Source organism: Bufo bufo, chromosome 4, assembly GCF_905171765.1.
Source record: "Bufo bufo chromosome 4, aBufBuf1.1, whole genome shotgun sequence".
In the NCBI taxonomy this organism is placed as follows: domain Eukaryota; kingdom Metazoa; phylum Chordata; class Amphibia; order Anura; family Bufonidae; genus Bufo; species Bufo bufo.
Genome location: NC_053392.1, coordinates 589,182,747 through 589,759,462, shown reverse-complemented (window position 1 = coordinate 589,759,462; position 576,716 = coordinate 589,182,747). Strand labels below are relative to the sequence as shown.

The 576,716-nt window shown below is 45.2% G+C and overlaps 2 protein-coding genes and 1 long non-coding RNA gene across 3 annotated transcripts; 2 read left to right on the top strand and 1 right to left on the bottom strand.

Annotated features, from left to right (window-relative positions):
- Positions 1-159,287: 159,287 nt before the first annotated feature.
- Positions 159,288-364,492, bottom strand: SPATA17 (spermatogenesis associated 17). Its single transcript, XM_040427611.1, has 10 exons — positions 364,399-364,492; positions 357,960-358,049; positions 345,199-345,280; positions 324,213-324,263; positions 296,113-296,216; positions 260,629-260,752; positions 227,772-227,972; positions 224,441-224,589; positions 206,488-206,623; positions 159,288-159,436 (listed from the first exon to the last, which is right to left on the bottom strand). The coding sequence occupies exons 1-10, from the start codon at positions 364,464-364,466 to the stop codon at positions 159,356-159,358; spliced, it is 1,086 nt and encodes a 361-aa protein (XP_040283545.1). The 5' UTR covers positions 364,467-364,492; the 3' UTR covers positions 159,288-159,355.
- Positions 364,493-364,700: 208 nt separating this feature from the next.
- GPATCH2 (G-patch domain containing 2) lies at positions 364,701-489,222 on the top strand. Its single transcript, XM_040430443.1, has 10 exons — positions 364,701-364,855; positions 372,982-373,677; positions 376,105-376,166; positions 379,508-379,690; positions 382,044-382,123; positions 434,273-434,343; positions 440,305-440,344; positions 447,833-447,897; positions 465,752-465,840; positions 487,620-489,222. Exons 1-10 carry the CDS (start codon positions 364,806-364,808, stop codon positions 487,787-487,789), a joined length of 1,506 nt encoding a protein of 501 aa, XP_040286377.1. The 5' UTR covers positions 364,701-364,805; the 3' UTR covers positions 487,790-489,222.
- Positions 489,223-554,355: 65,133 nt separating this feature from the next.
- Positions 554,356-576,257, top strand: LOC120997529. The gene is made up of 3 exons (XR_005778193.1): positions 554,356-554,366; positions 559,651-559,654; positions 576,154-576,257. It is a non-coding gene; the product is annotated as an uncharacterized LOC120997529 (long non-coding RNA).
- The last annotated feature ends 459 nt before the right edge of the window (positions 576,258-576,716 follow it).

Below are 576,716 nucleotides of genomic sequence, written 5' to 3'. Positions count from 1 at the left end.
GTTAGTGGCTGTAACCACCAAGTTGCGTGCCCAAAAGTTATTGTAACCACAAATCTGTGTGCCCATTAGAGACTGTAAACAGCACATTGTGTGTCATTATTTGTAATTGCTGAGCAGGATGCTCATTAGGGACAGTAACCACCAAGCTGAGTGCCCAATAGAGACCGTAACCACCAAGCTGAGTGTCCAATAGAGACTGTAACCACCAAGATGAGAGCCCTATACAGACTGTAACCACCAAGCTGTGTGCCCATACTTGTAACCACCAAGCTGAGTGCCCATTAGAGGCTGTAACTACCACAATTTGTGCCATTACTTGTAATTGCTAAGCAGAGAGCTCATTGAAGACTGTAGCCACCAAACTGTGTGCCCAATAGACACTGTAACCACCAAGCTGAGTATAGACACTGTAACCGCCAAGCTGTGTGCCCAAAAGAAACTATAGCCACAAGGCTGTATGCCCAGTTGTGACTGTAACAGCTAAGTTACAGAGGTTATCTAAGCCTTGAAAAAAGTTGGGGATGGCAAAGCATGGTATGTGACTAAAAAAAAAGACTGACATAACTGCTGTGGCCATCCCAGTTCCTGCAGCATGCCTGCACCACTTCTGGTTCCAGTGTCAACTCCCTTCACTTCACCACTGCCTTCCAACCAATGGTCTTAGCAGTCACGTGCCATAACTGCATATGTCACCACTGATGCCACTGATTGGCCGGCAGCAATGATGAGCAGGGAGCTGGTGGTGGAGACAGTGGGGAATCAGGATGACCAGAGCAGGTGAGCGTTATTTTTTTCACTCGCAGACCATGCCTGACTATCCCTGATTATATTCAGGCCCCTGACAACCTCTTTCAGTGCCATTGTTTGTAACCATTATGATAGGTAGAGGTCAGCAGGGGTCCAACTCCTGGCACCCCCATGGATCAGGTGTTTGAAGGGGCTGCTGCGCTAGGTCTTACAATCTGTAGTGACTGGTACTACACGTTGCTCTGCCCCATTCTCTTGAATTGGACAGAACTACAGCAAGCTGATGTACCATGCACAGTAGCTACAACATTTATGGCACTGTATTTAGTAACCAATGTCTGTAATGCGGTCGGCACCTCAAACCGCTTATCATCAGAGGTGTCAAGAGTTGGATGCCAACCAATCCTAAGGATAGGCCATTGTAACGGTCACGTACACACACACACACAAGGGGGAGGGAAGTAACCACTGCGCTCCACCCTCACCCCTGGCCCTGCCTACTTGCCTCGCGAGTCCTAATGACAGGGGACAACTGGACGGCAATCCCTAGCTTGGAATAAGTGCAGGGATGACAGACAGACAAACAACAGAACGTGAACGGACCGAGTCAATACCAGGAAATCTACAAAGTACAAATGGAGCAAGCAGAGAATAGTCAGGAGAAGCCGGGGTCATAAATACCAGGAAAGTCGTGAAGTACCAAAGGAGTCAGCAGAGGATCGTCAGAAGTTCAGCAGGGGGTCAGTACGCCAGGAAAGACCAAAATCGCAGGTGGAACCTAAATAACAGGCAATCTGTGGCCAGCAGATTGCCTGTTTAAATAGGGAGCTAGAGGGGTCATGTGACGTGGCCAGCGTCACATGACTTCACGCAGACTACACAGCCGAGCACCGAGTAATCAGCTCGGTGCTCAGCCCTAAAACCATTAGCATGAATGCAGATAGATGCACACATAGTATTATCAGGAGCGCGAGTGACGCTGGACGCATTAATGATGCGCGCGCGCTCTGGACGTACCCGCCTCCTAGACGGTGCCGTGACAGCCATCAACCCCTTTAACTCACCATAAACCAGGCAAAAGAACATGAAATGTTCCCATAAGGACATGAGAGTAGTATCTTAAAGGGGTTCTCCGGGAATTAAGAAAATAAAAATACTTAAAGGGGTTCTGCATTTTGTTTAAACTGATGATCTATCCTCTGGTGTCCGCCTCCAAAGCGGAATGGAGACGGAACGGAGGCAAACTGATGCATTCTGAGCGGATCCTTTTCCATTCAGAATGCATTAGGGCAAAACTGATCCGTTTTGGACCGCTTGTGAGAGCCCTGAACGGATCTCACAAACGGAAAGCCAAAACGCCAGCGTGAAAATAGCCATACCTGCTTTCACAAAATACTGATTAAGGGGGTTGATATAACTGCTTCCACCGAATACTAATTGAGGCCTGCGATACACCTGCTTCCACAAATTACAGATTAAGAGGCTCTATATACCTGCTTCCACCAAATACTGATTGAGGCCTGCGAGATACCTGCTTCCACAAAATACTGATTAAGGGGTGCGATATACCTGCTTCCACAAAATACTGATTAAGGGGTTTGATATACCTGCTTCCTCAAAATACTGATTGAGGGGTGCGATATACCTGCTTCCACCAAATATTGATTAAGTGATTCTTTATACCTGCTTCCACAAAATACTGATTAAGGAGATTGATATACCTGCTCCCACAAATACTGATTAAGGGGTTTGATATACCTGCTTCCACAAATACTGATTAAGGGGTTTGATATACCTGCTTCCACAAAATACTGATTGAGGGGTGTGATATACATGCTTCCACAAAATACTGATTAAGGAGTTTGATATACCTGCTCCCATAAATACTGATTAAGGGGTTTGATATGCCTGTTTCCACAAATACTGATTAAGGGGTTTGATATACCTGCTTCCACAAAATACTGATTGAGGGGTGCGATATACCTGCTTCCACAAAATTCAGATTGAGGGGTGCGATATACCTGCTTCCACAAATACTGCTCTTCTCTAGGGACTTTGGCACAGAGTCATTTTGAAAATGAGAGGCAGAGAAAGAGGAAGGCAGTTCCGCAGGAGTGGTAGGGGTCGGGCAGGTGCACCAGGCCAGAGCCTAAGTAGGACGTTGGAGAAGGTGCGTGCGATTACATCAAAGAACGCACCAGAGTTGGCTGAGTGGCTCACTCACCCTTCCGCTTCTGCACCCTCCTCATCCTCTGTATCTGCACCCTCCTAACTCTCTGCTATGTGCACCCCCAAAGACACCACCACCACCATAGCCCCTCCACTCAAGTCAGAGGAATTATTTTCCCATCCATTCCCAGACCTTACCGATGCGCAGACATTTTTGGCATCAGATGAGGAAGAGGAGGTAGCAACGGCCGCCACCCAGCGGTCTGACGACAGTACCCCTATAAGCCCAAGGAGGGTGGTCCCCGCTGTTGCTGCCTACTCCGAGATCTCAAATGTCAGTGGTGGTGAAGGTGACGATGATGACGTGTCGATGGACGTCATGTGAGTGCCCACAAGAGAGGAAGAGGAGAGGAGTTCAGAGGGAAAGATGGAGCAGCAGATAAGGAGGAGAAGCAGGCAGAACTCGCAGTGCACAGGAGACAAAAAGCAGACTGAAAATGTATCTGGAGCGAGCCATCCACCATGCACGGTCGCATCTTGCGCTCCCAGGACGCTGGCACATGGCTCCGCAGTGTGGGCTTTTTTTTAACATGTCAGCTGCTGACAATAGTGTTGCCATCTGCAGCCTGTGCTGTCAACGCATAAGTCGCAGTAAGCCCAACACTCACCTAGAGACGGCCACCTTAAAAAGGCACCTGGCCTCCCACAACTGAGCCCAGTGGGAGTAACGCCATAATAACCCACAAAGCCACACTCCCGGCACTCCACATCCCGCCTCTTCTCCTCTCTCCTCCCATTTGTCCTCCACTCCACCTTCCACCATGCCGTCATTGCTTTTATCTGGCACAAGGCAGGCTTCCGTGGCCCAAATGTTTGAGCATAAAAAAATGATGACGCCGGATAATCCTCTTGCCCAACGGCTGACCGCTGGCTTGTCGGAACTGCCAGCCCGCTAACTACTACCATATAAATTGGTGTACTCTGAGGCCCTTCGAAAATTTGTGGCCAATGGCACACCGCAGTGGAAGGTCCCCGGAAGGAAATATCTCCCAGAAGTGCATCCCTGAACTATATGGCCACGTTCAGCGGCAAGTTAATATATCTCTGGCACACAGTGTTGGTGCCAAGATACATCTGACCACAGACACTCTAGCAAACACTGGCAGGGAAGGTACATAACTTTTACTGCCCACTGGGTGAACCTTCTGACGGCCGTCAAGCATGTAACCCGTGGCACCCGTGTGGATTTGGTGTAACCGCCACGGATTGCATGCAGGCCTGCCTCTTCTTCTCCTCCTCTTACTCCATCCTCCATCTCCTCCTTGGCTGACTCCTCATTTTCCACTGCTACCGCCTCTTCCGCTGCACCCCCCAAGCTCCCCAGAACCTATTCAATGTGCCAGGTGAGAAGTTGCCATGCTGTGCTGCGGCTGTTGTGCCTGGAAGCCAAGAGCCACACTCCTTTCAGCTCTGTGGTCACAGGCCGATCAGTGGCTAACCCCGCTCAATTTGACAGCTGGTAAAGTGGTGTGCGACAACAGTGTCAATCTGCTGAGCGTGCTGAAACAGGGCAAAATGACACACGTGCCGTGCATGGCACACGTCCTGAACTTAGTCGTGCAGCTATTCATTGCCAAATACCCCGGGCCCCAGGACGTCTTGCGGCAGGCCAGGAGAATCTCTGGCCATTTTAGAAGATCTTACACGGCCATGGCTCGCCTTGCTGACGTTCAGCGGCGACACCATTTGCCTGTCAGATGTCTGATTTGTGACTGCCCGACGCGCTGGAACTCCACCTTGTATATGCTTGATAGGCTGCTCCAGCAGAAACGTCCCATTAACGACTACCTGTATGAACTCTGCAGCAGGACAGGTTCTGGGGAGCTTAGTTTCTTTTCACTGCGCCAGTGGCTGCTCATACGCGACGCATACAGACTTCTGCAGCCATTTGATGAGATCACCAAACTGGTTAGTCGCAGCCAGGGCACCAGTGACATCATACCTTACTCCTTCTTTCTGGAGCATGCATTGCGTCGTGTCATTGATCAAGCTGTCGAAGAGCAGGAGCTGGAAGATGAGGAAGTCGCAATGCTGAATGAATTCCCGGGGGGGGGGGGGGGCTACTCCATCTGAGACAAGTCAGCAGGAGTCTGAAGAGGATTGAGAGGAGGATGGTGGCTGGGGGGAGGAGGAGGAGCAAGAAGAGCAGGCTTTGAGGGGGACTTCAAACTTTTCGGGGATCCCTGGTGTTGTTTGTGGCTGGGGTGAGTAGACCGAGAACGACATTCTCCTGGGCGATGAGCAGGAGCCAGGGCGCTCCACCACTTCCAATTTAGTGCAAATGGGGGCCTTCATGCTCCAGTGTTTGAAGAGGGACCCCCGTATAAAAAGCATAAAGGGCAAGTAACAGTACTGGGTAGCAACGTACTTAGACCCCCTGTACAAACACAAAATATCAGACATGTTACCAGCATCACAGAGGGCTGTCAGAATGCACCCACAGAGAAACAGTTGCGGGTACCATTCCTACCGCGCATGCAAGAAAAGGGCGGTTTGAAGATGTGTTGTTCACTTCAGATATGAGATCATTCTTGCAGCCAACCCTTCGACAGCTGCCCTCCGGATCCAGCCTCACGGAACACCTAGACCGACAGGTGTCTGACTACTTCAGGTTAACGGCCGATGTGGACGCTCTGAGAAGCGAGGAACCCCTGGACTACTGGGTGTGCAGGCTTGACCTGTGGCCAGAGCTGGCACAATTTGCCATGGAACTCTTGGATTGCCCCTCGTCGAGTGTCCTGTCCGAAAGGACATTCAGCGCAGCAGGGGAAATTGTGACCGATAAGCGCACTCGCCTAGCTCACGATCTAACATTTCTAAAAATGAATGAGGATGAATGAGGCATGGATCTTGGAGGAATTCAACATCTGTGACGACCACGTGTAATTGAATTTCCTCATGCCAGCCCACACATATCCGCCATGACCCAGAACAAAGAATGGTCCTTGCCTTATGTATATACTGCGGCATAAAGGGCCTTTTCTGTCAGGTGAATGCCTAATTTTAGGGGCCTCTACTCCACTGGCCTACAGTAAAATTGTTATTCAGTGACCGCCTAATGTACCTCTAGCCACATAATCACTTGTTCTTTTTTGTCAGTTGAATGCCTAATTTCTGGGGCCTGTACTCCGCTGGCCTGCAGTAAAATTGTTATCCAGTGATCGCCTAATGTACCTCCAGCAACATAATCACTTTTTTGGGGGCCTGTACTGCCGTGGCCTAAAATAAAAATTTTCTAGGCTCCAGCAGGACACATTTTTGAGAGTTTGCCTTTAAGAAATATAAAAATGGCCCCTGATTAAAGTACATATTTTTTGTGGGAAATTTTGCCATTGATCCCCTCTGGTATGTCACTGTCCATGTTGTGGGACTATTTGTGCACTTCTAGTAAGTATTTGGTGGCTGCAAATATGACCTGAATGTTTTTCAGGTTCGCCTGGCATTAAAATTAATGGGGTCCACTGCGAACGCGCGGTTCGCGAATATTTGATCGGGAACGCGCGTTCGCATTCGTGAATCGTCCTGGCCGATGTTCGTCCATCACTAGTGATTAGTACAGGTTCTGTGTGTTCTAATAGGATGGCAGCCATTTTGTTTACCCTGATGATTGCTCCCCAGACAAAATGAGCCATTATAAATAATGAAAGGTATTTGGGAATATATTTATTATAAAGTAATATTTAAGCATTTTCATTTTCTTAATTCCTGGAGAACCCGTTTAAGGCACCGATGACCCAATAAAAAAGGAAGCAGATGGTTACCCAATGTATATTTTGGATGCACCTCTAATAATTACCTATTTCTTTTTATTTCAAGAAATCTACAGTAAGTCCAGTTGCCATGATTTATTCTTTACAGATATACCATGACCTGGATAAATGAGAACCTTCACAAACATATTTCTTTTTATGCCTTTTACTTTTTGCACTCATTTTATATCACAGTGTGTGATTATTAATCCTTCTATTTAGATCTGTTTGTACAATTGAGTAATAAGGTAATTCAGAATATCGATGGTTAAATGCGTTTGGTATGGATTACATTAGGGAATCTGGGGCACCCGGAATTTGTCATCCTAGGCGATGACACGGTTACCATGATTAATTAGATTTTAATCAGTCATAATTTTGTGTTAAGTGCTGTATAAATGCCCTTTGTTATACGGCTTAAACCTTCACAGACTAACAATGTGAGGCACAGACTAGTGGCTGTCATTAAAAGGCTGCAAAATCAATAGCACTTTTAATTAAAGACAACCACGACTTGTGCTTCCAACATGTAATTCTTTATCCTGCTAACCAAGTCTTCTGTCTGCGCAGAGTTCAACACTGAACCTCATCAAACATGCAAGGTTATTCTGTGCATAGCAATGGCGGACCGTGGCCTCCTGCTGTAAATTACAGGGATACAAGAAAAACTCAAGGCTCTTAAGGTGACCCTCCAGTTCAGGGAACAATACCTTATTTAAAAAGGGAACTGGTCACCAGCAGTTTAGCTGCCAATCAAACTGTACTGCATAAAATATCTAGTTCCTCCCAGTGTGGGACTGGGACTCCTGGGACTTACCAGAGGAAATTATTCTTGAAGTCCAACAACCACCATATCACCAATAAAAAGAAATAGACCCTAGTGGCAACTGATTGTCTGCCGTTGGACCCACATTTTTTTTTCCTTTTGGATCTATGGGGCCCATTATATTATCAGAACCTGGGCCCTAAGGAGGATTGCCCAGTACTATGGTGGGCCAGTTCGACACTGGTTGTTCCTATCCTAAACTATTTCTTGGTAGGACCCCAACCAATCTGATAGGATAGGGGATAACTTGTTATAACCGGAATACCCCGAATAATGTCTACCTAAAGTTTTCCCATGCTCTGTGATAATTAGGTATTTGAAGAGTCAGCTATGTTCTTGAGCTCATGGCCTGACCTCCCCTCTCGGAGTTTGATGGACACCCTTCCCCATGTCCTTGACTGATCTGACGTCCTGCGCCTGTGTCATGAACCAGCGGGTGTGAACACACTGTGCCAGGTGTCCTACCTCCTCTAAGGCCATTTTCTAACTGAACCCCTTGATCTTCACAGTACCCCTGATGGTGGGGATACACTTTCCCGAGGGGAACACCAGGTCGCTACCTTTTGAGGAGGATGGGTACACGAGGCAGCTGGTCCAGGCGGACGAGAAGGTACCTGAGAAAGGTACCAGAGGTACAGGCGTTGTCAGCAGGCTAATTCGTTACCAGGAGCAACATTGCAGGAGCGAAGGATGAGGCAGAAGTGAAGTCAGACAAGCAAAAGGTCAGGACAGGTGGCACAGGTACAGGTCAGGCAATCCGGTCAGCAACAGGAGAGTCAAGGCAAGCAGGCAGGAATCAAACGGGTAGCAGAATCCAGGAACACAAGTACAAGTGAGGAACACAGGAACACAAGCGGATATCAGGAACCTTAGAATGACACAAGGAACTTAACACTGAGGCATCTGGGAAGGGGGCTGAGCCACTTATATATGTGCAGAAGGGCTAGGATTAGTTAGCAAGGTCACATGATCCAACCCATAATACACAGGAAGTGACGCGCGCTGGTCCTTAAGAAAACGCTGCAGGAAACAAGCAGCAAGCATGCTGTGACCAGGGCTGAAAGGAAAAACTGGCAGCAGATCACCGCTGAACACGGTGCTGCGGTAAGCAGGGGAACAGCGGTGCAAGAAGCCACTGTTACAGCCTGCACATAGTCCCAGTGCTGGTCTGAGAATGCACCAGGGAAGGGAGACAGCTTGACAATGCAGAATAAAGGAGACGCTCCTGATGTCATCATGCTACCACCCCTGGCGCATGTGCAGATCAGCACCAAGGTAAGGGAATTTTCCTGCCCCTGTGCTACATAGTGAAGATGAAACACAGGTGCAGGATTTGAGAAAAGATTAGGTGGGTGCCAAACTTGAAGAAGATGTCAATAAACAGGTGGGAGTTGAGGTTCTAGACCATTGACAACCTGGTGATGAACTATGCTGATGCTTTCATCCTACTACCCCTGGCACATGTGCAGACCATCACTGAGGTGAAGGAATTCTCCTGCCCCTGCGCTACATAGTGAAGTGCTGTTAGTATCCTCACTACCCCATCATAATGGCTGTTCATGTGGTTAGATGTAGGATTCAGGTTTCCTTTAAAGGGGGATTTCAAAACACGTTAATGTCCCTGTTAGAAATGGCAAAATTCCTCTCCACTCCAGTCTCAATTATTACTCACGTTACCAACCAAGACAGATGTGTCCAGTCGTACTGCATCTTAAAGTTGGCAAAAAACGCCAGTTTCTCATAAAACTAATTCAATATAATATCCAACAAATTCCTTGACAGACTGCAATTTCCCTGAAAACCATTAGGTGCTTCCCATTACTTATACAGGATAGCCATCTCATGACATAATGTCGCAAAATCATGTTGTTTAGAAAAGCTTGTCACACATATCTGGACATGTCCCGTAAAAAAAAAAAGTTAGGTAAGAGTTGAAAAACACAGCTGCTCAGTCATTGCTGCTCAGTCCTATCCACTTGAACAGTGACACAGCTACTGGACACAACTCGTAGACAGCCCAGGCTCCATAAGAAAGCAGCTATGTTCTTCTAATCATAAACAATTCTTTAACTTACAAATGTCACGAGACCAACAGCTTTTCAAAACAACAGATTTTAGGATACTGTGCCACAAGATGTCTATCCTATAAAAGTCTATGTGCGGCCGCCCAAAGGTTGTGATGGGTATTGCAGTCTGTCTCAATAGGTTCCGAATTCTCTATCATCCAAATCACCAGCTTCCATTTGTAGAACAATCCAGTTAAGTGATACAATTCTGACAGCCCGCAGCAGCCACTAGAGGGAGTTTATCATAGGGCAGCATAGAAATGTTGACTGTTTCCCTTAAATTAATATAAACTTAATTAGTACTATGATTTCTACTAATAATAAAAAATTACACATTCATAAATTCTATTCTGATATGTATGACATTTTACTGGATATTGTATTTAGGCAAACAAGAAGATGAGGAAGGCCCCAACCTCCCCTGCCTGCTGAGCGCTCCCTCTATGCTGAACAGCTTGCTGCAAGTTATGATCTTAGGTGCAGATGTCTTGATTAAGCAATGCTGTCATATTTAGTTATAGCCAGGGGCCCTAATACCGAGTCGGGGTATGCGGTGGCAGAGGTTAACACAAGGAGATATGAAGCGGCATGAAGACTGCTAAATACATACATCACACACTATAGTTATAAGGATCCTGAAAGTAATAATAGTGTTTTTACTTCAATTAACATTGAAATAAAACAACTATAAAATAAATTTAAAAAGTATGTGCTGTAGATTGTGTTATACTTTCTTGTAAGATTTTATAGTATTTATATATTTGTACAGTTTATAAAATTAGAAAAAGGCTTTTCTTTTACCAGAAACACTGTTTTCCAAAGGTTGAATCTAATATTGTTGCATAGGAGCAGCATTATAGTTATATTCTTCCAGAAACCATACAGAAAAGGGTAGTATTGTAGCAGTTACAGTATATTCTCGTACATAGTAGCGGTATTATAAAAGTTCTATTTGATACATAGGAGCAGTATTATAGTAGTTATATTCTTGTACATAGGAGCAGTATTATAGTAGTTATACTCTTGTATATAGGAGGCAGTATTATAGTAGTTATATTCTTGTACATAGGAGCAGTATTATAGTAGTTATATTCTTGCACATAGGAGCAGTATTATAGTAGTTATATTCTTGTACATAGGAAGAAGTATTATAGTAGTTATATTCTTGCACATAGGAGCAGTATTATAGTAGTTATATTCTTGTACATAGGAAGAAGTATTATAGTAGTTATATTCTTGCACATAGGAGCAGTATTATAGTAGTGATATTATTTTACATAAGAGCAGTATTATAGTAGTGATATTCTTGTACATAGGAGCAGTATTATAGTAGTTATATTCTTGTACATAGGAGCAGTATTATAGTAGTTATATTCTTCTACATGGGAGCGATATTATAGTAGTCATATTCATGTACATAGGAGCAGTATTATAGTAGTTATATTCATGTACATAGGAGGCAGTATTATAGTAGTTATATTCTTGTACATAGGAGCAGTATTATAGTAGTTATATTCTTGTACATAGGAGCAGTATTATAGTAGTTATATTCATGTACATAGGAGGCAGTATTATAGTAGTTATATTCTTGTACATAAGAGCAGTATTATAGTAGTTATATTCTTGTACATAGGAGCAGTATTATAGTAGTTATATTCATGTACATAGGAGGCAGTATTATAGTAGTTATATTCTTGTACATAAGAGCAGTATTATAGTAGTTATATTCTTGTACATAGGAGCAGTATTATAGTAGTTATATTCATGTACATAGGAGGCAGTATTATAGTAGTTATATTCTTGTACATAAGAGCAGTATTATAGTAGTTATATTCTTGTACATAGGAGCAGTTTTATAGTAGTTATATTCTTGTACATAGGAGCAGTATTATAGTAGTTATATTCATGTACATAGGAGGCAGTATTATAGTAGTTATATACTTGTACATAGGAGCAGTATTATAGTAGTTATATTCTTGTACATAGGAGACAGTATTATAGTAGTTATAATCTAGTACATAGGAGCAGTATTATAGTAGTTATATTCTTGTACAGAGGAGAAGTATTATAGTAGTTATATTCTTGTACATAGGAGCAGTATTATAGTAGTTATATTCTTGTACATAGGAAGAAGTATTATAGTAGTTATATTCTTGCACATAGGAGCAGTATTATAGTAGTTATATTCTTGTACATAGTGTAGGAAGGCGCAAGGGTCCGTCATTGACGGAAGGTACGTGTCACCGAGGTTCCTGGCCTCGGTGAGATAAGAACCGGTTATTTAATGTGTCAGCCGCAGCTAGTGCTTGCTGACACTGTTTATTCTTAGTGTGGCTGAAAAGCCGATCCGGGCCGGTTCTTATTGGGAGCAGCCAAAGAGCAGGGTGGGTGGCTGTTCCCCACGTCCAGGCCAGGTTTTGGGCTGGGGTTTAAAAACCCAGCCAGCAGCTCAGCTGGGTGTGGATTATCCTCCATGGCAGAGGAGCTGAGGAGTCTGTGTTTTGAGACACTGAGACATTTATTTGTGAGAGCCATAGGCTGGGGAAACACGCCTCTAAAGCCTGCTGCGGACTGTGGGTGAAAATCATCTGCTGACCAGGTGAAGTCTTTTTACACTGTGAACTTTGTGTGGTGTGAACAGGCACCAAAAAATGAACATTTACTTTTGGCTTGTTTCCTTTCTGTGTGAGAATAAACACTGAACTTTGGTTTACAACCTTGTTTTTGCCTCTGTACTGCGTCCGCTTACCCTGCCTACCAGAGCGAATCCCCACAATAGGAAGAAGTATTATAGTAGTTATATTCTTGCACATAGGAGCAGTATTATAGTAGTGATATTATTTTACATAAGAGCAGTATTATAGTAGTGATATTCTTGTACATAGGAGCAGTATTATAGTAGTTATATTCTTGTACATAGGAGCAGTATTATAGTAGTTATATTCTTCTACATGGGAGCGATATTATAGTAGTCATATTCATGTACATAGGAGCAGTATTATAGTAGTTATATTCATGTACATAGGAGGCAGTATTATAGTAGTTATATTCTTGTACATGGGAGCAGTTTTTTGCCTTCCTCTGGATCAACTTGCAGGATAACAGGCCGAACTGGATGGACAAATGTCTTTTTTCGGCCTTATGTACTATATTACTATATTACTATATTACTATATTACTATATTACTATATAGTAGTTATATTCTTGTACATAGGAGCAGTATTATAGTAGTTATATTCTTGTACATAGGATCAGTATTATAGTAGTTATATTCTTGTACATAGGAGGTAGTATTATAGTAGTTATATTCTTATACATAGGAGCGATATTATAGTAGTCATATTCATGTACATAGGTGCAGTATTATAGTAGTAACATTTATGTACATAGGGAGCAGTATTTCAAACTTTTTAGATCCTGGCTAAAGGCTCTCAAATAGTCAAGCCAGTTATTTCTGCTCAACACTGACAAATGGTAATTACCCTGATGGAGCTCTCTGCAAATGAAATGCTTGCTCAAAGTGGTTGTCCAGGATTAGATAAACATTTCTGCTTTCTTCAAAAAACAGCGTCAACCCTGTCCACAGATTGTGGTGAGATGCTGTTTTTGGAAGAAAGTAGCCATGTTTTTTTTAAATCCTGGATAACCCCTTTAACTGGTATCCAAGCTCTGCTTCAAGGCCTGTTTAAAAGATTGAGCATTTAATTAGGATAGGTAAGTTACTGCTGGTGTTGTGAGATACTTAGGTTCCTTTCCTTTTGGAAGGAAAGCTGAATTGCATGTCTGTTTCCCAGCCAAGATTTATGTGTGCTTGTCTGTCTCTGTGTGATTTGCCCGAAATTTTTTTTAAAGAAATTCGGATTTCTCAGAATCCATTTTATTTTTATTTTTATTTGGGACAAATTCTGAATTTGTAGAATTGACTGACTCATCTCTAATATTAAGCAAAAAACAAAACAGATAACACTGTTTTAGTGCATTTTACTGCATGTCAACTTATACATAGATGCGTCTAGACTTTCTCTATAATCAAACCTTATGATAGAGATGGTCCAGACGATGATTATAATTTTTAATTACTAATGCTTAGTGCATACACTGCATGCAACTTTATTAATTGCATTTAATAATAAAACATGTACAACGCTCCTGAGCCCCCCCAGAATTGTATAATTTTTGTCTGTGTAGGGTATTTGGAGCTCTGTTTGTGGGTGGACATAGGGACGATATTGACATACAAATTGCTGATCTGGTGTCAGGGACAGGGGCTCTATATCTATAGATGTATTACTTTACTTGCTGGAGTTGACAGATTCCCTTTAAGAGCAGCTTAGAGTGGATATACAACATTGTCTATATCAACTTTTAAAGGTATAAGTTTTACTTATCAGGTTTCAGAATTTCAAGAAGTCTCTCCTTTTTTGATCTTTTCTTTGATCTAATAGACTCATCCATTGGCAAAAGTGCTGCGATTTGCAGAATACAACAAAGAGCATAATCAGATTTTCATGCCGTGATCTACATGCCCTTATTCTATTACAATCCCAATAAAAGTTCCTGTAGACCTAACACTAGTAGACCTTAAGGAGGGTGGGGGATAATATATGTGGCTGTTTCATTTACATACTTCTTACTTTTCCATGAGTTTTTTCCCTGGAGTGCTTAAAATCAGAGGTGTGACCTTTTGCAATATCTACATCTGTGTATTCTTCCTTTTTTTTTTATAAAGAATGACACGTAAATCAAATTATCAGTGAGAACGACACAAAAGGGCATTCGCGAAGAAGAAAAATGTGAAGCTAAAGTAGAACTTTGTTTTTAGTTTCCATTTTCCACTTTGTACCACATTTACTATGATAAGTGACCAACATTCTCTGCATGGTTTGCACCAAATTTTGGCGCACATCATTTTAGACACATTCATTATATAGATGTACCAAAAAGAATGACTTTTACAATATCCTTAACAATTCCTGGTTTTAAATTGATGGGAACAGCTAAGATTTGCCACCGGTATCCACTTGTGGGGATCCAACTATTGTGATTGTGCAAATCTCCAGAACAAAGTGCCAATGATGCTGGAATTGAACTGTACCACCTAATTTACTGTCAGCATGGACAGCTGTTGACTTCTCAATGCATTTATGAAGTGTAAATCCATGATTCTGGTTAGTAAAAGTGGCACAGATTACACCAACTTAGAGTTGGTCTAAAGTTTTTGGAGGACAGAATTTTGGCACATTAGGACTGATTTTTCTTTGGCTTGGAGACAGAAATTTTGGACACTAGTACAGAATTTAGGCTCAGAGGCAGAATAGTGGCATACTGGACCAGATTTTTTGCTTATTGTGATGGATTTACAAGGCACGTGGAGAAATTTTCGGCATAAACTAAACCATCTAAGAGGTGGTATAAACTAGACTAGCACCAGATATATCATTAGCCACTGTAATTAGTTTGGCACATTTTCAAACTATCTACGTTTAGTAGATTTTGGCCATTCTATTCTGCCAGATCATGGTCAAGCTTAGGAGATAGTAAGAATGGGTGCACCTGGTATAAAAATGCCCTACGTGCTAAGTACCAGGTTGGAGTACATATTTAAGGGGTAGTGTAATCCCATGGGTGCTGTTTTCTCCTATTTTTGTGAGCATCAACAAAGATCAAATCTCCTAGTCAACAGCTGTCAAATTAGGTGGTACAGTGCTATTCAAGCACCATTTGCACTTTGTTCTAGTGATTTTCATGGTCATAATAGTAGGATCCTACCGAGTAGATAATGGTGGCATATCTTAGTGATATACCACCAATTTCTGACATGAGATAGCCTCCTCAATGCACCACAGCGGAACTGTATATAGATTCTGTAAGAAGGTACCTGGAATCATCGTGGATGGAAGGTATGTGTCACCGAGGTTCCTGGCCTCAGTGAAGTAAGAACCAGTATTTTATGCGTCAGCAGCAGCTATTGCTAAGTGACACCTTGTGATTTAGCATGGCTGTTATAGCTGATCCGGGACGGCTCTTACTGGGAGTAGTCAAAGTGCTGGGTGGGTGACTACTCCCCATGTTCCAAGCTGGGTTTTGCCAGGCATTAAAACCAGCCAGCACTGCCAGGTGGGTGGATTTACCTCCCTCTGACAGTGGAGCTCAGTAGTCTGTGTGCTGTGAACTGAGGTCTGTGCTGGGATTTGAGGTTTGAGCTGGGCTGGAGGACTTAGGCCCCTCTAAAGGCGAACAGGCTGCCTATGGACTTGATGAGACTGAATGGATAGGGTGTGAATTAACACCCAGGAGAAAAAGGTGACTGTTATTGTTTATGGACTTTCCTTGTGTGTGAACAAACACCAAGACACCTGCGCTTTGTGATACACCTTATCTGCATTTTGTTATACACCAATGTGTGAATAAACACCGCTGATTGATTCAAGAACTGTGTACTTTGCCTCTATACTGCATCTGCTATTCCTAACTACCAGAGCGAATCCCCACAATTGGAGGAGGATGCAGGTAAGCGCAGTGAGGCTGGCGTGAACGCCGATATATTTTTTGGTTTGCATTTTTGGGCACATCAAACCAGCTATATTTCAACCCGTGCCCCACGACAAAATGGAGGCTGTTGTGAAGGCCCTCATGGAGGCTAATTTGCAGCGGCGAGAGACCAACCTGCACCAATGGGAGGCTAATAAGCAGCCGCAAGAGATCAACAAGTTGCTGCTACAACACGTGATGGCTTTGCAGACAGCAGGAGCAACCCAAAGTGTCCACGATGCCCGGAAAGCAGTCCGTGCAGCGATCCCTAAGATGACACCCGCAGACGATATCGAAACCTACCTGGCAATGTACAAGAAAGTGTCCACCAGGGAAAAGCTGCCCCTAGACCAGTGGGCTGACATCATCGCTCCTTTCCTGGCATCAGAGTCCCAGCGGGTGTATTTCGACTTGCCGGATAATCAAGTGGCTGACTACCCAAAGATAAAGGGTGATATTTTGGCAAGACTGGGGGTGAATGTGTTGGTCCGGGCCCAGCAGATACATCAGTGGTGGTTTAAGCCGGCTGAGCCCGCAAGACCCCAGTATTATGAATTACTCCATCTTTTGCAAAAGTGGCTACAGCCTGATGTGCTGAGTCCCACAACTATGCTGGATAGACTATTGACTGACATATTCTGAAGGGCGCTGCCACCCCCTCTCCAGTACTGGATCGGCCAGGTATCTCCTGGAAATGCCCTGGAAATGGTGGACCTGGTGGAATGCTTTGAGGCCACCAAGAATCTCAAGGGGGGTTCTATTGGGAGAAGGACAGGCAAACTCCAGAACTCCCCACCCCAGGCTCACCAGTATGAGCCAATGAAACCCCCCGGGAGGTTCCCCCTATGGGCCGGACCCAGTTAATCTGCTAGCGGTGTCAGGAACCTGGCCACACCAGGGCTGAGTGTCCTCATCAGATTGAGCCCATGAACACTAATTGTGGTTATCGACAATTGCTATATGCTAGGAAACTGTGTGCCACAGGTACCCCAGAGGCTCTAGACCACTTGTGCCAGGTGAAAGTGGGAGACACTCAAGCAGAGGCGCTGCTGGACGCAGGGAGCTTGGTGACCCTGGTAAGGGCTACCCTGGTGCGGTCTTCTGAGTATACTGGCCGGAAATTTCGGGTGATGTGCATTCATGGAGACTTGAAAGACTACCCCACTATGCTGGTGTCTCTAACCACGGTGGCCGGCAGGTGGACCCACGAAGTGTCAGTTGCCACAAACCTCCACTATGAAATCATAATAGGGAGAAACTTTCCAGGTTTCCCTGCCCTATGGCCGGTTGTGAGAGTTAAGGATACCCCTGAGACAGGAGTAAGCCCAGGAGATTGGCCTTGTTCAGGGGGACGGCCAGAACTCTGGGAACCTGAGGCCGAAGGGCCAGCAGTAGGGGTGACCGCCACTTCGGTAGAAGAGGGGGAGACAACCGCGCGTAGGGTAATGGTGGGAGATGTGGAGGAGTTGCCACCGGGTCCTGGGTTGGCAGACCTCAACATCTCCGGGGAGAATTTTGGCACATCCCAACGCCGAGACCCAACCCTATCCTGGGCCTGGGAGAATGTGGTAATACTTGATCGTGTACCCCAACGACCTGGGGCCGAGTCGATGTTTCCCCGATTTGTGGTCCACCAGAATATTCTATATTGGGTAAATCAGCTGCGGGGTGAACCTATTGAACAGTTGGTGGTGCCCGGGGCCTATGGAAAACTCGTGTTAGAGTTATCCCACTAACATGTTCTCGGGGGTCATCTGGGACTGCAGAAGACACAGCACCGGATGACTTTTGTAAGTCTTGCCCGACCTGCCAAACCACTAGCCCCCAGCACCTGTTCCGCAGTCCCTTAGTGCCCCTCCCGATTATTGAGGTACCATTTGAGAGAATCGCTATGGATCTCATAGGCCCAGTACCGAAGTCCGCTAGGGGGCACCAACAAATCTTGGTCGTCCTGGACTACGCCACTCGGTACCCAGAGGCAGTGCCACTGCGACATACATCGGCCAAACTTATAGCTAAAGAGTTAATGGAGATGTTTTCCTGAGTGGGGATACCCAAAGAGGTTCTGACTGACCAGGGGACTCCTTTTATGTCCAAGGTCATGCGGGAGCTCTGTAAGTTGCTGAATATCAAACAGATACGGACATCCATCTATCACCTGCAAACTGACTCAGGAGGCCAGGGAGTTCATCAACAGGAACACGGATGTGTTCTACTTCTCAGATCTCCCTGTACGCACTTCCATAATCCAGCATGACATTGTCACTGAGCCTCAGGCCAAAATCCGGTTGAAACCATACCGGGTACCCGAGGCTCGGCGACAGGCCATCTCTGAGGAAGTACAACTAATGCTGCAACTAGACATCATCGAGGAGTCTAGAAGTGAGTGGGCCAGCCCTATAGTACTGATACCCAAACCAAACGGGACGTTGCGGCTTTGTAACGATTTTCGAAAATTAAACGAGGTATCTAAGTTCGACGCGTATCCCATGCCCCGGGTATACGAGCTGATTGAGAGGTTAGGACAAGCCCGGTATTTTTCTGTTTTGGACCTCACCAAAGGGTACTGGCAGGTGTCCTTAACGGAGGCTGCCAAAGAGAAAACGCCCTTCATCACACCGGAGGGGCGGTACCAGTATAAGGTGTTACCCTTTGGTCTGCATGGCGCCTCCGCCACTTTCCAAAGGCTAATGGACATTGTGCTGCGACCACATCGTCGGTACGCTTTGGCTTACCTGCACGATATTGTCATCCACAGTACCGACTGGGAAAGTCACCTGCCCAAAGTGCAGGCTGTAGTAGACTCCCTTTGAAAAGATGGACTAACCGCTAACCAAAAAAATGCGCGATAGGGTTAAAGGAGATAAAATACCTTGCATATGTCATTGAGCACGGTGTGATCAAACCCCAAGTAAACAAAATAGAGGTAATAAGTAATTGGCCCCGACCTGTCACCACTAAACAAGTAAAGTCGTTCCTAGGAATGATAGGCTATTACATGAAATTTGTTCCCCACTTTGCCACTATAGCTGCGCCCTTGACAGAGTTCTTGAAGGGACGAAAATCAGTGATGGTTCGCTGGGATGAGCGGGCGGAAGAGGCTTTTTCCACTTTGAAGTGGGCCCTGTGCGGGTCACCAGTTTTGGTGACGCCCGACTTAAATAGGGAGTTTGTGGTACAGACAGATGCCTCCGAAGTAGGCCTCGGTGCTGTACTCTCTCAGGAAGTCAACTGGGAGGAGCATCCCGTTGTCTTTTTAAGCCGCAAGCTCACCACAGCTGAAACCAGGTATGGTATAGTAGAGAGAGAGTGCCTGGCTTCACCAAGCCACCTGCGTTTTGTGATACACCTTATCTGCATTTTGTTATACACCAATGTGTGAATAAACACCGCTGATTGATTCAAGAACTGTGTACTTTGCCTCTATACCTCATCTGCTAGTCCTAACTACCAGGTCGATTCCCCACAATTACTACAACTCTGAGATGTTACATTGCACTCTTTTGTTTTGTCTTTCGTATTTTGTATTGGATTTTCTAGGGCAATACATCAAAAAGTAGACCAGAGCACACAAGCTTAATTTTATGCAGCCTGTGGTTCCACTGTGTCACTTGAACATATTTGGCTTCGGGCTATTCCCAACACCGTAGCATTTAACCCCTATACAGAGATGTAGACTTTACTTTAAGGGAATCACCAAGCCACTACCTCTTGGAATAGTCTCTGTTCAAGTGACTGCTAACCCACAGGGATTAGACAAAACTGTAGTCAGGAACAGGCTGAGGCCAGGCAGGCAGAGTATGTGCAATCTGATAAACAGTCAGGGTGGGCAGCTCAGGGTTAGTATGGAGATCAGGCAGTGAAGGGTCAAATCCTGAAAACAGGCTAACGACAGAAGTCGCTACATAGGCAGACAAACGTATAACAGCACACCTTTGCAGGATACTAGTGGAATAGAACTTATTGTTCAGGCACCCTCCCACACAGAAGGTGTTTTAAGCACCCCTATATAGCTTGCCATAGGCTGAGGAGGAATTAGGTGTGCGCACCTAAGAGGCAGAGGAAGTGCATGGCCAATGGGCAGTGAAAGGCACTGCCAGGAAAAAGAAGGCTGCAGTATGCAAGGAAGAATTGCCAGGGTCCGCCGAGAAGGAGGAGAGGAAGGCTGATGGGTTTAGCCCGCTGGAGGTGCAGGTGAGAAAAATGGAACTCATGCCCGCTAGGAGGATTGGAGCGGCGGGGGTATGAGCCGCCAATGTAACACTAAAAGAGTAATAGTGGTATAAGGCAGATGCACGTCTTGTAAACATTACTAGAAATCATCATATGAGTCAAATAGAAATCTATCAAGCGAGAGCTATGTACAGTACAGACCAAAAGTTTGGACACACCTTCTCATTCAAAGAGTTTTCTTTATTTTCATGACTATGAAGGCATCAAAACTATGAATTAACACATGTGGAATTATATACATAACAAACAAGTGTGAAACAACTGAAAATATGTCATATTCTAGGTTCTTCAAAGTAGCCACCTTTTGCTTTGATTACTGCTTTGCACACTCTTGGCATTCTCTTGATGAGCTTCAAGAGGTAGTCCCCTGAAATGGTCTTCCAACAGTCTTGAAGAAGTTCCCAGAGATGCCTAGCACTTGTTGGCCCTTTTGCCTTCACTCTGCGGTCCAGCTCACCCCAAACCATCTTGCTTTGGTTCAGGTCCGGTGACTGTGGAGGCCAGGTCATCTGGTGCAGCACCCCATCACTTTCCTTCATGGTCAAATAGCCCTTACTTTCAAAGTTTTCCCAATTTTTCGGCTGACTGACTGACCTTAATTTCTTAAAGTAATGATGGCCACTCGTTTTTCTTTACTTAGCTGCTTTTTTCTTGCCATAATACAAATTCTAACAGTCTATTCAGTAGGACTATCAGCTGTGTATCCACCTGACTTCTCCTCAACGCAACTGATGGTCCCAACCCCATTTATAAGGCAAGAAATCCCACTTATTAAACCTGACAGGGCACACCTGTGAAGTGAAAACCATTTCAGGGGACTACCTCTTGAAGCTCATCAAGAGAATGCCAAGAGTGTGCAAAGCAGTAATCAAAGCAAAAGGTGGCTACTTTGAAGAACCTAGAATATGACATATTTTCAGTTGTTTCACACTTGTTTGTTATGTATATAATTCCACATGTGTTAATTCATAGTTTTGATGCCTTCAGTGTGAATTTACAATTTTCATAGTCATGAAAATAAAGAAAACTCTTTGAATGAGAAGGTGTGTCCAAACTTTTGGTCTGTACTGTATACAAGCATCACTACGAAGGGAAATACTGGTCAGAATGGGTGAAAATCTCTAGTGCCCAGAAAATTCTAAAGAAGTTTGGAAAACACATAAGATCGAACTCCAAAGTAAAGTGTATGAACAGAGACATATCAGTCCACCTATAGCACCAACCTGAGGTGGATAGGAACTCAGGAGGGCAAACCCAGTTACATACAATGAGAAAGAATTGGAGCAGAAGAAGACAAGACTTAATGACAAGAATGTGTTATTAGGAGTTTTGTACTTCAGGTCATCTCTGACCAACAAGGTATGTGAGAGACTTGACAAAAAAGTTCATCTGTGCACACTTGGTCGATACTGGAGTGGCTAAGTGTGTTCAGGTGAAATCTTTATAGTCGCAGGACAGAACAATCTGGAATGGATAGCATGGTTCCACAGTGGATGGTAATGATGGCACAAGCTCAGTGTGCAGAGTTGGTACAGAAGTACATGACAGGCATACCCCTGTAAGGTAGATGACTTCTGGACCTCCATGATAATACTTTCTCATTCTGCCCTACTTAAATCATTTGATAACCTTGGCTAAATGGCTACAGGGTTTATGTTCCTACCAAAACTATGATGGCTTCTCCTGTCCTATCTCAATTACCCTTCATCCAGAGAAATAAGCCATCTTACACCAAAGTTCTAGGACCAAAAGAGTGGTAAGAACCAAGCTGATGTCATAGGAAAAAGAGGGTCCTATAGGTGAATTGTGCAATTCATAGTTTATATGGATCTATAGATATAGTCTGTAGTCATAAGAAATATGGACACATCAAGGTTTAATATTATTATATCGCAACGATGGAGTCAAAGGAAATCGGATCAGTTCAAGCTCTTATCCCTGTCCTTTTTACATATGTGCACACAAATGCTTGAGATGGGCCGCCCTGGATTCTAAGCAAATTAAGAGAATCCTGCAATCTCGGCATATTCAAGAAGGTTAAACAGAGTAGGTCAGAGCAGTCTGCACATAGCAATCTCTAAAGTGCTATTATTCAGTACAAACAGTTCTATGTGGCTAGCGACGGTGGTTCTGTACCAAGTACAAACAAAACAAGCTTAAAGCCTTCACTCGAAATATCCTTCAATTTAATATCACCCTGGGAAGAGGAGGCAACCAAGGAGACCTAGGCATTCTGAAGAGAATCTCATGATTAAATGTGCATTTGCTTAAGTATTCCAGTCTTGTAACACTTTGTCACAAACATTGAGACCGGAATTTCACAAAGGCCTTCAAGTGAAAATTACTAGTCCCAAGTTAAAGGGGTTTTCAGAGACTTTTATACAGATGACCCATCCTCTGGATTGCAAATGAAGAAAGGTAGCGGCAGCATCTCCAGTGAATCCTTTATTGGACAGATCCTCTGGATTGGTCATTAGTAACAGATGTGTGGAAGTCCGACACCTGGGACACCTGACGATCAGCTGTTTGAGAAGGCACCAGCGGTCGCAGTAGCGCCACGACCGTCTCTCAGATCACCAATCACAGCAGCATACATTGTATAGAGGGCGTGCTTGGTATTGCAGCTCAGCCCCATTCACTTCAATGGGGCTGAGCTGTACCTAGGCCATGTGACTGATGAACGTGACAATACATGACCTAGGCTGAGCTGCGAGAAGGCTGCGGCGCTACTGCAAGTGCCGCAGCCAGAGGATACTTCATCAGTATTAAAGTCCTGGAAAGCCTCTTTAATGACTTATTGTTTTATGGACAAAAGGGTACAGAGGTAGCAATTCCACCCAGGCCCTGGTGACCAAAGACTCATCTGATAAGAAGACAGCAATATTATAAATGGCCCATAGTATTTGAGTTCCTGGTACAGATTTAGTATCAGACTGGGCCCACCACCCTCCAATGGGCCCAGGCTCTAATACCACAATAGGCCATAGTACTTGAGATCCTGGTACAGATTTAGGATTGGATTGGGCCCACCGCCCTCCTATGGGACCAGGCTCTGATACCACAATAGGCCAAAAGGAAAAAAATACGTTTGGCTGCCTTTAGAGCCAATCACTCTCTTTCTTTGACTCAAAACCATAATTAAACATTATTGATGATTTAGGGGTTGGACCTTGAGGATAATTTCTTCTGGTGGGCCCCAGGATGTCACGAATGGTGTACAGGAAACAAGACAATACCATATAAACAATGTCTCTCTGGATCCACAACTAAGGAACAAAGGGAGACCCCTGCAATAGACCTGCCGCTCTCCCTCACTGCTCAGCCTATGCGAACACCCCAAAGGTGGATGGCCGCATATCCACGTTCCTCGGCTATCTATTACCTGAAGACCCTACAATAGTGAAGGGACACAACCACCGGCTCCCTACACTGACACGGAGGGAGTCAGGGTCACCTGGATCCAGAAAAGACAAAATCATAAATACATAAACAGCACTTATCTTGCAGACGACTGACGACTGAGGACTGGGAACTGGGAACTGGGAACAGCATGCACACACACTCCAGGAAGTTGTATCAGCCGCACACTACTGCATTATGGGGAGGAACTTAAAGGGTAGCAATCAGTCCAACTGCATGACAGCTGAGATAGACTAACGAGATGAGAAACTAAACCAAAACAAAGAAATTCAAGGAGGAGGATCTGAGAAGCTCCTGTGAGCGCTTCTCAGCTGTCTGGCTGTGACAGTACCCCTCCCTCTAGGAGTGGACTCCGGACACTCAGAGCCCACCTTCTCAGGATGGGACCTATGGAAAGCCCTGATGAGACGAGAGGCCTTAATGTCCGTCACTGGGACCCACATCCTCTCCTCAGGACCATAACCCTCCCAATGAACGAGGTACTGGAGGGAACCGCGGACAAGACGAGAATCCACAATCCTAGAGACCTGAAATTCAAGATTTCCATCAACCATAATCGGAGGAGGAGGCAAAGGCGAGGGTACAATAGGTTGAACATAAGGTTTCAATAAGGACTTATGAAAAACATTATGGATCTTCCAAGTCTGAGGAAGATCAAGACTGTAGGCAACAGGATTGATGACAGACAGGATCTTGTAAGGCCCAATAAACCTAGGACCCAACTTCCAGGAGGGAACCTTCAATTTGATATTCTTGGTAGACAACCACACCAGATCACCAACATTCAGGTCCGGACCAGGCACACATCTCTTATCCGCCACACGCTTATATCTCTCACTCATGCTCTTTAGATTATCCTGAATCTTTTGCCAAATAGATGACAAAGACGAGGAGAATCTGTCCTCATCAGGCAAACCAGAAGAGCCCTCTCCCGAGAAAGTCCCAAACTGCGGATGGAACCCATATGCACCAAAAAATGGTGAGTTATCAGAGGACTCCTGACGACGGTTATTTAAAGCAAACTCAGCAAGGGACAAAAAAGAACACCAATCCTCCTGATTCTCCGCCACAAAACAGCGCAGATATGTCTCCAGATTCTGATTGACGCGCTCTGTCTGGCCATTCGACTGCGGATGGAAAGCAGAAGAGAATGACAACCGAACCCCCAAGCGAGAACAGAAAGCCTTCCAGAATCTGGAAACAAACTGCGTGCCCCTATCAGAGACTATGTCTGAAGGAATCCCATGCAATTTGACAATGCGGTCAATAAATGCCTGCGCCAGCGTCTTAGCATTGGGCAAACCAGGAAAAGGGATAAAATGCACCATTTTGCTAAAACGGTCCACCACCACCAGAATCACAGACTTCCCCGAGGAACGAGGCAAGTCCGTTATGAAGTCCATGGACAGATGTGTCCAAGGACGGGAAGGAATGGGCAAAGGAAGGAGAGGACCTGATGGCCGTGAATGAGGGACCTTGGCACGAGCGCAAGTCTCGCAAGCTGCCACAAAACCCTCAACCGACTTACGAAGCGCAGGCCACCAGAATCTCCGAGCGATGAGATTTAGTGTGGCTCTTGCCCCCGGGTGCCCAGCAAGGACCGTGTCGTGGTGTTCTTTAAAAATCTTGTGTCTCAAAGCGAGAGGCACAAACAACCTCCCAGGAGGACAAAGATCAGGAGCCTCTGACTGGGCTGCCTGCACCTCTGCCTCCAATTCAGGAAAAAGAGCAGAGACCACCACACCTTCAGCCAAAATGGGACCCGGGTCTTCAAAATTCCCACCTCCCGGAAAACAACGTGACAGGGCATCTGCCTTCACATTCTTAACCCCAGGGCGGAACGTAACAACAAAATTAAACCTTGAAAAGAACAAAGACCATCTGGCCTGTCTCGGGTTCAGACGCTTGGCTGACTCCAAGTAGGCCAGATTTTTATGGTCAGTAAACACGGTAATAGGGTGTCTGGCTCCCTTTAGCCAATGGCGCCATTCCTCAAAAGCCAACTTGATGGCCAACAATTCCCTATCTCCCACATCATAATTTCTCTCTGCGGAGGAGAGTTTCTTTGATAAAAAGGCACACGGTTGCCATTTGGCAGGAGAGGAACCCTGAGACAAGACCGCACCCACCCCTACCTCAGAAGCATCAACCTCAACTATGAAGGGTAACAAAATATCAGGTTGTACTAGGATGGGAGCGGAAGAAAAACTCTCCTTGATATTAGAAAAGGCCTTACGCGCCTCTACCGACCAGGAAGAAAAATCTACCCCCTTTCTGGTCATATCAGTGAGTGGTTTAACAACAGAGGAATAATTCAAAATAAATTTCCTGTAATAATTGGCAAAGCCCAAAAAACGCATCAGCGCCTTCTGATTCTCAGGAAGCTCCCACTCAAGCACAGCGCGGACCTTCTCGGGGTCCATGCGAAAACCAGAAGCGGAGACAAGAAACCCCAGAAATTGGATTTCTGGAACCGCAAACACACATTTTTCCAGTTTCGCGTATAATTTATTCTCCCGCAGGATGAGCAAGACCTGACGTAAGTGTTCCTTATGAGTCTTGAAATCAGGAGAAAAAATCAAAATGTCATCCAAATACACTAATACAAATTTTCCCATTAAATGATAAAAAATGCTGTTGACGAAATGCTGAAAAACGGCTGGGGCATTCATCAAACCAAAAGGCATAACCAAATTCTCAAAATGGCCCTCAGGGGTATTGAAAGCCGTCTTCCATTCGTCTCCTTCTCTGACCCTAACCAGGTTGTATGCCCCTCTTAGGTCTAATTTGGAAAAGACTTTAGCCCCAACAACCTGGTTAAACAGGTCCGGGATCAGAGGAAGCGGATAAGGATCACGAATAGTGATACTGTTCAGCTCCCTGAAATCCATACAAGGTCTTAAAGAACCATCTTTTTTCTTAACAAAGAAAAAACCAGCGGCAACAGGTGACTTCGAGGGTCGTATGTGTCCTTTTCTCAGACTCTCAGAGATATAAGCCCGCATAGCGACCCTCTCAGGTTGGGAGAGATTGTATAAACGAGATTTAGGCAGCTTGGCGCCTGGGATGAGATTAATAGGGCAATCATACTCCCTGTGCGGAGGTAAATCCTGAACTCCACTCTCAGAGAAGACATCCAAAAATTCAGAGAGGAAAGGTGGTACAGTCTTAGTAGAAACCTCAGAAACAGATGTTATGAGGCAATTCTCTCTAAAAAAAAGTCACTCCAACCATTTATTTGCCTCGCTTGCCAATCAATGGTGGGGTTATGTTTAGTGAGCCAGGGTAGCCCCAACACTAGAGGAGTAGGCAAACCGCTAAGGACGAAACATGACACATCCTCAACATGAGCATCACTCACAATTAAACGGATATTGTGAACTATGCCCTTTAATGATTTCTGAGAAAGTGGAGCTGAATCAATAGCAAAAACAGGAATATCCTTTCCCAAAGTGCATACCTGGAAACCATGAGTTATTGCAAATTGATTATCAATGAGGTTGACAGCTGCTCCACTATCCACAAAAATCTCACAAAAAATGCTCTTGCTCTCTAGCGCCACCCTAGCAGGCAGGACAAAACGGGAACTACAAGCAAACGGAAAACCTTCAATTTCCGCCTCAACCCTGACAATAGTAACAGACGGAACATTTTTAAAAGATTTTTTCCTTTTTGTCTCTTTATTACTCCCAGAAAACTGCCTGAATCTCCTAGAGGGACAAACATTTGCCAGATGATTTATACCTCCACAACAAAAACAAACCCTCCCCTGCGGGCTGAATCTTCTATTGTCAGAGGCAATCAACCCCAGCTGCATGGACTCCTGCTCAGAAGGGGCTGACAGCGACTGAGACCCCTGTGCACAGAATGAGACCGCTGCACTGTCCCGGGACTGAGTATGACAGGAAGGAGAGATCTCTCCTCTCTCTCTAAGACGCCTGTCAATACGAACAGCCTGAGACATAGCAGAATCCAAAGAGGTAGGTCTTTCATGAAAGGCAAATGCATCTTTCAATCCCTCTGAAAGACCATAGCAAAATTGACTTCGGAGTGCAGCATCATTCCAACCCGTATCTGCTGCCCATCTCCGAAATTCTGAACAGTATATCTCTGCGGATTGTTTACCCTGGCATAACAGACGTAGTTTAGACTCAGCCAGAGCAATACGATCCGGATCATCATATATCTGACCCAGGGCTAAAAAGAATTCATCCACTGAACGAAGGGGCCGTGCCCCCTCCGGCAGCGAAAAGGCCCAGGACTGAGCGTTACCCCTGAGCAGCGATATAATGATCCCCACCCTCCGTTCTTCATCACCAGAAGAATGGGGAAGAAGGCGAAAATGGAGTTTGCAAGCCTCTCTAAAACGCACCAAATTCTCACTACCCCCGGAGAACGTATCCGGGAGCGAGATCTTAGGCTCAGCACAAACTCCATGAACGCAAGCTGAACCGGTCACTTGAAACTGAGAAAAAGTCTTACGGAGATCAGCTACCTCCAAAGAAAGACCCTGAAAGCGTTCAGCCAAAAGTGAAACCGGATCCATGCTTGAGACGGTTTTGGCGGCTGATAATGTCATGGATGGTGTACAGGAAACAAGACAATACCATATAAACAATGTCTCTCTGGATCCACAACTAAGGAACAAAGGGAGACCCCTGCAATAGACCTGCCGCTCTCCCTCACTGCTCAGCCTATGCGAACACCCCAAAGGTGGATGGCCGCATATCCACGTTCCTCGGCTATCTATTACCTGAAGACCCTACAATAGTGAAGGGACACGACCACCGGCTCCCTACACTGACACGGAGGGAGTCAGGGTCACCTGGATCCAGAAAAGACAAAATCATAAATACATAAACAGCACTTATCTTGCAGACGACTGACGACTGAGGACTGGGAACTGGGAACAGCATGCACACACACTCCAGGAAGTTGAATCAGCCGCACACTACTGCATTATGGGGAGGAACTTAAAGGGTAGCAATCAGTCCAACTGCATGACAGCTGAGATAGACTAACGAGATGAGAAACTAAACCAAAACAAAGAAATTCAAGGAGGAGGATCTGAGAAGCTCCTGTGAGCGCTTCTCAGCTGTCTGGCTGTGACACAGGAACCCCAGTCTGACAATGTTTTTGCACTAGGGCCCAGGAGTTCCACTTACAGATGTATCCATTCTTACCTTTGCTCTTGGCTTGACCTATACCGAGATGAATGGCAACTTTGACAAAAACTTGATACACTGCCAGGAGATGTTTATACTATATACCTGGTATCTATATGCTGCAGCATTTTAAGAAGCTGGTCAACTTCCAACACGTCACGTGATATAATAAAAAGTGAATTGCTTGAAATATCTTATTTCACCTCCAGATTGAAATTCAGAAAGGACTGATATAATACATCTGAAAAAGACAAGTAAAAATAAGGCTCTGATGGTGCATTATGTCAACGGTAGATAGTCATAACCGTATTCCTAGGCTGAGTCTCATGAAGTGATTGATCATATGTAAACTGGACTGTTTGCGTGCCGTACAGATGCCTCATTACTAACTATTTCCAGCCTCTTTGAGAGCTAAATAATTTTGTAATGCATCATTGAACATTTAGTTGCTTCTACAGCAGATGGTTTCAAGGGTCCATCTGCTCACATCAATGTTTTGAACAAGACCCTTCCACCTTCAACGAAAAGGTTTTTTTAATACTTGCCTGTGCAGTCTACAGGTGCGTAATCTTAAATACCTCACAAAGAGAACCATCCCTCGAACAGGTACCTGGTTGCCTGGGATTTTATGTGTCTAGTGTAACATTTTGTACTTTGATTGCACAGAACAGATCAAGGCATTATGGGGGTGATTTACTAACAGAAATTCGCCTATTTTTGGCATATTTCAGGCGCAGATTGAGGCGCTAAGGTCTAAAAAAAGGGGGAGTAACATGGGTGGGGACGGGCCGGGAGGCCCATTTCATTTATCATTTTCTACATCTGTTTTAGCATATTATCTAAATATAGCCAGCAAGGAAACTGATTTACACTGGCGGTGGATGTGCCGAAGTTATGTAGAGGCCGGCCCCTCTTGATAACTTTGATGGATCCACCGCCAGCGCACAGGGTTATTAAGACCAGCAGTGGTCTTAATAAATCACCCCCTATATTCTTAGTATTTCAGTTCTGGAAAAGATATCATGATATAATTGTTCTTATTTTTAAGCATTTTCGTTTTGGCAGTTTTTTTTTCTTATTGTTCGTTACAAGTTTAATGTTACGAAAATTTATGTGCAGTAACTATTAAAAGTTGAGACAAAAGCATTCCTGCCCCCGCATATCAAAAATAGATATTTAAATAACATTTTTATGTGCATTTTGATATTTTTTTTAACTTTGCTATATTTTGTTTATGCATTTTCCTCTCATTTGTGAAGTTTTTGAAAGTCTAATTGCCTAAACATTATGGAGGAAGCATTTACTAAAACAGATTTATCATGCACCAGCCTTGGTACAAAAGTCCCATACACATTAGTGTATAGTTGGCTGAACTCACCAAGAACGGCGGACTGAGTCGACACTCTAATGTGTATGAGGAGCTTTCAACTCTCTCCCGACAGTCACTGCCAGAAGTTCAGCCGATAGCTATAGAATGTGTAGGCTCACCTTAAGAGGCACAAACTTGTGACTTTTTGACGTCATGATTAGGATCATGATACATTTCTCACTTTGCTTGTAACACAAAAAAAAAAAACATAACTGTGACCTTAAAGGGGTTGTTGACCCCTGGGGATATTTTCTACAGACCCCCCTCTCCAGCATGACCAGACCCACTTTTGTAATCATACTTACCTGATCCCCACTGCTGGGTTCCAGCTCCATTGCTGCCTATCTAGCTCTGCCGTTTCTGGTTCTTTCCCTGACAAGATCATGTGTGATGTGGGTCACATAACTGCTGCAGCCAATGACTGGTTGCAGTGGTCAAGTGTCACCCGTGCATCACATGAACAGTGACATGATGTCTAGGTGACAAGTCCCCACCATGTCCAGTCATTCTCTGCAGCGGTCATGTGAACTGCAGCAAATAGGATGTTTACATGGGGAGACCCGGTACCTACAGAACCGGTAGGGCAGCAATGGAGCCGGAACCTAGCGGCGGGGATCAGGTATGTGTAATTACCATGGTGGGTCTGGCCATGCTGGGAGGTCTGTAGAAAAGGTCCCCAAGGGTGAACAATCCCTTGTGGGGTACATCCACATGCACATGAAAATTTTGTGGAAAAGTCTGCTGCAATTATTCACTGTAAAAACACAACACAAACCGAAGAAAAACATATTTTTTCCCACTGAATTTGCTGTGGATTTCACCCTCTCCATTGCAAAGGATGAAATCCGCTGAGGAGATCCGCAGCATGAATTGACATTCTGCAGATCTCAGATCCTCACCACAGTTCAATTTACGCTAAGGTTTTCGTAAGCATAGTGCGAGTGAGAATTCCTAAAATCTTATGCACTTCTGGTACTGTACAATGCTGCAGATTTGCCGCACAAAAATCTGCAGTGTTTTGGTCATGCGTTAACATAGCCTAAAGGGGTTTACCAGGATTGGTAAAAATTTACCCAAGGGAGAAATTGAATAATATAATAAAAAACATTCCTCATTTGGTAAATCCCCCTGCCGTTCCAGGGCTACCGTTCTGGTGCTTTTTTTTTACCCACCTGCAGTAATGGCATTGTGTTGGCAACATATGAGCCAATCGCTTTTCTGAGTGGTGACAAAGAGGTTGTCCGCCTTTTACTATTGATGACCTATCCTCAGGATAGGCCAACAATATCAGATCAGCGGGGGTCCGACTTCCGGCACCCGCCGATCAGCTGTTTGAAGAGAAGGCAGTGCTTGTACGAGCCCTGCCTTCTCTTCACTGGTTATCTGTTCGCCGCAGCAATTCCAGTGGTAAGCAGTGTAATTACAAGTATGGCTTCCCCATTCACTTCTATAAGACGGCTCTGTCTTTTCAAGTAAATACTACAGAGCTGTCCCATAGAAGTAAATGGGAACGCCATACTTATAATTACACTGCTTACCACTGCAATTGCTACGGCAAGCAGGTAAACAGGGCAGAGAAGGCAGCCCTTGTACGAGCACTGCCTTCTCTTCAAACAGATGATCAGCTGGGGTGCCGGGAGTCGGACCACCGCTGATCTGATATTAATGACCTATCCTGAGGATAGAAGAATAGTAAAGAATAGTAAAAGCGGAAAACCCCTTTATTCGCTGCAGCCAAGCAAACAAAGCACCGGAACAGTGTTGCTGGAAGAGCAGAAAGATGTACTGCATGAAAACGGTGCCCCAGAATTACTAATCCTATAGATGGCATAAGCTTAGACCTGTTGTCTAGACCTGCACCTGATTTATCACAAGGTCTCAGGCTGGACGATAGATCGGCTGCAGAAACAGATATCTTTCTCCAGCTCTAGACCAACTATTGGTTGGCTTACTGTACTTTGAGAATTTTACACCAGAGTTGTAGTGCAATTTTGGCACAAAATTGTGCATTTCAGGCTGCTCCACCCTTTTCATTAAGCCCCATCTCCTTGTCATTTATGATGGAAAACAGTGTAGAAAGCCTAGAAGCACCAAACTGCCCCAATTTCCACCACTTTTTAGACAGATTTTTGGCTCACTCACATTATTAAATCTTTTATTATTGTATTAATTTTCCCAACAATTTTGCCCGAGCCTGGAGAACCCCTTTAAGATGCCTGATCGTGATATTATTGAACAAAAAAAAATAGAAAATACAAAGAAGAAAGCACTTGGTCAATTCCCTCTTTTTTTTCCTTGTTTCTGTACCTCCTTCTACAACTTGTCTTACCAATCCTTTCTTATAAACCCTTTTAATTTTTTTAATTTCTTCTACTCATTTTGTTTGCTTCTCAGTTTTTGTATTTTTTTGTATGAGGTTAGTAGTATATTGCTTATCTAAAAATGAAGAACAGAAAATATGTTAAAAAAGTTCTACATTCCATTCTATTTAGAAATTACACGTTTGCATTAGAACTAACAGGTTAGTTTGCAACAAGCTGGTTTCCTAAAGTGGTAGAACAAAAAAAAAAAAACTTTTAAAAATTATCAGCTTCAAGGGTCAATTTTCAATTGCAGAACATTCCAGAATTTCAAAAGGTCAATATTCGAATGTCCTGTACAATATAATTAACATATAAAACAATAAAAGGCATACATGTTATCTGTAAATGGAGTGTTCTCTCAAATAGGTTGTGATACAGTATAAATAACCAGCTTAAAAGAGATCATAACTACCAGCGTCTAGTTCCCCTCAGGCTATTAGCTAGAAAAACTCATATGCCAAGTTCTATAAAAATAATGGGTACCCCAGTGCAGTCATATACTGACTTTTACTGTCTGCAGTCCAATTTGGTGACTCAGCTTTCAAGTTTGAAAATCACCAGTGGCAAGAACAGTTGCCAATGTAAATCTCTTTCGTGTTTCTCCATAGTATACTAATAAATAAATAAAATATCTGCAGTGTGGATATCTATATCTATAAAGACAGGATGCTACGTTGGAGAAATGCTTGGCTTTTGTGTAAAAAAACTAATTAATGGTTGTGCCTTTTATGAAAATAAAAATAAAAAACAAAGATGTCTAATACAGGTTTTTTTTAAAAATGAAAAAGGTAGAAAAAGTTTTTGTAGTTTCACGCATAGTGATTTTAGGAAAAATGCTGTGTCCAGATGTTTGATGAAAGACTGTAAGGAAATATGAAACACACTACAAACAGTGTAGATTTTTGTGGCATGTTTTTCATACTTTTGGTCTTTTTTTAAAGGCTATGTACACCTTTGGGGCCAATTTTTTTTATTATTGCATTGTACTCGTTTTGAGCAAAAATAATTTTTAAATTGATCTTTATTTTTTTTTTAAATATGGCTTTCTATTTTCTGTACATAGCTGGGATGCTGTAGTAGCAGCCTGTGGATTTTCTGTCTTTTCCGTCAGACCAGGAGCTGACAGGCTCCTTATCTCTGTTCTCTGACATTATAAACACTTATTATAGATCAGTTCTTATCTTATTGATAAGAATGTGGCTTAAATAAGTGTTTAGGACTTCTCAGTAGTTTAGATATAAGGTTTATTACATGACCGGCACAAATTGAAAGTGCCAGTCACACAGATAGAAAAACAGTTGACCCTTTGTGACAGAATGGCTCATTATTTTTAATTAAGGCCAGTTGAAAAAATTTTTTTTTGACAAAACTGAATAACATGCAATCACCAGTGCTGCCAAAACCCGGACCAGTGTTCTGCCAGATTCCTATACTTGGCAGAATGCTATACCCGGAAGTGACACAGCCACACCGGAATCAGATGGAGGAGGGTGTGTGTGGATCTGCGCAAGCACAGATCCACTGGATTCGTGAAAATAATTGCACCGCTGTGGGAGAAGCATTATTTTTATTTGCATGCACAAAACCATACACCGCACGATTTTTCAGTGCAAAATGTTCCATCAGATCTCCCCACCCCTGAGTGCGCATGCGCAGACACATCATCTGGAGCAGTTCTGCCTCCCCACATAACAGAGCTGAGTGCAGGATATTGGGAACACCACATAGCAGAGGTGATTGCAGGATATTAGGGTGGTGGGGTCACCACATAGCAGTGCTGAGCGCGGGATATTGGGGACACCACATAGCAGAGCTGAGTGCAGGATATTGGGGTCACCACATAGTAGAGCTGAGTGCGGGACATTGGGGACACCACATAGCAAAGTTGAGTGCGGGATATTGGGGACACCACATAGCAGAGCTGAGTGCAGGATATTGTGGACACCATATAGCAGAGCTGAGTGCAGGATATTTGGGACACCACATAGCAGAGCTGAGTTCAGGATATTGGGGTCACCACATAGCAGAGGTGATTGCAGGATATTGGGGACACCACATAGCAGAGCTGAGTGCAGGATATTGGGGACACCATAAAGCAGAGCTGAGTGCAGGATATTGGGGTCACCACATACCAGAGCTGAGTGCGGGATAGAAGAAAGAAGACAAGCCAGGCTGCGCGAACAAGTGGATGAGGTGAGTTAAAAAAAAAAATTTAACCCCTCCATCCCTAATTTACTTAGCATTCTGTATCAAGAATTCTATTATTTTTCCTTTATAACCATGTTATAAGGGAAAATATTAAAATCTACAGAATACCTAACCCAAACCCGAACTTCAGTGAAGAAGTCCGAGTTTGGGTCTGGGTACCACATTCAGTTTTTTCTCACGTGCGTGCACTCACGCAGAAAGACTGAAAAACGCAACGCAATCACATACAAAACTCATCCCACTCACAGGCAAAATCGCACGATTTTCCTGCGACGCACCCGCATTCTCTCCGGCCCTCGCACGTGACGCCCCCGTGTGAAAGAGGCCTAAGCGTTCAATCATCTACAGCATCCCCAGAGGGCATATTACACAATTCCTATTCAAATAAGTGGGTTGTTTGTGTAATGCTGCACAGGACAGATCCTCCTGCCACCCCTCTATTAACTCAGAATTTCATTATATGATGTATAAAAATGGGTTTTCCACTAGATGAACGCATGAATGGAACCAAGAACAGGACAGATCCTCCACAGTGAGAGACACCCTTTGTAACCACTCTCCATTTCGGTCAAAAGATAAGGATCCTCAAAAGAACCCCCTGCCATCCTTCTGTTAACTCTGGATTTCCTTATAGGGTGTATAAAAATTGGTTTTCTCAACTAGATGACCCCATGCATGAAACCAGGAAAAGAACTGAACCTTCAGAGTGAGAGACACTCTTTATAACCACTCTCTATCTTGGCCAAAACATAAGGATCCTGTACACAACCCCTACCATCCCTCTATTAACTCAGAAGTTCCTTAAAGGGGGTATAAAAAAATTGGTCTTTCTCAGCTAGATGACCCCATGAATGGAACCAGAAACAGGACAGATCCACCCTCCAGAGCAAGAGACACTCTTTCTTCAACTAGATGACCCCATGAATGGAACTTGCCCTTGTGACAGATTCACTGGATTGCACCATGTGTACAGTGTGTACAGACCAGTCAATGTGATGAGACGTAATTGGTTGTAATTTGACTAATTCTTCTGAAAGTACCACCAATAGTCATTCTCATCCTCCAACTTTTTGAATACTTACACACACACACACAAATCATCAGAATACAATAGGCACTTTTCCTAGAAGAACTATGATACCTTATGACGTTTCTGGCTAGCACAGCGTTGAGCAATTTCTCAGGTAACTTGTTCATACTGTTTCAATTATGTTCAGCCATTTCTCCGAAGACCTCAACGTCACCAGGATCACGAAAAGCACCAAAGTTATTCCAAGCTCAAATTCACTGCACCCAACTTAACGCTTTCAATTATTTTAGTACACGGGAAATATTATTACAGCAGCTCCCCTTTAACCATGTGGACCATGGCCCCTTATCCCTCATGGACCAGGACCCATTCCACGGTTGATATAATGAAGTTGTTACGGCAACAAGAGTGACAGGTTAATTATCTTCTATAAAAGAGGGACAAATTGAACTTTGTCTTTCCATCATTTTTGAGATCCATCAAGAAGCTCCCAAGGAAGCGAGATGCCACTATGGTGAATAGACAAGCTAATCCACTCTGCTCTCTGTTGTGACCCTCGGTCCTCAACGGAGGCTTCCACTGTACTATGGTAATTTTTAAAAACATTTTTTTAAGGTCTACATTCAACAGATTCCACTTTATAATAAATTCGGCAATATTTTTTCCTCTCCATATGTTGGCTGACAGCTCTCTGGAATAACTGATGGCTAAATTTAAACCCTGATGAAAATTAACCCAAGTGTTAAATGCAAACAGGAGTTGCTGGGAAGAGAAGAGAGCTACAATGGCAGATGCCAAGCAGTGGAAAATGTGTATAAATTAATGGAGCCTCGGCAGTGACAAGCTGTCAGGCAGCTTGATGACTTTTGCTGGTGCTTCAGTCCCACTGAAGTTGGCCAGAGGGCAGCATGAACAAGTAGTGATTTTCAAAAGGACCGCGGGATACTTGACAGTAATGTTAACTAGATCATCTGAAGTTCATGGTCAAATAAGAGAAAATTTGCAACGCTTTGCACTATCCAAAGTTCACCCGCAGCTGCAAGAGGATATTCAAGCCTCTATCACTTTTTAACTTTTTATGTTCTGGGTGATATAAATATTGCAAAGCACCCTAGAAAAGATAGAGGAGAAATCAGCAAAAGACAAACACAGAGTGGTTATATTTAATCTCTTAAGGGCTGCTCCAGACTTTTCCTGGATTTTTCTATTTAATTATGGCCTATCCTCAGGGGCGGGGTGTTGGAGCCCCACCAATCAGATCTTCTGAAGTAGTTCCAGCACTAAAACTACACAGCTCCATTCATTGTGTAGTGGACAAAGCTGGTTACTGCAGCTTTGGTTCTAGTCAAGTGAATGGTAACGAGCCCCGACAATGACACAAGGAATGGACCTGTGTCGTTTTGATGCCAGAGCTACGTCATAACAACTGGGTGTTGGACCTCCGCCAATCAGATTTTATCCTGAGGATAGGCCATCAATATACAAATCCTGGACAGCCCCTTTAAGGTTCATCCCTTCAGTTTCTTAATGATTTTATTTTTATCACTGTATTTTATAAGCATTCTATCTTTGTCAGACTGAAAACAAGCTTTCCATGCAGCAATGTCCTAGTGAGCCTGTTACACGCTTGAATTTATACACCGCAAACATTCTGAGGAGGAGGCGGAGCTACCAGGTAAGCGAGAGAGCAATAGTCTGAACCAATGCTGAGATAGGGGGTGTGTCTTAGACTACCTGAGACTCCCTATCAGCGTTGAAGCTTAGCTGTAGTCACAGTTCACAGCTCTGCCTTAATGAAGCTGAGCTTTAGAGGGGTTCTCCCATGATTAGTGTAAAAAATGAAACTGTGTGTTTGTGACTTTTTAAATGCAACTTTATAAAAAAAATATGCAATTGCCTCTTTTTACGACGCACTCATGTCTTTTCCAAAAGGGGGCGTGGCAATGTCGGCAAAAGGGAGTGACCAACACTCCAGACAAATTTATCTTCATTTGCTTGAAGATTGTAAGCCCTCACGGGCAGGGCCCTCTCTCCTTCTGTACCAGTCTGTAACTCTTCTTGTTCATGCTTAGTGCAATTGTCTGCATTATGTATGTGCACCGCTTATCATATGTACAGCGCTATGGAATGAATAGAGCTTTAATAATAAATAATAATAATTTACGCCAGTTTTTTTGGGGCAAATGAAGCCAGAAATCTACGGCAGCTCTGGGCTGTCATAGATTTATTTTTAGTAGGGTTCACATAATGTATTTTTCACTTTATAAGACGCACTTTCCCCCAAAAAAAAGTTGGGGGAAATTAGCTGTGCATCTTCTATAGAGACCGCCGGATCCAGAGCGGAGCCGCGGCGCAGGGGAGGTAAGAGAAGTTTTTTTATTGTAAGGTCTGATCTGGAGTCTAGTATGGGGGTCTGAAATGGAGGGCTGATCTGAGGACTAAAGAAGGTCTGATGGGCATCTGACGAGGGTCTAATGTGAAGGTCTCATGTAATATCCTGATGTGAGGGTCTCATGTAATGTCCTGATATGGGGGTCTCATGTAATGTCCTGATATGGGGGTCTCATGTAATGTTCTAATGTGAGGGTCTCAAGTAATGTCCTGATATGGGGGTCTCATGTAATGTCCTGATATGGGGGGTCTCATGTAATGTCCTGATATGGGGGGTCTCATGTAATGTCCTGATATGGGGGTCTCATGTAATGTCCTGATATGGGGGTCTCATGTAATGTCCTGATATGCGGGTCTCATGTAATGTCCTGATATAGGGGGTCTCATGTAATGTCCTGATATGGGGGTCCCATGTAATGTCCTGATATGGGGGTCTCATGTAATGTCCTGATATGGGGGTCTCATGTAATGTCCTGATATGCGGGTCTCATGTAATGTCCTGATATGGGGGTCTCATGTAATGTCCTGATATGGGGGTCTGATTTGATATCCTGTTATGGGGGTGTGATGTAATGTCTTGGGGGGTCAGATCTGAGGATTTGATATGGGGGTTTGATCTGAGGCTCTGATATGGGGGTCTGATTTAAGAATTTGATATGGGGGTCTAATCTGAGGATCTGATTTGAGGTCTGAAGAAAAATATTTTTTTCCTACTCTCCTCCCTTAAAACCTGGGGTACATCTTATATAGAGATGTCGCAAACATAAAATTTTCCGTTCGCGAACAGCGAACGCGAATTTCCACAAATGTTCGCGAACTGGCGAACCGGGCGAACCGCCATAGACTTCAATGGGCAGGCGAATTTTAGAACCCACAGGGACTCTTTCTGGCCACAATAGTGATGGAAAAGTTGTTTCAAGGGGACTAACACCTGGACTGTGGCATGCCGGAGGGGGATCCATGGCAAAACTCCCATGGAAAATTACGTAGTTGACGCAGAGTCAGGTTTTAATCCATAAAGGGCATAAATCACCTAACATTCCTAAATTGTTTGGAATAACGTGCTTCAAAACATCAGGTATGATGTTGTATCGATCAGGTAGTGTAAGGGTTACGCCCGCTTCACAGTGACAGACCAAACTATGACAGACCAAACTCCCCGTTTAACGCGCCGCAAACAACCGCAAACAGTCCATTTGCACAACCGCAAACTCCCCATTTGCACAACCGCAAACTCCCCATTTGCACAAGGTTGGATACCAAGCTAGCCATGTCCCGTTCCTTGTCCTCACTGACGTCATTGAAGGTCTCTTCCTCCACCCAGCCACGTACAACACCAAGGGTCCCCGAAAGGTGACAACAAGCCCCCTGGGACGCCTGCTGTGGTTGGTCTTCCACCTCCTCAAAGCCACCTTCCTCCTCTGACTCCTCTTCTTCAGACTCCTCTCTCTGCGTTGCCGCAGGTCCAGCAATCGACGACCACAGGGCTGCTTCTGGTGGTGATGGTGACCACAACTCTTCCTCTTCATGCTCATCTACGGCCTGATCCAGCACTCTTCACAGGGCATGCTCCAGAAAAAAACGCATATGGGATGAGGTCGATGATGTTGCCTTGTGTTTGACTGACCAGGTTTGTCACCTCCGCAAAAAGACGCCTAAGCCTACAGCCATTGTGCATGAGCGTTCAGTAACGTGGCAAAAAAATACCCAGCTCCTCAGAGGCTGTCCTCTTTTTTTTATATTAAAAAATCTGTTCTTACCAGTTTAATCTCTGTTACGTCCCCTATCAGGGGCCGGTGTATGGAATAGATTTTAGGAACCGGGAGATGGAAAAAGATGCTTGGTTGGTCCTCTTACTTCCAATTTGGGGCACTGCGCGTGCGCCGTGCAGTGTACTGTGCTACCCTATATGAGTGGTGTGTTAAGTAGTACTATTCCTATCAGTTTAATCCCTGTTACGTCCCCTATCAGGGGCCGGTGTATGGAATAGATTTTAGGAACCGGGAGATGGAAAAAGATGCTTGGTTGGTCGTCTTACTTCCAATTTGGGGCACTGCGCGTGCGCCGTGCAATGTACTGTGCTACCCGATATGAGTGGCATATTAAGTAGTACTATTCCTATCAGTTTAATCTCTGTTACGTCCCCTATCAGGGGGCGGTGTATGGAATCGATTTTAGGAACCGTGAGATGGAAAAAGATGCTTGGTTGGTCCTCTTACTGCCAATTTGGGGCACTGCGCGTGCGCCGTGCATTGTACTGTGCCCCCCTATATGAGTGGTATGTTAAGTAGTACTATTCCTATCAGTTTAATCCCTGTTACGTCCCCTATCAGGGGACGTGTATCGAATAGAGTTTAGACAACCGCAAAGAGTTGTAAATAGTTGACACACTCATTACATAAATTTTATTCCTCTATGCGTCAATCTTGTTGTAGTGATGACTGTGCTCGTGCGCACGTTTGGGAGATTGCAGGCGATGGTGGTTTTTCAAAGCCTATGGTCGTGCTGAGGTAGTTCAGTGACAGTTAAGTGACCCAGAAAACAATGATTCTGCAGTGTGGGCCCATTGTTGGCCTAGTAGGCTTTAATGATCACCTTAGATGATCACAAAGAAAATTAAAGTTTTTTCTATGCAAAATTATCCAGCCAATCGCTTTTGGTCTGTTCACAATGAAGCAACGACCTTATCATCTGGGGTGTGCCAACATTGCCATTGCCAACACACTCATAGAGGTGATTGCTTCATTGTGATACGCAAGCCCCTTCACCACAACAAGGTAACGATCACGAAGGAGAATTGACACATGTATGTGCCTTTTTTTTGTTTTGTTTTTTCAGCCACAGTGCAGCACCAGAGGCCAGAAAAATTAGGCATGTACACATGCCTGAAAAATTAGGTATTGTTGCAGCCGCTGCTGTAGCAGCGACCGGAAAAATTGATGTTTTCCAGGCAGAAAGTGCACTAAAACATTGCGGCTTGAACCCTAGTTGGTGGTGGAGAAGTCACGCAAGTCATCCGACATGCAGAGATTAAATACAGCAGCGTGTGGACCATTTTTAGCCCAAGGCATCTCATCAGGCCTTTTTTAGTCAAATGCATCCCCCACTGTCAGTCCCTTCGGGATCCATGCCTCATTCATCTTAATAAAGGTGAGGTAATCTAGACTTTTTTGACCTAGGCGACTTCTCTTCTCAGTGACAATACCTCCTGCTGCGCCGAAGGTCCTTTCTGACAGGACACTTGAAGCGGGGCAGGCCAGAAGTTCTATCACAAATTGGGATAGCTCAGGCCACAGGTCAAGCCTGCACACCCAGTAGTCAAGGGGTTAATCGCTCCTCAGAGTGTCGATATCTGCAGTTAAGGCGAGGTAGTCTGCTACCCTGTCGGTTGAGTCGTTCTCTGAGGGTGGACCCCGAAGGGCTGTGGCGATGCGTAGGACTTAAAAAGCTCCGCATGTCCTCCACCAACAACACGTCTGTAAAGTGTCCTGTCCTTGCTGGCGTTGTTGTGGTAGGAGGAGGATTACTTTCACCTCTTCCCCTGTTAGATTCCCGTTGTGCTGTGACATCACCCTTATACGTGGTGTAAAGCATACTTTTTAACTTGTTTTGGAACTGCTGCATCCTTTCCGACTTCCGGTAATTCGGTAACATTTCAGCCACTTTCTGCTTATACCGGGGGTCTAGTAGCGTGGCCACCCAGTACAGGTCGTTCTCCTTCAGCCTTTTTATACGAGGGTCCCTCAACAGGCATGACAGCATGAAAGACCCCATTTGCACAAGGTTGGATGCCGAGCTACACATGTCCCGTTTCTCGTCTTCACTGATCTCATTGAAGGTCTGTTCTTCCCCCTAGCCACGTACAACACCAAGGGTACCAGATAGGTGATAACGAGCACCCTGGGATGCCTGCTGTGGTTGGTCTTCCTCCTCCTCAAAGCCACATTCCTCCTCTGACTCCTCTTCCTCAGACTCCTCTTCCAGCGTTGCCGCAGGTCCAGCAAGCGATGATGATAAGGCTGTTTCTGGTGGTGATGATGACCACAACTCTTCCTCTTCACACTCATCTACGGCCTGATCCAGCACTCTTCGCAGGGCATGCTCCAGGAAGAAAACAAATGGGATGATGTCGCTGATGGTGCCTTCGGTGCGACTGACTAGGTTTGTCACCTCCTCAAAAGGACGCATGAGCCTACAGGCATTGCGCATGAGCGTCCAGTAACGTGGCAAAAAAAATACCCAGCTCTGCAGAGGCTGTCCTAGCACCCCGGTCATACAAATACTCATTGATGTTTTTTTCTTGTTGGAGCATGCGGTCGAACATTAGGAGTGTTGAATTCCAACCTGTCGGGGTGTCGCAAATCAAGCGGCTCACTGGCATGTTGTTTCGCCGCTGAATATCGTAAAAGTGCGCCATGGCCGTGTAGGAATGCCTGAAATGGCCACACACAGTGGTGTAACTACCGGGGAAGCGGCTGCTTCGGGGGCCAGGCGCCCGGCATCGTGTGTGACAGTTTATTTTCAAGTTAGTTAAATATGATCTTGTCTAAGGGCCCCCTTGCTAATGTGATCTAATCTTACTGTCTCCTGATGTGTCTGGGATTCGAACCCACAACTTTCATGTATAAGAGGCAAAGCATTTACCCACACAGCCATAAAGGCTGCCTTGCCACTGACTGAAAAAATATGAGACTTCTACTGTTATAGCTGGCTAAGTGTACATCTATACACATGACAGCTGCCCCAACACACCCAGCACTGATATATCTCTATATGACAGCTGTCCCAGCACTCTCAGCTCTGCTATATCTCTATACATGATAGCTGCCCCAGCACACCCAGCTCTGCTACATCTAATACACATGACAGCTGCACCAGCACACTCAGCTCTACTATATCTCTATATATGACAGCTGCCCCAGCAAACCCAGCTCTGCTACATCTATACACATGATAGCTGCCCAAACACACCCAGCCCTGCTACATCTATACACATGGCAGCTGCCCCAGCACACTCAGCTTTGCTATATCTCTATATATCTATCTACTGTATAGCAATACTTAGAGATATATAGATGTAGCAGAGCTGGGTGTGCTGGGGCAGCTGTCATATATAGAGATATAGTAGAGCTGAGTGTGCTGGTGGAGCTGTCATGTGTATTAGATGTAGCAGAGCTGGGTGTGCTGGGGCAGCTATCATATTTATGACGAGGCCTGCACCTGATGATAAATTAGGCTCATCCTCCAGAAGTGCAGGGAATATCAAGACTGGCATAGAAAGTCCGGTCCCGAGTGTTCCGGCACAATGGATCCGGCATTGCAGTCTGCGCATGCTCAGAACGAGAAAAATGTGAAAAAATAAATGTCGGATCCGTTTTTCCAGATGACACTGGAGAGACGGATCCGGCATTTCAATTCATTTGTCATACGGATCAGGATCCTGATCCGTCTGACAAATGCCATCAGTTTGCATACGTTTTGACGGATCCGGGAGGCAGTTCCGGCGACGGAACTGCCTGCCAGAATCATCTGCCCCAAGTGTGAAAGTACCCTAAATCATGTTATACTTATTGCACAGGTCATTACAATTACTAGGATACCAAATTTGCTTTATGTATTTTATGTAAGAAAATCAGTTTTCAGTAAGATATTCTGTTTATTGTTTGCATCAGTCCGTTGTGTGAGCGGAGCGGCGGTGAGAAGGCGTGAGCAATAATCTATTCACCTCTATGGGACTGTTGGAAAAACACTGCACTCAGCGGTCCCATAGAAGTAAATGGAGCGCTGACCACTGCGCCATTCACACAGAGAACTCGGGGACCCCCATTTTCATGATCGGTTGGGGTCCCACCAACGGGACTCCAATCAATCAGCCATTTGTCACCTATCCTGTGGATAGGTGACAAATGTTATTAATTGGTCATCTACTTTAACAGATCAACCTTAAACTCTGTCTCCGTCAGGACTTCTCTCTGAGCTCGTCGCATTCGCACCAGCACATGTCATCCCTGTTTCAGACCCGTCTGATGCTCTTTTTCAGGCGCACTCTATGATCCCCCCGCTGTCGCCTCACTGCTTACAGCGGCTACTCCTGGGAAAGGCAAGGACTGAAGAAGAGGTGACCTCCCCAGTAGCCATTGTCTGCCGTGTCTGCTCCTGACTGCTCATACAGGACATGCCCAGAGTCTGCCCCACATCACTTACACAGTATTTTCCTTTTTTTTTTTTCAAATTTTTTAATCCAAATTTTCACCTAATTCTGGAAAAGGGACGCAAAATGTCAGGAGGGCAATGACTCTGGCGTCTGTACACAGCGGAAAACAAGTCAGTGCCAAAGCAAGATCCTAATTAATTTATCTTGACCAGTGAGGTGATACACTGAGAAATCTCGTCATTATAATTACTAATTAGCTTACCAAAGTGCAATTGTCTTTCTTTCTTTCTTTCTTTCTTTCTTTCTTCCTTCATCTATCTATCTATCTATCTATCTATCTCATATATCTTCTATCTATCTATCTATCTATCTATCTATCTATCTATCTATCTCTCTCTTTCTCATAGCACATTAAAGGTAAACCATAAGCTACTACTGATGGATCTTGTTGTGCTTATTATGTGTATATTTAGCGCACAGTTATGGCCTTGGGGCTTTTAGCCTTTTTAGCTGGGCTTTGACACCTCCTGCAGCCCCTCACCAAGATCACGAATGATCAGTGCAAGTATTCTTCCTGTAGAGCCGTGTGACACCGTAGTCATAGACATAGGCCCTGGTTTATCATGTTTTCGCTTAAGAATTCTGGATTCAAAAAGTCGCAAAATGGAGCTTTTGTGACTTTTTGGGTTCACTTGCGCAAAAACTTTGTGACTTTTTGTATTGTTACCTCCAGTCCAGTTTTGAAAAATGGGTGGAAAGTAGGCATGGTTAACCATGTTAATGAGTTTCACTTCAGATTTATCTGACTCTATTTAAAAAGTAGTGGGGAAAAAAGTCACAATCTCACTCCAGGAGGAGAGTGGAGCGGGAAAACTGGAGGACGTTTTCTAGACAAAAATATTAGGTTTAAAGATAAGACAAATGTATCAAACAACATGAGACATTTGATGAATGTGGCATAAAGTACTCCAACACAGAGTGAAGACAAACTGACTTCAAATATTCTTCTCATGATACATTCCCCCCATTAAGTCACTAGAGGAACTATTCTCTGCTAACCTACTTGTTGATGGTTTCCGTTAGAGATGAGCGAATCTAAGTTGACGAATCCAAATTTCCTCACGCTTCATGGTAACGAATCGCATTTTTTCCTAAAGTGGCTGTTGCACGTGTTAGGACATGGAGCAAAGAACTCTGGGAACGAGGGATCACCCACAATGCCATGCATGCAGCCAATCAGCAGCCAACCAGCCCAGTGATGTCACAGCCCTATAAATAGCCTCAGCCATCTTGGATTCAGTCATTTTCCAGTGTACTTAGTGCAGGGACAGATGTCAGCAGGCGCTAGGGACAGTGCTAGAAAAGACTTTAAAACTTATATTTTGCTGAATAGAAGTTCAGGGAAAGAATAGGGAGGAATCATTAACAGTATTGAAGCAGAACAGGGTTCAGTAGAGGAGGTGACAGCCTGGGTAATAGGAACAATCCTATTACACCTTGCTGCACTGACTGCGGATCCAAATTGTCATTATACAGCTCTGTATTTCCAGCGAACCGTTCTTATTATTGGGGTGCAAGTGCTGTTTGATACAGCCATTGACAGGGTTTATTACAGGGAAATATTTCTACATCTTATTTGCCCTTGTGCGGTGCAGTTATATGTTCTAAAGCATTTTTTGGCTTGTATTAGTGGGGGGAAAAAAGGGCTTATTAGCCGTTGTGTGGTGAAGTGAGAAAATTACAGCCAGTAACAAGTGCCTCTCCATGCCCCCCATGTGCCAGTAACAAGTGCCTCTTTCCCCTATATGTGCCAGTATCAAGTGCCTCCCCCCCCTGTGCCAGTATCAAGTGCCAAACCCCCCCATGTGCCAGTATTAAGTGCCAACCCCCCATGTGCCAGTATCAAGTGCCAACCCCCCCATGTGCCAGTATCAAGTGCCAACCCCCCATGTGCCACTATCAAGTGCCAACCCCCCATGTGCCACTATCAAGTGCCAACCCCCCATGGGCCAGTATCAAGTGCCAAACCCCCCCATGTGCCAGTATCAAGTGCCAACCCCCCCATGTGGCAGTATCAAGTGCCAACCCCCCATGTGCCAGTATCAAGTGCCAAACCCCCCATGTGCCAGAATCAAGTGCCAACCCCCTCATGTGCCAGTATCAAGTGCCAACCCCCCCATGTGCCAGTATCAAGTGCCAACCCCCCCATGTGCCAGTATCAAGTGCCTCCCACTCCCCCTATGTGGCAGTAAAAGTCCGGTATTAAAATAAAAAACACTTATACTTACCTCCATGGCAGCGATGCGATGCAGGCCTCTTCCGGACGCTGTGCGGCTCAGGTGGCGCGATTACGTCATTGCACCGCCTGCATCGGCCTCTGATAGGCTGCGGGCCTTTTGCCGGCAGCCTAAAAGAGGAACAGGGAAGGGAGATGCATCTCCCTCCCCTGCCCCACAGCACAACCATCTCTATCGCTGTCCTGAGGATGGCGATACAGATGACTATGGAGATGAACGCTTCCACAATGGAAGCATTCATCTCCCTGTGACCTGCCAGTGTCGGGTGGTGGGCTTGGGGGCCCCTAAGTACTCAGGGGCCCAGGGGCAATTGCCCCCCTTGCCTCTATGGAAGCACCGGCCCTGGTTAGACACAACCCTTAGTTGGCATGACCCGGGAGCATAGCCCTGTGCACCTGTCCTCAACCTGCCTCTGTCCTTTTCTGTTCCCTCAGCCAGACAAGTATTATATGCTATGGGCTCAGCTTCACTATACAGCGAGGACGAGCTACTAGAGGACAGTCAGCAGCTACTGCCCAGCTAAGCTCTGGAGGAGACATCCACCGCTTCCTCCAGTAGGCGGGCAAGTAGTGATGAGGAGAGTGGCGTGGGAGCTGGTGTTGCGAGCGGTCAGAGACCGTTGAGGAGGACATCAGTGACGTGCAGTACTCGATGATGATGTAGCCGATCGCAATTGGGAGCCGGGTGACGAAGGGGCTTCATCATCATCAGGAGAAGAGGGTGGCAGCTTGCGCGTGAGGCAGCGGCAGAGCCAGCAAGTCGGTAGCATGGCCGGGAGTCAGCAGGGTGCCAAACATGCCCGGGGTAGACCACCCACTTTGCAGGAGGCTACCTGCCCAGAAAGTAGTGGTGCAGGGGTTCACAGAGGCAGCGGCGGTAGCAGTCAGTCAGTGTGGAGTGTTGGGGGTAAAATAACCAACTCGGTGGTGTGGCAGTTTTTTGTTAAGCCGCCGGAGGAGGTGAACATGGCCATTTGCCGAATCTGTGGGCAGAAGGTGAAGCGTGGTCAGGGTTGGCACCACGGCCCTGCGTCAACATATGCAGTGTCACCATAAAGTGGCCTGGGAGAACCGTGGCTCCGATGTGTTGGTCCAGCCTGCCGCAGCAACCGCTGCATCACCCAGTGGCACACACCCGATTTCAGGCAGTCAAGGCTCCACCACCTCAGTCAAAGGGAGCTGTCTGTCCTTCCCATCATCTACGGGTCCTGGTTCCTCCTCCTACTCCTCGTCAGTCATTTCGTCAGCAATCGATCACCAAAGCAATTGCCAAGAGACAATAGTATGCGTGCACTCATCCAATGGCGCAGAAGCTGAACGGGCTCCTGGCCAAGTTGCTGGTGTTGCAGTCCCTGCCTTTCCAAGTGGTGGATCTGCACCTTTCAGAGAACTGATGGCTTGTGCCGAGCCGAGGTGGAGAGTTCCAAGCCATCATTTCTTTGCCAAAAAGGCAGCACTAGCCCTGCACAAATATGTAGAACAGAAGGTGGGCCAGTCCTTGAGCCTGTCAGTGTCTGCCAAAGTGCACGGCAGCGCCGACGTGTGGAGTTGTAACTACGGTCAGGGACAATACATGTCCTTTACGGCTCACTGGGTAAATGTGGTTCCTGCCCAACCAAGCCAGCAACTTGGCCAGGTGACGCCACTTCCGCCTCCACGTTCTCACGCCGTTGGTCCTGCGACAATGTCCGCCTCTGCCTCCTCATCCTCCACCATGTCCTCAGCCTCCACGGCAGAGACAATTCACAGTGCTCCTACAGAAAACTACATGTGCAGGGCACGGCGGTGTCACGCTGTTCTACACCTTGTTTGCCTGGTCGACTGGAGTCACACAGGGGAGGAACTGCTCCCTGTCCTTCATCAAGAAATCGAATCCAGGCTTTCTCCACGACAACTCAAAATCGGAACCATGGTGACCAACAACGGCAAGAACATGGTGTCGGCGCTGCCTCAAGGAGGGCTGAGCCATGCCCCTTGCATGGCGCATGTGTTCAATCTGGTTGTCAAGTGGTTCCTGAAGTCTTCCACCCATCTGCAAGACATCCTAAAAATGCCCAGGAAACTTTGCATACATTTCAGCCACTCGTACAACTCCAAGCACACCCTCCTTGAGCTGCAGCAGCAACGGCTGATATGTGACGTTTCCACCTGTTGGAATTCAACTGTCCATATGTTGGACCAACTATATAAACAGAGGAAGGCCATAAACAATTTCTTGATGATGCAAGCGGACAGAGTACTCGCCTGTGTAACTTTGATGTTAGCCAGTGGCAGCTCATGCGTGACACCTGCCATTTGCTCAGGCCCTTTGAGGATGCCAGGACTATGGGATAACCAACGTCATTCCACTGCTTCATATTCTGGAACAGATGCTGGCATATCTTGCTGGTAAGGGGACTGGAGACGTGGCGCTACATTTCACGGCCACATGAGCCCTATGGGGGCTAAACTGGAGGAGGACATTGGAGCACAAGCAATGTGTAGCGGAAAGGGTGGTTTTTCTACACAGGTGACAGGAGAGGAGGAGCAGGAGCAGCTGGAGGAGCAAGAGGGAGATGAGGAAGACGAGGCAGATGACCCAGGCACACCATGGCAGTATGCAGTGGAGATGGAGGCAGGGAGTCCCTCCGAGTCACTTGTGCAAATGGCCCACTGTGTAACAGCGGCTGCTGTGCACCGCTGTTCCCTTGCTTACCGCCACGGTCCCGGGCACTATGTTCAGCGGTGATCTACAGCCAATGCCAGGGCTCTGTCTGTGTAGGTATAGTGTGTAATATATAATGGAAGTCAATGGGAGAACCCAAGCATTAAACCAGGCACCCCCTGCTCTGAAGAGGAAAGAGTGTCTAGTTCAGGGGTGGCCAACCCGCGGCTCGCGAGCCGCATGCGGCTCCTTGAGCCTTCATTTGCGGCTCGCAGGGGAGCGGTGCGGCCAGCGATTACAGTCTCCTCTCTGCAGCGCGTAAGTGAACTTCAAGCACTGGAACGAGGTGGAAGAGTGGAGAGGACTCAGAGCGCCGAGAGCGAGCACGTGACTCAGTCACTCACTGCAGCTCCGCCCCCTCCTCCGGCAGAGAAGGCGAAGCTGCAGTGCTTAACCCCGCCACCAGCCGCCGATGTGCCCGCCCACGGCCCCACACCCCTATCTGTGAGTGTGTTTGTGTCCTAATGCCCGCCCCAAGTCTTCTCAGTGCCAGCCCAGCAGCCAGATTCATCAGACCGCGGGCTGGGGCTATGGGGGCGGCAAGAAGTGGCGCAGCAAGCAAGGAGGACTGGTTCCAGCTCCATAGTAAATTTTAATGACTGTTAATGGTGGACAGCAGGGCAGTGGGCACTCAATCAGAGCAGCAGTGGCAGAGAGACTCACTGAGGCCAGCAGCAGCCATTTTAGTCCGATTACACTCACTCTGCAGCTTTGGCTCTAATCTGACTGAAATGGCTGCTGCTGGCCTCAGTCTCTCTGCCACTGCTGCTCTGCCTTTTTTTTCACAGGTGCCACTGCCCAGCACACCAAGCGTGTTTGAGCATATGGGTGGTAGTCTAAGCATGGGTGGTCATCTGAGTATGGGGGGGTCATCTGAGCATGGGGCGGTCACCTGAGCATGGGGCGGTCATCTGAGCATGGGGTGGTCATCTGAGCATGGGGTGGTCATCTGAGCATGGGGCGGTCACCTGAGCATGGGGCGGTCATCTGAGCATAGAGCGGTCATCTGAGCATGGGGCGGTCACCTGAGCATGGGGCGGTCACCTGAGCATGGGGCGGTCATCTGAGCATAGGGCGGTCATCTGAGCATGGGGCAGTCATCTGAGCATGGGGCGGTCATCTGAGCATAGGGCGGTCATCTGAGCATAGAGCGGTCATCTGAGCATGGGGCGGTCATCTGAGCATGGGGCGATCATCTGAGCATGGGGCGATCATCTGAGCATAGAGCGGTCATCTGAGCATGGGGCGGTCATCTGAGCATGGGGTATCATCTGAGAAATCTTGAAACACATTGTGAAAAACAAAGATTGCCAGAAGTCTCACTAAAGCTGTCTACATTACAGGTAGGAAAGGTCGTTTAAATGCACTTTTAAATGTTTGATAACTCAATTGCAGTAATACTGTCGTGTGCACGCATATTTGTGTAAACGGAAAGCTTGTGGCTCCTGGCAGTCATACGATTTTTTTTTCTGGCTCTTTGTGCCTGTAAGGTTGGCCACCCCTGGTCTAGTTTATAGAAACAGGTTAGAAATTGATAGAAACATCACCAAAATGGTTTGGAAACAGCATGGGGAGAACATCTAGATGTATCTTGGACTCCTATTACCTATGAAATACAATAGACAACCACACAAAGGCTATATGCCAAAAGCCGGGTATGTGCAAACCAACAATCTATCCATGAGACAGATACAGTCAGCACACCTTACAATGTCAGCCTTGTGCACTATGAGACATTCAAAACTAGCTCTCATATGAGCCAGTAAGCCTCAAAGTTAATTCTGTTGGATGGCTTGGGTGGACCTGCGCACCTAGATCATTATCATCATTAACATAATATTCAATAACCTTTCTATACAGTTTTTTCATGTAAACTCATTTGCATAAACATGGGAAAGACATGCAAATAAGCAGAATCTGCCTTGTTTTTCAGCTGAAAAACCATTTGCATGGAAAATTTGCGATAAAAATTTGCAATTAAAATATTTGCGAACTACACTGCTTATGAACTTGTCATAAGACTATGAAACCAATAGATAACGCTTTTCATGAGTCATGATCAGCGCAATTAATTGGATTCATAGTCTTATGATAAGACTATGAATCCAATAGATGGCGCTGTTCATGAGTCATGAACAGCGCCATCTATTGGATTCATAGTCTTTTCATAAGACTATGAATCCAATAAATGGCGCTGTTTATGAGTCATGAACAGCGCCATCTATTGGATTCATAGTCTTTTCATAAGACTATGAATCCAATAAATGGCGCTGTTCATGAGTAGTGTTGATCGCGAATATTCTAATCGTGAATTTTTATTGCGAATTTTCCATGCAAATGGTTTTTCAGCTGAAAAACAAGCAGATTCAGCTAATTTGCATATGCCCACGATTATGCAAATGAGTTTACATGAGAAAACTGTATAGAAAGGTTATTGAATATTATGTTAGGACAATCAATAAAACTTTTTGTCACCCTAATGATAATGATCTAGGTGCGCAGGTCCACCCAAGCCAACCAACAGTTATGAAGCAACTTTGAGGCTTACTGGCTCTCAGTCAGATGAGAACTGGTTTTGAATGTGCCATAGTGCACAAGGCTGCTATTGTAAGGTATGCTGACTGTATATATCTTAAGGATAGATTGTTGGCTTGCACATACCCGGCTTTTGGCATAAAACCTTTGTGTGGTTGTCTATTTTATGTCAAAGGTAACGGGAGTCCAAGATGCAGCCAGACATCCTTCCCATGGTGTTTCCAAACCATTTTGGTGGTGTTTCCATCAATTTCTAACCTTTTTCTGTGAACCAGATACTCTCTCTTCTTCAGAGCAGGGGATACCTGGTTTAATGCTCGGGTCTCCCATTGATTTTCATTGTGCTTGAGCATGCACAGCATGAACAGTATTCAGTTCAGCCCTGGCCACAGCATGCTTGTATCCTGGAGCACTTTCTTAAGGGCTGGCGTGCGTTACTTTCTGGGCTTTATGGGTAGGTAATGTGACCTTGCTAACAATCCTAGTCCTCCTTCACATATATAAGTGGCTCAACCCCCTTCCCAGTTGTCTCAGTGTCAAGGTCCTTGTGTCCTGCTAAGGTTCCTGATTTCCGCTAGTGTTCCTGTGTTCCTGACTCGTACCTGTAATTCTGGACTCTGCTACCTGTTAGATCCCTGCCTGCTTGCCTTGATTCTCCTGTTGCCGATCCGGATTTCCTGACCTGTACCTGTGCTACCTGCCCTGACCTTTTGCCTGTCTGACTTCTTCTCTGCCTCTTCCTTCGGTCCTGCATCTCTGGTATCTCCTGGTCCGCCTGGACCAGCTGCCTCATGTGCCTATCCTCCTCAAGAGGTAGCGACCTGGTGTTCCCCTCGGGAAAGTCTATCCCCACCATCAGCGGTACTGTGAAAATCAAGGGGTTTACTTAGACAACGCCCTTAGAGGAGGTAGGACACGTGGCACAGTGGGTTCACAACCGCTGGTTCGTGACATGCTGCATGCTCATTTACTTGCGTCGTGACAGCCAAATTGTCACCATTCGGCAGAGGGATGACTTCTGGCTCTCCACCTTGTTGGACCCTCACTACCGGTCCAAAATGGGGGCCTTTTTTACACCTGATGAGAGGGTGGACAAACTGAACTACTATAGAGACATCCTATGTAGTCAGTTGGCTACTGCCTATCTTCTCCATCGTCCAGAGAGCCCTTTGCACTCTTATTCCACTGCCATGGCTGCTGTGGCAGGGTGGGGGGGTAGGAGCAGTACCAGCTTAATCAGCAGCAGCATGAGTATAGAGTCGATGATTAGCAGCTTTCTTAACTCGTCTAGTGAAGAAACTACTCACCAGCAGCAGCAGCTAGACCTGGAGCAGGACCTGAACCAGCAGGTGGTGGCATACTTGGACAGCACCCTGCCACCCCACATTGAAGATCCGTTGGACTACTGGGCAGCCAAACTGGATTTGTGGCCGCAAGTGGCCAAGTTTGCCCTGGAAAAGTTGCCCTGCCCAGCCAGTAGTGTGGCATCAGAGCGGGTGTTTAGTGCGGCGGGGGCCATAGTTACCCCAAGGAGAACTCGCCTGTCCACAATATGCCACAAAATGTGGAGAGACTGACCTTTGTCAAGATGAATCAAATGTGGATCAGCCAGGATTTCCACCTACCAATGCCTGATGCATCAGATTAGATCATCCATCCTGCCTCACCCAAACTTTGACAAAAGAGACCGGTTTCTTCTGGCTACCTGCCTAAGCTACTATTCTGATGCTGCCACAGGCCTGATGCCACACATCTGATGCCAAGTGCTTCTTCTTTCACCCACCATCGTCAGCGGGTACTGTTATTGCCACCCACCTCCACACTCTGTCACCGGGTCACTCTGTGGTCTCCTGATGCTGCTGCCACCTCACTACTCAGGTCTCCTGATGCTGCTGCACCCCTCCACACTATGTCACCTTGCCACTCTGTGGTCTCCTCATGCTGCTCCTGCTGCCACCTCCACACAATGTCACCTTGCCACTCTGTGGCCTCCTCATGCTGCAGCTGCTACATCAACACTATGTCACTGGGTCACTATGTGGCCTCCTCGTGCTGCTGCCATCTCCACTCTATGTCACCTTGCCAGTCTGTGGCCTCCTCATGCTGCTGACACCTCCATACTATGTCACCTTGCCACTCTGTGGCCTCCTCATGCTACTGCTAAGTCAACACTATGTCACCTTGCCAGTCTGTGGCCTCCTCATGCTGCTGCCACCTCCACACTATGTCATTTTGCCACTCTGTAGCCTCCCCATGCTGCTGCTGCCACCTCCACACTATGTCACCTTGCCAGTCTGTGGCCTCCTCGTGCTGCTGCTGCCACCTCCACACTACAGTATGTCACCATGCCACTCTGTGTTCTCCTCATGCTGCTAACTCAACACTATGTCACTGGGGCACTCTGTGGCTTCCTCATGCTGCTGCAACCTCAACACTATGTAAATGGGTCACTCTGTGATCTCCTCATGCTGCTGCTGCTGCCACCTTCCCACTATGTCACTAGGCCACTCTGTGGTCTCCTCATGCTGCTGCTACCTCAACACTATGTCATTGGGCCACTCTGTGGACTTCTCAAGCTGTTCTCCTATCCTCCCCACTCCATGACTGGGCCACTATTTTGACTTTTTGGCCTGGTTGACATCATTTTTTATTTGACCCTTCTTCTGATCTGTCAGAAGGAAGGAAAATGAGAAGCACAACATATCCTGTCTGTGTAGCAGCTGTAAGTCCTGTATGGTCCCATCAGAATTGGCTTATGATTTGGTAGCCAAAAGCAGGAGTGGGTACAAAACACAGAAGACATACAAATATTCCATTCATGTGTCATCTCTGTTTTGGATCCACTCCTGTTGTTTTTTGACTTTAGTAATACTGATGGATTACTGACCAAATGCTGACCGAGTGAATGCAGATGCTCAACAGACAGGATCCGTTTTTGGGGGGTTATTGTTCTGATGGATTAGAGGAAGGGCAAAATAATCAGTGTAGTCAACACAAACTTACTGCTGACACCCTCTCCACTCTGTCAGAGGGCTCTACTTGTATACACGTTTAATAGAACAGGTTCTGTAGAGGAGGCAGGGGGAGACCTAGAGCAGGAAGTAGGAATACCTACGGTGAGGGATACCAAACATGTACCACCCTAGGACCCACACCTACCCCCTCATCATCAGCCTCATCCTCTACTTTTTTGGCCCAGGCCCCCACACAGATGCCTTACCAACTGAGAAACAAAGTGTAGGGGGACATGAATGACAAACCAACTTGACTTGTAAAATGCAAATTATAAACCTCTCCTCTCATAACCTGTCCTCTAGTGACATATATCCCTTCTGAGTAAGGGGTTGTCTTTTGTCCCTACAGTTAGATACGACACCTTTGAGTGGAGTAAAGATGTAGCCCTTTTCACACGTAAACTGCTATGGCACAAACATTTCCGTCTTCAAGACCGTAAGAAATATGAAGAGTTTAATATGAACCCTAGAGAACTGGAGGCCACACGTACACTTGTTAATCTGATGGAGGAAGGTGAGAGAGATAGAGCGGAGGGTCCGTTCACCGAATTTAAACTAAAAAGTACCCAGATGCCACCACCTCTACCAGATTCAAGTGTGTCTATTTTTCATAAATTAGTATCCAGGGACCTGGAACTAATTAATACGGTCAGGGGAATATCCAACATGAGTAAGGATGAATACAAAGCCCTAATGAGCCTAGAAAAGGACCGTAATCTAAAACCCTCAGACAAGGGAGGTAACCTAGTCATAATGGATCAGGGTGTATACAAAAACATGTGTTTAGACATCCTGGAAGACAGGGAATCATACGACGTCTTATTGCAGGACCCTGGCCCTTCCTTTCTTATAGAACTGAGGAAAATCCTAACCAAAGGACTAAAGGATAAATTAATAGACCAGACAGAATTGGACTTCCTTCTCCCAAAACACCCGGTCACGGCTACTTTTTACTCCACACCCAAGATCCATAAGGGCACCACACCACTGAAAGGGCGCCCGATCGTATCAGGGATAGGTAGCCTGGGGCAAAATATAGGTATATACATTAATAAAATCATTAGACCCTTTGTGGAAACATTACCGTCCTACATATGCGACACATCTGACCTCCTACTGAGACTCAGTGGGGTATGTGTGGACGATAGTACCATGTTTGTGTCCATAGACGTTGAGGCTTTATATAGCTCAATTAAACATCACTTGGGCCTCAAAGCAGTCGAAAGCTACCTATCAATGAGGGATAAAAGACGCTCTTTGCACAACCAATTTACACTCGATCTATTGAACTTTAGTCTAACTAAGAACTATTTTATCTTTGATGATCGATATTACCACCAGCTCAGGGGTACTGTGATGGGCAGTTCCTGTGCGCCGTCGTACGCAAATTTGCTCCTGGGCTGGTGGGAAGCCAACTATATCGGATTAGAGAGGCTGGACAAATGGCAAGATATGATAGTCCTGTGGCTAAGGTTCATAGACAACATTTTTGTACTCTGGAGAGGGACTGAGGACTCTTTTGCGGAATTCATGGAGGTGATTAACAATAATGATCTGGGCCTAAGGTTTACCTCTGAACATAATCACGATTCATTACCATTTCTTGATGTGTTAATAGAAAGAGGCCCAAATAATAATATAATCACCTCCGTCTACCGCCAAAAGACGGCAACCAATAGCTTGCTCCGTTGGGAAAGTGCCCATCCCTATGCCCTACGTAAGGGCATTCCCAAGGGTCAGTATCTTAGACTCCGGCGTAATTGCTCCACCATGAAAAAATTTAAAAGTGAACCAAGGGATCTAAGATACAGATTTAGGGAAAGAGGGTACCCTGACGGAGTACTGCGAGTAGCCTATGAGGCAGCATGCTCGGAGAGCAGAGATATGCTCCTTATTCCAAAGAAACAGAGGATGGGGTCATCCATGTCCCCCAATACTGCCCGCATCATAGGTACCTTTGATGATGTCCATCATGAGGTTAGACAGGTGCTATCTAAGGGGGATATACTAAAAACAGACCCAGACCTGGAAGACATAATAGGACCTTATCCCATGATAACATATAGGAAGGGAAGAAGCCTAAGGGACAGACTGGTCAATAGCCACTACCAGCCCCCTTTGAACCCTGGAAACTGTCTGTCGAGGAGACCTACTGGTACATTCAAGTGTGGTAGATGTACGGCATGTAGTCAGGTACTGAAAACCAAGACCTTTACGGGCTCCTATACATGTAGAGAATACACCATTCGTGACTATGTGAACTGTCTGACCATGGGCGTAGTATACCTGGCACAATGCTCCTGCCCCCTTGACTATGTGGGCAAAACAAAGAGAGAATTTAGGCGACGGATCAGAGACCACATTAATGACATCCAAAACAAAAAAGATACATCAGTGGCACGTCATATCAATCAGTGCCATGGTGGAGACACCACCTGCCTCAAATTTATAGGCATCCAATATGTCCCTATGCCAAGGAGGGGTGGAGACTGGGATAAAATGATCCTAAAGGCGAAAACGAGATGGATATACAGACTTAAATCTGTGACACCAAATGGTTTAAATGAATATCTCTCATATAAGCCATTCCTGTAAAAAAACTTATACTGTATATACAGGAGATAGGTTCATATATGTGTATAATCAATAAGTCTAATATCCCACCTCTCCCCTCATAAATCCGCCTACCTACAACTTAGCCCACTGTCTCTCCATGTCTAAAGAGCACCCTGCATAATGTACTGTAGAGTATATATCCCCATATAATAGTATGAATAAGTAAGAATGTATGATTCAATGGAATGTCTAGTTACTGTGTATACATGACATTAGCACAGTCTATAGTCCTCATGTCCTGACCAGCCCCTACTCTAAACCTAACACTAACCTTATGGGCATCGACACTATAGTACCAAGGTATATGCGTTTTCAACATGATATATATAATTAACCCCCCTTTCTTTCTATTCCTGAGTAATCGCTTTACAGCGTCCAGGACAGACAGGGTTAATGTAATGTGGATCTCTTGGTAGTCAGTGTGAACCTCACCTTCTTCCCCTAAACCAAAGCCGAGCCCAAATTGACACTTTGTGATCATAAACAAAGCCTTGCTGTACGGAGGATCAGCCGGGGACGTGGTGCTAGGTCCCCATAGCAACCAATCACGCCCACGAACCATGTCACTTCCGGTGAGTAACGGAGCACAGCGAGCCCGGCCCTGTAAGGAGGAGGTACCTCGTGACATAGTGTCTCCGTTTGGATTTGACATGTAATCATGGGGGGAGTAACCAACGCGCAGCCTACGCACAGACCCTATTGGTCAATCTAACTGTGGGTGGAGTGGCGCGCATTTAAAAGAGACGCAAGAGCATCATGAGATTGCCACTGCCGCGAGATGAAAACAGGTGCACAGCCACTGCTTTTGGTGCCCAGACATCCATATCCCTGAAGAGCCAAGTCCCTACCTGGCGAAACGCGTCGGATGATGGTACAGAAAAGATCTACTAGGGAGGCAAGAGCATAGGGAATCACAGCATAGGCCCGAGGTTCCTGAGGCTGGGGGTCGTCCTTCTAAGGACGAGTGCCCCGACTACAGCCATTGAGGTATCCATACTCATAAGACTAGGCCAAGCAGGGTGAGCACTTAGGGTGAGTTACTTGCCTCATCAGTAGGCCCCTCCCCAATACCCCCCCTATACATTAGGAACCTAACTAGGACCAGTCTGCATATATAGACCCTATCCTCACTCCCCATATAGCGCAGGAGTTCATTATACTCTACTGTCTCACTTATTTTAGTAGATACTAATAAAAGCTAAATATTAACTTAAATACAAAAAGGCATACTCAGTTCAGTATATATATATATAATTAGAGACTACTGAGATAATTCATTAGCAGGTCCACCAACTCTAGACCTTTACTATAAACGTAGGTTCTGTAGATATGTGGAATCAGCTGACGTTGGTGTAAAAGGAGTGCGCTCTTTCACGCTACAGTAGGATCTTGGGCCTCTGCACAGTTCTTTATACCTGCCGCTAACATCAACCTGTAAGGCTTAGTTCACACTTGAGTTATTTAGTCAGTTTTGGCCTCGTAACTCCCCAAATAAGTGAAGTGTGCAGTAATTCTAAGACCGATCCCTGTCATGTGCGTGTCATACTGACTCACAGTATTGTTTCACTACCACAGCAGACTCCCTATGCGGGTTACTGTAAGGCCTCATGCACACGACCGTTGTGTGCACCCGTGGCCGTTGTTCCGTTTTCCGTGATTTTCTGCGGACCCATTGACTTTCAATGGGTCTGTTGAAAACTCGGAAAATGCACCGTTTGTCATCCGCCTCCCTGATCCGTGTATCCTGTCCGTCAAAAAAATAGGACCTGTCCTATTTTTTTGACGGACAACGGTTCACAGACCCATTCAAGTCAATGGGTCTGTGAAAAAACACGGATGCACACAAGATTGGCATCCGTGTCCGTAGGCTACTTTCATACAGATGGATCCGAAGATCCGTCTGCATAAAAGCTTTTTCAGAGCTGAGTTTTCACTTCGTGAAAACTCAAATCCGACAGTATATTCTAACACAGAGGCGTTCCCATAGTGATGGGGACGCTTCTAGTTAGAATATACTACGAACTGTGTACATGACTGCCCCCTGCTGCCTGGCAGCACCCGATCTCTTACAGGGGGCTGTGATCCGCACAATTAACCCCTCAGGTGCCTCACCATGGGAACGCCTCTGTGTTAGAATATACTGTCGGATATGAGTTTCACGATCTAACTCAAATCCGATGGTATATTCTAACATAGAGGCGTTCCCATGGTGATGGGGACGCTTCAAGTTAAAATATACCATCGGATTGGCGAAAACTCCGATCCTATGGTATATTAACTCCTGACTTTACTTTGAAAGTCAATGGGGGACGGATCCGTTTGGCTCCGCACGGCCAGGCGGACACCAAAACGACTTTTTTTTCATGTCCGTGGATCCTCCAAAAATCAAAAAAGACCCACGGACGAAAAAACGATCACGGATCACGGACCAACGGAACCCCGTTTTGCGGACCATGAAAAAATATTGTTGTGTGCATGAGGCCTAAGGCACAGTGTTCTATACCACTATACAGGCTCTCTGCAGCCAGAAAATAGCAGTTTTTTAAAGCAATTCGCCGTGAATAAATTTGGATCAAATCAAATCTTTTTGGAAAATTCGGCGAACAAGCCGAATAGAATTTTGAGAAATTTGCTCATATCTAGTTTCCATGTACTACCATATTTTTATTTTTAACACTTTACAGTGTAAACACATGGAAAATAATACAAAACTGCGAAAAGTGAATGTAAATCTATAATAAAGATGACATTTGCTGAGTATAGAGCCAATATCAATACACGGGAAAGCTTGAATTTCAGGTTTGGTTACAATTTTCCTCAACATTAGTGTTGAGCAAATTTTCAAGGAAAATTCAATTTGCCGCAAAGTTGAATTTCCTCGTGCTTTGTGGTAGCGAATTGATTTTCCCTGAATGACGGTAAAAAATAAAGAAAATCATACTTACCTCATCCATTTGATTGTGATAAGCCGGCCACCACCATCTTGATTGGAGATCTTGCTCGAAATTGATGACGTCATCACGAGCCGAGCAATATTTTGCACTAGATCTTCAATTAAGATGGCGGCGGACGGCTCATTGCGATCAAATTGATGAGATAAGTATATATTTTATTTTACACAATATTAATGTTATATACAGCAATCAGCAATGAACACGACATCTGAGGGGTACAATGACCGGGAGCTTCGCAATCGCCGTTCCCGATGATTGCACCCACTACTTACAAAGAAATGTTCTTCCTGATGAAGTTATTCATCACGAAGCAAATTTTATTGTAAAATTTGGCAATTACTTCGCTCATCTCGACTCTACATAATTATAGTCCCTCCACCTTCTTAGGGCTCATGCACACGAACGTATTTTCTTTCCGTTCCGCTTTTTTTTTTGCGGACCGCATGCGGAACCCTTCATTTCAATGGGTCCCCAAAAAAAACTGAAGTTAGGCTCCATTCACACGTCCGCAATTTCGTTCCGCATCATGCGGAACGGAATTGCGGACCCATTCATTTCTATGTCCTATTCTTGTCCGCAATTGTGGACAAGAACAGGCATATTCTATTAGTACCGGCAAGGTGCGGTCCTCAAAATGCGGAACACACATTGCCGTTTCCCGTGTTTTGCGGATCCGCGGCTCCGTGGACCCGCAAAACACGTTGCGGACGTGTGAATGGAGCCTAACTCCGTGTGCATTCCGTTTCCATATGTCCGTTTGTCCGTTCAGCAAAAAAATAGAACATGTCCTATTATTGTCCTCATTACGGACAAGGATAGGACTGTTCTATTAGGGGACGGCTGTTCCGTTCCACAAAATACGGAATGCACATGGATGCCATCTGTAATGTCTGCGTATCCACGTTTTGCAGACCGCAAAATTCATACGGTCGTGTGCATGAGCCCTTATACTGTAAGTAGTTTTAGTCTTTACCGCCTTTAGATTGCGCCCCTCTGCGTACAAAAAGGAAATAAAATCTGCTTGTCTCCCCGAGTTGCGATCTGTCCCACGATATGCGAAACCTAGTAAACATTTATGGAAGTAATGAAGCTTCCAGCACAAATACTCATGATCAGGAAGCTGTTAAATAATTTGTTTTTGCTATCAAAAGTCAGCAGGAACCTATTATAAAATAATTAGCATAATTCTCTCCTCACTAGAAAACTCTCCGATCCGGCATTATCTCTGATTATATTACTAACATCCTTATGGTTTACAGTGCATGGAATATCCCCGCCGCCTGCGACTGGGGACTCCTGCGCCGATACAGAGGGTTTCCTAAGCCGCTTACCTAAGAATCACACATTGCTCCGGTTCAGATGTAGTAGAGCTGAGATTGTTCTTTAAAATCGACTTCCTATTATCATTTTTAGGTGGAGGTGCTCTGTACCTTTTCCTGATATGGCTGGGTTCACATTTGTGTTATTGGATTCTGTTATAGGTTCCGTTATAGCAGAGTTATAACGTAATATAACGGAATTCTAGGCCGGAATGCAAAACGGAAGCCTTTAAGAATCTCCATCCTAATACATGTCTATGGGGACAGTTCCGTTTTGTTCCGTTAAACATGACGGAAAAAATAGTCCTGTCGACAGTCCTGCCATGTATAACGGAACCAAACGGAACCGTTATTTGTCCCAATAGACATGTATTAGGATGGAGCCCCTTAAAGGCTTCCGTTTTGCATTCCGTCCTAGAATTCCGTTATATTCCGTTATAACTCTGTTATAACAGAACGGAACCTATAACAGAATCCAGGAAGAGATGGAGCTGGATCCTGGGAGCGGAGGTGGCAGTGTCCAGAGCAGGAGAGGTAAGTGTATTTATTTATTTTATTTGGTCTGAGCTGAGGTCTGATTGAGGGTCTTATTATCATTGGGGGGTCTGATCTGCGGTGTAATGAAAATTATTTGTTTTACAGTATGCTTTAATAAATGTACTTCATTTTGTTTTTGCATTTTCTTTTTTAAAACCCTTTTATTATTATTGATTTTTTGATTTATTTATTGTTCTTATTTCGTTTACATTTTACTAATTAATAAAAATGTATGAAATCAACAATTAGTGAATGTTTTTTTTCTGTTTCTTTTTATCTCTTTCATTTAGCTTATCTATTTGATTGGTTGATTTATTTTAATACTATTTAGCAGCATTTATTTTATGTATTTAATCTATAAAAAATATATATATATCTTATAAATTGTAAATAAAATTCTACATTTATAAAATTATAATGTATTATAGATTATAATATATATAGTTTAATCAATTATTTTATTTCATTTATTTATTAGTATTGATAATTGTAGTGTGCAGCACAATACAAATTGTATGTTACTCTAGTGAAAAAAAAAAAGCCCAGTTCCAGCGCTAATGTCTATGTAAGTGATAGGCACCATGCAGTCACTAGAAAAAACAAAAAATACACCTAGCGTCTCCATTTTTGCTACCTTGTCTACCATCTGTTCCTGCTGCCTCAGTAGCTTCTCCCCACTGGGGCCTGTCTTAGCAATAGTGTATTAGACCCTCAGATGGGGTAGGCCTCACGCCCCTCAAACTCTCCCAGCCACAAGGAAAGTGCCAGCTGTCTGCCTTCATTTGCATTTTCTCTACAATATAATGAAATTAGCCGTGGGTTTCCTGAGGTGATGCAAGACGGAAATTTAGGCTGGAAGTGTCAGCATGCGGCGGGGAGGGAGGTAGAAGGTCACAATAGCAGTTGATGGATTCTTACAGCAGAACTGTCCCGGACAATAAGACATTCATATACATTGTGGTTAGGAAATACTATTATTTATGGGACTTTAAAAAGTGTTTGTATTTAAAATCTTGGTTGGATTTGGAAAGGTAAAAATTTATTATAATAATGATAATAATATAAATAACATTATTATTATTATTATTATTATTATTATTATTATTATCCTTAGTATTATTATTGTGGTTAAAGTATTATTATTATTATTATTATTATTATTATTATTATTAATTATTTTATTATCATCATTATTATTAGTGTCATTATTTAGAATACTGATGATGATAATACTAAAATAGCTGTTTTTGACAATCTGCAAGTTTATAAGCAAATTGCATCAAAAATATTCAGTACATGTCATGCCTTTTATTCACTTTTATACCTACTGTACCCGGACAGTTTTGGAAAAAATATGTTGAATATATTAATATTAATATAATAAAGTTGCTTGCCATGAGAAACAAGTCTTGTGCCCGGCAATTTCCTCTGAATTGTATTTTTATTATTGATCAAGCCGACTTTGCTTCCTGCAACTGGAATGATAAATGTGACCAATGTGTCTAAGTATATTTTGTGTGACATGTACGGATTATGGGATAAGAACGGTTCATAAAAATATTCCAAATCAATGAGTAATAAACCTAAAATATAAAATCCGAAATTCTATACTGATTCATTTCTGTGGCATCCGATCCTCCATAGACGCCCATAAAAAAAAGTGTATACTGCGAGGTACATGTGTTTTTACTAGATAGGTTGTTATAATAAACTGAAAATCTGCACCAAAAACCGCATAAAAATACACAAAAACTGCAATAACTAATCTGGATTTAAGTGTCGTTTTTTACGTGGTTATTATGCAGTTTTCACGCGGATATTCTGCTTACAAATCCACCATGTGTGCAGTTACCCATAGGGAGTAGTAGACACCCGGACATACTGGGGCCTTGTGCAGATTCACAGGTTGCACGTGTTGTATACTTTTTTCTATTCCTTTAGGAATAATCCAAATTTATCCGCAGTTTTTAATGTACAATGGGTAATGGATTAACTACTGGCAGGATATGTATAAAGAATGAAAGATGTATTTTACTGTAACTCTTAATAGAAAAAAAAAAGGGACATTTTTGGTGTTATTTCACTTATGTTTTTGCTTTTATTATTTTAATATATTATTATTAATGACAGGACTACTTATAATAACCCCAGTCATACAAGATCCTTCATGGGCATAGATGCTGGCCCCACAGTGACTGTGAAAAAGGACACAGGTAAATCAAGTGTAATCTTGCAGTGTTGATCCAGAAAAAGGCAAACCCCCTTCCCAACTTGAATCAGAATAAATCCCTGAATGAACATCCCATTTAGAAACCCATAAGGTGTGACATTAGAATTTTCTAAAGAGGCTTTTCTTAAACTTGGGCAATGAATCGGCCATCACAACCTCCTCTGGTAAGAGAGCTCCAAAGTCTCACTGCTCTTCCAGTAAAGAATCCCGTCTATGATAATGGAGAAACCTACTTGCCTCTAGATGTAGTAGACACCACCATATTTTAGTATTCCATTTAAAGTTATTTTTTGTCTAAAAACATTTCCAGGCACGTATCTAAAGTATCTTATAGTTTTTTTTATAAGGTTCATATGAGCCAAGCTACATCATTTCTTATCTAAAATGTTAGCCATACCTTTTTTTAGTGTGGGCAATTTATACTAATATTTACACTGAAAATTGAGTATGTTAAAAAAAAATATTTCAAACAGACATGTCCCAATGTAAAGATACATAATATTTATGCACATGTTTACAGAGTATACATTTGGATCCATTTACACTCAATGACACCCAGATGGAAATGTCGGCTTGCTGTAGAACGTGTCATGCAGTTATGTCTCAGGCAGATATGTAAATGATTACGGGTGTGGTCTGATTAGATACTGGGTCTTGCCAGAAGAGGGCGTAAAAGTGCTTCCCTATAACCCTAAAAAAAGACTCTCAGAGGCTACTTTTAGGTAGTGTACCTCTTGCTGAGAGATCATTGACTATTAGACATGCCTCTACCATGCACTCAAAGTCCTTTTGTCCGGTTGAGGGGGCACATTATTGGACTTAGAGAAGCAGGATGGTCATATCGATGAATTGCCCACCATCTAGGCCATTCTGACCTAGCTGTTACAAGCTGTTGCGAGCAGTGATTATGTGAGGGCACACATAGCAAACAGGCTCCTGGTGGCCCAGACAGAACACCAGTAGAGAGAATTATTTGATCTGCTGACAAGCACGAGCAGCTCCCACAATGTTGTTGTCCACCATCCAGACACAGGCGGCCCCGTCGTTACAATCCCATGTCTGGCTGGATGATTTCCAGATACTTAGCAGAAGGATTTTGGGCAGCACTGCACCCAATAGGTGTCCTGCCATTGACAACCAGCCACCTTTGCCTTTGTTTGCAATGGTGTCATGAATGAGAAACTTGGACTGCTATGGACTGGTACCAAATCATGTTTATTAACATATCCGGGTTCGGTTTGGGATCCCATGATGGTCGGGGTCTAGTACAGAGGCCTTATGATGAACACTTCAATCCTGCTTTTGCTGTGGAGCGACATGCTGCCCCAACTGGTGTGATGATCTGATTAGCCATCACATAGGACCGTCGGCAACCCCTAGTAGTGACAGGAAGGAGACTAACAGCTCAGCGATATGTTCAGGACATCCTGTGACCACATAGCAGGGCTTCCAACTGGAAATGTCCCCAACAAATGACACCACTTCCATGGCTGTTTATTAGTCAGATTTATCACCAATGGATGGGACCAGATGGGACATCAGTTTAACCTACCAGTGTGCAGGATCTACAGGCCCAGTAATATCTGTGGGCCAATGTGCAGTGAGATACCAAACAGAACCTGTATGTCTCCATGCCCAACCATATCTGATCTTGTATCCAGGCTAGAGGCCGTATCTCATCTTGTATCCAGACTAGAGACCTTATCTCATCTTGTATCCAGACTAGAGACCTTATCTCATCTTGTATCCAGGCTAGAGGCCGTATCTCATCATCAAGGCTAGAGGCCATATCTCATCCTATATCCAGGCTAGAGTCTGTATCTCATATTGTATCCAGGCTAGAGGGCATATATCGTCTTGTATCCAGGATAGAGGCCGCATCTCATCTTGTATCCAGGCTAGAGGCCGTATCTCATCTTGTATCCAGGCTAGAGGCTGTATCTCATCTTGTATCCAGGCTAGAGGCTGTATCTCATCTTGTATCCAGGTTAGCGCCTGTATATTATCTTGTATCCAGGCTAGAGGCTTTATCTCATCTTGTATCCAGGCTAGAGGCCGTATCTTATCTTGTATCCAGGCTAGAGGCGGTATCTCATCTTGTATCCAGGCTAGAGACTGTATCTCATCTTGTATCCAGGCTAGAGGCAGTATCTCATCATCCAGGCTAGAGGCCTTATGTCATCTTGTATCCAGGCTAGAGGCTGTATCTTATCTTGTATCCAAGCTAGAGGCCATATCTCATCTTGTATCCAGGCTAGAGGTCGTATCTCATCTCGTATCCAGGCTAGAGGCCGTATCTCATCTCGTATCCAGGCTAGAGGTGGCCATTAGGGTCCCGGAGCATACTTTTAATTGTACAGTTTTCCACAATAAACTTCCCCTTACAACAACTTCTTGGTGCAGGATTTTTTATGGCAATGAGCGTATTTCTTAGAAACAGCACTGCACTTGTCTCGGGGCTGGCCCTGGTATTGTAACTATTCATTTGAATGGGAATCAGCTGCAATACCAGACATGGCCATAGGCAAGAGTGGCACTGTTTCTGGCTCTCTTTTTTAATCTCATACAACCAGTCTAATTAGCCGGTTACTCTCAGCTGCAGTAGCAGAAAAAAAAAGGGAAACAATCTTTCAGCACCATGGCCAGCAGCAAGTCCTGGTTCAGACTGCATGTGCTCTGCATTGTAGGAGACACTGTAGACAGAAATTACACTGCACCCTCAGGTGCCCAGTCCACCATACATTACTGGTACCTGGGCCCCATACAGTATGTGACTCCTCTCTGTGCAGTCTGTAGCAGAAGAAGGGGCAGTCACAATGGAGGATAGCTACCACAACTACTGATCACGATGGCATTATAAGGAATAACCCTTTAAGAAAGTTATGGATAATTGGAAAATATACAGAAACAATTCTTGTTGTGGATTATAGTGAAGTGGTGAAAGATAGATAGATAGATATTAGATAGATATGGGATAGATAGATAGATAGATAGATAGATAGATAGATATCGTAGATAGATAGAGGTAAGAAAGCCAGCGGCACAGATGGCATCCCACCCGAAATGATTAAGTACAGCCCATCAGCCATACAGGCAGCCATAGCAAAACTGTACAACATTGTGCTAAGCGCTGGCTACTTCCCCCAAGCTTGGAACTAAAGTGTCATAACCCCAATATACAAGAGCGGGGACAGGTATGACCCGGCCAACTACCGAAGGATATGTGTCAGCAGCAATCTGGGGAAACTATTTCACAGTATCCTGAACCAGAGAATCCTCAGCTTTCTCAGCCAGCAAAATGTACTCAGTAAAAGCCAAGCAGGGTTCATGCCAAACCACCGCACCACAGACCACGTCTACACCCTGCACTGCCTCATCCAGAGCCATGTCCACAACACAAAGCAGGGAAAGATATACGCTTTTTTCGTGGACTTCAAAAAGGCCTTTGACTCGGTGTGGCACCCAGGATTGCTCCTGAAGCTATTGGAGAGGGGAATAGGAGGTAAGACATACGACGTCATCAAAAGCTCCTACACTGAGAACCGATGCAGCACGAAGGTAAATGGGAAAAGAACGGCTTATTTCCAGCAGAGCCGAGGAGTCAGACAGGGCTGCAGCCTCAGTCCAACTTTCTTTAACATTTACATCAATGAGCTGGCAGCTGCACTGGAGTCCTCCAGTCCTCAACACCAGGTGTCATCCTCCACAACACTGAGGTGAAATTTCTCCTGTATGCGGAGGACCTTCTCCTACTATCACCGACTGAGAAAGGTCTCCAAGACCAGCTAGTCATTCTGGAGAAATTTAGCACTACATGGGCCCTTCCCATCAATTTAAAAAAGACCAACACTATGGTGTTCCACAGAAGGAAAACACAGAAGGAAAACAAACCAGGCCCCCTACCTTCACGCTACACAACCGCGCTCTTACAGCCACCAACAGGTACACCTACCAGGGCCTGATAATTGACCAAACCGGGAGCTTGAAATCAGTCATTGAGGAGCTGAAAGACAAAGCACGCAAGACCTTCTACAACATCAGAAGACGACTGTACCACCTCAAAGCACCCGTGAGGGTCTTGCTTAAAATCTTTGACCCCGTCATTGCACCAATCCTCCTGTATGGCAGTGAAGTCTTGGGCCCTCACACGTACCACGACTGGTCAAGATGGGATTCCAGCCCAACAGAAATATTCCACCTGGAATTCTGTAAGTATATCCTGCAGGTCCATCGGGGTACCTCTAACAGTGCCTGTCGAGGTGAACTGGGCAGATTCCCTCTACACTTTACAATCCAGAAGAGGGCGCTATCATTCTGGGGCCATCTACATGGTAGTAGTAAAGGCTCCCATCACCATAAAGCCTTGCTACACCAAGGTATCCCAGGCAAGGCAAAGCCCCAAAATCAACTTACTGAAACCCAGTCCGACCAGAAAATCACCCCTCACCACCTCACAAAAGCCGGTATCAGGAATACAGTAAACAAGAGACAAGAGGAATACGTCAGTGAATGGAGGAAGGAGATAAGAGAATCCCAGGAGCTCACAGTGTACCAGAGCCTGCAGAGAGACTACAAACTGGCCCCATACCTGGAGAAACTAAGGAACCCCAGAGACCGGAAAATTCTGAGCCGCTACAGACTGAGCGCCCACAGCCTGGCCATAGAATCCGGACGGCATCGACAGAGCTACATGCCTAGAGAAAGCAGACTGTGCCAGCAGTGCCACCTGGAGGCAGTGGAGGATGAGGCCCACTTCCTGATATACTGTCCCATATACTCAGCAGTGAGGGACATGCACTTTAAGAGACTCTCTGATCTACTCCCAGACCTCAGCTCCATGGAGGAGGAAGAGAAACTGCCCACCCTGCTGTGAGAGGAAGAGAACACTGTGGACATAGCAGCACAATATATCAGTGCCTACCACAGACTGAGAGGAGCCTGATACGCCATGGTCTCCGATACCCTGACCCGGGGTGTGTCTGCCCCCCCCCATGATTCGCCATGGACTTCTATACACCGACTCCGGGTGTGTCCCCATTCCTCAACCCCCTATTTCCCACATGCTTTGGCAATACTAATGTATAATTTTTAGACCTGCCAATAAAGCTTTTTTGATTAGATAGATAGATAGATAGATAGATAGATAGATAGATATGGGATAAGTCGTTGGAGGAGACATTATAAAGTTTTGCCGTCACGTCAGGGTCCAGGATGGTGACGCTTCACCTCTCAGTTATCATTAATAGAGAATACGGAGTGGGTTATGGTCCGGACTATTCTCTGTGTGTCCGCAGTAAATTACACTGCGTTATGCATGTGTCCGCGTACGCTGACAGGAGCTGTATCTCAATGAGCGTGTCCTCTCCCCTGTCATATATCTACACGCTGTCCAGTATACGTCCTAAATGCTCTATTGTTTCCATGGGCCCGGGGGACTTCGCAGACTTTCTGTTTAGAACAATAGAAATAGAATCTGCTCCATTAATCATATAACTGCCAATTCCTCCCAATTTAGGAGATAGGAAAAGAAAAAAGTGGACCTGTTTAAAAAAAAAAATCGCAAGGGGGCCTGAGAAATTTTACTTGACGTACTCCCGCTGTGACACCGCGGCGATTGAGGAAGGCCTGTCATTTGCCTGTCAACCCTTGACCTACTGTAGGCATATTCTGAAATGATGTGAGAGGAATTGCTTTGCCGAACTTCCAGCCTCTTTCAGCTCTCCGCGTCTGTCCTTGATGTCAGTCAAATGTTAACCGGTAGCTACTGAGCCTCAGAAAAAAATTTTTTTTTAAATTTCCCCCTCCAAAAATCTCCACGTCGTCCGCTCTTTGCATTCTAACGTCCTGGCATACGGCATTGTTTACTGAGCATTGCTCCCGTACCTGCATTTTAATGAGGCTAATTAATAACGAGTTAGAAGTCTTCTGCTATTCCTTCACAGCTGGACCATATGTACTGATTGCAGCGAGTGGACAAACAGTTCCTTTCATCAAATATTAAGAGATGAAAACTCCTCTTTTCTTTTAGTTCTAGACTTATTTACTGGAGTTACAGGGAAAAAAATGTTTGGAATCGAAATTCTGGGGCAAAAAGCATATAAAAGATAAAAAATAAAAAATAAAAAAAAACATTTCTTACAAAAACAGCACCATTCCTGTCCTCAGGCTTTGTATGGTATTGCAGCCTAGTCCTATTAAAGGGCGGAGTACAGCATTCATGACCTGTCCTTAGCATACTGTCGGTCAATATTATCTGAATCTATTATCTGTTCGAAGAGGATGCAAAGCTTCGGTGAGTGCAGCGCCCTCTCGTCAGCATACCAAGCACAGCGCCATACATTGTATAGTGGCTTTGCTTGGTATTGCAGCTCAGACCCATTCACTTGATGAACGTGACGTCACCAGCCTAAGAAGAGGCCTACCAGAACACCAAAGCTTCTTCAAACAGCTGATCAATGGGGGTACAAGGAGTCAGGGCCCTACTGATCAAAAATTGATGACCCATCTTGAGGATAGGCCATCAATAGTGAACTCCCAAAAAATTTCTTTAACTCATTGATAACCGGGCAGGTGCCCTATATAGCTCGCACGCTTTCTAGGTGATGTGGAATATACAGCCAAAGTCCTGAACTAACAGCAGAAATATGAGAAACGTCTGATCTCCACCAGTTAGGTCTGGGCTCCAGGCAACTTGTGAAGACCGAGACGCGACCATACACATTAGATTAATCTTTTCAATGCGTGTATAATGATAAGTTACTTGACAAATAGTTTGCTTTAGGCTGGGGCTACAAGGCAATCATGGCTACCATCAGGGGTGCACTGGCCATGGAACCTACAGGGAAATTTTCTAGTGGGTCAATGCCCAGGGGGACAACCAAGCCCTCGTCACAACCACATAAAGATCTGATGCTCTAAGCCTTTATTAATGCTAGGATCATCAAGTAGTTATGCACCTGGTCAGCAGCAGCAGGTGCCCTCCTGAACTCAAATGTGTCACCGTCCTCAGGACGGTAATACACGGCAGTGTTTTGTTTTGCACTGTGGTATTTGTTTCTGCTGGGGCAGTGTTTTGTGCTGCACTACAGTACTGTAGACCTCCCTTACTTCTGTTGTCCATGCCTACTTGTCACAGGTAATGGGGAGGGGAAAACACCAGATAACACACAGAAGGAAATAGACCGAAGTCTAGGCCTCAAAGCTAAGGAAGAGGGATGGTGACCTCCTAGGAATCCCTAGACCTCTCCCTGACTCCTGCCAATATGAGGAGACCCTGAAGGTGGAAATACTCATACACAGGAGACCCTGGAGATCCCTAGGAGTGGTGGCGCGGAATGAGACTACTGGTTCCTTCCCAGATGAAGGAACCAGCGTCTCCCTGAGGTCTAGAAAACAACTAACACAAGTGAACAACAAAATGCACTTAGCTTAAAGAAGAATGAAGGAGCAGGAGATCCAAAGGAAAAAACTCTCCAGCTCAACCAACTCCAGCAGGAAATATCAACCGCATGGTAAGTAGTGTGAGTAAGAACTAAATAGAGCCTCAGTAATTATCACAAGCTGCACCTGACAAGAGGTGTGGTAATTACCAAACAATCAACACTGCAAGGCAAAAACAGAGAGACTGTCAGATACCCTCACGTGCCGCCCGTCTCTCAGATCTTCTCACCTCTGTCATGGGAGGGACCGTGACACTACTTGTGTTGCCCTGCCTTCTGTCAATTTGGACCTGCCTTCAACATGGGGTCACTTTAAGTTCCCAGTCTACCGGTGGCTACTACATGTGTCCTGTGACCAAAATCGCTGTGTAGCAGTGTGGTCATTGAACTGAGTGGTTTCGCAGCATGATTTGCAAGTGGCCACGTTGGATTTTTTGCTATTCTGGGGTCATGGCCCCACCAATTTGTGACCCAATTCTCACTTTCGGACGCTGTACTTGCCTGACTGCACAACCATATAGAATGAGGAAATTTCCTATTCCTTGTACGTTCAAGGGTATGATCATACACTATTCTGCCCTAGGACAGCATAGTGTGAGCACTCTCCATAGATATGGCATGTATGGTTTGAGGTGGAGGATTAGGTCAGTAGACCCTTCCTTGGTGCTAATCTGGTGGTACCTCTATCCCAGAAGGTATACGCCATGTACCCAGACCATCCTCATTCAGTTTTGACACTGCAACACAGTATATGTTCATAGCCTTGGGGATAATTTAATGATATTTTGGAGGGTACTTGGCTTGGAAACGTTGGGAAAAAACACTCTAGACAATTGAACTTCATGGTGAAGGCACAGAATGGAGCACAAGGAAATTGCCTAGTCAATGCAGTAGGGTAGCATGAGATTTTATGATAGCGAGATCCTGCAGCAATCATCCTGCCCACATAGCAGGTAGAATGCAAAATGAAAGGTGCCCCAGAGCAGTCATCCAATGGTGTGTCCATACCTAATGGTACCTGAGAAATCAAAAAGTTGTGCCAACATCCATAGTAGTAGCATGATGATATTTCACTCATATGCCCTCCGCATATGAAAAGTTGTGATTATTCGACTAGCCAGAAGAGTTGTCCTCAAGCATGATAATGGAACCTGAGGGGGAAGCCATTGTATGGTGACATCATGGGTCGGAACCAGGTCCTGAAGTCTGTGGAACAGGCAAGTATGGGTGGCATGATGACGGGACACAATATAGACATGCAGCAATTCAGCATTGCCTGAAGATGTCATCGGTGAAGACACCAGTCATGCACCTACCGGTATGTAGTGGTCCATATGGCAGTCTTGTAGAGCAGACTGTAGTGCCCCCAACAGGACCAGATTTGCTGATTTTCCATAGACATGTAGTAACCTGGACCTAGGGGTACTAGAATTGGTTCACAATTATGCATTGTAACGCCATGCTATGTCACCTTTCATGTAATTCATGTAATGCAAATGGTTAACCAGCAGATTGGGTACGATTGCCAGTATTTGGCAACAGTAATGGAACTTACCATTCCATTCTTCCCCTCTTGGTAGGAGTGGGCTGGTCCGAGTTCCTGACAAGTCAGAGTCAGTTTAATCTAAGAATGAAGAGTGAGGAGTTGGGGAGCATGCAATCCATCTCCCACTCTTCCAGGCCAGATGGATCACAGAGGCGGCTCACCTAGTATGATGTAATTGCCCCAGAGAGACTGCAGGGTCCAAGGCCCTGGAAGAATGGTAAGCTACGGCAAATTTGAGTCAGCAGAGTGATCAAGCAACCAAGCTATCAAGACCCTGCTGCAAAGTGGTGGGGAACACGTTCAGACACGAGAGTTCAGGAAAGCCATAGCTAGAAGCTTGCATCATACAGTGGACACCTACAGCCACAGGTGCTAGAGTAAAGCCATTGGGAAAGGAATGCCAGACACTGTACCTCATCATCTGGAAGGAGAGAGATTGTACTTTGTATGAACTGCTGTTGAATGTGCTATCTGTTTTTGCACTCAGTAAAAGAAGAAGTTATTTGTTCAACCATCTCTGCCTAGTTCCTTTCATTGTCCCCTTTTTACTGCACTGAACCCCAGGGAGCGACAACCAGAGGTCAACCTCCGTGACACTACCTCTCCCAAGCCTCTGCACCGGCACCTTGGGGAGCTTGCTTCAAACAGACCTATGGCAATTCCTGATGCTCTGTGAAATACTAAGGAAATCCTGAAAACATGTCCTGTTGAGGACACTTCAGGTCTTGAAGTGAGGAACATTGTCCATGAGATGGTCGGCTCAACTCAAGTGCATATGGAAAAGTTTCAAAGACTGCATTATTAGTCTTATGCACTCAATCCATTGACTCCTCTGAGAACCTGGAATATAAACCCTAGCAGGAACTACAACCTGAAGAACCGAGAACTCCCAGCAATCATTTGCCTTCACTCACGGTTAACAGTACGAGCGAGGAAGTCATTGTGGAGGCAAGTTACCAGACTCAACGTTTTAACTTTCATGCAGTTTGAGGCCTTCGGGTGCCGCCTCATTTTACTTTCTCATAAACACATGTATTAAATTAGGAGGTGAAATTGTCCAATGCCAAATATGCCCGATGATTGCATCAAATTGCAGCGTACTGACAAGTTCATGGACCTGCGATACTGGCACGTCCTGCTGGCAGGGTAACCAACAGCTGTCCATCTATGTGTGCATAATCAACATATGAAGACAGAGCCGTGGGCATCAGCTACAGAATACACAGGGGACCTCCGCTTGTTGTGAAGGTTTGGCTGTAAACACGAATATCTCAGGTCGGAGATCTAGATTGATGCTAATGAATGGGAACACGTTGTAAGGTGTCTTTTCTAAAGGTTATTCATGGAAAGTAATATTGAACTTCTTAAAGGGGCAGACTATAATGAATGAATATGAAAGGATTGGATATAAAATATAGCATAAATTTAAAGAAACACAATGTAGCAAAGTTGCTATATTGTGTTATGCTTTGTGTAGCTTGAGGGGGTGGAGCATGACACAAGGATTCTCCCTAGGGTGTTATGTGAGTCCTTGTGTCACGCCCTGCCCCCCAGGCTACACAAGGCATAACACATTGGGGCAGATTGACTAACCCTATCTAAAATGTAGACAAAGCAAATGTAGATGGGCAGTCGAAAGAAGCACCAAATATGTCAATGTACTGTAGCTCAGGCTTGGTGATTCCTTTGGTGACTTTTAACCGACTATTGGTTGGCTTACTTTACGCCAAAATTTTCTGCCAAGTTTTGGCTCAATTTTGGAGCACAGTGTAACTTATTAAATGGGTTGTCTTATATCTGCCGTTGGTGGCCTATCACTAGGATAGGCCACCAATGTCAGATAGGTTCAGGTCCCACCTCTGAGACCCAAACCTATCTCCAGAACAAGACCTTTGAAGTAAGCAGAGAGAAGCTGCGCATGCGCGACAGCCCTCGATTCACTTCGGTGGGACTGCCAAAAATAGTCGAGCGCTGGTTCAGCTGTCTTTAGCAGTCCCATAGAGGTGAATGAAGTGATGGCCACACTTGCCTGTTGTGAGATCTCCATTATGGGACTTCCAAAAATAGCCAAGCGTGCGCACTCAGCTATTTTCGGAACTCCCTTAGAAATAAAGGGAGATCAGCTCTGGTGATCGGTGAAGGTCTCAGAGGTGGGACCTGCACCTTGCATACTCTAGTGATATGCCATCAAAGTCTGAGACGACACATCCCCTTTAAGTAACGCCACAGCTCTCGTCAAGTGAAACACAGTGGATTATTCTTTTTGGAGTATTTGCTTCATTATTATTTCTAAAACTTGATGTAACATCATGTACTATAAATGAGCCTATTTTTTAGCATTTTACACCAAAATCTAATTTGGAAATGTCGGCGCTGTATTCGTTTTGTCTGTTACCTATCTTTAGGTTCCCTAAAGTAAACATTATATTACAGGGAGTGCAGAATTATTAGGCAAGTTGTATTTTTGAGGATTAATTTTATTATTGAACAACAACCATGTTCTCAATGAACCCAAAAAACTCATTAATATCAAAGCTGAATATTTTTGGAAGTAGTTTTTAGTTTGTTTTTAGTTTTAGCTATTTTAGGGGGATATCTGTGTGTGCAGGTGACTATTACTGTGCATAATTATTAGGCAACTTAACAAAAAACAAATATATACCCATTTCAATTATTTATTTTTACCAGTGAAACCAATACTAACATCTCAACATTCACAAATATACATTTCTGACATTCAAAAACAAAAACAAATCAGTGACCAATATAGCCACCTTTCTTTGCAAGGACACTCAAAAGCCTGCCATCCATGGATTCTGTCAGTGTTTTGATCTGTTCACCATCAACATTGCGTGCAGCAGCAACCACAGCCTCCCAGACACTGTTCAGAGAGGTGTACTATTTTCCCTCCTTGTAAATCTCACATTTGATGATGGACCACAGGTTCTCAATGGGGTTCAGATCAGGTGAACAAGGAGGCCATGTCATTAGATTTTCTTCTTTTATACCCTTTCTTGCCAGCCACGCTGTGGAGTACTTGGACGCGTGTGATGGAGCATTGTCCTGCATGAAAATCATGTTTTTCTTGAAGGATGCAGACTTCTTCCTGTACCACTGCTTGAAGAAGGTGTCTTCCAGAAACTGGCAGTAGGACTGGGAGTTGAGCTTGACTCCATCCTCAACCCGAAAAGGCCCCACAAGCTCATCTTTGATGATACCAGCCCAAACCAGTACTCCACCTCCACCTTGCTGGCGTCTGAGTCGGACTGGAGCTCTCTGCCCTTTACCAATCCAGCCACGGGCCCATCCATCTGGCCCATCAAGACTCACTCTCATTTCATCAGTCCATAAAACCTTAGAAAAATCAGTCTTGACGTTTCAGCTTATGTGTCTTGTTCAGTGGTGGTCGTCTTTCAGCCATTCTTACCTTGGCCATGTCTCTGAGTATTGCACACCTTGTGCTTTTGGGCACTCCAGTGATGTTGCAGCTCTGAAAAATGGCCAAACTGGTGGCAAGTGGCATCTTGGCAGCTGCACGCTTGACTTTTCTCAGTTCATGGGCAGTTATTTTGCGCCTTGGTTTTTCCACACGCTTCTTGCGACCCTGTTGACTATTTTGAATGAAACGCTTGATTGTTCGATGATCACGCTTCAGAAGCTTTGCAATTTTAAGAGTGCTGCATCCCTCTGCAAGATATCTCACTATTTTTGACTTTTCTGAGCCTGTCAAGTCCTTCTTTTGACCCATTTTGCCAAAGGAAAGGAAGTTGCCTAATAATTATGCACACCTAATATAGGGTGTTGATGTCATTAGACCACACCCCTTCTCATTACAGAGATGCACATCACCTAATATGCTTAATTGGTAGTAGGCTTTCGAGCCTATACAGCTTGGAGTAAGACAACATGCATAAAGAGGATGATGTGGTCAAAATACTAATTTGCCTAATAATTCTGCACGCAGTGTATATATAAGAAGGGCTTACCTTTTGTACAATATTTCATTTAAAAAAAGCAATTTACAGAATAAGCTGATGACTGGGTTACTTTCTGCTAGGATCGCTACTGATCAACTGTCTCCCATTTCCCTGCAGCGCCACCACAGTTGAAATGAAGCATTACATGATGCTCATTGAAATCAATGGGATGTCAGTGTAATGCATGGACATGCTGGGTCCTCCAGGTGGGAAATAAACCATAAGATATTGTAAAGCAAGTAGAAAAAAGTTCTTATTTACTATTGGTGTTAAGCGAAGCGAAGCAGAATATGGAACACAATTTTTGGAAAACTTCAACTCGCAACGAATGTGAATTTCCTCTCGCTTCATGGCAAAGAGTTTTTCCTAAAATGGTGGCTGCATGTAGAGACAAGCAAATTTTTAAAAAATTCGATTCGGACGGTTCGTCGAATTTTTCGTATAAATTTGGTTTGATCCGAATTTATTTGCGGCGCGAATCGCGTTCAAAAACTGCTATTTCCTGGCTGCAGAGAGCCTTTATAGTGGTGTAGAACATTGTGCCTAGCAGTACCACGCATAGGGAGTCTGCTGTGGTAGTGTAATAATACTGTGAGTCAGTATGCCATGCAGATGACAGGCGTCGCTCTTAGAATCACTGCACACTTCACTTATTTGCGCAGTCACTGGGCCAAAACTGACAAAATAACTCAGAAATGAACTCAGCCTTACAGGTCGATGTTAGCGCCAAGAAGAAGCGCACTCCTTTTACACCGTAGTCAGCTGATTCCACATAGGTGTCAACAGAACCTGTTCTATTAAACGCTTATACAGGTAGAGCCCCCCGACAGAGTGGAGAGGGTGTCAGCAGTAAGTTTGTGTTGACGTCACTGATTATTTTACCCTTCCTCTGATCCGTCAGAACAATAACCTCCCAAAAAACGGATCCTGTCTGTGGAGCATCCGCCTTCACTCGGTCAGCATTTGGTCAGTAATTCATCAGTATTGCTAATGCAAAAAAAAACAGGAGTGGATCAAAAACAGAGATGACACGTGCATATTTGAATATTTGCATGTCTTCTGTGTTTTGTACCCACTCCTGCTTTTGGCTACCAAATCACAAGCCAATTCTGATGAGACCATACAGGCTTTACAGCAGCTACACAGACAGGATCCATTGTGCGTCTTATTTTTCCTTCCTTTTGACAGATCAGAAGAAGGGTCAAATAAATGATGATGTCAGCCAGGCCGAAAGGCAAAATAGTGGCCCAGTCATGAAGTGGGGAGGGTGGGAACAGCATAAGAAGTCCATAGAGTGGACCTATGACATAGTGGTGAGGTGGAAGCAGCATGAGGAGACCACAGACTGGCCCAATGACAGAGTCTGGAGGTGACAGCAGCATCAGGAGGAGGCCACAGAGTGGCACAATGACAGAGTGTGGAGGTGGCGGCAGCATCAGGAGGCCACAGAGTGGCAAGATGACATAGTGTGGAGGTGACAGCAGCATCAGGAGGCCACAGAGTGGCACAATGACAGAGTGTGGAGGTGGCGGCAGCATCAGGAGGCCACAGAGTGGCACAATGACAGAGTGTGGAGGTGGCGGCAGCATCAGGAGGAGGCCACAGAGTGGCACAATGACAGAGTGTGGAGGTGGCAGCAACATCAGGAGGCCACAGAGTGGCACAATGACAGAGTGTGGAGGTGGTGGCGGCAGCATCAGAAGGAGGCCACAGAGTGGCACAATGACAGAGTGTGGAGGTGGCGGCAGCATCAGGAGGAGGCCACAGAGTGGCACAATGACAGAGTGTGGAGGTGGCAGCAACATCAGGAGGCCACAGAGTGGCACAATGTCACGAGGGTATCGAGAACCACGCCTGACTCCGTTATACCCGGGGTCAGGAAGTCGCAGCGGTTGGCTGCACGCTCTATTTAAGATAGGGCTGTTTTCCTTATGGTAGCTTTCTGGGTTTTCTTTGCAAACCCTTTTGGCTCACTCAGGGATCCGTAGCTCCTTCTCCTCAGCTGTTCCTTGTCCAGCACTCCCAAACCTCCTTAAATTCCTCTCTCACACTTCTCTGGTTGCCAGATATAGAGCTTCCTGCCTGGACATCTATTCTGACCTTCTGGAGCTGTGTTGCTGCGTTCTCTGGTAGTTGGTCCAGAACGCTACCCTCCGGATCCCTGTTGGACCTTTGTGGTCTATTGTGGTCGCCCACCTGGGTGTATGTGTTTGTCTGTATTGTCTGTCCTCTCCCTGGTGTTTCCCTCTTAGTGACAGTGGTGCGGACTAGCGATCCCACCGGCCCGTTCACTATCTAGGGCTCATTTTAGGGAAAGCCAGGGTTTAGGCACGTGATCGCCGCACGGGTGAGGAACCCATCTAGGGACGTCAGGGCAGTCAGGTGCCAGCCGCAAGGTGAGTTAGGGGTCACCACCTTTCCCTCTCCCTTGGGCAGGGCTTTCCCTTTTTTCCTCCCTGTGCGTGACGTCGGTCATTACACACAATGACAGAGTGCGGAGGTGGCTGTAGCATCAGAAGGAGGCCACAGAGTGGCACAATGACAGTGTGGAGGTGGCAGTAGCAGCATTAGGAGACCACAGAGTGGCAATGTGACATAGTGTGGAGATGACAGCAGCATCAGGAGACCACAGAGTGACCCGGTGACAGAGTATGGAGGTGGCAGCAGCATCAGGAGACCACAGAGAGGCAATATTACATAGTGAGGAGGTGGCAGCAGCATCAGGAGACCACAGAGTGACCCGGTGACAGAGTGAGAAGGTGGCTGGCAATACGAGTACCAGCTGAAGATGGTGGGTGAAAGAAGGAGCACTTGGCATCAGATGTGTGGCATCAGGCGGGTGGCAGCATCAGAATAGTAGCTGAGGCAGGTAGCCAAAAGAAACCGGTCTCTTTTGTCAAAGTGTTGGTGTGGAACCATGGATGATCTAGTCTGATGCATCAGGCATTGGTGGGTGAAAATCTTGGCTGATCCACGCCTGATTCACCTTGACAAAGGTCAGTCTCTCCACATTTTGGGTGGACAGGGGAGTTCTTCTTGCGGTAACTATTGCCCCTGCCGCACTAAACACCCGCTATGATGCCACACTACTGGCTGGGCAGGACAGCTTTTCCAGGGCAAACTCTGCTAGTTGCGGCCACAAATCCAGTTTGGCTGCCCAGTTGTCCAGCGGATCTTCAATGTGGGGTGGCAGGGTACATTCCAAGTATGCCACCACCTGCTCATTCAGGTCCTGCTCCAGGTCTAGCTGCTGCTGCTGGTGAGTAGTTTCTTCACTAGGCGGGTGAAGAAAGCTGCTCATCAGCGACTCTAGACTCAAGTTGCTGCTGATGGAGATGGAACTGCTCCTAGCCCTCCACCCAGCCACAGCAGCCATGGCAGAGGAACGTGAGCGCAGAGGGCCCCCCCGGTCAGAGGATGTCTCTATAGTAGTTCAGTTTGTCCTCCCTCTCAGTGGGTGTAAATAAGTCCCCCATTTTGGACCGGTAGCAAGGGTCCAACAAAGTGGAGAGCCAGAAGTCATCCCTCTGCCAAATGGTGACAATTCGGCTGTCACTACGCAAGCAAGTGATAAGATGCAAAAGGCGTGCCACTCTTGTCGTGTTTTTTTGATGGGTGCTGTGGTTGTGGGTTCTTAGCCCGCAGAGATATCGACATAGAAACTTCAGCACTCCAATGAATATGGTGAAATCAAAGTGTCTTTATTTTTGTTTTTCTTATGCAAGGCAACTCAAAGGTGATAGTGTGACATTTCGGTCAACATAGACCTTTCTCAAACACAAGTTGCCAGAGAGAGATATAGACAAAAGGAATGGAGTTGTATTGAGCTGGTAGCCATGTGTATCCACACCATGTATGAGCGTCATAACCACAGAGTGGCAAGATGACATAGTGTGGAGGTGACAGCAGCATCAGGAGGCCACAGAGTGGCACAATGACAGAGTGTGGAGGTGGCCGCAGCATCAGGAGGCCACAGAGTGGCACAATGACAGAGTGTGGAGGTGGCAGCAACATCAGGAGGCCACAGAGAGGCACAATGACAGAGTGTGGAGGTGGCGGCAGCATCAGGAGGCCACAGAGTGGCACAATGACAGAGTGTGGAGGTGGCAGCAACATCAGGAGGCCACAGAGTGGCACAATGACAGAGTGTGGAGGTGGTGGCGGCAGCATCAGAAGGAGGCCATAGAGTGGCACAATGACAGAGTGTGGAGGTGGCGGCAGCATCAGGAGTAGGCCACAGAGTGGCACAATGACAGAGTGTGGAGGTGGCAGCAACATCAGGAGGCCACAGAGTGGCACAATGTCACGAGGGTATCGAGAACCACGCCTGACTCCGTTATACCCGGGGTCAGGAAGTCGCAGCGGTTGGCTGCACGCTCTATTTAAGATAGGGCTGTTTTCCTTATGGTAGCTTTCTGGGTTTGCTTTGCAAACCCTTTTGGCTCACTCAGGGATCCGTAGCTCCTTCTCCTCAGCTGTTCCTTGTCCAGCACTCCCAAACCTCCTTAAATTCCTCTCTCACACTTCTCTGGTTGCCAGATATAGAGCTTCCTGCCTGGACATCTATTCTGACCTTCTGGAGCTGTGTTGCTGCGTTCTCTGGTAGTTGGTCCAGAACGCTACCCTCCGGATCCCTGTTGGACCTTTGTGGTCTATTGTGGTCGCCCACCTGGGTGTATGTGTTTGTCTGTATTGTCTGTCCTCTCCCTGGTGTTTCCCTCTTAGTGACAGTGGTGCGGACTAGCGATCCCACCGGCCCGTTCACTATCTAGGGCTCATTTTAGGGAAAGCCAGGGTTTAGGCACGTGATCGCCGCACGGGTGAGGAACCCGTCTAGGGACGTCAGGGCAGTCAGGTGCCAGCCGCAAGGTGAGTTAGGGGTCACCACCTTTCCCTCTCCCTTGGGCAGGGCTTTCCCTTTTTTCCTCCCTGTGCGTGACGTCGGTCATTACACACAATGACAGAGTGCGGAGGTGGCTGTAGCATCAGAAGGAGGCCACAGAGTGGCACAATGACAGTGTGGAGGTGGCAGTAGCAGCATTAGGAGACCACAGAGTGGCAATGTGACATAGTGTGAAGATGACAGCAGCATCAGGAGACCACAGAGTGGCAAGGTGACAGAGTGTGGAGGTGGCAGCAGCATCAGGAGACCACAGAGTGACCCGGTGACAGAGTATGGAGGTGGCAGCAGCATCAGGAGACCACAGAGAGGCAATATTACATAGTGAGGAGGTGGCAGCAGCATCAGGAGACCACAGAGTGACCCGGTGACAGAGTGAGAAGGTGGCTGGCAATACGAGTACCAGCTGAAGATGGTGGGTGAAAGAAGGAGCACTTGGCATCAGATGTGTGGCATCAGGCGGGTGGCAGCATCAGAATAGTAGCTGAGGCAGGTAGCCAAAAGAAACCGGTCTCTTTTGTCAAAGTGTTGGTGTGGAACCATGGATGATCTAGTCTGATGCATCAGGCATTGGTGGGTGAAAATCTTGGCTGATCCACGCCTGATTCACCTTGACAAAGGTCAGTCTCTCCACATTTTGGGTGGACAGGGGAGTTCTTCTTGCGGTAACTATTGCCCCTGCCGCACTAAACACCCGCTATGATGCCACACTACTGGCTGGACAGGACAGCTTTTCCAGGGCAAACTCTGCTAGTTGCGGCCACAAATCCAGTTTGGCTGCCCAGTTGTCCAGCGGATCTTCAATGTGGGGTGGCAGGGTACTGTCCAAGTATGCCACCACCTGCTCATTCAGGTCCTGCTCCAGGTCTAGCTGCTGCTGCTGGTGAGTAGTTTCTTCACTAGGCGGGTGAAGAAAGCTGCTCATCAGCGACTCTAGACTCAAGTTGCTGCTGATGGAGATGGAACTGCTCCTAGCCCTCCACCCAGCCACAGCAGCCATGGCAGAGGAACGTGAGCGCAGAGGGCCCCCCCGGTCAGAGGATGTCTCTATAGTAGTTCAGTTTGTCCTCCCTCTCAGTGGGTGTAAATAAGGCCCCCATTTTGGACCGGTAGCAAGGGTCCAACAAAGTGGAGAGCCAGAAGTCATCCCTCTGCCAAATGGTGACAATTCGGCTGTCACTACGCAAGCAAGTGATAAGATGCAAAAGGCGTGCCACTCTTGTCGTGTTTTTTTGATGGGTGCTGTGGTTGTGGGTTCTTAGCCCGCAGAGATATCGACATAGAAACTTCAGCACTCCAATGAATATGGTGAAATCAAAGTGTCTTTATTTTTGTTTTTCTTATGCAAGGCAACTCAAAGGTGATAGTGTGACGTTTCGGTCAACATAGACCTTTCTCAAACACAAGTTGCCAGAGAGAGATATAGACAAAAGGAATGGAGTTGTATTGAGCTGGTAGCCATGTGTATCCACACCATGTATGAGCGTCATAACCAGACGCTCTAACCAGACTGTCTATTACTCTGTAATTCCTCTAGCACCATTCTATGGAAACAGTAGGTTTAAAGAGCACACCAAATGCTTGAAATAACTGCCGCCTCTGCAGCAGATAGTCCATGTACAAAACACATGTTGAAAAGAAATCAGAAAATGGCAGTATGCATAAGATTGTGGTTCAACTGTTCAATCTTGTCATTCAACATAAAATAGTGGATATATTTCTCTCTTGAGTATCTGTACTCTCACTTTAAGTTATTTAAGCACTTTGTGATCTCTCTGAGAGGTATATCTGAGGTCTAACTAATAGTTCTACTTGCTGAATTTGGTCGCAATTTGCAGTATGCTGTTAGCAGTAACTATTTGCAGATTGGTTGAGTATGATCTGGTATGGTTGTATGCAATTTGGATTGCAATATGGAATTTGGATTGTGAACTTTGTAGTTTGAAATTGGTGGAACTGTAAGTAATCACACATATAACTGGTTCAGTATACAGTTCTAATCACTACATTGACAATAGGAACATTATATAACTGTTTTAAATACCTATTTTGGCCTCTCTGCTTCCATACAACACAGCTCTAAGTGGAGCGAATGTCTGTTCAGCTTCTCTCCTTTGGTGTAATGATTCTAGCAGCTCCTGCTCGGGTAATTTCCCACACTGGCTGTGTGTGAGGCTGGCTGTGATTGGTCAAAACTCTTGCTGTGTGTGTGGCTGGCTGTGGTTGGTCAAGACTCCTCCCCAGCAACAACAGTTTAACTCTATGCTTTCTGTTGTTTCTGCTGTGTCATTGAGCTTATCTTACCTTATATAATGAATCTTAAAGGCATATTATCTTTTCTGCTTCTGTGAACACAATATATAACAGTTATATGACATTCAACATGAAGTCACTGTAAATAACTGTGCTTTTGTCTTTAACACACAAACATAGCAACTGTATTAGGTTATTGGCAGGTCTAGCTATTTAAACATATAAGCTATATTAGCAGCCTAGGACAGATCTTAGCTGGACAGCTACAATCAGCTACATCATCATTAGAGATGAGGGAATCGAAGCTGACGAAGTGGAATTCGTTATGAATTTCAGGAAAAATTCGATTTGCACTAAATGCGAATTTCCTTGCGCTTTGTAGTAACAAATTGCATTTTTTCTAAAATGGCTGCTGCATGTGTGAGGACATGGAGAAAGGAAGTCTGGGAAGGCAGAATCCCCCATACTGACATGCATGCAGCGAATCAGCAGCCAGCCAGCCCTGTGATGTCACAGCCCTATAAATACGGCAGCCATCATAGATTCTGCCATTCACCAGCATACTTAGTGCAGGGAGAGACATGTCTGCAGGAGCTAGGGACAGTAATAGAAAAATCGTCATTGTGCTAAAAAATAAGATTTACAAGTGCAGGGAAAGATTATTCAAGGTGTAGGGAATAGATAGGGAGGAATCATTCCCTTGCATTTTTGTTGAACAGGGTTCATTAGGGGAGGTGACAGCCTGGTTAATAGGAACAATCCTATTACACCTTGCAGCACTCACTGGCGATACAAATTGCCATTATCCAGCTCTGTAATTCCAGCAAACCGTTCTTATTAGGGTGCAAGTGCTATTTGATACAGGCATTAACAGGCTTTATTACAAGGAAATATTTCTACGTTTTATTTACCCTTGTGTGGTGCAGTTATACGTTCTAAAGCCTTTTTTGGCTTGTATTAGGGGGGGAAAAGGGCTTTTTAGCCATTGTGTGGTGAAGTGAGAAAATAACAGCCCTTTTTGTTGTGTATTAGTGCCAAAAGTAAAATATATTTGCCGCTCAGCGGTGCACTTATCTGTTTTAAAGCCCTTTTTTGCGTGTAATAGTGGAAAAAGGAAAAAATATTCTTGCTGCCTAGCGGTGCAGTTATCTGTTTTAAAACTCTTTTTTGCTTGTATTAATGGAAAAAAGGAAAAATATCTTTGCCGCTCAGCGGTGCAGTGAGATATTTTACAGCCCAGTTTGCAGTGTATTACTGGCGAAATACAAATATATTCGCCTTTCATTGTTGCACTGATCTGTTGAAAAGCTTTTTGTGTAAAAATAGAAAAAACTTGGGCCTAATTGGCGTTCAGCGGTGTAGTGAGATATTTTGCAGCCGAGTTTGCCGTGTATTACTGGGGAAATAGAAATATATTCACCTTTCATTGTTGCACTTATCTGTTGAAAAGCCTTTTGTGTAAAAATAGAAAAAAACTTGTGCCTAATTGACGTTTAGCGGTGCGGTGAGATATTTTACAGCCCAGTTTACCGTGTATTACTGGCGAAATACAAATATATTTGCCTTTCTTTGTTGCACTTATCTGCTGAAAAGGCTTTTGTGTAAAAATAGAAAAAAATTAGGGCCTATTTGCCATTCAGCAGTGCAGTGAGATATTTTACAGCCCTGCTTGCTGTGTATTAGTGGCGAAATAAAAAAATATTTGATCTAACATTTGGTTATTTGATCTAACAGTTTGTCAGGCAGAGAAGTTCAAGGCCCTGCACAGGGGAGTGGCAGAGGCCTAAATATTTCTGGCGCAGGCAGAGGTCGCAGCAGGGCAAGGGGCTGTGGCAGCAGAGGTCACTTCGAGAGGCCTGAGCTCCCAGTTTCAGCTAGCGGTCGTGTCGTGACCAGCAACCCAGAGGTTCTTGGATGGTTGACTGACTCGATCTTCGACTTCGTGGCAACTTATATCAGACACCCCCAGCCAAGAGTAAGTGGGTTTGTCAGACACAACCCATAGTTGGAATGGCCCGGGAGCAGGCCCTGTGCCCTCAACTGGCCTCTGTTCTTTCTTCCACTAGGCAAGTAGTGATGAGGAGAGTGGCGTGGGAGCTGGTGTTGCGAGCGGTCAGGCTCCTGACCCAGAGATGGTTAAGGAGGACATCAGTGACGTGCAGGCAGCACTCGATGATAATGATGATGTAGCTGATCGCACTTGGGAGCCCGGTGACGAAGGGGCTTAATTTTTTTTCTTTATATAATAATGTAATATTATAAAATCCGGTGTCTCCATGATAAATCTGCAGTGTAGGGGGCTTCTACACACTTTCAAAATAATCCTTCAGCGGGGCGAATAGATGCCGGATGACCGGGACGCTCTTTGACCTTCTCAGAAGATTCTGTTGGGAGCAGTGGTTCATTTCTGAGACGTCCGTATAGTGTGTGGGGAATCCGAAGACCCTCTCCATCTCCGTGCACCACAGGATTTCCTCTTTCCCATCCATGATGACTGGGAACTCGTGATGTTTTCCCTGATGAAGAGACCAGGGGCTAGTAGTTACGGTTTGAATCTTGATGAACTTTGCGACTCTTCCCGGCTCCAAGCAATCTTAAAGCTTTGTCTTCTCATTGTCTGTAGCTACTAGAGGCCTGTTCATGCCAGGCAGGTTCCCCCAGAAGTATCTGGCTCGATGACCAGCCGATACTGCACTTGCATCAATCTTGACAGGATTCGTCTCCAGGTGGAGAGAAATTTATTTTTGAATGCTTTCTCCATCGCAACCCCGCCGTCGAATAACCAGAAGACTGTCCGATTCTCTCAGGCTTAGGCAACATTTAATTTTTTTTATTAAATATTTAATATTAAATGGCAAATACTTGATTGAAGTTATAAGAAACTAAACCTAAATTTGCCAATATATTATCCCAATCTTCGATGGAAATTCCCAGACAATCAATTTGCCAAGCCTTTTGTGCCGGAGAACGTGTATTATTAAATCGTTGCGAGCCGAGGTGGCTGCCTCATGCTGCTGCCACCTCCACACTTTGTCATCGTGCCACTCTGTGCCCTACTCATGCTGCTGCCACCTCCACAATCTCTCGTCGTTGTGCTACTCTGTGGCCTCCTCATGCTGCTGCCACCTCCACAATCTCTCATCGTTGTGCTACTCTGTGGCCTCCTCATGCTGCTGACACTTCCACAATCTTTCGTCGTTGTGCTACTCTGTGGCCTCCTCATGCTGCTGCCACCTCCACACTCTGTCATTGTTCCACTCTGTGGCCTCTTCCTGATGCTGCCGCCACCTCCGGACTCTGTCATTGGGCCACTCTGTGGTCTCCTCATGCTGGTGAAGGCGGATGCTCCACAAACAGGATCAGTTTTTGGGGGTTATTGTTCTGACAGATCAGGGGAAGGGCAAAATAATCAGTGACGTCAACACAAACTTACTGCTGACACTTGTTGGGGGCTCTACTTGTTTAACCGTTTAATAGAACAGGTTCTGTAGACATCCATATGGAATCAGTGCGCTCGTTCACGCTATAGTAGTATCTTGTGCCTCTGCGCGGTTCTTTATACCTGGTGCTAACATCGACCTGTAAGGCTAAGTTCATACTTGAGTTATTTGGTCAGTTTTGTCCCCGTGACTGCCCAAATAAGTGAAGTGTGCAGTGATTCTAAGAGTGACACTTGTCATCTGCATGTCATACGGACTCACAGCATTATTTCACTACCAAAGCAGACTCCTTATGCGTGTTACTGCAAGGCACAGTGTTCTACACCACTATAAAGGCTCTCCCCAGCCAGGAAATAACAGTTTTTTAATTCGATTCACCGTGAATAAATTTATATCAAACCAAATTTTTCCCCAAAAATTTGGCAAACCGGCTAATCGAATTTTTTTATAATTTGCTTATCTCTAATCATCATCATCGAGTACTGTCTGCACATCACTGATGTTCTCCTTAACGGTCTCTGGGTCAGGACCCTCACAGCTCGCAACACCAGCTCCCACGCACTTCCCTCTTCACTACTTGCCCGCCAGAGGAAGGAGGCGGCGGATGTGCCCGCCACATCTTGGCTGGCTAGTAGCTGCTGACTGTCCTCTAGTAGCTCATAGCAGCTCGCTGTATAGTGGGGCTGAGCCTACAGCATATAATTGTCACACCGGTGACAGTTTTTAGAAGGTCTGAAAGATTATCTGCACATTAGGGATCTGACAGCCTCTTTTGGTTTTGGTTTCACTTTGTCTGTGTGTTGCTTGTATGTCCACACCTCCTGTTTAGGTGTGGATAATGAGACCTTTACCTCCCCCTATTTAGTCTGACTTTACCCATCACTCCTTGCTCTGGATAGCTTCATTTGGTTTTTGGAAGAGCTGGAGTGTGGTTCTAGTTGAAGTCCTGTTCATCCATCATCCATCAGCCTCAGAAGTTAAGTGTTCCGTTTGTTGTATTTTGTGTTCTCCCCCACCTTTGTTGTTTACTAGGCCTCAGCGAGACGCTGGTTCCTTCACCAGGGAAGGAGCGGGTAGTCTCTGCCCTGTCATTACCATTAGGGCATCCGAGGGCCACCAGGGTTTTCTAGGTTCCTGTGTATGGGCATCTCGACCATCGAGAGGTGCCCATACGGATAGGAGTTAGGGCCAGGAACAGGGTTTTATAGGTGGTGACCCTTTTCCTTCCCTAGCGCTGAGGCCTAGTGTCTTTTCCCTTCCTTCTTGTTGTCTTTTGGTGTTCTCCCCTACTACATCCGTGACAATAATACTTCTCTGTCTGAGGGAACAGAAAAGGACAGAGGCAGGTTGAGGACGGGTGAGTAAAGATGGCCTTGCGGTTCTCCCGGCGGTCGTTTCACGGGAAACTTTGCGCGTTTGCAAAATAAACAGGGTGGTGTGATATACCTGCTTCCACAAAATACTGATTAAGGGGTTCGATATACCTGTTTCCACCAAATATTGATTGAGGCCTGTTATATACCTGCTTCCACAAAATACTGATTAAGGGGTTTGATTTACCTGCGTCCACAAAATACGGATTGAGGGCTGCGATATACCTGCTTCCACAAAATACTGAATAAAGGGGTTTGATATACCTGCTTCCACCAAATACTGATTAAGGGCTGCAATATACCTGCTTCCACAAAATACTGATTAAGGGGTTCAATATACCTGTTTCTACCAAATATTGATTGAGGCCTACGATATACCTGCTTCCACAAAATACAGATTAAGGGGTTCGATATACCTGTTTCCACCAAATATTGATTGAGGCCTGCGAGATACCTGCTTCCACAAATACTGCTCTTCTCTAGGGACTTCGGCACAGAGTCATTTTGAGAATGACATGCAGAGGAAGAGGCAGGCTGTTCCGCAGGGGTAGTAGGGGTCGGGCAGGTGCACCAGGCCGGAGCTTAAGTGGGAAGTTGGAGAAGGTGCGTGCGATTACTTCAAAGGGCTCACCAGAGTTGGTTGAGTGACTCACTCAGCCTTCCGCTTCTGCACCCTCCTCATCCTCTGTATCTGCACCCTCCTCACTCTCTGCTGTGTGCACCCCCAAATACACCACCACCATAGCCCCTCCATTTGAGTCAGAGGAATTATTTTCCCATCCATTCCCAGACCATACCGATGCGCAGCTATTCTTGACATCGGATGAGGAAGAGGAGGTAGCAACGGCCGCCACCCAGCGGTCTGACAGTACCCAGATCAGCCCAAAGAGGGAGGTCCTCCGATATCTCAAATGTCAGTGGTGGTGGAGGTGACGATAATGATGTGTCAATGGATGTCCCGTGGGTGCCCACAAGAGAAGAAGAGGAGGGGAGTTCAGAGGGAGAGACGGAGCAGCAGAGAGGGAAGAGAAGGAGTAGAAGCAAGCAGAGCTCGCAGGGCACAGGAGGCAAAAAGCAGACTGGAAATGTACCTGGAGCGAGCCATCCACCATGCACGGTTACTTCTGGCGCTCCCAGGACGCCAGCACATGGCTCCGCAGTGTGGGCTTTTTTTTTTAACATGTGAGCTGCTGACAATAGTGTTGCCATTTGCAGCCTGTGCTGTCAACGCATAAGTCGCGGTAAGCCCAACACTCACCTAGGGACGACCGCCTTAAGAAGTCACCTGGCCTCCCATCACCGAGCCCAGTGAGAGTAATGCCGTCAGAACCCACAAAGCCACACTCCCGGCGCTCCACATCCTGCCTCTTTTCCTTCTCCTTCTCCTCCCAGTGGACAGTAAAAGTTATGTACCTTTTGGCCATTGGCACACCGCAACGGAAGGTCCTCGGAAGGAAATATTTCTGCTAGAAGGGCATCCCTGAACTATATGGCCACGTTCAGCAGCAAGTTAATATATCTCTGGAACACAGTGTCGGTGCCAAGATACATCTGACCACAGACATGTGGTCTAGCAAACATAGGCAGGGAAGGTACATAACTTTTACTGCCCAGTGGGTGAACCTTCTGATGGCCATCAAGCATGTATCCTGTGGCACCCGTGTGGATTTGGTGTTACCGCCACGGATTGCATGCAGGCCGGCCTCTTCTTCTTCTCCTCCTACTCCTTCCTCTGTCTCCTCCTTGGCTGACTCCTCCTTTTCCACTGCTACCGCCTCTTCCGCTGCACCCCCCAAGCTCCCCAGAACCTATTTGACGTGCCATGTGAGACGTTGCCATGTTGTCACGGCTGTATGTGAGCAACAAGAGCATGCACAGAAAATAGAGCTACTGACCGGACCCAAACTAGGGAGGATAAAGGGTGACCCCTGTCAGACCCTCAAAAGCTCTCCCTATGCTGCTAAGCCCATGCCCGGATCCAAATGGTGGAAGGAGGCATGCCCGCGTACCTAAGACTGATGACCACTGTAACCCCTACAATAGTGGAAGGGGCACGGCCACCGGTGCCCTGCTCAGTATATGGAGGGAATCGTGGTCGCCTCGGATCCAGTCAGAAAACACACAGATACACAGCAATGTCTGCACACTTAGCTGAAGGGCTGCAGCCACAGTGAAGACGGATCCAAAGACAGGCTGGCAATATCCGGAGTACTTGCTGCAGCAGAACACAGGTCCAGTGAAAGGATAGCATACAAGGGAAGATACTCAAGCAAGAGCTACAACCCAAATGAGAAATATAATCCACACCTACAATAGGAGGAGGGGGAATATAAAGGCAGGGGAATCAAACGGAGGAGGAACAGCTGGGAGGAAGGAAACAGAAAACTCCTCCCAGCTCTAGTAGTGACATCATCACAGGGGTGGAGAAACAGAGCTGTGAGAACGTCCCAAAGCTCTGGTAGTGACAGTACCCCCCCCTCTACGGGTGGACTCCGGACACCCAGGACCCACCTTCTCAGGATGAGCCCTATGAAATGCCCTGATGAGGCGAGTGGCTTTAATGTCCGACACCGGAACCCACATCCTCTCCTCAGGACCATAACCCTTCCAATGAACGAGGTACTGGAGAGAACTGCGGACAATGCGAGAGTCCACAATTCTGGAAACCTCAAACTCCAGATTGCCATCAACCAAAATCGGAGGAGGAGGCAAAGAGGAGGGTACCGTGGGCTGGACATATGGTTTTAAGAGAGATCTGTGAAATACATTATGTATCTTCCAAACCCGTGGAAGATCAAGACGGAAGGCAACAGGATTGATGACTGACAAGATTTTATAAGGCCCAATAAACTTGGGACCCAATTTCCAGGAGGGAACCTTCAGTTTAATATTTCTTGTAGACAACCACACCAGATCACCCACACTCAGGTCCGGACCAGGCACACGTCTCTTATCAGCCACACGCTTATACTTCTCACTCATCTTTCTAAGATTACTCTGAATCTTTTGCCAAATGGTAGACAAAGACGAGGAAAATCTCTCCTCCTCAGGCAAACCAGAAAGAGCCCCTCCCGAGAATGTCCCAAACTGCGGATGGAACCCATATGCACCAAAGAATGGCGACTTATCAGAAGATTCCTGACGGCGGTTGTTCAGAGCAAACTCAGCAAGAGGGAGAAATGAACACCAATCCTCCTGGTTCTCTGCCACGAAACAGCGCAAATATGTCTCCAGATTCTGATTGAGGCGCTCAGTTTGACCATTCGACTGTGGGTGAAAAGCAGAAGAGAAGGACAGCCGAACCCCCAGGCGAGAACAGAAAGCCTTCCAGAACCTGGACACAAACTGCGTGCCTCTATCGGAAACAATATCAGAGGGAATGCCATGCAATTTAACAATATGGTCGACAAAAGCTTGCGCCAACGTTTTAGCATTGGGTAAACCAGGGAAAGGTACGAAATGAGCCATCTTGCTAAAACGGTCCACCACCACCAGGATCACCGACTTCCCTGAGGAACGAGGAAGATCCGTGATAAAGTCCATGGACAGGTGTGTCCAAGGACGGGAAGGTATGGGTAACGAGAGAAGGGAACCTGAAGGCCGTGAACGAGGGACCTTAGCGCGAGCGCACGTCTCACAAGCAGCCACAAAACCCTCCACCGACTTACGAAGAGCCGGCCACCAAAATCTCCGAGCAATGAGATCTACCGTGGCTCTACTCCCGGGGTGACCAGCAAGAACAGTATCATGATGCTCCTTGAAGAGTTTGTGACGTAGCTCAGGAGGCACAAACAACTTCCCAGAAGGACAACGGGCAGGTGCCTCAGTCTGGGCAGCCTGGACCTCGGCCTCCAAATCCGAATATAGAGCAGAAACAACTACCCCCTCCGCCAAAATGGGACCCGGGTCCTCGGAGTTTCCTCCTCCCGGAAAACAGCGAGAGAGAGCATCAGCCTTCACATTTTTGATCCCAGGGCGGAATGTGACGACAAAATTGAATCTGGAGAAGAACAGAGACCATCTGGCCTGTCTCGGATTCATACGCCTGGCCGACTCCAAGTATGCCAGATTCTTATGGTCGGTAAAAACGGTGATAGGGTGCCTGGCCCCCTCCAACCAATGGCACCATTCCTCGAAAGCCAACTTGATGGCCAACAACTCCCTATCTCCCACATCATAATTTTTCTCTGCCAGGGAAAGTTTTTTAGAGAAAAAGGCACAGGGTCGCCATTTGGCAGGAGAAGGGCCCTGGGACAAAACCGCACCCACACCCACCTCGGAAGCATCCACCTCAACAATAAAAGGTAAGGAAACATCGGGATGCACCAAGACGGGAGCAGATGCAAAACTCTCTTTAATCTTAGAAAAAGCTGCAAGCGCCTCCTCCGACCAAGAGGAAAAATCCGCCCCCTTTTTTGTCATGTCAGTGAGGGGTTTGACCACAGAGGAATAATTCAAAATGAACTTTCTGTAATAGTTCGCAAAACCCAAAAAGCGCATCAATGCCTTCTGATTCTCAGGAAGCTCCCACTCAAGTATAGCACGGACCTTCTCCGGATCCATGCAAAAACCAGAAGCAGAGAGGAGAAAACCCAGAAATTGAATCTCCGATACCATAAAAACACATTTCTCCAGCTTGGCGTACAATTTATTTTCCCGCAGAATCTGCAGAACCTGAAAAAGATGATCCTGATGGGTCTGAACATCAGGGGAAAAAATCAAAATATCATCAAGATACACCAATACAAATTTCCCCATTAAATGGTAGAAAATACTGTTAACAAAATGCTGAAAGACGGCCGGAGCATTCATCAGGCCGAAAGGCATAACGAGATTCTCGAAATGCCCGTTAGGGGTATTAAAGGCCGTTTTCCATTCATCCCCCTCTCTGACCTTGACCAGGTTGTACGCGCCTCTCAAATCCAATTTGGAAAAAACCTTGGCCCCAACAATTTGGTTGAAGAGGTCCGGGATCAGAGGAAGGGGATAGGGATCGCGAATCGTGATACGGTTCAGCTCCCTAAAATCTAGGCAAGGTCTCAGAGAGCCATCTTTTTTTTTAACAAAAAAAAAACCAGCGGCAACAGGTGATTTTGAGGGACGAATATGCCCCTTATCGAGACTCTCGGAGATATAGGTTTGCATTGCGATTCTTTCCGGTTGTGAGAGATTGTAGAGGCGAGCTTTTGGCAGCTTGGCGCCGGGAATGAGGTTAATGGGACAGTCAAACTCCCGGTGAGGAGGTAGCTCCTGAACACCGCTCTCGGAAAACACGTCCGAGAAATCAGAGAGAAATGATGGCACAGTTTTAGTAGACACCTCTGCAAAAGTCGCTGTAAGACAATTCTCTCTACAAAAGTCACTCCACTCATTTATTTGCCTTCCTTGCCAATCAATAGTGGGGTTATGTCTAGTGAGCCAGGGTAACCCCAAAACTAGAGGAGAAGGCAATCCGTTAAGGACAAAACAAGATATATCCTCCACATGAGTGTCACCTACAGCTAACCGGATATTGTGAACAATGCCCTTCAGAGATCTCTGTGAGAGTAGAGCAGAGTCAATAGCAAAAACAGGTATATCCTTTTCTAATGTGCAAACCTGAAAACCATGCATGGCTACAAATTGAGTGTCAATAAGATTGACGGTCGCTCCACTATCAACAAAAATCTCACAAGAAATGGCTTTGCTCTCTAGCGCCACCCTGGCAGACAGGAGAAAACGGGAACTGCAGGTCAGAGGAAAAGCATCAATTCCTACATCAACTTTGCCCAAAGTAGCAGATGAAGCAGAGTTTGATGATTTACCTTTTGAGGTTTATCTCTTATTATCGCTCTTAGTACAGTTCAAGAATCTCCTAGACGGACAAACATTTGCCAAATGACCTATGCCCCCACAACAAAAACACACCATACTCTGAGGACTAAATCCTCTTTTATCAGGGGCAAGTCGACCTAGCTGCATGGGCTCCTCCTCAGAGGGGAGCGAGACAGGATGAGGCCCCTGCACACTGAATGAGTCCGCACCACTGCCCCTAGACTGACAATGGCTGGACAGAGAGGTCTCGTTTCTTTCTCTTAGACGCCTGTCAAGGCGTACCGCCAATGACATGGCAGACTATAAGGACGTTGGTCTCTCATGGAAAGCAAACGCATCTTTCAATCTCTCTGAGAGACCATGACAGAACTGACTCCGGAGTGCAGCATCATTCCAACCTGAATCAGCTGCCCATCTCCGAAATTCAGAACAATAAAGCTCCGCAGACAGTTTGCTCTGGCATAAAAAACGTAAGTTAGATTCGGCCAGAGCAACACGATCCGGGTCATCATATATCTGCCCCAGGGCCACAAAAAATCCTTCCACGGATCGAAGGGAGGCATCCCCTGATGGCAGCGAAAAAGCCCAAGTCTGAGCATTACCCCTGAGCAGGGAGATGACAATCCTCACCCTCTGCTCCTGATTACCAGAGGAATGTGGACACAAGCAAAAATGGAGTTTGCATGCCTCTCTGAAGCGAACAAAACTCTCACTGCCCCCGGAGAACGTTTCCGGAAGTGAGACCTTTGGCTCGCAACAGACTCCATGGGCCGGAGCAGAGCCCAATGCTTGAAGCTGAGTCATAGATTGACGGAGATCCGCTACCTCCAAAGAAAGACCTTGCATGCGGTCAACCAGGCCAGAAAGCGGATCCATGTAAAAAAATACAGTTTAGGTGGATTATAATGTCACGGCTGTATGTGAGCAACAAGAGCATGCACAGAAAATAGAGCTACTGACCGGACCCAAACTAGGGAGGATAAAGGGTGACCCCTGTCAGACCCTCAAAAGCTCTCCCTATGCTGCTAAGCCCATGCCCGGATCCAAATGGTGGAAGGAGGCATGCCCGCGTACCTAAGACTGATGACCACTGTAACCCCTACAATAGTGGAAGGGGCACGGCCACCGGTGCCCTGCTCAGTATATGGAGGGAACCGTGGTCGCCTCGGATCCAGTCAGAAAACACACAGATACACAGCAATGTCTGCACACTTAGCTGAAGGGCTGCAGCCGCAGTGAAGACGGATCCAAAGACAGGCTGGCAATATCCGGAGTACTTGCTGCAGCAGAACACAGGTCCAGTGAAAGGATAGCATACAAGGGAAGATACTCAAGCAAGAGCTACAACCCAAATGAGAAATATAATCCACACCTACAATAGGAGGAGGGGGAATATAAAGGCAGGGGAATCAAACGGAGGAGGAACAGCTGGGAGGAAGGAAACAGAAAACTCCTCCCAGCTCTAATAGTGACATCATCACAGGGGTGGAGAAACAGAGCTGTGAGAACGTCCCAAAGCTCTGGTAGTGACACATGTTTTGCTGCGGCTGTTGTGCCTGGAATCCAAAAGCCACACCGGTCCTGCACTGCTTTCAGCTCTGCTGTCACAAGCCAATCAGTGGCTAACCCCTCTCAATTTGACAGTTGGTAAAGTGGTGTGCGACAACGGTGCCAATCTGCTGATCTTGCTGAAACAGGGCAAAATGACACACGTGCCATGCATGGCACACGTCCTGAACTTAGTCGAGCAGCGATTTGTTTTCAAATACCCCGGGGTTCAGGACGTCTTGCGGTAGGCCAGGAAAATCTCTGGCCATTTCAGAAGATCTTACACGGCCATGACTCGCCTTCCTGACGTTCCGCGGTGACACCACTTGCCCGTCAGACGTCTGATTTGTGACAGCCCGACGTGCTGGAACTCCACCTTGTATATGCTTGATAGGCTGCTCCAGCAGCAACGTGCCATTAACGACTACCTGTACAAACTCTGCAGCAGGACAGGTTCTGGGGAGCTTAGTTTATTTTCACCATGCCAGTGGCTGCTCATGTGCGACGCATGCAGACTTCTGTGGCCATTTGATGAGATCACCAAACTGGTCAGTCGCAGCCAGGGCGCCATCAGTGACATCGTACCTTACGCCTTCTTTCTAAAGTGTGCATTGCATCGTGTCATTGATCAAGCCGTCGAGGAGAAAGAGCTGGAAGAAGAGGAAGTCGCAATGCTTAATGAATTCCCAGGGGGGGGGGGTACTCCCTCTGAGACAAGTCAGCAGGAGTCTGAAGAGGAGTCAGAGAAGGATGGTGGCTGGGGGGAGGAAGAAGAGGAGGAGCAAAAAGAGCAGTCTTTGAGGGAGACTTTAAACTTTTCGGGGATCCCTGGTGTTGTCCGTGGCTGGGGTGAGGAGACCAAGGACGACATTCTCTTGGGCGATGAGCAGGAGCCAGGGCGCTCCACCGCTTCCAATTTAGTGCAAATTGGGGCCTTCATGCTCCAGTGTTTGAAGAGGGACCCCCGCATAAAAAGCATAAAGGGCAAGGACCAGTTCTGGATGGCAACGTACTTAGACCCCCGGTACAAACACAAAATGGCAGACATGTTACCAACATCACAGAGAACTGGCAAAATGCAGAATTTCCAGGCCTTTCTGCGAGAGATGCTGCATTCTGCTATTAAGGGCGCTAGCAGAGGAATTTCCACGCACAGCAAAACAGGTGCGGGTACCAATCCTACAGCGCCTGCAAGAAGAGGGCGGTTTGAAGATGTGTTGGTCACTTCGGATATGAGATTATTCTTGCAGCCAACCCATTGACAGCCACCCTCCGGATCCAGCCTCAGGGAACGCCTAGACCGACAAGTGTCCGACTACATCGGGTTAACGGCCGATGTGGACGCTCTGAGAGGCAAGGAACCCCTAGACTACTGGGTGTGCAGGCTTGACCTGTGGCCAGAGCTGGCACAATATGCCATGGAACGCTTGGCTTGACCGTAGTCGAGTTTCCTGTCCGAAAGGACGTTCAGCGCAGCAGGGGGGATCGTGACCGATAAGCGCACTCGCCTAGCTCACGACAGTGTGGACTACCTCACATTTCTAAAAATAAATAAGGCATGGATCTCGGAGGAATTCAAAACCTGTGATGACCACGTGTAATGGAATTTCCTCATGCCAGCCCACACATATCCGCCACTACCCAGAACAAAGAATGGTCCTTGTCTTATGTATTTACAGTGGCATAAAAGGCCTTTTCTGTCAGGTGAATGCCTAATTTTTGGGGCCTCTACTCCAGTAGCCTACAGTAAAGTGACCACCTAATGTACCTCCAGCCACATAAATATTAATCACAAGTTCTTTTCTGTCTGGTGAATGCCAAATTTTTGGGACCTGTACTGGCCTACAGTAAAATTTTTATCCAATGACAGCCTAATGTACCGCCAGCCACATAATCACAAGTTCTTTTCTGTCAGATGACAGCCTAAGTTTCCCTTTAAGACGCGATAAAAATGGCCCCTGATTAAAATACATATTTTTATGGGAATTTTTGCCAATGATACCCCTCTGGTATGTCACTGTCCATGTTGTGGGATTATTTGTGCACTTCTAGTAAGTATTTAGTGGCTGCAAATATGACCTGAAGGTTTTTCAGGTTCGCCTGACATTAAAGTCAATGGGGCCCGCCGCGAACCGTCCCAGCTGATGTTCGTCCATCACTACGGGTGAGGGCACAGGGCCTGTTCCCAGGCCATGCCAACTAAGGGTTCTGTCTGACGAACCCCCCCCCCCCCCCCGACTCTTGGCTGGGGGTGTCTGATGTCACTTGGGACGAAGTGGATGACCGAGTCAACCATTCAAGAACCGCTGGGTTGCTGGTCAAGACACGACCACTAGATGACACCGGGAGCTCAGGCCTCTCGCTGCGGCTCCTGCTGCCACGCCCCCTTACTCTGCTGCGACCTGTGCCTGCGCAATAAACATTTAGGTCTCTGCCACTCCCCTGTGCAGGGCCTGGCACTTCTCTGTCTAACATATTGTTAGATCAAATAAATAAATAAAAAGGAAATTAAAACACCTCAAAAAAGTCTGTAATTTTCTCTCTTCACCACACAACGGCTAATAAGCCCCCTTTTTTTTTTTTTACTAATACACGTCAAAAAAGGCAGTATTTTCTCACTTCACTACACAACGGCAAATACTTTTTTGTGCCTCTAATTCAAGCAAAAAAGGGCTTTACAAAATAACTGCACTGCTGAACGGCAAATATATTTTTCTTTTGCCACTGATACACAATAAAAAGGGCTTTAGAACAAATAACTGCACCTCTGAATGGCAAATAGGCCCTTATTTTTTTCCACTTATACACTCCACAAAAGGCTTTAAAACATATAACTGCACCGCTGAATGGCAAATATATTTTTCTGTTTTCCACTTACTGTATACACTCCACAAAAGGACTTTAGAACATATAACTGCACCGCTGACCGGCAAATAGGCCCTTATTTTTTTCCACTTATACACGACACAAAAGGCTTTAGAACATATAACTGCACCGATGAATGGCAAATATATTTTTCTTTTGCACTAATACACGATAAAAAGGGCTTTAGAACATATAACTGCACCGCTGAACGGCAAATATATATATATATTTTTTTCCACTTACATATACACTCCACAAAAGGGATTTAGAACATATAACTGCACCGCTGAACAGCAAATAGAAAATTGTTTTGTGCCACTAATGCACACCAAAAAGGGCTGTAATTTTCGCACTTCACCACACAACGGCTAATAAGACCTTTTTTTCCCACTAATACAAGCCAAAACATGCTTTAGAACATATAACTGCACCGCACAAGGGCAAATAAGACGTAGAAATATTTCCCTGTAATAAACCCTGTTAATGGCTGTATCCAACAGCACTTGCATCCTAATAACAAGAACGGTTTGCTTGAATTACAGAGCTGTATAATGGCAATTTGGATCCCCAGTCAGTGCAGCAAGGTGTAATAGGATTGTTCCTATTTCCCAGGCTGTAACCTCCCCTACTAAACCCTGTTCTACATAAATACTGTGGAATGATTCCTCCCTATCCTTTCTCTACACCTTGAATAATCTTTCCCTGCACTTGTAAATCTTTTTTTAGCACAATAAAGCCTTTCCTAGCACTGTCCCTAGCGCCTGCAGACGTCTCTCTCTGCACTAAGTACACTGGAAAATGGCAGAATCCAAGATGGTTAAGGCGATTCATTGGGCTGTGACATCACAGGGCTGGCTGGCTGCTGATTGGCTGCATGCATGGCATTATGGGTGATCCCACGTTCCCAGAGTTCCTTGCTCCATGTCCTCACATGTGCAGCAGCCATTTTAGGAAAAAATGCGATTCGTTAGCACGAAGCGTGATGAAATTTGGATTCCGTGCAAATCAAATTTTTCCTAAAATTCAGATCGAATTCCACTTTGTGAACTTCGATTCGCTTATCTCTAGCTGCACGTCTTACAAAGTGAAAGTAAGAAGCCAGAGAATGCGAGATCGCCCATAATGTCGTGCAGCCAGCCAATCTGCAGATAGCCATCCCCTGTGATTTCACAGCCCTATTAAAGCCTCATCCTGCGCGGTCTCCACCATTGTCCTGTGAGCTGAGCATAGCGAAAGACGTGGCAAGTGCTCATGCGCTAGGAACAGTGCAGCTTAAAATGATTAATAGAAGAATATTGGAGAGTGAGAGTGCAGAGAGGCTGCAGGAAGAGTGCACGGAGAGTGTAAGGAGAGTGTAGGGAGACTACAGGGAGAGCGCAGAGAGGCTGCAGAGAGTGTGCAGGGAAACTTATTCTGCGTCTGTTTTATTTATTTATTTATTTATTCCTACATAAGCCATAAACTAAGATATATAATTCAATACTAATAAGATGGAAGCCTTTATTATTCCAGTGCCAGCGGCCCAACCAATACCATCCAGTCTGCATCCCTAAGGGGGGCCAGGTCTTAATGATGAGCATCCTCATCTTTTGCTGGCTTTACTTCTTCCAAATCATCCTTCAAAGTCTCCATGTCGTAGAAAAGTCAGCAAGATGCAGAGAGAGGAGGAGCTGGATGTTCCTGATGACATATTCTCATCCATATTAGATGATGTGGAAAAGGAGGAAAAGCAGATGACAGAAGAAGGGCTCCCACCTGTAGGGCAGGAGAGCGCTGGGGTTGGAGAAGTGGGTATGCCAGAGCCAGGCACGGACTGGCCCACATGGGTACAATTGAATTCCCTGGTGGGCCCCTGAGCAAGGTGGGCCCCTAGCCCCCCACCCCCTGCACAAATGGCACATAACACAGTAGACTTACTACCACAGGGACATGCCTTCTCAAAGTTGCTGCAGGGACCCCCATAATTAATGATCCTGTAGCGTCTTGTTGCTGTCTTCTGCTGTGTGAGAAGGTAATATTTGGATGTATCCATATGGGGGGGCCCCCAAGATAAATTTCACTCGTGGGCCTGAGACAGCCCGTGTCACGGCTGAGGATGGGGGAAATCCTCAGCCGTGCGATGTCAGTTGATGTTTTGGCTGCTCGGCCAGGACAGCAGGATTAGGGAGCAGGTCACCTCCTAAAGCGTCCCTAACCTGACCCTAACTCCTAGCTGCATGGGCCGACCTTGAAGGTAGGAGGACCCATGCTCCGGAACCTCGGATCCCTAACTCACCCTCCGACCGGTCCCTGGACTAGGAGTCAAGGTAAGACGGCCTGTTCCTACTGGACACGGAGGAACAGGGGTCTCACTGGCCAAGCTGCAGGAAAAAGGGGGACACAAACAAACTTACGGATATGGCGGGTGAACTATCCGAGTTCCACCTACCTGCCACAGCCCTGCTGACTGGATCCCTGTGCAAACAGGAATCCAGATCCATAAGCTGCACTAACACAAGATAGAACAGGAAAACATCAAATAGACATCACACATAAACTTAACAAAACTAAAATGTGACATATGGTTTATGAACCACAAGGGTGGCTCTCACAGGCAGTTGGTATACACAGGAGGTTGCTATCAGCAAGCATGCTGAAGCAACCTACTGAGCCCTGCCAAACACCAAGGCTATATAGGCCTAAGAGGCCACACCCAACAGTCAGACACACCCAGTGACATCACACACACTGGGAAGGGAGTTAACCCTTCCAGCACCAGGGAAGGGAAGACATCAACTTAAAGGAGACGTGCACACAATAACATAAAAAGCAAGTGCACACATACACACATCACACAAAACCGCATGCACAACGTAGCAAGCTGCAATGGCACAGCTCCGACTGCTACGCTGCCCATACACACTGTTGCCAGCGGCAACCACAGGTGAGGCAAATACCACAGCCCCAACCTGTGATTGAACACCAAAGAGAACCGCTGACAACCGCATGCGGTTCAGGAGTCACGGTCATAGCCATGGCCGTGACAGCCCGTGCCTACACTGGCCACAGCTGATTAATATTCTGTGTTTTCCTGTCAAATAACCTGTTGAAGATTGGAGGCCAGAGCAGCAATAATATGTATATTCTCCCCCCACCTAACCAGCCAAACACCATACCAGCAACAGCCCCTGTTTAAAGGTGCATTAACAATGAAGATTGACTATACAGTGCAGTCTTCTTTATTACATGAAAGGTAGCTGTGCGCTAACTGGCCGCACGTTCTTCACCGCAGCATGGCCGCAAGCCAGAGTGGCCTGGGTATATCTGATTTACAGCAATTCATGACAAACTAATTCAGAACTAATCTAATTTCTTGGCAAACTTCTGTGAAGTTGGCGAATCAACTTTTTCACTTCGCTCATCTCTATTTACTGTTATATGGCCAATTACTTCAAAATCCAGCTCTGAAAACAGCAATATAATACTACTACATATACTTTGTCTAGTTCACATACGGAAGTGTGATGTCATCATATAAACTGAAGAAAGGGTGTGTACCTTTAAAATGGGGTTAAGGAGTCTTAAATGGAGTCTGCCACCAGGAAAATCACTGATAAGCCAGGCACCATGCCTTGTAGAGCTAAAAATGACATTGTAACGATATGCTGCTTTATTCTTGAGAACAAGTACTTATAATCCATATGCCAATGAGCAGTTAAGTGCATTGAGGGCGGGCTTAAGCTAATCTGGCACCCTTGCACCTCCTAATTCCTCTGCCGAACCCCTCCATTTCCTTCTTGATTGACAGGACAAGAGTTGATGACCATGCTGGCCCTGTCAATCAAGAAGGAGAGGGATTGGCTGGCAAGATTGCACAGAATGACTTGGCCCCGCCCTCGGTGCACTTAACTGCTCATTTGCACATGGATTAAAAGTACTAGTTCTCCAGAATAGAGTAACAGATCTCTAAGTGAAAGATATCATTACATTCAGCTGAGTTAGCCTACATGCACACGACGTCCGCAAATTGTGCTTCCGCCAAAAAAATGGATGCGGCATCCGTTTTTTTGGGAGGATCCATTTTTTTCCACAGATCCCTTGTAATAAATGCCTATCCTTGTCCGGAAATGTGAAAAAAGTAGGACATGCACTATTTTTTTTGCTGAAGGGAAACACAGACAACGGACGCGGAACACAAACGGATGAACTATCAGCATTTGTTTGCTGACCCATTGAAATGAATGGGTCCCCATCCTATTCGCAAAAAAAACGGAACGGAGGCCGAGAAAAACAACGGTCGTGTGCATGAGGCCTTAGCCTTACAAGGCATTATGAATGGTTTATCAGTGAGTTTATTGGTGTCAGGCTTCATTTAAAGGGGTTTTCCATAAATCTATCAACAGAATTAAAATAATTGAGCAAATACTTAATTGAGCAAGTTCATACTTTACAATATACATTTTATGATTAACCCCTTCCCTCCCAGCAGTCATACTGAGGGCTGTGTATGAGCATCCCGTCTATAAGGACGGATATAGACATTGTATTGTCACGGAGTAAAATCTCCGCAGTGCACTACCCGGTACGAGGGGCAGAGTTCACAGGCAGCCGTCGCCCCCAGTGCCTTCCCTCCACTCCACTGCTCTATTTATCTACAAGTCACTTATATCAAGAAAATCTCCTCTGTCACAAAATATCCTCTGGGCCGATGAACGTAACTCAGGTATCGGGAAAGTCATAGAGAACACAGCGATGTGGGCAGAAATCAGGTATTTACACTGCAGTCTCCTCTGCGATATAAGGGGCTTTAGTTTACTCACATATTCAAGTTACTGCAGCATCAAAGCTATCATTAATTAGGAATTTGTGCCGGAAAAACAATGATGTCCTGTCGGTTTTGTGACTGGGATCTCAGGCTGGTTTATATTTGTATGCATTTGCAGTATACACTTGGTGTATATGTCATATACACTGCTCAAAAAAATAAAGGGAACACAAAAATAACACATCCTAGATCTGAATTTAATAAATATTCTTCTGAAATACTTTGTTCTTTACATAGTTGAATGTGCTGACAACAAAATCACACAAAAATTAAAAAATGGAAATCAAATTTTTCAACCCATGGAGGTCTGGATTTGGAGTCACACTCAAAATTAAAGTGGAAAAACACACTACAGACTGATCCAACTTTGATGTAATGTCCTTAAAACAAGTCAAAATGAGGCTCAGTAGTGTGTGTGGCCTCCACGTGCCTGTATGACCTCCCTACAACGCCTGTGCATGATCCTGATGAGGTGGCGGACGGTCTCCTAAGGGATCTCCTCCCAGACCTGGACTGAAGCATCTGCCAACTCCTGGAAAGTTTGTGGTGCAACGTGACGTTGGTGGATAGAGCGAGACATGATGTCCCAGATGTGCTCAATTGGATTCAGGTCTGGGGAACGGGCGGGCCAGTCCATAACATCAATGCCTTCGTCTTGCAGGAACTGCTGACACACTCCAGCCACATGAGGTCTAGCATTGTCTTGCATTAAGAGGAACCCAGGGCCAACCGCACCAGCATATGGTCTCACAAGGGGTCTGAGGATCTCATCTCGGTACCTAATGGCAGTCAGGCTACCTCTGGCGAGCACATGGAGGGCTGTGCGGCCCTCCAAAGAAATGCCACCCCACACCATTACTGACCCAATGCCAAACCGGTCATGCTGGAGGATGTTGCAGGCAGCAGAACGTTCTCCACGGCGTCTCCAGACTCTGTCACGTCTGTCACATGTGCTCAGTGTGAACCTGCTTTCATCTGTGAAGAGCACAGGGCGCCAGTGGCGAATTTGCCAATCTTGGTGTTCTCTGGCAAATGCCAAACGTCCTGCACGGTGTTGAGCTGTAAGCACAACCCCCACCTGTGGACGTCGGGCCCTCATATCACCCTCATGGAGTCTGTTTCTGACCGTTTGAGCAGACACATGCACATTTGTGGCCTGCTGGAGGTCATTTTGCAGGGCTCTGGCAGTGCTCCTCCTGTTCCTCCTTGCACAAAGGCGGAGGTAACGGTCCTGCTGCTGGGTTGTTGCCCTCCTACGGCCTCCTCCACGTCTCCTGATGTACTGGCCTGTCTCCTGGTAGCGCCTCCATGCTCTGGACACTACGCTGACAGACACAGCAAACCTTCTTGCCACAGCTCGCATTGATGTGCCATCCTGGATAAGCTGCACTACCTGAGCCACTTGTGTGGGTTGTAGACTCCGTCTCATGCTACCACTAGAGTGAAAGCACCGCCAGCATTCAAAAGTGACCAAAACATCAGCCAGGAAGCATAGGAACTGAGAAGTGGTCCTGTGGTCACCACCTGCAGAACCATTCCTTTATTGGGGGTGTCTTGCTAATTGCCTATAATTTCCACCTGTTGTCTATCCCATTTGCACAACAGCATGTGAAATTGATTGTCACTCAGTGTTGCTTCCTAAGTGGACAGTTTGATTTCACAGAAGTGTCATTGACTTGGAGGTACATTGTGTTGTTTAAGTGTTCCCTTTATTTTTTTGAGCAGTGTACATATACTTGGTATCTATAATACAATATAGTGTCCAGATTATCATGATTGTGGTTAGAGATGAGCGAATTTTTCAAAAATTCGATTCGGCCGGTTTGCAGAATTTGCTGAAAAAATTTGGTTCGATACGAATCGCGTTAAAAAATGGCTATTTCTTGGCTGCAAAGGGACTTTATAGTGATGTAGAACACGGTGCCTTGCAGTAACACGCATAGGGAGTCTGCTGTGGTAGTGAAATAATACTGTGAGTCCGTATGACATACAGATGACAGGCGTCGCTCTTAGAATTACTGCACACTTCACTTATTTGGGCAGTCACGGGGCCAAAACTGACCAAATAATTCAAGTATGAACTCAGCCTTACAGGTCAATGTTAGCGCCAAGAAGAAGCACACTCCCTTTACACCGTCGTCAGCTGATTCTACATAGATGTCTACAGAACCTGTTCTATTAAACACTTATACATGTGGAGCCCCCCAACAGAGTGGAGAGGGTGTCAGCAGTAAGGCCTCTTGCACACGACCGTATGTACAGTTGTGTTCAAAATAATAGCAGTGTGTTTAAAAAAGTAAATAAAGCTCAAAATCCTTCTAATAGCTTCTATTTCCATACACACAAATGCATTGGGAACACTACACGTTCTATTCCAAATCAAAACATGAAGAAAAATATATCAAATTTGTGTTGTTCCTCTAAAGAAATTGAAGAAAAGTGAATATTTGACAGTTCAAAAAAATAGCAGTGTTTGTATTCTTCTTTACAAACTCAAACATTCACTATATAAACTGAAAAATGTTTGAAGATTTTGCTTTCCTTTGAATCACTTAACTAATATTTAGTTGTATAACCGCTGTTTCTGAGAACTGCTGTACATCTGTGCTGCATGGAGTCACCACCTTCTGGCCCCTGTGAACAGGTATTCCAGCCCAGGATGATTGGACTACATCCCACAGTTCTTCTCTATTTCTTGGTTTTGCCTCAGAAACTGAATTTTTGATGTCACCCCACAAGTTTTCTATTTGATTAAGATCCGGGGATTGGGCTGACCACTCCATAACGTCAATCTTGTTGGTCTGGAACCAAGATGTTGCACGTTTACTGATGTGTTTGGGGTCGTTGTCTTGTTGGAACAGCCATTTCAAGGGCATTTCCTCTTCAGTATAAGGCAGCATGACCTCTTCAAGTATTCTGATGTATTCAGACTGATCCATGATCCCTGGTATGCGATAAATAGGCCCAACGCCGTAGTATGAGAAACATCCCCATATCATGATGCTTGCTCCACCATGTTTCACTGTCTTCACAGTGCACTGTGGCTTGAATTCAGTGTTTGGGGGTCGTCTGACAAACTGTCTTCGGCCACTAGACCCAAAAAGAACAATCTTACTTTCATCAGTCCACAAAATGTCTCTTTAGGCCGTCAATGTGCTCTTTGGCAAATTGTAACCTCTTCAGCACATGTCTTTTTTTCAACAGTGGGACTTTGCGGGGGCTTCTTGCAGATAGCTTGGCTTCACATAGGCGTCTTCTAATTGTAACAGTACTCACAGGTAACATTAGACCTTCTCTGACCTTCCTGGATCTGATTGTTGGCTGAGTCCTTGCCATTTTGGCTATTCTTCTAGCCATTTGAATGGTAGTTTTTCGCTTTCTTCCACGTCTTCCAGGTTTTGGTTGCCATTTCAAAGCATTTGCAATCATTTTAGCTGAGCAGCCTATCATTTTCTGCACTTCTTTATATGTTTTCCCCTCTCCAATCAACTTTTTAATCTAGGTACGCTGTTCTTCTGAACAATGTCGGGAACGACCCATTTTCCTCAGAATTTCAGAGAGAAATGCACTGTAACCAGCATGTACAACATTTGCTGCCTTCCTTCCTTCATTCAATTACAGAGAATCAGCAGCATGCATGTCATGACTGTTGGGTCTGTTGGGTTTCTATTACTCTACTACACCTGCTAGTAAATTATTATTTGCCATGCAGAAATATAATTTATACCAAAAACAGTGATTGATCAGGTTAGTGATGTCTGACTTCTATTATTTTGAACACAACTGTATTTTGCGGTCCAAAAAAAACTGATCCGCAAAAAATATCGATAACGTCCGTGTACATTCCGTATTTTGCGGAATGGAACAGCTGGCCCCTAATAGAACAGTACTATTCTTGTCCGTAATGCGGACAATAATAGGACAAGTTCTACCTCTTAGCGGAATGGATATACGGAAACGAAATGTACACGGAGTACCTTCCGTTTTTCCTGCGGACCCATTGAAATGAATGGTTCCGTATACGGTCCGCAAAAAAAACGGAACGGACACAGAATGAAAATACATTTGTGAGCACGAGCCCTAAGTTTGTGGTGACGTCACTGATTATTTTGCCCTTCTTTTGATCCACTTAGTAACGTAGATGCAAGCATTATATATGGACAAAGTCCTCACTCTGATATGATAATATCTGAGACACTTAGTCAATATATTTTGATCAAAACACATCTAAGCCCGCCTACCAAGCGCCAAGGTGGTCTCAGGTCAGGCGGGTCCTACGCTAAACCTACCTAAGCCATTGGGCTTCTATGTTCAGGAGCGCAGACGCCACACATATGGTGTGCTGCTCCTAGTCACCTCCATGTGAGTCAAGCAACCAATGGGAGGATGAGCAAGCACACCCATATGTACCACCTAATCAAGGCGCTCTATTGGATAGGAAGGGCAAAAGTGCAGAGGAATGCTACTCCCAAGATAAAATAGGTGCGCATTCACACTTGAAGGTGCCACTCCCTCAAACAAGTACTACATAGACAAAAATTTGATTAGGTGGTACATATGGGTGTGCTTGCTCCTCCTCCCATTGGTTGCTTGACGCACATGGAGGTGACTAGGAGCAGCACACCATATGTGCGGCGTCTGCGCTCCTGAACATAGAAGCCCAATGGCTTAGGTAGGTTTAGCGTAGGACCCTCCTGACCTGAGACCACCTTGGCGCTTGGTAGGCGGGCTTAGATGTGTTTTGATCAAAATATATTGACTAAGTGTCTCAGATAATATCATATCAGAGTGAGGACTTTGTCCATATATAATGCTTGCATCTACTTTACTAAGTGCATTATTATCTTATTTCTGTGATTTTCTTCAATAATATGGCCAGGGACATCCACACAATTGCATATCATACCGTGCAGGATGTTTTTATCTTAGTTTTTTCTGTGATTTTTATTTTTTTTCTTCTTCTGATCCGTCAGAACAATAATCCCCAAAAAATGGATCCTGTCTGTGGAGCAAACGAGGTGCAGAACAGCGTGACACCACCATGCCCTGCACATGTGGTATGCTGGAGGGGCACTGTGAATTGTCCCTGCAGTGGAGGCTGAGGACACGTTGGAGGACGTTGTGTTCTCAGTGGGGAGAAGGTAATTTAGAGGCTTATCTTAGTATCGTATGATCAATATGTCAAATGCTTTTTTTTCTGACATAGGCTGAGTGAACGTTGCCCAGACATCTGAAACACATTAGATTGTCAGCCTCAGGTCCAGACAGGAAATTTGCCCTACCAAGCAGATTCCTGGTGAGCCTGTCTGACATGATCTGACATGATCAAATAGGAACCGCCCTGCAGTATCAGTGCAGTTCCAGGATTAGGAGGGCTGAAGGACCTGACTGGGGTGACATCATCACAGGTCCTTTACCCCTGAGAGTATAGACGAGAACTGCAGGAGAAGCACCTCCACTGTCACTGCCCCTACCAGTCTGTGAGAGAGATAGGAAACTGAAATGATGGAGACTATGTTACTGACAGTGGATGAGGGGCAGTTAGGGGCACAATGTTACGGTCAGTGGAAGAGGGGTGGTCAGTGGTGCATTGTGGTATTTAGTTTGTGCTGTTGGGAAGATATTTAATACTGCAAGGTGCTATTTAGTGCTACTGAAGAGGTATTTTGTGCTGCACTGTGGTAGTTATTTGGCGCTGTTGGGGAGCTAATTTGTGCTGCATGGTGGTATCTGATTCTGGGGGAGGTATTTTGAGCTTTTTCATGGGTATATGTTGTTGTTGGGGAGGTAGTGTATGTCCCTGACCATGTCAGGCATTTGTGTTTTCCACCTTTAGGCCTCCTGCACACGACAGTATTTTTTCACGGTCCGCAAAACGAGGTTCCGTTGGTCCGTGATCCGTGACCGTTTTTTCGTCCGTGGGTCTTCCTTGATTTTTGGAGGATCCACGGACATGAAAAATGAAAAAAAAATCTAAGTCAAGTTTGCCATTGAAATGATAGGAAAAAACGGACACGGATCACGGACACGGATGACAATCTTGTGTGCATCCGTGATTTTTCACGGACCCATTGACTTGAATGGGTCCGTGAACCGTTGACCGTGAAAAAAATAGGACAGGTCAAATTTTTTTCACGGCCAGGAAACACGGATCACGGATGCGGCTGCCAAACGGTCCATTTTGAGATTTTTCCACGGACCCATTGAAAGTCAATGGGTCCGCGAAAAAAACGGAAAACGGAACCACGGACGCGGATGCACACAACGGTCGTGTGCAGGAGGCCTTATGTTGTTTCTTGTATTGGTGTTTTACATAGGGGCATGGATATGTAAAGCAAAATTGACAGCAGCATGCATTGCCGACCACTATTTTGCACAATATCATATGTGGGCTGTGGGGGTTTGTATGACAGGGAAGCAGGGCCGTCTTTGCCGCAGGGCAAAAGGGGCAGCTGCCCCGGGCCCAGTTGCTCCTGGGGGCCCAAGGGAGCTCAGTTTCCCGACTCCAATTCACTAGTCCAGGGGCGACGCTAGGTTAAAACATTCGGGGCCTGGGCCCCTGATCTTTTGTCCCAGGCCCCGAATGTCCTGCCTGCCTGCCAGATACAACTGTATTGCCGTACACAGAACGGCAATACAATTGAATCTGACTGGGAAGAGGTGAAGGACCTGTGGTGACATCACAGGTCATGTGATCAGCAAAACAGGCTGTGATAGGATGACCTGGATGATGTCACCATCATGTGACCACTGCAGGATTGGACCGGAGTGAAGAGGAGAAGGAGCCTAATGCTGATGTCTGGAGAGGTAAGTAAAGGGAGAGGCAGAGCAATGCTGGGAGTTGTAGTTATTTAACTAGGATGTATGTTATGTATGTGTATGGGCTGAAGGGAGGGATGTTATTGACATGGAACTGTGTGCTTGAGGTGGCTGGGGGAGGGAGTGATGTTATTTACATGGGACTGTATGTTGAAAGTGGATGGTGGGGGGGAATGATGTTTATGTACATGGGACTTAATGTTTAGACTACGTTCACACTTTTTTGGGATCCGCTTGTGAGATACGTTTCAAGGCTCTCACAAGCAGCCCCAAATGCATCAGTTTAACCCCAATGCATTCTGAATGGATGCGGATCCATTCTAAATGCATTCGTTCGGCTCCGTACGGCCCCCCGTTCCGTTTTGGAGGCGGACCCCAAAATGCTGCAAGCAGCGTTTTTGTGTCCACATGGCCTTGCGGAGCCAAACGGATCCGTCCTGACTTACAATGTAAGTAAATGGGGACGGATCCCTTTGCATTGACACAAAATGGTGCAATTGTAAACGGATCCGTCCCCCATTGACTTTTAATGTAAGTCAGGACGGATCCGTATTGGGACTTAGAAATTCAAATCTAATACAAACGAATCGGTCCTGAACGGATGCATTAGTTTGTATTATCGGTGCGGATCCGTCCTGTACAAGTACACGACAGATCCGCACGAACGCAAGTGTGAAAGTAGCCTTAGGGGGTGATGTTTACATGGGACTGTGCGTTGGAGGCGGCTGGGGAGGAGGAGGTGATGTTATTTACATGGGACTGTATGGTGGAGGGAGGATTATAACTGCAGGGGGCCCTACAGATCCAGGGGACATTATAGGTGGTCTTATTACTACTGGGGGCTCTATAGAAGGGTCTTATAGATCCGCCTTTTTTCTACAAAGCGCACTATGGGGGCCTTATTACTACTGAGGGGTCTGTAGGGAGCTTTATTACCACTGGGGGAACAATAGGGGGACTTATTTCTACTGGGGACTCTGTGAGGGTATTATTAATATGGGAGGGCTCTTCTAATAATGGGGGCATTGTTGAGGAGCATTATCACGGTTGGGGCAGTGTTACTAATGAGGGCATTCTAGAAGGGAATTACTATTGGTGGGACTATGAGGAGCACTATTACTATGGGGGGCAGTAATGTTTCTTCAGGATAGTATTTGGGGGTATTGGGGGGGGGGGGCAGGGGTGTAACTAAAGGCTCATGGGCTCCGGTGCAAGAGTTCAGCTTGAGCCCCCCCTTCCCTCAGTGCTTTGTGTGTCTTATGTGGCACAAGTGTCTTTGGGCCCCTTCATGCTCCTGGGCCCGGTAGCGACTGCTACCTCTGCACCCCCTATAGCTACACCCCTGGGGGGGGGGGCACAGCAAGCAGCAGGATAACAGTGTAGGGACTCCAGTTGGGGGATAATGATAGCATGTGAGGAAGCTAAGATGTCCGTGTGTCACACTCTACAGAGACGAGGCGAGACGAGAAGTTGTCCGGACCGAGTGGAGAAGATGATGACAGAGAAGATGATGACTGAGAGGAGACGTCACTTGGAGGCCCTGGACGTGACAGGTAAGTGCTGCTGTATAGAAAGTACAGCAAAGTGCGGGGGGGGGGGGGGGCAGGATCCAGGGGGCCCAAGTAAGTTCTTGCCCAGGGTCCAATCAATATTAAAGACGGCCCTGCAGGGAAGTTCTGTGAAAATTATCGGTTTGGCCATCATGTTTTTGGACTTCAATCCTATATCTTGGCCTCCATTCCTAGCCACTATATGCTCTACATTACCATTATATTATTCACTGGATTTCCATCCCTTTGCTTGACTTTTACCTCTAAGTGAAGCTCATGGTACACTGAAATGGCCCACCTCAGCTGCTGGGCAGATAGATACTGAGGGGGACATTTATCAAACTGGTGTAGAACTGTCTTAGTTGCCCATAGAAACTAATCAGATTCCACCTTTCATTTTTCACAGCTCCTTTGGAAAGTGAAAGGTGGAATCTGGTTGCTATGGGCAACTAAGCCACTTCTACTTCACACTAGTTTGATAAATGTCCCCTAAACCTTTATCCTGATGGATGGACCTTTGCTTGATCAGATGTTCACCAGGCCTTAAAACAGCTGAGTAACATGTCCCTTTCTCCGCAGGTCCCATACTACCTCTCTTAACCCCAACCAAAAGTAGTTCTTTCTCCGATGCAATGGTAACCACTTGTCCTTCCAATGCAATACGTCCAGCCATGAGATATGCAGTGATTGGTTAGTGGTGCCTGATAGCTGGCCGCGTTCCTGAAGTGTGAAGTAACTGTACATGTGTACTGACCTTTAGGTGGGGCTAAGAGGGGCCAGGAGACTCGAAAACTTCTAGCTATGTAACAAAGAGCTCGGCTCTGGAACACATTATCAGGGTAAGGGCTCATGCACACGACCGTTGTTGTTTTGCGGTCTGTTTTTTACGGATACGTTGTTCCGTATCTGAGTTTTTATTTCTCTGATTTAAGTCCTCTTCCGTTCCGTTATTCCACAAGACATATCCGTATGGTTTCCGTATGCGATCCGTTTTTTGCGGATTGGAAACGGAGACAGTAACTTATTAATCACCAAACACATGAGCAATATGGGCTGGGCATAGCATTTCTACCAGTATGGATCCGCAAAATACGGATGACATACAGATGTGTTCCGTGTGCGTTTCGTATTTTTTGCGGACTCATTGACTTAAATGGGGCCTCGGACCGTGATTTGCGGACAATAATAGGACATGCACTACTTTTTTGCGGAACAGAAATACGAAAATGGAATGCACACAGAGTACCTTCTGTTGTTTTTTTGCGCACCCATTTAAGTAAATGGTTCAGCATACGGTCCGTAAAAAAAACGGAACGGAAGCGGAAAGAAAACACGTTCCTGTGCATGAGCCCTAGAGCTGAGTTCACATCAGCGTTCAGCCTTTCCATTCTCCTGCTCTGTTATAGGACAATTTCGCACATAACTGAGCCGAACGGGGTCCGTTCAGTTTCCGTTCAGAGGAAGATTTTTGAAACGGAGACAAAAGTCCTGCATGCATGAAAATCTTCCTCTGAGCAGAAACTAAATAGACCCCATCATAGTCTATGGGGCCCATAGACTCCTGCTCCTATAATGGATGTGAACTCAGCCTAAGGCCTCTTTCACACGACCGTATGGCTTTTTCAGTGTTTTGCGGTCAGTTTTTCACTGATCCGTTGTTCCATTTTTTCCGTTCCGTTTTTCTGTATGGCATATACAGTATACAGTAATCACATAGAAAAAATTTCATTTCCGTATGTGTTCCTTTTTTTTGCGGACCCATTGACTTGAATGGAGCCACGGAACGTGATTTGCGGGCAATAATAGGACATGTTCTATCTTTCAACGGAACGGAAAAACGGAAATACGGAAACGGAATGCATAGGGAGTACATTCCGTTTTTTTTTTTTTGCGGAACCATTGAAATGAAAGGTTCCGTATACGGACCGTATACGGAACGCAAAAACCGGCCCTTAAAAGGAAAAAAAAAAACGGTCGTGTGAAAGAGGCCTAAGATGTCTTGTTACCATCACCTCTCTCTGTATGATATGGGCGTCGGCCGGTTGTCATGTTGGGCAATGGTCGATAGGAGCTCGCTCATTTGTTGCAAGGTTTTCAGTGACTGTTACTTACTTTACCCTGTATGTTATCCTTTGTATATATCATTTATCATAGTTTATTAAACTTTTATACACCTAAGTCGTGTTAAGTTTTTTTTCCCCCCAAATATCAGAATTCATGATAATACAAATGTCGTTTGCAAAGTCCTGACAACTAGCTCTGGAAAAGACCCCATAATAGCATGAAGGAGTCAATTTCCCTGTAATATGCCTCATCAGGAGGCACTATCTGCTTAAAAACAACCTGTATTCAAGAGTCTTTTTAGAGTCATGAAGACTGTGGACAAAAAAGCCCCATTGTAATTTTGGATTGTCCTCAAAGTTATTCAGAGCAACGACAATGACAACATGATGTCCCAAGTGGCGCCAAGGCAGAGCTTCACTTTAATTTTCCACTAGATGGCAGTATAACAGAGGGATTCCACCATCTTTCCTCTCCCTTGGACCACCTTGTTAAAAATGTTTGATTCACGATTAACAATTTTTTTAAAAAAAATGTGTTTTTCCAACCATGAATCAAGACCCATTCTAGGCCCAGTGTAAATGTGTGAGAAATTTCATTACGTATTTTAGCTAAACTGAAAAAAAAAAATCATCCAGAAATAGTTTTTGAAGTGTCCACACATCCCTCCTGGATGCGCAGGCCTGATGACAAGCCAAAATAAGAAAGCCCCCTGCTCTGCGTTTGTAGCAGTATCCTCAGACACTATGGCACATGTCCTGAGCTGCTCCGCTTCCATGTGCAGCACACTGACCTCTGGCACATAATGCATGGCACCGTGATCTGGTGCTATCCCCAGTAGGTAAGGGAAGGTTGATGGTTGCAGAGTCTGGGCTCGGTGCCAGGGACATGACAGATCGAAACCTTCTCCACACTGCCAGAAAAGAGCCCGTCCTGCCATGTGTTCAATGTATACCGTACTGAGTGGCCAGTTAACTCCTCGTGTCTGGCCTGAATAAAGAGCTTTCTTATATTTGGGTTTTCCATACAAGTGATATAATATGACTTCTACAGATATTAGAGTACAAAGACCATCATGGGTAAGGCAGGACATGGACATGGAGTTGAAGAGGTTTTCTGTCAAAAATTCTGTATACTTTATGTTTCAGTTCTTCACCACCCACTTGCATGATACCTGTTTACTTGCATCAAGCCTACTCTCAGAGTGGATACAATTGTATCCGGTCCAGACAATACTCTGTGATACATTGTAGCAAACTACCAGTGACATTTGTGCTAATGAATTTACTTTGGGACATTCCTGCATTTTATTCTTAATTTCCAAGTCCTATTATTCAATTTTTAGGCCATATTATTCATTTATTAGTCCCTCATACTTTAAAGTGGTTGTCCCATGAAAAATATTCTACAGTTTTTTATACCAGCACCTGAATCTGCATACTTTTGTAAATGCATGTAATTAAAAATTTAGCATACGCACTGAGTTATTCAATAAAATGTACCTGTATAGCGCCACCTGCTGTTTTTTTTCTTATTTCTTTGCCCTTCTCACTGAGATGGCCGCACATGCTCAGTTTCATCCTTCAACTGCCTCCTGAGCTGTGATAGGGAGAGCTGAGACACGCCCCCTGAGCTGCAGCAGAAAAGACACTCCCCTTGAGCTTTCAGCTTGATATAAATCTAGCAGAGCAATGAATGGGGAGATCTCGGGATCCATGTGAGGTACAGGGCTGGTTCTAGCTTTGTTAGAAATAGATTCACATGCACTACATGTTGTCTGATTTTCATTTTTCACTTTAGTCATGGGATAACCCCTTTAATTAGGGCCAACACTACATATATGGCATTTAAAGGCTAGGGACAAGGTCTGACATGGAAAAATTTGTTCTACAGGTTCTTCTAAAAAAATTAGCATATTCTGATAAAGTTCATTATTTTCTGTAATGTACTGATAAACATTAGACTTTCATATATTTTAGATTCATTACACACAACTGAAGTAGTTCAAGCCTTTTCTTGTTTTAATATTGATGATTTTGGCATACAGCTCATGAAAACCCAAAATTCCTATCTGAAAAAATTTGCATATCATGAAAAGGTTCTCTAAACGAGCTATTAACCTAATCATCTGAATCAACTAATTAACTCTAAACACCTGCAAAAGATTCCTGAGGCTTTTAAAAACTCCCAGCCTGGTTCATTACTCAAAACCGCAATCATGGGTAAGACTGCCGACCTGACTGCTGTCCAGAAGGCCATCATTGACACCCTCAAGCAAGAGGGTAAGACACAGAAAGAAATTTCTGAATGAATAGGCTGTTCCCAGAGTGCTGTATCAAGGCACCTCAGTGGGAAGTCTGTGGTAAGGAAAAAGTGTGGCAGAAAACGCTGCACAACGAGAAGAGGTGACCAGACCCTGAGGAAGATTGTTGAGAAGGACCGATTTCAGACCTTGGGGGACCTGCGGAAGCAGTGGACTGAGTCTGAAGTAGAAACATCCAGAGCCACCGTGTACAGGCGTGTGCAGGAAATGGGCTACAGGTGCCGCATTCCCCAGGTCAAGCCACTTTTGAACCAGAAACAGCGGCAGAAGCGCCTGACCTGGGCTACAGAGAAGCAGCACTGGACTGTTGCTCGTCATTCGGAAATCAAGGTGCCAGAGTCTGGAGGAAGACTGAGGAGAGGGAAATGCCAAAATGCCTGAAGTCCAGTGTCAAGTACCCACAGTCAGTGATGGTCTGGGGTGCCATGTCAGCTGCTGGTGTTGGTCCACTGTGTTTTATCAAGGGCAGGGTCAATGCAGCTAGCTATCAGGAGATTTTGGAGCACTTCATGCTTCCATCTGCTGAAAAGCTTTATGGAGATGAAGATTTCATTTTTCAGCACGACCTGGCACCTGCTCACAGTGCCAAAACCACTGGGAAATGGTTTACTGACCATGGTATTACTGTGCTCAATTGGCCTGCCAACTCTCCTGACCTGAACCCCATAGAGAATCTGTGGGATATTGGGAAGAGAAAGTTGAGAGACGCAAGACCCAACACTCTGGATGAGCTTAAGGCCGCTATCGAAGCATCCTGGGCCTCCATAACACCTCAGCAGTGCCACAGGCTGATTGCCTCCATGCCACGCCGCATTGAAGCAGTCATTTCTATCGATTATTTCAATGATTAACCTCTTAAGGACACATGACGTATCGGTACGGAATGTTGTCCTGGTACTTAAGGACACATGACATACCGGTACATCATGTATAGTTCCGATCACCGCTGCCCGGCTGGCGGTGATCGGAACCCGGTGCCTGCTCAAATCATTGAGCAGGCACCTTGGCTAAATGCGCCGGGGGGTCCTGTGAACCCCCCATGTCAGCGATCACAGCAAACCGCAGGTCAATTCAGACCTGCGGTTTGCTGCAGTTTCAGAAGTTTCTGATCCCCGCAGTCTGTGACCGCGGGGATCAGAAACTTCAAATAAGCTTTATTTTAATGTTTAACCCCCCCCTGTTGCCCTCTTTGTTATCTGCCGGCGGGCGCAGCGGGGGGGGGGGTAGTTCGGGGAGTGCGGCAGGGAGGGCGGGCGGTGCTTGGGGGGGCGGGCAGGCATGCGATCATCCGCCCGCCCCCTCTCTCAGGATAGCCGAGCGGTTTGCAGAGTGTCAGCACATTGCTGACACTCTGCTTGAAACGCCTGCCATGCATTTAACCCCTTCCATGCCGCGGTCTGTAGGGACCGATGTATGGAAAAGGTTAAGAGGGAGGGAGCTCCCTCTCCCATCGGGGACTGCTGTGCTTTTTCAGCCCCCGATGGGAGAGGGAGGGGGCCCCCCTCCCTCCCCATCACCCACTGCTCTGCTGTGGCAGCGAGTGATGGTTACCATGGCAACCGGACACCTTCACAGGCGTCCGGCTGTCCATGGTACTGATCAGAGGCTGTCCATGGTGCTGATTAGACTTCTGCTAAAGGCAGAAGTCTAATCAGACTTTGTAAAGTGAAAATACAGTACAGTACACTATATAGTGTACTGTACTGTATTATACAGACATCAGACCCACTGGATCTTCAAGAACCAAGTGGGTTTGGGTAAAAAAAAATGTAAAAAAAAGTGAAAAAAAAGTAAAATTCAAAAAACACATTTATCACTGATTAAAAATGAAAAAAAATAATTCCCAACACATGTTTGATATCACCGCGTCCGTAACGACCTGATCTATAAAACGGTCATGTTACTTTACCCGCATGGTGAACGCCATAAAAATAAAAAATAAAAAACTATGATGAAATTGAAATTTTGCCCACCTTACTTCCCAAAAAAGGTAATAAAAGTGATCAAAAAAGTCGTATGTACGCCAAAATAGTACCAATCAAACCGTCACCTCATCCCGCAAAAAATGAGACCCTACCTAAGATAATTGCCCAAAAACTGAAAAAAATATGGCTCTCAGAATATTGAGACACTAAAACATGATTTTTTTGTTTTTGTTTCAAAAATGAAATAATTGTGTAAAACTTACATAAATAAAAAAAAGTATACATATTAGGTATCGCCGTGTCCGTAATAACTTTCTCTATAAAAATATCACATGACCTAACCCCTCAGGTGAATACCGTAAAAAACAAAACAAAAATAAACGGTGTAAAAAAAGCTATTTTTTGTCACCTTACATCACAAAAAAGTGTAATAGCAAGCGATCAAAAAGTCATACGCACCCCAAAATAGTACCAATCAAACCGTCATCTTATCCCACAGAAATCATACCCTACCCAAGATATTTGCCCAAAAACTGAAAAAACTATGGCTCTCAGACTATGGAGACACTAAAACATAAATAAAAAAAATTGGATACATATTAGGTATCGCTGCGTCCGTGACAACCTGCTCTATAAAAATATTACATGATCTAACCCCTCAGATGAATACCGTAAAAAAAAACTAAAAAAAGGTGTAAAAAAAAACATTTTTTGTCACCTTACATCACAAAAAGTGTAATAGCAAGCGATCAAAAAGTCATACGCACCCCATAAAAATATTACATGATCTAACCTGTCAGATGAATGTTGAAAATAACAAAAAATAAAAACGGTGCCAAAACAGCTATTTCTTGTTACCTTGACTGACAAAAAGTGTAATATAGAGCAACCAAAAATCATATGTACCCTAAACTAGTACCAACAAGACTGCCACCCTATCCCATAGTTTCTAAAATGGGGTCACTTTTTTGGAGTTTCTACTCTAGGGGTGCATCAGGGGGGCTTCAAATGGGACATGGTGTCAAAAAACCGGTCCAGCAAAATCTGCCTTCCAAAACCGTATGGCATTCCTTTCCTTCTGCACCCTGCCGTGTGCCCGTACAGCAGTTTACGACCACATATGGGGTGTTTCTGTAAACTACAGAATCAGAGCCATAAATATTGAGTTTTGTGTGGCTTACAGTCTTGCTTTATTCACATTGCATTACTTGTCCTGCTATGCGGTTGTGTGGAAGCTTGGCTGTGAGCTGGATTTCATCACCTTCAGACCGTGTTCACACCATAGTTAGCGTAGTGGTAGGACCCTTGCCATGCTGAGAGACCGTGACATGGTGCATGATGGGCTCCGATGTGTTCCTGACAGGAATATATTGGCAAAAGTCTCAGCTTTTAATATCTGCTTATAGGACTAGCTAGTATAGTCAGTGGCATATCCGTTTGGTGCATTTTTTTCTGTGATTTATATAATTATATTTTCATCCGCACAATGCTCCGTTTTGTGTAGGATGCCGGCATCCTCCATTGTACGCATTTTTTGCTGGGGATTGTCGTTTGCTGCGGTCCACATGCGGTGGGACTGCTCCCCCAATGAGAAACACGCTACAGTGTTTGGGGTTTGAGCAGTTCCCCCATATTTGCCACTATATTTCTGTGATTTTGTTTGGCTGTTAACCCTTGCTTTGTAACTGGAAAAAAATTATTAAAATTGAAAATCTGCCAAAAAAGTGAAATTTTGAAATTGTATCTCTATTTTCCATTAAATCTTGTGGAATACCTAAGGGTTAACAAAGTTTGTAAAATCAGTTTTGAATACCTTGAGTGGTGTAGTTTCTTAGATGGGGTCACTTTTATGGAGTTTCTACTCTAGGGGTGCATCAGGTGGGCTTCAAATGGGACATGGTGTCAAAAAAAACAGTCCAGCAAAATCTGCCTTCCAAAAACCATATGGCGCACCTTTCCCTCTACGCCCTACTGTGTGCCCGTACAGTAGTTTACGGCCACATATGGGGTGTTTCTGCAAACTACAGAATCAGGGCAATAAATATAGCATTTTGTTTGGCTGTTAACCCTTGCTTTGTTACTGGAAAAAATTTATTAAAATGGAAAATTTGCCAAAAAATCTAAATTCAGAAATTTTTACACCATTTGCCATTAACTCTTGTGGAACACCTAAAGGGTTAACAAAGTTTGTAAAATCAGTTTTGAATACCTTGAGGGGTGTAGTTTATAGAATGGGGTCATTTTTGGGTGGTTTCTATTATGTAAGCCTCACAAAGTGACTTCAGACCTGAACTGGTCCCTAAAAAGTGGGTTTTTGCTTCAAACTTCTAAGCTTTGTAACATCCCCCAAAAATAAAATATCATTCCCAAATTGATCCAAACATGAAGTAGACATATGGGGAATGTAAAGTAATAACTATTTTTGTAGGTATTACTATGTATTATAGAAGTAGAGAAATTGAAACTTGGAAATTTGCAATTTTTTAAAAAAAATTGGTAAATTTGGTATTTTTTTATAAATAAAAATGAATTTTTTTTACTTCATTTTACCAGTGTCTCAGAATGGCCTAGATAAGTCAAAGTGTTTTAAAGTTATCACCACTTAAAGTGACACTGGTCAGATTTGCAAAAAATGGCCTGGTCCTTAAGGTGAAATATGGCTGTGTCCTAAAGGAGTTAATCGAGTACTCAAATAACAAAAAACGAATTAAAAGAACATTTTTCTTTATAAAAACTTATCAACCCCCCCCCCATTCCATCAGTTTCCCCCCCCATGCCATCAGGTTCCCCCATGCCATCAGGCTCCCCCCCTAGGGCCATCAGCTGCCCCCTCAGTGCCACCAGCTTCCCCCTCCAGTGCCATCAGCTCCCCCCCAGTGCCACCAGCTTCCCCTAGTGCCATCAGCTGTCTCCCAGTGCCATTAGCTTGCCCCCAGTGCCACCAGCTGCCCCCAAGTGTCACCAGCTGCCCCCAGTGCCACAAGCTGCCCCCCTGTGCCGCAAGCTTTCCCCCCGTGCCACAAGCTTTCCCCCCAGTGCCACCAGCTTGCCCCTCAATGCCACCAGCTGCCCCCCAGTGCCACCATCTCTCCCTCCTAGCCATGTCCCCAGCGCCAGTGAAATAAAATACTTACCTCTCCTGTAGGGGCGCCGCTCCACAGCTCGTCCATCTTCTTCTTGTCCTGAATTCACACAGCGTCAGGACATAGTGCACGCTTATGTGCACTATGCCCTGACGATGTGTCAGGAGAAAAGTGCAGCACAGTGTGGGCCGGCGGGTGACCACGGAGCGGTGAGTAATAGCAAGCGCTTCACTCCCACTCTATGGTCACATGACACAACCGAATCCTTGATACAAAAAATTTGCATCAAGGATTTTTTTGTGTCAAATTATTCGATTCAATCGAGTAATCGTTTCAGCCCTACTCTGGATCCATGTGAGGTACAGGGCTGGTTCTAGCTTTGTGAAAAAGAGGTTATCATGTCCTATATGATGCCTTTAAAAAAGTTGTACTGAAAAGTTTACATCTGCAATCTTGATTCATTTTCAGACCCAGCTAATGTTCACTTTGCAACCTGCTCCTAGTTTCAGACTTTTCGGTGTGGACATGTCCCCCCAAATCATACAGTTGGATACTGCTCTCATGTATCAGCACAGCTTCATTTCTGGGTAGGTTTCATCTTTTACAACTCATGAGGGATCTCATCTTATATGTACTGACAGTTGTTGATGCTGAGGATTGTGTGATTCACCCTCTCTCCTCCCTGTAGAGTTTGCCTCAGGTGCCTCCCCCACCCTCTACATTCATACAGTGCCTTGCAAAAGTATTCACCCCCCTTAACTTTTTTTGTGTTTTGGTGCCTCACAACCTGGAAGTAACATGGATTGTTTAAGGATTTGCATCATTTAATATACAGAACATGCCTACAACTTTGAAGATGTTTTTATTTATTTATTGTGAAGCAAACAACAAATAGGACAAAATAACAGAAAAAGTAAATTTGCATAACTAGTCACCCCCCTAAAGTCAATACTTTGTAGAGCCACCTTTTGCGGCAATCACAGCTCCAAGTCCCTTTGGATAAGTCTCTATGAGCTTGCCACATCTTACCACTGGGATTTTTGCTCATTCCTCCTTGCAAAACTGCTCCAGCTCCTTCAAGTTGGATGGTTTGCGCTTGTGAACAGCAATCTTTAAGTCTGACCACAGATTTTCTATTGGATTGAGATCTGGGCTTTGACTAGGCCATTCCAACACATTTACATGTTTCCCCTTAAACCACTCAAGTGTTGCTTTAGCCGTGTGTTTGGGGCCATTGTCCTGCTGGAAGGTGAACCTCCGCCCTAGCCTCAAATCATGCACAGAGTGGGACAGGTTTTGCTCAAGAATATCCCTGTATTTAGCACCATCCATCTTTCCCTCAACTCTGACCAGTTTCCCAGTCCCGACTGCTGAAAAACATTCCCCCACCATGATGCTGCCACCACCATGTTTCACTGTGGGTGATGTGTTGGGTTTGCTCCAAACATAGCGTTTTCTTTGATGGCCGAAAAGTTAAATGTGTTGCAGCCTCTGGGGCCTTTCAGAAAAGGTGTGTATATGTAATGACAGATCATGTGACACTTAGATTGCACACAGGTGGACATTATTTCACTAATTATGTGACTTCTGAAGGTAATTGGTTGCACCAGAGCTTTTTATGGGCTTCCTAACAAAGGGGGGGAATACATACGCACATGCCAATTTTCTGTTTTCTATTTATAAACAATAGTTTTATTTATATATTTTTCTCATTTCACTTCACCAACTTAGACTATTGTGTTCTGATCCATCACATAAAATTCAGATTAACAAAACATTGAACTTAAGGCTGTAATGTAACAAAATAGGAAAAAAGTCAAGGGGGTGAATACTTTTGCAAGGCACTGTACATATTATCCTCCTACAAACTGTCCTCTGTGCTTTCCTCTCTATTCAAGGTCTCTGTGATCTGTCCTACTTGGATGCTTTGCCCTCAATCCACACTCTAATCTACCATGTACAACCTCCTCCCCCTCCCTGCTGCCATCTCTGAGAGAATGGAGGGGAAGAGGAGAGAGAGGTGGCACAGCTAGGAGCAGTGTGGAGGACTGTGCTGGCCAGCCAGCCATGTGGAGGAGTTAAACAGTTCTACAGCAGCAAACTGGTAGGAAATGTCTAATGAAATCTATTAAGAATGCTGCTTAATTTTGTATTACAAAGCAAACAAACTTTAACACCTGGCCACATACTTCAATTCCACAAGTGCTACTGATTTCCTCGTTGCCTAGGGTCCAAAAGTGACTGTCCACTCAGTGCTCGTTCCCACTGAAAAGTGTTGCTGCTTTCTACAAGGACCTATGTTTCTCCTATATCCTAGAGAACTCCCAGTCATCCTCCTCTCCACCATCTTGCCTCTCCTTTCTCCTTCATCTCTGATGGACATTTTACCACCTTCTTTCCAGCTCTTCTCTGTATTTTCTGCACACCAATATAAGGATATGTTCACACAGTTGTTTTAACACAATGAAAACTAGGAGCGGAACCCTCATCAAAATACCACCCATTTTCCAGAAACATATGGTACATAAGCACCACAGTCCGGATTTTCCACTGAAAACAATAAAGGCCCTTGGATTTTGGAGTGGAAAAATGTGCCAAAGTCATCATGGGAAACTGTGAACATGACCTAAAAGCCTGTTCATGCAGATGATTTTTCAGAGATCTTTGGTGTGTATTCTGTATGAAATCCACAAAAAAACATGAGTATTCCACCTTTAGCTGTTTTTAAAAGGGAATGATGTAAATTCTGAGCATACACCATAAACGTCTGATGGCTTAGGGCAGGGATGCCCAACCTGAGTTCCAGCTGTTGTAAAACTACAACTCCCACCATGCCCTGCAACAGGCTGATAGCTGTAGGCGGTCCGGGCATCCTGGGACTTGTAGTTTTGCAACAACTGGAGGGCTGCAGGTTGGGCATCCCTGACGTAGGGTATATACCTTTGGCACTCATTCCTATCTCAAAAACTGGCTTGACTGTCAACGATGTACACACTATGCATGTGCGGCATCCTTTCCGTTCATTGCTATAGGACTGACGTAATTACCCAAGAAAGTGCACTCAGTTATTTTCCGAAGTCCCATAGCGGTCAATGGAGGCTGGATGTGGATGCATGGCTTGCTCTCCATTCACGTCAGAGTCCCGTTCTTGAGACACAAGCAGGTCCCAGAGGTGGGACCCACACCTATTAGACATTTATGCCAAATCCTATCAATATGCCATAAATGTCATAGATGGGACAACCCCTTTAACTAGGACCGAGCTGCAGTACCAGGCACAACCATGGACGGGAAGGGTGCTGTTTCTAGAAATAAAAATAAGACTCCTAAATAGCTACAAATGTAGAAAAATGTAATGCACATGACAAGAAAAATAGGTCTCTACAACTAACTTGAAGTGGCGCTCAGAGAGTTAACAGCACATTATACCGGAAAATACAGCGTCTTAGGAAATAAAACATCATTCACCAGGATAAAAAGGCTTCTATTCAGTGTCATTTCCATCTGTATCTAGAAGAAAATGCTGACAAACAGGATAAGATGAAGTCACTGAAGGGATCTAAATCCCAACATCTTGTTACGTCGCTCACCAAATGTTAGATTCCCCGACAAACAGATGTTAACTACATGAATCTCTCTGCCTTAAGAAGGTAAATGCAAATCTTCACTTAGACAACATCTGCTGCTAACTTGGTGTCGTTTTATGTCTCTAATAACGCTGAACTTATTGCACACAGACCTACAAAGCCCCCAATAACCCCAATGATGCATTAACATGAATTCAACTGCTAGGCTCCCCCTAGTGGTGGCTGCAGGCAGAAGGAATTTTAGCATCTACAATGAATGCACAGTATTTTACATGTTACGTAATAATAAACTGTGATGAACTTCAATGCAGAGAACGTTAAAGAGGCGCTATAGACATCATGAGGTATCTGTCAAATTGACAAAGATGTCACGCTGTGAGCCAAAACCTTTTGATTAATATTTCTAAAAATGCGCTATTGTAAATAGAAATTATGGTTTTATGTTTAATTAAATGTATGGTTATCATGGGGGGGGGGGAGGGGGAACCCATGAAAAGTTTGCACTAGGCCCACCAATGTGTAAACACAGCCCTGGGGCAACCTGAGAACAGGGCAAATTGGATGACAATATTTGGACACCATATATTGCATACTATGATCTAAAAATATATAAAGTATATCAAACGGTCTAAGACTTACTTTACTTCTAACCCCAGGCCCCACTTTTTATAAAACGGGCCCTGCCTGTCTGGGGCCACACCACGGCATAGGTCTGGCTCCAACCTGTTTAGCTTTATTTCCCAGTGGCCGTATATGTCTCACTCTATATGCGTTATATAAAGAAATCCTTTATTGCAACTCAATGTAATAGGATAATATATCCTCTGAAGTACAGAAATATTAAATATTTAAAGTGATTAAATATTCATGTGGAAATATAAAACTGCCTTTTTTCTCTTTCAGATTGAAGAATTGCTATCAATGTAAATTAATATCACTGATCTGTACATCCCATCAGTCAGCTGTTTCTAAACTAAGGTATATCCAATGCTTGCTATTATCTAAATTGCTCCCACTCATCAAGTTCACGGCCGTCTTGGAGCAAAAACATTTTATTTTTTACATTTTTATCAATTTATTCTTAATATTGTACAGGACACCGGGGGTGGGTCCTGGACGGGTGCTATACGGCACCACTGTTTGGACTATGGTCCATTTAAATAGAGGTAGAAGGTTCAGGGGGTCACCCAAAAAGTGGGTGAAAAGTTCCAGGCAGGCGCTAATTCAGAGAGGACTGGCTCACAGTCTTCTCTATCTTAGTAAAGTAGTTTGGGGCCTGGAATTTTGGAGGCTCCAAAGTGTTATTTGGGTGGGATGAAGCCTCCACTCCTAAACCCTGGAAGCCAGCGCACAAGGGGTTAAGATCTCACAGACAACCACCCATTAAAGCAGGAAGTGATGCTGGAGGGAGTGAGTGAGTTGGGAGAGTGCACCTGTGAGGACAAGATGGAAGTCTGCTAGCTGCTCAGAGAGGACTTTTGAGTAGTTTGGAAGTGAAGCTGTGTCTGCAGGGAAGGTCTGGAGGATTTCTACTAAAAACGTATGTGTCTTTCTTTTGGTTGTTTTTCTGAAGAAAGACTTTTTCCTAATTTATGCTGGAAACAAGCAGGACTTTTGTTGTGACGTTTTGGATGCTGAAGAAAAGCTTTATTTTGTTTTGTTTGGTCACCAATAAAGACCCTTTGCTTTACTGACACGGTTTTACGCACTTGTCTCGCGGAGCTTAAAGACCCCCAAAGTTTACAACTGGTGGAGGATGCGGGCAAAGTGCATTTGCAGGCGCAAAAAAACCGTTTAAAACTGACATTTAAAGAGACAGTATACTTATGGCATGTCTTGGGTGAAGTCAGCCCAGGCGTTACAAACAGCAGACAAAGGCATGGAGGAGGTCGTTAAGGCTTTGGCACAAGCCACTGTGACCCAGCAGCAAGCCACTGTGGCCCAGCAGCAAGCGTCAGCAGAGTCAAACCGTCGCCATGAGGAAGCGATGGCTCAGCAGCAGCAGGCCCTGGCACAGGCTATAGCTGCGCAGCAGGAAAATACACGGCTGCTATCCGCCCAGTTTACGGCCCAGCAGGAGTCCACTCAAGCACAGGTGGCTGCCTTGCAGGAGGCCGTACAGCAGCTGGCTCAGGGACAAGCGCAAGCGGTCGTTGCCGTTAGCAACCCAGTATCTGTTAGAGCCAGCCATTTTTTGCAGAAACTAACACCCAGCGATGACGTGGAAGCCTTTCTTACCACCTTTGAAAGGATAGCAGAGAGAGAAGCGTGGCCCCGGGACCAATGGGCCGGCATTATATCGCCTTTTCTCACTGGTGACCCGCAAAAGGCCTATTTTGACCTCCCAGCTGAGCACATCAAAGACTATGAACGTCTAAAAGCTGAAATCCTGGCCCGCCTGGGAGTGACCACAGCTGTCCGGGCTCAGAGGGTGCATCGCTGGCGGTACAAATCGGACCAACCACCCAGGTCCCAGATGCATGAACTAATTCAGTTAGTTAAAAAATGGCTGCAGCCAGAAAAGTTGTCAGGTCCACAAATGGTGGAACGAGTAGTGATGGACCGGTACCTACGGTCCCTACAAGATGACCTACAGCGCTGGGTAAGCCATGGAAACCCTACTAATGCTGACCAGCTGATCGAGCTGGTTGAACGGTATACCGTGGTGGAGGACCTGCTTGGGCCTGCCAAGCGTCGAGAACCCACGCCAAGGACACCCAGACCAGCCACCAACCTGAGGAGAGAAGCCTTGCCAGATGTGGGCGTCCGCAGGTTTACACCATCTGCCCTAGAACCACGGAGGTCGGTTCCTGTACCAAAGATGGGAGACATACAATGTTGGCGATGTCGGTCCTGGGGGCATACCCGGGCACAATGCCCACTGCAGGAGGAGCCTATGGAGTGCGGAACTGGTCGGAGAAGCTCCTTCTATGTGCGAAGTGTGTGTACCACTCATCTTGACCTGGCTGCAGGACGGTTTGAGTGTGAAGTGTGGGTGAACCACCTTCCTGCCAGGGCCCTACTGGACTCCGGTAGCATGGTAACATTAGTACATGCCAGGGTACTTGGGAGGCTTAGACCAGTGACTAAAACTCTTCGGGTGGTATGCATTCATGGGGATACCAAGGAGTACCCCTTGGTTCCGGTGACTGTCTCTTATGGCCATGCCTCAGTTACACAGGAGGTCGGGGTGGTAAACAGTTTAATTCATGACATCATAGTGGGGCGGGACTGTCCACTATTTCTGGAACTATGGAACGAGGTGCAAATGGCACCACCAGGGGAACTGGGGGCACTGGGCCTGGAAGGGACAGGGTCCGAGGGGTCCGGAGCTGAAATACACCCCTCTGATATAGAAATACCTACCATTGATAATGAAGTCGCAGGGAATGCTAATGTGGAGGATAATGCCCCTGACCCAGGTCTTAAACCCGGGTTGATCTCTGAGGTGGGGGAGGTCTTCCCATTACAAGTCATGCTGGGGGAGGATGACGAGGAGCTCTCCCCAGTTGAGGAAGATGAAGGGGAAACATCCTCAAGGCCAGTACATCCAGATCTAGACGTGTCCAGAGGTGCATTTGGTACCGCCCAATTACGGGACCCTGCCTTGGTCAATGCTCGAGAGCAGGTTTCTGTTGTTGATGGGGTCCCACAAATGCCAGATGCAGACCAGAGGTTCCCTCACTTTGCGTTGAAGGGGGACTTACTGTATCGAGTGGCTGAGAGCCGAGGGGAAACTTTAGAGCAGTTGCTGGTTCCCCAACCGTATAGGCGGATGCTCCTCGATCTAGCCCACAACGATGCACTGGGAGGACACCTGGGGGCGGAGAAAACAGAGGCCAGGATAAACGACCGGTTTTACTGGCCAGGGTTGAAGGCCGAGGTTAAAAGATACTGTGCGTCTTGTCCCATTTGCCAGTTAACCGCCCCAGTGCCACACTATAGAAACCCTCTGGTGCCCTTGCCGATTATCGAAGTCCCGTTTGAACGGATCGCTATGGATCTGGTGGGACCCCTGGTAAAGTCGGCACGGGGCCACCAATACATATTGGTCATCCTAGACTACGCAACTAGGTATCCAGAAGCTGTTCCTTTGAGGAAAGCCTCCTCTAATGCCATCGCCAGGGAGTTGTTTCAAATGTTCTCACGAACTGGGTTCCCCAAAGAGATCCTGACAGACCAGGGTACCCCTTTTATGTCAAAGGTAATGGCGGACTTGTGCAAATTGTTTCAAATTAAGCAGTTGCGGACGTCTGTCTACCACCCACAGACCGATGGCCTAGTCGAAAGATTCAATAAAACCTTAAAATCCATGTTGAGAAGAGTAGTCCAGAAAGATGGGAAGGATTGGGATATGTTACTCCCTGCCCTGTTATTTGCTATCCGGGAGGTCCCGCAAGCATCCACAGGTTTTTCGCCATTTGAATTAGTGTATGGACGAAGGCCCCGGGGGTTACTCGATCTGGTAAAGGAGACATGGGAAAGTGAGTCCTCACCACACAAAACGGTGGTAGAGCATATCTCTCAAATGCGAGAGAGGGTGGCTAAGGTGATGCCACTGGTGAAGGAGCATATGCAGAAGGCCCAGGATGCCCAAAGAAGAGTGTATAACAGGTCGGCTAAAGTTAGACAGTTCCAAGTAGGAGACCGGGTGGCTGTTCTAATACCCACGGTAGAGAGCAAATTCTTGGCCAAATGGCAGGGCCCATTTGAGGTAGTAGAGAAATTCGGTGAGGTGGACTACAAGGTACACCAGCCAGGGAAAAGAAAACCATACCAGATCTATCACATCAATTTGTTGAAACCCTGGAGAGACAGAGAACAAGTGTCAGCGGTAGTAGGGGTACAGTCAGGGGACCATGCAGGGATCGACTTGGTGCAGGTTGCTTCTACCCTGACTAGACCTCAAACCCAGCAAACAAAAGAGTTTCTACAAAAAAATAGAGATATGTTTTCAGAGTTGCCCGGTCGCACCAACGTCATCGAGCATGACATTGTGACCGAGCCCAATGTAAAAGTCAGGTTAAAGCCTTACCGTATCCCAGAAGCTCATAGGGTGGCAGTGTCCGAAGAGGTTAAAAGAATGTTTGAGCTTGGAGTCATTGAAGAGTCGCAGAGCGAATGGTCAAGTCCAATTGTGTTGGTACCCAAGCCCAACGGCACCCTCCGCTTCTGCAACGACTTCAGAAAGCTTAATGAAGTCTCCAAGTTCGACGCATATCCCATGCCACGAGTAGATGAGCTAATTGAAAGGTTGGGGCCTGCCAGGTACATTACCACGCTAGACCTCACAAAAGGGTACTGGCAGATTCCCCTGACTAAGGAAGCCAGGGAGAAGACAGCCTTCTCTACCCCAGAAGGCCACTTCCAATATAAGAGAATGCCATTTGGTCTACACTCAGCCCCGGCCACGTTCCAAAGGGCCATGGACAAAACTCTGCGTCCACACCAACGGTACGCTTCTGTCTACCTAGATGACATAGTCATCTTCAGCACTGATTGGGAGTCCACCTTCCCCGGGTTCAGGCAGTCGTAGACTCCTTAAGAAGAGCAGGGTTCACCATCAACCCCGAGAAGTGTGCCATTGGGATGGAGGAAGTAAAATACCTAGGGTATATTGTGGGTAGAGGGCTGGTAAAGCCCCAAATGAGTAAGGTGGAGGCCATACAGGACTGGCCCCGTCCCCTAACCAAGAAGCAGGTCAGAGCGTTTTTGGGCATAGTTGGCTATTATAGGAGGTTTGTCCCCAACTTTGCCACTGTTGCTGCACCACTGACCGACCTGACCAGAGGCAGAAAGTCAGTGATGATAAAGTGGAACGCCGAGGCCGAGACGGCTTTTCAAATGCTTAAGACAGCTTTGTGCCAAGATCCGGTGCTTGTAGCTCCAGATTTTACAAAAGATTTTGTAGTACAGACAGATGCTTCAAGCGAAGGGTTAGGAGCGGTCCTGTCTCAGGAAATCAATGGGGAGGAGCACCCTGTTGTCTTTCTTAGTAGGAAGCTGACGGCAGCTGAAAGAAACTATGCGGTGGTGGAGCGGGAGTGTCTGGCCATCAAGTGGGCTCTAGACTCCCTGCGATATTTCCTCCTGGGCAGAAAGTTCCGCTTGGTGTCAGACCATGCTCCGCTTACCTGGATGAGACAGAATAAACACACCAATGCCAGGGTAACAAGGTGGTTCCTTTCTCTCCAGGAGTTCAATTTCATGGTAGAGCACAGACCCGGGAGACAGCATCAGAATGCCGATGCCCTCTCCCGAGTCCTTTGTATGGTGTCTACTGTTGCCTCCAACACCTCCGCGTTGAGGCAGAGGGGGGGGATATGTACAGGACACCGGGGGTGGGTCCTAGATGGGTGCTATACGGCACCACTGTTTGGACTATGGTCCATTTAAATAGAGGTAGAAGGTTCAGGGGGTCACCCAAAAAGTGGGTGAAAAGTTCCAGGCAGGCGCTAATTCAGAGAGGACTGGCTCACAGTCTTCTCTATCTTAGTAAAGTAGTTTGGGGCCTGGAATTTTGGAGGCTCCAAAGTGTTATTTGGGTGGGATGAAGCCTCCACTCCTAAACCCTGGAAGCCAGCGCACAAGGGGTTAAGATCTCACAGACAACCACCCATTAAAGCAGGAAGTGATGCTGGAGGGAGTGAGTGAGTTGGGAGAGTGCACCTGTGAGGACAAGATGGAAGTCTGCTAGCTGCTCAGAGAGGACTTTTGAGTAGTTTGGAAGTGAAGCTGTGTCTGCAGGGAAGGTCTGGAGGATTTCTACTAAAAACGTATGTGTCTTTCTTTTGGTTGTTTTTCTGAAGAAAGACTTTTTCCTAATTTATGCTGGAAACAAGCAGGACTTTTGTTGTGACGTTTTAGATTCTGAAGAAAAGCTTTATTTTGTTTTGTTTGGTCACCAATAAAGACCCTTTGCTTTACTGACACGGTTTTACGCACTTGTCTCGCGGAGCTTAAAGACCCCCAAAGTTTACAATATATTTTATTATTATAAATATTATTTGAAAAAATGAACCCAAATGAAAGGGTGAAAATGCGGGTGCAAATTCAGCTATCTCACCTCTATCTGTGGCTGGTGTCCCACTTGAGGCCACTGTTCTCTTGTTTGGGTCCTCTGTGCCCAGCTTCCTGCTCAACACCACTGGTCTTCTATTGGGTTCTCTGCTGGTGCCTGTATCATGCCCACTGACTCCCAGTATCCTATAGGACCAGTGTCTGCCAAAGCACTCTCCAGCCAACACCCAGTCATGACAGGTCTCATAAGGGCCCTTCCCCATCACCCTGTGACTAAACAACAAGGTCCATAAGGTTCCTGTAGTGTGCAGATTTTTAGCTAATGCATTTGTGACCCATTGGGTCCGCAAAATCTCCAGTGGGCCATATGACAGGCTCCCATAGTGGAGAACTGGTTGTCACTGGAGGTTTTCTTTCCCTGCTAAAAAAATATTGTGGGTCTGCTCAGTCAAAAAATTCACATTAATAGTCTTATTAAGAAATTGTAAGCCCATAGAGGACTAGCCTTCTGTTCAGTATCACAATTTATTTGCCAGTGCAGAGAGTGGCCACAAAATATCTCTCATCATGAAGGACCTGAAACGAACAGCCCACTAATTATAATGAGAACTGCACAATAACTCAATTCTCCTGCGGGGGCACTGTAGGGGAATCGAGCACTTGCTTCTATACTGTTTTACAGATTATGGTGACTGATGAGATCCCAGCAGTGCACTAACTTGTAATCATCTTATTGGCACAGGAGTTTTGTCAAAGAGCGATTTAGAGAACCTTTATACAGTAATTTATATAAAGAGAGACAAGTCACCTCACCCCAAACAGGTGCTGCAGTCCAGGCGATCTCTGTTTATTGTATGATAATCCAAAGAAAAAAGGAGATCGGCAAGTCTGTTAGTCCGTAAAACTTCAAAATCAGGGACACCAATAAATCATGGACCGTGTAGAACAAGAATCCGACTCATGCCTTTCTGGACAGATAATCCACAAGAGGAAAAATGATCAGATCTTGCAGGAACGGGCACTCAACAATACACAAAACGTTTCTATTGATCGTCCTTTATTGCAGTGACCCCCACCATCACAATATCAATGCAAGAGATCCTCAATTTGGTAAATTTTTATATGTACCACCACAGCATACATTTATAAAGATGTGCCTTCCTTACCTTTGAGTGGCATAACATGACCAACTTTCAAAAATAATTTGAAGATACTCTGTCCAGAGTGGTTTATGCTATGTGTGTCTACATGGGGCCTCCCAGTGGTTGCGATGGAGACTGCAGGTGTTTTGCTCACATCCCCCGATATTGTATTGAATTTGTATCATGAGAAATTGGGATTCTAAAAGGGGTTATCCAATGTCTCCAACAGCCCCCCCATGTGTCGGGACCCTCACAGGTAATATACTTACCCTGCTCCCTGCATCCCTCCTGGTCCCCACACTGCCACTGCTTCTCCCTGTACACGGATGAAAACATCCGGTGTCGGGCAGGGGGAGAAGCCAATGGCAGGCGGTGAGGGGGACGAGCCTTCCTAGCATCACCCGCGATACTAGGGAGGCTCGTCCTCGTCCCCACCTGCCATTGGCTGCTCCCCCCGACACCAATGTTTTTATCCGTATACAGGGAGAAGCAGCAGCAGTGGCTTTTACGGGGACCAGGAGCCGCACAGGGAGAAGGGTAAGTATATTACCTGTGAAGAGCCCGGCACATGGGGGGCTGTTGGAAACGTTGGATAACTCCTTTAACCCCTTAGTGACCAGCCTGTTTTGGGCCTTACTGACCAAGCGTTTTTCTTCCTTTTTTCATTGTCGCTATAACTTTTTTATTTTTTTGTCTATACAGTCGGGTAAAAAAAGATTTAGTCAGCCACTAATTGTGCAAGTTCTCCCACTTAAAAAGATGAGAGAGGCATGTAATTTTCATCATAGGTATACTTCTAACTATGAGAATACAGGAAATCACATTGTAGGATTTCTAATGAATTAATTGGTAAATTCCTCGGTAAAATAAGTATTTGGTCACATACAAACAAGCAAGATTTCTGGCTCTCACAGACCTGTAACTTCTTCTTTAAGAGGCTCCTCTGTCCTCCACTGTTGCCTGTATTAATGGCACCTGTTTGAACTTATTATCAGTATAAAAGATACCTGTCCACAACCTCAAACAGTCACACTCCAAATTCCACTATGGCCAAGACCAAAAAACTGTTGAAGGACATCAGAAACAAAATTGTAGACCTGCACCAGGCTGGGAAGACTGAATCTGCAATAGGCAAGCAGCTTGGTGTGAAGAAATCAACTGAGGGAGCAATTATTAGAAAATGGAAGATATACAAGACCACTGATAATCTCCTTCGATCTGGGGCTCCACGCAAGATCTCACCCCGTGGGGTCAAAATGATCACAAGAACTGTGAGCAAAAATCCCAGAACCACATGGGGAGACCTAGTGAATGACCTGCAGAGAGCTGGGACCAAAGTAACATAGGCTACCATCAGTAACACTGTACACACTACGCTGCCAGGGACTCAAATCCTGCAGTGCCAGACGTGTCCCCCTGCTTAAGCCAGTACATGTCCGGGCCCATCTGAAGTTTGCTAGAGAGCATTTGGATGATCCAGAAAAGGATTGGGAAAATGTCATATGGTCAGATGAAACCAAAGTAGAACCTTTTGGTAAAAACTCAACTCGTCGTGTTTGGAGGAGAAAGAATGCTGAGTTGCATCCAAAGAACACCATACCTACTGTGAAGCATGGGGGTGGAAAAATCATGCTTTGGGGCTGTTTTTCTGCAAAGGGACCAGGACGACTGATCCGTGTAAAGGAAAGAATGAATGGGGCCATGTATCGTGAGATTTTGAGTTAAAACCTCCTTCCATCAGCAAGGGCATTGAAGATGAAACGTTGCTGGGTCTTTCAGCATGACAATGATCTCAAACACACCGCCCGGGCAATGACGGAGTGGCTTCATTGCCAGTCTCCAGATCTCAACCCCATAGAAAACCTTTTGAGGGAGTTGAAAGTCTGTGTTGCCCAGCAACAGCCCCAAAACATCACTGCTCTAGAGGAGATCTGCATGGAGGAATGGGCCAAAATACCAGCAACAGTGTTTGAAAACCTTGTGAAGACTTACAGAAAACTTTTGACCTCTGTCATTGCCAACAAAAGGTATATAACAAAGTATTGAGATGAACTTTTGCTATTGACCAAATACTTATTTTCCACCATAATTTGCAAATAAATTCTTTAAAAATCAGACAATGTGATTTTCTGGATTTTTTTTTCTCATTATGTCTCTCATAGTTGAGGTATACCTGTGATGAAAATTACAGGCCTCTCTCATCTTTTTAAGTGGGAGAACTTGCACAATTGGTGGCTCACTAAATACTTTTTTGCCCCACTGTATAGCTTTATGAGGGCTTGTTTTTTGCAGGAAAAGTTGTAGTTTTTATTGGCGCCATTTTGGGGTACACATAGCTTTCTGGTTAACTTTTATTAACTCTATGTGGGAGGGAGATGGGAAAAACAGCAATACTGCCACTGCGTTTTTACATTATAATATCTTTATTCTCTGGGTCAGTACAATTCCAGTGATACCAAATACATGTGTTTTTTTTTTTTACATTTTACTACTTTTTAGCAATAAAAACCCTTTTTAAAAAAAAATTAAATATTTTTGCATTGCCGCTCCCCAAGACCCATAACCTTTTTATTTTTCTTTCTATGGAGTTGTGTGAGGGCTTGATTTTTGTGTGACGACTTTTACACTGCTCAAAAAAATAAAGGGAACGCAAAAATAACACATCCTAGATCTGAATTAATTAAATATTCTTCTGAAATACTTTGTTCTTTACATAGTTGAATGTGCTGACAACAAAATCACACAAAAATAAAAAAATGGAAATCAAATTTTTCAACCCATGGAGGTCTGGATTTGGAGTCACACTCAAAATTAAAGTGGAAAAACACACTACAGGCTGATCCAACTTTGATGTATTGTCCTTAAAACAAGTCAAAATGAGGCTCAGTAGTGTGTGTGGCCTCCACGTGCCTGTATGACCTCCCTACAACGCCTGTGCATGCTCCTGATGAGGTGGCGGACAGTCTCCTGAGGGATCTCCTCCCAGACCTGGACTAAAGCATCTGCCAACTCCTGGACAGTCTGTGGTGCAACGTGACGTTGGTGGATAGAGCGAGACATGATGTCCCAGATGTGCTCAATTGGATTCAGGTCTGGGGAACGGGCGGGCCAGTCCATAACATCAATGCCTTCGTCTTGCAGGAACTGCTGATACACTCCAGCCACATGAGGTCTAGCATTGTCTTTCATTAGGAGGAACCCAGGGCCAACCGCACTAGCATATGGTCTCACAAGGGGTCTGAGGATCTCATCTCGGTACCTAATGGCAGTCAGGCTACCTCTGGCGAGCACATGGAGGGCTGTGCGGCCCTCCAAAGAAATGCCACCCCACACCAATAGACACCATTACTGACCCAATGCCAAACCGGTCATGCTGGAGGATGTTACAAGCAGCAGAACGTTCTCTACGGCGTCTCAAGATTCTGTCACGTCTGTCACATGTGCTCAGTGTGAACCTGCTTTCATCTGTGAAGAGCACAGGGCGCCAGTGGCGAATTTGCCAATCTGGTGTTCTCTGGCAAATGCCAAACGTCCTGCACGGTGTTGGGCTGTAAGCACAACCCCCACCTGTGGACGTCGGGCCCTCATATCACCCTCATGGAGTCTGTTTCTGACCGTTTGAGCAGACACATTCACATTTGTGGCCTGCTGGAGGTCATTTTGCAGGGCTATGGCAGTGCTCCTCCTGTTCCTCCTTGCACAAAGGCGGGGGTAGTGGTCCTGCTGCTGGGTTGTTGCCCTCCTACGGCCTCCTCCATGTCTCCTGATGTACTGGCCTGTCTCCTGGTAGCGCCTCCATGCTCTGGACACTACGCTGACAGACACAGCAAACCTTCTTGCCACAGCTCGCATTCATGTGCCATCCTGGATAAGCTGCACTACCTGAGCCACTTGTGTGGGTTGTAGACTCCGTCTCATGCTACCACTAGAGTGAAAGCACCGCCAGCATTCAAAAGTGACCAAAACATCAGCCAGGAAGCATAGGAACTGAGAAGTGGTCTGTGGTCACCACCTGCAGAACCACTCCTGTATTGGGGGTGTCTTGCTAATTGCCTATAATTTCCACCTGTTGTCTATCCCATTTGCACAACAGCATGTGAAATTGATTGTCACTTAGTGTTGCTTCCTAAGTGGACAGTTTGATTTCACAGAAGTGTGATTGACTTGGAGTTACATTGTGTTGTTTAAGTGTTCCCTTTATTTTTTTGAGCAGTGTATATACATTTATATGCAGGATAAATGCAGACATTTATCCTGCGCTGGTTGCAGACCGCTATTAAACTAACCAAGGGAGGGGGGGGATTTTAATTAGGAGGGGGGGGAGGCAGCACTGGCCACCAATGAATGTACAGTAATACAGGGGAGGGAGGGGGGCCGCACTGGCCACCAATGAATGTAATACAGGGGAGGGAGGGGGGTGTGCCCCCTCCTGCCTGGCAGCACCTGATCTCTTACAGGGGGCTATGATACGCACAATTAACCCCTCAGGTGCGGCACCTGAGGGGTTAATTGTGCGGATCACAGCCCCCTGTAAGAGATCGGGTGCTGCCAGGCAGCAGGGGGCAGTCATGTACACAGTTCATGGTATATTCTAACTTGAAGCGTCCCCATCACTATGGGAACGCCTCTGTGTTAGAATATACTGTCGGATCTGAGTTTTCACGAAGTGAAAACTCAGCTCTGAAAAAGCTTTTATGCAGACGGATCTGCGGATCCGTCTGTGTGAAAGTAGCCTACGGCCACGGACCACGGATGTCAATCTTGTGTGCATCCGTGTTTTTTCACGGACCCATTGACTTGAATGGGTCCGTGAACCGCTGTCCGTCAAAAAAATAGGACAGGTCCTATTTTTTTGACGGACAGGAAACACGGATCACGGCCGCGGATGAACAACGGTGCAGAAAATCACGGAAAACGGAACAACGGCCATGGATGCACACAACGGTCGTGTGCATGAGGCCTAAAGAGGTGATAAATGTAGGATCAATGGAGGCAATAAAGCTAGGACCCCCACCTATCACTAGAATAAGCCACTGTTCCAGAGGTATTTGAATGAAATGGTGGTTATTAGTGTTGGGCGCAAATATTCAAATCACTAATATTAATTGCGAATATCGGCATTTCGAGAATTTGCAAATATTTAGAATATAGTGCAATATATTCATAATTTAGAATATTCTAGATTTTCTTTTCATCAGTAACCTCCCTTATTTCTTGTGGGCCAATGAGAAGGCTGCAATGTCTTTGTCTGAGCTTAGCAACCTCCCTAGCAACCAATAGGAAAGTTGCCTACCCCTTACTATATAAGAACCTCCCCAGCAGCCATTTTCTACAGTTTTTTAAAGTTCTGAGAGAGAGAGAAGTGTCATTGCTGTGCTCTGTGCTTTCCACTCATTACATTAGATAGATAGTTAGTTAGCTCATATATATATATATATATATAACATAGATAGTTAGTGGGAGATAGTCAGTGTAGGTTATATCCTGATATAGTGTAGCTTCTGCTGTCCATACATACATGCTACAGACATAGTGCTGTGATGTCACAACAATACATAGTGCACCAATCAGTAATATGTAGTCAGACCTGCTAAAATGTGAAGTTTCACGTATTGTGCCAAAGTATTCGCATCACTAGTGGCGATTAGCGCAATCGCGAATGTATTGGAGCACTCTATCTGCATATAAAGCCATTTTTAATGTTCTGCCGTGCCAACCATTTTCTCCAGTCTCAGGAAACTTCTAGCAGCTTGGAAAATATAGAAAAAGTGACCCACGCCTGTATTTCACGGGCATTACGCGAATATAACATTGCCCATTTTTCGCAATCAAGAAAATAATCTCGAATTTGCGAATATATGATGAATATTCGCCCAAAATATTCGTGAAATATTGAGAATTTGAATATAGTCTTTGCCGCTTATCACTAGTGGTTATGCGTAAACCCTTTAATGTTTTTTCCTGAACTGCTCAGAGGAGGGGTTGCCAATACTGGCAGACCCACCCCGAGGTTGCACCAAGCAGATATTGCCCTCTGTAGCCAACTTATGGCCTGCTAACTATAACCATTGGGCAGGGGGGTACATAGAAATCTTGGGGCCCCATGACAAAACTTTTTGGGCCCCTCCCTCCCCGTACAAATATAAAGCACAATTTAAGTAATTATATATACAGTCTTGTGAAAAAATTAGGACACCCTTTGAAAGCATGTGGTTTTTTGTAACATTTTTAATAAATGGTTATTTCATCTCCGTTTCAACAATACAGAGAGATTAAAGTAATCCGACTAAACAAAGAAAACTGAAGAAAAGTCTTTTCAAGATCTTCTGTAAATGTCATTCTACAAAAATGCCTATTCTAACTGAGGAAAAAGATAGGACACCCTTGCCCCTAATAGCGAGTGTTACCTCCTTTGGCTGAAATAACTGCAGTGAGACGGTTCTTGTAGCCATCTACCAGTCTTCGACATCGGTCTGAGGAAATTTTACCCCACTCCTCAATGCAGAACTTTTTCAGCTGTGAGATGTTTGAGGGGTTTCTTGCACGTACAGCCCTTTTCAAGTCACCCCACAGCATCTCAATGGGATTCAAATCTGGACTTTGACTTGGCCATTCCAGGACTCTCCATTTCTTCTTTTTCTGCCAATCTTTGGTTGATTTACTAGTATGTTTTGGGTCATTGTCATGTTGCATGGTCCAGTTCCGCTTCAGCTTTAATTTTCTAACTGATGGTCTCACATGTTCTTCAAGCACCTTCTGATACACAGTAGAATTCATCGTGGATTCTATGATGGTGAGCTGACCAGGTCCTGCTGCAGCAAAGCAGCCCCAAACCATGACACTTCCACCTCCATGCTTCACAGTTGGTATGAGGTTCTTTTCTTGGAATGCTGTGTTTGGTTTACCCCAAACATGTCCTCTGCTGTTGTGTCCAAATAATTCAATTTTGGACTCATCTGTCCAAAGAACATTATTCCAGAAGTCCTGGTCTTTGTCAACTTTATCGCTGGCAAATGTCAGTCTGGCCTCGATGTTTCTCTTGGAAAGCAAAGGTTTCCTCCTTGCACACCTCCCATGCAAGTTAAACTTGTACAGTCTCTTTCTGATTGTAGAGGCATGTACTTCTACATCAACAGTAGCCAGAGCCTGCTGTAGTTCTCGAGATGACACTTTAGGGTTTTTGGATACCTCTTTTAGCATCTTGCGGTCTGCTCTTGGGGTGAACTTGCTGGGGCGACCAGTCCTGGGCATGTTGGCAGTTGTTTTGAAAGCCCTCCACTTGTAGACTATCTTCCGGACAGTGGAATGGCTGATTTCAAAATCTTTTGAGATCTTTTTAAATCCCTTCCCAGACTCATAGGCTGCTACAATCTTTTTTCTGAAGTCCTCTGACAGCTCTTTTGCTCTCACCATGGTGCTCACTCTCACTTCAACAGTCAGGAGCACACCAAACTAAATGTCTGAGGTTTAAATAGGGCAAGCCTCATTCAACATGCAGAGTAACGATCTACTAATTATGTGCACCTGGTGTGATATACCTGTGTGAGATCTGAGCCAATTTAAGAGGGAATACATGTGAGGGTGTCCTATCTTTTTCCTCAGTTAGAATAGGCATTTTTGTAGAATGACATTTACAGAAGATCTTGAAAAGACTTTTCTTCAGTTTTCTTTGTTTAGTTGGATTACTTTAATCTCTCTGTATTGTTGAAACGGAGATGAAATAACCATTTATTAAAAATGTTACAAAAAACCACATGCTTTCAAAGGGTGTCCTAATTTTTTCACATGACTGTATATACACACACACACATACAGTCATGTGAAAAAATTAGGACACCCTTTGAAAGCATGTGGTTTTTTGTAACATTTTTAATAAATGGTTATTTCATCTCCGTTTCAACAATACAGAGAGATTAAAGTAATCCAACTAAACAAAGAAAACTGAAGAAAAGTCTTTTCAAGATCTTCTGTAAATGTCATTCTACAAAAATGCCTATTCTAACTGAGGAAAAAGATAGGACACCCTCACATGTATTCCCTCTTAAATTGGCTCAGATCTCACACAGGTATATCACACCAGGTGCACATAATTAGTAGATCGTTACTCTGCATGTTGAATGAGGCTTGCCCTATTTAAACCTCAGACATTTAGTTTGGTGTGCTCCTGACTGTTGAAGTGAGAGTGAGCACCATGGTGAGAGCAAAAGAGCTGTCAGAGGACTTCAGAAAAAAGATTGTAGCAGCCTATGAGTCTGGGAAGGGATTTAAAAAGATCTCAAAAGATTTTGAAATCAGCCATTCCACTGTCCGGAAGATAGTCTACAAGTGGAGGGCTTTCAAAACAACTGCCAACATGCCCAGGACTGGTCGCCCCAGCAAGTTCACCCCAAGAGCAGACCGCAAGATGCTAAAAGAGGTATCCAAAAACCCTAAAGTGTCATCTCGAGAACTACAGCAGGCTCTGGCTACTGTTGATGTAGAAGTACATGCCTCTACAATCAGAAAGAGACTGTACAAGTTTAACTTGCATGGGAGGTGTGCAAGGAGGAAACCTTTGCTTTCCAAGAGAAACATCGAGGCCAGACTGACATTTGCCAGCGATAAAGTTGACAAAGACCAGGACTTCTGGAATAATGTTCTTTGGACAGATGAGTCCAAAATTGAATTATTTGGACACAACAGCAGAGGACATGTTTGGCGTAAACCAAACACAGCATTCCAAGAAAAGAACCTCATACCAACTGTGAAGCATGGAGGTGGAAGTGTCATGGTTTGGGGCTGCTTTGCTGCAGCAGGACCTGGTCAGCTCACCATCATAGAATCCACGATGAATTCTACTGTGTATCAGAAGGTGCTTGAAGAACATGTGAGACCATCAGTTAGAAAATTAAAGCTGAAGCGGAACTGGACCATGCAACATGACAATGACCCAAAACATACTAGTAAATCAACCAAAGATTGGCTGAAAAAGAAGAAATGGAGAGTCCTGGAATGGCCAAGTCAAAGTCCAGATTTGAATCCCATTGAGATGCTGTGGGGTGACTTGAAAAGGGCTGTACGTGCAAGAAACCCCTCAAACATCTCACAGCTGAAAAAGTTCTGCATTGAGGAGTGGGGTAAAATTTCCTCAGACCGATGTCGAAGACTGGTAGATGGCTACAAGAACCGTCTCACTGCAGTTATTTCAGCCAAAGGAGGTAACACTCGCTATTAGGGGCAAGGGTGTCCTATCTTTTTCCTCAGTTAGAATAGGCATTTTTGTAGAATGACATTTACAGAAGATCTTGAAAAGACTTTTCTTCAGTTTTCTTTGTTTAGTCGGATTACTTTAATCTCTCTGTATTGTTGAAACGGAGATGAAATAACCATTTATTAAAAATGTTACAAAAAACCACATGCTTTCAAAGGGTGTCCTAATTTTTTCACAAGACTGTATATACTTGTGATGCTCATATTGATGACAGTGTGTACCCCAAGCAGACCCCCTAATGAACTCTGCTTGCTTCTGTTGCTTGGGGAGAGTGGGGGGCTGCCTAGGGCACACACTGTCCTCTATATAAGCAGCAATCAGAGTTTATGGGGGGGTCCTTGGGCAGACTGTTCTCTCTATGATATGCATCAGCAGCAACATGAACTCTGTGAACTCTGCTTGCTGCTGATGCTTATATGGAGAACAGTGTGCCTCCCCCCACCCAAATAAACTCTGTTCCGGCTGCTGTGGAAGGCAGAATCGCTGTCCGCCTCCTCCCCCACCACCAGGTCATGAATTTGCAGCCCAGGAGTTACTCCCTCTCTCTGTGGGGGATGGAGTCCGTTGGCTGACTGCGCCAGGCAGTGAGCGCATCCTGCCCGCTCACTTCTTTCTCCTGCTGCTGCAATACACTAGCCAATCAGCAGCAGGAGCCTAGCACTGCTAAAAGCTGATTGGCCAGTGCAGCGCCCAGCTGACAGAGTAGAGCGAGTGGCATGCTCACCTGGCTGAAGACATGGCCCCCGGTCCATGCACTGTGTTTCCAGTGCACACAACAAAATGTATGCAAAAGAAGAGGGGAGGGGGGCCTGAGCACAGGAGAAGCAGAGCCCTACCACGCCCCAGATAGGGACTTGGGACGGAAGAAGAGCCATACAGCAGACATTGTAGGGGGCGGAGCCTTCCATCCACTCCGGGCCCCCCCCTGCCGTAGCAGTTGCGTGGTCTGCCACTATTGGTGGTAAACCACTGCCATTGGGTCGCTATGCATCACACATTTTCCCTAGATCAGTATCTAAACAAGCCAACCTAAAAATATCAAGACATCGATGTAACACCCACCAGGAATTCTCAGCAAAAACTTCTTACAAAGTCACAGAGTACAATCACTTCACAGCACTTTGATTTAATCATCAACAAAAAATATTGCTCGCAGCCCTTTTCATGGAGGCCCTTTTAATTCCCTTACACCTAGCTCCAGATGAGGTATCGGCGGTGAAGGAACGCCGTCATTATTATGCATTTACTGCCATTTCACACACTTCCTAAGTTTTACATGAGTATTTAACTGCTAATTGCGCACATTTACAGTATGTTGCCTCCGCCAAAGTCACTTAACCCACAGAAAGAACAAGAAAATAAAGAAATCCAATTTAACACAATTCAAAAAATTTCAATTTTTTTTTATTCAAACAGAAGACAGCAATTTTTATACAAATTTGGAAAGATTTCCTTCATATATACTGTATATCTATCTCTATGTATATATACATTTCATGTCGATGCATTTTATATTACAGTGGAGCCGTTCTATTAAAAGGTTACATGCAAGGAAGATTCCCCCAAGGCGGCCGAGTTTAACATCTGTTAATGTCTAATTGTGTTTAATGTCATTTTTATATCGGCATAAAGCAAAGGATATTAACTAATACTTAATGAATTAACATTCTGCCAGCAAATAAGTTTAGACAGAAAATACCGTCCATGTGTGAGGCTCGACTGGAGGATCAGGAGAAGAGCTCCATGGTGGTGAATTCAACCTGGGAGCTTGGAGTTTAGGGAATGAAGTGTTGAGCATCAGAATATTGCAATCCTGTATTGTATGGATCTCGGGAGAAAAATTTGTCTGAAATCCCCCTAGAAAAATCCCAATAATGAAGCAGGTCCAGTTGGAGTGCGATGTCATGTTAGATCACCTGGAACATCTGCAGCAACAGCACCTCCAGCCCAACACTTGGCGCATCTTTTACTTTTGTGGTAGCATTTCTTGTTTTATGGATTTGATATATTTGGATAATTGCAGAGGGCGAGCTTCAGTGCACCCTTGCTCCTCCTGCTTCCTCTGCCAGCCCCTCCCTCTCCTTAATTGACAGGAACAGGCGAGATGACTATGCAGGAACCTGGCCCTGTCAATCAAGGAGAGGGAGGGGCTAGCAGAGAAAGCAGGAGGAGCAAGGGTGCATGGAGTGGCTTGGCCCCACACAGTGCACTTAACTGCTCACGCACCTCTGAGACCCATACCTATCTCTAAAACGGGCACCAGAAAGTGAAGGATAGCGGAGCGAGCAAGCGCGGTGTGCTCTACATTTATTTCTATGGGAGTTCCGAAAAAAAAGCCAAGCGAGCACAGCCACCGTTCCATTCATCTTTATGGGACTACCGTAAGCCGGCTATATTCTGGACTATCTTAGAAATGGAGGGTGGCTGTGCATGCACGGTGGCTCCCCGGTCACTCCAGGGGCTCTATTCTGGAGATAGTAGTTGGTCCCAGAAGTTGGACCTGCACCTATGTGACATTGGTGGCATATCCTAGTGATATGCCACCAATGTCTCAGATGAGACAACGCTTTTAAGTGCTTTTTTTACTGCAGATTTCTTAATGGAAAACGCACTGAATTCCATGGCATGTGAACATGCCCTTTTATTTTTTCATTGACGTATGGTAGCCTCATGACGTTTCGTGTTTCGAGTTGTATTTTTTAACTGAAAAAATTATGTGAAGGTTAACGCCTATCAGTTTGCAAATCTGAGCCAGATACTAGATAGTGAACAAAGCTCTAAACATAGCTCATAGGGCGAATGTTGGGGGATGGATAAGTATCCACTATAGGGCAGCACGAGTGTGTATGTAGCTAACCAATAGCCAAAGTTTAGGCTCAGGTGATTAGTAGTGTAGGTTGGTATCATAGTGCATTGTCCATTTTTACCTCTTTGAGTGCTGTTGGTGAAAAGATTTAGGGCCCACGTGCACTCTGAATGGTAGAGGGGTTTCAGCACAATAAAGCCTACTATCAAAAGATATCCCGTGTTCTATGGGGGTTAATGTAGGCATATATGTATAGTGTGGATTCCCTACCCCACACACCCTTAGTAATTTTATTAAAAGAGGCAGACAGCCATTTTATTTTTAAAGGTTTTTCTTTTGTTGAGCGCCATCCATAAGTTTAGTTAACAGTCTTTTTTTTAATGGCAACATATAATTTTGCATTTCATTTATATACAGAATGATCACTGTTGTTGTTCTTTCATAATTTTTTTTTACTGTATTTTTTTATCTTTTGTTTTCAATGCTATTTTTACTATATAGCAAGGATGTGTTCAGATCTGCCATTATTTCTACTCTTGCTCGCAGGACTATTTTTCCAATCAAAATAATGGAGCCCAACAGAACCCATAAGGCAGCGGGGCCTGTCGGACATCACTGGTGCTAGGCAATGGATCCGACACAGTGTGGTGGTTTCCATTATAAATATACCAAAAATGCTTTGTTTTATTAAGTCCTGGGCTGTCACTATAAAGACCCCAAGTCTGGCAGTCACAATGTCAAAACTGAGTGTGGGGTCACAAAGGGGTCAATAGTGCTTGTAACATCTCAGGGGTTTAACGGCTGGGATCTGAGATTTCAGATTACAGTACCCTCATAAATGTATGACTAGAGATGAGTGAATCGATTCTAAATTAATTGGGATTTGACACAAATTTTTCAAAAATTCAAGGTGGATCTGAATCTGACTTTTTGGTGATTGAAGGCTACTTTCACACTTGCGCTTACATAGGATCTCAAAACCGAACAAAAACACTTCCGTTTTGTCCCCATTCATTGTCAATGTGGACAAAACGTAACTGAACAGAACGGAATGCTCCAAAATGCATTCTGTTTCGTTTGGTTGCGTTCCCATTTCCGTCATGGGATGCGGAGCAAAACACAATAGAAAATGGATCCGTCCTCCATTGACTTTCGATGGAGTTCATGACGGATCCGTCAATGCTATGTTAAAGATAATACAACCAGATCCGTTCAAAACGGATGCAGATGGTTGTATTATCAGTAACAGAAGCGTTTTTGTTGATCCCTACCAGATCAGGCAAAAGCGCAAGTGTGAAAGTAGCCTAACTTGGAAACATTTTGGAGTGTGACAGGGAGAGAAAATTAATTAAAAGAAATTAAAACAAAGTAAGAAATAAGATAAATATACTGTATAAAATGCATAAATAAAATAAATATAAAAATAAATAAAATAAATATAAGTCCTAGGAGACTTCAGAGAGTCGTACCCAAAATTTCCAAGCCAATTGGAGCACATGATTTGGGTAGAATCAAATCGAATCCGTAGACCGATTTGGCCAAATTGAACATGAATCGAATGTTGTGAGATTCACTCATCTCATTCACTTCACATTACACATCCATAAAGTTGAATGTTAAAGTTCTGGCAGCAACCACTAGGGGGACTATTGGAGTTTAATACTGATTTCAATGGGAAGTCCCACTGAGCTCCCTCTAGTGGTGACTGCATCTAGCCAGAATTTTAATTTTTACCTTTATGGCTGTGTGAAGAAAAGCAGGAAATTTGGTGCTCTGTATTTGAAAAAAAGGTTTATTTTTATATAAATCTATTATGTAATTGATTATTTTAGATCTATTTAGATAAAAAGTGTTCATTGGGTTACACTGACAAACGAAAGTCTCCAAGGTCTCCATCCATCTGTGGACATGAGGTTTGTTTTTCTTTCTGATTTGATTTTATACTTTTTAGAAACAAAACCGGATTAATCAGATAAAGGCTTTTTGCTCTTTTTAATCGGACTGATGGGATATTGTAGTTCTGAGGTAAAAAGCGTCACCCAGTGAATTATTGTAAAGCAATGAACTACTCTCAGGCTCCGGCAATCAAATAGACAGCACTCAGGGCTGAAAATTACTGCTGCCTTTTTATTCATCAACAGTTTTGTGTACGAAACCCCTTTACAGCCCTGTCCGCTATTCTGAAAAAAAGCACTCACATTTATTTGGCGAAATTAAATCTGAGTCCACAAGGGCCTGTTTCTTACTTTCCAGTATTAGATGAAATTAATTTCCTGTTGCGGCCCAGAAAGACAAACTTTTCAAAATGTTACATTCATAAAACTGTGACAAGAGCAAAAGGACAACAGACTTTCTTTTGAAGATTTAATGCCATTCTCCGGCTACTACTTTTCTCGGGATTTTTTAAAATGCCACATACATTCCTCATCTTTTATAGCAAGAAGACCGGCCGTTCAATAAAGTTAGATTTTTTTATACTGCAAATTAAATTGGGCAGAATGACCTATCTGAAATACAGAATCAGACTCTCGCGGAATTAGAAACCATCATTTCGAAACAGAATTCTATGCACAAAATGCTATTAAAGGGGTTGTCCAGTGTTATGACATTTTTATATATGTTTACAGGGAGTTAAAAATAAAAAATAATGGTCGCATACTTACATCCACCAATCCCGCGATGCTACCCCAGTCCTTGCTTTTTCCCACCTTCTGGCACAACACGGCAGAAATACCAGCAAAGGTGTGATCAGCCAATCAATGTCCGTTTTGTAATCGTAGATTTCAGCTGAGAGGGCCTTTTCTGGCATTTCCAGTGTGTTAAGCCAGGAAGTGGAGATAAGCGTTGAAATGGCCGTGGTGGAAAAATCGGTGTAGGTCAGTAAAATATATTTATATTTTTAACCCACTGTGAATCATATAAAAAAACTAAAAAAAAAACTCTAGACAACCCCTTTCAAATATACAGTTGCAAGAAAAAGTATGTGTACCCTTTGGAATGATATGGATTTCTGCACAAATTGGTCATAAAATGTGATCTGATCTTCATCTAAATATAATATAATGATCTGCAGCACTCGCCAGTGTTGAAAATGAAGATGGTGGTTTATTCACAAAACAGCATGGTTCTTTCTATGGGGAATCCGAAATCGATACTTCTTCTTATGTATAAATGAGCTTTTTATCTGTTAACCATGCTGTTTTGTGAATAAACCACCATCTTCATTTTCAACACTGGCGAGTGCTGCAGATCATTATATTATATTAAGACGTTGGGACCTTTGGCCAGGATCCCCACCTGTGTGCACCACCACCTATAAAGGTACCTTTAATGTCTTCCCCGAAACTGGGATCAGTAGTGCTGCCAAAACCCCATTTTTGTATACCTGATCTTCATCTAAGTCATAACAATAGACAATCACAGTCTGCTTAAACTAATAACACACAAAGAATTAAATGTTACCATGTTTTTATTGAACACACCATGTAAACATTCACAGTGCAGGTGGAAAAAGTATGTGAACCCTTGGATTTAATAACTGGTTGAACCTCCTTTGGCAGCAATAACTTCAACCAAACGTTTCCTGTAGTTGCAGATCAGACGTGCACAATGGTCAGGAGTAATTCTTGACCATTCCTCTTTACAGAACTGTTTCAGTTCAGCAATATTCTTGGGATGTCTGGGGTGAATCGCTTTCTTGAGGTCATGCCACAGCATCTCAATCGGGTTGAGGTCAGGACTCTGACTGGGCCACTCCAGAAGGCGTATTTTCTTCTGTTTTAGCAATTCTGTTGTTGATTTACTTCTATGCTTTGGGTCATTGTCCTGTTGCAACACCCATCTTCTGTTGAGCTTCAGCTGGTGGACAGAATGCCTTAAATTCTCCTGCAAAATGTCTTGATAAACTTGGGAATTCCTTATTCCTTCGATGATAGCAATCCGTCCAGGCCCTGGCGCAGCAAAGCAGCCCCAAACCATGATGCCCCCACCACCATACTTCACAGTTGGGATAAGGTTTTGATGTTGGTGTGCTGTGCCTCTTTTTCTCCACACATAGTGTTGTGTGTTTCTTCCAAACAACTCAACTTTGGTTTCATCTGTCCACAGAATATTTTGCCAGTACTGCTGTGGAACATCCAGGTGCTCTTGTGCAAACTGTAAACATGCAGCAATGTTTTTTTGGACAGCAGTGGCTTCCTCTGTGGTATCCTCCCATGAAATCCATTCTTGTTTAGTGTTTTATGTATCGTAGATTCGCTAACAGGGATGTTAGCATATGCCAGAGACTTTTGTAAGTCGTTAGCTGACACTCTAGGATTCTTATTCACCTCATTGAGCAGTCTGCGCTGTGCTCTTGCAGTCATCTTTACAGGACGGCCACTCCTAGGGAGAGAAGCAGCAGTGCTGAACTTTCTCCATTTATAGACAATTTGCTTTTGGAGATACTTTTATAACCCTTCCAACTTTATGCAAGTCAACAATTCTTAATCGTAGGTCTTCTGAGAGCTCTTTTGTGTGAGGCATCATTCACATCAGGCAATGCTTCTTGTGAAAAGCAAACCCAGAACTGGTGTGTGTTTTTTATAGGGCAGGGCAGCTGTAACCAACACCTCCAATCTCATCTCATTGATTGGACTCCAGTTGGCTGACACATCAATCCAATTAGATCTTGGAAATGTCATTAGTCTAGGGGTTCACATACTTTTTCCACCTGCACTGTGAATGTTTACATGGTGTGTTCAATAAAAACATGGTAACATTTAATTCTTTGTGTGTTATTAGTTTAAGCAGACTGTGATTGTCTATTGTTGTGACTTAGATGAAGATCAGATCACATTTTATGACCAATTTGTGCAGAAATCCATATCATTCCAAAGGGTTCACATACTTTTTCTTGCAACTGTAGATCTAGCGTAAATAGGCTTTAAAGTTGTTGTCCCATCCCAATTTGAGATTTTCTGAGTAATGGAGTAATATAAAAGTAATATAAGGAAGTATTACTTTACTGAGAGAGTAGTGGATGCATGGAATAGCCTTCCTGCAGAAGTGGTAGCTGCAAATACAGTGAAGGAGTTTAAGCATGCATGGGATAGGCATAAGGCTATCCTTCATATAAGATAGGGCCAGGGACTATTCATAGGATTCAGATATATTGGGCAGACTAGATGGGCCAAATGGTTCTTATCTGCCGACACATTCTATGTTTCTATGTTTGTATGGACATCATCAAGAAGCAAGATCCAGTTGGAAAAAGCTTGTCAACAATTTAAAGGTCTTCTGTCACTCCACTAAACTCATTATTATTTTTTTGTCTCCTTAAAATCCTTATGCTGCGATTTCTCAATATATAGGGCTATTACTCAGTTTGGTTCAGTAGTTATATAAAAAAAACTGACTTTTATAATATGCAAATTACCTCTCTAGCAGCAGGTAGGGCGGTTACCTGCTGCTAGCAGCCGCATCCTCCATTCATAATGACACCCCCTCCTCATCTTGATTGACAGGGCCAGCGGACGCGCTCGTTGCTCTGTCTGCGTTTTAAATCTCGCGCCGGTCTTCAGTTGGCGCAGGCGCACTGAGTCGAGGCCGCTCGCTCGGCCGCTCCATCCTCAGTGTGCCTGCGCCAGGTGTACATGTGACGTCATCGGCGCAGGCGCACTGAGGATGGAGCGGCCGAGCGAGCGTCTTCCACTGAGTGCGCCTGCGCCAACTGAAGACCGGCGCGAGATTTAAAACGCAGACAGAGCAACGAGCGCGTCCGCTGGCCCTGTCAATCAACATGAGGAGGGGGCGTCATTATGAATGGAGGATGCGGCTGCTAGCAGCAGGTAGCCGCCCTACCTGCTGCTAGAGAGGTAATTTGCATATTATAAAAGTCAGTTTTTTTATATAACTACTGAACCAAACTGAGTAATAGCCCTATATATTGAGAAATTGCTGCATAAGGATTTTAAGGAGACAAAAAAAAAAAAATGAGTTTAGTGGAGTGACAGAAGCCCTTTAAAGTTTCCAATGTCTTACTGTATTGACACAGTCTCACACCCACTGTAACAGCGGCTGCTGTGCACCGCTGTTCCCCTGCTTACCGTCGCGGTTCCAGGTGCCGTGTTCAGCAGTGATCTGCGGCCGATGCTTACCATTTCACCGCTGCAGTCCTGGGCTCTGTCTGTGTGGGTGCTGTTGTTCTGGATCCGCTCCACAGTTTGCTCTTAGCCCTGGCCACAGCATGCTTGCTGTTTGTTCCTGCTGCACTTCCTTAAGGGTCGGCGAGCGTCACTTCCTGGGCTTTGTGGCTTAGGTTGTGTGACTTCGCTGACCTATCCTAGCCCTCCTGTGCATATATAAGTGGCTCAGCCCCCTTCCCAGATGCCTCAGCGTCAAGGTCCTTGTCTCCTGCTTAGGTTCCTGATAACCACTTGTGTTCCTGACTCGTACTTGTGTTTCTGAATTCTGCTACCTGTTTTATCCCTGCCTGTTAGCCTTGACTGTCCTGTTGTCGATCCGGATTGCCTGACTTGTACCTGTGCTGCCTGCCCTGACCTTTCGCCTGTCTGACTACCCCTCTGCCTCATCCTTCGATCCTGCACTGTTGCTCCTGGTAACAACTCCACCTGCCTGATTACTCCTGTACTTCTGGTACCTTTCCATGGTACCTCCTGGTCCGCCTGAACCAGCTGCCTTGTGTGCCTATCCTCCTCAAGAGGTAGCGATGTGGTGTTTCCCTCAGGAAAGTCTATCCCCACAATCAGGGGTACTACAAAGAATCGAGGGGTTCACTTAGACAACGCCCTTAGAGGAGGTGGGACTCGTGGCACAGTAAGTTCACACCCGCTGATTCGTGACACCCAGAACTTATTTCTGGGCTCGTGGTGCCCCTTTTCAGGTACCCAAAACTTACTTGAAAAGGAGGCCCTGTGGGCCCCAAAAGGCATTGTCGGAATGAGACTCTGCCAGTAAAACTTTGGAAACATTACATTGCAACTTTAGATCAATGTTCCTCAACTCCAGTCCTTAATCCCCACCTGCTATTCATGTTTTCAGAATTTCCTTAGTATTGAGCAGATTATATCATTAGTTTCAATGCCTAAGGACTTACCTCAGGTATTCATTCTGTGGGATATTCTGAAATCAGGACTTGCAGGTGGGTTCTGAGGACTGGAGTTGAGGAACACTATATTAGATGCACTGAGTATTACACCTAAAAATCTGCAAGTGATTATTTCTTCTACCTGTGAGACAGGCATCCTATCCTAGAAGGGACCTACACATTTCCGACAAGCCTACTGTAGTGTGCCTACCTTAGTACTTACTTTTCTTGTTTTCTTTTCTCTGCCATTTGGCCACTAAAAGGGCATATGGACATAATAGAGTGGGGTTCCTCACTCGGGATCCCCATCTATTTGCCGGAAAAAAAGACCTGTCATTCTCGCGTACTTGAGTCGTCCATGTGTTACGTGGATGGCCATTCATCTTCATGGCTGCCATATAATGATCCTTTTCTCTTGTTGTAACTACCACTGGGGCTCCTACCAATTGCTAGGGGTAGACTCCCTTGTACATGCAAGCCCACAGCACATCCATTATGGGAGGGATTCTGCTTGACAAAACACAAAAAGAACCGAACAAAGAGCTATATAGAGTAGTAACATAGACACCAATAATAAGGTTATACACTACTGATAGATGAGCCCTCGCCATGTGTTGTAAGGCGTCACAACAACTATGGCAGCAATTTGAATCTGTTTCGGCTGGATTAGCTGCATGCATCTAGATCCCGTCACAGTTGGTGGAGTGGACGTCAGTCACATGTGTAGACACAAACTTGCAGGGTGACCAGCAATGAAATACCAGGACACGAGCGCTGGCCGACTTGAATCCAAAGTACGTTTATTCTTTAAAATAGCAGGTATCGGGGCACAGCCCCTTCTTCAGATGAACATGGAAACATACCTCTTTGTACAAAGCTACTTTTGGTCTTCACAGCTATGGAACACATTTATTTAAACTGCCATTTTAGATGCCGGTCTTAATAAGGCCCTGCGCTGGTGGTGGATCGCCAAAGTTATTTAGAGGCGCTGGCTGGTCTCTCCATATCTTCAGCGCATCCACTGTCGATTCTAAATGTAAGACAGCTTCCTAGCTGTCTTAAATTTAGACCATTTTCTATGCCTATACCAGACGGCATGAGCTGGCATGACTGGGGAAGAAGTTGCAGGTTCTGCTGCAACATGGCGTGTGACAGTGGCGTATATCTGTTCGTAAATGACTCCCTATAAGCCTGCTCTGATGACATCACACAGATCCTGCTGAATAGTATCTATGCTAAAGGGGTTTTCCTGCAAGACAATGGTGGCAGTGGGGTGAGAGAGAGTTTAAAACATAAAAGAAGCAATACCTCCTCCAGTCCATTGCTGCTGCTGCTGTTCCAAAGTTGCCCAAGGAAGTTTTGATAAATGGTGGTATTTGGAGAAAGTAATATAACAGCAATATCAGTTGGGCAGGTTACATTTATATTAGTGGTAGAACCCTTAAGTAAGGTTGCCACTAGTTAGACTAGGATGTAGAGCCTCAAGTTTCCTCTGGTTTTCAACCTTTACCCTCACAGAGAGGTATGGACTTTGCTGCAGGAAGATACTCAGGTTGGCCGGTCCCCAGAATAATCATGGATAGGCAGCAGTAATGCTGAAGAAGAAGTTGCATAGTCAGGAAAGGAGCCAAGGGTCATCACAAGGACAGTAGCCAGAATGCGACAAGGCAGAGAACAAGGTGGGGGTATAGTCAGGAAGGAAGCCAAGGGTCAGAGCTGGCAGTACAGCAACAGGTATCATAAGAACAATTCCAAGGGTGAGACAGAAGCAATATCCAGAAATAAGGCCGGGGTGAGGATTACGGTAGATGAAGAGTGAAAACCAGGAACAAAACAAGGAAGGAAAGTCATGAGAAGGTATGAACATCAACCAGCAGGGAAAGCTTGAAGTTATCTTGAAGACAGCAGGGAAAGCTTGAAGACATCACTGTGCTGTCAGGACTAGAGAGCTGCAGTCAGAGCATGGCTACAGCAGTAGACAGGAGCTGGGGCAGTGGAGAAGAAGTGTGATGATCAGCAAGGACCTCAGCCACTCACCAGGAAACAGGGCCAGAACTGGGCCAGATGGGTAACAAGGAGCTTCTGTTGAACTGGTATAAGGAAGATTTTCTGGCACAATTAGTATTTAAAGTTGATGTACAGGATTAGAAAAACATGGCCTATTTCTTCTAGAAACAGCGCCACACTTGTCTATGTGTTGTATTTGCAATTGTAATTCAAGGAGAGCTGAGCCCTTTTCCCTTCCCCCAGAGATACACCCTATTGCACACACCTAAAGCCCAGAGGAATCTCCTAATGGTGGAAACCTTCCGTCCTTGTGCCTACCCCACCTTTGCCTCTACCCCTATATTAGGGTGTGTTTAGGGTATTTAGGGTAGGCACGAGGGTGGAGGGATTCCTCCAGGCTATAGGGGTGAGCAATAGGGTTTATCCAGGGAAAGATATCCCCACCCTTCGAATCCTCCCCCTCCTCTGCCTTCCCCTATGGTGTAACCATATTTATGTTCTTCGTCACTGACTGGGATATGTATTTTTATGTATATAACCTGATCGATGGGTCTTTGTAGAGGATTATAATAAATATCGACATTTTAGGGTCTTTTTTTATTTTGTTTAGTGTTGTTTAAATAATAGGACCCATGTTTATCTGGTTATAGAATCACTTTGGTTGTTTTTTCAGTACCAGAGACAATCGACGGACAGGTGGGGCGCTGTTTCTGATGGAAAGTGGCCAATGTTTCCCTAATTTTGCCCAACTCCTTTAATTTTCATTGTATCCAGTGAAAGATTGTTCTTATATTTCCAGTTTATTAACATGACTTTATTCTCTAAATCTTTGAGATTTTCATAGTACTTAAGATTGCGTGGTTAACAATTAATTTAATAGAACTAGAAAAACAGGTTGATAGACAATACCTCAGATGATCCAGTAATTTACATACACAGCAGACGATCACAAAATTAACACTTACAGTATTATGTGTTTTGTGTGATAACCCCACAGAGAAGAAACAATGAAGAAATACCACGTACTTAAAGGGGTTGTCCGAGGCCTAGAAATCCCTGTGTGCCAAAGAGAAAAAAAATGCATTCCCCTGTCCACACGACCACCGTTCCAGGACAGGGGGTCCCTTCCTAGCTGATTCTTTCCCTCAGTGGAGTGGAAGTGGCTTGGCCCCATCACTGCTACAGCCAATCACTGGTCTAGTAGTGATATGCGATTCCAGGACATGGGACCACTGAGGACAGTGATTGGCTGCAGCGATCAAGGGTTTAAACCAATTCCAGTCCGTCGGGGATGTGGAGTTGCTAGGAAAGGAGCTGCGATGCTGGAAAGGTCAGGATGTGGACAGGTGAGTACATTTTTTTCTGGCACATAGGACAGGCGGGGTTTGAGCTCCTATGCCAGACAACCAGATTTTACGAGACCCACAAAATTTTTACAGAAGGCGGGAAATGCTCTAAATGCTCACCACCGTTTCAGCTGCACCATTTTGGCGGTACCTGTCGTCTTTCTTTCCGGGACTGCAGCAGTCATATCACTGACTACTTTATGTGATCACTGCAGCCATTCACTGGCCTCAGTGGTCATCTGAGGTAGTCTGGTAGATCATCGCTTACATGACCGCTGAGAACAGCAATTGGAGTGTTGGAAATTTCTACTGGGAGCACGGGGACAGTGGTGCGGTAACAGCATGGACTGTGCAGGTAATTAATGTTTTTTTTTTCTTTTTTTAGAACAATGCCCTTCAGTGACATTTTAGCTTGTTGCAAGAATAATGTAATGTAATATGTCTGCATAACCCAATATGCTTTAAATGGATGGAGAACATGGAAACCATCAACATGGTATGAAGTGGCACTGACCACATTACAATGGTCAAAAATAAAGGGACTCTTTATAAAAAGGGTGAGGCTTAGTTCCTTGCTTCTAATTGCAACAGAGCAGTGGGAGAGGGCTCCGGGTGCAGCCAGCTGCCTTACTGCCAGAGACAAATCTGGTCTGAGGTTTGGAGAATGATTTGTTGCAGACATTTCTGCAACCGTTCTATTCATCTGGATGGGACAGACATTTCAGCAATAAATCTGTGGTATATTTGTGTATCAGAGCTTTATGTGATCATCTGATGACCAGTAAAGATTTTAATCCCCATAAAATAAATCTGATCTTAAAGGGGTTGTACAGAAATTTTTCTTTCATTTCTTCCCATCCAGCAGGACCCATGGAACATCTCGTGGCTGTCTTCACCAGAATTCCAGGCCTTGAGTGTAAACTTCCTGTACAGACAAGGTCACATGTGCCACTGCAGCCAATGACTGGCCTCAGCAGTGATGCTCCCCAAGGGGCACGTGACCTAGCAGTGATGTACCGCTTGAGGACATGTCACTACTGAGGACAGTCATTGGATGCAGTGGCGCATGTGACCTCATCCGTGCAGGAAGTTTACAGGTGGGGATAGGAAGTCAAGTGAAGACAACCAGGAAGTCAAGGTCACAGAACAGAGTGGCAGGGAAAAGGAAAGTATAGCTCTCTTCACAGGTCCCCCTGAGTGGGGATGGGATTTAAAAATATATATACTGGACAACCCCTTTAAGAGGAATCAATATGAAAAATTGTATACCTTTTCATTATGCAAATCATATTTTGTTGAAACTGGAGTAATAATTTGTGAAATAGTAGTACCCCTTAAAACCACCCAGTGCAGCAAAAATACTACTTTAGAATCCTGGAGGGGAAGAGTGTGGACACTTCACTCGAAAGGCTATTCAACCTTAAAGGGGTCTTACAGTATTTTTATACTGATGGCTTATTCTCAGGATAGGCCATCAATATCTGATTCGACACCCCACACCCCCAACGATCAGCTGTTCCCAAGTAGCTCCGGCATCAGAAATAGACATCGAAAATACTAGGCGCCATCCATTTCATAGTGGACAGAGGTGGTTACTGCAGTACTGCTCTCATTCACTTCAATAATAGTAACCACCTCCGTCCGCTACACAATGGATGGAACTGTGTAGTTCTGGTGCCAATTTGTGCTGCCGGGGCTACTCGAGAACAGCGAATCAGCAATGGTGCTGGGTGTCAGACCCCCAGAGATCAGATATTGGTGGCCTATCCTAAGGATAAATATATGGCACAGTCTAAACCAACATATCTGCCAGTAGTGTGCTCACATCATGATGATAAATTTGGGCAAATTCAAAAACAACCAAAACATAAAGGGAATTTTATTAAACATCCCCTTACCCTGGATTTAAGCTAGGGCTACATGGCGACCTTGGTCTCGGCCAGGATCTCAGCCTAGCGATGATCCCATAAAATGAATCGGATTGCAGCACAACACGCAAAAAATTCTGCAGTGTTCGATTTTTTTTTTGCGACTCCCATTTCTATGGGATCAGCACTACTTTGTGATGGGCGCGACATCTATCACGTGACCAGTGTCTCTATAGAGCCCTAGCTTTACACATGTTTTTACACATTTTTTTTTGTGGTGTTTTTGCCAACTTTTGACGTTTTACACGTGTCTTTATTGTTTATTTTCCCCAGCAAATAAGTCTATGGGAATTATGACATGCAGTAAAAAACATGAGATTTTTGACAGTGGCTTTTTTTCAATTGTGGTGCTTGTTTAGTGTTCATAGCATTTAAAAACTAAATCACAGCATTTTGTGACTATTTTCAGGCTCTTTTTCGAGCATTTTTCCATTTTTCCTACCCTGATCAAATAAATGCCACTGAAGAAAATGCTCTTAAAAATGCATATACACGTGCACAAGTATAGAAATGCCAGACCACATTTATGTGTATAGAAGCTCTAAAGCACAGGAAAAAGTTATTATAATACACTGGATTGTACCCTTGTTGTAATACTAAAAAGCTTCAAACACAAAAAGGTTTATTGGAGTTTTTGGATGCAAGTCATCTTTTTTAATTTTTGGATTGAATGTATTCATTGATAATACAGGTATGGTATAGAAAATATTGCTGCTTCTTTGGTAGTAACTTGTGCATTTTCCCAGGAGTATGACTTCATTGTAAGCACAAAGCATTATACCGCTTGTCCAGCTTTGGAGTATGTGCGGCCATACTTGTCAAAGAGCGGGATGGGTGTAAAGATGGTTTTGAAGTCCTGTGGAAAAGAAAAAAAAACAATAGATATAAGTCTTATAACCTTAAAAACTTTCTTAAAATGTTTTATTCATTGTCCAAGGCAATAATTCCCCTATTGTTTTTTGGGTTTTGATCGTATGGCATTCACTGTAAAAAAGACAGTGAAAAAAACACAGTAAGGGTCCATTCACACGTCCGCAAAATGGGTCCGCATCCGTTTCGCAATTTTGCGGAACAGGTGCGGACCCATTCATTTTCAATGGGGCCGGAATGTGCTGTCTGCATCTGCATTTGCGGATCCGCACTTCCGTTTTGCAAAAAAATAGAACATGTCCTATTCTTGTCCGCAATTGTGGACAAGAAAAGGCATTTTCTATGAGAGTGCCGGCGATGTGCGGTCCGCAAAATGCGGAACGCACATTGCCGGTGTCCGTGTTTTGCAGATCCGCAATTTGCGGATCTGCAAAACACATACGGATGTGTGAATGGACCCTTAACTGTGAAAAAACAGTAAAAATGGAATGGTAACTTTATTCTGTGGGTCAGTAGCCCAATACCAAATTTATATACTTTTTCTTATGTTTTATTACTTTTAAAAAATTAAACACCATTTAAAAAATATTAGGTTTCTGTTGCCATATTCCGATACCTAAAACTTTTTTTCTTTTATCATTGACAAAGCTCTCTAAGGCCTCATGCACATGGCTGTTGTGCGGCTGTTCTGTGCAATGCACGGGCAACATCAGTGCGGCGGCCGGAATGGATCGAGACCCATTCAACTTGAATGGGTCCGTGATCTGTCCGCACCGAAAAAAAATAGAACATGTTCTATTCTTTTGCGATGCTTAGGCACGGACAGAAGCACCACAGAAGCACTCCGTAGTGCTTCTGTGGGCATCCGATTCGTGCTTCCGTTCAAGTGAATGGGTCCGCATCTGTGATGCGGGGTGCACACAGCCGGTGTACGTGTATTGCAGACCTGCTGTATGCGGGCCGCAATACGGCAACGGACGTGTGCATGAGGCCTAAGGGGGGGGGGGGAATTAGCTGCTGTTTATATATAGTTGCATACAGTAGTTACATAGTTATTTTAATACGGTTGAAAAAAGACATAAGTCCATCAAGTTCAACTTAGGCCTCTTTCACACTTGCGTTGTTGGGATCCGGCATGCACTTCCGTTGCCGGAGGTGCCTGCCGGATCCGGAAAAACGCAAGTGTACTGAAAGCATTTGAAGACGGAACCGTCTTCCAAATGCTTTCAGTGTTACTATGGCACCCAGGACGCTATTAAAGTCCTGGTTGCCATAGTAGTAGTGGGGAGCGGGGGAGCGGTATACTTACAGTCCGTGCGGCTCCCGGGGCGCTCCAGAATGACGTCAGAGCGCCCCATGCGCATGGATGACGTGATCACATGGATCACGTGATCCATGCGCTTGGGGCGCCCTGACGTCACTCTGGAGCGCCCGGGGAGCCGCACGGACGGTAAGTACACTGCTCCCCCGCTCCCCACTACACTTACCATGGCTGTCAGGACTTTAGCGTCCCGGCAGCCATGGTAACCACTCAGAAAAAGCTAAATGTCGGCTCCGGCAATGCGCCGAAACGACGTTTAGCTTAAGGCCGGATCCGGATCAATGCCTTCCAATGGGCATTAATTCCGGATCCGGCCTTGCGGCAAGTGTTCCGGATTTTTGGCCGGAGCAAAAAGCGCAGCATGCTGCGGTATTTTCTCCGGCCAACAAACGTTCCGTACCGGAACTGAAGACATCCTGATGCATCCTGAACGGATTACTCTCCATTCAGAATGCATTAGGATAATCCTGATCAGGATTCTTCCGGCATAGAGCCCCGACGACGGAACTCTATGCCGGAAGAAAAGAACGCAGGTGTGAAAGAGCCCTTAGGCTACTTTCACACTAGCGTTCGGAGCGGATCCGTCTGATGTTTCATCAGACGGATCCGCTCCTATAATGCAAACGCTTGCATCCGTTCAGAACGGATCCGTTTGCATAACAGTTTATTTCAGATCTGATTTTTCACTTCGGAAAACTCAGATCCGACAGTATATTCTAAACACAGAAGCGTTCCCATGGTGATGGGGACGCTTCAAGTTAGAATATACTGAGAACTGTGTACATGACTGCCCCCTGCTGCCTGGCAGGTGCTTCCAGACAGCAGGGGGCAGACCCCCCCCCCCCTCCTGTATTTAACTTATTGGTGGCCAGTGCGGCCCCCCCTCCCTCCCCAGTATTAATTGTAAGCAGTGCGGCCCCCCTCCCTCTATATTCATCGGTGGCCAGTGCGGATATTAAATATGAGCAGTGCGGTCTCCCCCTCCCTCCCTCCCCAGTATTAAATATGAGCAGTGCGGTCTCCCCCTCCCTCCCCAGTATTAAATATGAGCAGTGCGGTCTCCCCCTCCCTCCCTCCCCAGTATTAAATATGAGCAGTGCGGTCTCCCCCTCCCTCCCTCCCTCCCTCCCTCCCTCCCTCCCCAGTATTAAATATGAGCAGTGCGGCCTCCCCCTCCCTCTATTCATTGGTGGCCAGTGCGGATTCAAAGTATTGTGATCAGTGCGGCCTCTCCCCTCGACCCCCCCCCCCCCAATCATTGGTGGCAGCGGAGAGTACCGATCGGAGTCCCAGTTTAAATCGCTGGGGCTCCGATCGGTTACCATGGCAGCCAAGACGCTATTGCAGTCTTGGCTGCCATGGTTACTTAGCAACAAATAGCAGCATTATACTTACCTGAAGAGCTGCGATCTATGTGACCGGCCGGGAGCTCCTCCTACTGGTAAAGTGACAGGTCTGTGCGGCGCATTGCCTATAGACCTGTCACTTACCAGTAGGAGGAGCTCCCGGCCGGTCACATAGATCGCAGCTCTTCAGGTAAGTATAATGCTGCTATTTGTTGCTAAGTAACCATGGCAGCCAAGACTGCAATAGCGTCTTGGCTGCCATGGTAACCGATCGGAGCCCCAGCGATTTAAACTGGGACTCCGATCGGTACTCTCCGCTGCCACCAATGATGGGGGGGGGGGGGGGTCGAGAGGAGAGGCCGCACTGATCACAATACTTTGAATCCGCACTGGCCACCAATGAATAGAGGGAGGGGGAGACCGCACTGCTCATATTTAATACTGGGGAGGGAGGGAGGGGGAGACCGCACTGCTCATATTTAATACTGGGGAGGGAGGGAGGGGGAGACCGCACTGCTCATATTTAATACTGGGGAGGGAGGGAGGGGGAGACCGCACTGCTCATATTTAATACTGGGGAGGGAGGGAGGGAGGGGGAGACCGCACTGCTCATATTTAATATCCGCACTGGCCACCGATGAATATAGAGGGAGGGGGGCCGCACTGCTTACAATTAATACTGGGGAGGGAGGGGGGGCCCCACTGGCCACCAATAAGTTAAATACAGGAGGGGGGGGGGGGGTCTGCCCCCTGCTGCCTGGCAGCACCTGCCAGGCAGCAGGGGGCAGTCATGTACACAGTTCTCATTATATTCTAACTTGAAGCGTCCCCATCACCATGGGAACGCCTCTGTGTTAGAATATACTGTCGGATTTGAGTTTCACGATGTAACTCAAATCCGATGGTATATTCTAACATAGAGGCGTTCCCATGGTGATGGGGACGCTTCAAGTTAAAATATACCATCGGATTGGAGAAAACTCCGATCTGATGGTATAATCCTGACTTTACATTGAAAGTCAATGGGGGACGGATCCGTTTGAAATTGCACCATATTGTGTCAATGTCAAACGGATCCGTCCCCATTGACTTGCATTGTAAGTCTGGACGGATCCGTTTGGCTCCGCACGGCCAGGCGGACACGAAAACGCTGCAAGCTGCGTTCGGGTGTCCGCCTGCTGAGCGGAGCGGAGGCCAAACGGTGCCAAACTGATGCATTCTGAGCGGATCCGCATCCACTCAGAATGCATTGGGGCAGTACGGATCCGTTCGGGCCGCTTGTGAGAGCCTTCAAACGGAACTCACAAGCGGAGCCCCGAACGCAAGTGTGAAAGTAGCCTAAGGGATAGGTGGGGATGTGAATCCCAGAAAAAAGTAAGACTCAGATTTCTACACATTTTCATTAATGCATTAATGTAATTTACTTAATCTAAACCCTTTTTAAAACTGTCCACTGTCCCTGCTGTGACCACGTCCTGAGGAAGTCTATTCCACAGATTCACAGTTCTTACAGTAGAAGTTTTGATGCTTCTGGAGACTGAACTTTTTCTTCTCCAGTCGGAGGCAGTGCCCCCTTGTCTTTTAAGGGCATTTTACTTGGAACAGTTTTTCTCCGCATTTTTTGTATGGCTCATTTATATACTTGTATAGGTTAATCATGTTCCCCCTTAGACGTCTCTTCTCAAGACTAAATACATATATTTCTTCATAACTAAGACCCTCCATGCCCCTTATCAGTTTAGTCGCTCTCCTCTGTACTTTTTCCAGCTGCAGTGCGTCCTTTCTATGTACTGGTGCCCAGAACTGAACTGTGTATTCCAGATGAGGCCGCACCGACGCTTTGTAAAGTGTATTGAGCTATTTTAGGGAATAAACAACTTTTTTGACGGTAGAAAAATTATGTTTATTTTTTAATGTTTTATCTTTTTGCTTGTTACATTTTTAAAAACTATTAAACATTTCTTACGCTTTTATTTTTTTAGCTCCACGAGGGACATTCCCCGTTATCCTATTATGGGAGTAATATAAGTACTAACAACTGTTCATCGCCTTGCGATTGCGTCACAGGGGGAAATTGGGTTACAGGTGGACCCCCCTCACTTTATTCAACTGCTGAGATGCCGAGGTCACTATTGTCCATGGCATCTGCAGTATTAATAGGAGGTGAAAACTCTGATCCGGAGAGCTGTAGGCAGGTGTAAGCTGCGCAACATCCAGCCATAGGGAAAATATCGAAATGTTTGTCCTAATGCCTGCCCATTGTGCGCTATTATGAATGTCCATTTTGGTTTTAGGGGCCACCACTAGGAGGCAATTAGGCGCTTACTACACTGTTTATATACGGAACTCAATAATAACAAAGTATACAATACACTGCTGAGCTCCCCCTAGTGGTGGCTGCAGGTAGCCAGAATCTTATCATTCAATTCTGCGAGGATTTCTGAAAACTGCAGCTCCGATTTCTATAAATATTACATAATAAATCAACACAAAATTCTAAATCCAAAAACAACATGGTCTTAAAAGTTAGAGTACTTTTATTCTTAGACTATTTTATTAACCCTGCTTACTATGGCTCGACTATATATTTTCAAGCTGGGGAATGATTCTTTATCAGGAATTCCTTCAATTAAAAAAAATAAAATAAAACATTTGGACACCTCTTATTCTCCTAATTTCTTGAATAAATACCCTAATTTATTACATTATCCGGCCATGTTGGAGTTAAGTCATAACCAAACCTACTGGTAATGAATGATAATTATGATGATTACCATAAGGAAGGTCTTAAACTGTCCAGTTTCTCTGGCAACAGGAGCAATTGACATCAATTTCCTGATTGTTTCCAGTAATTTCAACTAATTAATGCCCAGAAACATAAAGTGATATTTCTTATTCTCATAAATTGCAGCAGATTATGTAATATGACTCCTATCTCACCTTGTAAATGAAAGGGCTTTAATACTCAGTGCAATCCATGAAAATGACATGTTAGTGCAGTAGTATGTTTTTAAAGGCTGGCTGTAGAATTAACACGTGAACAGGGAAAAAAAAGAATGAAAATAATAACGTGGACGAGGTAGTCTTATTGTACGCTGTATGTATTTCCAGCCAGGAGATGCTGATACCGAGCCAATACCGAGTGCATTGATTTAGTGGATCACTCATTATTTAGGCTGGATTCACATGTACAGTTTTTGATGTTGTTTTTGATGGAGTTTTTTTCGAAATCAATGTTGGGAGTGGAGCCAAAAGAAAAAATATATAATATAAAGGAAAGACTGTTGACTGCTCCAAAAACAGCAATTAAAAAGACACAAAAAACTGGACCAAAAAAGCAATGAAAGCAGCACAAAATACTGCATCAACTTCAAGGCTGGAATAACACATGCCACTGGCACTTTTGTGGCAGTTTTTGGTGTTGTTTTTTTTAGCCAAAAACAGGAATAGATTTAAAAATAAGGGCTACAAAATCTGCCATCAAAAACTGCATTTTTGGTGGGGATTTTTATTTTGTACAGTCATTTTCTCTGATAGTTTTTGAAGTCCTATAGAATAGATTATGTGTTAATGTCATACCCCAAAATGCACGATTTGAAAACAAAAAACACTAACCCACAAAAACACCTAACCCACATAAAATACCATAACTAAGCAAATCAAAGCATCCAAAGCAGATTTCGATTAGAAGTTTAGGAAAAATTTGATTCCCTACAAAGCCGAATTTCCTCACACTTTGTGGTAATGAATCACTTTTCCTAAAATGGCGGCTAAAGTTTTCTTAGAAAGAATGGGGGGAAAAAATACTCACCTCATCCACTTGCTCGTGCAGAGGAAGTCCACTCCTCTCTTGACTGGCTGAGCGTGATTATGTCACCACACGCTCCCACCATGATCACGTGGTGATGTCATCACGCTCAGTGCAGGTCCTTCGGCAAGTCTTTTCCACTAAATAGAGGAGTGCCTCTGCGTGAGCAAGTGGATGAGGTGTGTGAATTATAATTTTTTTTTAAACCCAAAAGGCCATATTACATTAGCATATTACCGCTTTTAACGGCAATTGGATGGGTTCACTTATGTCTAAAAGGCCATTAAAAACGGTTCCATTACTGATAGGCTCAATAGGGTTTTAATATAGCGATTCGTGACAAATTAATTAGCAAGAAATCAAATTTCTTGTCAAAATTCAGCGAGACTGCCAAATCACATTTTTCTAAACTTCGCTCAACTCCACCCTCCAGATAAGCCCCCACTGATAAAAACACATAAATTTGCTAAATTTTATGAAAATGATGCTTGCACAAAAATTCCTGACTTTTTGACACCATAAAATTGTCACAAAGGCCGTGGTAGCACCTCTTTTCATGTACTATTTTATATATTTCACTACAGTAGCCTCCGGCAGCAGCATTTTTGGTCAAAACAAGAAATGCCAACAAAAACAGCCACAAGAAAAGCAAAATGCAGGAAAATAGTTTCTGCTAAAACATAACACATGAGCATAATGAGTTGTGAATATCTAATTTCATAATAAATGCAAATGCTGGATTTATACATGTGTATGAATTTATTACACTAAATCACCATAGCATATAATAAAAAAAATTTTTTGTAACCCTGAGATTCTTCGTGTGCAGTAGTTTTATCTCAATATAAATATTATATACTGATAAAACAAAATAAAAAAAGAACAAGAATTTTTCAAAATATAATTACCTATATCTATATATCTTCATAGGATTTATTTTCTTAAAGAGAAATAAATTGAATAGAATGATATATTTTTTATTATTTTTACCTCTTATATCCACATTTTCCAGAAAAGCCTACCCTTTTACTTTTCTTTTTTTTTTTTTATAAATCAGCCAAATTTCCTTAGTGACTTTTTGAGCAGAAAACCCAAGAAACTAGAAAGCGGGAGACTGACATTTCCTGTACATAAAGCCTGATTTCAGGACCCCCTGAAGAATACAAACTGATGACTTCTAAGGAGCATTTAAACTGTTCAAAATTTGTCAAGATTCCCAAGTCTCCTATGTACAAAGAGAAATGGGAGAATCGTAAGTGCCAAAAAAAATGTTAATTTATACCATTGAATTAAATGTAGATGACTTAACACCACAGAAGACATTTTCCACTGATTCTACAAATACACAAAAAAAATAAAAACAAAAAAGATTAAAAAACAATATAAAAATCTGAAATTTGAGTAGCACTACACATAGGATATACAAAGTCTGCAAAATCTAATGAAGAACTTTTCATCTCTTTTACTTCAACTAAAGTCTTAAGGGATATATAAAGTTTGAAAACTATATGTGAACTCTCTCTTTTCCCGATGCCCTTGGATCAGTAATGATAAATGCAAGTGGTGGAACAGCAGCGTTGACCTCATCCTCTCGGCGTTGGAGAGAATCTTAATATTTTTACTTATGCTAGGTTTTCATTGTACAACTTGCCCCTGTTTCCATGGCAACTGAGGGCCTTACGGTATACTCTAACTGGAGTCCTCACATTACGGCCACCCTGGAGGATGATTTTGTCTACAATTTATAGCACAAAACAGCTGGTAATTATGTGTCAGAGCATATGTTGATGAGAAGGCCAAATACACATCTCAAGATTTAGCATCAAAGTTGGTGGCATTTCCTGAAAGCTTATGTGCTGAGAAAAGTATGGTCTTGGCAATAAAAAAAAGTTATTTTCAACAAAAAAAAGTTAACAAAAAGATAAATTTGTAAAATTTAATTTCTTATGGAAGTTATGCATTTTTAAAGATATGACTCATAGTCATGGTCAATTTCCTTGCCCATACTGACTTCTCTATGATATGTTATTTCTTCTTAAAAAGGATTCATCTCAGGTAGGGCTCTGTTGACATCAAATTTGAGCCTTCTATTGGAGGGAGGATTTCCTAATACAGACCTCCAAAGGAAGGCTGTGATGTAAAATAGCCACTTTAGAGACGCACAGTGCCATGCATCAGTTATACATATCTACAAGGTTTATGAGCAATCATCTAAAATATCTATTATGTTTCTGGGTATTCATCTGCAGTCAACTACAACATTTCTGGGCCATTATTTACAATGTTTCTGGGTCATCATCTACAATGTCTGCAGGTCATCTACAATGTTTCTGGGTCATCATCTACAATATTTGTAGGTCCTCATCTACAATGTTTCTGGGTCATCATCTACAACGTTTTTAGGTCACCTACAATGTTTCTGGGTCATCATCTACAATGTTTCTGGGTCATCACCTACAATGTTTATGGGGTTATCTACAATATTTCTGGGTCATCATCTACAATGTCTGTAGGTCATCTACAATGTTTCTGGGTCATCATCTACAATATTTGTAGGTCATCATCTACAATGTTTCTAGGTCATCTACAATATTTCTGGGTCATCATCTACAATTTCTGTAGGTCATCATCTACAAAGTTTCTGGGTCATCATCTACAATGTTTCTGGGTCATCACCTACAATGTTTTTAGGTTATCTACAATGTTTATGGGTCATCATCTTTAATGTTTATTGGTTATCTAAAATGTTTCTGAGTCATAATCTAAATGCTTCTACGACATCCTCTACAATGTTTCTAGGTTATCTACAATGTTTCTGGGTTATCTACAATGTTTCTGGGTCATCACCCATAATGTTTCCGGGTCATCATCTACAATGTTTCTAGGTTTTCTACAATGTTTCTAAATCATCTACAGTATTTTTGGGTCATCATATACAGTGTTTCTGGTTCATCATCTACAATGTTTCTGGGTCATCTACAATGTTTCTAGGTGATCTACAATATTTCAGGGTCATCCTCTACAATGTTTCTGGGTCATCATCCACAATAAGGCGACAAGGAATATATTTTAGACCACTATGATTAAAAAGTCAAACTAAGTGATAAAATCCTCATTTGTCCAGCCATGTCTATATTTGCTTTCACAAGTATGTGTCGAAGTCTAAAATCATTTGCTTCCAATAAGATTTCCACATAAAAAATGTTGTCCATGGAAATTATTTTATATATTTATCATATATGTTATAGGGGTATTACACTTTCAGGAAATATAGGCTATTCTCTGCAATAAATCTATACACATTTCTAATATACTTTCTGTATAAATTCCTCTTAGTTTTCAAGATCTCTGCTTACTGCTATTCAATATTAATCTTTACTGTTTGTCTCCAGTGGATAGAAGCTAAGCTCGTTACAGGACATAGCTCGGGTAACTGTACTGTACTGTAACCTCAGTGCACTTGTATCCATCACAAGAGTGGGACACATTTTTACCCCCTGTAAAAACTAAGGGTATCCACTGAAAATCTCCAGTGGATCGAGATCTTCATAGACATCCTAAAAACAATGAGAAATTCAAACTCAGAATAAAATTTATTTGCCAAAATTGTATATCCCTTTAATTTCGACAGTGATTAGAATTACTGATTGAAGGGGTTGTCCGAGTTGAAAGTTTCTGGGGCAAACTGCAGGGAGGCTTCCAAGATAATGAAAAAAACCTAAACTCACCACCCCAAGCCCCCTCTGATACTCTGTTTTGGCTGTAGAGGTGACATCTGGTATACCACTGCAGTTGATCACTGGTCTGAGCGCTGTATGGCACGTCTTCGCTGAGGCTAGTAATTGACCGCAGTAGTATACCGGATGTCACCACGGCAGCCAAAACAATACGCCATGACTGCAGCCCGGATGAGAAGAGTGGCGGTGCTAGATAGGAGAAGGCTCGGGAAGTTTTTTTTATTATTTTATCAGCCTCCTGGAAGTTTTCCTATCTTCAGGAACGGTCATCAATCAGTGGGGTCCAACATGGAAGCTGCCGACACTGGAAACTAAAAAGTGGACAAAGCCGGAAGCAGAAGTCTCTGTTCATTGTGTGATCTCTGGTGCCAGCATCCTGAAGCTCAGCACCCATCACTTCAGTAGCAGCTGAGCTGTAGTACTCATGCACGTTCACTACACAGTGGTTCTGGTACTTAAGGCCTATTCTCAGGATAAACTATCAATATCAGATCAGTGTGGGTCCAAGACCCAGCACCCCCATTGATCTGCTGTTCGGGGAATCTGCCGACAATGGAAACTACACAGTGGACAAAGCCGGAAGCAGAAGTTCATTGTGTGATCTCTGGTGTCGGCATCCATTACTTCAGTGGGAGCTGTGCTGCAGTATCCAGGCACGTCCACTACACATTCTATGGAAATTTCTCCTTCCAGCTTCATCCCCTATACAGTTTCGGGCAGCTGCCCTAAAAAGCTGCTCGATGGAGCTGCTGGGTGTCAGACCCCCTTCAATAAGATATTGATGGTCTAATCTGAAGATATGTCATCAACAACCACCTTAAGGTGGTCCTGGTTGTTTCCAGTGGTCACGTCAACAATACATTCACCTCTACCAGGCTGGCTTGTCATAGAGCACAATGAGGACATTTTGACTTGGATTTGTCCAACCGTTCTCAAAAAATGTGACCGCTGACCTCAAGCTTGTAGCTTATCGACTCGCCACTCTCTGCCATAACACTGTAAACGGAAATCTCGTTGACTCACTTGACAAGCCTGGCATAAACTGCTGAGCTGTGCAGCTAGGGAGCGAGAAGCATCCTCAGCTTTAACTCTTTGTTGAAAAACACATTAGATATATTAATGTCGCAGGGTGACAGTTATGCCTACTACAATCATTTTCCAACCTAACACGTATTTTATTCCAATCGCCAGGAGACCACTAAGCTACCCTAAGAGAGATTGATTGATCTACCCCTAGGTTTTGGTCGGGGGCAAACTTTTCTCACAACTGAAACCAATTAGTGGGCTTGGCACTTGTAGAGCAAAATGTAGGTCAGCTGCGAGCAATAAAAACGTATTGACTTTTTTTTTTCCCGTCTGTAAGCAGCATGAAAGGGGTTTGGTGGCCTTGTCTTACATGAATAGAGCTCCATTAATTTCACTTATTTCAAGTAGCTGTGTCAGACACTAATGCTTCTTTTGCACTTTTCACACAAAGTACATTGACACCGTTGCTGGCCCCGGTGAAAGAAGTTTACAATATTTCAGCCATTGAAAGCACTCGGCGCCAATAATTCTTAATTCCCAGACATCCTCATGCATTGTCCATAAGGCGGCAGAATAATTGGATGAACCGTGATTAGTATTTTTTTTCTATTGCTCCTATAGAAAGAGGCACAGTATGACTGAGCTTTATGTGTTGTCTATTAGAAAGGAAAAAATAACAATAGATGGAAAATATGAAATAAATGTAATATTGCACGGGCATCAGAGATTTCTGCAGGAAAGGCTGACATTTAATATCAGTTTGAATTTTTTAAATTTTTTATATGTGTTCAATTAACTTTCTCTGTTAGAGATGAGCGAATCGGTTCTGCAATAATGTTGTTACAAATTTCCCAAAACTTCTATTTCCAACCGAAACCAAAGTTTTGGCATTTTGATTCAGACGAATTGTGCAAAACGGCACCCGCCATTTTACATATCAAATTCAGTACCCTAGTCAGGGAAACAGGGAAGGAAATATGAAGACAGATCAGATGGCGCCATGGTTGGCTTACCTGTAATGCTTTAAAGGGAATCTGTCACCCCGACAGTAATAGATGCATAGTACTGCAGATAAGGAGTCCAGATCACTATTTTTTATTTTCCTACTGCCCCCGGTTCTCCAGCTGTTAGTGCTGAAAGCTTCACTGAAATACACAGTCTGGACTGCTGTGCTGTTACATAATGGAGAGGACTCATGGGCAGATGCACGGCAGTCCTGACAATGCATTTCAAAGAACCCCTGAGCACCGGGGAACAGGAGGCAGTAGGAAAATAAAAATAGTGATCTGGACTCCATATCTGCAGTACTACTCATGTATTACTGTAGATAATGGTCAAAAAATGGGTGGACAGATTACCTTTAAAGTCAGTCTCACAGCCAATCAGGAGGAAGGATATTCGCTGGTCTATCAGGCACTATGTTAGATCCCTATCAGACACGCCATTCTGAGCTCAGCCACTGATGTGATAGGACATGTCTTTCACAGACGCAGCAATTATACACACAAGGGAGGCAGTTTAAGAATAGTGTTATAGGAAGATATATTTAGGTAGAAAGACAGGTTTTATCATTAGGGAGAGGATAGGCTGAGGTATTTTATTGCGTGTGTTACAGGGATTAGGCTCCTTACATATTCTTATTTTATGCACAGGAACCAGTTAGCAGCCCAATTTATATTAAAATACCTAAATCAACTGATGGGTGATAGTTTAAACATCACAGTTGCACTGGACACTGTGGAATTGTCCATTCCCCCCCCCCCCCAAAAAAAAACTGTTGCAAAGCTTCTGAAGGTAATAAGTGTATAATTAGCGTATTTTCCAGCGTTACAAGTAGCCAGGCTCACAGGGAAACAGGTGAAATGCCCGGTGGGCCCCTGAACAAGGTGGGTCCCTTGTCTCCCCCTCCCATGCACAAGTGGTACATAAAACACTACTGTACACTGCACTACATATAGATAGGCAGTGTACAGCACTTCAACCAGCCTATAAAAATAGAATATTTATGAAACTACCCAGTTTATTATTATTGACCAGTGTTGGTGAACCTATGGCATGGGTGCCAGAGGCGGCACTCAGAGCCCTCTCTGTGGGCACCTATGCCCTGCAATAAGTCTAAGGCCTCATGCACACAAACGTTTTTTTTTGCGGTCCGCAAAAACGGGGTCCGTAGGTCCGTGATCCGTTTTTTCTTCCGTGGGTCTTCCTTGATTTTTGGAGGATCCACGGACATAAAGGAAAAAGTCGTTTTGGTGTCCGCCTGGCCGTGCGGAGCCAAACGGATCCGTCCTGAATTACAATGCAAGTCAATGGGGACGGATCCGTTTGACGTTGACACAATATGGTGCAATTGCAAACGGATCCGTCCCCCATTGACTTTCAATGTAAAGTCAGGAGTCCCTATTAATATACCATCGGATCTGAGTTTTCTCCAATCCAATGGTATATTTTAACTTCCATCACAATGGGAACGCCTCTATGTTAGAATATACCATCGGATTTGAGTTATATCGTGAAAACTCAGATCCGACAGTATATTCTAACACAGAGGCGTTCCCATAGTGATGGGGACGCTTCAAGTTAGAATATACTGAGAACTGTGTACATGACAGCCCCCTGCTGCCTGGCAGCACCCGATCTCTTACAGGGGGCTGTGATCTGCACAATTAACCCCTCAGGTGCCGCACCTGAGGGGTTAATTGTGCGCATCATAGCCCCCTGTAAGAGATCAGGTGCTGCCAGGCAGGAGGGGGCACACCCCCCTCCCTCCCCTGTATTACATTCATTGGTGGCCAGTGCGGCCCCCCCTCTCCCCCCCTCCTAATTAAACCCCCCCCCCTGGTTAGTTTAATAGCAGTCTGCAACCAGCACAGGATAAATGTCTGGATTTATCCTGCATATAAATGTATTTATATTGTTTGATACCTCCATTTGCAATATAACACGAAAAAACCTAACATGAGCAAAAGCTGTTCCCTTAGACAAAATACAGTCAAAAACAAATATTGACTCAACATCATATCTTCTTAAATATCTCTGTGTCTCACTATCTACACACCGCGCACGTCTGACCTGGACATTTAAAATCTTCACTAAAAAAAATATATGTATATTTTACCTGTTTATAAGCTTATGTTGTTGCTATTTCTCATTGTATATGTACATACAGTGGGGGAAATAATTATTTGACCCCTCACTGATTTTGTAAGTTTGTCCAATGACAAAGAAATGAAAAGTCTCAGAACAGTATCATTTCAATGGTAGGTTTATTGTAACAGTGGCAGATAGCACATCAAAAGGAAAATCGAAAAAAAAACTTTAAATAAAAGATAGCAACTGATTTGCATTTCATTGAGTGAAATAAGTATTTGAACCCCTACCAACCATTAAGAGTTCTGGCTCCCACAGAGTGGTTAGACACTTCTACTCAATTAGTCACTCTCATTAAGGACACCTGTCTTAACTAGTCACCTGTATAAAAGACACCTGTCCACAGAATCAATCAATCAAGCAGACTCCAAACTCTCCAACATGGGAAAGACCAAAGAGCTGTCCAAGGATGTCAGAGACAAAATTGTAGACCTGCACAAGGCTGGAATGGGCTACAAAACCATTAGCAAGAAGCTGGGAGAGAAGGTGACAACTGTTGGTGCGATTGTTCGAAAATGGAAGGAGCACAAAATGACCATCAATCGACCTCGCTCTGGGGCTCCACGCAAGATCTCACCTCGTGGGGTGTCAATGGTTCTGAGAAAGGTGAAAAAGCATCCTAGAACTACACGGGAGGAGTTAGTTAATGACCTCAAATTAGCAGGGACCACAGTCACCAAGAAAACCATTGGAAACACATTACACCGCAATGGATTAAAATCCTGCAGGGCTCGCAAGGTCCCCCTGCTCAGGAAGGCACATGTGCAGGCCCGTCTGAAGTTTGCCAATGAACACCTGAATGATTCAGAGAGTGACTGGGAGAAGGTGCTGTGGTCTGATGAGACCAAAATAGAGCTCTTTGGCATTAACTCAACTCGCTGTGTTTGGAGGAAGAAAAATGCTGCCTATGACCCCCAAAACACCGTCCCCACCGTCAAGCATGGGGGTGGAAACATTTTGCTTTGGGGGTGTTTTTCTGCTAAGGGCACAGGACAACTTATTCGCATAAACGGGAAAATGGACGGAGCCATGTATCGTGAAATCCTGAGCGACAACCTCCTTCCCTCTGCCAGGAAACTGAAAATGGGTCGTGGATGGGTGTTCCAGCACGACAATGACCCAAAACATACAGCAAAGGCAACAAAGGAGTGGCTCAAGAAGAAGCACATTAAGGTCATGGAGTGGCCTAGTCAGTCTCCGGACCTTAATCCAATCGAAAACCTATGGAGGGAGCTCAAGCTCAGAGTTGCACAGAGACAGCCTCGAAACCTTAGGGATTTAGAGATGATCTGCAAAGAGGAGTGGACCAACATTCCTCCTAAAATGTGCGCAAACTTGGTCATCAATTACAAGAAACGTTTGACCTCTGTGCTTGCAAACAAGGGTTTTTCCACCAAGTATTAAGTCTTTTTTTTGTTAGAGGGTTCAAATACTTATTTCACTCAATGAAATGCAAATCAGTTGCTATCTTTTATTTAAAGTTATTTTTTCGATTTTCCTTTTGATGTGCTATCTGCCACTGTTACAATAAACCTACCATTGAAATGATACTGTTCTGAGACTTTTCATTTCTTTGTCATTGGACAAACTTACAAAATCAGTGAGGGGTCAAATAATTATTTCCCCCACTGTATATCTCAGCAAGCATGCGCTGACTTCTGTATGGCCTTTAAGTCTGGGCCGGCACCAGGTGTAGATGCCCATCATTGGTGGCAGCGGAGAGTTCCGATCGGAGTCCCAGTTTAATCGCTGGGACTCCGATTGGTAACCATGGCAACCAGGACGCTACTGCAATTTTAGAAGCATTACACTTACCTGCGCTGTCTGTGGCCGGCCGGGCGCTCCTCCTACTGGTAAGTGAAAGGTCTGTGCAGCGCATTGCTTATAGCACAGACCTTTCACTTACCAGTATTGTACTTTTTAATGGCACTATTTAATATTCCACACGATATAGTGGGAAGCTAGAAAAAAAATTGCAACAGAGGTGGAATTGCAAAAAAAATCCAATTGAGCAGTAATTTTATGGGTTTAATTTTTATGACATTTCCTATGCAGAAAACTGACCTGTTATGTTCGTTTGTTTTATACCATTTTGGAGTGTGTATGATGTTTTAATCACTTTTCATTAAATTTTTTGACTATTTAGAATTTTTTTTTCTGTTACGGAGTTCACTGTATGGAATGTATACATTTATATTTTAACAGTACGGGCATTTTGGGGTACGGTGGTGCAAATGATCTTTATATTTTTGTTTATTTTTATTTTTAATAAGAGGAAAGGGAGGTGATTAAAATTTTTATATATTAAAACTTTTTTCACTTCTTTTGAAGTCCACTTAAAGGACTTGAACATGCGATCCTTTGATCGCTTCTTGTATAGACTGCAATGAATTACCACCGCAGCCTATGGGAGTTGTGCCATGTTCCTATGGAGCCCTGCCCTATGTCTGTGTATTACTGTGGTAGCTTCAGATCCTTCAAAGAGACTGAGGCTACCACAGCTAATGAATAACTCCCATGATCACTGTGCGGGGAACCATTTGGGCCCTGGGTGTCGCGAACACTCCTGTGACAGGTGCCAGGAGATCATAGAGACTGGCAACATGTGGGTTAATCTGACTGGTTCCTTGTGGATCATTTAACTTCCCCTATTTATTTCTGCTTACCCCTGCTGGGGGTGCGGTTTATAGCTTCAGTTTCTGGACTTTGAGCTAGATGATTGTTGGATCTCGGTGGAGCTCCTGGCGCTGCCTTTGCTCCACGTGAAGTTAAGTGTCATCTTTCCTTTTGTATTTTGTTTGTTGTATTTCCCTGTCTTTTGTATCTAGGCCTGAGGGAGACTCCTGTTCATCCTTCTGGTGGAGGAATAGGTTGTCTCAAGTCCTGTCACTATTCCAGGGCCCTACAGGGTGTGTTAGGGCTCTAGGTTCCTGTGTATGAACTTTGCTACCATCAAGGTCAGTTCATACTGATAGTGAGTCAGGACTTGGATTAGGGTTGTTCTAGGAGGTGACCTTCTCATTTACCCTAGTTTCCAGGCTTGGTTCCTATCCCCTTCTCTCCTGTGCTCAGTGTGGAGTTTCCCATCCACACATCATCTGTGACACTGGGAGCGCAGTGCTTCCAGGGAAAGCCATCTCAGATGCCGATGCAATTGACCAGGACATCTGAGGGGTTGAATGCCTGTGATCGATGTTAATGCCAATCACAGACATTAGCTCCAGGTGTCTACTGTGTGAAAGCGGCAGCTATAACAGCCTCCAAATGCCATTATTAAAGAGATGACATGCACCGTACATGTATGGAGCATGTATGTCGATAACAGGTTAAACAAACTGTTTGTTAACACCATCAGCCATTCATTCATCCATAGCTATCGGTGTCACTTTGACATTATTTACTGTCTTGTTTGCTGTCTTCACGTTAAAGAGTTTGAAAGGGGAGATACACAGAAAAAAATATCAAAAAATATGATAAAAAGTGAGAAATACAAGAGAGAAAAAATATCAGTCCTAGGAGACCACAGAGTGTCATATACAACCTTTTAGGGCAATCAAAGCACTTTTGATTTGGGTCAAATTTATTCATATAAATCACAGAAAAAATGCACCAAACGGATATGTCACTGACTATACTGGCTAGTCATGAATGCAGATATTAAAAGCTGAGACTTTCGCCAATATATTCCTGTCAGGAAAATATCGGAGCCCATCATTGCACCACGTCACGGTCACTCAGCATGGCAAAGGGTCCTACCACTACGCTACCTATGGTGTGAACACGGTCTGAAGGCGATGTAATCCAGCTCGCAGCCAGGCTTCCACACAAACGCCTAGCAGGACAACTAGTGCAATGTGAACAAAGCCAAGACTGCAAGCCACGCCCATATCAGAGCCTGTGATGGAGGTCACCAGGTGCAAAAGAGTGTTTGAATGCCAGGTAACGGCACATACACTACATATAGAACAAGACAAAAACACAGAAATATAGTGGCAATACTGGAGGAGCGGCTCAACCCCTAACACTGTAGCGTGTTTTACATTGGGGGAGCAGCCCCACCGCATGTGGAGCGCAGCAAACGACTATCCCCAGCAAAAAATGCATACGGTGGAGGATGTCGGCGCGGTCCACATGCACCACAAGAGCATCCTACACAAAACGGAGCATTGTGCGGATGTAAATACAATCATATAAATCACAGAAAAAATGCACCAAACGGATATGTCACTGACTATACTGGCTAGTCATGAATGCAGATATTAAAAGCTGAGACTTTCGCCAATATATTCCTGTCAGGAAAATATCGGAGCCCATCATTGCACCACGTCACGGTCACTCAGCATGGCAAAGGGTCCTACCACTACGCTACCTATGGTGTGAACACGGTCTGAAGGCGATGTAATCCAGCTCGCAGCCAGGCTTCCACACAAACGTCTAGCAGGACAACTAGTGCAATGTGAACAAAGCCAGACTGTAAGCCACACCCATATCAGAGCCTGTGATGGAGGTCACCAGGTGCAAAAGAGTGTTTGAATGCCAGGTAACGGCACATACACTACATATAGAACAAGACAAAAACACAGAAATATAGTGGCAATACTGGAGGAGCGGCTCAACCCCTAACACTGTAGCGTGTTTTACATTGGTGGAGCAGCCCCACCGCATGTGGAGCGCAGCAAACGACTATCCCCAGCAAAAAATGCATACGGTGGAGGATGTCGGCGCGGTCCACATGCACCACAAGAGCATCCTACACAAAACGGAGCATTGTGCGGATGTAAATACAATCATATAAATCACAGAAAAAATGCACCAAACGGATATGTCACTGACTATACTGGCTAGTCATGAATGCAGATATTAAAAGCTGAGACTTTCGCCAATATATTCCTGTCAGGAAAATATCGGAGCCCATCATTGCACCACGTCACGGTCACTCAGCATGGCAAAGGGTCCTACCACTACGCTACCTATGGTGTGAACACGGTCTGAAGGCGATGTAATCCAGCTCGCAGCCAGGCTTCCACACAAACGCCTAGCAGGACAACTAGTGCAATGTGAACAAAGCCAAGACTGCAAGCCACGCCCATATCAGAGCCTGTGATGGAGGTCACCAGGTGCAAAAGAGTGTTTGAATGCCAGGTAACGGCACATACACTACATATAGAACAAGACAAAAACACAGAAATATAGTGGCAATACTGGAGGAGCGGCTCAACCCCTAACACTGTAGCGTGTTTTACATTGGGGGAGCAGCCCCACCGCATGTGGAGCGCAGCAAACGACTATCCCCAGCAAAAAATGCATACGGTGGAGGATGTCGGCGCGGTCCACATGCACCACAAGAGCATCCTACACAAAACGGAGCATTGTGCGGATGTAAATACAATCATATAAATCACAGAAAAAATGCACCAAACGGATATGTCACTGACTATACTGGCTAGTCATGAATGCAGATATTAAAAGCTGAGACTTTCGCCAATATATTCCTGTCAGGAAAATATCGGAGCCCATCATTGCACCACGTCACGGTCACTCAGCATGGCAAAGGGTCCTACCACTACGCTACCTATGGTGTGAACACGGTCTGAAGGCGATGTAATCCAGCTCGCAGCCAGGCTTCCACACAAACGCCTAGCAGGACAACTAGTGCAATGTGAACAAAGCCAAGACTGCAAGCCACGCCCATATCAGAGCCTGTGATGGAGGTCACCAGGTGCAAAAGAGTGTTTGAATGCCAGGTAACGGCACATACACTACATATAGAACAAGACAAAAACACAGAAATATAGTGGCAATACTGGAGGAGCGGCTCAACCCCTAACACTGTAGTGTGTTTTACATTGGGGGAGCAGCCCCACCGCATGTGGAGCGCAGCAAACGACTATCCCCAGCAAAAAATGCATACGGTGGAGGATGTCGGCGCGTATAGTCAGTGACATATCCGTTTGGTGCATTTTTTCTGTGATTTATATGATTGTATTTACATCCGCACAATGCTCCGTTTTGTGTAGGATGCTCTTGTGGTGCATGTGGACCGCGCCGACATCCTCCACCGTATGCATTTTTTGCTGGGGATAGTCGTTTGCTGCGCTCCACATGCGGTGGGGCTGCTCCCCCAATGTAAAACACGCTACAGTGTTAGGGGTTGAGCCGCTCCTCCAGTATTGCCACTATATTTCTGTGTTTTTGTCTTGTTCTATATGTAGTGTATGTGCCGTTACCTGGCATTCAAACACTCTTTTGCACCTGGTGACCTCCATCACAGGCTCTGATATGGGCGTGGCTTGCAGTCTGGCTTTGTTCACATTGCACTAGTTGTCCTGCTAGGCGTTTGTGTGGAAGCCTGGCTGCGAGCTGGATTACATCGCCTTCAGACCGTGTTCACACCATAGGTAGCGTAGTGGTAGGACCCTTTGCCATGCTGAGTGACCGTGACGTGGTGCAATGATGGGCTCCGATATTTTCCTGACAGGAATATATTGGCGAAAGTCTCAGCTTTTAATATCTGCATTCATGACTAGCCAGTATAGTCAGTGACATATCCGTTTGGTGCATTTTTTCTGTGATTTATATGATTGTATTTACATCCGCACAATGCTCCGTTTTGTGTAGGATGCTCTTGTGGTGCATGTGGACCGCGCCGACATCCTCCACCGTATGCATTTTTTGCTGGGGATAGTCGTTTGCTGCGCTCCACATGCGGTGGGGCTGCTCCCCCAATGTAAAACACGCTACAGTGTTAGGGGTTGAGCCGCTCCTCCAGTATTGCCACTATATTTCTGTGTTTTTGTCAAATTTATTCATACTGAATAAAATCTTTAAAAACAGAGAGGTTGATTCCAGCTTTTAATGTATAAAAAGGTGTTCTTTATTCGGCTTGCATAGTTTAAGATCCAACAAGTATCACATGGAGAGACACAAAGAGATTGTTACGCGTTTCGGGCTGTGGTATTGAGCCCTTCTTCAAGACAAGAAGGGCTCAATACCACAGCCCGAAACGCGTAACAATCACTTTGTGTCTCTCCATGTGATACTTGTTGGATCTTAAACTATGCAAGCCGAATAAAGAACACCTTTTTATACATTAAAAGCTGGAATCAACCTCTCTGTTTTTGGACATATCAAGTGTGGCTGGGTTCAAGCCACTTTTTTTCCGTGCTTCATGCAGGTGGTTAGAGGTGAGAGCTGCTAAAACTTTTCTTTATTCACATGAATAAAATCTTTAAAACGATTCCTTACAAAGAAAATGAGCAGTTAAGTGCACCAAGGGCAGATCCAAGCGCTTCTGTGCACCCTTGCATCACCTTCCTCTCCCAGCCCCTCCCTCTCCTTCCTGATTGACAGGACCAGGAGTGATGACTATGCAGGAACCTGGCCCTGTCAATCATGAACGCGATGAGGGCACTGGCAGAGGAAGCAGGGAGAGCAAGGGTGCGCAGAGTTGTTTGGCCTTGCCCTCAGTGCACTTAACTGTTCATTTGCATATGGGTTAACAGTACTTTAGTCTCCAGAATGATGTTAGAGACAAGTCTACTAGTCCTACAAGGCATTGTGTCTGGCTCACCAGTAAATTTCTTGTTGACAGGTTCCCTTTAAAGAGGCCGGCTTTCTGGTGCTGCGGTACCATGCTCCATTGGTTGCCATATTTACAGAGCCATTTTCCCATAGAAGTCTCCATCCATACATGTGGGACTTGATAGAGCTTGCCACCATTTTTATGCTGTTGGCTTCATCAGTAATATTTAAAAAAAAAAACTTGAATCAAATCAGAGGTACACGGTGTTAGAGTAAGGACCCCTACGTCTCTATAGGTGCCATGTAATGGGTCAGAAGGACGCGGATCCATGGAGCCATAACACGCTCATGTGCACGAGGTCTATTTTCTTTCATTTTATAGCGACTCCTAGATCATGCCACGTTGCTGTGATGCTCTATCCTTATTACTCTGTGACTGCTCATTACATTCGGGTGAAATTGCTCTTCAACTTCATCACTAAAGTGAACTATAAAGATATTGCAGCAATACTATAAAATAACAATGAAATTACAAGTCCAGGAGAGGATCAGACTCCAGCAAACAGCCGAGTGGAAGCGTTAACTATATGGATTTATTAGGCATGGCGTAATTTACTATCATTGAGTGGCTAACCTGAATTTTCTGAAGGCAAAGCATGTAATTCTGCACGACCTTACAATTTACATTTACATTAATGACCTACAAATTTATCCTGAATATATATCATGCTAATTAGCCCACGGTAACGAACGCCATATCACAAGTGCTGCAAACTACTGAAAGTGTATTCTGTGAAATATGTCGCAGGCAAAGCGTTTTACTAAACAAGCAAGACTGGCTCATCTATTCCGCCACATTATGCTTCACGAGTTGACTTGTAATTCTGTGGACACAAATTGTCTTGACTTTATGACCGTGTTTATGTATTTTAAGTAGGAATTAACTTTTTTTTTTTTTACAAAAAACGCATAAAAGGTCACTTAAAAGAGCACAGCAAGGTGGTGGCGCCAATCAAACATTATTCTGTAAAAGGATTCTGCATTTACAAGTAAATCTGTGAATGTGCAAGAAGTTTCCCTGTCCGGTTGTCTTAGAAGGGGGTCCTATATCTGAGACATCGCATCTATAAGCCAGAATGCAGAGCAGCTCGTGTTTTAATGGACTCGAAATGTCAATGTATCACAAGGATAGTCTTTCATCTGAATGGCTACCATGTAATAACACATTTCCAATGCTATAGCTTCCCTCGTGTGTGGCAGGAGCTAGACCTTGTCTAATCAACATATCACCTCTGAAAGTGACATCAGTGCATAACAGAAAACTAAACACTTTCTTCTAAAGGCTAGGGATACCTTTGGGGGCATTTTTCTAGGCTTGCATTTTTCTCATTGTGGGCTAAAAATCTTTTTTTCAATTGGTCTTTATTGAAAATGTTCAGCCATTTCTGAGTTACAAGGGTTAAAAAGCAGTCTGTTGGCAAGCTGTCACAGTCTGTTTTCTTTGAATCTAGTTATCCGACTGCTCATGTGTAGCTCTTATCTCTCATCTCCTGACCTCATAAACACTTATTATAGCTCAGTTCTTACCAAACTGCTAAGGATATGGTTTAAATAAGTGTGCATGAGGTCAGGAGATCAGATATAAGAGCTACACATCAACCTTCAGATGACAGGATTCAAAGAAAAAAGCTTTCAAACAGACTGATTTTTAACCCTTGTATCTCAGGATTTTTAGCCCAACATGAGTAGAATGCAATCATAAAAAATTGCCCCAAAGGTGTCCATAGCCTTTACATTTTAATGTGTTTTTTTTTTACAGTCAATATTAGGTTTGGCTCATACCATTTTCATAGTGCCCGAATCTAGGCCAACTTATCGGTAAGTAAATCAAACTATGCAAAATCACTCTCCTCCATAAGGAAGAAACCTGTGCCATCTACAGTGCCTTGCAAAAGTATTCACCCCGTATTTTGGTACATTACAGCCTTAAGTTCAATGTTTTGTTCATTTGAATCTTCTGTGATGGATCAGAACACAATAGTCTAAGTTGGTGAAGTGAAATGAGAAAAATATATAAATAAAACTATTGTTTATAAATAGAAAACAGAAAATTGGCATGAGCGTATGTATTCACCCCCTTTGTTAGGAAGCCCATAAAAAGCTCTGGTGCAACCAATTACCTTCAGAAGTCACATAATTTGTGAAATGACGTCCACCTGTGTGCAATCTAAGTGTCACATGATCTGTCATTACATATAAATAGATTTTTTGAAAGGCCTTAGAGGCTGCAACACCTAAGCAAGAGGCATCACTAACCAAACACTGCCATGAAGACCAAGGAACTCTCCAAACAAGTAAGGGACAATGTTGTTGAGAAGTACAAGTCAGGGTTAGGTTATAAAGAAATATCCAAATCTTTTAGGATCCCCAGGAGCACCATCAAATCTATCATAACCAAATGGAAAGAACATGGCACAACAGCAAACCTGCCAAGAGTCGGCCGCCCACCAAAACTCACGGACCGGGCAAGGAGAGCATTAATCAGAGAGGCAGCACAGAGACCTAAGGTAACCCTGGAGAAGCTGCAGAGTTCCACAGCAGAGACTGGAGTATCTGTACATAGGACGACAATAAGCCATACGCTCCATAAAGTTGGGCTTTATGGCAGAGTGGCCAGAAGAAAGCCATTACTTTCAGCAAAAAACAAAAAGGCACATTGTGAGTTTGCAAGAAGGCATGTGGGAGACTCCTAAAATGTATGGAGGAAGGTGCTATGGTCTGATGAGACTAAAATTAAACTTTTTGGCCATCAAAGAGAACGCTATGTCTGGCGCAAACCCAACATATCACATCCCCCAAATAACACCATCCCCACAGAGAAACATGGTGGTGGCAGCATCATACTGTGGGGATATTTTTCAGCAGCCGGGACTGGGAAACTGGTCAGAGTTCAGGGAAAGATAGATGGTGCTAAATACAGAGATATTCTTGAGCAAAGCCTGTACCACTCTGTGAATGATTTGAGGCTAGGGCGGAGGTTCACCTTCCAGCAGGACAATGGCCCCAAACACACGGCTAAAGCAACACTTGAGTGGTTTAAGGGGAAACATGTAAATGTGTTGGAATTGCCTAGTCAAAGCCCAGAAATCAATCCCATAGAAAATCTTTGGTAAGACTTGAAGATTGCTGTTCACAAGCGCAAACCATCCAACTTGAAGGAGCTGGAGCAGTTTTGGGCATGTTCTGTAAATTAATTGATGCAAATCCTCAAACAATCCATGTTAATTCCAGGCTGTGAGGCACCAAAATACAAAAAAAAGTCAAGGGGGTGAATACTTTTGCAAGGCACTGTATATAGAGCTACCGTATAAGTCACTGATCGATGCATAACAGAGTACTAAGACATGTCTAGAAATATCAGTCACACCAGAGACACCTTTTTCTGAGGTTTTGTCCCTCAACAACCCAAAGAAGAATATTGTTGAGATTGTATTTGATTAAGCTCTTAGACAGTACTGTTTCTTCTTCTGGAGACCTGGCTGGTGTAGGGATAAACAATTCCACTAGTCTGCTTCTAGACACAATGGCCTCACAGGATCCGAGAGGAAGAATGCCACCATACCCTACCATGACATGCCCATGCAAAGGCAGGCAGAATAAAGCCCATAGAAGTCCACATCGTGTTGGAGATCTCTGGGCAAAAATGTATAATTTTAGAGAATTTAAGGAATTCTATCAGCCCCTTAAAGGGAACCTTTCATGTTAAACACTGTGTGTGAACTAGAGGTAGCATGTTATAGAGCAGGAGGAGCTGAGCAGATTGATATATAGTTTTATTGGAAAAGATTCAGTATAACTTTATTTATTCACTTATATTTCTGCTTATTTTGGGCTTTAAATTCACGGAGGTGGTCCTATTAGTGATTGACAGCTATCTCTGTCTTAGAGGGAAGGCTATCAATCACTGATAGGTCCGCCTCCTTAACTTCAAAGCCCAAAACGAGCAGGAATTTAAGTTACACTGAATCTTTTCCCATAAAACTGTACAAAACTGTATTTCCTCCTGCTCTACAACATGCTGCCTGAAGCTCAAATTGCATTTTCATGGTAACAGGTTTCCTTTAAGTGTATAAATCCTAACTGTCTGATGTTCGTACTGAAAAAAAATATTACAAAACTGTTACGGCACCCCGAGTAGGTAAAGGAGTTAACACCGCCAAAGCTGTTCTTTTTCCCGAATATGAAGTCAGCTACCGAACACTCCTAGACGCCAAACAGGAACCATACAAATTATCCCCCCCCCCCCTCAAGTACGAGATGAGGCTCTTTTATTGAGGGTCAAGCAGGAACTGTTTAATTGGGCTACATGTCAGCCTTTTATGCAGGTCTTCCATCAAGGGACACTCCACCTGGGGACATTGTGGAAGACTGAGACAGTTTTTACATTAGCCAATCACATGCATTTACAGTATGGAAGCACTCCCAGCAATTGTACACAACCCCCCTCTGCCTGTGATACAATTAACAAACACAATGGGCTCTGCCTGTGATACAATTAACAAACACAATGGGCTAACTTAATCACTCACAGGCAGAAAACACACATTTCTTCCCAAAACATAGAAAACACCCCAAAGCCCCACATATCCCCATAAATTATACATCCCTGGATATCTCTGATCTGGGCGAACAACATATCCAGAAATCACCCAGATCCAAGCAGGGGTTCCCGAATTCCATGGAAGTCACATTTGACCAACAGCAAGCATCGCTTTCCTGCCCAAAACAGTTCCACAGATTTAGGCTGTGCGGGCGGTCTGCCTTCTCCTTCAAAGTTTTAGTACATGGGCCATAATCCTGAGGCAAGAGGCTGGCAAACAAGCCCCTCCAAAACCCAGTGGCGAGGTTATTTCCGCCACAGAAACGGAGTTCGAAACATTTTGACCAGAGTTTTCTATAATGTGCTTCATCAATCGAAGAAACCACAAATCAGGCAGAATTTTTTAGGAATGATAGACTGAGCTCTTTGATCCACTGAGACATCTGTCAAAGCTATCAAACTCATTGTGTTTAGTTGCTTATGGGATTTAAACTGTCCAGACCACAAACCATGTTTCAGGAGACTTCAATACACCTCCAGTCCCCGGTAATCATGATTCATAAACACATACATGAACATACTTTACTGCTTCCTTTTACGGGATTAAAAGCTATATATCACGTTTACTCCTCTCGTCCTTTTATGAGCTGATCAGCCGATAGAGGCAATAACACTTTTTGAAATTTTTTTATTTTTTTTATAAACTCCACTTTGCAAGCCCCTGTCCTACGAATGTAATATTTCAAAAAAACAGTCTAAGCTTTGGGGAGAAAAGCAATTACAGAAACAGCATTAAAAATGCCAGGCACTCGGCAGAAGCAATTCTGGATCAGTTTAAAAAAGTGATTGATGAAAGTGTAATCCGAGCTGAAGGAACAGTTTCGCGACAAGCTGTGACCAGTCCTCACACTTCATTAGCTGCCATAATTAGCCTGGTGTTTCAATTTGTCAGAAATGGTAGGGACAATTCTGCTCAAAACGCAAACATCAAAAACAGGGTCCCTCAGTCTTCAGATGGGGATGATGGGAGTTTCCCCCCCCCCCTCCTTGTCTACGTTAAATAAAAGATTAATTGCAGCTGATGGGCGGCCGGGCTGTGATTGTCATTCTGTCTTGGTGCATTACTTGCAGCATTAGGAGATAGACAAGCTGACACGACACTGCTCTATCAAGTACTTAGGACTAGTACTTGGCTCTGATTAATATTCAGTTGCTCAGATCTTGAGTTTTATTGGGTGATTGATTTCTTCCATTTTGACTCTTTTTGGGTGGATGATGATTTCTGTCACTTAAAGGAATCATTGAAACAACCGACCCCCCCCCCCCCTCCTCCCGGATAGAATATACAGGTACAGAAAAGCCACAACCAGAGGAAGAAAATTTGGCAGATGACTTGTCAATGGCACATATCATCTCTGAGAATATAGTGGCTGATATGACGTCTGGGCCATAAGTGGGTTGTCTCATCAGGTTTTGCCGAGGGGTAAGGGAGCCTTCTCTGGCTTCTCTTCAGCTAGTGCCTGGGAATGAAGAATTACATCGTGCCCATTCCTGGAGTGAAAGCAGTTCTCCATCCTGGTCCGTAAAGGGAATCCTGAGCTGTGGCTCCCCGCTTTATGATTTTTTATGATCTATTTGCCCTTACAGAGCATGTGGACAGGGGATGTCTTGAAGAGCACAGAACTTCAAAGTATACATCCACCCAAAATCGGAGTTAAGCCAAAGTTCTCATCCCAAAACTTTACTATGACAGTGCTTCTTAACTCAGTTCTCAAGGAACCTCAACATGTCAAGTATCAATGACTTACCATAGAAAAAGACACATACTAATTGTTGATTTAGTCAAGTGATTTCCATCCCTGGTGAAATGTTAAAGGGGTATTCCAGAATTACTATGGTTTTTAACAGATATGCTCATGTTGTTGCTTACCTCATGTACATCTTCCCTATGTTTGTATCAGTTTGGATTCTCCTAAACCATTTTCACCATGTAAACTAATTACTGGTTTGTTTCCAACCTATTATGTAGCACTTTATGTTGTTGTATCCAACCAAACCCATGATGCACTTCTCCTTTCTCTTCTACAGCTCCACCACAGCCCCTAACAATGCCCAGATACATGGACAATCCCCTATCGCTGCTCCGCCCATGGACATGACATCACAGGAAAGACCACAGCCCAGAACAGAGGGAGTAATAAAGGTAAAATAAATACATACATGGACAAGCCTGGGAGAAAAAAAACTCCCAGGCTGTGAGCTCTGCGCTGCGATTGGCCAGCGCTACAGCCTAGGAGAAGGAGACGCCCGCAGAACAAGTCGCCGAACATACCGGAGGACATAATGGGAGAACGGAGCTGCGCCCAGGGATAATAGTAAGTGCAGTGAAATCCCTGGGCGCGGCTGTATATGTCATGATACTTAGTTCACAATGTCAGGATCGGTGAAAGGTCCTCTTTAAGTAAATCCTGAATACATGAACTGTTGATCTAGAGGGCTTTTTGGAGAACACAAGGTGGTGGCCAGTGGCCACTGGGGAATTTCTTTCTCGAAGTAACAAAATATCATCATGTCATGGTAAAAAGTTTAGGTAAAAATTTAAATTCAAAAATTAGAATTCAAATGCACAGGGCATTGGCAGCCACTTTATCCCTCCATTCCATTAGAGCATGTGAAGGACTCATGGACAATGGATCTCTAATCCAGCGCTCATTGCCTGCTATATGCGGATACTTTATCTGCACGGGCCTCCTATATTTTATGCAAGAGAAAAAAAAAAATTCACCATCTTAAACCATGAGTCACGGACGTACCGAGACATACTGACATTCCCGTGACAGTGAGTGGCAAGAGATCTTTGAGACTGGCAACACGTGGTTTGGTTTGACAAGTTCACCTTGTGGATCAATAGGCGTCTGTGTTATTTCTGGTACTGGCCACACCCTTAACCTCAAGGTGTTGCTATTGTGGCCTTTTAACTTTCCCTATTTATAGTTGTCTCTCCCGCAATGATGTGCGGTTTATAGCTTCAGTTGGACCTGTGGATAGCTGGTGTTTGGATCTCGGCTGAGTTCCTGGTGCTGCCATAGCTTCTTGGAAGTTAAGTGTTACCTTTCCCTTTGTATTTTGGCTTTTCTGTGTGTTGCATTTCTTTGTTGTTTTGTATTAGGCCTTAGGGAGACTCCCGTTCATCCTTCCTGTTGGAGGAACAGGATGTCTCATTCCTGTCATTAGTACCAGGGTCCTTTAGGGTTAGATAGGACTTTAGGTATTCCTGTGTATGAATTCACCTACCTCTGGGGTCTGTTCATACTGGTAGTCGGTCTGGGCTTTGATTAGGGTTTTCACTAGGAGGTGTCCATCTTCCTTCCCTAAGTTTTCAGGCCTTATTTCCTTTTCCCTTTCCCTCCTATGTTCGATGTGGGGGTTTCCCTCCCACACTAGAGTGTGACATTATGCTTCAGAGTTGTTCTCCATTGCTGTCTTCGAACCAATCTCTTCAGACAAATGAATGGAAGGTGAATATATTCAGGGCTCTTCGGGGATTCACATTGCTTACAGGGAAAAACATGAAAAACTCTCATCAATGCTTGTGAGTACATTGGCGTGACATCGCACCTCCACCTTCTGTACAACAGAGCATATGCCTTGACTCAGAATCTCTGTCCAGTTCACAATAATCGAATGAATTCAGTGATGTTTTGGAGTTTGTATTTCATCCAGAACCGGTGATTCGTGGACAGAATGATGACTACATTTTTATTAGCTGTCTTATGATATGTACTGAATCTCTTTATCAGCCTAAATAAAAACTACCGTATGTTACTCGTTCCAGGGGCAGGACATGGGTCAGCAACTGACCACGGTGGCTCCTGTGGTAACCATGGTCCAGCTGGTTTTGGCAGCTGATCTCCATTTTGCTCAGTCTGATGAGCTACATAAAGGGGACTCCACTGTGTATTAAAGGGATTTTCTGGTTTGCATCAACGTCCTTTAAAATAATCATTTATGAAGGCCGCTGTAATTTTGTAATGTATTTTGTTTACCTTTATTGCCTCAATCTCCCATTCTGGGCTGTGGTCACATGACCATGTCCATCCCGCTATTTCCTATTTCCTGTGATGTTATGTCCAGGGGCGGGGCAGTGATAGGGGAGTGTCTATGTAACTAGCTGGGTGAGAGGAGCTATAAACTAGCTGGGCATTGTTAGGGACGTTGGTAGAGCTGTGGAAGAGTAACAGGAAGTGCTACATATAGGATGGACACAAACCAGAGGGATTGGTTGAACATGGGTCAGGAGAGTCTAAATTGAAAAAAAAAAACAAGCATAGGGAAGATGTACATAAAGAAAGCGACTATAAGAGCGTATCTGTTAAAAACCACAGCAATCCTGGAAAACCATTTAAAGGTATACCCTTTTCTTAGTTTTTGAGTGCTATTATGAGTCCTATCCTGACCGTGGCTTTGTTTTCTGGATTACTCTCATCCTTGGAATATGCACCTGCCCAGCCCTGTTAATCAAAGTGGAGAGGACTCGGCAGTTACAGAGAGAGCAGAGCCTCTAGGTGTAACATTGCTCCTAGAGGCTCATTTGCATATATTAAAACCTAATTTTTCTCAGCAATGCGGGCACATATGAACATGGGACCAACACAGATACCAAGTGCACATGTAACAGGTCAGCCAGTTTCAAAGGTACAAATCTGATGCCCTTTAAAGGGGTTCTCTGGGAATTAAGAAAATAAAATTACTAAAAATACTTAACTATTACTATAAATATATTCCCAAATACCTTTCATTAGTTATATTGGTTCGTTTTGTCTAAGGAGCAATCATCAGGGGAAATAAAATAGCCACCATCCTGTTAGTACAGACAAAACCTATCCTAATCACACAGGAGGACAAGTTAGTTCAGAACACTGATCTAAAGAGCTGCCTCATCCTCCTCTCTGCTGGTCAGGGATTATGATCCTGAATATAGTTTAATATGATCTTCAGCTGAATATCTGTAGGATGCCGTGTCAATTGTGACCATGACATCTGCGCAGTCTTTGCCTGGGAGCGATGTGCTCCCATGGCCCAAAAGGCTCCTATCACCCCAAGCTCGTGGAAGCTATAAAAGTATTGGACATTCTAAAGGCTCCAAGGCCTGTCATAGTGAACTTTCTATCAAGTCCTGCACACTCCAAAATGGCATCAATAAAAACTACTTCGCCCAGCAAAAAAAAGAGCCCTTACACAGCTTCGCAGATAAGTAAATATAAAAAAGTTATTAGGATCTGAATATGGCGATGCAAAGAAAACGTGTTTTTTTTAAAGTATTAAAACACAAGAAAAACTATAAAATTGTGGTACCGCTATAATCATACTGACCCAGAGAATGAAAGTAACAGGTCAACTTTACCGCCTAGCGAACTCCATAATAACAAGACCCATAAAACTGTCAGAATTGCGTATTTTTTCTAATTCCATCGAAAATGTTTTCCAGCTTCCTACTACATCGTATGCAATATTAAATGGTGCCATTAGATTAAGTACAAAAAAAAGCTCTCATATGGCGATGGGAATGGAAAAATAAAAAAGTAATGGCTCTAGGAAGGCAGGGAGTAAAAAATGAAAATGAACCCAACCACCCCCCCAAAAAATAAATAAATCGCAGGGTCCTTAAATGGGTTGTCTCACTTCCGCAAATTGAATTTATCATGTAGAGAAAGTTGATACAAGGCACTTACTAATGTATTGTGATTGTCCATATTGCCTCCTTTGCTGGCTTGATCCATTTTTCCATCACATTATACACTGCTCGTATCCAGGGGTTATGATCCACCCTGCAATCCTATCCAATGCTATATGCACACTATAGGAAAAACTGCAGGCCTGTGTGTGCTCCCATGATATGGACCACCAGAGATAACCACACCCCTTCCTACACTAAGCAAGCACGACCACCACTGCTGGATTACAGGGTGGTCGTAACTCCTGGAAATGTGCCATGTTTAATGTGATGGAAAGAGGAATCCAGCCAGCAAAGGAAGCAATATGGACAATCGCAATACATTAGTAAGTGCCTTGTATTAACTTTCTCTACATGATAAACGCCATTTGCTGAAGTGAGACAACCCCATTAAGGGGTTGCATATGAGGGGGTAAAAAGGACGGGATCAGGGTTATCTCCAACATTGGTCATTGCAGGAAACTGTCAGCAGTAGTATACGGGTAAGGGTGGGCTCACATCACGTTTTTGCCATCTGTTTAACACATACAAAAAACGTATACGTTAAACGGATGCCTCAGACTGATGCCATACAGCGGCATCTGTTCACCATAGAGTTTTATTGTAAAAAAAAAAGTATAATTTTTTTTTACCGGATTCTGCAGTATACAAAAGCGTGGTATGCTACGCTTTTGTATCCTTTTTTCCCTTCTAATGTATACGTTAAACAGATGTAATAAATGTGATGTGAACCCTCCCTAACACACTGCAGACGGCCAGGACACAATCCTGTGCTCGCACCAAACCCGCATCTCACATTTATGCCTGCGTCCAAATAGCCCCAGCACTGTAAATGTGAGGCAAGTGGCGCCAAAGTGCTAAGAAAGATCAACAGCCCCCATCCTCCACCTCAGCGTTGTCAACCGTCCAGAAATTTCTGGACAGTCCGTAAAAATAGGTGACTTTTTTCCTGTGTCCGTGAAAAAAAAATAGACGCGTCAGTGATTTTTTTTTAGGCTGGTGCGTCTTGAGTATATTATTTTGGTGGCAATTCTCTTCATTTTACAGCTCAGAGTAAACGCTGGTAATGAGTTTTCATCAGTATACCGAGCTACAGACATGTATTACTCATAATCTCTATAATCCATTATGGTTTTCCAATTTGTCCGTAAATTTTTTTGGATGTTCATGAGTTTTTCTGGTTGGCAACCCTGCTCCACCTTGCCAACCCAATATATTTAAAAAATTTAAAAATGTCAGAAACATGATCATAATTTTAGTGCATGTACCAGGTCATGGTATAAACCATGGCACACGTAATAAATAGAATGCACAGTGCTCTTCATGTTTTCAGATGCTCCAGTCGTGACAATCATAGGGCCGAAGCTATTGTTTTGGTCCATCCCGGACCTTGGTCATGGCCAGAAAGGTAGTGGAGCGAGCCTGCAGCAGAAGACCTGCTCTGCCATGATTTCCTCGGCTGCAGGCTCACTCCGCCACCTTTCTGGCCGTGACCACTAGTAACTAGAAATGACCGGGCCCCACAGCAAATTTTTGAACAAGACAGTTTGGGCCCCAAAGCATCCGGTTCCCCTATAGCTACGCCCATGTGTAGTGGTTTATACCTATACATTTTGTACATTTCATTGTGTTAAGAAAACAAGTGACACAGGGGGCAGGGATGCACCGCCAATGAGGCAAGGTGAGGCGATTGCCTCAGGCGGCACCAGGTTGGGGCAAGTGGGGGACAGCAGAAGGGCCATGAGCGCTTCTATTGTGGAAACATTCATCTCTGCATATTCAACTGCATTGCTGTTCTTAAGACAACGATACAGTTGAATGCTGCGTTGGGGCACGGGAACAATGTCTCCCTGCCTCACCATTCCCTCTAATAGGCTTTAGTCCTAGTTCCTGTAGCCTGTCAGAGCCCGGTGTCATCCTCATCGCACTCTGTGTCATCCTGCATACAGCTCAGGGCACAGACCAGAAGAGGCCGGTGTCTTGCACTGCATCGCTGACAGCAGAATGGAGGTAAGTATTTAAGTTTAACATTTTTATTTGGCAGCATGCTGTTGGGTCACAATGGGGGAAGCTCTCCGAGGACTTTGGGGGCTCCAAAAAGGAGCAATTTTGTACTGGCACACATTCTAAGGGGGCCGCTATGCGGACATTCGCTCTATTGGGGTCACTAAAAGGTGTTTTTTTTTTGTACTGGCACACGTTGTAAGGAAGCATTTTTTGCATTGGCACACATAAGGGCGCATTTTTGTACTGGCACACATTGCAAGGGGGAATTAGTTTACTGCCAAATATTATAAGGGGCCATTTTTTGTATTGGCTCGCATTAAAAGGGGGTATTTTTAGTACAGGTACACATTATAGGGGGAATCATTACTATTGAAGATATTATAGTAGGCTTTTTTTACTACTGGGGGACTACGTGGAACATGATTACTAGTATGGGCACTATGGGGGCATTATTACTTCTGGGGGCAAAATGAGAAACATTATTACTAATGGGTGCACTGTTACCACATAGTGCACTCTGGCAGAGAATTATTACTGTTGGAGGAACTTTTCACTTTTTATCAGCTTAGCACAATTCTTTTTGGAGGACACCATGGGCGAGATTTATCATGAGGGGAAAATGTGGAGTCCGTATTAGGTCTGCGTTGGAGTCACTGCTGTCTAGAGAAGTTACTCCTTTTTATGCCTCCCTCTTCCTGGAGTGAAATTGCAACTTTTTTGCGACTTTTAAAAAAAGTCGCAATGATAAATCTGGAGCGAAACTCATTAACATCGCTAACCACACCCACTTTTTCAACCCACATCACAAAACTGGAGTGAGTGATGTAAAAATGCAAAAAGTCGCAAGCGAGTGTAAAAAGTTGCAAATTTTTGCGCAAGCGCTTAAATTTTGCGCAATCGAGTGCAAAAAAGTCGCAAAAGCCCTATTTTGCAACTTTTTGATGCCAGAATTCTGGAGTGAACGTATGATAAATCAGGGCCTATGTTTATGGCAATAAGTACAAGAGACACTTATTTGCTGGTCAGTTATTTTTTAGGGCACTGTGTGCCAATAATTATTGAAGGGAACCTATCTTTGTGGTACTAGAAATTTTCAGGGGGATTATCTATTTCTGCAATATAGTATTGGGAAGCACAGCGGGCACAGTATTAGGGGTGGCAGGATGGGGTATTCTGAAGGTGGGCGGATGATGAAAAAGTAGGAAACTAATGTGTCTGTTTGTCAAACTCTGCAGAGACACGAGATGGGTGAGAGAAATGATCATGGCGGTCTGGTCTGAACGGAGAAAATAAGGAAAAGAACGTCTACATCAGAGGAGTTGTAAGAGGTATGCCTTCCAAGTATGCCTTTAACGGTAGAACTGGAGTGAAGAGGATAGGTTTAGAATTTGGCATTGGGAAGAGGGGGAGCGCTATTTCAGGCAGCAGAAAGGCTAGGTGCAGCCCTGACAGTGGGGCACATTTACTATTTAAAATGTGCTTGTTTTTTGGCAAATTTTGTAGCAAAAATTGGCGTGCATGCTTTGCATCACATTTACTAACTTTTTACAGAGTTTTTTAATCACTTTACACCTCGTTCGACAACAAGGCATGGCTTTACGGGAAAAGGGTAGGATTTAGTTTAAAGGGGGCATGGCCTAAATGCACCTCTGTGCATCAAAAATGCGTCAAAATGTTGGCATATTTTTGGAGTGAAATTACACCAACTTATAGGTAGCGTAAATAGGGTTGAGCAAACCCGAACTGCAAAGTTCGGGTTCGTACAGAACTTTGTGAGTTCGGGTACCCGGACCTGAACCCAGACTTTTTCACTGAAGTAGGGGATTGGTGTTCGGGTGATTTTATTATTTTCCGTTGTAACATGGTTATAACGGAAAATAATAGCATTCTTAAGACAGAATGCTAAATAAAATGGCCATGGAGGGGTTAAAAATAATAAATAAAAAAACTCACCTCATCCACGTGATCGCGCAGGTCTTCTTTCTTCAGGACCTGCGAAAGGACTTGGGATGACGTCATCGCACTCATCACGTGGTGAGCGCTGTGACATCATCGTAGGTCCTTTCGCAGGTCCTGAAGAAAGAAGACCTGCGCGATCAAGGCTGCACGCTTAAGTGGATGAGGCGAGTCCATGGCCATTTTATTTAGCATTCTGTCTGACGAATGCTATTATTTTTTGTTATAACCATGTTATAATGTATAATAAAGTGAAGTTCGGGTCCCCATTGACTTTAAGGCTGCGTTCACACGGGCGAGATTTCCGCACGGGTGCAATGCGGTAGGTGAACGCATTGCACCCGCACTGAATCCGGACCCATTCATTTCAATGGGGCTGTTCAGATGAGCGATGATTTTCACGCATCACTTGTGCGTTGCGTGAAAATCGCAGCATGCTCTATATTCTGCGTTTTTCACGCAACGCAGGCCCCATAGAAGTGAATGGGGTTGCGTGAAAATCGCAAGCATCCGCAAGCAAGTGCGGATGCGGTGCGATTTTCACGCATGGTTGCTAGGTGACAGTCTTTTCACTGTATTATTTTCCCTTATAACATGGTTATAAGGGAAAATAATAGCATTCTGAATACAGAATGCTTAGTAAAATAGCGCTGGAGGGGTTAAAAAAAATAAACAAATTAACTCACCTTCTCCTCTTGATCGCGAAGTTCCCGGTCTCTTCTTTACTTCTTTAATGATGTGTTGTGGGCTAAAGGACCTTTGGTGACGTCAGATCACATGCTCCAATCACATGGTCCATCACCGTGGTGATGTACCATGTGATTGGAGCATGTGATCTGACGTCACCAAAGGTCCTTTAGCCCACAACTCATCATACCGGGAACTTCGCGAACAAGAGGAGAAGGTGAGTTAATTATTTTTTTTTTTTAACCCCTCCAGCGCTATTTTACTAAGCATTCTGTATTCAGAATGCTATTATTTTCCCTTATAACTAGTGTTGAGCGAACTTCTGTTTTAAGTTCGGCTTCCGGTTAGCGAAGAATCCCGATATGGATTCCGAATTCCGTTGTGGTCCGTGGTAGCGGAATCAATAATTGGCCATTATTGATTCCGCTACCACGGACCACAATGGAATTTGGAATCCATATCGGAATTCTCCGCTAACCGGAAGCCGAACTTTAGACGCCGAACTTCTTCACAGAAGTTCGCTCAACACTACTTATAACCATGTTATAAGGGAAAATAATACAATCTGCACTACAACTAACCCAAACCTGAACTTCTGTGAAGAAGTTCTGGTCTGGGTACCACAGTCGGTTTTTTATCACGCGCGTGCAGAACACATTGCACCCGCGCAATAAAAACTGAACATCGGAACGCAATCGCAGTCAAAACTGACTGCAATTGCATTCCTACTCGCGCGGGTTTGCCGCAACACACCGGGACGCATCCGGACCTAATCCGGACACGCTCGTGTGAACCCAGCCTAATGGGGTCCGGGGTCAAGTTTGGGGCCCGAACCCGAACTTTGACCTGAAGTTCGGCCGAACCCAAACTTCCACGGTTTCGCTCATCCCTAAGCGTAAGTATAGACTAGAACGCATGGATACATTTTTTTTTTACGCACGGACACATTTTTGGCGTACGAACAGAATTATAGCTTAAATTTACAAAGGTTACCAGAATAGTAAATTTGTTTAATAATAAAATTGTGATTTGTATTCAGTGTAAAGTGTGACACTATTAGTAAATCTGCCCCAGTGTATCTACTTACTTTTTGGAACTCCCTCCTCACCCCTCACACCTCTTTGTCATGCTACAGGCCCCAAATCCATCATTAGGCAAACCAAAGTGTATACGTTTTGCCAGGAGTGTTCTTTAAAAGGGTTGTCCGGTGCGGTAAATTTTTTTATATTTAGGGCAGAAGCATCACTCAGCTCACCGACTTTCCCCTCCACTGCTGTTCTGACGCTTAATGGGCCCTCACTGGTCTCCGCTTCCTGTCTCCGGCTCTACACACAGGTCGGCCAATCACTGTCTGAAGAAGGTCATCCCTATGATTGGCTGTGCAGGGATCTCCAGGAAATTCCTGGGATTGGTGAGGATTTTTTTTCCCACTGAAATTTGACCCACAAATAAAAAATTTAATTCCACCCGTCAACCCTTTACACAGGTACTATGGGATCGCTTTCTTCCAGCCCAACATCTGTCCATAGGTTGTGTCTGGTATCCAGCTCAGCTACATTGAAGTAAATAGGGCAGGGCTGCAATACCACCCACAACCTGTGGACATGTGTGGCATTCAGGGCTGGCGCTGGCCTTAGGTGTTCAGGCGCCCTGTGCGAGCTAATCTTGTGGACCCCCCCTCCCGATTCATCTAAACATACACAAAGAGGAAAACAATCTTTGTAACAAACAGTTTTTTTTTTATTACAGATCATTTAAGTGCAAGTGCAAACAAGTACAATCATACCCAGTGTCACCCATAGCCAGTCTCCTGCCCCCCCTTAATCATACCCCGTCACCTTTACCCAGTCCTCTGCCCCCCTTAATCATACCCAGTGTCACCCATAGCCAGTCTCCTGCCCCCCCTTAATCATACCCCGTCACCTTTACCCAGTCCCCTGCCCTTCTTAATCATACCCAGTGTCAACCAAAGCCAGTCCCCTGCCCCCTTAATCATACCCAGTGACTGTCACGGTGTGACCCACCTTATCCAGTCCCCTGCCCCCTTAATTAGACCCTGCAATGAAAGATATTTGGTTAAAAACAAACAAAAAAAACAATAAGAACAGTTCAACAGGTACTCACTGTCTGTCTTCTGCTCCCTCCCCCATGTCTGCAGAGGCGCACCGCCGGTCCGGCCGCCGCCCTCACACATTGAGCGGCTCTCTGGACTGTGAAGGCGCAGGCCGCAGCACTTGGAAGCTGCGCCTGCGCCCCTAAGCTCCTCCTTCATGCTCCGGAACCAGCAGCTCAGCGCTCGCCACTCGCCAGGCCCAGGCTTGCAGTGGCCCCGCCACTCACACAATCTCGGTTCGGGTCGGGCCGGCCGGCTGCTGTAGCCTGTAGAGACCGACTGCGAGCTGTGTCGGCCGCCGGGCGCCCCTGTTGCCATGGCACCCTGTGGGGCCGCACAGCTCGCACACCCCAAAGGCCGGCCCTGGTGGCATTGCTTTTAGAGGAAAACAGTCATATTTTTCCAATTCACACGACCCCCTTAATTTGTACTCTATCACCACCAAGCTGGCTCATGCAAAGCATTAGAAACTGAGGGGCAGTTTGGCGTTTTAGACGTTGGTCTTAGGCCTAGTTCACACGAACGTTTTTTTTGCGAGTGTACGGGCCGTTTTTTTGTGGTCCGTATACGGTCCGTATACGGAACCATTCATTTCAACGGTTCCGCAAAAAAACCGGAATGTGTTCCGTATGCATTCCGTTTCCGTATTTCCGTTCCGTTGAAAGATAGAACATGTCCTATATTTGGCCGCAAATCACGTTCCGCGGCTCCATTAAAGTCAATGGGTCCGCAAAAAAAGGAACACATACGGAAATGCATCCGTATGTCTTCCGTATCCGTTCCGTTTTTGCTGAACCATCTATTGAAAATTTTATGCCCAGCCCAATTTTTTCTATGTAATTACTGTATACTGTATATGCCATACGGAAAAACGGAACGGAAGCGGAAACACAACGGAAACAAAAAACAGAACAACGGATCCGTGAAAAACGGACCGCAAAACACTGAAAAAGCCATACGTTCGTGTGAACTAGGCCTTAGCCTGAGTTCATATCATCGTTTAGCTTTCCGTTTCTCTGATCCGTCAGAAGACAAGAAAGAAAAAAACACAGAATTCTGTAAAAAAAATGGATTGCATACGATCCATGTTTTTACAGGATCCTGTTGCATCAGTTGTCATCTGTTTCAGCCATTTCCGTCTGAGATCCGTTCAAACGGATGACAACTGATGCAACAGGATCCGTTTTTTTTTCCAGGATCCAGTTCCCCCCCCCCCCTCTCCTCTTCTTCTAATGAATCATAAGAACGGAAAGCTAAACGGTGATGAGATCTTAGCCTTAATAAACCCCTAAGCTGGAGTTGGTTCCGCCAAACTTATGAAGAGGTGCCAGACTCTTCATCATTTCGGGGGATCCTCCACCAGTTCTAAATCTAAGATAGCTTCCTCGCTGTCTTACATTTAGACCTTTTTCTACGCCTGAAACACGCCACCGCTTCCCCACGCCACCGCTATTTCTTTAGACCTGGCGGGAGCGAGGAGAGGTCGCAGATTGCGGTGCAACTAGCTGTTGCGCCTCAATCTGCGCCTGAAATACACCTAATATAGGTGTATTTCATCTTAATAAATGACCCCCTGAGTTTTTCTTTAGACCAAAACTAGTCCAAAACTATACAAAAAATAATAGTTTTTCTATCCTGAATATATGGATGAATTTCCAATGAGGACATTCAGTCCATTGTTAGAGGTGATACGGTACAGAGGAATTACATGGGGAGTTGGCGCATTTTATTCCAAGATCCATAAGTAAGGCATGTCTCTCCACTATACAGTTGAGGTGTAATGATCCCCACACACAGCACCTGCACATCAATTATGATAATCATAATCACGGTCGTTAAGCTGAATGTTCATTATTATCAGGATGCTGGTGACAGCAGATTCAATCATCGGGTGCAATGGGCAAGCAGTCACAGGCCCACCCAAGTTCCGCACACAGCGCTGTGCCACATTAAATCCATGATGTGTTCCACATCCCACTCTATTCCGAAAGCTGCAGACGGTAAAGGTCAGTTTTATGTTCTGTGCAATATGCTTAGCATCTCTAAATGAAATCTTTGGAGCCCGAGATATTTGTCTGCATTGTGTATCGTAAAAGCCTTGTGTACAGCCTAAAAACTCATGCATCTCATTACCAGACATTGTCCTCCTCAACATCATCGAGTGAGAGATGAAGACTAAACTCTGAGCCCAAGTTACATGAGGAGACATACAGTGAGGAACAGAAGTATTTGAACACCCTGCGATTTTGCAAGTTCTCCCACTTAGTAATCATGGAGGGGTCTGAAATTCACATTGTAGGTGCATTCCCACTCTAAGAGACAGAATAAAATAAAAAAATTTCAGGAGATCACATTGTATGATTTTTAAAGAATTTATTTGTCTTGCACTGCAAGACAAAACTATCACGGAGAAAATCAGTGATAATATTTGGTACAGAAGCCTTTGTTTGCAATTACAGAGGTCAAACGTTTCCTGTAGTTCTTGACCAGGTTTGCACACACTGCAACAGGGATTTTGGCCCACTCCTCCACACAGATCTCCTCTAGATCTGTCAGGTTTCGGGGCTGTCGCTGAGCAACACGGAGTTTCAGCTCCCTTCAAAGATGCTCTATTGGATTTAGGTCTGGAGACTGGCTAGGCCACTCCAAAACCTTGATATGCTTCTTACGAAGCCACTCCTTGGTTAGCCTGGCTGTGTGCTTCGGGTCGTTGTCATGTTGGAAGACCCAGCCTCGACCCATCTTCAATGCTCTGACTGAGGGAAGGAGGTTGTTGCTCAAGATCTCACAATAAATGGCCCCATTCATCCTCTCCTTAATACAGTGCAGTCGTCCTGTCCCCTTCGCAGAAAAGCACCCCCAAAACATGATGTTACCACCACCATGCTTCACAGTAGGGATGGTGTTCTTGGGATGCAACTCATCCTTCTTTTTCCTCCAAACACGACGAGTGAAGTTTAGACCAAAAAGTTCTACTTCGGTCTCATCTGACCACATGACTTTCTCCCATGCCTCCTCTGGATCATCCAGATGGTCATTGGCAAACTTCAGACGGGCCTGGACATGTGATGACTTGAGCAGCAATGCATGATTTGAAACCATGACGGCATAGTGTTCTACCGACAGTGACCTTTGAAACTGTGGTCCCAGCTCTCTTTGTGTCATTGACCAGCTCCTCCCTTGCAGTTCTGGGCTGATTCCTTACCTTTCTTATCATCAGTGATACCCCACAAGGTGAGATCTTGCATGGAGCCCCAGTCCGAGGGAGACTGACAGTCATCTTTAGCCTCTTCCATTTTCTAACAATTGCTCCAACAGTTGATCTATTTTCACCAAGCTGCTTGGCAATTGCCCCGTAGCCCTTTCCAGCCTTGTGGAGGTTCACAATTTTATCTCTGGTGTCTTTTGACAGCTCTTTGGTCTTGCCCATGGTAGTAGTTGGCGTCTGACTGACTGTGGGGTGGACAGGTGTCTTTAAAGAGCTCAGACAGGTGCTACTAAGTTAGAATAATGAGTGGAGTGGAGGTGGACTTTTTAAAGGTACAGTAACAGGTCTTTGAGAGCCAGAATTCTTGCTGTTTCTTAGGTGTTTAAATACTTATGTTCAGCAGTGCAAGACAAATACACTCTTTAAAGAATAACTGTAATATTTTTATTTATTTGCTAGTTTATTAGAGCTAGGCATGTATACCTGAGTTAGTCTGTCAATGATCGTCAAAAGATCTGTAATTACCTTATAATAACAGCTTTCATTAATGTCTCCTGTCCATTTCCACTGCTCCCTTAAAAGACCGTTGCTATGGCTTGTCTGTCTCCGGCTAGGAAGACAGAGGGGCAGTCCTTCACACTGCATGCCTGCATTAGGTTTCAGAGTAAGGAGGAGTCTCTCTCAGTATTTCAATCTGATTGGCTGGCAGGAAGCTGCTGGCTACAGCAAGTTTGTATGTGACCTGAGGGAATGCAGTTTTGGCCTCAGAGAACTGGCAGAGGAGCCATCTTGAGAAGATCCTCATAATGTAGGATTCAAAACAGCCTTAACTAAGGGGAAAACTCAAGGAAAACAGTGGTAAGTGAAGAAACTAAAGATTGCTTTATGAATAATGCTGCTGCAGCAGTAACATATGGAAAAATTTATTTTTTTGATCAAAATATGATAGTTATCCTCTAAAAATCCTACAATGTGATTTCCTATATTTTTTTTTTATTCTGTCTCTCATAGTGGGAATGCACCTACAATGTGAATTTCAGACCCCTCTATGATTTCTGAGTGGGAGAACTTGCAAAATCGCAGGGTGTTCAAATACTTCTGTTCCTCACTGTATATAAAGGGTGGCATAAAAAAGTATATAAGATATAGAGCAACTACCCCAATATTTGCACCTCCATCGCCAGAAGTATGGATCTGGATAGATAGATATGGGATAGATAGATAGATAGATAGATAGATAACCAAAAACCCGAACGAAGCACAGAAAGTAAATACGGCATCAACCAAGCACAGTAAATATCTCTGGTATCAGAACCAAAGTAAATATATATCATACCAGAACCCAGCAAGTTAATAAATATGGCACCAGAAGTAAGCACAAAAAATTTAATGTAAGATCCAGAGTAAATAATATGGCCCCAGAACCAAGCACAGTAAATAAACATGGTACCAGAGCCAAGCAGAGTAAACAGATATGGTACCAGAACCAAACAAATAAAATCAATTTGGTATTAGGATCAAGCACACAGACAATAAATATAGTACCATAATCAAGTGCAATTGAAGGGCAGCTATGAATTTCACAAACTTGTGACATTTCACAGTGACATGTCAGAAGTTTTGTTCATTGGGGGATTCAGATACTGAAACCTCCACAATCGTTTCTACAAGAAACAAAGGGTAGAGGCATTTCAATTGAGGAGTATGTCCCTTCATTTCTATTTGGCTCTCCGAGCGAATGGTGTATGGATCACATAGAAATCAGGGTTTATACAATGAGTGTAACCACTGCTGTGCCCTGCAGTACTCTAATACATCTTAGGCCTCTTTCACACTTGCGTTGTCCGGATCCGTCGTGTACTCCATTTGCCGGAGGTGCCCGCCGGATCCGTAACAACGCAAGTGAACTGAAAGCATTTGAAGACGGATCCGTCTTCAAAATGCGTTCAGTGTTACTATGGCACCCAGGACGCTATTAAAGTCCTGGCTGCCATAGTAGTAGTGGGGAGCAGTATACTTACAGTCCGTGCGGCTCCCAGGGCGCTCCAGAATGACGTCAGAGCGCCCCATGCGCATGGATGACGTGATCCATGTGATCACGTCACCCATGCGCATGGGGCGCCCTGACGTCACTCTGAAGCGCCCCGGGAGCCGCACGGACGGTAAGTATACTGCTCCCCCGCTCCCCGCTACACTTTACCATGGCAAACAGGACTTTAGTGTCCTGGGAGCCGTGGTAACCATTCAGAAAAAGCTAAACGTCGGATCCGGTAATGCGCCGAAACGACGTTTAGCTTAAGGCCGGATCCGGATTAATGCCTTTCAATGGGCATTAATTCCAGATCCGGCCTTGCGGCAAGTGTTCAGGATTTTTGACCGGAGCAAAAAGCGCAGCATGCTGCGGTATTTTCTCCAGCCAAAAAACACTTCGTTCCGGAACTGAAGACATCCTGATGCATCCTGAACGGATTTCTCTCCATTCAGAATGCATGGGGATAATCCTGATCAGGATTCTTCCGGCATAGAGCCCCGACGACGGAACTCTATGCCGGAAAAGAACAACACAAGTGTGAAAGAGCCCTTACACAACCACAAACAGCTCTCTGTGATACCAGATGAGATAGATGGATAGATACAGTCCTGATCAAAAGTTTAAGACCACTTGAAAAATTGCAAAAAATCATATTTAGCATGGCTGGATCTTAACAAGGTTCCATTTAGAGCTTCAACATGTAACAAGAAGAGAGAGTGAGACAAAACATTTTTTGAGCATTCAATTTAATGAAAACAACGATTAAACTGAAACGATTAATCCTGAGGGTTATGGAACAAAAAAGTCAAGTGGAAGACCCAAAAAAATTTCATCAGCACTGAGCCGGAGGAACTAATTGGCTGTCCGTCAAGACACTGGACGATCCTCGACCCAAATTAAGGCCCTTACTGGTGCTGACTGCAGCCCCATAACCATCAGACGGTATCTGAGACTGAAGGGCTTCAAAAACAAAAAACGTCTTCAAAGACCTCGTCTCCTTGAACGCCACAGAACTGCTCGTTTGGACTTTGCAAGAGAGCACCAAACATGGGACATTCAAAGGTGGAAGAAAGTTTTATTCTCTGATGAGAAAAAATTTAACCTTGATGGTCCTGATGGTTTCCAACGTTACTGTCATGACAAGCAGATCCCACCTAAGATGTTTTCTATGTGCCACAGTGGAGGGGGCGCCATAATGGTCTGGGGGGCTTTTTCCTTCAGTGGAACAATGGAGCTTCAGGAAGTGCAGGGGCGTCAAATGGCCGCTGGCTATGTCCAGATGTTGCAGAGAGCATTCCTCATGACTGAGGGCCCTCGTCTGTGTGGTAACGACTGGGTTTTTCAACAGGACAACGCTACAGTACACAATGCCCGCAGGACAAGGGACTTCTTCCAGGAGAATAACATCACTCTTATTGGCCCATCCTGCGTGTTCCCCTGATCTAAATACAATTGAGAACCTTTGGGGATGGATGGCAAGGGAAGTTTACAAAAATGGACATCAGTTCCAGACAGTAGATGGCCTTCGTGCGGCCGTCTTCACCACTTGGAGAAATGTTCCCACTCACCTCATGGAAACGCTTGCATCAAGCATGCCGTAACGGATTTTTGAAGTGATAAACAATAACGGCGGAGCTACTCATTACTGAGTTCATGATTGGAAGTTGGATTTCTGTTTTGGGGGGGGGTTTAGTTTTTTTTTGGAGGTGTGGTCCTCAACTTTTGATCAGCTGAAAAACAGCCTGTTTCAGTTTATTCGTTGTTTTCATTAAATTGAATGCTCAAAAAATGTTTTGTCTCACTCCCATTTCTTCTTGTTGCATGTTGAAGCTCTACTTGGAACCTTGTTAAGATCCAGCCATGCTAAATAGGATTTTTTGCCATTTTTCAAGTGGTCTTAAACTTTTGATCAGGACTGAATATAGATAAAAAAAAAATACAGATAAATAGATAGACAGATAGATAGATATAAAAAACAAAACAAAAGAAACAACAGAACAAGGCACAGAAAGTAAATATGGCATCAGAACCAAGCACAGTAAATATCTCTGGTATCAGAACCAAACAAAGTATATATATATATATCATACCAGAACCCAGCAAGTTAATATATATGGTACAGAAGTAAGCACAATAAATATGGTGTAAGATTATGGCTACACGACGACATGTGTCGCGCGACACATAGGGCACAACTACACTGCAACATTTGTCACGCAACATTTTGTCGCAGTAATGTTGTGCGGCAATTTTTATAATGGTAGTCTATGGTGTCGCACTGCGACTTGGACATGCTGCGACTGCGACTGGGTTTTTTGCAACTGTCGTGTCGCAGCATGTTGCAGTGCGACACCATAGACTACCATTATGAAAATTGTCGCGCGACATTGGTGCGACAAAATGTTGCACGACAAATGTTGTCGTGTAGACCTAGCCTAAGAACCAGAGTAAATAATATGGCCCCAAAACCAAGCAAAGTAAATAAACATGGTACCAGAGCCAAGCAGAATAAACAGATATGATACTAGCACCAAGCACAGTAAATTAATAAGTCCCCAGAACCAAGCACAGTAAATAAATATAGTACCAGGGACAAGCAGAGTAAATAGATATGGTACTAGAACGAAGCACAGTTTATAAATATGGTACCAAAACCAAGCACAGTAAATAATTATGGCACTAGAACCAAGTAAAGTAAATCAATTTGATATCAGAACCAAGCACAGTAAATAAATATAGTTCCAGAGGTGATAGATACAGAAGACAGACATTTAAATAGATAGCTAATTACCTTGCGTGAAATCCATTTGACTGTATCTTCATCTCGAAAGCGTTGATCGCTGTAAGGAATCTGCTTGTATTCAGTTGAAGTATGAAGTAGAGACTCATAGGGTTTATTTTTTTGGAAGGAGGAGAATGGAGCAAACCTGATAGAAAAACAAATGTGACATTAAAAATGTGAAATAATTCAGTTTATTTTGCTGACCATTCTGCTGAAGGTTGCTGCACATACAGTTGCAAGAATGTGAACCCTTTGGAATGATATGGATTTCTGCACAAATTGATCATAAAATGTGATCTGATCTTCATCTAAGTCCCAACAATAGACAATCACAGTCTGCTTAAACTAATAACAAACAAAGAATTAAATGTTACCATGTTTTTATTGAACACACCATGTAAACATTCACAGTGCAGGTGGGAAAAGTATGTGAACCCTTGATTTAATAACTGGTTGAACCTCCTTTGGCAGCAATAACTTCAACCAAACGTTTCCTGTAGTTGCAGATTAGACGTGCACAACGGTCAGGAGTAATTCTTGACCATTACTCTTTACAGAACAGTTTCAGTTCAGCAATATTCTTGGGATGTCTGGTGTGAATTGCTTTCTTGAGGTCATACCGCAGCATCTCAATCGGGTTGAGGTCAGGACTGGGCCACTCCAAAAGGCGTATTTTCTTCTGTTTAAGCCATTCTGTTGTTGATTTACTTCTATGCTTTGGGTCATTGTCCTGTTGCAACACCCATCTTCTGTTGAGCTTCAGCTGGTGGACAGATGGCCTTATGTTCTATAGCTAAATGTCTTGATAAACTTGGGAATTCATTTTTCCTTCGATTATAGCAATCCGTCCAGGGCCTGACCCAGCAAAGCAGCCCCAAACCATGATGCCCCCACCACCATACTTCACAGTTGGGATGAGGTTTCGATGTTGTTGTGCTTTGCCTCTTTTTCTCCACACATAGTGTTGTGTATTTCTTCCAAACAACTCAACTTTGGTTTAACCTGTCCACAGAATATTTTGCCAGTACTGCTGTGGAACATCCAGGTGCTCTTGTGCAAACTGTAAACAAGCAGCAATGTTTTTTTGGGACAGCAGTGGCTTCCTCTGTGGTATCCTCCCATGAAATCCATTCTTGTTTAGTGTTTTTTGTATCATAGATTCGCTAACAGGGATTAGTTAGCATATGCCAGAGGCTTTTGTAAGTCTTTAGTTGACACTCTAGGATTCTTCTTCACCTCATTGAGCAGTCTGCGCTGTGCTCTTGCAGTCATTTTACAGGACGGCCACTCCTAGGGAGAGTAGCAGCAGTGCTGAACTTTCTCCATTTATAGACAATTTGTCTTACCGTGGACTGATGAACAGCAAGGCTTTTGGAGATACTTTTATAACCCTTTCCAGCTTTATGCAAGTCAACAATTCTTAATCGTAGGTCTTCTGAGAGCTCTTTTGTGCGAGGCATCATTCACATCAGGCAATGCTTCTTGTGAAAAGCAAACCCAGAACTGGTGTGTGTTTTTTATAGGACAGGGCAGCTGTAACCAACACCTCCAATCTCATCTCATTGATTGGACTCCAGTTGGCTGACACCTCACTCCAATTAGCTCTTGCAGATGTCAATAGTCTAGGGGTTCGCATACTTGTTCCACCTGCACTGTGAATGTTTACATGGTGTGTTCAATAAAAACATGGTAACATTTAATTCTTTGTGTGTTATTAGTTTAAGCAGACTGTGATTGTCTATTGTTGTGACTTAGATGAAGATCAGATCACATTTTATGACCAATTTGTGCAGAAATCTATATAATTCCAAAGGGTTCACATACTTTTTCTTGCAAATGTATGTACCAGTAATAAAGCAATCCAGTGCTGGAAAAGGAACTGGGCAAATAAATAGCGTATTTACGTCAGGTTTCAGTATTTAAATGGGTCCAAAGTGCTGATTCATTAAAGAAGTCATTTACAGGGGTCAGAGCTCCATTTTTCTAATACAGAACTCTAAATTCCCTGCATAGACACATAAAATATAATATTCTGGCTACCTGCAGCCACCCCTAGGGAGAGCTGAGAAGCTGAGGGTACCCTGGAGGAAGCCGGAAGGGGGAAACCCTCGGTGGAGTCATTGTGAGGTGTGCTATGCTTGGTTTTTAAGACTGGATTGATAAGCACTTTTATCATTTTAAATGCGGGTACAGTAAAACCCATTGCAATTGGCGTTCTTCACGGTCTCCTGCTATGTTTGGTGTTATGCAAATGTTACAGTACATGCTATTCTATACATTATACTTATACATGTTATTTGTATTTTTGTAGTTTTACCGCACACTTGTACAATCTCTCACTCACACGCATCGCGCAGAGAGTACAACCTGTTGACCAATATTTGGAAGACAGGAATGGTTTATGCTGAATGTCAGACTGCACACTGTGTGAATGTGTATGAAGACAGAACAACCCGACAAGTCATATTTAGAACATTGTTCAAAAAGGGTTTGTCCAAAAAATGACTCTTTATACAGACACTTCCTTAAAAAGTATTCTTAAAGGGTTTTTCCAAGTGTTTAATATGGAGGACCTATCCTCAGGATGGGTCATCAATATCTGATTGGTAGGGGTCTGACTCCTGACACCCTTGAGTGCTGTGGCCTCTTCACAGCTTACCAAGCACAGTGCTGTCCATTGCATAGTGGCTGTGCTTGGTACTGCAGCTCAGGCCCATGTGACCGATTCTATGTGACTGATGTACAGTGATGTCACAGGCCTAAGAAGCTATTCATCGGTGCGCCGCAGCCTCTTCAATCAGCTAATTGGCAGAGATGCTGGGAGTCAGGCCCCCACGATCAGATATTTATGACCTATGGACAGTTTATCGATATAAAGCTCATGGAAAAACTCTTTAAACTCAATATTCTTAGAAAACAATTTTTTAAATAATTTTTGGCTGTTTTTCTTTTTCATTTCGGCAGTGCTATGTCGCTGAAAAGTAACTGTGTTGACTGTGGCAATCAAGGCAGGGAGATAAAACTTCTATATAGATAGGTAATCCATTGTCAGTTTACTGCTGCTGTCAGGGTAAGATGTTTTCTGATGGGTAATCATCATGAAAATAGTAGGTGTAGAGTTGGAATAAGACCATGACAGCTCTATGGTTCTCTTGATAAGCGTAGATAAAGATGCCCATAGAAGAGCATTGCATTGATCAGTGTAATGTATGATGCTCTAATGGAGTCACCAGAGGGCAACTTTCTATGGCCGCAGTGATGGTCTGACTGAGAGAGTTAAGCAAAACAGCTTTGTTAAAAGTCCAAACTAAGAGGAAGTTAAAGAGCCAGGATTGGAAGAAGTATACATGAAGTAACTTCAAAAAATTACATCCAGAAAACTATCCATCTGGATAAGATTTCATAGAATATTCACACAGTTAGGCCTCATGCACACGAACATATTTTGTTTCCGTGTCCGTTCCGTTCTTTTTGCGGATAGGATGTGGACCAATTCATTTCAATGGGTCTGCAAAAAATGTGTGCTGTCCGCATCCGTATGTCCGTTCCGTAGTCCCGCAAAAAATGTGTATCCTATTCTTGTCCGTTTTGCGGACAAGCATTGACATTGTTACAATGGATCTGCAAAAAAGCGGATGTCACACGTACATCCTCTTTTGCGGATCCGAATTTTGCGGGCAGCAAAATACATACGGTTGTGTGCATGTAGCCTTAATGTGATCTTTTTTATGGAATCATTATTTCAAAAATAATACATAAAACAGATAATTGCTAGGGAACGCATTAGAATAGTTTAATCAAAAGGATTATAATAAAGGCTAACATAACAATCTAGGTTGTTGCTCTTGAAATTGATCTCAAACATTTTTTATCTTATTACTTTAGTTTAAAATAATAAAAAAATATATGAAACAAAACCCCTTCAAACTAAAGACATTTTTTTAAGGAACGTTTGATAAAAGGCTAACAAATCCTGCAATTAAATCTCGTTAATTTAGCTTTAAATTATACAACAGTGCAGAAGCATGTATATCCTCCTGGGATCTGCAGCACTCATACAAGACAGATTATACTACTTGCAAGGCTAATTTGCACATGGGATGGACATCAGTGAAAAAATTAATGTGGCCCCAATGTCCCTGAGTATACAGAAGAGGTGCTGTGAGCCGGCTGCCGCACTTACAATTTTTATCACTTCTGAATTGCATTTTAATAGTACATTTTTCTTATGCTCCGACATGAAAGAAAATTTGCTATCTCTTGGGATCCTATGGCTGAAAAGCCATGGCGGGCGATGGAGAAATCCGCCTTAGAACATTCAAGATATTGGTAGCTAAATTACACTGCGTGGCGGTGGGAATACTGTACGTACTCGCGTCATATCTGATTATTAACATGCACAAGAGGAATTCAAAGGCATCAGTCTAGTGGAACACACTTAAAACTTGTTTATAGCACCGTGCTAAAAAGACGTAGTCATTTACGGACCATGTGTCCAGGTTTACAGATGTTGACGAAACGATTCAGCCTTGTGGATCTTATTTGGTCTCCATAATGGTGGAACTAAAGATATAGCTCATTGCATTTGTAACCAACATAAGACCAGTTCCAGTGCTTGTAGATAAAATAGTATTTATTTTATAAAACTAAATATATACAAATATATAAATGAAATAAACCTAAAAAAAATACCAATAAAAATGAACGATCTCTGTCTCTCTATAGAACCATACGTGGGGCCCACACATGGACGGTTCCATCTTACTGGTTAGGTAAATATAATATAAAATACAAACAGAAATAAGTCACGGAAGAAAACGCCATAACTATGGACAAATGGGTGCACTTGAATCCATATGTTCACACATGCATCCCCTCTTCCAAAAATATGAACTGACTGCAGTGAAGTAAGTAATAATATAATAAGTGAAGTAAATAATATAAATAAGTCATGGAAACAAAGGCCCCATAACAATGGATATATGTGTGTACATGCATCCATAGGTGCCCACATGCCTCCCCTTAAAGATATAGACTGCTTGCAATGAGGAGTGTAGGTTGGGATGGAACAAAAATACAAAAGTCATGGAAGAAAACCCCATAACTATGGACAGATGCGTGCACTTGCATTTCATATGTGCACACATGCATCCTCCCATCCTGTCAAAAATATGAACTGATTGCAGGGAAATATAAGACATGGAAACAAAGAACCCAGAACAATGGACATGCATCCATATGTGCACACATGCCTCCAAAGAAGCTAGTGACCTGATTTACAGATAATGGGACAATTAGCTAGATCCCATTAGCTAGAACCATAAGTCATCTGCTGACCATGAATTCACCCTTTTAATTATGTTGTTTAATGTTGTTCCAAGATTGATGCTAATCATGTATCTACAAATTTCACAGAATGGAGACGAACCCAGCTTCTCAGTGAAATGCATCTAATTGTGCAGATGAAACAGGGAATTCGGCTGAAAGAGACATAAGGGAAGCCCAAAAAAGACCTGCTCCTTCACAGTTATAACTGTACATAGAAGAACAGCCATATGCACATTTTTGAAAACTCAGGTACACATTAAAAGGAGCTTTCTGCTTTGAACAATTCATTTTTGTTAAAAATATCCACTGATGATCAGCAGATCACAGGTCATCCCACTGTTGAGACCCCCAGGAACCAGATTTTAAAGGGCACCAATCACTTTAACAAATATCTTACATGTCATATTGATATGTCAGAAGTTTTGACAGGTGCAAGTCTAGGAGCTAAGAGATGTGTTTGTTTGTTTGTGTTTGTCTCTGTTCTGATCACTGGGGGGCCACGACTAGGATCCTCAACGATTATGAAAATGGGAGTTTAGTGACCACCGATTGAATGGATCAATGGTCAAAAATGTATGCTTCTGCTCCATTTAAAGTCTACAGGTCAGAATGAGATAGCTGAGTGCATGGCTACCTTCTTCAGTCCTATAGACTGCAAATCCATCTTCTCCTGATCAGTGGAGATCCAAGAGGTGCAACTCCCAAGTGATAGGTGATAAGTGTCAACCTTAGGACAACCCCTTCAAAAACTAAATTTCTCTTTTGTATGTGTATTTTACTAATTATTTTTTTAATCTTTTTTTTGTCCCACAAAGGGACTCTGATCTGAATTTTTTTATCTACTGTATGATGCCCCGGTTATGGCATCACTTATGTTGATCTTCACCCTCACGGTTTTCTGTTGGGGTGGCAGCTGTCAATCACATCAAACATGACTCTGTGATTGTATAGACACAACTGGTATGCCCACATGATTTCAGATGCTGGGAGTTAAAGAGGTCTCCGGGACTTTAATATTGGCAACTAGAGATGAGCGAAGTTTTGTAACATTCGATTCGCTGCTTCAACAAATTTTACAAAATAATTTGCTTCGTGAAAAATTACTTAATCACAAAGCGCATTCCTTTGTAAGTAGCGGGTTCATTGACAGGGAGTGGCGATTGCACCGCCCCCGTCATTGTACTCCTCAGATGCATCATGCATGATCACGGCATCTGATAGCAATAATCTGGTGTAAAAAAATAAATAAATAAATTCAATCATGCTTACCTGATCCATTTGCTTGCGGCGGGCTGGTCCTCGCCTTCTTTCTTGAAGAACTTGCGCAAAATCTTGCGCGGCCCGTGGTGACGTCATACGTGTAAGATCTTCAAGCTAGATGGTGGCGGCTGGCTGTCGCGAGCAAATGGATGAGGTAAGCATGATTTTTATTTATTTTTTAACACCAGTTCAGGAAAAATCGATTCGCTACCATAAAGTATAGGGAAATTTGGCTTTGTGGCGAATCAAATTTTCCCTGATTCGCTCAACACTATTGGCAACCTATCTATAAGATAGGTCATCAATATTAGATCGGCAGTGGTTTCAGCGGTCAGTTCAGCAGTCTGCAGGAGCCGTGGTGTGCCAAATGGAGGCTCCAATCTATACACTGTGTAGTGGCAATGTCTGGTTACTGCAGCTCAGTCCCATTCCAGCTGTTGTAACTAGACATGGAAACTTCACAGTGTACCTAATTGTGCCTGGTTCTGGCATACCGCAGTTCCTGTAAGCAGCTGAAATCCCGGAACCCCCCACGTTCTGATATTGATAAGCTCCTAGATACAGTACATGCTTCCAGCACTGTATATTATGGTGCAGGGTTGGAAAAGGGTTAAGGTTTGCAACAAATCCCCCTGGCTTAGCTTTTTGGGATCCAATGTGCCAAGAGCCCTGTTGAATGTGAGACATTCACAGATTTGCAAGGAGCCGAATATTGAATTTGTCAGATTTTAACCGGAAGCAGAATGTCTAATATGTACCGGAGTGAAATACGACGGTTCTGGTTTAATAGATGAAAATATAATGACCTCCTTTTATAAATAAAAGAGAAAGTCAAGAACCTCAGAAGAAGTCAGAACTTGTTAATTATACAAAGTCTTAATATCTCCATCCCCAGTGTTATTAAAAAAACATAGCATCATTAGAAAAATTAAGCTGGGGAAAAAAAATGAAGGCGCAGCTTTGTAAATATCCAGTGGAAATTAGCTGCAAAAGACAGAGGAATTCTGGATCAAAAGCGGGTAATCATCTTTAACCGTGCCCCAGGGCGCTCATTTGTAAAATATGATTTGCTCGTTGACTATCTCTCATTTTACTGCTTGCAGTGGAGCATTCTGTATTAATGGGGTGAGATCATTTACTAGTATAACTTAAAAAGCCTCTTTTGATTATTAAATGTTGCATGCGATGACGGTAATTACAGAGCTGACAACTCAGACATTAATGGCGTACCTTCTTCCTTGACCTACTGGTGCCACACACGTCAGGTGTTATAAAAAACACTCAGTATTTCAAGGCAAGGAAGAAAAACCCACAATGGTAACTGAAATAACTGAAAATGACAAACGTAATAATAAATAACGATTTTTCTGAAATTCAACTAGTGAAAATCAGACACTGCTATTGAATTATTTTAAAGAGGACCTTTCACCGATCCTGACATTGTGAACTAAGTATCATGACATATACAGCGGCGCTCAGGGATCTCACTGCACTTACTATTATCCCTGGGCGCCGCTCCGTTCTCCAGCTATGCCCTCCGGTATGTTCGGGGACTTGGTTATAGTAGGCGGAGTCTGCCCTTGTTCTGCGGGCGTCTCCTTCTCCTAGGCTGTAGCGCTGGCCAATCGCATCGCAGAGCTTACAGCCTGGGAGGAGGAGCGAGAAGGAGACGCCGCAGAACAAGGGCAGACTCCGCCTACTATAACCAAGTCCCCGAACATACCGGAGGACATAACGGGAGAACGGAGCGGCGCCCAGGGATAATAGTAAGTGCAGTGAGATCCCTGGGCGCCGCTCTATATGTCATGATACTTAGTTCACAATGTCAGGATCTTTAATAAATAGACTAATGAAACTGGCCTGAACAAAAATGATGGTATCCTTAAAGGGATTCTGTCACCAGGTTTCTCCCCTGTCAGCTAAACATATGCTGATGTTCAGGGCCTCATCAGGATTCCTAATGTGGGCTTCTAAATGTGATCCGTAGCCTTATTTTGCTAAAAAACAGGTTTTACTAACCTGTCACTCAAAGAAATAAGGTGCCCAAGGGGATGTCAGGGGATGTCAAGGGATGCAAGGTGCCCGCCGCACCCACCGCCTTTCCAGACTTCTGCACCGCCTCCTAATCCTCTGTGCCGCCTCTCGCTCTCCCTCCCTCCCCCCTCCTCCTGCTGTAAGATATCGCTCGTGCGCACAGGGCTCTGAGAGGCTGGCGCCAGAGTGCAGGTCATACCTGGGTTGAGCGAAGTGCCGGCTCATGCGCACTTCGCTTCAAGAGGCCAAATCGAGAAGTCCGCACGGGCGCATCATGCAGAGCCCTGTGCGCACGCGAGATCTTACAGCAGGAGGAGGGGGGATGGAGGGAGAGCGAGAGGCGGCACAGAGGATTAGGAGGCGGTGCAGAAGTCTGGAAAGGCATGCGCTGAGCACGAACGGCGGTGGGTGCGGCCGGCACCTTGCATCCCTTGACATCCTCTTGAGCACCTTATTTCTTTGACTGACAGGTTAGTAAAACCAGTTTTTTAGCAAAATAAGGCTACGGATCACATTTAGAAGCCCACATTAGGAATCCTGATGAGGCCCTGAACATCAGCATATTTTTAGCTGACAGGGGAGAAACCTGGTGACAGAATCCCTTTAACTTAATATTTTGTTGCACAAGCCTTTGAGACAATCACTATAATCGAGTGATTTCTGTAACTCTCAATGAGACTTCTGCCCGGGTCCACAGGTATTTTGTCCCACTCCTCGTCAGCAGACTGCTCCAGCTGTCTCAGGTTGCCTTCTCCAGACTGCATGTTTCAGCTTCTTCCACAGATGTTCAATAGGATTTAGATCGGGCCTCACAGAAGGCCAATGCTTTGCTCTTAGCCATTAGCTGTGTCTTTTGGGTCATTATCCTGTTGGAGGATCCATGACCTGCAACTGAAACCAAGCTTTCTGACACTGGGCTGCACATTTCGCACCAGATTCCTTCATAGTCTTGAGATTTCCTTGTATCCTGTACAGATTCAAGACACCCTGTGCCAGATGAAGCAAAGCAGACCCAAAACATAACTGAGCCTCCTCATTGTTTCTCAGTAGGTACAATGGGGGAGATTTATCAAACTGGTGTAAAGTAGAACTGGCTTAGGTGCTCATAGCAACCAATCAGATTCCAGCTTTCATTTTCCAAAGGAGCTGTGAAAAATTAAAGGTATAATCTGATTGGTTGCTTTGGGCAACTAAGACAGTTCTACTTAACACCAATTAGATAAATCTCCTCCAATGGTCTTTTCTTTGTAGGCTTCATTTTTGCATCTGTGAACATAGAGCTGATGCGACTTGCCAAAAAGCTCCAGTTTTGTCTCATCTGTCCAAAGGACACTCTACCAGAAGCCTTGTGACTTGTCAATAGGCATTTTTGCAAATTCCAGTCCCGCTTTTTTATGATTTGCTTTTAACAGTGGTTGAAACAAGTTCACTTTGGCTAAGACAGTGATGGATGGCACGATCTGACACTGATGTACCTTGACATTAGAGTTCACCTCTAATCTCTTTGCAAGTTGTGCTAGCCTTTTTGGTTACCATCCGTATTATCTACCTCTTCAATTTGTAATCAGTTTTCCTCTTGTTACCATGTCCAGGGAGGTTGGCTACAGTCCCGTAGACCTTAAACTTCTGAATAATATGTGCAAATTTAGTGACGGAAACATTAAGCTGTTTGGAGATGGTCTTATAGCCTTTACCTTTAACATGTTTGTCTATAAAAAAAATTCTAACCTCCTGAGAAAACCCTCTCCTTAGCTTTCTTTGGTCCATGTTCAGTGTGGTATACACCATGAAACCAAACAGCATAGTAACTACTTTTCATCCTTTAACCGCCTCACGTCCGCCCATAGGATATAAACGTCCTATGGGTGGACGTCTATTTCTGACAGCACGTTTTAGAACGTCCTGTCAGAAATAGCAGCTGCACGCTAATCGTGCAGCTGCTGATCGGGTTGCCCGCTGTCAGTGACAGCAGGGCAACCCTAAGACAAGGCAGGGACAGTGCCCAGGTGTCCCTGCCTTCACGATAGCTGCAGACACAGCGCTCACCGAGCGCTGTGTCTGCAGAGAAGGAAGCGCTATGCGCTTCCTGTTCCGGCCCGGCGGTCATGTGACCGCCGTGACCGGAGTGTGCAGGAGCTGTGTGAGGTCTCTCAGAGACCTCGATCAGCCCTGCTGTGAGGCTGTACAGCGCAGGATTGCTGCTGTACAGCCTCTAAAGGGGTGCATTTGTCCTGTAACTGGGGCTACTATGTCAGCCCCAGTTACAGGAGAAATCAACAGTGAAAAAAAAAAGAAAAAGTGAAGCAAATGTCCCCCAGAGGTCTTGTATGACCTTATGGGGGACGAAAAGTGTAAAAAAAAATAAAAAAAATAAAAAAAATAAAGGGTTGAAAAAATAAAATAAAATAAAGTTTGACATGTAAAAAAAAAAAAGTTCCCAAGTAAGGAATAGAAAAAATAAAATAAAATAGACATATTAGGTATCGCCGCGTCCGTAAAAACCAGCTCTATAAAAGTATCACATGACCTAACCCCTCGGGTGAACACCGTAAAAAAAAAACTGTCAAAACAAGCAATTTTTGGCACCTTGCATCACAAAAGGTGCAACACCAAGTGATCAAAAACGCGTATGTCCCACAAAATAGTACCAATAAAACCGTCACCTCATCCCGCAAAAAATGAGCCCCTACATAAGAAAATCTCTTAAAAAATAAAAAAACTATAGCTCTTAGAACATGGAGACACTAAAACATCATTTTTTTGGTTTCAAAAATGCTATTATTGTGTTAAAGTGAAACAAATAAAAAAAAGTATACATATTAGGTATTGCCGCGTCCGTAAAAACCAGCTCTATAAAAATATCACATGACCTAACCACTCGGGTGAACACCGTAAAAAAAAAAAAAAAAAAACTGTGTCAAAACAAGCAATTTTTGTCACCTTGCATCACAAAAGGTGCAACACCAAGTGATCAAAAATGCGTATGTCCCACAAAATAGTACCAATAAAACCGTCACCTCATCCCGCAAAAAATGAGCCCCTACATAAGAAAATCTCTCAAAAAATAAAAAAACTATAGCTCTCAGAACATGGACACATTAAAACATAATTTTTTTGTTTCAAAAATGCTATTATTGTGTAAAACTTTAATAAATGAGAAAAAGTATACATATTAGATATCGCCACGTCCGTAACAATCTGCTCTATAAAAATGTCACTTGACTGAACCCCTCAGGTGAACGCTGTAAAAATAAATAAATAGAAACTGTGCTAAAACAACCAATTTTTTGGTCACCTTGCCCCATAAAGTGTTATAATGAATGATCAAAAAATCATATGTACCCAAAAATAGTACTAATAAAACTGGCACCTTATCCCCTAGTTTCCAAAATAGGGTCACTTCTTGGGAGTTTCTACTGTAAGGGTGCATCAGGGGGCTTCAAATGGGACATGGCATCTAAAAACCATGTGGAGTTCCTTTTCTTCTGCGCCCTGCCGTGAGCCCATACAGCAGTTTATGACCACATGTGGGGTGTTTCTGTAAACCGCAGAATCTGGGTAATAAATATTGAGTTTTGTTTGGCTGTTAACCATCGATGTGTTAAAGAAAAAAATTGATTAAAATGGAAAATCTGCCAAAAAAGTGAAATTTAAAAATTTGATCTCCATTTTCCTTTAATTCTTGTGGAACACCTAAAGGGTTAACAAAGTTTGTAAAATCGGTTTTGAATACCTTGAGGGGTGTAGTTTCTACAATGGGGTCATTTATGGGGGTATCCACTATGTAGGCCCCACAAAGTGACTTCAGACCTGAACTGGTCCTTATAAAGTGGATTTTGGCAATTTTCTAAAAAATTTGAAGAATTCCTTCTAAACTTCTAAGCCTTCTAACGTCCTAAAAAAATAAAATGACATTTCCAAAATGATGCCAACATAAAGTAGACATATGGGGAATGTTAAATAATAAATATTTTATGAGGTATCACTTTCTGTTTTAAAAGCAGAGAAATTGAAATTTAGAAAATTGCGAATTTTTCAAATTTTTGGGTAAATTTGGGATTTTTTCATAAATAAAGGTGAAATATTTTGACTCAAATTTATGACTATCATGAAGTACAATGTGTCACGAGAAAACAATCTCTGAATGACTTGGATAAATAAAGGCGTTCCAAAGTTATTACCACATAAAGTGAGATATGTCAGTTTTGCAAAATTTGGCCTGGTCAGGAAGGGGGCAAAGGGCCCAGATGGGAAGTGGTTAAATAGGCAGACTGACTGATTAGAAGTTTGAAGACACCTGTGATGCTAATTACAGGACACACCTTAGTTTTACATGTCCCTATGGTCAGATTATTTTCAGGAGTATCATCATTTTTGTCCAGGCCAGTTTCATTAGTATGTTTTTTCAAATTTTATTATTCTGTTGAACTACAATTCAAAAGCAATGTCTAATTTTCATTAGCTGATTTTCAGTAAATTTTTAATTTATTATTACTTTTGTCAGTTTCATGTTATTTCAGCGACCATTGTGGGTTTTTCTTTCTTTAACAGAAGGGTACCAACAAACGTGCAGACTCATCAAAACAAATTTGGCTTATATATTAAAGGGATCATGCCACGTTTTATACCCATGCCCTATCCACAGGAATGAGTCTGATGGGTGGGCGTCTGACCGATCACTAGAATGGGGGTGGTGTTTCATCCCATATGAATGGAGCAGTGGTTGAACATGCTCGCTGCCGCTCCATTTATCTCTATGGGACTGTGGAGGAAAGGCTGAATACAGCGCTTGGCAATCCCTGGAAGGCCGAGAAGGATAGATGGAATGGCATCACACAAGCTTGACCATCGCTCTGTTAATATGGGGAGACACAGGACCCAGTTATCATCAGTGGGAGTTCCAGCGGTTGGACCCTCCCAGAAAAGACTCCTATCACTTATTCCATAACTACATGTCAAGAGAATTATATGATGACCTTTGATTATCACAGATGGAGATGACAAAATTAGCCCCAGTAGAGGTACAGCACATTTCTGGGAGTTGCATACATATTGAATTTGCCAGATTATAAGGTATATGGACATAAAGGGGGGACATTTACATTCCCCTTATGCCTCTTTTTGGTGTGGAAAAGTCGCAAATCCATTGGTTTTGTGACTTTTTTTGTGCATTTGTGACTTTTCTATTCGCAATCTGCACTTTACGCCTCCCTCCCCAAGGCTACTAAAACATGGCGATGGCAGAGTGAGAATATTGCAAGGGCGGGGATATCGGCCCTGGCTAATTCATGATTATTTATGCCAGAAATAGGTGTAAAAAACACACTTAGGCCTCATGCACACGACCGTATTTTTTTGCGGTCCGCAAAACGGGGTTCCGTTTTCCCGTGATCCGTGACCGTTTTTTCGTCCGTGGGTCTTCCTTGATTTTTGGAGGATCCACGGACATGAAAAAAAAGTCGTTTTGGTGTCCGCCTGGCCGTGCGGAGCCAAACGGATCCGTCCTGAATTACAATGCAAGTCAATGGGGACGGATCCGTTTGACGTTGACACAATATGGTGCCATTTCAAACGGATCCGTCCCCATTGACTTTCAATGTAAAGTCTGGAGTCCCTTTTATACCATCAGATCGGAGTTTTCTCCAATCCGATGGTATATTTTAACTTGAAGCGTCCCCATCACCATGGGAACGCCTCTATGTTAGAATATACTGTCGGATATGAGTGAGATCGTGAAACCTCATTTCCGACAGTATATTCTAACACAGAGGCGTTCCCATGGTGATGGGGACGCTTCTAGTTAGAATATACTACAAACTGTGTACATGACTGCCCCCTGCTGCCTAGCAGCATCCGATCTCTTACAGGGGGCCGTGATCAGCACAATTAACCCCTTAGGTGCCGCACCTGAAGGGGTTAATTGTACTATCATATCCCCCTGTAAGAGATCAGGGCTGCCAGGCAGCAGGGGGCAGACCCCCCCCCCTCCCCAGTTTGAATATCATTGGTGGCCAGTGCGGCCCCCCCCCCTCCTCCCTCTATTGTAACAATTCGTTGGTGGCACAGTGTGCCCCCCCCCCCCTTCCTCCCTCTATTGTAATAAATCGTTGGTGGCACAGTGTGCGCCCCCCATTGGCCCCCCTCCCTCTATAGCATTAACAACATTGGTGGCTAGTGTGCGGCCTCCCATCTTCCCCCCCCCCCCCGATCATTGGTGGCAGCGGGTTACTAGCAATAGTACAATAGTAAAAGATTCATACTTTACCTGGGAGCTTGGGAGCTGCGAGGTTCGTGTCCGGCCGGGAGCTCCTCCTACTAGTAAGTGACAGTTCATTTAGCAATGCGCCGCACAGACCTGTCACTTACCAGTAGGTGGAGCTCCCGGCCGGACACGAACATCGCAGCAGCAGCCTGGAGCAGGTAAGTATGAATCTTCTACTATTGTACTATTGCTAAGTAACCATGGCAACCAGGACTGTAGTAGCGTCCCGGTTGCCATGGTTACCGATCGGAGCCCCAGCGATTAAACTGGGACTCCGATCGGAACTCCGCTGCCACCAATGATGGGGGGGGGGGGGAGAGATGGGAGGCCGCACACTGGCCACCAATGTTGTTAATGCTATAGAGGGAGGGGGGGCCGATGGGGGGCGCACACTGTGCCACCAACGAATTATTACAATAGCGGGAGGGAGGGGGGGGGGCGCACACTGTGCCACCAACGATTTATTACAATAGAGGGAGGGGGGGGGGGGCCGCACTGGCCACCAATGATATTCAAACTGGGGGGGGGGGGGGGGGGGGTCTGCCCCCTGCTGCCTGGCAGCCCTGATCTCTTACAGGGGGCCGTGATCAGCACAATTAACCCCTTCAGGTGCCGCACCTGAAGGGGTTAATTGTGCTGATCACGGCCCCCTGTAAGAGATCGGGTGCTGCCAGGCAGCAGGGGGCAGTCTTGTACACAGTTTGTAGTGTATTCTAACTAGAAGCGTCCCCATCACCATGGGAACGCTTCTGTGTTAGAATATACTGTCGGTTCTGAGTTTTCACGAAGTGAAAACTCAGCTTTGAAAAAGCTTTATGCAGACGGATCTTCGGATCCGTCTGTATAAAAACTAACCTACGGCCACGGATCACGGATGCCAATCTTGTGTGCATCCGTGTTCTTTCACGGACCCATTGACTTGAATGGGTCCGTGAACCGTTGGCCGTGAAAAAAATAGGACAGGTCATATTTTTTTCACGGCCAGGAAACACGGCTCACGGATGCGGCTGCCAAACGGTGCATTTTCCGTTTTTTCCACGGACCCATTGAAAGTCAATGGGTCCGCGAAAAAAAACGGAAAACGGCACAACGGCCACGGATGCACACAACGGTCGTGTGCATGAGGCCTTACTAGAATGAAAATCAACAGGGCAAACTCTGAGAAAGTAAGGAATGCTGGGAAAACTTTTGAAGACAGCAGAATTATGATTGCAGCTCTTAAGTACAATACATATTATAATTCAGGATCAGTTGTCCAGTAATTATATAGGAAATGTACAGAAAATATTAATATCCAGATAACCTTAGTCCTGTTAACACACTACATGTATACTGTAGGTGATGCAGTCTATACAACACTCAAGACTGTGGTAAAAATCTGTGGTTTCCAAACTGGGTTCCTGGTAATACCAAGAGTTTTCACTTTATACAGTATGGATGAGGTACAGTTACAAAGTGGATGTGGGTTCGCTGTGACACTTGAACAGATTTGGGTTGAGGCTACTCCTAAGAGGGTTATCTAAGTGGCCCTCCAGGTCTTCACCTTTTGACCTCTATACAGGGATCGGCTGCTACCTCTTGGAGAAATCTCTGTGGTAGTGAATGATGATCCACAAGGGTAAAAAGAACTAGGTGTAGGGCACCAACGGATTGGGCAAATCCATAGTTAGAGACAGACCGAGGTCAGGCAGGCAGAGTTTGCCTAATCCAATAAACAGCCCAGGGTCAGAGTGGGTAGCTAAGGCTCAGGATGAAAATCAGGCAAAGGTCAGGTCAGGCAGTGAAGGGTTAAATCGGGAAAATAAGCAGAAGTCGGTACATAGGCAGACAAACGTATCAACAGCACACCTTTATAGGAACCTAGCAAACTACCACCTATTGCACAGGCTCCTTCCCATAGGCATAGGCGCCTTAAGAGCTGGAGGAAGGGTGTGCACACACCCTATGGCCCGAGCAGGTTCAGGTCTCAGCCTGCAAAAGGAGAGGAATGTCAGTAAGAAGCAGGAGAGAAGAGTGGCTGCGGATGTGGACCTCTGCCGTAACAGGTAGCGGCTTTTCCATTTTAAAATGGATGGGTATTACTACTTTGAACTATAGAAGTGACCTAGTTAAAGGGAAACTCCAGTGAAAGTTATGGTTTACTTTATGGCTTCTTGGTAATCGTGATGTCTGATATCATTGTTGCCTCCATGGTTGTAGTAAGCCAAATAATGAAATATCAGTCAGAATGTATTGGATCCATGTACAGTAACAGTCCAGGAATAAACTAACTACTTTTTAAACTTGAGTACTGTCACTGAATCGACTTCAGGCTGCATCCTGTTCCCAGATATTGCCCACCAATCTTTTCTGCCCCTCCCTACAGTTGGCTGAAGTTTGCACACTGCATGTAACATGCTACTGTACAGGCACAGCGCACAGCACCTCGTGTGTGTTTTCCTTAAAGGGGTTCTGCAGTTCGTTTAAACTGATGATGTATCCTCTAGATAGATCATCAGCATCTGATCGGCGGGGGTCCGACATCCGGGACCCCCGCCGATCAGCTGTTTGAGAAGGCAGCAGCGCAGTGGCCTTCTCACTGTTTACCGCTGGCCCAGTGACGTCACGACTAGTATCAACTTACCTAGGTGCGGCTAAACTCCATTCAAGTGAACAGAGCTTAGCCCCGCCTAGGCAAGTTGATTCTAGTCGTGACGTCACTGGGCCAGCGGTAAACAGTGAGAAGGCTGCGGCGCTGCTGGAGCGCCGCTGCCTTCTCAAACAGCTGATCAGCAGGGGTCCCGGGTGTCGGACCCCCGCCGATCAGATGCTGATGATCTATCCAGAGGATAGTTCATCAGTTTAAACAAACTGTAGAACCCCTTTAAACTTGTGTCCTGCTGACAGTTAGGAATAAGTTGTGACATAGAAGAGGTGTTCCTTGCAGACAGTGATTTCTACAAGATGATGGACAGAAGCTGGATTATTCCCTTCTAATCAAGTGTGAGATGGGGGAAATAGAAGAACCCTGTGATAATGTGGTCTAGGTTTGGGAGTGGTCGGAATGATGTCATGTGTCTGCAGGATTTTCCTTTTTACCTGTCTTCCTGGAAACCCTTCGTCCATTCTTGTCTCTTCAGTTCTTCTCGGGCCTCTTCCAGGGAACTAAATGATGTTGCTACTCTTAGGGTTGGCACCAAAGGCTTGTAGCGTTGTTGAAGTACTTCAGCTGGGTCACGGAATGGACCCTATAGGAAAGTTCAATCATTAAAATTGGAGGTTCGATTTACATAGTATATTTTTAATGCAAACCCCCATATAAAAGTAACAAATATCTTCAATTCATAAAAATAACTGACCCAAATATAAAATGTTACCCTTCATTTAATAGAGAATGGTGTAACTAGCACATTTCTAAATCACTTTATTTAAGGAATAGGCCTGCATCCACCTGAAAAAACTGTAAAGTCATGGCCACTAAGAGTCTCACTTCCACCTAAGTTCCAGTCCACTGCCTGTTGTCAGACAAGATCTGTCCCTAGTACCAGAGACACAGAAGACAATTCACAGGAAATGGGGGGTGTCAGAGCTGGCTGAGATCCTGAGCCTGATAAAAGAACTGATTCTACACAGCTTCTGAAGATTCTAGGAGAATCCTGTGTGTCTGTAACTGTGATCTCCCCTCCTCATCTGTTCTGTGAGCTTCGGAGCTGAAAACAAACATAGTGGGAAGCAAGAATAAGGACGTCACAGAAGTACAGTGCTGGCAGATTTCACAGAAATCTTGCTTCTGAGTGAAATGCATCTATCTGTGCAACTGAAACAGGGACTAATGTGGCTGAAAGAGACATTAGGAAAGCCCAAAAAGGCCTGTTACTTCACAGTTCTGACTGTACAAAGAAGAACGGCCATCATGTAAACTTTTAAAAACTCATGTACACTTTAAAGGAGCTTTCTGCTTTGAACAATTCCTTTTGGTTAAAAAGATCCACTGATGATCAGCAGATCACAGGTCACCCTACTGTTAAAACCCTCAGGAGCCAGATATTAAAGGGCACCAATCACTTTAACAAATATCTTACATGTCCTATGGATATGTCAGAAGTTTTGACAGGTGCAAGTCTAGGGGCTGAGAGCTGTGATCCTTTGTTTCTGTTTGACTCTGTTCTCTGAGTGAGCAGTAATTGGGTTCATAGAATTCCATAGACTTTATTTAAGTCTGCACTCTGCTTATCTGCTCTTTGAGGAGAGTTGGGCAGACCCAAACCGGATAGATAGATATGAGATAGATAGATCCCCCTACAGTTAGTGATTATCCTCTAACAACCCTAGGTGACATACAGAATGTATCTTGACTGCTCCATATTCTAATAGCTTGTCAGTAACCAGTCACAGCTGGACGGGAAGTGAAGATGAAGGAAAAGGAACGATTCACGCCTCATTTCTGCTCACTTATGTTTTACATTAATAGAAACCAATAATAGGAACCAGTTACCATAAAAGTTATAGACCGTAAATAACACAAATGGCAAATAAGTATCAGCGAGCAGTCTCCGCTCCTGCCACAGATGGGCTGGAAGGTTGTTACATCCGAGGATCCTTTATGGAGAGATTCTTTATGTCGACTTCTGTCTAGTAAAACGCAGTTTGATATTTAAATGGTTCGGTCAATGTCGGGGGCGGATGTGCGGTATTCATAGGCAATGTGTATAACGGGTGACATTCCAAGGATTAGCAACCGCCAAAACCATGAAAAACCACTAAAAAGATAAAAAACGCAGCTTTTTAATAGAGAAGACTATAATCATTCTCACCTACCGCTCTTAAGCTGGCCATACACATTAGTCTTTGGCCAAACCCGCTGAGAATGTATATGGGGAGCTCCCAATTCTCCCCTGACATCATCTGGCGGAGTGAAAATTTTCACCTGATCCTTTTGTTTTCCAGAAAGATAAGCCGCCACCAGAAGTATCTGGCAGCGACTTTCTCCACTTTCCCCATAAGATACACATATGGATTGGGCCGGGGAAGCCGGGAGAGAGTCCTGTAGTGGAGGAGTCCTGTGAAGTTCAGTATCCATGAGTTATGTACATGACTAAACATGGTGTCGGTCATGTGATCTCAATGAGTCATGTGACCCTTGCCACTCAATTAGCATCAGGGTTCAAAGATATTGGATTTGTGTTGGGTCCCATGGCATATTATGGTTAGTGTTGAGCGAACTGAAGTTCACGAAATAGGCTTCAATCTGAATTTCATGGAAAATTCGATTCGCCACGAAGCTGAATTTCCTCGTGCTGCACGGTAACGAATCAATTTTCCCTAAAATGGCGGTAAAAATAAATTCATACTTACCTCATCCATTTGAGCATGAAGAGACCACTGCGGCCATCTTGATTGAAGATCCTGCGTGAAATCTCGTGTGCAGTGATGTTTGATGTCACCACGCCGGCCAGCACTGGATTTCGTGCTGGATCTTCAATCAAGATAGCCGCGGCAGACTCTTCTCAATCAAATGGATAAGGTACGTATTTTTCTTTTTTCCCCCACAGATTAACCCCTGACAGTCTTCAATGGTCATCTCCGATGCTGCGATCAGTGATGAACGCGGCATCTGAAGGGTTAAATGATGGGGGTTTGGCGCAATTGCCATTCCCCCTCATTGCATCCGCTACAAAAAAAATGTGCTTCACCAACGAGGTAATTTGTCACAAATGTACTTTTTGAAATTCCGCTAAGCAGCCGAATCGAATCTGTAACAATGGTCTTTCCAGTAGTCAATGGAGGCATCCTATGAATTGGCCCAGCGCATGTGCTGGGAGGGGGGGTCACAAGAACCATATGATCGACACAATATTCCACCTTATCTATTAAGCTCTTTGGTGCACTACAGGGGTGCAATAAACAGACCTGGATTTATAGAAAATTAAGCCAGGTCAAAAAGTAAGCAGCGTGCTACTGCCATATATAATATATACACCTTACATGAATGTTTATACCCAAATACTGCTAAACAATGCCAAACAATACTTCTATACAGTGACAACAAAATAGTACCCACATAACACTGCCCAAAATAAAACTACCATTCAGTGCTAAATAATACTGCCATACAATGCCTATATGGTAAAGTAGTAATGGCGATGTCCTTGGTGTACGGTTTGCTTGTTCCACTCTCACACTGCGCCTGTGACCACGGAAACAATATATTATTTGGTCCCCACTGAATAGTGGCCAGAGGCTTTTTGCTTTGGTTAATAAAGGGAATATAGACAGGAACTGTCATGGAGACAACTCCTTTAAGCAAGGTGCAGACAAAACTACAGGGCCAAAGCAAGTTTGGTCCTAAAGATGGCCCTATACTGAGGGTAATACTGTCAAACCTATTCTACCTGTATGGTTACATGCTTACTATATACTAATGGCCTACCTGTGGTTTCTTCTTGCCAATCGGAGGAAGAGGTTGGGTGGTTGTGAATGAATAGGGGTGTCTGCAATCTGACCAATCCACAAAGTCCCCATTGTTGTCCTTCTCTGGATGTTCTCGATGGCTCAGAGGTCTTGCTCTTTGTAGCCGAAACTCCATTTCATCCGGATATTGTCTATAGGGTGAATTGTAGACACCTGGAATCTTAGAGAAAACACAAAAACTATTACAGAAAAGTAGAAAATATGATGTTAGGCTCATGTACCAATAGAGCAGGCAAATAGTGTAAAGATAAAGGGGGTCATTTACTAAACAGAAATACATATGTCTGGCGTGGATTGCGATGCAAAGGTCCTTTGTGCCACAATCTGCGACTTCTCTCCACTCACCCTAAGTCTAAAAAAGTAGGCAGGCCTGTCTCATTTACCATTTTCTACGCCTGTTTTAGGCATAGAAAATGGTCTAAATGTAAGACAGTTAGGAAGGTGTCTTACATTTAGAAGCGGCGGTGGATCCGACATGTTATGTAGAGTCTGGTGCCTGTACATAACTGCCGCAGATCCACCGCCAGCGCAGGGCTTTAATAAAACTTGCATCTAAAACACCAGTCTTAATAATTGTGCCCCAACATATCTAATCCCAGAAAGTCTCATAATCAGGTCAACTAGGTTACCTGAAAATGGAGGTTCAAGACCCAACCACTGGCATAATACCACTGAGTCATGGCCAGTAGACCTTCATGGATCTTTAGCTGTGATTTCTTCTGGACCTTCTACGGTATGTATGGATGCGTAGCCGTCCAACAATCCAGAAAGTCAGATGGGTATTGGACTACCAGAACTTTGTTCGAGTTTTAACTTTTGACATAATACTTTGAGTACATCTGGTAAGGTATCTATTCCATAGATCTATGTATGTGGATAATGGGGCCACTACTGAGTTTATAAAGACAGTCTTGGCTTTCATCAACATTTATCACCTATCTGCAGGTTTCTACTGGGCTCAGTGCAAAATCTGTAGCATCGCTAGAGACCAATTATAAAACTGGTGTCTTCATATGTGGCAGAGAAACCTTTGGGACCCTCTCAGACACCAAGGCCTATGTGCCACTGCTGCCTTTACACCTCCAGTGGTTCCTGGTTAGATCTCAGACCTCAGTCAATCACTAGTACATGGGCCCCAAGTTGCTCATTCATCAACATGACTGTGGTGAGCTCCAACCATGAGGAATGGAGGAATTAAGACCCCCGTACTAGTGACCAGCTGGAGTCCCGGCAGTGAAGTCCTCAGCAAGCTACGGTAACATTTAAAGGGGTTGGCTCATCTCGTACATTGATGGCATATTGCTAGGACATGCCATCAATGTCCGACAGGTGCGGGGCATGCTCCTATCGCCAGTGAAGGAGAGCACGCTGCGCATACATGATGCAAAAATCGGTTACAAAATTTTTTTCTCCGAAAGTCCCATAGCGGTAAATGGAGAGCGCACCATGCAATGGGACTGCCCGAACTAGCCAAGCCAACAGTGAATGAAGGGTGGCTGCGCATGCACTGTGCTCTGTCCATTCACCACTATGAAACTTCTGGGACCCTGGGGGCTCCTTTCTGGAGATAGGAGCGAGTCCTAGCGATGTATGAGATGAGACAACCCCTTTTTTAAGTAATTCTACAAGATATGATGTAGTACACATGTACTTTCTTACTACGACAGAGCCACACCTGTCCATGGGATGCGTCTGGTATTGCCACTCAGCATCACTGAGGTCAATGAGGTAATGCCACCGACAACCTGTCAACAGATGTGGCGGTGTTTTTTGAAAAATAAACAGCCCTGTTTTTATAACCTTAGACAACCCCTTTACGTATTTTTAACCAGATTTAGCAATCGATTCAAATATTATTATTCAAAAAATATTTTTTTTCTATTGTATTTCATTCATTCCAAAAATTTGCACCCACGGCATCAATATCTGCAATTTTAAAATGTTGAATTTTTTTTATTTTTTTGGGAAAGTACTGGGAGAACTTCCCTGTATCTGTCATCTCTATTATTTCCCTCTGACAGTAATCCTGTGGGATTGTGGCATATTTTTCAGGCCCGACACATCCTTCTTCTTTTAAAACAACTTATGAGGCCTGCTACCGAGATGGGCTGTCTGGGACTTCATTTTCTCCTGCAATTTTCTGAAGTGACAAACACTATGGGGAAATCTTGGCTAACTGTTAAAAAACCCACAGCCCAGTTATTCGGCATACTGTCATGCTAACCTCAAGCTCAATAAGTAGCAGGAGAATCTCAGGAGGGAACCCCTGCTAATAGCTTCTTGCTGACCTTCCTGCATCGAGGCCTGCTGTTGACTGCTGGCCCTATAGTGAATATGGTAAATGAGGTGTGAAAGTGCTGCTTTTTTTTAAAGGCCATGATTCTGACATGTCAGAAAATGAGCTACACATTAGATATATATATATATTTTCTTCTTTTTTTCCAGAATCCCTTTCCTCACATTTTCCATCACAGAAAGCCATGCATGACCAGCGGTATTAATTGCGCCAGGTCGAGCATACTGGTAAACGTATCATTTGTTATCCGGTCGTCCTTAGCCATACATTAACATTTTCAATCACATTTCTCACCATCTATCTTCTGTCTTTCCTTCCATCTTTTTTTTTTATAATTAAGCACATGAATTAAGACGTAAGACACAAAAGGAATGATGACCCCTCAGACAGCAATACAGAAGATGCTATAAAGCTTCCCTGTCATCTTTTTATTTTCCATTTCTTTATAAGTTCATCAATTGGTGTTAATTTCAGACATGTCTCTATGGTGCCAAGAAGGGTACTAAAACAGTACCTGTTGCAAAAAAAATCCTATGACTTCTTAGGCAACAGTAGAAATGTTTTAGTTATTCCATACTGAGAAATGTGGTGCCTAACTTGCACATTTTGCGTATTTTCTTACCAGGGGTTCTGGCCAGTAAGATGCTGCTCTTCCCTCCCTCTCACAGCAAGCGTCAACACTGCAGCCTCACCGCTTCCTACCCCCTCCCTCTCTCCTCTCCTCTTCAGTTACAGTGTATTTGAAAATAAACAATTTATAAAAGCTTAAATTAAGGGTCCATTCACACGTCCGTATGAATGGTCCGGGTCCGGATCTGTTCCGAAATTTTGCGGAACGGGTGCGGAACCCATTCATTTTCAATAGGGACGGAAAAGATGCAGACAGCACACAGTGTGCTGTCCGCATTCGCATTTCACGTCCGCAGCCCCGAACTTCCGGTCCGCGACTCCGCAAAAAAATAGGACATGTCCTATTCTTGTCCGCAACTGCGGACAAGAATAGGCATTTCTATTGGGGTGCCGGCCCGGTGTTTTGCGGATCCGCAAAACACTGCGGACGTGTGAATGGACCCTAAATCAATAAAAGCATAAATTCATCAGTACTGCTCAATTATTGCCTCAAAAGCCGCTATTCAAACTTGATCTCGAGTAGAGTTTTTATAAAAAAAATATACAGATAACCTCTTTGAGATGACCACCCAAAATGGCAGTGAAAGTGGTCTTGGTGATGTTCTAGGGGTAGACACCATGGGGATAATTTACTAACAGATATACACCACTTTTTGGTGTATATCTGTCGCCGATTGCGGTGCAAAGGTTATTTGTGCTGCAATCTACGACTTTTCCCAGCTCATGCCAGGTCTAAAAAAGGGGGCGTGGCATGGATGAGGAAGGGGGCAGGCTGGTAGGCATTCTCATTTATCATTTCCTATGGCTGTTTCAGGCTCTTTCAAAATTGGGAGCTGGTGTACAGGGTGGGCCATTTACATGGATACACCTTAATAAAATGGGAATGGTTGGTGATATTAACTTCCTGTTTGTGGCACATTAGTATATGTGAGGGGGGAAACTTTTCAAGATGGGTGGTGACCATGGTGGCCATTTTGAAGTCGACCATTTTGAATGCAACTTTTGTTTTTTCAATAGGCAGAGGGTCATGTGACACATTAAACTTATTGGGAATTTCACAAGAAAAACAATGGTGTTTCTGACCACTTATAAAATGTGTTCAATGTGCTGCCCATTGTGTTGGATTGTCAATGCAACCCTCTTCTCCCACTCTTCACACACTGATAGAAACACCGCAGGAGAAATGCTAGCACAGGCTTCCAGTATCCACAGTTTCAGGTGCTGCACATCTCGTATCTTCACAGCATAGACAATTGCCTTCAGATGACCCCAAAGATAAAAGTCTAAGGGGGTCAGATCGGGAGACCTTGGGGGCCATTCAACTGGCCCACGACGACCAATCCACTTTCCAGGAAACTGTTCATCTAGGAATGCTCGGACCTGACACCCAGAATGTGGTGGTGCACCATCTTGCTGGAAAAACTCAGGGAACGTGCCAGCTTCAGTGCATAAAGAGGGAAACACATCATCATGTAGCAATTTCGCATATCCAGTGACCCCCTTAGACTTTTATCTTTGGGGTCATCTGAAGGCAATTGTCTATGCTGTTTCTCCTGCGGTGTTGCTATCAGTGTGTGAAGAGTGGGAGAAGAGGGTTGCATTGACAATCCAACACAATGGGCAGCACATGTAACACATTTTATAAGTGGCCAGAAACTTGTAAATAACTCATGAAAGAATAAAGTTATGTAAAAACCAAGCACACCATTGTTTTTCTTGTGAAATTCCCAATAAGTTTGATGTGCCACATGACCCTCTTCCTATTGAAAAAACAAAAGTTGGATTCAAAATGGCCGACTTCAAAATGGCCACCATGGTCACCACCCATCTTGAAAAGTTTCCCCCCTCACATATTCTAATGTGCCACAAACAGGAAGTTAATATCACCAACCATTCCCATTTTATTAAGGTGTATCCATATAAATGTCCCACCCTGTAGATTTAGACATGCGGTAGATGTGCCAAAGTTATGTAGGGGCTGGCGCCTCTACATAAATTCAGTACATCCACCGCCAGTTAAAAATAGCCATCTTGATAAATAACCTCCCATGTCTCTAAGGGGTACTGTGTGTACTAGGGGCTCTGACCAGTGAGATGCTGATCTTTCCTCCCTCTCACAGCAGGAATCTCAACACTGCAGCATCACCACCTCCTACCCCCTCTCCCTCTCCTCTCCTCTTTCGTTACTGTGTGATTAAAAACAAACATTTTACATTAGTTTCACAAATTCACATGTACAGCTCATTTACTGCCTCCAGAGCAACTGCCCATTTTTATGAAAGAATATACAGAAAAACCGCCTTGTGATGACTTCCCAAATTGGTAGTAAAAGTAGTCTTGAGTATGGTCTAAGGGTAGACACTATGGGGCCCATTTACTAAACAGAAATACACCTATATTAGGTCCTTTCCACCGCAATCTTGGACTTTTCCCCGCTCAAGCCAGGTCTAAAAACATGGGCGTGGTGGGGAAGGGGCCGGAGGGCCCTGTCTCATTTACCATTTTCTATGCCTGGTCTAAATGTAAGACAGCTAGGGAGCAGTCTTACATTTAGAAGCAGTGGTTTATCCGCAGAAGTTATGTAGCGGCCGGCGCCTCTACATAACTCAGACGGATCCACTGCCAGCTATACGGTATATTAAGGCCGGTGTCTAAAACCCCGGTCTTAATAAATGACCCCCCATATGTCTAATGAATACTATTTCTTCTTGTTTAGAGCACGTAGTATGTGTAATAAGTCATACAGGCCATGCAATGCTTCTCTGGGAAAAGCATATGCCAATTAGCATGCATTTCACTTTCTCACATTTTAGCACAATGACCGCTCTTTGCGCAGGCGTTATGGCTAAGCAAGATAAGGAACTTTTATAATTGTGGTCCAAATAGCGCACATTCACTTTATTTTTTGTTACTGTGTGTTCACTTTCCACATTAAGCACTTTGCGGAGCCTTTATGGTTTCCCTCCTGTAGGTCTAGGGGAAACCACTAACTCCTTGGCTCTCCCTTCTGGAGGGAGCCAGACCTTGATTCCGGCTCCTAGTGGCAGTCCAGATGTAAGCTGGAGCAAGATGGGCTCTTCCTTGGCTTCGTCCTTCTGTAACTGGGAGAGGGCTAGCAATAGACTGCATACTTGTGCACACTGCACTTTTCTTGCACACAATCTCGGGCTTTCAAAAACATTGGTTGTGCTACAACCTTCAGAGCGGAAGTCTAGTTTCTCTACAGATTCTTTATTTAGAACAATAAAGAGGGTTAAGAGGAGTCCCCCATTAAAAATTTGCAGCAACCCCCTGAGGAGTCAGTGTAGAAGATAAGAGTTGTAGTGGCCCTGATGAAGTATTGTGTGACGGTGTACTCCCTCTGGCCGTTGCTCCCTGGGGATCGTGCAGTGGAATTACAGTACTGAAGAATGAGATCAGAGTTAAACCATAACAAAGTCTATTTTACTAAGTGCAACTTAGAGTTTGGAATACGCACGACAGCAGCAAGCTTTCAGGGCAATTCTTCTCTGGGAACCAGCAAGTATATGGAGGCAGGTTGGTTGATGGCAATTCAACACTAAGGTGATACTGGTCTAGCGCTTTCTTGGTGATGGGTGGCTTGGCTGTAGTCCCTCACCTTACAGCAGTGTCTGTAGATGCTGATGTATCTCAAGGTTTTACTTAAGGACAATTTGGGTATTTCTCAAATGAAGAATCTGTATCAGGACCAGGAGCATTGCCATGTGCTTCCTCTCCTCTCTGTCTCTGGACAGGAACTCCTCCTCTTTGCAGAGAGCAGGACCAGCTCACTCCTACCAAGAGAGGAGGAACAGGGTGGTTAACCCTGTTCCTGCCAACCTTTGCCATTATTCCTTGCTGGTAGTGACGGTCAGGGAACAAAGTAAAATACAATACACAACAATATAAAATGTTTTAGTACCCTCAGGTCTGGGGTACTACAGATTGAACAACGCCATTTAGTTCAGTTCTTCATAAATGTAATAGAAAAGAATACCGGACTAGTCAAACATGTTTTTCTTGCAGTGGTATCTTATTTTCCGTATAAAATTTACTTCTTGGCAGCCCTCTTTGATATATAACATAAGATTTCTTCCATTTATCCAACAGTTTAAAGTGCAACTAGGTAGAGTGATCACCATAAAAGTGGAGGCATGAAGGAGAGCTGTGAATGAAATATTTGTTAGACCAGGGACTGCTGAATCAACACTGACCATTGCACTTCATCATAATTATCAGGGCATAGTACTGCCAAGGGATTTATAAAAATCCCACTCAGCAAATAATTGCCCTGCTGTTAGACGATAGTCAGAGTGTTAACAAAGTGTCAGGGTCCAGCGTTTAGTGCCGTATTCAGTATTCAATTACTCTTGCTGAGAACTATAGGGAAACATGATCATTTCTCAGCTTCTACGCTTATAATTGCGCAGGAACGTTGTTAACGTGAAGATAAACTGCCGGGATGTTTTCCTTTTGGCAGAAAACGAGCATCTCCAGGACATCTGAGATCTACCCGAAAGATTTAGCTAATGTCTTGGCAAATTTTCCAGGCAAAACCAACGGAGTTGCCTCACATCCAATATGTCTAGAGTGATGTAATGTTCCTGACTGCTTTCCATGCTTTACTTCTATTGTAGGATAATCAAACTTGTGCAAGAGGTCCTGCCGGGAGATTTACTCGTCCAAGTGAAAATCGTAGAACTGCTTTGTTTCTTATTTAAAGGGGTTGCCTGGTTAGCGGAACAAATCAGACAGTGGGTACCGAGGGTGTCTCACGCTGGAGGACCTTGGTTCATTCATGCTTTAGATAGACCATCCTTGAATTTCAATACGAACTGTACTGTGATTGTCCGTATTGCCACTTTTCTTGGCTGGATTCATTTCTCCATCTCATTATACATGGCTCGAATCCAGGAGTTACGACCACCCTGCAATCCAGCAGTGGTGGTCGTGCTTTCCAGGCTCGGACTGGCCCACCGGGGAGTCGGGGAAATCCTCGGTGGTCCCTTGCCTAGTTGAAGCCCAGCCCCTCTCCTGAGAAGCCCTGCCCCTCACGGACATCTTTCTCACCAGGAGCAGCACCAGAGACTGGACTAAACGCTACTTTGTGGTTACAGGACCTGTGGTGATGTCACAGTCATGTGATCAGCCATGTGTGTGGGAAGAGTTAGGGGAACACAGGCTGTGCTGGTGGAGAATGCAGAGGAACTTTATGTATGGAAGGTGTGTATAAAGCAGGGCTATGTCAGTGTAACCAGTCTATTGTACAGTTTTCTGTGTGTAATGTGCACACAGTAGTTCTATCTGTGTAACGGACATGTAGCAGAGCTGTGTGTGCAATGTGTATATAGTAAACTATCTGTGTAATGGGCATGTGGTAAAGCTGTCTATGTAATAAGTACAGTCAGGTCCATAAATATTGGGACATGGACACAATTCTAACATTTTTGCCTCTATACACCACCACAATGGATTTGAAATGAAACGAACAAGATGTGCTTTAACTGCAGACTATCAGCTTTATTTTGAGGGTATTTACATCCAACTCAGGTGAGCGGTGTAGAAATGACAACAGTTTTCATATGTGCCTCCCACTTGTTAAGGGACCAAAAGTAATGGGACAGAATAATAATCAAATAAATCAAACTTTCACTTTTTAATACTTGGTTGCAAATCCTTTGCAGTAAATTACAGCCTGAAGTCTAGAACGCATAGACATCACCAGACGTTGGGCTTCATCCCTGGTGATGCTCTGCTAGGCCTCTACTGCAACTGTCTTCAGTTCCTGCTTGTTCTTGGGGCATTTTCCCTTCAGTTTTGTCTTCAGCAAGTGAAATGCATGCTCAATCGGATTCAGGTCAGGTGATTGACTTGGCCATTGCATAACATTCCACTTCTTTCCCTTAAAAAACTCTTTGGATGCTTTGCAGTATGCTTTGGGTCATTGTCCATCTGCGCTGTGAAGCCCCGTCCAATGAGTTCTGAAGCATTTGGCTGAATATGAGCAGATAATATTGCCCGAAACATTTCAGAATTCATCCTGCTGCTTTTGTCAGCAGTCACATCATCAATAAATACAAGAGAACCAGTTCCATTGGCAGCCATACATGCCCACGCCATACACTACCACCACCATGCTTCACTGATGAGGTGGTATGCTTAGGATCATGAGCAGTTCCTTTCCTTCTCCAAACTCTTCTCTTCCCATCACTCTGGTACAAGTTGATCTTGGTCTCATCTGTCCATAGGATGTTGTTCCAGAACTGTGAAGGCTTTTTTAGATGTCGTTTGGCAAAGTCTAATCTGGCCTTCCTGTTTTTGAGGCTCACCAATGGTTTACATCTTGTGGTGAACCCTCTGTATTCTCTCTGGTGAAGTCTTCTCTTGATTGTTGACTTTGATTGTTGACATACACCTACCTTCTGGAGAGTGTTCTTGATCTGGCCAACTGTTGTGAAGGGTGTTTTCTTCACCAGTGAAAGAATTCTTCGGTCATCCACCACAGTTGCTTTCCGTGGTCTTCCGGGTCTTTTGGTGTTGCTGAGCTCACCGGTGCGTTCCTTCTTTTTAGGAATATTCCAAACAGTTGTTTTGGCCATGCCTAATGTTTTTGCTATCTCTCTGATGGGTTTGTTGTGTTTTTTTTCAGCCTAATGATGGCTTGCTTCACTGATAGTGACAGCTCTTTGGATCTCATCTTGAGAGTTGACAGCAACAGATTCCAAATGCAAATAACACACTTGAAATGAACTCTGGACCTTTTATCTGCTCATTGTAATTGGGATAATGAGGGAATAACACACACCTGGCCATGAAACAGCTGAAAAGCCAATTGTCCCATTACATTTGGTCCCTTAACAAGTGGGAGGCACATATGCAAACTGTTGTAATTCCTACACCGTTCACCTGATTTGGATGTAAATACCCTCAAATTACAGCTGACAGTCTGCAGGTAAAGCACATCTTGTTCGTTTCATTTCAAATGCATTGTGGTGGTGTATAGAGCCAAAAATGTTAGAATTGTGTCAATGTCCCAATATTTATGGACCTGACTGTATATGGCAGCGTCAGGTGGGCGATGTGTATGGCAGCGTCAGGTGGGCGAAGTGTATGGCAGCATCAGGTGGGTGCAGTGTATGGCAGCATCAGGTGGGTGCAGTGTATGGCAGCATCAGGTGGGCGCTGTGTAGGGCAGAGTCAGGTGGGCGCAGTGTATGGCAGCAATGGTCTTATGTTTAGTGTATGATGTTGGATAAATGTAAGATTGTCTACATTTATTTCTGCATGAGAGACTAGCAATGGTTTCCCTGCAGAAATATCTGCCTCATAACGTTATGTGGGCCTATGCATTATATATGTGAATTACCGCAAAATTCATACTCCTCATTGGCTAAAAATACTCCTCAAAATTGTTAAGAGGAGTATTTCTACTCTTCTGGAAAAAAAGTAGTGCGACCTCTGGTCTACATATTACAGCTTTCTGCTGGCAAGCGCCGCTGCCTGACGCTTCAAGAGGAAGAGCAGAGCTACACAGACATACAGAAGGTGGCGAGATCAGGGGCGTAGCTTACGGCTCATGGGCCTTGGTGCAAGAGTTAGGCTTGGGCCCCCCTTCCCTCAGTGCTTTGTGTGTCTTCTTATGCAGCACAAGGGTCTTTGGGGCCCCCTCAGGCTCCTGGGCCCGGTAGCGACTGCTACCTCTGCACCCCCTATAGCTACGCCCCTGGGCGAGATAATCTTGATCATCTCGCGACTTAACTTGCCCTGCAGTGATGCTGGCGGCTGGCGCTGCCATCTTTCAGTGGGTGGCAGGACCACCTCTTGATACATGTGGTGCTGTGCCTGCGCTTCATTCTCACTCCCTGCGCTGCACGCACGCTGCGTCCTCACAGATCCCTGCCACCCGCCAGAGTCTGCAGAGCGCAGCGGCGGGCTTTTACTGGGCTCCTGAGCGTGCAGCCGTGCTGGTGGAGCTGCTGTCCCCCCCATGAAACAGAATCTGCCTGTGACTGAGCGGTGGACCTCACAGGCGGCCGCTAGTCCTCCAAGACAGTATGAAATATAGGTAAATCTATAGTTTAATAAAAATGTAATTTTACATTTTACTGCATGCCCCTCTGGAAATTACAACTCCTAGCATGCCCTGTGAGATGCAAACCTTCAGCACCTGCTGGGAGTTGTAGTTTTCCTGCAACATTTTGTAGTTATATATCACAATTATGATTGCATGCTACAAAAATTTTATTAAACATTGCTAAAAAAGTCATCCACACTCCAACATACAGTATCAATATAGTACAGATCGGCCCCTCAAAAAATGAGTCCTCACGCAGCTCCGTAGACGTAAATGTAAAAAAATACAGTATTTCTGTTTCATTTTGTGCTTTAGTTGTTTTTTTCTAGTTTTTCTAAAAAAAAAAACGGATGACGTTCTGTATGGCATCAGTTTTTAGTGCGGATCCATTTTTTTTGCGGATCCATTGTAATAATGCCTTTCCTTGTCCGCAAACTAGAAAAAAAATAGGACATGCACTATTTTTTTTGCGGAGCAACGGAACGGACATACTGATGCGGACCGCACACGGTGTGCTGTCCGCGTTTTTTGCGGACCCATTGAAATGAAAGGGTCTACATCCTATCCGCAAAAAGAACTGAGCGGACACGGAAACAAAATACGGTCATGTGCATGAGGCCTTAACCTTTAGAAAAACTAGGTTTCAAGTGAAAAAAAAATGCAGCTTTTCCATAATAAAGTCATATAAAATGCTAAATAACAGAAAAAAAGAAAAGCAGACATATATTAGGTATCGCTGCGTCTGTAACGACGCTCTATAAAAATATCACACGATCTATCCCCACAGGTGAATGCCATAAAAAAACTAAATAAAAACAGTGCCAAAACAAAGTCTAATGCCAAGCAATCTAAAAAAAAAATTGTATGTATTCCGAAATGTGACCAATCAAACTGTCACCTCATCCTGCAAAAAATAAGCTCCTACATTAGACAATCGCCCAAAAAATTTAAAAAAATATGGCTTTCAGAAAATGGTAACACAATTTTTCACTGTGTAAAACTTAAAGGGATTGTCTTATCTCAGACAATGGGGGCATATGGGTTGTCTTATAGATGTGGGTCCCACCTATATCAGTAACGGAGCCCCGCAAGGTGGTGGCTGGAGGACTCCGGTCCGGCCACCACCAAGCGGTCTCCCCATAGAAGTGAATGGGAGCGCACTGCTCATGACCAGCCATTCACTTCTATGGGCCCGACGAAAATAGCTAAGCCAGCACACGGCTATTTGTGGCGGCCCGGTAGAACATAAATGGAGGGTGGCTGCGTATGCGCAGCGCGCCCTCCACCACTTTCAGGTCTCCGTTCTCAATATAGGTGTGGATCCCAGCATAGGTGTGACCTGCACCTATAAGACGTAAGGTGTGTCTTTTTGCTGATGACACAAAGATATGTAACAGGGTTGATGTTCCTGGAGGGAAACGCCAAATGGAAAGGATTTAGGAAAACTAGAGAAATGGTCAAAAATCTGGCAACTAAAATTTAATGTTGATAAGTGCAAGATAATGCACCTGGGGCGTAAAAACCCAAGAGCAGAATATAAAATCAGTGATACAGTCCTAACCTCAGTATCTGAGGAAAGGGATTTAGGGGTTATTATTTCAGAAGACTTAAAGGTAGGCAGACAATGTCCTAGAGCAGCAGGAAATACTAGCAGAATGCTTGGGTGTATAGGGAGAGGCATTACCAGTAGAAAGAGGGAGGTGCTCATGCCGCTCTACAGAGCACTAGTGAGACCTCATCTGGAGTATTGTGCGCAGTACTGGAGGCCATATCTCCAGAAGGATATAGATACTCTAGAGAGAGTTCAGAGAAGAGCTACTAAACTGGTACATGGATTGCAGGATAAAACCAGGAAAGATTATAGGACCTTAACATGTATAGCTTGGAAGAAAGACGAGACAGAGGGGAGATGAGAGAAACTTTTAAATACATAAAGGGAATCAACAAGGTAAAAGAGGAGAGAATATTTAAAAGAAGAAAAACTGCTACAAGAGGACATAGTTTTAAATAAGAGGGTCAAAGGTTTAAAAGTAATATCAGGAAGTATTACTTTACTGAGAGAGTAGTGGATGCATGGAATAGCCTTCCTGCAGAAGTGGTAGCTGCAAATACAGTGAAGGAGTTTAAGCATGCATGGGATAGGCATAAGGCCATCCTTCATATAAGATAAGGGCCGGGGGCTATCCATAGTATTCAGTATATTGGGCAGACTAGATGGGCCAAATGGTTCTTATCTGCCGACACATTCTATGTTTCTATGTTTTATACCTATCCCCTTAGGTGAATGCCATAAAAAAAATTAAAAAAAAAAGAAATTTTTTGGTCCCCTTGCCCCAAAAAAGTGTAATATTAAATGATCAAAAAATCATATGGACCCGAAAAATCCAACAATAAATACTCTAAAAACTCTTCCTGTAAAAAAGGAGCGACTACACAAGATCATTGGCAGAAAAATAAAAAATATATGGCTTTCAGAAATGGAAACATGATTTTAAAAAAAATGCTTTATTATGTAAAAAAATAAAATAAAGATAGACATATTGTCACAGTGTAGTTCACTGGGATACGGGTTAGGCTACTTTCACACTGGCGTTTTGGCTTTCAGTTTGTGAGATCCATCACCATGGTGATGGATCATGTGACGGACCATGTGATGAGCGCAGTGACGTCACCACAGGTCCTTTTCCTCCTGCACAGCAAAGAAGAAGACAGAAGAGATGCCGGCCGCGCGAACAAGTGGATTAAGGTGAGTTAAATTATTATTAGAATTTTTTTAACCCCTCCAGCGCTGTTGAAATCACTGCTCATGTGCACAGCCCCATAGAAATGAATGGGCCCGGATTCATTGCGGGTGCAATGCATTCACCTCATGCATTGCACCCGCGCGAAAATCTCGCCCGTGTGAAAGAGGCCTTACAGATCAGGTTATTAACTACAATGAGCTGCTTAATGAGAAACAATCTGATCTAGAGCAGTGCACAATACCGTTCTGTTTTGCACACTGTATTGTGTGCTAAACTGCAAATATTCATGTGCATGAGCCCGAAAAATGAACAAGTAATATTTCTTTTTGACAGCTGTATGGTGGGCCCCTAGAATAATTTCCACTGGTGGGCCCTAGGCACCCCAGTCTGACACTGGTGCTTGCACACTATAGGAAAAAGTGCCAGCCTCCCATGGGCGCACACATAGACACGCATGTAAAGCATCAGCCGCCCAGGCCACCTCGTATCTGCGCTGCAGCGGTGGTCGTAAGCCCTGGATACCAGCAGTGTATAATGTGATGGAAAAAAGGAATGACGCCAGCAGAGAAGGCAATACGGACAATTACAATACATTAGTAAGTGCCTTGTATTAACTTTCTCTACATGATAAATGCCATTTGCTGAAATGAGACAGCCGCTGTAAAGGTTTGGTGGTTCCATCTGGACAACCCTTTTATAAATTAGGACCCATTGGTGATCAGCTCATTGCTACATGTCTGGCAGATAACCACCATGATAACAATTAAAAAGAGTTCCCACTGCAGGAGAAATGTGATATTCAAATGAATGACTGACCATGCGATACATGGACGCAATGAGTCCTCCAGCGTGGGAGCTGCTCTTTGCAGCAGCTCTCTGCTCTGGACGGCCACTGCAAAAAAAATGTATATCTTGCATTACCTCTTGCACTCAACAATGGGTGATATGAGGCATTGTATGGCATCTATCTCAGGCCTTCATTAGACGTATATATATGCTGAGAGTACACGCCTGATGGTGGTCTCAAACGTAATGTATATAGAACCTGTACAGTGACTTGAATGGACATTGCGTAATACTTTATTTCACCTGTGGTGGCACTGCAGGGACAATGAACACTTACTGCCTTGTTTCACCATACATTACAGCTGATCACTGAAGATCCCACTAGGAGGACACTTTGGAATCAGTCAACGGACCCTTCTTACAAGTATAGGACCCTTCTTACAAGTGTTCCAAGAGGAGAACCCCTTTAATAAAGGTTCTGCCTTTTATTAACGAAACAAAGAAATTAGACACAAACTATCCTAACAGTTTATGTTCCCAGGACCCTGAAAATAAAAAAATAAAAAGTCTATTGGGCATGACAGTCAGATGACCAGAGTAAGAAGACTAAAATAACATTAAACTGTAAAAGTTGCAGGAAGGCGCATACAAACAATGCCATTGGCACCCCTTGCCTAATACCTGTTGAAGGAGAGTAATTTTCTGGACAACTATCGTCTTTGTTATAGCATCTGCCTCTTCTCTGAGATCTCCAAAAAGAAGTGGACAGGGGTAGATAAGACATCATAGATATCAGATTTGGACCCCTGGGCCTTCAAGTCACTGCCCCTCACTAACTATTATAGCCATGATACACTTAATTTGGGTAATAAAATGTAAAATGCATCTGAGGGGCACTTATTGTGCCCAACGAGCTGAGGGCCAAGAATACTGCCCTAGTGATCCTGACCTGGCCTGCTACCCAGCCAAAAATGGACATTGGCCAAGTCAAGAGACAGCCAGCGACTTTGTCTCCTGCAGGGTATCGATGACACTCATGTATTGAGCCTTGCAGGCTGACATCTATAAAAGTGTTATTTATTGATGTGCAAGCTCCAAACCCACCAGTAGCATTACCCACTTCTAGACACAAGGGAAATTGTAGCTCTCGCCTCTCTCCCTCCGAACATCCTGAGCCTGTCTTCTGCTGGCTTTCCACCAAAAAACAATCTTTTATTATTGCCAATGTGATTTATGTCTCCCAGCCCTCGGCCAACAGCAACAGTGAAGTGCTGACAAGCAGAGAAGTGCGAACACTTAAATACAGCTTAAAGGAGCTGCTCTTCTCTTAGAAGGAGATGGGGACACTTCAGCCCATTGTTAGAAGTGTTTATTGTTTACTGCGTGCTGAGCCCCCTGGTGGCAGAAAGTTTTATGACACCCACCAACAATACGGAAGCTTCAAATACAGGCTTGACTTAGGAGGTGATCCTGTATTAATATGTTATGCAGCTGCTTAATTCCATGATATGTTCATCAGAACTTTTCCTTGAAATTGATACTAAATATACCTACATCCCCGCAGAAGGCACTTTTTCTGGTGGCTATTCAATCCGCACTGGCCTGTAGATATATTGCCCATATGTTCTCACTGACGAAGAGAGAAATTCTGATAAAATATTAGGGAGCTTAAAGGGGTTTTCTGGTTTGCATTAACGCCCTTTAAAATAATCATGTATGAAGGTAGCTGTAAATTTTCAAATGACTCTCCTATTTTCTGTTCTGGGCTGTTGTCACATGACCGTGTCCATGAAGCCGTTTCCTATTTCCTGTGATGTTATGTCCATGGGCGGGGCAGTGATAGGGGAGTGTCTAAGTAACTGGTGGGAGGAGCTATAAACTAGCTGGGCGTTGTTAGGGGTGGTGCTAGAGGTGTGTGTCAGAGGAAGGAGAAGTTCATTCATGGGTTTGGTTGGGTACAGGAACAGGAAGTGCTACCTACAGGATGGAAACAAACCAGAGGGATTGGTGTACATGGTAAAAACAGGTCAAGAGAGTCCAAATTGAAAAAGAAAAAGCATGGGGAAGATGTACATGAGGTAAGCTACTACATGAGAATATCTGCTAAAAACCATAGTCATCCTAGAAAACCCTTTTAATGGGGAATTCCAGGTTTGGACATAGACCATCAGTGTGTGAGTTGGACCGCCACAAATCATATGATGATGACCAATTTCAAGTATAAGCCATCAATGTTAAAGGGATTGTTTGGACAGGAATAAAAAAAAAAAGTAAAAATAATACGGACAGAGTGGCTTTTACAAGTGTGAAAAAAGGAATACTAATAATACACCAATTCCCTGCCATCCCCATTCCGGTGCTTCCCAGGTCCCCCACCAATCTCTTCTTCCTGGTCTCTCTTGATACACAGAAAATGTGACTGCCGATCACTGGACGCAGTGGTGACTTGTCTTCAGACAGTAATTGATTGGGTGGTCATATTTCCTATGTATGGAGGGGGATACAGAAGTAGAAAGCAGTGGGAGACCCGACAAGAGTTTGAACAAAAATGGTGGGAGATCGGTAAGAGTATTACTTTTATACTATTTTAAAGGCTATATACACCTTTGGGGGACAATTTCTTTATTATTGCATTGTACTCATTTTGAGCTAAAATTATTTTTTCAATTGGTCTTTATTAAAAATATGGAGTCCTTTTTTCTGTAAAGAGCTGAGATGCTGTAGTAGCAGCCTCTGGATTTCCTCTCTTTTCTGTCAGTTGGGGAGCAGACAGGCTCCTTATGTCTGCTGATAAGAATGTGGCTTAAATAAGTGTTTATGACCTCTTAGTAGTTTAGAGATAAAGTGAAAGTGAAAGTACCAGTCATAAAGCTAGAAAAACAGTTAACCCTTTGTGACAGAATGGCTAATTTTTTTTTAAATAAAAGCCAAAATAGAAAATATCATTTTTAGCCAAAAATGAGTAAAATTTAATCATAAACAGAAATTGCCTCTGAAGGTGTACATAGCCTTTAACCCCTTAGGGACACATGACGTACCGGTACGGCATGTTTCCCGAGTCCTTAAGGACCCATAACGTATCGGTACGTCATGGGTTTAAACCGCGGCAGGGGTTAATCGGAACAGGATGCCCGCTGAAATCATTCAGCGGGCATCCTGTCACAACGCCGGGGGGGGTCATGTGAGCCCCCCGTATCGTCGATCGCCGCAAACCGCAGGTCAATTCAGACCCGCGGTTTGCGCCTTTACCTGCGGTTGCGGTGGCTGTGAGGCGGTGCCATCGGGTCCCCATGCGGCTGTAGGGGGGACCCGATGGCATGGAAGGCAGCGCGATGTCTAAGGAAGGCATCGCGCTGCCTTCCGGTGAAGAGCCTGTGAGATCCAGCCTCCTGGATCTCACAGGCCCCGGAAGCTGTATGAGTAATACACACAGTATTACTCATACAGCCAATGCATTCCAATACAGAAGTATTGGAATGCATTGTAAAGGAATATACCCCCCAAAGTTCAAAAATAAAGTGAAAAAAAAGTTGAAAAAATAAAGTTTCCCCCCAAAAAATTAAAAGTTTCAAGTAAAAATAAACAAAAACGTAATTTTCCCGAAATAAAGTGAAAAAAATTTGGTAAAAAATAGGGGGGAAAAAAAAGTATACATATTAGGTATCGCCGCGTCCGTATCGACCGGCTCTATAAACATATCACATGACCTAACCCCTCAGATGAACACCGTAAAAAATAATAAATAAAAACTGTGCTAAATAAACAATTTTTTTGTCACCTAACATCACAAAAAGTACAACAGCAAGCGATCAAAAAAGCATTTGCCGACCAAAATAGTACCAACCTAACCGTCACCTCATCCCGCAAAAAATGAGCCCCTACCTGAGACAATCGCCCAAAAAAAAAAAAAACTATGGCTCAGAATATGGAGACACTAAAACATATTTTTTTTTGTTTGAAAAAAGCTGTTATTGTGTAAAACTTACATTAATAAAAAAAAAGTATACATATTAGGTATCCCCGCGTCCGTATCGACCGGCTCTATAAAAATATCATATGACCTAACCCCTCAGATGAACACCATAACATTTTTTAAATAAAAACTGTGCTAAATAAACCATTTTTTGTCACCTTACATCACAAAAAGTGTAATGGCAAGCGATCAAAAAGTCCCACGCACCCCAAAATAGTGCCAATAAAACCGTCATCTCATCCCGCAAAAATCATACCCTACCCAAGGTAATCGCCCAAAAACTGAAAAAATTATGGCTCTTAGACTATGGAAACACTAAAACATTATTTTTTTTGCTTCAAAAATGAAATCATTGTGTAAAACTTACATAAATAAAAAAAAAGTATACATATTAGGTATCGCTGCATCCGTGACAACCTGGTCTATAAAAATATCACATGATCTAACCTGTCAGATGAATGTTGTAAATAACAAAAAATAAAAACGGTGCCAAAACAGCTATTTCTTGTTATCTTGTACCCTAAACTAGTACCAACAATACTGCCACCCTATCCCGTACTTTCTAAAATGGGGCCACTTTTCTGGAGTTTCTACTCTAGGGGTGCATCAGGGGGGCTTCGAATGGGACATGGTGTAAAAAAAACCAGTCCAGCAAAATCTGCCTTCCAAAAACCGTATGGCTTTCCTTTCCTTCTGCGCCCTGCCGTGTGCCCGTACAGCTGTTTACAACCACATATGGGGTGTTTCTGTAAACTACAGAATCAGGGCCATAAATATTGAGTTTTGTTTAGCTGTTAACCCTTGCTTTGTTACTGGGAAAAATGGATTAAAATGGAAAATTTGCCGAAAAATTGAAATTCTGAAATTTCATCTCCATTTGCCAATAACTCTTGTGGAACACCTAAAGGGTTAACAACATTTGTAAAATCTGTTTTGAATACCTTGAGGGGTGTAGTTTCTTAGATGGGTCACTTTTATGTTGTTTCTACTCTAGGGGTGCATCAGGGGGGCTTCAAATGGGACATGGTGTAAAAAAAAACAGTCCAGCAAAACCTGCCTTCCAAAAACCGTATGGCATTCCTTTCTTTCTGCGCCTTGCCGTGTGCCCGTACAGCGGTTTACGACCACATATGGGGTGTTTCTGTAAACTACAGAATCAGGGCCATAAATATTGAGTTTGGTTTGGCTGTTAACTCTTGCTTTGTAACCGGAAAAAAAATATTAAAATGGAAAATCTGCCAAAAAAGTGAAATTTTGAAATTGTATCTCTATTTTCCATTAATTCTTGTGGAACAGCTAAAGGGTTAACAAAGTTTGTAAAATCAGTTTTGAATACCTTGAGGGGTGTAGTTTCTAGAATGGGGTCATTTTTGGGTGGTTTCTATTATGTAAGCCTCGCAAAATGACTTCAGACCTGAACTGGTCCCTAAAAATTGGGTTTTTGAAATTTTCTGAAAAATTTCAAGATTTGCTTCTAAACTTCTAAGCCTTGTAACATCCCCCCCAAAAAAATATCATTCCTAAAATGATTCAAAAATGAAGTAGACATATGGGGAATGTAAAGTAATAACTATTTTTGGAGGTATTACTATGTATTATAGAAGTAGAGAAATTAAAACTTGGAAATTTGCAATTTCCTACAAATTTTTGGTAAATTTGGTATTTTTTTAACTTCATTTTACTAGTGTCATGAAGTACAATATGTGACGAAAAAAAGAATCTCAGAATGGCCTGGATAAGTCAAAGCGACACTGGTCAGATTTGCAAAAAATGGCCTGGTCCTTAAGGTGAAGTAGGGCTGAGTCCTTAAGGGGGTTAAGGCTACTCTCACACCTGTGGCACGGAGATCTGGCCAATTGGAAAAATTCCTTCAAATTTGGAAAACCTTTTTCATTGCTTTCCCTAAAATATTAGGGTCAGTGATATAAAGGACAACCCCTTTAAACCATGTATGGACATAAAAGTAATTCTATTCTTAGCACATCGAGGATGCATATTTATAGGGAAACTGTGGGACACAGCTTATTGCCCCGCTAAAGAAGGGCCACAAAACTCTGAAGTAGCCTAACTGAGAAAATAGAGCTTCATAGGGTGATAACATCTTGAAAAGTTGAGATGATGGAAATGCAAGGAGGTGACTCACTGTGTGAGGTGTGCAGTTGTGTAGGTACCACCGGTGGGGGGTCCTGCCCATGTTCCGGTCCTCAATCCACTCTGAGAAGGAACAGAAAGCACCACTGCGTTCCTCAAATGATCACAAACACAAATGGATTCTATTAAGGTGAGATTTATTAAACAGCAATAAAAGCCTCTACATAAGCAACGCGTTTCGTATCCGGAAATGCACTGCTTCTGTATGGAGAGGGTGCTCACATTATGCTTATCTTAAAAAGGCTTGTACACCCTTCTATCTAAATAAGGACTCGTTGGCAATCTGTCACAACCAGACAGCTGAGAAGCTCTGACAGGAGCCGTTCAGATCCTCCCCCTTGAGTTTCTTTGTTTTGGTTTCTGTTCCTCACCTCGTTAGGCTATCTCAGCTGTCATGCAGTCAGACTCATTACCTCCCTTTAAATTCTTCCCCATAAGGTAGTAGGGTGCGGCTGATACAACTTCCTGGAATGTGTGTGCATGCTGTCCTCAGCTCCCAGCTCCCAGTTCCCAGTCCACAGTCGTCTGCAGATAAGTTCTGTTTAAGTATTTATGATTTTCTGTTGTCTGGATCCAGGTGACCCTGACTCCCTCCGTGTCTGTGTAGGGAGCCGGTGGTCGTGTCCCCTCACTATTGTAGGGCCTTCAGGTTAAGATAGCCGAGGTACGTGGATATGCGCCCATTCACCTTTGGAGTGGTCGCATAGGCTGAGCAATAAGGGAGAGCGGCAGGTCGATTGCAGGGGTCTCCCTTTTTGTTCCTTAGTTGTGGATCCAGTGAGTCATCGTTTGTATTTGTATCATCTTGTTTCCTGTACACCATCCGTGACACAATCAGATGCTATCACTGGAGGAAGCCACCAGCGGCTGCTCCTTTTTTTGTAAAGCGACCACTGCAGGTGAACTGGGGTATTACATTGGCTAAACCCTCCAAAGTGTGAGCTACTCCTTGCAGCAGATCTCCATTGTTTCTAAATGTGGAGGGTCCAAATTGGGAACCTTTCTCTACGACAATCATAAGCCCTAACAGGGATTATCCTAATAGGTCACCCCTTTAATTCCAAAATTTGCTCAGAAAACTATTTAAAGGGGCCCTCCATTATTTCCAGGAAAGCTCCATGGGCTGTGTCTGCTATTGCGGCTCATCCACATCCCCAAAACAGAGCCTTTCATCTAATCCTGGACAACCCCTATAACAATTCAATCCGAAAACAATGGTGAATGTATTCTCTTACACGAAATGAAAGTTTGACCTAAAATGCGCAGTGCAGAAAGTATTCTGCTTAGCTGTCAGTGCAATAGATGAGGAGCGAGCGTGCTGCTCTGGAGGTCTCCTCTGTCAGGATGGAATCTATATCAGGATGGCTCAGAGAACACTGTGTCCTGCATTCTATTTTCATACCTGGCCCGCTCCCAATATATCCGGCTATAGCACCGGCCCAATACTCACCATGTAATACACTAAATATACTACAGTCTCTGCCCAGTTACCGAGGAAAAACTGTACGGAGACAGGAATGACTTCATATGATGCATCAGCTCAAGCCAACGGAAGAAAGGAAAAAAGTGGTAGAAAAGTCAAACATTAATTCAGTACATGCCTCGTATTTAAAGCACTGAAGATTTCCTATCTAACAAGATATCTAATATATCTATCTTCTATTATCTCCCATATTTCTAATATCTATCTAATATCTACAATGTATCAAACTAATATCTATCTATCTATCTATCTATCTATCTATCTATCTATCTATCTATCTATCTCATATCTATCTATCTATCTATCTATCTATTATCTATCTATCTATTATCTATCTATCTATCTATCTATCTATCTATCTATCTATCTATCTCCTATCTATCTATCTATTATCTATCTATCTATTATCTATCTATCTATCTATATCTATCTATCTATTTATCTATCTATCTTATATCTATATCTATCTATCTATTTAATTTCTTGGACATGCCTTATTAACTACAAGACTGACAGATAGGAAAGTACATGGACTGGTAATAAGCATGGAGAATGCCCGATACCCCAGCAATTTAGTAACCAAGAAGTCCAGTGTGCTCTGTGCTTTTGTAGAAGAGTAAGCTCCTGCAGGAAATCAGCTGAGATACTGTACTTGTTTGTCTGCCCTTCATGGTCAAAATGCCCCCGCCCTTAAAGGGGTTATGCCATGACTGATGTAAAAATGAAAATCAGACCTCATACAGTAAATGACTTTCTAACAAAGCTAGATCTCCTCATTCACTGCTTGAATTGCTCTGCTAGATTTATTTCAGGCTGGCAAGTCAGGGGGCATGTCCCTTCTGCTGCAGCTCTCTCCCTATCACAGCTCAAGGTACATGTGCCTTCTGCTGCAGCTCTCTCCCTATCACAGCTCAAGGTACATGTCCCTTCTGCTGCAGCTCTCTCCCTATCACAGCTCAAGGTACATGTGCCTTCTGCTGCAGCTCTCTCTCTATCACAGCTCAAGGTACATGTCCCTTCTGCTGCAGCTCTCTCCCTATCACAGCTCAAGGTACATGTCCCTTCTGCTGCAGCTCTCTCCCTATCACAGCTCAAGTTACATGTCTCTTCTGCTGCAGCTCTCTCCCTATCACAGCTCAAGGTACATGTGCCTTCTGCTGCAGCTCTCGCTCTATCACAGCTCAAGGTACATGTGCCTTCTGCTGCAGCTCTCTCCCTATCACAGCTCAAGGTACATGTCCCTTCTGCTGCAGCTCTCTCCCTATCACAGCTCAAGGTACATGTCCCTTCTGCTGCAGCTCTCTCCCTATCACAGCTCAAGGTACATGTCCCTTCTGCTGCAGCTCTCTCACTATCACAGCTCAAGTTACATGTCTCTTCTGCTGCAGCTCTCTCCCTATCACAGCTCAAGGTACATGTCCCTCCTGCTGCAGCTCTCTCCCTATCACAGCTCAAGGTACATGTGCCTTCTGCTGCAGCTCTCGCTCTATCACAGCTCAAGGTACATGTGCCTTCTGCTGCAGCTCTCTCCCTATCACAGCTCAAGGTACATGTGCCTTCTGCTGCAGCTCTCTCCCTATCACAGCTCAAGGTACATGTGCCTTCTGCTGCAGCTCTCTCCCTATCACAGCTCAAGGTACATGTCCCTCCTGCTGCAGCTCTCTCCCTATCACAGCTCAAGGTACATGTGCCTTCTGCTGCAGCTCTCTCGCTATCACAGCTCAAGGTACATGTGCCTTCTGCTGCAGCTCTCGCTCTATCACAGCTCAAGGTACATGTGCCTTCTGCTGCAGCTCTCTCCCTATCACAGCTCAAGGTACATGTCCCTTCTGCTGCAGCTCTCTCACTATCACAGCTCAAGTTACATGTCTCTTCTGCTGCAGCTCTCTCCCTATCACAGCTCAAGGTACATGTGAAAATTGTATAATATTTTTCGGGGCACAACCCCTTTAAAGGAGCTTTTATCTTTTTGGAGACAATAGTGCTACCAAGTGGTAGTACCCCAGTGGGAAGTAGTGGGAAATAGGCTGAAACATTCTTCTTTCTGAGGCTCACTTTTCCGCTTTGCTGTGCAGGCTAGGTCAGAGTCAGCGGAGTTATGACATCATTATTAGATGTCAGGGGAGTTAAGACAGTTGACAGCTCTTTTACGCTATACACACAGATAAGGCTCTGTATGCAGCTCCTCCACCAGTACCTGGTCTCTGGGGGTGGAGAAGTATTGAATCTCTTCTTAAAGGGGACAGCCCATTTGGGACATTGATGGCATATCGCTAGCATATGCCATAAATGTCAGATAGGTGCAGGCCTGACCTCTGGGACCTGCTCCTATCTAAGAATGGGACCCCCAAAGTGAAGGAGAGCACATTGCGCATGTGCAGCATACTCTTCATTCATGAGACTTCCGAAAGTAGTCGACCGCTATTTTAAGTCCCATAGCGGTTAATGGAGAATGCACTGCACATGCGCAGCCACCTCTCCATTCACTGCTATGGGACAGAATTTTTTGGGCTATTTTCGGAACACCAATACTGTTGAAAGGAGGGTGGCCACGCATGTGCTCTCTGTTCACTTTGGGGGCCCATTCTGGAAATGGAAAAGAGTCCTAGATGTTGGACATCCACACATATCTGACATTGATGGCATATCCTAGCGATGTGCTACCAGTGTCACAGAGGGGAAAATCCCTTTAAAGACCGTATACATACTTCTATGTCAAATAAAGAGGTGTCGGAATCGATACAAATGCTATATTGTTAAGATATGCCATCACTTTATAATCGGAGGGGACCCCCGTGGATTCTGGGAAGTAGCCCCTTTACCCTTTTTTACTGCACTCCAGTGCTCCTGGCCACCAGACTGTGCAGGAAACTCTGCAGCCCCTTGAGTTTCAGGATCGGTAGGGGTCCTAGAGGTCGAACCTTCACCGATCATGAAGTGACGACATATCCTAGCGATACGCGAGGTGGGAATAGCCTAAAACTTGCATTCACTGAAGTTGCCATAAAGCACACACACTTCCTGCTGCACTGTTTAAATAGATAATACAGAAAAACCAATATGGCCGCTCCTAAGGAATTTTTTCAAAATAAAAAATAATATAAAAATATAAAATAGGTAAAAAAAATACAAAGAATAATAAAAACATGATCTCTCTTCTACAGACTTTGCCTCTAATGATTAAAACTCACATAAAAAACATTAAAATGTTCCCTTTAAATAGACCCTAAAGAGGTTGTGCCACAAAAAAATATTCTACATTTTTCTAACCAGCACCTGGATCTGAATACTTTTGTAATTGCATGTAATTAAAAATGTTGTCTAGCCAGTGAGCTAGTAAATAAAAAATTTCTGTATAGCGCCACCTGCTGCTTGTTCGTTTCCTTATTTCTTGTCCACCTCACTGAGGTGGTCGCACGTGCTCATTTTAAATCTTCAACTGCCACCAGCAGGCTACAGGGAAAGAGCTGCCAGTCTGAAATAAATCTACAGAAAATTCAAGCAATGAATGTGGAGATCTCTGGATCCATGTGAGGTCCAGGGCTGGTTCCAGCTTTGTTAGAGATTGTCATGTCCTATATGATGTCTGATTTTACATCAATCATGGGATAACCTCTTTAATATATGAAGAAAAAAACTTTTTTTATTTTTTTTTACTTTACACCACAAATGTTTAATTTACCTTTTGATGACCAAATTTTTTATTTTTTTTTGTCACATCTCATTTCTATAATAAATTTCCCCCCGTAATCAGTGTTCTTCCTAAAAATAGTGGACATGAATGAAATATTCTTCGCGTAGTTGGCAATGAAGCTCAACCAAATTCCCCGAAGACTTGGCTGGAAACATTATTAATCATAAGTTTGAGGTTTGGGAGAAACTTGTGATTTTCTTTGTCTCAGGGGTAGGAAAGGCCAGGCGAGCTGCCGAGGTCACGTTCCCAATCTGTGTGGTAAGATATGAATGTGCCATAATCACCACTTATACAATGACTTTCACTGCATCATGGGCACAGGAGCGGTAAGAGGTGTAAGGAGGCGGCAGACACGTGGCACCTGCAATGATCGAGTAGCTAAAAAATAACCTCTCGTAAAGATGAGCTGCTGACCTTCCTCATGATTATTCCCCACTGTCACTATTAACCAGACCGCAAATAGACCAAAAAGTCCAAACTAGTTCACAGGCATCACTGACCCAAAATTCTGACTTACAGGATATTTTTGGATTTTTGAAAAACAAATATATTCATTAAGTTCACATAAAATACTAGAGAATTCAATTAAATAATTCAAAAATTATTGGTAAAAGTTTAACCTAAAGCAAAAAAAAAAGAAAAAAAAGAAGCCGCATTCATGAATATGTATATAAAAACTTCGATATAAAATCTAATATAATACCATATAACATATATAATATAATAGATAGATAGACAGATAGATAGATAATAAATAGATAGATATGGGATAGATAGATATGAGATAGATAGATAATAGATAGATAATAGATAGATAGATAATAGATAGATAGATAGATAGATAGATAGATGGATAGATGGATAGATAGATAGATAGATAGATAGATAGATAAGAGATAGATAGATAGATAGATAGATAGATAATAGATAGATATGAGATAGATAGATAATAGATAGATAATAGATAGATATGAGATAGATAGATAATAGATAGATAATAGATAGATAGATAATAGATAGATAGATAATAGATAGATATGAGATAGATAGATAATAGATAGATAGATAGATAGATAATAAATAGATAGATATGGGATAGATAGGTAGATAATAGATAGATAATAGATAGATAGATATAATATATAAAATTATTTCAAAAATAGAAATAAACATAGCTATATATTTAAATATATTAACTATATATTTTTTCTCATGTCATTCAATTCTTTAGGGGATTATACTGGAATATGACATGTTGTGACAACATTTAGACTGACACGATTGGCTATGAGCAAAATGTTAAAAAAAAAAAAAAAAAAATATGAAAAAATAAAAATAAAATGATAATAATTTGTCGTTTACTTAATGATCTTTTTGATAATGTGCAAACTAAAATCTAGGTAATTATCCCAAGTTATGCAAACAGGCAGAAATAAACATTTTTTTTTCCGTTTTGTTGATGTTTTATGCTGTTTTTACTACATATAGGGAATTAACACCACGATATATAGGAAAATCAAATAGTTTATGTGCAATATTAGCCAGTAGGTGGAGCAGGGTACATTATTTATGGCATCTGAAAGTCAAATACCGTGTGTTATAGTTTAGTAATAAGTAAGCTGTAAATCCAGCCAATGCAAGTTTTTATATATAATATATATTATAATTAATGGGGGTTAATGGATTTTTCTACTAAGCCCATATTGCCTCTTAGGATGCGGTTAGATTTCTCTGCCCATGTAATCCAATCTGTGAGATATCACTTGTATAGTTTCACAATATACTAGAGTAAGAACTGTCGGTTGTGATATGGATGGTCACTTAAAGGGGGTCTGCCATGATTAATGTAAAAAACTGAAAATCAGACATCACATAGGACATGACAATCTCCTTCTAACAAAGCTGGAACCAGCCCTGGACCTCACATGGATCCACATTCACTGCTCTAATCGCTCTGCTAGCTATTTTGTGCTGCCAGCTCAGGGAGCGTGTCCTTTATCAGGAGGCATGTCCTTTCTGTTGTAGCTCTCTCCCTATCACCGCTCAGGAGGCAGCTGATGTGTGAGCAGGTTGGGAGATATAGATATTTATATAGATGCAGCCAGAAAAGCTGTGAGATTTCAGCTCTGAAGCCTGCAGAATTATGAATGCAGCTCTGAAGTAAAATACAAGATGTAACTCAGGATCAGCACAGAACATGTAATTACTGTGCACAATGACTCCACCAGCAGAATAGTGAATGAAGCTCTGGAGTATAATACAGGATGTAAGTCAGGATCAGTACAGGATAAGTAATGTGATGTATGTACACAGTTACTCCACCGGAAGAATAGTGAGTGCAGCTCTGGAGTATAATACAGGATGTAACTGAGGATCAGTACAGGATAAGTAATGTAATGTATGTACACAGTGACTCTGCCAGCAGAATAGCGAGTGCAGCTCTGGAGTATAATACAGGATGTAACTCAGGATCAGTACAGGATAAGTAATGTGATGTATGTACACAGTTACTCCACCGGCAGAATAGTGAGTGCAGCTCTGGAGTATAATACAGGATGTGACTCAGGATCAGTACAGGATAAGTAATGTATGTGCACAGTGACTGCACCAGCAGAATAGGGAGTGCAGCTCTGGAGTATAATACAGGATGTAACTGAGGATCAGTACAGGATAAGTAATGTAATGTATGTACACAGTGACTCCACCAGCAGAATAGTGAATGAAGCTCTGGAGTATAATACAGGATGTAACTCAGGATCAGTACAGGATAAGTAATGTGATGTATGTACACAGTTACTCCACCGGCAGAATAGTGAGCGCTGCTCTGGAGTATAATACAGGATGTAACTGAGGATCAGTACAGGATAAGTAATGTATGTGCACAGTGACTGCACCAGCAGAATAGGGAGTGCAGCTCTGGAGTATAATACAGGATGTAACTCAGGATCAGTACAGGATAAGTAATGTAATGTATGTGCACAGTGACTGCACCAGCAGAATAGTGAGTGAAGCTCTGGAGTATAATACAGGATGTAACTCAGGATCAGTACAGGATAAGTAATGTATGTACACAGTGACTCCACCAGCAGAACAGTGAGTGCAGCTCTGGAGTATAATACAGGATGGAACTCAGGATCAGTACAGGATAAGTAATGTATGTACACAGTTACTGCACCAGCAGAATAGTGAGTGCAGCTCTGGAGTATAATACAGGATGGAACTCAGGATCAGTACAGGATAAGTAATGTAATGTGTGTACACAGTGACTCTACCAGCAAAATAGTGAGTGCAGCTCTGGAGTATAATACAGGATATAACTCAGGATCAGTACAGGATAAGTAATGTAATGTGTGTACACAGTGACTCCACCAGCAGAACAGTGAGTGCAGCTCTGGGGTATAATACAGGATGGAACTCAGGATCAGTACAGGATAAGTAATGTATGTACACAGTGACTCCACCAGCAGAATAGTGAGTGCAGCTCTGGAGTATAATACAGGATGTAACTCTGGAACAACTTGCTGGAGTATCATATTATATAAGCAACTGTTATTTAGGCAATGTTCATACAACGCAGAGCTCTTTAGTGCATTTACAGTACTTATCAGATGTTAAACAGTGATTTTCTTGCAATATTTTTATGAATGTCATATTTATTTTAGGCATGAAGAACAAGCAAGTCAGTGGGGCAGAAGTGAAGCGTCGGAGGATGGCATCTGGCCCGCAGGCTGTCCTCATTTACCTGAACAATAGGACTTGTTAATTGGTTTGGTGGTGAAATGTCTTGGGATGTATAAAGCTGCAGTACAATGTCAGGTATATCATTCTCATTAAGTACGTATTGACAGCAGCACATTAGCATAATGAATTGTGTACACACCTTCACCAAACATATGCTACTACACAAGCAGTCACACTGTAGCAAGGTAGAATCCCTCACATGTAGCAGAGCTAAGTTTGTTTTTACGGTCCTATAGTATATAAAACCACAGGCAAAATGACAATCAGGCCGGCTACGTTCTGTATGGCTGCTAACTCGGCACTGCTGTACGTCACAGGCTCAGTTGTGAGGCAGCTACCAAACTCAACATGTTCAACTCATCTGCATCTGACAAACCTGGTACAGAGGTATCTGAAAAATGCAGCTCTGTTACAGGAGAAAACCTGGGGTTTGCTACACTGACAAACTCAGCTCTGCTACAGATGTAGCAGATCTAAAAGGAATTGTGATAAAACCGTTATATTGTAACAAAAGCCACTGAAAACCATTAAAAAATAAATAAGTTAAAACGTTTCCTGCCATTGTTTACGTAACATGTTAACTATTCCTTTTAGCTCTGCTACATCTGTATATCTGACAAGTTTAACCTAACTGCTTCTGACAAATTTCGTTCTGGTATATATGTCACACTGAGCTCAGTACACCGGAAAAGCTCCGGAAAAGCTGCTGCATGAGACCAACTCTGTACTCGCACAAGTTCAGATAAGTGGCATCTGCTGCGTGAGACCAACTCAGCCTTGCTGCATGTAAGGAATACACTCTAATACATCTGACAAACTCAGCTCTGTGACACCTGACATGATTTTGGGACTCAGCGCTGCTACATGAGACACTCAGTTTGCTTCATTTGCCAAATTCAGCACCCCTACACCTGACAAACTCAGTACCCCTACAGCTGACAAACTCAGCACCCCTACAGCTGACAAACTCAGCACTACTACAGCTGACAAACTCAGCACTACTACAGCTGACAAACTCAGCACTACTACAGCTGACAAACTCAGCACTACTACAGCTGACAAACTCAGCACTACTACAGCTGACAAACTCAGTACTACTACAGCTGACAAACTCAGCACTACTACAGCTGACAAACTCAGCACCCCTACAGCTGACAAACTCAGCACTACTACAGCTGACAAACTCAGCACTACTACAGCTGACAAACTCAGCACTACTACAGCTGACAAACTCAGCACTACTACAGCTGACAAACTCAGCACTACTACAGCTGACAAACTCAGCACTACTACAGCTGACAAACTCAGCACTACTACAGCTGACAAACTCAGCACCCCTACAGCTGACAAACTCAGTACCGCTACAGCTGACAAACTCAGCACTACTACAGCTGACAAACTCAGCACCACTACACCTGACAAACTCAGCACTACTACAGCTGACAAACTCAGCACCCCTACAGCTGACAAACTCAGTACCGCTACAGCTGACAAACTCAGCACTACTACAGCTGACAAACTCAGCACTACTACAGCTGACAAACTCAGCACTACTACAGCTGACAAACTCAGCACTACTACAGCTGACAAACTCAGCACTACTACAGCTGACAAACTCAGCACTACTACAGCTGACAAACTCAGTACCGCTACAGCTGACAAACTCAGTACCGCCACAGCTGACAAACTCAGCACTACTACATCTAACAAACTCAGCACTACTACAGCTGACAAACTCAGCACTACTACAGCTGACAAACTCAGCACTACTACACCTGACAAACTCAGCGCCACTACACCTGACAAACTCAGCACCACTACACCTGACAAACTCAGCGCCACTACACCTGACAAACTCAGCGCCACTACACCTGACAAACTCAGCACCACTACACCTGACAAACTCAGCACCACTACACCTGACAAACTCAGCACCCCTACACCTGACAAACTCAGCGCCACTACACCTGACAAACTCAGCACCACTACACCTGACAAACTCAGCACCACTACACCTGACAAACTCAGCACCACTACACCGGACAAACTCAGCGCTACTACACCTGACAAACTCAGCGCTACTACACCTGACAAACTCAGCACCACTACACCGGACAAACTCAGCGCTACTACACCTGACAAACTCAGCGCCACTACACCTGACAAACTCAGCACCACTACATCGGACAAACTCAGCACCACTACACCGGACAAACTCAGCGCTACTACACCTGACAAACTCAGCACCTCTACACCTGACAAACTCAGCACCACTACACCGGACAAACTCAGCGCCACTACACCTGACAAACTCAGCACCACTACACCTGACAAACTCAGCACCACTACACCTGACAAACTCAGCACCCCTACACCTGACAAACTCAGCGCCACTACACCTGACAAACTCAGCACCACTACACCTGACAAACTCAGCACCACTACACCTGACAAACTCAGCACCACTACACCGGACAAACTCAGCGCTACTACACCTGACAAACTCAGCGCTACTACACCTGACAAACTCAGCACCACTACACCGGACAAACTCAGCGCTACTACACCTGACAAACTCAGCGCCACTACACCTGACAAACTCAGCACCACTACATCGGACAAACTCAGCACCACTACACCGGACAAACTCAGCGCTACTACACCTGACAAACTCAGCACCTCTACACCTGACAAACTCAGCACCACTACACCGGACAAACTCAGCGCCACTACACCTGACAAACTCAGCACCACTACACCGGACAAACTCAGCACCACTACACCTGACAAACTCAGCACCACTACACCGGACAAACTCAGCACCACTACACCGGACAAACTCAGCACCACTACACCGGACAAACTCAGAGTTACTCTACCTGTCAAAATCAGCACTGCTACATCTGTCAAACTCAGCACCGCCACATCTGACAAACCCAGTTCTGCCACAACTGACAAACCCAGCTCTACTACACAAATCAGCTCTGCTACATCCGTAGATTCTCATCAAAATAAACAGCATGACAAGGAGCGGCGCTCTTGCTTTCTGGCAGTGGGAGATGAAAGTGCTGACGGGGGCTTTCCTCTGATGCAGTAACCAGGCCGCCTGCTATCTGCCCTCACACCAAGAAAACCACTTAATTGAAGTAGAAGTTGTGTTTTTGCGATATCTTTTCAAGTCGTCATGTCCTATTCAGCCGCCTCTTTTGTCTCTGTCAGTGCGGGAGTGGCGGTGTGCACCAACCTGCTCAGTGCTCAGGAGGTGATGCATCCGTCTAGCCCGCTGCTCCTTCACACGCTCCGCACTCTCCAAATCTTTCTTCCGTTTTTCTTTACTTCTCATTTCGGTGTATTCCTCCAATTCTTTCCTGCAGGACACAGGTTTAAAAAAAAGAATTATACTACTACAGATATACAGTATAAAATATCAGACTGCCGAGGCATCCGTATAACAGGACGTGTACAACACACTATAAAACACTCATGACCTATACTGTACAATGACATAACAATACATTCTATATCATCATACAAATAGTAATGGGAACATAAAATGATATAATAATAATAACAATATATCCATATGACACTACATGCATAACACACTATAAAATAATAATAATAATTACATAAAACATTCTATATCATTATAATAATAATAACTGTGATGCAAACATAAAATGATATAATAACAACATGCATAAAAGAATATGTAATAATACAAAAAATGCTAATGACATACTGTACACAATTATATAATACATACACAAAACATTAAATATAATACATAATAATAATATAAATGACATACAACTACATAATAACATGCACGAATGACATATTATATAATAATAAATAATAATATAATTAAAACAATGTATCTACGTATATATAAAACATACATGAAACATAGTAATACATAAAACATATAAAAGTATCAAATAATAATACACAAGAATAAAATAAAAGTATGTAATAATAATACATATTTACATTATCTAATAATAACAATAACACAAACAGCAGAAGATGCATCCATGTAGCAATACAATACATAAACTGTATTTCATAATACCTAATAATGAGATCTAATGCTATAATAATACATATAAAGAATAATAATAATAATGTGCGCTCAATCTAGCAAATTTGCCGGGATTTGGCCGGACAAACTAATGGGCGCGCTGCGGTGTTTGTCCGGCCACTTCCTGGCATTCTCCTGCCTGAGAACACAGCCGCATATTTGAAACTTACTTGTATTTCATTCATTTAAAGGGTTTATCCATCGTCCCCCCATGTGCCGACCCCTCACAGGTAATATACTTACCCTGCTCCCTGCGCCGCTCCTGGTCCCCAGGGAGAAGCAGCAGCGGCGGCGGTGCGGGGACCAGCGCAGGAGTATATTACTTGTGAGGAGCCCGGCACATGGGGGGCTGTTGGAGACGTTGGTTAAACCCTTTAAGGAAGACCTGTCCCCTCTTCTGACTTGTCTGTTTTAGTAACTACTTGCATTTAATAACAAGTCTGGAGCCTCTATTCTTCTGGCTCTAGGTCAGTGACGGCCAACCTGCGGCCCTCCAGCTGTTGCAAAACTACAACTCCCACTATGCCCTGCTGTAGGCTGATAGCTGTAGGCAGTCTCGGGATGCTGATAGCTGTAGTTTTGCAACAGCTGCAGAGCCTCAGGTTGGCCATACCTGCTCCATGTGGTACCATTCCTCTATTATTCCTGGTAGAAAGTAGTGAATGAATTACTAACAGTTTGCAATGAAGGTCCAGCTGGGTGTTACCAGTTGGGGGGGGGTGCATTATGACACTGGCAGCACTGATTGGATAATGCCAGACTGTGCAGATGCAAACACCCCCACCTGGTAACACTCATCTGGATCTTCATTGCAAACTGCTTGAAATTCTTAATAAGCCCCAGCGCTGGTGGTGGTGGTGGTGGCAACCAGCGTTATGAAGAGGTGCCGGCCTCTACATAACTTCGGCGGATCCACCGCCACTTCTAAAAGTAGACCATTTTCTATGCCCAAGACTTTCACACTTGCGGTAGCCTTTTCCGGCAGGGGGGAACAGCCTGCCAGATCCGTGCTACTGCAAGTCCACCGTGCCGCAGGAAGTCCGCTCCTGCCCCATTCACTATAATGGGGGCGGGCCGGAGGTCCGGCCGCAGCACTGCATCTATGCCGAGAGGCAGCCAGACACAATATACAGCACTCTGTGGTTTTTGTCCGGCCGCCTCTCGGCATGTTTTCCATGCTGCAGCCGGACCTCCGGCCCGCCCCCATTATAGTGAATGGGGGGTGGCGCGGTGGACTTGCGGCAGCACGGAATCGGCAGGCTGTTCCCCCGCCGGAACAGCCTACCGGAAAAGGCAACCGCAAGTGTGAAAGTAGCCTGAAACAGGAGCAGAGAATTATTACATAGGGAATGCAAGTAGTTACAGACATGTCAGGAGAGGTGGCAGCTCCTCTTTAAACCTCTGCTCTTTCTATGCTGAGGAGCCTAAAGGGAGGTCCTACTCAGTGGAGTGCCAAGGTGGGGTGTGTGTGGGAGGTGCGGTTCATCCCGGGTGACAGCTGTCAGGGGGGTGCCAGATGCAATGAGTGTCTCCATCAATAAAGATGGAAGCGCTCATTGCTGGAGATCCGTGGAGCTGCAGTCCTTTAAGCTCCCCGCGCCCCTTCTCTTCTCCAGGCTGTCTCCTCTCTGCGTCACCATTCAGCCCTGCAGGCACAGCTCTTCCCACACAGTGCTGTAGTGCAATCCATGTCTGCAGGAGAGTGCTGGAGGTGATCATCAGGAACGGGACAAGGTGAGTAGTTACTGTTTTTTCTTTATTTTTATCAACACTGAAGGTCACAGAGAGGGCATTACTACTGTGAAGGGGCATAACAACTGTTAAGAGGCACAGAGCGGGCCTATCTACTGTGGGGGGGGGGCACAGTGATGGCATAACTACTCTAAAGGGGGAACAGAGAGGGCATTACTACTGTGAAGGGGCATAACAACTGTTAAGAGGCACAGAGCGGGCCTATCTACTGTGGGGGGGGGGGGCACAGTGATGGCATAACTACTCTAAAGGGGGAACAGAGAGGACATAACTACTGTGAAGGGGTACAATGAGGGCATAGCTAATGTGAGGGGCACAGAGAGGGCATAACTACTGTAAGGGGGCACAATAACAGCATAACTACCCTGAAGGGGACACAGACAGGTTATAACTACTGTGAGGGGGGCACAATGAACGGATAACTACTGTGAGTTGGCACAACTTGTGTGAGGGGGACAATGTGGGCATAACTACTGTGAATGAGGGCATAATTACTGTCAGGGGAGCAGAGTATGGGCATAACTACCATGAGGGTTCACAATGTGGGCATAGCTACTACGAAGGGGGCCCAAAAAAGGGATAACACAATGTGGGCATAACTAATGTGAAGGGGGCACAATGAATGGATAACTGCTGTGAGTGGGGCACAATGTGGGCATAACTACTGCGAAGGTGGATTGCAGGCGTTTATGTGCGGACCTTATAAAAGGAATCCATGCCAAAACCCACATTGAAAAAACTCAGTGAGAACTCAGCCTTAAGGCTACATGCACACGAACGTGGTTTGGTTCCGCCTCCGAGCCGCATTTTCTTCAATGGGGCAGCAGAAGATGTGATGTCCGCATCCGTTGCTCCGTTCCGTAGCCCAGCAAAAAAAAATAGAACATGTCCAATTCTTGTCCTTTTTGCAGACAAGGACAGGCAATGTATCCGCATACATACGTACGTCATCCGTTTTTTTTGCGGATCCGCAGTTTGTGGACCGCAAAACACATACGGTCGTGTGCATCTACCCTTAGAGGGTAGTATATATAGTGAGCTGCATCAGTACAGTGGAGCTATTTTACCTATTTTGGAGGTGGAGTAAGGCATTTGGAGCAAAATTTATGATTTATTTGCACATTGCCCCTGGGGATGTACACGCTGACTGAACCTCTGTAATAAACTCAAAAATCCATAGGTATTTTGTGAGACATTTAACAAAAGGCTTCAAACCAAGCAAAACGACCAAAAAAGTTGCAAACTGATACATTGCCCCGGCTTAGGCGACTTTCACACTAGCGTTAATGTTTTCCGGTATTGAGATCCGTCATAGGGTCTCAATACCGGATAAAAAACGCTTCCGTTTTGTCCCCATTCATTGTCAACGGGGACTGAACAGAATGGAATGCACCAGAATGCACCGGAGAGCAAACCGCAGCAATCCTGGGATGCGGCGCAAAACGGATCCGGCATGACCCACAATGCAAGTCAATGGGGACGGATCAGTTTTCTCTGACACAATAGAAAACTGATCCGTCCCCCGTTGACTTTCAATGGAGTTCATGACGGATCCGTCTTGGCTATGTTAAAGATAATACAACCGGATCCGTTCATAACGGAGGCAGACGGTTGTATTATCAGTAACGGAAGCGTTTTTGCTGAACCCTGCCGGATCCAACAAAAACTCTAGTGTGAAAGTAGCCTTACACGGGCTGTGTAGACCTGCTCCAGATTTATCACAGGGGCTCAGGTTGGATGATAGATCTTGTACAGGGAGAGACTTCTTTCTCCGACCCTAGACCAACTATTGGTTGGCTTAGTCTGAGATGGATTTTTACGCCAGAACAGTGGCGCAATTTTGGCATAAAACAGCACATCCCAAAAATTCTAGCTGCACAAAATTTTGCCAATTTGCACCACTTTTTGGTGTCTCCATAACTCCAATTCCCTTGTATTGGACTACAGCAAAAGCACAGCACAGCCTGCCCCACCGTTCTAGTAGTTTCGACAATCTCTGGCCATCACATCCAAGTGGGACAGGGTTCGTGCTTACATACTAGAAATAGGCCGGATCCCAGAGGTGGAACCTGCATCTATCCCAGAGGTGGAACCTGCATCTATCCTGTGACTTTGCCATAAATGTTTGAGCTGGGACAACCCCTTTAGGCTGGTTGTACACAAGGAATTTTAGACACCTGTTTTCGTTCATGGTTGGTCTGTGAAGGTTCTCATTTTGGAAGACTGAACTCAGAACAACCAATCACCTACAGCTCTCTGCCATCATCTTAGGTCTATATTACAAGACCACCTTTGCCGTAGTGTCCAGGGACAGTCCAAGGAAGGTCAAACTGGGAGACCTCTATGCTTTGGTGCCCGTTTGCCATTGTCGGAAGGTTCCTGCATCACGCATCCTGCTTGATCCCACTCATGGGAGAAAAGGGCTGACTGTACTTTGAAAAGGAACATGGGAGGAGGTCCAATGAGAGGTTCTCTGGAACTTAGGTCAGGTCATCAATGTTTGATGGGTGGTGGTCCGATCTTTGGAAGGGGCTGTAACTCTCTTAAAAAGTGCCACGTCGCTCCATTGTTTGGAGAGGCACAGCTTCCAAGCGAATGGAACAAGCTTTGGTACCGCTCATTGTTGGTGAAAGCAATGGAGGGGATGTGGTGCTAACATCGAGGCTCCTTCATTTTTCGGGCTGGAGGTCCTAATACGGAACCTGACAGAACGACATCATCCCATGTTCTATGGGATGCTGAAAAGAAAGAGCTGGACCATATGGAGCTCTGTGGAGCACCATGGAATGACACATGGAGAGCCTGCAGCCACATAGTATGGTGCCATAGGGTGGTTCTTGTGCCTCCATGTGCTGTAATAACCTAATAATAACTGAATAGTAACAATAATAACGATAATACAAACGTCTGGAAACATCTCCTTGCAAAGCACAAAGAAAACCAATGAAGTTTTCCAGACAACACAGAATTTGCTATGGGGCAGAATGGGCAGAAGAGCTCGGGTCAATTAACATCCCTCAGATTTGTTCCTCAGAAACAGCTAGTCTAATTAACCTTTGCTTGAAACACTGGAACCTCGCCTATTGATGCGTATAGATTTAATTAAGTGTTAATACCCGATGGCCAGGTCTTTACCATGAGTTACGGACTGCGGGTGTACAGTAGTTACTCGCCCTAAGCCAAGAAGAGATTTCACTGAATTATTTGCCCTTCAGAGAGATTACTTGTGTTCCCGCTTTCCAAAGAGTGTGTTTAATGCTGTCACCTTCTGCGGGATTTACGACCACACAGATCTGGATCTGAGGGCTCCCGAAAAAAACAGGAAGGATTTTATCTCAATTACAGATCTATGACAGAACAAAGGAAACATAACTTGGTCTAATCTATAGATATAAACTGTGTGAAGGGTAAGGGCTTCATCTGACAGATCACATGGTGACTGGTGCAGGGCCACCCGCTGGGACCCTCACCATCCAGAGAATCAAGGGGCTGTCAGACTGCTTTAGCAATGGGTCCCCAATTGCATGAGACTCGGCTGCAGTTCTCCGCACATCGGGAGGCTGGGAGTAACACTGTAGAGAGAAAACTTAAAGGGGATCTCTGGCTACAGATAGTAATGACCTATTCTCAGGATAGGTCAACAATATAAGGTTGGTAGGTGGGGGGGCACTGGGAGCTATACAGTGTATAGAGCTCCATACACTGTCTAGTGGCCATGTGGGGTACTGCGGCTCACCTTCGAATCAAGTGGATGGCTGGTGAGCTCCATTTTATCTATCTATCTATCTATCTATCTATCTATCTATCTATCTATCATCTCATTTCTATCTATACCTATCAGAGATAGCTAGCTAATATATCAATAGATCAATAAAAATAGGATAGATAGATGGAAAGATATGAGATAGAAGTATAGATAGATATTACATAGATGGAAAGATAGATAGATAGATAGATAGATAATAGATAATAGATGGATAGATAATAGATAGATAGATAGATAGATAGATGATAGATAGATAGATAGATGATTGATAGATAGATAGATAATAGATAGATAGATGGATAGATAATAGATAGATAGATAATAGATAATAGATTGATAGATAATAGATAATATATAGATAGATAATAGATAATATATAGATAGATAGATAGATAATAGATGGATAGATAGATAGATAGATAATAGATAGATAGATAGATGGATAGATAGATAGATAGATAGATAGATAGATGGATAGATAATAGATAGATAGATAGATAGATAGATAATAGATAGATAGATAGATAATAGATGGATAGATAATAGATAATAGATGGATAGATAATAGATATGAGATAGATAGATAATAGATAGATAGATAATAGATGGATAGATAATAGATAGATAGATAATAGATAATAGATGGATAGATAATAGATAGATAGATAGATAATAGATAGATAGATAATAGATGGATAGATAATAGATAGATAGATAGATAGATAGATATGAGATAGATAGATAATAGATAGATAGATAATAGATGGATAGATAATAGATAGATAGATAGATAGATAGATAGATAGATAGATAGATAGATAGATAATAGATGGATAGATAATAGATAGATAGATAGATAGATGGATAGATAATAGATAGATAGATAGATAGATAGATAGATAATAGATAGATAGATAGATAATAGATGGATAGATAATAGATAATAGATGGATAGATAATAGATATGAGATAGATAGATAATAGATAGATAGATAATAGATGGATAGATAATAGATAGATAGATAATAGATAATAGATGGATAGATAATAGATAGATAGATAGATAATAGATAGATAGATAATAGATGGATAGATAATAGATAGATAGATAGATAGATAGATAGATAGATAGATATGAGATAGATAGATAATAGATAGATAGATAATAGATGGATAGATAATAGATAGATAGAACACCATCACGTCGTTACTCTGATAGTCTAGCATGAAAAGCTTGTAATGTGCATTGATTGGTCGGCGCTCCGCCACATGACTAGTATATGTCGAGCATTGATTGGTCATTGATCTGGACATATAACTGGCTTGTAGTCTGTCGAGATTGGTAAAGGTTTATAGATGTTTACAACCGAGGTGAGAACTCTTCTACAGGTTTGTGTACACAGCTCTCATGCAAACCTAGATCGTATCATATCCTCCCTCCATAATCATATCTTCCAGGGGTCAGGGGTCTCCAGGAGTGAGGGTGAGGACGGAGCAGGCGCACGGTTTATTTCCAGTAGACATCATAGAGGGGATCCCCTGCTTGAGACCCCTCAGTAAGCCAATCTGTAAGAAGGAGTGGGTGTTGTAACACCAGATTTACTGAAGAGGGAGCTGCAGGGGAAACACGCGGCCGGCCGTGACATCTCTCGGCAAAGGTTGGCTGTTTGTTCATGATGACTTCTTTCTGAAAAAAACAGCTCCTTTTAAATGAGAGGGGTTGTCTGGGACTGAAATCCTGATCACCGATCCTCAGGACAGGTCATCAATATCAGATTGATGGGGGTCCGAATCCTGTGACTCTCCCCCTCCTCCCACAGCCAATCCGAAGGGACATATGAACACCATTCTGAGCTCAGCCACAGACACAGCAATTAGGACTGAGAAGATATACTTTGTTAGGCCTCTTGCACACGAATGTACTTTCCGTGTACGTTCCGTTTTTTTTTTTGGCGTACCATATACGGAACCATTCATTTCAATTGGACCGCAAAAAAAATAATAAAAAAAAATGGAAGTTACTCCGTGTGCATTCCGTTTCCGTATTTCCGTTACATTACAGACAAGGATATTAGGGACCAGCTGTTCCATTCCGCAAAATACCGAATGCACACGAACGTCAGCCGTATTTTTGGCGGGTCCGTTTTTTGTGGACCACAAAATACATACGGTCGTGTGCAAGAGGACTTAGGTTGAGCAAATTACTTGATAGAAAGTCAGGTTTTATCATTAGGTACAAGATAGGGGTAGTTAGTGCACTGCGTCTGTTCACATACATACAGACTCTGCTGCGCTGCACATCAGTTTTTAAAGAGACAGTACTCATTTTATGTGCAGAAGCCAGCTAGCAGCCAATTTAATAAAAAAAAATAATAATAATCTACTGGCTGACGATATTTTAGCATCATAGCTGTGCAATTGTGCCATTTTTCACCAAAAACCTGTTGCAAAGCTTCTGCAGTTAAAAAGTGTACAATAAGCGTATTCTCTAGTGTCATCGGCTATCGCAGATGTTGCAAAATTACGCCTTTTCCCCCCAAAAAAGAGATAATTTTAGGAATATTTTTAAACGTTAAAAAGCATAAAAAAGACAATGCAGCGTGTCATTAAATACGCCGTTTGTTAACACCGTCAACCATGCGTTTACCAATAGCTATATATGTCAGTGTCAATGCTGGTTTCTGCATTACCCTTAGGATACAGGAGGTTATTTCGTTTTTGCGTTTTCATTTTTCTTCCCTATCTTCCGTGAGCCATAACTTTTTTACTTTTTCCGTTCACATAGCTGGATACTTTTAGCGGGACAAGTTAATACCATTTAATATGGCAAATAATGTAGTGGGAAGAGGGAAAAAAATTCCAAATGTGGTGGAAATGAAAAAAAAAACGCAATTCCTCCACCATTTTACGGGTTGTGTCCCACGGCGTTCCCTTTGTGGCAAAAGTGACCTGTGCCCTTCATTCTCTGGGTCAGTACGATTACAACGATACCACATATGTATAAGTTTTTTTTATATCTAAATAGTGATTTACTGCCTGAAAAGGAACACATAAAAAATATTTCATTTGATTTAATTACTTAAAAAATGTGGCATACCACCAAAAGAGGCTTAAATCAGGCCACGTGCAGGAGGGTGGCTATTGTGTCTTTAATTATATATATAAAAAAGTCCCCTTCTGTCACACAAAAATACTGTTATCCAATATGGAGATATGTGGGGATAAATGTTATCATTCGTATTTTGTATAAATCGATACTATGTATCACCACATACTATGTCTCTCTCCATCTGCAACATGGGTAACAAGTAGAAGCTATCCTGGGAAACTTTTTGAAAAATGGTGAGTGCTATTATTTTTGCACCAGCACCTCTAACCACAAATCCCAAACACTCCTAAGGCCTCTTGCACACGACCGTATGGCTTTTTCAGTGTTTTGCGCAACGCCTGCGCCTGCCGAGGAAAGCGGGACATTGGCCATCAGAGTAAAGCCTGTGATGTCACGTTCATCGGTCACATAGCCTTTGCACAGCTCAGTCCCATTGACACGACCGTATGGCTTTTTCAGTGTTTTGCGGTCCGTTTTAAACAGATCCGTTTTTTTTGTTTCAGTAGTGTTACCTTTTTCCATTCCGCTTCCGTACCGCCGTTCAGTTTTTCCATTTGGTTTTCTTTTTTTGCGGATTGTAAATGCATGGCATATACAAAAACATAGAAAAATTGGGTTGGGCATAACATTTTCAATAGATGGTTGCATATCACAGATACGGACCCATTCACTTTAATGAGTCCGTGAATCCGGAGATGTGGAATGTTGCGGAATGGAAGCACGGAACCGAACCCTACGGAAGCACTACGGAGTGCTTACGTGGGTTTTCGTCCCGTACTTCCTTTCCGCAAAAAGATAGAACATGTCCTATCTTTTTGCGGAACGTGCGGATCGCGGATCTATTAAAGTGAATGGGTCCGCGATCCGCTGCCCCACGGTGGGTGTTCGTGCATTGCGGCCCGGGGCGCACACGTTCGTGTGCAAGAGGCCTAAGTGACACTCTTTTACTTGTACTTAAACCCTTGTGAATATATTGCGTCTGCTGAGACTGACGTAAACGAGAAAGCAATAAGAGGTCAGGGCAGGCAGTGAAGAATCAAAGTCCTGAAACAGGAAAGGTTTACACATGGGCTGACAAGTACTCTGTCACTAGGACTAGCAAACACGAGAATACCCAAGGCTCAGGCAAGGAGGGGGGACAACCAGCCCAGCTAAATAGGAAGGCTGATCTTAGTCAGCAGCTGGACGGAGAGCAGGAGGGAAGGATTAACTCTAGCAGCCCAGAAGAGAAGTTCACTGTACACTAATCCCAGTACACACAGGGAGAGTTTAGCAATGCCTGCGCCTGCCGAGGACAGTGGCCGTCAGAGTGAGGCCTCTTTCACACAGGCCTCACGTTTTGGCTCAGGATGCGTCCCGGGTGCATTGCGGCAAACCTGCGCGAGTAGTTACGCAATTTCAGTCAGTTTTGACTACGATTGCGTTCCCTTGTTTAGTTTTTATCGCGCAGGTGCAATGTGTTTTGCACGCGCGTGATAAAAAACTGAATGTGGTACCCAGACCCGAACGTCTTCATTGAAGTTCAGGTTTGGGTTCAAGGTTGTGTAGATGCAATTATTTTCCCTTATAACATGGTTATAAGGGAAAATAATAGCATTCTTAATACAGCATGCATAGTACAATAGGGCTGGAGGGGTTAAAAAAATAAATAAAAATAATATAACTCACTTCATCCACTTGTTCGCACAGCCCGGCTTCTCTTCTTTCTTCTTTCTTCAGGACCTGGGTAAAGGACCTTTGATGACATCACTGTGCTCATCACATGGTCCATCACATGATCCATCACCATGATGATGGATCATGTGACGGACCATGTGATGAGCGCAGTGACGTCACCACAGGTCCTTTTCCTGTGCACAGCAAAGATGAAGACAGAAGAGAAGCCGGGCTGCGCGAACAAGTGGATTAAGGTGAGTTAAAAATCATTATTATTTTTTTAACCCCTCCAGCCCTATTGTACTATGCATTCTGTATTAAGAATGCTATTATTTTCCCTTATAACATCATAATAATGATCGGGTCTCCAACCCGATCGTCTCCTAGCAACCGTGCATGAAAATTGCACCGCATCCACACTTGCTTGCGGATGCTTGCGATTTTCACGCAGCCCCATTCACTTCTATGGGGCCTGCGTTGCGTGGAAAACGCACAAAGAGGAGCATGCTGCGATTTTCACGCAACGCACAAGTGATGCGTGAAAATCACCGCTCATGTGAACAGCCCCATAGAAATGAATGGGTCCGGATTCAGTGCAGGTGCAATGCGTTCACCTCATGCATTGCACCCGCGCGGAAAACTCGCCCGTGTGAAAGGGGCCTAAAGCCTGTGATGTCACGTTCATCGGTCACTTGGCCTTTGCACAGCTCAGTCCCATTGAAGTGAAAGGAACTGAGCTGCAATACCAAGCACATCCACTGTGCAATGGACGACGCTGTGCTTTGGATCCTATGAAGAAGCAGCAGCTCTGGTCTGAGCACTGTTCTGATCGGGGGTGTCAGGAGTCGGACCTCCACTGTTCTAATATCCTGAGGATAGGTCACAAATATTTAATTCCTGGAAAACCCCTTTAATTATTCTGCTATATCAAATAGATCCTATTTGCAGATTAAGGCCTCATGCACACGACCGTATTTTGTTTCCGTGTCCGATCCGTTTTTTTTTGCGGATAGGATGCGGACCCATTCATTTCAATGTGCATCAGTATGTCCGTTCCGTTGCTCCGCAAAAAAAATAGTGCATGTCCTATTTTTTTCTAGTTTGCAGACAAGGATAGGCATTATTACAATGGATCTGCGAAAAAAAAAAAAAAAAAAAACGGATGCCATTCGGAACGTCATCCATTTTTTTTGCGGATCCGCAATTTGCGGACCGCAAAACACATACGGTCGTGTGCATGTAGCCTAAGTGTTTCTTATGGAAAACTGATCGTGGGCTGATTAGGAAATATAATTCTGAAGTCTTTTTCCCTGTATTGATAGAAGCTCGAAATAGATTTTCCAAAATACTCAGTGCAACCTACACCGCCTGTGCCCTGAGCGCATTATAATTGTCCTATTAGATGTCAATGTATAAATATCGGCCAGATATGGAAGAGGGCGACACTCCTCTTATATTTAGCATGGCGGAGGTGCAGCGACGAGCGAGGCTGGCAGGCTGGTACTGCGACCTCCCTGACCTGCGCTTCAAGGAGGTTATTAATCGCCAAGTTAACAGGTAAAGCCAAACAAATTTATTTCCCCTGAAAGGATCTCTATCTGTGTCTGAAAATTTGTGCTGCACCAAACAAACCTCATTAGCTGTGTCCACTCTTTGACAAAGGACCAAGGGAATGGCGAGACTGATGACCTTCCCTGGTCCTTAGGTAAGGGATTTTAGAGGTCGACATGTATTAGATGAGGCAGAAAACTTTACCAACTGAAGGAGCTAAATATTACAGTGATACGTGGAAATTAGTGCAAATATAGGGAGCAGTATAGTAGTTATATTCCTGTACATAGGAGGCAGTATTATATTAGTTATATTCCTGTACATTGGAGCAGTATTATAGTAGTTATATTCCTGTACATAGGAGCAGTATTATAGTAGTTATTTTCTTGTACATAGGAGGCAGTATTATAGTAGTTATATTCTTGTACATAGGAGCAGTATTATAGTAGTTATATTCCTGTACATTGGAGCAGTATTATAGTAGTTATATTCTTGTACATAGGAGCAGTATTATAGTAGTTATATTCCTGTACATAGGAGCAGTATTATAGTAGTTATATTCCTGTACATAGGAGGCAGTATTATATTAGTTATATTCCTGTACATTGGAGCAGTATTATAGTAGTTATATTCCTGTACATAGGAGCAGTATTATAGTAGTTATTTTCTTGTACATAGGAGGCAGTATTATAGTAGTTAGATTCTTGTACATAGGAGCAGTATTATAGTAGTTATATTCCTGTACATTGGAGCAGTATTATAGTAGTTATATTCCTGTACATAGGAGCAGTATTATAGTAGTTATTTTCTTGTACATAGGAGGCAGTATTATAGTAGTTATATTCTTGTACATAGGAGCAGTATTATAGTAGTTATATTCCTGTACATTGGAGCAGTATTATAGTAGTTATATTCTTGTACATAGGAGCAGTATTATAGTAGTTATATTCCTGTACATAGGAGCAGTATTATAGTAGTTATATTCCTGTACATAGGAGGCAGTATTATATTAGTTATATTCCTGTACATTGGAGCAGTATTATAGTAGTTATATTCCTGTACATAGGAGCAGTATTATAGTAGTTATTTTCTTGTACATAGGAGGCAGTATTATAGTAGTTAGATTCTTGTACATAGGAGCAGTATTATAGTAGTTATATTCCTGTACATTGGAGCAGTATTATAGTAGTTATATTCTTGTACATAGGAGGCAGTATTATAGTAGTTATATTCTTGTACATAGGAGCAGTATTATAGTAGTTATATTCCTGTACATAGGAGCAGTATTATAGTAGTTATATTCTTGTACATAGGAGGCAGTATTATAGTAGTTATATTCTTGTACATTGGAGCAGTATTATAGTAGTTATATTCTTGTACATAGGAGCAGTATTATAGTAGTTATATTCCTGTACATAGGAGCAGTATTATAGTAGTTATATTCTTGTACATAGGAGGCAGTATTATAGTAGTTATATTCTTGTACATAGGAGCAGTATTACAGTAGTTATATTCTTGCACATAGGAGCAGTATTATAGTAGTTATATTCTTGTACATAGGAGCAGTATTATAGTAGTTATATTCCTGTACATAGGAGCAGTATTATAGTAGTTATATTCTTGTACATAGGAACAGTATTATAGTAGTTATATTCTTGTACATAGGAGGCAGTATTATAGTAGTTATATTCTTGTACATAGGAGCAGTATTATAGTAGTTATATTCCCGTACGTAGCAGCAGTATTATAGTAGTTATATTCTTGCACATAGGAGCAGTATTATAGTAGTTATATTCTTGTACATAGGAGCAGTATTATAGTAGTTATATTCTTGTACATAGGGGTAGTTTTATAGTAGATATATTCTTGTACATACGTGCAGTATTATAGTAGTTATATTCTTGTACATAGGAGCAGTATTATAGTAGCTATATTCTTGTACATAGGAACAGTATTATAGTAGTTATATTCTTGTACATAGTAGGCAGTATTATAGTAGTTAAATTCTTGTACATAGGAGTAGTATTATAGTAGTTATATTCTTGTATATAGGAGCAGTATTATAGTAGTTATATTCATGTACATAGGAGCAGTATTATAGTAGGTATATTCTTGTACATAGTAGGCAGTATTATAGTAGTTAAATTCTTGTACATAGGAGCAGTATTATAGTAGTTATATTCTTGTACATAGGAGGCAGTATTATAGTAGTTTAATTCTTGTACATAGGAGCAGTATTATAGTAGTTAAATTCTTGTACATAGGAGCAGTATTATAGTAGTTATATTCTTGTACATATGAGGCAGTAATATAGTAGTGATATTCTTGTACATAGGAGCAGTATTATAGTAGTTATATTCTTGTACATAGGAGCAGTATTATAGTAGTTATATTCTTGTACATAGGAGCAGTATTATAGTAGTTGTATTCCTGTACATAGGAGCAGTATTATAGTAGTTATATTCTTATACATAGGAGCAGTATTATAGTAGTTATATTCTTGTACATAGGAGCAGTATTATAGTAGTTATATTCTTGTACATAGGAGTAGTATTATAGTAGTTATATTCTTGTACATAGGAGCACTATCATAGTAGTTATATTCTTGTACATAGGAGCAGTATTATAGTAGTTAAATTCTTGTACATAGGAGGCAGTATTATAGTAGTTATATTCATGTACATAGGAGCAGCATTATAGTAGTTATATTCTTGTACATAGAAGGCAGTATTATAGTAGTTATATTCTTGTACATAGTAGGCAGTATTATAGTAGTTAAATTCTTGTACATAGGAGCAGTATTATAGTAGTTATATTCATGTACATAGGAGCAGTATTATAGTAGTTATATTCTTGTACATAGAAGGCAGTATTATAGTAGTTATATTCTTGTACATAGGAGCAGTATTATAGTAGTTATATTCTTGTACATAGGAGCAGTATTATAGTAGTTATATTCTTGTACATAGTAGGCAGTATTATAGTAGTGATATTCTTGTACATAGTAGGCAGTATTATAGTACAGGGAGTGCAGAATTATTAGGCAAGTTGTATTTTTGAGGATTAATTTTATTATTGAACAACAACCATGTTCTCAATGAACCCAAAAAACTCATTAATATCAAAGCTGAATATTTTTGGAAGTAGTTTTTAGTTTTAGCTATTTTAGGGGGATATCTGTGTGTGCAGGTGACTATTACTGTGCATAATTATTAGGCAACTTAACAAAAAACAAATATATACCCATTTCAATTATTTATTTTTACCAGTGAAACCAATATAACATCTCAACATTCACAAATATACATTTCTGACATTCAAAAACAAAACAAAAACAAATCAGTGACACTCTTTGCAAGGACACTCAAAAGCCTGCCATCCATGGATTCTGTCAGTGTTTTGATCTGTTCACCATCAACATTGCGTGCAGCAGCAACCACAGCCTCCCAGACACTGTTCAGAGAGGTGTACTGTTTTCCCTCCTTGTAAATCTCACATTTGATGATGGACCACAGGTTCTCAATGGGGTTCAGATCAGGTGAACAAGGAGGCCATGTCATTAGATTTTCTTCTTTTATACCCTTTCTTGCCAGCCACGCTGTGGAGTACTTGGACGCGTGTGATGGAGCATTGTCCTGCATGAAAATCATGTTTTTTTTGAAGGATGCAGACTTCTTCCTGTACCACTGCTTGAAGAAGGTGTCTTCCAGAAACTGGCAGTAGGACTGGGAGTTGAGCTTGACTCCATCCTCAACCCGAAAAGGCCCCACAAGCTCATCTTTGATGATACCAGCCCAAACCAGTACTCCACCTCCACCTTGCTGGCGTCTGAGTCGGACTGGAGCTCTCTGCCCTTTACCAATCCAGCCACGGGCCCATCCATCTGGCCCATCAAGACTCACTCTCATTTCATCAGTCCATAAAACCTTAGAAAAATCAGTCTTGAGATATTTCTTGGCCCAGTCTTGACGTTTCAGCTTGTGTGTCTTGTTCAGTGGTGGTCGTCTTTCAGCCTTTCTTACCTTGGCCATGTCTCTGAGTATTGCACACCTTGTGCTTTTGGGCACTCCAGTGATGTTGCAGCTCTGAAATATGGCCAAACTGGTGGCAAGTGGCATCTTGGCAGCTGCACGCTTGACTTTTCTCAGTTCATGGGCACTTATTTTGCGCCTTGGTTTTTCCACACGCTTCTTGCGACCCTGTTGACTATTTTGAATGAAACGCTTGATTGTTCGATGATCACGCTTCAGAAGCTTTGCAATTTTAAGAGTGCTGCATCCCTCTGCAAGATATCTCACTATTTTTGACTTTTCTGAGCCTGTCAAGTCCTTCTTTTGACCCATTTTGCCAAAGGAAAGGAAGTTGCCTAATAATTATGCACACCTGATATAGGGTGTTGATGTCATTAGACCACACCCCTTCTCATTACAGAGATGCACATCACCTAATATGCTTAATTGGTAGTAGGCTTTCGAGCCTATACAGCTTGGAGTAAGACAACATGCATAAAGAGGATGATGTGGTCAAAATACTCATTTGCCTAATAATTCTGTACAGGGTGTAGTTATATTCTTGTACATAGGAGCAGTATTATAGTAGTTATATTCCTGTACATAGGAGCAGTATTATAGTAGTTATATTCCTGTACATAGGAGCAGTATTATAGTAGTTATATTCTTGTACATAGGGGCATTATTATAGTAGTTATATTCTTGTACATAGGAGCAGTATTATAGTAGTTATATTCTTGTACATAGGGGCATTATTATAGTAGTTATATTCTTGTACATAGGAGCAGTATTATAGTAGTTATATTCTTGTACATAGGAGGTAGTATTATAGTAGTTATATTCTTGTACATAGGAGCAGTATTATAGTAGTTATATTCTTGTACATAGGAGGCAGTATTATAGTAGTTATATTCTTGTACATAGGAGCAGTATTATAGTAGTTATATTCTTGTACATAGGAGCAGTATTATAGTAGTTATATTCTTGTACATAGGAGGCAGTATTATAGTAGTTATATTCTTGTACATAGGAGCAGTATTATAGTAGTTATATTCTTGTACATAGGAGGCAGTATTATAGTAGTTATATTCTTGTACATAGGAGGTAGTATTATGGTAGTTATATTCTTGTACATAGGAGCAGTATTATAGTAGTTATATTCATGTACATAGGAGCAGTATTATAGTAGTTATGCGGATTTGCTCTAGGTTTAGCGCCACTGAACAGAGCAAAACCACAAACAGGCTCCTGTTGCTGGTTTGCAAGAGGCAGCTAACTTAATCTTGCAAAGGATGTACCTGTACATTTTTTGCGTGGTCCTGAAAACCATGCTGCAAAAACCCTTGGGTTGATGAACTGCACTGCAATGGGAGGGGGTTTCAGCGCAGAGTTGGTCTGGTTTTCGGCACTGAATCCACGCAGAAATCCGCACTGAAAATCCTGCGTGTACTGTGAACCTATCCTTATAGTTGTTATATCCTTGCATATAGGGGCAATATTGTAGCAGTAGATATTTTATTATGTTACTATACAAAGTATCAATCAACTTTGCTTCCAAAATATTTAAATAGATATAGATAGACAAAAAAGCTTTATGTGATATTCTAAAAAATCCAATAGCACAAATCCTGAAAAGGAAAAACATCAACAAGAAAAAAAAAAAAAAAGGACATTGATGGGAATGTAATGACACTTCACTATGGGACCCTCACTCATCTGACTTTGTAGAAGTCATTATTTAGATTAATTGCTGGGGGATCTGGGCCATGATCTGCAGATAGGGCAGAGGTCATTGCTGTCCAACCTCTCTCAAGACGTGGTCCATATAAATCTTTCATATCCTCATGCTGCTCATCAGACTGTATTAATTGGACAACGCCAGTGTGTTCCCAGAGCCTGGAGATGGCACCAACCCTTTAACGAGCTCATTGTTTCTCCATATACTTTCTTCAAGTGAAACCATTACATGAAGCAGCTACAAGTGTTGAGGACACACGGTATAAAATGTTCCCTATTGTAAAATGAAGATGAAATCTCACTTCTCATTGTAGGAAGAGGAACATTTCCAGACAGAACTGCTTTGAACATATATTCTGTACTAAACATCAAATGGATATATTTTATGTAGTTTTTTGGAACATTTGCGACAACTACCAGCATTGCCTGGCCTATAAGACACCATACACCAGCAATTCTACTCTCCTCAAGGAGAAACAGTACCAGCCGAGCCCTATCATCCTACAATACATATGTCTTTAAGTTGCCCAAACCCATTACATACCTGTGAGCACAACAGTCCCTTAACCAACATCTTCTGTCTATCCACTCCATACACGTTATAACGGGCAGTGGGTGTGGAACCACCATGCCAACTAACCGTTTTGGCTTTGGACTATTCCTAAGGATGTTATCCTTGCAGTCCCCTGGTTTTCACGCTTTGTTCCTGTTAAGTGAAATATTATTTATTGATAATACCAATAATTAATATTCATAAATAGGCGTGAGTCGTCTAGTGATGACTCCGCCTATTTATACCTTAACTCCTTAAGGACACAGCCTTATTTCACCTTAAGGACTTGGCCATTTTGTGCAAATCTGACCAGTGTCACTTTAAGTGGTGATAACTTTAAAACGCTTTGACTTATCCAGGCCATTCTGAGATTGTTTTTTCATCACATATTGTACTTCATGACACTGGTAAAATGAAGTAAAAAAAAATATTTTTTATTTATAAACAAATACCAAATTTACCAAACATTTGTAAAAAATGGCAAATTTCCAAGTTTCAATTTCTCTACTTCTATAATACATAGTAATACCTCCAAAAATGATTACTTTACATTCCCCATATGTCTACTTCATGTTTGGATCATTTTGGAAATTATATTTTATTTTTTGGGGATGTTACAAGGCTTAGAAGTTTAGAAGCAAATCTTGAATTTTTTTCATAAATCTTCAAAAACCCAATTTTTAGGGACCAGTTCAGGTCTGAAGTCACTTTGTTAGGCTTATATAATAGAAACCACCCAGAAATTACCACATTCTAGAAACTACACCCCTCAAGGTATTCAAAACTGATCTTACAAATGTCGTTAACCAGTTTTGGATACCTTGAGGGGTGTAGTTTCTTAGATGGGGTCGCTTTTATGGAGTTTTTACTCTAGGGGTGCATCAAGGGGGCTTCAAATAGGACATGGTGCCAAAAAAAAAAAGGCCATCAAAATCTGCCTTCCAGAAACCATACGACGTTCCTTTCCTTCTGCGCCCTGCCGTTTGGTCATACAGCAGTTTACGACCACATATGGGGTGTTTCTGTAAACTGCAGTATAAGAGTAATAAATATCAAGTTTTGTTTGGCTGTTAACCCTTACTTTGTTATTGGAAAAAAACGGATTAAAATGGAAAATTTGCCAAAAAATTGCTTTTTTTCCTTCATTTTACCGTGTTCATCTGAGGGGTATTTTTATAGAGCAGATTCTTACGGACGCGGGGATACCCAATATATCTACTCTTTTATATTTTTTTATGTTTTACACTATATTATCTTTTTATAAACAAAAAAAAAACATTTTAGTATCTCCATAGTCTAAGAGTAATTTTTTTTTTTTTTAGACGATTATCTTAGGTAGGGGCTCATTTTTTGCGGGATGAGAGGATGGTTTTATTGGCACTATTTGGTGGGGATATGACTTTTTGATCGCTTGCTATTACAATTTTTGTGATGTAAGGTGACAAAAAAAACTTTCTTTTGCACCATTTTTATTTAATTTTTTTCATCTGAGGGTTTAGGGGGGGTATTTTTATAGAGCAGATTATTATGGATGCGGCGATACCTAATATGTCTACTTTTTTAATTTATTTTAGTTTTACTAAATAATATATATTTTTTTTTTTTTAGTTTTTTAGTTTTAGTGTCTCAAGTCTGAGAACCAGTTTTTTATCCGATTGTCAGTGGGTAAATTGGGATATAAATTTAGTACTCCATGGAAGTGTGTTACTCCCGGAAGCACGTGTCACATTGAGTAGTGGTGTACTTCCGTATCCCCCTCCTATGACACACTCTGCACTTTTTTTGGGTCCGTCCCTTCTTTCCAGTATGGGGGACCACACCTGGAAAGTGTTGGCCAGGGACGATCCGGGCGCCTACAGTTCCCGAGGTACTCCGGCCTGCTCTTTCCCGGTCAGAAAAGATCAGGGCCTTGAGGACTGCCTCATAGAACTGAAGGAATGTCCCTGTATTGCCAGCGCTCCGGGACAGCACAAAAGAGTTGTACAAGGCAACCTGCACCAAGTAGACCGCATGTGTCATCATCACCTCTCAGGATGGTGATTGGTGGTGTATTATCACACCACCGATCACCATCCTGTTCCAGGTTATCGGGTCCCCAGAGACCCGAATAACCCGGAAACGCAGCAAACTGCAGGTCTGAATTGACCTGCGGTTTGCTGCGATCGCCTACACGGGGGGGTCACAGGACCCCTCTCGCATTCAGTCAAGGTGCCTGCTCAATGATTTGAGCAGGCACCGGGTTACGATTACCGCCCACCGAGCGGCGGTGATCGGAAATACATAGGACGTACCGGTACGCCCTGTGTCCTTAAGGATCGGGAAATCAGGGCGTACTGGTACGCCCTATGTCCGGAACAGGTTAAATACAAAACTATGTTAACTAGCTAATTGTCTAACTAACTACCTCTGATTGCCTTACGCTACACTGAACTAAACTATGTGCAACTTACTACTACTATACTACGGCGGTCACTAAAAACACTATACACTGTATTATGAACAATAAAATATTTATTACACAATACAATTATACAAGTCTAATAATACGCTATATCTATATATATTTCTAGATCAATGGTTATAAATATATATACATATAGAGGCACACACCACAGTACAGTCATAACACTACAGTAAACACAATACAAATATATCCCCACATATACTGGCCACACAGGGCCAACATATATATGTATATATTAAAGGACATATATACATATATTTGCATAATACCCCTTCCCTCTACAGTTCCCTACAGGGGGATCTGGTCTTTGCTGCAGGGGAGCCACTAGGCCGCTACCTCATGGGATAGTCCCAGTGTTGTTGGCATAGACCCACGGGGGTCATTGACACTGATACAAAGCACCAAAGGGTCAGGTAATATTAATATCAGGTAACAGGCCGAAGTCAGGGCAGGCAGAGATTGTGCGTATCTGAGAAACTGGTCAGGGCAGGCTGCAATGGATCAATAAGGAAGACAGGCTAAGGTCAAGATAGGCAGCGGAGGGTCATAGTTGGAAACACAGGCAGAGGTTTGGTGCATGAGCAGATCGTAAGAGTAGCACACCTTCACTGGTAAGTAGCGAAGTAGGAACCGTATTGCTCAGGCACCTCTCCCTGGGAAAAAAAGGTGCCTTAATTGCCCACAGATGTCCAGCCTTTGGCTGGTGAATATGCAGAGCAGATGCACTGGTCCACCAGGAGAGGCACACACCCTATGAGACAGGGAAAGAGGCCTAGCAGTTGGGTGCACGCTGCTGCTTCCAGTGGGAAACCGAGAGCTCCGGCAACCGACCTTGCTACAGGAGGGCTGGCAAGGTCTGGCTGCCTAGCAGCATGAGGAGGGTAAGTGATATGGGTGCCCACCCAGGATATTCGGATGGCGGTGGGTGCATATCAGTGGCATGACACGTTCTGTAGTTTGGCTAAGTGTATTAATTGGATAGGATGAGAGTAGCTAAAGGGGCTCCCAGGTAACTCTGGTGCTGCTTATCTCAAGGGGAAAATCCAAACCTTGTCTACTGGCTGGGGTCATGTCCAAACTAGCTGAGATCATGAGCCTGCTAAAAGAACTGCTTCTACACTGCTTCTGAAGATTATAGGAGCCCTTGTGTGTCTGTAAGACCTTATGCACATGGCCATTGTGCGGCCGTTCCATGCATTGGAGACCGCAATTTGTTCTATTTTATTTGCAGTGCGGAGGCAAACACCACGGAAGCACTTCATGGTGCTTCAGTGCCTCCGTTCCGCACTACAGCTCCGTGATACGGGGAGCACATGGCCAGTGCCCGCATATTGTGGACCCGCTGTTTGCGGGCCAGGCAACGGCCATGTGCATGAGCCCTAAGTTTCCTCTCCAAATCTGTTTAGTGAGCTCTGGAGCTGAAAACAAACATAATGTAAAGTAAGGGAAAGGAAATCACAGCAGTACATTGCTGGCAGATTTCACAGAAGAGAGATGCCCCTGCTTGTGAGAGAAATGCATCTAGCTGTGCATCTGAAAAAAAATATATATTATATGGCTGTAAAAACATTAGGCCCAGTTATGATCGCAAGAAGCAGAGACATTATATAAACTTTTTTGAAAACTCAGGTACGCTTTAAAAAGAATGTCCATTAGAAACATGTATCCACAGAATGGGGGGATAAGTGATTGGAGGGGTCCGGCTGCTGGAGCTCAAGTTTATCATGAGAATGGAAGCCCCTGCATTTCCCATTTGAATGGAGTATCAGTAAAGCATATGCACTACCACTCAATTCAACTCCATTGGTCTACCATTTGTGTATGGGAGGTGTTCCCTACTCTCCTCGGACGACAGATGTAAGTAAGGGCATGTAGGATTTCAATATGCCCTCTCCGCCTGACAGCAACTTATAGCCTTCTATCCATTGAGAACACAAGCAATGCCAACCATGCATGCATATTTGCTGTATGGAATGAATAGCTGCGGGTGAAGGAGCATTCGGGTGACAGCTATTGAATGTGAATGGGCACCTTTAGGCTCCATTATAGAGCACCATGCTGGTTGATGTCTGATATGGCGGTTTGGCCCTACTGAAGTGAAAAGGGACGAGCTGCAATACCAAACACAACCTGTGAAGAAAGCTGCCATGTTTTTCTAATCGCATACAACCCTTTCAGTTTTGGTGGCGGGCCCCACATCGTTACGGCAATCTTATGGATGATTATTGATGATTGAACATATGGTCATTCTTTTTGAATTTGGGATGAAGAAGGCAGCTGCCCTACACTAGAAGAATGGTCTCCACGGGAGAAAGGCCCCTGTCATGAGTTCATGTTCACAACCGTGCCATCCGTCTCCATGCCATCCTGATGTCTATGCGTGTCTCTTCTTTGTGGTGCCTGTGACACGGCTGCTGCCTCCGTAACGAGGAGATTCCTGATTTACTGATCAATCTTAATTTTACGCTTAAGTGAGATTAAAGCAGAGCGGATTCTATTTAGTTTAATACAACCTGGAAGCTTTTTACGTGATGTAAGTTTTCAGACTCGAATTACTGGTCGATTAGCTGAAGGACTGAGGGTCATTTAAAGCAGAGATCAACCCTTGAAAAAAAAAAAAAAAACAGCTGACAATCCCGTAATGACCCTGCGAGAGGCTTGACGAGCAGCTCACGGCGCCTGCGGGCTAGAACGCCGCTTCCATGATTTGCCCTTCAGACTTGGTTGTGATGAAAGAAATATATGGGCTCATTTTCTTAACAAAAAGTAGCATTTTGACACTTATTTTTGTGCCGGTGGGGAAAAAAGCTGAAATATGTGTTTCTTAGGCCTCATGCACACGACGTTGTTTTATTCCGTGTCCGTTGTTCTGTTTTTCGTGATTTTCTGCGGACCCATTGACTTTCTACTTCGTGAGATTTCCCTACCTCCTAACTTCCGGTCGCACCGCTAATGACGTGAGGAGGCGTTCCTGAGTTATGATGATCTGCGCATGCACAAAAGTACAGTTTAGGGAAAATCTCACAGCGGAGTTCAGCTGCACACCGGGACACTGCGCATGCGCCGGAGAGCCTCAGTAGGGAAATATTACGGCCCAGTGCGCAAGCGCGGCTAACTCCAGAACATCCATCCGATCTCCGCGCCTGCGCAGTGTGGGGGTAGGGAGATCTCATGGCCATATTTTCTGTTAAATAAATAAATAAATATATATATAGAGGGGTTGTCTGCCTGCGCATATATACACTAACCCAAAGAATTATTAGGAACACCTGTTCCATTTCTCATTAATGCAATTATCTAGTCAACCAATCACATGGCAGTTGCTTCAATACATTTAGGGTTGTGGTCCTGGTCAAGACAATCTCCTGAACTCCAAACTGAATGTCAGAATGGGAAAGAAAGGTGATTTAAGCAATTTTGAGCGTGGCATGGTTGTTGGTGCCAGATGGGCCGTTCTGAGTATTTCACAATCTGCTCAGTTACTGGGATTTTCACGCACAACCATTTCTAGGGTTTACAAAGAATGGTGTGAAAAGGGAAAAACATCCAGTATGCGGCAGTCCTGTGGGCAAAAATGCCTCGTGGATGCTAGAGGTCAGAGGAGAATGGGCCGACTGATTCAAGCTGATAGAAGAGCAACGTTGACTGAAATAACCACTCGTTACAACCGAGGTATGCAGCAAAGCATTTGTGAGGCCACAACACGCACAACCTTGAGGCGGATGGGCTACAACAGCAGAAGACCCCACCGGGTACCACTCATCTCCACTACAAATAGGAAAAAGAGGCTACAATTTGCACGAGCTCACCAAAATTGGACTGTTGAAGACTGGAAAAATGTTGCCTGGTCTGATGAGTCTCGATTTCTGTTGAGACATTCAAATGGTAGAGTCCGAATTTGGCGTAAACAGAATGAGAACCTGTATCCATCCTCTGATGGCTACTTCAAGCAGGATAATGCACCATGTTACAAAGCTCGAATCATTTCAAATTGGTTTCTTGAACATGACAAGGAGTTCACTGTACTAAAATGGCCCCCACAGTCACCAGATCTCAACCCAATAGAGCATCTTTGGGATGTGGTGGAACAGGAGCTTCGTGCCCTGGATGTGCATCCCTCAAATCTCCATCAACTGCAAGATGCTATCCTATCAATATGGGCCAACATCTCTAAAGAATGCTATCAGCACCTTGTGGAATCAATGCCACGTAGAATTAAGGCAGTTCTGAAGGCAAAAGGGGGTCCAACACCGTATTAGTATGGTGTTCCTAATAATTCTTTAGGTGAGTGTATATATTTAGACAGAAAATATGGCCATAAGATCTCCCTACCCCCACACTGTGCAGGCGCGGAGATAGGATGGATGTTCTGGAGTTAGCCGCACTGGGCCGTAATATTTCCCTACTGAGGCTCTCCGGCGCATGCGCAGTGTCCCGGTGTGCAGCTGAACTCCGCTGTGAGTCCCTGAGGTCTGAAGTAACTATACGTGTGTACTGCACACTGAAGACCTTGGGAAGGGCCAGGAAGCTAGGAAACTTCTAGGCATGTAACGAAGAGCTCAGCTCCAATGAGAACATCATCAGGGCACTTTCACACTTGCAGCAGAGGATTCCGACAAAACGTATGCAAACTGATGGCATTTGTCAGACAGATGCGGATCCGTCTGACAAATGCATTAAAATGCCAAATCCGTCTCTCCGGTGTCATCCGGAAAAACGGATCCGGTATAAAAAATGCATGCGCAGACCGAAAAGAATGCAATTTTTTTTTTATACCGGATCCGTTTTTCTGGATGACACCGGAGAGACGGATTCGGCATTTCAATGCATTTGTCAGACGGATCCGCATCCATCTGACAAATGCCATCAGTTGGCATACGTTTTGTTGGAATCCTCTGCTGCAAGTGTGAAAGTGCCCTGATGATGTTCTCATTGGAGCTCTTCGTTACATGCCTAGAAGTTTCCTAGCTTCCTGGCCCTTCCCAAGGTCTTCAGTGTGCAGTACACACGTATAGTTACTTCAGACCTCAGGGACGCGGTCTGGTACCTGGTACCTCTAACCAACTACATTACAGAGGAGGGTAGGTACTTAAAGGGATAGAACCACTAAAAATAAACCTTGCCACACACTGTGTTTCATATTTCCTCTAGCATCTGGAACTGGTGATTTTACTGCAAAAACGCACCATGCACCTTGATATGCCAGAAGCCGTATTTGTATGACTCCAACAGCAATATTGCACTGTACCAAGCACCATATGGAGGCACTCTGCAGTACGCAGAAGGCCAATTAATGCATGTCGACAGCCAAACGCAGGACTCCATCAGCGCAATGCAGTTTTAGCAGGACTCACTCGGCTGAGCTCCCATAATGCACTGCTTTACGGTAAGACGGCAGAGAAAAGAGTTTAGCTTTGGATGTGAACGGAGAAGAAATCAGATCAGCATCGTTGTAAGATAAGAAAGGTATTGTGTGAGTTTTCTCTTAACTTTTCAGGGTCATCCCGCAGTTTTCGCTCAGTGTTACCTTCCATATAGCGGGCGGCTAAGCCGGGTATTTATCACTGATTAGGCTGCAGTAAAACACCTTCAGACTCCAGTAAACCCATCTCATTTATATTTCATTATCTGGAAACTCCTGTGTAACATAAATTGACTCACATGTAGTTAGGAGCTGCTTGTTGTCAGCTTTTCCACTGAGGGCAAATTCATCTTACTGTTACAGACATGGAGTAATCACTGTCCCTGGCACACCCGCTGTACATGTAGATAGAAGATCTGTAACCTCCGCACACCTCTACACATGGAGACGTGACCTCCGGGTCTTACTCTGGATTTGGCCCGGGCTCCAGAACTATTTTATGCCATTATCGCTATTTGCAACAGTGAAAAAATGAGTTTAGAGACTGCACTGCTGCTGTTAACCTACAGGGGGCGCAGGAAGGCAAATGTCTTCACACTGTTCAATGTGACTGATAGAGATGGATTTTGGGCAAACTCACAGGCGCATGAAACCGCATGAATGTATGTGACTTAATAGTACAGTAGTCATGGCACATCAAGTCACTGAGCCAGCAACCTTCTAATATACTATGTATATTAATTTCTCACTGTTTTCAAAATCTCTGCTTCCTGTCATTAAATGGCCTCCATCTTAGGGCTCAAACTGGTTCTCCAGTTTCATCGTGACATTTTTTAAATCTGCCCAGAGTACCCCAAACATTGCCTATTTTTGCCCCATATACCCGTTTTTCATGTCAGCACCTTTTCCTGTTCTCGGCATCACTGCATCCTGGCAGGATGTTTACATGCAGGACTTCCTGTTTTCCTCAGCTTCCCGCTGAGTTTTCTAAGCAATCCCAGCATGTTTGCTCTGTAATGTTTCTCAGGGCTTGCTCCTCCCGCCACACTGTTCCCCCTGCAGTAGTCACGCACCCTTACACCTGCCCTCTCCAGGTTAATTAGGAGGTACAAGCCACATTACAGGGCTAAGCATGCCGGGTTTGGTTAGAAAACCCAGTAGGAAGTTGATGAAAACAGGAAGTTCTGCATGTAAACATCCTGCCAGGATGCAGTGATGGGGAAGGAAAGTGCTGAGATGAAAAACAGGTATATGAGGTAGAAATAGGAAGTGTTCCGTAATAAAAAATTCATTACGGAACTTGAATACCCGTCCTATGCTTAACTGATTGTAAAACAGAGAGCTGATACACTGTATGTCAGGGGGATACGTTTTCAGACTGTGAGTAAAACAAGAAAGTTTATGCTCAATGACAGCTAGCAGAGATCTTAAAAAGCTCCACAGCTTTTTATCATACAAACGGAAAAACTTTGTAAGGGTTCGTTCACACTGTGCTTGATGCTGAAAAATATCAGCTGCGGTGTCTGCCATGGTTGTTCACTTAGGATGCTGTGGACACGCTCATGGTTTAGCTCCACTAAATGAAGCTGGACACCCTCTGCGGCTTCCAGCACACCAAGAAGGGTCAAGTCCCTTCTTGGCACCATCAGAGTTTTAAACGGTAGGATGCGCAAACTGCTGCACTGAAAGCAATGGTACTGCTGCATTGAAAGCAATGGAAGGTAGACGCCACGTTGCCACCGGCAGAATTTTGGCGCAGAATCGGCACCAAAACTCCATTACCAAATTCTGCCGCGTGAATGGGTCCTAAATTTTGGAAATCTCTAAGGACAAACTCAACGAATATGGGCATGTTCACACATGGTTAAAGAGGAGCTGTCACATCTCCTGCCGAGTCTGGTCTAGTAAATATTTGCAGTCCCCACAAATCAAAAATTCTGCCGCCTCATTTCTTATAATAGTGTGTCATTCCTCTGTGTTTCCTCCTAGAAATGTACAAATAATTTGGGTGTGTCCTTGTACAGTCTGATACTGCCAGCACTGACTGGCCATATGCACCCTCAAATGGTAACATCAAACCGGACAACTTATCAATGTAGTTACAGGAGGAATAACAGAGGAACAGAGCAGTTTTTAAAAAAGATACTCCAAAATTGCTATTTAACGGAGATAATAGACAGGTCCGGAGAGCGGATGGGTATTAAGAAGTAACAGTTTTCTAAAAAAAAAAAAAAAGGGTCAAAAAATTAAAATGTAAGTGGTTTTTATGTTTGATTTTTTTTAGGTGGTGAAAAAAATGTCACAACAATCTTGTGTGTGATGGAAGTCTTGGGCCCCTTTCACATGAGAAAGTCTCACCCGTCCTGACCTCCCAGCACTGACGGAGTCACATAGCATTATATTGATTTATGATGCTATGTAACCCTTACAGTTCTGGAATGTATTAACACTGACAGCATTATGAAATTGTGATATCCATTACATTTCGATGAGGGTCTGACATCTCGCACCCCCGAAGATCAACTGTTGAGAGGGAGCAGCGCTGCAGCAATCATCTCTATCTACTAGACAGTGGACAGAGCTGTGCAGTTCTGGTGCCTAGTTCTGACGCTGGAGCTACTGCAAAATACCTGATCGGCAAGGGATTGGGGGTGTATGACCCCTGCTCATCTGATATTGATGGTCTTTCCAGCAATCTTAAAATCATGGACAACTCTTTAAAAGTATTATCTTGATATTGATGGTCTATCCTCAGGATAGGTCATCAATAACAGATCTGCGGGGATCTGACTCTCAGTACCCGCAGTTTCTAGAGGCAGAGGCTCTCCAATAAGTGCTGCAGTCTCTTCCTAGGCCACTGATGGAGCACCATTGTCTCAAACAGCTGATTGGCGGCAGAGGCGCCAATCGTTGGAACTCCACTGATCAGACATAGATGACCTATTCTGAGGATAGGCCATCAAATTCAAAATCCTAAAAACCCCTTAAAGGCTATGTACACCTTTGGGGATCATTTTTTTATAATTGCATTTTACTCATTTGTGGCTAAAAAAATGTTTTTTTCAATTAGTCTTTAATAAAAATATTGAGTAGTTCTGTCACAAAGAGTTAGCTGTTTGTTTAGCTGTGTGCATCATACTTTCACTTTGTGCCGGTCATCTAATAACCCTTATCTCTAAATTACTAAGAGGTCATAAACACTTATGTAAGCCAAATTCAGTAACATAAGTATTGAGCTATAATGAGTGTTTATAATGTCAGAGAGCAGAGATAAGGAGCCGTCAGCTCCCTGCCTGACGGAGCAGAGACAAAATTAAGATTCTGCTAATAGAGAGCATCTCAGCCCTGTACAGAGAAAAGGACTCCATATTTTTAATAAAGACCAAATGAAAAAATTATTTTCGCTCATAATGAGTACAATGCACTAATAAATAAAATTGGCCCAAAAGGTGTACATAGCCTTTAAAGACAGCAAGGGAATTAATACTAGTAGAAGGACAGTCACTAGTTTACGGTATTTTTTTTTCACACTTAATTTCTACCCTACAACCGTTCCCTCCCGAATAATTGAAATCCTATCTCATTACGGGCTCCACATTCCTCAGACGGCGCAGGACATACAATTTTAAACCACCCATATCCGTTTCTGTTTGCCTTGTTCACTATTGGAGATTAACTAGAAATCTTTCCGAATAATAATTAGCCATAAATAATAGCACCCCTCGCCATCCACCAGAATCCTCCCGGTCGTCTCAACGTACAAACTGTTTACTGCTTTTTGTGTCCTTGAAAGAGAAATCAGGGAGAGGAAAAAAAACACGGTCAAGATACCGGAGTTCATAAATTTTCTTCAGCTTCAGATGAGTCCAAAGAATTACCATGTAAGAAAGCTTTACAGAAGGAATTTATCTGATTATGGCGGTAATAATTACCCAGCTGTTTACGGCAGATAGAGAAATAATTCATGCAGGCAATAGGCCGTGTTCACAGCGACACTCCGCATTTAGTAAATATGCAAACTGTTCACTTCTAATTAAGTCGGCGAGAGGATGCCCTTATTAAACGCATCAACCAAAAGTGCCGTCCTGACAAGTGATGAATGGTTACATCCCGCAAACTCTTGCCACCGGATTATTGGCCTGAACTTGGGGTTTAACTTCATTAAGAGATCTTCTGGGAGAGGTAAATGAGGACGGACAGCGTAACAAGGCCGCGCTGACAACCAATAATATGTTTCAGTTTAATGAAACCGCACCAAATTTTGCAGGGAGTTTAATGCATCTGCTACGGCCCCTTTCACACGTCCGTGGTCTCCATGGTCAGCACATGTGTATCCACATTAGTCGTTTTCTGTGGATCCATGGTGACCACATGTCACTTGTCCCGGATCCCTCACGCACATTATCATCTATGTATTCGCGAAAACCACGGACGCAACATGGAGGCCATCCGTATCAGGCCCCTGGTTTTCATGGTAGGAGATGTTCTAGAAATTACTTTTCAGCTGAGCAGTGTTCGTGGAACATAGATGACACACGGAGAACAGAAAGTGGACACATGGACCAAACTTGGATTCTTCATGGACATCTTCATGGATGAACCACTGATCATCTTATCACAGATGTCATCGGGAACATGTGAATGTGGCCTGTCATGGAGAAGGAGTCTGTGGGAATGAAGATGAAGCCTCCTAATGGCCAGAGGATTGCTTCGCTAGACAAAGCAAATTTGATAGATATGGGTAATGGTGGGATTGGGACTGTCCCACTAGAACAGAGATAGACAACCTTCGGCACTCCAGCTGTTGTCAAACTACAATTCCCAGCATGCATGCTTCCCCTACTCTTCTCAGAACTCTCACTGAAATTAATGGAGCATGCTCGGAATCGTAGTTGCTGACCCCTGCACTAGAATAATGTACGATCCTTGAGTGGGTCCCAGGCTCTGAGAGAAGAAGACAACCCCATGTTGGAGGTGATTTAGGAACCAATCACTGGTCACTAGGGTCTACGCCTGATGGGATGAGCCACAGAAAACCTATTAGACCTTATGGATGATATGTTCTGTGTGTATGATGATAACTCTAAGGTTCATGATGCAGTTAATAGTCTAAGCCTTAGTAAGACAATCCTTTTAAAAGGGTTTTCCAGGACTTCAAAACTGATGACCTATACTCAGGACAGGTCATCAATATCAGATCGGTGGGGGTCTGATTCCTGGCACCCCCACCAATCAGCTGAGTGACGCTAGAACCAGGCGCCACTGTGTAGTGGGCATGCCTAGTTACTGTTATGTTGAATGGGAGCAGCGTTGCAATAGCCAAGCACGCCCACTAAACAGTAGGAGGAGCTGTGTAGTTCTGGAGCCGCACAGCTGACTGGTTGAAGGTACTATGAGTTGGGCCCTCTCTTATCTGATATTGATGACCTATGGTAATAGTTAAAGGAGCTTTCTGAGATTTTTATACTGATAACCTATCCTCTGGATAGGTCATCAGTATCTGATCTGTGGGGGTCCCACACCCAGGAGCCCCGCCAATCAGCTGTTTAAAAAGGCACCGGCGCTAGCAGTAGTGTTATGGCCTTCTAGTAGCTTAGCCTAGGCCATGTTCATCATGTTCATCGGTCACATGGCCTAGGTGCCCCATAGAAGTGAATGGGGCTGAGCTGCAATACCAAAGCACAGCCACTATACAATGGACGGCACTGTGCTTGGTGAGCTGAGACAAGGCCGTGGTGCTACTGCGAGCACCGGTGCCTTCTCAAGCAGCTGATCACCAGGGGTCCAAGGTGTCCAGATGATAGGTCATCAGCATAAAAGTCTTAGAAAACCCCTTTAAATCTCGAAGAACCCCTTTAAGGAAGTGGCTGTGGATTGTTTCACCTCTATTTTTGTAAACTCTCTCATGTCGGTGAGGCGTGGCGTGGCTGATATCCCATTCCACACACGCATATTCTAATGCTACCAGTTTACCAGTCCTGATAGCGCTTGTCAAAATGGTGTATTTTGTACCAGGAACGAGAAGTAAATAATTCAGCCTATCAATATTTCAGGCGAAGGAAGGAAGAAAGGGATCGGGAATTGGATTTTATAATGAACCGTGTTGTAATTTGTAAACAAGGCCACATGCTGACACCTGTCTGGGGAGAATGCAGATCACAGGTGAGCGGCTTCACAGAAATACAAATGCACTGTGAAAAGAGATTTCCGCTACTGTACAAACAATATCCACATCTGATGCCGATAGATATCCGCCATCTGAAACGTCTGTCCTGTGAATTCATCATTTAAATTTGACCTTCACCGAATCATTTACATCTTGGGAGTAGACGGTATAGATGCTACGCATCCCGCGCCGCATCAAAAATATGCAAATGCCCGAAATGACAATTACAAATCCTGAAAATGGAATCCGAAAAAGAGCTGCAATATATTAATATCTTTCCCTGGTTTTGTTTTTCCCGTTTTGTGGATGGCTGCTGATATTAAATATCCACATGCTGGGGTTATATGTCAGGAGTATCATTGGCTGCTATATTGCAAGGGTATTTTTTAAATACTGTTTCGTTATGTCCCTTTAATTCTGCTTCCTTTTATTATTACCATTCTGTGTGATGATGTGTCTTGTTATGTAGTACCCATTCACCATTGTGCTGATAAGACCACATTCCTGAGGGATCTCGAAGACATTTGTACTGCACACTGGAAGAGGGGCTAAAAGGTTTAAAATCTGTGACACACGTACTTTCTTGGGACTCCACCTGAAAGTATTGATTTGCCCTAACTCTTGTACTCCCTGGGGTGTCGGTCATGTGTTATAACGTGGTAGACAGCCATGTGTTATAGCTTGATCGATGGAGTCTCACCCCATATTGCGTGTTGCATATTTAGGCTAGTAAAATATTTACTTTTTATTATTCAATATGTGATTTGTCTGTGTTATCTCTTATTTAATCGCACTTAGTAAATATATTTATTCACTTAGCCCGCGTAAGCTTTTTCATTCTCAAATCTTTTGAATTCACATTACGTTACAGGCGCAAAGGCTCAAGTGTAGTGTCTTTTCGGCATATGCTGGACCGGTATAATTCAGCAGTATTCCCATCTGGGACACTGGTGGCATATCGCTAGAACATGGCATAAATGTCACATAGGTGTGGGCCCCACCTCTCGGATCCCTCCAATCTCCTGAAGTAAAGCGACAGCAAGCCGCGCATGCACGACCACCCCCTATTCACCATTATAGGACTTCCGAAAATAGCTGAGCTGTCTTGACTATTTTTGGAAGTCCCATAGTGGTTAATATAGGGGTGGCCAAGCTTGGGTGGCATTCACTGCTATGAGACTCAATTGCTTATTTTTGAAAGTCCAATAGCAGTAAAAGCTGAAAAGGTGAAAGGAGAGCAAAGCGCACATGCATGGCCGCCCACCGTTCACTAATATGGGACTTCCAAAAACAGCCTTGCTCACTCAGCTATTTTTGGAAACCCCATAGCCGTGAAAGATAAAGACACCGCGCATGCACAATGTGCTGTCCATTCACTTCAGGGCCCTGTTCTGGAGACAGGAGTGGGAGCCAAACCTACAGTATCTGACATTTATGGCATATCCTAGCGATACACCATAAATGTTCCAGATGGGACAATCGCTTTAAAGGTCAGGTCCATTTTTGCCACATATGTTTATTGCTCCTATGCATCTAAAATAAAAAATGAAGCAAGTCTGCAAATAGTCTTAATTAAAATAAGATTCCAACTGTTTTACATTTGTGAAGAGCGGCCGCTCTAATAGTGAGTGAATGAGCTGCATGCTACGCAAATAGCATCTGTGTGCCACATCTCATCTGAGACAATGGGGCATATTGCTAGGATATGCCCCCATTGTCTTATAGGTGTGTGTCCCACCGCTGGGACCCGCGCCTATATCGAGCAGGGAGCCCCGCAAAGTGGTGGCTGGAGGACATCGATCCGGTCACCACCAAGAGCTCTCCCCATAGAAGTGAACAGGAGCGCACCGCGCATGACCAGCCACCGCTCCCATTCACTTCTATGGGCCCAGCACTGACTCGGCTATTTTCGGCGGCCCCATAGAAATTAATGGAGGGCACCTGCGCATGCGCAGTGCATCCTCCACCACTTTCTGGGCTCCGTTTAGGACCCGCACCTATCAGACAATGGGGGCATATCCTAGCGATATGCCTCCATTGTCTCAGATGACAAAAACCCCTTTAAGGCCCCCTGCACACGAACGTGTGCGCCCCGTGGTCGTGGTGCGGCCCGCAAAATGCGGGCCCCAATGCGCGAGCACAGTCCGTGGGGCTGCCGCAGCGGATCGCAAAAAGATAGGACATGTACTATCTTTTTGCGGAACGGAAGTACGGGACGAAACCCCCACGGAAGCACTCCGTAGTGCTTATGTAGGGTTCCGTTCCGTGCTTCCGTTCCGTACCATTCCGCATCTCCGGATTTGCGGACCCATTCAAGTGAATGGGTCCGCATCCGTGATGCGGAATGCCCACGGAACGGTACCTGTGTATTGCGGATCCTCAAATGCGATCCGCAATACGGCAACGGGAAGCACACGTTCGTGTGCAGGGGGCCTAACAGTTAAACTCAGTATGCTCATTAGCATAACATCCTGAACACACAACCCTCATATTTATGTATTCGGACTTATTTTCTTACCTTACGAAGTAATTTTTCATGGCGACACCTTCCAAATACTTCTTCAGGGCATAGTAATTGTGGACATATTTCCTGGCGTGATATCCTCGCCATCTTTTTTGAATCTTGAAGCAAAAAAAATTAAATTTTTATTTTTATTTTTTATTTTTTTAGAACAGTTTTGTTGTATTTGCGCGACTTACTCTATATATGAAAAGCACTTAAAGGGGTTTACTGGGACTTGAAAACTGATGACCTAGGCTCAGGATAGGTCATCAATCTCTGATCAGTGGGAGACCAACTCCCATCACCCCTGCCGATCAGCTGTTGCAAGGCGGCGCGGCGCTCTCAGCCTCTTCCTCAGCCTGTGTAGTCACATCCATCGGTCAATGGTACTGCAGCTCAGTCCCATTACCTTGAATAGGACTGAGCTGCACAAAGGCCAAGCCCAAGCATCCAAGCCCCACTCTATGGCTAGAGCTACACGGCGACCAATGTTGTGTGACATGTATTGTAGTGATAGTCAATGGTATCACAATACGACACGCTGCGAGTGCGACGCAACAGTCGCACAAAAATCCAACTTGGATGGATTTTTTGCGACTGTCGCGTTGCCGTCGCAGCATGTCGTAGTGCGACATCATAGACTATCATTACAATAAATGTTGCGCGACATTGGTGTGACATGAATGTCATGCATCACAAGTCGCTGTGTAGCCCTAGCCTAACAGTTGATTGCCGGGACTGCCATGAATTAGACTCCCATCGATCAGATATTGATGACCTATGATTATCGATTTTTAGGTCCTAGAAAAAACCCTTTAAGAGGGTTGTCTCACTAAGGGCCCGTTCACACAGAGTTTTTGGCACTGATTTTGGCAGGAAAAAAATAACTCCAAACTTCTCAATCACTTCAATGGGAAGCGGGCTTTTTTTTTTACTGGCACAGTTCATACCACACCGGAAAAAAAGAAGCAGCAAGCCCTATCTTGGAATCCATGGTGAATCTCCTATTGAAATTAATGGGAAGCGGCAAAAAAGCTCTCCGTACATGTTCGGAAGGTTTCTCGCACGTTTTTTTTTTGCACAGATCCATTGCAGTTTTGAAGTAAAGTATGCAACCCAAAAACCGTGTAAAAAAAAAACGCGTCTAAAAATGTGTCTAAAAGACAGCTTAATTAAATCAGAGTGGAATCCGCATGGATTTTTGGAGGAGGATTTTCCCAATCCATTTTGTGAACGCACCCTTAGGCAACCCCGGTCCATATGTCCTATTATAGAATATGTACATCATGGGAGTGGATCCCCCACTATGAGCCAGAGCAGAGAGCCACAGCTCCAAGTATTACATGATCACCCATTTGAATGGCCGACCACTAATACTTTTTGCAAGTTTCTAGAATTGCAGAATAATATACTACATGGGAAAGACACAATTTTACATCCCCACAATTGGAGGTTAAAGGCATGCGCCGGATCACAAAGGGCATGCGTCGGATCACAACGCAGCCGACGGCAGGAAGATGAGCGCTAGAGGTGAGTGGCGGCACCCGGAGCAGGAGAGGTAAGTGTTTTTTATTTTAATTTTATTTGCTCTGAGGCTGGGGGCTGATATTTGGCATGGGGGCTGATCTGAGCCTTGGGCTGATATATGGCATGGACGCTGGTCTGAGGCTGGGGGCTGATATATGGCATGGGGGCTGATCTGAGCCTTGAGCTGATATATGGCATGGACGCTGGTCTGAGGCTGGGGGCTGATATATGGCATGGGGGCTGATCTGAGCCTTGGGCTGATATATGGCATGGGGGCTGATCTGAGCCATGGGCTGATATATGGCATGGGGGCTGATCAGAGCCTTGGGCTGATATATGGCATGGGGGCTGATCTGAGCCTTGGGCTGATATATGGCATGGGCGCTGCTCTGAGGCTGAGGGCTGATATATGGCATGGGGGCTGATCTAAGGCATGGGAGGCTGATCTGAGGTATGGGGATCTCATCTGAGATCCCCATACTTATTAACATTGGGGGGTCTGATCTGAAGTCTGATTGAGGGTCTTATTAACATTGGGGGTCTGATTGAGGGTCTTATTATCATTGGGGGTCTGATATGAGGTCTGATTGAGGGTCTTATTAACATTGGGGGTCTGATTGAGGGTCTTATTATCATTAGGGGTTTGATCTGAGGTCTGATTGAGGGTCTTATTAACATTAGGGGTCTCAGTGAGGCTGTCAGCTGAGGTCTGATTAACACTGGGGGTAAGTTTGCTGATCTGATGTCTAATAAAAAATATTTTTTTCTTATAGTCCTCCTCTAAAACCTATGTGCATCTTATGGGCCGGTGCATCATATAGGGTGAAAAATACGGTATCTCAGGATGGGTCATTAGCATCAGATCTGTGAGGGTCCAACACTCCGCATCCCCACAGATCAGCTGTTCCCTGCAGCATCTGACTCTGGAACTAGCAATTTGTGAATGGAGCAGGAAGCACAGTGTTGTGGCCGTGCTGGGTTACTGCAGCTCATCTCCCACTGAAGTGAATAGGGGCTGAGCTGTAATAACCCGACATGACCACTACACTTTGAACGGAGCTGTCTACTTCCTGTTTCATTCAAAGTGCTAATTCCAGCGCTGGAAGCTGCAGAGAACAACTGATTGGTGGGGGTGCGGGATGTTGTACCCTAACCGATTAGAAATTAATGACCTATCCTGAGGATAGGTCATCAATATCAGGAGCCTAGAAAACCCCTTTAAGAATATTCAGTAAACCCAAATGACTTGATCTGTGTCAACTAAACATTTTCAGTTTATTATCTATGAAATCCCAAGGTCCCTTTCCCCGGAATAGCTATTTATTTCAATCCAATTTAGGTAATATTCTGCTTAAGAATCTTCCAACCCAAGTGCCTTGCAGACCATTTATCTACGGTGAAATTCATCTGTGCCTTACTTTGCTCAATTTGCCAGGCAGTAGATGTCCTTCTATAATTAATTTACATCCTCCCTGTATTTACATTGACACATAATTTACTATCATCTGCACAAATTGAGACATTACTCACAATTCTCTCCTCAATGTCATTCATATAATACGTATTAAATAATAAGGCCTCCTAAATGAATCCGGTAGGAACCGATCGGAGTCACATATCTATGCCATGTTTATCTTTTAATACTATTATAGCATCCTTAATATTGCTATGAGTTCTCGATGCGGACATCTTGATTCCACTCTGGTTGAGTCTTGGTGGGCATACATCTGCCGGGTTTTGACATTTTGGAAGAGACGTACAGATGTCACGGTTCTTGAAATCTTTTGATTAACGGTCTCAAGTCTTCGTGAAGGAAGTTTATATCAGCAAAGGCGCTCAACCCTTACAAATCAGAATCTAGAGGAGAACTATTAATTGACTTTTTTGCACATGCCAGGTATGGCGTCTGGACCTCAGTAGGAACACAAATGATTTATGATTGAAGAAGTGGGATGTAACTACACCGTCAGCGGATTCAATGCGCCCGGTGTCACTACGAAAGGTCAACCAGACCTTCAGCTATGGCAGATAGTCAATTACTGCACTTGTAGACTGCATGTCAACCACATCATAAGTGTGCCTAACACAGATAACGAAGGCCATGGATGGACTGTTAATAGCTGATTATTTTACTGAGATGATGTCTCTGTACTCTACCCTAAAGCTGGTCGTACACATTAAATAGGTTCATCGGCCAGGAACTTCCTCAACCTCTCCATAAACGCATACATTTGGCAAGAAACCTTTGGTGGTGGCAACTCCAGGAGGAATGAAGAACCAGGCATATGGAAATACAACTTTTTATCTGTCTGCTGTCAGGGGAATGTTGAGTTAGGCTACTTTCACACTAAGGCTTCCGTTATAATAATACAACCGCATGCATCCGTCATGAATGGATCCGGTTGTATTATGTCTTCTATAGCGTCATGAACACCATTGAAAGTGGGGGGGGACGAATCTGTTTTCTATTGTGCCAGATTGTGTCAGAGAAAACGGATCCATCCCCATTGACTTACACTGTGTGCCAGGACGGATCCGTTTGGCTCTGCATCGTTAGGCGGACAGCAAAATGCTGCAGGCAGTGTTTTGGTGTCCGCCTCCAAAGCAGAATGGTAACTGATCGGAGGCAAACTGATGTATTCTGAGCGGATCCTTTTCCATGCTGAATGCATTAGGGCAGAACTGATCCGTTTTGGAGCGCTTGTGAGAGCCCTGAAGGGATCTCACAAACAGAAAGCCAAAATGCTAGTGTGAAAGTAGCCTAAGATGGAGCCCTGGACCTTATTGAATGTCAACTAAGGAACTAGGGGGTCATCACAAGGATATTTTGGAGGCTCATAACTTCTCCAGTACAAACTTGGAACTCCCGTAAGATCTCCTAATCTATAAAAATGACTACAGAATAAATTAAAGGCACATTACACGGAAAAGGGGAGACCTACATAACTTCCTCTCCTCATGTCACGGCCACGGTTATGGTCGTGACTCCTTGGGAGTCGCATACAGTTGCCCGCGGTTTTGGTTGTTGTGTCAACCGCAGCTGAGGCATTATGTAGTTGGCCTCGGTGCGGTTGCCGCGGACAACAGCCTTGTGTGCGGTTCCCGGGGAGTTGTTTTGGATGCACGTTTGTATGTCTGGTGTGCACTGTGTTTTATGTTTGTGTGCGCACGGACATCATTCCCCGCACTGTGGTTACCCGTGGCAACCTTAGGTGGTATTGTGTACATGTGGTGGCAGTGTCCCGGCCTTCGGGCTGACTCCCAGGACACGCTTGCCACCCATGTCGTTGCTTGCGGCAACGGCCACAGTGTGATCTGTTGGACACTTTTCCTTTTTGTGAGTTTCCCTTCTGTGGTGTGTGTAGGGTTAACTCCCTTCCCAGTGTGTGTGTGATGTCACTGGGTGTGTCCTTCCTTTGGGTGTGGCCACTTTGGGCCTATATAACCTCTCTCTGTGGCAGGGCTCAGGAGGTTGCTTCAGCATGCTTGCTGATAGCAGCCTCCTGTGTTTTTCCATCTGCCTGTGAGAGCCACCACTGTGGTCATAGATTGAAGTTTAAGTTTATGTTTATGCCTTCTTGTATGTCATGTTGTATGTGATGTTCTGTTGGGACCTTCCTTGTCACTTTTGTGCAGTTTACGGTTCTGGATTCCTGTTGCTCAGGGATCCAGTCAGCAAGGCTGTGGCAGGTTGGAGGAACCTTTAGTTCGCCTGCCATACCCGTAAAACTGTTTGTGTTCCCCTTTTTCCCAACAGCTTGGCCAGTGAGACTCCTGCTCCTCCGCGTCTAGGAGGAGTAGGTCGTCTTACCCTGACTCCTAGCGCAGGGACCGGACGGAGGGTGAGTTAGGGATCCGAGGTTCCTGCGCATGGGTCCTCCTACCTTTAAGGTCGGCCCATGCAGTTAGGAGTTAGGGTCAGGGTAGGGACGCTGTTAGGAGGTGACCTGCTCCCTATCCTGTTCTCCTGGCCGAGTAGGCCTACAGCATCTGGCATTGCACGGCTGAGGATTTCCCCCATCCTCAGCCGTGACACCTCATTTCTTTCAGTTTTATTGGTAGACCATGCTGGTGACCCATAGGCCTCTGTGTGGCATGGTAATGACACAATAATTCACACCAAGCCATTTTGTTTTGGCCAGGTATTTAGATATCAATCTAAATTGAGTTCTTGCCCGAGGTAGAAGAAAGCCTTGCCATGACTCTGCAGCCGGGTTGCAAAGCTCATAATTCTACAGGCTGTCTCAAAAATATTGACATACTTTTTTTCTCTCGCAAATGGTACTGGCCACCTACTAGCACACTAGAAGTGATAAACAGATGCTTGACCCATATTTTCAATTTTTCATAATTACATTTCCAAGACCCAGCACCCAGAACACCTTGTCTGACCCTGGTCTGGCCGACTAACTTTTTGTTATGAAGCAGTTGTGGATTCGCTGTGTAACTTGAACAGATTTCACTTGGGGCTACTCCTAAAAGCGTTATCTAAGTGGCCCTCCTGGTCTTCAAACTTTAACCCCTGTACATGAATCTGGACTGTGCTGCAGGGGAACCACCAGGCAGCTACGTATTGAAGTAATCTCCGGTCTAGTGACTTCTGACCAACAGGGGTCTAGAGAAACCAATGCGAAACACCAAGGGTTCAGGCAAAACTGTAGTTAGGGAAGGGTCGAGGTCAGGAAAGGCAGAGCTTGTGCAATCCTAAGCCAGTTTGAGGGCAGGTGGCTCAGGGTCAGTACAGAGATGAGGTAGAGGTCAGTGAAGGGTCAAATCCAAAGTTCAGGCAGGAGTCCATACACGAATAGACAAACTAGAAAACAGGACACCTTTGCAGGACACTAAAGAACTAGAACCTGTGGCTCAGGCATACTCCAAAGGGGAATGGGCCTTAAATACCCTAAGCTGGGCAAGATTAAGGTGCACACACAGACCCTTTAAGAGCCGGAGAGAGCGCATGCGCAGTGAGAGGCAGGGAGAAAGAAGCAGTGCTACCCTGGCAGAAAGGAGCAGAGGGCCGCTGGGGGAGCACAGCAGGCAACCAAGTGAGTGCTCTGGTGGCCATGCCCAAGAGGGAGATGGCAGTGGGTCATTTTTTTAGGACTGATATGATGATATTTTTTTGCATAACCAATATAGATATACACTACAACGATGTAAGTATGCCGGGGTCCTGGGAGAGGGGTAAGAAGAACATATAACGGAATTAGGACTCAGGAGTTAATCTTTTACCTCTAATACGGGCAGCACGGTGGCTCAGTGGTCAGCATTGGTGCTTTGCAGCGCTGGGGTCCTAGGTTTGAATCTGACCAAGCACAACATCTGCCTGGAGTTTGTATGTTCTCCCCATGTTTGCGTGGGTTTCCTCCGGGTTCTCCGGTTTCCTCCCACACTCCAAAGACATACTGATAGGGAACTTAGATTGTGAGCCCCATTGGGGACAGTTGGATGCTAATGTCTATAAAGCGCTGCGGAATATAGTAGCGCTATATAAGTGCATAAAATAAATAAATAATTCGACAGCCGGGCATTCTTTGGTTAAAAACAAACTCTATATTTGGATGACCTTCATAGTAATTAGGAACTTTCGAACAATTATTGGAACAAAACAATTATTGTCGTTGATCAGCTGGGGGCGGATAATTTTAAGCAAAGTGACTTCTGCTCAGCCGCAGATTACTGCTTGTTAACGGGCCGGTACTAAATGACCTCTTATAGTAGTCAAATCAATGATGCATCGTCCTCATTAGGTAACATCGAAACGCAAGTCATCTTATAAATAATGTTTATTTTAAGCCCTAAAACAAATGATCAAACCTAATAGGCGAAAGCCATCTGCTTCCACAAAGGCAAATTTTTATTTTTGTATTTTTTTACTAATAGGTTTTACTTTTGCTGCTGGAAGTTGATAAACTATAATCACTAAAGATAAGACGTTGATTCATATTATAGCCAAATGAAAGCTTCCATAATATAGATCTGATTTAGGGTTCTATAGGGCTCTGGTTATAAAAATGTAAATTTGGCCCAACGTTAAGTACAGTCTGGGGAGCTGACAGCAGCAGGAGAGGGATTTTTTTTTCCTCTCCTTTAAATTTTAATAATGTTCCTAGTATAATCCCCCGAAGATATTTTTATTGTTTTACAGAGCGTTTTTCTTTTTTTTCTTACTATGGGAATGCTATTGCTGAATGACTTTATTAACTTTTGTTGAAGTGGTGTAGAAATGAAAAATCACAAAATACAAGAAAAATATACAGTTACAACAAAAAAAAAATATTATTTGCAATAACCTAAAGGTTAAATAAAGAAGAAAATAACCATTTTTTTTATGTTTAGTTACAATAAAATAAAAATATATTTTTAAAAAAAATTTAAGTTTAAATAAAAAATTAATTAAAACTATACAGTTAAAAATTAATTATTTAAATGTGTATGTGTCTATCCAAGCCATTTATTCAAAAGGGTACATCCATTACACCAATGCATTGCTATAATGGATGTACCCTTTTGAATAAACAGCCTGCAGATATCGATTAACCCATGCGATGCTGTGGCAAATTTATTTTGTCTGAATATTCAAGTTGTCGATCAAGTGACCGTGAGTGGACGAAGGGACCTTTCTTTTGCTGACCCCCATACTTAGATGATATATATATATATATATATATATATATATATATATATATATACATATAGCACTGGCATATTCTGCAGCACTTTACAGACATTATATATAAACATATGTATATATATCATTTTATTTTTGACTTGCGATATATTTACTCAATTTATATTCTGCATAATATATATATTTGAATGTATTATAAAAAAAAAAGTTTTTTTAAGTTTAGATACCAGTATACTGTTTCATTTTTGTTCTATCTATTATCTATCTATCAAATCAAATCAAATCAAATAAGCTTTATTGGCAGGACTAAATACATTTTAGCATTGCCAAAGCAAGTGGGAAATAATTGGGTAGGGTTGGGGGATGGGGACATATACAGGGTGGGGGTATAGGAGTCCATGTTATATCAGGCTCCTCTCAGTCTATGGCAGGCAGTAATATATTGTGCTGCTGTGGCCGCCGTGTTCTCCTCTTCCCCCAGCACTATGGAGAGTCTCTCTTCCTCCTCCATGGAGATGAAGTCTGGGCAGAGATCAGACAGTCTCCTGAAGTGAGAATCCCTCACTGCTTAGTATTTGGGGCACCGCAGCAGGAAATGAGCCTCATCCTTCACGGCCTCCTGGTCGCACTGCTGGCACAGTCTGCTCTTCCTGGGCTAGTACCTCTATCAGTGACGCCCGGATTCGATGAGCAGGCTGTCTATCTCATATCTATATATCTATCTATCTCATATCTATATACCTATCTAAATATTTAAAAGCAATGGGGGAGATTTATCAAACTGGTGTAAAGTAGAACTGGTTTAGTTGCCCATAGCAACTGATCAGATTCCACCTTTCACAGCTCCTTTATAATCTTATTGGTTGCTATGGGCAACTAAACCAGTTCTACTTTACACCAATTTGATAAATCTCCCCCAATGTGTTTTATAACATGTGCTGACTGGCTTCAGCTTATTTCATACATTGCTTATAGTTGTGATATATTAACACCATTTATTTGTAATAATTTTGATCATTTAAGTGGAAGCGGGAAGAGTCCACGCCTGGGATAATTTTGCCTCCATTTTCCATTATAAAAATAATAATGCATTTTCGGGAAATTTTACTGTGACGTTAATATTTAATGGTTTGTTACTGTTCCGTCTCATTGTTCTAAAGATGTAAGTGAAAGAAACATAGCTCCTCTTAAAATTTTAGATTCTCTTATTTTATAACGGGTGAAGTTTTTATGGCGCTTTAGATGCATATTTTATGTCCAGGAAATTCTTAAATACTTTAGTTTACTGGTAGACTATGAGGCTCGTACATTTTGAGGAAATATTAAGAAGAAAAAAGAAGATTAACTTTAATCACCATTAATAAAAGCTCATAAGAAGCATCAGACGTGTTATACACCCAGAATTTTTTATTTCGTTTTTGAATAGCGCATGACGTATACACAAAGCTGAAGTGCGGCTAGGTTCACAAGGTGTTTGGGCACACTGGTGAGGATTTAGGAAGACTGGCGTTTTTATATAAAAGAAAAAAAAAACATGAATCGGAGTAAGATGCGCCAAATTTATTACGATACGCTCGTCTGGCGGTCTGTGTGGCTGTGAGCCGGCATAGAATAGAGCTATAATTGATGCCACTTTCGGCCGTAATCTTACGTATTTACAAACGGCCAGAGCAGCGTGAAGATGAAAAAAGACGGAAATATTTGCACAAATCGACAATTTAGAATTTTTTTTAAACTTTTCTATAGCAGAATCCTAGCATACATCCTTTTATAGATTCCCCTATGTTCAGCGTATACTTCTGACATGCCTATTAGCTAGATTTATACCATAGTAAGGGCTCATGCACACAAAAGTATTTTCTTTCCGTGTCTTTTCCGTTTTGTTTCGAGGACCGTATGCGGAGCCATTCATTTCAATGGGTCCACAAAAAAAAAAAAAAGGAAGCTACTCCGAGTGCATTTCGTTTCCGTATGTCCGTATTTCCGTTCCGCAGAAATATAGAAGATGTTCTGTTATTGTCCGCGTTACAGACAAGGATAGGACTGTTCTATTAAGGGCTTGCTGTTCCGTTCCACAAAATACGGAATGAACAAGGACAGTATCTGTATTTTTTGCGGATCCGTTTTTGCAGACTGCAAAACACATACGGTCGCGTTCATGAGCCCTGAGTGTGCATTCACGTCACTGTTTAGCTTTCCGTTCTTCTGATCCGTCAGAAGAGAGAAAGAGAAAAAAAACAGGATCCTGTAAAAAATCTAAAACAAAAAAAAACAGGATCCTGTTGCATCGGTTGCAGTACTTTTTTTTCTGTCTAAAAAAACTGATCTCAGACATAAATGGCTCAAACGGATGACAACCGATGCAACAGGATCAGTTTTTTTTTCTCTCTTCTTCTGACGGATCAGAAGAGCGGAAAGCTAAACGGTGACCTGAACGCACCCTAAGTGTTATAATAGTTAATCAGCATTAATACGGTACCATGTGGACGCTTATGGAGCGCCTAGGACTCTGTAGTACAGCAGGGACTCCAAATTCCTCCACACGGCCTATTGAATATGGCTCTGCATGACTCTAAAGCTGGCCTTATACAGTATATTACAACCTGATGATTTCAGCAGGACCGATCGACCATCTTATATGTCTGGGGCCTCCCAACTTTCTTCTGACAGCAGATGTGTGATAAGTCACCAGAGAGGTAGGTATTGGTTTAATTGCCCAGTTGGGCTTATTAAAAAAAAAAAAAAAAAAAAGAGTTTTTTGTAAGGGACTACATGCCATAGATTCGGACCATGTGGCTGCTACGGGGCCCTAGAAAAGAGGGGCCCCCGCCCTGGTTGTTCCATACTTTCTCCAGAATAACTTGTGTAGGAAGCCCCCTCCAGGTATCAGAAATTGACACAAGTGTCAAGGAAAAGGTCCTTCTTTCCTGGGTGGCATACAGGGGCGGATTGGCCATAGACCTTACAGGAAAATTTCCCGGTGGGCCGATGCCCAGGGGGGCGCCTGGGCCCTCCTCACAGGCGGCCAGTGGAAGCTTTTAGGGATGTATTTTGTGATGCTGGCAGCATTTTGTGATGGACTGTGGTATTTGGCTCTGTTGGGGTGGTATAATGTGCCGCAATATGGTATTACTGGCCCTGCCTTCCATCAATTTGGACCCAACTACAAAACGGGGACACTTTAAGTTCCCAGTCTGCTCCTGGTGGCATAACTGTTTACCACTCTTATAGAGGGGGGTCACCTCTTTTCTGTACACACCAATGGTCTATGGACATCATTCTCCCAATTTTTGTTTTTACAATGAATTTCAAGTGTGATACTGTTCCTTTTTGAAGACACCCGCCCAGCAGTGTATGGAGACCTATTTTTCAGGCAATGCTCCATGGGAAAAAAGTATGCAAAGTACACTGACGAGCAAAAAAGTAACAAAGTTCTGAACTTTTTGACTTTCAGGCTCCATATCTCACCATCCACTACAGCTTCGAACGTGAGACTCCCATCATTTTATAGACAATGATCTCATACATAAATTGGACTTGTAACTATTTAGCATCTGATTAGTTTTGCAGATTCTTCTTGTGTAACTGCATTGTTACTGTTTTGCTCCTGGTGGTGGAACAATCTTTTTCTTCTTGTATTCTACAAATTACAACCTGATTTCACATTCCTAATAGCTCAGTGTGTTATTAGGTTGATTCCCAAGCGAAAGGTCACTGGTTCAAATCATCCAGCTCATCGATTTATAAGATAGCCAAGATGATTGTCTATAAAAAGATGGGAGTCTCACGTTCGAAGCCGTAGTGGATGGTGAGATATGGAGCCTGAAAGTCAAGGTGAAAACATTGTTACCCTTTTGCTCATCAGTGTACCTCATACCAGGCAAAACAAAGACACCTCTCTATAGTCAGCACTGTTTCTAGGTTCTTGTCCCTATCAGTACAGGACAAGGTACTGGATGGTTGGATGAGATGCCTTAGGGTGCATTCACACGACTGTGTGACGTCTTGGAGGTACGGACCCAGAAGCACCCTCTGCATACCCCCCGCGCCGCAAAAAATAATAAAATGTCCAATCTTTGACCACATCATGAGGATCGCGGGCCTATTGAAGTCAATGGGTCCACGATGCGGGGTGCACACAGCTGGGGCCCGTGTTCTGCAGCCATCACACAGTGGTATGGATGCGCCCTTAAACACAGCTTACTCTAACACCCCCGAGCCGCCTCTAAGGCATCTCATCCAGACGACCAGTAACTGGTTCTTTACTGATGAGGTACAAAAACCCCGAAGCAGTGTTGTCTAGAGATGGTTGTCTCTGGTTTGGCTGGTATGAGTCTTTTTGCCTTGATAACTAAAACCCCTCCATTAATTATAGTACAATTTCTGGAAGAGGGATACATGATAAACAAGATTGTTTGATGCACTGAAAAGGCAATCATCGACACCACGGACGGACGCAAGAAACAAATGCAGAGCAAATGACGAGGCAACTCATGGCAGGGAAGGTCAAAAGCACTACAACTAGTTTTATTGCACTCCTAATAAGATAAAAAGATAGAGGTCTAAAGAAATATCCGGTGCTGCATCACTGCCATGGAGCTCTGTAGGAGAGAAATGTGGGCAACAAAAGATAAATGGGTAGTGGGATTTTTCTTGCGCCGTCTACTATAAATCTTTGTAACAAAAAAAAAAAAAAGAAAAGAAACACAACACATGCTTCATAAAATGGAAACATGTTTGTTCCAAAAAAGAAGCCGAGGAGCTCGCCACCGGTAAGTTATTATTGTTCTGCTAATAATGTATCTCAAGAGGTCAGGGTCGTATCAAGGTGCCCAAACTTCAGGGAGAGACAGGAACTTAAAAAGAGCAGGTTTTATTATTTTTATTATTATTGTTATTATTTTATATTTGTAAAAAACAAATTTAATTATTAAAAAAAAAAAAATAATTAATTATTTTTAGCTTTATACAAAAATGTAACTTTTTGTTACTATTTTTATTTCATATCTGTAGGAAAAAATATCTAAAGGGGTTATCCTATGATATCATATAGGACATGACAATCTCTTTCTAACAAAACTAGAACCAGCCCTGGACCTCACATGGATCCAGAGATCTCCCTATTTATTGCTTTTCTAGATTTATATCAAGCTGGCAGCTCAGGAAGCATGTCCTTTCTACAGCAGCTCAGGGGGCTTGTCCTTTCTGCAGCAGCTCAGGGGGCTTGTCCTTTCTGCAGCAGCTCAGGGGGCTTGTCCTTTCTGCAGCAGCTCAGGGGGCTTGTCCTTTCTGCAGCAGCTCAGGGGGCCTGTCCTTTCTGCAGCAGCTCAGGGGGCTTGTCCTTTCTGCAGCAGCTCAGGGGGCTTGTCCTTTCTGCAGCAGCTCAGGGGGCTTGTCCTTTCTGCAGCAGCTCAGGGGGCATGTGCTTTCTGCAGCAGCTCAGGGGGCTTGTCCTTTCTGCAGCAGCTCAGGGGGCTTGTCCTCTCTGCAGCAGCTCAGGGGGCTTGTCCTCTCTGCAGCAGCTCAGGGGGCTTGTCCTCTCTGCAGCAGCTCAGGGGGCTTGTCCTCTCTGCAGCCGCTCAGGGGGCTTGTCCTCTCTGCAGCCGCTCAGGGGGCTTGTCCTTTCTGCAGCCGCTCAGGGGGCTTGTCCTTTCTGCAGCAGCTCAGGGGGCATGCCCTTTCTGCAGCAGCTCAGGGGGCATGCCCTTTCTGCAGCAGCTCAGGGGGCATGCCCTTTCTGCAGCAGCTCAGGGGCCTTGTCCTTTCTGCAGCAGCTCAGGGGGCATGCCCTTTCTGCTGTAGCTCTTTCCTTATCATAGCTCAGGAGGAAGATGAAGGATGGAACTGAGCATGTGTGTGTGGATAGAGAAATAAGAAAAAAGGGCAAACAGCAGGTGGCGCTATACAGATACATTTTAGTGGCTATACTAATTTTTTTATTACATGCAACTACAAAAATATTCACATCCAGGTGCTGGCTTGAAAACGGCAATATTTTTCGTGGGACAACCCCTTTAATGATTTTAAAACAAAAAAAATGTAAAATGCAACTTGGAAAAAAATTTTTTTTATACATTAGTATATAAACTTTAAAAAATACATTTGTTTGGTAAAGTAAGTGGGCAAAAAATGGTATTTGCTTAAAGAGCCTCTGTCACCATGATCAACCCTATTAAACCAGGCATACAGCCTGGTAAGGTTGATGGTGCTGATAAAAACGATGGGGGAGATTTATCAAAACTGTTGTAAAAGAAAACTGGCTTAGTTGCCCATAGCAACCAATCCGATTCCACGTTTCATTTTTCAGAGTTCCTTTGGAAAATGAAAGGTGGAATCTGATTGGTTGCTATGGACAACTAAGCCATTTTTCCTTTACACCAGTTTGATTAATATCCCACGATATCCTTATGAGAAAAACCATGCACATGATGTAACTGGACCACCGAGGGGTAAGTCAGAGTCCTCAGAGCACCAGTTTATTACACCCCCTTTAACTTCAGTCCCTCTCTCCTTCTCCTGGATTGACAGGGCTAGCCTTGTCTTCTAGAGCCTACTGCTATTCTAGTGCTGTATGCCCTGGTCTTAGTGCTTGCTCATTGTACAGTCGTGGCCAAAAGTTTTGAGAATTAGATAAATATTGGAAATTGGAAAAGTTGCGGCTTAAGTTTTTATAATAGCAATTTGCATATACTCCAGAATGTTATGAAGAGTGATCAGATGAATTGCATAGTCCTTCTTTGCCATGAAAATTAACTTAATCCCAAAAAAAGCTTTCCACTGCATTTCATTGCTGTCATTAAAGGACCTGCTGAGATAATTTCAGTAATCGTCTTGTTAACTCAGGTGAGAATGTTGACGAGCACAAGACTGGAGATCATTATGTCAGGCTGATTGGGTTAAAATGGCAGACTTGACATGTTAAAAGGAGGGTGATGCTTGAAATCATTGTTCTTCCATTGTTAACCATGGTGACCTGCAAAGAAACGCGTGCAGCCATCATTGCGTTGCATAAAAATGGCTTCACAGGCAAGGATATTGTGGCTACTAAGATTGCACCTCAATCAACAATTTATAGGATCATCAAGAACTTCAAGGAAAGAGGTTCAATTCTTGTTAAGAAGGCTTCAGGGCGTCCAAGAAAGTCCAGCAAGTGCCAGGATCGTCTCCTAAAGAGGATTCAGCCGCGGGATCGGAGTGCCACCAGTGCAGAGCTTGCTCAGGAATGGCAGCAGGCAGGTGTGAGCGCATCTGCACGCACAGTGAGGCGAAGACTTTTGGAAGATGGCCTGGTGTCAAGAAGGCCAGCAAAAAAGCCACTTCTCTCCAAAAAAAACATCAGGGACAGATTGATCTTCTGCAGAAAGTATGGTGAATGGACTGCTGAGGACTGGGGCAAAGTCATATTCTCAGATGAAGCCCCTTTCCGATTGTTTGGGGCATCTGGAAAAAGGCTTGTCCGGAGAAGAAAAGGTGAGCGCTACCATCAGTCCTGTGTCATGCCAACAGTAAAGCATCCTGAGACCATTCATGTGTGGGGTTGCTTCTCATCCAAGGGAGTGGGCTCACTCACAATTTTGCCCAAAAACACAGCCATGAATAAAGAATGGTACCAAAACACCCTCCAACAGCAACTTCTTCCAACAATCCAACAACAGTTTGGTGAAGAACAATGCATTTTCCAGCACGATGGAGCACTGTGCCATAAGGCAAAAGTGATAACTTAGTGGCTCGGGGACCAAAACGTTGACATTTTGGGTCCATGGCCTGGAAACTCCCCAGATCTTAATCCCATTGAGAACTTGTGGTCAATCCTCAAGAGGCGGGTGGACAAACAAAAACCCACTAATTCTGACAAACTCCAAGAAGTGATTATGAAAGAATGGGTTGCTATCAGTCAGGAATTGGCCCAGAAGTTGATTGAGAGCATGCCCAGTCGAATTGCAGAGGTCCTGAAAAAGAAGGGCCAACACTGCAAATACTGACTCTTTGCATAAATGTCATGTAATTGTAAATAAAAGCCTTTGAAACGTATGAAGTGCGTGTAATTATATTTCACTACATCACAGAAACAACTGAAACAAAGATCTAAAAGCAGTTTAGCAGCAAACTTTGTGAAAACTAATATTTGTGTCATTCTCAAAACTTTTGGCCACGACTGTATATCCTGCTGCACTTCAATCTGAGCAAGTGCCGAGACCTGTCATCTAGCGCCTGCGCTGTGTCTCTGGGAATCTGCGCTGCTTGGCGTGCAGCAGGAGATACAAGAACCAAGACCAGAAGATACGGCACAGGCATGAGATGACAGGTCTCCGCACTTGTAGAACAGTAGGCACTAGAAGACAGGGTTAGTCCTGTCAATCCAAGGGAAGGGGGTTGGGATTGAAGCGGAAGAGGGTGTAACAAACTGGTGCTCCGAGGGCTCTGGACGGCTCCTCTGTGCTCCAGTTAGGTAATTTGCATATAAATAAAAATAAGTTTTTCTGAGAAATGGGGTCACACATAGTCATAATAAAAATATTGGGGCTCATTCATTAAGACCGGCGTTTTAGACGCCAGTCTTAATGAAGCACTAAACTGGCGGTGGATCCGCCTAAGTTATGAAGAAGTGCAGGCCTCTCCATAACTTCAGCGCATCCAGTGCCAGGTCTAAAAAATTTTAGACCTGGCGTGAGCGGGGCGAAGGGGTGGTTAGTTGCGCCGCTATTTCTGTGTATTTCAGCATAGTAAATGACCCCCTATAGTTTTTATCAGTATGATCAACCCTACCAAGCTGTATGCTCATGCTGACAACCGTGAGGCAATATTTAAAATAAATTGGTAAATAAATAAAACTGCCAAAATTAATCAACATGATAAATAACGGAATACTTAAAAAAAAAAAAAAGAATAAAATAAATTGCTAAAATTAATTGAGATAATTCAAAAAAAGTAACTGAATGCAGTGAACTTCCTTTAGGCTAGGGCAACACAGCGACATGTCTCGTGACGTAAAGAGTACACGAGATATGTCGCATTGTGACATCGTGTCTAATGATTTTTAATAGAGTCACAAGGCGACCTGAGAATGTAACAATCGCAAAAAAAAGTATCACTGCGACCCTGTTGCTTAGCAGTCCTGAGGACCTGGGTGTGAATCAAACTAAGAACTACATCTGCGTGGAGTTTGTATGTTCTCTTCATGTATGTCTGGGTTTTCTCAGGAATCCGTTCATTTTCCACCACTCCAAAACAAAGAAGAAATGACCATAACGCCTTCTATGATGCAGCTTTTTAGCTAAAGCCAGTAGATCCAGAAGGAAGGAGAAGCCACGTTGCCACTTCTTTCTAATCCACTCCTGGCTTTCCACTACAAAAACTACATAAAACTGGACGTGTGGTTCCAGCCTAATATGTTTACCTAGGATAGGGAAACTAGACTGGAAACAAGGGCTGAAGGTGGCAACCCCTGTGCAGAGCTGTGGAATATGCATCTGGACATTTAGGAGCAAATAGGGAACCTACAAGGAGACATTCATGGCATATTCAGAAATGTCTACAAGTTAGGAACTATGCCAGTCAGGAACGTGAAGGTCCATATCCCCCAATGTCTTTGAACTTGGCAGAACCCAGCCACAACCTTGGCAGAACAATGGAGAAAAGAGACCCCAATTTCTGCATAAGTGGAGTTTCCCAGTTGTAGGACCGCCACCTATCAAACAGTTTTGGCACATCCTTGTGATGACCCCTTTAAACTGTGCCCCTATGCTGCATAGGACCCCAGGATGGACAGCATAAGGGGTTGTCTAACCTCAAACATTGTTGGCATATCGCCAGGATATACCACCAATGTAAAACAGATGCAGGTCCCACCTCTGGTGGCCAAAGTGAAGGACAGCGTAGCACACATACTTCTTTCATTTCTATGGGAGTGCTGAAAAAAGCTGCGCGGCCACCTCTCCATTCACTTCTATGGAACTGCCGGATACGGTCCAGCCAGCGCTCAGATATTTTTGGCACCCGTCTAGAAATTAATGTAGGGTGGTCTGTTCTAGAGATAGGTGCGGGTCTCAGAGGTGGGACCTGCACCTATTTGACATTGGTGGCATATCCTAGTGATATGACACCAACGTTTAAGGTGAGACAACCCCTTTAAGGTGGATTTGTAATATACACAGACCTTGCAGTCATCTGAAAATCAGGGGAGTAAGAATAAGGGTGGTAGTTGTGAACCAATTCCATTATATATCTACCAATGGATCACCTCTTTTGGGTGTGTGTTGAAAATTGTGAAATCTCAGATGAGGTAGATATCTTTCCCCTCTTGACAAAGGCAGAACATAGAGTGGCCTCTATATTTAGAAGCAGACTTTTCAGATTCTATTTGCTTTGAATATTTTTGTACCTTCCCCTTTAAACAGCCCGACACTCGCTCTACCGTAGGCTGGTGTACCAGACGTTTCCCTTTAAATAGGGCACATTTTATGCTCCAGGAGCAGTGATGTTATTTCATGCCGCTGTCTCCCTGTTATACATAAAGTCTCCGATATCCAGACGTCCTCTCCATTCAAATGAGTTGACTATTTTAGGATCCAGCACTGGAAATCAATGTTGCAGTCTAGTTTACAGCTATCTGATACATCTGAAGTGAAGGGAAAGGACGTACTCCTCTCAGTGTCTGGCCGGCATCTTAAGACATCTCTGGGAAGCTTACAATTAGAGATGAGCGAATCGAAGTTGACGAAGTGGAATTCGATCCGAATTTCAGTAAAAATTCGATTTGCACCGAATCCGAATTTCCTCACGCTTTGTGGTAACGAATCGTAAAATGGCTGCTGCATGTGTGAGGACATGGAGCAGGAAATCTGGGAACGCGGGATCACCCATAATGCCATGCATGCAGCCAATCAGCAGCCAGCCAGCCCTGTGATATCACAGCCCTATAAATAGATTCAGCCATTTTCCAGTGTACTTAGTGCAGGGAGAGACGTCAACAGGCGCTAGGGACAGTGCTAGGAAGGACTTCATTGTACTAAAAAAAAAACGATTTGCAAGTTCAGAGAAAGATTATTCAAGGAGTAGGGAAAGGATAGGGAGGAATCATTCCACAACATTTATGTAGAACAGGGTTCAGGTTACAGCCTGGGTAATAGGAACAATCCTATTACACCTTGCTGCACTGATTGGGGACCCAAATTGCCATTATACAGCTCTGTAATTCCAGCAAACCGTACTTGTTATTGGGATGCAAGTGCTGTTTGATACATCCATTAACAGGGTTTATTACAAGGAAACATTTCTATGTCTTATTTGCCCTTGTGCGGTGCAGTTATATATTCGAAAGCATTTTTTGGCTTGTACTAGTGGGAAAAAAGGGCTTATTAGCCATTGTGTTGTGAAGTGCTAAAATTACAGCCCATTTGGTGAGCATTAGTGGCGCATAAAAAATTTTTTATTTGCCGTTCAGTGGTTCAGTTATATGTTCTAAAGCCCTTTTTGTTGTTCATTAGTGCAAAAGATAAATATATTTGCCATTCAGCGGTGCAGTTATATATTCTAAAGCCTTTTGTGTCGTGTATAAGTGGAAAAAAATAAGGGCCTATTTGCCGTTCAGCTGTGCAGTTATATGTTCTAAAGCCCTTTTGTGGAGTGTATAAGTGGAAAAAAGAAAAATATATTTGCCGTTCAGTGGTGCAGTTATAAGTTTTTAAAGCCTTTTATGGAGTGTATAAGAGGAAAAAAATAAGGGCCTATTTGCCGTTCAGCAGTGCAGTTATATGTTCTAAAGCCCTTTTGTGGAGTGTATAAGTGGGAAAAAGAAAAATATATTTGCCGTTCAGCAGTGAAGTTATATGTTCTAAAGCATTTTGTGGAGTGAATAAGTGGAAAAAAGAAAAATATATTTGCCATTCAGCGGTGCAGTTATATGTTCTAAAACCTTTTGTGTCATGTATAAGTGGTAATAAAAGGGCTTATTTGATGTTCAGCGGTGCAGTTATATGTTCTAAAGCCTTTTGTGTCATGTATAAGTGGTAAAAAAGAATGGCCTATTTGCCGTTCAGCAGTGCAGTTATCTGTTCTAAAGCCCTTTTGTGGAGTGTATAAGTGGAAAAAAGAAAAATATATTTGCCGTTCAGCAGTGCAGTTATATATTTTAAAGCCTTTTGTGGAGTGGAAAAGTGGAAAAAAATAAGGGCCTATTTGCCGTACAGTGGTGAAGTTATATGTTCTAAAGCCCTTTCTTTCGTGTATTAGTGCAAAAGAAAAATCTACTTGCCATTCAGTGGTGCAGTTATATGTTCTAAAGCCTTTTGTGGAGTGTATAAGTGGTAAAAAATAAGGGACTATTTGCCGTTCAGCGGTGCAGTTATATGTTCTAAAGCCCTTTTGTGGAGTGGAAAAGTGGAAAAAAGAAAAATATATTTGCCGTTCATGGTGCAGTTATATGGAAAAAAGAAAAATATATTTACCGTTCATGGTGCAGTTATATGGAAAAAAGAAAAATATATTTGCCGTTCATGGTGCAGTTATATGTTCTAAAGCCTTTATTGCAATGTATAAGTGGAAAAAAGTTAAATATATTCACCGTTCAGCGGTGCAGTTATATGTTTTAAAGCCTTTGTCAAGATGAATCAGGCGTTGATCAGCCAGGATTTCCACCAACCAGTGCCTGATGCATCAGACTAAATCATCCATGGTGCCACACCAACACTTTGTGACAAAAGAGACCGGTTTCTTCTGGCTACCTGCCTCAGCTAATATTCTGATGCTGCCAGCCGCCTAATGCCACACATCTGATGCTAAGTGCTCCATCTTTCACCCACCATCTTCAGCTGGTACTCGTATTACCACCCACCTCCTCACTCTGTCACCAGGTCACTCTGTGGTTTCCTGATGCTGCTGCCACCTCCCCACTCTGTCACCGGGTCACTCTGTGGTCTCCTGATGCTGCTGTCACCTCCACACTATGTCACCTTGCTACTCTGTGGTCTCCTCATGCTGCTGCCACCTCCATACTATGTCACCTTGCCACTCTGTGGTCTCCTGATGCTGCTGTCACATCCACACTATGGTCTCCTGATGCTGCTGCTGCCACCTCCACACTGTCATTGTGCCACTCTGTGGCCTCCTGATGCTGCCGCCATCCCGTCACTGTCATTGTGCCACTCTGTATCCTCCTCATGATGCTGCCGCCACCTCCAGACTCTGTCATTGGGCCACTCTGTGGTCTCCTCATGCTGCTTCCACCTCACCACTATGTCATAGGGTGCTGTTCCCACCCTCTCCACTTCATGACTGGGCCACTATTTTGCCTTTCGGCCCAGCTGACCATCATTTATTTGCCCCTTCTGATCTGTCAGTAGGAAAAAAAAATGAGATGCACAACGGATTCTGCCTGTGTAGCAGCTGTAAGGCCTGTAAGGTCCTATCAGAATTGGCTTGTGATTTGGTAGCCAAAAGCAGGAGTGGGTACAAAACACAGAAGACATGCAAATATTACATTCATGGGTCATCTCTGTTTTAGATCCACTCCTGTTTTTTTCGCATTAGCAATACTGATGAATTACTGACCAAATGCAGACGTGAGTGAAGGCGGATGCTCAACAGACAGGATCCGTTTTTTGGGGGTCATTGTTCTGACGGATCAGAGGAAGGGCAAAATAATCAGTGACGTCAACACAAACTTACTGCTGACACCCTCTCCACTCTGTTGGGGGGCTCTACTTGTATAAGCGTTTAATAGAACAGGTTCTGTTGACATCTATGTGGAATCAGCTGACGACGGTGTAAAAGGAGTGCGCTTCTTCTTGACGCTAACATCGACCTGTAAGGCTGAGTTCATACTTTAGTTATTTGGTCAGTGTTGGCCCCGTGACTGCCCAAATAAGTGAAGTGTGGAGTGATTATAAGACGCCTGTCATTTGCTTGTCATACTGACTCACAGTATTATTTCACTACCACAGCAGATTCCCTATGCGTGTTACTGCAAGGTACAGTGTTCTACATCACTATTAAGGCGCTCTGCAACCAGTCATTAGCCGTTCTTTAACGCGATTCGCTGCAAATAAATTCGGATTGAACCAAATTATTTTAAAAAATTCGGCGAACCGGCCCAATAAAATTTTTTACAAATTCGCTAATCTCTACTTACAATCCTTGTTTCGCTTACTTTTATTTTATACAAATTGATTTGATTTAATTTTTTTACTGCTACATGACCTACTGCGATGGTGTTACACTCTGGACCTCCTGGGGGGATGTAGTCATCCATTTGGGTCTCCTCTCTCTTGCTCTGGCAGTCTAGACCTGCCCATGTATTATATGGTCAGCATGCAATACTAGATGTCCGCTGTAGTGGCCACTGGACGGGAAATCTATGACAGCCTAGCTTCTGATTATAGCTATTTGTAAGATGCTTCAAAATAGATGACTTTTTGAAGAGGAGCTTTCATGGGTCCAGACATTATCAAATAAGTAGTAAGTTGTGTAGGGCATAGTGCAGGGATGTATGGTCACTTACTAGTTAATCTGTGCGGCGCTCCGTTCCCCCGCTATGCCCCCTTTTACTTTTCCCGCCTGGTATGTAAATGACTATCATCGGTACAGGGAGGAGGAGACTGTCTTGTTTCTCCTCCTTCTGGCTGTAGCGCGGTCCTATCACAGCAGAGAGCGTCACAGGGAGAAGGAGAAACAGGGCAGTCCACCTCCTCCCTGCACCGATGATATTCATTTACATACAGGCAGTAAAAGTAAAAGGGGGCATAGCGGGTGAATGGAGGGGCGCCCAGACAAACTAGTAAGTGACCATACATCCCTGCACTATGCCCTACACAACTCCCTTCTTATTTGATAATGTCTGGACCCATGAAAGGTCCTTTTTAAAGGGAATGTTCCATGATAAATATTTTTTCTATTCTGTTTTTATGTTCTAATTGTATAATTCTTTTTATTGTATTTACTATACATGATTATGGGGGCTGCCATCTTTCCTGAGGTGCTGTTTGCAGCATTTAGAGATACACTTTACTGCAGCTTCATTAAATTATGATTGGGGGGTACTATATCTCCTTATGGTGAGCACCTAAATGGTGTGATGAGTCTTATAGGCCAGGCAACTCTTCTCTAGAATTCTGGGAAGAGGGTATGTATATGAGCTCTTGGCAAGCTCTGCCTCTAATGCCACCAGATGTACGGTTGCCATCCTATAAGCCAATGTTCGACCTAGTGCCAAGAGCTCATATACAGAATTCTTGTTCCCAGAATTCCTGTCCTAAAGGACTCCTCAAGCCATTTAGGCGCTCTCCTTAAAGGGGTTCTCCAAGAATTAAGAAAATGAAAATACTTAAATATTACTTTAGTATAAATATATTGCCAAATACATTTCATTAGCTATAATGGTTCATTTTGTCTAGGGAGCAATCCTTAGGAGAAATAAAATGGCCGCTGTCCTGTTAGTGCATACAAAACCTGTCCTAATCACACAGCAGGACAAGTTACTTTACAACAATGAGATAAAGAGCTACCTCATCCTCCTCTCTGCTTGTCAGGGATTATGATTCTGAATACAGATGATAAGATCTTCAGCGGAATCTCGGTAGGAATGGAGTTCATGAGGAGACATGAAGCACAGAGCGGATGGACAGGACAGACTGTGATAATGGAGACTGCATACAAGAGCTGCTGCTCCTTATCTACACTCCCACTATCCTCTCTGTACTTCATGTATCCTAATGAACTCAATTTCTACAGAGATTCATCTGAAGATCATATTAAGCTGTATTCAGGATCATAATCTCTGACAAGTAAGAGAGGAAGATGGTGCAGCTCTTTAACTTGTCCTGCTGTGTAATTAGGACAGGTTTTGTCGGACTAGTAGGATGGCGGCCATTTTTTTTCTCCTAATGATTGCTCCCCTGACAAAACAAGCCATTATAACTAATTAAAGGTATTTGGTAATATATTTATAATGAAGTAATATTTAAGTATTTTCATTTTTTAAATTCCCGGAGAACCCCTTAAAGGATATATAATATTCACTGAATCCAGACCTAGGTCTCTCACCCAGTTAAGCCAGTTCTCTCTGCTCTGCACTGATGAGGAGCAATCACCCCCAAACAGCTGTCTGCAGATGAGGTGCTGGCTTATTTAAAAGCCTATTTAAGAGGTCAAACACTGACTTATAGGATAGCTGCCGTACATCTGGTGGTATTAGGCCTCTTTCACACGGGCGAGTTTTCCGCGCCCGTGCGTAAGGTGAACGCATTGCACCCGCACTGAATCCGGACCCATTCATTTCTATGGGGCTGTGCACATGAGCGGTGATTTTCACGCATCACTTGTGCGTTGGGTGAAAATCTCAGCAAGCAAGTGCGGATGCGGTCCGATTTTCACGCTTGGTTGCTAGGAGACGATCGGGATGGGGACCCGATCTTTATTATTTTCCCTTATACCATGGTTATAAGGGAAAATAATAGCATTCTTAATACAAAAAGTAAATTAGAGATGGAGGGGTTAAAAAAATAAATAAAAAAATGATTAAACTCACCTCATCTACTTGTTCGCGCAGCCCTGCTCGCCTTTTTTCTTCTTCTTTGATGGGAGGAAAAGGACCTTTGGTGACGTCACTGGGCTCATCACATGGCCCATCACCATGGTGACGTACCATGTGATGAGCACAGTGACGTCATCCAAGGTCCTTTTCTCCCAGGTCCTCAAAGAAGAAGAAAGAAGACACACCGGGCTGCGCGAACAAGTGGATGAGGTGAGTTTAATTATTTAAAAAATATATAACAAGTATATCGTGGCTCACCCGTATCCGGTCTGTGGTTAAGGTGCTCTGTTTTTAGATGATTCACCCTATCATCCACGAATTAGTTACAAGTATACAAAATAAAAACAGGCACTCACCATCTGGTATAAATATTAAAATATCTTATTTAATCAATAAAAATAAGTTAAAAATAGATAGTATGAACCCCTGACTTCTTTTTTGCTGGATTGCAGGATATATTATAGAAATCTAAATGGATGTGATTTAGTGATAAACAAAGAATCGCTATGTGCTCCTTATCAAAGAAAAATACAGATATGTATAATATACAACTGTGAAAAACAGCGATGTGGTCAATGCGTATTGGTGCTCCAGAAGTATAGTCCCACAAAATGTGTAAAAAAATGGCAATATCAAAAAGTATATTAAAAGTATCAAAATAATCAAAAAAGGTGACAAAAAAATATCAAAGCAGTGATCAGTACCAATTGTATCTTTGCAGTCAATGGGATGGCTTGTCAGATTTAAATACACCTGAAGTCTCCTTGAAGACTGGGTATTAGATGTAGGGCTGGCGTCTGGGGCGTCCCCCTGATGCACAGCCTCTTACCTCACCCTTCCCACGATGGTCTGCGGACTTGGTTCTTCTGTTTTTACACTTGTAGTGACAGATAAATCGTGTGGTGTCCTCCAAGACAGCTTGTAAGTTGCAGTCTCTCCGGACTGTGTTGTGCGTGAATCTCGGCGTCCCACGTGATCCTGCCCTAAGATCTCCGGACTTTGCAATACGTGAACCTCGGCGTCTCACGCGTCCCGGCAAGTTAGTGTTGTCATGTGATGTTCCACATGATGTAGAGAGAGTCAGGTGATGACGTTTTCGCTCTACTAGATCTTTCAAGGGCTCAGTCTTTATAATAAAAGACGATGACGTTGGATAGTATATATATATATATAGTTTTAGGTGGGTAGTTCTCAATTTCCGAAACAGCCTGACGCGTTTCGAGGTATCGACCTCTTCCTCAGACGCCAGCCCTACAGCGAATACCCAGTCCTCAGTCCGTTACGGAGAGTGTTGTGGGCATGCTCTGTGACCTGTGCAGAGGAGGGGGAGGAGGGGAGCTGTGTAAAGGGACGTAGCTATAGGGGTGCAGAGGTAGCAGTCGCTACCGGCCCCAGGAGCCTGAGGGGGCCCAAAAAGACTTATGCCGCATTATACACCGGTATTATAGAAAGTGCATGTTGGTCAAGTTACACCTCTGGCTGTAGGGAAGGGGTTAGGCCAAGAATTTGGTGGGGGGTATTTCAATTTTTGCCTCAGGCAGCACGAAGGCTATGTGCGCCCCCCCCCCCCCCCCCCCTTGACCACAAAGCACTGAGGGAAGGGGGGCCCAAGCCGAACTCTTGCACCATGGCCCATGAGCCTTTAGCTACGCCCCTGGCTGTGTACATCACCTGTTGTGAATGGTGGATCCTGTGTTATCTATTTCTACCTGCTCGCCTTGTAATCCTGCCTCTCATGATAATGAGATGACTGCTGAGCAGTCATGTCTACAGAACAGTAAGTGTCGGCCTATTATAAAGCTCAGAGTTAAAACTGCAGGAGCGTCTTATATAGAAATGAAAATAGAAAAAGAAAATAAAAACGTGATTTAAACGAGAGGTAATTTACACAAGAGCAACTTCAGTCCATAGGCTGCTTCTCTTACCCTTCAGCCCATGGGGGGGATCAGTATAATAGCAGTTAAAATAGCGACAAGAGAAATCTGCTCAAAGCAGTTGTCACTTATCCTTCTATACTCTTTTTGGAAACTTTTTAATAGTACTAGGGGGTGACGATGAGCACACAAGAAATACCTCTTGGGAGAAAAAGAAAATGATTGTATGACGCTGGTTCTGATTCCGACGTGCTGTGGTCCTTGCAATCAACTGATCGGCAATCAGCTGGATTGGTCATCCATATTACAGAAAACCCCTTTAAAGGGCATCTGTCAGCAGTTCTGTGCCTATGACACTAGCTGACCTGTTACATGTGCGCTTGGCAGCTGGAGGCATCTGTGTTGGTCCCATGTTCATATGTGCCCGCATTACTGAGAAAAATGATGTTTTAATAAAACTAAGACATGTCCGACATTTATTCCGGCAGCCTCTTGCCCTGCCTCGCCGGAACTCCGCCCCCGTCCCCATTATAGTGAATAGGGACGGAGCGGCAGTCCGGAGCCACACGGTCACTAGCGGCAGGATAGATCCGGCAGGCTGTTCACCCGACGGAACAGCCTGCCGGAGGTCCGTGCCGCTAGTGTGAAAGTAGCCTTAATGTATACAAATGAGCCTCTTGGAGCAACGTGGGTTTTTTGCCCTTACCCATAGAGGCTCTGCTCTCTCTGCAACTGCCGCGTCCTCTGCACTTTAATGGACAGGACCAGGTGTGATGATGTTTTCACCGCCTGGCCCTATCAAAGTACAGAGAGCGCGGCAGTTGCAGAGAGACCAGAGCCTCTAGGTGTAACGATAACGCCCCCGTTGCTCCTAGAGGCTCATTTGCATGTATTAAAATTTTATTTTTCTCAGTAATGCGGGCACATAGGATCATGGGACCAACACAGATGCCTTCAGGTGAGACACTTAAAAGGTGCAAATCTGCTGACAGATGCCCTTTAACAAGAATAACTGGGACTACAAAGAAGACCATCACCCGGCTTCATTCTGCACCTAAATCCTCATGATAAACCTAAACTTTAACTCACTGAAAAAAGTGGCCTAAACGGGTGGAAATGCTCCAAACCCAGACACTGTAGTGTGTCTATAACCGGGGGAGCAATTCCTTCGCATGCGGTCCGCAGACAACAGCAATCCCCAGCAAAAAATGCGTACAATGGAGGATGCCGGGGCGGACCGCATGCACCACAAGGACATCTTACACAAAACGATACATTGTGCAGATGAAAAAATATATATACACAGTGATTTGTAAACCTAAACTTGCCCTAATAAAAAACGTAAAGCCACAGGTTAAACCCCCAGCCCTTTAATAAAAAAAAAACCTTTTAGTTAATTCTGCTCCTGATTCTTCTGCGTGGCAGCTACGCGGTGGATTTTCCATTAGCTCCCGTCTTGATGGTGAATGCATTAGTCTAGTTTACTTCTATTATGAAAAGTAAATTCAGATCACAATTGACTTTTCATCTGTATAACAAGAAGAGAGATATTTACCCTGACAGCCATTTCATTGTAGAAATTCATCTTCATAATAAAGTACGCCGTCTGCGGAGGAAGAGAAGAGGAGAGGGTTGGCTCGGGTCTCGGCTGACGCTCGCACACACACACAGGCAACGGACAAGACACCGGCTCCTATTTTTACATATAGAAGATAAGAAAGGTCTATACATAATACAGAATTGAAAAGCCGTATCAAACTTTGGTATTGAGACGACGACGGGACGGCTAATACATAATGCAGTCTTAACCAGAAAAATCTATGGCAGTCAAAGTAGGCGCTAATGGAGATATATGATCATAAAAGGCTCTCCGCTGAGTTTGATAATCAATGGGGCTCTACTGAGGATAAAATAACATTGCAGAAATATTCACAAGTCCTGGTGACACGTAGCGTCGTATGATTTATTCACCCAGAGTTCTCTTCCCCCAAAACTCGCAGAAACATAAAAGGAATTCATATTTCAAGACGTCTGGTTTAATGAAAAATTCAAAGATAGGCTTGTCTTCCGACGGAATCCTTCAAGGATATGTATGCGGCAATGAGGCAAAAATGAGTCTTCCAACCATCTGTACAGAATGTTATGTACTTAGCCGCCATGCGAGTAATCCTTGGGAATTTTGTTTCATTTAATATTCATTTTAACATCATAAAATCATAAATAATTAGTGTTATTTGAATTGCCTAGCCTGATCCAAAGCAAATTGTCTGTGGAGAGCAGCAGGACTGGATTATTTATCAACAGTCTGGGCAATTAAGAAACAGTTGGCGGCAATATGTTATTTACAAACGGAGACAATGATGCCGCTCTCTCCTCCGCTCCCTTTATCCATTAGACTTCCTCCCGCCGTTCATCAATGGCGCGCGGTAAGTTTGGGATAAACTGTCCCACCGGAATCTATAGGTTTAGACCGGGTTGTCCTGCTGCTGGGCCCCCGGAGGTCACCTGTAGGGTCCGTCAGGGTTTTGTGGGCCGCAAGTTGCAGATAGCGCAGTATGCGCTCTGACCGCCCTAGGATACAAATACCCATTCTTGTCCGGACAAGAATAGGACTTGCTCCGTCTATTTTAAAGGGGCCGTGGAACGGAACTACGGAGGCGGACCGCATACGGTGTGCTGCCGGCATCTTTTAAAAATGAATTTGGTACAAAATTGTGGAACGGAGGCAGAGCCAGAATTACGGACGTGTGAATGGACCTCTAATCTGTGGTGAACCAGACAGCAAGTGTTTAAAAGAGTTCATATTGATGGCCTGTCTCCAGGATCAGCCAGGGGTCTGACTCCCGGCGACCCTGCCGATTAGTCGTGAGAAGAGAGAGGCCAAGGTGCTCTGTGAGCGCTTAACGGGGGTTTGCCCCCATTGTCTGATAGGTGCGGGTCCCGCACCAATATCGAGAACGGAGCCCCGAAAGTGAAGGAGAGAGCACTGCGCATGCGCAGCCGCCCTCCATTCATTTCTATGAGCGCGGCACCCTCCCATTCACTTCTATGGAAGAGGCGGGGATTAGCGCTTGGTGGTGGACGGACCCCGAGGAAATCTGGGGTCCTCCAGCCACAGCGCTCCCCGCTCAATTCTCGATATAGGTGTGGGACCCGCACCTATCAGACAATGGAGGCATATCCTAGCGATATGCCCTTATTGTCTAAGATGGGAATACCCCTTTATTAAGCCTCTTCCTAGGCCGGTGATGTCATGGTTATGGCCTAGACGCAGCTCCGTCTCAATCAAGTGAATGAGCTGCCCTACTATCGGACGGCGCTGTGCTTTTTAATCTGTAGCACCCCCACCTGTTTATTGGAAATGAATGAGCTAGTGATGAGCTTTTATCTGCAGGTGAACCAGACAGCAACCGTTTAATTTACCTGTAGCGCCCCCGCAGGCGAAACTAAGAATCACACTTTTCTAAATGGGAAATTACTGAGCTGTAATCTGTGGTGAACTGGACAGAAAGTGTAAAGGGTTTTCTGACTTTTTCTAATGGATGATCTATCCTCTGGATAGGTCATCAATATCTGTTTGGCGGTGGTCCGACACGCAGGACCCCCGCTGATCAGCTGTTTGGGAAGGCAACTCCACTCCTGTGAGCACCGCCGCCTCATTGTAGCTCACCAAGCACAGCGCTGTACATTGTATTGTTGAGCTGAGTATAGACAATAGGACCGATGAATGTGACGTCATCGGCATAGAGAAAACCTTGAGAAGGCCATGGCACTCGCAGGCGAAACTTAAAATCTCTTTTTTATTGGAAATTAATGAGCTAGCGATGAGCTGTAATCTGTGGTGAAGCAGAGAGCAACTGTTTAATTTACCTGTAGCACCCCCACAGGCGAAACTAAGAATTACACTTTTTTTTTTTCCCGGAAAGGAATGGGTTATAAGTGAACCACACAGTGAGTGCCGGTCTTGATATCCCCTGGGCTGCTGGAGGATGTGCCTAACGTATGACGAGGTGCAGGCCCAGTCACCAATTAGGCACATCCCTCTGTAGTCTGTGCCCTATACAGAAATATACGGCAGCTTAGAGCTGCTGGAGATTTCAGGCTTCATTTGCTCAGAAAACTTCTGTAAATGAAGATAAATTTGTCTCAGGTGTTGATCCCGCTCCTTTCCCACACTCCTTTTGGAAAAGTGGTGAGGGTGGCTTCAAAAGAGGCACCTGCAACTTTTTGCATTTAAAAAGTCTGAAACACACAACTTGCGACATTTTAAATCTCTCCCTAAGTGTTTAATCAATCTACAGCACCCCCAAAGGCGACAATAAGAATCATACATTCTTTTTTTTATTGGAAAGGAATGGGCTACTGATGAGCTGTAATCTTTGAACCAGACAGCAAGTGTTTAATTTACCTATAGCACCCCCGCAGGCGAAACTAAGAATCACACTTTTTTTTTAAATTAGAAATCAATGGGATAGAGATCATCTGTAATCTGTGTGCGTGCCAGGCAGGTGTTTAAAGCCTCATTCACACGTCCGTGTTTTGGTCAGTGCTTTCCATCAGTGATTGGCAGCCAAAACCAGGACTGGAGCCTCCACCGACATAAGGCGTAAGGGAAAGATCTGCACCTGTTCTGTGTTTAGAGCCGCAACTGGTTCTCTCCGTGCCTCCGCATCGCAGTGTTAGTGTGGACGGATCACGGACCCATTCAAGTTGGATGGGTCTGGATCCATCTGCGGAATCCGCACGGATGTTGCCTGTCCATTGCAGTCCCCAATGCCCGAAACGGCAGACCAACGGCCATGTGCTTGAGCCCTTACCTGGAGCACCCCTGCAGGTGAATCTAAGCATTACTCTTTTATTGAAATCAATAGGCTGCATGTGTCATGTATGCTTGGTCTTCCAGAGAGAGTGAGATGCTCTTTTTAGAAGAGGAGTCTGTAGGGGTAGTAGGCGGAGACTTAGGGGACTTGGTTATAGTAGGAGGAGACTTAGGGGACTTGGTTATAGTAGGAGGAGTCTGCCCTTGTTCTCCTGGGCGTCTCTTTCTCCTAGGCTGTAGAGCTGGCCAATCGCAGCGCAGAGCTCACAGCCTGGGAGAAGGAGACGCCCAGGAGAACATGGGCAGTCTCCGCCTACTATAACCAAGTGACCGAACATATCGGAGGGCATAGCGGGAGAACGGAGCGGCGCCCAGGGATAATAGTAAGTGCAGTGAGATCCCTGGGCGCCGCTGTACAGATCACTTAGTTCACAATGTTTTGCCAGATGAAAGGTCCTCTTTAAAGCATATGGCTGCCGTACACATGAGATCATTGTAGACTGACAGCCATCTCACTCAAGAATGTGACACATTGGTGTAATAGTCAACAGGCCTTAAAGGGATACAAGGACTCCGCTCTATTAGTGAGTAGAGCGTCGCTGCAATGAGCATCAACTTCAATGGGCAACGGGAAATTTCGATTTCCCAATGCAATAAATAGGCAGAGGGACACCCCAAGGTTAACTCTTGTTTGGGGGTCCTGTATGGCTAGAACTACCCTTCCATTACTCCAATGGCTACATGGACTTGTAAAGTGCCAACCCTTCTTCTGAGCTAGAAATGTGCTCAGATCAGTGGTCACTTCCCTTCCCCCATTCATATTTGCAACTCAAAAATACACACTGTCCAGCACCAGAGAATAGTCTTCAAAAGATCTAGAGAAATATCCAGATTAATAAAAAAAATATTTTTAAAGCGTCATTTCGCTCCGGAACGTTTCCTGCGCCATTGATGTTGATATCCTCCAGGACAGGACTGAAGGTTGCAATTCCCATAAATTTACCTTAGAAGTTTTCATTGCTTTTCATCTCCCCCGATTACTATTATTAATATTAATAGATACCTCGTCTAAGTCCACAAACCTGCATTATTGTGGAGGGCGATTGGGGGGGGGGGGCTATCATATCCCGATTTCCAGAACGCCTATCTAAACGAATGCAGCTCCCTGATCTATGTCCTCATCTGGAAAGTGATTGAGGGCCGGCTTGGATTGGGTGCGTTTGTGGATAACGAGGAAATAATTTATGGGACGGATCAGGGGGCTTATTTAATGCAGGACAGATGATAAGCCTTGTTTACCGGCGAGGTGATGAAGAGAAACCGACAACCGGGAAGGAAATACAGGGCTCGCCGCCACTTTAAGAAAATAGCAATCATCGAATGGACACTTCATAATAATTCACGCACCCTCCACCCGAATCTGTATGTGAGAGGTAACATTTTAGGAGATGCTGGCGTTTTGCATGGAGGGGATACCTGCGGAATAAATTCAGGCAGTCTAGCGATTATAATGTGATTAATGTTGTATTCTCTCCCTCCAGCCATATCCAATGCCTTGTGTATTCATCTATTCAGAGATGTCCCTCTCCAGAAATCTTTAAAATCAGACGGAAGACTTATCAGTTTACACACACGCGTTTGATTAATGCACAGCCACTCCTGTGACATTTCAGAGTGGACGCTTCACTCCATGTCCTGCTACATTTTAATAGTACGTATTCCGTCTCAGCCTTGCAACGTCGTCTCAACGGCTGGAAGAAGCTTCGGAAAATATCGTAGCTATATGTCCATTCGTATGGATCTATAATAGGCACTCGTGTTAGAAATGTATCGGAAAATACCAATAATAGTAATAATCGATGCCTGGACGACAGGACAGGGCTGTAGCTACGGCTGCAATGGGCTCCAAAGCTGGGGGGCCCGCACAACTTCTGTCATTAGGTACAATAAGGCGACAATGCCCCAAGATTAGCGTTGAGCGAGCTTGTGTTTTAGTTTCGGCATCGGGTTATTGGAGAATCGCGTTATGGATTCTGCTACCACGGACCATAACTTTGGTCCGTGGTAGCGGAATCCATAACGCGATTCTTCGATAACCCGAACTTTAGACGCCGAACTTAAAACACAAGTTCGCTCAACGCTACCCAAGATTAAAAGGGATTTTCTGGGATTTTTTTAACTGATGAACTAACTGATTGGTGGGAGTCCAACACCCAGGACCCCCACCGATTAGCTGCTTGAGAAGGCACTGGTGCTTGCGGTAGCTTTCCTAGGCCGTGTGATGTCATGTTCGTCGGTCACAGGACCAAGGTGCAGCTCAGCCCCATTGAAGTGAATGAGGCTGAGCTGCAATACCAAGCACAACCACTATACAATGCACAGCGCTGTGCTTGGCGAGCTGAGAGTAGGTCGCGGCACTACTGTGAATGCCAGTAACTTCTCAAACAAATGATCGGTGGGAGTCGGACCCCCACAGATTAAATACTGATTAGATCCAGAGGATCTTATTTTGGGGTCTGACCTGGTACTCCTCGCCGCTGGATCCGGGACCTCTTCACCTATAGCGCCACCTTGAACTGAAAAGGACCTGCCAGCGAGGAGCCGAAAGTAAATGTTTTGTCTCATGGGGAAGCAGCTAATCGGTGACCGTCCCAGGTGCGGACCCCACTAATCAGATACTGATAACCTTAAAAAGTCCCAGAAAACCCCTTTAACTTAGGCCACATTCACTTTTTTTTTTCTTTTTAACTGCCGTTTCCAGAACCATTGCAGGCTATGGGGTATTCACACGGCATACCGTCAGCCCAAAAATCGGACAGACCCTATTGTAATCAATGGGCCCGTTTTTAATGGCCATTTAGACAGGAGTGCACCCGTGTTCATCCGTTTTTTTTTCACCACCTGTGAACGAGCCCTTACTCTCTTTGCTCCTGGATCGGGTATCTAATGGGCTCCACTCAGAGCAGAAGAGGACCTACCAGCAAGGAGCGGTATGTGAATATAGGGGTCTCATATGACATCTGAATAGATTTTTGGGGCCTGAATGAATTTTAGCATCTAATTGAGAGCCTGGTTTTTGGAGTCTGGTCTGGTGTCTGATTTGAGTGGTCTTGTCTGGAGTCTGAATTTATATAGGGGTCTAAACTTAGATGAGGGTCTGGAATGGGGTGTGCATTAACTTAGGTGTCCTAATTTGGGATCTGATCTGGTACCGATCTGATCTAATTGGGAGCCTAGTTCTTGAAGTCTGAATTTAATTAGGGGGTTGAACTGATTATACGATCTGATATAAATTAATTTAGGTGAATTCTTTTGGGGTCTGATCTGGCATCTGGAATAATTTTGGGGTCCGATCGGCACAACACTCAGCCCGTGCGTTTCACCAAAATCTCATGCATATGCAGAGCAGTTGAGTTTTGTGCAGATCGTGACGTCGCAGAGGAGGAGGCGGACATGGAGGCACCGGAAACGTATGTAGAGGCGGAGCTCTTCATGGAGGCAAAGGGGAGGCACTGCGAACTTATGCAGAGGCAGGGCTCTTCACAGAGGCACAAGGGGAGGCACTGCGAACTTATGCAGAGGCGGGGCTCTTCATGGAGTCACAAGGGGAGGCACTGCGAACTTATGCAGAGGCGGGGCTCTTCATGGAGGCACAAGGGGAGGCACTGCGAACTTATGCAGAGGCGGGGCTCTTCATGGAGGCAAAGGGGAGGCACTGCGAACTTATGCAGAGGCGGAGCTCTTCATGGAGGCAAATGGGAGGCACTGCGAACTTATGCAGAGGCGGGGCTCTTCATGGAGGCACAAGGGGAGGCACTGCGAACTTATGCAGAGGCGGGGCTCTTCATGGAGGAACAGCGAACTTATGCAGAGGCGGGGCTCTTCATGGAGGCAAAGGGGAGGCACTGCGAACTTATGCAGAGGCGGGGCTCTTCATGGAGGCACAAGGGGAGGCACTGTGAACTTATGCAGAGGCGGGGCTCTTCATGGAGGCACAGCGAACTAATGCAGAGGCGGGGCTCTTCATGGAGGCAAAGGGGAGGCACTGCGAACTTATGCAGAGGCGGGGCTCTTCATGGAGGCACAAGGGGAGGCACTGCGAACTTATGCAGAGGCGGGGCTCTTCATGGAGGCACAGCGAACTTATGCAGAGGCGGGGCTCTTCACGGAGGCACAAGGGGAGGCACTGCGAACTTATGCAGAGGCGGGGCTCTTCACAGAGGCACAAGGGGAGGCACTGCGAACTTATGCAGAGGCAGGGCTCTTCACGGAGGCACAAGGGGAGGCACTGCGAACTTATGCAGAGACGGGGCTCTTCACGGAGGCACTGCGAACCTATGCAGAGGCGGGGCTCTTCACGGGGGCACAAGGGGAGGCACTGCGAACTTATGCAGAGGCGGGGCTCTTCATGGAGGCACAAGGGGAGGCACTGCGAACTTATGCAGAGGCGGGGCTCTTCATGGAGGCACAGCAAACTTATGCAGAGGCGGGGCTCCTTATGGAGGCAAAGGGGAGGCACTGCGAACTTATGCAGAGGCGGGGCTCTTCATGGAGGCACAAGGGGAGGCACTGCGAACTTATGCAGAGGCGGGGCTCTTCATGGAGGCACAGCGAACTTATGCAGAGGCGGGGCTCTTCACGGAGGCACTGCGAACTTATGCAGAGGCGAGGCTCTTCACAGAGGCACAAGGGGAGGCACTGCGAACTTATGCAGAGGCAGGGCTCTTCACGGAGGCACAAGGGGAGGCACTGCGAACTTATGCAGAGGCGGGGCTCTTCATGGAGGCACAAGGGGAGGCACTGCGAACTTATTCAGAGGCGGGGCTCTTCACGGAGGCACAAGGGGAGGCACTGCGAACTTATGCAGAGGCGGGGCTCTTCACGGAGGCACAAGGGGAGGCACTGCGAACTTATGCAGAGGCGAGGCTCTTCACAGAGGCACTGCGAACTTATGCAGAGGCGGGGCTCTTCATGGAGGCACAAGGGGAGGCACTGCGAACTTATGCAGAGGCGGGGCTCTTCACAGAGGCACTGCGAACTTATGCAGAGGCGAGGCTCTTCACGGAGGCACCGCGAACTTATGCAGAGGCGAGGCTCTTCACAGAGGCACTGCGAACTTATGCAGAGGCGGGGCTCTTCATGGAGGCACAAGGGGAGGTACTGCGAACTTATGCAGAGGCGGGGCTCTTCACAGAGGCACTGCGAACTTATGCAGAGGCGAGGCTCTTCACGGAGGCACCGCGAACTTATGCAGAGGCGAGGCTCTTCACAGAGGCACTGCAAACTTATGCAGAGGCGGGGCTCTTCATGGAGGCACAAGGGGAGGTACTGCGAACTTATGCAGAGGCGGGGCTCTTCACAGAGGCACTGCGAACTTATGCAGAGGCGAGGCTCTTCACGGAGGCACCGCGAACTTATGCAGAGGCGAGGCTCTTCACAGAGGCACTGCGAACTTATGCAGAGGCGAGGCTCTTCACAGAGGCACTGCGAACTTATGCAGAGGCGAGGCTCTTCACGGAGGCACCGCGAACTTATGCAGAGGCGGGGCTCTTCACAGAGGCACAAGGGGAGGCACTGCGAACTTATGCAGAGGCGAGGCTCTTTGCGGAGGCAGACTTGGGCTCCTGCTACCGTCCCCCGCTGGGCACTTGGGAGGCTAATTAGCATATCAAACAAAGGACATTTTCTGCCAATCGGAAAAAGCGATATCCATAACAGAGGTGATGTTGTGATGATGGTGAACTGAACTAGAATCCACTGCCATTTGTGACATACACTGGAAAGGGGCGACAGATTCTCTAAAAGGGTTACATAATATTTTTCAAGTGGTCGTGGTACAAAACTGAATTGAAATTAATGGGTAAAAGTGGTGAAAAGGCTCTGATGGTACGTATGAAATGTATCCCTATTAGGGTCAGTGGTTAGTATTTGTTTTGCATTAAAAATTAACACACTGATGGATAATTAAACCCAATTCAACCCCTATAAAGCCCCTCCAGATACCCGGGCCCCTAACACAGATTCTACTTGCCTCGCTCCCCGTGTGAAACCAAACATCCGGCGACAGGAGAGGGGATAGCCAATAGCAGGCCGCAACGGGGACGAGCCTCCCTAGCGTCACCTGCGATGCTAGGGAGGCTCGTCCCGTCATGGCCTGCTATTGGCTGCCCCCCCCGTCCCTGGATGTTTTGACCCGCGCAACGGGGAGATGCAGGGGGATCTTGAGCGACGCTGGTGCCGGGGGGGGGGGGGGGGGGGTTAAGCATTACCAGTATGAGAGGCCTGGACACTTTAGGGGGCATTATAGGGGTTGGATAACCCATTTAAATAATGGAGTACAAATGTATTATAAAAGAGGAGCATTAAAGGGGCCCTCCTAAACAGGGAACCTTTCTTTGAAATTACAAGGCAGAGTGCAGGGGTTAAAAAGAAAAAGACTCGTCTGTCACCGGTGCTCCAGGTCCAGAGCCGAGCTCCCTTCTCCTTCTCTGGACCAGAAGTGTGACATGCCGTCTACACGTGTGTCCCCACTGCCAGCCAACGGTGATGTATGCTGGCACAGCACATGACCACTGCCACCGCTGAGGCTACTGATTGGCTGGCAGTGAGGACACGCGCGTAGACGACACATTATACTTCCAGATGGAGAATCGGCGCAGGAACTGGATCGTCGGGGACAGCTCAGTCTTTCTTTTTTTAAAGCACTCTACCTGGCCTTATTAAAAGGAGTTTACTGTCTCGGAAGAACCCCTTTAAAATACACCAAATGTTGCCTCATGCAAAGAGGCCCCTCTCCATGTGCTCTAACTCACAGAGAGGGGCCACCCCCCCCTTATATCAGCCATGACGGAGCGCTGTAGTGTACCAGTGACTCCCGTTCAGGTGGACCTGAGCCAACCTTGTATGAGAAGACAGATGTTCTTCTGAATGGACACCATTAGAGATAAGTGAATCGAGGTCAAACAAATTCAGGAGAAATTTGATTTGCCACGAAGCCAAATTTCCTCGTGGAAATAAATCTATTTTTACTGAAATGGTGGTAAAAAAACAAACAAAAAAACATACTCACCTCATCCATTTGCTTGTGGAGAGGCCGTCACGGCCATCTTGATTGAAGAAAGCGCGCGAAATCTCCCGCACTGTGACGTGTGATGTCACCACGTTGGCCGGGTGAGGGATGACGTCACCGCGCCAGCCAGCGTGATGATGTGATCTTCTGCAATCAAGATGGCCTCTCTCAGCCAACGAATGGATGAGGTGAGTATGTTTTATTTTTTATTTTTTTTTTATTTTTTTACGCTGATTTTAATGTCAGATGTTGCGATCAATGATAAGATAAGATTCAATGACGGGGTGGGCGGCCGCGCGATCGCCGTTCCCCGTCCTTGCGCCAGCTACCTACAATGGAATGCGATTCATGACAAAGTAATTTGTTAGGAATATATAATTTCTGTGTGAAATTCAGCGAAGCAGCCAAATCCAATTTTTTGATGTACTGAAGCATTTCAGACGCTGAAGTAGAAAAATGGTGGTGCCGCAGCCCATCCCGCCATCATCAGCTGTTTGCCCGAGGTGCAGGGAGGGGGGGGGGCACAGGGGGCTCATTCTGGAAGAGGTTTTGGGGAGCAAAACCCTAGTAGAGAGGTAAGGCAGCCACGAAGCACTGCCATAAAGAGAAGCAAGTCTAACATGTTTTGCGAGTAGCGGCAAATTTTTCACCCTGTGTGCAACGATTTTTTCACGTACATGACTGCATCATGCGTCAGTATGAAACCTCTGCCCGTGTCGTCCTTCCAAAACACAGCATCGAAATCAGGAGAACAGCGCGTCGTAGAGAGAGACAGAAAACTGCACCGGGAGGATGATATCGAAAAGATTCAATAAGGTCACTGAGTGAGTGCAGAGCGCGGAGCGAGAGCGTCCCAGGACAGACAGCAAGATTAATACATCCTGGTACGACCTCGGCCCCCGAGCAGGGAGACTGTTCAGGGGTGCACTTACCAGCTTGCTATTCCTAACTCGACAAGAATCAAAGGAGATAGATCAGAGCGATGTTGACTGCGCACATATGGGTGCTGCATCTGATGAGCTTTTATTTTCCGCATCAGTGCAACTTTTATTTCGCAATTTTGTATATGATCATTAGGGTGATTTATTAACGAGTAATCACAGGCATTTTGTGCATATGCTTTACCTTGTTTGCTGGCAACTGATACCTCTCCAGCTATTAGCGGGAGGAAATGTTTAAAGTGACCTACAAATTCATCTCTGCAATAGGAACGGAGGGAAGACTGAAGCAAGCATGAAAATCAATGGAGGGGATGGGCGCTGCTGGGGACAGCGGGGCTACAGATCACCGATACAAGTGAGCATACCCTCAATGCCTACCCATGAATATTATTTATTTCTATGCCAATAAATCTCCTTATATATCAGAGCCACAAATCTGCTGCAAAGACATATATTTAAAGGGACTGTCCGAGAATAAAAAAACATGGAGGTTTTCTTTCATACAGGGTTCATACTCCTCCGCAGGTTGTATGTGGTATTGCATATCAGCCTCATTCTCTTTAGGCCTCCTTCACACGAACGTGTGCTGCCCGTTGCCGTATTGCGGATCCGCAAGACACGCGGGCGCCGTTCCGTGGGCATTCCGCATCACGGATGCGGACCCATTCACTTAAATGGGTCCGCAAATCCGGAGATGCGGAACGGAAGCACGGAACGGAACCCTACGGGAGCACTACGGAGTGCTTCTGTGGGGTTTCGTCCCGTACTTCCGTTCCGCAAAAAGATAGAACATGTCCTATTTTTTTTGCGGAACGGGCGGATCGCGGACCCAATAAAGTGAATGGGTCCGCGACCCGCTGCGGCTGCACCACGGTCGGTGTTCGTGCATTGCGGCCCGCAATTTGTGGGTTCGCAGCACGGCCATGGGGCGCACATGTTCGGGTGCAGGAGGTCTCAAAGGAATGCTGTACTTATATGTCTAGTGTCACCTATAGGTAGCTACTCTGTAAGTCAATGTCTGACCCATTAAAGCAACCCTTTGGTTCAAGAAGAAAAAAAAATCACATTATCTGGGGAATGAACAGAACAGGACTGTAATACTGTCCCTATGTACAATAATATAGCTAATATAATACTGCTCCTATGTACAAGAATATACAGTAACTACTATAATACTGCTCCTATGTACAAGAATATAACTACTATAATACTGCCTCCTATGTACAAGAATATAACTGCTATAATACTGCTCCTATGTACAAGAATATAACTACTATAATACTGCTCCTATGTACAAGAATATAACTACTATAATACTGCCTCCTATGTACAAGAATATAACTACTATAATACTGCTCCTATGTACAAGAATATAACTACTATAATACTACTCCTATGTACAGGAATATAACTACTATAATACTGCCTCCTATGTACAAGAATATAACTACTATAATACTGATCCTTTGTACAAGAATATAACTACTATAATACTGCTCCTATGTACAAGAATATAACTACTATAATACTGCCTCCTATGTACAAGAATATAACTACTATAATACTGTTCCTATGTACAAGAATATAACTACTATAATACTGCTCCTATGTACAAGAATATAACTACTATAATACTGCCTCCTATGTACAAGAATATAACTACTATAATACTGCTCCTATGTACAGGAATATAACTACTATAATACTGCCTCCTATGTACAAGAATATAACTACTATAATACTACCTCCTATGTACAAGAATATAACTACTATAATACTGCCTCCTATGTACAAGAATATAACTACTATAATACTGCTCCTATGTACAAAAATATAACTACTATAATACTGCTCCTATATACAAGAATATAACTACTATAATACTGCCTCCTATGTACAAGAATATAACTACTATAATACTGCTCCTATGTACAAAAATATAACTACTATAATACTGCTCCTATATACAAGAATATAACTACTATAATACTGCCTCCTATGTACAAGAATATAACTACTATAATACTGCTCCTATGTATAAGAATATAACTACTATAATACTGCTCCTATGTACAAGAATATAACTACTATAATACTGCCTCCTATGTACAAGAATATAACTACTATAATACTGCTCCTATGTACAAGAATATAACTACTATAATACTGCCCCTATGTACAAGAATATAACTACTATAATACTGCTCATATGTACAAGAATATAACTACTATAATACTGCTCCTATGTACAAGAATATAACTACTATAATACTGCTCCTATGTACAAGAATATAACTACTATAATACTGCTCCTATGTACAAGAATATAACTACTATAATACTGCCTCCTATGTACAAGAATATAACTACTATAATACTGCCTCCTATGTACAAGAATATAACTACTATAATACTATAAAAGTAGTGGAGGAGCCAACCCGGAAGGAGGCCATTTTAGATTTAGTATTGACAAATGGGAATTTGGTATCTGAGATTACTGTAGGGGAAAGCTTGGGATCTAGTGATCACCAGTCAGTGTGGTTTACTATAAGTACAGTGACTGAGTCACACCACACAAAAACAAAAGTTTTAGATTTTAGAAAAACTGACTTTTCTAAAATTAGACTAGTGGTATACGAGTCCCTATCAGATTGGAACAGTTTCATTGGAGTCCAGGAGAAATGGGACTACTTAAAAGTGGCACTATTAAAGGCAACAGAAAATTGCATTAGGCTTGTCAGTAAAAGCAAAAAAAGGAAGAGACCACTGTGGTACTCAGCAGAAGTGGCCAAAATCATTAAAAACATTTTGGAATTATAAAAAAAAAAAAAAAACGAGGATGACAGGCAAATTTATAAGATTAGGCAGAGAGAGGCCAAACAAGTTATAAAAGCTTCTAAAGCGCAGGCAGAAGAGATATTAGCTCAGTCAGGGAAAAAAGACGATAAGACATTCTTCAGATACATAAATGAAAAAAGGAAACTAAAACAAGGAATTACCAAATTAAAAACAAAAGAAGGAAGGTATATGGAAGAAGATAAAGAACTAGCTGACTGCCTCAATGAATACTTCTGTTCAGTTTTTACAAAGGAAAATGAAGGAGAAGGACCTCAGTTAGGAAAGAAGACTAATGAATCTTTTGATGCATGTGTCTTTACAGAGGAAGAGGTTCTAAGTCAGCTGTCTAAAATGAATACAAATAAGTCACAGGGGCCTGATGGGATACACCCAAAGCTATTAAAAGAGCTCAGCGGTGAACTAGCAAAACCATTAACAGATTTATTTAACCAATCACTGGCAACAGGAGTCGTCCCAGAAGATTGGAAATTAGCAAATGTTGTGCCCATTCACAAGAAAGGTAGTAGGGAGGAATCGGGCAACTATAGGCCAGTAAGCCTGACATCAATAGTGGAAACCATACTTAAGGAGAGGATTGTGGAACATCTAAAATCCCATGGATTGAAAGATGAAAAACAGCATGGGTTTACTTCAGGGAGATCATGTCAAACTAATCTTATTGATTTTTTTGATTGGGTGACTAAAATAATAGATGGAGGAGGTGCAGTAGACATCGCTTATCTAGACTTTAGTAAGGCTTTTGATACTGTCCCACATAGAAAGCTTATCAATAAAGTGCAGTCTTTGGGCTTGGACTCCCATATTGTTGAATGGATTAGGCAGTGGCTGAGGGACAGACAACAGAGGGTTGCAGTCAATGGAGTATATTCAGACCAAGGTCTTGTTACCAGTGGGGTACCTCAGGGATCTGTTCTGGGACCCATATTGTTTAATATGTTAATCAGCGAAATTGCAGAAGGCCTCGATGGTAAGGTATGTCTTTTTGCTGATGACACAAAGATTTGTAACAGGGTTGATGTTCCTGGAGGGATACACCAAATGAAAAAGGATTTAGGAAAACTAGAGGAATGGTCAAAAATATGGCAACTAAAATTTAATGTTGATAAGTGCAAGATAATGCACCTGGGACGTAAAAACCCAAGAGCAGAATATAAAATCAGTGCTACAGTCCTAACCTCAGTATCTGGGGAAAGGGATTTAGGGGTCATTATTTCAGAAGACTTAAAGGTAGGCAGACAATGTCATAGAGCAGCAGGAAATGCTAGCAGAATGCTTGGGTGTATAGGGAGAGGCATTACCAGTAGAAAAAGGGAGGTGCTCATGCCGCTCTACAGAGCACTAGTGAGACCTCATTTGGAGTATTGTGCTCAGTACTGGAGACCATATCTCCAGAAGGATATTGATACTTTGGAGAGAGTTCAGAGAAGAGCTACTAAACTAGTACATGGATTGCAGGATAAAACTTACCAGGAAATATTAAAGGACCTTAACATGTATAGCTTGGAAGAAAGACGAGACAGAGGGGATATGATAGAAACTGCTAAATACATAAAGGGAATCAACAAGGTAAAAGAGGAGAGAATATTTAAAAGAAGAAAAACTACCACAAGAGGACATAAGTTTAAAAAAGAGGGGCAAAGGTTTAAAAGTAATATCAGGAAGTATTACTTTACTGAGAGAGTAGTGGATGCATGGAATAGCCTTCCTGCAGAAGTGGTAGCTGCAAATACAGTGGAGGAGTTTAAGCATGCATGGGATAGGCATAAGGCCATCCTTCATATAAGATAGGGCCAGGGGCTATCCATAGTATTTAGTATATTGGGCAGACTAGATGGGCCAAATGGTTCTTATCTGCCGACACATTCTATGTTTCTATGTTTCTATACTGCTCCTATGTACAAGAATATAACTACTATAATACTGCTCCTATGTACAAGAATATACCTACTATAATACTGCTCCTATGTACAAGAATATAACTAATATAATACTGCTCCTATGTACAAGAATATAACTACTATAATACTGCCTCCTATGTACAAGAATATAACTAATATAATACTGCCTCCTATGTACAAGAATATAACTACTATAATACTGCTCCTATGTACAGGAATATAACTACTATAATACTGCTCCTATGTACAAGAATATAACTAATATAATACTGCCTCCTATGTACAAAAATATAACTAATATAATACTGCCTCATATGTAGAAGAATATAACTACTATAATACTGCTCCTATGTACAAGAATATAACTACTATAATACTGCTCCTATGTACAAGAATATAACTACTATAATACTGCCTCCTATGTACAAGAATATAATTACTATAATACTGCTCCTATGTACAAGAATATAACTACTATAATACTACCTACTATGTACAAGAATATAACTACTATAATACTGCTCCTATGTACAAGAATATAGCTAATATAATACTGCTCCTATGTACAAGAATATAACTACTATAATACTGCTCCTATGTACAAGAATATAGCTAATATAATACTCCACAAAAGAATAAAGCCCCCAGTTGTGGTAAAAACAGCCAAAATGTATTCAGGCCTATAAAAAAATGATTCAAGTGAAAAATATCCAATCAAGCACGATCTGATTAGTTGATGCGTCTTGTCAGCAGCAGTGTATTATGACTAACTGACCACGGCATCTGAGGCTGAGCTTCCGGGGTCCGAACGTGGAGCCATTTGTTCCTAATTTCAGTCCCTCTGAAGGATCTAAGGCTACCACAATGAAGGAACGTACAGAATGTCCCATAGGCTGGGATGATAATTCACGGCAGTCTATGTGACAAGTGATCTAACAATTGCATGTTCAGGTATCCTAAAGGGACTTAATATAAGTGCAAAAAATGTCAAAAACAAGTTTTTTTTAAATATATAAAAAAATACAAAAATTCATATCACTCTCCTTTACCCATATTAAAAAACACACACACAAAAAAAAAACTATAATAAAAATAAAGATCATTTGAACTGTCTCACCCCAAAACGCCCATACTATTAAAGGGTTTCTGTCACCCCACAAAACTCATTTTTTTTTTTTTTGGATAGTTAGATTCCTTATAGGGCTATACAGGAGAATATAATAGTCTTATTTACTTTCATGCGGCCGATTCTTTATAAAACGAAGTTTTATAATATGTAAATGAGGGCTCTACCAGCAAGTAGGGCGTCTACTTGCTGGTAGCTGCTGCAGAAATCCGCCCCCTCGCCGTGTTGATTGACAGGGCCAGCCGTGATCTCCTCCTCCTGCCGGCCCTGTCAGTATTTCAAAGATCGCGCGCCTCTGGTCATTCGGCGCAGGCGCTCTGAGATGAGGAGGCCTGTCTCCTCAGTGCGCCTGCGCCGATGACATCATCGAAAGAGAAGACGTCATCGGCGCAGGCGCACTGAGGGAGTGCTGAGGAGACGAGCCTCCTCATCTCAGAGCGCCTGCGCCAAATGACCAGAGGCGCGCGATTTTTGAAATACTGACAGGGCCGGCCGGAGGAGGAGATCACGGCTGGCCCTGTCAATCAACACGGCGAGGGGGCGGATTGCTGCAGCAGCTACCAGCAAGTAGACGCCCTACTTGCTGGTAGAGCCCTCATTTACATATTATAAAACTTCGTTTTATAAAGAATCGGCCGCATGAAAGTAAGTAAGACTATTATATTCTCCTGTATCGCCCTATAAGGAATCTAACTATCCCAAAAAAATAAAATGAGTTTTGTGGGGTGACAGAAACCCTTTAAAATATAACACATAGTAATCCTGTGCAGTGAACACTGTAATGGGGAAAAAAATCAAAATGGCCGATTCACTTTTTTTTTCATAGCTTCACTACCCCCAAAAGAATTGAATAAAAAGTTACAAAAATTTCATTTACTCTCCAAAATGTTATCAACAAAAACTAAAAATTGTCCTGCAAGAAAATGAGCCCCACGCAGCTCTGTAGTCGTAACTATAAGTATATAAATGTGGTATCGCAGTAATTGTACTAACCCGGAGAATGGAGAAAAAAAAGGTCTCGTAAAAGCAAAACCCATAAAACTGGGTGGAATTCCATTTTTTTTTGCATTTCAATCCTATTTGGAATTTTTTTCCCCAGCTTTCCACTTCTGTAGTGCCCTGGAGAAAGGGTACTTTGGACTATGGAGGTTTATGGATATTTTCCCTTATTGCCACTATACAAAGCCATCTACTCTCTACTTTATTGCAGGGTTATCTTGCACTGTGACTTAGGGCTCTTTCACACCTGCGTTATTGTCTTCCGGCATAGAGTTCCGTCGTCGGGGCTCTATGCCGGAAGAATCCTGATCAGGATTATCCTAATGCATTCTGAATGGAGAGTAATCCGTTCAGGATGCATCAGGATGTCTTCAGTTCCGGTACGGAACGTTTGTTGGCCGGAGAAAATACCGCAGCATGCTGCGCTTTTTGCTCCGGCCAAAAATCCGGAACACTTGCCGCAAGGCCGGATCCGGAATTAATGCCCATTGAAAGGCATTGATCCGGATCCGGCCTTAAGCTAAACGTCGTTTCGGCGCATTGCCGGAGCCGACATTTAGCTTTTTCAGAGTGGTTACCATGGCTGCCGGGACGCTAAAGTCCTGACAGCCATGGTAAGTGTAGCGGGGAGCGGGGGAGCAGTGTACTTACCGTCCGTGCGGCTCCCCGGGCGCTCCAGAGTGACGTCAGGGCGCCCCAAGCGCATGGATCACGTGATCGCATGGATCACGTCATCCATGCGCATGGGGCGCTCTGACGTCATTCTGGAGCGCCCCGGGAGCCGCACGGACTGTAAGTATACCGCTCCCACGCTCCACGCTCCTACTATGGCAACCAGGACTTTAATAGCGTCCTGGGTGCCATAGTAACACTGAAAGCATTTGGAAGACGGTTCCGTCTTCAAATGCTTTCAGTACACTTGCGTTTTTCCAGATCCGGAGTCTAATTCTGGCAAGTGGAGTACACGCCGGATCCGGACAACGCAAGTGTGAAAGAGGCCTTACGCTGTTGTGTGCACTTATACCGTTTGTTGAACTGCATGGATATGTTTATTTATTGTAATATATCCTGTTCATTTGCACTGTTTTTGCATTATAGTTGTACTGCACTGTGGAAAGGGTTAATACACAGCCAGCTAATACTCAGAGACTTTATGACTTTCTACCTGTGCAAAGTTTTGGAGGAAGAAAACAGACACACTGACCATCTGACTGTCTGGTTTAGTTATGTTGTTTATGTCTGAAAAAAAGGTTAATTCACCCCATAGACTTGCATTGAAACCCTATACAAGTAGAGGGGAAGCGGAAAACACCAGATACACACAAAAGAAATAGACAACAGTCTAGGCCTCAAAAGCTAAGGAAGACCTCCTAGTAATCCCTAGGCTTTTCCCTAACTCCTGCCAGTATGAGCAGATCCTGATGGTGGAAATGCTCATACGCCGGATACCTATGCCCTGCTAAAACTGACGAGCCCTAGGATAGTTAGCAGGAGACGAGACAGCTGGTTCCTTCCCAGATGAAGAAACCCGCATCTCCCTGAGGCCTAGAACCAAAACACACCAGAGAACAACAAACAGAACAGGCAGCTTGTACTTAGCTTTGAGATGAATGGAGAAGCAGGAGATCCAAGACAAAGAAGCTCTAGCAACTCCCAGGGGAAATATCAACCGCATGGTCAGCAGTGTGAGGCAGACCTAGAGCCTCATCACTGATAACAAGCAGAACCTGAGGAGAGGTGAGATCCTGCCAAACAACAACATACAAAGAGGAAAACAGAGAGACCTGTGAGATAGCCTCACGTGCAGCAAGTCTATCCGATCTTCTCACCTCTGTCACCAGAGAGACTGTGACAGATCAGGATACTGAGCAACAGACTCCGGGTTACCAGCCTGTTGACCAGGGAGTCAGCCAGACGACTGAGCCACAGATCCTGGGCCACCAGCCTTTGGCCAGGGTACCAGCCTTCTGAGAGAGAGAGAGAGAGAGAGAGATAGCTCAGGCCTTTCCTCAGCATGGAACCTTCTTCCCAGGAGGAGAGTGGAGAAGCCCGCTCAGTGCCTTGCCTGTATTGTCTTGCACTTGAGTTCCTCCAATAAAGAAGCACACTGGTTTACTGCAGACCCTGACTCTCTGGACTTAATTCCAATTAGGTTGTAACACACCTTACCATCCTCTCTGAAGAGCAGCAACACACGTTGACACCTCAACAATGTCTGGGGGACCCAGCGTAGTGTGTGGGCCACCCCAAACCTGGGCACTGCATTAGATCATAAAACAAACTCTCATAGAGCTAAGTGAGTGGAAAAATAAAATACCTATGGCTCCAGGAAGGCAGAGAGTGAAAAACGAAAACACAAACATGTATAATCGCAAGTACTGCATGAATTCTACCTCTCCTGACCTATTGCTTGACTACTGTATTGCATGAACTCTGTCTGTCCTGACCTATTGTCTGACTACCGTATTGCATGAACTCTGCCTGTCCTGATCTATTACTTGACTACTATACTGGATGAACTCTGCCTGTTCTTACCTATTTCCTAACTATCGTACTGCATGAACTCTGCCTGTCTTGACCTTGACTTGCCCAAAACAGCTATGTGAATGGAAAATTTCAAAAAGCTATGTCTTCAGAAAGGCACGGAGTTAAAAAACAAAAATGTAAACATGGAAAATCGTCCAGTCAGGAAAGGGCTAAGTGGTTAACAATACTAGCACAAAATTACAGATTTTATTTATTTAATATTTTTTGGGGGTTTGTCGTATATCTAAAGCAATCCCGTCTTCAAGGCTTAGATATGGCTCATCGTATAGTCAGTAGTCAATACCTTTACTTTGCTCCTGAAATATTTTCTTGCTTGATACCCACGCCACCATTTCTGAATCACAGTCACCATTCTGTTCAGGTATCTGAAAAGACCATATGAGAAGACAGATCAGGATAGGTCATCAGGATGTGATCGGCAGGGGTCCAACTGGGACCCTTACTGATCATTTGTACAAAAAGCTCTTAGACCTCTTTCTTGGTCATGTGAGCTCACAGTCATTGGTCACATGGCCATGAATGTGAATGAAGCTAAGCTGCAATACCAGGCACAGCGACTATGGAATGGAGGGTGATGTGCTTGGTAAGCTGCGAGGTGTCCTCCTCAAACAGCTGATTGGTGGGGTTGCCGGGAGTTGAATTCCTGCCAATCTCATATTGATGGCCTATTCTGAGGATAGGTTATCAATATGTAAATCCTGGAGAACCCCTTTAAAGGGAACCTTTCACCAGGAAACTCACTGGTAAAAACCAGGCCCAATGCCCTGTAGGGCTAGCTTAACTGAATGAAATATCTTTCATTTAGCGATCCTTTGCTTCATTCTAGAGAAAAAGTGCTTTTAACCAATATGCAAATGAGCAGTTAAGTGCACCATGGAGGGGCCCAAGCCCCTCTGTGCACCCTTGCTCCTCCTTCTTCCTCTGCCAGCCCTCCCTCCCCTTCTTGAATGACAGAACCAGGTGAGATGACAATGTAGGTGGGATGCTGATGGTCTGCGCCCACCAGCACTTTCTCTCTCAATCAGTGAACACAACTGCCAGAGTATTTACCCTCCTTGCTGCAGGACGCTTGCGGCCCTTTCGCCTGCTTTCTGGTTCTCTCTGCCTTAGGCTTTGCATTCTTCCTGGCTCTTTAAGGGGCAGTGCGAGCACGAGCTAATCAGTCCCCAGTCAATGGCATTGTTCCCTGGGGTATATAAGGTCCCTTCGCCTATAGAAAGATGCCTGAGCTACAGGTTACTAGCTTGTCTAGTCCTGCAAAGGTCATTTTTGTATTGTTCTGGCTTCCTGTACCTGATTTCTGCCTGTTCACCATACTGACCCTGTACCGCCTGTCCTCACCTATTGGCTGACTACTGTACTGAATGAACTCTGTCTGTCCTGAACTATTGACTGATTACTTTACTGCATGAACTATGCCTGCCCTGATTTATTGCCTGATTACCAAACTGCATGAACTCTGCCTGCCCTGATCTATTACCTACCATAGTGTATGAACTCTGTCTGTCCTGACTTATTGCCTGACTACTGTACACTGTACTGCTGTCATGCCCCACTCTGAAGATTTACTAAAAAAATATGTTAAACCGGTGGTACCATCGCCATTGCCTCCTCCTCCTGTTCTGGTCGAGGGAAACTTGGAGTTCGAGATCTCCAGGATTCTCGACTCAAGAGTTCTGCGGGGTTCCCTCCAGTACCTGGTTCACTGGAGGGGATACGGTCCTGAGGAGAGGATGTGGGTTTCGGCGTCAGATGTCAACGCCAGCCGTCTGGTGAGGGCCTTTCATAGGTCCCATCCGGATAAGGTTGGTCCAGGGTGTCCGGAGGTCACCCGTAGAAGGGGGAATACTGTCATGCCCCACTCTGACGATGTGCGGAGGTCAGCCAGGATTGTAGCACGAGTCTAGTATTTGTTTTGATGCTGTGCTGGATCCGCCTCGCATCAGGTGCACTGGGTGGAGTCGTTAGTTTAAATAGTCTCCAGCTAAAGTGCTCTGAGCGGATTATACTCATCATTGTGGTCTTGGAAGCTGGGAGGGAAGGTTGGCTGTTTGTTCCTGCTCTCAGCAGATAAGTGTCTTTTCTTGTTTGGTTGTTTATGTCATCTTACCCATCCAGGTTCTGTGCGAGCTGGCAGCTCCTTTCTCCCCACTTCACCATCTCAGGGAGTTCAGGGTTCTGTTAGTATAGGCTGGTGGACACAGCAAATCTACCATCAAGATTTGTCTGTGGGCTGAGCATTGCAGGGAAAGAGGTCAGCGATAAATTAGGAGGTGACCCTTCCCCTGTCTCTCGTCCAGAGCCTGGTTGGTGTGTTATCTGTTTAACTGTGCACGTCCGCCGTGACATTATAATCCGCCATACTGTGACCGCCATTTCTCAGTGTTTATGTGATGGCGTCAATTGAAGCACTGGTTGACCGCATGCAGGGTTTGTCCCTGGAGGTTGCGGATCTACGTAGTACGGTCACACAGTGTCAGAGGGTGTTGGCTTCAGGTACAGGTCAAATTGTTGGGGAGCCTAAAGTCGCTCTTCCGGAGAAATTTTCAGGGGGTACTGATGATTTTTTCAGTTTCAAGTAATCATGTAAGTTGTACTTTCGTTTGTGCCCATTTTCATCAGGTAATGAGGATCAGAGGGTGGGTATCGTCATGTCTTTGCTGAAAGGGGACGCGCAATCCTGGGCTTTTTCCCTGCCGCCCGGTTCTCTGGCTCTCCGGTCGGTGGAGGAATTTTTTAAAGCCCTGGGATTGATTTACGATGACCCAGATCGAGTTTTAATGGCAGAGTCAAAATTACGTAACTTACTACAGGGTAAACATACTGCTGAGGTTTACTGCACAGAGTTTAGGAGGTGGGCTACTGAGTCGGGGTGGAACGACCCCGCGTTACGTAGCCAGTTTTGTCAGGGGTTATCTGAAAGGTTGAAGGATGCTCTGGCTTTTCATGAATACCCTGATACTTTGGAAAATGCTATGTCTTTGGCGATACGTTTGGATAGACGCATCAGAGAGAGGGGTAAGGGTCCCTCTGTGCAGGGGATTCCTCCCGCGTGTAGTTTTGTTCCACCAGCTGCCCAGGGAGATATTGCTTGTTATTTTGGCCTAGGAGAGGAACCCATGCAGTTAGGTCAGATATCTTTCCATTCTGATAGTAGAGACTTTCGTAAAGCGCACAATTTATGTTTCTTTTGTGGAAAGAGGGGTCATTTTGTTTTTTCTTGTCCGTATGTTGAACCACAGGGGAGAGTGATAAAGAAAAAAGAAAAAGAAAAAAAAACCTCCCTCACACTTGGTAGTATGAATGGTGTGGTAGAGCAGACTGGTATGCAAGTTCCCTGCAGTTCCCATTTTCTCCTTTCAGCTATGGTGGCGCTAGAGTCTCGAAATGTGTTTGTTGATGTTTTTCTTGATTGTGGTGCTGGGGTAAATTTAATTGACTTTTTGTTTCTTGAGGGTTTGGGACTAAGTATTTGCACGTTAGAGAACGAGATTCGTGTTTTTGCCATTGATTCTTCCCCTCTTTCTCAAGGGAGCCTTACTCACGTTGTTCATGATATTCATTTAAGGGTGGGTGATTCACATGCTGAGATTATTTCCTGTTTCGTCATGAAGGATTTGCCAGCTCCAATAGTTTTGGGGTTGCCATGGTTGTCTAAACATAACCCAATTATAGACTGGCAGGCGAGACAAATCATTGGTTGGAGCAAGTTTTGTTCGGATAATTGTCTTGTCACATCTATTTCTGAAGTGTCCGTTACGGCCTAATGTCACGGAACCATGAACCAGACGTACAACAAGAGATAAGTGAAAATAGAAGGCTTTATTGAAAATAAAGCTGTAAAGCAAAAGTCCAAACGGATGGTGAAACCGAGCAGAGTCTTTGCGAAGCCAGAGGTCAGGAACCAGAAGGGTAGTCAGACGAAGCCAGGATCAGGAACCAGCAGGGTAGTCAGACGAAGCCAGGATCAGGAACCAGCAGGGTAGTCAGACGAAGCCAGGATCAGGAACCAGCAGGGTAGTCAGACGAAGCCAGGATCAGGAACCAGCAGGGTAGTCAGACGAAGCCAGGATCAGGAACCAGAAGCAGCAGCAGTCTTAGAAGCATGTGAACACAAGAGGACCAAGCAAGGAACTGAAGCCACAGACCTCCTATATATATGAGCTAGGCATCCAGCTCCTCCCAGGGGAAGGAGGAGCCACAGGGTGGAAGGCTACAAGAAACCCAGAAACCAAGATGGCCGCCAGCACATGTCAAACGAAGGAGAGCAGCAAGCAGGTAAGACCATGACAGTACCTCCCCCTCAAGGGCCCCTCCTCCGCAGAGCACAAAACGGTTTCTGAGGGAAGCGTGCGTGGAAGGCTCGGAGCAAGGCAGGAGCATGGACATCTGCGGAGGGAACCCAGGAACGCTCCTCTGGACCATAACCACGCCAATGGACCAAAAACTGCAACCGACCGCGGACCAGGCGTGAGTCCAGGATATTGCTCACCTCATATTCCTCACGATTGCCCACTTGGACCGGACGAGGCCGAGGAACCGAGGAAGTGAAACGATTACACACCAGAGGCTTCAACAGGGAGACATGAAACACGTTGGAGATCCGCATGCCAGGAGGAAGCGCAAGGGCATAGGCTACCGGGTTTACCCTGCGAAGCACTCGGAAGGGACCAACAAAGCGAGGCGCCAGCTTGGGAGTGGGCACTCGAAGGTTGAGGTTGCGGGTGGACAACCATACACGGTCTCCGACCTGGTAGGAAGGAGCAGGCGCTCGTCTGCGATCAGCCTGGAGTCTCTGGCGCTGCGCAGAGACCTCAAGGGACTTCTGGATCTGTACCCAAGAAGCACGTAGGACGGAAAGGTGATCCTCCACAGCCGGAATATCCTGGGGAGAGAATACCTCCGGTAACACGGCAGGTTGGAACCCATAATTGGCCATGAAGGGAGACGTCCCAGAGGAAGAGTTCACCGCCGTGTTCCTGGCAAACTCAGCCCAAGGCAGGAGGTCAACCCAATTGTCTTGGTGATCGGAGACATAGCAACGAAGGAATTGCTCCAAGGCCTGATTGGATCGTTCTGCGGCCCCATTGGACTGAGGGTGGTAGGCCGAGGAGAAGGAGAGATGAATCCCCAACTGGGAGCAAAAGGCGCGCCAGAACCTGGACACAAACTGACTCCCCCGATCCGACACAATCTCCTTAGGCAAACCGTGCAACCGGAAGACCTCCCTGGCAAAAATCGTGGCCAACTCTTGTGCAGAGGGTAACTTCTTGAGAGGAACACAGTGGCACATTTTGGAAAACCGATCCACAATCATGAGAATGACCGTATGGCCTCGGGATGCAGGGAGGTCCACAATGAAATCCATCCCCAGGTGTGACCATGGGCGCTCCCCGGTGGCTATGGGTTGCAGAAGGCCCAACGGAAGGTGCCGAGGGGACTTACTCTGGGCACAAACGGAGCATGCCGCTACATATGCGGCGATGTCGGAACGTAGGGAAGGCCACCAGAACAGACGTGAAACAGCCCAGGACAGCTGATTCTTTCCAGGATGCCCCGCGGTCTTGGAGTTATGGTAGGTTCGCAACAACCGAGTGCGCAACTCCTCAGGCACAAAACATCTGCCGTTGGGTCTCCCAGAGGGAGCACCAGATTGAGCCGCCAAAATCTGCTCACCCAGGGGAGAGGTCAGGCTGGTGCGAATGGCGGCCAGGATCTGATTCGGAGGTATGACCGAGGTCGGAATCGACTCCTCCCTGGACAGCTCGGAGTACTGCCGTGATAAGGCATCCGCCCTGATGTTCTTGGAACCGGGTAGGTAGGAGACCACGTAATTAAAACGTGACAAGAACAGAGCCCATCTGGCCTGACGTGGTGTCAATCTCTTGGCCTCAGAAAGGTAGGTCAGATTCTTGTGGTCCGTCAGGATGAGAACCGGAACCACCGAACCCTCGAGCAAGTGCCTCCATTCTTTAAGGGCCTGCACGATGGCCAATAACTCCCTGTCACCAATCTGATAGTTGCACTCCGCGAAAGACAGTTTCCGGGAGTAAAACCCACAAGGAAGCAGAGGACCCTCTGGTGTTCTACGCTGAGACAGAAGGGCGCCTACTCCCGTCTCAGACGCGTCCACCTCGAGGACAAAGGGCAACCCAGGGTTGGGATGCGACAGAATCAGAGCCGACACAAAGACGGACTTTAGGGCCTCAAAAGCTCGGATGGCCTCGAGTGGCCAGACCTGGGAATTACTGCCCTTCCTGGTCAGATCCGTGAGAGGCTTGGCCAGCATGGAAAAGTCCCTGATGAACTTCCGATAATAATTGGCGAAGCCCAAAAAGCGCTGCAGGGAACGAAGACCACTGGGCTGGGGCCACTGTAAGACAGCCGAAACCTTCTCAGGATCCATGGAGAACCCCTCAGCGGAAATGATGTAACCTAAGAAGGTTACCTGGGATCGGTGAAATTCGCATTTCTCAAGCTTACCGAACAGCTTGTTCTCTCGTAACCGTTGCAACACTCGTCTGACATCCAGAATGTGGGCCTCCATGGATTCAGAATATACCAAGATGTCATCCAAATAGACTACCACACACTGCTGCAACAGGTCACGGAAAACATCGTTGATGAATTCCTGAAAGACTGCGGGCGCATTGCACAACCCAAAGGGCATAACCAAGGATTCGTAATGACCGGTCCTGGTGTTAAACGCGGTCTTCCACTCATCGCCCGCCTTGATCCTTACCAGGTTATATGCCGCCCTCAGGTCGAGTTTGGTAAAGACCGTGGCCCCTTTAAGGCGATCGAACAGCTCGGAAATCAAGGGTATCGGGTAAGCGTTCTTGATCGTGATGCGATTGAGACCCCTGTAATCGATGCAAGGCCTCAACTCACCGCCCTTCTTTTTCACAAAGAAAAATCCAGCCCCTGCCGGGGACGAAGATTTGCGAATGTGTCCGCGTGAAAGCGCCTCCCTCACGTACTCCTCCATGGCCTCATTCTCCGCTACCGACAGTGGATAGACTTTGCCACGAGGAGGAACGGCACCAGATTGTAACTCTATGGCACAATCGTATGGGCGGTGCGGAGGTAGGGCAACCGCGCGCACCTTATCGAATACCTCCCGGTACTCCTCGTATTCAGGAGGCAACAGAGAGTCCGAGGAAGTACACAGCAACTTGACAGACCCATGGATGCAACTAGCCCCACACTGCGGTGACCACGAGAGGATCTCGACCGATCTCCAATCGAAAGTCGGATTATGCTTCTGGAGCCAGGGGTACCCCAAGACCACCGAGTAGTGTGGAGACGAAATAACCTGGAGGCAGACCGACTCTCTGTGAACGGCACCAATGGCTATCCCCACTGGAAGGGTCTCATGAGTCACGTGTGGCGGCAGAAGGGGTCTGCCGTCTATCGCCTCAAGAGCCAGTGGGGAACCTCGAGCCTGCAGAGGAATGGAATTGGCGGCAGCGAACACACTATCAATGAACAAACCACCAGCACCAGAGTCCACCAACGCCTGGGTCGTCACCGAGCCCCCGACCCAGGAGAGGACAACAGTGATCAGTGGTTTGTCAACACGGGAAACCGGGGACGAGGAGACTCCACCCAAGATCTGCCCCCGACAGGATCTCAGGGTACGAGCGTTTCCCGGACGGTTCGGACATGCCAACCGAAAATGCCCACCGAGACCACAGTACATGCATCGGCCCTCGCGTCTCCGGAGTGCCCTCTCCCCCTCGGACAGGCGAGCAAACCCCAGCTGCATGGGTTCACCCCCAGACAAGTCATCCCCAGGAGGCGTGGGAGGAGAGGGAGGCACGGGTGGGACAGCAAACGTAGGCACCAATCTGTTAGAAGACCTCCGCAGGTTCTTCTTAAAGGAAGGTCTCTCCCTGAGTCTGGTGTCAATCAAAATCAGGAAAGAAATAAGAGACTCGAGCTCAACTGGTAGGTCCTTAGCTGCAACCTCATCCTTCAAGGCATCCGAGAGACCATGAGAGAAAGCAGCGACCAGAGCCTCATTATTCCAGCCCACCTCTGCTGCCAGGGTACGAAACTCAATGGCGTATTCAGCTACGGATCGTGAACCCTGTCTGATGGACATAAGGAGCTTCGCAGCAGAGGCAGCACGAGCCGGCACATCGAATACCTTCCGAAGAGAAGCAACAAAACCGGAAAACTCGGCAACCACCGGATTGTTGTTCTCCCATAAAGGGCTGGCCCAGGCCAAGGCCTTGTCCGAGAGCAGCGAGATCAAGAAGCCCACCTTTGATCTCTCAGTAGGAAAGGCATGTGGCAGCAACTCGAAATAAATGCCCACCTGGTTAAGGAAACCTCGGCACTGAGTTGGCTCTCCCCCAAAGCGCTGTGGAAGAGGGGCAGAACCGGTCATACCCCGAAACACCGCAGGCGCAACAACAGGTGTCGGGGTAGACTCTGGCGCAACAACCGGAGCGGCAGTAGGAGCGAGCCCAGGAGCGACAACCGACCCATCGGCAACGGGAGCGAAATGAGCCGTGCGTTCAAGCAGGGTTTGCAACGCCACAGCGAACCGACCCAACAGGTGATCCTGCTGATCAAGTCTGGCAACCAGCGTGGGTAGCGAGGATGGCCCTGTACCGTCAGAATTCATGGCTTGGTCCTAATGTCACGGAACCATGAACCAGACGTACAACAAGAGATAAGTGAAAATAGAAGGCTTTATTGAAAATAAAGCTGTAAAGCAAAAGTCCAAACGGATGGTGAAACCGAGCAGAGTCTTTGCGAAGCCAGAGGTCAGGAACCAGAAGGGTAGTCAGACGAAGCCAGGATCAGGAACCAGCAGGGTAGTCAGACGAAGCCAGGATCAGGAACCAGCAGGGTAGTCAGACGAAGCCAGGATCAGGAACCAGCAGGGTAGTCAGACGAAGCCAGGATCAGGAACCAGAAGCAGCAGCAGTCTTAGAAGCATGTGAACACAAGAGGACCAAGCAAGGAACTGAAGCCACAGACCTCCTATATATATGAGCTAGGCATCCAGCTCCTCCCAGGGGAAGGAGGAGCCGCAGGGTGGAAGGCTACAAGAAACCCAGAAACCAAGATGGCCGCCAGCACATGTCAAACGAAGGAGAGCAGCAAGCAGGTAAGACCATGACACCTTGCCTCAGTATCTCTCAGATTTTTCGGACGTGTTTGCGAAGGGTGGGGCTCAGGAATTGCCCCCTCATCGTGACTATGATTGTCCTGTGAATCTCATTCCGGGGGCTAAGTTGCCTAAGTCTCGGCTCTACAACCTCTCTCAACCCGAGAGAGAGGTCATGCGAAAGTATGTCGCCGAGAGTTTGGCAAAGGGTCATATTAGACCATCTAAGTCTCCAGTGGCTGTAGGTTTGTTCTTCGTGAAGAAGAAAGATGGATCACTGAGACCGTGTTTGGATTTCCGGGAGCTGAATCGTATTACAGTCCGGGATCCATATCCCCTGCCTTTGATCTCTGAACTTTTTGATCAGATTGTTGGAGCCAAGGTGTTCTCCAAGTTGGATTTGAGAGGAGCATACAATCTGATCAGGATCAAGGAGGGGGATGAGTGGAAAACGGCCTTCAATACGCACGAGGGTCATTTTGAGAACCTGGTAATGCCTTTTGGGTTGACAAATGCGCCAGCGGTATTTCAGCGATTCGTCAATGATATTTTTCATCATTTGGTGGGGAGGTTCGTAGTAGTCTACCTTGATGACATTTTAATTTATTCTCCTGATCTGAAGACCCATCAGGATCATGTGAGACAGGTTTTGATGATCCTGCGGGAGAATAAGTTATACGCCAAATTGGAGAAATGTTTGTTTGCGGTGCAAGAGCTTCCATTTTTGGGATACATGCTTTCTGATTCTGGTTTTCGTATGGACCCCGAAAAGGTCCGGGCGGTTCTGGAGTGGGACCGACCGGAGAATCAGAAAGCTTTGATGCGATTTTTGGGGTTTACGAATTATTCTAGAAAATTTATTTTGAATTATTCCACGCTAGTCAAACCTCTTACTGATATGACCAAGAAGGGCGCTGATGTCTCTGTCTGGTCGGATGAGACATTGCAGGCCTTTTCGGCTATTAAGGAGCGTTTTGCGTCTGCTCCCATTCTGGTGCAGCCGGATGTATCTCAGCCATTCGTGGTCGAGGTTGATGCATCAGAGGTGGGGGTTGGGGCGGTGCTTTCGCAGGGTCCTTCTCCTGGCAAGTGGGTCCCGTGTGCCTTCTTCTCCAGGAAGCTCTCGGTCGCTGAAAGGAATTATGATGTTGGAGATAGGGAGTTGTTGGCGATCAAGTTGGCCTTTGAAGAATGGCGTCACTGGTTAGAGGCTTCTCACCCCGTTACTGTGTATACAGACCATAAGAATTTGGCTTACCTGCAATCTGCCAAGCGTCTGAACCCTAGACAGGCCAGATGGTCATTGTTTTTTACCAGGTTCAATTTCGTGGTTACCTTTCGCCCAGGGGTCAAGAACGTCAAGGCAGATGCCTTGTCTCGCAGCTTCCCTGGGGGAGGTGATTCAGAAGATCCAGCGCCGATTTTGGCGGATGGAGTGGTGGTCTCCGCTCTGTACCCTGAATTGGAGATGGAGGTCTTGGGAGCTCAGGAGGGGAGGTTGTTTGTTTCTGAGGGCCTACGATACAAGGTGTTCAAGGAACATCACGATACTGTTCTCGCTGGACATCCTGGTGGTAAGTCCACCTGTGATCTGGTGTCCCGGAGGTTCTGGTGGCCAGGTTTGCGTAAGAGTATTGAGAATTACGTGGCAGCTTGTGAAACCTGCGCTCGGTCTAAGGTTGCTCATACTCGACCGCCTGGTTCACTTCTTCCATTGTCTATTCCTTCTCGTCCTTGGACACATTTGTCCATGGACTTTATTACGGACCTACCGAGTTCCTCCGGGAGAACAGTGATTTTGGTGGTAGTCGATCGTTTCAGTAAAATGGCTCACTTTGTACCACTAACAAGTCTGCCTAACGCTAAGACTCTTGCGCAGATTTTTGTGGATAATATTGTTAAATTGCACGGTATTCCTTCGGATATTGTCTCTGATAGGGGCACGCAGTTTGTCTCCAGGTTTTGGAGGGCGTTCTGCTCTCGACTTGGCATTCAACTTTCTTTCTCGTCGGCTTTTCATCCACAGTCGAATGGTCAGACGGAGCGTACCAATCAAAACCTGGAGACCTACTTGAGGTGCTTTGTGGCTGAGAATCAGGAGGACTGGTCCTCATTCTTGCCCTTAGCAGAATTTGCATTGAATAACCGTAGGCAGGAGTCCACGGGTAAGTCGCCATTTTTTGGCGCATACGGTTTCCATCCTCAGTTTGGTACCTTTTCTGGGTCTGGTTCCTCCGGGATGCCAGAGGAGGAGAGATTCTCTTCTGCTTTATCCTCTATCTGGCGGGGGATTCAAGGGAATTTGGAGAGGATGGGTGAGAGGTATAAACGAATGGCTGACAGGAGACGTGTGACTGGTCCGGACCTGTGTGTGGGTGATTTGGTGTGGTTGTCCACTAGGAATATCAAGTTGAGAATGCCATCTTGGAAACTGGGTCCAAGATTTGTTGGTCCATATAAGATTTCTGCTGTGATCAATCCTGTGGCATTTCGACTTGATCTGCCGCAGACTTGGAGGATCCACGATGTCTTCCACAAGTCTTTACTAAAAAAATATGTTAAACCGGTGGTACCATCGCCATTGCCTCCTCCTCCTGTTCTGGTCGAGGGAAACTTGGAGTTCGAGATCTCCAGGATTCTCGACTCAAGAGTTCTGCGGGGTTCCCTCCAGTACCTGGTTCACTGGAGGGGATACGGTCCTGAGGAGAGGATGTGGGTTCCGGCGTCAGATGTCAACGCCAGCCGTCTGGTGAGGGCCTTTCATAGGTCCCATCCGGATAAGGTTGGTCCAGGGTGTCCGGAGGTCACCCGTAGAAGGGGGAATACTGTCATGCCCCACTCTGACGATGTGCGGAGGTCAGCCAGGATTGCAGCACGAGTCTAGTATTTGTTTTGATGCTGTGCTGGATCCGCCTCGCATCAGGTGCACTGGGTGGAGTCATTAGTTTAAATAGTCTCCAGCTAAAGTGCTCTGAGCGGATTATACTCATCATTGTGGTCTTGGAAGCTGGGAGGGAAGGTTGTCTGTTTGTTCCTGCACTCAGCAGATAAGTGTCTTTTCTTGTTTGGTTGTTTATGTCATCTTACCCACCCAGGTTCTGTGCGAGCTGGCAGCTCCTTTCTCCCCACTTCACCATCTCAGGGAGTTCAGGGTTCTGTTAGTATAGGCTGGTGGACACAGCAAATCTACCATCAAGATTTGTCTGTGGGCTGAGCATTGCAGGGAAAGAGGTCAGGGATAAATTAGGAGGTGACCCTTTCCCTGTCTCTTGTCCAGAGCCTGGTTGGTGTGTTATCTGTTTAACTGTGCACGTCCGCCGTGACAACTGCATTAACTCTGCCTGTCCTGATTGCCTGACTACCATACTGGATGAACTCTGCCTGTCTTGACCTATTTTCTGACTAGTCTGCCTTCCTGACCTCAGCCTGCCCAATAAACAAGCTTTTTGCCCGTCTCCTTGGTGCCATGCACTGGTGTCTCTCCCCACCTTGGTCAACAGCCTGTGAACGAAGACTATCCTAGACTTGGTGGCTTAATGTCCCCTACAGTGAAGTCCAGAGACTGTGAAAACCAGGGGTCCACCTTGACAAGGCCCTCAGGAGTAGCCCCAAGTCATATCCATTCATTTGCACAGTGGGTTCACACCCGATGCTTTACAGCAGGAACCTGGCCCTGTCAAACAGAAAGCAGAGGGAGGGTCTGGCAGTGGAAGGAGGGGGGGCAAGGGTGCACAGAATGGCTTGGACCCACCCTCAGTTCACCTAACTGCTCATTTGCATATGGATTAAAAGTAAAGGAAGGTTTCATTACATTCAGCTGCACCCCTGTATGTCTAATAGTGGGGTTCCCCCATATGATAGATGTTATAGAGCAGGACCCCGGCATCTATAAGCATACACAGAGTGACCAAACTACTTACCTGAGATAGGCACGAACCCTGCACCCCCGAAACCAGCTCTGGATGACCACCGCTGCGTTATATTCCTTCAGTCTGTTCTCCTCAGCATCTCTACAAAGGTGAGATAATATATGGCTATATCACTACCATGGGCTCCGAGACCCCTCCCTGATGTAGTCCTGCTCGCATATCTGAAGAACGTCACAATGTATCAGTGCAGGTGGGAACTATGAGCCTGCAGTCCAGGACAGGAGAGATGTCTAAGTTGCCTACAATGATACACTGTAGCAAATCTTCAGCTGTGAGAGCAGACAGGGCAGGACTTATTTTTTTATTTGAACAAAGACTGTTTCCATTCACTGTCAGCAAGCTTTGTAGTGCCTTTGGTTATACTTTAAGGCTAGGGCTACACGACGACATTTTGTCGCACCAAAAAAAAAAAAAACTCACCTCATCCATTTGATCGCGCCACTGCTGACTGGATGTGCAGGACAAGACATGCAAGACGTCATCACGTTGGAGAGCAGGTCCTGTCCAGAGCTTCAAGTCAGTAGCAAGCAGGGCCGGACTGGCCTGCCGGGATACCGGGAAATTTCCCGGTAGGCCGGCAAGCCTGAGTGCCGCAAGGCCGCGGCCCTGGTGACAAGTGGGGGCGGCCGCGGCCGGCGGCAGGGCAGAGCAGGAGATGAGCGCTTCCATTGCGGAAGCGCTCATCTCCATAGTCATCTGTATTGCCGTCCTCAGGACGGCAATACAGATGCCTGTGCTGCGGCAGAGGAGGGAGAGGTGTGTCCCCTCCTGTTCCTCTGATAGGCTGCCGGCCTAGTGCTGGCAGCCTATCAGAGGCCGGTGCAGGCGGCGCGATGACGTCATCGCGTCGCCTGACTGCCGTATAGCGAGGGACACAGACGGAAGAGGCGGCCTGCATCGCATCACATTGCTGGAGGTAAGTATAAGTATTTTATTTATTTTTTTATTTTTTATATAGGTACAATACTGGGCAGGCACATGATAATGGGGGGACTACTGGGCTGGCACATAAGGGGGGACTACTAAGCTGGGCTGGCACATGATAAGGGGGGACTACTGGGCTGGGCTGGCACATGATAAGGGGGGCTACTGGGCTGGCACATGATAAGGGGGGACTACTGGGCTGGGCTGGCACATGATAAGGGGGGACTACTGGGCTGGGCTGGCACATAAGGGGGGCTACTGGGCTGGGCTGGCACATAAGGGGGGACTACTGGGCTGGCACATGATAAGGGGGGACTACTGGGCTGGCACATGATAAGGGGGGCTACTGGCACATGATATGGGGGGGCTACTGGCACATGATATGGGGGGGCTACTGGCACATGATATGGGGGGCTACTGGCACATGATATGGGGGGGCTACTGGCACATGATATGGGGGGCTACTGGCACATGATATGGGGGGGCTACTGGCACATGATATGGGGGGGCTACTGGCACATGATATGGGGGGCTACTGGCGCATGATATGGGGGGCTACTGGCACATGATATGGGGGCACTCTGGCTACTGGCACATGATGATATGGGGGCACTCTGGCTACTGGCACATGATGATATGGGGGCACTCTGGCTACTGGCACATGATGATATGGGGGCACTCTGGCTACTGGCACATGATGATATGGGGGCACTCTGGCTACTGGCACATGATGATATGGGGGCACTCTGGCTACTGGCACATGATATGGGGGCACTCTGGCTACTGGCACATGATAATGGGGGGGCTCTGGCTACTGGCACATGATATGGGGGGGCTCTGGCTACTGGCACATGATATGGGGGGGCTCTGGCTACTGGCACATGATATGGGGGGCTCTGGCTACTGGCACATGATGGTGGGGGGGCTCTGGCACATGATAAGGGGGGCTACTGGCACATGATAAGGGGGGCTACGGGGGGCTACTGGCCCATAAGGGGGGCTACTGGCACATAAGGGGGGGCTACTGGCCCATAAGGGGGGCTACTGGCCCATAAGGGGGCTATTGGCACATGATATGGGTGGGCTACTGGCACATGATATGGGGGGGCTACTGGCACATGATATGGGGGCACTCTGGCTACTGGCACATGATATGGGGGGCCTCTGGCTACTGGCACATGATATGGGGGGGGCTCTGGCTACTGGCACATGATATGGGGGGGGGGCTCTGGCTACTGGCACATGATGGTGGGGGGGCTCTTATTTCTGGCACATGATTGGGGGCACTCTGGCTACTGGCACATGATATGGGGGGCTCTGGCTACTGACACATGATATGGGGGGGCTCTGGCTACTGGCACATGATGGTGGGGGGGCTCTTATTACTGGCACATGATTGGGGGCATCTATGGGGGCACATCTTACTGCAGATTATTAGGGGGCACTATAGGGGCATCTACTGAGGCTAAAAAGAAGATATTTTATATGGGGGGCTCTGTATAGGGGCATTTTATACTGGGACACATTATGGTGGGTACTATGGGGAAGGGGGGGGAGCACTATGGGGGTCATCTACGGGGCACTGAGAAGGGGTATTTTATATTGGCACATTATGGGAACATTAGCTCAACTGGGGGCATTACAAAGGGGTATGTTTTGCATATTATAAGGAGAATTATTACTACTGGGGGGGCATTATGGTGGGCTTTATTACTCCCCCATGGTATGACACCCTAGTAGCAGCACCAGCCTCCCCTTGCTCTGCTATCCCTCTGCCCCTTCTCCAAATCGTTATTATAAAATCTTTCTCATTAGGATAAAGCACAACATCAGCTCCGCCGAGCCCCCGGCCAAGTGTTGAAGTGGCGTCCGAGATCCCCAAGGGTCAAGTCAAGTAACTGTAAGTTTTTATGGGGGTTCTACAAAAGAGCTATCGTGGGGCAAAGTTCATATTCGTGTTTACACACGTGTTTTAAAATGAATGCTTTCTCCTATTATAAACAAGTAAATAATGACGCAATGCTGTGGGGCTGGTGTGCAACTTTTTCCAGGGCTGGTTTTTATCCCCAGTCCGGCCCTGGTAGCAAGTGTTCCCCACGGCGCGAGCAAATGGAGGAGGTGAGAGCTTTTTTTTTTTTTTTGCACAGAGAAGAGGAGAGAAGGGGGCATTACTATTACTGGGGGCACTAATGGGGACATTACTATTACTGGAGCATTACTATCACTGGGGGGCACTAATGGGGACATTACTATTACTGGGGGCACTAATTGGGGCATTACTATTACTGGGGGCACTAATGGGAGCATTACAATTACTGGGGGCACTAATAGGGGCATTACAATTACTGGGGGCACTAATAGGAGCATTACTATTACTGGGGTGCACTAATGGGGGCATTACTACTACTGGGGGGAACTAATGGGGGCAATACTATTACTGGGGGGCACTAATGGGGGCATTACTACTACTGGGGGCATTACTATTACTGGGGGCACTAATTGGGGCATTACTATTACTGGGGGCACTAATGGGGGCATTACAATTACTGGGGGCACTAATAGGGGCATTACAATTACTGGGGGCACTAATAGGAGCATTACTATTACTGGGGTGCACTAATGGGGGCATTACTACTACTGGGGGCATTACTATTACTGGGGGCACTAATGGGGGCATTACTATTACTGGGGGGAACTAATGGGGCAATACTATTACTGGGGGGCACTAATGGGGGCATTACTACTACTGGGGGCATTACTATTACTGGGGGCAATAATGGCGACATTACTATTACTGGGGGGAACTAATGGGGGCATTACTATTACTAGGAGGCACTAATGGGGGCATTACTATTACTAGGAGGCACTAATGGGGGCAATACTACTACTGGGGGCACTGATGGGAGCATTACTATTACTGGGGGAACTAATTGGGGCATTACTATTACTATAAGGCACTAATGGGGGCATTACTATTATTGGGGGCACTAATGGGGGCATTACTATTACTGGGGGGCTCTAATGGGGGCATTACTATTACTGGGGGCACCAATATCACTGGGGGATGATTGGGGGCATTATTATTACCTAGGGGCACTAATGGGGGCATTATTATATTATTATTACTGGGGGCTCTAATGGGGGCATTACTTTTACTGTGGGCACTAATATTACTGGGGGGATTAATGGGGACATTAGTATTACTAGGGGGCACTAATGGGGGCATTACTATAACTAGGAGGCACTAATGGGGGCATTACTATTACTGGGAGCACTAATGGGGGCATTACTATTACTGGGGGCACTAATGGGGGCATTACTATTACTGGGGGCACTAATATTACTGGGGGGATTAATGGGGACATTAGTATTACTAGGGGGCACTAATGGGGGCATTAATATTACTAAGAGGCACTAATGGGGGCACTACTATTACTGGGAGCACTAATGGGGACACTACTATTACTGGGGGGCACTAATGGGGGCATTACTATTACTAGGAGGTTCTAATGGGGGCATTACTATTACTAGTAGGCACTAATGGGGACATTATTATTACCTAGGGGCACTAATGGGGGCATTATTATATTATTATTACTGGGGGCTCTAATGGGGGCATTACTTTTACTGGGGGCACTAATGGGGGCATTACTATTTCTGGGGGCACTAATATTACTGGGGGGATTAATGGGGACATTAGTATTACTAGGGGGCATTACTATAACTAGGAGATACTAATGGGGGCATTATTATTACTGTGGGCACTAATGGGGGCATTACTATTACTGGGGGGGCATTAATGGGGGCATTACTATTACTAGGAGGCTATAATGGGGGCATTACTTTTACTGGGGGCACTAATGGGGGCATTACTATTACTGGGGGCACTAATATTACTGGGGGGATTAATGGGGACATTAGTATTACTAGGGGGCACTAATGGGGACATTAATATTACTAGGAGGCACTAATGGGGGCACTACTATTACTGGGGGCACTAATGGGGGCACTACTATTACTGGGGGCACTAATGGGGGCATTACTATTACTGGGGGGCACTAATGGGGGCATTACTATTACTGGGGGGCACTAATGGGGGCATTACTATTACTAGTAGGCACTAATGGGGACATTATTATTACTGGGGGGCTCTAATGGGGGCATTACTATTACTGGGGGGCACTAATGGGGGCATTACTATTACTAGTAGGCACTAATGGGGACATTACTATTACTGGGGGGCACTAATGGGGGCATTACTATTACTAGTAGGCACTAATGGGGACATTACTATTACTGGGGGCACTAATATTACTGGGGGGATTAATGGGGACATCATTATTACTAGGGGCACTAATGGCGGCATTATTATTACTGGGGGCACTAATATTACTAGGGGGAATAATGGGGACATAATTATTACTAGGGGCATTACTATTACTGGGGGCACTAATGGGGGCATTACTATTACTGGGGGCCACTTAGTGGGGGCATTAGTATTATTGGGGGGCACTAATGGGGGCACTACTATTACTAGAGGCACTAATATTACTGGGGGTATTAATGGGGGCATTATTAGTACTGGGAGCCACATTATGAAATAGCGACTTAACACCCTGTTAACCCACGCACCCCATGACTACACCCCCTTTGGGGTGTGGCTTAACTTGTGCAGTATTTTTTGTTAGGACAGGTGGCACCTAGAGGTGAGGGGTCCTCTTTAAAGTGGTTCACCGGCTGTATAAAATCCATATCTGATTGATGGGGGTCCGACCCCAGCGGCTGTTGCCGCAGACAATCGGAGGGGACCCCCACCAATCTGACATGGCTGGCCTGACTTAAAGACATCTATTTTGTAGAGCAGCAAAACCCCTTTGATCAAACCCCTCCAATACCCTAGACCACCAGGGATTTGGGCATCACCCCCTTCCTTAGGCCACCAAAGATGCTCACGTTAACCCCTTCACTGCTGTAGACCCCCAGGGATTCTTTCATTAGCCCAGGGTTGGGGGATATCAGGGTAACTTGTCACCATACCCGCATGTATAGTTCTGAATGTTCCAGCTAGTCTACTAAATAATATCATCTCATATAATGGAATGCTGGGCGTTGTAGTCCAAAAAAAAGTGTTTACTACATTGGTAGTGGTTGCACCTCCATTTACTAGTCCCATCTTATGCAGAATGAGTATAATATAGATGAACAGGTAATCATAACTCCCATCATGAGGTGTGCAGGTAATCATAACTCTCATCATCACCCAAAACTTACTCACGACCATAACTAGGACTAATAAGTTTCCACCGACCTCAAAACTACATTTCCCATAATTCTCAACCCCTAACTGACTGTCCTCAGACCGGCATGGGATCATGGGAAGTGTAGTTCAGAGCAGCCGTCGCGCTATGTTTCACTACAGAAGCTCCGGAGAAGTTTCCCGCTTCTTGCCGGGAGCTCCGCCGCGTCCCCCCGGTCCCGGAGCTTTGGTCCTTCCCGCTAACTTTACCTGCATTTTTGGAAATATTCCATGGTCCGATCGGCCAGACGGCTCTGAAGCTTCCCAAGGGTGGCCATGTCCCCGGTGTCTGGACGCGTCTCCATGGAGACGGGACTGTACCACTCCGGACGGAGGTAGAATACATAGAAAAGGTTGGATTTTTACCGCACGTTCGCGTAAACATTAAAATGATTAACATTATCTATGACAAGGAAACTTGTCTAGTTTTATGGAGTTGAAGGGGAGAAGTAAAGCGCCTTCTGTTCCGTTTCCATAGTTCTCCGTGTAGATGGTTCAGTCCGACTTCCGCTCCCCTCCGCCGCTGGTCGATTCTGCTGCTCCGGAAGCGTCATGGTGGCTCTGCTCGCTGCCTTGGCTTGGCTGTGATCCTAGGGTGGACATCTCAAGCTTTGTTCATGGTTGGCGTAGCCAGGAAACACATCCGAGCCAATAAGGGAACCAGCTGGTGAGTGACGCAGTGTGGGGCGCCTTGTCCAGCAGGGGTCCTGTCAGCCAGAGATGAGATATTGGGGGGGTCTCCTAAGGGGGGAACCAATAGGAGTCACGTGATCCGGTGTCGCATGGCACTTTGCATTCCTGTGGATGTGACTACCTCACCTGGTGGCGCTTATGCCATCCCTTACGTATATCACAAACGCCATGTCGCGCCAGTGCCCCCCCGACAGAGCGCGCTGACCTATAGTGCCGCTGGAGGGAGAGGCCGTCATGGTGTCCGCCAAACCTGATGGGATTTGCAATATAGGCTGAGGAAGAACCTCGGATGCAAGGCCTTATACAGTATATTTTTTAAAAAGGCGTAGGACCTCATGCACACGACCGTATTTTTTTGGCGGGTCAGATGTGCACCCGTTCACTTCAGTGGGGACGCAAAAGATGCGGACAGCAGACCGCGTGCCGTCCGCAAGAATATAGAACATGTCTTATTGCTGTCCGCGTTACGGACAAGGATAGGACTGTTCTGCTATGGGCCCGACGTTTCTTTCGCCGCGAAATGCGGAACGCACGCGGCCAGTATCCGTGTTTTGTGGATGCCCGCTAAACAGGCAAGCGTCGCGTGCATGAGCCCTTATTGCTAGGACAGGCCATCCCTTTAAAGGGGTTGTCTCATCTGAGACAATGGGGGGCATATCGTTAGGGTATGCCCCCCCCCCATTGTCTGATGGGTGCGGGTCTCCACCGCTGGGACCCGCACCTAGATCGGGAACGGAGCCCCGCAAGTCGGTGGCCGCCGCTCCCATCCACTTCTATTAGTATGACGGAAACAGCGGAGCCAGCGGTCGTCTATTTTCAGCTTCCACTTTCGGGGCTCCGTTCCTAATATAGGTGGGGGTCCCAGCGGTAAGACCGGCACCTATCAGACGATGGGGGCATAATCCTAGTGATAGGCCCCCATTGTCTGTGATGAGAAAACCCCTTTAAGATGGGGGGGGGGGGTCTGACAGATCCTGAGAATGAAGGGGCGGCAGCTCCTCCGCGGTACCTCTCTGCACATGAAGTGAATGGGACCAGCGCTGTTCTGCAAGGGGGAAAAAATTTAAGGAGTTTGTAAAATTTGACGACGGGCAGTGAAAAAACAAAAAAAAAAATTGCTCACCTTAAGACCCTGTTCACACAGCAGATTGTGCAAAAGGCAAAATCCACTCTTTATTGCAGAAACCGTTGCGCTTTTTTCAATATAAATGCTGTGGACCCACATTGAAATGAGCTAAACCGTGAATGACCCCATACACACACAGCATCCGTCTGCACGCTGCGCCAAGAATGGCGGTGTTCTTTCTTAGCATGGTCGCGGTTTTAAACTGCTGACCGCATGAACAGAGCCGGATTCCGCTTCTTTTTGGCGTGGAATCAGCGCCAGAATTCTGGCTTCAAAAGACGCTGTGTGAACAGGGCCTTGAAATGTCTTCCTTTCCAGCCCCTGCCACCCCGACCTCCACTCGGCCTGTGGCGGTTACATGCTGTTCATCGTTCCTGTCACCTCTGTAGCCAATCACTGACCTCAGCGGTGACGTGCCATTCATGCACAGGTGACTGCTGAGGTCAGCGATTGGCTGCAGCGGTGACGTGCCATTCATGCACAGGTGACTGCTGAGGTCAGCGATTGGCTGCATACCTGTACACTGTGTCAGTAACTGCATTGGGTTACATTGGTGCTCTATTCAAGACCTTCCAAGCAGGGGACTGTGTGAATGAGTCCCTTGTACACGTCCTGTATGGCACCGCCCGGTTCTAGGGGAGAGTACCTGCGCAGTGTGGCAGGGCGCAGTGCTCGTCTTTCTACGCTTTAGTGACTTGTAGTTTGTTCCTTCTCTCCTTGTGCTGGTGCCGAGTCCCGGGTGAGCTTGTGCTCCTACACAGCAGCCTGTCAGAACGAGCAGAGCTGCGATAGAAAGAAATGAGTGGGGCCGGGCAGGAGGCGCAGTTCAGACGACCGCAGCCTCCACCAGACATTGCCGCAGAGCTGGAGTCATTGATCATGGGGCTATGTTAATGAGCAGAGTCGAAAGTGATAAAACATAGTAGGAAATAACAATTACTGATAAGAAGTGACCTTTTTGGGGCTGTCCAGTTTTGAAAACCCCTATCAGTTAATTCGGAGTTAACAGAGAGGGAGGGGGGAGACTTTTTGATTGGCTTATTTTCAACGCATCCTCCCAAAAAGTAGAGATTGCCCCATGTGGAGCGCTCCTTTAAGGCCACAACCATATTCTGCTTTATTCTCGTCCTTTACTTGCCTGTGTCGAAAAAAAAAAATCTCAGTCTGGCCTTGTGCTACCCCGGGAGGCCAGAGCATGACCCCGAACTATTGGTGGGCCAATCAGCTGCACAGGGGCCCACTGGTCCCTTCAAGCGGATTTACAGGAGTAGATTATTGATGAACTGTCCGGAGGTGCCCGCCGTCATCTGGTGTTGCACAGGGGCCCCCCCGTCATCTGGTGTTGCGCAGTGGCCCCCCCGTCATCTGGTGTTGCGCAGGGGCCCCCCCGTCATCTGGTGTTGGGCAGGGGCCCCCCCGTCATCTGGTGTTGCGCAGGGGCCCCCCCGTCATCTGGTGTTGCGCAGGGGCCCCCCCGTCATCTGGTGTTGCGCAGGGGCCCCCCCGTCATCTGGTGTTGCCCAGGGGCCCCCCCGTCATCTGGTGTTGCGCAGGGGCCCCCCCGTCATCTGGTGTTGCGCAGGGGCCCCCCCGTCATCTGGTGTTGCGCAGGGGCCCCCCCGTCATCTGGTGTTGCGCAGGGGCCCCCCCGTCATCTGGTGTTGCGCAGGGGCCCCCCGTCATCTGGTGTTGCGCAGGGGCCCCCCCGTCATCTGGTGTTGCGCAGGGGCCCCCCCGTCATCTGGTGTTGCGCAGGGCCCCCCCCGTCATCTGGTGTTGCGCAGGGGCCCCCCGTCATCTGGTGTTGCGCAGGGGCCCCCCCGTCATCTGGTGTTGCGCAGGGGCCCCCCCGTCATCTGGTGTTGCGCAGGGGCCCCCCCGTCATCTGGTGTTGCGCAGGGGCCCCCCCCGTCATCTGGTGTTGCGCAGGGGCTGATGGGACTGAGTGTCCTGATGACGGTAGGGCGCGTACTGCGCGACTGGGACACCAAACCAAATCTGTGGGGGCGTAACGCTGGGTGTGCCCCTCATAAGCATTAATGAGGACATTATCCCCTCCCCCTCTGTACCCAGTGGTCAGGCTTTTTGTCTTTCTTGTATATTTGTATGTATGAACCCCTTTTTTATATGTACAGTCCCCTTAAATGAATGGCGCTTTAAAATAAATAATGCCGCCATATAGGTCACGGGCGCTCATTCTGTCCTACAAGGCCGCCAGTGTCCATAGAGATGTCGTACAGGAGGGTTCCCCATTTGAGACCCCCCCTCTATATAAACCCGCCACAGTCCAGCATTGTGTCTCCCTGACCGGGACCCTCTGGTGGCTGCAGGGATGTCGACGACCGGTCCGATTGTTAGGGACCAGCACATTGGCCCCCAGGGCCCTCGCTTGGTTAGAGCCTTATTTTTTTCTACTTGACCTCGTCCTTTACCTTTCCGTTGTGACACGAGTGTTCCTGACCGTTCTTTTGGATTATCCACTGTACCACACACCTGACTCTGCTACATCACTTTAACAGGGGTTAAAAATCAGTCTGTCTTTCTGTTTTCTTTGAATCCTGTAATCTGACCGCTCATGTGTAGCTCTTATCACTGATTTTCTAAAAGTATGGCGTCCCCATTCAGCTCTATAGGACGACTCCGTAGTATTTACATGAACAGGAAGGAGCCGTCCCATGGACGCCATAATGTAATGACACTGCTCGGCACTGCAATAACGAAGAGGAGGCAGCGCTTCTCATCACACTGCCGATCTGATATTGATGACCTGTCCTGAGAATAGGACATCAATATAAAACAGCAGACAATTCCTTTAAGCCATATTCTTACCAGTGTGATGAGTGTTTGAGGTCAGGAGATCAGAGATAAGAGATACACATGAGCCGTCAGATGACAGGATTCAAAGAAAACAGAAACTGACAGCTTTGTTTTAACTCTTTATCTCAGAAACGGCTGAACATTTTTTTTTTTTAATAAAGACAAATTTAAAAATCAATTTTTAGCCCAATATTTTAAAAAAAGAACCCAATCATAAAAAACAGCATAGCATTTAATTCCCGGACTTCCCCTTTAATGACGATCTAGCCTGAGATTAAGGCCTCATGCACACGAACGTATTTTGTTTCCGCGTCCGTTCCGTTTTTTTTTTTTTTGCGTGTGCATCCGTATGTCCGTTCCGTAGTCCCGCAAAAAACAAAAAAAAATAGAACATGTCCTATTCTTGTCCGTTTTAGGCATTGTTACAATGGATCCGCAAAAAAAAAAACGGATGGCGTACGGATGTCATCCGTTTTTTTTTGCGGACCGCAAAACACATACGGTCGTGTGCATGTAGCCTAAGGGGCACCCGCTGCTCTTCGGGGGAGAGGAGGCCTCGTATGTGTCCGACACGGCAGCCTGGGTTAGAAGGGAATGAGCTGCAGTACCACACACAGCCTGTGGGGGAGACACTGCTTGTGGTAGAAAGCAGCCATATTTTTCTAAACGTTTGAATAAGGCTGCATTCACATGACCGTATGTGTATTTTTGCGGCCCGCTAAAACTACGGATGATGTCTGTGTTGCAGACCCATTGTAACAATGCCTATTCCTGTCTGCTTTTTTGTGGGGCTTCGAAACGGACATATGTCCGATCCGCTTTTTCTGCGGATCACATCACTCATCCGTGCGGCTTTTTCACAAATGATAGAAATGTCCTATTCGTGTCCGTTTTTCAGACGGGTATAGACATTTTTATAATAGGGACCGAGGAAAGTGCAGGATGCACACGTCCAGTGTCCGTATTTTTTGTGCCAAATGCGCACTGTCGTGTGCACGAAGCCTTAGGACTCATGCACACGACCATTGTTGGCTGGTGCCCGTATTGCGGGCCACAAACAGCGGGTCCGCAATATCAGGGCTGTGGAGTCGGGAGTCGGGGGAAATTTTGGGTACCTGGAGTCGGAGTCGGCAAACAATGCACCGACTCCGACTCCTACTAAATTTAGATTGGAATAAAATAAAAAAAAAGCAAGTTTAAATGTCCCAATTCACAAAAAGTTATAATTAATGACTTCTCTACTGTAAGAGTAAAGACCAATGCATGCAGTGCGTCACGTTACCGCAAAACGAACACGTTAAGTGACCGTGAAGAAGCACGCTTTTCATGTGCTTCACTATATGGCACGCAACGCACAATTAGGAGCTGCAATACTTATACTTTCCATAGTGTTGTGTTCTGCTTTTACAGGGAACGCAGCGTCCATGTGTAACCTCGCCTCTCACTGATAAGGGATTAAATAAATATGTTTTTTGCAGGACTAGAGAGTGAGACACTTGTATAAGTGAAGGGAATGGAGGGCCAATAGCTCAAGACTGAAGCTGTAAACCATTGGAAAAACTGCTGTCATTTAGCTATAAAAACTTGTAAACTCTGATTGTTCGCTTAAACTTTAAACATGACTATGGGATTCTTCTAGGAAAATCATGTTTTACAATAAATGCCCCTTCCTGGATCCTCCTTTGTTTTCATTGTTTGTCTTTTGCTTAAACTGTGCAATACAGTAGACTGTTGGCTTCCCAGCCAGTAGTCCTGTGGTAGGTTGCGTTTCTTTCCCTCAAGGAATGTATAAAATACATTCGCATATTAATACAGAGGAGTCGGAGTCGGAAGTACATAAAACTGAGGAGTCGGAGTCGGAACATTTATCTACCGACTCCACAGCCCTGCGCAATATACAGGCACCTCCCCTTTTAGCGCCAAATCACGGATGTGGACCCTTTCACTTGAATGTGTCTGCCATCCGGGAGGTGAGGTGCAGAGCGGAGGCACCGCAAAATAGTAGTGCATGCGCTCCTTTTTTGCGGTGTGGACCGTCGGATGTGGATTGTGGACCCCATTCAAGTGAATGGGTCCTGCGTCCGCATACGGTGGCCCTATAGTCTGTGCCCGTGCATTGCATTGCAAATTGCAGTCCACAGCGCGGGCCCCACCGGCACGAGCCCTTAAGGAGCTGTTTGAATAGGCTCTGGATCGGCACAGCTCCGCACACTGCCTAGTGGCCATGGGTGGTATTGCAGTGCTGCAGTACCATTCACGGCCACTACCCTGTGTATGGCGCTGTACTGATCTTTCATAAGCATTGTGTAGCTATGGACGTAGTGGTATAAAACCTCTTGTGTAAGAGGCCCCCGCTCTATTAATATTAGCCCCCTAATGGCTGATGGAGCTAATCTCTTCCCGGAGAGCACAATTGTTTTACGCTGCGACGCTTGTGCAGAAATTGCTAGGCGCTCTAATAAATTGCCCTAATCCAGATTTGTGAATAAACAATTTGTTTCTCGAGCCCTCTTTGTTTATGTCAGTCGTTAATGCCAAGCCGGATAATGCCGTCCCGGGCACAATAGCTTCTGCCTGAAAGGCTTCCTGGCACCGGGCTCCGCACTGCTCTTCATGATATTCCAGCAGGGAAAGCCTCGTGCCAGATCCTATCCATTGCGGGAAGAAGCAACAATCTCTGGCCTCCCTCAACGGTGACAAGTGACATTTGTAGCTTCGTCAGTCTTAATACGCAGCGCCATCCCCTGCTCATAGCGCAGGCGGCAGCATTGTGTGGTGCACCGCTGGTATCTCTTCTGGGGTAACCATTCGGCTGTGCGAGAAGAAGCCGCTGAATCCCCAGATTACGTCTATCTGCATCCTGGACCATTGCAGCATTGACCTTGGGGGCACGGGGGGCGCCAGGGTTAGGGTACATTCACACATAGAAGACTTTCCGTCCAGAGCTTGCAGATGTATGTATTTCTAGGACACATTTTCATTTGCAAATTTTTGCAAAGACTCTTCCATGCGTGGTTATCATGTGGCCCCAGATCTAGATTTGGACGTTTCCCCTTGTGCCCCTTTTCTTTGCCACTATCATCACCAGATCTAATATTGTGGGTTAAAGGGGTTATCCAGAATTTTGATACTGATGCCCTATCCTCAGAATAGTCCATCAATATCAGATCAGTGGGGGTCCGACACTCGGGACCCCTTACTGATCAGCGGCCGGTTACCTCGTAGCTCTGGCGGCACAAGCTCCATTGAAGCTGGTTACTGCAGCTCCGGGCCCATTGAAGTGAATAATAACCGGCCGGCTCCATCTATTACACAGAGCTATGTAGGGTAATGGCCGATCAGCGTGGGTATGGAGTGTCCCACCCCTGCTCCTGAGGCTAGGCCATCAATATCAGACTCCTGCACAACCCCTTTAAGACAGGTATACCCCTTACATAGCTCAGGGCTGATCGCTTGTTCATCCGACTGCTGTTCTTCATGATTCCCGCCATGCACATGTACATTCAGTTTGGTATACCGTATCTTCTCAGTCAGGAGACGGGTAGAAGCCACTGCCAGAAACTGCTGCCCGTGAGGTTGGGTATGATGAAGTCCTGGATGCCGATCCTTCTTTCTCCAGTAGTTTCCTGGCAGATGTTAATCTAATGGTTATGGCCAACCTTGAAGTTTCCATTGGTGTGATGGAGTAAAGATGTTCTGTTTCTGTATTTTAATGGGACCCTGTCACCCGGTTTGGGAGCGCTAAGTCATCAGCATGCCGTTATATAGCCGAGGCTTAGGGTGCTTAACCTGCAGAAGAATAGAAAATGAAAATTGAACTTACTGTCCAGAGTCCAGGACTCTTCCCCCGATTCACCCAAATAAGCTGACCTCACTTCTCTGCACAGTAAAGCAAGGGGTACCATTATCGGCTTCATTCGAGCAGTGGGTATGCCAGTGGTTAAGAGTCCCGGACTCTTCTGATAAGTTCTATTCTCATTTCCTATTCTCTTCGGGGTCAGATGGGTTTGCTCTATGCATGTTTTGGACCCTAAATGCCAGCACCATAACGGCATGCTGGTGGTTTAGTGACCCCCCTCCCCCCAACTAGGCGATGGGTTCCCCGATAAGTTGAGTTTATGGTTTGTCTTATATCTCGTCTTGTTGTATCTCCATAGGCATTTCAGTAGGACAATGGAAGAGCTTGTCCATGACCTTGTGTCAGCACTGGAAGAAAGCTCCGAACAGGCCAGAGGATGCTTTGCCGATACTGGAGATCACTCTCGAAGCATTTCATGCCTCCTTAAACGGCAAGCGAGGAAGCGGAGAGGACGGAAGAGACGTTCAGAGAATATTCACCACCCATGGGAAACGGGACATTGTCTAAGCGACGGCTCCGACTCCAGTCCAGAAGAACAAAACAAGGACTACAGGGAGTGTGTCAGTAACAATAAGAAGGACAGCGACTCGGACGACCAGCTTCTACTAGCGAAACGGAGGCCGTCCTCCAGTGTCAACAATGTCCGCAGTAAGAGGCCTCTGTGGCACGAATCTGACTTGGTTGCTGATACCTTGGTGAGTAGGACCTTACGAAGGAGACGGAAAGTGAAGAGAATGGCCATTGACCCGCCGTCAGAAGTCACCAGCACCTTGACCCTGGCCCGTGATCAGGCAATGGACAATGACTCCAAACATTATCTGCACCTGGAGATATCCAAGAACAAAATGAAGAAGCGGAAAATTGCTCCATCGAGGCATGGGCCTGAGGTTCCTGATGAGGGCGTTGTGGTGGAAGGAGAAGACATGGGTCATGGAACCAAAGACAAGATGGACTATGAAGAACAGAAGGGCTCGGATGAAAACATGAGTGACAGGTGGTTTTGAGGAGCAATATGTATAAATTTTGAGCAGTTGTGGGTCCCCGAAGAGGGAATCTACAGAGGCTGAGAGGGCATTCTTTTGGCCTGTAAGGGGTGAATGACGTCCTATGGATAAATTTTATACCCCGGGGTACATATGCCAAATTTTCACTGCAAGTTCAAAGTAAATTTGCCCTTAAAGGGGTTCTCCCATGATTGATTTTAATAATGAAAATAAGACATCATATAGGACATGACAATCTCTAACAAAGCTAGAACCAGCCCTGGACCTCACATGGATCCAGAGATCTCCCCATTTATTGCTCCTATTGTTCTGCTATATAGATTTAAAGCTGGCAGCTTAGAAGCATGCACTTTTACAGTGGGCATGTTCTTTCTACTGTAGCTTGTGGCAGTTGAAGAATGGAACTGAGCATGTGCGTCCATCTCGGGGAGCAGGACAGAGCAGGTGGAGCTGTACAGATAGATTTCAGTGAATAACTCCGGGGCTATAGTAAAATTTTAATGACATGCAATTACAAAAGTATTCAGATCCAGGTGCTGGTTTAAAAAATTTAGAAAATTTTTCATGGGACAAGACCATTAACAAAAAAGTTTTCCCCTCCACAGTTCTTTGTGAAGCTGGGAATGTACATATGAAAGACTGGGTGCTAATTGTGGTGGGTTTGGCTGATGATCTTAAGGGTTTAGGGGTCTACTGGCAGGAGATGACGCAGGGAAGAAGGTTCTGGATTTCAGCAGGTCTATCCCCCATGAGATAGGTCACTGCCAGAGGGGTTTGTCAGTGGCTTCTTACTAGGGTTTTATAAAAGTATTTGGGCCCGTCTGCCAAAGGTCAAGGCGATCTCTATAAGATGAGAACCTAACACTAAATCCTACCTGTTATGTTCCATAATGGCCACCATAAAATTCAGGGAGTGCAGGTTCCACATGCATGCTGGGTCCAATCAGATTTTTTCCATTTTTGGTGCCTTAACACTCTCCATTAACTCTAGGGACGCTTCAGTAGCGTCCTGGCTGCCACGGTAACCAATCAGAGCCCTGCGATTTCACTGCTGGGGCTCCGATTGGCACTGCCACTGCACCAAAAATGAACGGGGAGAGGGGACCCTGTGGCCACTGCCACCAATGGCTTTAATACTGCCAAAGATAGCCGAAAACAAGTAGCCCCACCAGTTTCCAGCAGTCCCCGTCGGCTATACCCTTCAATCATGAGACTGGGGCTCTGTACCCTCAGGACCCTGATAATGAGGGGAGTAGCGGGTCAAGCATGCACATTGCCGTTTCATTCATCTCTATGAGACTGCCGGTGATGGCCGAGAACAAGCATTCAGATATTTCCGACAGTCCCATAAGGATGAGTGGAGCTGACCCGCTGCTCCAGTCATCTTGAGGGTACCTACGGGGTGCAGCATCTCATTCTTGTGCTTGGTGGGGATCCTAGTGGTCGAACCCCAATCTAATAGATATATCCTCTCCTGCGGGGATAACTTGAGATGTGACCAGAACAACCCCTTAAAGGATTTGTGACTCCTGGGCAGACCTGTGATGGGAAATGTACCTACCGCTCCGTGCTCCTGCGCACTCTGGCCTCGGCTTTTCCGCAATTGTCTGCAGTGGCGTGAAAATAGAAGGTTACATCCCGGGACCCAAGCAGAGCGGCCGAGGATGGGGTGCGCAAAAATCGGAAAGCAGGTAAGTATGCTTCCCTTTGCAGGTCTGCCCCCCCCCGCCCCCCCCAAACGTGCACAACAACCCCATTAATTAATACAGTCATCCACTAGGGCAGGGATGCTCAACCTGCGGCCCTCCAGCTTTTGCAGGACTACAACTCCCAGCATGCCCTAATAGCTGTTTTTTTTTTTAAAAAAGGGACATTTCAGTTTTTGCTTCTGGTGTACAGTCGCGGGGCAGATCAGGTCGACCTTAGCTCCAGTCTCCCTACAGATCTCCCACTAACCTCGCCTACTTGCTGACTTTTTCCAGGCTTACAAAAAATCCCAATTTGTCTTTCTTCAGGGCCCGGCGTTTTAGATGCAGGAGAAAGGTCTGGAATGGCTTTCTAGTTCAGGATGGCTCCCTCCTCGAGCTCCTGCGTTCTGGGATCTGACTGCTCGGCATTAGAAAGGAGCAGCGAGCGTTTGATGGAGGCAGATAATAAAATTCATCAATTGTGTCAGCACCTCCATACAGGCGCATCTGGCTCCTTGTCAGCCTCCCATTAGATTCCCGAGGTTTTATGTGCCAAAAATAATACGCTCAGTTGTTCAGAAAAGCGTGCCGGTTGTGGCCTGATTACAACGAGATTTCATTTCTGCCTTTTCTTGGACATCAAGAAGGGGAATTTGACGCAGAATATCGTATATTATATAGGTTTTCTTGTGATTAATCTTCTTTTTTTTTTTTTTTTGACTTTTCCAGTGAATCCAGCAGTATTAGCAGCAGCGACGCCGGTCTGTTTACGAACGACGAGGGACGCCAAGGTACTGAATAATGTCTCCTACGCTTGCCGAATTAAGTCTAATTGAAACGTGCTAATTAGTGAGACGCTTTACACCTTCTAATTAATGCTGTCAGGAAACACCAAATATCGGCGGTTTTTCTGCACCGTGACAGGAGTGTAATTCTCTGATCTAATGTGATAATGGCGGACTTTTTAAGAGTTCTAACCGTACGCAGGATTACGTGACAAGTGGTGCTGCCTTCTCTGTATACACCGCACGAACACTGCTTGAAGGGGTTAAAAAGATACATTAAAGGGGTTGTCCCGTCACAGACAAGGGGGGGCATATCGCTACGATATGCCCCCATTGTCTGATAGGTGCCGGTCCCGCGCGGCTGGGACCCTCACCCATATCGAGAACGGAGCTCTGAAAGTGTTGGAGGGCGCACCGCGCATGCGCAGCACGCCTGCCATTCATTTTCTATGGGGCCCATAGAAGTGAATGGGAGCAGTGGCCAGTCATGCTCAGTATGCTCCCATTCACTTCTATGGGGAGTGCACTTGGTGGTGGCCGGACTAGAGTCCTCCAGCCACCACCTTGCGGGGCTCCGTTACCGAAATAGTACCTATAAGACAACCCCTTTAAAAAAGGTTTTCCAGGAAGATCTATATTTTTTTTTTCTCTCTACTAAAATGGATCACAGAGGGTTAAAAATGAACCGTAAGCGTTACTTATATGCACCGATCCCCTGCTGAGGATGTTTCGGCGCTGCTCTGCTTTTCCAGTACTTGCACGATATACAGGAAATGGTTTAGAATGCCAGTCAGCCCGTCATTGGCCGCAGCAGTGACCCGCTTCAGCCAGTGGCCATTTCCTGTATGTGTTCTCACCCTGGGGCCTTGGAATATAGAGCAGAGTTGGAATCACAACGTCGGGGCAGTGTTGAGCTGAGTAATGCTTAAAGGGATTGACTTGCCTAAGAGAGTGTTGGTATATTGCTAGGATATGCCATCAATATCGGGTAGGTGCAGGTCCCAGACGTATCTCTAGAACGGAGCCCCCAAAGTAAAGGACAGTGCACTGCGCATGCGCAGCCGCCTCCATTTCTATCGGCGTTCGGGAAATAACCGAGAGTCGGCTCGGCTCTTTCCGGCAGTCACATAAACGTAAACGGAGCGGTGACTGCACTTGCACGGTGCGCTCTCCATTAGTTTCTGCGGGACGTCCGAAAATAGCTGAACACACTTTCTCGGATATATTTGAGACACCCGCAGTGCGCTTTTGTTCACTTTGGGAGCTTTGTTCTGGATTAAAGAATAAAAATAAAAGGGGTTGTTCCACCAATGTGGGAGGTGAAACAACCCCTTTAATTTTTATTCTTTAATCCATATTTTTATTTTTTTTGAAAAATGTATCCCTCTGGAAACTCCCTAATGGCTCTTACTGTTCATATTAAAGGGCTTCGTCATATCCATTGTATAGATTGTTTTAAAAAAATGAAGCATATTTGCCACCTACATGTCATTATCCAACAATCCAATGAGGAGTTATATAGTACGGTGCCCAGGTCCACCTAATGAGCTGAGTGCTGGTGGTCGCACATGCTCAGTCATGCTCCCCACAATCAGGTCTCTGTTCACTGCAGGGCAGCCAATAGAAATACCTTTCGGCCCTGCTTGTCTTGAGAGGAGCAGAGCCTCTGCAGTAGCGTGGCAGTGTAGCTGAGAAAACTTCATCTGCACATAAAGACTATATTGAGAGCTGCCAGAGGGGGAAGCAGACTGATTCTGTCTAGATCCTGTCCCTGAGATTAGCAGCAGCAGTAAACCAGACAAATGAAAGGAAAACACCATGAAAAGGGTATTTTTTTTTTTTTAATACTAGGAACACCGTAAATTACAAGCTTCAGTACCAAAATCGACCATGGAGGAGGGTGGTGCTGTGATTAGGAACAGAATGTAGACTTTTTCTGATTTCTTAAACCTTATTGTGGTTGTTGTTGATTGGTACAGTACATATATCCTAATTAAATAATCAGCGTCGACGCCTTTTAGTGGAATTTGGAGTCCAAATTCATGCCATCCCTGTCCCATGATTAGTGGGGGGGTCTGACTTCTGGGACCCCCTTATCTTGCTTCCCCTTCACTATTTATGCTGCATTCAAGTGAATGGGGCTGAGCTGCATCTCACTGCACAGCGGGAGGCTGGAGGACAGATGGGCGTTGGAAAACTTAGAATGGGTTGCAGAGCTACACCAGCGCTGCAACCCCCTCATTCTCAGGATCAATGCCGGTCAGTCATATAGTGATGGTGAATCCTAGCAATATGGCAAGAGGGGAATACCCTTTTAAAGGGGGTCCTTTCACTTCAGCAAATAGCATTTATTTAGCATGTATTGTGATTGTCCATATTGCCCCCTTTGCTGGCTGGATTAATTTTTCCATCACATTATCCACTCCTTGTTTCCATGGTTAGGACCACCCTGCAAATCAACAGTGGAGGTCGTGCTTCAACACGATAGGAAAAAGTACCAGCCTCTCTGTGGTCTGGACCGTGGGAGCTCACATAGGCTGGTGCTTTTTTTTTTATATAGTCTCCAAGCACGACCACCACTGATGGATTGCAGGGTGGTCGTAACCATGGAAACGAGCAGTGTCTAATGTGATGGAAAAATGAATCCAGCCAGCAAAGGAAGCAATATGGATAATAACAATACATTAGTAAGTGCCTTTTAGTCACCTTATCTACATAATATAATGCTAATGGCTGAAGTGAGACAACCCCTTTAACTGCATAATATATAGGTAATTTATTAAAGTGTAACTGTCATATTTTTTTTATTTGCTAGTTTATTAGAGCTAGGCATGTATACCTGAGTTAGTCTGCCAATGATCGTCAAAAGATCTGTAATTATCTCATAATAACAGCTTTCATTAATGTCCCCTGTCCCTTTGCACTGCTCCATTTAAAGACCGTTGCTAGGGCTTTTCTGTCTTCCCTTTAGTGTAAACAGAAGACAGAGGGGCGGTCCTCCACACTGCATACCTGCATTAGGCTTCAGAGTGAGAAGGCGTGTCTCTCAGTAATCCAATCTGATTGGCTGGCAGGGAGCTGCTGGCTACAGCAAGTGTGTATGGGAAGTGAGGGAAAGCAGTTTTGGCCTCAGAGAACTGGCAGAGGAGCCATCTTGTGAAGGTCCTCATATTGTAAATGTTTAAACAGCCGTAACTAAGGGAAAAACTCAAGGAAAACAGTGGTATGTGAAGAAACTAAAGATTGCTTTATGCATAATGCTGCTGCTGCAGTAACCTATGCTAAAATAGATTTTTATTTTTTTATGAAAACATGACAGTTACCCTTTAACTCGCTTTTGATTCCAGGTGATGATGAACAGAGTGACTGGTTTTACGAGAGCGAGTCCGGAGGAGCATGCGGCATCACTGGAGTTATCCCTTGGTGGGAGCAGGAACGACCCGGAGAGCTGGAGAGAGAGCTACCGGATCCAGTGTTTCAGAGCATCCTCACCGGCTCCTTCCCCCTTATGTCCCAGACTGCACAGCGAGGTTAGTGCTGCATAATCATACCCCACAGACGTCTTCAAAAGAAATCTATCGTACTTCCCAGTGCCTATCGCCAGTTCCTGAACTTGTCTGGGGTCTTCTTATTTTGCCTCTTTTACAATGGGAGCCTAATAGTGACTTATCCAGCTGTATGACTATTCAGTGGGTTACATCGCAGCCCTACGACATGAGAAGATCCCCTGACATATAGCTCTGACGTAGGGCTCTTGATGTGAATAGAGCCTTAGATGGGATGGACTCACAATCCCTTGACTATGGGGAAAGCCTGCATGTCTGCCCTGATGGCTGACTTTGAGGGAAATAGGGATGCGATCGGATTTTTACCCTTTTGGATCCAAGTGTCTGGCAGCCGCTTATCCTCCTTCCTCCATAGAAATAGCATATCCATTGAGCTCAGCTGAACAGGCACATTTGGAAGCAGAGTTGGAGGGTATTTGTGGTCAGGCATGAAATCCAGAGAAAATGTTCTTGTGTCGTGAATGCAAGTGAAGAGATCACTGAATGAATCTGATCTCGGGCCACCACCTCTACAGAGAGATCGCACCCCTTTGGCACGTCAGAATGTTGTGGAGCAGAAATATGTGAGCGGTGTCAAAGGGGTTTGAAGAGCACTTTGTGGAAATCGGTGGAAGTGACCAGAGACTTCACCAGTGTCCTCTTCTCACAAGTATCCATGACCTATCAGAAGAACATTTTGACCGGATTTCCCAATTAAAGGTGTTTTCCGGGAGTTACACATTAGGCTACTTTCACATCTGCGTTGTGCTGTCCAGTTTTGAGATCCAGCACAGGCTCTCAAAACCGCAGCACAACGCTTCACTTTGGTCCCCATTCATTGCCAAGGAGGACAAAACTGAACAAACCGGAACCGAGTGCACCAGATTGCATTCCATTCCAGTTTGTTGCATGGGGAACTGAACAAGCCAGAACCAGCACCAAAAACCACGTAAGTCAGTGGTGGACACGTAAAAAACGGATTCGGTGCCCGGTTTCTTCATTTTCAATGTAATACAACTGGATGCGTTCTGAACGGATGCAGCCGGTTGTATGATTAGGACGGAAGCGTTGTGCTGAGATTTTGAGATTCCCTGCCGGATCTGCAAACCGTACAGCAAAAAACGTTGTCTCATCACAGACAATGGGGGCATATCGCTAGGATATGCCCCCATTGTCTTATAGGTGCGGGTCCCACCGCTGGGACCTGCACCTATATCCGGATTGGAGCCCCGTAAAGTGGCGGCGGGAGGACTCCGGTCCGGCCACCACCAATCGCATTCCCCATAGAAGTGAAGGGGAGCGCACCGCACATGACCGGCCGCCGCTCCCATTCACTTCTATGGAGCCGACGGAAATAGCCGAGCCAGCTATTTTCGGCGGTCCCATACAAAATGAATGGAGGGGCGGCTGCATATGCGCACCACTTTTGGGGCTCCTTTCTCGATATAGGTGCAGGCGGTGGGACCCAACCTATCAGACAATGGGCGCCTATCCTAGCGATATGCCCCCATTGTCTGTGATGAGACAACCCCATTAATGACCTATATTTAGAATAGGTCATCATTATGAAATCAGTGGGGGTCTGACTCCTGGGATCCCTCCGGTCAGCTGTGATCTGCTCTCCAGTAAGCTCCATGGCCTCCTCCCAGCTCACCGAGCACAGCACCGTCCATTGTATAGCGGCTGTTCTTGGAATTTCAGCTCAGCGCCATTCACTCCAACGGACCGAGCTGCGTCTAGACCCTGTAAATTGTGACGTCACATAGCCTAGGAAGAGGCCTACGTTTTAATGGAGCGTCATAGCCTCTTTGTACAGCTGATCGGCGGGGATCCCAGGAGTTGGACCCCTGCTGTTTTCATATTGATGACCATCTATCCTGAGGAATGGCTGTTGATATAAAAATCCTGGAAATCCCCTCTAAAAACCCCTTTGCACAGTTCACTTTAGGGCCCATTCATGGGCGTGGACCCGCTCGCAGCTTAGCTCCATTAAATGGAGGTAAGCTGTGATCGGACAGCTGCCATGGTTGTTGGCGCTTGTCCCTTGTTGGTGCTTTTGCGGCTTTAAAACCCCATCTGTGAACTGCCGCTCACCTCTCATCGAAAACAGTGGGAAGCAGAAACCACGCGGCTGCCAGCGGAATTTTGGTGCGTTGTCTGTGCTAAAATTTCACCACCAATTTCCTCTATGTGAACGGGCTCTAAGGAGTGAAAACGTTTCCCTTTGGTCCTTTTAACCAAACAATTTGCGAATTTAAAAAAAAATGTAATAACGAGATTGGTTTTAAGAATTTATGTACATGTTAAATACATCATGAGATGCATCTTCTGTGTTTAGGGTTCCAGGCGAGGTTGAGTCATCTCCATTCCATGCAAGCGAGAAGTGTAAGGAAGTCGTCCTTAAACCCAAGTCCTCTGGTACGTGTCGGGCTTTTCTTTGTATTTTCCTGCGTCGTGCTGTAGATTCTGCACTGAATGGTTTGTCTTATGATGAATTGGCAGCGAGATGGCTGAGACGTGTTACGTTCCAATTGTGGCTAATAAATTACGGCCCACAGTCTGCCGCATTAAAGGGGTTTTCTACTGATGGCCTATCCTCTGGACACCAGGGACCCCGCCGATCAGCTGCTTGAGAAGGCTCCGACACTGTAGCGCCACGGCCTTCTCACAGCCTTGCCTAGGCCAGTGATATCACATTCATCAGTCTCATGGCCTAGGCACATCTCGGCCCCATTCAAGTGAAGCTGCGATACCAAGCACGGCCACAATCAAATGGATGGCGCTGTGCTTGGGAAGCTGAGAGAAGGCCGCAGCCCTAGTGCGAGCGCCATTATTGTTTAAATCACGTTTTTACTTAAAACATCTTTTTAGAATTTATGGCGATTTTTATTTATTTTTTGTTTTGTTAGTTTTTCCCCCCAGGTCGTTGTTTTTTTTTTTTTAAATATAATCATAAAATCTTTCAGTTTTCACACTGGCCACTAGGCCTCAGATATGTTAACACATCCCGTCCTTTGAGACCATCTCCATGGGCCATAGACACAATGGACAGGAGAGGACTCTAGGGGGCAGTTTTCTAGGCGTGCTCTGTGCAGAGGTCAGGAGGGAGCAGATGAGCTGGGATATCACCTATTGTGAATGGTGGATTCTGTGTTCTCTATATAGAGGTGATGCCTGTCATTGTAATCCTGTGATGATAAGGAGATAGCTACCTGTACAGAACAGGAAATCATCACCTATAAACCTAGTGGCCTGTGTGTAAACTGTTTATATACTTATTTTTTTTATTTTTTTTAAATAGAGATCTTAACATTTTTTAAAATAATCACCAAAAATTCTTAAATACTTAAAGAATTAAACAAAAGGCCATTTTCTGATGACCCATTCCCTTTAAAGAATGTTTTTGCCTTGATGGACAGTGGGTGTTTTTTTTGCCTAGATGTTATTGCTATGTGACTCGTCTGCAGGTGACGCGACTATTAATGTGACCGAGCGGATGTGGCAATTGTAAGAACTTAATGGCTTTATCAGTAATGCTGTTAGTCCTTGGGTGACATGATTGGGTACGAGCAAGACCTCTTTGCGTGCCTTGGTTCCTCTTTTAAAAAAAATCAGTTTAGAAATGATCAGAGCAGCAGGAAGGGGTGAGCAGTCAGTGACCTCTTAAAGGGGTTCCCTGGGATTTACATATTGATGACCTATCCGCAGGACAGGTCATCAATATCAGGTCGGCGGGGGTCCGACTCAGTAGTTGGCATAGTCTTTAGCCTCCTCCGCAGCTCACCAATCACAGCAGCGTACATTTTATAGCGGCTGTGCTTGGTATTGCAACTCGCTCCCATCCACTTTAGTAGGGCTGAGCTGCCCATAGGCCATGTGACCAATGAGGCCGCTGATATCATATTGGTGACCTATCGATACGTATAGGTCACCACTATGTAAATTCCGAAGAACCCTAGTAAGAATAGGGATGTTTATGTCATACCCAAAGAGTCGTAGGAGCAAGTTTCCAGCAGCACAGAGTATTTCTGCAGATAATTATACTGATCTCATTGGGTTGAGGGAAGCAGCCAAGTCAGTTAATTTTGATGGTTGTTGCTTAGTGGCTATGTGAAACCTCCGCATAGAATAACCAGCACATACGGACTTGGTCATACGTGAACAGAGCCTTGTGGTCAGTGACATAGGACAATTTATACCTAGGGGTCATAGGTCATTCATTACTGGTTTGAAGCCATCAGAAAAGGAAAAGCGGTCAGAGCCTGCAATGTGTTTCGGGATACCTCTTTAAATGGAAAGATTCTCTTATAGCACTGGACTCCCAACTGGATGCCCAACCTGCGGCCCTCCAGCTGTTGCAAAACTACAACTCCCAGCATGCCCAAACAGCCTACAGCAGGACATTGTGGGAGTTGTAGTTTTACAACAGCTGGAGGGCCGCAGGTTGAGCATGCCTGTCCTACAGCTATTAGGACTTGCTGGAAGTTGAAGTTTTGCAACAGCTGGAGGGCTGCTTTATATAATCTCCATATGCCCCTTCAGTCTGCAAAATACATGGACAGAGATGACGTCCACATTTACTTAGCCGCTTGAGTCTTCTAATCCTCCGTAGTGTAGACATGCACTGATATAGATGTATAGGCTTTGCCTTATTTCCCATATATACGCAGCAGAGGTGATACTGATTTAATACAGACCGTAGTATAATGTTGAATATTGTAAATGTGGTTAGATCAGCGTCCAGCGCAGCGCTCGGTCCCTCTCGCCGCTCACTCTAGTTTGTAGTATCGCCACCAGCTCGGAGTTAATCTATCAGTTGTAATAGCCCCCATAAAATACCAGAATGAGATTGCAATAAGCCCAGAAAATGGGCTACAAATCCCGTCAGCAGTCAAGCAGCCAGTCAAGCAAAAATAAAAATAGATGCATCTGAAACGCATGCATTTCTCTGCGCTGAATTATAGGCGGTCAGAGATCAGAGGCCAGCGTGTTAAACCGCGTTACAATGGAGGGCCTGTGACACGCCACCTGCCTCCCTGTACAATGAGGGACTTCTCCCATCGCTTGTTTGAACATGATTTTTCTCATTAATGTGGTTCATGAAAAATGTTATCTTTTTCAACAAAACAAGGAACATTTTACAATGAAACTAATGAAGATTGTGTTCACATGTAATATTTATCTTGCGGTATGGGGAAAATGTGAGCGGTCGTCTCAGGACTGAAAAATCCTTCACCAATCCTAATACCAGGACAGGATCTGTCAGCTCTCCTGTGTGGTGTAGTATAGAGGATCTGTCGGCTCTCCTGTGTGGTGTAGTATAGAGGATCTGTCAGCTCTTCTGTGTGGTGTAGTATAGAGGATCTGTCAGCTCTCCTGTGCGGTGTAGTATAGAGGATGTCGGCTCTCCTGTGCGGTGTAGTATAGAGGATCTGTCGGCTCTCCTGTGTGGTGTAGTATAGAGGATCTGTCAGCTCTCCTGTGCGGTGTAGTATAGAGGATCTGTCAGCTCTCCTGTGTGGTGTAGTATAGAGGATCTGTCGGCTCTCCTGTGTGGTGTAGTATAGAGGATCTGTTGGCTCTCCTGTGTGGTGTAGTATAGAGGATCTGTCAGCTCTCCTGTGCGGTGTAGTATAGAGGATCTGTCGGCTCTCCTGTGCGGTGTAGTATAGAGGATCTGTCAGCTCTCCTGTGTGGTGTAGTATAGAGGATCTGTCTGCTCTCCTGTGTGGTGTAGTATACAGGATCTGTCAGCTCTCCTGTGTGGTGTAGTATAGAGGATCTGTCAGCTCTCCTGCGGTGTAGTATAGAGGATCTGTCGGCTCTCCTGTGTGGTGTAGTATAGAGGATCTGTCGGCTCTTCTGTGCGGTGTAGTATAGAGGATCTGTCAGCTCTCCTGTGCGGTGTAGTATACAGGATCTGTCAGCTCTCCTGTGTGGTGTAGTATAGAGGATCTGTCAGCTCTCCTGCGGTGTAGTATAGAGGATCTGTCGGCTCTCCTGTGTGGTGTAGTATAGAGGATCTGTCGGCTCTTCTGTGCGGTGTAGTATAGAGGATCTGTCGGCTCTCCTGTGCGGTGTAGTATAGAGGATGTCGGCTCTCCTGTGTGGTGTAGTATAGAGGATCTGTCGGCTCTCCTGTGTGGTGTAGTATAGAGGATCTGTCAGCTCTCCTGTGTGGTGTAGCATAGAGGATCTGTCAGCTCTCCTGTGTGGTGTAGTATAAAGGATCTGTCGGCTCTCCTGTGTGGTGTAGTATACAGGATCTGTCAGCTCTCCTGTGCGGTGTAGTATAGAGGATCTGTCGGCTCTCCTGTGCGGTGAAGTATAGAGGATCTGTCGGCTCTCCTGTGTGGTGTAGTATACAGGATCTGTCGGCTCTGCTGTGTGGTGTAGTATACAGGATCTGTCAGCTCTCCTGTGTGGTGTAGTATAGAGGATCTGTCGGCTCTCCTGTGTGGTGTAGTATAGAGGATCTGTCGGCTCTCCTGTGTGGTGTAGTATAGAGGATCTGTCGGCTCTGCTGTGTGGTGTAGTATAGAGGATCTGTCAGCTCTCCTGTGTGGTGTAGTATAGAGGATCTGTCAGCTCTCCTGTGTGGTGTAGTATACAGGATCTGTCAGCTCTCCTGTGCGGTGTAGTATAGAGGATCTGTCGGCTCGGTCAGGACGTATCATCATCAATAATAATAGGTTGATTGTAACTTATTCCTTTAAGTGGTTTTCTGAGATTTTCATATTGATGGCCTGTCCTCAGGATAGGTCGTCTGTATTAGATTGGCGGAGGTTTGGCTCCCTGTTTAAAGAGACAGTAGGGCTCCAGTGAGTGCTGCATCCTCCTCCTAGGCCAGTGATGTCAAAATTAACAGTCTTATGGCCTAGGTGCTGTGCTTGTTAAACTGTGGGGAGGCATTAACTCTACTGGGGTCCGACTACTCAGTTGCCAGTAGTGGGACCCCACCAATCTGAGGTCCTATCCTCAGGATAGTTAATATCAAACACCCGGAAAAAAAAAAAAACTTTTTAAAGTGGTTTTCCCAAGATATAAACTTATCTCTTATCCACAGAATAGCAGATGAGCATCTTATTGGTGCTGGTCTGACCACTTGGACCCCACTGCTTATGCAAACAGGAGTATTCGAGGATGTGCACTGCTGCTCCATTCCTTCCCCGTGGGACTGCAAAAGATTACCGAGCTCCGTCTGCTCCACGCATTTAGAGAACTTTAGACAGTTGGGGTCCCAACAGTTGCGCCTCACTGATCAGATACTTATTCCTTATACTGTGTACAGGGGATGAGTTTATATTTTGGGACAACCCCATTCCCTGCTGACAAGTGATTGTCTCCAAAGTCACCTCAATATGGGGTTGTCTTCTTCCAAAACATGGACACCTATTCTTGAGTTAGAGCCTCGGAAATCACTTAGACCATGCCGCATATAAACGGTCATTCTGTATTGAAATATAGATGAAAGGGAGCTATGGAAACTATGGAGTGCTCCCAGCACCATTCATAACTTCCATCCATTTTAGTGGAAAAAGTCCAGACTTCTTTTCTTGCCCTTTACCAGTGTCCCGGCTGGACAAATGTTGTCTCGTCCTCCTGAACGGCACTGGTCCCATCCGCCGGACCCTCATCAATCAGCCTATCCGGAAATCTTATATAGAGAATTCTATTAAAGGCTATGGACACTTTGGGGGCAATTTTGTTAAAATGATTGCATCGTGCTCATTTTGGGCTAAATTTTTATTTTTTTTACATTGGTCTTTATTAAAAATATTCAGTCGTTTCTGAGGAACAGGGGTTTAAAAATCGGTTTGTTTGCAAGCTGTGACTTTCTGTTTACTTTGAATCCTGCCATCTTATCAAACTGATAAGAATATGGCTTAAATAAGTGGTTATGAGGTCAAGAGATCAGAGATAGGAGCTACACATGAGCTGTCAGAGGAGGGGATTCAAAGAACATTTCAGAGCTTACTAACAGACTGATTGTTTTAACCCCTGTGTCTCAGAAACGGCTAAAAAATTTTAATAAAGGCCAATTGAAAAAAATAATTATAGCCCAAAAGGAGTAAAATGCGATTAAAAAAAAAAAAAATGCCCAGAAGGTGTCCATAGCCTTTAAGCCATATGGCGGTTAGCTCCAATCCAGAGCCGCAGAAAGATTCCTGTAAAATAAAGGACATGTCATATCTCAGAACCGCCGACTGCATTTTAACCTCCCAGCCTCGGCTTCCTCAAACACGCATCAAGCCATCTGATTATTCTTTCAATTCGCCGCTTCCATTATTCTCAAATAGTACTATAAAACCCAAAATATGAGAAATAGGCAGGAAAAAAATAATAATACGGGAAGGTATTTTATGTCTCCGTTTGATGGATCGGCCCTCTGGAAAGGGAAACAAAACACTAAATATCTGTAATCCCGCATTATTTACCGCATGGCTGGTTAAATGCTACTTTAAGCCTCATAAAATTAAAAGGGAAGAGATCTCCCGACTGTAGCAGGAATTGGATTTAGGAAGAAGGGTACAGAGCCAAAATATTGCTACAGAATTAAATGTCAAAAATCTTCTTTAATAGCAGATATATAGTTCACACTGTGTGGTTATGATTAATACATTTAATCTAAATCACTGAGAGTTGCTCTGCCTTTTCCATAAAATACAATAGGACACAAATCAGTTTTACTGGAGGCTGATAACAATCGCCAAATAATGCATCTTCCCGCCCAATAAATTGTCAGTTATACCTTTAACTAAAAATCAATTCATCCCGCCAGAATTTATCGCCTTTTCCCCCAATAAATCTCCTCAACTGTTTATTCATTTGCTTTCTTGATACATTTGCGCCACTTTTGCCACGCTCCGGCGTTTTTCCCTTTTTGATTCATTGTAAATTAGAAAAAATCTATTTTGACTCAATTTTCTAGTGAGGAAGTTCAGATCTGGCGGCGAGTCATTTTTTTCAGTCTCCTTAGATATTTGGTACCCTTGAACTCCAGTCGCAGATCGGATGTTTTTTTTCTTGCTTCCTTTATGTCTTGGATGAAGTAAGATTTTGTGGGTTGTTTGGCGCCGCATATTATTTTAATTGATATTATTACCACAGTTAGCAGCACGTGAGAAAGCTGCATATGGCGGCTCAAGGAGTCCCTACTGTTCTGTAGGCGTTTTTTTGCAGCGCATCTACAGAGCATCCTATTCTCCCCTAGGACAGTTTACTTCCTAGTACAATGTGTGATTGGCACGCCACCGTTTTTAATCTCTTACGTTCATTTGTAGTGCGTGAGGGTTAACCTGGGACATTGATGGCATAGCGCTAGGACATGCCATCAATATCAGATAGGTGCTGGTCCCAACTCTAGAGAAAGGAGCCCTCGAAATGAGGGAGACCACACCATACATGCGCAGCATGCTCTCCAATTATCGCTATGGGACTTCCTAAAATTGCTGAGAGAGCACACTTGGCTATTTTTGGAAGCCCTATAAGCGGTGAATGGAGAGTGCACTGCGCAAGCGCGCCCACCTCTCCATTCACCTCTATGGGACTAACGGAAACAGCTGATCCAGCGTTCAGCATATTTGGAACTCCCAATTCAGTGAACGTAGGGTGACCACACATTGGCAGATGCTCTCTGTTCACTTTGGAGTTCCTGTTTTAGAGATAGGAGCAGGTCCTAGACATTAGCGATACGACACCAATGTCAGATAGGAGCAGGTCCTAGACGTTAGCCATACGACACCAATGTCAGATAGGAGCAGGTCCTAGACGTTAGCCATACGACACCAATGTCAGATAGGAGCAGGTCCTAGACGTTAGCCATACGGCACCAATGCCAGATAGGAGCAGGTCCTAGACGTTAGCCATACGGCACCAATGCCAGATAGGAGCAGGTCCTAGACGTTAGCCATACGGCACCAATGTCCGATAGGAGCAGGTCCTAGACGTTAGCCATACGGCACCAATGTCAGATAGGAGCAGGTCCTAGACGTTAGCCATACGGCACCAATGTCAGATAGGAGCAGGTCCCAGACGTTAGCCATACGGCACCAATGTCAGATAGGAGCAGGTCCTAGACATTAGCCATACAACACCAATGTCAGATAGGAGCAGGTCCTAGACGTTAGCGATACGACACCAATGTCAGATAGGAGCAGGTCCTAGACGCTAGCGATACGACACCAATGTCAGATAGGAGCAGGTCCTAGACATTAAGTGATATGACACCAATGTCAGATAGGAGCAGGTCCTAGACGTTAGCGATACGACACCAATGTCAGATTGTCAGATAGGAGCAGGTCCTAGACGTTAGCCATACAACACCAATGTCAGATAGGAGCAGGTCCTAGACGTTAGCCATACTGCACCAATGTCAGATAGGAGCAGGTCCTAGATGTTAAGTGATATGACACCAATGTCAGATAGGAGCAGGTCCTAGACGTTAGCGATACGACACCAATGTCAGATAGGAGCAGGTCCTAGACGTTAGCCATACGGCACCAATGTCAGATAGGAGCAGGTCCTAGACGTTAGCCATACGACACCAATGTCAGATAGGAGCAGGTCCTAGACGTTAGCCATACGACACCAATGTCAGATAGGAGCAGGTCTTAGACGTTAGCCATACGGCACCAATGTCAGATAGGGGCAGGTCCTAGATGTTAAGTGATATGACACCAATGTCAGATAGGAGCAGGTCCTAGACGTTAGCGATATGACACCAATGTCAGATAGGAGCAGGTCCTAGACGTTAGCGATACGACACCAATGTCAGATAGGAGCAGGTCCTAGACGTTAGCCATACAACACCAATGTCAGATAGGAGCAGGTCCTAGACGTTAGCCATACAGCACCAATGTCAGATAGGAGCAGGTCCTAGATGTTAAGTGATATGACACCAATGTCAGATAGGAGCAGGTCCTAGACGTTAGCGATACGACACCAATGTCAGATAGGAGCAGGTCCTAGACGTTAGCCATACGACACCAATGTCAGATAGGAGCAGGTCCCAGACGTTAGCGATACGACACCAATGTCAGATAGGAGCAGGTCTTAGACGTTAGCCATACGGCACCAATGTCAGATAGGAGCAGGTCCTAGACGTTAGCCATACGACACCAATGTCAGATAGGAGCAGGTCCTAGACGTTAGCCATACGGCACCAATGTCAGATAGGAGCAGGTCCTAGACATCCTTTCTAGAGAATGGGGCCTCCAAAGTTAGGGGACTCCCAGCGCAGGGTGTTTTCCATTCAACGCTATGGGCGTTCAGAAAATTGCCAAGTGAGTATGCTCCATAGCTGCAAATGGAGACTGCATTGTGCAAGCGTGGCCACATCTCCAATCACCACTAAGGGGACTGCCGGAAATAGCCAAACCAGGCCCTTGGCTATTTTCAGAAGTCTCATACCAGTGAATAGATGGGGTGGTCACACATGCGCAGCGGATCTCTGTTCACTTCAGGGGTTCTGTTCTGCAGATAGGAGCAGGTCCTAACAATATGCCTTTAATGTCCCAGGTGGGAATGCTCCTTTAAAGTCGGCACCATAGGTTTCTAAAAGCGTTCTAGTGCCGTGTGACGTAAATTGGGTTACACATTTCCTTTGCTAAGCAATGCATAACTTTTGTTGATACAGAAGTTGGACTTTGATGCACCAGAGCAATTAAAGGGGTAATTCATTATTACCACCTATGCCCACTGGTCACTGCTGTAGGAGGTCCTAAAATAGCCGAGTGCTGTCTTCCACCAGTCCCATATTGGTGATTGGAGAGATGGCCGCCTTTGTCGAGTACGCTCTCCGTTCACTGCTATGGGACTCCCGAATATAGGTGAACACGCTCACTTAGCTATTTTTGGAAACCCCATACTGATGAAAAGAGACCACACCGCGTATGGCCCCTGTTCTCTAGACAGGTGCAGCTCCCACCTATGGGATCCGGACCTATCTGACATTGATGACCCTTTTCATTTTGATCATGATTTATGGTGGACATTGCTCATGTGGAGCAACTCTCACCTTTCAAATCTCTTAGTCTCACTGCTCTTACAGTAAAGAATCATCTATGCTTATGGTGAAAGCTTCTTTCCGCTACATGTAGTGGGAGTTAATTCTTATGGTCAGTCAGGAAGGCTTTTTCCTAGAATATGGGAACCGTCTAGACCAGGCATGCTCAACCTGCGGCTCTCCTGCTTTTATAAAACTACATCTCCCACCATGCCCTGATAGCTGTAGGCTGTTCAGGCATGCTGGTAGTTGTAGTTTTGCAATAGCTGGAGGGCCGCAGGTTGAGCATGCCTGGTCTAGAAGATTGTGAAGCCCACTGGGAACATTGAGTGATGGTGACGTCTTCTTGACCTTTTTCTGGATCAACGCTTTACAGTGATATGTTGAACCAGAAGGACTCGCTTCGTGTCATAGTAGTTGAAGGCCACAGTCTTGGATCCATGACTGACCCCTAACCCATAGTGCGGTCATAGCGGAAGGGGCAGGGCCTGACAAACCCTTCTTTAACCCACCTTCTGTGCTCTATTGGTTATGTCTATGGTATGCCGTGAGCGATCCTAACCCATAACTATTACATTTTTACAAGTTTTGGAATTGAAATGCGCTGTCTGTTTCTTCCTGCACACCCGCACCCCCCCCCCCCCCCTCCCCCCATTAGACCATTTTCTTTGAGTAGTAAATAAGTTGCAGAGAGGTAGAAGCAATTTGGACTTGATCTATCGCTGTTTATGTTAAAACATATTGAGTGTTAAAATGATTGATTCCAGGAGCAAAAGAATCATTTGAGCGGACGGATTAGCGTTCATTAATTTTACTAATTACATGGCGAGAAAAACAGATGTTTTGTTAGGCGGAGATCAGGCATTAATTGCAGGTCCTAGCTTCTATACTAAAAATAGCGGTGCAGGGTTACGGGCGCACTTTGCCGGGTTTGAAAAGGGACAAGGGGCGTAATGTAAAATAAGGCATTTGTATTAGTAAGGGTTATGTCATGTACTCTTTTAGGCTCAGCTGATGGTCTCTAAGGGGATGTCCAACTTCATATTATTATTTTTTTTTAAATACACCTCCTACCCAGTGGGGGCCTGTCGAAAGAAGCGTACTTACCTGCTCCCCAACACTCTGTCTTGGGTCTACTGCATATAAACTTTTGGCATTATCGGGGTTACCTGCGCTGCTACAGCCATGACTTGTCCCTAAGTACCACTTGGGGACATATCCTCATCATCATGTGGCCAGCGATTGGCTGCATCGGCACACGTGACCCTGTCCATACCAGAAGTTTACATGCAGGAAGCTGGAACTGAGCGTCGGAAAGCAAGTAAGTACGATTCCTTAAACATGCCCCATAGGGTTGGGGGTACTTAAAATAACTTTATGAATTCAGGCAACCCCTTTAAAGGGATATTTTGGTTATGTGAGGTTATCACCTATCCACAGGATTGGAGATTACTATTAGATCTGGACCCCCACCGATTATGCGAACAGGTAGCCTGTACCCCATGGAGACCCCCCTGAAGCGGCCGCTCAGCTACTCCGGAGATAGCCGAGAACTGTATTTTGGTGGGACTGACTGATGTGTACGAGGGTGTCCCGACTCTCCCCTGATAGCAGATTTCTCCAGAAAGAAGGGCAGGGCATGTTGGCTTTCAACCCCTTATCTTTTGTTCCCATAGGATATAAATTGCCACCAGAGATGTCTAGCAGAGACCAGTTCCCCTCTTCCTTCTGAGTGCGTATGTGTATATGGGGTAGGGGTGTCAGGAGGAATAGCTGTCTGACAACTATCTAAGGTTTATGGCCATTGACATGATACATTTATTGCAGACCAGTGGTATGTCTGACTACATCTGGTGAGATCTACTGACAGATGTCTGTGGTGGTCATACACAAAGGATTAGATTAGCAGCAAATGCTGGATCCGCCAGTGACCTGCAGATAAATACCGTATCTTGTGTCTATGGCCAGATAGAGAAATGGACAAGTGACAGCAGGAAAAAAGGTCAAATCCCATTCCCCATACAATTGAGATATAAGTTGACTCTGATTTCCCTGAAACTTATCAACGATCCCACCTCGGGGGTAGGAACGATCGGGCATGTTTAAAGCGTAACTACCCTTTCAACAAACTTATCAATAGTACAGTGAGTGCACATGAGGAATAACATTATTTCTGGTAATTATATTACTTGTATCTGGTATTTGAGTAGTTGTCCTCTGTGCATAGTGAATGACTTCTTTGCAGTTCTCTCAGATATGGTGGGTGGAGACCTGCTGCTATCTAATACACATAGAAAGTAGAGGAGAATCTGCCTCCTAACCTTCTCCTACTTATTTTGAAGAAGCCCCAGGATCACAGAGCACATTACAGAGAGGAACTGATCTGTATGGTTGTGAATAAAGCACTTGGGCTGAGATATAAATTACCCATTTGTCTCTTTGTCTGTGCCAGTCTCCTCTGTCTCACTCCTGCTGCTGCTCACTCCTCCCCTCTCCATTTACTTGACCTGTGTAATATGATCCTTCTGTGGAGATGCTCCCGTCTAGGATGGGATTAAAGGGGTTTTATCATCTCAGACACTGGTGGCATATCGCTAGGATATGCCTTCAATGTTATTTAGGTGAGGGTCCCTCCGCAATGTGTCCCTAAAAGTAAAGGAGAGTGCACCGTGTATGCGCGGTGTGCTCTCCAGTCATTTCTACGGGAGTTTCGAAAATATCTGAGCGAACCACCTTCCATGCCACTTCTCTTTTATGTCTGTTCCTCCATAGACAGCGTGCAGGCCTCCGCAAACAGCAGTCTTCCCTCTGATGGATTTACAAGAAAGTGTCGGGGGTAATCTGAATTTCTTTCAGCCTCTAAGTCTATTTAGCATTTTTGTGATATATAACATAACAGACAACCCTTCAAATATAGAGGATCGGTGGATGAGGAACCTACAAATCCACCCTTGTAGAGACATTCCTTGGAGCACAAAACATGACCAGAATGGATGAAAGTAACTTTTTTACTAGGACCTCTAAGAAACAATGCGTTTCAGAGTGCAAGGACTCCTTTTTCAAGTCTTGTGAGGCCAGAATCGGCGTCTATCACATGAGTGCTGGTGGCCAATAGTAGGCTTGTCTGCGAACCCTTCAATTATGAGATCCACAAGAAGAGCATCCACACATTGACATTTATAGAAGAGAGTGGCCTTAGTGGGCCTCTCATTATCACGCTGGATTTTGCTGCCCAGAACAGAAGGGCCTGATATTTGTTTCCACCTCCAGGGTCCTTTCCATATCCCACCCCCTTGTTTGCTAAAAGTGCAGTTCCTCAGGGGAGGGAAGCCCTGCACACGTTCTCCAATAGCAAAGAGGAAAGGACTAACCAGGGCTGGACCCTGTATCTCCAGAGGCTCCCCAGCAGCCTGTATGACCTGCCTCTAGGACATATAGGCCCTCGCACTCACAGTTTTGTCATTAATGGAGCATACAGTCATTAATGCCACATACAGAGGATTGGATTAAGGACGCAGGGGAGGCGACGGCATCGGGTCCTAATAATATGGCGAGCGCGTCCTCTAAGCCGTCATCTATTTCAATCCCGCATTTCAAGAAGCCAAAGCCTCTGATGATGTGCATGGGCTAAGTGCATAGATTTACTGCTGCAGTTTGAACATTTTTAAATTAAAATATATCGCTCATTCAGAAAATATTGATTTACACATCGCTGTGTCAATATTAAATCTAGCAAATTTTCCAATAAGTTAAAAAGATCTGGCAGGTCAGGCGAAATGTACTGAGTTGATTTGATTTTATTTATGTGGCTCTTCATCCATCTCAGAAACCACTTTTATGGATTTCAACAAAATCTGGTGTTTTAGGTAGAGGGTTTGGTGTTTCTTTTTCTTTTTATTTATTTTTACCTTATTTTTATGGATGGGTATGTATACCGCTACTTTATGCACGCATGAGTTAGGATTTGCTAGTTTATTGTCAGGATTGATATTGCCTCTTCGTACTTCGTAAAAAATAATATTTATTTGGTGTATGTCTATATTGGGTCGTCTGTGACTATAAAACTGGGACTGGGGCTAATCTGTGACTTTTCTGTGCAGAATCTCAGGCAATTTTAAGCATGCAGTGGATTTTAAAATCCACTTTGTGTTCATTATTTCTTGATGATTTTCTTCTGAAGTGCATGAATGGTATATACAAACCGGTAGATCAAAAAATACTCCATTCACTGGTATTACTGGCAGATCGTCAGTGGACTCTGGCGGGATTTAGGCGTGGGCTCTGCGTCTGTAGTTTTACATGATTCATGTACAGCTTCTAGTGACCCCAAAAGTGATATTTTCTTCATGTTATTATCCTTCTTATAAATCACAGCCTGTTATTATCATGTCTCCCGATGTACATACTCTATTGACCCCAAGTGGGAAGATCCAGGAACTATTCTTCGTGTCATCACCCCTTTCCTGTTACTTGTATCTCTCCCCCTGTGCAGTCTTCAGTGAACCTAGGTGGTAAGATCCAGGAACTATTCTTCGTGTCATCACCCCTGTCCTGTTGCTGGTATCTATCCCCCTGTGCAGTCTCCAGTAACCCCTGGTGGTAAGATCCAGGAACTATTCTTCGTGTCATCACCCCTGTCCTGTTACTGATATCTGTTCCTCTGTGCAGTCCCCAGTAACCCCTGGTGGTAAGATCCAGGAACTATTCTTCGTGTCATCACCCCTGTCCTGTTGCTGGTATCTATCCCCCTGTGCAGTCCCCAGTAACCCCTGGTGGTAAGATCCAGGAACTATTCTTCGTGTCATCACCCCTGTCCTGTTACTGATATCTGTTCCTCTGTGCAGTCCCCAGTAACCCCTGGTGGTAAGATCCAGGAACTATTCTTCGTGTCATCACCCCTGTCCTGTTGCTGGTATCTATCCCCCTGTGCAGTCCCCAGTAACCCCTGGTGGTAAGATCCAGGAACTATTCTTCGTGTCATCACCCCTGTCCTGTTACTGATATCTGTTCCTCTGTGCAGTCCCCAGTAACCCCTGGTGGTAAGATCCAGGAACTATTCTTCGTGTCATCACCCCTGTCCTGTTACTGGTATCTCTCCCCCTGTGCAGTCTCCAGTGACCCCAGGTGGAAATATACCAGAACTATTCTTCATGTTATAGCCCCTCTTACCAGATTCCACCTTGTACTGTCTCCCGGTACAGCTTCCAGTGGCCCCAGGTGAGTTACAGGAACCTTTCTTTATGTTGTATCAGGGAGGATTGTCCCATTACGCCAGCTTGTCCCCTATCCACAGAATCTCTTCACTGGGGGTTCGACAGCTGGGCCCCCCGCCAATCACCAGGACAGGGGCCCATGCTCCGTGTTTTTATAGCACAGTACTCGGCTATCTCCAGCAGCCCCATAGAGCTGAATGGAGCGGCAGTACATGTCTTACCGCCGACCCATTCAGTTGGGGAGAATGGGCCCCTGTTTTTGTGAACAGCGGCGTCCCCAGTCGTCTTACCCCCACCGTTGATTCGCTTTTCCCCTATCCTGTGGATAAGGGATAATTTGATGTCATTGGACCCCCCCCTTTTAAAGGTTCTTTTTTCTTTTTACAAAAAAATGAGAAGATGACATTTGTCGACTCCATGAATCAAACATTACTGGTATCTGGATCATGGAGATTTTTGGTCTCTTCAGTTCTGGAGATGATATGTGTAGACGTAAGCGACATGTATGGATTCTGCGTAGCCCTCATGGCTCCCTGTTACAAAAAATAGCAATCTCGGAGGTGAACTCCATGAATGTGCAGAGATTTTGTGTTCTGCACCAAAACCTACATGGTTCGCATGCGGACACATTGCAAAGGGCAAATCCACTTCATAAACTGAACGTTTTTCCCCATAGCATGTGGATGAGATTTTGTAAAATTTCAGTCACTTTTCTGGTACGCTGAAGACTTTGCACCTACGATCCCAAAGCGGAAAATCTGCACCATATCCACCATGTGTGAACATACTCTACTGCAGAGGTTCAGAGACCCGGTAGGTAACCACCAACCGTTATATCAGTGGGGCATCGCTCTGTCTATGGCGGAACATTATACCAGAATGCTGCCTATCATTCGCCCATCAGATTGTTGAGACCCCCAGCGATCAGCTCTAATCGGTGAGGAAACCTGGTAGTAAGGGTTTGGTTTCTCTGCAGCGCCCCCACTGGGGAAATGAAGCATTTTACACTGTCCATTCAAATCATTAGGTTAAAATCAAAGGATACAAAGTAGAATCAGCTCCCCTCCATTTTCCATACGGTGCATGAACGCAGGGCCAATTCCCAGGAGTTGTGAATAGATGGCGTCGAATGTTCAGCACTCGTCAAAAATAAGATGGTCTTTATTTCATCTCAGGACATACAAAAAAGTTGAAAGCATCTTACTAACGCGTTTCACTAAGGGTGTTCTCACCAGAAACGCGTAAGGAAGGTGCTTTTTAACTTTTATTGTATGTCCTGAGATAAAATAAAAACTTTTTGTATTTTTGATGAGCGCAGAACATTCTAGGCTTGGGTTGTCCGTGTAATTCAGGACAGGTCCTCCAAAGCGAGATGTTCCTTACAAGCACTGCGCTTGTGCCCAAGAGGATCCCGAACAGAGGACCCACTCTCTGTTAAAGGGGTTCTCCCATGACTAATGTAAACAATGAAAATCAGACATGATATAGTACATGACAATCTATAGAACCAGCCCTGTACCTCACATGGATCCAGAGATCGCCCCATTCATTGCTCTGCTGGATTTATATCAAGCTGAAAGCTCATGGGGCGTGTCTTTTCTGCTGCAGCTCAGCGGGCGTGTCCAGGCTCTCCCTATCACAGCTCAGGGGGCGTGTCTCAGCTCTCCCTATCACAGCTCAGGGGGCGTGTCTCAGCTCTCCCTATCACAGCTCAGAAGGCAGTTGAAGGATGAAACTGAGCATGTGCGGCCTTCTCAGTGAGCAGGACAAGAAAAACAGCAGGTGGCGCTATGCAGATACATATTATTGAATAACTCAGCGGCTATGCAAAATTTTTAATTACATGTAATTCTAAAAATATTCAGATCCAGGTGCTGGTTTGGAAACTGTAGAATATTTTTCGTGGGACAACCCCTTTAACCCAGAATTCCCTAATGGGGTGTACGGCAATGAGTTTTCTACGCTGGACAACCCCTTTAAAATGTATAGCTTTGGCCACTGTGACACATAATGAAGATCTCAGCGGAGCTCCACGTCGCGGCTGCATGGTGACGCTGGCGGAATATCTAATCCCGCTGCCCATCCTCTTGTTTGCTAGTGACATGTAACGCGACGGCCGAGCCGGTGCGCGCCTGATTACCGCGCCGCTAATGCATAATGCACGCTGCTTTCCTATCGCACATTTGTTTAAGTTTCCAAAGAGAGAAAGGGGGGGGGGGGGTGTCTGAGCGCGCAGACGGCACTGCTACTTGTATACTCAGTCGTCTGCCTAATCCTTATCCCCACAGCATTGTCAATGCCCATCTAATTCCATTTTAACAACAGTAATTGGCTGATGGAGTAGAAGATATAGATTTGTTTTCCTGATGACTCCTTGACTTTTTTTCCTCTGGTAATACTAATACAATCCAAATCCTTGCTGGCGTGATTGTGTCATGAGCGGGTCAACAGTCATGTCAAGGTCCTATTGGAAGCCTCATAGCGAACATCTTAATTTAGACTTAGCTATCTCTTTCGCGTCGTATGTGCATTTGCCAGTAATTCTTTCACGTCTCAGTCATTCCATTACGCCACAATCCATTTACTTTAGCCGACGATGGCTCTGCATGGTAATCGCCTCGCGGGGCAGCGTTTTTTTTTTTTTTTTCATCCCTTTTAATGATTCCCTTTTAAGTGCCGTAGGGCTGCGTGCTTGCTTAAAGGGGGTTTCCAGTTTTACGTCAAAAATTTCATGATTGTAAAATTACACATTCTTCAGCTAATCCATGCTGATTGTTGTCACTGAATGTAAGCGTTTTTTCTTTATTTTTTCTATCAAGAAGCATATGCAGATTAGAAAGTTCCCTTAAGGGACTTAAAGGGGTTTTCTGGGAGACCTAGGGTAGGGCACTCCCACTGATCAGCTGTTTGAAGAGGCCACGGAGCTCCGTTGAGCTGGGGCTTGTTCTTTGACCAGTGACGTCACGTTTGTCACATGGCCTTTGTGCAGCTCAGCCCCATTCAAGCGAATGGGCCTGGCTTGCAATACCAAGCACAGCCACTACATGGTGTATGGCGCTGTGCTCGGTATGCTGTGAGGAGCACTATGGCCTTTTCAAACGATTGGGAGTCAGGCCCCCACCAATCTGATATTGATGATCTAGCCTGAGGATAGGTCATCAATATTGTACTTATGGAACACCCCTTTAAATATTGATAACCTATCCTCAGGATATATCATCTGTATCCAATTGGTGGGGATCCAACTGTCGGTTACCCCACTGATCAGCTTTTGGAAGGGGCAGAGGGGCTAAAGAATGCACCACAGCCTCTTTTTCGACCCCATCGATCACATGGCTTTTCTGTAGCCCATTCCATTGAATAGGGGTGAGCTGCAATACCAAGTACAGCCACTATACAATGGATGGCGCTGTGATTGGATAGCGGGATTGGAGGACGGGCAGCGGGATTAGATATTCCCCCAGCGTCACCATGCAGCCGCGACGTGGAGCTCCGCTGAGATCTTCATTATGTGTCACAGTGGCCAAAGCTATACATTTTAAAGGGGTTGTCCAGCTTAGAAAACTCATTGCCGTACACCCTATTAGGGAATTCTGGGTTAAAGGGGATGTCCCACGAAAAATATTCTACAGTTTATCTCATCGCTGTCACCCTTTCAAAAAGCGTATCGTTGAGTGTGCCGGGAGTCAGACCCCAACCGATCTGATATGAATGGACCTATCCTGAGGATAGGTCATCAGTATGTAGTTCCAAGAAAACCCCCTTTAAGCCTGTTCTCTTATGAAGGCAGTCCCGTCCATGTGTTCTCTTAGAGAAGTCTCTATGAGGACCTTATGTGCCAGATCCAGGAGCTGTGTTATCATCTGGATGGCCACCACGTAACGTTACAATGCCAGGCTGAGGCTTCCCTCCACCACAGTCAGCTATTTTCTGGAGAATGATGGGAGTAGGACCAGGGGCAGTGAGCTGATCACCCTGGCTGCTGCATTTCAAATGGGGTTGTCTCTGATGAAACAATCCCTTTAATAACAGCCCTAGGGACCTTCTATAGAGCCTACATATGAGATATGAGATCTCACAAGGCCTCCCGGTGACCTCATCAGAGCGAGACCCACGTTGGCTTTTTTTTCCTTGTTTGCCACAGTCTCAGATCTGGCATTGGCACCATGTCAGTGCCCACGTGATCGGTAATAGTACAGAGGAAGTCTTCTGTTGATGCCTGCCTACACTGTACTATTCGCTGGTGGTTGGCAAAGGGTTAAAGGAGTTGTCTGGTTTCATGATATTGAAGACCTATCCAAATTTCTCAAATAATATTTCTTTTGCTTTTCCAGACCCCATTGTGCAATTAATATCTAACTCTCTGCAGGGGAAGTTATTGGGGACCATATTTATGGCTGATAGCTGGGGGGGAAGGAGACTGACTTTGTGAAGTTACAGAAGACTATATATTGGTTGCTGCAAGAGGGGGAAGGCGACTGACTGGGGAACTTACTAGAGACTATGGGGGTCATTTACGAACAGATATACGGCACTTTTGTGGCGTATATCTGTCCAGATTCTGTCACACGCCATGTTGCGGCAGAATCTGCAACTCCTTCCCCGCTCATTCCAGGTCTAAAAAAAAAAAAAGGGGGAGTGGCGTGGGCAGGGAAGGTGGCCCGTCTCGTTTACCATTTTTCTACGCCTGGTTTAGCCATAGAAAATGGTCTAAATGGAAGACCGCTAGGAAGCTGTATTACATTTAGAAGCGGCGGCGGATACGCTGAAGTCATGGAGAGGCCGGCGTCTCTGCCTAACTTTGGCGATCCACCACCAGCGCAGGGGCTTATTAAGACCGACGTCTAAAACGCCAGTCTTGATAATGTGCCCTTATATTTTCTGCTGCTAGAGAGGAAGGATACCTGCGAGGAACTTGCTTGTGACTATATTTAGGAGACTGGCTGACTGGGAAATACTAAAGATGAAATTTACTGCTGCCAGAGGGGGAAGAAGACTGACTAGTGGTGATATGTGAAAGAGGGGGAGGGGGATGAAGAAAAAAATGCAAAGGATTTGTAAGTTGTAGGCGGGAAACAGAGACATGGATCATGTGACCCTGTACAGATAGTACAGATTAAAAATGTTGCTAAGGGGCCACAGAAAAAGGGGGGGGGGGAAAAAAGATGAATTTATATTTTTTTTGGTGGAAGTTTATATTGACTTATGGGATAATCCCTTCGACTCTGTAAATGCCAGAGATGTGGAATCCTCAATCCAACCCTTTGAAAAGAAATGTTTCGGAATGAATCTGCTCTATTAACATTGAAGGCCACCAGTGGTGCACATTGATTTTCAGCAGCGAGATGAAGTTGCTTCTGGCAGTTGAGTGGGATGTCACAAGACGATATCCAGAAGATCCATTCCCCAGGGATAGGCAGAATTAAGCAAAAGAAAAATTCTGAGGTTATAGCCCCTTTAATAAATAAAAGTAATCTTCTCCATTTAGGTCCCGAAGGGAATACTACAATAGCGGTACTGTCAGGGGTCAGGGCCTGTGACTTCACATCTTGCTTTATTAGCAGCCGGGGAAGGTTGCACAAAGAAGGGAACGCGGAATAGGTTTGACACGAGAAATTAATTATGAAATAAAAGGCAGATTCGCACTCGGGCTAGAATTAGCCCGTCAGGTCACGATGGCAGCAGTCACCTTGGAGTCGCAGAACAGATAGTGACACTGTACCTGTGGGTCTAATATAGAGACTGCGGGCTTATAGTGATGTCTACGTCGGCACGTTCGTTGTCAAAAGTCAGATTAAAGCGCAGGAAATAGACGCAGCAGTCCCTCATGACAGGTCAGTCCTCAGGTGGACGTCAGCAAACGGTCGGCTACTGTAGATCCGTGCTCGTCGGCAGAGTCTCATGAAATATGTAACATCTCCATAGGTGCCGGCAGTCCGGTGAAAAAAAGAACTTTTGTGGTATGCAAATTATCCCTAGGTGCGATGAGGGCGGTGCTGTTGCACCTAGTTGCTCAGAGAGGCTCCACACCCCCACTTCTGTGACAGGCAGGCCGGGCAGTAAAAACATATTCATCACTGGCCTGTGTGTCACAGTAGTGGGGGTGCGGAGCCTACCTACACGTGCACCTGCATGGAAGGTGGGTGTAGATACCGCTCCTCTTGTGTCCAGGTCCAGCATCTGGGATCTCTCAGTAGGCTCAGCTCAGCAGTTCCACGCCCTATGCAGCCCATTTAAAGGGGTTGTCCAGGAATTCAATATGGATGGCCTTCTCTTATGATAGACCATCAGTGTCTGTTTGGCGGTGTCAGACTTTTAAAGATGAATTTGTCAATTAATGGAGCAACCGATCTTCACTAAAAAGGTATACTTTTACTCAGCAGGATCCACCCTCCCAAGCCTGGTTTAATAGGGTTGTTCCTGCTCTTTAAGACAGTCACACTTTACATATCTGGTTCTCTGTGTTTCTTCTGTCATGTGTTCTTGCCCTTTAAAAACACCATAAGATTTCCCCCTTGACCTCATTGAACAGACCTGGAATATTCTTTATTTCGGAAGGTAAGGAGGAGATGGATCTATGACTATACAGATCCGTAAATTACGGATGACGTCCGTGTGGCTTTTATTTTTTTGCAGACCCGTTGACTTCAATGGGTCTGTGGTCCGCATTTGCGGCCGACTTCAGGACATGTTCTTCATCTGTTGATGCGGAAAGTGCACTGATGTCTTTCGTGTGCTTTCTGGCTCCGTATGTCCGTTCCGCAAAAGATAGGACATGTCCTATCCTTGGCCGCAAATTCGGACCACGGACTCCGATTCTTGCGCTAAGAGTTCACCCTTGACCTAATTGGCATATTCTTTATTTCGGACGGTAAGGAGGAGATGGATATATGGCTCGTCTGATATCATTCTGGAGCCCAACCAAAAACTTTTCTCCCGCAGGAAAAAAAAAATTAAATACAGAAATCATAATGGAAATGTTCACTTGAAGTAAGACAAATGGCACTAAATGAGAAAACACTCCATGAATTGCAAATGGAGCCGAGTTAATTTGTTGCTACAGTCGTGTTGCCCTACTGTTAAATGAAGGCTGCGTAATTATCTTGTTGGCAGAGATAATGTCAGAACCTTATTTCTTCTTACATGCCTCGTTTTTACACCCGGGCTAATTGAGCTGCAAGGTGACAACTGACTGTACTCGCCTATCCTCATCATTAGCGCGCTCTCGTCTGTTTACAGCTATTGCTTCCATTCATTTAGACACGTGCGATTTTTCTATTTTTTGTTTTTTTTTTCCCACTGTATCTTTAATGGGGTTTTCCTGTCTTGTAAAGTGATAGCGTATTGCAGGAGCTGCAGAGCAGCGCTCCTGATCCCCCCCCCCCCCCCCCCACCCACCCCCCGGCTGTGCAGGGGAGACAGAAGGGGGTGCATCGTTCCCAGGATCATTGAGGGTCTCAATGGTCAGACTCCCATCAATCCTAAAGTGACGCCCCCTTATCCTTGTGGTACCTCATCACTATATCCGATGAGGAACCCGGTGAATAAATGAGGGGTGCAAAATGTGGCTTTTCTAAGGCGGCATTCATATGAACGTGTGTATTTTGCGGTGTGCAGAACACGGATGCACAAAATGCGGGTGACGTCCGTTTGGCATTCGTTTTATTTTTGCGGAGCCATTGACTACAATGGGTCCGTGATCCGCATTTGCGACCAAGAATAGGACATGTTCTTCATCTGTTGCTGTTGGTGTGGAAAGCGCACTGATGTCTTTCGTGAGCTTTCTGTATCCGTATGTCCGTTCCGCAGAAGATAGACCATGTCCTATTCTTGGCTGAAAATGCGGACCACGGACCCAGTGAAGTCAGGGGATGCCACATGGACGTCATCCGTATTTTGTGGACCGCATAATACAGTCGTGGGAATGTACCTTAATACAAAGAATCATAATAGAAAAAAATTAAAGGGGTATTCTAGTTATAACAAGTTATGTGGGTAGGGGATAACTATCGGATTGGTGGGGCGCCTACCGCTGAGACCCCCTGAAATGTATGTAGCGGCTGGTCGAAAATGCACACCTCTGATCCATTCAGTTCTATGGAAGCACCTGAGATTTCCAAGTTTGGCGCCCGGCTATTTCTGGTGCTCCCATAGAAAGGAATACCCCTTTAAAGCCGTACCGGTGGTCATCAGTTTGCCTTACATCCACTTCTTCCTGATGCTTTCTAGAAGCAGCTAAAATGGAGCAAAGAGCTCAGTGTTACCAGTTGGGTGCGGGCAGGGGGTGGGCAGTGCAGGACGTCTGTGGGGTGAAGCTACAGTGATGTCAGAGAGGGGGCGTCACTTTGGCAACGTCTGCTGTGATATGATAGTATTACCTGTGGGACCATAACCTTGAATTTAAAGGGTCAGAGTGAACAATGAAAGGGGTTCTCCAGGCTTAGGCCTCTCTCACATGGTCAGTATTTGGTCAGTATTTGTGAGCCAAAACAAGGAGTGGGTCCAAAACACAGAAGAGGCACAGGTATTTCATATAATATTTCAAATATTTATACTTTTTCTCTGTTGGTTCCACCCCTGGTTTTGGCTTACAAATACTGATGCTAAATACTAACCAAATATTGACTGTGTGAAGGAGGCCTTATATTTTTTTCTCTGCATTTAGTAACTTTAGTAAGGCTACTTTCACACTTGCGGCAGAGTGATCCGGCAAGCAGTTCCGTCACCGGAACTGCCTGCCGGATCCGGCAAGATGTATGCCAACTGATGGCATTTGTAAGACTGATCAGGATCCTTATCGGTCTGAAAAATGCCTGATCAGTCAGAAAAATGCATTGTAATGCCGGATCTGTCTTTCCGGTGTCATCTGGCAAAACGGATCAGGCATTTATTTTTTTCACCTTTTTTTTTCGGTCTGCGCATGCACAGATCGGAATACCGGATGTGGCACTAATACATTCCTATGGAAAAAAAATGCTGGTTCCGGCATTCAGGCAAGTGTTCCGTTTTTTTGGCTGGAGATAAAACCGTAGCATGCTGCGGTATTATCTCCGTCCTGATCAGTCAAAAAGACTGAACTGAAGACATCCTGATGCATCCTGAACGGATTGCTCTCCATTCAGAATCCATGGAGATAAAACTGATCAGTTCTTTTCCGGTATAGAGCCCCTAGGACGGAACTCTATGGTGGAAAAGAAAAACGCTAGTGTGAAAGTACCCTTAGGGTCCATTCACACGTCCGCAATTTCGTTCCGCATTTTGCAGAACGGAATTGCAGACCAATTCATTTCTATGGGGCAGCACGATGTGCTGCCTGGATACGGAATTGCGGACCCGCACTTCCGGGTCCACAATTCCGTTCCCGAAAAAAATAGAACATGTCCTATTCTTGTCCGCAATTGCGGACAAGAATAGGCATATTCTATTAGTGCTGGCAATGTGCGGTCCGCAAAATGCAGAACGCACATTGCCGCTGTCCATGTTTCGCGGAACCGTAGATCCGCAAAACACACACGGATGTGTGAATGGACCCTGGGAATGGACACTGGATATTTTTCCCCATAGACCTGGTTTCATGTCAGCACTTTCCTTCCCAGTTCTCAGCATCACTGCATCCTGGCAGGATGTTTCCATTCAGAACTTCCTGTTTTCCTGAGTTTCCTGCTGGGTTTTCTAACCAATGCCTGCATGCTTTGCTCTGTAATGTTTTATAGAGCTTGCTCCTCTTGGCTAACATGGATAAGGATGTGTGACTACTGCAGAGGGAACAGCGTGGCAGACGGAACAAGCCTTTAGAAACATTACAGAGCAAATCATGTTGTGATTGGTTAGAAAACCAAGTAGGAACCTGATGAAACAGGAAGTTCTGCATGTAAACATCGTGCCAGGATGCAGTGATGCTGAGAGCAGGGGAAGGAAAAAAAAAAAACCTGGTATTTGGGGCAAAATTGCCGGGAGCCATTGAGATGCATAATGTGTACGTTACCTTATTGCAATATTTTATGCATTGGCCACGCAAGAAGGGTTGATTTTGATGCACGAGTCACCAGTATTTAATGCCGGAGATTTCTCTTCTTAAGAACGCCAGTTGAAACATCTTCAAGAAAAAAATACAAGTCCAGTTGACTTATTCCTACTGATACAGTGAGCTTATGTCTCTTGTGGGGCTTTTAGGACTGGTGAAAGGGGAAGACCACATGACATGGCACCGTAGGTGGTGTTGGCCCTTTAAGAAGCCCGTCGATCAGACAGATTGCATATACACGTCCCCCGGTTCAGTTTGGAAATTCTAAGCAATCGCCTCATCATTTCCATCAGGCAGGAGCAATAACCCGGACGTATGGCACCTTTCGAGAAACCCGGACAGATTGGACAGGACTATTATGTCTGGTGAAGGCGCTGGAGCCGAGAACGTCAGCCTGTGCCCTTACCCAGTGATCTTTTAATTTCTAGAAGCAGGTGGAGTTGGCAATTACATCCATGGTCAGCACATCACCCCCTTCCATACCGGATGATGAATTGCAAATAGCTGGACTCCATACACAAGGCAAAAACTCCTATAAATCTTCCATCCGTAATAATGACAAGACGGGAAGACTGGCAGCTATAACAAGGCTGCTGTTGTCACCCACTTTATAGTAGACTCGATATCCATCATTATCAGCCAGGGCTTGCTGCCACTGGACAAGAAGGTCCAAAGAAAGATGAGTTGTTTGCGCGGAAGCATCCAGTAGGTCCCATCTGGCAGGGAGTAAATGGGATTTTTTTCCTGTTCAGTGGACCACAGCTGTCCATCATTTTAGTCTGGTATCTGATCGCTTCATGCTGGGGAACAATATGGCTCTGCGCCGGCATTCAGTCTTCGTATTTAAAACGAGGAAGGTTTCACCTTTTACTTCTGGATTTTAACCCCTGCGGTGGTACGACTCTGCTGCTGCCGTATACCGGATGCAAGGTGTGACCAACACTCCTATGTAAACCCCATTCACCTGCTCCAAAAATAGCAGGTGGTTTTACCGAGATTTTAAAACGGATGACCCCACTGTGAGCGCCGCGGCCCTCTCCCCAGCTTTTCTTAGGCCATTGACGACATGTTGATTGGTCATATGGCCTAGGTGCAGGGCAATCCCGTTCAAGTGAATGGTGCTGAGCTGCAATACCAAGCACTGCCACTATACAATGTACGGCGCTGTGCTTGGTGAGCAGAGAGAAGGCCGCAGTGCTCACAGGTGCGCGCCGGTGCCTTCTCAAACAGCTGATCGACTGGGGGTCCCGGGTGTCAGACCCCCCCAACGATCAGATACTGATGACCTATCCAAAGGACCCCTCGAATTACAACCCATGAGCCAAATCCACTGGCCAGTCCTCCGCAGAAACGAGAGCTTCAGCTTTGGATTTCTGAAAAGGTCAACTCGGAGCGTCAACTCGGCCTATAGTCTGACATTACCGAAAGTGTTGGGAGTATCAGAAATTCTGAAATGATGTCAATTCAGACATGCACTATTCGTCTATGACGCCCTCCTGCCACTTTATCTTGCACGGAGACTGAAACATGTTGCCTCCTGCAAAAATAATGCTGCCCTCTACAGGTAGTGGAGGCTGGTCCTACCGCAGGCTGATATCTGGGTATAGGGGGTAAGAAATAAAAGAATCTCTAGAAAAAGTAGTCTAATATCGAAATCTCTTTTTCAAATGAGAGTATTTATATCGGGGGGGGGGGGGGGGTCCCTGATTTGGGACGTTAATTTAGTAGGTGTACGAAGAGTCTTTCACCCTGGAGGACCCAGCACCTCCGTTTATAACATGACAACCCATTAAAGGGGTTGTCCCACAAAAAATATTTTGCAGTTTTCAAACCAGCGCCCGGGTCTGAATACTTTTGTAATTGCATGTAATGAAACATTTAGTATAGACAGTGAGTTAAAATGTAGATGTATAGCGCCACCTACAGTTTCTTTTTTATTTTTATTTCTCTGTCCACTTCGATAAGGTGGACGCACATGCTCAGTTTTCATCTTTCAGCTGCAATAGAAAGGACACAACCTGTGAGCTATGATAGAGAAAGAGTTGCAGCAGAAAGGATACCCCCCTCTGAGTTGTGATAGGGAGAGAACTGCAACAGAAAGGACACTCCTCCGGGGCTGCCAGATCGATATAAATCTAGCAGAGCAATGAATGGGGAGATCTCTGGATCCATGTGAGGTCCAGGGCTGGTTCTAGCTTTGTTAGAAAGAGCTTGTCATGTCCTATATGGTGTCTGATTTTCATTTTTGACATTAATCATGAGATAACCCCTTTAAATTAGTGTAAGGATCTGCAGGAAAATGGAACCCTTAAAGGGGTTCTCCCATGATTAAAGGGAACTTGTCACCAGTGTATAGAGCTGAGGACATGGGCTGCTAGATGGCCGCTAGCACATCCGCAATACCCAGTCCCCATAGCTCTGTGTGCTTTTATTGTGGAAAAAAAACGATTTGATCCATATGCAAATTACCCTGAGATGAGTCCAGCGTGAAGGAGCCCAGCACCGCCCCGCATCCTCAGAATCTCCTCCTTGCTCCCTGACGTCAGAAAGCTAGAGCGCCATAATCTTGTGATGCGTGAGCTAGCGCATGCGCAGTGTCGTCATAGTGTTCCTTCCCTGTGCTGGCATCAGCCTCAGGGAAGGAACTGTGCATGCGCTGGCTCGCGCATCGCGAGATTACGACGCTCTGGCTGTCTGACGTCGGGGAGCAAGAAGGAGATTCTGAGGATGCGGGGCGGTGCTGGACTCATCTCACATACAGGACTCATCTCAGGGTAATTTCCATATGTATCAAATAATTATTATTTTTTTTCCCACAATAAAAGCACACAGAGCTATGGGGACTGGGTATTGCGGATGTGCTAGTGGCCATCTAGCAGCCTATGTCCTCAGCTCTATACACAAAATCCCGGTGACAGGTTCCCTTTAATGTAAAAAAGAAACATAGACGACATATTGTACATGAACATCTCTTTCTAACAAAACTAGAACCAGCCCTGGACCTCACACGGATACCGATCATGAAGATCTCCCCATTCATTGCTCTGCTAGATTTATTTCAAGCTGGCACTTTAGAGGACGTGCACTTTCTCAGGGCGGGGCGTGTCCTTTCTACTGCAGCTGGTAGCAGATGGAGGATGGAACTGAGCGTGTGCTTCCATCTCAAGACATAGAAATTAGAAAAACGTCAAACAGCAGTTGGCGCTATACAGATGGACTTTATTGAATATCTCAGTGGCTATGCTAAATGTTTATTACATGTAATTCCAGTATTCAGATCCAGATGCTGGTTTGAAAACATAGAATTATTATTATAATTTTTTTGTGGGACAACCCTTTACAGTTGATTTCTGGGGTTCCCATGAGTGGGCACCCAGTGATTATCTTTCCGTTGGGGGTGAAGGGGCGGCTTCTAACACGGAATAGAACCATGTACGTCGGATGCTTTCCAGGCTCATTGACCAATGGATTCTTCAGTGCAGTGTGAATAGACCTTTGGGAGTAATTAAAGGGGTTGGCACACAAAAAAAAATATGTATTATCGATCTGTGAGGTGCCAAACCTGTACTTGCTGTGGGGTCTAACCTCTGGGACAACGGGGGTCTACCCTATGAATGGAGTGACCACTGTTCCATTCACTTCTATGGCTATCTCTGGCACACCCATAGAATTGAAAGGTCACGCTTGCGGTATTACAGCCCAGGACCGTTCACATGAATTTGACTGAGCTGCACATGGGTCATGTGACCGACAAACGTGAAGTCACCGGTCTAGGAGGAGGGCGTAGTGCTCACAGGATCAGCGGATCGGCAGGCTGTCAGGAGTCAGACCCCTACCAATCAGATATTGATGACCTATCCTAATCGGTAGTCTTCCTCGTTAAAACCAATCTAAATCTTTATTCAAATTTTTATTTTTTAAATGTCTAAACATCAAGGTGTTTTTTTTATTTTTTTCTATTTTTTATTTTATTTTAACTTTAGATTTTTTATATTTGAATACTTTTTGTTATCTGCTCCGATGTCAGTTTTGTCCTCCAGCCCCCTGCGCCACACTTACCCTTTGCACCTGCATTCACCCACGGGCAGGAGCCCCACGCAGGGTGCGGTGCATATAGGCGTCTTGATGTAATAACGACTTTGATATTAGAGGCGGCAGCACATTGTACTTCCTCTCCGCAGAGCCGCTTCACACAGCAGTCGCCTCCTGGAAATATATGTCAAGAGCACGCTCCCCTCATATCACAATGTGGCCAATTTGTTTTCAGACAGACTTGTTTCAGACCTATTTCTGGAGCCCCTCCGTGGCCTGACCGCACGTCCCGACATAATTTATTGTGGCAGTGCAGCATATGGACTTTTCATCATTGTCCAGCTCAAATCTCAGTTGGACGCAGAGATTTTCCTCCCTGAAGCAGGTGACACAGACTAATATTTTCCAAGATCTCTCCTTGGGTTTTCCTAGTTTTTCCTCATTCTCTGTTAGAAAGGAATTAAAATGGCTGATTGTTAGTGTTCGGGAAATGTCTGTGTGACGGAAAAGGGTATACTGCCCAAAAATCAGAGGCGCGAGAAGATATATCTCAAAATATAATATATTAGGCTACTTTCACACTCGCGTTTGGTGCCGATCCGTTATGGATCTGCAAAAACGCATCTGTTACAATAATACAACCGCCTGCGTCCGTCATGAACCGATCCGGTTGTATTATGTCTTTTATAGTCATGACGGATGCGTCATGAACACCATTGATTTTCTTTCTTTCTCTTTTTCTTTCTTTCTTTTTCTTTCTTTCTTTTTCTTTCTCTTTCTTTCTTTCTTTCTTTCTTTTTTTCTCTTTCTTTTTTTTCTTTCTTTCTTTCTTTCTTTTCTTTCTTTCTTTCTTTTTTTTTTCTTTCTTTCTTTTTTTTCTTTCTTTCTTTCTTTTTTTTCTTTCTTTCTTTTTCTTTTTTTTCTTTCTTTTTTTTTTTCTTTCTTTCTTTCTTTTTTTTCTTTCTTTCTTTCTTTTTTTTCTTTCTTTCTTTCTCTTTCTTTTTTTTTTTTTTTCTTTCTTTCTGTCATTTCATGTATCCTGATCTGTCCATCCTCTTATTTATTCCATATCTATCCCTTACCTATCAGTCTGTTTATGCGTCTGTCTGTCGGTCTATCTAATTTTTCTATCTGTTCTTATCCATCTTTCTATTGTTTCCATGTCTGTCCGTTTATCCATCTATTCTATATCACATGTCTGTCTGTTCATCTATTATCTATCTATCTTTCTGTTTGTCCGTCTGTCCATTATCTATCTTTTCTACGTCCATCTCATATCTGTCAGTCTCTATCACTTGATTGATCTATCTATAGATCTCTCCCATCTACCCCATGTCTGATATCTGTCCGTCTATCGATCTAGTATCACATATCTGTCTGTTCATTCGGCTATCTATCTACCTATGATCTATCTTTCTATTTATCTATATATATATATATATTCCATATCTATCTCGTATCCTGGATGAATGGTGTGTAATCAAGGAATGACATAACCCTGTATGTACAGCATCATCCCATAGAGCTGTGGCTCCCCAGCTGTTGCCGCAGGCTGTCAGGGCATGCTGGGAGTTGTAGTTTGGCAGCAGGGTGGTAGACCACTGCCCTGTAGGTTCAGCCCATTCCCCTCTATTAAATAGAAGGTTCTACAGCGGGTCCCGCGCCTTGTATCTTTCTGTGTCATCCCCCGCCAGCCCCTCGGCCTCACCGTTAAATCGCTTCTAAGTACATAAAGGCTCTAATCGTTAGTTTTTTTTCTATTGCCAGCCGCACGCACAGATCCGCAAATTGCCTTGTTTCAGATTTATTATGTATTACTCTAGAAATTCTATAAAGATCAGAAGAACTGATTACAATGTTGACCTTTGCATTAACTCATCTGAATTTAAATTCCAGTGTTTGATTTGAGAGAATAAGTCCATTTATCATAGAGCCGCTGCGGGAGGGGGGGGAGGGGGAGTGCCTGGCCCCCGATCGGGAGGATTGAGACCAACTTTTATTTATTGGGAGCGTGGGAGGAAAATTGCACGCCGGGTGAGAGGAGCAAAACTTTGACCCATCGTGGTGCCTCAGATTTAGGCATTTAGTCCTGGGGGGAGGCGTTAGGTCATTTCATATGCCGCCCCCTATCTTTCTAAATCCAAATCCGTGCAGAATCGATAGGTGAGGCTGGTGTCATTCAGCTCGCCGCCCGCCGTCTTTTACCGCCACTCTCTCAGTTTTGCGCGTTTATTGTTACGGTTCCTGCAGTAAATCAGCATTTTTAATGTAGCACTTTCAGTGTCAGCGGGCTGCGGGAGGCTGCGCATATGTTTTATCTATTTATGCTGCGGCGCGCGCTTGATTACTTGTAGCGTACATTACTGCAGCTCTAGAGATGATTCATGACGTATAATTACAGGCTGCTCCGCCATCGACGTCCCATAACCAGTCTGTATGTCTTCGGGATCTGATGGGTCTTCTATAGGTATACGGAGAAAGACCTGACATAGAAGCCCAAAGGGAATTAAAGGGTTTTTATTTTTCCCCGGGAGCTATATATTGATGGGCTATCCTCAGGATAGGTCATCATTATCCAATCGGTGAAGGTCCTTTTTCTCACCCTGTGACGTCACGTCATTTAGTCTCCGTCCTATTTAAGTGAATGGGATTGAGTTGCAATACCAAGTGCAGCCACTATACCATGTGCGGCGCTGTGATCCCTTCACACAAGCTAAATAAGGGGGTGCCGGAGTCGGACTCCCAGCAGTCCGATATGGATGATCTATCCTGAAGATAGGTTAACTATTTAACACCTAGAGAACCCCTTTAATCACATTTTTATTTTTCTGTCCGTTTGTGCTTAAATGGGTTGTGCACCTTTTGGGGGCTTTTTGGCAAACCCCCCCCCCCCCCCTTCTTGGTCAGACCTGCCAAGGGAAGCATACTTACCTGCTTCCCGGCGCTGGCTTCCTGCGCCCGTTCTTAGTGGGTGCTCCGCTGCTCTCCCAGGATGTAAACTTCTGTTTTGACGCCGCTGCAGCCAATTGCTGGCTGCAGCAGTGATCTGTTCCACTTGTGTCAAGTCAAATGGTCACATGACTGAAGGGGTGCAGGTCGCCGCTCCAGCCAGTGATTGGCTGCAGCCCAGACAAAACTGGAAGTTTACAACCTCGGAGCCAAGGCCAGGTAGAGAAGGAGCAGGGAGCCAAAAGGAGGGCTTTGCCCCAACTTCCCGCAAAGGTGCACAACCCCTTTAAACTGGGCATAAATGTTAGACAAGTATCGGACAGGTTTCTGCAGAACCGGACGGCCGTCCCTTGTATTTAGGGTTTCCCAGATCGACCGGATATCTGGATCGGGCTTGTATAAGGTGGATTAGCAGCTGTCTCCCCTCTCCCTAATGAGTATTACAATCATGCTCGGCGGGGCCAAGCATGCATGTGGAGGGGGAAGGAAGAACGGCTATTTGCCGGGCAGCTGTCTAAGGCTCCATTCACACGTCCGTAACTTGTTTTGCGAATCCGCAAAACATGGACAGTGGCAATGTGCGTTCTGAATTTTGCGGACCGCACATTGCCGGCACTAACAGAATATGCCTATTCTTGTCCGCAATTGCTAAGGTGTATGGACACTTTTAGTCTGGATTATCAGGTTCCAGCTTAAAGGGATTCCCTGTGATATTATTACGGTAGAACTCTTGCATTGCCCTTCTGCTGATTCTTCTTAAAGGGGTTGCTCCGAATACTCTTTGTTAATAAAGGGGTGTCCCCATGCCGCCCACATCTGTTAGAAAGAGCAGAGATTGGCTGTAAAAGGACAGCTCTAGCTCCGGAGGACTCGGGGCGGCCCTGCGCACGGACAGCCCATTAAAGGGGCTCTCCGCTTTGGACAGTTCCTGCTTGTTAGAAGAGTCACTTGGCTACAAGCAGAACAGAGTGTTGGGCCCCAGCAATGAGATCCGTGGGGAAACCTGGCAGTAAGGCCTAGTTCACCCAGTCTGATCAGCGATGGTGAACCAAAACCAGAAGTGGAGCCTACAGAGCCATGAGGAATAACGAAGGGATCTGCACCTGCTCTGTGTTTTTGACTCTCACCCAATGGCTCACAATCACTGATGAAAATCACTGATCAAACACTGACTGCATAAAAGTGGCCTAAGACCACCCTGGTGGAAATTAAAGGGTTATTTCCAGGGCTTACATATTGATTACCTATCCTTAGGATTGGGCCTCAATTTCCATTCGGTGAGGGTCTGACTCCCAGCACCCATGTCGATTAGATGTTACACTCGGCTGCGGCGCCTCTTTCTCGAGGTCACATGACCTTTCTGCAGCTCACCCCCTTTGAGGGTCCATTCACACATCCGTGTGTGTTTTGCGGATCCGCAAAACACGGACAGTGGCAATGTGCGTTCCGCATTTTGCGGACCGCACATTGCCAGCACTAAGAGAATATGCCTATTCTTGTCCGCTATTGCAGACAAGAATAGGACATGTTCTATTTCATTTCAGGATCGGAATTGCGGACCCGGAAGTGCGGGTCCGCACTTCCGGATCGCGTGCGACCTCATAGAAATATATGGGTCCGCAATTCCGTTCTGCAAAATGCGGAATGGAATTGCGGATGTGTGAATGGACCCTTGAAGTGAATGGAGCTGAGCTGCAGTACCAGGCAGGGCCACTGGGGTTCCTTCAATCAGCGGGTCAGACCTCCACGATCAGATATCGATGGCCTATCCTGACGGTAGGTCACCAGTATGTAACTCCTGGGAGACCCCTTCTCAGGGTACGAGGAGGGGAGGCTGTTTAGGCCGAGTTCACAAGTTGCTGTTTTGCTGCTGTGTTTGCTAAATGGTCGCATCATCTCCATAATAAAAATCGGCGACAAAATCTGCAACGTGTGAACGGAGCCCTACAAGGACACGGCCTCCGTACTGACACAGCGCCTGTAGCCGCCATATTTGATGAGGCGGCGGCCAGGTGTGCGATTACTATGCAGAGCTGATAACTTGTTTTCTAGAAACGGCAATATTTATTTCAGCTTGATTAAATTAACAGTAAGAGAAATGCGACGTTTCTGAACATCCAATTAATTCCCCTCTTCCGCTGACAATACCGGATTCTATTTAGAGCCGTGTTCTAAAAATGACTCCCGCAGCTAACGAATGGCGGAAACGAGAAGAGACACCAGAGGCCGACGCCACACAGGGTGATCATGGAGGTCCAACTCTGACCATAGGGGCCTCCTGCAAGTACTTGAAGGGTGTGAATAATTATGCATTTGGGTGTCTGGTAATGCAATTAACCGTCAGAAATGACAACTTAAAAGGATATCCCCATCTTACATAGCGATGCATATTGCTGTATAATCAGTGGGGGTTCCACCTCTGGGGCCTTCTCCAGTCCTGAAAATGAAGAGGGTAACTCAGTCCTCTTCACCCTATTCAAATTGCAGCCGGCCCCGTTCACTTTATTGGATCCAGGCTGCAGTTTCCCTCACAGCAGGTGGGTGGGCTGCCCATGCCCAGGGAAAACTAGTGATGGGGCCACATTACTGTAGTACCTCTGTGACTCTTTCACTCTCAGGAAGGTTGGTGGTCCCAAAGATGATGGGACCGCATCACTATAGTACCTTTGTGGCCCTTTCATTTTCAGGATCCTTGCTGACACCAGACGTGAAGGGGCCAGATCACTATAGTCACCCTGCGGTCCCTTCATTCTCTGGAACTGTGGTGGCTTCAGAGGTGAAGGGGCTACATCACTATAGTACCTTTGTGGCCCTTTCATTTTCAGGATCCTTGCTGACACCAGACGTGAAGGGGCCAGATCACTATAGTATCTCTGCGGCCCCTTCATTCTCAGGATCAGTGGTGGCTTCAGAGGTGAAGGGGCTACATCACTATAGTACCTCTGCGGCCCCTTCATTCCCAGGATCAAGGGTGGCCTCAGAGGTGAAGGGGCTACATCACTATAGTACCTCTGTGGCCCCTTCATTCTCTGGAACTGTGGTGGCCCTAGAGGTGATGGGACCACATCACTATAGTACCTCTGCAGTAGGGGTGGGCGATATGATATGTGCCACGATATGGATTTTGTGTATATCGCCTATATCGCCACGGAGCGGTAGTGAATGATTGCGCAGAAGCTTCTTGCTCCCCGCTCCTTGGCCTCCCGACTCCGCACCGCGCTGTACTGGCCAGGGTCGGCGTGCACACAGCGTCAGCCCGTTTTGCTGACGCTGTATGTGACGTCAGGTCCCGCCCAGTGCTTGAAGAAGACGCCACATCTGCAGACTCCATTAGCCGGCCGCTGCCGAGCACCCTGCAGGAAAGGTAAGTATAATAACAGCGACTCTTGTGGGGGGACGGGGACTTTTGCTGGAGGATCGGGGTTGGGGGAGGGAGTGGATAAGGAAAGGATCTTTTTGCAAAGGATGGCCAGAACCTGATCATCTTCTGATGGCACTGAGACCGGCTGCTCTGTCTGAATATATAGCAGGGGGGACACATGGAGTCTGTGATGGCAAATGCCATTGGGCGCTGATCTGATGGCACTGGCTCACTGCTGGGGGACACATGGAGTCTGATGATGGCAACGTCGGTCATATGGACCTGGTTTGAGTTTAAGGGGTCGGATGTGGAACAGAAAAATATAATCTGCAGACTATGCCGGGCGAGAATAATAGCAAAGAGAGGGAATACAACCGATTTGTTTCATCACCTCAAAGTGAAGCAGGTTTTGGAATACGAAGATAATAGCCAAGAACTGCGCCCTCTAAAAATTTCTTGCATAGTTTATTCATTTGTATTTTTTGTATACATACAGAAGAAAATAATAATCGCAATATATATCGCATATCGCACATGCTTCAAATTATATTGCAATATAGATTTTAGGCCACATCGCCCACCCCTACTCTGCGGCCCTTTCATTCTCAGGTTTGGTGGTGGCCCTAGAGGTTATGGGGCCACATCTCTATAGTACGGACATACCCTATAGAACGGGAATACCCCTTTAATAACCGGCATATACTTTGAAGCTCATGAGCCGCAATGCAAAATCTGGAACGGCCCCACCTGCCGTGTGCCATTTCTAATGCCGGTGTGTGCAGAGGGGCATTTGGACCCCATCAAGCACCAGGGCCGGGGTGTGACCGCCACCTCTGCACCTCCTATCGCTACGTCCGTGCCGACTACATGCTTTTTGGTATGTATTGCTGTCTTTTCAGACACGGTCATGCTCTTCGGACGCAGCCATGTCTACGGCTCTCTCTCCTGTGATGTCTGTCAGGTCTGTCCCCATACAATAAAGCCTTGATGCCAGGCCTGACAACCCGCCTGCCGGCTATTGCATCATTCCCTTGTATCCACAGACGGTGTAATGTTGACTCGGGGCAGGTGGAATCCGAATTTGATGTCTGGTGTGAAATAAGCTCGGCTCGTCACATCTCGGATTACATTGATGGGAAATTGTCAGGTTCCTGTGACAGCAGCGAAGATGGATGGGTTGTCAGAGCAAAACCGAATACCCCCAGGACCGGGGCCAGGCTGCGGCATGGTGTTATCTGATTCACTTATGTGCCTTCTACTAAAATTTTCGGGATTTATTGACATCTTTTCATTCTCTTTACTGGGGGCGCGAAGTGAAATCTGATCCTGAGCATCAGCAGAAAAACGCTGAGTACAATGCTCTTCATATGCTTAAGGGGGTTTTCCTCTGCTGCCCCTTTATTCTCAGGATCAAGATCCAGAGGTACCTCTGTGGCCCCTTCATTCAGGTCACCCAGCACCCCCGCTGATCAGCTGTTTGAGAAGGCATTGGCGCTCCTGCGAGCCCGGCGACCTTCTCTCAGCTCACCAAACGCAGCGCCCTCCATTGTATAGTGGCTGAACTTGGTATCACGCTAATCACCATTCACTTCAAGCCATGTGAGCGATGAACGTGCCATCACATCCTAGGAAAAGCTGAGAGAAGGCTGCGGCACTACTGTGAGCGCTGATGCCTTCTCAAACACCTAAATGGCGGGGTCCTGGGTAATGGACCCCCCACCGATCATATACTGAGGATAGATCATCAGTTAAAAAAAAATAATCTTCGAAAACCCCTTGAAATAGTACTTCCCCCACCAAGCTATCAAGAAATCTCCAGGAAATGCTTTTGTCGTCCTCTTCTCTGAGGTTATTTTAAATTATATTTTTGACTGGGAAAGGAGGGGGATTACAGCTCCGGGCACGGGCAACCCAAGAGAAGAACCACACACCAAAAGCACCTACAAGAGGCACCTCAAAGTCAGAACGGGACCATGGAGCAATGGAAGAAGGCAGCCGCCTGGTCTGAGGAATCGCGTTACTTCATGTGGATATCCGGGTGCATGTACATCACTTACTGGTAGAGGAGAGGCACCAGGAGGAACTATGGGAAGAAGACAAAGTGGCAGAAGTAGTGGGATGCTCTGGACAAACCGTGGGTCCTGGAATCATGCGGTGCGACCTGTCTAACCATTGTATAGATCAAGTGCCTCTCTTCATGGCAGCAAAGTCTCTAATGGCAGGGACCTCTTTCTGAAGAATAATGCCCTGTCCACACTGCAAAAATGACCAGAAATGGTTTGAGGAACGTGCCAAAGAGTTCAAGGTGGTGAATTGGCCTCCAGATTGCCCAGATCTCAATCCGATCGTCATCTGCGAGATGCTCTGGACAATTGGAAAACAAGTCCTATCCGTGGAGGCCACACCGGACAACTTACTGGACTCAAAGGGTCTGCTGTTTCCACAGAGGCCTACACCATGAGATAGGAGGTTATGCTCATAGGAGCAGACCTACCCAGACCAGGACATGTTCTCCTGTGTCTGCTGCTTAGCTGCAGTCTTATGTAAAAACACAGATCACATATTCAGCACTGCTACATCTGATAAGGGCCTGTGTTGTTAGAGTTAAACTGCATCCAGGTGTCTGAACATTTATCCGTATGATCCGGGGATTTGAGAAGTAGCACGTTGGTCAATTTAGCTTTTGGTTTCTGGCTGACCACATACAGCTAGAGCAGCTAATATTTTGGGATTATTTCTGGGGGGCATGCTTTTACTGCTTCAGAGAAGAAAAAAAAATCAGCGCCCCCGTCTTTCCTTCTGAAACAACTGTATCTTATTATCCCTCAGAAATCCAGAAAATATGACTTGTTTACCTTTAGGTATTCTGCAGTTCTCGCCATCCATGGGGTTGGATGAGGACTTCTGATGAGAAGACCGCTTTGTACCGTCAGACGCCAGCTCTCTGACTAGCAATCGGAGCCTACTAGGGGTCAGTATGTCACAACCCAGTGTTGCCGTCTGAGATGGAGGGTTAACCCCTAATGTCAGCCAGGTAACCACGTGAACCTTATGTAAGAAAGTGCAAAGAATGGGTCCAAATCTTGAGGTAAGGGAAGAAGTCAAGATACGGTATCGGTGGTGGATCAGCTCCATGGGGCCTTCCTGAATTCACACTAAAGTTTAAGAATTTTTTTAAAATAAGTAACATTATAATTTGTGTAGATTACTAGTGAGAGAAGAGCTTAGAAAAAGGCTACAGGAAGATGGCCGCTTCTGGTATGTTCTTCAAGTCGCATGATAAACTGCAACCGCTTCAAACAGCTAGGTGGCAGGGTGCTTAGTGTCAGACCCCCACCGGTCAGATATTGATGACCTATCCCTAATTCAACTTTTCTTTTTCTAAAACACCACACAATTGCCTATGTAGAAATTCCTTAATGTATAGGGTAAGACAACAGTCTGGACGCACCCTTTTAACTGGTGTAGTTTGTAGAAAATTGACTTCCAATGTGTGAAAGCATTAATTGGGAGGGCAGCAGCATTATTTGGTGGAGGAAGCTTTTTTCAGCCGCCATTTTGAAATCCGCCATATTGAATTCAGCTCAGATTTTTCAAATGGGCAGGGGGTCATGTGATATATCAGTCTGGGTTAGAATTTACACAGAAACACACTGGAGGAGTCAGTGTTGACTTATATTTACCTGTTTAAGAGTCAAGGATGGTCAAAGGTTCCTTAAGTGCTTTACATGACGTGCTCAATATGGCCACCATTCTGCCGGATGCACATGGTGAAGTGTTGAAGAGGAACCGCAAGTGATACTTCTTCACAGCACTGTAGGTCAGCCATATTGTGTAATTTTTTGCGCATACACAAGGGACTTTAAATGACTCCAGAGATAAAAGTACAAAGGCGTTATGTCCGGCGACCATTCTATCGCCCCCAATCCAGTGCCCAGGGAATTGCACGTCCAGCCACAACAAAGTGCGGAGGTGCGCCATCCTGCTGGAAGTAACGCAGGAACTCACTGTTCTCATCGAGAGGTTCTTCTCACCATTAAGTGATCCATCATTAAAAAATGGTCCTATGATATGAGTCCTACAAATACAATATGGCCATATAGCTCACCAGAACAGGGGACTCCTTCAGAGCTGTGAAGCATCACCTATGGTTCTTCTTCATCGGTTCACCAAGTGCATCTAACAGAATGGTGGCCGTATTGAGCACATTATGTAAAGCACTTCAGGAATCTTTGACCTCCCTTAAAATGGTTTTCCAAGATTTTCATCCTCGGGATAGGTAATCAGTATCTGATCGGTGGTGAGCCGACATCCGGGACCCCTGCCCATCAGCTCTTCTCAGCCTTCACTCAATGGGGCTGATCTGCTCCTAGGTTGTGTGACACATGACTGTGTCATCACTCGGCCTAGGAAAAGCAGAGAGAAGGCTGCGGCACAGGAGCGCCGGTACCTTCTCAAACAGTTTATTGGTGAGGGATTCCAGGGGTCGAACCCCCTAGAGGATAGGTCATCAGTTAGAAACTCTCAGAAAACCCCTTTAAATTCTGAACAGGTAAAGATTGGTCAAAACGGACACTTCCAGTGTGTTTCTGGGAAAATTCGAGCCACGGTTGATATATCACATGACCCTTTTCCCATTGGAAAACTGAAAACTTTTTTTCCACCAAATAATAGTCTCCATGCTACGTAATACTTTCACACACTGGAAGTCATACACCAGTTAGAAGGATGTGTCCAGACTTTTGTACATTATCATCATGGAATCTGGAGACTCCTAAATTGGCCTGGAAAGACACAGGAATCTCCCAGGGATAAGCGGCATCAGATGTGTGTGTAGGCGCTTATCCCTGCTCACTTTATAGCACTTTACAGGCCGGTTTGACCAACGTTTGAGAAGGTTTATGGTGCAGTTTGGGGAGATTGCTGTTGGCGGTACGATTGTCCTTGGCCAGCTTCTATAACCACGAGGAGCCTCAGCACTGCAGTTTATACACAGCCCCTACTTATGGGGAGAAGTCGTTTCTTGTACCTTCTTGCTTCTCTTTTCTCGGCCATCTTATGCGGAGGCATAGCTAGGGGCGTGCGGGGTGCCCTTGGAGACGCCAACAAGGCTCTTAACTTGAACAGGGTATGGTTTCCCGGAATTCAGTATTGATAACCTATCCTCAGGATAAGTCATCAATATCTGATTGGTGAGGGTCCGACTTCCGACACCCCACCGATCAGCTGCTTACACAGTATACCAAGCACAGCGCCGTACATTGTATAGTGGCTGTACTTGGTATTGCAGCTCAGGCCCATTGACTTGAAGGAGACTGAGCCGTACAAAGGTTGTGTGACAGATGGATATGACGCCACCGGCCGAGGCAGAGACTGCAGCTCTCACTCAAGCCCCATGGCCCTTTCTAACATCTAATAGTCAGGGGTACCAGGAGTCGGACCCCCACCAATAAGATATTCATGATAATACAGGGCTAATGAGGCAAAGTGCCCCGGATGACGCAAAACCTAATTGTGGCTCTAGAGGATGAAAAATGATGAGAGTTTAGCTATTTACTTGCAGCTTGTTTACTGTGACCCCCAAACTAGCTATTAATACAGATGTAAGGGGTGCGAAGGGTCAATGCAGCTCATGCAGCTGTCCTCTGCAGTTCGTCGTTCAGTGCAGATGCAGGTGGTGGGCAGCCAGCAGAGGACTCACAGCCTGGACTCTGCACCCCCCCGAACCAGTCTATATTATGGATTTAGCAGCATTGTGCTGCATTGATTGTTTTCCTCCCCCTCCCAGTTTATATGGCTGCCGATCACACTGGGATCATAGTTTAAGCAAAGAGCGTTGTGTAGAGGGGGGACGCTTATTTTACGTCATCTGTGGCTTCGACGACTGAGGACCACATTCATCTTGAATTTAAGGGTCACAATAAAGGGTCGTAACTCCTGGGGTGCAGAGCATCAGCCGATTCTGTCACGCGGAGCCAAAAAGGGCTTGAATTAAAATGGGTATTCCTGGAAAGCTATACAGTTTTCAGATATGATTTCTGTATCCGTTCCTTATGGTTTTCAGGATCTCTGCTTGCTGTAGTTCAGTAGGAAGCTTCATTGGGAATACAGTGATGGACACACAGGAGACAAGACAACTGTGCTGTAACCAGCCAGCACCTCTTTGACCGTCCCGCGACCAGGAGAGTTTTTTTGTGCACTAGTAGAGGCTTTTCTTTCAATGACTGCAAGCAGAGGTCTTCTGGCAAAATCATTATCCAATAGGTAAGCTTTATAATAATGACGGTGGAGTGAAAACTTCACTTGTTCCATACCGAAGACAACTATGACTCGTGTTCCACTGAATTTGTGGTGGGATCGTGTTGCCGTGTTGGTACCATGTTGGCTCATGTACATGCAAGCAGGCTTCATTAGGATCTATGGTCCTGTCTTTCTGTTTTCACCTTCCTCAAACTGGGACGTGGCATCCCTGTCCTCCGTGTCATTTAGTCCATGGACAAGAGTGGCGCTGTTTCTCCTAAAAGGAACCAGACTCCTACATTGCCATTAAAACTATGGCATATTCATTGCATGCACAGTGTACGGCCATGGATGCTATTCTCTGCAGCCTATGGCCTCATGCGCACAAACGTATTTTCTTTCCGTGTCCATTCAGGGTTTTTTGCGGACCGTGTATGTAACCATTCATTTCAATAGGTCTGCAAAAAAACTGAAGTTACTCCGTGTGCATTCCGTTTCCGTATTTCCATTCCGCCAAAAAATAGAACATGTCCTATTATTGTCTGCATTACGGACAAGGATAGGACTGTTCTATTAGGGGCAAGCTGTTCCGTTCCGCAAAATCCGGAATGCACAAGGACGTCATCCGTATTTTTTGCAGATCCGTTTTTTTGCAGACCGCAAAATACATAGTCGTGTGCATGAGGCCTATGTCAGAGCCGCAGAAACCATTGGATTGTCCAACCCCATGAATTTGAAAAAAAAAAAACCTAACAAGCACAATAGTCTTCTGTTGCATCTCTTTTCTCCATACTCCAGCAATTATGTGATGACACAACTGAGGTCAGAGTTGTGGCCAGTGATTAGCTGCAGTGGTCACTTGTTGTGGTAGCTTGGTGACACCAGGGAAGGGTTAACACGGGACTGGCAGGGTATTGAGTATTGATACTTTTGTTTTTTAGACTGTTGTAAGCTGGTTTTAAAAGATGGGGTTGGACAATCCCTTTAAGATGAGTCTGCCAGCAGTTTTGGCCACGTTGAACTGCTGACTAGTACTAGGTAGGGGCTGGTGAGAGCAACACAAATATACCTTTTGTCGAGCTTTTCAGGAGTGGTGTGGATGTGAACTTTTATTCTGCCAGGTTCTGTTCCTGCAAGTGTCCACTGTGCGGTGTCTCTGTATTGAGCTGCTTTACATCCCCTCTGTTCTGAGTGACGGCTGTCGTGGCCTCCTGGTAGGATGGTTCAGATGTCACTTAAAACAGAGGGGTGGAGCTTTAATAGAGAGCACTTCCCTCTGCCTTCAGAGCACTCGCAGGATCAGAATCTGGCAGAATAAAAAATCATCTTCACACTACTCCTGATAATAAAAACTGGCAAAAGGTATATTAGTCCTGCTCTCCCCAGCTACTACCTAGTGCTGTCAGCAGTTTAGCATAGTCAAAACTGCTGACAGACCCACTTTAAGAAACAATAAAAGACATGTCTCCAAAGAAGGTTAGGGTACTTTCACACTTGCGGCAGAGGATTCCGGCTGGCAGTTCCGTAGCAAAACTTATGCAAACTGATGGCATTTGACAGACGGATCCGGATGCGGATCCGTATGACAAATGCATCGAAATGCCGGATCCGTCTCTCCAGTGTCACCTGGAAAAAACGGATCCGGTAAAAAATATTTAAATTTTTTTAGCACTTAATGACGGATCCGGCACTAATACATTTCAATGTAAATTGAAGGCATTCCGGCAAGTGTTCAGTCTTTTTGGATGGAGATAAAACCGTAGCATGCTGCGGTATTTTCTCCGTCTTGAAAACGGATTGCTCTCTATTCAGAATGCATTAGGATAGAACTGATCAGTTCTATTCCGGTATTGAGCCCCTAGGACGGAACTCTATGCCGGAAAAGAATAACGCCAGTGTGAAAGTACTCTTGGTAGGACCCAGCAGAGGACTAGGCGCAGCGTTTGATCCAGTAGTACCTGTAGGACTTAGGCCGTGGGGTCCCATTGGCCCCTCTGTTTCCATAAAAATTTCATGATCTATCAGGACTCTGCAGTGATGCCATGGGGTATGGAACCAGGACTATGAAGTCTCACCACATTGCAGCCACCAGTTTGCCGGTGAATGTCTCCTCCTAGTTGGACTGGCACCGTGAGATTCCTAGAGTAAACAGAAAAAAGTGAGGCCCCCCCAAGCCAAAGTAGGTTGTCCACCTTCTGTAGAGCCATGTCAGGATCCCACTCCAGTAGAGAGGTTCGTAGCGCTCGGCGTCTCACTTCATCCGTACTTCGTTCCGCATAATTAATGTGAAGATCTTTTGACATGGCACCAGGTATATAATTAACAAATGCCCGCAGGCATGGGCAAGGAGACCTACAACGTTGCCGGGGCCGTTCTCATTAATCCTGTTAAAACCTTCTCACAAAAGCCAACATCTCTCCACGTCTCGTATCGGCTCGGTGACTAATGACAAGATCACGCAAGGGGCCAGGGATGGTGCAGGCAAGTGTGCGAGGAAGTTCTCTGGATGTGGCAGGTCAGTCGTGCCTGTCCCTATAGGAAAGGACCACCCCCCGCGGCAGAGGGAAAGCAATTCATTCTCACTTGTAGTGACTTGTCTCCTGGGTTCTCCGGAGAGCATGCTACTAATGGCCTTCTCACTGGGGAGGGTGTTGTTCTGCAGCAAATAAGTTCTCCAGGTTTCCATCTTTTTACTTTCAAGGTTGTTTTGTAGTTTACTTGGTTACGTCCAGATTTGCTTTATTACTCACTGTCTGCGTCCACGGGAAGGGAATAGCGTTCGATGTAGAGTTATAGAGCGCAGTAATTGTTACAGAAGGATTGTCTACCCGCCGGATAATTGTTTGCTTTCAGCTTTATAGGACGACAGGATCTAAAATTGCGCTTTACAAAAGGACTACTAGTTGCATTCCCAGCTATATAATATATACAGTAAATGTACGGTAGCAGTGGTACAGTCGTTTTTCCGTACACACATGATGCCCGCATTTTGCGTTTGGAGGATCATGGTAGAAACATTATTGAAATAAACGGACAACAGGGAGAACAATATGGTGTGAAATGGTGTAAAAACTCCACTTGGCCTACTTAAAGGGGTTGAACTCGAGCATTGGTGGCTTACCACCATTTCATGATCGATGTGGGGGGTCTCCTCTCTGGGACCTGCACAGATCCAGGAGAGGCTGCAGTCTGTGCTAGCGCAGCAGCATGCATGTCGCAGGCAATGTGCAAACCAGCCCGTTGGAGTGACCATCAGAAATCTGGTGTGCAAGCATGGCAGACGTAATGGAATTTAAAGCAGTATGCCAGTCTTTTATATAAGCGTTGGGGTAGGCCATCATTTTATGATCGGTGGGTGTCCGATCTCTGGGATCTGCACCGATCCAGAAAACCGCATACAATCCCCCTTCGTTCTCAGGATCTGTGAGGATCCCGGAGGTCAAAATCTCCCACTGATCAGAAAGTGATGGCACATCCAATCGATATGCCGTCGCTTTATAAGATCGGAAAACTCCTTTTAAAGGAGTTTTCGCACCTCGAACATTGGTGGCTTATCACTAGGATGTTCGAGGTGAGACAATCCCTTAAAAGGGAACTGTCAGCGGGATTTTGGGTATAGAGCTGAGGACATGGGCTGCTAGATCGCCGCTAGCACATCCGCAATATCCAGTCCCTATAGCTCTGTGTGCTTTTATTGTGTCAAAAAAACGATTTTTTATATATATATATATATATATATATATATATATATATATATATATGTAAATGAGGCAAGTAAGAAGCCCAAGGAGCTGTTACTAATGTTTCCGGAGCCCAGCCACGCTTACTGTGAACACGCCCGCATACTCCGAATCTCCTTCTTGCTCCCCGACGTCACAAAGCTAGAGCAACGTAATCTTGCGATGCCAGAGCTAGCGCATGCGCAGTGTCGGCATAGTGTTACTTCCCTGTGCTGACATCAACCTCAGGGAACGAACTGCGCATGCGCTAGCTCGCGCATCGCAAGATTACGGCGCTCTAGCTTTGTGACGTCGGGGAGCAAGGAGGATATTCGGAGGACGCGGGGCGTGGTGCTGGGCTCCTTCACAGTGGGCGTGACTGGGCTGAGAGTCGGAGAACGCTGGACTCATCTCTGAAGCATGGAGGAGACAGGACTCCTCTAAGGTTAAAGTTACATATCTATTACATTGTTTTTTTAACACAATAAAAGCACACAGAGCTATGGGGACTGGGTATTGCGGATGTGCTGGCGGCGATCTAGCAGCCCATGTCCTCAGCTCTATACACAAAATCTAGGTGACAGGTTCCCTTTAAAGAGATACTCAGATCTTATAAAGCGCTAGCATATCGTTAGGATATGCCATCACTTTTTGATCAGCGGGGGTCCGATTTCTGGGAACCCCACAGATCCCGAGAATGAAGGAGATGCAGTGAAGGGGATTGGCTGCTGTTTCCTGGATGGGTGCAGATCCCAGAGATTGGACCACCACCAGTCAAGAAGTGATGCCATAACCTAGTGCTTAAATAAAATGGGAATACCTTTTAAATTCCATTACGTGCGTTGTTATGAGGTCTGCCACGCTTGCCCACCAGATTTACTGTAGCGACACCACCACTAATTGTTTCACGTCACTGCTCTCACTTTGTGAAGGATAAAATAATAGACGTTGGATATTTTCAAGTAGGTATTTCTGATGTTCCCCACAATGGGCTGGATTGCACGTTGCCTGTGACATGCGCGCTGCTGCGCTAGCACAGCCCGTAGCCTCTCCTGTGTATTTTCCTCTACCCTAGTCATTGGAGACCAGTGTGGCACTATCTTTTGTAGTTTCTGATATGTGACCCGACCTCATATCATATCTGGACAGTGAATCTTGGGACATGTACATACATGTAAACATCTCAGCTGACCATTCGAGGTAGGCCGAGCCACCTACAGATCAGTGGTCAGAAATGGCACATGGCTTTTACATATGTTCATGGGGTGATGGAGCAACTATCTTGTTGATATCTGGCAGGGATGACAGCTGTCCATTTGCTTTTAAATCCCTCCATTTTGGATGGACATCAGATGAGGGCCACGTCTTGGCCAGCGTTCCTGCTGATTCCCGGCCTGTAGTGTAAGGTCCCCAATGTTTTGGAGCTTTAGTCTCCCTGATGTATGCCGGAGAGGAAGGAATTTCCATGGACATCTTCTGTTTCCCTAGTGTCACATTAAAAATCATTACAAAGGCGGTAAAAAAAAAAAATCTTTCAGGACTTGACAGACTAGTGGGGCCATCCTTCAGAGTTGGTGGTCCATGGAGACTTGAGGCTTGAGAGGACGGGGTGATTGATGGACTGTGCCGCAGTGTTGAGTCTCATCTTCTACCTGGTTTTTGGCTTATGTGATCAGTAAATCAGGAGTGGGTAAAAAGTGTTGATAAGCGCATGATGGAAAAATTTACACACCCCAGGAGAGAAGATCTCTAGATGTACCCAAGACCTACCACGAGGTCAAAAGCAATGCACAGCCTATAGGATGCCACGGTTGAGCGCTTGGCTGTGTGGTCCTCAAAACGGACATGGTCATGGGCATGTGGTGCTTTTTCAAGAGTTCACAAGGCATCTGCATAGCTATGCTGCTAGGTCAAGTGTCAGCCAAATGTAGTGACCTGCTGTCAGTTTCCAAGGGCAACCAGCCGAATTTTGGAAGCAGCCTTGGACTTGAATGGAGCAGAAGACAAGCCATTGCCATATAAGTAGGGCTAAATATTCTCCAAGCTGCTTAATACGGTTGTGACCGTCGTCCTGCTGTATAACAATAGGTATAATAGGTTTGGCGCTGGTGGTTACATTGCGCCTTCTGCGCTCCGATTTTTGGACCTCAAGTTAAAACTTTCATTTCTCGCTCTCCTAAAGCGAAAGCTGAGAGTAAACAAGCAATTTAATACCAGAAAATAGCTTCTGCCTCTGTCAACACGGTGTTTATTTTCTGCAAGAGATAAAAAAGTTCAGTTTTCTGATATTCGGATCAAGATAAGTCGGTAAACAAGATTAATACAGTGTGGAAAGGGTTGTCAGCAGCCCCGGCGAAGGAAATGCATAGAATACAGTGTAAACCGAATAAAAGTGTCAGCTCCGCCATGCCATAATGTGATCATGGGACCTCTAACAAAGCATGACATAGGCAGCCGTCTGCTATTCTCCGAGCCACGCTGGAGAAAATGGATTACTGGATTCCTGGGATACCCGCCGGAAGAGCATGAAAACTTCATTTTCAGATTAATCCAGGATGTAACTCCGCGGCCGAGCTGCAGCTTCAAGGTTCGGCTCTCAATTCCCGCCGATGTCACCAGCTGCTAATTTAATTGTCCGTCTCGTCTTGTCGTTTTCGATGGAAGGTGGAGTTATTATTTGTGTGGGAGTTTTTTTAATTTTTTTTATTATTGCTATTTTTATTGCAATTTACTTGCTGGAGATCATTATGGCTGATAATTCTCCTGACATTTTTGCGCTTGGAGTATGAAGACTGGAAAAGCAAAAAAACGATAATGCAATAGAAAAAATTATAATTAACTCTACCCAGGATATTTTTAATTGTTTCTCCAGTGTTGCCATTGTTTTTTCTTTAAAGAGTTTATCCCACAATAGATGTAAAAAATGAAAACCAGATCATATAGGACATGACGATCTCTTTCCAAGAAAGCTAGAACCAGCCCTGGACCTCACATGGATCCAGAGATCTCCCTCATTAATTGCTCAGATTATTACAAGCTGGTGGTTCAGGGGGTGTATTCTTTCCTAGTAGTTCAGCGGGCATGGCCTTTCTGCTGCAGCTGGTGGCAGTTAAAGGACAAACTGGAACTGAGCATGTGCGTCCACCTCAGTGAAATGGACTAGGAAATTTAAAAAAGTACCGCGGGTGACGCTGTACAGACGGATTTAATCAAATAACTCAGTGGCTATAATTTTTCGTGGGAAAACCCAGTTGAAGGGGTATTCCTATCTGAGTCAATGGTACCGCTGCGACCCGCACCTATATCGAGAACGGAGCCCCGAAAGTTGTGGAGGGCGCACTGCACATGCGCAGCTGCCCTCCATTCATTTCTATGGGGCCGTCAGAAATAGCCGTGCGCTGGCTCAGCTATTTCTGTCGGCCCCATAGAAATGAATGGGAGCGGTGGCTGCACAAGTGCGGTGCGCTCCTGTTCACTACTATGGGTAGAGTGCTTGGTGGTGGCCACCACCTTCCCCACTCTCTATATAGGTGCAGGTCCCGGAGGTGGGACCCGCAACTATCAGACAGTGGGGACATAGACTAGCGATACGCCCCAATTGTCTTAGATGGGAATACCCCATTAATATCACATCTGGTAAGTGTGTTTTGGCATAAAAGTCGGGGGCACTTCCCAATGTAGGTGTCAATGCACTTGAATAGGTTGTCCAGAATTAGAAAAACATGGCTGCTTTCTTCCAAGAAACAGAACCACACCTATGCATGGGTTGTGTTTAGTATTGCAGCTCAGTTCGGGTGGAAGTGAATGAGAGTCAGTTGCAATACCACACACAACCTGTGGACAGGTGGGGCAGTGTGTTTATTTATATATATATATATATATATATATATATATATATATATATATATAAAATGTGTGTGTGTGTGTGCTTTTTTTTGCATTAGCAGTCAGTAGTAGTTTGGTGTGAAGAGATACTTTTTTTTTTTTTTGCTTGGGGGGGGGGGGGGGGGTCTGTCCCTTTAAAAATGTTTAGCCACCGTTTCTGAGAGTTGTTGTAGTTGCCGTTCTTTATTATTGCAGCTAAGTTAGTAGCGTGGTCATGAATGTAACTGAGGGTCATGACCAGGAGAGTGGTCATTATGTAACAAGCCAGTAAATGGGACGGGAGAGCAGTCCGTAAAGTAACCAAGGGTCAGAACTATCATTAGAACTACAGGTACCAGGTGAACAATCCAAAAGACAAGGCAGAAGCAAGGTCAGGAACAAAACCAAGGACACAGTCAGGGTCAATCAAGAACAGCAGCACAAGGAACATGAGTCAGGACAGGAATGAATCTCAAACACTGGGCAAGGCATGGCAGAACCATTTCTCGCCGTCCTCTATTACCTGGGCTGCTTAGTGTTTCTGCAGGTCCCAAGTCACAAGACCAGGAGCTGGAGCAAGACAGGAAAAAGTTCCCTAACAACTGGATGGGACGCTGTAGATGCCTTTTCGAAATGTGGGCCAGAACTGTCCGAGGCATCTAATAAGAATTTATGAAAATGTTAAAAATTTTGCAAAAAATAAATAAAAGTTTCAACAGTTATCGTATGAGGATTTTTAACATTTGTTTGTCACGTTTCCCTGAATGACTTTTCTCTGTCTTTGGACTGTTTCTGGAGAATCTCCTCGTGGTTTTGGCCGGGGCCACTTCTGCTCTATTTGGTCGTTTTACATTGATGATAATGTGGCTGTAAATTCGATAAAACACGAGAGAAAATGTTCGCTCTCTGCCTCCAAGCATCATTTACTTCACTGAGCCGTTTCCCGGCCCGTTTAGATGGAGACAAACGGGCAAGTGGGTTCCTGGGCAGCTATTTATACACAGCAGGAAGAGCTCCGCAGCGCCAGGCTGAGCAAATAATGGCCTTCTAATTCTACAGCCATGATGATTACAGCGATGAGGCAATCACCGCAGTACAATACGCTCTGCAGTGTTATACATCGTAGGACGTCTCTGCCCATGGACAGCATTTTACATTGAGAACATCTTATGTCCCAACTTTAAAAGAACTTAAAGAGGGGCAACTCCGTCAGCCCCTTATAGCACACTGCATCTAAGCAATGTCTCTAACCCCGCCAATCCATTGTCCATACAAATCCTGTCCATTTGGTGCCCCACAGAAGTTCCACTTGCCTATGGTTGGCACACAGTAATGGTGTCCCCACCCAGCGTCAGATTTTTTTATACTGATGACCTATTCTCTGGATAGGTCATCAGCTGTTTGAGAAGCCGCCGGTGCTCGCAGTAGCACTGCTGCCTTCTCAAAGTTTTTCCTAGGCCGAGTGACGACACATTCATCGATCACATGGCCTAGGCGCAGCTCGGTCCCATTGAAGTGAATGGCGCTGAGCTGCGATACCAATCACGGCCATTATACAATGGACGGCATGGTAAGGTGTGAGAAGGCCGTGGCGTCAGGGCCAGTACGTTCTCAGACAGCTGATCGGGTGTTGGACAGCCACAGATCAGATACTGATAACATATCCAGAGGATAGGTCATCAGTATAAAAGTCTCCGAATACCCCTTTAATACCTTCCCACTGCCGTTAAGGTCATTCAGATGTATGCTTTTCAGCAGCCACGTAGATATAGGAACCTTTAGCGTGGAGATTTCTCATTGACTTATCATTTGGTAGAGTGTTGTGGGCATGCTCTGTGACCTGTTCTGGGGTCATTGTGCAGGGAGGGGAGGAGGTGAGCTGTGTAATGAATAGTGGATCATTAGAATGTGTGGAATATACAGTACAGACCAAAAGTTTGGACACACCTTCTCATTCAAAGAGTTTTCTTTATTTTCTTGACTATGAAAATTGTAGATTCACACTGAAGGCATCAAAACTATGAATTAACACATGTGGAATTATATACATAACAAACAAGTGTGAAACAACTGAAAATATGTCATATTCTAGGTTCTTCAAAGTAGCCACCTTTTGCTTTGATTACTGCTTTGCACACTCTTGGCATTCTCTTGATGAGCTTCAAGAGGTAGTCCCCTGAAATGGTTTTCACTTCACAGGTGTGCCCTGTCAGGTTTAATAAGTGGGATTTTTTGCCTTATAAATGGGGTTGGGACCATCAGTTGCGTTGAGGAGAAGTCAGGTGGATACACAGCTGATAGTCCTACTGAATAGACTGTTAGAATTTGTATTATGGCAAGAAAAAAGCAGCTAAGTAAAGAAAAACGAGTGGCCATCATTACTTTAAGAAATGAAGGTCAGTCAGTCAGCCGAAAAATTGGGAAAACTTTGAAAGTAAGGGCTATTTGACCATGAAGGAGAGTGATGGGGTGCTGCGCCAGATGACCTGGCCTCAACAGTCACCGGACCTGAACCCAATCGAGATGGTTTGGGGTGAGCTGGACTGCAGAGTGAAGGCAAAAGGGCCAACAAGTGCTAAGCGTCTATGGGAACTCCTTCAAGACTGTTGGAAGACCATTTCAGGGGACTACCTCTTGAAGCTCATCAAGAGAATGCCAAGAGTGTGCAAAGCAGTAATCAAAGCAAAAGGTGGCTACTTTGAAGAACCTAGAATATGACATATTTTCAGTTGTTTCACACTTGTTTGTTATGTATATAATTCCACATGTGTTAATTTATAGTTTTGATGCCTTCATAGTCATGAAAATAAAGAATACTCTTTAAATGAGAAGGTGTGTCCAAACTTTTGGTCTGTACTGTGTGTATGTATATATGTGTATATATATATATATATATATGTGTATATATATATATATATATATATATATATATATATATATATATATAATAAAATCCTGCTTGTGATGATAATGAGATGACTGCTGTAACGTGAACAAAAAGCCTAGTGAGAACTCCAAAATTTTAGGAAAAGTGAAAAAGAAAACTTAAAAATATGTTCAACATAATAAGTTGCTTTAAACCATTAATATCTCTTTTATTAATCAGAATTGTATAAATTATATGAGTGGCTTTATCGATTATTTGCGTTTCTCTGCAGATCAGTAGCCCCGGGTCGAGCACCAATGAAAGGCTGGCGCACTTTCCTCAGGACCCTCATCATCATCACGAGTAAGTAGTACTGGTTCGTGGCCTTTCCGTCATACCCCACATGTCTTCAGAACATACCCCCCTTATCGCCTTACTAAGTGACCAAATCGGGGGTGATGCCTCCTCCTCCTTGTGAGACACGTGACCCTCCCGTGATCGGTGTGATAGCATGTAAGACATTTAAAGGGGTTTCGGCAAGGCCAAAAGTTCACAAGTAAAATGTTTTGCCCTGTCGGATATTTAGCCATCGCGGATTTGTTCATGTCAGATCAGAAAGGGTTAATTCGCCAAATTGCTTCTCCCGTCTTGGGCTTTCCCTCCACGAACATTATGATTGAGAGTGCGTATTTTACGGCGCCCGTAAGAAATCACACTTCCATAGTTTGTAAGCAAATTTGGTCTCGTCCTGTAAGGGTACTTTCACACTTGCGGCAGAGGATTCTGTCGCCGGAACTGCCTGCCGGATCCGGAAAACCGGACGCAAACTGATGGCAAATGCATTGAAATACCGGATCCGTCTCTCCAGTGTCATCCAGTGTCATCCGGAAAAAACGGATCAGATATATATTCTTTTTGCATTTTTAAAGGTCTGCGCATGCGCAGACAGGAGAGCCGGATCCGTTTTGCCAGGAACACTTAATGCCGGATCCGGCACTAATACACTTCAATGTAAATGAATGCCGGCATTTTGGCACGTGATCTGTATTTTTGGCCGGAGAGAAAACTGCAGCATGCGTCCAAAAAAAACGTAAGAAGGACTGAACTGATGCATCCTGAACGGATTGCCCCACCATTCAGAATGCATGGGGATAAAACTGATCAGTTCTTTTCCGGTATAGAGCCCCTAGGACGGAACTCAATACTGGAAAAGAAAACCGCTAGTGTGAAAGTACTAGGTATCGATTGGCGGAAGTGGAATAAATCTGTTGTGATTTTTTTTTTTTTTATATATATATATATTTTTTTCTCTTCCCCTTTTATTGCCATATTGTTATCTGTCCTTTGGGACCGTTGATTTTTATGCAAAAGGTCAGAGCACTTTACATCCCTACAAATATAGCCAGTTCAGTGGTTAAATGCAGGAGCAATTAATTATGCCGCACGTTGGAATAAGATACGGTTGACTGGGGGAATAATGTGGATGTCAAACTTGGACTTTCACAAAGCATTTGACTAGGGTTCTGCATCTGAGATTAATGACTAGCATCAATTCTCATGAACTTCCAGCTATAACAAAGAGCCTGCATGGTAACCGGCTTCTACAGAGGAAAGATGGGGAAGGGAACGCCAGGGGGCTTCTGTTCAGTTAACCCCTTGAGCCCTGAAACGAATCCGAACACTTTACTAGGCCCCCAACTCTACCTATGTATTCAGGGCATTAAAGAGGTTGTGCAGCGAAACGGTATTGACGACCTGATCAACATCAGATCGGTGGGGGTCCGACTCCACCCCCTGACGATCAGCAGCAAGCGCGACTACGGCTTCAAACAGCTGATTGGCGGAGGTGCCGGGATCAGACCCCCACCGATCTGATATTGATGACCCATCACCATTGTTTCACTGCACAACGCCTTTAACCGAGGGAATATACACAGCCACCATAGATGGCCCTGTATTGAGCATCATTCACACATGAACCTTTTTAAGCGTCCGATTTGAAAGGGTTCTCTGCTTTGGGCAGTCTCTTGACAATAAGCCGATCACAAAGTGTTCTCCTGCTGTGATCGTGGGAAAGCCTGGCAGGAAGTGTTCAATTTCCCTGCAGCGCCACCACAGGGGAAATGAAGCATTACACGGTGTCCATGGGACAGGACTGGTTCCTCCAGAGGGAGAGACTCTATACAACCCTTGTCCACTCTGGCCAAGAGATATGGATTGAGAACAGAAGACCCCTCCTCTCTGTTTACTCGGGGTGTATGAAATTGGGTTTTCTAACCTGGAAGACCCCTTTAAGTGAAAAGGTTGTGCCATGTTCAGCGAGATGCTATATTACGGTAGGCATTGCTTTAGAAATTGGCACTATGCAGAGTCGCCATGCTGTGTGCCTCGGTATAGGCTCCATGCACACTACTCTGCTGGGGGTGACACTGACTCTGTACCCCTTGTAGGAATTATCTCTGTAGCGGTAGACAAAATGGCATCAAAAGCGGTCAGAGACGGTGACTCTGAAGTCCATTTCATACAGGGCGTTGCCTGTTCTTTATTTTTGTTGCACAGAATGAATGTATAGCCTTCACATTCAGGCTCACAACACCAATCAACCTCTGCTCGGCTGAGCGCTATCTACACCTAGAAGTCTCCTAGACTATAGAAGTGGCTTACTACCAACCTCTCAAACCACTACCAACCACCAGGAGTAAATGTCCACTTGGAGGCTAACAACCTCCGTAACGGTCTCTCCAGACAGGTTCCCGCTCCTTAGATGGCTCTCTTTCTCTAGTGCACACCTTGCACCTTAATAGCCCAGTAATGTTAGACTGTGATACAGAGAAAACTTGTACTGGCCAGGAAGGGAATGACCAGCCCCTCTACCAACCTGCTCTTCATTGCATACAAATGCAGGCCTGAAAACAGGACTTACCCCTTAGCAAACTTCTCTTTGTTAAGGATACTCCGCTTTCCTTGATTCCTTATATCTCATCCTGCTTTCCCTAGAAGAGATATATAGTTCCTGAAGCCTAGTACACATCTGGGGGAAATATTCAGATCTCCCATCACTTTTCCTGTCGCTGCCTCACACCCTGTATTAGAATAACTTCAGGGCCCTCTCCTCTGAATATGTCCCTGCTCATTAATGGACTCCATATAGTAGTATGCATGAAGGGCCACACGCAGCCTCCACCGGCAGGTCCTGGAATGTCTCTCTTTTCCAGATTTAGTGCCACTTCTCGATATTGGCTGGGTCTGGTATTGCAGTTTCACCTCATTCAAGCAAATACAGCTGAACTGCAGTACCACGTACAGCCCATGGACAAGTGTGGCGCTGTTTCTGGGAAAAGAAAGTACAACTTTATATATATATATATATATATATATATATATATATATATATATATATATAAATATATAATCTATAATCTATCTCATTGTAATGTCCCTACCAGGAGGGAACACATTCTTTATATTACCTGGGGAGGAGCTTTCATCTGGGCTCACTGCTGCCCCATGAGTAGTGTAATTAGTGCTGACAAGAGGACTGGGGGTAGGGTGCTGACAACTTTGTAGGACACACATCTTGCTAAATAGTTGTCATTTAAAAAAAAAATAATTCAGCCGTTGTTCTGACTAGCAGTGATCACTGACCGGGGGGTATCAGTGTCTTTCCCCTGAAAGATCCAGTCTACAAAAACATGGAGGCAGCAGTTTAGACCGCCATCACCTACCGTACACTAGGTTACACTGCCACCTCCTGCCATATACCAGGTTAGACCGCCATCTCCTGCCGTATACATCTTCTATAATACACCAGGTTAGACCGCCATCTCCTACCATACCATACACCAGGTTAGACCGCCATCTCCTACCATACACCAGGTTAGACCGCCATCTCCTACCATACCATACACCAGGTTAAACCGTCATCTCCTACCATACCTTACACCAGGTTAGACTGCCATCTCCTACCATTCACAAGGTTAGACTGCCATCTCCTACCATACACCAGGTTAGACCGCCATCTCCTACCATACACCAGGTTAGACCGCCATCTCCTACCATACCATACACCAGGTTAAACCGTCATCTCCTACCATACCTTACACCAGGTTAGACTGTCATCTCCTACCATTCACCAGGTTAGACTGCCATCTCCTACCATACCATACACCAGGTTAGACCGTCATCTCCTACCATACCTTACACCAGGTTAGACCGCCATCTCCTACCATACCCCAGGTTAGACCGTCATCTCCTACCATACCTTACACTAGGTTAGACCGCCATCTCCTACCATTCACCAGGTAAGACCGCCATCTCCTACCATACACCAGGTTAGACCGTCATCTCCTACCATACACCAGGTTAGACCGCCATCTCCTACCATACACCAGGTTAGACCGCCATCTCCTACCATACCATACACCAGGTTAGACCGCCATCTCCTACCATACCATACACCAGGTTAGACCGCCATCTCCTACCATACCATACACCAGGTTAGACCGCCATCTCCTACCATACACCAGGTTAGACCGTCATCTCCTACCATACCATACACCAGGTTAGACTGTCATCTCCTACCATTCACCAGGTTAGACTGCCATCTCCTACCATACCATACACCAGGTTAGACCGTCATCTCCTACCATACCTTACACCAGGTTAGACCGCCATCTCCTACCATACCCCAGGTTAGACCGTCATCTCCTACCATACCTTACACTAGGTTAGACCGCCATCTCCTACCATTCACCAGGTAAGACCGCCATCTCCTACCATACACCAGGTTAGACCGTCATCTCCTACCATACCATACACCAGGTTAAACCGTCATCTCCTACCATACCTTACACCAGGTTAGACTGTCATCTCCTACCATTCACCAGGTTAGACCGCCATCTCCTACCATACACCAGGTTAGACCGCCATCTCCTACCATACCATACACCAGGTTAGACCGTCATCTCCTACCATACCTTACACCAGGTTAGACCGCCATCTCCTACCATACACCAGGTTAGACCGTCATCTCCTACCATACCATACACCAGGTTAGACCGTCATCTCCTACCATACCATACACCAGGTTAGACCGTCATCTCCTACCATACCATACACCAGGTTAGACCGCCATCTCCTACCATACCATACACCAGGTTAGACCGCCATCTCCTACCATACCATACACCAGGTTAAATCGTCATCTCCTACCATACCTTACACCAGGTTAGACTGTCATCTCCTACCATTCACCAGGTTAGACTGCCATCTCCTACCATACCATACACCAGGTTAGACCGTCATCTCCTACCATACCTTACACCAGGTTAGACCGCCATCTCCTACCATACCCCAGGTTAGACCGTCATCTCCTACCATACCTTACACTAGGTTAGACCGCCATCTCCTACCATTCACCAGGTAAGACCGCCATCTCCTACCATACACCAGGTTAGACCGTCATCTCCTACCATACACCAGGTTAGACCGCCATCTCCTACCATACCATACACCAGGTTAGACCGTCATCTCCTACCATACCATACACCAGGTTAGACCGTCATCTCCTACCATACACCAGGTTAGACCGTCATCTCCTACCATACACCAGGTTAGACCGTCATCTCCTACCATACCATACACCAGGTTAGACCGTCATCTCCTACCATACACCAGGTTAGACCGTCATCTCCTACCATACCATACACCAGGTTAGACCGCCATGTCTTATCATACACCAGCTTGGACTACCATCTCCTGCCATACATCAGATTAGACCTCCATTTTCTACCGTACATCCGGTTACACCGCCATCTCCTGCCATACCCTACGTCTTATATATGTCTTGAAGTATTACGCAGCCGTTATCTGTCCCCTGGATGTTTTTACTTTATTACAAATTCAATACCTGTTAGTCACGAGGCTGCGCTTTTACATGATTGCAAATCCAATATATGCGGCTAAGGGCGACAAGTGCTTCAATCTTCCCTCGTTCTGAGCTCTCTTAAAATGTGAACTTTTGTTAATCTTGTGCAAAAAAAAAAACTTAAGACAAAATATTCCCCAGTGATCGGGCGGTCTCATCTCTACAGATGTCCAGGCATCGAAGAGACGCATACATACAGCGAGGAGCTCCTCCTGTGTTCAGTGTCGCCCCCTACTGAGTAATATCATTTGTTTGATCCAACAGGGAAGGGAGGTGACAATTGCCTTAAAGACATTTCAGATTCAATTTTTTTGCTGGCTTTTCCTAAGATTATGATGATGTACCATCATTTTGCATATATAGATTTACATGTTTTTTTTTTTCCTTCTGTTTTTCAGCCATTGGTTTAGTCCCGGAACAAGAAAGGATCACAGTCCGGTGAGTGCAGCCATAAAGCAGTCTGACTACTTACTGTTTCGCTGTAGGTTTAAGTTCGTAGAAGTCCACGCTGTGAGATATATATTTATTATATATATATATATATATATATTTTAAAGGGGTCTGCAGGGTCTCAGGAGATAACAGGGCATCTGAACGGGTTCCTACGGCTCATAGGGACCACCCCTGGATGATACTGTTTAAACTGGAATCACACAAGCAGTTTTTGGTGCAGTTGCTTAAGCCAAAGTCAGAAGTGGATTTAAAGGGGTTATCCGAGACTAAAAAATGCCCCCATACGCCCGAACTCATCACACTGAATATACTTACCTGGCTCCCCACTCCCTGCCCCGCACCGCCGCAGCTGCTTCTCTCCATGCGCAGATGAAAACATCTGTTGTCGGAAGGGGGGGCGGGGGAGCAGCCAATGGCAGGCGGTGACGGGGATGAGCCTCCCTAGCATCACTGGGGCTGCAGCTATCGACTGTTTTTGTAATCGAGTATTCTATTGATTATTCCAACGATTAATCGAGTAATCTAATAACAAAAAACGAATTAAAAGAACGTTTTTCTTTATAAAAACTCCTCAGGCCCCCCCCCCCCCTCGTGCCATCAGCCCCCCCCCCTCGTGCCATCAGCCCCCCCCCCCCTCGTGCCATCAGCCTCCCCTCATGCCTTCAGCTGCCCCCCTCCTGTGCCATCAGCTGCCCCCCTCCTGTGCCATCAGCTGCCCCCCTCCTGTGCCATCAGGTTCCCCCCCGCAGTGCCATCAGGTTCCCCCCCGCAGTGCCATCAGGTTCCCCCCCGCAGTGCCATCAGGTTCCCCCCCGCAGTGCCATCAGGTTCCCCCCCGCAGTGCCATCAGGTTCCCCCCCGCAGTGCCATCAGGTTCCCCCCCGCAGTGCCATCAGGTTCCCCCCCGCAGTGCCATCAGGTTCCCCCCCGCAGTGCCATCAGGTTCCCCCCCGCAGTGCCATCAGGTTCCCCCCCGCAGTGCCATCAGGTTCCCCCCCGCAGTGCCATCAGGTTCCCCCCCCCGCAGTGCCATCAGGTTCCCCCCCCGCAGTGCCATCAGGTCCCCCCCCCCCGCAGTGCCATCAGGTTCCCCCCCGCAGTGCCATCAGGTTCCCCCCCGCAGTGCCATCAGGTTCCCCCCCGCAGTGCCATCAGGTTCCCCCCCGCAGTGCCATCAGGTTCCCCCCCGCAGTGCCATCAGGTTCCCCCCCGCAGTGCCATCAGGTTCCCCCCCGCAGTGCCATCAGGTTCCCCCCCGCAGTGCCATCAGGTTCCCCCCCGCAGTGCCTTCAGGTTCCCCCCCCGCAGTGCCATCAGGTTCCCCCCCCCCCCCCCGCAGTACCATCAGGTTCCCACCCCCCGCAGTGCCATCATGTTCCTTTTAATGGATGTGTACCGGAGGTAGCGTAAAGATGCAATAAACCTTACATAGCTTCCAAACCCGTCATACACAGCCGAGCATGCATGTGCTCTCAGTAGACAGAGGGGAATAAGCAATAACAAAGGATTGAGCATGTGGAAATTCAATATGCTCGCCGCTTCTTTCCCTAGACATCTGCGCTCATTGGAGTTGGAACACCACAATACACATTAAGTGGTCGGCCAGTCCCGTTCCGTCCTATCAGAAGGTGCGATTGAGGTTTGGCTAATACGTATGGCCACCCTAGCAGTGAAAAATGATCAATTCTTAAAGGGTCACTGTACTTTAACAAAATGTCATCTCCTTTAATAGAGAATGGTGTAACTAGCAGATTTCTAAATCACTTCATTTAAAAATTCTGCCTGTATCCACCTGAAAAAAAGCTGTTTAGTCATGGCCACTGGTAACAGAGAGTCAGAAGACGGCTCACAGGAAATGGGGGGCGTATCAGGGGACATCCTCTGCGTCTGGAGGAAAGAAGGTTTGTACACAAACATAGAAGAGGATTCTTTACGGTAAGAGCAGTGAGACTATGGAACTCTCTGCCTGAGGAGGTGGTGATGGGGAGTTCACTGAAATGTTCACTTCAAATGGGGGCCGTGTGAGAGCAAGCTGAGATCCTGAGCCGTATAAAAGAACAGAGTCTTGTGTGTCTGTAAGTGTGATTCCCCCCTCCTTGTTTGTTCTGTGAGCTCCAGAGCTGAAAAATGTATAATGAGGGAAAGGACGTCACAGCAGTACAGTGCTGGCAGATTCCACAAAAGGGTTATTCCCCCTGCTTCTGAGTGAAATGCATCTAGCGGTGCAGCTGAAATATGGCTGAAAAATACATTAGGAAGCCCAAAAAAAACCTCTTCCTTATGATTGTACAAAGAAGCACAGCCATTATGCAAACTTTTTTTGAAAACTCTTTACACTGTAAGAAAACCCAGGACTGCGACAGTGACGAGGGATCATCCTCTTCGTCTGTAGGAAAGAAGGTTACTGCACCAATATAAAAGAGGATTCTTTACGGGAAGAGCAGTGAGACTATGGAGCTCTCTGCCTGAGGAGGTAATGACGGTGAATTCACAAAAAAAAAAGTCCAAGAGGGGCCTGGATGTATTTCTGGGTCGTTGATCCAGGGAGTTAGGGCCCTTGCACACGACCGTATGCCCTCAGAGACATACGGCATTGGTCGTGGCACGCGGGAGTGCACAGCATCATAGATTACTATGATGCTGTGCACGTAAGATCATATGAGTGCGGGTCAATAGCCCCGTGGGCGGCCCGACGTGTACAGCATCGTTGTAATCTATGGTGCTGTGCGCACCCGTGCGCACGATCAATGGCCCACTCATAGACCATATGTTTCGGAGGGCATACAGTCGTGTGCAAGGGCCCTTATTCTGATTGAAGTCGGGAAGGAATTTTTTTTCCTTCAAAATGAGGAAAATTGGCTTCAACCTCATGAGGGTTTTTGCCGTCATCCTTGCAGGACGATAGACAGAAGTGGATGGACAGATGCGTTTTCTCATATTCTCATATTATGCAGAAGAAAATTTTATATTTCCGCTTTTCACAAAAAATTCTAAAGAAAGGCACAGACGCTGCAGATACGGCTCTGAAGAGCTCAGCCTTGATGTGGCAGACGGGGACCCGGTCAGCTGCTCGGGGTCTGGAGCGTGCAGCATTTCCAGACCAGCGTGTCCTTTGTATTCCTGACCAGCGGAGAGCAGTGTATTCTCATAAATCAGCCCATTATTGTTTGTATATTCATACATGACATTTTGTAGTGTTTTAAATTCCGAGAGTGGACGGGCAATCCTTCATCACATCTAAGATAAAGGTGTCGGGCGTCTCATTTGACGGGTCTATGGTATAATGTGTAGCGAGCAGAGCCTCGCAGGGGCAGAGTGGAGCGCTCTCCGTCTGTCGGCTATCACCTCCCATCTAAGCTCACCATCTCTGTCTGCCTTAACCGCCTCACTAAGAAAAAAAGACAATACAACAGCACAAACACAAATAAAGTACAATAATGCCATAATTATAGAAAACATACTGGTAATAATGCTACGCTTATTTTACAAATTTGAGATTCTTGGCAAATACATTTTGTACACAATTATTTGGGCCCGTCTGCCAAACGTCAAGGCGATCTCTATAAGACGGGAACCTAACACTAAATCCTGCCTATTATGTGTCATAATGGCCACCACAAAATTCGGGGAGTGCAGGTTCCACATGCAGTTTACTCTCCATTCACTTCCATGAGAGTTCTGTAAATAGGGGATAAAGCGTGCCCAGGTATATTTGGAAGTCACATAGAAATGAATGGAGAGCAAGCTGCACAAGTGCGACCACTGCTCCATTCACTTCTATAGGACTGTCGGAGCTTGCCAAGCCAGCGCCCCTTTAAATCAAAATATAAAAAACTTTGAAGGGCTTATCCTATTCTAAAAATACCCCCCCACAATGCTCAGGCCTCTCCTATAGATCATACTTGCCCTGTCCCCTGTGATGCTAGGGAGGCTCGTCCCCGTCGCGGCCTGCTATTGGCTCGCCCCCCACGTCGTCGGCGCGACGTGGAGGATGAATACATTTATATTTTAATTGTGGGGGCATTTAGAGACGCAGAGATGCCTATGGGGGTAATTTAGAATTTTTTAAATATATTTTTTCATATTTAATTTTTTAAAAATTTTTTTTTTTTGCTTATTTATTTTAGCCCCCTAGGAGGCTACAATATGCGATCTTCAGATTGCAATAGCACTTCATTGTAAGCCCTATGTGCTGTTATGCTATGGAGCCCTGCCACCTGCAGGCTTCTATAGGAACTACACCTTTTGATATGCTGGGTTTCTTCAGAGCAAATACACGGGTCCCCTTATCGCTGCCTGAGGGAGCCACTCGCACTTCCATTTTTTTCAGCCTTCAGATGCCATAGTCACCTTTAACCACAACATCTGAACTTGAAGGGTTAAATGGTCTGCGATGAGCATTATTGCCGATCGAAGACATTAGTCCTGGGCTGCTGCTGTTTGAAACGGCAGAAATCTTGCAGCTATGGAGGCTTGCCGCGCTCCAGACCGGGCCCCATATTTAAATAAAAGACTTCCGCTGTAAGAGCGAGTCTAAGGGTCCGTTCACATGTAGCGGATTTGGTTTGGAAAATTTCCACCGCAAACCTGCAAGCGTTTTTAAGGAAATCTGCAGACGTTGCCAGTGATTTCCATGCAGAGTGTGCAGCTAAAAACCTGCTATACTCCCCTCCCCTGGTCCGTTTTCTGTACAACATGGCTGCTGCAACGGTCACATGGGATGCGATGTCATCATAGGAGGCTGGGTTATATGTAGACCAGCAGGGGACAGGCATGAAAGTGCCAGCATAGGTGAGTTTAGGACTTTCAGATTCCGCTGCATCTCCTTGGGTAATCCACAGCAAAATCCACTTCGATTGTTTTTTTTTTGTTTTTTTTGCAGTTTTTGACTTCCTCAAAAATAAAAATCTGCAACATGAATTTAAATGCTGCGGATTGTTAAAACCTTATCCGCTCTGCTCCTTCCGTATTCCACTGCCGATTTTCTGCCCCCAAATCCAGAGAAAAAAATCTTCAGCCTTTCGAGGTTTTCACCAAAGTTTCTCTTGGACAATTCTGTTTTTGAAATTTTTTTTAAAAAAATTGAAATGTTAGCTTTTCACCTCGGAAGTCCCTGGAAAGTTGTACAGACTGCAGTGTCCTTGAATGTGAGATTGACTACGACGCTGTCCAATGTGACACCGGATCCCATCACCAGGAGCTCCGTCTCCTCCAGATATTGGAGACTGATAAGCGCGCCGTCTGCGGAGAGGAGCGCTCCATCTACATGTCATCTGTATGTCAGCATGTCTTTACGATGAGGCGTTGGAATATTTTGGCTTTTCTTACTGTGAATGCAAAACTATTTGTCCTCCACAACACATTAGAATATATCAAGTGTGAAAAGCGCCCCCTGCTGGAGCCACGTCTTCATGGCTGACATGAGAAGTTTTCCGAAAATCCATTGATCGTCTCAAATTAAAGCGGTCGCTGTGATCAGTGTATAGATACCGTATGTATATAATGTCTAGCAATTGTCCTTAGATGCTCCTGGGCTGGAGATAAGGATCCCTTTAAGACCCACCTCCAGTCCTCCGGGAAAGAGGAACACCGACTTTGATGCATATTTGATGAAGCCCCTCCCACTTGTTCGCTGTTTTGGGAGAGTCTCAGCGGATGGGGTCAGGTTAACGTCCAAAGGGGTCAAATTTTCACAATCAGTACAAATGATAGAAGAGGAAATTTACCGGTATATTAAAGGGGTGATTAATGTAAAAATGAAAATCGGACATCATATAGGACATGACGATCTCTTTCTAAGGGCACTTTCACACTAGCCTTTTTCTTTTCCGGCATAGAGTTCCGTCCTAGGGGCTCAATACCGGAAAAGAACTGATCAGTTTTATCCTAGTGCTTTCTGAATGGAGACAAATCCGTTCAGGACGCACCAGGATGTCTTCAGTTCAGTCACTGTACGGTTTTTAGACGGAGAAAATGCCGCAGCATGCGTCCAGAATTCTCACCAGAATTTCGGAACACATGCCGGATCCGGCATTATTTTGCATTGAAATGCATTAAGTGTTCCGGAAAAAAGGATCTGGTTTTGCGGTCTGCGCATGCGCAGACCTTTAAAAATGTGAAAAAGATAAATACCGGATCCGTTTTTCCGGATGACCACCCGAGAGACGGATCTAGTATTGCAATGCATTTGTGAGACTGATCCGCATCCATCTACAAATGGCATCCGTTTGCATACAGATTGCCGGATCCGTAAAAAGCTAGAACCAGTCCTGTGCCTCACATTCAGAGACCTCCACATTGCTCCATTACATTGCTAGATTTTCTTTATGCTGGTAGCTCAGGGGGCGTGTCCTTTTCTGCTGCAGTTCTCTTCCTATCACAGCTCAGGGGGATGTCCTTTTCTGCTGCAGTTCTCTTCCTATCACAGCTCAGGGGGATGTCCTTTCTGCTACAGCTCTTTTTCTGTCATAGCTCAGGCGGCACGTCATTTCAGCTGCAGTTTTCTCACTATCACACCTCAGGGGGCGTGTTCTTTCTGTTGCAGCTCTCTCCTTATCACAGCTCTGGGATGTGTCCTTTCTTCTGCATCTCTCTCTCACAGCTCAGAGGGTGTGTTCTTTCTGCTGCATTTCTCTCTCTCACACACACAGCTCAGAGGGTGTGCCCTTTCTGCTGCTGCTCTCTCTTTCTCACAGCTCAGAGGGTGTTCCCTTTCTGCTGCAGCTCTCTCACAGCTCAGAGGGTGTTCCCTTTCTGCTGCTCTCTCTCACTGCTCAGAGGGTGTGCCCTTTCTGCTACAGCTATCTCTCTCTCACAGCACAGAGGGTGTGCCCTTTCTGCTGCTGCTCTCTCTCTCTCTCTCACAGCTCAGAGGGTGGGCCCTTTCTGCTACAGCTCTCTCTCACAGCTCAGAGGGTGTGTCCTTTCTGCTGCTGCTCTCTCTCACAGCTCAGAGGGTGTGTCCTTTCTGCTACAGCTCTCTCTTTCTCACAGCTCAGAGGGTGTGTCCTTTCTGCTGCTGCTCTCTCACAGCTCAGAGGGTGTGTCCTTTCTGCTGCTGCTGCTCTCTTCCTGCAACTTTAACAGCTTCTAATAGTAGGTATGGCTGGTGGCAGTTGAAGGATGGAAATAGGCATGTGCGACCACCTCAGCAAGGTGGATAGAGAAATAAAGTAAAAAAAAAAAAAAAAACATTCAGGAGATTGCGCTATACAGACACATTTTATTTAAATAACTTGGTGGCGGTAACTTTTTTATTATTACAGAAGTATTCAGATCCAGGTGCTGGTTTCAAAAGTGTTGAATATTTTTCGTGGGACAGTCTCTAGTCTCTATCCCCACGTCAGCACATAGCAGACTAAAAGCTACTTTGCCCCATATTTGAGGTTTCTACCTTTGCAGCGTTTGGTTCTACCTTCAGATAATTGTATCTTTTGGATTTTCAACTTTTTTTTTTACTTCTTCTCTTTTTAGCTTTTACGAGATGCTCGTTCAGATCGAGGACACAAGAAAAACTGTTCGGTGAAAACAGCCAGCAGGTGAGGTGCCACACACATCCAGAGCCGTAGCGCATTGTTACTTCCCCTTTAAGTCTTCCTTAAGTTTTTATTTTTTTTCTAAATAGTTGGAAAATTCTACGCTAATTAATTTCAGTGGTGGTGGGGGGGCGGGGGCGCTAAGAAACGTAGAGAATTCTGGCTAATCTATAAAGAGGACCTGTCAGCTGACCATCCTGTTTTCACAGAGCTCTGTATTGTGTCGCCCCTCTATTATTCCTCCTGGAAATTAAGAATAAATTGACAACTGGTTATTACCATTCCCCTTGTCAAAGGGGTGTGTCACTACTACACACTCGGGTATTGTCAGCACTGATTGGTCCGGCGGACATTGTGCACACCCCTTACTGGTGACACCCAGTTGTCAATGTATTTATACGTTTGGAGGAGGAATAACATAGGAATGACACAACGTAGGGTTCTAAGATAAGGTGGCCATAGAATTTACTATGACCTACAGGACATGGTCCGCTCCAGTTCATTAGTCGCTATTTAAAGAGGTTTATCGGAAATTTAAAGGGATTTTCCAGGCTCCTGATATTGATGACCTCAGGATAGGTCATTAATATTCGATCAGTGAGGGTCCAATCAGCAATGAGATCTGCTGGAACTAGATCTTGAATGGAGCAGGGAGCACAGCGCCATTCAAAGTCTAGTGGCCAGGTCGGGTTACTGCAGCTCAGCTCTCATTGAAGTGAATAGGGCCTGAGCAGCAGTAACCAGGCACGACCACTACAGTTTGAATGGCGCTGTGCTTCCTGCTCCATTCAAGAGCATGTTCCAGCAGATCTCATTGCCGAAAGAGCCCTTTAGATCTGCATGACGTGGGCTCCCCCTAGTGGTGGCAGAAGGCAGCTAAATTTGTATCCTATGTATCTGGCTGTGTGAAGGGCAGCAGAGGGTTTGGAGCTTTGTTGCAGTAAAACCCTTATAAAAATATATTATGCAATGAAGCAGCACACGTCGACCTATTTAGATGATTAGCGCATAGTGAGTGACAGCAAGCGGAGGTTGTGAAAGCCATGTACAGAGAACGCCCCCTGGGCGCTGTCAGTGGCGGCACAGTGTTCTCAGCTGCATCCCCAGGAGCAGAAATGGTTAAACTGAAGGCACATTCCTGACCTTTGCCAAGGGGAGCGGGATTGGGCTATCGACCATATTTTCCTTCATAGTCATATTAGAAAGTGCGTCGAGGAAAATGTGACATTCATCAAGACGTCTTATCTGGTCAAGGTCTGATGTTTCCCAATTGAATCCTCGCCATTGCAAATCCATTGATTTCTGAAAGGCGCAGTCGCCTACCTGCAGAGGATGCGTTCAGCACAAGCAGGAGGTAATAAATGTACGATCTCTGGGGGTCCGACCACTGGGACCCCCACAGATCACGAGAACTGGGGTCTAACTGCCCTGTGTGAATGGAGTAGTGGTCATAAGACATGTGCGCTACCACTCCAGTCACATGGGGGTCTCAGGGGTGAGGATCGGACCCCCAGAGATTCTTCGTTTAGCTCCTCCTGTGGGGATAGAGAATACGCGCTGTCCATGGGCGAACCCCGTGTATCGCGATCAAGTGGAGGCACGGAACGGAAGCACTACTGCGGGCTGTGGGGTCCATGCCTCCGCACCGCCAACGAAAGGACATGTCCTATCTTCTGCTGTATTGTGCGTATTGCGGACCAATTCAAGTCAATGGCTTTGCACCGCAATAGGGGATTGCCCCGGCCGAGGGCCTGTGCATTGCGGACCGCTATTCTCAGTCCGCAGCACGGGCACGGAGCCCTTACGTCCTGTGAACCAAAACCAGGAGTGGAGAACGGAAAGATCTGCTCCTGTTCTGTGCGTCCACAATCGCTGACCAAATAACTGAAGTGTGAACTCAGCCTAAGGCGACATGCACACGACCGTGCCGTTTTTTGCGGTCCGCAAACCGCGGATCCGCAAAAAATGGATGCCGCCCGTGTGCCTTCCGCAATTTACGGAACGGGCGGCCCATTGTAGACATGCCTATTCTTGTCCGCAAAACGGACAAGAATAGGACATGCTATATATATTTTTTTTGCGGGGCCTCGGAACGGAGCAACGGATGCGGACAGCTCACGGATGCGGACCCAAAAAACGGTCGTGTGCATGAGACCTAACACTGGTATGTGTGGGTTCGGAGAGGTGTGCCCTTTCTATTTGGGGAGGGGCCTTTCGATATAATATATATCAGAGATATGAGGGAATTTTGTTTTTGGTGCGATTTTGCTGAAATAAAAAATAAAAAATGGATCCAGGAACAGATCGAATCTACCCGAATGAAAATTATTAGAGAGAGTCGCACACTAAGTTGCCTGTCCCTTTTCCATTTGAGTATTACGCGTGGGTATTACATTGAGGTCTGATTGGGGGTCATTCACATTGGGGTCTAATCTGAGATCTTATTGGGGTCTTATTAACATTGGGGCTTTAGCTCATTAAAAAAAGGACCCGTCACCTCCCCTGACATGTCCGTCTTAACAACTACTTGCATCCCCCGTGTAATAAGAATTCCAGAGCATCTTTTCGGATAATGTTATGTTGTGGCATTCCTCTATTATTCCTCCTAGAATTGTTAGCCGTTTGCAATAAAGGTCTCTCTGAGTGTTACCCGTTGGGGTCGTGTCCCTTCACAGTCTGACTCTGGCAGCTCTGATTGGATAGTGCCAGACCCTGTAGGGACACCCCCCCAACTGGTAACACCCAGCTGGACCTTTAATGTAGACTGCCGGCAATTTATTCATAAACTTCCCTAGCAGGTATAATGGAGAGACGGCACAACAGTTACAACATCTGATGCTATTACATGGGGAATGCGAGTAATTACTGAAATGTCAGGAGAGGGGACAGGTCCTCCTTAATTAACATGTGCATAGGAAGGGGTTAAAAACCTGCCTCTATGGGGCTCAGAAACGTGTGCATGGAGGCGGTACGGTGGCACACGGCGTTGCCTATGGGTCAGCATAATCACGCCATACGGTGCCATATTAGAGATATATCTTACCGCCATAATGCTGCTTTGGATGGAGCCTATAGACCGATAGGTACATTCACACGACCGTATAATTTTATCCGCCTCCGTTCCGCATTTTGCGGAATAGATGCGGATCTATTCATTTCTATAAGTGAATAAAATGTGCGGACAACGTTCGGTATGTTGTCCGCATCCGTGTTTTTCCGCGTTTCTAATCCGCAAAAATATGTAGCTTGTCCTACTATTATCCGCACAGATCGGTCCGCAGCCCCATTCAAGTCAATGAATCCGCAAATTGCGGATGACCTACGGAATGGTTTCCGTATGTCATCCGTTTTTTGCGGATCCGTTTCAGTATTTTTAAATATTCTTTTTTCTCTCTCTCTTTTTTTTTTTTTTTCCTTCCATTTTTTGCGGACGGTAAAAAACGGAAGACCTACAGGACACAAACGTAAGTCATTTTGTCCGCAAAATGCGGACACACGGTTCCGTTATTTGCGGACCGCAAAACGGAAAGGATTACACGCGGTCGTGTGAATGTACCTCTAAAATGAGGACGAGGCATGCTTACAAATGGAGCACGCAGCGAGGCATATGGCGGTACATTAGGTTGTGTCTGCGCGATCCCAGACCATTCTACTTCTAACGTCTTCTCCGCTGTGACTTTCTCGCTGCGAACCTCAAGGTCTGAATACGCACTTGCCACAGTTTTCATTCCTAAAGAGATTTCGCTCCCCCCCCCCCCCTTGTCATCTGCTATTTGGGAAAGCGTCCTAATTTGCTCTCGATACATAACTATTTGTCACCGCTTCCACTTTGCCAAAAATAAATTAAACCATTAATTACGCCATTTTTGAGCAGCTGCTAATATATTGGGACGAGGAGATTGAACATCAGGTAAATGGATGTACGGTTAGGGATGCGGAGCCCGCCGGCCAGCTCGTAGAGCGCCATTTGCATCGCTTTCCGTCCTCTTGTGCGTACGATGTGAAATCTGGGACGGCAGCGTGCTTCTGTCCGTCTAGTCCACAACCGCGAGGATCGAGTTGGTCCTTTCTTCAGGTCCCTAAATGAAGGTATTTTATTAAAACTAGCGGGCGCCATCTCATCCGCCAACAGTTTCTTAAAGGGGTCCTCTCCACGCCTTTAAGCTCGTTAGAAGGATGCGGGGAACCTCTGTTGTGGAGATCGAGGCCGGTCCCGCCTCTAGGATGTGTAACGTTCAGACCTTCATACCCTGTCCTGTTGGCAATACCCCTTTAACGCACTCATGTACACGGAGGCAGCCGAAGGGGGGTGTACAGGACTGCAAAAACAGTGCCACAGCTTATAAACGAGGCTGCAATGCCACACATGACCTGCAGACTGGTGTGGCGCTGTTGCCATGTTTTTTTTTATTTTTTTTTACTCTGTAAAATAACTTTTTGAAGCTTTGCCATATTGTGCCCGCTGCCCCACGTGCCATAAACGGCAGCTTCTATTTTGCTGGTGGATTTGCCGGGCAGGGGTGAAGAATTTGAATGCCTACCCCCTTTTGTTTTTTTTCAGGCTGACCCATTCATTTCTTTGAGGTCGTGCACACACTGGTATTTCTTTACGGATCCGCGTGTCCGGGCTGCACGCGGAAGGTCCTCTTATTTTGCGGCCTGAAACGCGTCGATGGAATGCCTTCTATACTATGTATCCCACTCCTCTCACCCTGACCTGCACTTAGGGTGCTGGCCGGGTGTTTCAGTGCAGAATTCGGAGCCGATCAATCCCAACTTGCGCTCAATTATATTCCAGTAAATTTCCATAATTCGACAGATGTTGATATTTTAATGTTTCTGGCATTCGAGCCTTGGACAGCTGTCTCCGAGCTTAGGGAAAAAGCAAACATTTAGAGTTAAATGCTGAACATATGTTTAAATAACTAATTAGAGGGGAGAAGAAAACAATGCATTATCCTTCGTAAGGACAGCGCGCGGCAGTGCCAAGAGATTCGGGCTGTCGTGGGGGACATTAACAGTCCGCCAGTCCCCGGAGAAGCACAGGCGCCTACCAGGACGAAAGACGCCTGACGGTTACACAGGCAGGTCTTACGTGTGGCACCCTTACACGGGTCACATGCAGATGTAGCAGAGCTGAAGTTATCCTCCAGCACAGATACAGCTACTTTCACATCTGCCTTTCCAGATCCGTCATGGGATCTCAAAATCGGAAGGCGAACGTTTCCGTTTTGTCTCCATTCATCATCCTATGGGAACAAAACTTTCCCATGCCGGTCAGAAAACCGCTGTAAGCAGCGTTTTTCTTGTGTGCGGCATGGGAAACTGAATGAACGGCTATCAAAAAACCATGTAAGTCAATGGTGCCGGATCTGTTTTTTGTGGACTCGAAAAAAAAACAAAAAACGGATCCAGCGCCCACTGACTTACAGTGGTATGTGATGACGGGTCCAGCATGCTCATTTTCCGGATCTGTTCTGCAACGGATGCTGCTAGTTGTATTAATTCAAACGGATGCGTTTTCCTCCCGTTTTGAGATCTTCTGCCGGATCTCAAAACCGGAAAGGGATACGCAGATGTAAAAGTAGCCTAAAGCTTGCACGGTCTGAAACGCGTTGCAATTTCATATGTATTTACATACACGCTAGTGGTCGGTGTAACCGGTAAAGAACTGGCGTTCAGAGATCATCGAATGCAGCAGGTTTATCTTGGGCGCCGTCCACATGGTCTTTCAGTCCTATGTTTGCTGTGTCATCGGTCAGGTCAGTGTACACAGTGGTAAACCTTCTTCTATTTTTTAATGCAGAGGCATCCTGCAAAATTAGTTTATCATGCAGAATTTATTTTTCAATGGGAGACAGGGGGGCGACATATACCGTCTGCATCAGAGTACATGAGGCAATGCCCCTGACAAGTACATGATGTCTGACCGAGGGCTCAGGTTTGATGTGTACAGAGTCTATGGCCAAAACGACTAAATCAGCTCTGCTGCATCTGACAATCTCAGCTCCTCTGTGTGTGTATAGAGATGAGGTGGCTTCAGTTTCCTCCTGTCGGTGACTTGCCTCTGAGGACGGTGCAGACACGATGTCAGTAATGTCTCCAGCAGGGCCTCAAGCAGGCTTGGATCTGTGACATTCCAGCTGGGAGGGGAAGGAGCGGGTCAGAACTTCATTATCGGACTTGTATCATGCTGTCAGGTTCAATGCTGGTGTTCTTTTCTTTTTGTGTAATCAGGATACCCCTTTAATACCTGGAGGCCAGAGATTGCCACTGGGCATGGACTATACAGATGTCCTTAAAGCTGTAAAACCCATCTCGTGCGGCAGGAGTTGCAGAAACAGCGTAGCACAGCCGGCTCATGATGGCTGCCGCATAAGACGGGTATTCCAATCTGTGGCAGAACGTAGACTACCCCTTTAAGGCAGCGTGTGGGGGTCTTATCCCTCCAGGCCTCTTTGGTTTTGCACTGTGAGACGTTGACACATGTTAGCAAGATTTTTCCTTTCCTTGTATCATACAGAGGATGTCCCATAAGTGAAGTACTCAATGAGAATCAGACACCGTATTATACATGACAACCTCTTCGAACAAAGCTAGAACCAGCCCCGTACCTCACCTGGATCCACAGATCTCCCCATTAGTTCAGTCTGGTAGCTCTGGGGGTGTGTCCTTTCTGCTGCAGCTCTCTCCCTATGATAGATCTGGGGGCAGGTCCTTTCTGCTGCACCTCTCTCCCCATCACAGCTCAGGGGTGTGTCCTTTCTGCTAAATATTTCCATCGCAGCTTAGAGGATGTGTCCTTTCTGCTGCAGCTCTCTCCCTATGATAGATCAGGGGGCAGGTCCTTTCTGCTGCACCTCTCTCCCTATCACAGCTTGGGGGAGGTGTCATTTTTGCAGCATCTCTCTCCCTATCAAAGCTGGGGGGATGGGGAAGGTCCTTAATAAGCGTTAAAAATCCGAATTGCTTTCAAAAATTAGTATTGTGTCCTCTCGAGTATAAATTTTGCAATTTGCAAAAAGAAATGTTTGTCTGTGTAACCTCATCATTTTTTTTTCTCCGTAATTACAGTCCGCATCCTACACCTTTTTTTTTTTTTTCGGATCGCACCCATTTATTTCTATGGGGCCTCAAAAAATGCGAACAACACGCGGATGGGTCTTCTGTGTGCCTTCCGCACCTGTGCGTTCGTACGTCCCTCTTGCAGAAAACAAAACAATAGAACGTGCCCTATTCCTGTCAGTTTTGCGGACAAGGATCAGCATTTTTACAATAGGGCTGAACGGGAACATGCGGGACGCACACGGTCGGTATCTGTGGTTTGCAGACTGCACACATGGAGGCCTCGCACACACACAGCCCCATCCATATTCCGGTCCGCAAACGACTAGTCTGCAAAATACGGACACCTTCCATGTGCATTCTGTATTTTTCTCCCTCCCATCAATGGAAAGGGCAATGCGGACCGGAACAGGACATGTTCTAGACTGCGCGGAAGCAATTACGGACGAGCGCATGGCTGCGTAGACGTGAATGGGTCAGTGGACTACCCCCTGACTCGGACATTCTGAATTTCTCCCAATCATTTAATAAACAGGATTTCTGGTCCGGGGCGTATGATGGAATAGCGTCCTTCCATGTGCTGTATTATCTCCTCGGCCCCCCCTTTACCAGGCTCAGTAATTAATGGGCAGATTCTTGGCTCTGTGGTGGCACATCACATGGCACTGGCTCCAGTAACCCTTCTGCCTCCCGCTGCCAGCTCGCTCGCTGCGGTTTTGACACTTGCAGGCCTGCTCCACCGTCGCGCAGCTGATCCCCCTGTCCAGGCTTATATTTTTCTTATTGACAATGAGCGCTCTTGCCAAACGCCAGGGACCATAGTCACATCTGTTTGCTTCGCGAGCTTGTCTGGGTCTGCTAGGAAACGCTTCTTGTCCAGAGGGCAGCTTTAACTAGGCTTAATCCTCTCCAAAGTCTCGCTATCCAAACGAATAAAGTGGGGCGACAGATTGCTGTTGTCTTCTTCTGGAAAAAAAATGATTCCAGTTGACACTGTTTACTCACGTCCCCGTCACCGGCTCGTCTCCGGCCAAGATTCTCGGGCAAGGTGGCCACGCAGCGTCCGAACACGTTACTGTATTGTTGGCCGTCACGCCCCTGCTCTAATACAGGCTTGCCTGGGGGAACCGTGAGGCAGAGCAGGAGTTAATGGATTAAAATACTTCCCGTTTCCCCGTAGAGTATAAGGAATACTCACTGCACGGGCACAGGACGCGGCTATCCCTCCATAGAGATGAATGGAGCATGCTGGGAGTGGTAGTTTCACCACAGCTGGAGTGCCGGAGGTTAGCCATCACTGTGGATAGGGGATAACGTGTTAGAACCAGAATACCCCTTTTAAGAGTCCGCGGAGTGCCTGGTACTAGGACTCTACCCTTTGCTTGAACAGAACGGATCTGCAGTACAGACGGCCACATCCATGGGCAAATTTAGTTATATGTATCCTAAAACAGTGCCGCTGAAAAATGCATCGATAGGCTCAGTCCTTAAGGGGTTAATGTTTATGATTTTGGAACTAGATGTTGCATTGGATGGTCGGGGGGGTCCACCAATGTCTAGCTCTACGATTAGGGACTAGAATAGCAGCTTCCTCGTACATCGTTACTTTATGGAATCTCGACCCTCGGCTGCAGGATACAGGAGGGTTCAGATATACCGTATTCTGCAGTGTAGTGTGCTCAGCAGACTCGGGTTACCGACACGATGACACTAGGGTTGTATTCAGTTTGCATGCTTTGCTTTCACTGCTGGAGCCTGAAGCTGCCGCTGGTTCCCCCCCGTACGCCCAGGCAGCAGCTCTTCAGCGATGGCAGCTACAGAGGAGCAGCGTAGTGACCTTAGATCACCTACAGTCTCTGATTCCTTGGAAAGCGACTAGCGGTTTAATTCCGTAACCCACTGCTCAGAAACCCCCCGAAACAATGAATCTGCCTGTGTTTGTAAATGGTCTCTACTTCCTGCTTCCTCACAACACGATATGTGATTGTAGCAGAGGTGACATGTCCATGTAAAGAGGCAGCAGAACGTAGAGACTGGCATCACACCCAGGAAGCATTAGGACCAGGGAGCAGGATGTAGACTGGCATCACACCCAGAAAGCATTAGGAGCAGGGAGTAGACTGGCATCGCACCCAGGAAGCATTAGGACCAAGGAGCAGGAAGTAGACTGGCATCTATGCCAGGAAGCATTAGTACCAGGGAGCAGGAAGTAGACTGGCATCGCACCTAGAAAGCATTAGGACCAGGAAGTAGACTGGCATTGCACCCAGAAAGCATTAGGACCAGGGAGCAGGAAGTAGACTGGCATCGCACCCAGAAAGCATTAGGACCAGGGAGCAGGAAGTAGAGACTGGCATCGCACCCAGAAAGCATTAGGCCCCCTTCACGCGATCGAGTTTTCCACGCGGGTGCAATGCTTGAAGTGAATGCATAGCACCCGCACTGAATCCTGACCCATTCATTTCAATAGGTCTGTGCACATGAGTATTTTTTTTTTTTAGTGCATTAGTTCTGCGTTGCGTCAGAATCGCAGTATGTTCTGTAGTCTGCATTTTTCACTGAGCCCTGGCCCCATAGAAGTAAATGAGGCTTCAGTAAAAAACACATTGCAGTCCGGATGCGATGCGTTTTTCACCGATAGTTGGTAGGAGATGTTGTTTGTAAACCTTCAGGGTTTTTTTTTTACGCGTGTGAAAAACACATCAAAACTGATTGCACCCGAACAGAAACAACTGAAACGCTGAACGCAGTCGCAGACAAAACTGACTGAACTTGCTTGCAAAATGGTGCGACTTTCACTGAACGCATCCTGACACAATCCATATAGTTCGTGTGAAAGGGTCCTTAGGACCAGAGCACGAGGAAGCAGGAAGTAGAGACTGTAATCGCACCCAGGAAGCATTAGGACCAGAGTGTGAGGGAGCAGGAAATAGAGACTGGCATCAGACCCAGTAAACATAAGGACCAGAGTGCAAGGGAGCAGGAAGTAGAGACTGGCATTGGACCCAGGAAGCCTTAGGACCAGACCACAAGGGAGCAGGAAGTAGAGACTGGCATTGGACCCAGGAAGCCTTAGGACCAGACCACAAGGGAGCAGGAAGTAGAGACTGGCATTGGACCCAGGAAGCCTTAGGACCAGACCACGAGGGAGCAGGAAGTAGAGACTGGCATCGGACGCAAGAAGCCTTAGGACCAGAGCGTGAGAGAACAGGAAGTAGAGACTGGCATCGGACGCAGGAAGCCTTAGGACCAGAGCGTGAGAGAACAGGAAGTAGAGACTGGCATTGAACCCAGGAAGCATTAGGACCAGAGTGTGTGGGAACAGGAAGTAGATACCAGCATCGGACCAAAGAAGCTATAGGAACAGAGCACAAGGGAACACAGACTATAGACTGGCATCGGACCCAGGAAAAGTTAGGATAAAGAGTGTGAGGGAGCATGAAGCATTGACTGGCATCAGACCCAGGAAGCGTTGGAACCAGAGCACGAGGGAATAGGAAGTAGAGACTGGCATCGGACGCAGGAAGCCTTAGGACTAGAGCGCAAGGGAGCAGGCAGTAGATACTGGCATTGGACCCAAGAAGCGATAAGACCAGAGCAGGAAGTAGAGACTATCTTCCAAACCAGGAAGCATTAGAACCAGAGCACGAGGGAGCAGGAACTAGAGACAGGCATCGACCCCAGGAAGTGTTAGTATAAGTGCGCTAGGGAGCAGGAAGCAGAGACTGGCACCGGACCCAGGAAGCATTATGGCCAGAGGGGCAGGGGATTGATGAAGTGATTATGACATTTTTTTAAGAACACCTTTACTAGAGGGGGTCCCCTGATCAGAATCCATGTTGAGAGAGCGCAGGAAGTAGAGACTGGCAGGGGATCGTGAAATGAGTACAATGTTATTTTTTTAAATAATGTATTTTTCATGGCTGGACCACCCCTTCACTAGAGGGGGTCCCCTTTTTCAGGATCCTCATGTGTTGGCCAGATTGGAAAGCAGTCTTCCCGCTCTGGAGGACCTGTCCTTTCTGCATTACCCAGACAACCCATGGTTTTGCATGGACACTGTAATGCTTAGTTTCTCCTGTGGCGGCACTGCAGGGAAATCGAACACTCGCTTTCAGGTTTCCTCACAGCTGATCGCCGGGGATTCCGGCAGGGGAACACTTTTTGATCAACTGATTGTCAAGGGACCCTTCTAACCAGTTGTCCAAAGAGGAGAATCCCACGGAGGCGAGTTTTCCATCTAAATAGAGTAGAATTGTCATATTTCCGCCATAACCTTTTGATTATATTTTCACGTGCGGTTTACATTGTACTGTATAGAATCAGAGGAGGGAAAAAACGGCCTGCGCTCACCTTGGCTCTTGATCAAAGTGTCATGCTATGCAAAGACAAATGATTCATTTATTATGAAGGGCCCGGGCGGCCTCTCAGACATACAGTACATTGATTTTAAATTAAAAAGTAACTGCTGTGTTCTACATGAGGGGTGACAAGAGTAACAAAGTGGTCCTTACTTAATGTTATTACAAACAGCTCTATCGCTGTGCCTCCAGGAATCCTGTGTTTCACGAGGGTCTGAGTGCCATAATCTAACTGATCAATAATCTAGATATCTCAATGCAGACTAGCAGATAATCAATTCTTGCTAGAATTACTCAGGCAGGGTGAGCGCTGGTTCTTGTGAAGGCCGCTCCTCGATTCATTTGGCCTGGGTTTTATTAATTTCAATTTTTTGGTGCTTCTCTTGAGGTTGCGTTTCATGATAAATGATGACGTTGCAGTGGCGGACGGGCAAAGGAGCAAAACCATTGTAGAAAGATACAAGCGGCTTGAAAGACGTGTTAAAGCCATGGAACGTCGGTTCTCCCACCGAGCTGATTTTTTGGTCAAAATCTGATTAATAGTTCAGGAGGGAACGGCTTGTCTGCTGCTAACCTGCGACTGTTGTCAGCATAGTCTCAATCCAGCTTTGAGGTTGGCAGGAACAGGGGCAGACTGGGAACTTAAAGTGGCCCTGGAAAAAATCAGATTAAGGGCTGATTCAGACGGTCGTATGCTGTCCGCAAAAACGCGGATCAGTTTTTTTGCGGACAGTTCTGTATGCCCGCAAAAAAAAAAAAAAACTAATTGCATTTCGCATCTTTGCAGACCAATAGACTTCAGTGAGGCCATGTCCTGATTTTCACTGACAAGTATAGGACATGTTCCACTGGAAAGGAAGAAAAAGGGCTCCATAGAAGTGAATGGGTCTGCATCTAATCCGTAAAAAAGAACTGATCCGCATTTTTGCGGGCAGCATACGGCCGTCTGAATGAGCCCTAATAGTGCAGGAGGGCAGGAACGGCCTGTCTGCTGCCAACCTGCGACTGTTGTCAGCTTAGTCTCAATCCAGCTTTGAGGTTGGTAGGAACAGGGGCAGACTGGGAGCTTAAAGCGGCCCTGGAAAAAATCTGATTAATAGTGCAGGAGGGCAGGAACGGCTTGTATGCTGCCAACCTGCGCTGTGGAGTCTCAGTCCAGCATAAGAAATACGCTGCCTGATAACCACAACCTTATTAACTCCTTAATGAAGTCCACTGTGAATGTCTACCCTAATGATGATATGGGTACTGCGGCTTTGCCTGCACGATCACCTATGATAGACTAAAGGTGTGATGGAAACAGCCGAGCTTGCATACTTGGTGTTTCCGTAACTCCCTTATGTGCGGCCTTGCCTCCATTTATTCCCCGGTTGGATGTCATGCCGGCAGCCAACGACAGCAAAAAAAGGGAAAAACATAAAATAAGTCACAGCAAGTAACATACAGCCCCTACAAGATGCTTAAGGTGCTGTGAGTTCTGGTCCGTTAAACCAGCAGTCAGGCCATGACGATGGATGATACTTCGGGAGTACGCTCGTGAGAGTAGCTCCTAATAATGTTTTGTCAAAGACCTTCCTGGCGCCTTTCTCTCGCAAGTGGCATGTTACCGATGCTGGCGGGCCAGATACGACGCCCCTGGCTGCCAATCGGGCAGCATTACTGTGAGCATTTCTAACAAGTTGTATAGTTCTATCTAAAGACAATTAAATGGGAAATTAGGAGAAAAAAATGGCTATTAAAATAATTTGGTGTCCTTAAAATAATTAAGATTTCAGCGTGAGCCCCCGGGTGAAGGGCAAGTGGTATGAAGCTACTTTGTGCCAGCTTTTTCCAGACTAGCAGAACATCATTAAGAAAGAGATCAGACACCGAGCTCACAGAATGTATAATATCCTCAATGAGTATCTGGGGAAAAGTGGACATTTTAAGAGAAAACGCCACTGTTTTCAATTAGAAAGGTCGCTCGCCCCGCTGATTTTAAGAGTCACATAGTTTGGATAGTTTGCTGCCTCTTCACCGGGTCTTCAGTGTTGAGTTGATGGGGAAGAGGTAATCCCACTGAAACCCCACGTGGGGAAAGCAACAAGCTATCCACTATGTATCTGATCGGTGGGTGGGGGACAACAACGACTGCTGGGGTCTCTACCCTTCACAAGGACAGGAGTCCTGTACGTGAATAGAGCAGTGGTCATGCATGGTGCCTCTTCATTTAACTCTATGGGAATGCTGAAGAGCAGGTCTTCCAGGATCTGGTTTGAGTTAGGGTAAATCTCCTTTAGGGCTCATGCACACAACCAGGTTCAACCAGGTTTTTTGTCCACATCTGATCCGCATTGTTTGCGGGTTGGATTCGGACCCATTCACTTCAGTGGGGTCGCCAACCACGCGGACGGCACACCCGTCCGTATGTCCGTTCCGCGGCCCCTTAAAAAAAAAAAATAGAACATGTCCTTTTTACGGACAAGGATAGGACTGTTCTGTAGAGGGCAGGATGTTCCATTCAAAAAATGCTGAAAGCACATGGCCGGTAGCCGTGTTTTGCAACACCAACGGTCGTGTGCATGAGCCTCGCCATTTGTCCGTAGTGGCATCAGAGCTCTGCCATGATCAGAATGTCACAGCCCAGAGGGCCACCGGTGGGGCAAGAAGCTTGTTGCGTCACTGGAAAGAGACTTTTTTTTCCAGACTTAGAGAATATTTAAAAATAATTTTTCACTTTGACATCCTGTAAAGTAATTTTTCTAAATCCATTGGGATCTCTGGGAACTGCTTCAGGCCATATCTGTGTGCTGCAGGTTTGCTGCAGGCATTTCTGCCCATTCTGACCCGTCCTTTCGAGTGGAGCTTGTAGAAGTCCATGCACCTGCTGCAGAATCAACCCCATTTTCAGTCCTAGAAAGTTCTGCAACAGATTGATTTAACAAAATGAAGATTATACACCATATACCTTCGGCGTAGGACATGACAGTCTCCTTCTAACAAACTTAGAACAAATTCTGCACCTCACATGGATCCAGAGATCTCTCCATTCATTACTGAAATTATTCTGCTAGTTTCTCTTCAGGCTGGCAGCTCAGGGGACATGTCCTTTCTGCTGCAATTCTTTTCCTATTACATCTCAGGGGCATTCCTTTCTGCTGCAGTTCTCTTCCTATCACATCTCAGGGGCGTCCCTTTCTTCTGCAGCTTTCTCACTATCACAACTCAGGGGGCATGTCCTCTCTGCTGCAGATCTCTCCCTATCACATCTCAGTGGGCAGGTCTTTTCTGCTACAGCTTTCTCCCTATCACATCTCACATTTTTTTATTTATTATGTTTGCCTTATGGATGTGCACCCATGACTATGATTATGAATAAGAATATGCCAGTCTAAATTTTCTTGTAATATTTATCTGAGGGTGGCGCCTCTTTTAGACTGAGCACACGCCCATCTGCCTGGGGCTTCTGAGCAAAGTACAAATGCAGCTGGTTCCTTCACTGCCCTGATAATGTGGACTTGGATAAGTCCAAGAGAGGCGGTATATTAGTGATAGGGGCCCGTCCACGGAAGCCACCTTGACGCCTGGTGGTTGGGCCCGACACAAGTTTGATCAAAATGTGCGCTAAGAGCTTCCATTGATCCAAATAGTAGGTATAATACCACTTGAATTTAGAATGATCCCCATTTCTCAGCTTTACTGCTTATATGTGTGTGCAGCCATTATTTATTTATTTATTATGTTTGCCTTATGGATGTGCACCCATGACTGTGATTATAAATAAGAATATGCCAGTCTAAATTTTCTTGTAATATCACATCTCAGTGGGCAGGTCTTTTCTGCTGCAGCTCTCTCCCTATCACATCTCAGTGGGCAGGTCTTTTCTGCTGCAGCTCTCTCCCTATCACATCTCAGTGGGCAGGTCTTTTCTGCTGCAGCTCTCTCCCTATCACATCTCAGTGGGCAGGTCTTTTCTGCTGCAGCTCTCTCCCTATCACATCTCAGTGGGCAGGTCTTTTCTGCTGCAGCTCTCTCCCTATCACATCTCAGTGGGCAGGTCTTTTCTGCTGCAGCTCTCTCCCAATCACATCTCAGTGGGCAGGTCTTTTCTGCTGCAGCTCTCTCCCTATCACATCTCAGTGGGCAGGTCTTTTCTGCTGCAGCTCTCTCCCTATCACATCTCAGTGGGCAGGTCTTTTCTGCTGCAGCTCTCTCCCTATCACATCTCAGTGGGCAGGTCTTTTCTGCTGCAGCTCTCTCCCTATCACATCTCAGTGGGCAGGTCTTTTCTGCTGCAGCTCTCTCCCTATCACATCTCAGTGGGCAGGTCTTTTCTGCTGCAGCTCTCTCCCAATCACATCTCAGTGGGCAGGTCTTTTCTGCTGCAGCTCTCTCCCTATCACATCTCAGTGGGCAGGTCTTTTCTGCTGCAGCTCTCTCCCTATCACATCTCAGTGGGCAGGTCTTTTCTGCTGCAGCTCTCTCCCTATCACATCTCAGTGGGCGGGTATTTTCTGCTGCAGCTCTCTCCCTATCACATCTCAGTGGGCAGGTCTTTTCTGCTGCAGCTCTCTCCCTATCACATCTCAGTGGGCAGGTCTTTTCTGCTGCAGCTCTCTCCCTATCACATCTCAGTGGGCAGTTTTTTTCTGCTGAAGGTCACTCCCTATCACACCTCATGGGGCATGTCATTTGGATGTTGCAATATATACCCTCTTCTTTCATTTCATTGGTCCGGGTCCCAAGATGTTCTGTGCATCCCAGTGGACCCAGCAGGTGAGCTGTACTTTTTAACTCTTGGAACTTGATCAGGGGACATGTCCTTTCTGCTGAAGCTCTCTCCCTATCACATCTCAGGGGTGGTATCCTTCTGCAGCTCTCTCCCTATCACAGCTGAGGGGGTGCATCCTTTTGGCTGCACCCCTCTCCATGTAAGCATCTAACAGTAGATTTGGCTGCAGTTAAAGAATTGAACTGACCATAGGCAACCACCTCAGTAGGTGGATTTGCACATTACTATACAGAATAAACACCAGGGGGCACCATTATAATGCAGAAAAGAGAATATAAAGTAAATTACAAAAAGGAGTTAGTATTTCATGCTGAGTTATATTAAAATAACATTTAATGATGGCACAACCTCTTTAACTTTCCACTTAATGCATAAAATACACAGTTGCAATAACTTTTAACTTGGGTTTTTTACAAGCTTTTGTGTTTTACAAATTTTAAAGGGGTTTTCTGAGATTTTTTTAACTGACCTAGGTCATCAGTATCTGATCAGTGGGGGTCCAACACCTGGACCCCCGCTGATCAATTGTCGGACCCTCACGATCAGATACTGATGACCTCTGTAGAGGATAAGGTCATCAGTATTGATGAGCGAAGCGACCTTCGGATCCTAAACCCGAAGTCGCTTCGCTCAAAACTTTCGGTTTAATGCTGTACAGAGATCCGTCTCCGTGCAGCATTCAAATGTACGGCCTCCGACGAAGCGAAGCCAGTTATTCCTGAAGTCTCACGAGACTTCGGTGAATAACTTCGGTGTTTGATTTTAAAACTGAAAAACCATTTGAAAACTTTGATCCGAACTCTGCTTCGATTACGGTGTACCCGTCGGAAACCAAAGCCGAGTTCGGATCCAAGTTTTAAAATCAAACACTCGCAAGACTTCGGGAATAACTGGCTTCGCCTCGTCGGAGGCCGTTGCATTTTAATACCGTACGGAGGCGGACTTCTCTGTACAGCATTTAACCGAAGTCGCTTCGCTCATCATCAGTTTAAAAAAAAAAAAAAGTCTCCGCAAACCTTTTAACATGTTTGTGTGAAGGCGAAGCATGTAACGCACGTCGTCTCCGGCCCACGCCAGGCTTTGCTTGCAGCGTTTCAGACGTCGGTGAGCAGGATCTATGCAAACCCTCCCGTGATGGAGTACGGTGCTTATAGCAATTAGCTATAATTGTGTTTTATATTGCTTACCATAGAAAATGATTTTCTTTTTGCATATTACCTTTAAAATAAATGGCTAGCAGCATTTCCTGTAATAAACGTGGGGCTGACAGAAAAGCATTAGTAACCAATTGATAACCTAGAAACAGTATTGTGATCTCTCCCTACAATTAATCTGGGCTATTTACCTGTCAGCCGCCTCTGGCTGGGATTTTTTTTATTTTTTTTTCATCGAGGTAGGAAGATTGCCAGATCTTAAAATTAAAAAGCATTCCTTTTATATTATTCATTCCGGTTAAGAATTTATGGCGGTGGGTTTATACGCTGAGCACTTGTCAACAAACATAATTATGTTTCGATATAAAGAAGATTGGTGGCGGTATTATGCGGCCCATCTTCACGGAGAAGCCTCTGATTTAAGCCCAGATTATATGGGACATATATCTGCCTGACGCTTTTTTTTCTCTTCTTTGTTAACAGTTTTGTTTGTTAATTACTTTCAGACAAACGAGTGTCCATTTAGGATCCTTGTTTATGGGAGACATCAAACGGAGAAGAAAGGCGGCTCCGCTTCCGGGACCCACCGTGTCTGGTAAGACATTTGTGTGGTTATCGATGTGTTGTTTTAAGTAAAGCTTCAACCAAGTTGTTTTTATTTAGTTTAGTTTTTTTGTTGTTACCTTTGCATCCTGGAAACAGTCAGGAGGCTGCTGTTGATGGATCTGATATCATTATGTGCTTTTCTTTTTATTTTTTAGTTCCTTGATTGTGTATTGATATTCACTTACATATGCGCCCTGGGTCACGAGAGATTATTCCGACTGGCAACAGGCTCCCCGGTTATAGCTTAAAAAAAAAAACAGGAACCGGGCGGGCGGGAGAAAAGTCATCTTGGCTGCGGGTTCGCTCAACTTGATTGACAGGTCTCACTGTATAGGGAGAGACCTGCCAATGTAGCTGAGCCGGGCGGTGAGCCATCCGGATGACCCTTCCTGGGTAAAACATAGCTGTCATGAGGGTGCCTGTCGGGATGCCATGCTGCCTGTAGTGATTCTCCTGATAGGTTCCCTTTTTAACCATTTTATTTATTTTTTTTCAATTTGTACTGAGATTAAGCAGGTTTTTTTAACTGATGACCTATCTTCTGGATGCATCATCGGTATCTGATCAGCGGGGGTCCGACACCCAGGTGCACCGTCGATCTTCTGTTTGATAAGACGCCGCAGCATCCTTACATTGTATAGGCGATGGGTGCCCTTTAAGAAATGTCCTATAAAATGTGTGAAAACATTGCTTCCAGTGTTTTTGCCCAGCACTAGGTGGTAATTTCATTATGCCCCCCCCATCCATTAAAGGGGTCATCTAGTTTCAGCAAAAAAGGACAAACACCTGTAAATAGCCCAGACTAAGAAATTCAGCAGTAGTTATGTAGTAGGTGCAGCACACTGCCGCTTCGGTTCTCCTTACCGGACTTTGTTTGCTCTGCTACAATGATGACGTCACACGAACAACACATGACCGCTGCAGCCATCTGCTGGCCTCAGCTGTGCACCAGTGGTCTTGTTGTGGTGACATCATCGCTGCAGCCAGGTAAACAAATACCAGTACGGAGAACCGGAGCAGCAGTGTGCTGCCTCTTCTAAAAAAAGTATTTTGTAATTTAGCCCATTTCCCAGCGTTGTCCAGTCCTGTCTGTTGCATTTGCCGGCTACGTCGAGGTCGAACACATCCTGCTGAGCTGGGAAGGTTATATGACTTCTGTTGCAGCCGTTTCAAGTATCTGCTGTTTGGTTTCTGCACATTTCATGCTTTTCATCTCTCGTTTGCTGAGCAGCATCTAGCGTCAGTGCTTTCCACCCGTGTGCCAGCCCCAGAGGCTGATGGAGCGCTGTCCCTTCTGACACATAATCGCTGGCATGCCATGGTGATACTTATGATAATTAAATATATGACTTAATTAGAAACCAGAAGTGCCTGGCCCAATTTTATTTTTTTCATCTTAGCCCTATCTACCCCTTACACACCCCTGCTCCTTCATAGTTTCTGTATTAAATGTGCTCCCAAACCAGGACACAGGAGTGGATAATGAAAAGCTTCCCCTATGGGAACGGCGCAAGACGCTTTTAAGTGCTGTTTCCATTAAATGGGATTGAAAAACGAGGCAAGAAAAGGCATTAATTGCAGAAACTTCACAGCCGCAGTATCTTCTCGTTTCTCATTACACCCAGACCCAAACTTCTGCGACCTCGTCCCCTCTGCCATTCTCTTTACACCCAGGATAATACAGGACTTAACTCAGGATCAGTAATGTATGTACACAGCGACTCTACCAGTAGAATAGTGAGTACAGCTCTGGAGTATAATGCAGGATGTAACTCAGGATCAATACAGGATAAGTAATGTAATGTATGTACACAGTGACTGCACCAGCAGAATAGTGAGCGCTGCTCTGGAGTATAATACAGGATGTATGTACACAGTGACACAGTAAGTAATGTATGTACACAGTGACTCCACCAGCAGAATAGTGAGCGCTGCTCTGGAGTATAATACAGGATGTAACTCAGGATCAGTACAGGAGTAGTAATGTATGTACACAGTGACTCCACCAGCAGAATAGTGAGCGCTGCTCTGGAGTATAATACAGGATGTAACTCAGAATCAGTACAGGATAAGTAATGTAATGTATGTACACAGTGACTCCACCAGCAGAATAGTGAGTGCAGCTCTGGAGTATAATACAGGATGTAACTCAGGATCAGTACACGGTAAGTAATGTAATGTATGTACACAGTGACTGCACCAGCAGAACAGAGAGTGCAGCTCTGGAGTATAATACAGGATGTAACTCAGGATCAGTACAGGATAAGTAATGTAATGTATGTACACAGCGACTCCACCAGTAGAATAGGAAGTACAGTTCTGGAGTATAATGCAGGATGTAACTCAGGATCAGTACAGGATAAGTAATGTATGTACACAGTGACTCCACCAGCAGAATAGTGAGTGCAGCTCTGGAGTATAATACAGGATGTAACTCATGCGTTATCATTGCTAATTTATTGAAAAGGAGAAACTACAATCTTGCATTGACATAAGTATTCAGCCCCTTTATTCTGGACTTAGTAGAAGCACCTTTGGCAGTGATTACAGCCTCCAGTCTTCTTGGGTATGATGCCACAACGTTTACACATCTGGACCTGGATTTGGGGATTTTCTGCTATTCTCCTCTGCAGATCCTCTCAAGCTCTGTCAGGTTGGATGGGGACAGTCGGTGGACAGCCATTTTCAGGTCTCTCCAGCGACGTTTGATTGGGTTCAGGGCTTTGGCTCGGCCACTCAAGGACATTCACTGAGTGTGCTTGGGGTCAGTGTCCTGTTGGAAGGTGAACCTTCAGCCCAGTCTGAGGTCCAGAGCGCTTTGGATAAAGTTTCCATTAAGAATTTCTCTGTACTTTGTACTTTGCTCCATTCAGCTTTTCCTCCACCCTGACCAGTCTCTCTGTCCCCCAGCATGATGCTGCCACCACCATGCTTCACTGTAGAGATGGTATTGGGCAGGTTATGACCAGTCCTTGGTTTCCTCCAGACATGACGCTTCGAATTAAGGCCTAAACAGTTCAATCTTGGTTTCTCAGACCAGAGAATCTTGTTTCTCACAGTCTGAGAGTCCTTTAGCTTCCTATAATACAGAATGTAACTACTGATCAGTACAAGATAAGCAATGTACTGCTAGTAAGGGTTAACCTAGCACTCTTATGACCCATGTATCTAATCCAACTTTTCCCGATCTGGTCCGAGAGGGTGGTGGTTAAGTACATTTCGAAAATGTTATTACACGGCATCCCAAAGATATCAGGATTCTTCATTTATGTTATTTGGCCATAAAAAATCATTTCTGGGATTTGAGCTGCATAGTAATGACAGTGATTAGGATGTTTTGACGTCCCTTTCAATGGAAGATAATGACGAGGCAAATGTTATCGTGTCCTATAGCCATGTATAAGACACTTAATTTACTCCCAAATAGCAATGTCTTATTAAGACACCGCAGTCCCAGCATAAGAGGCGGATTTAATACCCTCCTTACCCTGATATTAAATTCTGCCTGTCACAGGTTTGTAATAGAGGTTTAAGGTCTTTAATTCCCTGTTAGTTTTTTTTTCTTCTAAACTCTGGGCCGAGAGCCTCGGAGTAAATCACCGGCAAGCTCGTCCTTTGCATGTTTTGTTTACAGTGCACTTTTGAGACGTGTCTATGAAGTCACATTGTCCCCGGTGTAAGTTGTCAGGATGTTCGGCAAGGTCAGTCCGTGGTAGGTACCGACAAACACTGCGGAGAAGCTTTCTGTATTACCACCTTACAGCGGTATGCTAAGTATCTGATCGGTGGGGGTCCAAGCACTGGAGCCCCCACTACTCACAAGAATGGGGTTCCCAGAGTGAATGTAGTAACGGTCACAGATGCCCGCTGCCCCTTCCGTCAAGCCATTGAGACTTGCGGAGATTGCCAGCAGCTTTATTTTGCCTCTTTTTTTCAGCAGTCTCATAGAGAATGAATGGAGCACAAATGCTCGGCCATTAGTCATTCACTCAGGGGACTCCAGGACCTTCCTCCTTGTAATGTAATGTGAATTCAAAAGATTTGAGAATGAATAAACTTACGCAGGCTAAGTGAATAATTTGTAATAATACAAACAAATCGCATACAGAATAAAGTAAATAAACATCACTAGCCTAAATATTCGGTAGGGATCCGGTTGGCGATGCTATAACACATGGCTGTCTACCACGTTATAACACATGACCAACACCCCAGGGTGTACAAGAGATAGGGCAAATCAATATTTACATCCTACCTAGGATGAAGTTCCAGGTGGAACCCCAATTAATTGGTAGTGCAGACCACAGTTAATTCCCATCAGCCCTTCCTCCAGTGTGCATCACGCATGTCTCTGAGATCAATCAGGAATGTGGTCTTATCAGCACAATGGAGGGAGGGTACTATCTCTAACCCACTACATTTCAAGGAAAACTTTATTGCACAGAGTATTAAAAGTAATATAAAAGAGACAGAATTAGAGGTGACAGAATCAATCAGTACTTAAAAAATACCCTTACAATACACTCCTATTCTTGTGATGGATGGGCGCCCCAGCGGTTGGATCCCCGCCAATCCGATATGGTGAAACAATCCTTTACCCATCTGTAGCTGGACGTGTATTGAGTTATAGAGCAGTCATTAAAGGGGTTCCCCACTTTTCACAGTCCCTTTTTGTTAGAAAGGTCCCCCAGAAATAAACTGATCACATATTGCTCTGCTGTGATCGGCTGCAATTTTTAGGAGAACCTAGAATCAAGTGTTTAACCCTGTTTAAGGCGATCGCATACATTTTCCCTTTCAGATGCCGTGGTCAAATGTGACCACGGCATCTGCGCATGTCCGGAAGCGGAAGTTGCGCATTTCCGCTCCCAGTAACAGCGTTCCTCAGCTGAGATCGGGGAACCTGTTACTTTGCTGAAATACACCGAAGCCTCAAGCAGGCTTTGGTTCCTATTTTAGGAATATACCAATACAGGCCACTAGGTGGCAGCATTGTATTGTTATATTCCAAATGAAGTGTTCAATTATGTTTTTTTAGCCATCAATGAAAACAATGGGCAATCTAATGATTGCCAGCTATTGTCACCCAAGGTAACGTAAAAAAAAGTAAAAAATTTTTTTTTACAAATATATATAAAAAAAATAAAAACATAAAAGTTCAAATCACCCCCCTTTTCTTTAAAATAAAAATACTTAAGCAATAAAAAAAATAAACATCATGGGGATAGCCGCGTGTGAAAATGCCCATACTATTAAAATATAACTATATTAAGGGCTTACGGAAATGGTGTAAGGGGAAAAAAATTAAAAACAGTCACTTCAACTACCCAATCATTTTTTTAAATAAAAAATCACTGAAAAGAACAGATCGTCCTGCAAAAAATGAGCCGTCACACAGCTCCGTACACATAACTACAAAAAAGTTATAGGGGTTAGAATATAGCTATAAAATGTATTTTTTTTTTCCTCAAAGGTGTTAAAAAAGAATTCTGTATTAAAACACAAGAAAAATTATACAAGTGTGGTATCGTTGGAAACATACTGACCTGGAGAATGAAGATAACAGGTCAATTTTACCGCATAGTGCAGGGGTGGCCAACCTTACAGACACAAAGAGCCAAAAAAAAAAACGTATGACCACCAGGAGCCACAAGCTACACATTTAGACACGAATCATCGTATTTTTCACCCTACAAGATGCACCTAGGTTTTGAAAAGAAAAATAAGAGAAAAAAAATATTTGTCATCTGCAGATGAAAAAAAGATTAAATATTTTTTTTCATCAGACCTCAGATCAGACTCCTAAATCAGATCCTTTATCCTCATTTGGCCTAAAATAAGATCCCCCAAACCTCATCAGACCTCCAAATCAGACCCCCAAAATAAGACCCCCAATGTTCGAATCAGACAACACAAATCAGGCTCCCAATGTCAGACCCTCAGTGCTCAGATCTCCCCTCCCCCCCATGCTCAGATCTCCGCCCCCATGCTCAGATCTCCGCCCCCATGCTCAGATCTCCGCCCCCATGCTCAGATCTCCGCCCCCATGCTCAGATCTCCGCCCCCATGCTCAGATCTCCGCCCCCATGCTCAGATCTCCGCCCCCATGCTCAGATCTCCGCCCCCATAATGCTCCTATCTGCCCCTCCCATGCTCAGATCAGACCCCTCAGTTCTATAATTTAAAAATATGTCTTCCCTCTCCTGATCAGGCACTGGGCACCTGCTACTCTGCAGGTCTGACACGCTCTCCACTGTGACCTGATGAGCACAACGTCAGGTCGTAGTGCGTGTCTCCATGTACTAAGTTCTCACACTGTGTGCATCAGGACATAGTGGAGAGTGAGCTGAAGCTGCTCCCGATCAGGAGAAGACATCGGAGCCTGGGGTGGAGAGTGAGCCGGCCTGACTGCTTCCCCGCTCCACAGCTAGAGCCGCACTTTAAGAAGCAAAGAGCCACAGGTTGGCCACCCCTGGCATAGTGTAATAAAAAAAAAATTACAGTGTAATAAAAAATAAAAAATAACTTTATCAGAATTGTGTTTTTTCCCAATTCTACCCCATTTGGAAAAAAAATTCTGCTTCCCACTACATGGTATGCAACCGTAAATGGCGCCATTAGAAAGTACAACTTGTCCCTCAAAAGCCCTCATAAGGCTACGTGAACGGAAAAATAAAAAAGTTAGGACTATGGGAAGGCGGGGAGTGGAAAACAAAAATGCAATATGAAAAATGGCCCGGGCCTGAAAGGGTTAATTTCCCTGCATTAAGTATTGCACCCTTGACATCAGTTGACTGGCTAGATAATGCTTCGACATGCCGGGTCCTCCAGAGAAAAAGAGAAACTTTTTGTCACTGCTTTTCACTGTAGTTAATTAATAGAGGCCCAAATGAGGCCATTAAACCCCACTCCCCCAACCCCTTAGTAAGTTCAGAATATCACAATAGGATGTTTAAAGGTACATTTTCTATATCGGACAGTCCTGGTAACACTTACTCGCTCTTTATTTTATGCACAATTCATAGATTTTTTGTTCTGCTCCATTAGGGCATAACTATGATCAGAGATTACAGCTTCTTTGAACCGTTCCCCCCTCCTGCTTTACACTGCAGCTCTGCTTTTTTCAGATCGGCTGCTGTGTATGAGAACAAGCTCACAAGGTGCTCAGGTAATTGCCACAAATCTACTAGGGGTTGGCCTTCGGGTTGTGCACAGTGTGTGTCACTCGTCTCTCCTGAAGGGGGCACCACTGGCCCAAGTGACCTTGCACCGCAGAGCCCCCGCTTGCCTAAATCTATAGAAAGGAGCTCTGCGTGTGATTGGTTGACAGAGGAAGGGAGGTAGCTCCTCTTATGTGAGTCGGCTCAGCAAAGTTCAGCCACCAAAGGTGAAAGTGGTGATGCCGGGACCGCAAGACAGGGCCTGGAATACGGGTATCAGGGCAGCATTCAGCATGAACATTTATTAGTAAGTTTTATTACCGATTCTTGGCATTTGGGCAGCTATCAAATCGCGTGTCCCCTTTAAAGAGGACCGGTCACCTCTCCTGATATGTCTGTTTTAGTAAATAATTGTATCCCACATGAAATCTTAATTCTGGAGCCTCTATTCTCATATGTTGTACCATTCCTCTATTATTCCCACTAGAAGTTTATGATTAAAGTACACCTGGGTGTTACCAGTTAGGGGTGTGTCCGTGCCCAGTCTGACATTGTCCCATCAACACTGTCAATGTCGCACTGTGCAGGGACACCCCCCCAACTGGTAACACCCAGCTGGACCCTTAGTCATAAACTTTTAGCAGGTGTACTAGAGGAATGGAACAGCCTACAGTTATAAGAAGACATGCTCCAGAATCGTTATTCCACGGGGAATGCAAGTGGCTAATAAGATAGACCTGTCAGGAGAGGTGAGAGGTCCCCTTTAGGTCTCAAATCTCCTTGTGCCATGCCATCATTTTCTTATAGAGAACTATGGGAAATAATTGGATCTGATAAAATAAAAAATAAATATTTTGTAATTTTTTATTTTAAATACAACGATTTGCATGTATGGATGGCTGCAGACACAAATAAGATCCAAGCTGTCGCTGCAAAGACTCTGCCCCTAAGGATGTTCCTTTTCCTATTAATTTGACCACTGGGGGAAACTTGAGGAATGGTTAAGGTTGAGATCACTTTCCAGCGTCTCGGTAATGTACATGCCTAGCGAACTGATAAATGACCGCTCGACGTTGTCAAGGCGACAGGTACATTTTAATTTGATCAGCGTGAAAAGAAAAAAAAAACCCTAAGGAAGGAGTTGTTACTGGGAGCCGGCCTCTCCCATAAAACCTTCACATGGCGACATAGGACATCCTGCCGGAGCGGCTTCACCGCTGCACTCAGCGCAAGCTATAAAACCAGTCTATTAAGAGCAAGGGAAAGCAATCAGCTAATGTTTGTGAGACACCGTGCATAAGTTAATCAGGGTATTCTCCAAAGAGTTAAGAGGTTCTCCGCAACACTTACTAAATTGACTTTTTAAGACTCCGCGCACCGCTGTGTGCTCCGCGCCGTACAGTCTTCTGCATTGCAAAAGCCTTTTTGATGCCTGTCAAGATGAAAGGTAAAAGTAAGTCTCCATCAAATGCTCCATATACTAGTTAGGCTACTTTCACACTGGCGTTTTGGCTTTCCGTTTGTGAGATCCGTTCAGGGCTCTCACAGGCGGTCCAAAACGGATCAGTTTTTGCCCTCAATGCATTCTGAATGGAAAAGGATCTTCTCAGAATGCATCCGTTCAGTCTCCATTCCGCTCTGGTGGCTGCTTGCAGTGTTTTGGTGTCCGCCTGATGAAAATGAGCCAAACGGATCCGTCCTGGCACACAATGTAAGTCAACGGGCACGGATCCGTTTTCTATGACACAATCTGGCACAATAGAAAACTGATCCGTCCTCCATTGACTTTCAATGGTGTTCATGACGGATCCGTCTTGGCAATGTTAAAGATAATACAACCGGATCCGTTCTGAACGGATGCAGACGGATGTATTATCTGAACGGATCCGCACCAAACGCGGGTGTGAAAGTAGCCTTAGTAAGTTATATTTTTTGCGGCTCACAGGGGCTACACAGAGGAGAACGGGGGGGCCGCTCACCTGAAATAGGTGGCAGTGTAAGGTTGTGTGGCATACTTGCTTCCGGTCTTGTCGGCACAGGGAAGGGTGTCCTACGTCGCCCCAGTGGTTCAGGAACTGGTAACTGGCACACAGGACAAGGGACTGTTAGGTGCCATGCTCCATAGTAAGGGCAGGAGTTTCCACAGCTATTTTACATTCTTGTTCACCTTTTATCTGAATCGTATACTTAAAGGGAGCCTGTCAGCATGGTGTTATACCGAAATGAATAGATTCATGAAGGGGCCCCTGTATAAACTCGCCATTGCTGCATTACTTACAGTATAAAATGAATTTCTAAAATGTAATTTATTGTATTCTAATAACCACAGAAGAGTCAGAAGAGTCATGGGGGAGGTGCCGCTGTACAGAAGAGTCATGGGGGAGGTGCCGCTGTACAGAAGAGTCATGGGGGAGGTGCCGCTGTACAGAAGAGTCATGGGGGAGGTGCCGCTGTACAGAAGAGTCATGGGGGAGGTGCCTCTGTACAGAAGAGTCATGGGGGAGGTGCCTCTGTACAGAAGAGTCATGGGGGAGGTGCCTCTGTACAGAAGAGTCATGGGGGAGGTGCCGCTGTACAGAAGAGTCATGGGGGAGGTGCCGCTGTACAGAAGAGTCATGGGGGAGGTGCCGCTGTACAGAAGAGTCATGGGGGAGGTGCCGCTGTACAGAAGAGTCATGGGGGAGGTGCCTCTGTACAGAAGAGTCATGGGGGAGGTGCCTCTGTACAGAAGAGTCATGGGGGAGGTGCCGCTGTACAGAAGAGTCATGGGGGAGGTGCCTCTGTACAGAAGAGTCATGCTGTCCACATCCGTCCATCGAGGCTTGATTGCCATCTCCTTCGCTGCTCTATGTTGCTATCAGCCTCGTGGATGTGCAATGGCGGGGCACACACTGTGCAATGAGTTTTACTTCCTTGGCAAGGACTGTGCAGCAAGGTGTATTCCTGGGGCGTGCAGCGAGCATAGACTGTGCAGCAGGGTGTACTTCCTTGGCACATATTGGGCATGCACTGTACAGTGAGGTGTACACCACGGGGTGCACAGTGCATCAAGGAGTACTCCCTGAGGTGCATTGTGCATGGAGGTCTACACCCAGGGTGTGCACTGTACAGTGAAGTGTGTTCCATGGACTGTGCAGCGAGGTGTAGTCCTTGGGCACACACTGAAACCAGGCAGAGTACCCGCTAGGAGGAGGCTGTAGTGGCTTAGAGCGGCCAGGAGAATGTCAACCAAGCCCAAAGGGGCGTGTTTTGGAATGTTTTTTTTAATGTCCTCCCCTGTGAACTCTTCGAATAGACCTATACTTCCCTGCTTCCCGTCACTGCTTTAAGGCTCCATGGTTCCCATGGTATCTTCATCGGACTTCTGGTTGCTGCATGTAAACCTCCTGCACAGACGTGATCACGTGCAGCGCTGCAGCCAATGACTGGTCTCAGCAGTGATGTGTTCCTAAGCAGCTCATTGCTGTAAGGTTACCTGTCGCTTGGGGGCAAGCCAGCGCTGATGCCAGTCATTGGCGCATGTGACCCCATCTGTGCAGGAAGTTTACATGTGGGGGATGGGAAGTCAGGTGACAACAACTGCCAGCCACAGGTAAGTACAGCTGTATTCACTGAGCCCACTGGGGAAGGAGGACACTTAAAAAAAAAATCCTGGACAAGATTCACATATTGTTATGTTTCTGTTACTAGAAAGATTTCCCGTAGTCAAAAATTTCGGGAACCCTGCTCATGCGTCATGTGCTCAGGGTGTACTTTTTGCTGTGAAAAAGTTCTTCGTCCGAATTCCACCTGGTTATCGTAGGGTTAATCACAGAAGATCGTAACGTATAGTCCCTGTTCCTTTTACAGGACGCTGTATCGGGCCCAGCGCTTGTAACCGGCATGTATTTGTGATAAATATTTACAAACCCAATTACTGAGCAGAGCCGGGCTTGCGCGTTTCTATCGGAGGAGTCGGTCTATGTTATTGGATAAACATTTATTAATTGTGACAAGAACACCCAATTTATTTCAGCTCTGGCGCTTATTTACTGCTCTTTCACCTCTGTATTTTCTATTGAAAAAGTAAAATGAATATTGATAGAGCCGCTTATTGATTTCTAAATTTATAGTTTCAGCCTTGAGTCAAAGTCACATTCTCCACAGGTCCCGTGACATCACTGGCGCAGTGGGGGACTGTAAGGGTGAAATGTAGAGCGATGCGGAAACCGTTCCAAGAGAGAGGGGGGGGGGGGGGGGGGGGGGGGGATAAAACAATCCCTTGTGGGTCAATTTTCATCACTTCTGCCCTTGGTTGCAACTAGAGTGGCCACTTCTGATAACCCCGAAAAGGAGGATACTACAATGTAAATATCGTATAGAACACCCTTATGTAATATCCATCATCGTATAGAACCCTTATGTAATATCCATCGTCGTATAGAACACCCTTATGTAATATCCATCGTCGTATAGAACACCCTTATGTAATATCCATCATCGTATAGAACACCCTTATGTAATATCCATCGTCGTATAGAACACCCTTATGTAATATCCATCGTCGTATAGAACACCCTTATGTAATATCCATCGTCGTATAGAACACTTATGTAATATCCATCGTCGTATAGAACACCCTTATGTAATATCCATCGTCGTATAGAACACTCTTATGTAATATCCATCATCGTATAGAACACCCTTATGTAATATCCATCGTCGTATAGAACACCCTTATGTAATATCCATCGTCGTATAGAACACCCTTATGTAATATCCATCGTCGTATAGAACACCCTTATGTAATATCCATCGTCGTATAGAACACCCTTATGTCATCCATCATCAGAGGTTGGCTCCGTTGGAGGGTGAGTGCTGGACGATGGCCGCCTTAGTCATAGCGCCCAAAACATTGCCAGACACATTTAGAGCTCCCATGACACTGCCAGGCACAGGGAAAACCACCAGAAAATTGCCAGCCACATGTACAGCCACCATTGCCAGCAACATTTAAAATCATCACAACATTACCAACCACAGTCAGAACCTCCATAACATTGTCAGCCGCCGTCAGAGCCCTCTTAGCATTGCCAGTCACAGTCATATCCCCCATAAATGTGCCAACTACACTGCCTGTCCAAAAAAAAAAGTCGCCACCTGGATTTAACTAAGCAAATAGTTATGAGCCTCCTATTGGATAATTACTGCATGGGCGATTATCTTTCAGCTGGCAAAAAGTTATTTAACCCCAACTGGTGCAATGAGTTACTTCTCATTTCTTAAACAACCATGTCGAAAGACACATCTCGTGGTCGTGGAAAAGATGTTAGTCTGTTTGAGAAGGGTCAAATCACTGGCATGCATCAAGCAGAGAAAACATCTAAGGAGATTGCAGAAACTACTAAAATTGGGTTAAGAACTGTCCAATGTATTATTAAAAACTACAAGGATAGTGGGGACCCATGTATTCGAGGAAGAAATGTGGTGGGAAAAAATCCTGAATGATCGTGATCGGCGATCACTTAAACGTTTGGTGAAATCAAATCGAAGAAAAACAACAGTATAACTCAGGGCTATGTTTAATAGTGAAAGTAAGAGCATTTCCACATGCACAATGTGAAGGGAACTCAAGGGATTGGGTTTTAACAGCTGTGTAGCCGTAAGAAACCCACTAATCAGTGAGGCAAACCAGAAAAAAAGGCTTCAATTTGCTATGGAGCATAAAGATTGGACTCTGGAGCAATGGAAGAAGGTCATGTAATCTGATGAGTCCAGATTTACCCTGTTCCAGAGTGATGGGCGCATAAGGGTAAGAAGAGAGGCAGACGAAGTGATGCACCCATCATGCCTAGTGCCTACTGTACAAGCCTGTGGGGGCAGTGCTATGATCTGGGGTTGCTGCAGTTGGTCAGGTCTAGGTTCAGCAACAGTATGTGCTCCAAGAATGAGGTCAGCTGACTACCTGAACATACTGAATGACCAGGTTATTCCATCAATGGAATTTTTGTTCCCTGATGGCACGGGCATATTCCAAGATGACAATGCCAGGATTCATTGGGCTCAAATTGTGAAAGAGTGGTTCAGGCAGCATGAGACATCATTGTCACACATGGATTGGCCATCACAGAGTCCAGACCTTAACCCCATTCAGAATCTTTGGGATGTGCTGGAGAAGGCTTTGTGCAGCAGTCAGACTCTACCATCATCAATGCAAGATCTTGGGGAAAAATTAATGCAACACTGGATGGAAATAAATCTTGTGACATTGCAGAAGCTTATTGAAACAATGCCACAGCGAATGCGTGCCGTAATCAAAGCTAAAGGCTTTTTTTTTTCCGGACAGGCAGTGATATTCAAAGCCCCCGTCACATTGCCAACCTGAGCTGCGCACGGCCCGCCTGCTGCTTCTCTCGCCCTCGGTCAGTCAATAGATTGACATACTGCCCTGCAACTGGCAGAGTGTGGTGATCCAAGCTACTCACTCACCTTCCGGATTGGCCGAGCAGCGAGTAACTATCTTACATCAGACTCCTCACACTCCAGTCGTAGTGCGGGATGTCGGGCTGCTCCAGTTATTGATCGAGCGTGAGGGGTGGCCTCAGTCAGACAACGCAATGCTGCTGCCTGAGCGTGCCGAGCCACGGAAACGGAGGACTCCCAGGCATCAACCCTTGCGTCAAAAAACGGAGGACCAGGAGCTACGAAGCCGCACGTCTGGCCTACCTAATTGCAACTCTTTAGTTCCATTCACTCGTTACTTTGAGATGTCCTAGAGACGTCCCAGCCTGCCCGTGTGACACATTGTCTCAGGGATCATTCCCCCCCCAATTTTACTCGCGTCCCATAATTATATCGGCAGCCTGTAGCTGTATTTACTTTACTATACATCCGCGGCGAGACTGCAAAATAAATGAATCCCGGCTCCAGTGTAAAAGCGAATCAGCGTGTATTACCTCCCCTCCTATTGGCTGCTTATCCAACATCAATAGAACCACTTTAGGAGCCAAATTACTAAACAAGCTGCCAATTAGGCTCGCAGTCAGCTGGATAGATTAGCGGCTAAGAGAGACTGATACAAGATTTTCATCTCTTGAGCCAATTACGCAAACAAATCACCATCCTCGGAGCTCCGTGCAATGCTGGAAGCGAGCAAACTACGTGGCTTCTCATATGTCTGCTGCAGTGGCGGCCTCTAACTATGTCCTGGATGAACTGTGGATTCTGCATTAGTTTTTTTTCGATGAAGTTTTACAGCGCCTCCCATGAGAAGAGTGAGTGCAGGAGAAGGAAAAAGTGAGGAGAACAAGTTCCCCGTTGACAGTTTGCACGTTCCCCTCAGCAGAATGCGGCTGCTCTTTCCGGTCCTTCGATCAGTGGAAAGAGTGGACATTGACGCTTACTGGTCTCATCGCTGGGGTGCTGCAGGTCTGCCCAGTCTAGAGGATGGACTGCTGGACCAGGGGCATATGTGACTGGGGTGGAACTAAAAGGGTGCCAAACCCCACTTACCGCCATTGCTGTTGAGGATCCTGATCTTGGACCCCATGAGAAAACCTTTTAAAGGAAATGTATCACCCAAATTTCTTTTTTTCTGCCAGTTAAAACCAGATAGTGACACATTGTACAAGGAAAGAATAGATACGCTTTGTCAATCACCTGTTGTGAATGGTGGATCCTGAGTTAGGCTCCATTCACACGTCCGCAAAATGGATCCGCATCCGTTCCGCAATTTTGCGGAACGGGTGCAGACCCATTCATTTTCAATGGGGCCGGAATGTGCTGTCCGCATCCACATTTGCGGATCCGCACTTCCGCATTCGTGCTTCCGTTTCTGCCAAAAAATAGAACATGTCCTATTCTTGTCCGCAATTGCGGACAAGAACAGGCATATTCTATTAGTGCCGTCAATGTGCGGTCCGCAAAATGCGGAACGCACCTTGCCGCTTTCCGTGTTTTGCGGATCCGTGGCTCCGTATGTCCACAAAACACATTGCGGACGTGTGAATGGAGCCTTATCTATACACAGAGGTGATATCATTACAGGCAGGATTAGAGTGACAGATGAGCAGGTAACTGCAGTAAAGTGATCTGTACAGACCAAGCAGTGGCACCTATTAATATTATTATTATTATTATTGTTAGTGGCCAGTGCGAGAACTGCAGGATTTGATGGTGTTCGCTTAAATGTAGATATTGACATGGAGAATTAAAAATAACATTATCAAAAATTATTAAAAACATGATTTAAACAATAAGTCATTTTCTGATGACACATTTCCTTCAAATATTCCCAAATTTTTATAGTTCTTGGAACAAAAATAAAATATAGAATTTTTGAAAACGCCACCAGTTTCCTCAAAGGAGGTGCCCCACTGTTCCGGATGTTTTCTGATGGTGTCTATGACGGTTCTTATTGTCTACCCCCTGCTTCAGAATCCTTTTTACACAAAGCTATGAGAAACACATTGACTTGTACGCTACAGTTATCGCCTCGAGCATGCAGAAAATATCCATGCCAATGTGACATTAGTGCCCTCTGCCTATGGTTTCCTTTTTTTTTTTTTTTTTTTTTTTTTTCCTTGCAGCCTAAATGATTGTCCTAATCTCCCACATGTCGGCTCTCATTTTAGGTGCCAAACCCCGGATTACAAATCTTAGCTCCATCTGTTATTTTTTAAGGCATATTGGCATGTGCAGTCCAGTCATGTTCTGCTCCTGTATTAATGGTCATTGACCTTACTGACAAATTTGTTCAAGACCAGGACCCTTAGGTCCAGTAATTCAGATAATCCGTCTCCAGCATAGAACATCAGTATAATGTAAAAGCTGGGAGTAACAATGAAAAATAAATTTAAAAAATAGAAATACAGCAGAAGACAAAAAAAAAATTCTGGACTGCCTTCTTGGAGATTCTCTACCCTTACCAGTGAGTTTTATATATGCACTCATCATCAGTAGAAACCACCTGCCTCATAATGTGTAGACCCTCCTTGTGCCACCAAAAAAGCTCTGACCCATCGAGCCATAGATTCTACAAGACTTCTGAAGGCGTCCTGTGGTATTTCGAACTAAGGCATTAGCATAAGATCCTGAAAGTTGCCTGGTGCTGGCTCCATGGATTCGACTTGTTTACCAGCACTTCCCACAGATGGTCGATCGGATTTAGATCTTGGGAATTTGGAGCCAAATCATCACCACAGTCTCTTTGTCTTGTTCCTCAGACCATTACTTGACCGTTTTTGCAGTGTGGCCCGGGTATTATCCTGCTGAAAGAGGCCACTGCCATGAAGGTGTATGGTTTGGTAGGTGGTACGTGTCACATCCACCTAGGTGCCAGGACCTAAGGTTTCCAGCAGCAAATTATCCAAAGCTTCACAATGCCTCCACTGATGCATCCTGGGAAGTGACACACGCACCCAGCTTTTGAAGAAATTGTGATTTATCAAACCAGTTCACCTTCTTCCACTGGTTTATGGCCCATTTCTGACACTAATTTGCCTATTATAAGAGCTTTTGGCAGTGGACAGGGGTCAGCAATGGCACTCTTACCAGGCGGTGGCTACACAGCTCTATACATAGCAATTTTCGATGCACTTTGTGTTCTGACACCTTTCTATGATGGCTAGAAGAAACATTCTCAGCAACTTGTTCTACAGGCAGCGTTTTGGTGTCCACCTCCAGAGCGGAATGGTGACTGATCGGAGGCAAACTGATGCATTCTGAGAGGATCCTTATCCATTCAGGATGCATTAGGGCAAAACTGATCCGTTTTGGGCCGCTTGTGAGAGCCCTGGACGGATCTCACAAACTGAAAGCCAAAACGCCAGTGTGAAGGTAGCCTTACTCACTTCACCTGTCAGTGGTTTTTATGCTATAGCTGATCAATGTAGTTTTCTTGGAATCATTCAATAATCCAGATTATTTGAAAGCAGCATGTTGGAATAAAAGTCCAAAATGTGCTACAGATATTTAATCTCAATTCTGCTCTGGAACTTCCCTACCTATTGAGAGACTATAAGCAGTAGGACGTTGATCAGACTTTTGTCATGTAAGACAATCCAATAGTGAGCATGTCACTTACTCAAGGAATCGAGTTTCCCACACCATTGACCCGCAAAGTTTAATAGGTCCTCAAGTTTCTGCCAGTGACCTCCTATCAACCCCACTGGAAAGGGATGTTATTTTGTGATGAAAGACCCCCAGGTCAAGATCTTTTTATATGACCTCCTAATCAGAAAAGTCAAGGTCAAATCATAAGGTGCCAAATGAAAGCCTAGTCGGGAGACATTCCAGGCCAAGCTTGGCTCACAAATAACACTGGAGGAGGTTAGGTTGGCATCTCCTGTTCTATAGTGAAAGAGAAGTGAGATGGGGGGCAGTTTTTGGGAATCTAAAATGTAAGATGGAAAGTTGGCCATACTCTTCATATAGCTGTCTGCCAACTGGGGCTCCTCCTGACCTCACCATAAACATTCATGCTTAGCTCATGTTTGTTTTGTTTCTCTCTCCCCCCCCCCCCCCCCCCCGATGGATAGAGGAGAACAAGTCCATGTCAGACTCCACTGGCAGCGTCTTATCCCCTGTGAGAACAAATTATCTGGCATGTTGAAGACCAACATGGGCAATCATTCTTTCTCTCAATATCAGGAGAGAGTATTCAACCGAGCCAAATCGGTGGCTTTAGCCAACTTTTATCTAATTTGTCTAGTCATCTGAAGATGCACATCTTTACCCTTTATATCCAAAGATGATGCTCCTCAGGGGACCGCCACTTCCATTTAGAGGGGTTCTCTGTGTATCTTCATCTCTGCTTTTTCCCCTATTGCTAATACAGGTACGAATGTAAAATAGAAGTAGAATCCCGATACAACATACAGATCTCAGATTCGTTAAAGGAGTGAGTACTCAGGTTAGAACAAGTGGTAGATTGTTGGGGGTCTGATCACTGGGACCCCTACAATCATGGAAAAAGGGGTTTTCTGTTCCTGGCTATCCCATGAACGGAGCATCAGTGCATGTGCTTGACCACTGCCATTGACTACTGAGGGGGGCAGAATCCCCGTCCTTATGGGTGTGTGTTCCAGCGCTTAGACCCCCATCAATATAGAGTATAGGGGATACATTTTTGTTACTTGAATATCCCTTTTGGGTACCTCCACGTGTGGTCGATTCTCTGCAGATTTTCCACAGTAAGGTGCATGAGATTTAAAAAAATGTAATCCGCAGCTGCAGAAGATTTCTGCCATTGTATTCACCCATGACTTGAACTTGGGTGCAGCTTTTAAATCCACGGCATGAACATTTATGCTGCAACATTTCCACCAGAGGGTGGAATTGCAGATCTGCAGATTTTTGCTGTTGCCTACTTCCATCAGATTCACAACAGATCCATCCCGTGTGGACCTCCTGTAATACTCATGTATGATCTCTCCATGTGTCAAGAAACCATAAGGCTACTTTCACACTTGCGGCAGCAGGGGGGGAACAGCCTGCCGGATCCGTGCTAACGCTAGCCCACCGTGCCGCCGGAAGTCCGCACCGGCCCCATTCACTATAATGGAGGTCCGGCCGCAGCACGTCAAACAAGCCGAAAAAAAAACGCAGCACGTTGTAGTTTTTGTCCGGTCGCCTCTCGTCATGTTTGCCGTGCTGCGGCTGGACCTCCGGCCCACCCCCATTATAGTGAATGTGGCCGGAGCGGACTTCTGGCGGCACGGTGGGCTAGCGTTAGCACAGATGCGGCAGGATGTTTCCCCGCCGGAATAGCCTGCCAGACCCTGCAGCCGCAAGAGTGAAAGTAGTCTAACATTTATGGGCAAAATGCCACCATAATACAGCCACTAACAGGCAGTGCTGCGAATTGCCAAACATGGACGGTATAATGAATAACATATCCGTGTCCATTAGCGCCGTATTCAGATTACATTGAATAAAGCATCCAAATCTGATAATACGCATGGGACAAAGGTAGTGCTGGCTGCAAGATTGACCCCCCATCTCGCCCCCTTGTTAACCCGGGTTAAGATCAGCAGCCATTCCTTAGTCTCCTCACTACATATATGGCACATATATAAAAAGCCAGCGCTCTTTGAGCATTAAGCAACGTTTGAAATCAGCATATTTGCAAGCTGTTGTCTTAAAAAATGATTAAACAGATGTTTACCCTCTAGCAGCGTTAGACCTCTTGATCTGATTTTAGATTACAGATGGAATTGAATTAATTCATAGCAATCCCGGTAAAGTCGAGGGTATGGCGCAGAATGCCAGAGCGCCGCTTAAATAGAGTCTACCTGTCTTGACAGCTGTTGAGCAGAAATGAATGATCTCTCATTTTCATGTAAACTAGCCTTTAATGCTGTCATAAACACCATCTTAAACAGGGGCTACAAGACATTTATCATTTTTTAACTAAGCTCTATTTCTCAAGCAGACAACGAGGCCCCTGACGTTCTGCGGGTTTGAGCCATTCAAAGGGATTTTTAACAAACCTAGACCCCGTGCATTCAGCTTACAGACCCTCAGTGTGTTTTATTTGCTTTATTACATAGTGCATCAAGCGTCGTATACAAAGCAAGCAAAAGAGGGAGACCTTGTGAGAAGAAGGCAAATTTGCAAGCGCAGGAAGCAGTTTTCTAATGTAGAGGAAGTGTTTGCCCAGGAACAAGTGCTTCTGTAAGGTGGACTCAGTTTACATCCAAGACAATAGCTTGCTACTTTTCTACTCAGTAGAAGAAAGCAAATAAAATAATCTTTCACCCCATGAGTCCTCAGTGGCCCATTTCATTGACTGAGAGGCCTTGGACCACTCCGGTGGGTTTCCGTAAAACCTCAAGCCCTGACCATCTTTGGTGGCATACACTTGCTAATATGCCACCCTTGCGTTTGATAAGGGACATTTTTAGAATATGGGGTTCTGACCACTGTGACACCGACCAACTTTGAGAATGAAGAGGTCACAATGCTTGGTGGAGTGCCACAACTCCTTCTCTTCTCTTTTCCGACACAGCAATGTTCTCTTCCAAGTGATGTGCCAAGTCAGTCCGAGCCTCGCAAATTTCCCTCTTTCCCTCCCTCCATTGAAAGGATTACGAGTTGTCTCATTGAAGGAGGTTCCAGGTTTGGAATAATATAACCTAAATCAGGAATCAAGCCAGCACTACGGCATATCGCCGTATCGTGCAAGGACCCGGTCCAGTCTGTAACCTATCCAGGAGAAAAAGGAAAAAGATGTCCAGCATCGAGATGAAAATAAAATCTTCAGTCTCTATTTAGCTTCATGTAAAATTACATCTCCACATGGTAAGCGGTAACGCAACCAATGCGTTTCGATCTAACAGATCTTAGTCATGGTAAAATCTGTTAGATCGAAACATGTTGGTTACGTTAGCGCTTTCCATGTGGAGATGTATTTTTACATGAAGCTAAATACAAGACTCTAGTGAAGATTCTATTTTCATTACCATGCTTGACATTTTTTTCCTTTTTTTCGTTTTCTTAGACAAATATGACCCCTTTGTTCTGGAAACTGCACCCCATCAGTCCATTCGTTTTATGTGGTATTGCAGCAGAGCTCCACTTAATTCAGTGCAACTGGGCAGCGTTATCACGCACAAGTTGTGCACAGGAGTGGCGCAGTTTCTGGAAGCAAGCAGCCATGGTTATCTAATCCTAGGCAACCCATTTAAGACATCATAGAGGTGGAGTTCCTATTACTTTATGCGTTGGACCCAGGCTGTTATTCGAATGGACACTGTCTAATACTGCAATTCCCCTGCTGCAGTCACGTAAAATTACTGGTACATTTCTGGCAGATGTAACTTACTCCATTAGTAATGGCAGATCACTGGGGGTTAGAGTTGGCTTCCATGTAGAAAGGGGTTGCCTTCCCTGAAGCCCTTTAAATAGGGGCAGATGCTAACCCAACAACTTATGGTTACATCTCAATGATCTCATTAATATCGGGCCTGTCTAGTGATCAAGGCCTAATAATTCAAGAAGCCATCCTGGGCTTATTGATTACTTACTGCCACCCCCGTGCCAATGCTTTCCGGTCCTCTGCCAGTCTCTCTTTTCTGGTTCCATTCGACACACAGGAAATAACCGATCAGTCAATTACTTACTGAAGTGGATCATCGGTACGTCCAGTATTTATCTGAGGGATCAATTCCTGTGTGTCAAGAGGAGCCAGGAAGGAAAGACCGGAAGAAGACCGGGATGCTTTGGAAGGTAAGAAGGGTTGATAGGGGCTCGGTAAGGTGAGTCTGCCCCTTTTTATTATTTTATTTTATTTTATTTTTATGAGACTTTTGGACAAACCTTCATGTTGCCTAATCCAGAAGCTATGGAAGAAGGCCCATAGCCGGAGATTAACATCAGACAGTGACTTACAGGTAGCTACCTATTAGTGGCACTAGAGGTTCCTACTTGTGGAGAATATCCATTTTGCAAAGTTAACCGTTGAGTCTGCCCAATGGCACCTCTGATTGTAATCATTGTTAGAAGCTATTATTTCATTACGATTGACATTTGGTTGGTCTGTTTGTTTCCATCTCCTTTGCTTCTTGTAATGTTCACTCTCTATATTTTTTTTAGTGTTTTGTTTAATCATCCCTTTTTATCTTTTCAGGTTTTATAGGTGAAAATGCACAGCCTATCCCAGATACTAATATCGGAAACCGAATGCTCCAGAGTATGGGTTGGACACCCGGCTCAGGACTTGGTCCTGATGGAAAGGGAATTTCTGAGCCTATAAGAGCCCTCCAGAGACCAAAGGGAATCGGACTTGGTTTTAGCTGATGTAATCAAATCCCTGGAAGATGTCTCCTAAGGTCTTGGGTTTGGAAAGGAATTTAGCGTATTTTATAATGTCTTCAGTCAATATTCTTTATAAGAAACTGTATTTTTTTTTTTTTTCTGCAACGGGAAGAACTTCAAGACTAAGAAATGTCAACACGGGCTCTCGATCTGCCAGCAGTGACTGCCACCCTGTGCATTACGGATCTCACATTGTTCAATGCCAACATATCTATACTGCCTTTTCTTGTACTTTCAACCTGAGGAATTTTTAATACTGTATAAATCCTAGATTAGAGCAACACGAAGACATTCCTACACCTCAGATATACACCTAGCAGAGGAAGCCTTTTTTTTTTTTTTCAACCAAACTTTGATAACTAGTCTTTGAGCCATTCTTCTCCACCTTTGGAGACTTTTACGCCCCGGCCGAAGATACATGACCTGGTCTCTCTTAGATATGTCTAATTGAACTATTCTACTTTTTTTTTGTTTCCCTATGGGGGTACAGACTCATAGAATAGAGCATCCTGGGAATTGTAGAAGAGAAGGGCCTTGTGTCGGGTGCGATGACCATGCTCTTGAAGGACCGCCTGTTAGATGGAAGGAGCATAAACTCAGTCCAAGATGACATTAAATAAGTAAAAGATAAATACCTATTACCTACGTCCAGCTCAAGACATGAGACCACCCTTGTATGTATGCAGGGGATGACCCTTTGCTCTTGCATCAATTCCTTAGTATAATGCAGATAGATGCCAGGGCTTTATGTGACCAGGGTGGCAGGTTATGCCATGTGAGCGAGCATGCTTTATGCTTGTCAAAATCTGAGGCCACGGTAGGTGGTGGGCCCACTGTGACTCTGCCACCCAATGGTCCTCATACTACTGGAGCTAGCCTTGTGTGTGGGAATGGGAAGCTCTTCCGACACGGTGTTAAGCTTAGTCCTGGGCCTGAGGCCGAGGATCACGACGCAGAGTTTCATGTGTCATGCTCCCCCCTCTCAGACCATGCGTTAAGCATATCGCAGTGTATCTGGTTATCTGGAGTGTTCTTTAAAATCTGTTGTCCTTTTATGAAGAAGCCCTTAAAATGTGACCTTAGAACAGGGCTGGCCAACCTGCGGCTCTCCAGCTGTTGTACAACTACAACTCCCACCATGCCCTGCTGTAGGCTGATAGCTGTAGGCATGCTGGGAGTTATAGTTTTGCAACAGCTGAAGACCCGCAGGTTGGCCATCCCTGCCTTAGAACCTAGTAACGATGCTGAATATGCTTGACTTCTTTTCCACTGCAGATCAGAATATCTTTGTACAGTTTATCCAGTTTTCCTTTAGAATTTCCAAAGCATTGGTACCCGAAATTCGACCAAACCCAGTCCTATTCTCTTTGTAAATAGAGCTCTTCCTTTCTGTATATTTTTTTTTGGCTAAGTTTAAAAAAAAAAAAAAAGTGTTTAGTTCTGTTAAACAGAATGGATGTACAGTATTCAGATGACTTGGTCCATGGCAAGGAAAGCTGGACCAGTGAATCCTGTTATCTGATTTGTTGCAGTGTTTTAAATGGCCTTATATTGTTTTTACTATATACAGTGTATGTGTATATATATATATATATATATATATATATATACACACATACACACGTTATATATACTTTTAATGTACATCTGTATATACCTGCTCAGCTTTAAATGAAAGCGCCAGGTTACAGTCACTTAAAATGGCAAATCAGGACAATTTTCCTGTAAGGTATAATTGAAAGCGCTCCATACAAGCAGGAGTAATCCCTATAACAAGCCTGCAGGAAACACAGGTTCCTGCAGGTGGCACCAGAGGACCGCAAGCACTGTTTATTGCAGCCTGTATTCTGTGAATCCTTCTGCTTGCTGAGGACGATACAATCCTCCTTGTTGATTCCATTACGTTTGGAAAATGCTCAGAATGCCTTCTCTTTAAGTGGAACCCGTCACCTGTACAGGCTGCCAGGATGACAAGGAGTAAGGAAGTCTCACATGGGGCGTCTATATTGGTATTGTGTGTGTTTATCCAGAATATATTCTATTCCCTTCCTGGTTTTTCAGCCAACCTTATAGAAGGAATGCTTGTATTAATATTAAGATTGTATCTGTCTGTGTTCAATCATCTTGTATTACTTCTGTCGATTTTTTTACAAATCAAAGATAAAAAAAAAAAAAAGATCAAGAAAATCAAAGACAAATAAGAAATATGTTTAGAGTGTAGGGGTCAGTATTGTAGCTGATGGAACATCGGGTTATTACTTTCACGTAACTATTCATATACGTCTCCTTTATTTTGTCCTGATCCTCATTCACATCTGGAATTGTATTCCTAATTCATTTGGTTGCTACTTGGAATCAGTCAACACTGTGCTGACACACATCCTGCTCCCAACCAGCAGGGGGCATTTGTGGAAGACGCAAGCTGCAAATCTTAAAGGAGATTGTCCAGGGTTTTGATATAGATAGGCCATCAATATCAGATCAGCGGGGGTCAGACATCCCCCCCCCCCCTAGTGATCAGCTTGTAAACTGCTCTGGCACCACAAGTTGGCACCAGAACTACACCGTTCCGTCCATTGCCCAGCAGTTGGAGCTGGTAAATGCAGCACTGCTCCCATTCATTTCAGAGGGAGCGACACTGCTGCTGTCAGCTCCTTCCACCACACAGTGGATGGAGCACAAGGTAGCAGCTGATCATCAAGGTTGAGGGGAGTCAGACCCCCAGCGATGTGATATTGGTGGTCTGGGCCATTAATATTAGAGTCCTGGTGGCTACACATCTTTATTAGCTCTTGTTCGGCCGGCAGCTATTCCTTCTGACCCCCTCAATACACATGCACACTCAGCTCTGCCAAGCATGCATGTGTTTCCAGTAGGGAGAAAGGAATAAGCAACTGCCCGAGACCCCCGGCAGAAGCAGATCTCCCTTGAAATCCAACATGCCCACCCCTTCTTTGGCCTCCGACATCTGCCACAAGAGTTATCAGTATTTATCATATTCAAAACTGCATTAAGGCTCCATCCACACAACCGTATATTTGGTCCGCGTCTGATCTGCATATTTTGAAAAGGATAGAACATGTCCTATTTTTGGCCATTTTGCAGACAAGAATAGCCATTTCTTTAATAGGAACCGAGGAAAGTGCGAGATACACAAGGCCATTATCCCTATTTTGGGGATCCGCGGTTGGTGCATGTCGCCTAAATGTATGAATCTTCTTTTCTTCCATATTTATTAAATATCAAACCTGCTCTTCAATGATCTGTCACAGATTAAGAGAGTCCACATCACTGGTGTAACCGTGCATTCTGGTTAGGGCTGAAACGATTCATCGATGAAATCGAGGCAAAAAAATCCTCAATGCCGTTTCTCGGCATCGAGGATTCTTTTAAATCACATGACCACGGAGCGTGAGTGAAATGAAGCTTCTCACTCACCGCTCCGTGGCCTCCCGACTCGGCACCGCGCTGCAGGACCTTGCGTTAACACATCGTCAGCACGCTGGCTGACGCTGTGTGTGACGTCAGGTCCCAGTGCATGCTGGGATGAAGACGCGTCTCCTGCGGACTCCATGTGTCAGCACACGCCGCCCTGCCAGGAAAGGTAAGTATAAAGTTAGCAGCACCAGCAAAGGGGGAAATGGGGGCACCTGGGATCTGGCAATGGCATGTATAAAGTTATTGGCGTGGGGGGGGTTAATCGGGGATTTGGCATGGAGGGGCTGATCTGGGAGAGTGGGGGAAATCATGGCGGCCAGTGAAGTCCGGCAGTCTGTTCCTCCACCAGAACAGATACACCGGAACAGACTGACGGAGTTCACCACATAACCTCAGATACACATTCTGGCAGAAGAACAGCCTGCAGGAGTATACCGTATTGGGTATACCTGGATACAACCAGCTATATGCTCTCATTGTTTTTTGTCCTTGCAAACCCAGCTTGAAGGCTGTAACAAGGCTGGACCCCATTAGTCAATCGCTGCAGTATCCAGCTATACCCAATACGGTACATTCTGGCTGGCTGTTCTTCTGACAGAATGTACTGTATATTGCAGCTGTGAAAGAAGCCTTATGTGTATGCAATTATTTGCTATACCACTGTAATAAATAAAAATATTGTTTTTATAAAGGAATACGTTATTTTAAGAAGGTTTTTCTTATTAGATTACTCGATTTAATCGTAAAAAATAATCAATAGAATACTTGATTACTAAAATATTCGTCTACTGCAGCCCCAATTCTGTTGCGTATTCCATTCCACAAGCCAGTGACTAGTCCAGAAAATCAGAGCCTCATTCATCAGCATTCCAGAAAGGGGGTCGTGGCTTCCCGAAACATTGTACGTGATGCTGTGTGCTGCCCGGACGCCTGTGAAAGGAATGGACTACACACTAGGTAACGCTGGTGTTATGGACTCTGATTCTCTTACAGATCACTGGATTGCAGGTTTGATACGTATTTCATATTCTGATACAATGAGACCTCTAATAAATATGGAACAGTAGAAGATTCAAATATTCAGTGGTGGCGCGTGTACCTGATAAATGTTGATGTGTGGAGCTGTGGGTAGTCGAACACCTCATACTCATTAGATTGTTGACCGCCAAAATCTTTGAAGTTGGGCAACCTTCATCTAAAGTGTATGGCCACCTTGAAACTCCATGTAAGTCAGGAATTGTACAAGTTACTCAGTACTGTTCATGAGGGGTGTTGAAGACATCTCCTAGTCCAAGATGCCTCCACTCCTAAATCTGAGGGTAATGCTTAGGACTAGAGATGGGCTTGCATCTCTAATGGAGGTGATTTTCCACTATAAACCAGGGCAACCATCAAACTGAGGTGGGCCTGTCGTAACCAGAGGACCCCTTCATGCTTCAGTCTACGACTACTGGATTATCAGACGAATCGGCCCATGTACAACAATGAACAGTAAGGCCTTCATCGTTCCAACATCTCCCTACATTATGACTCATGGACAATTAATTGTTTTATAAAGAGCTCTTGTTATCATGGCGGCTGCCAAACTGAAACTCGATCCCCGAGTCCCGGGCAAATATACTGACTCCATTGTATGGTGACTGTCTGGAGAATTTCATTATAGTTTTTATTATTATTTTAATCGTAAGATTTTATTTCTGGAATCTTCTATGAACATCATATCGAGGCCCGCAGAGAATTTCTTAAGTTGGGGACTCGTTTGTAATTGCATCCTCGTTCAGCAGGGATTATTCTTAAATTTTGGCTTGTAAAGTGGGACATGAAGGTTATGCCTGTAAAATCTGTATAAGAGCATAATTAAAAAAAATTATATATCTATGTAAAGATGTTGTCTGTGTCTTAATGCAGGTGGAACATAAATATATGGCGACGTAGAAAGGGTTAGACAGGGCATTTACTTTGTTCATCTCATGGTTGATTTTTATTTTTTTGAGAAGCTACTTCTATAGGCTGTGCCTTCTGTTGCTCCATCCAGTGAAATACCAGACACAGCCCAAAGACGGAGGGAAAGCAAGAGAACGGTTCTGGTGATCCCATTAAATAGGTTGCTGTTACCAGCCTCAGTAATTTCCATATTTGATTTGTTGCCAGAGAAATGCGACTTCTAAATGGGTTAACATAATTTTCAGTGGCAGTGGGAAATCTCATTCGGTGCCAGTAGACCATTAGGAATGACTATACACATTAGTTTAGGGATCAGCCACCCCCGGCACTCCAGCTGTGGGGAAACTACGACTCCCAGCATGCACCCTTGCTTGACTCTTCTCAAAACTCCTACAGAAGTAAATGGAGCATCCCAGAGGTTGCTGACCCTTGCATTAGATGAAGATTGGCCTAACGCTCCAACTTTGGTAGGATCTGCTGATGATCTAATGTGTGTAGTAATCTCCCGACTATTTCTTGGCTGCAGATGTCAGAGGTAAGAAAAATTCAGCCCAAACCTCTGTTCCCAGGGGAGAAAAGCCACTGCCGGTGATGTCATTATTACCCACTCCCCCCAACTATAAGAGCATTCACATTCGGGCAACAGATATCTCAAGTGTATGTCCAGCTCAGTTGACGGCTACAAACCGGATCACTTTTACCTTGGATTGGTTTATAGGGGAAGGCATGGGACACACCGATTATCCCTGAGCTCCTGAAAGGGTCAAAAAAGTGGAAAAATAAAGCAAACATTGGGCTGCACTTTATACCATCTTTTAAGGGGTTGTCTGACCCCACAAGCTAAAATCAATTGTTCAGTCAACCTGTTATCCAGTGCTCTGTTCCAGCGCTTAGGGTCCCATCCCACTGCTTCTGGTCCTCTGTGGACTAGATGTGTGACTTCCCAGCCGCGGTCACATGCACCTCTGGAGCCATTCACTGGCCAGTACCAGATGGCTGCTACAAGGCCAAATAAAATCATGGGATGCTTTAAAGGAGGCATAGATGCTCATGGCAATAACATATAAATTCAACCGCACATAGAATATTGTATACAGTTTTGGGCACCTATGTATAAGTAGGACATACGTACCATAGCTGAACTAGACAGAGTGACAAAACTAATAAAGAAAAGGTTAGACTGCAGTATCAAGTCAAGTGATCAAATTTGGGGTTATTTAGTTTTGAAAAGGAGGGCTTTTTAGGGGCGATCTAATTACTATGTACGATACATTGACTGTAAATAGACAAACAGATACATGAACAAACATCATAAAGACACCCAGACTACCTCTTCTGCATGACCTTTCTTGGTTCTTCAGGGAGTATCAATATCTTTGAGGTCAGGAGCCCAATGGTGTTTTAGTTCAATATATATTATCCCTGCTATTTAGTGGGATACATATAACTTCCCTGGTGCCTGGTGGTTTACTAGGAATATTTTGGATTACCTGTCCATGATACAGAGATGTTACACAGCGTGCCAGACCATCTCATTGGCATCACCCAACCAGGGAAGACTAAAGCATTACCTCACTCATTTCCATCTCTAGTCCATTCTGGGTCTTGAAGGCTTCGGGTTTCATGGAGGAAGGGAATCTACTGCTATCACACTAGGACACCAGATCCATAATTAACTTGCCGCTGATCTTGCATTGTCAATTCCTTTTAAAAGTCAGAATGTACTATATACGGGCCAGAAAATTTCTGGGGGGGGGAAAAATAGATGTTTTTCAAAACCATTCTCATTTTATTGTTAAAATATTGTGACAGATCTTTCTGCCTGATGGTCTTTTCCCTTATGAAAATAGCAATATTTTTGCATTTGTAATGGTCTGAACCACAGTGACAGATCGGTAATACAGCGGATTCTTCTGAAAAAAAAATTGAAGAGTTTGTCCAGCATGTCATCTGCTCCTTTTTAGCGCTTTGGAGGTCTTGGCCCCATTATAGATGATTTAGAAATTGAAGCAAGCTAAGATCATCTGTATGACTTGAAAGCCTTAGTTAGTAGACCTCATCTGCATTCCAGTTTTCACTTACACACAGAAATTGGGAGGCCCTGTAGCCACAAGATGAGAAGGGTCTGACATTGGCTTGATTTGCTGAGAGAGAGAATAAATGGGTTTTTCAAAAGATGAGGAAATATTACCATTACCGGCCAATTTACAGCATTTTATCTGTTCTCCAAACATGTCACTTTTGCTATTGTTGCCTGGTAATTACACGGGGAGACAGAACAGAGAAACAAAGTCTGGTTACATATTCAGATAGATTGCAAGAGAAGAAGAAAATGCCACCTAATCCTGATAAACGCACTTTTAGGATCTACATGGACGGAAGGTGCATTTTAATTTTGAGTAGGTGGCACTGTTGTAAATAGGATATAGGATTAAATCCTGCGCAATCCGATTACCTTAAACTAAAATAGTATTTGCCATGGTGTTTTCTAACACTGGAGGATGAATCTGCTGATGCTTATTTTTTTAATAGGATGTAATACCGAATGGATTTTCCTTAGGCGAATGTCATAACAACCACTGACAACTGTCTATAGAGAAATGGGTTTCTATGGTTCTGATGCTCTCCTTATTTTTCTAAAGAATTAAGACTTTCCTGGTAATCTATGGCAAGGGTAGGGTAATCTCCGGCACTCTAGTTGTTGTGAGACTACAACTCCCAGCATGCATACTTGCTCTGCTCCTCTCAGAACTTCCATAGAAATTAATGGAGCAGGCTAGGGAATTGTAGTTTCACAACAGCTGGAGTGCCGAAGGTTGCTGATCCCTGATCTAAGGTAATGGAGATGTTAACATTTAAATCCCTGGAGGTCTAGAGCTATTACCCCTTTGCTGGTTAACAGTAAAAGAGAGGATTAATATTTGATGGCCAGGTTAATGCCCCCTTCCCTGGTGATTAATGGTAGACCAAGGTATTAATATTTGATTCCCTGGTGGGCTAAGGTATTATCACTTGTTTTGAGGGTCTATGGTGGGGGGATTAATATTTAATTCCTTGGTGGCCTCAGATAATGCCCCCTTCCTTTGTTTAAGGGAGAAGAGGGGATCAATATTTGATTTCCTGGTGGGCTAGGTTATTTCCCCCTTCCTTGATGGTCTACAAGAGATGAGGGAAATAATATTTGATTCCCTGTTGGGCCAGGTTAATGCACCCTTTCTGGGTCATCTATAGTAGACCAAGGAATTAATATTTGATTCCCTCGTGGACTAGGGTAATGTCCCCTTTCTTGATGGTCTACTATAGATGAGGGGATTAGTATTTGATTCTCTGGTAGGCTAGGATAATTTCCCCGTTCTTGGTATATGGTAGAAGAGGGGATCAATATTTGATTCCCTGGTGGGCTAGGATAATGCCCATACCTTGGTGGTCTACAGTAGATAAGGGAACTAATATTTGATTCCCTGGTGGGGTAAGATAATGCCCCCTTTCTTTGTCGTTTATGGTAGATGAGGAAACTAATATTTGATTCCCTGTTGGACCAGGGTCATGCTCCCCTTTTTGGTGGTCTACAGTAGACAAAGGGATTAATAATAAATTTCCTTGTGGACCAGGGGGACGCCCCCCTTCCTTTCCCCGTCTAAAGTAGAAGAAAGGGTTAATACCAGGTGGCCTTATTCATCTTCCCGGGTTTTAGCCACGTGTCCCTCTGTGTCCTAAAGGCTGAATGTAATATCTGTGGGGAGGGCAAAGTGGCTATAAACAGCTGCAAAGTTCTCTCTATGGTCAGGTAGGGTTATTTATCAGTGCTGGGGCAGATAGTTAAAGGGGTATTCCACAGGATATGCCAAACATGTATGACAGATGTGGATCCACCTGTGGTCGACAGCAGACCTATGGGGGTCAGATACACCGGTGCAAGGCACCAAAGTAACAGGCAAACGCGTAGTTAGTAACAGGCCAGGGTCAGGGCAGGCTAAGTTCTTGCGAATACGAGATACAAGTCCAAGGTCAGGGCTGGCAGCAGATGGTCCCAACGGTAAACAGGACAGGCAGCTGAGAGTCACGGGAGACAACAGAAAACAAACACCTAAGCAGGAACTTAGGGAACTAGGAACCCAATTGCACTGGCAAGTAAAGGAGGAGAGCAACACAGTCTAATATTGGTGTAAAAAGCTGTAAATTTCCTGTAAATATAGGTTACGTACAATAATTAGGCTCAGACATCATGCCATACGACCAGGGGTTTGCTAGCTACATGTGCTGGTCATGTATGGGATGTCAATACTGACAATTTTAGGGGAGATGGCTTAGAAAGGAGAAGTAAGAAGTAAGTTCAGCACTCCCGGGGCCTAAATGGCTTCCTTACGCTGAGACAGGGGAAGTCATTCAATAGTGGTGATAGGCTGTAGCCTGTGTGAGACTACCAGGCCTATCACAGGTATATTCTTATGGAGGCCTGCAGTTGGCACTGAATTTCCCATACACAACTGTATTAAATCATAGTATTGTGTGGGAGAAGAGATCTAATGATCACATGATTAGGTGACCTAAGGGGGATTAAAAAAGTTTAAAAAAAAAAACATTTTTTAAAACATAAAAAATATAAAAATGTAAATACCGTAATCCCTCTTCACCCATAATGAAAATGCCAATAAATAAACAATAAAAAAGATCATTTGCACATCCCAAAACATCCAAAAACAAAATGGCCGATTCACAGTTTTTTTGTTGTTTTTGTTGCTTCTCTTCTGTAGACATAAATATAAAAAATATGGCGATGAAAACAAAAAAATTTTTTTTCAGGTTTTTTTAAAGTATTAAAACACAAGATAAACTATACAAATGTGGTATCGCTGTAGAATGAAGGAAGCAGGTCAGTTTTACCGCATAAGGAATGCTATATAAACAAAACCCATAAAACTATGAAGGAAGTGTGTTTTTTTTCTATTTCTCCCTATTTGGAATTTTTTTTCCAGCTTTCCACTACATCGGATGCAATATTAAAGGGGTTGTCCGGATTCAGAGCTGAGCCTGGACATATCCCTATTTTCACCCAGGCAGCCCCCCTGACTTAAGCATCGGAGCAGTTCATGCTCCGATGCTCTCCTTTGCCCTGCGCTAAATTGCGCAGGGCAAAGGCATTTTCTGTCTGGAGTTACGGTGACGTATCGGGCTCTCCATGGGGCTGCCAGGCAGAGGCTTCCGCCTAGCAGTGAGCCGGTGACGTCACTGGACTGATGGGCGGGCTTTAGCGCTGCCCTAGCCTGTAAAACGCCTGTCTCTCCTTCAGAATTAGGTCCTATAAATTTTGACTATTAATTTCTTAATGTATCTTTTTAAAGGGGTATTCCAATCTTAGATATTTATTGCATATCCACAGCTTATGCCATAAATATCTGATAGGTGTGGATCCCATCTCTAGGACCCACATCTAGGTATATCCACTAAATTCGTACCATGTACACTTATGTGTATGGAATTACCAAACAGCCATTATATAAAGTGAGAGTGCATAAATACTTACTGTAATTTTCACCCTATAAGACGCATCGGCCCATAAGATGCACCTAGGCTTTAGTGGAGGACAATAAGAAAAAAATATTTTTCATTAGACCTCAGATCAGACCACCACCAATCAGACCCCCAATGTTAATCAGATCTCGGCTCACAGCCCCAGTCACCCCCCCCCCCCCCCCCCCGCAATGTTAATAAGACCCTCAGATCAGACCCCAATGTGAATAACCCCCAATTAGACCTCACATAAGAGCCCCAATAAAAATAAGACCCCTCATTCAGACCACATATGAGACCCCCATGCCTCAGATCAGATCCCCACTTACCTCTCCTGCTCTGGACGCTGCCGCTCCTAGCATCCAGCGCTCTCTCTTCCTGCCACGCAGAGCGTGAGGTTACAGAGCGCCCTCATGGCAGTGCAGTCACAGCACAGCCGATGGCAGAGGACCAGGAAGCGGTGAGTACAGAGCCCAGGAATTGCTGCATTCACCACTTCCCGATCCTCGTACACGGAAGCGCTCATTAGTATTCGCCCCATAAGACGCACTGCCATTTCCCCCCCATTTTGGAGGGAAACGTGTGTTTTATGGGGCGAAAAATATGGTATATATAAAATACTAGCAGAAGGACCCGGCTTTGCATGGGTATATTTCATCTATTTAATTTAATGTTTCTGTGTGTCGTTAAAAGATATCTACAGTATCCCCTATATCAGTGACCTCTACAGTACCCTGCCCCCTTAACAGTGAACTCCACAGCCCCTCACCCCTTAACACTGACCCCCCCCCCCAGAGTGCCCCGCCTCCTTAAAATGGGACATCCACAGCAGCCCATCCCCTTAACTTTGACCTTCACAGCACCCCACTCCCTTGATATTGACCTCCTCAGGGGCCCGCCCCCTTAACAGTGACCTATACAGCACCTCGACCCTCAACACTGACCTTCATAGGGGACCGTCCCCTTAACTTTGACCTCCACAGCACCCTTTCCTTTAACAGTGACCTCCACAGTACCCCGTTCCCTTAACAGTGACCTCCACAGCACCCCGCTCCCTTAACAGTGATCTCACAGTACCCTGTGATCGCAGGCTTTTATTGGCTAATGCAGGTAATTTTTTGGGAATATCTTAGGAACAGTACGTCCTAGAGAGCTGAGATCCGGTCTAAAATGTTCCCGGACACCTGATGTACCTGTGTGCCAAATTTGGTGAAGATCGGTCCAGTCGTTTGGTCGCGCATAAAGAACAGACAGACAGAAACTCATTTACAGTTGCAAGAAAAAGTATGTGAACCCTTTGGAATGATATGGATTTCTGCACAAATTGGTCATAAAATGTGATCTGATCTTCATCTAAGTCACAACAATAGACAATCACAGTCTGCTTAAACTAATAACACACAAAGAATTAAATGTTACCATGTTTTTATTGAACACACCATGTAAACATTCACAGTGCAGGTGGAAAAAGTATGTGAACCCTTGGATTTAATAACTGGTTGAACCTCCTTTGGCAGCAATAACTTCAACCAAACGTTTCCTGTAGTTGCAGATCAGACGTGCACAACGGTCAGGAGTAATTCTTGACCATTCCTCTTTACAGAACTGTTTCAGTTCAGCAATATTCTTGGGATGTCTGGTGTGAATCGCTTTCTTGAGGTCATGCCACAGCATCTCAATCGGGTTGAGGTCAGGACTCTGACTGGGCCACTCCAGAAGGCGTATTTACTTCTGTTTAAGCCATTCTGTTGTTGATTTACTTCTATGCTTTGGGTCGTTGTCCTGTTGCAACATCCATCTTCTGTTGAGCTTCAGCTGGTGAACAGATGGCCTTAAGTTCTCCTGCAAAATGTCTTCACAAACTTGGGATTCCTTTTTCCTTTGATGATCCGTCCAGGCCCTGACGCAGCAAAGCAGCCCCAAACCATGATGCCCCTACCACCATACTTCTCAGTTGGGATGAGGTTTTGATGTTGGAGTGCTGTGCCTCTTTTCCTTCACACATAATGTTGTGCGTTTCTTCCAAACAAATCAACTGGATTCATCTGTCCACAGAATATTTTGCCAGTACTGCTGTGGAACATCAACATTTTTTGGACAGCAGTGGCTTCCTCTGTGGTATCCTCCCATGAAATCCATTCTTGTTTAGTGTTTTACGTATCGTAGATTCGCTAACAGAGATGTTAGCATATGCCAGACCCTTTTGTAAGTCTTTAGCTGACACTCTAGGATTCTTCTTTACCTCATTGAGCAGTCTGCGCTGTGCTCTTGCAGTCATCTTTACAGGATGGCCACTCCTAGGGAGAGTAGCAGCAGTACTTTATAGACAATTTCTCTTACCGTCTGCTAAACTGTGTATCTAATCCTATCCTGTGTGATAGTGTCTGCTGAGCTGTGTATCTAATCTTATGTTGTGTGATACTATCTGCTGAGCTCTGTATCTAATCCTATCCTGTGTGATACTGTATGCTGAGCTGTGTATCTAATCCTATGTTGAGTGATACTGTATGCTGAGCTGTGTATCTAATTTTATCCTGTGTGATACTGTCTTCTGAGCTGTGTATCTAATCTTATCCTGTGTGATACTGTCTGCTGAGCTGTGTATCTAATCTTATGTTGTGTGATACTGTCTTCTGAGCTGTGTATCTAATCTTATCCTGTGTGATACTGTCTGCTGAGCTGTGTATTTAATCCTATCCTGTGTGATACTGTCTGCTGAGCTGTGTATCTAATCTTATGTTGTGTGGTACTGTCTGCTGAGCTGTGTATCTAATCTTATCCTGTGTGATACTGTCTGCTGAGCTGTGTATCTAATCCTATCCTGTGTGATACTGTCTGCTGAGCTGTGTATCTAATCCTATCCTGTGTGATACTGTCTGCTAAACTGTGTATCTAATCCTATCCTGTGTGATACTGTCTGCTGAGCTGTGTATCTAATCTTATGTTGTGTGATACTGTCTGCTGAGCTGTGTATCTAATCTTATCCTGTGTGATACTGTCTGCTGAGCTCTGTATCTAATCCTATCCTGTGTGATACTGTATGCTGAGCTGTGTATCTAATCTTATGTTGAGTGATACTGTCTGCTGAGCTGTGTATCTAATCTTATCCTGTGTGATACTGTCTGCTGAACTGTGTATCTAATCCTATCCTGTGTGATACTGTCTGCTGAACTGTGTATCTAATCCTATCCTGTGTGGTACTGTCTGCTGAGCTGTGTATCTAATCCTATCCTGTGTAATACTGTCTGCTGAGCTTTGTATCTAATCCTATCCTGTGTGATATTGTCTGCTGAGCTGTGTATCTAATCTTATCCTGTGTGATACTGTCTGCTGAGCTGTGTATCTAATCCTATCCTGTGTGATACTGTCTGCTGAGCTGTGTATCTAATCCTATCCTGTGTGATACTGTCTTCTGAGCTGTGTTTCTAATCCTTGCTGAGCTGTGTATCTAATCCTATCCTTTGTGATACTGTATGCTGAGCTGTGTATCTTATCCTATCCTGTGTGATACTGTCTGTTGAGCTGTGTATCTAATCCTATCCTGTGATACTGTCTGCTGTGTATCTAAGTCTATACTGTCTGCTGAGCTGTGCATGTCGTCGTGTAGCCCTAGCCTAAAGCTGACTTAGAGCAGTGAAGAAAAATGGCTGGGTTGTTATAAAAACCTGGAGTAAAACAGTGTGTATGTGTAGACTAAGGGCCTGCGAGCTTCTATTGGCTGATAAGGGACATGTGACCATGTGCATGGCAGTTGGGGGCTTGCCCCTTTAACAGTGACCTCACCAGTGCCTGCCCCTTTAACAGTGACCTTCATAGTGCCCACCCCTTTAACAGTGATGTCCACAGTGCCCGCCCCTTTAACATTGATGTCCATAGTACCCGCCCCTTTAACAGTGACCTCCACAGTGCCTGCCCCTTTACCATTGATGTCCATAGTACCCGCCCCTTTAACAGTGGCTTCCACAGTGCCCGCCCCTTTAACAGTGACCTCCGCACTGCCTACCCATTTTGCAGTGACCTCCAGAGTTCCCGGCCTTTTAACAGTGACCTCCACATTGCCCATCCCTTTAATAGTCACCGCCCCTTTAAATGACTTCCACAGTGCCCGCCCCTTTAAAAGTGACCTTTAATGTGTCCGCCCCTGTAACAGTGACCTCCACAGTACCTGCCTCTTTAACAGTAATCTCCATAGTGCCCACCCCTTTAACATTGACCACCCCTTTAACAGTGATCACGACAGTGCCCGCCCCTTTAACATTGACCACCCCTTTAACAGTGACCACCCCTTTAACAGTAGCCTCCACAGTGCCCGCCCCTTTAACAGTGACCTCCACATTGCTCGTCCCTTCAATAGTCACTGCCTTTGTAACAGTGACCTCCACAGTACCTGCCCCTTTAAAAGTGACCTCTACAGTGCCCACCCCTTTAACAGTGACCTCCAGAGTGCCCGCCCCTTTAACATTGACCTTCATAATGGCCGCCTTTTTAACAGTGATATCCACAGTGACCGCCCCTTCAACAGTGACCTCCACAGTGCACGCCCCTTTAACAGTGAACTCCACAGCGGTTGTCCGTTTAATAGTGGCCCCTACCCCCATGCATGTAGCAGTGTAGTTGTGCCGTCATACGTTAAGGACCTGCAAACTTCTAAAACCTGTGATCAGTTGTTATGGCAACCTGGAGTAGGACCTGCGAGCTTCTATTGGCTAATAAGGGACATGTGACTGTGTAAATGGCAGTTCGGATTTAGGTGAAAGGCTTGCTGGCTTCTATTGGCTAATGCAGGTCATTTTTTGGAAATATCTCAGGAACGGTAAGTCCTAGAGAGCTGAGACCCGGTCTAAAATCATCCCGGGCACCTGATGTACCGGTGTGCCAAATTTGGTGAAGATCAGTCCAGTCATTTGGTCTCGCATAAAGAACGTCCAGACAGACAGACGTCTAGACAGACAGACAAACAGAAACTCATTTTTATATATATGAGACTAGCAGTAGGACCCGGCTTCCGTGTGTCGTAAAAAGATATCGACAGTTTCCCCCATAACAGTGACCTCTACAGTACCCGCCCCTTTAACAATGACCTCCACAGTGCCCCCCCTTTAACATTGACCTCCACAGTGCCCCCCTTTAACAATGACCTTCAGAGTGCCCGCCCCTTTAACAGTGCCCTCCACAGTGCCCGCCTCTTTAACAGTGACCGCCCCTTTAGCATTGATCCCCCTTAAATAGTGACTTACACAGTGCCCGCCCCTTTAACAGAGACCTCCACAGTGCCCGCCCATTTCAAAGTCACTTTCACAGTGACTGCCCCTTTGACAGTGACTTTCACAGTGACTGCCCCTTTAACAGTGACTTTTACAGTGACCTCCCATTTAATAGTGACTGCCCCTTTAACAGTGACTTTCACAGTGGCCGCCCCTTTAACAGTGATTTTCACAGTGACCGCCCCTTTAACAGTGACTTTCACCGTTTCTCGCCCCTTTGACAGTGACTTTCACAGTGACAGCCCCTTTAACAGTGACTTTCACAGTGGCCGCCCCTTTAACAGTAACCGCCTCTTTAAATGTGACTTTCACAGTGACCGCCCCTTTAACAGTGACTTTCACAGTAACCGCCTCTTTAACAGTGACTTTCACAGTGACCGCCCCTTTAACAGTGACTTTCATAGTGCTCGCCCCTTTAACAGGGACCTTCATAGCGCCCGCCCCTTTAATAACAGTGACCTCCACTGTGCCCGCCCCTTTAATAACAGTGACCTCCACTGTGCCAGCCCCTTTAAAAACAGTGACCTCCACAGTGCCCGCCCCTTTAAGCAGTAAAGAAAAATGGCTGGGTTGTTATGGAAACCTGGAGTAAAACTGTGTTTATGGCAGTTTAGATTTGTTGAGAAAGACTTGCAGGCTTGTATTGGCTAATGTGGGTTATTTTTTGGGAATATCTCAGGAACGGTACGTCCAAGAGAGCTGAGACCCGGTCTAAAACCTTCCCGGACACCTGATGTACCTGTGTGCCAAATTTGGTGAAGATCAGTCCAGCCTTTTGGTCGCGCATGAAGAACGTCCAGACAGACGTCTAGACAGACTGACAGAAATTAATTTTTATATATATGAGACTAGCAAAAGGACCCGGCTTCGCACGGGTATATTTCATCTATTTCATTTTATGTTTCAGTGTGTCGTAAAAAGATATTGACAGTTTCCCTCATAACAGTGACCTCTACAGTACCCGTCCCTTTCACATTGACCTCCACAGTGGCCGCCCCTTTCACATTGACCTCCACAGTGGCCGCCCCTTTCACATTGATCTCCACAGTGGCCGCCCCTTTCACATTGACCTCCACAGTGGCCCCCCCTTTCACATTGACCTCCACAGTGGCCCCCCCTTTCACATTGACCTTCACAGTGGCCGCCCCTTTTACATTGACCTCCACAGTGCCCGCGCCTTTTACAATGACCTTCACAGTACCCGCCCCTTTAACAGTGACCTCCACAGTGACCACCCCTTTAGCATTGACCCCCCTTTTTAACCACCTCCGGACCGCTGTACGCACAGACGCGTCCTGGAGGTGGTTGTTTCATTCCACCTGGACGCGCCGGCGCCTCCTCTCGCGAGACGCGAGATTTCGGTCACAGCCGGCCCGCGCATGCGCATCGCGGGCCGGCAAAAGTTAAAGGACTATTGCATCAGCAACCTGCCAGCCAATGATCGTCGCTGGCAGGTTGCTGATTTTTAAAAAATCGAATCACAAGCCAGATAACAGATCATATTAGTAAATATGATCTGTTATATGGCTTCTCTGCTTCTCTGCGTGTCCTTTTCATCGGTTGGATCCAGCAGAGGAGCAGACTTCACTGTGAGTACACACCAAACACTACCCTTAGCCCCTGATCACCTTCCATCACCCCCATCATCCAAATTAACCCCTGTCAATCACTTAGTGAAAGACAAAAAGTGATCAGTGTAAACTGACACTTTTTTTTTCCACTAGTATTGGCTGTTAGGTTTTAGGATTAGTTTAGGCCCCTTGGTTAGGTAGTTTAGGGATCAGTTAGCGCCCACCGCACCGCAGTCACTTATTCGCTGTTTAGCGTATCGCTAATCAGCATTTGTACTTTTATAGTATCTGTAAGTGATCAAAACTGATCACTGTCAGATCTATAATAGTATTAGTGTCACCTTAGTTCGCCCTCCACCCAAAACGCAGTGTTTGCCCGATCAGGCCTGATCGGTCGCCCACACGTGCGTTCACCCACGCCCGCCCCACCGCAGTGACAAAAAATAAAAAAATTTTGATCACTGCACATTCACTTTACACGCTCTGCGGCGATAAAAAAATCAGTTTTGATATTTTTTATCAACCGCAGCGGCCTCCGGTACTTCGCTAGCCTCCCCTTTGTAAGACAGGCTTGCTTTTTTTCTTGGGTAGTCTCAGGGAATACCCCTAAATTTAGTAGTCCAAAATGTCAAACAGGGGGTATTCTTCTGAAGAGGCCTACAGGATTCTGACCCAGTCGGATGAGGAATGGGAACCCTCATCTGACGAATCTAGCGGGTCAGAATATGAACCTGTAGAAAGCAGTGGCTCTCTGACCCAAAGTTCGGACGAGGAGGTTGAGGTCCCTGGCAGCACCAGGCGTACCCGGCCCCGTGTCGCTAGACCACAGGTTACGCAGGATCCGCTTCAAGAGCAGCAGAGTGGGGCTGTCGCTGCCGGATCACGTGGTGAGGCATACACCAGCAGCGCAGCCCTCCCTGGACCTAGTACCAGCACTGCCGTACAACATTGTGAAGTAGCGAGCACCAGAAGGGCAGTTGAAGCTGGTACGGTGGCACGTGCAGTAGTTACCCCGTCGCAGCCACCGCACAGACAGGCCCGTAGAGCCCCTAGAGTCCCTGAGGTGCTGGCAAACCCTGATTGGCAGTCACCAACTTCAGCCGCACCTGTAGTTCCCCCTTTCACCGCCCAGTCTGGAGTTCGGGTTGAGACGGCTCAGATCAGTACGGCCCTGGGATTTTTTGAGCTGTTCTTAACTGCGGAGCTCTTGGACTTAGTCGTGGCAGAGACAAACCGGTATGCCACACAATTTATAACCGCAAACCCGGGAAGATATTATGCCCAGCCTTTCCGGTGGAAACCAGTCCAAGTTTCCGAACTTAACATTTTTCTGGGCCTTCTCCTCAACATGGGTCTAACCAAAAAGCATGAATTGCGGTCATATTGGTCCACGAACCCAATTCATCACATGCCCATGTTCTCTGCTGCTATGTCCAGGGCACGTTTTGAGACCATCCTGCGTTTCCTGCACTTTAGCGACAACACCACCTCCCGTCCCAGAGGCCACCCAGCTTTTGACCGGCTCCACAAAATTCGGCCCCTCATAGACCGTTTTAACCAGAAATTTGCAGATTTGTATACCCCTGAGCAAAACATCTGCGTAGACGAGTCCCTAATACATTTTACCGGGCGCCTTGGCTTCAAACAATACATCCCAAGCAAGCGTGCCCGGTATGGGGTCAAATTGTATAAGCTCTGTGAAAGGGCCACAGGCTATACCCACAAATTTCGGATCTATGAGGGAAAAGATCAGACCCTGGAGCCGGTCGTTTGCCCTGACTACCTGGGGAGCAGTGGGAAGACAGTCTGGGACTTGGTGTCACCCTTATTCGGCAAGGGGTACCATCTTTATGTGGACAATTTTTACACAAGTGTGGCCCTCTTTAGGCATTTGTTTATAGAACGGATTTGCGCCTGTGGCACCGCGCAAACTAGTCGCGTGGGCTTCCCCCAACGGCTTGTAACCACCCGTCTTGCAAGGGGGGAGAGGGTTGCCTTGTGTAACGAAGAACTGCTCGCGGTGAAATTGAGAGACAAGCGTGACGTTTACATGCTCTCCTCCATTCACGCAGACACGACAATCCAAATTGAAAGGGCAACCCGTGTCATTGAAAAGCCCCTCTCAGTCCACGACTATAATGTGCTCATGGGAGGGGTGGACTTCAATGACCAGATGTTGACTCCCTATTTAGTTTCCCGCAGAACCAGACGCTGGTATAAGAAGGTGTCTGTATATTTAATTCAATTGGCGCTGTATAATAGTTTTGTTCTCTACAGTAAGGCTGGGAGAACACGATCCTTCCTCAAATTCCAGGAAGAGATCATCGAGAACCTCCTTTATCCAGGAGGTTCCGTGGCCCCATCCACCAGTGTAGTTAGCCGTCTACACGAGCGACATTTCCCCAGTGTCGTTGCTGGTACCTCAACCCAACCGCCACCCCGAAAAAAATGTTGTGTCTGTAGCAGGAGTGGAATAAGGCGTGACACCCGCTATTTCTGTCCTGACTGTCCTGACCACCCTGCCCTATGCTTAGGAGAGTGTTTCCGGAAGTACCACACACAGGTACACCTAGCATAGGGATCACATCTCACCAGGACAGGCACACAGGGCTATTAGGGCCCTTTCTCTCACAGCTGCTGCAAACCTCTCCTTTCACCTGGGATAAAGTGCATAACGTACTTCGCCACATCTTTGGGCGATTTGCGCTTTGCACATTGTCCCATGGGGAAGGAGAGGTTTGTTCTATAAAGGTAAAAAAAAACAAAAAAAAAAAAAACACCAGTAAGCAAAAAGGTTAATGTTCAGTTCAAAAAGTTAAAGTTTAGATGTTCTCTTCCAAAGTTAATAAATTTATTGCGTTGCGGCCTGTTTTTTTTTTTTTTTTTTTTTTTTAACCTTCCAGGTGGACCAACCGATCGACTAGCTGCAGCACTGATGTGCATTCTGACAGAAGCATTGCGCTGCTGTCAGATTACACGCAAGTCGGTGTATGCGGCGCTGCAAGACGAGATTTCTCCTCTGCAGTAAAAGATACGTTTGCCGAGGCATATGAGCTGAGGAGTTGGCGGTGTTCATATACTTTGGCAAACACTTTGTATATATAAAAAAAAAAATCCCGACAAGGATTTATTCATCCACATCGATTGATGTGAATGGAGAAATCTGGTTTGCCAGGGCATACGAGCTAAGTGGGTATGGATGTTGGGCGGAGCTCCTATGTCCTGGCAGACGCCTTTCCCCTCCTTTTTCTTTTTTTGGCAGAGATTTTTTCATCCACATTGATCGATGCGAATGAAGAAATCTGTGCCGTTCATTTTTTTCTTTCAGCCCAGCGGCTGAACGGAAAAAAAAAAATCTCATTACCCGTATGCTCAATATAAGGAGAATAGCAGAAACTCCTAATGCTGGGCATACATGTAATGATTGCGGAGACCCTCAAATGCCAGGGCAGTACAAACACCCCACAAATAACACCATTTTGGAAAGAAGACACCCCAAGGTATTCGCTGAGGGGCATATTGAGTCCATGAAAGATTGAAAATTTTGTCCCAAGTTAGCGGAAAGGGAGACTTTGTGAGAAAAAAATCAATTTCCGCTAACTTGTGCCCAAAAATTTTTTTTTCTATGAACTCGCCATGCCCTCATTGAATACCTTGGGGTGTCTTCTTTCCAAAATGGGGTCACATGTGGGGTATTTATACTGCCCTGGCATTTTAGGGGCCCCAAAGCGTGAGAAGAAGTCTGGTATCCAAATGTCTAAAAATGCCCTCCTAAAAGGAATTTGGGCCCCTTTGCCCACCTAGGCTGCAAAAAAGTGTCACACATGTGGTATCTCCGTATTCAGGAGAAGTTGGGGAATGTGTTTTGGGGTGTCATTTTGCATATACCCATGCTGGGTGAGATAAATATCTTGGTCAAATGCCAACTTTGTATAAAAAAATGGGAAAAGTTGTCTTTTGCCAAGATATTTCTCTCACCCAGCATGGGTATATGTAAAATGACACCCCAAAACACATTCCCCAACTTCTCCTGAATACGGCGATACCACATGTGTGACACTTTTTTGCAGCCTAGGTGGGCAAAGGGGCCCACATTCCAAAGAGCACCTTTCGGATTTCACAGGTCATTTACCTACTTACCACACATTTGGGCCCCTGGAAAATACCAGGGCACTATAACTACCCCACAAGTGACCCCATTTTGGAAAGAAGACACCCCAAGGTATTCGCTGATGGGCATAGCGAGTTCCTAGAATTTTTTATTTTTTGTCACAAGTTAGTGGAAAATGATGATTTTTTTTTATTTATTTTTTTTCTTACAAAGTCTCATATTCCACTAACTTGTGACAAAAAATAAAAACTTCCATGAACTCACTATGCCCATCAGCGAATACCTTGGGGTGTCTTCTTTCCAAAATGGGGTCACTTGTGGGGTAGTTATACTGCCCTGGCATTCTAGGGGCCCAAATGTGTGGTAAGGAGTTTGAAATCAAATTCTGTAAAAAAAAATGGCCTGTGAAATCCAAAAGGTGCTCTTTGGAATGTGGGCCCCTTTGCCCACCTAGGCTGCAAAAAAGTGTCACACATGTGGTATCTCCGTATTCAGGAGAAGTTGGGGAATGTGTTTTGGGGTGTCATTTTACATATACCCATGCTGGGTAAGATAAATATCTTGGTCAAATGCCAACTTTGTATAAAAAAATTGGAAAAGTTGTCTTTTGCCAAGATATATCTCTCACCCAGCATGGGTATATGTAAAATGACACCCCAAAACACATTCCCCAACTTCTCCTGAATACGGAGATACCACATGTGTGGCACTTTTTTGCAGCCTAGGTGGGCAAAGGGGCCCACATTCCAAAGAGCACCTTTCGGATTTCACCAGTCATTTTTTACAGAATTTGATTTCAAACTCCTTACCACACATTTGGGCCCCTAGAATGCCAGGGCAGTATTACTACCCCACAAGTGACCCCATTTTGAAAAGAAGACACCCCAAGGTATTCGCTGATGGGCATAGTGAGTTCATGGAAGTTTTTATTTTTTGTCACAAGTTAGTGGAATATGAGACTTTGTAAGAAAAAAATAAAAAAATAAATCATTTTCCACTAACTTGTGACAAAAAATAAAAAATTCTAGGAACTCGCCATGCCCCTCACGGAATACCTTGGGGTGTCTTCTTTCCAAAATGGGGTCACTTGTGGGGTAGTTATACTGCCCTGGCATTCTAGGGGCCCAAGTGTGTGGTAAGGAGTTTGAAATCAATTTCTGTAAAAAATGACTGGTGAAATTCGAAAGGTGCTCTTTGGAATGTGGGCCCCTTTGCCCACCTAGGCTGCAAAAAAGTGCCACACATGTGGTATCTCCGTATTCAGGAGAAGTTGGGGAATGTGTTTTGGGGTGTCATTTTACATATACCCATGCTGGGTGAGAGATATATCTTGGCAAAAGACAACTTTTCCCATTTTTTTATACAAAGTTGGCATTTGACCAAGATATTTATCTCACCCAGCATGGGTATATGTAAAATGACACCCCAAAACACATTCCCCAACTTCTCCTGAATACGGAAATACCACGTGTGACACTTTTTTGCAGCCTAGGTGGGCAAAGGGGCCCACATTCCAAAGAGCACCTTTCGGATTTCACAGGCCATTTTTTACAGAATTTGATTTCAAACTCCTTACCACACATTTGGGCCCCTAGAATGCCAGGGCAGTATAACTACCCCACAAGTGACCCCATTTTGGAAAGAAGACACCCCAAGGTATTCGCTGATGGGCATAGTGAGTACATTGAAGTTTTTATTTTTTGTCACAAGTTAGTGGAATATGAGACTTTGTAAGAAAAAAAAAATTAAAAAAAAAATCATCATTTTCCACTAACTTGTGACAAAAAATAAAAAGTTCTATGAACTCACTATGCCCATCAGCGAATACCTTAGGGTGTCTACTTTCCGAAATGGGGTCATTTGTGGGGTGTTTGTACTGTCTGGCCATTGTAGAACCTCAGGAAACATGACGGGTGCTCAGAAAGTCAGAGCTGCTTCAAAAAGCGGAAATTCACATTTTTGTACCATAGTTTGTAAACGCTGTAACTTTTACCCAAACCATTTTTTTTTTTACCCAAACATTTTTTTTTTATCAAAGACATGTAGAACAATAAATTTAGAGCAAAATTTATATATGGATCTCATTTTTTTTTGCAAAATTTTACAACTGAAAGTGAAAAATGTCATTTTTTTGCAAAAAAATCGTTAAATTTCGATTAATAACAAAAAAAGTTAAAATGTCAGCAGCAATGAAATACCACCAAATGAAAGCTCTATTGGTGAGAAGAAAAGGAGGTAAAATTCATTTGGGTGGTAAGTTGCATGACCGAGCAATAAACGGTGAAAGTAGTGTAGGTCAGAAGTGTAAAAAGTGGCCTGGTCTTTCAGGGTGTTTAAGCACTGGGGGCTGAGGTGGTTAACAGTGACCTTCACAGTGCCCGCCCCATTAACAGTGACTTTCACACTGACCGCCCCTTTTACAGTGACTTTCACAGTGACCGCCCCTTTAACAGTGAATTTTACAGTGACTGCCCCTTTAACAGTGACTTTTACAGTGGCCGCCCCCTTTAATAACAGTGACTTTCACAGTGACCGCCCCCTTTAATAACAGTGACCTCCACTGTGCCCGCCCCTTTAATTACAGTGACCTCCACTGTGCCCGCCCCTTTAAGGATTAAAATAAAATGGCTGGGTTGTTATGGAAACCTGGAGTAAAACTGTGTTTATGGCAGTTGGGATTTGAAGAGAAATACTTGCAGGCTTGTATTGGCTGACGTGGGTAATTTTTGGGGAATATCTCAGGAACAATTTGTCCTAGAGAGCTGAGACCCGGTCTAAAACCTTCCCGGACTCCTGATGTACCTGTGTGCCAAATTTGGTGTACATCGGTCCAGTCGTTTGGTCGCGCATAAAGAACATCCAGACAGACGTCTAGACAGACTGACAGAAATTCTTTTTTATATACACTCACCTAAAGAATTATTAGGAACACCATACTAATACGGTGTTGGACCCCCTTTTGCCTTCAGAACTGCCTTAATTCTACGTGGCATTGATTCAACAAGGTGCTGATAGCATTCTTTAGAAATGTTGGCCCATATTGATAGGATAGCATCTTGCAGTTGATGGAGATTTGAGGGATGCACATCCAGGGCACGAAGCTCCCGTTCCACCACATCCCAAAGATGCTCTATTGGGTTGAGATCTGGTGACTGTGAGGGCCATTTTAGTACAGTGAACTCATTGTCATGTTCAAGAAACCAATTTGAAATGATTCGAGCTTTGTGACATGGTGCATTATCCTGCTGGAAGTAGCCATCAGAGGATGGATACATGTTCTCATTCTGTTTACACCAAATTCGGACTCTACCATTTGAATGTCTCAACAGAAATCGAGACTCATCAGACCAGGCAACATTTTTCCAGTCTTCAACAGTCCAATTTTGGTGAGCTCGTGCAAATTGTAGCCTCTTTTTCCTATTTGTAGTGGAGATGAGTGGTACCCGGTGGGGTCTTCTGCTGTTGTAGCCCATCCGCCTCAAGGTTGTGCGTGTTGTGGCTTCACAAATGCTTTGCTGCATACCTCGGTTGTAACAAGTGGTTATTTCAGTCAACGTTGCTCTTCTATCAGCTTGAATCAGTCGGCCCATTCTCCTCTGACCTCTAGCATCCACAAGACATTTTTGCCCACAGGACTGCCGCATACTGGATGTTTTTCCCTTTTCACACCATTTTTTGTAAATCCTAGAAATGGTTGTGCGTGAAAATCCCAGTAACTGAGCAGATTGTGAAATACTCAGACCGGCCCGTCTGGCACCAACAACCATGCCACGCTCAAAATTGCTTAAATCACCTTTCTTTCCCATTCTGACATTCAGTTTGGAGTTCAGGAGATTGTCTTGACCAGGACCACACCCCTAAATGCATTGAAGCAACTGCCATGTGATTGGTTGACTAGATAATTGCATTAATGAGAAATAGAACAGGTGTTCCTAATAATTCTTTAGGTGAGTGTATATATAAGAGATTACCAAACTAATATAACTGCAAATTCCACATTTAAAGTGCAAGTTCTACAGTGCAACATGTAAAAAAAAGTTTGGTGGCTGTCAGTGCCCATGTCCATAGGTTTTCCTTGTGCCCCCTGTGGAATGACTTGGGATTAATCCTCATTATTATTGATGATATTGTCCACTTGATCAGCCATACATGGTATGAATTTAGTGGATTGGTAGGGCATATAGACAGCATAGCTATGCGGTAATAATGACTAAAATATTGGAACATTGGCTCCAGTCATTTCTATGTATCTCTTTTCCATCGTGCTACTCTCCCCCTTTCCAGCTACTTATTATGTCATTTATTGAAACGTATTAATAAAGGCACACTTTTTATGCATTTTTGAGTCCCTTTTTTTGAAGGAGATGTTACCACTCGAGGGAGCTTACTGCATAACGCTTATACATTAAACGTAATAATAAAACCGTATTCCATAAGCTCCCTCTAGTGGTGGCTGCAGACATCTAGAATTTCATCATTAAAACTCAATGTTTAAGTAGCTTGTTGGGAGTTCTGCATCGATAAAATAAAATCTCTGACCCCTATAACATTCGCTATAAAAATTGGGCGTATGCATAAGTCTTGGACCACATTTAAAATACAGTATTTAGTGCTTTGTTATATGGGCCATAATAGTATGTCCTCCCAGAGCTCCTAATGTAAAGTCCTAGTAGTACTGTGCAAGAAAAATAATCACATATATTCCACTTAATTCAGCGAAGTTAATACTAGTCCTAGTTTACAATAATCCTAATATATATGTTTTTTTTATTTTCTGGAGATAAGGACAGTTGGGTAATCTTCTGATCCCGCTGCCCTGTTTATGATTCCCGTCCATTTCTTATCTTTATATTCAGGGCTGACATATTTTGAGTGCTTTTTCCTTCCCCTATATATAAAGTGACATTTGTAGAAATATTCTAACACACACTGTAATTTATCATCACTATCAGCATCAAACCTTATATTTATAGAAAAAAAAATCCTGTCCTAAATGTGACAGTAATCTAAATAACCATTTCTCAACTGTATCTGCCTGCGAACAGCTCGGTGACATCTTCTCGATACATTGTGTAAATGAAATCCGTCAGGTCTCAGTCTGCCGGATACTTTCTGGGAATAAGCGTGACATTAATACAGGACAGTTTGAAACTACATTAGCAGCTTAACCCATAAGGACGTTGTTAGCTCAGGACGTGTGTCCTGATTTTCCTTGCACAGTTTTTTCTTTTTTTTTTTTTTTTTGTATATGCAAAATCAAAATGCTAATTCTAATTCCCCTATATGTAAAATTCCTGTAATCCGGCATTTAGGAATTATGCAGACTATAGGTTATACAGGATATTTTATATCACTAATCCTGAATAGTCTTCTAAACCAGCATTATGTCTACATTTTTATATAAATACGGTGACCAGAGCTATGTTCATGTTACCTAGGTGTCTATCAAGAAAAGCAGAATGGTCTGCAGGAAATATGGGAGTTTGTGGCACCCATGTTCTGGGTTTGTTGGGCAAACTGGAGGTGGCTTGGTTGGACTTGATTATCATAAATATTGTTGTGTTGGGTAGATGGTCTTAGATGATTTGGTCCATCAGAAACATTGGTATGCCAATTGGGCATGGCTTCGTTGGGCTGGTCCATCAGAAATATTGATTTGTTGGGCAGATTGGACATTGCTTGATTGGACTTGTCCATCAGATATTTGGATGTTGGGCAGATGAGGCATATGTTAGGTGATTTAGTGAACCAGAAATATTGGTATGTTGGGCAGGTCCATCAGAAATATTGGTTTGTTGGGTGGATAAGGCATGCCTTTGGGGATTTGGTCCACCAGAGATATTAGTGTCTTGGTCATGGTTTGGTTGGGCTGAAAATATTGGTGTGTTTGGCAGAGGTTACATGGCTTTTGTGAGTTAGTCCATCAGAAATATTGGTATGTTAGGCCAATTGGGCAAGGTTTGGTTGCGGTGGTTCATCATAATTATTAGCATTTTGGGCACATGTATTAGTGTGTTAGGCTAATGGGGCATGGCTTATTTGAGCTGGTCCAACACAAATATTGGTTTGTCTCATGCCTTTTTATGGCATATAAATGTCATAGAGGGTGGTTCCTCCTATCCAGACCATCCATGAAGAGTGAGATGCTCTTTTAAAGGCAGCTCCATCTCATGTAGAACAAACATGACGACCATGTGATACTACATTTAGTGGTAAGCGGAACAGTGAGATGCTCTTGTAAGGGCAGCTCCCTCTCTTGTAGGACAACCATGATGACCATGTGATACTACATTCAGTGGTAAGGGGAAGATCGCTCTACTTATTTCATTCACCAGAAAAATCCATACATTTCCAGTATTTATGTTGAAGCTATCATACATAACCTGGCATTACATGGGCACGGATGATATTTTTGTGTCAGGTTCACTTTAAAGCCGAAAGGTTGAGGTTTTGTATTAATTACATGGAGTAGATAAATATCCATTTTCCATTGTGATTTATCACCTTTTCTTATTTGGTCGGGGCACAGCTAATCACATATTCAAGGTAAGTCCATATTCTATGTTAATGTTTCTATTATTTTAATATCCCCGCTTTCCTCATTCAAAGTCGGAGAGATTATTGTTAGTGCCAACTCATTTGATTTATCATTTACAGAAAGCACTTGTTCAAAAAGTCACTGGCAGATATTAAATGATGATTGCTTGCGATGAATTTCTTCTCAACATCTGCAAAGCCAATTTTACTTTTTTCTGCTTCCACTTAGCTGTAAATGAGAGATCTTTAGCATTCATAAATAGGATACATGAGACTGAGCTCACTGGAAACCAACCTAAAATTTAGGCCAGTTTTTGCAAAAATTGTCACGTTAAACGGTCTGGTTCTTACTGAATGATGTGAGAATTGGGGGTGGGGGGGGGGGGGCACTTATAATGAACTCCAACTCCTGACCTTTATGTCAAGGACATTGTCCATTTTCAAGTCAAATTATGTTTATTTTTATGATTATTTTTGAATGTGGTGGAGTTAGTAAGATGCCGATCATGTCTCTAAGCTGTCTATGACTAATGTCAGCAAATTTGTGGAGATACAAGATGAATACATTTAGTCCATCATCTCACCTAAGAAACTTGACTTCTCTGCCGCCAAAACGTATAATCCACAGTGAGGGCAGTTCTGGTAAAACAAAAATGACTGTGTAAGCACAGTGGATTCTCACTGACTAAATGTCTACTTGCCCAAATCGTACATGGTAAAACTCAACAGGTACATGGTACATAGAGGGTGCTGTGAAAAGTGTTCTTGGATGTCAGACCTTCTAAACCACTCCTGGTACTTCAGGACTATGCTGACAATTCTCAAGATAGTGGCCATAATATAAAGGATGAGCGAACCAGTTTGGACCGAACAAGTGCACCTCAAAAGCAGCTACCTGATAGCACATTTTCAAAGAAATTCATTATTTTTTTGTGAAGTTCATTTTAATTAAGCTGCATATATACGTGATTACTGTGTGTTTTAAGGTGAAATTGAGCGTCAAGCCTCAATCGTCTGTCTACATATATTCAGTTTCAACGCGGTCGCAATTAATTTTTATTTTTTTGGAGGGGTTACATTTCTTTAAGCAGCATAAATACCGACATTTTGTTACAGTTCAGGCTGATTCCTGTCACGCGAGGTAGGGATAAGTGCAGCCCTAAACTCCACCCACACCTCTATCCCTACCTACTTGCATGGTCTGTCCTAACCAATGGTGTACAACTTGGCGGAAGCCCCTAGCTTACGTACATGCAGGGGCCTAATGAAAGGAACAACACAGAGAGCACACAATAGAGAGACAGATCACACAGAAGCAAGGCTTCCCAGGCCGGCACAGGATAGCAATGGGCCAAGGTCAAGGATAGGAGGGTACACAAGCACACAATAAACTATAATGCCAAGTGAGTACAAGCTGAGGTCAAAAGCCAGGAGGTTGCGTCAGGTCAGGGTCTAATACGAACCGAGGTCAGGAGCCAAGAGATCGCGTCAATACAGGAGGTAGAACCAGATCAGAGTCAAATACAAGCCGAGGTCAAAAGGTAGAAGTCGCACACACAGGAATCTCCAGATATGAAATAAGACCAACCACAGGCAACCTGTGGCCAGCAGGTTACCTGTTTAAATAGGTCCTCTAGATGGGTCATGTTACGTAACCAGCCTCACATGACCCATGTCCCGCATCTCAGTACAGCTGAGCGCCGATTCATTAACATGCTTTTCGGTGGTTGCACAAATTAAAGGTTTAGCAAAAAAAAACTGACTCCTTTTCTGTTTAATTTAATATAATGTTATACTATGCTCAAGAGACAAACTTTAAGGCTCCTTTTACACGGGCGAGTATTCCGCGCGGATGCGATGCGTGAGTTGAACGCATTGCACCCGCACTGAATCATGACCCATTCATTTCTATGGGGCTGTGCACACAAGCGGTGATTTTCACGCATCACTTGTGCGTTGCGTGAAAATCGCAGCATGCTCCTCTTTGTGCGTTTTTCACGTAACGCAGGCCCCATAGAAATGAATGGGGTTGCATTGTTATAACATGGTTATAAGGGAAAATAATAGCATTCTGAATACAGAATGCATAGTAAAATGGTCTGGAGGGGTTAAAAAAAAATATATAATAATTTAGCTCCCCTTAGTCCACTTGATCACGCAGCCTGGCTTCTCTTCTGTCTCCTTCTTTGCTGATTGCAGGAAAAGGACCTGTGGTGACGTCACTCCGGTCATCACATGATCCATCACATGATCTTTTACCATGGTGATGGATCATGTGATGGACCATGTGATGACCGGAGTGACGTCACCACAGGTATTTTTCCTGCAATCAGCAAAGAAGGAGACAGAAGAGATGCCGGCTGCGCGAGCAAGTGGACTAAGGTGAGTTTAAATATTTTTTATTAATTTTTTAACCCCTCCAGCGCTATTTTACTATGCATTCTGTATTCAGAAAGCTATTATTTTCCCTTATAACCATGTTATAAGGGAAAATAATACAATCTACAGAACACCGATCCCAAGCCCGAACTTCTGTGAAGAAGTTCGGGTTTGGGTCCCAAACATGCGCGATTTTTCTCACGCGAGTGCAATTACAATGTTTTGCACTTGGCGGAAAAATCCCACAACGCACCCGCACCTTTTCCCGCAACGCCCGTGTGAAAGAGGCCTAAGATAAACTGAGGTCATATTTAACCCCTTAGGAACCGGGCTCATTTTCACCTTAAGGGCCAGGCCATTTTTTGAAAATCTGACCAGTGTCACTTTTAGTGGTGATAACTTTAAAACGCTTTGACTTATCCAGGCCATTCTGAGATAGTTTTTTCGTCACATATTGTACTTCATGACACTGGTAAAATGAAGTTAAAAAAAATTCATTTTTATATATAAAAAAAAAAAAAATTTGCCAAATATTTTGAAGAATTAGCAAATTTCTAAGTTTCAATTTCTCTACTTCTATAATACATGGTAATACCTCCAAAAATGGTTATTACTTTACATTTCCCATATGTCTACTTCATGTTTGGATCATTTTAGGAATGATATAAAATTTTTTGGGGATGTTACAAGGCTTAGAAGTTTAGAAGCAAATCTTGAAATTATTCAGAAATTTTCAAAAACCCAATTTTTAGGGACCAGTTCAGGTCTGAAGTCACTTTGCGAGGCTTACATAATAGAAACCACCCAAAAATGACCCCATTCTAGAAACTACACCCCTCAAGGTATTCAAAACTAATTTTACAAACGTCGTTAACTCTTTAGGTGTTCCACAAGAATTAATGGAAAATAGAGATACAATTCAAAATTTCATTTTTTTGGCAGATTTTCCATTTTAATATTTTTTTTCCAGTTACAAAACAAGGGTTAACAGCCAAAAAAACTCAATATTTATGGCTCTGATTCTGTAGTTTACAGAAACACCCCATATGTGGTCGTAAACTGCTGTACGGGCACACGGCAGGGCGCAGAAGTAAAGGAATGCCATACGGTTTTTGGAAGGCAGATTTTGCTGGACTGTTTTTTTTTCACACCATGTCCCATTTGAAGCCCCCCTGATGCACCCCTAGAGTAGAAACTCCAAAAAAGTGACCCCATTTTAGAAACTAGGGATAGGGTGGAAGTTTTGTTGGTATTAGTTTAGGGTACATATGATTTTTGATTGCTTTATATTACACTTTTTGTGAGGCAAGGTAACAAGAAATAGCTGTTTTGGCACCGTTTTTATTTTTTGTTATTTACAACATTCATCTGACAGGTTAGATCATGTGGTATTTTTATAGAGCAGGTTGTCACGGACGCGGCGATACCTAATAAGTGACAGGTCATGTCACTTACCAGTAGGAGGAGCTCCCGGCCGGACGCAAACATCGCAGCTCGCAGGTAAGTATAATGGTTCTACAAATTGCTAAGTAACCATGGCAACCGGGACTGCAGTAGCGTCCTGGTTGCCATGGTTACCGATCGGAGCCCCAGCGATTAAACTGGGACTCCGATCGGTACTCTCCGCTGCCACCAATGATAGGGGGGAGATTTTAATTAGGAGGGGGAGGGAGGGGAGAAGGCCCACTGGCCACCAATGAGTTAACTACAGGGGAGGGGGGGGCCGGCCGCACTGGCCACCAATGTGTTAACTACAGGGGGGGGGCTGCCCCCTGCTGCCTGGCAGCACATGCCAGGCAGCAGGGGGCAGTCATGTACACAGTTCTTTTAGTATATTCTAACCTGAAGCGTCCCCATCACCATGGGAACGCCTCTGTGTTAGAATATACTGTCGGATTTGAGTTTCTCGATGTAACTCAAATCCGACGGTATATTCTAACATAGAGGCGTTCCCATGGTGATGGGGACGCTTCAAGTTAAAATATACCATCGGATTGGAGAAAACTCCGATCCGATGGTATATTAACTCCTGACTTTACATTGAAAGTCAATGGGGGACGGATCCGTTTGAAATTGCACCATATTGTGTCAACGTCAAACGGATCCGTCCCCGTTTGGCTCCGCACGGCCAGGCGGACACCAAAACGACTTTTTTTTCATGTCCGTGGATCCTCCAAAAATCAAGGAAGACCCACAGACGAAAAAACGGTCACGGATCACGGAAAAACGGAACCCCGTTTTGCGGACCGCAAAAAAATACGGTTGTGTGCATGAGGCCTAAGTTTTACACAATAACAGCTTTTTTAAAACAAAAAAAATGATGTTTTAGTGTCTCCATATTCTGAGCCATATTTCTTAATTTTTTTGGCGATTATATAGGGTCTCTTTTTTTGCGGGATGAGGTGGCGGTTAGATTGGTACTATTTTGGTGGGCATCCGCCTTTTTGATCGCTTGCTATTGTACTTTTTGTAATGTAAGGTGACAAAAAAATTGTTTATTTAGCACAATTTTTATTTTTTACTTATTACGGTGTTCATCTGAGGGGTTAGGTCACATGATATGTTTATAGAGCCGGTCGATACGGACGCGGCGATACCTAATATGTCAACTTTTTTTTTTTTCCCTATTTTTTTACCATTTTTTTTTACTTTATTTGGGGAAAATGACGTTTTTGTTTATTTTTACTTGACACTTTTAATTTTTTGGGGGGGAAAACTTTATTTTTTCAACTTTTTTTTTTACTTTATTTTTTGTCCCACTTTGGGACTTCAACTTTTGGGGGTCTAATCCCTTTTACAATGCATTCCAATACTTCTGTATTGGAATGCATTGGCTGTATGGGTAATACTGTGTGTATTACTCATACAGCTTCCGGCCTGTGAGATCCAGGGGGCTGGATCTCACAGGCTCGTCACCGGAAGGCAGCGCAGATGCCTAAGGAAGGCATCGCACTGCCTTCCATGCCATCGGGTCCCCCCTACAGCCCCACGGGGACCCGATGGCACAGCTGCTCGCCGCCACCTACAACATGAAAAGCCGCAAACCGCAGGTCTGAATTGACTTGCGGCGATCGCCGACACAGGGGGGTCACGGGACCCACCCTCGCATTTAGCCAAGGTGCCTGTGGCAGTGATTGGAAATACACAGGGCGTACAGGTACGCCCTGTGTCCTTAAGTACCAGGACATCAGGGCGCCCTGTTCCTTAAGAGGTTAAAGGGGTTGTCTCATGGACAAGGGGGGCATATCAAGAACGGTGCCCTGCAAGTGAAGGAGGGCACACTGGCTCGGCTATTTCCGTCAGCACCATAGAAATGAATGGGAGCGGGGGGCCATGCATGTGCGGTATGCTCCCATTCACTTCTATGGGGAGCCGGCTTGGTGGTGGCCGGACCGGAGTCCTCCAGCCACCACCTTGCAGGGCTCCGTTCTCGATATAGGTGCGGGTCCCAGCGGTGGGACCCGCACCTATAAGACAATGGGGGCATATCCTAGTCCTAGCGATATTCCCCCATTGTCCATGATGAGACAACCCCTTTAACTATTTAATATGAACGGTGAAGGCTAGATTCACTGTGTTCTGCCTGGTGGGACCCCATTAGAGAAAGATTGAGAATCCTGACTCTATAGTATAGGACTCATTTTAGGGACCACAGTACCAGCCTTATTGTAGTCTTAGGCTTTCCGCCCCTTTACATTTGCTGAGGATTGGGTCAATTTTTGGGAATGACAATTGCTCAAACACTTGTTACTGATAATTGGCCTTTGTAAATGTACCAGTGATCACCCAACAGGGGAGCAATTCTTGTTTTGGTACGACCATGCAGTCAGTCAATATCAAGAGTGGATCATAAAAGGAGAGAAATTATAAAGGACAGATACGACTTCTCCTCTTTCTTTTAATTCACTCCTGGTTTTGGATTTCAAAACTGCATCAGGAAACCTGGATGTGTGTCGGGAAGCTGCATCTTTCCTTTGGCACCTAAATTCCTTGCTCATCGGCAACACATCGCCTTGTGCAGAGATGTGCTGCCAACAAACAAGGCAACTGTACGGGGGATGAACCTTTGATTTGGGTAGAATTAATTCAGACCCTAATAGAATCAGTCGGCCAAATGGGACCTGAAATTTGCTCATCTCTAATTGTTAGCTTCATATAGCTATGGTTGGTGTTTAACTTCTTCCTGACATTTACTGTACATTCTTATGGTGGTTTAGAAAGGAGAAGTAAGATGTAAATTCTTTGGTTAACTCTTTCACAGCATTCGCCATACATGTACTGAGAATGTTGGGCATTTAAAGATGGCTCCCGCTGGCTGCTGGGTTTCTGTAGTTTCACACAGCAGACACCCGGGCTGATGTCTGCAATCGGCGATCACACTGATCGCAGACAGCTAAAGGGGTTGTGTGCTTTTTACTATTGTTGACCTATATTCATCTTCCCTGCTCACCGGAGCAATTGCAGTGGTGAGCAGGTGTAATTATTAGGTGTAAGTATGGCGTCCCTTTTCACTTCTATAGGATAGCTCCTTCCTATGCACTTGAACAGAGAGAGCTATTCTATAAAAATGAAAGTGGACGCCACACTTGCAATTACACCTGCTCACCACTGCAATTGTTGCAGCGAGCAGGTAAACAGAGCAGAGAAGGCAGCATTGCTTTCTCTTCAAACAGCTGATCGGCAGGGGAGCCAGGAGTTGGACCCCCGCCGATCTGATATTGATGACCTATCCTGGGGATAGGTCTTTAAAAGTAAATAGCGGACAACCCCTTTAACCCTTCAGTTGCTGATCAGTTGTGACCAGGGCCTGAATGGCTCCTCTGTGTGGCGCTCAGGAGAGCCGTTCACTGTCTGCAATAGCCTGGGTCTCTCTGAAGAATCCCATACTATTACAGTTGTAGTTCTTATGGAGCTCTGCAGATGGCAGGGATCCATAACAATATAGCAAATTTGACATGCATTGCAATGATAATTCATTGTAATGTAAGGCATACGCAGTTTGAACATCGCATATTCAAGTTCCCTAGTGGGGCTTAAAAAAGGTAAAATAAAGGTTTTGGTTTTTTTTAATAAAAAATACACAAATTCAAATCACTCCATTTCCCATAATAAAAATAAACAATAACAAAATTAAGATCATAGGCATTGCTGCGTCCAAAATGCCCAAACTATTAAAATATAAATGTTTTTATCCCGCACATTGAACACTGTAACATCAAAAAAATCTAAATCTTTGTAATTGTACGGACCCAGAGAATGAACGTAACAGGTCAGTTTACCACACAGGGAACACTCTAAAAACAAAAACCATAAAACTGTGGTGGAATAACATTTTTTTTTCCAATTCCACGCCACTTGGAATTTTTTTCCACCTTCCCACTACATAATATGCAATATTAAAGGGAACCTGTCACCTAAAAAAACGCCTCCCAAACCACCAGCATTACCTTAAAGTAGCCAGCAGTATGTTCCTTAAGATCCTTTTCTTCCTCCGGCGAGATGCACCAAAATCTTGAAAACGAACTTTAATCCCCTGCACCCCTATGTAACAGCAGAGTTTGAAGTCAAGGGGGCAGCGGCCTCCTCGCTTCAAGTCAAGATAACCACGATTGTCTGATTGACAGCTGCGCACGTGAATGTCTGACGCGCACTCACACTTGGCCGGCTTTGCTGAACAGCCGAAAGCTATCGGCTGTCAATCAAAAGCGAAGGGACAGGGAAAGGGGGTGTGGTTATGTTGAAATTGTTGAGAGGAGGCCGCAGCCCCCTTGACTTCAAACTCTGTTGTTACATAGCGTGTGCAGCGGATTAAAGTTTGTTTTTCAAGATTTTGGTGCATCTGGCCGGGGAAGAAAAGGATCTTTAGGAACATACTGCTGGCTACTTTAAGGTAATGCTGGTGGTTTGGGAGGCGTTTTTTAGGTGACAGTTTCCTTTAAATTAGGATGTACTACTTATCCCACAAAAATCAAGCTTCCATATGGTTATATAAAAGGAAAAATAAAAAAGTTATGGCCTCAAGAAGGCAGGGAGCGAAAAACTAAAATGCAAAAAGGTAAACCGCCATGTCAGGTAGGGGTTAAAAGTAGTAGTCACACCTGGTTCCTGGAGACTGAGGGGTCCCAAAGATCCCTGTTTCACATGAGAAGATACCAGTATCCTAAATGGCACATGGTGGGAGTTGATTCTGTTTTTTGGATTTTGGATCAGAAACCTCAAGTGAAGACTCTGTTCACAAATATGAGACAGATATAAGATTTGTTTATGTTTTCAAGTTCTAATCTAGATTATTGTGACAAAGGGATTTATTACCAGTATGTATAATTAATTGGCATTTTACAATAGAATTATTTAGAGCTGGTATCTGAATATTAGTTTTTGGTGGGCTGGTAATTATGAGAATGATTTCTAATATATTATGAAACCCCAGTGCAATCATTTCTCCAGGTTATAATTTGCTCGGAGTGATGGAGATAGATGCGTGTTCCTCTTTTACGGTTTGTTATGTTCTCATAGACTTTAATTAAATTGAGAAACAAATCAGGGAGAGTACAGGTGACGTCACGCGGTGCAGAATACCACGGACCCGGACGCAGTGCTGGAATGCAAAATGACTTTATTTTCTGGGCTGCGCCTTCCAAAGTCATGAGAATATATCAACCTGCCAAAGTGACTTCTTATGCAACAAGTTTTGGTCCCATAATTTAGAAAATGTAAAATATTGAACATAGTAATGATATATTAATGTATTATGTTATAAACTATTGTATATTTATGTTTACATTTCAATAAAAGATCCCAAAAGCTTTAAGTCAATAATTTCAGTTTTTTGCACATTTTTTTTTGCAGGTTGGGCACAGGTTGTAGTTATGAGGCACACACTTGCTGGTTACAAACTTGAATACAGTCTTAGCAGTTGAACTGTAGACTAACCGAGCACCGCCTCCGAGGAGCAAATAAAGTTTACTTACAATTAGGGTTGAGCGAACCCGAGCTTTAGGTTTTTTGGACCCCGAACCTGAACATTTCCGTAAAAGTTCGGGTTCGAGGTTCGGCGCTTTCTTGGCGCTTTTTGAAAGGCTGCACAGCAGCCAATCAACAAGCGTCATACTACTTGCCCCAAGAGGCCATCACAGCCATGCCTACTAATGGCATGGCTGTGATTGGCCAGAGCAGCATGTGACCCAGGCCCTATATAAGCTTGAGTCATGTAGCGCTGCACGTCACTCTGCTGTTACAAGTGTAGGGAGAGGATGCCACTGGATTTGTAATTTCAGGGAGAGAATAGGAGATAATCTAACTAGAAATTGTTGTGTGGGTGCAGGGCACAATCGTTTTACCCTGCCCTGAGGCCATTGACCAAAATTTTATGCAAGCTCAGTGCACCAGCACTGCATCTGAGCTTTTGGGACATTGCAAATCCCCATTTTTTTTTTCAAACTACAACATCTGGATTAGTCAGTGTGCAATTTAAGGTAGAAATACACCCATCATTTTCTGGGGTTTAAAAAACACACTTTCTTGACAAAAAACACTATTTTCAGGCCTTTCAGCATCAGCACGTGTGAAATTACAGGCTTATATACTGCTGTCAAATTCAGTTGTTAAGCACTCGTTTGGGCACAAAAAATTTAGTTGGCAGCCTTTGATGCAGATGTCATTGTGAGATACACCCTTAATACATTTGGGTTACATTCAGAGATTTTAAATACTGCCATTTGGTGCACCAATATTGAATTCAGGCCTACATTGGTTCAGGCCGTGTGAGATACCCCCTCTACATACAGGGGTTTGAATCAGGCATTAGAAATACAGCCATTTGAAATACAGCCATTTTGGGCAAAGAAATATTGCATTCAGGCCTACAGTGGTTCAGACTGTGTGAGATACTCCCTCTACATACAGGGGTTTGATTCAGGGATTTGAAATACAGCCATTTTGTGCAAAGAAATATTTACTTCAGGCCTACAGTTGTTCAGGCCCTCTGAGATACTCCCTCTACATACAGGGTTTTGAATCAGGCATTTGAAATACAGCCATTTTGGGCAAAGATATATTTAATTCAGGCCTACACTGGTTCAGGCCCTGTGAGATACCCCCTTCTACATAAAGGGGTTTGAATCAGGCTTTTGAAATACAGCCATTTGAAATACAGCCATTTTGGGCAAAGAAATATTTACTTCAGGCATACACTGGTTCAGGCCCTGTGAGATACCCCCTCTACATACAGGGGTTTGAATCAGGGATTTGAAATACAGCCATTCGAAATACAGCCATTTAGGGCAAAGAAATATTTACTTCAGGCCTACACTGGTTCAGACCGTGTGAGATACCCCCTCTACATACAGGGGTTTGAATCAGGGATTTGAAATACAGCCATTTCCGATGCCCAACCACTTATTTTTCAAGATGAGTACATGGGAGGACCATCGCAGCACGTCTCGGATGATGACGAAACACAGGTGCCAACTGCTGGGGCTTTCGAAAGTGTGCAGACCAACAAAGAAGTCAGGGGTGAAGACTGGGTGGAAGATGATGTGGAGGACGATGAGGTCCTCGACCCCACATGGAATCAAGGTCATGCGAGTGACCGATGTAGTTCGGAGGAAGAGGCGGTGGTCGCACAGAGCCACCAGCACAGCAGAAGAGGGAGCAGGGTGCAAAAGCAGAGCGGCCGTCCTCTAGACAGTACGCCTCCTACTGCCCACCGCAGCAAGGGACCGAGCACACCAAAGCCAGCTCCAAGGAGTTCCCTGGCGTGGCAGTTCTTCAGACAATGTGCTGACGACAAGACACGAGTGGTTTGCACGCTGTGCAATCAGAGCCTGAAGCAAGGCATAAACGTTCTCAACCTGAGCACAACCTGCATGACCAGGCATTTAAGTGCAAAGCACGAGCTGCAGTGGAGTAGACACCTCAAAAACCAAAAAAGGTCTCTGGCTCCTCCTGCTTCCTTTTCTGCTGCAGTCGCGGCCTCTTCATCCACCTCTGGAGTGACAGTGCCACCTGGCACCCAACAAACAGAGGATCTGCCAGCAACACCAACACCTGGGTGACCAAGCATCTCCACGATGTCCCACGGAAGCGTTCAGCTCTCCATATCCCAAACGCTGGAGAGGAAGTACCCCCCTACCCACCCGCGATCCCTAGCCCTGAATGCCAGCATTTCTAAATTTCTTGCCTTTGAAATGCTGTCATTCCGTCTGGTGGAGGCGGATAGTTTTAAAGGCCTTATGGTGGTGGCTGTCCCACAGTACGTCGTGCCCAGCCGCCACTACTTTTCAAAGTGAGCCATCCCTTCCCTGCACAACCAAGTAGGGGACAAAATCAGGTGTGCACTGTGCAACGCCATCTGTGGCAAGGTGCACCTGACTACGGATACGTGGACCAGTAAGCAGGGTCAGGGCCGTTATATCTCCATAACAGCACACTGGGTAAATGCAGTTGCGGCTGGGCCTGAGGCGGATAGCAGTTTGACGCATGTCCTTCCACCATCGAGGATTGCAGGGTGCTTCAGTTTGCCTCGTGTTGCTTCCTCCTCCTACTCTGCTTCCTCATCCTCTACTAGCTCCTCATCCGGTCAGCGTAACACCTTCACCACTAACTTCAGCACAGCCAGGGGTAAACGACAGCAGGCAGTTTTAAAACTTATCTGTTTGGGGGACAAACCCCACACCGTGCAGGAGCTGTGGACGGGCCTTGAACAACAGACCGATGAGTGGTTTGTGCCAGTCAGCCTCAAGACCGGCCTGGTGGTGTGCGATAATGGGCGAAATCTCGTAGCAGCTCTGGGACTAGCCGGTTTGACGCACATCCCTTGCCTGGCGCATGTGCTGAATTTGGTGGTGCAGAGATTCCTTAAAACTTACCCCGATATGTCAGAGCTGCTGCATAAAGTGCGGGCGTTCTCACCCTGCTGCTGCTCGCCTGTCAGCGCTTGTCACGGAACCATGAACCAGACGTACAACAAGAGATAAGTGAAAATAAGAAGGCTTTATTGAAAATAAAGCTGTAAAGCAAAAGTCCAAACGGATGGTGAAACCGAGCAGAGTCTTTGCGAAGCCAGAGGTCAGGAACCAGCAGGGTAGTCAGACGAAGCCAGGATCAGGAACCAGCAGGGTAGTCAGACGAAGCCAGGATCAGGAACCAGCAGGGTAGTCAGACGAAGCCAGGATCAGGAACCAGCAGGGTAGTCAGACGAAGCCAGGATCAGGAACCAGAAGGGTAGTCAGACGAAGCCAGGATCAGGAACCAGAAGCAGCAGCAGTCTTAGAAGCATGTGAACACAAGAGGACCAAGCAAGGAACTGAAGCCACAGACCTCCTATATATATGAGCTAGGCATCCAGCTCCTCCCAGGGGAAGGAGGAGCCGCAGGGTGGAAGGCTACAAGAAACCCAGAAACCAAGATGGCCGCCAGCACATGTCAAACGAAGGAGAGCAGCAAGCAGGTAAGACCATGACAGTACCTCCCCCTCAAGGGCCCCTCCTCCGCGGAGCACAAAACGGTTTCTGAGGGAAGCGTGCGTGGAAGGCTCGGAGCAAGGCAGGAGCATGGACATCTGCGGAGGGAACCCAGGAACGCTCCTCTGGACCATAACCACGCCAATGGACCAAAAACTGCAACCGACCGCGGACCAGGCGTGAGTCCAGGATATTGCTCACCTCATATTCCTCACGATTGCCCACTTGGACCGGACGAGGCCGAGGAACCGAGGAAGTGAAACGATTACACACCAGTGGCTTCAACAGGGAGACATGAAACACGTTGGAGATCCGCATGCCAGGAGGAAGCGCAAGGGCATAGGCTACCGGGTTTACCCTGCGAAGCACTCGGAAGGGACCAACAAAGCGAGGCGCCAGCTTGGGAGTGGGCACTCGAAGGTTGAGGTTGCGGGTGGACAACCATACATGGTCTCCGACCTGGTAGGAAGGAGCAGGCGCTCGTCTGCGATCAGCCTGGAGTCTCTGGCGCTGCGCAGAGACCTCAAGGGACTTCTGGATCTGTACCCAAGAAGCACGTAGGACGGAAAGGTGATCCTCCACAGCCGGAATATCCTGGGGAGAGAATACCTCCGGTAACACGGCAGGTTGGAACCCATAATTGGCCATGAAGGGAGACGTCCCAGAGGAAGAGTTCACCGCCGTGTTCCTGGCAAACTCAGCCCAAGGCAGGAGGTCAACCCAATTGTCTTGGTGATCGGAGACATAGCAACGAAGGAATTGCTCCAAGGCCTGATTGGATCGTTCTGCGGCCCCATTGGACTGAGGGTGGTAGGCCGAGGAGAAGGAGAGATGAATCCCCAACTGGGAGCAAAAGGCGCGCCAGAACCTGGACACAAACTGACTCCCCCGATCCGACACAATCTCCTTAGGCAAACCGTGCAACCGGAAGACCTCCCTGGCAAAAATCGTGGCCAACTCTTGTGCAGAGGGTAACTTCTTGAGAGGAACACAGTGGCACATTTTGGAAAACCGATCCACAATCATGAGAATGACCGTATGGCCTCGGGATGCAGGGAGGTCCACAATGAAATCCATCCCCAGGTGTGACCATGGACGCTCCCCGGTGGCTATGGGTTGCAGAAGGCCCAACGGAAGGTGCCGAGGGGACTTACTCTGGGCACAAACGGAGCATGCCGCTACATATGCGGCGATGTCGGAACGTAGGGAAGGCCACCAGAACAGACGTGAAACAGCCCAGGACAGCTGATTCTTTCCAGGATGCCCCGCGGTCTTGGAGTTATGGTAGGTTCGCAACAACCGAGTGCGCAACTCCTCAGGCACAAAACATCTGCCGTTGGGTCTCCCAGAGGGAGCACCAGATTGAGCCGCCAAAATCTGCTCACCCAGGGGAGAGGTCAGGCTGGTGCGAATGGCGGCCAGGATCTGATTCGGAGGTATGACCGAAGTCGGAATCGACTCCTCCCTGGACAGCTCGGAGTACTGCCGTGATAAGGCATCCGCCCTGATGTTCTTGGAACCGGGTAGGTAGGAGACCACGTAATTAAAACGTGACAAGAACAGAGCCCATCTGGCCTGACGTGGTGTCAATCTCTTGGCCTCAGAAAGGTAGGTAAGATTCTTGTGGTCCGTCAGGATGAGAACCGGAACCACCGAACCCTCGAGCAAGTGCCTCCATTCTTTAAGGGCCTGCACGATGGCCAATAACTCCCTGTCACCAATCTGATAGTTGCACTCCGCGGAAGACAGTTTCCGGGAGTAAAACCCACAAGGAAGCAGAGGACCCTCTGGTGTTCTACGCTGAGACAGAAGGGCGCCTACTCCCGTCTCAGACGCGTCCACCTCGAGGACAAAGGGCAACCCAGGGTTGGGATGCGACAGAATCGGAGCCGACACAAAGGCGGACTTTAGGGCCTCAAAAGCTCGGATGGCCTCGAGCGGCCAGACCTGGGAATTACTGCCCTTCCTGGTCAGATCCGTGAGAGGCTTGGCCAGCATGGAAAAGTCCCTGATGAACTTCCGATAATAATTGGCGAAGCCCAAAAAGCGCTGCAGGGAACGAAGACCACTGGGCTGGGGCCACTGTAAGACAGCCGAAACCTTCTCAGGATCCATGGAGAACCCCTCAGCGGAAATGATGTAACCTAAGAAGGTTACCTGGGATCGGTGAAATTCGCATTTCTCAAGCTTACCGAACAGCTTGTTCTCTCGTAACCGTTGCAACACTCGTCTGACATCCAGAATGTGGGCCTCCATGGATTCAGAATATACCAAGATGTCATCCAAATAGACTACCACACACTGCTGCAACAGGTCACGGAAAACATCGTTGATGAATTCCTGAAAGACTGCGGGCGCATTGCACAACCCAAAGGGCATAACCAAGGATTCGTAATGACCGGTCCTGGTGTTAAACGCGGTCTTCCACTCATCGCCCGCCTTGATCCTTACCAGGTTATATGCCGCCCTCAGGTCGAGTTTGGTAAAGACCGTGGCCCCTTTAAGGCGATCGAACAGCTCGGAAATCAAGGGTATCGGGTAAGCGTTCTTGATCGTGATGCGATTGAGACCCCTGTAATCGATGCAAGGCCCCAACTCACCGCCCTTCTTTTTCACAAAGAAAAATCCAGCCCCTGCCGGGGACGAAGATTTGCGAATGTGTCCGCGTGAAAGCGCCTCCCTCACGTACTCCTCCATGGCCTCATTCTCCGCTACCGACAGTGGATAGACTTTGCCACGAGGAGGAACGGCACCAGATTGTAACTCTATGGCACAATCATATGGGCGGTGCGGAGGTAGGGCAACCGCGCGCACCTTATCGAATACATCCCGGTACTCCTCATATTCAGGAGGCAACAGAGAGTCCGAGGAAGTACACAGCAACTTGACAGACCCATGGATGCAACTAGCCCCACACTGCGGTGACCACGAGAGGATCTCGACCGATCTCCAATCGAAAGTCGGATTATGCTTCTGGAGCCAGGGGTACCCCAAGACCACCGAGTAGTGTGGAGACGAAATAACCTGGAGGCAGACCGACTCTCTGTGAACGGCACCAATGGCTATCCCCACTGGAAGGGTCTCATGAGTCACGTGTGGCGGCAGAAGGGGTCTGCCGTCTATCGCCTCAAGAGCCAGTGGGGAACCTCGAGCCTGCAGAGGAATGGAATTGGCGGCAGCGAACACACTATCAATGAACAAACCACCAGCACCAGAGTCCACCAACGCCTGGGTCGTCACCGAGCCCCCGACCCAGGAGAGGACAACAGTGATCAGTGGTTTGTCAACACGGGAAACCGGGGACGAGGAGACTCCACCCAAGATCTGCCCCCGACAGGATCTCAGGGTACGAGCGTTTCCCGGACGGTTCGGACATGCCAACCGAAAATGCCCACCGAGACCACAGTACATGCATCGGCCCTCACGTCTCCGGAGTGCCCTCTCCCCCTCGGACAGGCGAGCAAACCCCAGCTGCATGGGTTCACCCCCAGACAAGTCATCCCCAGGAGGCGTGGGAGGAGAGGGAGGCACGGGTGGGACAGCAAACGTAGGCACCAATCTGTTAGAAAACCTCCGCAGGTTCTCCTTAAAGGAAGGTCTCTCCCTGAGTCTGGTGTCAATCAAAATCAGGAAAGAAATAAGAGACTCGAGCTCAACTGGTAGGTCCTTAGCTGCAACCTCATCCTTCAAGGCATCCGAGAGACCATGAGAGAAAGCAGCGACCAGAGCCTCATTATTCCAGCCCACCTCTGCTGCCAGGGTACGAAACTCAATGGCGTATTCAGCTACGGATCGTGAACCCTGTCTGATGGACATAAGGAGCTTCGCAGCAGAGGCAGCACGAGCCGGCACATCGAATACCTTCCGAAGAGAAGCAACAAAACCGGAAAACTCGGCAACCACCGGATTGTTGTTCTCCCATAAAGGGCTGGCCCAGGCCAAGGCCTTGTCCGAGAGCAGCGAGATCAAGAAGCCCACCTTTGATCTCTCAGTAGGAAAGGCATGTGGCAGCAACTCGAAATAAATGCCCACCTGGTTAAGGAAACCTCGGCACTGAGTTGGCTCTCCCCCAAAGCGCTGTGGAAGAGGGGCAGAACCGGTCATACCCCGAAACACCGCAGGCGCAACAACAGGTGTCGGGGTAGACTCTGGCGCAACAACCGGAGCGGCAGTAGGAGCGAGCCCAGGAGCGACAACCGACCCATCGGCAACGGGAGCGAAATGAGCCGTGCGTTCAAGCAGGGTTTGCAACGCCACAGCGAACCGACCCAACAGGTGATCCTGCTGATCAAGTCTGGCAACCAGCGTGGGTAGCGAGGATGGCCCTTTACCGTCAGAATTCATGGCTTGGTCCTAATGTCACGGAACCATGAACCAGACGTACAACAAGAGATAAGTGAAAATAAGAAGGCTTTATTGAAAATAAAGCTGTAAAGCAAAAGTCCAAACGGATGGTGAAACCGAGCAGAGTCTTTGCGAAGCCAGAGGTCAGGAACCAGAAGGGTAGTCAGACGAAGCCAGGATCAGGAACCAGCAGGGTAGTCAGACGAAGCCAGGATCAGGAACCAGCAGGGTAGTCAGACGAAGCCAGGATCAGGAACCAGCAGGGTAGTCAGACGAAGCCAGGATCAGGAACCAGCAGGGTAGTCAGACGAAGCCAGGATCAGGAACCAGAAGGGTAGTCAGACGAAGCCAGGATCAGGAACCAGAAGCAGCAGCAGTCTTAGAAGCATGTGAACACAAGAGGACCAAGCAAGGAACTGAAGCCACAGACCTCCTATATATATGAGCTAGGCATCCAGCTCCTCCCAGGGGAAGGAGGAGCCGCAGGGTGGAAGGCTACAAGAAACCCAGAAACCAAGATGGCCGCCAGCACATGTCAAACGAAGGAGAGCAGCAAGCAGGTAAGACCATGACAGCGCTGCAGCGTAACTTCGGCCTTCCCGCTCACCGCCTCATATGCGACGTGCCCACAATGTGGAACTCCACCTTGCACATGCTGGCCAGACTATGCGAGCAGCAGCAGGCGATAGTGGAGTTTCAGCTGCAGCACGCACGGGTGAGTCGCTCTGCGGAACAGCACCACTTCACCACCAATGACTGGGCCTCCATGCGAGACCTGTGTTCCTTGTTGCGCTGTTTCGAGTACTCCACCAACATGGCCAGTGCCGATAACGCCGCTCTCAGCGTTACTATCCCACTTCTATGCCTCCTTGAAAAAACGCTCCTGGCAATGATGGAAGAGGATGTGGCACAGGAGGAGGAAGAGGGATCATTTCGTAGGGTTTCCGGCCAGTCATTCCCAAGTGGCTCCGAGGGTGGGTTCCTACACCCACAAACCCAAGGTACACAATTGTCTAGCCAGGGCACAGTTCAGGAAGATGACGAGGTGGAGGATGAGGAGGAGGAGGATGAGGAGAAGGAGATGGAGGAGGAGGAACCATGTTCACAGCAGGGTGGCACCCAGACCAGTTCATGGCCATCACTGGTGCATGGATGGGGGGATACAGAGGACACAAACGATACACCTCCCACAGAGGACAGCTTTTTGTTGCCTCTGGGCAGCCTGGCACACATGAGCGATTACATGCTGCAGTGTCTCCGCAACGACCGCCGAGTTGCCCACATTCTAACTTGTGCTGATTACTGGGTGGCCACGCTGCTGGATACCCGTTACAAGGACAATGTACCGTCCTTAATTCCGTCACTGGAGCGTGATCGTAAGATGCACGAGTACAAGCGCACGCTGGTAGACGCGCTGCTGGTGGCATTCCCACCTGACAGCGGGGGCACAGTGGAAGCACAAGGCGAAGGCAGAGGAAGAGGTCCCCAACACAGCTGGGGCACCGCCAGCACCTCCGAAGGCAAGGTTAGCATGGCCAAAATGTGGAAAAGCTTTGTCAGCACGCCACAACAACCAGCACCACCAGCTGATATGGAACGTCTTAGCAGGAGGCAGCATTTCACCAACATGGTGGAGCAGTATGTGTGCACACGCCTACACGTACTGAATGACGGGTCTGCCCCCTTCAACTTCTGGGTCTCCAAATTGGGCACATAGCCTGAGCTTGCCCTTTACGCCTTGGAGGTGCTGATCTGCCCTGCAGCCAGTGTATTATCTGAACGTGTGTTTAGCACGGCAGGGGGCGTCATCACAGACAAGCGCAGCCGCCTGTCCACAGCCAAAGTGGACAAGCTCACGTTCATTAAAATGAACCAGGCATAGATCCCTCAGGACTTGTCCGTACCTTGTGCAGAATAGACATGTATATCGGCACTAAGCAGCCATTGTTATACTGCAGCGAAATTGCTCATGTTTGTATTTTGGATATTTCACACTCTTTTGGAATGTACCTTAATTTTACAAAATTAAATTAAAACCAAAAACCTGTGTTGGCTATCTCGGTCTCCTCCACCGCCGCTTCCACCTACTCCGCTACTTCCACTGCCTCCTCAAACTCCTACTCCATATGGAACTTCACCTCATAAATCCATTTATTTATTTTTGTACGTGTTTTATTTTATATCATTTCACTACTTTGTCATTTACTTTTTCGGGTAAAATTAACCAATTTTTGGGTGTATAGTATCACTGTTATACCTAGTAGGTCGGTTAAAAAATAAATAAATTGTCATTTATATTTTAGGGTGAAATTCACCAATTTTGGTGTGTATAGTACAACTGCTATACGTAGTGGACCGGTAAAAAAATAAAAATAAATTGTCAGTTACATTTTATGGTGAAATTCACCAATTTTTGGGTGTATAGTACCACTGCTATACCTAGTAGGCCGGTTAAAAAATAAATAAATTGTCATTTACATTTTAGGGTGAAATTCACCAATTTTGGTGTGTATAGTACCACTGCTATACCTAGTGGACCAATAAAAATAAAAATTGTCAGTTACATTTTATGGTGAAATTAACAACTTTTTGGGTGTAATATACCCCTCCTCTACCTAGTTGACAGCTTAATAAATTTCCATAATTTTTCTGTTACATTCTTGGGTTGACATTATACAATTTTAGACGTGAATAAACACCTGCTATGCATAGGTGACAGGGAATAAAAAATAATAAATTATTCAGTAATTAATGCGCACCACATCCTTTCATTCAATGCTTAAACTTTGAAAAATTGTCACACTTTTATGCTTTAATAATTTCTCCCATATTTCAACTCTAATTTTAAATTTGAAAAAATTAATCCTCCCTTGGATATGGTCTCTCTTTCTCACGCTCCCTCTCCGGCCTGGAACCCTGATTCCCCGCCACCCGTGATCACCATGGTAGGCGCATAAAAGAACATCGAAAGTTGATAGAGCAGATATCAAATTGGATCGTGAACATAACAGGGACGTGCGACATGGTGGGGCAGTAAGTATACACACGCCTACACGAACTAACTGACAGGGGTCAGCCCCTGCAACTTCTGGGTCTCCAAATTGGGCACATGGCCTGATCTTGCCCTTTACCCCTTGGAGGTGCTGGCCTGCCCTGCAGCCAGTGTATTGTCTGAACGTGTGTTTAGCATGACTGGAGGGGGTTATCACAGGTTATATTTCCCAATATTTTGGGGTGTACCCTAATTTTAAAAATAAAATTTAAAACCAAAAACCAGTGTAGGCTACCTCCTTCTCCACCGCCGCTTCCACCTACACCGCCACATCCACCGCCTCCTCAACCTCCTACTCCATATGGACCTGGTCCTCCTAGATCAAGATTATTATTTTTTATTTTTACGTATTTTATGTTATTTAAAGTAATTTCCCTATCCACATTTGTTTGCAGAGCACTTGCCATGCTCTTAACCACATTTTGACGCCATTTGCAGCCCTCTAGCCCTTTCCATTACATTTTTACAGCCATTTTAGTGCTCAAAAGTTCGGGTCCCCATTGACTTGAATGGGGTTCGGGTTCTGGGTCAAGTACGGGTCCCGAACTTTTTTCCGAAGTTCGGCCGAACCCGAACATCCAGGTGTCAGCTCAACTCTACTTACAATCTGGTGATGCCTGTCCCAAGTTTGGGATCTGTCATTGGGGAAAGGGGGGTAGGGGTGAGTAAGCCTGCCTAAAATGGGTCCTTAGGGCTCCATAATGGTAGCATGCCACTGCCGCCTCATGATTTTTCTCTCTCCACATCTAGGTTTTTGTCTCAGGTGAACCTCTCTCAGGTCAGCTGACCTGGCATAGTCATAGACCTGTTGTAATAGGGATTCATTATGCTCACAGTTTCTATAGCAGGTCACCCTAAAAGGAACCTGTCATCCACTTTATGCTGCGCAAACTGATGCCAGCATAAAGTAGTGACAGAAACGCTAATGTTAAAGGGGTTCTGCAGTTTTTTTAAACTGATGATCTATCCTCTGGCATCTGATTGGCGGGGGTCCGACACCCAGGACCCCTGCCGATCAGCTGTTTGAGAAGGCAGGTGCGCTTGCAGTAGTGCCGCAGCCTTCTCGCTGTTTACCGCAGGCCCAGTGACTTCACGACTAGTATCAATGGCCTGGGCAGTGCTAAGCTCTGTTCACTTGAATAGAGCTTTGCCCTGCCTAGGCCATTGATACTAGTCGTGACATCACTGGGCCTGCGGTAAACAGGCGGTAAAAAAAAAACTGCAAAACCCCTTTAAGTGGTTTCTGAGAACCTGCATTATAAATATTGCAGCTATGGCCTCGAAAAAAAAACATGGTTTCTTGGTTATTCATGAACTCCTCCTTTCCCTACCCACTATTGATTGGTAGTTTTCTCCCTAGAAGATAGGTGGCTGGAGAGGGACGAAGCACATCTCAGGAAGCCATGACTCTTTTCCAGGCCCCGTCTACAATGATTATACCGCTGGTTCTCGGCAACCACTTATTATTATTCTTACTTAATATTAGCTCTTGTGGGACAGATCGATGAAATTGGTCTCTGTAAGGGCAGCATAAAGTTGATTGTAGATTCACTTTAAGGACTCCCATTACTTACTAAACAAAGTCTTGCACAAACTCATATAGCATAAGCAATGACCAAGAGAAATATTGTAAAATGTACTTTTTTCAAAGCTGATCATCTTCTGATCTCTCAAGCCAAGAACGGTAAGAAACATGTCACTGGTTAAGGGGAAGGGAAAACACCAAATACACACCACAATGAATAGACAACAATCTAGGCCTCAAAAGCTAAGGAAGAGGGATGGTGACCTCCTAGTAATCCCTAGGCTTTTCCCTAACTCCTGCCAGTATGAGCAGATCCTGATGGTGGAAATACTCATACACCGGATACCGGATACACCCCTGCTAAAACTGACGAGCCCTAGGATAGGTAGCAGGGGATGAGACAGCTGGTTCCTTCCAGAATTAAGGAACCTGCGTCTCCTTGAGGCCTAGAAACAACACACACCAGATAATAATAAACAGCAAAAGCAACAAGTACTTAGTTTAGAGATGCATGGAGAAGCAGGAGATCTAAGACAAACCAGCACTAGCAACTCCAAGCAGAAACTATCAACCGCATGGTTAGCAGTGTGAGGCGGATCTAAATAGAGCCTCATTACTGATAACGAGCGGCACCTAAGGAGAGGTGAGATCCTGCCAAACAACAACATACATAGAGGAAAACAGAGAGACCTGTCAGATAGCCTCACATGCAGCAAGTCTATCCGATCTTCTCACCTCTCTCACAGGAGGGACCGTGACAGAAGGACAACTCTGTAGACCTAGATGAAGACATTTCTGCAGGGACAAGCACTCTGACCGGAGCTGCGTTTATTTATGGGTGACGGTTATTCAACACCTATATCTATATCAACGTGAAAGAGTAAGTGCCCTATTAATTATCCAATTAAGCAATTGTCAAAATGTAATGGATGAATTAGATACAGTTGACTGAACACATCCAGGATGATTGCAGTCTGAACCTCACTGTATAGAGCCTTTCCACAGTAGTATTGACCTCAAGGTTTCTTCACAAATACTAGGTCATGATCCAAGGAACATGTTAGGGTTATGAAACACACACCAGCATCACAGCAATTATCTCCAAATACAGCTTAGGTAACGTACTGGCTCTCAAAGAGACCCGCCCTTTATGGAGACTTACTGGGAGTGCTCCATGGGAAAACAATATGCAAAGAGGTATCCCAGGGAAAGAGAACCATCTCACTAGCGCCAACTTCTGTAAGTGCCTCTCTATGAGTCAAAATCTGACCTTTTAACAAACCATGTGACATGACAAGGTAAAATAGCCAACCCAAACATCCATCTGTACACCCACGGAGTATTTCCAATAAGTCTCCATACCATGGAGCACTTCCAGTAAGTCTTCATACAGGGCTGGTCTCTATAAGGAGAACGAGTACCCTACCTAAGCAGCTTCCAAGACATCACACTCAGCCAGCCAGAATACTACTCTGTACTGATGAGGGACAAGCGCCCAGAAACAGCTGTCGACGGGTGGCTATCTGGCTTGGCTATTTTACCTTATCATGTCCCAAGGCTTGTTAAAAAGTTGGGTTTTGACTCATAGGGAGCCACTTCCAAAAGGTGGATGGTTCTCTTTGCATATCTCGAAATGCAGAAGACTTACAATAGAAGACTAGTGTTGAATCTTCTCTGCGATGGTGGGTCAACCACAACGTCGGTAAGGAGCAATAAAGCATAAGACATCTTTGCGAAAATATCCGATGAATGATCTGTACATAGTTATGTCATAAGACAATGATTCAAATGACAGACACAAATCTACATCTGAATAACGGAGAAGAAACAAAATAAAAAGTTTGGGTTTGGCCAAGTCTGGATGGACCTCAAATGAGCAGCCCCTGCAGGAAAACCTTCCAATATGTCTGAATAAAGAGGACTGGACTAAAAATTGCTGATGGTTGTGCAACTATTTAGGTTTACCTCATGGACAAAATGCAAAAGGTTTTAGTGCTCCTTGGCTACAACTTCCTTCCTCAACATGCCTATTAACATGCACCTTCTGCAATGGCATTTCTAGGAAGGGAGGAAGGTAAGCAGTTGCTACATGCCCTTAAATCCATGCTGATTTTATTTTATTTTTCATGCTTCATATGAATGGAATTTTGTGGAATTCACTAGCATTGGACTGTATTTTGTAGCGGATTTTGAACAGAGACATTAGAGGGATTCCATAAAGGTGCATAAGGTTGCTACTGTGGCTTGATCCATTAGATGCCATAATATAATGACGTGTTAGGACTGGAACATTGCTCCCAGGGGAAAATATTCTTGTATATATGGCACCAGCCTGAATGGCTCAGAATTAAGGAGTCATACAGCCTTTGTACACTGCTGTACACACTCTGCCCTTAAGCCTTATGGACTTGTTTGCATTACAGCTCAATTCTATACTGAACAATCATAGGGCAAGTACTATGGCTTCCTATGCCACCAATTTCGTGTCTTGCCCAACCACATGCTGTACGGAGGCAGCTCCGTAAAGCCGACAGAGACTAAGCACAAGTCCATGGAGGCTGTACGGTTCCTTACTGCTCCGCCATGGTCTATGAAATTAAATTATGAGGGACTGATATGAGTGATGACAATGCACAATATGTTAGCGGTGTATATAAAAGGTAGGCAGGGGTGTAAGCTCAAGGGCCCCAATGCAAAATCTATAACCTACCAGGTGTCATTTATAATACTGGTGTCTTCTTTGGTAGTAGAGGCACCTTTTGGCGTTTTCATTCAACTGTTACCTCTGCACCACTTATAGCTATAGCGGTATTGACATGCATCAAAATGGTTTCTATCTATGGACAAGTTTAAAATTAACTCACAACTTTAAGAAAACCGTTCGTGAGCTCTGCAATTGATCATGGGCAGCAGGAATTTTCTCTGGGCGTTGACCGTGGTGCGGCATTGGTACTTTTGGTCCTACAATGGTCTCTGTGTGGAACGTGCGGCAATCTCGCTGAGCTTCCTGCCTAAATATGAACAACAGATTTGTCAGTGTGTGACAGGCTGTCAGCCCAGCTCCCAGCTGCTTGTCCAGTGTTGTTAAATCAGTACCTTGTCTAAGTGTTCAGCAAAGAGGCAATCTGTTTCCTCCATTTGCACAGGCAGGTTGCCAGTTAAAAAGCAAGTACTGGCTTCAGGCTGAAGTGCCATAAAGAATTGAAGAGATGCAATCTAAACCTATGCTGCCCTTTGGGCAACACATTTCAGGAGTTGCAAGCTCGAAATGCATTCTGTGGTTTTTTTTCCATCTTCTTTCAAGACATAAAATCCTGCTTACCTCAATAAGTACCTAATAAAACCAACCAAGCAATAACATAATAATAATAATATTAATAATAGTGATAATGATAATAATACTAATAATATTAAGAGCTTTATAAAGACACAGAGATTGGAATAAATAAAGGAAATGTAAAATCCGCCAGTCTTATATAAAAGTAGATACTAATAAAATAAGTAATATAATATACAATGTGATTTGTAAATAGCAAATAAAATCTACAAAAGATAAAGTCAGAGGTCTAGCAGAATAGTAGTCAGAGACAGGCTGAGGTGTAAGTTGGTGGAGTATCTGCAATACAGGAATGAGTGAGGTCAGAGCGGGCAGCGTAGAAGCAATACGGGTACCAGGCAAAGATCAGGCAGCGGAGGGGTAGAAAACAGTAAACGGGCAGAGGTAGGTAGGTACGTAGGCAGACAACAAATCAGCATACCTTTGCAGGGAACTAAGAAAGCTAAGGAACCTTATTGCTCAGGTACCCTCCCACAGGGGAAGGTGCCTTAAGAACCCCAGGATTGCCATCCTCCCACTCTAGAAGAGCTGGCGTGTGCACCCTATGGGCACAGGAAAAGAGCCCAAGCCAGCATGCAGCTTTCAGCCTGAAAGGAGGAACAGAGTGGACCTAGCGTGGAGGGTTCACTGCTAGAGGACAGCAGGAGGTGATCCGGGCCACCTGGCAGTGATAGCAGCGGTTTGCTACTGTAAGGGCTGCATTCCGTGTGCATTCCGTATTTTGCGGAACGGAACAGCTGGCCCTTCATAGAACAGTACTATCCTATTCCGTAATGCAGATAGAAATAGGATATGTTAGATTTTTTTGTGGAACGGAAATACGAACATACGGAAACGGAATGCACACGGAGTAGTGTTTTTTTTGCGGACCCATTAAAGTGAATGGTTCCGCATACGGTCCGCAAAAAAAATGGAATGGACACGGAAAGAAAATACGTTCGTGTGCATGAGCCTTAACACTTACAGAATTAGATGCTGACAAACCTTCTTGTGGAAGACGCCCCTATACTCCTGTGCGGTCCATATGGTTAAGGGACTGTCTTGGTATACATACAGTATAACTTAATTGAGGGCCACAATGCAATAATCTCATGTTCAGTGCTTTATACTTTGTTTTTAAAATGGTAGTCAACGGCAGATTGGGCGACTCTACTTTAGCATATATCTGGGCCATACATTTGGAGAATGGAATCAAAAGGTCCAACTGAGTGGAATGATCCAGAAAATGGTGTAAATCTAATCCGAGATAAAAAAAAAAAATATATATATATCATAGTGTTATATAAATACATCATGTTTTATAATTACACAAATGCATAAAAAGTGCTATACCGATACTGTACAAAATCAATAAAAATACAATAAAAAATGAATATAAAAACATTCTATTACTTTAAAAATAGAAAATCAATCAAGGTGCATCATAAACAAAAGAAATCTAAAAAGAAATAAATTCTGGCACTTTATAAACAAATATACATTAAAAAAATGAATACAAAACTGTGCCTCATAAGAAAAAAAAAAAGAAAATCCTACTGCTTCATCATTTTCATTTACATATCTGTCCACTCAAGCTTACAGGCGATTTCCTCCAATAACCCTGAGATTAGTGGCCTCATGAAACATCTTCTCTGTTTTCAAATTACCAAATTTTGTTTGTGTTTTTTTAGAGCCAAACCCAGGATAACTTACAATTAAATGTGACAAATACGCTATCGGATAATTTGCAGAAAATTGAGTGTGATGGTTGAACTCTAACTACTGCTATTTAGTAAGTATTGGAGACCTGATAAATTGTTATTTAAAGCACAATTTATTTTTCCTTTTGACTGCTGATTGGATGGGCTCATGAATATTATGATTGGCGCACAACACAAAAGTCAGGGGTTTTTCCATCTAAAAGGGCATGTTTATTACAATAGGGGCACAAAGCGGCATAAAGTATGCATAGCTTATCCATATTTGATGTGTAAACATTTAGGCTGTTGCAATGGAATTCGTATGAAACAAAGACTTTGGGGCCCCAGCGAGGAAACAGCTGGTCATTTGACGGCGTGCATGTAGAAACAGTGCTCTTATGCTCCAAACATAGGGTTAATTAATAGAAGTGCAAATTAACCACAAGAGTACCTGAACACACCCCGTTTGCAAGGTAAACTTTAGGGCCACTTGACAAGTTTTTGTATCTTTATAGCGGCCACTACAGGATAAATGTGGTTTTACATGCCAGTCACTGAAATGATAGGGCAACCATGCAAAAACATAGTCCTCCACATTACGGATCAGTTAGTGTGGACTAATTGTACCAACTAACTGGTTTGGCTTTGGGTTCAACCCTAAGGGCATTCTATCGCTCCCCTGGTATTCACCTCTTAACACCTGGACAGGAATCTGAACTTTGCTGCAGGGAAACAACCAGACTGCAACTTCTTGGGATAGTCCCAGTGTAGATAGTAGCTAACCTACTGGGTTCAGGGACCCTGGTGCAAACACCAGGAGTTCAGGATAACAAGAAACACACCAAAAATCGTAAGTATGGTCATTTAGACTTCATTGATGGTTTTGAGGTCCAGAAAGCACACTGAAAGTTTAGATGAATGCAAACACAGGATAGACTGGCTGGCAGGGTGGTAGCGCAGAAAGAGGCAGGGCAGACTGGGGGTTTGCAGGATTTCAGACAAGGGCTGACAAAGTGGGTTAACTCAAAATACAAACAAAACTGAAATTGAAAGTGCAGGATCACACATGCAGGGCAGGTCATGACTGGAGACATACTGAATACAGAGGCAGGAGATAACACATGATTAAATTATTGGTTAATTCTTCAGGTCCTCTTGAACCAATCTCTCCTCATTTTATCCCCCAAGTTCCCCCTCCCCTTTTCTAATAATAAAAACTCAGAAACCAGAGTCGGATGGAATCGGCCACAGCAGCCGTTTTATTTAAATACATACCATAAATAACAATAAGTTAACCCAGACGAGGGAGGTCATAGAAGCCCCAAAATGTATTATTAGCCCCCAAACAAACTGGCAAATCCACCTTGCCTCCAGCCGTAGAACATCAGCTCGGAGACACCAACTGATGGACGCCTCTCCAAACCAACCAAGTGCCCAACCATGAGAGTCCAGCCCCACCATTGAGGCCCTCCCATTCTCAAGTACCAACCCATACCACCAGCTTCGGGGACCTCCCACTGCCAACAATGCGCAACTTGACCCCTTACACCCTCAAGCTTGCACGTTTCTCCACAAACCTAATGCCCTCTCAATCCCTCCTTGCAGACCCAGAGACCACAGGTCGATGCTGACCCCATTAAGGTGAACCCCGTTCGACCTCCAAAATTCTCCAACATCCGACTCTAATTCCAAATGCCTGACCACCACTGCCCCATTCCTGGCTACGAACTTGCCTATCACCCTGTTGACCTTAATACCGTAACCATGGCCGGAAACAACGACCATAATTTCAAAAGGTCAAATTAAATGTCCCTAATTAACTCCCTAACCGGTTTGATCCCCAAATTATTACCCCCGACATGCAGAACTAAAATGTCAGGCACCCTGTCCAAACGTGTAAAACGATGTACTTCCTTCAAAACCCCTCCCCACAATGTACCTCAAGACCCAAGCTACTGTAGGACCGCAACGTCCCTCTCAAAACCTAGTAAACGCCCGTTCGGCCGAACATCCGTCCTAAGCGCACCCCAAAAACACACCCCGAGGATTCAAACTAATGCCGGGGAGCACCCTAGAACAGAAACAAAATAAACACTTTATTGCTCAGGCAATATTTGCTCCAAACTACCTAACCTCACATAAGATCTGAACCTAATAGACTCCCATCTACCTATCCTTTTAATAACATCATCACTCATCCCCAACCTTGCTGCCTCTGTCGCAGCTCTGATCCTAAATGAATTACCTGTAAAATCAGTCGGATCAACCTTCAAGCCTATCAAGCATTTCTTGAAAACCGCCAAAAACTGAAACCGTGAATGATAAAAAAGACCCATCTTCATGTCTAAGAAGAGGGCCGCTAGTAAAACTGGTACCCGACCTGTAATCCTGCAAACACTGCACTGGGCACAAAGAACACCCCGGAACCGAAAACAAGCTAACACTGCGCCCTCTTCCCTCCCTATGTGTCTTTGACACCCGAATCCTAACCACAACCTTGTCCTGGTACAGATCCACATCCTCCCCATAAAGACCCCCCACACTCCGAACACTTCTGTACACCAATTCCCCCAAACGAAAAGCCCCAAAGAAGGCCGGTGAAAAGGCCAACTTAGGCTACTTTCACACTAGCGTTTGGGTGTCCGCTTGTGAGCTCCGTTTGAAGGCTCTCACAAGCGGCCCCAAACGGATCCGTCCAGTCCTAATGCATTCTGAGTGGAGGCGGATCCGCTCAGAATGCATCAGTCTGGCAGCGTTTGTCCTCCGCTCCGCTCAGCAGACGGACACCTGACACCAGCGTTCAGGTGTCCGCCTGGCCGTGCGGAGGCAAACGGATCCGTCCAGACTTACAATGTAAGTCAATGGGGACGGATCCGTTTGAAGTTGACACAATATGGCTCAATTTTCAAACGGATCCGTCCCCCATTGACTTTCAATGTAAAGTCAAAACGGATCCGTTTGCATTATCATGAACATAAAAAAAAAAAAAAAAAAAAATTTAATTTTTTTTTATTTTTTGTTCATGGTAATGCAAACGGATCCATTCTGAACGGATCTAAGCGTTTGCATTATAGGAGCGGATCCGTCTGTGCAGATACCAGACTGACCCGCTCTGAACGCAAGTGTGAAAGTAGCCTTAAATAAGCGTACTTTATCCAATGAACTACACACTAATTCCTCCTGCCCCCCAATTTACAACAAGGCAAACGACACGGGCCTCCTTCTGTCCTCTGTTCGCCTACCCCTCCTCCAACCCTTCAAAACTTATTTTACTAAGAGAGCTTTTGTAACATCTGGAAGACCCCTTAACTTGAAACTGAAGGCCAAACCCGCAACACATCTATTTAACTGTGCGACTGACCAACCCTCTTCTTTAACCCCTTAAGGACTTAGGACGTACCGGTACGCCATGTTTGCCGAGTCCTTAAGGACCCAGGACGTACCGGTACGTCCTAACTTTAAAACTACATTGCGGCGCGGCGGGGGTTAATCGGAACAGGATGTCCGCTGAAATCATTCAGCGGGCATCCTGTCACAACGCCGGGGGGAAGTCATGTGACCCCCCCGAATAGGCGATCGCAGCAAACCGCAGGTCAATTCAGACCTGCGGTTTGTAGCTTTTACCTGCGGTTGCAGCGGCGGCGGGTGGTGCCATTGGGTCCCCATGCGGCTGTAGGGGGGACCCGATGGCATGGAAGGCAGCGCGATGCCTTCCTTAGGCATCAGCGCTGCCTTCCGGTGACGAGCCTGTGAGATCCAGCCCCCTGGATCTCACAGGCCGGAAGCTGTATGAGTAATACACACAGTATTACTCATACAGCCAATGCATTCCAATACAGAAGTATTCGAATGCATTGTAAAGGGGATTAGACCCCCAAAATTTTAAGTCCCAAAGTGGGACACAAAATAAAGTAGAAAAAAAAAGTAGAAAAAATTAAGTTTTCCTCCCAAAAAATTAAGTTTCAAGTAAAAATAAACAAAGACGTCATTTTCCCCAAATAAAGTAAAAAAAAAAAATTGTAAAAAATAGGGGTTGGGGAGTATACATATTAGGTATCGCCGTGTCCGTATCGACCCGCTCTATAAACATATCACATGACCTAACCCCTCAGGTGAACACCGTAAAAAAGAAAAAATTAAAACTGTGCTAAATAAACCAGTTTTTTGTCACCTTACATCACAAAAAGTACAACAGCAAGTGATCAAAAAGGCGTTTGCCCACCAAAATAGTACCAATCTAACCATCACCTCATCCCGCAAAAAATGAGCCCCTACCTGAGACAATCGCCCAAAAAATAAAAAAAAATTGGCTCAGAATATGGAGACACTAAAACATCATTTTTTTTTGTTTTACTGTGTAAAACTTACATAAATAAAAAAAAGTATACATATTAGGTATCGCCGCTTCCGTATCGACCGACTCTATAAAAATATTACATGACCTAACCCCTCAGATGAACACTGTAAAAAATAAAAAAATAAAAACTGTTCTAAATAAACCATTTTTTGTCACCTTACATCACAAAAAGTGTAATAGCAAGCGATCAAAAAGTCACACACACCCCAAAATAGTGCCAATAAAACCGTCATCTCATCCCGCAAAAATCATACCCTACCCAAGGTAATCGCCAAAAAACTGAAAAAATTATGGCTCTCAGACTATGGAAACACTAAAACATGTTTTTTTTTTTTGCTTCAAAAAGGAAATCATTGTGTAAAACTTACATAAATATAAAAAAATATACATATTAGGTATCGCAGCGTCCGTGACAACCTGGTCTATAAAAATATCACATGATCTAACCTGTCAGACGAATGTTGTAAATAGCAAAAAATAAAAACAAAAAGTGTAATATAGAGCGACCAAAAATCATATGTACCCTAAACTAGTACCAACAATACTGCCACCCTATCCCGTAGTTTCTAAAATGGGGTCACTTTTTTGGAGTTTCTACTCTAGGGGTGCATCAGGGGGGCTTCAAATGGGACATGGTGTCAAAAAAAACAGTCCAGCAAAACTTGCCTTCCAAAAACCGTATGGCATTCCTTTCCTTCTGCGCCCTGCCGTGTGCCCGTACAGCAGTTTACGACCACATATGGAGTGTTTCTGTAAACTACAGAATCAGGGCCATAAATATTGAGTTTGGTTTGGCTGTTAACCCTTGCTTTGTAACTGGAAACAAATTATTAAAATGGAAAATCTGCCAAAAAAGTGAAATTTTTAAATTGTATCTCTATTTTCCATTAATTCTTGTGGAACACCTAAAGGGTTAACAAAGTTTGTAAAATCAGTTTTGAATACCTTGAGGGGTGTAGTTTCTAGAATGGGGTCATTTTTGGGTGGTTTCTATTATGTAAGCCTCGCAAAGTGACTTCAGACCTGAACTGGTCCCTAAAAATTGTGTTTTTGAAAATTTCTGAAAAATTTCAAGATTTGCTTCTAAACTTCTAAGCCTTGTAACATCCCCAAAAAATAAAATATCATTCCCAAAATGATCCAAACATGAAGTAGACATATGGTGAATGTAAAGTAATAACTATTTTTGGAGGTATTACTATGTATTAATGAAGTAGAGAAATTGAAACTTTGCAATTTTTTTCTAATTTTTTGTAAATTTGGTATTTTTTTATAAATAATAATAATAAAAAAATTGACTTCATTTTACCAGTGCCACGAAGTACGATATGTGATGAGAAAACAATCTCAGAATGGCCTGGATAAGTCAAAGCGTTTAAAAGTTATCAGCACTTAAAGTGACACTGGTCAGATTTGCAAAAAATTCTTAAGTCCTTAAGGTGAAATAGGGCTGAGTCCTTAAGGGGTTAATATGCCCCAAGAATAACAAAAGCGGGACTTCCCCTCATCTACATTCGCCCCCATAATCTCACACCACCGCTCTCAAAGACTCCAGGCTTTATCATACGCCGCCCTTGTACCTGCACTCAATGATGACTGTAGAAGACCCTCTACCTCCAAGAGCTCCCATAAGGATTCCGGACACTCCAACCCTTCGGAATCCGCTTCTGGGGCCAGATGACGAAAACGCTCCCACTGCGAACGAGAGAGGGCATCCGCAATGCAATTAGAAATCCCAGGCACATGCACTGCTACCGCCCACGCGTTAAGCGATAAACAAAGCAACACCAGATGCTGTAAGAACCAAATCATTGGCGATGACGAGGCGGTCAAGCCATTGATCGCCTGCACCACCCCCAGATTATCACAATGAAAATAGATATTCCTGTTCCTGAATTTATCGCCCCATAAAACCACTGCGAGGACAATCGGAACGAATTCTAGGAGAGCCAAATTCCGCACCCAACCCCGTACAACCCAAGATTACGGCCACCGATCCACGCACCATTGCCCGTGACAATAAACCCCGAAACCCACTCTCCCAGCTGCGTCCGGAAATGATTCAAAGTCAAAACTGTCCACCACCTCACCCATAACCAACGCTCTGCCATTGAAATTCTCTAGAAACTCCGCCCAAACCTCCAGATCTCTCTTCAATTCCCGACCCAACCTAATAAAATTATGTGGAACCGATACCCCTGCAGTAGCCGCCTCCAACCATCGACAAAATATCCGACCCATTGGCATAATTCGGTACGCGAAGTTCAAATTCCTTAAAAAAGACTGCAGTTCTCGTAGACAAATTTTGGGCGACCTCCTTTCCTTTTCAACTTCCACCCGTAAATCACACACTTTTCCATCAGGGAGCCGACACTCCATTCTTTCCGTATTTATATCTATACGCAAAAAAAACAATTCCGTCGCAGGACCAACTGTCTTTTCTTCTGCCAACGGCACCACAAAAAAAGCAAAAATAGACTGCAGCGTGCTTAACAACAACGAACAAACCCCCGAATCCGCCGGACCTAAGCAAAGAAAATCATCCAAGTAATGGATGATGGACAAACAACCCGCTACTTCTGCCACTATCCATTCCAGGAACGACAAAAAGCAACCCATCGGCAAACACCTGTCTACAAAATACCCCCATCCCAAAAACAACCAAACAAATGTAAACCGTCAGGATTCACCGGAAGGAGGCGAATAGCTGCCTCAATGTCCATCTTAGCCAATAAAGTACCCGGTTCCAATTTTCGCACCCATGCCACAGCCGCATCAAATGATGTATAAGCCACAGAACAAAGTTCAGGATCAATACCATTATTGACCGACGCCCCTTTTGGAAAAGATAAATGGTGAATTTTTTGGGCACTAATCCCAATGGTGAAACTCTAAATTTAACTAATGGTGGTTCCGCAACCAGACCATCCATCCTACCCAACAAAACCTCCTTAGCCAATTTTTCGGACACCACTTCCGATGCTCTAGAGTTGAACACAAATTTTTTCGCATACTAACCGCCGGTAAGGGTTTCGACGGTATACTAAAACCCCATGTGAAACCCCTTTTTAATAACTCCGCTACTTCTCGAATAGGGTATCTATTTAGATACTGCTCCATATTTTTCACCGGCACTTGAGTCAGACCCTTTTGCAGCGGCGTCGGCCCCTCTTTGCCTACTGCCTTTGAAGCATCGATTGGCTCCATGATTTTCTCCGCAATATGAACATTTGTGTTTAAAATTGCATTTTGCCCCAAACTTGCAGCTTCCCTCATTAAAAAGGAAGCACAACCCTTTTGCGGACACCGCTGCGAGACTAGCCTGACCTGAATCCCCCCCCTTCCCGAAAGGACTGCCACTCCCCGGCGCAGTCACTCTTAACCATAAATTAATGTCTTTATGGTCCCAACTTATGTTAGGGCGAACCCCCCATAAACCCTGTAAGCCTCCCCTATCACATCTAAATAGCAGAAAATGGCAAATGCCTGTAACCAATTAGAAAAAGTGCGCGGGATCAATCTATGACGGCACTTTTCTTCCTCTTCCTTTTTACCTTCCTCCTTCCTTGCTCTGTCCAAATTAAAACGCTCTAGCGGAAGTAATGAGAATATATCAACGTACTTCCCCTTCCATATACCCTCCCGCACATCCTGCTTCAAATGCGCCCGTATTGGGCCTTCAAAGCATACGTATACTTCTCCTTTTTCCCCATCGTCCACCCTTGGCCTGTCATCTTCCCCCCCGGCCTGAGTGTGCACAGACACTGATCCCCCAGCTCGAGATGGCAGATGCCCCACTCGCCCCCACTCCTACCCCCTAAGCCGGTAACGGAGATAGCCCCCCCAAACCATTAACCCAACCCGCAAGTCTACTCAACAGCTGCCCTAGGCCCCCAACTAGCTACCCATGACTCCCCCCAGCCCCAACCCCACTGGGCTGTTAACTAATGAATGCAGGGATCCCCACATTGTCTCACCTGGCTGCCGGGGCGCTGTGAACCCCGCAGCCGATGGTCCTGGCTACTGACGTCCGTCCCGTCCAGGCATATCTTCTCTCCTTCCTCCTGATGACCCGCCACTGCAGGACTGCACCACAGCTTCGTCCATACTGGGTGCGCTATGCGTCGACCCCAACTCTTCATCCAGATGTGCAGGGGTACCCACTTGACAACTATTTTTTGAGGTCTGTGCACACTGCTGGCCCCTAGATGCACAGCCACAGTACTCCTGCTGTTGCCTCCTCTCCCACGCCGAGCGGGCCTCCCAGCCACCACAGGCACAGAGGGGGGGAGAGCCCGCAGTTCCTGCTCCTGATCCCACGCTGCTTGCTGATGAGGACAGGGGGCTGACCCCCCCGCCTTGCTCTGGGCTCCGCCGCGCATGGAGATTCCTCCCACGCAGGGAGGATTCAGATATGGTCTGCCCGCCGTCCCCCCTTTGTAGAGGGTCGCTGGAGGGGCTCTCAATTCGGCGCCGAACCCTGGGTGCCTCACTAGGGCTAAGGTGCGCCGGCGGACGTACCCGCGTGGCCGTCTCGCTCCTGGCTGCGGGCCTGACACACCCGCCTCCTCCTTCTGCAGTAAGCCTGCCACCTGCTCCCTCAGCCATTCCAGATCACGGGCCTCCGCTGCCGCCCGCAACCTCCTGAGCATCTCCTCAACTGCCTCCATAAGATGACCTCTGCCTGCAGCTTGTCTCAAGGTATGTAACCTAAAAATGGCTCCCGAACCTCCAACTTCCCTCCCTTATAAAGCCCTAACCCCTCCCCTAGTGACACACCCCACTCACCAGTTAGAATTAACCCCTGGTTCCCTGTCCCCTCACCAAAATGTAATCATGTGGGCCTCCCCCTAGTCTAAAGCCCTAGTACGGCCTTTTCTGGCAAATCGCAGACAAATTGCTGAAACACCAGACTTTAATGAACCTTTGCTGGTCACCAAGGAACCTTGCAGCTCAGGCACCCTTTTCTTGAAGAGGGTGCCTTAAATACCCAGGTACCCCTAGCCTTTTGCTGGGGAAGGATTAGCAAGCAAGTGCACTGGCCCTTTAAGAGGCTGGAGGTGAGCGTGTGCATGTCCTAAGGAGATAGAGACTGGAGTACTGGGCAGTAGAGTGGAAGTGGTAGATTGCAGGGAATGCCTGAGAACAGGATGCCGGATGTCATTATGAGTAGCACGACGTCCATGCCCACAAGTTACAGGGCTGCAGTGGGCAGGGACTGTGGGCCTAACGCTCCAGACTAGAAGCTGCTTATTACAGAGGCTTTAATAGAGGGGAAACCCAAGCAAGGGGCACTCTCTACAATGTGAAAATACGGTACCATATTAGCGTTGAGAACTTTGCCATATTTCTTAGGCCATTATTATGTATGTATTATGTATGATGTCCCTCATTCCATTTTACATCTGAAATTCTGTATGTGGGTACTCTGTTTGCATGTCTTCTGTGTTTTGTGCTTTTGGCTTCTAAATCATGAGCATATCCTGATGCAAAATAGGGATCGTGTGATACAGGCCTTACGGATGCTCCAAAGACAAGATCCATTGTGTTTTTCATTTTTCCTTCCTTCTGACAGATCAGAAGAAGAGTAAAATAAATGGCAATGTCAATAAGGCCAAACAGGGACACTCGTGGCCCCGTCACAGAGTGGGGAGGGTGGCAAATATATGAGGAGTCAACACAATGGCCCAGTAACAGAGTAGTGAGGTGGAAACCGCATGAGGAGTCAACATAGTGGTCAGTCACAGAGTGGTGAGGATGGCAAACACATGAGGAGTCAATACAATAGCCCAGTCACAGAGTGGTGAGGTGGCAACCGCATGAGGAGTCAACATAGTGGCCCAGTTACAGAGTGGTGAGGGTGGCAACCACATGAGGATTCAACATAGTGGCCCAGTTACAGAGTGGTACGCATGAGGAATCAACATAGTGGTCAGTTACAGAGTGGTGAGGGTGGCAACCACATGAGGAGTCAACATAGTGGCCCAGTTACAGAGTGGTACGCATGAGGAATCAACATAGTGGTCAGTCACAGAGTGGTGAGGGTGGCAAACGCATGTGGAGTCAACACAATGGCCCAGTTACAGAGTGGGGAGGTGGGAGGGTTCAGCAGTGGCAGTAACAGCACAATATGGTGAGTGGCAGTAGCAGAACATGGCAGCAGTGGCATCAGGCGTGTGGCAGCATCAGAATAATGGCTGAAGCAGGTGGCCAGAAGAAACGGGTCTTTTTTCCCAACGTTTTGGTGTGGCACCCAGAATGATCTAGTCTGATGCATCAGGCACTGGCGTGTGGAAATACTGGCTGATCCACGCCTGATTTATCTTTACAAAGGTCAGTCTCTTGGGGTAACTATGCCCCCTGCGGCACTAAACACCCGCTCTCATGCCTCACTACTGGCTGTCCAGTAGTCCAGGGGATCTTGGATGTGGGGTGGCAGGTTTCAGTCCAAGTATAGCACTACCTGCTGGTTCAGGTTCTGCTCCATGTCTTGCTACTGCTGCTGGTGGGTGGTTTCTGCAGTAGGCAGGTGAAGAAAAGTGCTCATTAGAGACTCCAGACTTAAGTTGCTGGTGATGGTTCTGGTGCTGCTCCTTCCCCCTACAGTAGTCATGGCACTGGAACATGAGAGCAGAGGGCCCCGCCGGTCAGACCTTCATGAGGATGGGCAATGGAGCACATAGGGAGCAGCCAACTGACTACATAGGATGTCTCGATAGTAGTTGAGTTTATCCTCACTCTCAGCGGGTGAAAAAGGCCCCCATTTTGGAGCCGTAGCAAGGGTCTAACATGGTGGATAGCCCGTAGTCATCCCTCTGCCAAATGGTGATAATACGGCTATCACTACACAAGCAACTCTGCATGCATCTGGCCATTTATGCAAGGGACTTGAGGGACTCCCTGCCTCCAACTTCACTGCATACTGCCACGGTGTGTGTGGGAGTCATCTGCCTGGTCTTCCTCATCGCCCTCTAGCTCCTCTTGCTCCTCTCCTATCACTTGTGCAGAAAAACCACCCATTTCTGTATACATTGTTTGTGCATGAATGTCCTCCTCCTCCAGTTCAGCCCCCACAGGGCTCAGGTGGTCGTGAGATGTAGATGCCATGTCTCCTGTCCCCTGGCCAGCCATATTTATCAGCATCTGCTCCAGGATGTGATGGACTGGAATGACGAAGTTCATCCCGTAGTCCTGGCGACTGACAAATAAAGTGGCCTCCTCAAAGGGCCTGAGCAAATGGCAGGTGTCACGCATGAGCTACCACTGGCTAACGTCGAAGTAACACAGTGGGGTTCTCCTGTCCACTTGCATCATCAAGAAATCGTTTATGGCCTTCCTCTGCTCATATAATCAGTCCAACATGTGGAGGGTGGAGTTCCAATGGGTGGAAAGGTTGAAAATTAGGCGATGTTGGGGAATGCTATTCTGCCTTCGCAGCTCAAGGAGAGCGTTTTTTGCAGTGTAAGGCCTCTTTCACACGAACATGTGCGCTCCGTGGCCGTATTGCGGACCACATTTGCTGATCCGCAATACACGGGCACCGTTCCGCGTGCATTCCGCATCACAGATGCAGACCCATTCACCTTAATGAAGGGCTTCCGTGGGGTTTCGTCCCGTACTTCCATTCCGCAAAAAGATAGAATATGTCCTATCTTTTTGCGGAACGGCCGGATCGCTGACCTATTAAAGTGAATGGGTCCGCGATCCGCTGCGGCTGCCCCATGGTGGGTGTTCGTACATTGCGGCACGTTCGTGTGCAAGAGGCCTAATAGTGGCTGAAGTGCATGCACAGTTTCCTGCCCATTTTCAGGATGTCTTGCAGTTGGATGGAAGACTTCAGGAACCGCTTTACAACCAAATTAAAGATGTGCGCCATGCATGGCGCATGGCTCAGCTCTCCTTGATGCAGTGCCAACACAAATGTTCTTCCCGTTATCGGTGACCATGGTTCCAATTTTCAGTTGGCAAGGAGGAAGCCAGGATTTGATTTCCTCTTGAAGGACGCGGAGCAGTTCTTCACCTGGTGTGACTCTGGCAGCCTATCACTATCTGCTTATACACTAGTGGTCCCTTTGTCCTCCCTTGTGGCACCCGGTAGTTATTCAAAAGACCTCTTTTGGATCTAATCCAAGGGGAGTCAGTGACTAACACTCTTTTTTGGGGATTTGTTTCCCCTCTTCCTTCCTTGAGCCCAGGCAAGCCAGGTGCAGAACAGCGTGACACTGCCATGCTCTGCATAGGTGATATGCTGGAGTAGCACTTCGAATTGTGCCTGCAGTGGAGGCTGAGTGTAAGGTGGAGAATGAGGAGGCAGAGGAGGACATTGGCACAGGACTCCCAGCTTGAGAGAGAACTTTAGCAGACACCAACAGGCTCAAGAACTGGCCCACCTTCTGTTCAACATACGTCTGCAGGGCTGGTACAGACTTTCTGGAGAAGTTGTGACAGGTTGGGACTCTCCACCTTGGCTTGGCACTAGCCATCAGTTCTCTGAAAGGTGCAGAGGCCACCACATGGAAGGGGAGGGACTGCAGTACCAGCAAATTGGCCAGGAGCACGTTCAGCTTCTGTGCCTTGGATGAGAGCACGCATACTGTTGTCTTTTTGTAATCTCGTCAGTGATCGATTGACAAGTGATGAGTAGAAGCAGAAGGAGAATCAGGACCAGAACATGATGGGAAGGAAACACAGCTCCCTTCTGCTGAGGTGGAGGAGCCTTGACTGCTGGAGAAGGGGTGTGGGCCACTAGGTGATGCAGCAGTTGCTGCATCAGTCTGTACCACTGTGTTAGTGCATGGTTTTCCCAGGCCACTTTATGGTGACGCTGCATGTGTTGATGCAGGGCCGTGGTGCCAACATAGGCACCCTGGCCACGCTTCAGCTTCTGCCCACAGATTCTACAAATGGCCACGCTGACGTCCTCCGGCGGCTTGAGTATGGCATTTTTACCCCACCACTCCATGCTGACTGCCTGCTGCTCCTGCCTCAGTGAACCGCTAATTCTTTCCGGACATTAGGCTCCTGAGTGGCACGTTTGGCTCCAGACCTCATACTGCTGCCACCCTTCTGACTTTTGGCCACGCTAGCACCCTACTGGCTCAGCCACTGCCTCATGCGCAAGCTGCCACCCTCTTCCCATGATGATGATGATGAAGCCCCCTCTTCACCCGGCTCCCACCTGTGATCAGCTACATTATCATCCACTACTGTCTGCACGTCACTGATGTCACCCTCACCTGTCTCAGGGCCAAGTGCCTGACCGCTCGCAACACCAGCTCCCACGCGACTTTCATAGTCGCTACTTGCACGCCTCCCAAAGGAAGCAGCGGATCTCTCCTCCACATCTTGGCTGGGCAGTAGCTGCTGACTGTCATCTAGAAGCTCTTCATCGCTGAAAAGTGGAGCGGAGCCGACGGCATACAATACTTCCAGAGAAGAAGGAACAGAAAATGAAAGACGCAGGTTCAGGACAGTTGGGACCACAGAGCTCGTTGCCGGGCCATGCCAACTAAGCGTGGTGTCAGAGGAATCAACTGACTCCTGAGGTAGAAGACTGAGTCAACCATTCAATGACAGCTGGGTTGCTGGTCAAAACGCGACCGCTGGAGGACACTGGCAGCTCAGGCCTGTCGCTGTGACTGCTGCTACCCCCACCCTTTCTTCTGCTGCTACTTCTGCCAGCTCCAGAAACATTTTGTCCACTGCCTGTTCCTGTAGAATGGCCTGGCACCTGTCTGTCGGGTATATTGTACTGTAACTGTAAGGGTAAAAGAGCAGTAGTATCATGCTTCAATTTCACCCCAATTACACAATTAGGCATTAACGGATATACCTATGTATAATAGAACGTGAGTACCCTAAAATGTGTAGTATCAAGCCGCAATTTAACCCCAATTAGACAATTGAATGATTTTCCTAAAATATGACGTAAAGTCATGATTTTATGAAAGACACGGAGGCGAGTATTGCTTAACCCTTTCTTTACTACACACAAATAGCAGCAAAGAAATCAACAACAAAATCCCCCAATGGGCACACAGCCCTCCCCTCAGTCACAGTATAAAGGGAACACCCCTCAAGTCCTTCCTCCTCTTTCTTTGTCTTCACAACTCCACCAACGAATCAAACTGGAACAACCGGAACCAGGAGAACTCCAATAAGAAGACCAACAAATCTTGAACCACCGACTTGAAGGAAAAAACGGCAAACGGAACCTGCAGAAGATCCTCTCCACTCTTCACTGAACTCGATGAGGTCAACCTTAAAAGAGAAACAAACAGATAATCTCCAGCAACGCAAAAGCGTCAATCCTATTAATGTGACATAGCGTCAGACAAGGTAAGAAAAACGTTAATAATTTAACAATATCCACAATAGTCATAATAACCAGATGACAAAGACATTTACATAAGAAATAACATATCACATAACCCCAGGGAGGGATAATACAAGGGAGGGGCAATACTCGCCTCCGTGTCTTTCATAAAATCATGACTTTACGTCATATTTTAGGAAAATCATTCAATTTTATTTCAAGACACGGAGGCTATATATTGCTAGTTTAAAGTCGATCCACAATAGAAGCGAAAACATGTGGATCCGGCCTAAAATAAAATTCCCGAAACGTGGAGACCCGCGACCAGCCAGCCAACTTCATGACGTTCTCCAGGCGCGCACCAGACAGAGTTAAGGAAGTCGCGGAAGCACTGCGAACAGAATGTGCCGTAAAAATGGAAGTATCTATACCAGCGAGAGACAAAATCCACTTCACCCAACGTGACAGAGTTACCGCGGCAACCGGAGCAAAAGGCCTACGGAAGGAAATAAACAACTGGGAAGCAGAGGAAGGTCTTAAGGACCGAGTTCTGGACTCGTACTCCTTCAGACAAGCGACTGGACAGAGCGCTACCGAAGAAGGAAAAGTGGGGTAAGACACCGAATTGATATTAGTTTTAGTACGCCGGGAAATATTGAATGTTACACCTTCTGGAGTAAAGGACCGGGCGTCATGATCTAATGCCCGGACGTCTGAAACCCTCTTACAAGAGATCAGACAAAAGAGAGTAACCAATTTAGCCGATAACTGGCAAAGGGACAAATCTTCATTGGAATGCCAAGCTGACAGAAAAGATAAAACGGACGAAACATCCCAAGAACTAGAAAACCGAGGTCTGGGAGGACGCGCAAAGCGGGAGCCTTCCAGTAACCGGCACACCAAAGGATGACGACCAGCAGAACAACCATCAAATCCCTTGTGTCCGGAGGAAATGGCTGATCGAAACACATTTATAGTTCGATAGGCTTTACCCTCTTCATAAAGCGAACTGAGATTGAACCACATTGCCTACAGCAGCCGTAGTGGGATCCAAGTTCCGAAGGCTGCACCAACCAGCCCAGGATCGCCAAGCCGTCCTATAGGCTCTTCTGGTCCCTGGAGCCCACGCGCTCTCCAATAGGAAAAGAGCCGTCTCCGAAAGTCCCTCGGTCTGCCAGGACAACCCGACACTGCAGGCCAGAAGACGCAGGGACCCTTCCAGCACCAACGGATGAGGATGGTTCAGCGGATCCAGTAATAGCGATGTCCGGAGAGGAAGTAACATGGGAATCTCCACCAGGAGCTCCAACAGCTGCGGAAACCATGACTGCGCGCTCTAAAACGGAAGAATCAGCACTAGCTCCGAGACTTGAAGACGTATCTTGGCCAAAGTCCGAGGAATCATCGAGAACGGTGGGAATGCATACATCACGTCCTCCGACCAATGCTGGAGAAAAGCATCCACTGCCTCCGCGGACGGGTCCGGTCTCCAACTGAAGTACCTGGTAAGTTGGGCGTTCCATCGTGACGCGAAAAGGTCGATCGAAAACGGGCCCCAAAGAGATTCGATGGTAGAAAATACCTCCACGTCTAATCTCCAGTCGCTGGCGTCTGAGATGTAGCGAGAGCTCCAATCGGCCCGTGTGTTGTGCAACCCTGGTAGGTATTCCGCCACTACAGAAACGCCATTGGATAGACAATAATCCCAGAAATCTTTGGCCAGGTGTGTCAACATCCTCGAACGGGTACCTCCCATGGAATTGATGTAACGGACGGCCGAGACATTGTCCATGCGAAGGCGAATACAGGCCTTGGCCCTCCCACTGGTGAAGCTGCGGATAGCAAAGGAACCCGCCAGAAGCTCCAGAGCATTGATGTGTAAGTGGGACTCTATTGTGGACCATGGACCTCCCGTGGACACACCCTCGCAATGAGCGCCCCAACCGTGAAGGCTGGCGTCCGACTCTATCACTATATCCGGACGGGGACCGAACAGAGCCCTGCCATTCCAAGCAGAAAGGTTGGCAATCCACCATTACAACTCGTCTCTCGTTTCCTGATCCAGAGAGATAAGGTCCGCATAAGAAGCACCGGCATGCAGGTGTGCGATTTTGAGACGCTGCAGGGCCCGATAATGAAGGGGAGCCGGAAAGATAGCCTGAATCGAAGATGACAAGAGACCTATCACTCTGGCCAAATGACGCAGGGAAATCTGCGGAAGGGATAGAGTGCGACGTAACTCTTTGCGGATCGACCGCACCTTCGAAGGAGGAAGACTGAGAGTCAAGGACAGAGAGTCTACTTGGAATCCGAGGAACTCCATGGACTGAGAAGGAATTAGACAAGACTTCTCCCGGTTGATAATGAAGCCCAGAGCAGAAAGAAGATGAATTGACATCTGCAGGTGGGACAGCAGAGAGGGACGGTCCTCCGCCATAATCAGGATATCGTCCAGATAGATTATAAGTCTCACCCCCCGATAGCGGAGCCATGCCACTACCGGACGCATCAGTTTGGTGAAACACCAGGGGGCGGACGAGAGACCGAAGGGGAGGCACGAGAAGCGCCAAACCGTCCCCTGCCAAAGGAAACGCAGAAGATCCCTGGAAGGGGGTGCAATCGGAACCGTCAAGTAGGCATCCTTGAGGTCCAACTTGGCCATCCAGTCCCCGGGCAGTAGCATGTCCCTTAGAAGATGGATGCCCTCCATCTTGAAATGTCTGTACCTGACGAATGCATTGAGTGCCTTGAGGTTGATAACGGGGCGGAATTGGCCTCCCTTCTTCTCCACCAGGAAAATACTGCTGACAACCCCTTCGAGATGGGGAGGAGCCGGTTCTATAGCTCCCTTGAGATACAAAGCCCGTAGCTCCACGTCTATGAGGTTCTGAGATTCCTGAGAACGGAACGCGGGAGGAAGTGGTGATGGAATCACAGGAGCGGCAACTAGTTCTACGTGGAAACCCCGAACCGTGGACAACACCCAGGGGTCGTTGGTAATGAACGCCCAAGCATGAATAAAATGTTGGAGTCTGCCCCCTACACATTTTTCCGAAAAAGGGAGAAGGGGAGGTAGACTTACCAAACGGGCGTCTGAGGTTTGGGTTTCCTCTGTAAGGTCTACCCCGACCGGAAGCACCCCGGGACGGGAAGAAGGATGGTTGGTGTCTCTGTTCGTGAGCAGGCGGGCGGTATGACGAGAAGGAGCCTCGACCCGAACCTCGGGTCTGGAAAGAGGAACGGCCGGACAGACGGCCCCTGGTACTGCCGGCCCTAATGGAAACCCTACCACTGAATACCCTACGCATCGACGTTTGGGCTTTATCCAATGCGGTAAAGGTCCCTACAAACTTCCCTAGTTCTTTAATGAAGGGATCCCCAAAAAGGAAACCCTGGGCATCCTTGCCGGATTCTGACAGGGCCATATTGGTTAATTTAGGTTCTATTTTCAACAAAATGGCTTTGCGCCGTTCAATACTCAAGGAGGTGTTTGCATTACCTGCCATGCAAATGGCTCTTTGGGCCCAACCACGGAGTTCGTCCGGGTCGACCATTTGGCCTTCAGCCTTGGCGGACTCCGCCAAATCAAAGATCTTTGTCAGGGGCCCCATGATATCAAGTAACTTGTCCTGACAAGCTTTAAGGGCCGAATCTAGGCCTCTCTTGGGACTAAATCCTGTTTTGGACAGGAATTGGACCATTTTTGGGTCCACGACCGGTGTTTCACATACCTTATTAGTTATAGCCGGGCGCGGGCATTCTGCCCGGAGTTTGTTCCGTGCCTCTTTGCTAAGGGGCTTACGGACCATGGACTCCAAGTAATTAGCGATATGGGGTGCCGGAAGCCATTCCGCGGATCTGGGGTGATGCAGGGAGTCCGGGTCAAAAATGGCCTCCCCTGCCGGATCCATAAGGGAAACGGATTGGCCCGGGTCCGCCGGATCGACCTCTGTCGGTCGCCGGGGTAATGATGAGAAAGAGACAGACGTCCCCTGAGCAGGTGACACATCGTCGTCAAATTCCTCTGAATCATTATACGATTCAATCAAAGCCTCCTCCTCGGATTCTCCATTAGAATCGGAATCTAGCTCGGGGTGGGACCGGGCAGATTTCCAATGCCGTGCTTTTTCTGCCTGGCGCGGACAGGCTCTTTTGCGCGGCCGAGGCGCGCCGTCATTGGATGGAACAAGGCCATCAGTCATAACATTTCTGGAGGCCTTAGGGGCAGGTACAGGCATGGGGTTAGGGGCCACCACAGAAGAAGTTTCGGCAATTAGCACCTGGGATATAGAGTGTGTTAACACTGAAGACATAGAACCCATGGCAGAGATAATGGCCTCAGAGATAGATCTCTGTAGGGTCAGGGCCTGAGGATCAGGAGGTACTGAAGCAGCTCCCCCAGTAGGTGGGATAACCCCCATATTCTGTGGGGGAACAGGGGATTCCCCTTGGGATGGGGTCCCCAGGATTGCAGGTGGAAATTTCTGGGTAGACATGATCCTGAAGTGTATGTCAGGTAGAATTGCCTAAGGTGCTAATAATAAATGTAGGGCAAGCTAATAGAGACTAACTAAACTAACCCTACCAGGCTGGCCGGGAGACAGTAAGCAGAGATGAACATGGATAAGCCCGTTGCGAAACATTTCGTGGAGGCGGGGCATTCTGTTAACCAGCTTCGCTTTAGAGTTATTGACAGTGTGGGTCCCTTACGGAGAGGGGGTGATAGGGACGCGATATTAAGGAAGAAGGAACTCAAGTGGATCTACACACTGAAATCCCTACAGCCATTTGGTCTAAATCTAGAGTTTAATGTGGCTGGTATCAGCTAAGTTCTGGATTTAATCAAGAAATGTTCTTTATATGGCTGATTTCATATTTCTCCTCTGTTAAAGTATTTTTTGCTTTGTGTTTTTTTAATTTTGTGCCTTAATCACACCGCTCTATAGCATTATGATGATTACTGTGGTTTCTTCCACACACACCTATGTATGATATATCACTTATCAATGGGAACCTGTGCATAGTGGAAACACTTTCTGTCATTAATATTTGGTGATCTCTGTTTTTTTTTTTTTTTTTTTATGCCTGCTGTTCCTATGCGATACCTATATATATATATGTTTTTTCATATCTCCCTATTCCTTCCTTGCACTAGTATTAATGCCAGTGCGCTGTTTATGCTTTATTGCTGCTATCCTTGGTGAGCGTTTTTTTGCACACTGTTTAGTCATTACAGTGGTGCGATCGCCCCCCATGCACAGCCCCACTTGAGTCCTCATGCATATTCTAATCCGTTACGCCAGGTGGGAGTGGCCTTGTGACGTCAGTCGGCCGCCGCCTGATGATGTTAGTGGCCCGGTGTTGACTATGCATTCGGATTCACTTGGGCACGTCACACGTGCGCTGCCTCGTGGTGGCGCATGTGATGACGTATGCAGACATGCGCACTGCCGACCATGGGACGCTGGAGGGACGGAGGAGCTCTATATGTGATGGCCCTATATAGGTACGTTCTGTTACAGCTGGCTAATCTATTTCAGCATATTGGTTCCCATTGCTTTCATACACAGGTGTGTTATACATAAATTTGTATCTTATTGGCTGCTTAACGGTGTGGGTGGACCTATCATGTGCTACTTATAGGCTGTGATTTTAACTTGTTAACATGCTTGACAAAGGCTACTTGTAGCCGAAACGTTGCTGCTGTAAATTACTTTTTATATGCCTTGTGGAAAGGAGTGTTCCTGAATAAAGAAGTTTTCTGGTGAGACGCTGCTGTGGCCCTCCATTCTTTCTACATGCCATTGGACCGCTTTGGATCTGCGTTCCCCTGCCCAGCTGTTGCGTATTCACCACTTTTGCTCTTCATAAGCCGTTTGTGTTGCTGCTCCTGAAACAATTTACCTTCTCAGTAAGCAGAGTTAGTCACTCTGCAAAAGGAGCCGCTGTTCCCGACCGCTGCTGAGAGAGATCGCACACCCAGAGAATACAGCGGTGCGGTTCCCACAGATGACGTCCGAAATCTCGCCAAGTAACGCGAGATCTCGGACGTAGCAGCAGGAGTGGCGGGAAACGAGCGGCAGGGGAAGACGAGATGGCGCCCGAGATCCCGCGAGAAGCGGCGAGATCTCGGACGCGACGGTGCAGCCGAATGAAGGTAGCAGCACTGGCACCAGAATAAGCTTTGAAAACCAAAAAATATACAACCGAACCCCCGATCCTCAATATAAGAGGGTAATAAGGGGGGGGGGAAACAGATGGGAGCCTGTAAGGGAAAATACAAACAAAATACCCAGACCAACAGTCCGATCAGTACAAACAGGCTAAAAAGCAACAGGGGGAACAAAAAATCACCTTATAATGGTATAAGACATTAAAATATGTAAGACAAAAGACCCACCAACCCCTGCAGGCAGGAGAGTGGGATACTTAGCTTGTGTAGCAGCAAAGAAAGAGGAAGAAGGACTTGAGGGGTGTTCCCTTTATACTGTGACTGAGGGGAGGGCTGTGTGCCCATTGGGGGATTTTGTTGTTGATTTCTTTGCTGCTATTTGTGTGTAGTAAAGAAAGGGTTAAGCAATATGAAGCCTCCGTGTCTTGAAATAAAATCAAGGATTAACGGATTGAATTATATATAAAACACTGTGAACGCCAAATTCTGTTGTATCAGACAGCAGTTTCACCCCAATAACAGAATCAAGGATTACTGGAATTACTGATGTATCAAAGAATGCAAACAACCTTAATCAGTATCAATAGACCAGTTTTTAATCCCAATTAGTGCAGCAATGTGTAATAGTAATCCCTCCTATTACCCAGACTGTACACTCCCCTATTGGTCCCTGCTCTCTCCCTACAGCGTGTATAATACCTTACGAAGAGTGATATATGGTATACGGAACCATTAATTTCAATGGGTCCGCAAAAAAAAACTGAATGTACTCAGTATGCATTCCGTTTCTGTATTTCCGTTTTTCCGTTCCGTTGAAAGATAGAAGATGTCCTATTTTTGCCCGCAAATCACGTTCCGTGGTTCCATTCAAGTCAATGGGTCCGCCAAAAAAACGGAACACATACGGAAATGCATCCGTATGTCTTCCATATCCGTTCCGTTTTTGCGGAACCATCTATTGAAAATGTTATTCCCAGCCCAATTTTTTCTATGTAATTACTGTATACTGTATATGTCATACGGGAAAAAAGGAACGGAAAAACGGAACAGAAACGGAAACACAACGGAAACAAAAAACGGAACAACGGATCCATGAAAAACTGACCGCAGAACACTGAAAAAGCCATACGGTCGTGTGCAATAGGCCCAACTCAGAGCATATTCTGTACGCAGGATGGGTTTAAACTTTATACAAATCTTCAGTCAGCCCATAATTAATATAATGGTTCCAGTCCTGATGCTTTTTAAAATTCCTGCCGTCTTATGAAAATTCAATATGTGTTGATTGACGGAAAGATTACCTAATAAACCTTCACCACCAACTAATTAATCATTGCAAATACAACGTGAAATTGGCAAGCATGAAACAGCAAATGAGATGGGTGTAGATGAAAGGCAAGCGTAGTCCATGGAATACAAGATCATGTAAGGGCTCTTTCACACTTGCGTTATTGTCTTCCGGCATAGAGTTCCGTCGTCGGGACTCTATGCCGGAAGAATACTGATCAGGATTATCCTAATGCATTCTGAATGGAGAGTAATCCGTTCAGGATGCATCAGGATGTCTTCAGTTCCGGTACGGAACGTTTTTTGGCCGGAGAAAATACCGCAGCATGCTGCGCTTTTTGCTCCGGCCAAAAATCCTGAAGACTTGCCGCAAGGCCGGATCCGGGATCAATGCCCATTGAAAGGCATTGATCCGGATCCGGCCTTAAGCTAAACGTCGTTTCGGCGCATTGCCGGACCCGACGTTTAGCTTTTTCTGAATAGTTACCATGGCTACCGGGACGCTAAAGTCCTGACAGCCATGGTAAGTGTAGCGGGGAGCAGGGGAGCAGCATACTTACCGTCCGTGCGGCTCCCCGGGCGCTCCAGAGTGACGTCAGGGCGCCCCAAGCGCATGGATCACGTCATCCATGCGCATGGGGCGCTCTGACGTCATTCTGGAGCGCCCGGGGAGCCGCACGGACGGTAAGTATACCGCTCCCCCGCTCCCCGCTCCTACTATGGCAACCAGGACTTTAATAGCGTCCTGGGTGCCATAGTAACACTGAAAGCATTTGGAAGACGGTTCCGTCTTCAAATGCTTTCAGTATACTTGCGTTGTTACGGATCCGGCAGGCACCTCCGGCAACGGAAGTGCATGCCGGATCCCAACAACGCAAGTGTGAAAGAGGCCTTACCTCTCTACTGTTCTTGATAAATACACATTTTTATCTATTTCCTCACTTTAAACATTACCAAATAATATTTGTTTTTACATCTATTTTATTATTGGGCAGTTTTAGACCTGTTTATGACTTCAGCAAAATCATTAATTTTGAGGTTCCTGCACAGGTTTCCTTCTCCTGTGTTCATTGTCACATGTCTGAGCTGTCATAAAAAGTGGGGAAAATGAAAACGATGACTGCTATGGGCATACCGGTATATAAAGGTGTTGGCACTGCAGCTGTGGCGGTCCCTGACGATATTAGCAGAACTAAAGTGGCAGGGGATTAAATTTAGGAATATTTTTTAAAGCATTCCCTATATCCTGGACAACTCCTTTAATGCTTGGGATATTGGCATCACTTTCCAATCCCTTTCAGCTGTTTTCCAGCCAAATTTAACTGTAAAACAAACAAAAAACCTAGTTATAAAACTACTAGATTGCAAAAATAACTATTTTTTTTATTAAATAGACAACTATATTAAAAGCAGTGGTCATAACGGCCACACGTATCACATATATCACATGGGACGTTTAAAAACATAGTACATAAAAGAGCAGTGGGGAGACACAGCAAAAATTCATATATAATGATGTCATAAAAATAATCTAACAAAATAAAAGGGGCACCTTGCTACCACCAAAGCGTGCTATCTATACAATAAAGACAGCCTCACATCAATGAGTTACATATCTGCATTACCGACCAGACTTGTCCATTTGAGAGGACACTCGAAATGCACGTTGGAGGGTGTTGTGTGGGGATATGGCAGGAACTGTGCAAACAGACGAATGGACAATTCAGGTCTGTAATGGAGATATGTAATTCATTGATGTGAGGTTGTCTTTATTGTATAGATAGGATGTTTTGGTAGGGACAAGGTGCCCATAGTATTTTGTTAGATTATTTACCTTTGTGGTATGTAGGTTTATTACAAATTTAACTGTAAACCAGCAACAGGAATATAACTACTATAGTACTGCCCAATAGCGTGCCTAAGGTGTTTGGCACCCGGGGCGGGTCCTTTCTCTGGCCCCCCTCCCCCCCCAAACAAATTGTACCCTCTCACAATATTTATGCTCTTACTGTACAACTTTCTCATTAGTTATGCCTACATTGGGACTTCTTAAAGTAATTATCCCTTCATTATGCCTCCTTCACAGTAGTTATGCCCTCATTGTACCCCCAATACAGAAGTTATGCCCTATCTGTGCCCCTTCACAGTTGTAATGCCATTTTTGTGCCCCCTTCACAGTATGTATGCCCTCTCTGTACACACTTCACAGTAGTAATGCCCATTGTGGCCCATTCACAGTAGTAATGCCCACTCTGTGCGCCATAACAGTTATGTACACCCCCTTCACAGGAGTAATGCCCTCTGTGCCCCCTTCATAGTAATAATCCCCATTGTGCCCCCTTTATAGTAATAATGTCCATTGTGCCCCATTTATAGTAGTAATGACCATTGTGCCCCCTCCATAGTACAAATGCCCATTGTGCCCCCTTCACAGTAGTAAAGCCCTCTGTGTTAAAAAAACAAACAAACAGTAACTACTCACCTTGTCCCTTTCCTGAAGCTCACATACCTCTCTCCCCTGCAGACACAGATCGCTCTGCAGCACTGTGTGGGAGGAGCACAGGCAGGTTCCCGGACTGCAGGCTCCTCCAATACAGATCAGCAGTGTGATCTGTGCCTGCAGGCTGAATGGTGGAGCAGGGAGAAGTCTCCCTGCTCCACCATTCAGTGCGGGAGAGATGGAGCGCAGGGAGCTGAGTGACAGGACCGCAGCTCCTGGCGCTCCAGCAATGAGCGTTTCCATCTGTATTGATGGAAGCACTCATTTCTTCTGGGCTCCGGAACCCTCCTGAGAGCAGGCATCTGGGGTGGACTGCCCCCCCCCCCCCTTAGCACTCCATTGATACTGTTCCCTATGTACAAGAATACAACTAGTATAATACTGCCTCCTATATCCAAGAATATAACTACAATGATAATGCTCCCTATGTACAAGAATATAACTACTATAATACTGCCTCCTATGTACAAGAATATAACTACTATAATACTGCTCCTATGTACAAGAATATAACTACTATAATACTGCTCCTATGTACAGGAATATAACTACTATAATACTGCCTCCTATGTACAAGAATATAACTACTGGGACGGAGCCTGACTGTGAAGCTGAATGACAGCAGCTTCCTGAGCTCCTCACTCACACTGGTGATTTAACCCCTTTAGAAGCTATAAAATCGCTCACCAATGGGGAAAATTGGTAAGGATCGGAACGAGGATCATCTAGAGCCGACACCTACCCGTTCAAAACAACCAGACATGGAGCAGTATCTTAAGAAGCAGGCGAAACTGTGCATCAGCGATGTCTCCAAGATGGGGCCGCGCGCGCCACAGCCCTCAGACGCAGAGGACCCATCAGAGGCTGGAAGTGCATCGGAGGCCTCGGAGTGCCGACTCCCGCGGAGGCGCTCAAATCTATCTAAAGAGGTCCTTAAAGAGCTCCTGGATGCCGCTTTAGCTCCTCTGAAAAAAGATCTTGAGGATATAAAGGATGACCTCCGCGGCCTAGGTCACAGAGTAATGGCGCTTGAAAACACCCAGGACGCCATCCTTCAGCATGAAGGTAAAGCCTGTCAGGCCCTGCAATCGCACCGTGATTTAATCAATGAGGCTCTCCTCCATATAGAGGATCAAGAGAACAGGAGCCGGCGCAGAAACCTGCGAATTAGAGGTCTACCTGAATCCATTGCAGCAGAGGCCCTCCGCAAGGTGGCGGCTGAAATCTTTCCACAGCTACTAGGCCCAGACAGAGCAGCCACAATAGTGGTGGAGCGCATCCATCGCGCACTGCGTCCGAAGCCGAAACCCACTGAACCGCCGCGTGATGTGATTTGCGGTCTTCTCAGCCTTGTGGATACAGCTGATCTCCTGAGACGCAGTAGAGAGGCCGAAAATATGAGGTACGAAGATGCCCCCCTCCTGTTCTTCCAGGACCTGGCTCCTACCACGCTGGTGAAGCGGCGTATTCTCCGTCCGTTATTGGACGCTTTGAAAGCATCCGCCACTCCATTTCGGTGGCTGTACCCCTTCGGCCTGGCCATATTAAAAAATGGCAGGCAACTCACGGTTCGCAAGCCGGCGGACTTGAAAACCATTTGGGGCCCGCTTGGCCTGGCTCCTATAGAAGTCCCTTCCTGGATGCCCGCGGATCAGGGTGACCCCCTACCTACTCCGCCAAGAGTGGATGCCTGGATGGATGTGTCCCCTGGGAAAACAGAAAGAGCCAAAAGAGATCGGCGTGTCACCTGATGCTGCTTTTCCACCATTTTTGCTGTTTTATTAGGGACTCTCTCCCTTGTCATGCACAGCAGTCGTTTCTGTGCCTCAAGTTGCAGGGCTATATGCCTACTCCTCCAAGTTCAGCTTACATAGAAAGTGGAGATACCTACGTTCTGAGTTTTTTAACTCCTTGAAGTTTTTGGGGATCTTGTTTAATGAAAAAGGACGCTGTTGCTATATTGGTGGCCTTTAGCCCTCGCCAGTTACCGTTGGGCTGTCCTGGAACGGACCTTGATTTCCGCACAGTTATCCCACCCCAGTTGGTCAAGATTTGGGGTTACACCGGTTCTTCACCATGTGATGGTTGACTCTTTTCTCTCTGAAAGCCTTTCAGGGGCTCTCAGCTGTCCTATGGAAGCCCCCCCCTGATGGATCCTGGATTGACGTTGTGATGCGAAAGGATCCACTATGTGTCAGGTGTTCCATGGGACTTCTCCAATATACACTAAAATGTTTGTGGCTGTCTAACATTCATGTGTTTTTCTTTTATATTTTCATCCAATTGTCTTCCTGCCTTGTATGTCTGTTTATCCTTTCCCTTCTGTCCTCCTTCCCTGCTCAGTTAGGATTTGTCATATGTCCTAAGATTGTATGCCTCCAGTGGTTAACGCTCTTTTCTTCATTTTGTGATAGGTTATCATGACTTCCTTTGTTGTATAATCACTGAATGTCCGGGGTCTGAACGAGCCATGTAAAAGATCTCAGGTATTGTCACTCTTGCAAAAAGATAAAACTTCTATAGCTTACTTTCAAGAAACGCATTTTAAAACAGGAAAGATTCCAAAGTTACCATCCACAAAGTTCTCCCAATGGTATCATAGCACCCATTCATCAGCTAGCAGGGGGGTCAGAATTGCAGTGCACAAAAGTCTTCCGTTTATACAGAAAGCAACCTCTGCGGATTCCGAGGGGCGCTTTTTATTTGTAAAAGGCCTTGTTGCTGGCACCCCTGTTACACTGGCGAATATATATGCCCCCAATAGGGGTCAGATCCCGTGGCTCGTTCAGACCCTGAGACAATTGAGCACCTTTAAAGAGGGATTGCTTATACTAGGTGGGGATTTTAATGTGGCCTTGGAGCCTTCTTTGGATTCCTCATCAGGTAGATCGTCTATTACACACAGGCTTTTGAGAAGCCTTAAGGTATCTCTGAAAAAATTGGATGTGTTAGATGTATGGCGTACATTGAACCCCTCAGGAAGGGATTACACGTTTTATTCTCATGCAAAGGATTCTTATCACAGGATCGATTATCTTTTCCTCTCAGGTGCCCACGCCCCATTAGTCTCCAATGCTAGGGAGCATCGTACTCTCAGATCACGCCCCAATCTTCCTAACCCTCTCACTAGCCGGCCTCCCAAAGAAAGATTGGACATGGCGACTAAATGACACTCTTATCCAAGACCCTGATAACATCTCCAAACTATCAGCCTCATTGTCCGAATTTTTTAAGATCAACACGTCTGGTTCCTCTCCTCCATCTATCCCCATTATATGGGAAACGCACCGTGATCAGGGGCGAACTGATTGCTCTTGGCTCTCATGTCAAGAAAAAATGTTCTCAGGCCCAGAACCTGTTATTGTCCCGCATCACGGCTCTTGAGCTCACCCACAAACAGTCCCGGGCCTCCCAAGTGGCAATAGAGTTGTACGAAGCCAGAAATGACCTGAAAAACCTTCTGAACGCTACTTCTGCTAAATTGCTGTTTCGTTCTAAGTTCAAGTCTTATGCCCATGGAGATAGGGGGAATAAATTGATGACAGCACTTAGTAAACAACAGCAGGTAGACTCCCTTATTCCTGCTATTAAGGATGCATCGGGCATTAAACGTAAAACCACGCCTGACATAGCAGAGGCGTTTTGCGCCTTTTACTCCAATCTATACAATTTACCACTCCCGAACCAAGCAACCCCAGAGTTGATAGCCAATGCGTCAGATCAATTCCTCAACGCACTTAATCTTCCTTCCATAAGCCCCTTACAGGCTTCCCAACTCACCTCCCCAATCACAGACGCAGAGATAATAAAAATGCTGTCTTCAATTCCCTCTGGGAAAAGCCCCGGCCCTGACGTTCTGAACATCTCATATTATAAGACCTTTAAAGACATACTGCTCCTGCATTTTAAATCCCTCTGCAACTATTTACTAACTGGAGGGTCTTTACGTCCACAATCCCTCATGGCCCATGTAACTATCCTTCCTAAGGAAAATAAAGATCCCCTTGAATGTGGCAGTTATTGCCCTATTTCCTTGTTAAATGTAGATGTCAAGTGGTGGGTGAAGATCTTGGCCCAGCGCCTCCAACAGTTACTCCCTGATATAATATATGGTAAGCAAGTAGGCTTTGTCCCTGGCAGACGGGGCAATGAGAACACTATCCGTCTACTGCACTTGATGTCTTGGGCGCGAGCTAATGCAGTACCAGTGGCATTACTGAGTACTGACGCTGAAAAAGCTTTCGACAGGGTGAGTTGGTCTTTTATGTCCAAAACACTGTCAAAGTTTGGAATACCAGAGCAATTTATTTCAGCCATTTTCTCACTGTATCTGGCCCCCTCTGCCAGGGTCAAAGTCAATGGGACCCTATCCCCAGCATTTGACATTACAAATGGCACGCGCCAGGGTTGCCCACTCTCCCCGACTCTTGTTCTGGTGATGGAGACCCTCCTAAGCAGAATCCGCCAATCACCTAGAATTGAGGGCATTACTATAGGTTCTCAGAGACATCTAACAGCAGCCTTTGCTGATGATCTCCTGGTGATAACTTCGAACCCCAAAGCTTCTTTCCCCAAACTGCTCACTATTTTTGAGGATTTTGGCTTTGTTTCTAATTTTAAGATAAACTACTCCAAATCCATGGCCCTTAATGTTTCTTGCCCTGAAAACATAGTGCATTACTTGAAAGATTCCACCCCTTTTAAATGGGACCCAAAAGAGATACCATTCCTTGGTATCCGTGTAACTGCGGACCCTAAAGAGTTATTCTCCTCCAACTATCTCCCTTTGCTGCAGTCTGTCAAAACGCAGCTTCAATCACTAAAAATGCCATTCATCTCCTGGATAGGGAGGAAAAATTATTTGAAAACTTATATACTCCCTAAGCTCCTATACCTTATACAGACATTACCAATCTGGGTCCCACAGTCCTTTTTTATTGAGGTCCGCCGGATGATGTCCCTCTTTCTTTGGAGAGGCCGGTCCCCAAGGGTGGCCTATCCCATTCTGACTAGGGAGAAGAGGTTCGGGGGATTTGGGTTGCCTGATGTCCATATGTACTACAAAGCTAATCTTATGTGTAGAGGCATGAGTCTTCTCTCAGAACATTCTGGGAATATTTGCTCACATTTGGAACAAGCGTTACTCACTAATCGTGAGAAATTGATTTTGTGGGGTGTCCGGTCATGTTCCCCCACTGCTTCTAAATTACCCCTACTGTGGAGAGGGATACTATTCACCTGGTCTATGCTATACAGCTCCAAGACACTTAATTTCCTTAGCCCTGAGCACCCACTACATCTATTGCAGTGCTATATCCATCCCACAGTGCATGTTGTCACAGGAGTTTGGGCCCTGCTCAAGAGCCATACCCTGAGGGATGTGATGTCACTAGAGGGGGAATTGGATTGGAAAGGGATCCTCGAATTACCTAGAGTCAAGTCTGCAGCATTTCTACATCTTCATAGCTTTAGAAGAGACATAAAACTCCTGCAAATGCAAACCTCTCATCTTGCCTCACCCACTTGGTTGGAACAGAGACTGAGGTCCGCTCGGCCCTCCAGCAGACCCTTTTCCATGATGTATAAGGAACTACTATCCTTTGCCTATTCTGAGCCACATTTCCTAAGTTCTTGGGAAAAAGAGCTATCCCTTAAATTGTCGGACCCAGAAAAAGCCTTTATTCTGGCCCAATCACATGGCTTCAGCCGTTGCATTAAAATACAGGAGAACTCGTATAAGTTGTTAACCCGATGGTATAAGACGCCTGAGTTCCTTCATAGACTTAACCCGGAAATCCCTGAGGTCTGCTGGAGGTGCGGAGCGGGCATCGGCTCTCTCTCACATATCTGGTGGAATTGCCTAAATATACGCCACTTTTGGAACCAGGTGGAGAATTCAATTAACAAAATTTGTTCCACTTCCATAGTCCTGGATCAAAAATTGATCCTCCTCTGGTGTCCTAATACGTCACTCACTCCAGCCAAGTCAGATTTACCTACTATACTCATTACAGCCGCCAAATTTCTAATTCCCCTGTTATGGAGACAAACTCAACCCCCTACCATTTCAGGATGGATGGAAAAAATGGTCCAATTGTATAGGTTTGAGGAGCTGGCCCACTGGGAGTCGCATACTCGCATGAAGTTCCTCAATACGTGGCTTCCTTGGAAGATCTTCAGGTATCCTGACAATTAGAGCAGAATCCCCCCCCTCCCTTTCTTTCCTTTGTCTCCCCGTCCTTCCTTACATTATTTGTACTGCTGAGTCTCTATTTTATTTATTATGACATTGTTCATGTGCCTGGTTAGAGATGATATTTTTGCTCGTCATTTTGCCATGCCGACTGTTTTATATGGTCAACATAATGCGTTTTACTTTTGCTTATCATATTGCACTTTTTGTGTTGTGCAATGTGAAATGTATTTTGTCTCAATCTGCCTATGTCTTTTTATGACATGACCAATAAAAAGAGATTTGGTTAAGAATATAACTACTATAATACTGCTCCTATGTACAAGAATATATCTACTATAATACTGCTCCCTATGTACAAGAATATAACTACTATAATGATGCTCCCTATATACAAGAATATAACTACTATAATACTGCTCCTATGTACAAGAATATAACTACTATAATACTGCTTCTATGTACAAGAATATAACTACTATAATACTACCTCCTATGTACAAGAATATAACTACTATAATACTGCTCCTATGTACAAGAATATAACTACTATGGGGCGGAGCCTGGCTGTGTAGCTGGATGGCTGCAAGTTGCTGAGCTCCTCATCCTTACCGGCGAATTAACCCCTATATTAAGCTTACAGCACCGCTCTGATGGGCAAAACGGGCAAGGATCGATCTAAGGAGCAGGCTGATCCAGTTCATGTTAGATCCAGACAGCCTGATATGGATCAATTTGTAAAAAAACAACCGAAGCTTCGGTCGGCTGAGACCCCCAAGATGGCGCCCGCTCCTGCCCAGGCATCCGACATGGAGGAAGACACAGGTGGCGGCAGTGTCTCGGATGCCTCCACCTGCAAATCGAGGAGGCAGAGGGGCTCATTCACTAAAGCGGCACTCCTGGAGGTGCTTAATTCAGCGTTAGCGCCGATTAAGAGAGATCTATCAGAAATTAAAGAGGATCTCCGGAGCATGGGACACCGGGTGTCAGACCTGGAGGGCGCGCAGGAGGCGGCTCTTCAGAGAGAAGAAAAAGCTTACAAAGCGATCAGCTCCCACACTGACCTGCTCAACGAAGCGCTCCTGAGGGTCGAGGACCAGGAGAATCGGAGCCGCAGGAGGAATCTCAGGATTTGCGGGCTCCCAGAATCCTTCGCCAGTGAAGCGCTGGAGAAAGTGGCGCAGGAGATATTCGCTGACCTGCTGGGGCCTGATAGAGCGGGCCAAATAATAATCGATTCACCGGGTGCTGAGGCCTAAGCCGAAGAATACAGAACCCCCACGGGATGTCATCTGCGGCCTCCTTAGTTTTATCGACACCGCAGCGATTATGAGAGCAGGAAGAGAAGCGGAGCAGCTGCAGTATGTAGGTACGCCGATTATGTTTTTCCAGGATCTGGCCCCATCCACGCTGGCTAAACGGCGTATCCTCAAGCCGCTCCTGGATGCCCTTAGAGCTGCAGCTACCCCGTTTCGGTGGCTTTACCCGTTCGGGATTGCGGTCCTCAAAAACGGGCGCCAGATTTCTATTAGGTCGCCAAAAGATCTACATACCAGCTGGGATTAAGCCCGATTGAAATTCCGTCATGGATGCCGGCCGACATGGAGGATCCACCTCTCCCGCCACCCCAGGCGGCTGAATGGCGCCCTGTCTACAACAAAAGGTCTCCCAGGGCTAGGGCTGAAAAGTCTGCTCACCCTCCTACCTGAGCATAGAAGATGTTTGAGGAGTTTTCTATTCTGTTCCTGTTCCAAGCGAAGTTCCTGGGACTGACTGCCTGAGGGTGAAGTTAACTGATGCTTTTATGTTCTCTGAGGGCTTTAGGCCTGATTACGGGCCAGTCATGCCCGCTTGTTGCGGAAAATAATGTCTTAGACTGCAGTTATAGTCTGATTCATGTGAGGTTCTGTACCTTGCCTGTTCCCTGAGGGCTTTAGGCCTGATTTTAGGCCAGTCATGTCCGCCTGTTGCGGAGAATATTGTCTCAGAGTGCAGTTATGATCTGATTCAAATGAGGTTCTGTACCTTGCCTGTTCCCTGCTCTTCTTTCTAATATGCAGGGGTTAACCCGGTCTTACCTTTGGGTCACCCCCTTTTCCCTGTGAGATGGCCAGTATTTGGCCTTCTGTAGCTCTGCGGGACCCCCCACCTGACAGACCCCGGCTGGTAGCCGTGATGAGAAAGGGTCGTATTGTCAGGTGCTCAGTAGAGTTTTCTATGCAGAATATATTTGCACTATTGTTCAATGTCTTATCTGTTTGTCTCCCCTCCTTACCTCTTGTGTCTCCCCCCCCCCCTCATCCACCATCAGATGTCATATATTGCATATTGCATATTCAAATGCTGATTGTCTGTTTTCTATTTCAGAATGTCGTCTATTGTGATTTCTTCCTTTAACGCCCGGGGAATGAACGAGCCTTGCAAACGGTCCCAAATCCTGGCCCTTTTACAGAGGGATAAAGTGTCTATAGCATTTTTCCAGGAAACCCACTTCCGAGAGGGTAAGACCCCCAAATTGCCCCCCAAAAGATTTTCCCAGTGGTTCCACAGCACGTATAGTTCGGCTAGCAGGGGTGTCAGCATAGCGATCCACAAGCAGCTCCCCTTTAAGCACTCTGCCGTATCTGCAGACCCTGAGGGTCGTTACCTGTTTGTTAAGGGCACTATCGCTGACACTCCTGTTACCCTGGCAACTGTATATGCTCCCAACAGAGGGCAGGTTGCTTGGCTCGTTCAGACCCTTGGCCTACTATCCTCCTTTAAGGAGGGAATGGTTATTCTAGGAGGTGATTTTAATGCTACCCTTGATCCTGCATTAGATTCTTCTAATGGGAAGTCTGCCATTACACATGCCCGTTTGCGGCGCCTTAAGTTGGCCCTGCAGAGGTTAGGAGTCCTAGATATCTGGCGCACCACAAACCCTACTGGAA

Coding starts and splice junctions, on each gene's coding strand:
- SPATA17 (XM_040427611.1), bottom strand. CDS start 364,466: ATGGCCACCCTTGGGAAGCTTCAGAGCCGTCTGGCCGATCGGACCATG. Junction 345,281..357,959: donor AGGGTTCGTGCCTATCTCAG/GTAAGTAGTTTG, acceptor TGGTCTTTTCAG/ATACCTGAACAGAATGGTGA. Junction 296,217..324,212: donor ACAATGAAATGGCTGTCAGG/GTAAATATCTCT, acceptor TTTTGCTTCAAG/ATTCAAAAAAGATGGCGAGG.
- GPATCH2 (XM_040430443.1), top strand. CDS start 364,806: ATGGTTGGCGTAGCCAGGAAACACATCCGAGCCAATAAGGGAACCAGC. Junction 376,167..379,507: donor GAACGACGAGGGACGCCAAG/GTACTGAATAAT, acceptor TTTTGATTCCAG/GTGATGATGAACAGAGTGAC. Junction 465,841..487,619: donor TCCGGGACCCACCGTGTCTG/GTAAGACATTTG, acceptor TTATCTTTTCAG/GTTTTATAGGTGAAAATGCA.